The 457,280-nt window shown below is 38.7% G+C and overlaps 9 protein-coding genes and 2 long non-coding RNA genes across 43 annotated transcripts; 4 read left to right on the forward strand and 7 right to left on the reverse strand.

Annotated features, from left to right (window-relative positions):
- Positions 1–1,986: 1,986 nt before the first annotated feature.
- LOC119795678 lies at positions 1,987–36,128 on the reverse strand. 2 transcript variants are annotated; one of them, XR_005282358.1, is made up of 3 exons: positions 35,884–36,128; positions 9,783–9,890; positions 1,987–2,043 (listed from the first exon to the last, which is right to left on the reverse strand). It is a non-coding gene; the product is annotated as an uncharacterized LOC119795678 (long non-coding RNA). The 2 variants fall into 2 exon arrangements; XR_005282357.1 differs by lacking the exon at positions 1,987–2,043 and adding an exon at positions 9,622–9,709.
- On the forward strand, positions 26,383–119,555 carry kmt2cb (lysine (K)-specific methyltransferase 2Cb). Of its 13 annotated transcripts, none has more exons than XM_038303780.1 (61): positions 26,383–27,185; positions 41,899–42,087; positions 51,945–52,033; positions 56,098–56,245; positions 56,625–56,828; positions 59,023–59,132; positions 59,245–59,354; positions 59,857–60,019; positions 60,105–60,276; positions 61,965–62,079; positions 63,848–64,023; positions 64,117–64,469; positions 69,384–69,464; positions 69,851–70,572; positions 71,822–71,941; positions 75,442–75,558; positions 75,735–75,842; positions 76,125–76,229; positions 76,656–76,837; positions 77,062–77,226; positions 77,319–77,425; positions 77,545–77,637; positions 77,729–77,941; positions 82,499–82,618; positions 82,881–83,006; positions 83,085–83,215; positions 87,221–87,413; positions 90,536–90,628; positions 90,886–90,933; positions 91,674–91,814; positions 93,064–93,096; positions 94,018–94,164; positions 94,256–94,388; positions 94,488–94,723; positions 95,272–95,345; positions 97,614–97,811; positions 98,042–100,021; positions 101,131–101,444; positions 101,518–103,103; positions 103,189–103,300; positions 103,440–103,506; positions 103,583–103,643; positions 103,780–104,012; positions 105,023–106,660; positions 106,792–106,980; positions 107,324–107,488; positions 107,580–107,706; positions 108,754–108,901; positions 108,987–109,171; positions 109,350–109,483; positions 109,688–109,964; positions 111,400–111,539; positions 112,139–112,252; positions 112,337–113,456; positions 113,541–113,677; positions 113,775–113,917; positions 114,786–114,960; positions 115,733–115,849; positions 115,936–116,009; positions 117,494–117,602; positions 117,685–119,555. In XM_038303780.1, exons 2-61 carry the CDS (start codon positions 41,900–41,902, stop codon positions 117,775–117,777), a joined length of 14,952 nt encoding a protein of 4,983 aa, XP_038159708.1. In that variant the 5' UTR covers positions 26,383–27,185; position 41,899; the 3' UTR covers positions 117,778–119,555. The 13 variants fall into 13 exon arrangements, with proteins under 13 accessions (XP_038159708.1, XP_038159707.1, XP_038159710.1 ...); XM_038303779.1 differs by having other exon boundaries at positions 26,384–27,185; positions 107,327–107,488; positions 107,577–107,706; XM_038303782.1 differs by having other exon boundaries at positions 26,384–27,185; positions 94,018–94,143; positions 107,577–107,706.
- A 2,881-nt stretch (positions 119,556–122,436) lies between these two features.
- spef2 (sperm flagellar 2) lies at positions 122,437–146,941 on the reverse strand. The gene is made up of 37 exons (XM_038303830.1): positions 146,606–146,941; positions 145,822–145,924; positions 144,463–144,727; positions 144,156–144,296; positions 143,932–144,063; positions 143,750–143,826; positions 143,434–143,647; positions 143,129–143,317; positions 142,798–142,985; positions 141,437–141,608; positions 141,119–141,341; positions 140,907–140,980; positions 140,722–140,779; positions 132,102–132,142; positions 131,768–131,871; positions 131,338–131,588; positions 131,183–131,249; positions 130,941–131,095; positions 130,396–130,514; positions 130,004–130,131; positions 129,550–129,688; positions 129,340–129,477; positions 129,117–129,256; positions 128,219–128,282; positions 128,087–128,146; positions 127,889–127,976; positions 127,689–127,790; positions 127,349–127,487; positions 125,786–125,858; positions 125,545–125,701; positions 125,350–125,456; positions 125,006–125,188; positions 124,796–124,888; positions 124,033–124,203; positions 123,717–123,932; positions 123,049–123,171; positions 122,437–122,873 (listed from the first exon to the last, which is right to left on the reverse strand). Exons 1-37 carry the CDS (start codon positions 146,775–146,777, stop codon positions 122,841–122,843), a joined length of 4,899 nt encoding a protein of 1,632 aa, XP_038159758.1. The 5' UTR covers positions 146,778–146,941; the 3' UTR covers positions 122,437–122,840.
- A 1,809-nt stretch (positions 146,942–148,750) lies between these two features.
- Positions 148,751–194,045, forward strand: LOC119795704 (5'-AMP-activated protein kinase subunit gamma-2-like). Of its 9 annotated transcripts, none has more exons than XR_005282359.1 (17): positions 148,751–148,882; positions 148,969–149,062; positions 151,075–151,140; positions 158,255–158,501; positions 176,549–176,778; positions 180,350–180,401; positions 182,323–182,429; positions 183,295–183,376; positions 185,501–185,559; positions 185,643–185,688; positions 185,769–185,823; positions 185,933–186,059; positions 189,874–190,039; positions 190,126–190,163; positions 190,238–190,384; positions 190,463–190,660; positions 193,216–194,045. XR_005282359.1 is itself a non-coding variant. In XM_038303837.1 (17 exons), the coding sequence occupies exons 2-17, from the start codon at positions 148,979–148,981 to the stop codon at positions 193,245–193,247; spliced, it is 1,632 nt and encodes a 543-aa protein (XP_038159765.1). In that variant the 5' UTR covers positions 148,752–148,882; positions 148,969–148,978; the 3' UTR covers positions 193,248–194,045. The 9 variants fall into 9 exon arrangements, 8 of the variants coding, with proteins under 8 accessions (XP_038159765.1, XP_038159768.1, XP_038159766.1 ...); XM_038303837.1 differs by having other exon boundaries at positions 148,752–148,882; positions 190,463–190,556; XM_038303838.1 differs by having other exon boundaries at positions 148,830–148,882; positions 148,972–149,062; positions 190,463–190,556.
- Positions 194,046–199,968: 5,923 nt separating this feature from the next.
- bcl2b (BCL2 apoptosis regulator b) lies at positions 199,969–241,802 on the reverse strand. Its single transcript, XM_038303791.1, has 2 exons — positions 240,763–241,802; positions 199,969–203,243 (listed from the first exon to the last, which is right to left on the reverse strand). Exons 1-2 carry the CDS (start codon positions 241,306–241,308, stop codon positions 203,106–203,108), a joined length of 684 nt encoding a protein of 227 aa, XP_038159719.1. The 5' UTR covers positions 241,309–241,802; the 3' UTR covers positions 199,969–203,105.
- A 1,072-nt stretch (positions 241,803–242,874) lies between these two features.
- On the reverse strand, positions 242,875–253,413 carry kdsr (3-ketodihydrosphingosine reductase). Its single transcript, XM_038303835.1, has 10 exons — positions 252,964–253,413; positions 250,872–250,961; positions 250,493–250,549; positions 250,326–250,391; positions 250,138–250,233; positions 247,296–247,487; positions 246,954–247,037; positions 246,171–246,254; positions 245,978–246,079; positions 242,875–245,031 (listed from the first exon to the last, which is right to left on the reverse strand). The coding sequence occupies exons 1-10, from the start codon at positions 253,150–253,152 to the stop codon at positions 244,912–244,914; spliced, it is 1,080 nt and encodes a 359-aa protein (XP_038159763.1). The 5' UTR covers positions 253,153–253,413; the 3' UTR covers positions 242,875–244,911.
- A 1,522-nt stretch (positions 253,414–254,935) lies between these two features.
- On the reverse strand, positions 254,936–271,631 carry vps4b (vacuolar protein sorting 4 homolog B). 2 transcript variants are annotated; one of them, XM_038303833.1, is made up of 13 exons: positions 271,311–271,631; positions 267,850–267,961; positions 267,464–267,564; positions 264,752–264,863; positions 263,379–263,529; positions 263,212–263,270; positions 263,017–263,136; positions 262,755–262,911; positions 262,481–262,629; positions 257,452–257,533; positions 257,153–257,372; positions 256,922–257,062; positions 254,936–255,851 (listed from the first exon to the last, which is right to left on the reverse strand). In XM_038303833.1, the coding sequence occupies exons 1-13, from the start codon at positions 271,329–271,331 to the stop codon at positions 255,750–255,752; spliced, it is 1,527 nt and encodes a 508-aa protein (XP_038159761.1). In that variant the 5' UTR covers positions 271,332–271,631; the 3' UTR covers positions 254,936–255,749. The 2 variants fall into 2 exon arrangements, with proteins under 2 accessions (XP_038159761.1, XP_038159762.1); XM_038303834.1 differs by lacking the exons at positions 267,464–267,564; positions 267,850–267,961; positions 271,311–271,631 and adding an exon at positions 265,665–265,884.
- Positions 271,632–275,221: 3,590 nt separating this feature from the next.
- LOC119795671 (laminin subunit alpha-3-like) lies at positions 275,222–373,743 on the forward strand. 7 transcript variants are annotated; one of them, XM_038303768.1, is made up of 77 exons: positions 275,223–275,798; positions 276,188–276,340; positions 298,239–298,356; positions 302,194–302,312; positions 302,396–302,566; positions 303,167–303,267; positions 304,651–304,766; positions 307,387–307,505; positions 309,956–310,046; positions 313,050–313,181; positions 314,286–314,333; positions 314,418–314,465; positions 315,262–315,396; positions 316,320–316,454; positions 318,796–318,930; positions 319,103–319,155; positions 319,632–319,731; positions 322,370–322,422; positions 322,541–322,646; positions 324,033–324,132; positions 326,425–326,581; positions 327,098–327,236; positions 327,419–327,561; positions 328,442–328,545; positions 328,628–328,787; positions 328,952–329,115; positions 329,991–330,099; positions 330,189–330,286; positions 331,678–331,876; positions 332,005–332,131; positions 332,325–332,473; positions 332,865–332,980; positions 335,712–335,923; positions 336,020–336,224; positions 336,918–337,062; positions 337,138–337,278; positions 337,528–337,689; positions 340,189–340,290; positions 340,382–340,465; positions 340,750–340,980; positions 345,038–345,151; positions 346,206–346,324; positions 346,414–346,491; positions 346,576–346,676; positions 346,768–346,821; positions 346,925–347,076; positions 347,689–347,799; positions 347,889–348,000; positions 348,103–348,267; positions 348,392–348,588; positions 348,734–348,850; positions 350,268–350,422; positions 350,715–350,856; positions 350,955–351,054; positions 351,138–351,254; positions 351,690–351,860; positions 351,990–352,141; positions 353,912–354,106; positions 354,181–354,329; positions 356,310–356,469; positions 356,566–356,693; positions 356,814–356,949; positions 357,060–357,155; positions 357,267–357,418; positions 357,503–357,620; positions 359,474–359,611; positions 359,700–359,830; positions 360,054–360,188; positions 360,283–360,403; positions 363,937–364,070; positions 364,186–364,366; positions 366,583–366,741; positions 366,853–367,018; positions 368,002–368,156; positions 368,337–368,430; positions 370,091–370,210; positions 372,607–373,743. In XM_038303768.1, exons 1-77 carry the CDS (start codon positions 275,523–275,525, stop codon positions 372,747–372,749), a joined length of 10,224 nt encoding a protein of 3,407 aa, XP_038159696.1. In that variant the 5' UTR covers positions 275,223–275,522; the 3' UTR covers positions 372,750–373,743. The 7 variants fall into 7 exon arrangements, with proteins under 7 accessions (XP_038159689.1, XP_038159690.1, XP_038159693.1 ...); XM_038303761.1 differs by lacking the exons at positions 327,098–327,236; positions 357,267–357,418; positions 357,503–357,620; ... (10 more) ...; positions 370,091–370,210; positions 372,607–373,743 and adding exons at positions 315,552–315,686; positions 316,030–316,164; positions 326,777–326,924 and having other exon boundaries at positions 275,222–275,798; positions 357,060–357,206; XM_038303762.1 differs by lacking the exons at positions 357,267–357,418; positions 357,503–357,620; positions 359,474–359,611; ... (9 more) ...; positions 370,091–370,210; positions 372,607–373,743 and adding exons at positions 315,552–315,686; positions 316,030–316,164 and having other exon boundaries at positions 275,222–275,798; positions 357,060–357,206.
- On the reverse strand, positions 280,858–320,788 carry LOC119795673. Its single transcript, XR_005282356.1, has 3 exons — positions 320,464–320,788; positions 288,839–288,904; positions 280,858–280,911 (listed from the first exon to the last, which is right to left on the reverse strand). It is a non-coding gene; the product is annotated as an uncharacterized LOC119795673 (long non-coding RNA).
- A 1,240-nt stretch (positions 373,744–374,983) lies between the features above and the next one.
- LOC119795684 (tetratricopeptide repeat protein 39C-like) lies at positions 374,984–391,830 on the forward strand. Of its 3 annotated transcripts, none has more exons than XM_038303798.1 (14): positions 374,984–375,429; positions 376,185–376,233; positions 379,905–380,033; positions 380,115–380,232; positions 380,323–380,719; positions 386,383–386,551; positions 386,638–386,731; positions 386,810–386,917; positions 389,054–389,163; positions 389,243–389,366; positions 389,467–389,564; positions 389,713–389,817; positions 389,896–389,934; positions 391,158–391,830. In XM_038303798.1, the coding sequence occupies exons 1-14, from the start codon at positions 375,284–375,286 to the stop codon at positions 391,245–391,247; spliced, it is 1,776 nt and encodes a 591-aa protein (XP_038159726.1). In that variant the 5' UTR covers positions 374,984–375,283; the 3' UTR covers positions 391,248–391,830. The 3 variants fall into 3 exon arrangements, with proteins under 3 accessions (XP_038159726.1, XP_038159727.1, XP_038159728.1); XM_038303799.1 differs by having other exon boundaries at positions 380,118–380,232; XM_038303800.1 differs by lacking the exons at positions 374,984–375,429; positions 376,185–376,233; positions 379,905–380,033; positions 380,115–380,232 and having other exon boundaries at positions 380,554–380,691.
- A 2,565-nt stretch (positions 391,831–394,395) lies between these two features.
- LOC119795682 (oxysterol-binding protein-related protein 1) lies at positions 394,396–422,113 on the reverse strand. Of its 3 annotated transcripts, none has more exons than XM_038303795.1 (27): positions 421,815–422,113; positions 421,651–421,736; positions 421,490–421,564; positions 421,276–421,387; positions 417,936–418,021; positions 417,373–417,517; positions 417,156–417,223; positions 416,252–416,296; positions 414,183–414,256; positions 413,998–414,061; positions 413,765–413,866; positions 413,545–413,670; positions 413,215–413,293; positions 411,680–411,786; positions 406,474–406,642; positions 404,757–404,946; positions 403,006–403,081; positions 399,012–399,146; positions 398,796–398,893; positions 398,538–398,720; positions 398,343–398,450; positions 398,016–398,105; positions 397,745–397,871; positions 395,862–395,984; positions 395,671–395,794; positions 395,495–395,585; positions 394,396–395,191 (listed from the first exon to the last, which is right to left on the reverse strand). In XM_038303795.1, exons 1-27 carry the CDS (start codon positions 421,933–421,935, stop codon positions 395,089–395,091), a joined length of 2,907 nt encoding a protein of 968 aa, XP_038159723.1. In that variant the 5' UTR covers positions 421,936–422,113; the 3' UTR covers positions 394,396–395,088. The 3 variants fall into 3 exon arrangements, with proteins under 3 accessions (XP_038159723.1, XP_038159724.1, XP_038159725.1); XM_038303796.1 differs by having other exon boundaries at positions 421,490–421,540; positions 421,815–422,112; XM_038303797.1 differs by lacking the exons at positions 406,474–406,642; positions 411,680–411,786; positions 413,215–413,293; ... (10 more) ...; positions 421,651–421,736; positions 421,815–422,113 and adding an exon at positions 410,066–410,392.
- Between the last annotated feature and the right edge of the window lie 35,167 nt (positions 422,114–457,280).

Here is a 457,280-nt window from a genome sequence, read left to right on the forward strand (position 1 = left end):
TTACCCCCGCTTAAGGTGGGTTTTAAGAGGTTAAACAGTTTGTTGGAATTTGAAACTGCCACAGATCAGGAGGGATTCACCAGAGTCAGCAAATGGAACCCCTTGAAGGACAGTTGAGTGACCAGACAGAAACAGAGGGAGATGTCTCTAATGTTGAATTCTGGGTCACTAACCTTATTGGAGTTTGTGGAAAAAGTTTGAGAGTTTCCAAAGATGTTGGTTGGCATGTAACATCACTGGTTAACCTCAGAGGATTCCAGAATCCGTCTAGGCTGTTTTGGAGGAATCCTTCTTTGACAGTTATTCGTTGGTCCAGGGGAATGCACAGGGTCGAATCCATGAGAGCAGAGACAGGAAGAATGATCAAGAGGACAAACAAGAGTATGGAATCTGAGAGCAGGTCCAGAGTCATAGCCAGGGGGGAGAATCCGAGAGCCAGATGAGGACACAAAAAAACAGGTCAGAGGTCCCAAACCAGACTAAGACAGGTCTGATAGGGTTCGGGCAGGCTGAGAGAATCAGGAGGCAGAATCAGGGTGGCAGGTACTTATACGGGATTGCTGGATAAAACTCACTGATGGTTTGTAACAATCTGGCACTAGTGACTGGCAGAGATGGGAAGTAACGAAGTGCAAATACTTCGTTACTGTACTCAAGTAGATTTTTCTGATATTTTTACTTTACTTCACTACTTATTTTTATGGCGACTTTTTACTTCTACTCCTTACATTTTTACACAAATATCTGTACTTTCTACTCCTTACATTTTAAAAAATTGGCTCGTTACTTTAGTTTTGAATCATTTCAATGGAGTTACCGTTATTATTTTTCACGTCATCAATACCGAATTCAATCTAATTGGATGGGAATCTACGTTGCATTTGACGCACCACTACAAGATGAATCGACAGATTCGGCGGTATTCATTCGCGGCAAATCATTGCAGCTTGGTGGCGGTGGCGTTAGCATAGTAGTATGGACGACGAGATGATTGAAAATAAACACAACGGAGATCTAGTCCTATTGGCAGACATCCATTTAAAATGTAGGCAACGGCATGAAAAAAGTGGTTTCTACTTTTACTTTTATACTTTAAGTAAATTTACAAGCCTGTACTTTGTTACTTTTACTTGAGTAAAGAAGTTTAATCAGTAATTCCACTTTTACCAGAGTATTTTTTAACACAAGTATCTGTACTTTTACTCAAGTACGGAAAGTGAGTACTTTTGCCATCTCTGGTGACTGGTCTGGGAGCTGGATATATAGTCAGGTATGCAGGTGAATGAAATGGAGGCTGATTTGAATCCGGGCAGAGCTGACAGGTGTGTTGAATCCTGAATCAAATCAGCACTAGTGCCAGGTGACAATTCAACTTTATCTAAATCCATACTTACACTTTATGGTTGTAATATTTTGTGAAAGCCCTTGGGTTGCCAGTGGCTGTCCAAGGGACAACAGTAAATTCAATCTGAAAAACTCACATGAAGAGAAAATACAATTAGGAGAAATTTATTGATACGGTTACTTTGTCTTTGGTGCTCAGACCTCGGCAGGAAACATAGCGCTTAATTTTGATAGATATGCATGAACAGTAGTAAAGAATAGGGCTGTTTGGCCCCAAGGCCTGAAACTGGTGGTGGATTGGAGATAGATGAAGTTGGTCAGTCTGTAGACTGCTGGTTAGCGAGACGGTATGCTGGGCTTTATGGGGAGATCCAGTGAACTGCGTGAGCTGATACTAGAGCTTCACTCAGGGACCTGGAAGATGGAAGTCCAGTTGGATAACACAGTTTGAGAGAACCTGTCCATGATGAGCAAGCATAAAGCGACAGTGGAGACGAAAGACTTCCCGTTGGGAAGAAACCTCTGGCAGAACCAGGCTGAACATGGGGGTCTTCTGCCGGACTGGTTAAGATGAGACAGGGAACGCAGTAAGAGTCCGGGAGGAATGACACTCTGATGAAGCTTAGCTACGATGGAGGAGGGGCTGGGGGTGGGTTGAAACGGTGTCATCTGAATGAAGTCACACAGTGCATCCGCCGCCTGCGCACAGGAGCAGACAAGTGCGTAGGCCTTTTAAGATGAACTTTGGATGCCGATTGGCTTCTGTGGAGCTGTGGTTCAAAGCTGATTGGCTGTGTCGCAGGTGATGAAGTAAAGTAATTAGTTTCTTCAGTTTAACTTCCGCCTAAGCTTCATATTATATTAAATTTATACCATTTGAGAAGTTCAAATGTTTTTAAAGATGTACATCTTGGCAATATTTTAGCAACATTTAGATCTACTGTTTAAATATGTGTTGGGAGCTGGAGAAAATCCCATCTTTCTCCAGCAGAGTCCACCGTGGATCCTCTGAGGGAGCCTCCTGCACAGCTGCAGCTCATCTAGATCATCAGAGGATCCACTATATAAGCTGTCTTCAGACCTTGCCTCAACGCCGCAGTGTTGTTCCAGTTGGTCAGCGCTAAAGCCTAGATCTTTGAGTATCTCCATGACTTTGAATCCAGGTTGGATTCTAACCACTATCTCTGTGTTTCCAGGAAACCCGTGTCTCCTCCGTGAAAGCTCAGGAAGAGCTAACCTGCCGAGCCGACCCTCTGAGCCAAACCCTGAAGATTCTCTGAGAACCTCCAAGCAGCTCTGGACTAGAGCTGGGAAACCAAAGCTAAGGTCTGTTCAAGCTAGACGTGAGACGCTGAAGCAGCAAACGGACTCTGCTGATATACACCTCTCCAGAACCAACAGTTACTCTCCCAAAGAGAACCACAAGAACCCTCAAGGTACTATCAGAACTCTCTTGGAAATCAAATCCTGTCAGCAGTCCATAACTGCTCTGTCTCTCACGCAGACTCCGGTGAAACCGGAACCCAGGCCCGAACCAGTCAGCAGTACATTCTGTGTGTTGAGCTTAATAAACTTGTTAAACTTTCATCCTTGTGTCCGTCAGTGGTGTTCTGCATTATTGGGTCTCCATTTGAGAACCCATCATGACAGAACACTGCGGCCAAACTCAAGGCCCAGCAGATCACCTCACCCGTCGTTTGGAGGAACAGGATGCTCAACTACAAGGACAAACCCAAACGCTCCGTGAGTTATACCATCTAGTTGGAACTCATAACCAAATGCTTCAGAGTTGTGCTAACTTCCTGAATAGCGCTAATGCGGCATCTGTTCAGCAACCATTTCCGGTTCCAGTCCCTCCCCCAAGTTCACAACCTGTGACGTCATCAGAGTTCCGCCCTAGTCTTCCAGAGAAATTCTCCGGTAACATGAAAGATTGCAAAGGATTTTTATTCCAGTGTCGGTTAAATTTTTCAGAACTCTCCTGGTAGTTTTTCCACAGATCACAAGAAGATAACGTTCATTCTTTCTCAGTTAACAGGAAGAGCCTTGGAATGGGCTCAGGCAAGATTTGCCACTGACGACAGTTTAAATTGCCGTTTTTCTGACTTCATTGCTGAATTTACCCAGGTTTTCAACCAGGAAACTGACCAAACTATTGATTCCAGAGCTCTTTTCAGCCTTAAACAAGGAAATTCATCGGTGGCAGATTTTTCAATAAACTTCCGGGTTAAGGCGGCAGCTTCCGGTTGGAACCAAAGCGCCTTGAAGGGAGCCTTCTTCATGGCCTTAAATGAACAGATTAAAGATGAACTAGCAACCCTCGACGAACCTGCTTCCCTCGAGGATTTAATTCGCCTCTCCATTAGACTTGATAATAGGATTCGAGCCTGAAACAGTTCTAAGAAGCAGAGTAATTTCTCTCCTGCCTCTCTTAACGTGACTGTGTGTTCTCCCTCTACAGAGCAGATGCCCACTCAGAGGTCTAAGTCCCAGTCTCTACCATTGCCTGTTCAAGCCTCTCATTCGGGGGAAAGGGATTTTGAACCAATGCAGGTGGGACACACTAGGCTCACTCCTGAGGAGAGACAGAGGCGTTTCCTAAGTAAACTATGTATCTACTGTGGCGAGAGTGGACATATCATCGCCTCCTGCCCGGCAAAATCAAAAGCCGGGGCCCGCCAGAGGATCTGAGGAGTCTGGCGGGCCAAATAAATACAATAAAATCTCCTCGTTTGTTGCTGCCTGCCACGCTCTTCTGTGATAACCAAAGTCTCTCTTTCTCCGCTTTCATCGACTCAGGCTGTGAGCGTAACCTAATTGACTCTAACCTCGTCCAGCAACTCCAGATTAAAACCGTTCCTCTCTCTCAGCCTCTCAGTGTGTCCGCCATAGACGGAAAAAGACTCCACCGTGTTACCCACCAAACCCAGCCCCTCGAGCTACTTCTATCAGGTAACCACCGAGAGACAATAACTTTCTTTGTTTTTCCCTCTGCATGTTCCCCGCTGGTCCTCGGGTTCGAGTGGTTGGAGAAGCATAACCCTCACATTAATTGGACTAAACGTCTTCTGGAATCATGGTCCACTACGTGCCACGAAACCTGCCTTCGTTCTGCTGCCCCTATGGTGGGGCCTCCTAGTGGTGGGGGGGAGATGGACTCTCCTGACCTTTCTTCAGTTCCCTCTGAGTACCATGACTTAGCCCCTGTCTTCAGTAAGGTCAGTGCGACGTCCCTACCCCCACACAGACCATACGATTGCGCCATTGAACTTTTACCTGGTGCACCTCTTCCTAGCAGCAGATTGTATAACATTTCCAAGCCCGAAAGAGAAACAATGGAAAGATACATCAACGAATCATTAGCTGCTGGAATAATTCGCCCTTCATCCTCTCCATTGGGCGCCGGTTTCTTCTTCGTGGGCAAGAAGGATGGTTCCCTGAGACCTTGTATTGATTATCGAGGTTTGAATCAGATCACAATTAAAAATAAATACCCACTGCCTCTTCTCGCCTCTGCTTTTGAACCTGTACAGGGTGCAACAGTGTTTTCCAAGCTGGACTTAAGAAACGCCTATCATCTCCTTAGGATACGAGAGGGCGATGAATGGAAAACTGCCTTTAAGACACCCTTGGGTCAATTCGAATACCTGGTGATGCCCTTCGGTTTAACAAACGCTCCTGCCTGCTTTCAGGCTTTGGTTAATGATGTTCTCAGAGATTTCCTCAACGTGTTTGTTTTTGTGTACATTGATGACATTCTCATTTATTCCAAGGACCTCCATGAACACAAGAGACATGTCCGTCTTGTCTTACAGAGACTACTGGAAAATAAGCTGTTCGTGAAAGCCGAGAAGTGCGAATTCCATCAACCTTCAGTCACCTTTTTGGGGTTTGTGCTCGAGGGCGGCCAGGTAAAACCTTCAGAAGACAAGATCAAAGCAGTTTTAGACTGGCCAGTTCCTGAAAACCGAAAACAGCTACAGAGGTTTTTAGGGTTCGCTAACTTCTATCGTCGATTCATAAGAAACTACAGTCAAACCGCCCTTCCATTAACCTCTCTGACTTCCATTAAACGAACTTTTCAGTGGACTCCCGAGGCTCAAGCTGCTTTTGAGAAACTCAAATCCTTGTTTTCCAGAGCTCCCGTTCTAATTCAACCTGATCCAACAAAACAGTTCATCCTAGAGGTGGATGCTTCAGATTCTGGGGTTGGAGCGGTTCTCTCCCAGAGGCTCGACTCTGATCAGAAAATACACCCATGTGCTTTCTTCTCTCGTAGACTCTCTTCCGCTGAACAGAACTATGACGTGGGTGACCGAGAGCTCCTGGCTATTAAGTTGGCGTTGGAAGAATGGAGACATTGGCTGGAGGGAGCTGAGCATCCGGTTCTTGTGTGGACAGACCACAAGAACCTGGCTTACATCCAGTCAACAAAGCAGGCAAATCCTCGCCAATCCAGGTGGTCAATCTTCTTCTCACGTTTCAACCTTATCATTTCCTACAGACCCGGATCCAAGAACGTGAAGCCCGATTCTCTCTCTCGTCTCTACTCCGTCGATCATTCAGAGACACCTGAACCTGTCCTTCCAGCTTCATGTACCATTGGAGTGGTCAATTGGGAGATAACGGACCTAATCAACTCTGCCCTAGCCACAGAACCAGATCCAGGTACCGGTCCGCCTAATCGTACATATGTCCCATCTTCTGTCAGGTCCCGTCTGATCCAGTGGATGCATGCCGCCAAATTCACCGCTCATCCAGGAGTGAGTAGGACAGTTGCTCTCATCTCCAGGCGCTTCTGGTGGCCCACACTCCACAAAGACGTAAAGGAGTATGTGTTGGCTTGCCCTACATGTGCCCGCAACAAAGCCTCACACCAACCACCTTCAGGCCTGCTTTAACCACTTCCTGTTCCCTCGCGTCCTTGGTCCCACATAGCCATTGATTTTGTCAACCATTGTTGATCGTTTCTCGAAGTCCTGCCATCTAGTACCCCCTCAGGAAACTTCCCACGGCCTTCCAGACAGCCCAGCTACTTATTAAACATGTTTTCCGGCTTCATGGCATTCCCCAGGAAATCCTCTCGGACAGAGGTCCACAATTCATCTCACAGGTATGGAAGGCTTTCTGTTCTGCTCTCGGTTGCAAACCATCTCTCACTTCAGGTTACCACCCTCAATCAAACGGCCAGACAGAACGAATGAACCAGCAGCTGGAATCCACCCTCCGCTGTCTCACCTCTAATAACCCCGTGGATTGGAGTCAATACCTCCCGTGGATAGAATACGCCCACAACTCTCTCCGTTCTGCATCCACTGGACAGTCCCCATTCCAGGTCAGTCTCGGATACCAACCACCTCTTTTCCCTGCAGATGAGAGAGAGATATCGGTGCTGTCCGTCAACCAACACATCCGTCGCTGTCAGAGGATTTGAAGGGAGACCATCGCCACACTCAACCAGTCATCCGAGTCAGTTAAACGTTTCGCCGACGCCAAGAGTATTCTGAAGGCCAGGAAGTGTGGCTCTCCACTCGAGACATCCCCTCAAGGGGATGTCTCGAAAACTCTCCCCGAGATTCATTGGACCCTTCAAGATCTCACGAGTCATCAGCCCCTCAGCTGTTCGTCTCCAATTACCTCAGTCCCTCCGAATCCACCCTACATTCCACGTCTCCCAGATCAAGCCTGTTTCTTCGAGCCCTCTGTGCCCACCGTCCGACTCCCCACCACCCGCCCTAGAGGTCGATGGCCATCCGGCCTTCACAGTGCGCCGCATTGTAGACTCCCGTCGACGAGGTCGCGGATGGCAGTACCTCGTCGACTGGTAGGGCTACGGACCGGAGGATCGTCAGTGGGTCCCAGGCTCGTACATCCTCGACCCTACACTTATCGAGGAGTACGAGCGTTCCTGCCCATCTACCTCTTCCGCACCGCCAAGGGGCGGTCGTTGAGGGGGGGGTACTGTTGGGAGCTGGAGAAAATCCCATCTTTCTCCAGCAGAGTCCGCCGTGGATCCTCTGAGGGAGCCTCCTGCACAGCTGCAGCTCATCTAGATCATCAGAGGATCCACTATATAAGCTGTCTTCAGACCTTGCCTCAACGCCGCAGTGTTGTTCCAGTTGGTCAGCGCTAAAGCCTAGATCTTTGAGTATCTCCATGACTTTGAATCCAGGTTGGATTCTAACCACTATCTCTGTGTTTCCAGGAAACCCGTGTCTCCTCCGTGAAAGCTCAGGAAGAGCTAACCTGCCGAGCCGACCCTCTGAGCCGACCCTCTGAGCCAAACCCTGAAGATTCTCTGAGAACCTCCAAGCAGCTCTGGACTAGAGCTGGGAAACCAAAGCTAAGGTCTGTTCAAGCTAGACGTGAGACGCTGAAGCAGCAAACGGACTCTGCTGATATACACCTCTCCAGAACCAACAGTTACTCTCCCAAAGAGAACCACAAGAACCCTCAAGGTACTATCAGAACTCTCTTGGAAATCAAATCCTGTCAGCAGTCCATAACTGCTCTGTCTCTCACGCAGACGCCGGTGAAACCGGAACCCTGGCCCGAACCAGTCAGCAGTACATTCTGTGTGTTGAGCTTAATAAACTTGTTAAACTTTCATCCTTGTGTCCGTCAGTGTTGTTCTGCATTATTGGGTCTCCATTTGAGAACCCATCATGACAATATGCAGAAGAAGGCATTATGTAAGTATCAGAACAAGTGTTCAGGAACTTTTCATGGTTTTATCATTATTATGAACAGCACTGAAAATGTTGAAATTATATTTTACCAAGCCCAAATACTTCCATTTCCTTGACTGATTTAGAACTCCTGCCATCTATAAACCTTGACGATATTACATAGCATATCTCAATCTTCTCTATCGCATTCAATTCATTTTCCAATATAGCTCAGGTAGAACTGCATCAGTTCAGCTCTGTCACGGCCCAGTTCCCCGTTCTGCTGGGATTATACTCAAAGGAAGCCATCCATAAATTCATCTCCATTATTTTGCTGCATCAGGTCTAAGGAATTACACACATTATTGGACTCTAACAACTGATGTATATCTTCAAAGAGACTATATGTTTTATGGGCAATGTCACAAATTAAATTTTGTCAAAATCACAAAACAATCCCATAAACCCCTTTTCCATCTCTGAAGTTTTTTTCTTTATTTTATCAGTGGAAGAATTTACCTTATAGAAAAAAGATGACAATGCAGGACTCCCACATGGGAGTTCTACAAAACTGATTGGCTCTTTCTATCAGAAAACATCTATTTTGTTGGAGGTGGGGGCTGGGGGTTCAGGCAAACGCAGCAAACCATCTCACCTTGGATTACAGTAGCACCACCAGGAATATTATACAATGGTCTGTGTGTCTCCGAGGAGTTCAGCTGCAGCACAGGATCCGTGATATAAGGGAACTTTGAGAGACGGTGTTAGTGTGAAGTGTGAGCCACCGCAGAGTGGGATTTAACCTTGACTTTAATAGGGCCTCTTGGGAATATGTGTGTGGTAGCTTACTGCTTTTGTTATTTTTATTTTTTTGACTTAAAAACTTAGAGCGAGGCATAGCGGCTCTACACTGCGACAGATAAAAAGGTATAATAGGTCAGCAGTATATTTAATAGATAATATGCACATTTAAATGGCTGATTAGATGTATTTTTCTTATCACATATAAAAAGAAGTACAGTACAATTTCAGTCATTACTATTCATACCTTATCTATAAATATGCTCTCTGCAGTACTGATAATGTTTTTTTTTTCAGATTTCTGTTAATTTCCAAATGTCTTGTCCCCACACCGGATACAGGCCCTTTTTAAAGATAACTTGTAATGCAACAAGAGAGCAATGTTTTGTCGTAATAAACCCAAATCAGTTTTCCTGCCAGGATATCTCCTACAATTTCAATGTCATATATTTTCTACAAAATCAGGATAAATTCAATTAAATCTACAGTGTGTTATTTTCAGTGACATCTCATGGCAACCTGCAGTAACCTGAACCGCTCCCCCACCACTTCTCTGCTTCCAACAACACGAAGGCCATTGTGGTTCAAAATGGCTTCCGCAACGTCTGCATCACCTATCTTATCAATTGATTACAAGGTTTGTTTACATTAGAGATACACCAATCAGGATTTTGGGAACCAATCAGGTTTGTAGGTGGTTTTTAAAAAATAAGTTTTAATTTATCCCTAGAAGGACTGTTCGCCGTCCTACCACTGTCATGAAGCAGGACACAAGGACCCAGTATTTAAGGCAAAACAGACAGTGGGATAACTCAAAGCCTTTATTGAAAAATACAGATCACTGTGGATCCACTGTATTAGCAGCTAGGGCAGGACACCGCCCATCACTGGAAACTCTGGTTAAAGAAAAACACAGATTAGTGACCAAGATAATCCGACGAAGGATGATTATCCATATGAGTCACTAACCTGGTTTAACAGTTCAGTCCATCTCCATAGAACGAGGTAGGATCCAGCCTGTGGGTTGCCAAGGATATGTGGCGGGCACTGCCCAGAGTGACCCAGATGCTGCAACCCCTGAGAACAAGCAGTAGTCTAAGGTCAGGGAAACAGATCAGATTAGGGACGCTCAGGGTTCCAGGAGTCTGGAGCCTGGTCAGGGATACCGATGAGAACAGGAACAGGCTGGTTCACGGTTTCAGGAGTCCACAGAAAGTTTAGGCAGAAGGTTCAGATGGGAACAGGCAGGCTAAATGGTTCAGAGGCAGAACAGATCAGGATATCAGGAACATAACGGAACATTAAAAAAACTCTCTCTCAAATGAGCCAAGACAGGAACAGAAACACTCTGTGGTTGAAAGGCAAATCAGAAACACATGCTAAAGACCCTCTCTCAACTGGTCCCCGAGAACCAGTGCTAGAACAAGAGCAACAGCATCAATAATCTGGCCACGAAGGCTGGGACTGAGCCATATAAATAAAAGCAGCAGCAGGTGCATTAGATGAGCAGTAATGAACAACCGGGCAGAGTTAGACAGGTGAATGGAGTGAGCAATTAGGCCAGCCATCAGTGCCAAGATAGTGACAGCCTCCAGTGCAGACACCGACAAACTGCCACCATCCATCTCTGATCTGCTGCTCTCTCTGCATATCAGGCTCCTCTGATCCCCAGCGGTCCTCTGTCCACCTTCAGCAGTTAGCCTATAGAGACTAGCCTTGGCCCGTTGCAACCTCCTCCTGCCCTGTATCCCTTGTCGGCTTCTCCGATGTACTGCTGTCTCCCTCATGACCAACCGCAGCCCCTCTCCCCTGGCTCTAGCACTGTCTGCCTGGCAGCCTAATCTAATCTACTGTACTCCTGCTTCAATCCTCCACAGCTAGCCTCTATGGTTGTCCTGGGCTAGCTGTAGCTACTCCCCTGCCTTCAGTTTGCCCAGCAAGCTTCTCAGATTTACCATTTTCCTGTTCAGTGACAAGCTGTCACCTCAATTGCTGTGGTTCCTTAGCTCCAGAGGGGGCCATGGCTGGTTACCTCGTATGGGTTATGCCTCTTTTATTTAAGTGATTTTCTACTACTCGTGTCTCATATCTAAAATACTATCTAACCTTACCTCTGTTTCCGAGTGATTTTTCCACCTGTTTTTGGCACTTTGACCGAAAAGTGGACCAAGTGCAGTGCAAAGATGCAAGGTAGAGCATCTGTGGCTGTTGATATAGCAACACCAAGTATCTGCAACATCAGGAAAAAGGAAGATGAGTAACTAGAGGAAAACCTGGAAGGTCAAGGCATCAGTGGTGCCTGTGTTCATTGGGGTTCTCTGGGCAGTGTCCCCCAAACTTGAGGAGTGGTTACAGCAGATCTCTGGAAATACATCAGACATCTCTTTCCAGAAAAGCACAGTTCTAGGAACAGCAAAGATAATGGGCAGAACCCTTAGGCTCCCAGGCCTCTGGTAGAAGACCCGAGCCTAGAGGAAAAAAAAAAAGGGGAGACCACCCACGGTGGGTGAGGAAGAGGTTTTTTTTTTTAAATATACACTAAATGTGTCCAATTCATACAAGTAGAGTACAATCATGCTTGGTTTCTTCAAATATTGCTACCATTAGTACTTAACGATACTATGTCATTCTGTCATATTAAATTCAAGGAAAATAAGTTGGGTTTTCATGAGTGAGGAAATATGGTAATATACAGAACTAGTTCAGTGTTTATTTGTTATTCTGCTGAGATTTTTAATACCTACATATGAGCAGATAATGGGTGGTCCACAGTGGAGTTTCTTTTTCTCAGCCTCATCACTGCATAAACAATAAACTGCAGCCAACGGAGATCCAGCAGCATGCCTGTGTTTTGCAATCCTTAAGAAGTGTCTTTTTTTTTTCAAAGAAATCTTTGATGATTAAACTACTAAGGGGAAAATTAAGCCAAAGAAAATCATTCTTTCTTGTTTATTTTGTTTAATATGCATATGCCCTGCAGTATTTTGATATTATTTAAGTGTTGGCACTTAGAATATGAATTTCTTTCTTCTTGCTTCGTTGCTTTTTCCTTTTAACTTCTTATAATCTTCTTCTTTTTCTGCCATCCCATGAGATCATTATATAACAGCCAGCCAAACATTTCATGAAACGTTTCCAAAATCTGCACCTTTAGAATAACCTAAACAGCCTGCTCGACTATACACAGCTGCACTTGAGTGTAAAAAGCAGGCTTATTCCTCCTGGAGAAATGAGTTCAGCCATGTCTTAAATAAAACCTGGTCTTTCTGGGTTAAAATTTCTTACATTTGCACAGATTCTCTTAGAGCAGCCACCCATTTTAAATCCTTTCTTCTTTCTTTGTCCCTCCACTCTTTCCTGGCTCTTTGGATACGTTCCCCTATGATTATAAATAGATTCTAATTAGCTCTTCAAGCCATGGGCTATAGAATTGTTCATCAAGTACGGGATTGCACTCAGAAGACTCCATACTTTAAAGCTTGTGTATAAGCCAGAAGAGGAGCAAACCCCATTAGCTTCAAATTGATTCTTTTTTTTTTTTTTTTTTAACAAAAATTGTCTTTCTTCCTTTTAGTTAGAGATGACTATACGGTCAACCAGGCCAAGTTAGGAAAAAGTCCTGAAAAATCAGAAGTTGACATGAAAACCAGGTTTAACATTTATTTTGCTGTCCTCATTATTGCAAAACCATCCCCAGCAGTTGTTATAAAGAAAACAAATAGCCACAAAAATGCATATTTTTTAATAATGTTCCCAAAATAAGCCTTCCCAGGATAATAAACTGATTAAATTTGAGTCATGTTTTTGTCCAGGAATATTTTAATATGATCGTGCCCACATCTTTACATTACAACTGAGGACAGTTGCTCTCCTGCTATAATGCTTTCTTAATGTCATTCTGAGACCAGGTGTTTTTCCCTTTTTTGTTTGTTTTAGATTAATTTTGCTGATAATACTTGAAACTGAGAGCAATTTGCATTTCCTCATCTAGCCCGTTTTGAGTTCTGTGTGTTGTTAGCTTTGGTATCTCATTTTCTCAGTTCAGTGCACATCAAAATTATCCTTTAAAATCTCAGTGTGGATTGGTCTGCTACGTAGATACCATAGGCTGTCAGAGGATTTGGGCTGCTCCACTAATTCAAAGCAAAAATATGCTGCTGTCTCGCAGATGACTCATCCCTCTGATGATCAGTCTTCTGATAATTACAAAAGATCTCATGTTCCTTTAAATTCTTTATTTTTACATTGCAACCGCCAGATTTGATGAATTTTGAGGAGACTTTATGAAACCATCACAAAGTATCTGATAGATAACTGTGAGGTAGAATCAATATATATGTTGAGTTTTTTTTTTTTTACCATGTTTTGGAATAAAGATCAGGAATGAATTCTAGTATAATTGTTTGCCTTAAAAAAGAACCCCAAGCTTTGAATATCTCACATAACGCTGTCCCATCATTCATCTAAACCAGCAAACTAACTGCTCAAAGACCTTTATTGGAATGAGATCCTTAACAGACATAAAATATGACTGAAAAGTAATTTTAAGCTAATTTTTCCTCAGCAATTCAAATATTCTGCAGAATTTTTACCTTATTGAAGGTATTTTGAAGTCTACACACACACACATATGAAAAAAAAAAAAAAAAAAAAAAAAAATATATATATATATATATATATATATATACTGTTTTCTCACCCCTCGTGGGGTGGTATGTGTCATCCTCAAGCTCGGGTCCTCTACCAGAGGCCTGGGAGTTTGAGGGTTCTGCGCAGTATCTTAGCTGTTCCTAGGACTGCGCTCTTCTGGACAGAGACCTCTGATGTTTTACCTGGAATCTGCTGTAGCCACTCTCCCAGTTTGGGGGTCACAGCCCCCAGTGCTCCAATTAGCACTGGCACCACTGCTGCTCTCACTTTCCACATCTTATCTAGCTTCTCTTTCAGCCCTTGGTATTTCTCAAGCTTGGGATTGCCACATCTATCACTACTGCCTTCTACTGCTTTTTGTCGATCAACACGATGTCTGGTTGGTTAGCCATCACCAGTTTGTCAGTCTGGATCTTCAAGTCCCATAGGATCTTAGCTCGGTCATTCTCAACTACCTTAGGAGGTGTCTTCCATTTTGACCTTGGGACTTCCAGCCCATACTCATGGCAGATGTTCCTGTACACTATGACAGCTACCTGGTTGTGGCGTTCCATGTATGCACTTCCTGCCTGCATTTTACACCCTTCTGTTATGTGCTGTATTTTTGTTTCAGAGGCGTCTTTGCACAGTCTGCACCGGGGGTCCTGCCTGGTGTGGTAGACCCCGGCCTCTATTGATCCTGTTCTGAGTGCCTGTTCTTGTGCTGCCATGATTAGTGCCTCTGTGCTGTCCTTCAGTCCAGCCTTTTCCAGCCACTGGTAGGATTTTTTGATATCAGCCACTTCTTCTATTTGTCTGTGGTACACGCAGTGCAGCGGCTTGTACCCTGCATGATGGTTCTCCTTCATCTTTCTTGTCCTCGCCAAGCCATTTGTCTTTGGGGGCCATCTTTTTGATATATACACTATATTGCCAAAAGTATTTGCTCACCTGCCTTGACTCACATATGAGCTTAAGTGACATCCCGTTCCTAATCCATAGGGTTCAATATGACGTCGGTCCACCCTTTGCAGCTAGAACAGCTTCAACTCTTCTGGGAAGGCTGTCCACAAGGTTTAGGAGTGTGTTTATGGGAATTTTTGACCATTCTTCCAGAAGCGCATTTGTGAGGTCGCACACTGATGTTGGACGAGAAGGCCTGGCTCTCAGTCTCCGCTCTAATTCATCCCAAAGGTGTTCTATCGGGTTGAGGTCAGGACTCTGTGCAGGCCAGTCAAGTTCATCCACACCAGACTCTGTCATCCATGTCTTTATGGACCTTGCTTTGTGCACTGGTGCACAGTCATGTTGGAAGAGGAAGGGGCCAGCTCCAAACTGTTCCCACAAAGTTGGGAGCATGGAATTGTCCAAAATGTCTTGGTATGCTGAAGCATTCAGAGTTCCTTTCACTGGAACTAAGGGGCCAAGCCCAGCTCCTGAAAAACAACCTCACACCATAATCCCCCCTCCACCAAACTTTACACTTGGCACAATGCAGTCAGACAAGTACCGTTCTCCTGGCAACCGCCAAACCCAGACCCGTCCATCAGATTGCCAGATGGAGAAGCGCGATTCGTCACTCCAGAGAACGCGTCTCCACTGCTCTAGAGTCCAGTGGCGGCGTGCTTTACACCACCGCATCCGACGCTTTGCATTGCACTTGGTGATGTATGGCTTGGATGCAGCTGCTCGACCATGGAAACCCATTCCATGAAGCTCTCTGCGCACTGTTCTTGAGCTAATCTGAAGGCCACATGAAGTTTGGAGGTCTGTAGTGATTGACTCTGCAGAAAGTTGGCGACCTCTTCGCACTATGCGCGTCAGCATCCGCTGACCCCGCTCCGTCAGTTTACGTGGCCTACCACTTCGTGGCTGAGTTGCTGTCGTTCCCAAACACTTCCATTTTCTTATAATACAGCTGACAGTTGACTGTGGAATATTTAGGAGCGAGGAAATTTCACGACTGGATTTGTTGCACAGGTGGCATCCTATCACAGTTCCACGCTGGAATTCACTGAGCTCCTGAGAGCGACCCATTCTTTCACAAATGTTTGTAAAAACAGTCTGCATGCCTAGGTGCTTGAATTTATACACCTGTGGCCATGGAAGTGATTGGAACACCTGATTCCAATAATTTGGATGGGTGAGCAAATACTTTTGGCAATATAGTGTATATATATATATATATATATATATATATATATATATATATATATATATATATATATATATATATATATATATGTATATATATATGTATATATGTATATATATGTATATATATATATATATATATATATATATATATATATATATATATATATATATATATATATATATATATATATATATATATATATATATATATATATATATATATATATATATATTGAATACAATGTATCTTTGCCCTTTTTTGATGCCACATGACATAAAATCTATCTAAAATACATGGAAGTTTGGGTTTGAAGAGTATATTAATATTTTAATGTGTATGAAAACCTTTCAGAAGGGTTTTTATCACATGCTGCTTGAAAAAGTAACAATTTGGCTTCTGGGCTTAAGTTTGAACAACACGTTATTCTAAAAACTGCACTGATAAGTAATTGTGACTATTTACTTAAAGTATAAATAGGGTCTGTGTGAGTACACATTTCCTTATGAATATTATGCATTTCTTATTCTACAAAGTTAAAGTTAAAACATTTCAAATCCGTATTTGCGTTAGAGATTAACTTAAAAAAAGGCTTTCCATAAGAATCCCAGTTATTAAAAACTCTGAACCACACAGCTTTTATGTTGCAAATCCTTCCCTTTGATTTGTTGAAGAAGAGAATCTCACTCTGACTGTTTCTGTTTCCAATACCAACTTTAAAAATAACTCTGCCTTTTTTAAACAAAACTCTTTAACTATGATTCTAATATGTGTAGTCACATTAAAAAAGCTGTTTCTTTGATGTAGAACATTTAAGCATACCCAATTTCCTAGAGCTCCTCTTTTCTATTTTGTGTTACCTGTGGTTTATGTGGTTTACTAAAACTAATTTAGATTTTTTATTTTTTGAATTGTCGATATGACTTATCACTTTAATATTTCAACTTTGCAACCTGTGCTATATTATGTAGGATACTGCAGCCCCTTCAGGGAGCTAGCATCTCTTCCAAATGTTCTTTTATTTCAGCAACTCATTAATTAAATGAAACATTAATAAACTAATACTGATGGTTTCAAACATGTATTTGGATTAATAGTGATGGTTTTTCTGTTTGCATCTAATGACAACACACAAATTGAGATCAGATAAGATGTTTCATCAGACCAATAAAAAAATGTTTTAATATTGAGATGTGGGCTTAATAACAAATGTACTCTTCTGCTTATAGGTTTTGTTTCTTTTTTCAAAAGGTAATTTAAATATGATGAACAGGCTTCATCTAAAAGCCTATTCTCATTTATGGAATATGGCTGTTTAGGTGGAATTTAACAATACCTGTTCCTCTGCTTACAAAGACCTCACCCAGCATCTGGTTTCATGTTTCTTGACTTCTTTATTGTATTATCATCTGTTCAGCTGGCAGCTGCTCTTTTATTCTGCTCCTGCCTTTTACCCTATCTTGAGTACCATTAGTGTTACATCTCTAAAACATTCCCATTAGAAAGAGACAGGAACATGAAAAACAATCTGTAGTTTATGATATCTAATGTTAGGAGTTTTTTATTTCTTTTTTTCGTGCTTGTTTTAAGGCCAGATATATTTGTCAAGATGCTACTCTTTCTGTTTTTAAATTTTTGTGCAGTTCCAGTCAAAAGGTTTCATGCACCTATAAAGGACATGAATGTTGTATTAAATCTTTGTTTATGATGATGACTTTTATCTACTCGTTGCCTATTTTACAACTAAGTATATATCTTTAGAAATACATTTGTTTATCTAATTACACAGTTTTGTAGTTACTAACAATGCCCAGGCATAATTCTGGATAAATATTTACTTTTTTTTTAATAGGAAATTGTAAGCTATTAAGAGCTACTTTTTACAACAAAAACCTTTTAAAATGTTTGAGTGAAAAATGTAAAACTTAACTTTTGCAGGGGAGAAAAATTAGACAGTGACTTAAAATGTATATGTTTTTATTTTGTAAAAAAATCATTCATCGATTTATTTTACCTTCCACCATTTCTGATAAAAATTTATAATAATTAAGTATGCAGTCTGAATTATGATCTTTGTTGATGGCTACACGCCTGTGATGACATTGTTTTCTACATCTTGGCATAATTCTGACTCTGACTGGAAATAAAAAACTAAAGTCAAACTTTTTGATACATTTTGTTGTTTTTAGAAAGTATTTAAATTGTATGGGAGTGGGCTACCGCGGTTAAGCTCTGTTGCCTTGCAATAAGAAGTTCCTAAGTAGTAAACCTAGCCTTAGGTCTTTTTGTAGTTGGTTTCTATGTTCTCCCTGGGCCTGCATTGGTTCTCTCCGGGTACTCTCGCTTCTGCTCACAAACCAAAAAACATGCCTTTTAATTTAAATTGTCTCTCCATAATTGGCCTTAAGTATTAATGAATGCATTAAAGGCTGTTTGTCCAATGTGTCTCCATATTCTACTGTAACGGACCTGTTCACGGTCAACACCACCTCTTGCAAAATGTCAAGGTTAACAACTCCTTTGCAGATCCTTCAATTCACTCCAAAGGGTAGCTCAAAAACTAAGAAAAAATTGGATGTTAATGCTGAAGAGTTTGAATATGATGATTATTATATCTGGCAGGTTTAAAATCACTTCTTGGTTACTAAATAAAGGAACACCAGCCAACGAATAAGTAGTATTTTTACGTCATATTCTCACAAAGCCTCTGCATTTCAGCACTTCACACCCACATGATGACCTGCAGGGCCAGAAAAGTGTTGGTCATTATCCTCACAAGGTGTTTACTTTAATCTCTCGCTCTCCATGTTCTTAAAAAGAAAAAATATGGCTCCTTACAGCTGATAGCCAAAAAGGCATCAATTAGGCTGAACAACAAGAAAGGAGCTGCTTGAGCTTTTGCCTGCCTGGATGTAATTAATGTGCTTTAGCACGCTGAAATGGTTGTCTATTTTTTGAGGAACTACTGCCTTCCTATAACCCTATATCAAACATAGACCTGATTAGTATAAGTCTTTAATTTAAACTAGCATTTGTTAATGAAAAATCTTGAAGTACTAAGCTATAGGATATTATTTTTAGTACTGGTCTTTGGTAGCTACTAATTACAACTGTGCATTAGAAGTCATTGAAAATGTTTCACAAAATGAAATCCCAAACTAAGGGACTTGGAGGGGGGGGGGGGGGGGGGGGGGGGTTATCATAAAGAGCAAAAACACCATTAATGGATGTTAGACATGGGCAAGAAAATAGTTGGCTTTATTTTTCATATTACATAATGAATAAAAATGAGATCTTGCTTCTGTTTCCAGTGGTAGAAGGTAGAGCCACACTGCCCCCTGTCTATACATCACCTAAACTGCACTCTTTCAATATATAATATTGTGTGTGGAGAGGGTCAAATACTGAGTCTGGATTTAAATGAAAGAATCTTTAGAACTATATTCTTATATAACTGAATCTGATGCTGCACTTAATATATATTCTTTATTGTATTAAAGTGGAATCCTATTTTTTTCAGCTGTATCTTCCTTCAAATTTAGTTGAAGATCTGTTTTTGTTTTTTTTGTTTTTTTTTTTTCGTTTTTATCCTTTAGCTTTAAGTTTCCATTATTTAAACAAGCTAAGTTTCGAACTTAAACACAGTTTACTGGGAGAACTCTCAGCTGTATAGGTAGAAAATGCTGTTGAATTGACTGCATGGATTTATGTAGATTTTTCCAGCCGGTTGTTAATGTATGTGTCCTTTCGCTCCTAGGAGAATGTTGGATTTATTGACAGCAAATATTGGCTGCCTATATAGCTCTTCTCTTAGTTTGTCCCTTCGTCTTATCTTGCTGCAATAACAAACATGATGATCAATTGGTCAATTCTTGGATGAGCATGTAGTGCTGTGAAAAAATATTGGTCTTCTTATGGATTTGGTCTGTTTTGCTTTATTGTCTGTCACTTAAAAATGTTTTTGATCATTCAAAGAATTATAAAACAGTCAGTAATAGCTTAGATAAGTACAAACATCTGTTTCTGAATGCTGATGCTATTATTTTAAACGTTTTTCTAATTTATGATGGATCTTTGTATTATTCTCACTCATCTGTGGTGCTGGCCTTGGAATTCTCCCTGGCTGCCATTGTGGTTCAATATCTTTTCTATTGTTAAATCATGAACACTTAACTTAATTGAAGCTCACAATACCAACAATTTTTAGATGTTGTGTAGATTTTCAATAAACTCCAAACAGAGCTGTCAGTGATTCCATAGAGTAACTATGGTAAACCGGATGTCCTTAAAAAATATCACAAGTGTCTCCTGTTCACTGTAGTTTGCAAAAATCCCAAACCTTAAGAAACATCTTGGAAACTTTTTTCCAGTTTGATAGATATTAGTAATGCAGTTTTGAATCTGTTCTTTCATTTATTTAGATCAGGAGATACTGTTTTGGTTTAGAAAACATTATACTCTTCAGCTTGGCAGACCACTTCAGTATTTTATTTTATTTTTTTTAGTTCAAACAGATTTCAAGAAACTGGATTTATTAACTAAAGATTTAAAGAGAAAAGCTTTTGTTTTTATTACATAGAGTTTTATATATATATATATATATATATATATATATATATATATACACATATACGTGGGGGGGTGTAAATAATAATGTATATAACAAAGTGAAAATAGAGAAATAAGCCATTAAGTAAATATTTAGTTATGGAATTAGTGTTTCTTAACAGAAATTATCATCACAATCATTTATTTTTGGTTTTTCTGTTGTATAAAGTACTATTCCAATCCCTTTATTGTAGGTAATTATTAAGAATATTTTAATTGTTGAAACACAGTTATATATTTTTTCTCTCCTTAAAGCAACAATTAAAGAAGTTAACTAATTGTGTGTAGTTTTTTTTTCCTTGACATTTTGCAGCTTCTATCTTTCTGGTCTGGATCTCTGCAGGATTAAGTCTCCTATATTACCAAAGTCTTTACTTTCTGTTTTTTAAGATAATAGATAAATTTTCAGATAAAATTTAAAACTGGAACTGGAAGAAGGCCACTGAACACTTTTGATCAAAACGGGTCAGAGAGGAGAGTTTCCAACCTGTCCTGCTATCTGTTCAGAAATGTTAATTGACTAAAATTGACTATATGTCTATTTTATTTTTCAAATAGAATAGAACTATCCTTTATTTTCCCTTAGTGGAGAAATTCAGCAGGCAAATGGAAATAAAGAGGTAAACACAACGGTAAAAATATATTTTTTAAATAGGTGCTACTGAGTAATCTGATTTTAAAAATGTCTAAACAGTATATATATTGTGTATGAAAAACACCTACTTACTAGGGTAAAAAAAAAATGCACAAATCCAGCAGGGATGTGAGATCTTTCTGAGTTTTGTTGGGTGCAGTGTTGGTTATAAAGCAGGGAGGAAGGATCTGTGATAATGCTGCTATGTTCATTAAGGGTGGGTCAGTGGATCCTCTTCCCTATGAGCTCATTTAAATGCTTCAACTAAGTTGTAGACAAGCTCCCTCACACGATCTACACCACAGAAGGGACCTGATTATGTGCCACCACGGTGTTAAAAAGAAAAAACTCTTTTCAGGAGTCCACTATCCAGAAGTCTATTCTGTGAATAGTCCTTGCTATCATGACCATCCTGCTATCATGCTATCCTGGTTGCATGTTAATTTAAAGCACTGAAAAAATTAAAGCATGTGATCCTCTGTTCCCTGCCTCCTCCAGTTTGGTCAGAGCTCATTGCATAATGTAGATGATGTCATCATCCACCCAAATGCAAACTGGGACGGGTCAAGGATCAAAGTAGGGAGCTGCTAAAGATAAGGGAGGTTGCAATAGAAGGGGGCTGGGCTGGGGCTAGTGTGTGGAAAAAAACCTGTCGATATCAGGTTTTTGACATAACTGGCTCAAAACTCATCTGCCAAATTGATTCTTTCCTAGACAGAGCTTCCTGTGGAGCTAGTTTACCGTTACGTTTTCTAAAATAGAATGTATTTATGAACAAGTGCTGTTTGTTTTTGTACATCTGCTTCTATCTCCTTGAACCCCCCGTCGGCCTCGGCTGATGGACCCACACACAGAGCCTGGTTGTGCTGGAGGTTTCTTGCCAACGAAGGGAGTTTTTTCCTCTCCACTGTTGCGGCATGCAGCTCCATGTGAGGGATTGCTGTAGAGTCAACAACAAAATAAAAGCAAATGCATCTACAATCACCTCTTGCTCATTCAGAAGTAGTGTGTGATGCAAAGTCAGTGACTGGGATGCAGCTGGTTTCCCCTAGAAACTTGCTACCAATCTTTTTGTATGATCTGATTGAATTGTGTCTGTAAGGTGGATCGAGATGTTTTGAATTGGTACCATTTAAATAAAATGTATCTCAATAAATGGAATTGAGTCAAACTGAACTGAACTTAAATTAATTGAAAAGCCTGAAATCACTAACAGCCCTGGAGCTTTTTTTGTGACCTGAAATTGTTTTCAGGCTCTTCCAAACCCCTCTGATGTTGTCCTACTGCAGCTGGTCTTCCACCTTCCTCTGGTAGATACTTTTCCATTCCTAGTTTTACTTTACTTGTTTCCATATCTAAACGATCTTCTTTTCTCCCTGATAACAGCATTTCAAGCATTTCAACATTTAATGGTTTATCCAGGACTTTTTAATGTAGAAACACATTGTACTTTCATGAGTGGCACATTGTTGTCAACACAGATGTTAATGTAGTCGCTGGTGCAGTTTTGGATTCTGTCAGTGCCTTGGTCCTCATGAGGAGCACCGGATGTTTTCCACATCAAAAAGAATCCCTCAGTCCTTCTCCTCACTGTACATCTCAAAAAGCGTCTCTGTGCGCAAGAGACACACGCAGGCTGGAGATCCACCAGGTTTTGGTTTGATACACCAATGTAGGATAAAGGTGTTTTTGAATTTGATTCTTCTGTGATTGCCTCGTTGTTTTATTAGTATTTTTTATGCAGGACCTGTTTCTCTCTTTTTTTGCTGCTGGCAGGTCCTGGTCAGTCGTGGCACTTAGCCTGACTGGGAAACTCTGACCAATATCCCTGGGATTATAAAAGCTGACTGAAGACTGCCACTGGATCTCTGTCTTCTCACAAGTACACCTGGAGACTTAGGGAGGCTTTCCAACCTTGGTTCCACTGGCACACCCAAAAAAAAAACCATAGAAGAAGCTTTAATAAATATATATTATTTTCTGTAGATTTTTGTCTCAATAGGTTTTTGCCACCACCAATAAGGCAGGTTGTGAAAATACATATTTTTTCTCTTATAGTGTCAAAAGAGGACCTAAAAAAATTTACAGAAACAAACCATTTACTGAGTGGTGTTTTTGATTAAGTCCTTCTCTCAGAAGCAATCAAAAACTGTTTGTGGGATTATTACTTCCACACTGGGTTGCTACTTAGAAAATGGATGCCTCGCAATAAACATTTTGTGGGAGCTCCTGTTATTTAAGGTTTTGTTGACAACTAGGTTTCACGATTGCTGTTAAATTGGCTTATGATGTTATTAGGCATTGGGGTGTGAGGAAGCGACTGACCACGTTTTGCACATTTTTTCCTGTCCATGATGAAAGTGGGACATTGCTGCTTATATTGACGTGTCATACAGTGCTTCCAATACCTGCTATCAGTCAGCCTTTTGAACATTTATTTATTTGTTGTTAGGGCCCTTTGCCCAGTTCTAAATCTGGTGCCATGTACCCATTAAATGCCCATGTCATGTGTAAAAGTGTTCGTTATCCAGCTGCATATCTAGTGAGAAAGACTACTGTGAGAGCAGCTGTGTTTGGTGATGCAATTAATTTTGGTTTTTGACATTCCAAAAAACTATTCAGGCAGGTCAAGGATCGACCTTTTCTTTGCATTCATTTGATTAAGTGTTGAAAAAACATCTTGTTAAGTACTGAAGATTATCTGCTTATCACCCAAAAAGTTAAGGTGTCATAACACCTCCATCAGACTTTGAAGTAATTTTCATCTTCTGGGCACAATTGGAGAAAGACTTGGAAGAGGGTTTACCTTGACTTTTGATGGCATCTCAAGTTGAGTCATGAGAGAGCACTGGTTTCAGTTCCAATCCTATAGTATGTTGGCATAAGGTGTCTAGTCCCCTGGCTCTGATGGCCTATCATTGGAGAGAGGAGTCTTTAACCAATATCAGTGATTTTCTTTATATTTTAGTCTCGGTGTGTTTTTGTCACAGCCAATCAACATGGGCTCTTTAAATGAATTAGTCCAGCAATTTATTGTCTCCGCTACAGCATGCAAATCTCTGGGTGAAGTTAGGGATGCTGACAAGGAGACATGACGAAAATCTAAAGATATCAGAAAGAAGGCATTAAGATCCTGTTGAATTCTGCTGCACAATTAGCAGTAAGAGGGACATACATCATTATAACAATGTGTAAACTCCAAGGGTAGATAACATGGCCTCATGCTGAAAGCTAACAGTTCAATGTCCTTTCAGTGGTGCTTTTATTTGACAGTGATTCCCAAAGTTGCAACATCTGTCATTCACAAACACAATCTAGATCTGCCTTGAGGCAATATTTTGTCATGAATTAGTACAACAAAGTAACCCGAATTGAACACTTAGCCGTGTAAAGAATTTGAAACAGAAAAAAGTATCAGTAATCATACCAGATTTAAACTACTGGCTCAAAAGTATGTAAATAATGCTAACAAGATTTTTATATGTATTGTAAAATATCTGGAAGTAAGTTTAAAGTATTGTAGAATGTACCCAGCACATAATATGGTATTAATTTTTCTGTGAAAGATACATGTTTTAGTTAGATTTTTATAAAAACATGAAAAGCGAGTTGTGCATTTGTTAGAACACCATTCATCCTGTTAGTTCATACTTTGTAAAAACACTATTTACTGTAAGGTCATCTGCATGTCTTCTAGCAAGAGACAAAAATAATGTCTGTCTGCACTAAATAAATAAGGCTCCATCAGATTGGATGTAGGGTGTTTGTTTTTTCAGTTACTGTTCCAGATTTTTTATTGGATTTAGGTCTGGACTACAATTTGGTTGTGGACTTGTTAGAAGGTGAACCTTTTTATAACTGTTTCAATCTTTTGTCACCTGTAAAATGTTGCAGAAATTTTCTCTTCCAAGATTTCTCCATATTACTCCCATCTATCTTTAACTCCCATCTCATTTGAACTCTGACCACCTCTCTGAACATCATGAAGAAAAGCCTCTCTAAATCATCAACATACTGCCATAGTGCTTCAATTGTCTGCATAAATGTATTCTTGACCTTTCTGTTGATTTCAGAATGTTGTTTATTCACAAATGTTCTTTAAAAATTAACCCTTCATGCAATAGCTGGATTGATTCTTAGATTAAAATTGCACACAGCTTGACTGTTGTCTAGTTTGGGGGCTTAAGGTAACAGGTACCAGTGGATTTTAATTTGGGGTGTCAGAGTAAATATGGCACTAAATTAATAGACACCACTAGTTTTAGGTTAGTAAGTGAATTGGATATTTTTGAATTGGATATTCTATTACCTTTGTGTCCCAGTCCTCAAGGGCTATAAGACACTAATATAAACATAAGGACCAGATAGAGTGGGCACAATATACTCATAAATTATTTTTAAATAAACATGTCTGACGCCTCTTCCAGGCTTTACAAACAAAACGTAGCCAGTTTAAACACACTGAAATTGAATAAAACTTTTAGCTTATCGGCATCACTGAACCAGAACATTTCAGGCTGTTTAACAATTAATTAACCAGAAAACACATTTGTCAGATCATCTCATACATTTATGTTAAACTAAAATAAAAATGTATCATTGTCTTTCCACTTTTAAACGATTTTCTACGTTATGTTCATAAATTACCAATAAAATCCACTGAAATGTATGGTTGAATAATTTCCCCAGGCACGTTAACATGTTACTCGCCTGCCACTAGGGAGAGCTCTTAGTTTGGTGAAAGGTTCCAAAGCTCACAGCTAAAACAAATTATGCACATTTGTTTTTATAATGTTATATTCCTCTGTAACTCTAGAACTAGCTATTATGGGGCTGAGAGGAACCCATTAGAATTGTAAAATGAAGGTAAATAAACAACACCCATCGCTCTATCGCATATTATGTGTGCAGCTGAAAGCCAACCCCTGGGGACTTTTACGAAAGTTAACCCCTGCATGTACAGAGTGTGCAGCCTATATATGTCTGCTCGCTTGCAGGGGTGTACTACCTTTACTTGCAATGTAACGCCCGCTGTGTGTGTGTGTCTGTATGTGTGTGTGAGCGTGTGAATGGGGGTTGGGAGTGTAGAGGGGACGGAGAAGAAGAAAAGGCACAGGGGAGCCACCTAAACCACAATTGTTTATGATTTGAACGAGCATGTCTGTCGCGCAAAAGTCATTCCCTGTATGGTTTATTGCAGTTACCAAGGCCAACAGTTGGATTCACTCCTGCCAGCTGTAGCTGGAATATTTTTTTCACGAAATTAGGGATGAACTATTACCAATCCGGTTCCAGTAAGAGTCGACTCCACAATCCGTGGTTTTGTATTCTCCCATGCCATTATTTTATTTACTAAATGCCGATATCCCTCCGCAGGGTCAGAGAGTATTTTGAAGAAATTGTGAAACGATTTACTTCATATCATTTGCTGCCTCGTCTTATCGATAGGTGAACATATTTGCTAAACATTTAAAGTGGATGTTTTTTTCGGCTGTTTAGAAAGATCTGAACATAACCGTCTGCTCGGAAGAGATGGGACTATTTTGTTGGGAGCCTAGGCGGCTGTGCTTCGGTGCCACTTATCATTAGATATGGCCACCGTTATAGAGTACAGCGAAGCGTCATCTTCAACTTGCTTTTATCACCTTCCTCGCTGATATTTCTACTCGGTCCGTATGGCAGACGGAGGGTCATTTTTTGGGAAGCCAATGTTTGTTTTTGCACATTTTTGGAGCCGGTTGTTACTGCGTGGCAGGCTGGTTACGAGAGTCCCTAACTGGCCGCTCGGTCCCGCAGCTTGTCGCAGCTGAAGAAAATAGAAGCAGTTGCCAAGCCAGCGGTCCGTGCCCAACATTTGCTTCAGCCGCAGCCATACTTTTCCCCTGGATTCGCATTTGAAGTTTAGGGAAAGCTGGCTCATAGGGGAGCCTAAAATTCAGTATTTGTGGGCGTTTTCTATGTTGGTGGTGAAATTGCTACTGGCCGTAGACTTGGGTGGCTAACAGCAACTAGCTGTATTATAAACCCGAACTCGACAGCTGTCATTGGAGAAAGGAAAGTGATCCCCCCCCTCCCCGTCGCAAATGAGAAAGCAAGCGAATTGCTTTTCCTTTGGATTTACATCAGCCGCTTTTCCATCAAATGGGCAAAGTTGGGAATACCATTGCAACGCTGGGATACAATGATATGTGCTGTGCGTTTTTGAGAACTGCAGTCTTGTTTCATTGGAGAGAGGCTAGCTAGCTCCATTAGCTTGCTAGCTTGCTGGCAGATAAAAGTACGACGTTTAATCCCCCCAGTATATTGGGACATGAAGAGGATAATTCTCTGTCCATAGGGCTGGAAGGTAAGATGGAGTCAGAACTTTCTATGCTGTCATTCGTGGCTTGGAATGAACCTTTTTAGCTATGAGTCTGAGCCAACATCATCCTCCAGTCTGATGGTGGTGGTGGGGGGGGATTTGTCGCCGCCTCGGCTTTTCATGACTCAGACTATTGAACGGAACATTAAATGGAAAGGTTCGTTGTTGCTATATAAGCCGAAAATTTAGGTTTCTGCTCCTTTTGAATATGAACAACCAGATACAGCGATCCCCATCGTTCAAGGAGAAGCAGAACTAGATATAAGCGTCGATCTGTAATGTAGCATTTTCACTTTTAGTGGGGCATTGTAGTTCTTTGGAACAGTTCCGTTTCATTGAATAGACCGAGCCTTTGTGTGCTGGACAAAAATCCCTGATCATCGCCTTCTTCTCATTTGGAGGCTGATCAAATGGGTTTTATCAAAAAAAGTAACATGCTGCACCTCCAGTCACTTTTAAACATTAGATAATCTTTTATTTTCCCAAGTGTTTTGATGTGTATTATAGTTAGGATGAGTTGGTGAACTACCTGCATCCACTGGTAACCTGTTTGCTCTGTGAGCCTCTTTTCAGAGTTGTCATCTAAGGATATAATGTGATGCATGAAGCTGGCTGTGACATCTACATTTTATTTGAATGTGATCGATGTCATTGTCGCTTTTAGTCGATATGACCGAGGAAAAGCGACAGAGTTCCAACACAACAGGCTAGCTCTAGCTGGAGTTAGCTCCTATGCAGCTGCTTTGTACCCGAGATGTTGGTAACAAAAGCTAACGTTAGCATGCTTTAATTGGCACCACTTCTGCTCACAACTGCTTAGAGCATCTAGGCACTGAATCCTCCACCCAGTCCTTCTCAATATATTCACCCTGAGTGGTGTTTTGTTTAGGATTTTGCTCCAAAATGTCTGCATTTCAACCATATAGCTGAACTGTCTGGTTACAGTAAACCACCTGTTTCTCTACTGAAGATTTACATATCAATATATTTTTTATTAGGTATTGATATAATATCATAGCCATTAACTGGTTATAGCTACATTAGAGTTTGGCCACTGGTTTTCATCATTCTGCAGGTCAATCCAGCTATAAAAGACTAGTGCAGTTGTGTAGAAACATTTTTTTTTTCAACAATTGTCATTATTATGTGGAGACAATTACATTTACGTAGTAATGATGCTCTGGATGAGTTCATAGTCTCTTATACCCATATATTCCCATTTCATCTTTGTTGTCTTCTTTTTCATAGACTTAGACGGATTACATGCTTGCAAGAGCAGCTCTGTAGAAAAAGAAAAAAGGAGTATAATGAAATGGATTTCATCATTTCTGATACAAGTGTTGTACCTTTTTGATTTTTGATTATGGCTTAAACGTAATAAAACCCAAAATACAATTACTCAAAAATCAATAATATGAAGAACAATTGAAGATTTCTTCAATGCTGAAATGTTATGTCGCAGCCATATCTACAATGTCATGTGGAAGACTGTTGATCTGACAGTTCTCTTGTGCACATTCATTGAGACCCTCCTGGGATTGTAAACCAATTAAGTTTTCTGTTCAGATTGCAGTATTTCAGCATATTATCCAAAAGTTCAGTGGAAGGAGGAAGTATGGTAGAAATATAAGTGTACTAGCAACAATGTTAACCAAAGAGGCGATTATAAACCTAAGTGGACTACAGCTGTTGTCTGTTTCAATAGCCAACTCGTTATTTTCAGGACATGGGCTACATCCTAATCTAGAAATTTATGCATTCAGTGTTGCGGGGGGTGGAGACAGAGCTGACCGATGTACTTTTTAGCTTGAAAGAAAATGAGATATTTTCTGTTTCAGTTGGAATTAAAAAAATTCCAGAATATGGAGGGGGAAAAAGCTGAGAAAATGATGTTGCCCGTGGTCCAATGTGAAGTTTTCACACTCAGTGATGATTTAGGGCCCCATGTCATCTGCTGCTGTCGGAGATGTGCTGAAGGCTGCTATTAAATCAGCCAGGGCTTCCTTAAACCGTCAATGGGAGCTAAAGATTGAAGACCTCCATGCTGTGCTCTGATGCTGCAGTAAATAAATGAAAAGGGGCTCACAACATGTATGAAGGTTATACACTGTGTAGTACATGGACATGCTTTTCAAGAAACTGTTTCTTTTTCCAAAAATCTTTTTCTTTTCAGTCTTTTATAATCTTTCCAAATTGGTTATTTTTATTTTTTAGCTTTAAGACCAAAAAAATCAACACTTGAAATACAGTACTCTGAGTACTGTATTGATATTGATATGTATATTACTTCTGGAAGACTTCATAATCCATGATTTCCATTATTTTCAGTTCTGATTCCTGTTTCGCCAGTTGACACATGAAATGGGACATATTCTAACTCCAGGTCCAACCCAAATATCTTCAAGTTTCCCCTTAAGCTAAAGGAGAATATTTATTGTAGTCTGATAATAAAATTTCCTTAAAGGAATAGTACACCCAAAACATGATTAGCCTTCATTTTCTACTCACCCCCATGCTGAACAACACTCTGGAGTACTTTTTTGATATCTCAAATGCATCTGGAGATCTGGGAGGCTTCTTGCTGTCTGCTGACATTCAAATAATGGAGGTCTATTGTGCCCGAGACAGAAAGGTCCATAAAAGTCCACAAAAACGTGTCAATATTCCTCCATACTGCTCGTCCAATGTAATCCAAGTGTCCTGAGTGGGTAGCATCCAGAATTTACTCGAAACGAAGTCATTTAGAATGTTTTTAGAGCATAAACAGTAGTGTATAGGATTTCCTAATAGCGCCCCCATGCGCGCTCACGACGCTACGGAAGCCGGCAGACCAAACCGGAAGAAAGTGCGCATTCAGCGTCTGGTCTGCCGATAATGCAAGCGTAGAAGAAGAAATGTGCTGTTTACCTGTGCAAAGAAAGAAACAACGAAAGAAAAATGTCTGAGGACTTCAGTGTTGAGGAAGAGCATGAGTTCTTTGCCGAGCTGAATGCGCTGGTTTGGTCTGCCGGCTTCCGTAGAATCGCGAGCGCGCATGGGGGCGCTATTAGGAAATCCTATACACTACTGTTTATGCTCTAAAAACATTCTAAATGACTTCGTTTCGAGTAAATTCTGGATGCTACCCACTCAGGACACTTGGATTACATTGGACGAGCAGTATGGAGGAATATTGACACGTTTTTGTGGACTTTTATGGACCTTTCTGTCTCGGGCGCCATGGACCTCCATTATTTGAATGTCAGCAGACAGCAAGAAGCCTCCCAGATCTCCAGATGCATTTGAGATATCAAAAAAGTACTCCAGAGTGTTGTTCAGCATGGAGGTGAGTAGAAAATGAAGGCTAATCATGTTTTGGGTGTACTATTCCTTTAATGGCTACAGAAGAAAATGACCTGAGACCACAGTTGAAAGCAGTATAAAAAAAACCCCGTTTGTAAAGATTGGCATGTAGGCCATAATAAGCATCCAATTGCAACTGCTCCATTTCATTGCCCAGCAAAGTTAGAATACGCAACATTAGGTATAACATGGCAAAAGTTCAATACAAGTGTTTACAACTTGGTATTAGCAGATTAGAGATTCTCATGTTATGATTACCTATGAAAAAGTACCAGTAGTATTATAATTCATTACACACACTGAACTTAAAACAGAATCTGTAAATTCATCTGATTTTTTTTTTAATTTTTTCTTCAAAATAAGACTTCCTTTTGGCTGTGAAAATAATACACATATATTGATTTATATCAACAATAGCTTTACTTAAACGTAAAGTAAGGATTGTGGCTAAATAATAAAACCCTAGGAGGTTTTACTTTCTTTGTACTAACTAGTCAGTAGCCTAGTAATAATAGAAAAAAAAAGGGGGTTATTGCATTTTGTTGCCACTTCTTTGACTCTTACCTTGGCAGGGAACATTGTCTGCTTAATTTGTTCTGTCGATGAGGGTTAACCAGTAGGCCCCCAGTGCACAGCAACAGGGGGGAAGGGGTTGCATTGTGTACTTTCCCTTCTTAAATCCCTAACAGTATAATCAAAATATTTAAGGCAATGCAATCATACCCTTTTAAGACCTCCGTGCATCTTTTATATTAGTAAATAATCAACCTAACACAGTATATAAAAGTTTTCACTGCTCAGCAGCTTTAAACAACAGCAGATTCTAAACAAAATGGTATTTGCCCTGTGGTTGTATAGCAAGTGCTTTACTGTACGTTTAGTTATTCACGCACATTCAAGCAATAGTTGGAAATCTGCATAGTTGCCACAGCTTCCCTGGGGCAGATTGCCGACCATCAGCGGTCACATGGATGTCCCGAACAAATATCGATACAGGAAATCAGTCAGATGTTGAAAAAATCCGAATACTGGAATATATGGATCTAACATCTCTGGTGTAAACAAAATGATAAAAATACTCTGCTTATATCAACTATTGTTTAAATTTTATGTAAGCCATTGCTTTAAGATACATGGGTCAGTTCTCATTGCTGTTCTTTTTGACAATTTTTTCCCGAGTAATATCACTTGATCAATGGTTTTCTAACACCACACGCTATAAAATAAGGAATGAACATATGCATGATTTATGCCGACATTGTCAATATCTGTAACTGTCAACATCCCAAGCTGCAGAATCGGTATCAGAAATTAAAAAGTTGTATCGGGGAAAGGGACATCCCATGTATAAGGCAAAAAACTACCGTAATACTGGATGATATCTACCTAAAATCTTTCATATTGGGATTCTGAATAAAACACTAAAGTTTGTGAAACCTACTTGTCAATATTACATGGGTCAGCTGTTCTCATACCTGTTGTGTTGACTATTTTTCTCTGTTTGAGTAATATCACTTGATGGAACCTTTTCTAACCACATGGACATCATTGCGTAATCTGGTGGAAGTGTCTTGCCCAAGAACACCACCCCCGAGACCGAATGAGTTTGGGTTTGTAGCAGAGACCCTCTGGTTGCAGGGCCAGTCCCTACATTCTTCACCATGGTTGCCCTCCATAAGCATTTAGGTAATCTTGTCAGTCTTTGGTGTATTTTGGGAAACATCTGGGTTAATTCAGCATCGATTGAAGTTGTTGTGTCCTCACCATTGTGAGAAAGGTATTTATAACGGCGCTAGCCTTCAGAATTTGGTCAAAGTGTTGGTTTAGAAACGGGCCCGGTTTTTCTTCAAAGTATCTATTGGGCAATGTTAGCCAAATTTATGAACATGTCTTATTCCTGACTTATGAGCAGTGGTTGCCTTCTGTTTCTTTATATACACTGTTTGAAAAAGAATTCATTCAGAAATGCCACAGATGCATATTTTATTTGATTTATCTCTTGTGTTAACCTTGTGATGCAAAGAGAACAGAAAATAAATCCCAGAGGATGTATTAAACAGTTATATATTAGTGTAATATGTAGCTTTATTACTCAGCCTTAGACTTTGTCTTTTATTTTTATGTAATGTAAAATGGTGTCGAAAGTGTACATTTTTTTGTCAGGCATTTGAAGTTCATTACGGTATAAGAAAGGAGGATAAAAAGATCGGTAGTTTTATCTGTCCCCTTATACTTTTGGTTAACCCTGAAAAGGTCAGACTGTGATCACTGGCTGTAATGGAAAAGGAACAAATAAATACTTGGACAGAACCTTGATCAGAATAAATGAGCCAAAATAATCAGACGTAACTCAGCTTTGTCCTTGGGCATGTAACAGTTAGTAACAAGTTGGTCTATGTCCCTTAGGGCTGGGCGATATGGAAAAAATACTATATCACGATATGGATTATTTTATATCACGATAACGATATATATCACGATATACCACAACTGATGTTGCATTTTATGTTTTCATAGTCCGTCAGATGGACAGGGTTGAAAAAAATCTTTCATCGCCTATTTTTTACCCATCATCTTGTTTCCTAATATGAGAATCCCAACCCCAAACCAAGAACACCAGTTATGCAATTTGCGGCCATGACAGTGAACAGTATAGAATCTTGGCTATTGCGCTGCAGTAATTAATCATTTAATATTCATTTGTTATTGACATTTTATAAAATTCCAAGGCCAGTTTTTTCTCTTGTCTTTCACTTACCTTGTTTTCCACTAGGAGGCGCCTCGCCTATTTAAGAAGAAATGTGTCTGCACTGGTAATACATTAATTAAAATGCCCACATGTTCTACTGGATAGGAGTGTCAGTGTAGTTAAAAATGTGATCCATCATACGACCTGTACCACAATTATGGGTGTTTCAGTTGTTCTCTTTATTTTTCAGCAGTCACAAGAGAAACGTGCTGCACAGTTTAAAAACATGGAACACAACAGTACTATACAACAAACTATAACAAACAGTACACACTAATACACACAGTATGATTTACTCTAAAGGGCAAAAAGTGAATGCTACAGCACCTTTGTGTGTAAACACAACACTCACAGGTGCAGTAGCCTTCACTTTCCCCCCCTTCAGAATAAATTATAATATCAGTGAGGTCCAGTAATGGATGCGTATGCTGTAAAAGCACACAGTTCATTGGTGTAAGCATATTAGTAAAACCAATAATAGTAAAACTAGCGAACGTACAAAAGTGCATAGCAATGTCAGGCTCATACCTTGGGCGAGCATCACTCCGGTGTGGTCCTCAGGAAAGTACACGGTCTGTAGACACCGAGCGCGGAGGGTCCAGTCCGTGATAAGGATGGTGAGACTCATAAGGCTGTGTTGCTCTACTCATCCACATGTCCGTAGTCAACGCATAATGTGTCGCACCACTGCGTACCTCTCTCTCCACTTCAGCCCGACAACTAGCATATAAGCCAGGCAGCTCCGCTTTAACGGTAAAATCTTCTTGGGTGTCCATCATTAATTTTTTTTCAAGCCAGAAAGAAATTTCACGGGCTCTCTCCATCAGTAATGTCGCAAACGTATGGTGCAAAGCCGCGTGACGTAAAGCGGTGTAGTGTCGCAAAACCACGTTCTCTACACATTATCTTTTTATTCTCTTTTTTTTTTCGTTATATACACATGTTTCTCTCGTCCTCACGATATATATCGCCATATCGCCCAGCTCTAATGTCCCTTCATGATCAGAAAACTGAATAAATTGTTTCTAAAGAACAATTTTGAGAAAATACTTTTATCTTCTTTTTTTAACATTATTTTAATAAGACAATTAGTGGTGGATGTCTTAAAAGAATCAGTTCCTCTGGAGGGAGTCTTTTTGCACCCAGAACATTGGTTTTGTAATCATTGCAATCAGAGGGTTTTTATCTTTTTGTTTAACCCACCTTTAGTTAATTCCTCACAACCTTTTGTTTTTGCCCTGACTGTATCTTTGGCAAGAGATTAGATCAGGCCTTAGCCAGTTCTAGCAAAGCTGTTGTGGAGTTTCTCATCCGAAACATGTCTGCTGCAGTTCACTTATTCCCCTCTGCCGTTGTTAGCTTTTAACCAAAGTTTGACAACAGAACTCTTTGTATTTTTACTTTCTTTAGCATCATAACAGCAAACATTTAAGCTCAAATTTGATCAATGCTCAGCATACTGAGTAAAAGATGGAAAGGCTATAGATTCCTCACACGCAGTAGTATTTTTCCTAATGTCCTTACCTTGTGGTACCATAATTTTAATCATGCTATGCACCAGTCCATCCGGTAACAGACACCCTCCCTCCACTAACACAATGCTGTCGTGATGCTTTGAACTTTCGGTCAAAGCATGGTATATGATATGTTTTATTTAAAAAAGTTAATTATATGATTCTTTGGATTAAAATCGTCACATCTATTGGTTTGTAATGAAAGTAAATAGGAGTGTTCTGAAACCTTCATTGTGTATTCTGCTCCTGTTTTTCACTGCTCTAAAATACCACAAAAAATTGTGAAACTTTGCAAATGTGGTAGAGCTAATGGCATGCTGCATCATTGCATTTTAGCCTGTATATTCCAAGTAGGTATGGGCCAGTGTGAAATAATGACAGTGTCATAACCTTAGGCAAAATCTCACGGTATTATGATTAGTTATAAAATGTATGTATTAAAGGAGAGAGGGAAATATGTTGGCTGAGTTCTTGATGCTGATCTTTAAACATAAACTTTATAACATTTATAACATAAACTCTATATTAATTCTTCTTCTTTTTTTTTTTTTTTTTGCCAAATTTTACCTCCATGCTTATTTTTTACTTTTATCTCCATTGAACTGGGTTGGTGAATCTAGCGGTTTTATTTTTGTGCATCTTTAGTAAAGCAATTTGTGACCCCCCTTATCTTTGAGAGGTGTCATAAATACATTTTTACTTTATTACTCCCTTATAGTGATATTTAACCGCATTGGTGAAAGCTGTTTTTCGATTGCAGGTGTCATGTTGAATTGTTTCTCTCCTTTGCAGGCTCTCTTTGTTCTTTCTCCCCTCATACGTATGATTTTTGGCAACTTTATTAATCATACATAAAGAAGTATCAGAAAAGTATGAACACGTGTGCAAAAAGTGCACACCTGCAGATATGAAGGGATTCGGTAGTTTCACCTTTAACCTAAAACTAATCAAATACACATTCGTAGAGGAGAAGTTGTGACCAGCACAATCATAAAGCTCTCTGCCTTAGTAATGTGATATTTGCATTACTAATGCCTGACAAAAAAGTTAGCGATTGCATTTTGAGAGGATTTTTTACCTGAGTGATGTTCCCATAGATTGGCTATCATATTAGCTGTGTTCCTTCCTCTGGCGGCTGCTGTCAGAAAAATCCTAGGGTCTTCTTTCTCCAAGCCGTTCCCGTTGTCTTGAGGTAGCAGATGTATTCCAGTACAGCTGACCTAAATGTGTTTCACCCACTGAAGGGGCCAAAGACAGGGGCAACGTGCTGGTGCTCCCCTCTTTCCTCCATCGCACTACCTGAACCTTTGGAGCCAGCAGCTACAGGGAGACATGGGGGGAGGGGTTATGATACTGCAGCTGCTTACAACGTGAACACACTGTCTGAAATGTAAAAAATTTTTTAAAAAAATGCTTATACTGCTGGAGTGGTATGAATGAAAAACGCAAGATTGATAAAACTGCTGCTTTTTTATACTTGCAACCAATAACCATCCCATACCTAATTCCTAGAACCCCTGTTAGGAATATCCTGATCTGATACTGATATCTAAAACGTTTCAATATCAGCCAAAATAATCGATATTGGCCTGCATCTAAAATCTCCGATATAAGCAAGCTGATAGAAACACTCCACTTTGTCTGCTTCTTTTTAAAGTCTATTCAATTAATTGGTTAATAAGAAATGGGACAGGTTTTCTAATACCTAATGTTGTTGGCTATTATTCTCTAAGTAATATCATTTGATCAAATCTATTTTTAACATTCCACACCACAAAATATGTAACATATATTTCATGTTGATATCGTACCAATATGTGCATCTGAAAATACTCAAACTGTAGTATCGGTATGGTATCTGAAACAAAGAGTTATATTTGGACACTGGTAACGCCCCGACTTACCACTTAAAAGTCCTGTTATATTACCCAGTATCAATGCATGTTGCCTATCTACTTTAGGCCTTTCTCAGAAATAAGAACATCTTCAACATGATCAACTTTCAACACTAAGCAACTTGATGAAATGGAAAAATCCAAGAGACTAGTCACATAGCACAAACAATGGCCAACAATGACAGGATGGGCCTAAACATACAGGGATCTTTACTTTTAAAGCCCAAGCTCTAAAAAAAAATAGATTTAGTCGTAACTTTGATTTTTTTATAATCATAATGACAAAGTTTTCACCACTATTTTTTGACAGCATTATGGTTGAGTCAGGGAGTTTAGGACAGAATGTTGCTTAAGATTAACAATTTCAAATGGTTAGTTTTACTCATCTTCACTGCTCCATCCATCTTTCTTCTGTCTTTTCAGCATCACTGCTTCTTTAGCTTACCCTTATTTCTTACATTCTATTACCTTTTCTATATCAGGAGGTACTGATTGTATCTCCCTTTTCAAAATATCTGAATTACCAAGTTTGTGTAGTGCTAAGCCACCTGGAGCTCGCAGTTGGCTACGTACCAGCGCAGGAATATCACTGCTTTTTATGGGGTAGGAAAAAAAATCTATCTGACCTCCAAACAGAGAAACAGAGCCAGCTGTTAGGGAATCCTCCCCAACCTCCCTATAACAACTGCACCACTTCCTTCAAAGGTTGCCGTCTGTCTGCTGATGGGAACATATGTGTTCACCTGCATATGAGCGCTTGACTTGACATGAATCTGACTATCTGACAGCAGTATGAATTTCATTAGACAAGGCTGAAAGTACAGTAGATGAAACCATGTTGGGACATAAATGGATCCCAATGTGATCTATGTTTATTAACAGAGGCTAATAATTAAAGGACATTTGCAGATATCATTAGAGAGAAAAGCTCTTTTAAATTTATCATGCAAATTATTTTAATTGCGTGATCAACATTATTTATTGGAACAAGCCTATTGAATGATATAACACTTGAATCAAGGACACTTAAATCTCATTTTGGTGTTTTGAAAGTTGGAAAAGGCTTAATCAATTAACCTTAATCAACAATGGTCAACAACAATAGGTCTAAGAACAACTGACCCATGTATTATTAACTAATGCGTTGATAATTAATGAATGTTTCTAGCAGCATGCTTATATCACAGCTTTTTGATGCTGGCATGTATGCCGAAAGTAGTTTTTTGCAGATATTGGACAGATATCAGATCGGGAAATCGCTAATAAATATACTACATTTGGAGTCTTATCTTAATTCCTCTGTAATTTTGAATGAGTAAATAATTGTTTAGATTTTTTCCCAGCTATGCCCAACATTATTTGTGCTCGGCCTTTATCAAGGAAAAAACCTGCTTTGAATTGCACCTCTGAAGTTTCAGAGCAGTGGAGTTCCGCTTACAGACTGGCCTGAATGCTAAGCTAACCAAAGGGTTCTGCTGCAAACAATCAAGGACTAATTCTTCTTTCCCCTCTGGTCACTTAAAAATACTCCCATTCTGCTGACATAGATCCTTAACAGTTCTGTTGCTTGAACTCACACTGTAGCAACATAAATGTCATCGCTACAGCCACTGCTACCACTGCTGCTGCCGCCACTGGCAGCCCTGCCATCGCTACCTGCTGCAGTCGTTACTAAAGCGGTCTCTAGTGCTGATTTAAAGAGCTGATAACTTACCTAAACAAGGAGTCAATTTGATTATGATTCAAAAGACCAATCACATAGCCCCTGCACAACAAAAGGCTCCAACAACCCAAAAGAAAAAAGGGTGACTATTGATTTGCATCCGACTTGGATTGTTTGCAGGAGCATGAACCTCCATGCTCCTTAAATACATCAGAGCTCTAACTGGTGATTGCTCTGGTGAGAGACAACATAATTGAGAAAGACTCCTGGATAGGTGTCCAAATGTCTTCAGAAACTGAGCAAAAGTCCTGTTCCCTTCCAAATGAAGCATGTTTGGGATTGCAATAAAATATTCTTGTCAATGAGACTTCTGCATCTCTCAACAGATACTTTTGACAACTACTTATGAGCAACCTGCTCCAGATGTCACAGGTTTGAAGGGTGCCTTTTAGGGCTGGACAACAAAACGCAATGTTCAAATCATACAGACACTATAGCTAACAGGTGAGATCCTGGCTTTCTCACTCCAGCCCTTTTGGTGCCAGTAATACGCTTAAAGTGGTTTTGCTGCCAAACTGAAGGGAAGAGAAAGGAAAGTTGTAACTTACGAGCAGATCCATATATGTGAGTAGAAGAAAGCACTCTTTCATACAACAGTAACGGTAAAGTCTTGCAAGAATGGTCTCAGCACATGCAAGCTTTCAATATCATAGAAACAAAAGAACCCTGCAGTGAAGCATCTACATGCTCATGGCTTGTGCAAAAAATAATTAAAACTAAAAGTACATTCAAAATCACAAAATTGGTTGAAAGACATTTCAGGTTTGATTGTTGTAAAAATCCTTCAGAATAGTCCAATGTTTTCCTTTTAGCCTTTCTTGGCTGTTTGTTTTGGGTCATTATCCTGGTGCAATAACCATAACCCCAGGCTGGAAGGTCTGAGCTTTCTGACATTAAGCCGCATGTTTCGCTCTAGAATCCCTTGAACTGTGTTGAGATTTCATTGTACCATTTCACTGTAAGGACAGTGCTTGTCTTGATATGCTTCATTTTTCTGTCTGTGAACATAGAGCTAATGTGCCTTGGCAAAAAGTTAAATTTTTGTCTTATCTGGCCATCAGAGATTCTTCCAGAAGCTTTGTGGTTTGTCAACATGTAGTTTGGCAAATTCCAGTCTGGCTTTTTTATGATCTATTTTCAACAATAGTGTCCTCCTTGGTTACATCCAATTTTGCTCCTACAACAAATGGTGCGATCCAGCACTGCAACTAATAATAGTTTTGCTAATCGATTAATCTATTATGTTTTTTGATTGATAACTGGATAGCAGAATTTCCTTAAAGAAATAAAAAAAAAAGTAGAATTAAACCGGGTGAAATTAAAACTTCCACATGAATAATTTTGGATAGAGCATATTGATGGACTACTACTTTTTTTTTTATCTTAAATGCAAAATGTACAAATATTTTTCTTTTTACAATTGGTATAATTACTGCTCTGAGTGTGTCGCTTTTTCAGCTAAAGGCATGTTTTTGAGTCTCTGTACTCCATTTAACGATTACTCGATTTAAAACTTATTTGATGGTGATTTGAATATTTGACTAATTACAAATAATTCAATTGTTTCAGCCCTAGTGCAATCTTACACTGATGTTCCTTGAGCTGTCTTTAGAAGTTTTTCCCGGCTTTTTGTTACCCTACTCTCTGATTTTTCATAAAATTTTCTCCTGCGTTCACATCCATGGAGGTTAGCTACAGTATCCCATGTATCTTAGATTTCTGAGTAATATGTGCAGCTGAGGTCACAGGAACCTTATCTGCCTCTTATTCTGTCAGACATAGACTTTGGTCAGACACAGGTGAAAACATAAGCTCCAACCAGCAGAAACAGAGCACAACTTTTAAAGCCATTGTGGTCATAAGGAGGCTGAGGAGGACTTCCAAATGTTTTTTTTTTTTTTTTTCTCTTTGGAGGTTAGAGTGGTTTTCTTTATCCCTTAACAACATCCTGTCTTTACCTAGCCCCTTGTGTTGTCAAAATAATCTGATGAGAAGAGAATTTAACATAGGTCTTATCAAACACTCAGAGCATCTTTCCAGAACTTCTTTCACCCTTTCTCTTAAGCCGGGCATACACAGTGTGATTTTTTTTTCAATCGTTGCACGCAGCTACAGCTCACATTGCACGACGAAACTGCAGGGTTTTGTCGTACAGTGTGAGTTCACAGCTCATGATGCATGTTTAGCCCGACGCTCTGATGTGATCTGCCTGCTCACACTGTACATCTAAAAAACACGTCGGACTGGACTCCACAGTGAGATGGAGCTAATCTGACTTGTCTATCCGGAAGCCAAACGAGTAAATGAGGAATATGATGCTCTCTAGAGAGAAACATGCTGCCTTGGCAATTCGTGCAATTTTGTGCTGAAAGCCCTGAAAAGAAATGGCAACGACGTATTATGAAAAACACACGGTTGAGCAAACGTACCTGCTACGGTCTGTCAATTTTACAGAAAGAATTCCATTTCACTCGCAACCCCGCCATGCTTCTGTGTTTACATCTGAGAGGAAGAAGAAAAATAAGAATCCTTGTTTGCGAACTGAGCGATTTGCCCACGACGGTCCACCTCACGATTCCTGATCAGGAGGTGGTCGTGAGAGGCTGATCTGCCCTCATTACCCCCTATACACTACACGACTCATGATCAAGCTGAAAGTCGGCCTGATCGAAAAATCCTCGCACGACTAGAAAATCGCCCCGAAAATTGCAAGGTGTAGGCCTGGCGTTATCTATTCTAATTGAATTTCTTTTTGGGATTAATAAATAAGTTTTGAATTGAATCAAGTTCTTACTCTCTTGAAACCTATAGAAATCATAATAATTTCTAAACAAACATCATCCTACCCTGTTTTTTTATTCCTCCACCCGTACTGAAAAAAGAGCGTTACCTCCATCCACAGTAAGAATATTCTCCCCACATATCGCTGCTTTTACTGTTTCTACTAAATCGCTTGGATACATAATTTTCGGTAATCAGAGTGGGAATCCATCGCAGTGGATAAAGCCCACAACACAATTTTTTGCAAATTATTGAATATACCATTATCGTCTAGCACCATACATTAAGTCCCTGACTAAATGTTTCAGGTTATTATGAATGTGGGAACTGAGATGAATGTTTCATAACGGTCCCTAACAGATGTTAACTTTTTCTGTGATTGTAAAGTAACATTTAAGTTTGTAGTTTTGCAAAGCACACAAAGAAAACACCTGGTTCCTTGGCTCTTGGGGTTATGGCACAATTAGCATGTATTTCCCACACAGTGGCAAAATCCAGTCCTGTTCTTTAGATGTATGTAAAGTCCTAAATATTTGAGTGTGTTTTATCAAACTTTCATGTTGCTTTTGTTTTCATGCACACCATCTTTAAATCTGGCTTAGGAAAAGAAAAAAAATTAGTTTTGTTAGTGTTTGTTTCCATCTTCAAATTTTAAACATTGTGTTTTTAAAGCTATTATCATTGCTTGTTTTAGAATGTCATCAGAGGATAAGACTGTGGAGACCTCTGACCAGGGACCCTTGCCGCCATCCAGCAGCGTAGGGGTCGCGTCCACAGGAAGTCCTGCCAATGCAGACAAGCGACCACGTGGCAGGCCGCGCAAGGATGCTGCTGCCGTCCTACCCCAACCACCACCCCTGTCCACTTCTAAAAGCAAGAAAAAGTAGGTTCTGTACTGTCAGTTTTCAAAGATGTAACTTTGTCTTTAAGAAAAAATGTATTTTCTCCCCAAACTGACAGGGCTGCTGTTTGATGTGACAGTAAAAGAGATACTGCAGACTTTTTTTGTGTTATTGGCGGATGGTGGATGTGAACAAATCTACTTAAAGTTGTTAATTCATGGTTTTTTTTGGATGAAAATATGTTCAATCCGATCAATAGATAATGTCAGCTTAAGAACAATTTCTTCCAGTGTTGTAATATTACCGCCGTTGACTTTTTTCGGTGCTGTTTGTAGATATAAACACTTGATAAACTTGTTATCACCTAAATAGCGCCCATTTAGCCATGCTGCATGGAAGAGCAGCATAACTTCTCTGCTGTGTGATGATGATCGAAAAGCACAGGGTATTGCACAAAAGACAAAAATGTAACATGATAGTAAAACACATGGTAGCAACTCGCACAGTAGATTAGGAAGACATTTCTGATTAAATGGACTTGATAGAGTTTAGTTTTAACATTCCTTTGAGAGCAACCAGAACAACCTGTTCAAAAGTACTGGTAATATCATAGTCTCTCCCACCAGATTGTAGGATTAGACTAAAACACAGCGCTACATTACAGTTTAACCCCATTTCATTTAAAACAAAAATAACAGAGTCTGACAGCATTACAGAGCGACATACTTTCAAATCAAAAGCATTTCAAATATTTGTTTTTTTTATTCGGGAAAGTGATATGTTCCTATTATTGATCTTATAAATACGTCTGAAAATAAAGATGTTTTGAAAATAAACATGTTTTTGTTTATTAAATCAGTATTTAATACAGCTTACACAGGAAACAGCTAAAATATGTACTCCTACTTTTGTTAAAAAAATATTTTGCCCTTCAAGTTATGGAAAGAGCCTCTTCATACAAGACGAAACTGCTATTTATCAATTAATCGTTAGTCAAAAAATGTAATTAACTTCAGATTAATTCATTAATCTATACCTTGCTTCCCCAGTTGGTGGTTAAATGTTATACATCGGGGGATTCTCCTAACCAATTATCTTGTAAAAGATGTAATGTGTTTTTTTTTTTTTATATATATATATACAGCTAAGGAGTTACTGGAGTTATTAAAGGGCATTGTTGTTGTTTTTCTCTTCCTTTTTTTTCTTGGCATTAGCAAAGAAAAACAGCCCAGAAAAAAAAACCCTGCCTTTAACTCTTAATGAACCTTTTGGTACAGATCATTTTATAGAATGTGCAGATATCTTTTTCTAAGTTAATATTAGATTTTTCTGGTTCTTCTTGGCCCCTTGATTTATTTCTTGTAATTCCAGTTTAAATACAGTGGAATCCGCTTTTAGTGGTCACAGCTATAGTAATCAACACTTATATAGATCAAAATGTTGCGGACAGAATCATTTCTATACAAATGCTGTTTAAATAATTTGTTTATAGTAATCAAGAAATCCCCTTACAGTGTTCATTTTTGGCCATTTTATGAATGTAAACATGTGCAAAAATATTTTAAAAATTGGCCTAGTTATTTTATTTTTTTACTCCCATGATTCCTTTCTGAGCATCTGCTTCTGCCTAGATAGCTAACCTAAAGAGTTGACGACCAGGCAGCTAGAACTAGCTTGTGAATCATGACTGGAAAAAAGAAATAATTTTCTATGAAAGAAAAACGTAGTCTCCTCGAGGCATATGATAAGTTGCCAAAAACGTGCCAACGAGATGCTGCGGCGATTTCTCACAAGGTAGCCATTCTGCAGGCTACCTTGTGTAGTCTAATTAAGCAACAAGAGACAGTCATGAATGCTAATGACGGAGACCGAAAACGACGGCAACAGGGCAAAACACCTGCAGTTGAGGTTGCTCTTGTGAGGTGGATTATTTATGCCCGGTCTCGGAACGTTCAGCTGAGCTCTGCGTAGAACCGGTGCATAGAACAAGTTACATAGGCCTACCTTATGCTATCAGAGTTATGTCCGCACACTGCGCAGTACTGTGCTTTGATTAAGCGTTTGTTTCAAACCTTATTTTCAGAACTGTTAAAAAAAAAATGCACCGGCGGCACAGCAGAGCCAACGCACAGCACATAATAAGTTACGTATGCTACCAGAGGTATTTTTGCGCACAGCACAGTATACTGTAATTAAACTTGCATAATATTGTAATAAAATTCAGTAAATGCGGAAGCTATCCATTTCATTTTTCTAATTGAAAAACCATACAAATTTCATTTAGATGATATTCTGCATAAAAAATAAGGATGTGTTAATATATCTCAGTCCAGACGATCTTTTCATGAATGGACGCAGAATTTACTTTTCAGTCATGGGAGAGTTTTGTGGTTTACACAATGGCTGTCTGTTTTTATATATATTTACACATACTGGATTGATGATTAGTGATAGTTCCACTGTAAATGCCTTTAACATAATATGTTTGACAGGATTTTGCCAAAAGGCAAATAAATTCTGCCGAGAATGGGTTCACCAAGTAGTTGGAGTTCCCATAGTCCATGAATGCAACATGGAACGGGACATCTCTGCTGCTTCAATCACTTTTTTCCGTCCACTCCTGTCAAATCTGAATGTGAAGAAAACTGATTTGAAAATGTAAAATTTTTTTTTAAAAATCCTGAAAATGAAAATGGAATTTGAAACAAAAAACGTAGATAATCTGAAAATACGAAATCTAAAACTGCAATAAAAAGAAAAAGAAAAAGTGTAACTAAAATACTAAACTGAATGTAGATTAAATTTTTTTTTTATGTTTGCTTTTTTAGTTTCTCACATTATAAGGTAAAAATCTGACATTAAATATAATCTTCTATTTTTTTCTGTTTCAAGTTTTATTTTTTTGTTTAAACTAAAATTTAGAAGTTTACAACATTTTGACCTCATTCTGACTTCATACAGGCTGGCTTCTTAAGTCCTAATTTGGTCCTCTCAATCTATCTTAATACCCTTTTCCCAATGGATTGCTTAATCTGTAAGCATGCAGATGATGTGTTAACACCCCATTGAAAAGATTACTTTAAACTGAATTAAGTTGCTTGATCTTGATGAGTAAATATATACTTCAATTTAATTTTCAATGATCACTGTTGGATGCAGATTCAGCGCGAACATCTGTCTAACCATCCCTGATTTAAACCCTGTGGTCATTCTGTGTACAAATGGAGAGATAATTCTGTCCTTAATCTATTCTCCAGCAGTTAAGAATCTGACTTCACATTATAAAATAAAGAACATGTTACAAAGGAGGATGTTGGATTTGTTCTTGTAAACCTGGTTGCTGGAAATTACTAGATTTGCCCACGCTTCATCTGCTGACCAGTCCAATTCAAAACAGCAAGATCCTGGTCTGGTTTTCCAGGCAGCACTTTGCTGTCTGGGACTACTTACCACAGCATTATTTTCACCTTTTTTTCCCCCTCTCCCTGTGGTGGGACTTTGGGGAGGGGGGATTTGTGCACGGTATAGGATTGAGCTCCAGTCCTGAGTGTTTTTCAGTGAAATAACTAGCACTCTGAACACTGAAATTTGATGCTTTGATTGCAGTTTATATGTATAATTAAAGCTGAATGTTGTGTGGGAGGCTATGTAAAGATGTTGCCGCTGCATAGTAAACTGCAGTAACAATGGGTACCGTTTATTCTGTGTAGCAAAATATGTATTGAGTAGATTTGCAATTAAAATCCATGTAAATTTTGTCAGTTAAGGAAGATTTGTATGTGGTGAATAAAACTTCAAAATGAGAAGTTATATTAAAAACCCTCTCTGTTTAGTCTAAAAAAATGATTCAAAAGCATCTTGGGGGATGTTTTGGTTTCATTCTGGTCATTAAAATTCATTTGCAGATGTGTGTGCACAGTTTTTTGAAAAACAGTGCAATGTAGATTTATTTTAGAATAAATATGTTGGGAACTTGGACGGTAGAGACCAGCGAGTACAGAGACAAGTCCAAGACATTTGGAGGCAGAGACCATGACCTAATGTGGTTTTTGTCTTGGTGCTCCTTGGTCTTGTTTGGTGAGGTTTTAACTAAAACACTAGCGACAGGCTCCTTTATATTTGTGTGAAAATTAGGCAAAAATCTAATTTAAAAACAAATTTTTTGTGTATACCTTTGGGCTTTTTTAATGGTTATAGCTATGCATTTGGAGTACATTTTGATTTGTTTTGTTTTTGTCCCTAATTTGTTTAATCATTTCATATGCTTCTTAAACTAAAAGGAGTACGCTGTGTCCCTTTGCCTTTTTATTTGCCATTTAGTCCAATTGAGAACCCTTTCTTCATTACACAACCATTACAAATGGGTTTCTGTTTGAGTTCCCCCCACTCACTTGTTCAAAATTAACCATTATTCGTTTATTGCTAAAGCTGATATAGAGAGAATAAAATTGAGGAAAGGTTCCAAAGTAAACTTTAATTTTTTGTATCTGTTTATTCATAAAATTGTATGGCAAATGTTACAAAAGCACCTTTTTTCTTGCAAGAGACAAAAGTGCAGCAAAAATATATACAAAGTCGCAGTTAGAACTATGGACGAAATTGTCTTCTAGTCTTTCCAGAGGACAATAGAGTTTATATTTAAAGTTTATAATATGTACACATTGCATATTCTCATTCATGGCCTGAATTGACACTGTCTCAGCCTGTGGTATTCGAAAAGGTAGGCTATAAACATTTAAAAATAAACATATGCTCTGTTACTAAAATCTGATCAGGAACATGTAATACCTAAAAATATGTGTATGCACATAAACAGAGGCTAACATGTTATTTCAGTTTAGCTCAACATGTATGTTAGCAAGTCCAACTAGGAGTCCAGGCTTTTGTTTTTTTTATAAATGTGAAAAAGAAGAATCTAGATAACCCAGTAATCTGATGGGTTACAAAGATATCTGTGAACAGATTGACTGTCTTTAATTTGTCATCAAAAGTATAATATTAATCCAACAACTAATGGTTGGAGCCATGTTGAATGCTTCATACACAAAAGGCATGTACAATATATGCTACACAGGTCATTGAAACTATTTTCAGATCTTGTACTCTGTAATGAAGCCACCTTTGTCACTTCAAAACTTCAATGTTTAAGTACATTGTAGAGAAAGATGGCAAAATAATGAGTGCATGAACACGAGGCTGGGTAAGGCATTGTGCTTAGGAAGTCACCGACAGCTCAGAGAAACTCAACAGGGGCTAACGGGATTGTCTTGTCTGTGTGTGAAACTGGACACCACTATAATAACTTAATTTTTTCTGAACAAAGGAGTTTCAACCTCACCGTGATTCATTTTCAGTCCATGTCTTCAACTTTTTGTTAATTATGTTTTCAAACAAAGTTTGCTAGAGGCTCTCTGTCATTCTTGTGATTAAGATTTGCTTCCCATGGAAGTCATTTAGAGGGAGGGGTCCATTTGGCGTACAGCCATTTGTGATTTTTCCCTCCAGTGGCGCTAGTGATTACCCCACATCCCTAGTCTCTTCTTTTGCTCCCAGTTCTGTGTATCCTCCTCAGCACATAAGACACGTTGCTCTCATTTAGATAGGTTCTTTTATTTTTTTGCTCTCAGATAATTCTTTTGGTTTATATTTATGGTAATTGCCTTCTCGGTATTGATATAAAAAGGTTCTCAATATCATCCTGACAACATTTACTGCATTTTCTGAAATGCTTGTGAAATTTGTGAAAAAATTTGTTTTAAGAAGTGGACACTATAATCTTATCTGTATTTTCTCCACATTTAGTCATATAACAAGCAAAAATCAAAAGTGAAAGAAGGGTTTTTAAAATATTTCGAGCTTAAACGCTCGAAATATGCGCGATACCCTTGGATCAACTCAACACTTGGTCCCTTATGTATTTTTGCCGTACTGCAGGCAGCCATGTTTGGTGTAATGTAAAACATTTCTTCACAACATTTCCCCTCCCCATGACATTTCCATTAATTACATGATGTGCTGTCACCTGTGTTTAAGAGAATACTGCATCAGCTTCAAGTTTAAACACCTAAAAAACGTATCAAGCTTGAGCAAACATCATTAAGACCAAGGAACACATCAGGCATTTGAAGGATGGAGTATTTGTCAGGTTTATAACTCAGTAGAGCTTTAAAAACCTCATAATAACCAGTAGTATGCTCTGATCTTCTTAAAGATCATTGCTCAATTCATCATCTGAAAATGGAAAGACTATGGCTTAACTTTGCAACTTGCTGGGAGAATATGACAATAATAAAGGACCCCCAAGAAGAGAGCCATTGCTGAATGAACCATAAAGGGCTGGTTATACTCCTGCAGCAGTGTGTTGCAGTGAGCTTATCGCAGGTTCGCAGGCAAACACTTTTGATTTATGCTTAATATTGAAGCATGGTCTACGCTATGTTATTCCACGCCACAACGCAATAGGGGAAAATCACAAACCGAGTCTGAGTCTAGATACAATGGAGGTGGTGAGGAATTGGGGGCAAGTTTGTCAACGGAGGGACATGAGGGTGAAAAAAGCAAGGATCCAGTTGATTAAAGGGTCCCAGCGTTCTCGCGCACCTCGCTCTTCTAGCGGGTCCAACTTCATGAGTCGTTTTCCGTGGTCAAACAAGCTGGTAAGGTCACAAACAGAAGACACATGATGTAGAGAGTGGATGTAGATTTAATCAATCAGAGGCCTCCTGTCTGCGGCACTGTTTGCGGTCACCTACAATTTGGGAGACTTTTTACGGCACTAGTGGATAGTATTTTCAACAGTACGCTGACAGGAAAGGGGGTTAGAGAGAAACATGCAGGAAAGGCCCACAGGCCGGATTCGAACCCCGGTAACCCGCGTTGAGGTCTAAGGCCTTGGTACATGGGTCATGCGCGCTAACCACTGCCCCACCTGCACACCAAGCATCAAGCTTTCAGGATGGGTCATTTTGATTTTTTTTTTTTCATATAGGGAACGGGAAATCTGGCCAGAGTTGATGGCGCTAAGAATGAAGCCATCCAGAAACCATATTACAATTTGCCTGGGTTGATTCACCTGCAGCAGGAAACCTTAAAAATACAACTGAATCTACAGGGATATAGTTTAGATAAAAAGTGTGTGTACATGTTATGAGATACCTGAATTAACTAAAGAGTTGTGCTAAACATGGAAATTAATCCTCTGAATATTTCTATCTATCCTGATTAAACTTTAATTATGAATTATTTTTCTTCCACTTTATAACTACATGCTACCGTGGCATGGTCTATTAAATACTTATTAACATACCATGAAATTATTAGTTGTAATGTGACCAAATAAACCATCATCTGGGGATATGGATATTTCTCTCCATATTTTTTGAAAATGTTGTTGTTCTTCATAGACTCAGTTATGAAAGGTAGACTTGAACCTTACATCATCAGTCAAGCTGATTTAAAATAAGGTGGCTGTGTTACGTTGTGACTCCATTTTCAACACGTTTCTCTGCTTTTATGAAGGACCAACTCTGCCATATTTAAAAATAAATACAGAAATAAATAAATGCTCAATAAATGTATAAGCATACAATTAATTGCCAACAAAAAAGTGAGACATAAATGTATATAACTCTTAATTAGCTTCTTTATTTATTTGCCTTTGTAATATTTACCTTATTTATTTTTCTGTCCTTTATAATCTTCAACTTTATTTTTTAATTACTTATATTTTTAAGTATTTATTTATGTGCATGTTATTATATTTTTGTCTGTTTTATTCTTCCTTTGTATTTTTTTACCTTAGTTATTTCTTCGCCGCTGTTTATTTCTCTCTGCCCTTTTTACATTTCTCTATGCATTTCTATGTCATTATGCAAATGAGGAGGGGGTGTGTCCTAGAGAGTCAACTTCTGCTCATTGGTTGGTTTGGCGTTCCATCTTCTTAACTCACAGAGCTCAGAGTACTAAATTAAATGTTCTCTTTTCTGTTGCTGTTGTTCAATAAAAGTACGTTTTAAGATCATTTGAGGCGAGAACCTTATACTTTTAAGCATCACCATATGGCCCATTCACAGATTTAATGCGTAATTTAAAAGAAAATGTGACGAACTTGAGAGGACCGTAGCAACCAGCGGAGCTCCGAAGCTGACGGCAGCCAGGTCTATAGCCAGGCTATGATGGCGATTTTTTGTTGTATTTGGCAAAGTTTGGCAAAGTCCCTACTCAAGTTCTGACTTCAGACTCGACATCAGACTCTCCTCCTGTAGATTCGACCGATGTAGTAAAATGCTAACCAACACGCTTCACACACGGCTATGCCGAGAGAGGGCCGGTGCAGATGGGCTGTGGTCGGACCTGGCTGCCGTCAGCTTCGGAGCTCCACTGGTGCCGCGGTCCTCTCAAGTTCGTCACATTTTCTTTTAAATTACGCATTAAATCTGTGAATGGGCCATATGGTGATGCTTAAAAGTATAATATTCTCGCCTCAAATGATCTTAAAACGTACTTTTATTGAACAACAGCAACAGAAAAGAGAACATTTAACTTAGTACTCTAAGCTCTGTGAGTTAAGAAGATGGACCGCCAAGCCAACCAATGAGCAGAAGTTGACTCTCTAGGACACACCCCCTCCTCATTTGCATAATGACATAGAAATGCATACAGAAATGTAAAAAGGGCAGAGAGAAATGTAAAAAGGGCATAGAGAAATGTAAAAAGGGCAGAGAGAAAAAACAGCGGCGAAGAAATAACTAAGGTAAAAAAATACAATGGAAGAATAAAACAGACAAAAAAATAATAACATGCACATAAATAAATACTTAACAATATAAGTAATTAAAAAATAAAGTTGAAGATTATAAAGGACAGAAAAATAAATAAGGTAAATATTACAAAGGCAAATAAATAAAGAAGCTAATTAAGAGTTATATACATTTATGTCTCACTTTTTTGTTGGCAATTAATTGTATGCTTATACATTTATTGAGCATTTATTTATTTCTGTATTTATTTATAAATATGGCAGAGTTGGTCCTTCATATGCTTTGAGTTAGGGTGTAAATAATAATAGTTTTGTATTGATATATCGATCTGATGCATCGACACGTCGGCAATGGTATTGATTCATTTTTTTTTTCCTCTGGTCTCTTTTTATCCATTTGCACCTGGAACAACTTTGCTACTTCTTTTATTTGCTGTTGTTTATCAAATAAAATTCATGATATTACAGCTTTCATGGATTTTTTTTAAATTTGAAACATTGTATAGCATGTAAGGCAAAAAAAAAAAGAACAATTAACCAATTAATTGAATCGAATCGTTTTGTGGTGTATTCTTGAGTATCGAAAATAATCAAATTTTTGGGCCAGGAAATTGATACTGAATCGAATCGCCATGATTGAGTTGAAATGTATATAAAACGTAAAGGTGCTTTTAAGAGGGCTTGAACATTTATGGCAAGTTAACGACGCTGAAGCTGTTCTAAAACAGACCATCTCAAGGAAAAACTTTGCAGACTTGTCTGTTCATTTTTTATTTTTTATTAAATTAAGTTAAGTCCTCTCACTGGAAAATTATAACAAGCAGGATTATAGATTAAAATCTGTATTTTTTCTTTTTTACTCTAATAAGTTTTATTCTCCCAGTATGTAGCTGATAATATCTCTGTGTATACTTCAGTGGTAGACTGTGGTGTTGTTCTCTATCTTCTCCTAAGTTGATACCCTTGCATTTACCCAGCTTCCTTCCGCCTTAGCCACGGCACCATTACCTCTATTTAACCACCGCAGAAGCTGTAACTGTATTTAACTAAGTCCTAACCATCAATCTCACCTCATGATGCAACCTCGCCGCTTCTTTGCTTTCCTCTTATGATTTTGTTTATGTGTCTCGCTTGCTGTAGGGGTCGCACCAGAGGGAGGGTTGTTGTGGATGAGGAGGACAGCATGGATGGTACTGAGATAACAGAGTCCACAGACCCTCAGGATGCAGGTAAGACTTTGTAGCTCCCCCTTCTTGATCTATAATACACACATTGTTTTTTGGGAGCTTCTACTCCCAGGCGGCCGTTTGCCAAGAGTGCTTCAAAAAGTGTGTCAGGAGAGGTAGCAGAGTTCCCTCTCCAGTAGAACCATGGGTAAGAGCTTTTTTCTTAGCACCCCATGCTTCCTCTTTAGGGCTATAATTGAAAGGATTTAAATGAAACTGCGATGCTGCATTGGTTGTGCATTTTTTCCTTCTCTCACCACTTCCATCATTCCTCCTGCTCTGAGATTGGCATTGAGGTGCAGTGGGAAAGAGCCCAAGGCTAATGCCCTCTAAAAGCTTTTTAAAATCCCATCAGTCTCTTCAGACCCATTTATGTGCTTTTTTATGTGTACATCACATCACATGAGCAGGCCTTCCATTCTCATACATCTTAGTGCTTCGCTGTTGCTGTGTCTGAGATATTAGGAAGTATACAATCTGTGAGCTTTTTTGCTTTTCGTTTGTTGTCCCTCATGCCCAGGTAAGTTTTCATTTAGTAGACAAAACAGGATAATTTTTTATCTGTCATTGTTTGGGTTTTTGTTGTATCAAGAGCTGTAGCAATGAAAAATATCAATGGGAAAGTAGTTATATTTTTTCATTTAATTCAGGAAGTAAAGCAAGGTAATTTTATTTATGTAGCGCAATTCAGTAAGATAATTCAAAGCTTTACTTGAATTAAGCAATAAAATAGATAGTAAAGATAAAACCTAACATGATAAACGCAGGTAGTAAAGCAAATAAAACAGTTGGACCCCAAAATTAAACTGTTGATTAGGGCTTAACAAATTGTTTTTTACTTTGACTCAAAAGAACTCAAACAAATATATTTATATATATATATTTTTTTCTTTTTACATTGAGTTGTGTATTCCTAACAGGCATTTTTTAAAGTTTGATAACATTACTTGAAGTACATGATTACCCTAAACCAGACTGCTTTGTATGTAAACTTTTTCTTCAGTGCAGGGACTTCACCACCTGCACCAATACTCCTTAAAAGACGTCATTCCCATCTTCTAAATTATGGCACAAAAGGTTACTGTTTGGGTCCCAGACTGATCATATCTGCAATAGCCATGCAATATAATGGAAAGTTGAGTGGAACAAAAAAAGACTGGTGGGGGATCATGCATAAGTAACTGGGGCAACCACATGCGCCAATCCCAACACATGTAATTTCAAGACACTTTACAGCAGGGGTAACCAATTAAAAATCAGCGGGATCCAAATAAAGAAAATCATCAACCAGTAAAGGTGCGGAGACATCTTTGATTCTAATCTGTTACTTTAAACAGAATAAATGAGGTGTTTATGCATCCATGTTATACATTGAATTTTTAAATTAAAAAATATTTTTAAAAATAGAAAATGTTTCCATTTTAAAATCTAAAATGTTTTTTTAAGTAGAGAACAACAATCATTTAGTTTGGAATATAGACAATTTCCCGATTCACATATTTGATAAAACATCTGAACTGACCGTTTTTCTTTCTTTCTTTTTAATGGCTTAAAGAGAGCAGTGGGCTTTATGCTGCCCTGCAAGACTTTAAAACCTGGGTTTGAAGGGCGGCAAAGCCATTCTAAAGCACATATCAAGGTGCTCATTTTGAGTCTGGATCAATATTAATTTTTTAAATTGTTCATGGAGGAGAATCCTGCTTCACAGCAGCAGGTTGAGCCAAACATACTCAAAATGTGAAGGGTCATCCTTGAGCTCGCCATTTCACTTTTCTTTAACCAGTTCACTGCAGTTCTTCCAGCAATCCACACTTTCTTCGCTCTCTTTGCCTCATTGTCTCCTTCTTTCCCATCGCAGGGCTTGCCTGCTGTGTCTAAAAGTGGCTCGCAGCAGCGACACTGACTGACACAGCTCAATGGCTAATTTGTATCACTTGTAGGCGCTCTGGAGGGCTTTACCATATTAACAGGATAAGCAGCGCAAGTGAAGTTAGACACTGCCATCAGTGTCAGTTCTAAATCAGGTTGGCTGGCTAATCCGTGACCTCTGCTTTACAGAGACAATTCAACCAGATCATACAGTCAAACTGATTCCAAGTTCTCTATCTAAGGAAAACCAATTGATTACATACATCAACTCATTGACTCAAAGGCATTTCCACACACCAAGCATGCTTGTAGCAACAGTGGAGAGGAAAATCTCCCTTTTAACAGGAAGAATCCTCTTGCAGAACCAGGCTTGCCGAGGCTGAATCCTGAAAACAAACAAGCTCAATAGTTTAGGGGAGATTAAAAAGGCAGAGCCAGTGGTTAGAGTCAGGTCTTCAAGAGCCACCTTACAGATATGACAAAGATGGGGGCTCAGCAGGCTATGCCACTCCTGAACCACAGACGAAATCCAAACTATTCTACCTGGGCTAAAGACAAAAAGGACTAGATTGATGCTTTGGGATGCTAAGTCAGGAAATGCTGTTGGTCAACTTTGAGATTATTCTTCTGCCATCTGCATTTACTTTCATAACTGTAGATGAACTAAAGGCTGATGTTGAGTTAAATTCAGCTTCCCTTACGACCAAACAGTGTCAGAGGCCAGTCAACCTCATGTCACACTGGTGATTCAAGCAGAGGGTTGACCAACCGAGTCTTGGCAATAACCAGTACAATAAACGAACATCCATCCATCCATTTTCTGACACGCATATAGCAAGTGGGGTCGCGAGGGGTGCTGGTGTCTATCTCTAGCAGTCTTTGGGCGAGAGGCAGGGTACACCCTGGACAGTTTGCCAGTCCATCACAGCAATAAATTAACATAATTTATCTTTTAGGAATAAGTCACTGGAATAACTTAACATTGTCATATTTGGATGCAATTAATGGTAAATGTCAGTGTGAAATTTCACATGATGTGACTGAATGTTTGCAGTACTGATTTAGCTAAATGTCAGTCTATAATAATGACGCAGTTCTGCATGTTTCAAAGTGCCTCTGAGAAACCTCTTTGTATAATTGTCATTTTGAAATGAACTATTTAGTTATTCTAACTAAGATGAAATATTGAGTTTTAAATGAGTTATCAATGCTTGAGCGCTTTTTTCCAACAGGCTGAAGTTCTGGCTCAAAATCTGACCCCAAATGCAAATAACTGGAAATAATATATGCATGTTAAATTCTTATACATAATAAGCTTGATGGTTTATTGCAATTTTTATTGCTTAAGCTTAAGTCTCTTTTTTTCCAGAAGTATACTGAAAAATAAAAAAAAATCAGATTCACTGAAAAAGTTATTTCTGCATTTTAATCAGCAATAGCCTCACTGTTTAATTTTTATGCTAGTGGAATTGAGATACAATAACTGAAGGCCATTTGCATAAAAAACTATTATCCAACCAGTTAAAAGGGTTAATTTAATTCTCTGATTTTTGTGGATCTGTAGATTTTGTTTTGCAATTAAAAACTATTTTTCTAAATGCTAAACCCTTTTTCTTAGAGTTTGTGTTTTTAACCTGATCATACTGATTTTAGCTTATATCAGTTTCTCATTCTAAATATTGCTCTTTTAAAATTTCTGGATAAAGTAAAAAAAAAAAACGTTTAACATTACATTTTTAGGTAATATAAAATTGGGATCAAACTGCCCTTTGAGACATAAGTGTTGAACAAGAGTTTGTTCACATACCTGTGAATACTTTTATTTTATTATTTATTCTTTTATTTTTAAAAATTTGTCTCAATGACTAATTCGAATTCTTTATATGTGCTGGATTTATCCGTTTATCAGATTATCCATCAAATGTTTTTATTGTATTGTTGTTGTTTACCTTAGTCTTTTTTTCCTCAATTTTAGGAACCAAATATTGTCTCTCAGAGTGAGAATAAGCTGCAGTGTTTATAATACTCCAGTGTTTTATGCTCTTGAATGTGTTTCTGTTTTGGAGGCTTTTAAACATGATTTTTTAAAGTATTTTGAAATATATACATTTTTTTTTTTATGTTTGCTGCATGGCCTTAAAGGATCAAAACTGCATAGTTAAATATGCTGTAATCTTTTTCACTATTTATTTCTGCAGAAACACAAATCCAGCCAGTGGAGACTGTGGAAGTGGAGACCACTGAGGTGCCAGAGGAGGAGATAGGCCCTTCCCCTCTGGCCCAGAGCCCCCCAGCAGAGAGTTCAACGGGACCATCTGTCCTGGCCAGTGGAGAAATCAAAAGCGGGTCAGTCACACTAAACTTGGCCTGACCCATAATTATCATTGGTTGCATGTACGTGTATGAAAGAAACCTGTCATTTGGCCGATAGATAATACTGGTTTTTACCTTGTTCTGGTACACCTGTGGAAATTATCAGCTGGTGAAGGCAGGCATCTCTTCCCAGGTGTCACTTTATTGGCTGTAATCAATCTGGTGGTGTTTCTGTGACATAGAGGGCAGATTAGAAGCATCTGCTTGGTTCTTATTACTGATAAAGCTTTTTCATTTCAAAGTTCATATGAAATCTGCAACATTTTCATATCTGGGTATCAGTGCTTCTTGTTAACACGTGTTGTTTATTTATTTTCAATGTATAATAAACATCCAATTAACTTGGTTTCAGGGAGCGTCTCTGTGCCTTCTGTTACTGTGGTGGTCGTAGCCTTCTGGGTCAGGGGGAACTACAAGTATTCAGCACCGCATCTCAGCACGAAACATCCGTCAGCCATAATGGTGAGGAGAGCTCAACGACCGACGGCAGCGATGGTAACAAAACTGCTCAGCCAAAGACGGCTGAAGACGGCACCTCAGGAGAGAAGGAAAACAAGTAAGGCCTTTTTGGAAATCTTTTCGTTTATTATTGAATTCACCTCAAAAAAAAAAAAAAAAAAAGACTAGTTTCTAAATGTTGATTACAAATTTTTCAGTTTTAAAGATCCCCCCCAAACATCTGTACAATGGTTTAATTACAATTTTTATTGCTTAAGCTTAAATGTTTTTTTCAGAAGTATACTGAATAGGGAGCTTAAAAAACAGGTTTGCTGAAAAAGTTATTTCTGCATTTTATTCAACATTATCCTCACAGTTTTATTTTTTCCTGGTGGAATTGAGATAGAATAACTGAAGGCCATTTGCATAAAAAACTCGTTATCCAACCAGTTAAAATGGTTAATTCAATTCTCTGTTTTTTGTGGATCTGCAGATTTTATTTTGCAACCGAAAAAACAATTTTTCTAAATGCTAAACCCTTTTCTTTTTTGTAAAACCTTATTTTCTTATGTACTTTTGATTCCTGGTCTGAATATTTTATGGGTTTAAAATCCTGAGTGGTAGAGATGCAGCAGTCGTGGAGTTAGTGTTTCTAATCGGATCATACAGAGTATAACTTATATCAGTTTCTCAAACTAAATATTACTTATTTTAAAATATCTAGATAAAGTTAAAAAAAAAATTTAACATAACATTTTTAGGTAATATAAAACAGGGTATTTTTTTCCTACACAACCCAAAGTTTGTGATGTTTACTTCTCTGCATCAATGGTAATCTACAAAAAATAGAAACCTGTAGACTAAAGAGTGATCCGTAGTTATTGATAAGTCAACAACACATGATTTCACATTTGACTGTGAGGACAGTCAACCTTTAACCTCTCTGCTTTGATTTTACTATTTTTTTTTTTTTTAACAATCTTAAATTGACAAAAATTATTACTAATAAACATTGGAGCATATTCCCTGTAGATTTGGTAAACACCAACTCTAACTAATTTCCTAAAGACTCCCTTAATTAATTGCCCAATCCAGCTCCTCATGTGACAGATTGACAGGATGGCAATCTTAAAAAGAAGTCTGAGTTCATACAGACTTTGTCATCCTTGGGTTTTGCTCGTCGATGCACATAGAAGCCGTGCTTGTCAGTGCGCCGATACCCACTGGCTCCATGGCGTTGTAGCATGATGGAGAGACATCATAGATGAGGGTTCTGGTCTGTTTTTGACTGGTGACATGGTGGAACATGTTACATTTCCAAAGATTGGGTCATCTAGACAGGAAGCTAGACATAAAATAAAACACATTCTTTACTTTTTAAAGGTAGATGTTTTGGGAAGCTGTGAGAGTTTAATGGATGATTCTCACACCCATTGTGGATTGCAGCATGGCTCGCATTGAGACGGTTGACGGAGCGTAGTGGGCGTAAACCTGGGGCAGGTCTCATTTTAAAACTAGCGGTCTGAAGGATCGACCATGCCTGGAGACAAAATGGAGTCCCTTAATGCTTTCAGCAACTTCAGTTTTGAACTCCTGACTTACAATGACAAATATCTGAGCCTCCTTGATGGGTGTGCTTCAGTATATTGTGTAGCTCTTATAGTCATTCATCATTAACTGTAGCTTTTAACAGTCAATAAGACAATCTATATTAGATAAAATCAAGGAACTCGATATTGGAACAGGAGCATGAAATCTGCTTGTTCACTGCTAATTGTCTTTCCTAGACGACAGCACGATATGTTTGGACAATTTAAAAATAAACCCTGGTTCTCTCACTTCCTAATATGTTTTTTTGGTTTGGCACAATGCCAAGGGGTCTGTACTTTTTATGTTGTTTTATTTAATAAGCATAATGAACGGATAGTGCATTTGTAAGGAGAGAGGTGAATATCGCCACATAATTAGGTTGTAAACAATAAACCATCTTATCCTGAGTCTGTCATCCTGCCTAAAAAAAACAATTAAATGATTTTATTTTATTTTTATTTACTGAACGGCGGTTCTCTTTTTGAAATGCTAATGCTTTTCCTTTTTTTTCATGTTGTGTGACTTAAAGAAACGGATCCTTTATAATCATCCTATGAGTCATAACGGCAGGCCCCTTTTACATGCACCACACAGGATGGCCTTTTATTACATGTTCTGTAGTCTATTTGAATTTAAATCCTCTGCCTTATCTCAGGTTTTTTAAGTTTGCATCTGATTATTTAACTATAAATCTTTCATTTTTTATAACCTTTATTTTCTAGTGGGTCTGAAACCTGCCATGAAGAACCAGACTCTGCCATTCGATTTTGGGATGAGCTTTCTCATGTCGGCCTTCCACAAGGTCTGAAAGTCCGGTCTCTCTTTGAGTCAGGTAGGAGCTGCATTTTATTTATTTATTTATATACTAAATACTTCATGTTTCAATTCTTTTTCTTTTCCTTTTTTTTAATTCACCCTGATCTTCATTTGCTTGCTGTTTTTAGGGCAATGTTGGGCACATCAGAGTTGTGCCTTGTGGTCTGACGGTGTTTGTGAGGGCGAGGGACAATCTCTTCTTAATGTGGACAGAGCCATTGACTCAGGGAGCACAAAGGTAAGTGAAGGGAAAACATCTGTAGACTAATGGGTGTCAACACCATCTTAATGTGCCAGGGAAGCAGGGAGGGACGGCTTTATTGAGGAACAGAAAAGCTGATGGATCAGGCTGAATGGTAAAGGTCAGAGAGGCAGTGTGGATCTCTCAGCTGTGAAATGGAAAAGGTCATGCCACTCAGTGGCACACAGCTCTTGTAGCTGGTTGGCCCTGTTTGGTTGTAGCGGTGATGCTCAAAGTTCTCTGATTGTTTGCAGCCCATTGGTTAGGCAGCTGAATAGCAATTCCACCACTTGATCTCCACTGCGGCTAGTGGTACTCACTTATAGACAATAAAGAGTTCATCCCATTCTGCTGCTGTGATTTTTGAACCTTAAGTACATTTTTTTTTTTTTTCCAGAAATTAATACTCTAAACGTTCACCTTTTGAAGTCACTCCTAATCAGGATCTCTAATTATTAACACTAAAGACAATCTATGTTGTTTTTCTTTGTTTCCATAGCACTGTGCATACTGTAAGCGCCTTGGAGCATCCATTAAGTGCTGTGCAGAAGGATGTGCTCAACTCTACCACTACCCCTGTGCAGGGGCGGCTGGGACCTTTCAAGATATTAGAAGTCTTTCACTCCTCTGCCCAGAACATATAGAATTGGCAATCCACAAATGTAAGTTTAGAAATGAAATTAAATATGGGGTAGGTGCCAAAACCTTGAAAGTTTTCTGATGATCCTGTTCTTTCGGCATTAACAGTCGTAGACGATGTAAATTGCGCGCTGTGCGACAGCCCAGGGGACCTACTAGACCAGCTCTTCTGCACCAGTTGCGGTCTGCATTACCATGGGATGTGTCTGGACATTGCTGTGACCCCTCTAAAAAGGGCAGGTTGGCAGTGCCCAGAGTGCAAAGTCTGCCAGACATGCAAGTGAGTCACATTTACCTCCCAGCTGAACAAGAACTAACTCTAAATCTTTCCCTGCTCAGGTGTTTCTCTCACTCTTTGTCCCTCTTCATTTCTCCACCGCTCCCAGATATACAGTGATGTTGTGTTTACCTCTGTGGCCTGTGAAGCACTCACTGGGAGTTTGACCCTCAAGCTTAATTCATGTAACCTCTGACCTTGTTTTTAAAAGAAAAGCTCAGCACCCACTGGCACACCTAGAGCAAGCAGTCGTGGTTGTTCAAACTGCCCTTTGAGGCATGAGTGTTTATATTTGCATAGAAATCCCAGAAGTGTTGAATAAGAGTTTGTTCACATTACTGTAAATACTTTTATATGTAAGATTGATTTAAACATTAGTCTCAATGACTAATTACTTAGAATTCTTTATATTTGCTGTCAAATATGCTCCATTTATCAGAATATTCATCAAATGTTTTTATTGTATTGTGGTTTTTAATTTTTTTCCTTCGTTTCAGGAACCTAATTTTGTAACTCAATCTGAGAATAACCTGCAGTGGCAGCATGTTTATAATACACCAATGTTTTATGATCTTGATTTTGTTCTGCTTTGAAAGCTTCTAAACATGTTTTTTATAAAGTATTTCAAATATATTTATTTATTTTTCAAATGTTTGCTGAATTGCTTTAAATGGTCCTAAACTCAGTGGTTAAATATACTTTACTCAATAATTTTTTTTTTTTTTTTTTTTTTTGTGGAGAAAGAAAAAAGAAAAAAAAAACCTTAATACTACAAATTAGAAAACCCAATCTGATGTAAACGGTATGTGATGCAAAAGCTTCAACATATTCAAAAATTTTGAGATTAACTTTATTTTGCTTTATTGGTCTGATCATAGTTGTATTTTATGTTCCAGATTCCTTTTCCTCAAAGGAAGTTTGGTTTGGGTTTTGTCTTTGCATCCCGGATATATTTATGGCCCGAAGGTCCACATTATGTATAGATTCCAGTGACAAAGATGCTTAGACTTTTGGAGGCTAGATCTGAAAAAACAAACAAACAAGGAAAGCAGTCTGATTTTGAAGAAGAGGAAGAAAATGTGATTTAATGGTTATCAACATTACAAGATATTGTTATAGTATAATGCCACTAAAACTCCAGGTATCATTGCTGTAGTTGTTATTCAATGTCCAGTTTGGTGTTTTTTAATTGGAATAATAGTAGAGAAATGAAAAAAGAGACTGCTTTGATCGTAATATTATTTAAAAAAAGGCTCTGCTTCAGTATAAGAAAACTTACAATATTCCACTAAACAGTTTTAGTCAATGTTAGAGACCCTGATGAATCTACTTAGTTTAACGTTCTGTCTTTGGCTTTATCAGCTGCATTGACAAGGTTAAGTAGTTGTGCATTCATGGCTTGTACTTCAAATTTGTAAAACAACAGCGGGTTTTTATTGTAATCCTGTTCCATAAATCTACAGCTAACATTTGTTTCTTGATGCAGCTGTTTTTAGTTTTCCATAAAAATCCAAATAAAGTGGAACACAACCACATCATGAATGCAGGTTTTGTAAAACTGCCACAAGCTGACATCTCTTTAGTTTTTAGAGAAGACTTTGGGTCTGTTTTAGGATAACAAATAATTCTGATCAAGACGCCCCAAATGTAACACCATATCATACCACACCTCTTTCTTTTTTTGTCTCTAGGAACCCAGGAGAGGACACTAAAATGCTGGTGTGTGACATGTGCGACAAAGGCTACCACACCTTTTGTTTGCAACCTGCTATTGACTCCCTACCTACCAACGGGTGGAGATGTATGGTAGGAACCTCCTCATACTTCTTAGCACCTTTAAAGATAGAAATTAAAAAACAGAATGTTCTAATTGGGATATTTTAATAATGCAAATAGTAAAACATGAGATCCTCAGTCACAATGGCAACTTATTGTGGTTGATTTCATTTTGGTTTTACACAATGGCACTGCATTTTCCTCTTTTATTGCAGAGTCATGTTGTGTTCAGTGTGTGCAAAGATGGGGGGGGGGAATAATTCATCTAGGCTCTGTCGCTGGGTAAAGTGACCTGGACCCAAAGGGATATGCACATGGTGTTTGTGGAAGAAATGACTCAGAGCTGCTGATCTTTAAAAGGTTTCACTTCCAGTAGATAATTCGAAGTGTACTTGTGCGTACATGCACTAGTGTTCTGTTTTGTGTCAGCTGCATTTTTTTTTTTTAATGCAGCAGTTGGATTAGGTCATACCGAAGGAAGCAGTAGGTGAACAGAGCTCCCCACATATAGAAAGCTGAGCATGTCAAAATGTGAACAATACAGCCCTAATGAACCGCTGCTGCTCACTTCTGAGTGCAAGTCCACATATGGGTGTCAGTTTTGTTCTGAGTGGTTTGGTTGTTTTCTTTCTGATCAATAGAAATTAATCATCCTTCCAGTTTCAATGCTGTGCAATGTAACTCTGACATCGTCTTTGTTGAATTGAGTTGTTTTAATGGTAATCTTGTATTTATTCATTTATGTATTCACATTTTCTGAGAAAGTTTATTTTTAGTTTTATTTCCCTGAATGCTAAACAAATTTGAACAGAATTAAATGCCTGAGGATAATTTTGTAAGTTTTAAATTGGAGTTGGTCAGTTAATTGCATTTGCAACATAGTCGCATTTTACTAAAACATAGTTTTCAATCGCAGAGGCACTAAATTTCTCCGCTCAGGCTTTTAAGTGGTGGTCAAACACTTGAAGTGGGTTTGTTGTCACAGAAAGATAAAGTTGCAGCTAGCATGCAGATTCATGCATGCAAGTGGAAGTAAGCAGTTTTTCATACAAAGATTATACTAAAGTCCTGCAACAGCGAACTCTGGGCAAGCAAGCTTTCAAAAACTGAAAGCCTGAAGTGAAACATCTACAAGCTTTGGGTTAGTGCAAAGGAAAAAAATAAGATCTCAATCACAGTTTTGGTTAAAAATAATCACAACTCAGATTTTTGACAATATTGGTTAACCCTGTTTTAAGTAAAATAACATTTAAATTGTTTGCACACCCTCACACATTCATTAACATCTTTGATTATTTCAAAAATGTTGGATTTTATTCCCCAACAATAAATGAAAAGTTTTTGTTATATACATTTTTTTACGTCCAGGTGTTTTTATTGTTCTATACGCAGGGCAACTCAAACTAAATAAAAACAGGAGGCAATGAAAACAAAGACCTGAACAATAAGCTGAGTAAGTCCAAGCATCAAACTGGACAATATGCAGAAATGTGTGTTTAACAAGGTGATGTTAGTGTAGATAATGATGAAACACTAGAAAGAAGGTTAGATTCTGAAATATTGAAACAAATCAAAAAATTCTTAGAATTAATATGGATATTGACATTTGGTGGATGCATATAATGAAAAGGGTATACATCAAGACATAAAGAATAAAGGCTAATTCTACGTTGTTTCGGTAACGGGTGAATTTTAATTATAGATTGTGTATTATGATAAAAAGATTGGTTTTAATAAAATGTATTTTATTGCTGCACTGGATCTAAATGTCTTTTGCATGTTGTTCGTTTCTCCACAGAACTGCAGGGTTTGCATCCAGTGTGGAACGCGGACCAGTGGACAGTGGCACCACACCAGTCTATTATGTGAGAACTGTGTCCAAAACCAGGACCCTGCTCTCTGCTGTCCGATGTGCTCTTGCATCCTGGACCCTGAGCATCACAAAGACTTACTAAACTGTCAGACTTGTAAAAGGTAAGAACGGCAAAATAAAATCATGTGTTTGACATTTTTCTTACCATATGTGCAATGAAAATATTTGTTTGATCATTGTGTGCCTCCTGTCAGATGGCTACACCTGGAATGTGAGCGTCAGAACTCAGGCCATGGAGAAATCCACCCCAGGGAGGACTATGTTTGCTCCAACTGCAGGTCCCCTGCTGCACAGCAGGCACTGCAGGCAGAGGATATGGACATTGGCCCAGAGCTCAGTCCTCAACCTGCCCCCATGCACACAGACTCAGAGACTGGCCTACAGCCGGCTCAAAAGCACAAAGACCTTGAACCTGCCGTTCAGCTGTCCTCTGAAATGCACAATGACCCCAAACCGGAATTGCTTGCTGTTCCATTGCACTCTGATCCAGAGCCTGCTGAGGCTACCGTCCAGGAGGAGAAGCTGGCCACGTCAGACCATAAGCCTGGTAGGTCCTGGTTCAAACAATTATACTCCTTCTTCTGACCTTCTTCAGAGTTTGTTACCAAGCTCAGGGTTGGATGTTTGTTAAATCAATGTAAGTGTTAGTGGTTGAGAAGTCATCCAGAGAACAGCTGGCCACAGAGAGAAAATTCAAAGTCCTGCCAAATCAGTGTGCTTTAGTAGCTGTAGTGTTGATGAAGTTGTGAAAGTTATTGCTCATGCAGATCAAAGAATTGAAAAGGGAGTTCTATGCATCAACTCAAAGAAGAAGCAGTCCCTTGTCTTCAAAGGAACATCTGAGGGTTCACGTGCGACCAGATGGTGTCTCACTAGCATCAGATTAAAACAGCAGTGTTCTTCTTTGTTATTCTCTTGTTTTGAATCAATAGTTTGAAGTGAGTATCTTTGAGCATGAAGGACGGATCAGTCTTCTGTATTAATTTGAGAAACATTCTTAGGTATTTTTTGTATGTATTTTTCCAGTTTAACTACTAAGTAGCTTTAATTTAAGTTAACCTTTACCTGAACTTTGTTTGAGACAGATCTGACAAACTTTGCTTTTTATTTTGGGACAATGAACAATGAGTTGAAGGTAATGTATTTTTTTATTTACTTATGGCTAACCACATTAAAGCCTCAGAGTACTGTTTCATTCACAAATTCGGTTTGCTTTTTTGTTTTAAATCCACCCAAGCCCTTAAATTCAAGCGAAAATATAATCAATGCTTTATGAAACTGAATGTTTATTTTTTGCAACCACAAATGCCTTCGTAGTTTTACTATTGGAATGACTTTAACTCATGTCATTATCACTGGTACAAATTATATTAACATTTTGAATTTGACATTCCATTTAAAATATGGTCTAAATGGGGTCAATCGGCAATGAAGTGCAGAATCTCCCCCCAGAAATGGTCAGTAGGCAAGAGATGCCTGTGGCGTCTATGCTGCCCACTCTGTGCAGACAGACTTCTCCACTGACAGCAGAGAATGGATGAGAGAATGAAGATTATATCATGGATCTCCTGTCTGCTAACCTGCCTTGAAGCAATGCTGGCTCATTCATTACTGCTCACACTGCCTGCCTGCTTGTTTTGCACACTAGGCACAGATGCTCACTACTTTTCTTCATCCGGTAATTTGCAATCTCTGTAATAGATTTGGCTGGAAAAGCAGCATTTTTTTCTGCCGTATTACTTATGTTATGGTGTCTTTCATACTTTTAGTTGTTGGTCAGATAGAATGAATGCTTTGTTTCATTAGCAGTCTGTTAAATACATCATTTGTGCAATAATGTTAAAACAAACCACTTTTTCTCCTCTTGTGACATTAAATCAGAGGAGGTTTTTCCTCTCCTGGATCCGTTTGGATTACCAAAAATAGTGCTATATGCTAAATGGCTAATTTTATATTTTATTTTATTATTTTAAACATGAAGTTTTCTTGATTTTTTTTTTTTTTTTGCTGTTCTTTAGAACAGTTTTAAAAATTGTACGACTTGGATAAAATATTTAGAAAATCCTTCTAACTCAATAGTTGTTGGAATATTGGCCCATTCCTCAGAATGGTTAGAACCAGAGCAGATGAGTCTGGTTTGCAGGCTGCTTTGCTCACATGCACCTTCCAGCTCTGCCCACACATCGTCTAATGGATTGAGTTCAGGGCGTGATAATGGAGGAGACGTGTTGTGGGACTCGGAGCAAACACCATGATAGCTGAATCGGCCCGTTGTGTTTATGCTTGCACACTTGTTTGAACAGATAAACATGGCCCCCTAAGGTGTCTGCATATTTGCACTCAAGGATGAACTAAATTTATGGAGGTGCACAACTTTCTCTCCAACAATCGAGTTATTGACTTTTGCTTGATCATCACACCAATCAAGGAAGCTTTCTATTTGAGACTTGCTAAACATGCCTTCAAATAACCACTATGATTCTAAATTAGAGCTAGAAATGCGTGTAAAGTCAAAATCCTCCACTGGGCTTCTCAAATTTTAAAACAGTGTTTTAATATTAATGTAAAACAATCCTGTTTGATAAAAAGATTCTCTCAGAATCATCTAATATTATTCTGACATTCAGCAAAATATTATTATGATTTCAGCTTAGATGTTAAAGTAATGTAACCCAGTCTTTTAAACATATAATTCCTCAGAATATGTCTTTAAAATTATGTTTTATAATTTTTTAGGAAAAAATAGAAATAAATAAAACCACAGTATGTCCCTTTTCAAACTCCTTTTTTTTTTTTGCAAGGGGTACACACGAGAGCTTGACTTTCGTTTAGGCAGTGTACTGTAGTCCCGCTATTGTGGAGCACAGGATAGAGTGGTGAAAGTTAACCAGGCAAATGCTAGCAACTGCTAGCACCATGATTGACGGTAATAAAGAATAAGGACCGAAATCACGTTGTTTGGAGAGATTGCTCTTGCTGTCTTTACTTATTTGAACAAAAAAATAAATAAAAGCTATTTTAATACTCTGGATTGTTAGACAGGTTTTCAATGAGGCTTAACACCAACATACGGGTTTTAATGTGTGAAAGTCCCTGATGCCTGTTGAAAAAAGCAAAGATAATCCATCTGCCTTTGTAAACATCTGGTTTCAGCTGTATTAGGCCTGTTGGGATGAATCTGCCTGCAGTAGCTACACAGATCTCTGGTGTCTAAGATTAGAGTTGTCCTGATACAACTTCTAATTTCTGATAAAATACCGATATTGCAGATTTGAATATTAACCGATTCCGATACAATATTGAAAGTGTCTTAATGATAGATGACAAACATGACTCTGGAAAATGCTTATTATAGCAGCTGACATCACAATATTTGATGTTACCCTGACATGGTTTGCTAGATTGTTTCCACTATGGTTATTATGTCATTGCAGCTGCTATCTTTGGGGGAGGCAATGAGAAAATTATTTGTAGTATTGCTTCTGAATATTAAAGCGATTATGCTTTTTTTTTTTCATAATCTCTTCACCTCTTTCCCTAAGCTTTAGCATACCAGATGCTACCTTTACTGTTGGCTATCAGTATCAGCGGCTGTAAAAAGTATATGCAACTGACTGTACATACATGTAGCTTGAAGGGCAGAGTGTCCAACACCTGCCAATTTAGCAAATATTGCTTAAAAACAGTTGCAATTGCGATGTTGAAACCTTGATGTGGTGTGGTTAATTGGTGCCATTTGCTGTATGGTGAAGCTCTCTTAGGTTCTTGTTGGTCTAAATGTTATTGTATATTAATCAGCTTCCTGAAGGTTATTGTGGAAAAGAACACAGCAGCTAAATACCAGCAGGTCAGACTCCACCCTGATGTCACAGAGTGCTGGGTTGCATATTTTGATTTTCGATTTTCACCTTTACCGTTTGAAAGCAACCGACAGTAATATACTTTAGATACCGTCTGGCTTTCTGAATGTTATACAAGTCATTGCATTAACACCTAAGAAACTATAGAATAATTAGAAAATAACTGAGATATTAATAGTCTCTGTCTTTTCTTTTTTAAATGCTATAGTTTTGGCATCGGTAATGTATGGTTCTGATTATCTTTCAAAGGTTAGCTAATTTTTTAAAGGTAAAATTTAATATGAAGTCCCTCTAAAATCAGAGCCACAGCTCAACTGGTAATCACGCAGATGGGTACCTTAATTAAAATCTTGATTTCAGCACAGTTCAGTGTTTAATAGATGCTCTGAAGTCTGTCCTGTGTTTACAAGGTACGGTAGTCCTTACTTGGGGCCTTTATGAGAGGCAGAGTTATGTAACCATCTGAACTATTTAGTTTTGTTTTTTCAGCAAGATGAGAGATTGTCAGAACCAGTCCATTCTGATGAATGTGAATGTGTGCTCGACTTCGTCAATAGCTGATGCTAAGAGATGGTTGTAGGCCCATCTTCCTAATTTACTTTCCGGCATGAGCACCGGATGAGCACCTGCAAGCTGCACAGTCATGAGCCCAGAGCACACAGACCCTGGGATGTTGGTTACCATGGTTACTCTCTTCCCTGGCATTGATGCGTAGCAGGTGCATGCGTGTGTCAGGATCAGTGTGACATGGGAACTTGTGGATTGAAATAGTGGGCGCCTCCTTAAGACTGGGCTGTCTGTACCATCAGATGCTGTGTAGCAGAATATTGGCTCGATGTGTGGATTCCTGATAGCCAGGGATGACTGGTTCTATTCACACAGCTCAAGTTAAAGGAATTGATTGCTTTTAAACAAAGCAGAAATGGGATGCTTAGAGAAAAAAAACCTAGAGTGAGACGATTGTAGGCACTGGTTTGGTTGTTTATAAGATGAAAAATAGCCTAAAAGTATTACTATTTTATTTCAAAGTGGATTCTGACTGGTTTTTATCCCAAAAGTAACCAGTGGAACCATTTATGTTTTTATCAATAACCAATTATTAAATTTTTTATTATTTACTTTAGGTTATTGAAGCTGTTTTCCAATTCCTTATACATCTTTTCAAACTTACAATATCTGTCCTGATACACCGATCAGATTTTTTGTGGTAGATTTCTAAGAACTGAAACCGATTTTAGCTTTTTCTATTTTTCTTGGAAATCTACAGGAAACAACAAACCACTTTTCCTTCTTTTGGGATAACTTGAAGACGCACAGCTCTGGAGATGAGCAGGATTTCCTGAAATGTTTACATACTCAACATTTTAAAAGTTCCTTTTTATCTACCATCAAACTTCTACATCAGAGTGTCGTCAGTGAGGCTCGGTAGCTCTTGCTTATGTTGCATTCACTGACCGGAAGATGATCTGTTTCGGATAGTCACACACAATCAACGAAGGCTTCAAACGATTCCTTTCATGGGACGATTTCTTAGTTCATCCTTAGAGCACACTTATGATGTCACTGAATTGCTGCTAATGAAAGTTTGCTCCTCTCTTTAGAAGCTGAAGGAAGAGCGGATGCTGTTGGGGTGCAGAGTCCTGAACCCTCCAACCACACGTTTCCAGCAGAATTCAACCCAGGTTTGTACAGGTCCACTTATTATGTCATCTGAAACAAGGAACACCACTAATTTAAAGGTTGTAACATTAAATAAAAGACAGCATTCTTAGCTATGTCAGAATTGTGCAAAATGGACGCTTTATGGTAGGCTATCACCTACCTGTTGCCTTTCATTGTAACCAATAATTTAGTTAGGGGTTGTTGATATTAGGCCATTTTAAAGGACTAAAACTCTGCAGAACTGTGCCCAATTAAGATCCTGAATGTTTTAACAAGGTTACAAATGTATGTCTTTCGATTTTTTGCTTTCTATGCCCATATAATTTATCACAAGTTTCGTAAAACTTTACACTCTTATTATGTCTGTAAATACTGTTGAATAAAACCTTTGTTTGCTCTTTTACAGAAACAAAACCAGCAGCTAGATCCCACCTCACATCTCCAGAAATTTCTGTGTCTTTGTCATCTCCGAGCCAGGAACCCTTTCCTGCCTTGGTGCCCAATGATGAACTCCAGATGCAGGATGTCACATCGCTAATCCGACCGGCAAATACAGAGGCCTGCCCTGAGCAGGGCATGGTCGACCCCAGCACAAAGGATTTCAAGGCCATCATCTCAACCACCAAAGAACCAAGTACTGCATCAGTAACTTCTGTGGAACAACCAATGGAAGTCACACTGCACCAAACCTCCAGTATGGATGTAGTCAGGGCCTCTTTCTTGGAAACTGCTCCTAAACAACCTAACCAGGAGATGAATGAGGGTTTATTTCACATGAACTTGGCGGAGACTGTTAAGCCCTCAACTTCTAGTAAATTAGAAGATATGAACTCTACACTGGACAGCAAGCCCAATGTGTTACTTTCTGGGTTGTCTTTAGGGGAGAAAACCAACAAAACAGCTGTGGAAAGACTGGCTGAAATGGTCTCCTCTCCTTCATGCTCTTCTCCTCTGGCCAGAGGGACGCCCCTCAGAGATCCATCACAGACCCAGATCCTGCCCACACTGACTGACCACAGCAGTATAATCCCAACAGCAAACCTCATACCCTTCACGCCGAAGATTGGCATGGGAAAACCAGCCATCACAAAGAGAAAGTTTTCTCCTGGGAGGCCTCGGGTGAAACAGGTATGACTCCAAATGTCAGGATGTCCAGGCCTCCCTCTGCCTGGTTCTCGGTTACAGTCCAGATAGTTTAGTGCAATAATTGGTGCGCCCAACTTGTATGCCAAGTCTTTGTGTGTTACCAGCATTCAATCCTCTTTGAAACTTGTTGAAGTAGCTTTCAGGCTTGGAATACGATCTTCAGACCAAACTACACCTTGCAGTGCCGTACACAACCAAAGCAGGAAAGTGTCTGTTAGGTTTGTTTTCAACTCAGCGTTATGGTTTGATTTTGAGGAGATTCTGTGGAGATGCAGGTTTTGTGGATTGAAAATATTTTGCTAACATTCCCTACTGGTACCACCTCAATTATCATCATCATCATCACCTGTTTTTCTATTCATCTCATTATCACAACATAAACATGCATCGTTTTCTTATTAGAATGGGGATAAACATTAATTTAGTCACGAATATTAGTAATAATCGCTCTTATGGCATAGATAATATTATAAATATTATCTATGCACTGAAACTTCATATTAAAAAAAATAAAATAAAATATTGGTGTGCTGAGTCTGCCTCAAACCGAATGTGGAGCTTCCCAGAAAATATTTGGAATTGATTTGTGCCTTTGGCTACAATATATAATAAATGAAGCTAGAGTGAGTGAGCTAGTTCAGTTAAATAAATTGATTTTTTTTTCTAGAGGTAGTATATCAGAACTCTTAAATAAGCATTACAGTGCTCAAATTAATTTAGTGCTCCCAGAGTGGGAAAATATTTTCCAAAAAGCATAAATCAGACTCTTTAGCGGAGCATGGCTAATGCACTGATGTTTGTTGTATGATATGCAGCTACTTGTTTGTCAGCATGCCAAACATATGATCGCTATAACAAGATGTAACAAGTTTATTTTCCACCCTTCTCAACTTTATAATGCCGTGCTAATGTAAATGAATACTTCTGTTTAAACTGCCACTAACACGTTTGCTCTCTAACTAGGTGCATGAAAAACAAGGAATAGCTTTAACACATTATGATACTTAACTTGTAGACGCCTCAGCTTTTCAGTTCCTTCCTTAGATGACTGCGTGTTGAGTTTTTCTCCAATGAGTACATGAGAACCTCACCACATTTCTTTAACATCCTTCTCTGTATGTTTTTGGGTTTCTTTGCCGGCTTTGTTTTTAAGTTGCTGCATTTTGTCGCCCTCCTCCCTCCCTCCCTCCTCTCTCTCTCACTCTCTCTCACCCATCCCTCCTTACCTTAGGGTGCATGGAGCCCCCATAGCAGTGTGTGCTCACCCTTTTCCTGGTCACCAGACCAGCCAGAGGGTTGGGACCCAAGGACCAGGCAGTCTTATGGCAGCCCCGGTTGGAGCGTCAGAGTGGTAAATAAATACAGTGGCAGGGCAGAAGTTGCTCTCTCTGACCTTTTTATTGTAATATTCACTCTTTGAGTGTTTCTGGGCTTCACTCGTCTGTACTATATCCAAAAATCAGTATTTAATGACCTAATTACTTTAAAACGGGTTCAGAAACAGTGTTTGCTAAAAAATAAAAATAAAAAAAATGTACGAGGAAGAGAGTAACATATTTTTGATTTTTGGAACTGAACTGAGTGAGCCAAGTTCTTATAAAATCCTCAATGCACAAAATGCTATGAAATCACTTGAATGTGTGAGTTCAAGCTGCCCTTTGTTAACTCTGCACCGTGGTGTTTCTGGTAGCTCTTGTTTAGGAAAGTGTGAAGAGCGATATGCATTTAAGAAATAAACAGGGACTCTTCAGAAGCTGGTAACCAAGGTAACAACTATAGGCTAAAATATTTACTCAGGTTTTTAAGTAAAGAAATACCCCAGTGTCATTGTGCTGATAAAAATAACTAGGTTTTTAAAATGTTCTAGACCATTGTTCTTCAAGCTCTGGTTACCTGCACCTCTTTAGATGTGCCTCCGCTTTAACACAGCCAATCAAGTCATTATTAGGATGCTGGAGAACCTGACTGCACGGTGAGGAGGTCATTTAGCCATTTGATTTAGGTGTGGAAGCAGTGGGATATCTAAAAAGTGCAGCACACTGGACCTCAATCAGCAGAATTGAGGAACCATGTTCTAGATTTTCTATTTAACATCAGTATTACATGATTATATTAGCTTCTGATCAGCTAGCCAGTCTATTGTTGGCAACTCTGAGCTTGCCAAGTATCATTTTGGATTCTTTGAATCACCATTTACAACAGGTAGAATGTTTCTAACAGGCTACTTTTCTCATAAGTTTGGTAAAAGCACAGGAGTCTCCTTTCATCCAGCTGCCATTCAGAGTACAGCAACAGCTGAAGCAGGGCAGTGTTTTTATAACTACGGTGTAATGTTTTAGGGCTGGACGATGATTCAATATCAATATAAATTGCTAAATAATTTTTTTCAGTAGTGGTGATTTGACTTTTCTGATATGGCTTTACTGAAAAAAGAAAAAAGTTAACTGATTTTTAAAATTTTATTTCAGATTAATATCGGGGGGGGGGGGGGGGGGGATCAGAATTCTGACATTAATCTTAGAATTCTGAATTTAATCTCAGAATTTTGGATCTTAATGTAGATGGGCACCATGAAGGAAGAGATGTGGAAGCATTCAGTTTCACTGACAAAGATGTGAGTTGTTCAAGAGGGTCAGTAACACATTGTAGGAAAATGACGGAATTAGGCGACATTTTACCTACCCCAGGGGTCCCCGGTGATGCAATTTCATTAATGGAAGAGCAGAAGGTGATTAAAACAAGAGAGCTAGTTTAGTTTCTGAAACAGACATGGCTACGGTTTTATGCTAACATGTTTGTTAGTCAGCAAGGTGATAGTGTTTTCGTTTCCCGCTTGTCTGTAAGTCTGAGAAAACATGGCCAATATGTCCTTCATATGGTATATGGTCACCTTAAATCAATAACAGTAACAGTGTTCTATATTTTATTTTGTGAACACAATGTTGAGATTTTTTGGTTTAAAGACACAGAGTTTTCTGTGTGAAACAATATTTTGCAAATGATAAAGAGCTGTTCTTGAGATCTGTTCCGGGTCTGTCAGTTGAAATGTACCGGTAGGAGCTAAGGGATGAGCGTTTAATCCGTTTTATCGAAGAATCGAATCTTTTGTTTATGGAGCTTTAATGTTTGACACAACTAGAATGTGTTTTTTTCTCCAATCCACTCCTTGGGCTTCCATAGCTCTGTGACGTCTTTTTATCACTTTCTGCTCTTAGAAGCTTACTCATAACTGATCAATTAGATCATTGTGTGAATTTTCTTCCCCTTAGAATTAAGGTCACCTTCCAGAGGGGATGATTGAAAATAAATACATTTGGCGGATTCGGTAGAAAAGAATTAGAGATCAGATTTTCAAGCCCTACTAGGAACACAAAAATGTCCACCTTTCAGATTTACTATCAGCATTGCTTTTGCTTCTACTCTTTATTGGTATGTAAGAGCTTTTCCATCAGATGACTCAGTAGCTCCAGCAGCTTAGGTTGCCTATTACTGATGGCTCAGTAGTATGGCTACATAGTTACACAGTTTTTCAAACTTTTCTCCTCATTGTCCATCACAACAAACTTCCCACCACTCCCATGTAGAGGTTGGCATCCCTGTCACTAAAATCTATATCAACCTCTATTAAAACAATTGAATTAAGTTTATATGTAAAACGCCTGTCTAAGGAAAACCAGTTGTTGCATCGACTCATTGACTCAAAAGCAATCCCTCACACCAACAGTGGGTAAAACAGTGACTCCATCCTTTTTGCCAGACATTTGACATGTAAAACTTCTATGCATAATGTTTGATATATAATAACTTGCCATGTATCGTATGAAGGCATTGGGTTTGGTTGTGTTTTTACATTTACAGGGATTGTACGCTTCCTGCATATCCTGGAAAAGCATGGAATTTGCTTTCATTCATTTTCAGACCTGCATAAGAAAAGCATAGAAAAAAATGTATTTTCAACCTATCTCAGTTCCTCCTTTCTTTTTCTCCCTTAGTTTCCCTCCATTACATTACTTCACTTACATTTCTTCTCTGCATCCTTCTTCCTCTTTATTTCTTTGTTTTTTCCTGCTTCCATGTATAAAGCCTAAAAAATGTAGAGGCATCTATCATAAAGAACATTAGTGTGATATGTTAAAGAAATGGCCCTAGAGGGCTTAGAACTCTGCAAACTTGAGTTCTACAGCATCGATGTTATTTATTTTTTACATGGGAAAAAAAATGTGTTGGAACTATACATTTGACACATTGCACAGCTCTATTAAATATTTTGCAGCTGAAACACACAGCATTAGACATTAGAATGATGTCTGCATACTTGGAAACATGGAATATCAGTATTAAAAATGGAGTTAACAGAATGACCTGCTATAAAAGAATGTTTTCCTGTCTTTTATTCTATTACAATCACATTTACAGTATGTGTATCACTGTCCATGTCCCCTGGTTACATCTGTAATACTTGCATGAAGAACACAAATATGCACCCGGGGTGCAGTTACTCCTTTGTGATTATGATAATGTCCTTATTGACAGTACATTTTCCCTCCTGTCTTTCTTTCAAAACCTCAACAATATATATTCCTCTTTGGAAGTGGTAGAAATGGGTCTGTGAGGTGAATCAATAAAAATGTTTAGCAACTCCTCAACAGAAGAGAGCTCTTACTTAGGAGTTGTTTATTTAGCTAAACTAACTGGGCATCATGAGCCCATAATTAACAATGTGTTTGTAAGAAAGGAAACTTCTGCAATCAGACCAGGCTTAGGTTTATTTGAGCTTGTATGATGATGAATTGTGATAGCACGGTTTGTCTAAATTGATCATTAAGTTACGTTTTGTTTTTTCCTCTGCAGGGTCGAGGATCAGGCTTTCCTGGTAGGAGGAGGCCAAGAGGTGCAGGCCTGTCAGGCAGAGCTGGGCGGGGCAGAGCCAGAGGGAAGAATGGAGTGAGTCCCAGCATCAACCCTGGGGTATGAGCTTTGCCGGATGGCTCTTTTATTAGCACTTGTCATGTTCAAATCAAAGGTTTAACACTGCACTACATTCTGATGCTCTCGTTTAAAGAAAAAAAAAAAGATAATGTGAGAGACTTTGTGGTCCAACTTTCACGTTAAATCTGTTTGTGTACATTTTTTCCATTTTGTAGCAGATCACTACAATAGAGACGCAGTACCCACTCAAGGAGGAGGAGGAAACTGCGATGCACAACACTGTTGTGATTTTCTCCAGCAATGACAGTTTCACACTGAAACAGGTTTGGACCATGTGTTTGTGCTCATTCTGATTTCAATTTAAAATGACAAACATTGGATTTCAATGCATATATATATATTGTTATTAAATGACTGCTTAGAAATTTGGCCTCCCATTAATTCCCATCAGCATCATCAGCTGCTGATGGGATCATCAGCATTTTTTTTTATTATTTTTTTTATTTATAAAATTGGAGCCTTGTTTTAGACTAACCATTGAAAGTTCCTGACTCAACCAGGCCATTGCTCTGTAAACGGTTTACTCATCTCTGCCTTCCTGTTAGGACATGTGTGTTGTGTGTGGGAGTTTCGGTCTTGGAGCAGAGGGACGTCTTTTGGCCTGTGTACAGTGTGGCCAGTGCTACCATCCCTTCTGTGTCGGCCTAAAGGTACAGCATCGATCGATATCCCATTTTCTAAATGTTTAATCGGTGTTTTACGCTTTACATTTCCTTCCTTCCTTCCTTCCTTCCTTCCTTCCTTCCTTCCTTCCTTCCTTCCTTCCTTCCTTCCTTCCTTCCTTCCTTCCTTCCTTCCTTCCTTCCTTCCTTCCTTCCTTCCTTCCTTCCTTCCTTCCTTCCTTCCTTCCTTCCTTCCTTCCTTCCCTCTCTGTTCTTCTTTCCTTCCTTACTTACTTGTTTCTTTCTTTCGTTCCTTATTTCCTTTAGTGTTTTCTTTGTTTTTTCTTCCTCCACCCTTCTTCATTCTGTGGTAGAAATTTTTTTTGGCAATTCCTGACTGAAAATGATCTTGGCTGAAAGTTTTTAGTACAGGAAGTGAACATGCCTTCACTGTTTCTGCTTTACTCTCCAAAGATCACCAAGGTGGTGCTCAGTAAAGGCTGGCGGTGTCTGGAGTGCACGGTGTGCGAAGCTTGTGGGCAAGCCACAGATCCTGGCCGCTTGTTGCTGTGTGATGACTGCGACATCAGCTATCACACATACTGCCTGGACCCTCCTCTGCAGAATGTTCCCAAGGACAGCTGGAAGTGCAAGTGGTGAGTAACTCTTTGATCATCTCATTCAAATGGGCTTTAAGCAGTAAATCTTTTAAATTACATTTGAACTGGTGTCGTGCCTTTCAGAATAACATTTCAATATCTAGAGCTTCAGTCCTTGTTAAATTAGGATCTTTATTGTAATGCGTTTAATTCAAAACAAATGCCTTGTTTTAGCAGCACAGTTGTTTATATATGCTTTCGTTTTCCCCTTTCTCTTGCAGGTGTGTTTCTTGCACCCACTGCGGTGCAACAACTCCTGGACTGAGGTGTGACTGGCAGAATAATTACACCCAGTGTGCTCCCTGTGCCAGCCTTACAGCATGCCCAGTCTGCCTTGTGGACTACACTGAAGGCACCATCATTGTGCAGTGCCGCCAGTGTGACAGGTCTGTGGTGCTCTCGCACTACTGTCATGGAATAGAAGACTAGTCTTTAAAAATTCTCTGGAATCTATCTGAACTTATTCTCCCCTCCACAGATGGTTTCATGCCTCTTGTCAGAATCTTCATTCAGAAGATGATGTTGAAAAGGCTGCAGAGAGCAGCTTTGACTGCACAATGTGCCGCACATTCAAAACTTCTAAAGGTAGAAGCCCTTTGATTTACTGCAATGTCTATTAAATTACATTTGTGTTTATTTCATAGATTTACTGAATGTTTTCTTTCATTAATGGACTTGCTTTTGTGTATTTGTTGTTGCTGCAGTTTTTACAAAGACCAGAGAGATCACTGAGCCACTGCTTGTTACACAGACTTTTTCCAAAGCTAGGGAGTTCGGTATGTTTAAAGCATTCGCAGGTGATTGATGCTAAACGGAGCATGAATATTTTTCTCTAGTCTCATGCTTATTTTTGCAGCTCTTGACCCATTTAGATTTTTGTCTTTTTAGATCTATCTAGGACCTACACCCAGGATGGCGTTTGTCTGACAGAGTCAGGACTTTGTCAGCTCCAGAGCTTGTCCGCTGCCGCGTCACGAAGACGGAAACCTAAACCAAAGCTAAAGCTGAAGATAATTAACCAGAACAGCGTGGCGGTGCTTCAGGCACCTGTGGATCCTCTGTCAGAACTCTCCCGAGATGAAGATATGGAGGACAACAGAGGTACTTGTCATCTCACAGTAGCATCTTTAAGCTAATCAAGTTAAAGTTCAAAAAGGATTTATTTCTGTGTTGATTTAAAAAAAAAAGGTTAAACTCTGGTTTTATACAGGCTTATCAAATATGGGGAAGTCTGTTTCAATTGTTTATATATTTTTATATAGTGTTTAGATGTTCTCTAATGAAGACCCTACCCTTAGTAGAATAGTGCAATACCTAAAGTGTTGGGTCCATTGTCTTTGTTGTGAACTTTGATTCTCTATGGGTTAAAGGTCACACAAGTTTGTTAGCCAATCAGGAATAGTGACACCCTATTGCCATTTGAACTTTTGGCTGTGCCAGCAATTGGAAAGTGGGAGTGGGAGTGACAGTGGTCACTCCCACTGCATGAAAAGTGAGATTTTCGTCCCCGTAAACCCCCGTAAACTCCCGCAGATCTGGCTGATTTTCGTCAGTTTCCGACAATTTGCAACCCGTGCTTGTCCGCCTTTGTCGTGCCACAAATTGTCGGAAACGGACTCTGACGTATGTGAAGAGCGATCAGCTGTACTAATGGCCCTAATTAGCATATGAATGCAGCAAACCCGCGCGGCTGGCCAGGTCTGGCTTGAATAACCTACTCAGTATTGGCTGAAACCACTATTCTCAAACAAATGAAATCGCTCGTGATTGGCAGCAAAACCACACGTGGCCACGCCAGGCTTTAATTTTCTTACTGAGTATTGGACGGAACCACTTCTTTTTAAACAAGTAAAGTCGCTCGTGATTGGTTGGGATATATATATATTTACATATAAATTTACATATATATATTTATTCATATATATATATATATATATTTATTTATTCATTCATATATTTATTCATTCATATGGTGTGTATTTATGTTATCCTACACTACTACACAATTATTATGCTACCATCAAGGACATGAATGAATTTATACAGGAAATGAACATTTGCCAGGAAGCTGTTTATGCAAAGAAAGAGCTTAATTAAAACACACACAACTATATACAACGCGTATCCAAACACATGCGTTTCTAAAAATTAAAAGTCCGTGAACGGTCCGTTTGCTTCCTCGGGGTTGGAGGTAACTGGCAGCATTCCCTCCGAGGCAGGTCCGATGTGCAGACGCCTACTGTGCGCAGCCCTGTACTTCGGCATCGCTTCTAACCGGGACTGCAGCTTAACACAGAGTTCAGTGAGATCCGGCCTACGAAATGGCGGCGACCGTACAATCCATCCAGAGACACCGCCGACGACGGCGGACTTCCAGAGTTCCACTTCCTCATCTGCTAGCACACTGCCTCGCTTTCAGCAGCTGAAAAAAAAAACAATGAATCAGCGCACTGCGTATGGACACAACACATCTATCAATGCACCTGAAAAATAGTCACCAAATAAAGTCTTACCCTCTTTCTTCTGGCCCGACTCCGAGCAGATTGCCTCCGCACGCAGCGTGTTGGCTGGCTGCGTATATCTGAAGCTCCTGCGTACCGTCTGAAAATACGTCTTACAGAGTGATATGAATAAAAAATCAAACGCAAGTCACAGTAACAAGGAAGGAGAAAACATTAAAACAAGTCACTTACACACAATGTCGTCTTTATCAACATCGTGCAAATCTGGACTTGCTTATATGGCTCCGAGCAAATAGGAGGTCACCGCCTCATTGTGAGGCGACAGTAGTCTGTGAAAACAAAATGTACAGCTATGATCGGTATCTATCCGTATCCATTGCCTTTTACCGCAGAATGAAAGCATATTCTTTAAATCTTACCCTTGCTCCGGTTCATAGCGCCTGCAATTAGTCTCCGAGTTGTGAAGACGGCGTACTGCTACCTGTGAATCAAAAAAAATACACTTTAATAAAGCTTGTTCTTGCAAGGCTACTATTAGCAGTAGCTTTAGGCTAGGCTGCTATTAGCCGTAGCTTAGGCTAGGCTGCTTTTAGCCTAGCAGGCAGTAATCGAACATATATTTACCGCTAGCATCTCTTCTTTGAGTTCGTCTTGTTCGATGCAGAGTCGCCATCGCGTCCAAGAGGAGTTTTACCCCGAAATTCAGACGCTCCAGACCGCCTGCACAAAGCAAAGCATACATCCTCCACTGTGGCTGCACACCGTGCCGCTCTGAGTTTCTTGGAGATCGTAGGGAGCATGCGCGAGATGAACCAGGGTTTCCGCGGATCAATAAAAATAATTTAAAAATCATTCATTTTTTTTAAATTAAGGCCTTAATTGGCACTAAAATTATTTAAATATGTTTATCGAAGTATTTATAATTCTTTAATAAAAAATGCTTATAAAAACAATTTCGTCAGATATATTATATTGCTCCAGGCGGAGAAAAAGCTAGAGGATATATATATACGTATATATGTGTGTGTGTGTGTTTACATACATACAGGAGTCATGGATCTGTGCTTGCAGCTCCTTCATATTTCATGTACACTAATAACTTGTGTACATGGTTCTTGTTGATGGCATTAAAATCATTTCAAATAGCATTAAATTAGAGTCACTCATTCCTGTATGAACCCTGTGAGCGCTTAATTTAATATGACATATTAAAAAAATCCCACCATCATCCAGCATATGTTCAGTTTCTGCCCAAATATATATTTATATTTTTGTAGATTTTTTTAACGGGGATAAGGATAATTCAAAACTGCTTTTTTTGAATGAACTTGTTCTCTTCTCCCAAACATCTCTTTTCATTCCTGTAATAAGAAGTTTCTTTTGAATGGATTTGATTAAAGTTTAAGTCCCTCGTTATAAAATAAATATTTTGATGGAGATGAGAAATCTGCTTCCTCGTTGGCGAATAACCAATAGTTTGGATCCAATCATTTAAATAAACGGTGTTAGTTTTTTTTTTTTTTATATATATAAGAATTGCGCTATAATTTCTAGTCACCGATCTGTTGCTGCTATATTTTAATTTGACGAACCGGAATTTGTCGATGTTCTTTTTCCTGTTTGGTGCGATTGCAATTGCGGATCTTGACCTGGCCGGACCTTATGACCACAGTGTACCAATCTTCTGATGGCTACTTCCAACAGGATAATGCGCCATGTTATAAAGTGAATCATCTCAGACTCATTTCTTGAAACTTTTCCACTTAAGTTATTGTGAATTGAGCATATTGACAGACAACATTTTATTTTTTATCTTAAATGCAATTTTTTTTTTTTTTTTATAATTACTGCCCTAAATGTATTGCTCTTTCAGCTAAAGATCTGTTTTGGTCTCTATACTTTAATTAAATAAATCAATTCAAGCTAAAATGTAAGAGGCTATACTGAGCCTGATCTCTTTGTATCAGAGATTTTCTTACCTTTTAGAAAAATGTCACTTGGAGTAAAACCCCCCCTGCAACCCTGATTTGCATTTGTATAGCTCACAGCATGTTCATTTACATGTTAAAGGCTCCCCTAGAATTCCATGGGGGGGAGGCATGGGGGGAACACTGCCTTAGAAAGTCCACGTCAATTTCTGACAATTTACGGGAGTTTTCGGCGAAGCCTGCAAATTGTCGTAAACTGCCGCTAACCTGAAGTTCCACGACAATCTACAGTGCCGCATATTGACGAAAATCCCACTTTTCATGCAGTGTCCTATGCTTCTTGCTACGCAGAAAATGCAAGAACAATAACAATGGTGGACGATGCGGAGAGTAGTATTTATGTTTAACCATCTTGGAAAGATTGAGTTTTTAAGGTTGGGAATGATTGCTAGATGTTCTCCAGCACTAAAATCCATGTTTACTTCGTAAACACAGAGCACGCTTGTGTCCTCTACTGCGCATGCAGGACAAATAGGTTGTATGAATGCAGTTCATACAGGAGATCACATACAAGTCGCATATATTTGGAAATATGAACACCAACGCAAAAAAATCGGATTTCATAAAAAAATCGGAATTGAGCATCGAGGCCTGCTGGGTGAACCTAGCCAATGACTGTCTGTCTGTTCCATGAGTGTTAGGGCTATAGGCTTGCATTGTTCCATAAAAGTCCTCTTTTTTTGTGTACCGTTATGCTCAAATTTTTTTTGCAGGGCATTTTATTAACTGTAAGCCATTTTATTAAAAAAACAAAGACAACTGATCTAGCAGTGTGTGTAATGTGTTTATTATTTAAATGTTTCTTTTTTGTTTTTTCTACTGAATTGATGAAAAAAAATCACTTTCATGTTACAAGTCATTCAAAGATCTCTATTTCCTGCGTTTCTCCTCTAGATTATGTAAATTATTAGTTTAGGTAAAGGTCGTGTTTGATTAAACTGTCACAGATGTTGAACTGTTGAGGTATTAATAGTTGAAACACCAAAAGAAGTTAACTTTTTTTTTCTTTACATATAACTTTGTGTTTCCTTTATTGATAGAAGGATCTTTACCATTGGGATATATGCGTTTTTGTTCAATTAGGTCAATTTCTTGCTGAGGAGGGGGGTTTAGATGAAACTGGCCCTGTTATTGTTTTGAGGGGCCTAAGTGGGGTGTTCTCAGCTGCTAGGCTGTCACTAATCATCTCTTCTCTTTACCTCTCACAGAGGCGGAGCTACTGGATTGTGAGGCAAAGTCTGACTCGAGCCTAGATCGAGAGCCAGTGGAGGATGACTCTAAAGGGGCCAACGGCGTCAAGAAGAGGAAGAGGAAGCCTTACCGACCGGGTAGGGCACCTGATCCAAGGAGACAGCTCTCCTGAAGCATAAAATGGTGTAGAACATGCCCAGCATTGATGCTGCAGAGATGTGCTGCCATCTCACGGCCTCAGAAGCACAGAGGGCTCTGTCTGCCGTTTTAGGCCTTCATTCATTGGCTAGTAAACAAATTACAACCAAACAAAATGCTTTTAAAATGGTCATCCCCTGTTTTTTAAAGACAAATTATACCTAAATGCTTGTTTGGACAAAAAATTGTGCTTGTTTTCAGGCATCGGTGGCTTCATGGTTCGTCAAAGAAGCCGACCAGGCCAAGGTCAAAGCAAAGCAAAACGATCCCTGTGCAGAAAAGACTCATCTGGCTCTGTGTCAGAGAATCCCATCAGTAAAGATGAAGGTCAATGCTCTAAAATGGTGCATCATTTATTTTGCTTTGTTGAAATCAGTGATGACTTAAATAATTATTTGTTTTCAGGTTGGACAGAAGCCCAGCCAGATACTCCTGTAGATGAGACACCCCCTGGGCAAGAGGTCCCAGAAAAGATAAAGAAACGCTACAGGAAGAAGAAGACCAAACTAGAGGAAGCTTTTCCAGCCTATCTACAGGTTAGTTGTCTAAACTATCTAATGCTTGATTCCGTTTCTTTCCTAGACAGAGTCCCCCATTGAGCCAGTTTACTATCAGCTTTTCAAACATAGAAAGCATTTATAGATCAGTCAGCCTCAGCAGATGGCCGCTCACACTGAGCCTGGTTCTGCTGGACATTTCTTCCTGTTAAAAGAGAGTTTTCATCTCCACTGTCGCTGCATGCATGCTCTATGTATGGGTTTGCTGCCGGGCCAACAACAAAATACAAGCGAATGTCATTGCTTCAAGATCATTCAGTTAGAGCTTGTCCTGCAAAGTCAGGGACTTGATGAAGTAGGCTGGGTTTCCTTAGATAGAAACCTTTAATCTGTTTCTATGATTTCTTTGAATTGTCCTTGTAATCTGCCTTAAAATGACATCTCTGGTGAATTGAAACTAAAATTAACTGAATGGAATTTGAAAATGAAAAAAATCCTTTTTTCTACCATTTGTGTTGTTGTGTCTCTGGCTGTATGAGGCATACTGTAGTGCAGTCCTCCCTGCGTGTTGAGCTGGTTTGAACGTTCACAAAAATGCTCTTTTAGTGCTTAATGATGTTTACAACTCAGAAAGCCACAGAGACAAATTTCTGGGAGCCTAAAGATATGCCGACCATCTCCATGTTAAATCTGCAGCCTGGATATCATGTCTGTTAAACAGCAGACTGAAGAAAGCCTGACTCATGTAGAAGCTGATATCAGTTAAACAACTACTCTGGGTAAAACTGACAAAAATCAGATTTAATTTAAACTATTACATGTTTTTCTTCAATTGTTTGATAAAAATGTTGGTAGTAATTTTACACTGCAAAAATGAACTAGATATAAGTAGAAATTAATTAAAGTGTATTTACCCTAAATTTGAGCAGGTAAATAAGGTGATTTGCCAATTAAATGAGTATTTTTACTCTTAAAATAAGATAATTATTAAGATTATTATTAACATTTAGGGCTGCAACTAACGATTATTTTAAAAATCAATGAATCGGCCGATTATTTTTTCGATTAATCGATGAATCGGACAAAAAATATTTTTTTATATTAACCTCGTTATTCCAAAATAAACATTATAGACAGAACAAACAAGCACACAAGTACAGGTTGCTCATTAACTGTACTGGTGCAATATGAAAAATAAATGTTTGTGTTAAAACTACGCAAACTTACATGAGAAGTGTAGCTGTACATCCACAAAATATAGGGTACTTTGTTTCATAAAGCGCAAAAAAAGACATGCATTTTTGTTTTTAAAAGCCCCTAAGGGGTTCAAACAATAGGCCCCCCCATTTCAACAAATGAGGTTTTTTTTTGACTAGAAGAGTTCTGCCTTTTAAGACGGGAAAGTATAGCAGTTAAAGTTGCTACTTGAGAAAATACTGAACCAAAGAGATAAAAATAGCCCTGTGATTCAAATTATAAATTGTATTTGGAATAAAAATGAGAGAACTAGGGGTGCTAAAAAAACACATCCTCCAAAGACAGATATTTACATGGGAATGTGGCATATAATTAATTGACATATTACTGATCTTGCTGGATTTTGTTCTGCTTTACTTCTATAAATTGCAGGATCTTCTTTACTTTATCTTTGCCAGAAGATTTAAACTTTAAAAGCCTTGCCCTCATAATTTGCAAGTTAATTTATTTATAAAGAAAATATAAACGCTGCTTAAGCTAATTCAAATGAAATTAAAAGTATAATAAGTAGCCAACTTTATCACTGTCTGTAACCTACTAACAAGGTAAGGAAAGCATCAGATGAGCTACCTGAGAAACTAACGTTACGTTTCCCCACTTTAAAACCAAACAAACATGGTCGTTCACCCTGCTGATCAGCTCTCTTCACTGCCATTGAAGGCTCCAACGTGTTTTCTTTTCAGGTGCTGCATCATAACAGTGGTGCTTCCGTGTTATGTTAATTTGTTTTTACAAAAGTTGCATGTTACGACTTTTTTCGCTTTACAAAGCGCAGGCTGTTTTAATTATTGTGATCAATTTGCGTCGTCAATCCCGGCGCATGCGCGCTTCATTTGCAGTCTGGACGCTGAGGGTAACATCCTGCTGCTCTGACTGCAGCGCTGAGAGGGACTCCTGCAGGAGCGTGAGAACTGTGTTGGGATGGGGGAGGCACCCCACGGCAGCAGCTGCCGACGGCGGCGGATGACGCATTAATCGCGCGACACAACTAATCGATGACGAAATTCGTTGACAACGCTTTTAAAAGTCGATTTTTATCGATTCGTTGTTGCAGCCCTATTAACATTATTATTTTGGGTTTTGACTGACAGTTGGCTGAAAGTTGAAATAAACGGCAATTTCACCATTGTACTTTATACAACTTCTACTCATTAGGCCTTTCGTTAAAATTCTGTCAGTATACATTATACATTATACATTTTTCGAAATAAAAAAAATATAATCGAAATAAAGTTGCTTAAGGTATTAAAAGAAAAAATACCTCAAAGAATGTTTATTTTTTAGAAATCCAAAACTTTTATTCATAAAGTAGTCACATCACGCTACAACAATCAATAAATAATTTATTAAAAACAGTGTATTTTTTTGTTTTGGCATTTAGATCCTGGACAATGACTACTGCAGCAGTTCATGGTACACTTAAATGTCCAGAGTGCTGTTAAAACTATAGGAAACATTTTAGACTACAAATGTCTGATATGAAAAATGTGTAGGAACCCTGGTTTTCATATCTGCATTACAAATATAATCATAGCTTATAAATATTATTATAGCCGTAAAAATAAATATTATTTTTGTAACTTTCTTTTCATAAATACGGTGTAACTGTAACTGAAAAGTTTTATTCTGTGAAAACCTTTGGCTGCTGCACCTCCATCTTATAAAAGTTCTTGTTGATGAATTAGATAAATAGTCTTTTTTTCTCTTAGTGGGTCTTAACTTTGGTCTCTTGTTCAAATTCACAATTTTAAGCAAAAAGTGTTGCATAGAAAGTTGTCTCTGCACCCTTGGGAAGGTATAGAAGCCACAGCATGTTGCATTAAAACCACTTGCCCAATTTGCGGCCCCTTTGTGAGCTTTTTGGAAACGAAGGAACATCCTGAAGAACCTCTCAGGAGAGGATACTTGTCTACTATCATAACTTTATAAATGTGACCCATCTTTCTTGTGAATTGACGCACAAAGGCTTAACTAGAGCTGGCTGCTTGTCCCCAGCCTGTATCTTAGTGTCAGTTTGTGTTGCCTTAAACATAGATAGGTGGTGTGCATTAAGCCAGCGGTGGCTGTCGCCGCAGCTCTTTATCCACCACATTAAGGAGAAAACCTAAAGGTCTTACACAGTGAAGCAGATTTCATTAATTATTGAGCTAACAGGTTTGGCTTTAATGTCTCAGTGCTGCAGCCATCGGTGCAGCTCCATGTTGTAGAGAATAGTTGGGGGGCCTTTGGGATGTTGCTGATTAGTGGGGCTCAGTCCTGGGGGTCAGAACCATGTGACTGATGGTTCGGAGCAGGGCTCTCCAGAGTGTGGCACCGGGCAGATATGTTCCTCTGAATGATTTCATGCAGACCCAGACCAGAATAAAGCAAACAAACAAAACAAAACAATACATGTTTGCCCTGCAGCTAGTTCCTGCAGATTTATACTAATGTTTTAAGAGTGAATTTCTTCCTGATATGTGGCCACAAACTCAAATCCTTAAATGATAGGAATAATGTAAAACACCAAGGATTCATTAGAGCCAAGTTTAATCCAGCTATCACTGTAAGCAGCAGGACTAAGCTAAAACAGTTTTAGTTAGTTATATTAGTTCTATACATGGGAAAGAAAGTGGCGCTGACCTTTTTGAATTGATATTTATACTTTCAAGATTTCAGAATTGTTTATTAAATGTGATTACAGCTAATATTCTCCTAAGTATTTTCCTTTAACCTGATCATTTGCATCCTAACTGCTGATCATTGCTGACCTGCTGTTGACTGCTGCTGCTTTGTTGTCTTTCTCAGGAGGCTTTCTTTGGGAAGGACCTACTGGATAAAAGCAAGCAGAGCAGACAGCAGGGGGGAGAATCAGGCCTACTGGAAGAGGGGCAAGGCTATGTAGAGAGGAAGCAGCCCACTACAGGCTTCTTGGACACGACATCAGACCCGCTGCTAAGTGCATCGACAGCCTCCATCCCTTCCAGGCCAGCAGCACCACGTATGTATTAACAATACATTTGCTCCCACGGATAAGCAATGTAATAATTCATGCAGCTAAGGAAATGTCGTTGGCTAAATATTTAATATTACAAGAAAGAAATGAATTACATCGCTTCTGAAAATAAACCAGGACAGTTGGGGGTAAATTAATTTAACAGAAATGAATGTTTCCGCCAACTAATTTCTTGCCCGTTCCAACCAACATGCGGGGTATTGCAAAAACTACCCTACATTTTTGCATCACCACTATAAAACTTTGTGTTTCACTGGGATTTCATGTAATTGAGCACATAGACCAATGCATAATTTGAACTGAAAGTGTGTGTGGAAACACCATTCACTGTCACTTTAGTCGGTTTTTGATATATCTACACCAGCCTCGCAAATTTGCGCAGGGAAGTCTTTGCTTTTTTTACCTTTTCTTTGCAAGACAGCGCTAAGGCTACTAGATTAACATGTTAATCTAGTAGCCTTAAATAAACCAGGCTATCATCACCCATAGCTAGTGTCTGGATGTATCTTCCTGCTGAAGTCTGCAGCTCTGACCCAGAGGCTGAAGCCTGACTGGATCTAATAAGTTTAGGATATTATTTTGTAACCCAGCTATAAGCTGGACCTTATTTATCAAATAGGTTCCTCCTGAAGACAATATTTTTTTATTCATTTGCCATGTTAGATTATAGGTGGCTAAATGCAAATGATAACATCAAAACACAGGGGTTTAGTTGTTTAAAAAAAAAAGTAAAAAAAAAAAAGGTCTCCTTGACCTATTTTTACTTTTTTGGTTTTTTTTTCTACAACATACAATCCAAATGCAATACATTTGAGTTTTTGCTTTCCATTGTGGGAATATGTGAAGGATTTGACTACTACTGTTATATTACAGGTTTATATGCAGGAACTCTTTTTATACATTTTGTGCATGTATGATATAAAAGAAGCAAGAACACTAGAGGTTGTTTATTAATCAGAATGCATTGCTTACAACTTTTAAGGCCTCTTCAATCAACATTTTTTTGTTATTGTTGCAAACATTTGCAAGTTGCTATCTCATCTCACAACTTAGGTTTATATACACATAAAAATTGAAGTTATATACGTATTTAACAGAATGGATAAAACCAGGGGGGAAAAAACTGTTGATCTGCCTTTAAAAACTTTAAAACTTGACATTTTACTAAGCTTTTAAACACCCTTAGTTTTGTGCTTCCTTTGCCAGCACTTTGTTTTCTTTAGGTTCAATTACTAGTTTTGTCAAAAATGCAGTTTACGGTTTTTTATTAGTATTATTATTAATTTTTTTATAAGAATGTAGCAGGACTAGATAATATAGCTAAAACATCTAGCACACTATATTTTTTCATTTTAGTCAAAACAATATAATTCTGATGTTTATACAAAACAATATTTGCCAATGTCTGTAACATTTTGGAAAATTTGTTTTAAAAAACAAAGGCAAACAAAAGTAAGCCTTGATAATTTAAAAGCTTAAATACACATTTAGCCAGGTAATTATCCATCCCTCTTCATATTTGCATCCATGAGTCCTTTTACAGTTTCTATCACTAACGTCTTTTTTTTTTTTTTTTTTCTTTTTAAATTTTTTTTTTTTCCTATGTTCAAACTGAGAAGACAAACACTCCTAAAGCTTAAATATTTACTCTCTAAAATGAACAACCCCCTACAATAAATTAGCAAAACAGCTTATAACTAGCTCTAAAAATATATAACAACAGTATGAAACATCATAAACCCTTGTTGTTGATGGCGCTTTACAAGGAGGCTCATTAAAAGTTGTCATCAATGGTAACCTTTCCTGTGCAAACCAAACCTTGATTACAGCCAGGATTGGTTTAGGAAAAACAAAAATCCAACAATGCACACATCTCATAATATCAGATGACGGCCCCCTGTTGGTGGCACCAAGCTTGCACTCTGCACCTTTATGTCTTCTTCTTTTCAAGGCTGCTCACCACAATTAGCCCTTTTTCTTTTTTTACTCTTATGCTTATGAGCTACATGCTTTCTACACTACTGCCATCATAACAGTCTACACACACCAGTTTTTCCCTTCATCCATCCAGCTCTGAAATAGGGCACATTTCTGTCAGCGTCTTGTCATGGCCCCTCATTTTGTAGCTAAAGCTTACCCTGTTGGAGCATAGCCTAGCGCTGAGCACAGCTTTCTCCCGGTGGCCACAGGCTGTGTGTCTGCTGTGTACCTCATCACTCATGTTGCCAATGTGTTACAGCTCTTACTGTTTGGTTTGTATCAGCTACGCCCTAAACGTCAGTCAGTGACAAATTCACTCTTTTTAAAATTTTTCTTTCAGTTTTCTTTTCTTTTTTTTTATGGTACTAGTGGCCTTTATTTGAAAGTCAGCTGACGAGAAATGGGGTTTAGAGATGTGAAAGACATGTGGCGTAGGTCCATGGGCAGATCTTCACATCATGCCTACGCCAAGGCCATAGACCAGGGTGATTATTAAAAAATGTGTTAAAAATCCTGTGAACATTTGTGGAAAAAAGTGTTCTGGGGTATATATTGATATTAATTTATAGTCCAGACTTGACAAAATTGCAGAAACAAGCGCCACACAAAGCAGTTGCTCATCAGGCCTTTTTTAAATGGCTACTTTTTGGACACAATAAAAACCAATTCTAGTGATTGTGTCTACTTTTGTTGCTAAGTCAGATTTTTATCCAAAAGTGCATGTCTTTATCGGATTCCAGCACCTTTATTTATATATTTTTGTTGTTTTTCCGAATTTATTTCTTCATGTGTCAAATCACAGCCCAGCATCTTCTGGCCTTTTGAGTATATCCAGGCTGATTTTCAAAGATTCTGACTTTATTTTCATCAATTTAACTTAACAGATTGTCAACACCACTATGGGAGAGTTCAGTTATCCGTCTTCATTTTGTGTTTCATTTTATATCGCATTACTGTCCATGTCAGCCAAATATATTCATCTAGTTTCATTCAGGGTTTAATCAACAATTTCTGCATGTGAAATTCAAAAAGCGACTCAAAATCCGCCATGTCAGTTCATCATCATTTATTATTTATGACGCTTTTGTTTTCCTTTTTTTCTTTTATTTCTATTCCTTCATCTACAGAGACGACAGAGGAACCGTTAGTTGATCTAGCTGATGTTCTGAACAGTGGTGCAGACATCTTGGGAGTGCTGGGAAAGCCAAGCAGTGACTCTGGTGCGTCAAAAATCTCACAGGCAGCAACAGTGAACTGACTCAAATCCTCTACTATCCCTGATACAGAAATATACCCAGAGAACATGTTTATTTTATTTTTTGTTTTCTCCACCTTAGTGATTTTCTTTAATGCCTCATTTTTTAAAAGAAAAAAAGCATTTTTTTTTTTAAATGTTCACTTTTGTTATTTTTTTCTCTCTTTTGTTTCGCTTGTTCTGTCTTCACCATTTTATTTCACTTGGTTTGGGTTCTTGTAGGTCTTGATTTTTGCCCCTTCAAGGTTGACAGCTCACCTCCTCCTTTTGGTAAGGGTGCTTTGGCCTTCAGTTCCTGCTTTAGTTTATTCTTCCTGCAGTGTGTGTGTCTGCATGCTTAAGCACTACAGCTACCTCATAACTAGTTTTTTCTCTCTCAGTCATTTCAGATTGCAATAACACCCATGAACTCCTTAGTACCTGCCTAACACCTTCAGTATTTACCCAAATTATTTTGGTGTGCCACTCTTTGTGATCGTGAGCCTTTGAATATCCTCTCATGAACTCATATCTGCCTGGAAGAAGATTTCTTGAAACTGACAGGAGCATTTTGGCCTTCAGAAAAGAGCATTATAGGAATTGCAGGGCCTTGGAAAGTGTCCTTTCAGTGTCTCAATGCAGCAAAAGGCTTTTCATGCCTTTCACTTCATGACATTAAGCTCTGTGGTCATTCTTCTGTAATTTTTTTTTGGGGGGGAGGGACATCATTGTCTGGAAATTCTAACCAGCTCTAATCTTAAATGCTCCTTAGAGCAAACATGTATATTGCTAAACCAGTTCTGTTAAATATTTTTCTGCAATTTTGATTTTAAAGCTATTTTTCATCTCTTAAAATTTATAAATATTATTACGAAATCTGAGCTCGAGTTTTTAAAAGAGTTTTAAATTATTTCCAATGGCTGTTTAGACTAATAAGTCCTCACATATTCACTCATTTAAGAGCTACATTTAAGGACTTATTTAGTTTTGCTTTGTGGTAAGACTTTCTTTGCACGTCTGTGTTTCCACAGCTGGACTGGACATCGGGTCGCTTGCAGATGGCTCCCCAGTAGCGCCTTCGTCACAGACTGGCCGAAGGACACCTCGAACAATACCAGAGGAACCCCTGGACGGCATTCTTAGCCCAGAGCTAGACAAGATGGTCACTGATGGTCAGTGTCAAAAGACAGGACTGATCATCAGACAGAAACCTTCCACATCCAACTAATAATCAGTTTGGCTCTTGAATTAAGGATTTTTCTCAAACCAAGAAATCTTGAAGATTCAAGTTAATATGGGCAGATTTTTTTTACTTTATTGCTGGACAAGCTCCTCCTTATTTAAAGAGCTGTAAAGCTTCATGATAGATTATTCCTTTCTTTTGTCCTTTTCTTAAATCCAAACATAAAAAAATGAAACATTGAGGAACCTTGGTAGAAAACTAGTCTAAAAACTAGATTAATTCAATCCACATGATTTCCCTATAAAATAGCAGAGAACTGAAGCAATCAGAAGTTATTTTTGAATTTCCAATCTCTATTTTTCATAAAGCATAAAGTTTTGACATTCTGACAAACGTTTTGGTTTTACTGAAGAAAAATCATTGAATATATTTTAACGAAGATATACAATGAATTATTCACTTATAATTTCTTTTAGTAGATAATTTCTGGGCATATTGGTTTATATATTGGGCATTTTCATTGTTAATTTCACTTTCAGGACTCATTGACTAAAATATAGAACCAAAATGTCTAGATAACACTGACAGTATTAGTTTAGGGAACGACGTACCTTTGAGGCCGATGTGAATGGGTCAGTTTATGAGCAAATAAGTAGCTTTGAATGAGTCCATCTTTTTGAGGTATCAGTTATTTTGACCCTAGTAACCGTGTCCCCTGGTTGTTCTGAAAGCACAAACAGGAAGCACAAGCTACACTACATTCAGTAATCAAGGAAAGAAATTAGTTTTTTGTTGCAGACCAGCCAGAAAGTGTTCGGGGCAAGTTGACCTGGAAACGGGCCAATGCTGGTCACTCACCAGTCATAATGGTTTCTATCTCACCCATAAAGTGATACCACCAACACTGGTTTGAGAAAATGAGCAGGGCCATAAAAGGAGCCTGTAAATGTAATATATGAACTACAGTCATCCTGAGTTCCTGTAGTGTGGAAAATAAAAGTAGTGGACTGCCTCTAGTGGTTTGAACTATGAAAGGATTTTAAAAGCAAAAAATACAGAATAAATTGCTGCAGCGCACTGATTTTTATAAACCTTACTAAAGTTTCTTTCTTATTTTATTTTTAATCCTAAATATTTTCCTTTTTGTTTTTAATTGAAAGTTGCCTTTTTGAAAGTACAGCTCCCTATGTTTTCAGTATAAATTGATTAATACCATTTTTTGGTTTTGTGTCTTTCAGAATCAATTCTCAGCAAATTTTACAAAATTCCTGGTTAGTATATTTTTTGTTCAGTTTTGCTTGTTTTATTAGAGCCTAGAAATTAATAGTGAACCATTGTTAGAGCAACACTGTGTAACGTTTGACTAGAGAGGCACTTTTTCTGACCGCTCTGATACTTCGGCTGAGCGTATCAACTGGTATCTGACACCGATCCAAATGAATGAACCATATATCTTCCCATGTGAGTGAAAGTTTTAGAATTTACATACACATTGCTAAAAAAGGTAACAAATTAAAGCAGATATAAATGTGCTTCGTATAATTTATTAACAAATAAGCAGCAAAAAGAAGAGAATAATAGTTCAATGTGAAGTGCACTGGATAACAAATCATCAATATCCGATCCAGCTAATTATCGGTAGTCAATATGGGAGTCGAGATGCGATCCAACTATCAGATTGGTGCATCTCTAATTTTGACGTTTGGAAGAGATTAAATGATTTTTCAGGTCCATATGACGTAGAGGGTTGGATCAGTGAATAACTAATGTGATCCAGAGTGGCACTTTAAGGTAGTCTGACTCCACTTAAACGCAAGAGCTAAAAACATAAAACACTTACCTGTAATACATATTTTTGGTTCTCTGATGTAGGATTCAGTTAAGGGTGGTGAATGTGGCCTTCTCTTTACAAGGAAATCATTGACGTCTCAGTTTGCTGGTTCAATTGGCCTCCTATCAGATTCTAAGCCAGAGGCAGACTGATTCATTTTGTGACAGTGCAGTGCAACCAGTTGCTTTCAGGGGAGCTAAACCTGGAAGTTACAGGTCTAGCTCCCCTTGTGGCTAAAACTTACACAGTGTTGCTTTATTTTAATTTAAGGTAATGAGCTTGAATAATAGACAGTAAATGTTTCTTAATTATATATCAGATATATTACTTTTGTACTTTGCAATGTGTTTGGGACATACAGAGCTGGAGGGTAAGGATGTGGAAGATCTCTTCACTGCAGTCCTTAGCCCAAGCACAAGCCAACCACCTCCACCACAGGTGCCTCATCCCCAGGTCCCAGGGCCCCTTCCTGCCACACCTGGTACGGGTATGCCTCATCCTAATGCAGGTACATTAGACAGTCACTTTGTACTACCGGCAAATGTTTCAGAAGCTTTCGTAAATCTATGATTCATCTGTGTATCTTGTGCATGATGTAGGAAACCCGATGTTTCCAAGGATGCCAATGATCAACGGTATGAGGGGACCAAACCCACGATTCCCTGCTACAGGACCTTGTATCCCAGAAAATTTCCCCCCACTGAACCGTATGCCTTTCAATGACAATCCAAGGTAGTCAGCTGTTTACCCCCAATAAAACTCTGAAGATCTTATTTTGTTCTCCCTGAAAAAACAATTGCATTTTCTGAGCTGTTCTTTCTTTTGTAACAGGGATCAAAAATTTAATCAGATGGCCAGAGAGGCGGTGGGTCCATGGCAACCTTCTACCCACGGCCAAGGCCCTGCACCTCCTGGATCTCTACCTGATGGGGAAACTGAAGCCATGTCTAACGCCCAAAGGAGCACACTCAAGTGGGAGAAGGAGGAGACGCTTGGGGAGCTCGCCACTGTCGCACCTGTCCTCTATACAAATATCAATTTCCCCACCCTTAAAGAAGAATACCCGGGTTAGTAGTTGGCTTTAGGACTGAAATAGTTAATCGGATTAATTGTGATTAATCGATAATTGAAATAATCTTCAACTGATATAGTAATCGATTAATGGTTAAATTGAGTAAAGAGACTGTAAAACATGCCTTTAGCTGACAGAGCAACCCACTCAGAGCAGTACTTATCTTAAAATTGTAAATAAATATATAAACACTTTGCAGTTAAGATTAAAAAAAAAACCTCCTCAATCGGAAAATTTTAGATTCCCCTGGTTCAATTTCATTAAAAATTATCTTTAAGGACCCTTTTGCCGTCCAATTATTTATCGATTCATCGAAAAAGTGATCAAAAGATTGATCGATTTGCAAAACAATCACTAGTTGCAGCCCTAGTTTGCTTTAAATGCTTACTTTTAATAATGAACCCTATTGTTTTTTCATCCAAATTCATTATTTTTTCTTATAATTTTTATTTACGTCTCAGCTTTCTTTTCATTGAGCTGTCATTGAAATTCCACAATGTAAACATGCCCAGGAGATGATGATATTTTCTGTTCTTCCAACAGATTGGTCTACAAGAGTTAAGCAAATTGCTAAACTTTGGAGGAAAGCTAGCTCACAGGACAGGGCCCCATATGTGGTAAGATCCCTCAGACACTCGTATCCAGCTTCCTGCTTTTTGAAAGTTTACTGTATAACACAGGCTAACGCCTGAAAGGATACTACAGTGCTAGATATTTCTAGTTGTGATGTTCATACATACATTTTTCCATCATACTAGAATCTTTGTTGAACAGCTATTAAGCATCTGGTTCTGCTGAGACTTTAAACCTCATAAACCTTTTAGATGCTTACCTTAGGAAATAAACCCCAAAGTTTCAGCATTTATACATTTTTATAATATGTTTTAATTAATTTTATCTGATTGTTCTACTTTAACCTGCTATTATAGTTATTTGCTATATTCACCATTTATTTCAGACTAACTATAACCTTGATAACGGTGGGTTTGGTGTACATTTTTATAATCGTCTAAGGACGTTTAGATCAAGTCCTTTACAGCCGCAATCCTGCATATTTTACATGTGACTATGCACTAACAGCTGATCTACATGGTTGAATCCATCAGATTGTGCATAGGTCTAACAAACTATTAATTTTAGCCAGGTGTGTAAACCAGACTCTTATTTCAAACATAGAGGACACTGGCTTTTAATGCCTGGAGTCCCCCCCCCCTTCCATAATCTGTGGCAGTGCCGGAAGATTATGGCTGAGGGTTGGATCATTCATTCACATTGATTTTGCAACATTAGATATGATGCTAATTAGTCATGAGCGGTCATTTTACAACTGAATATTAAAAAACAATGACATCCTGAGAGCTGTTGTTTCTTGGTATTCTGTGAAATTGCAAATGGTCCTTTTTGAAAATATATGATCAGAAATAAAACGTTTACCTTTTCTGCTCTCTTATTTGCTATAACTGTGAGAACCGCAGACATTTCTCCTAAACTCGACCAAAAACGGTTCCTTTAAGGACGCTACTGTCTATTTTGACAGCTCAACAGATTCCTGATATACTGCCTTTTTTTTGTTCTTTGTGTGTTTTTTTGTTGTTGTTTTTTCGTGGGGATGATTCTCCAGGCAGATATTGGTTTCTCTTCCTCCATTTACATGAGCAAAATGACAGAGATAACAAAAGGTTTTTAAATTAAAGAAATAAGAAACATTTATCAACAACTCAAACAAGACATTAACAATGGGTAACACATGGAGTGAACACAATGCATGCACTTCATGTGATCTCAATGCGTGGCTGCTGAATGCGCTAACGAGCCGGCAAACACATGTATGCCTCGGTCATTGCAAGAAATGCTGCATCCTCCATGCCTTTGCCACCTTTATTATCTTGGTCACTGTGCTCCATGTGTGACGTTCAGCCTACGAGTTAAATAGATTATTGGCATGCAAAGTGAATTCAAGTGGCTGCTAATAAAACCTGTCTCAGAATTCCTTTTCAAATTGTTGGAGAACATATTGCAAAGGGTATATTGTGCAGCTGTTAGTGTAAAGTCCATAAAAAACGTATTTTCCGGACTATAAGCCACTATTTTTTCCCATGCTTCGAACCATGCAGCTTATAAAAAGGTGAGACTTTTCTGTGGGTTTTTCTTTATTACCAGAGGGAGAAGTCAAATTTGGAAATGAAAGAATAGGGGGCTAATTTTCATTTAGTACAAAAACATGCTAGCAGGAGGCACGGTGGAGAACAAATGTTCTGAATTCACACATTTTGACATTTATTTGCCGTATTAAAGCTGCCGAACCAATGAAGAGACTGAGCTCAACTCCTGCAGAGCTGAAATAAAGAGCCGTTGAATCCCCGTCTTTCAGTAGAACCTCTTACGAAACTCTTACGACTTATGATATGTACTAGTTTAATATGTACAATTTTTTTTCAAAACAATTTGTGGCCGCGGCTTATAGTGAGGTGTGTTCTATAGCCCGGAAAATGCTGTAGTCAAAACCAATATCTATGAATAGACAGGGGCACACACACACATTTATCAAGACTCACCATACTGCAGAAATGTCTGCATTGTGAAATGTTAAAAAGATTAACTATGGCTATTAAAAAACGGCTCTGGTTTGTTTAAAGCCCCTTGGTAGCATGAATATGAAGCAATGTTTTTTCATCTAAAGAAAAAGTCACTCTTTACAACAGTAATGTTAGACATAATGTATCTAAAGTTACTATTTCATTGCACTGAAAACTTTGGTTTAAGATGCACAAATGCCCACTTTTAGAAATTGAAACATATCCATCATAGATTTAATTCAGAGTTGGTTATGAAATACCTAAATGACTCCTGTGTTCTGTGTCATTGTTATTCATTTTGCTGTTTAGCAAAAGGCAAGAGATAACCGAGCAGCCCTGCGCATCAACAAAGTCCAGATGTCGAATGAGACGGTGAAGAGGCATCATCCACAGCAACATCCCCCTGAGGTGTTTGATCCCAACATACCACTAGACACAGATCTCCTGTTTAAAGACCCTTTGAAACCAAAAGAGTCAGAGCATGAACAAGAGTGGAAGTTTAGACAGGTAAGAGTGTATGCAATGAAGTCAGAGAATGCAGCGCCAGGTCCACTTTATATAGAGACAGCTAAGAAGTGGTCGTTTATTAACGCTTCCTAAACAACTGCACTATCCTTCGCATTAACCGTGATGACATTGGTGGTTAGTAGGTCCAGTTCATTCTTGGCATGAGAATAGATTTTTCTTCTTTGTTGATATCTAATCTCTGTCTATCTCTTTGTGTTCTGTCTTGACAGCAAATGAGACAGAAGAGCAAACAACAGGCCAAGATCGAAGCCACTCAGAAATTAGAGCAAGTTAAAAATGAGCAACTGCAGCAACAACAGCAGCAACAACATCAACAGCAGACAACCAGCCAGTCTGAGGGAGATGGTTCAAACAGTGGTAACCAGAGTCCAGCATCTCAGCCCAGTAATGGCAGCTCCTCCCCAATACAGCAGTTTAACTCAAAAGAAACCTTTGCAAGGCCACAGATGCAAGCAACTCCTACATCTTGTCCTTCAGAAGATGTTTTTGTCCGACCACCCCCTCCCCCTCCATCTGGTCCATCGTCTCAGCCTCAGTCTCCACAAGTTTTTTCACCAGGTTCCTCCGGTTCAGGACCATCTTCTCCATGGGATCCATATGCCAAAATGGTTGGGACCCCAAGACCACCACCTCTTGGACCAAATGCATGCCGTAGAATGTCTGTGGAGTCTGGAAAGTCGCCCACCTCTTTGATGGAACAGCAGGACCGAGGAAGACCTTCTCCAGCTCATGAATCTTTTGGTTCTCCAACATCAGTGTCCAGTGACCCTTATGCCAAACCTCCTGACACACCAAGACCAACAGGAGAAATGGATCCTTTCCTGAAGCCCATGGGCCCACCTAGGGGCAGTCAAGCAGCTCAAGGAAGATCTCCAATGGGTTCTCCTGGCAGAGACCCATACTCAAGGCCCATGATAAGAAATGAAGCCTATCAGCGCATTGCTCAGAACAGAATGATTTTGTCTGACCCATACTCCAGGCCCCTAATGGCCCCTATACCTGGAAGTAACGAGTCTGGCTCTGTTCCCCTATTTAAAACACCAATGCCCCCTCCTCAAGCTCAGGATACCTTCAGCCGACAAGGACAACATCCCACGGACAGATATTCCCAAAATCAGCCAAATGACCCGTATGCACATCCTCCGCACACCCCAAGACCATCAGCAAATGAGAGCTTCACCAGTCCACCTAGAATGGGCCAGCATCACCCTCAAGGGCACTCTTTTCCTCAGTCAGGACCAGTTCCTCAGATGTCTAGAAATCCTTATGCGCACGCACCGTCCACTCCCAGGCCAGATCGTTTTACTTATGACCCCTTTGCCCACCCCTCTGGTCCCAATAAACCAGGTCCTGACCTGTTTTCTCAGTCCCCAGGAAACCAGCGATCCCTTAATGAACATGGTATTCAATCTCGGCCATTTTTTGAACCTTATGCTCGACCGCCAGGTACACCACGTCCACATGACGACTATGGTCAGTCAGGCTCTCCTAATCCATCTTCGGACCCCTACTCATCCGCTCCTGCTACTCCTCGTCCCAGTGGGATAAACCAGTTTGCTCATAAGCCCCACGTTGGACAAAGGATATCCCCTTCCCACTCAATAGATCCTTTTGGCCATCCACCTGGTACTCCTAGACCCTCTTTGGGGGAAAGATTCTCTAAGTCACCAGGGACCCAAAGGGGTCCAGTAGAGCCATTCACTAGTCCACCTGGGCCATCTAGAACAGGGAGCAATGACATGTTTTCACAGCCAGGGACACACAGAACAATGGTTAATGACCCTTACGCCCAACCTCCAGGGACCCCAAGACCAGGTCCTGATGTGCATAACAGGCTTATGGTGAGACCAGGAGACCCATTCTCACCACCTCAAACCAGGCTTCAAGACCACTTCCCTCATCCAGAGTCTCTTACACCAAAACACCCCGGAGTTTCAGAAGACGGCTTTAGCCAGTCGCCTTCGACTAGACCCAGTCAGACCCCTGGCCACGACCCTTTTGACCAAGCATCTATGGCACCTTGTCCGCAGCCAGGAGAGAAAATGGAAATTATGGATCCTACAACATTGGGGAACAACGGATTGGGCCCTCAAGATCCCACACAAATGCCAAACAACCCACAGATGCCTGCTCCTTCTTCTGAAGCTGCATGTGCTGTTTTGGCTGAGACAGAGGAGAGACTAAAACAGGTACCCCAAAGCTGAACCCATCCAGGAATAGTCCTTTGGTCCCTTTATTTCCTACTTAGAACATCTGCTCTTAGTGTTGTACAGTTGTCTTATTTACAATTATCAGGGTAAATAGGCTGACTCTTCATCTTTTTTGCTCGTTTTCATTTTGACCATGCAGCTCTTAAGGTTTCCTCATAAATAGCTATGTATGGAGATAATGAGTTAGTATAGAAATCTTAATTGCATCTTCTCAACGTATTAAACAATTTGTCATTTTAAAACATGTATTCAACATTTCCATTTGGTAATTTTTCTTTTAAAACTTTGTAAAGCATACGTGGTAATAAAATTGCAAAACATTTCACAAGTCAGAGCATGATTCAGTAGGACTCTTTCACACATGTTCATTCTTTCTTCCATAGAGAACCATAATAGATGCTATGCCTTATAACATTTCCTTGGCCTTCGGATAACAAAAAGGCCCATACCATCACTTAACTTCAACCATGCCTAACAGTGGGCATGAGGTCTTTTTTTTTATTTTTTTATTTTTATTTTTTATCATAAAATGTGTTAACTGCAAACCAAGCCAGAGTTTCTGTAGCTAAAAAAGCTCCATCTTGCTCTCTTTTTCTTCAAGTTAAATCCCAGTTTAGTTTTGTTTTTTTACTCTTGCTATAGTAGGACAAGAAATGCCTCCTTCTGGTGGCTCTTGCTAACGCCAGTTGTTTTGTAATAGTTGTTATGTAGAGGTAGTAACCTCAAGATGCTGTGCTTAGTGCAGTACTCTATATTGTAGCTCCAGGCTAGCTGTGACACTAGGACAAACCTCTACATCCTGTGCCACTGTCCCGAAAAAAAGTTTATTTTTATTTTTGATATGAACTTCTAGCTAGTAGAAAGTGAATAAAATAAGAATCTTTTATCTCGAAGCAATTGTTAGGCTTGCCACATTAGAATGGATTTTTTCTTGTCTGAATAAATGTTGAAGATGAAGACTTGGTTTGGATTCCAAGAATAAATAAGAATAATAATTATTATGATAATGATAATGTAATATAAGCATAAAAAAATCCTTTAAAAATTAGATATCCTAATAATCATATTTATTTTTATCAACTCTATAGCGACAACGAATCAGAGAGCTAATCCTCAAACAGCAGCAACAGAGGACTGCCAACAGACAGGAAAGGGGCCCTCAGGATCCTGCTGCCAACATAACCCCAGGAACACCACGACCCTGGCCCCACGAGGGTCCTGGTCAACAGGGTGAAATGTTCAACCGGCCGCCTCCACCATATCCTGGACAAGGACCCATGAGAGGGCCAATAAGGTTTCCTGGAAACTTTCCAGGGGATCAGAGAGTCTGCTTTCCTAATGATGGCCAAATCCAGCGGGCACCACATCCTGGAGATCCTAATTTTAGGCATCAGGGACCAAGGTTTGATTTACAGTTATCATTTTTAAAATGTGCCGAATGTGATGCAAAGCTTACAATGTCCTTTCTTCCACAGGTTTGGATTTCCACCTGGAGCTTTAGAACCTCATGGCCCTCAAGAGTTCTTCCTTAGAGGAGAGCACCCTATGCAGGACGTCCCTCCACAGATGAGGATGACCATGCCTGCTGAGATGGCAAAAGGCATGGGAGGAAACCCCATGGGAATGCCTCATCACTACCCACCACGCAGTGTGCCGATGCAGCAGCACAACATCATGGGTCAGCATTTCATCGAGCTACGGCACAGAGCTGCAGAAAACAGGCCACGCATGCCGTTTCCACCTGCTGCCATGCAAGGAGGCAACATGGATCCAAACCTGCATGGTCAGAGGCTCCCAAGCTTTCCTGGACCACATGACTCCAGGTTCGCTTTGAATCAGGGCCCTAAAATGGTGGACCCTCTTACTGGTCAGACTGGCCACTTACACCTGTCTGCCAGTTTGGACAATCTTCATCAGCAAACCCAGATGCCAGGAATGAGTCCCATCAAACAAGCTCCTCTAATGAGATCAATGAGCCAACCTGCTTCAAATGAGACCCAAAACATGACCTCATCCATCATCCTCTCTACGCCCCCTGCTGGGCAGTCGGAGGCTGGTTCTATGGCCAACAGTGAAGCAGTGGAGGAGAAACTCGATGCAGAAGACTCTGCTGTCAAAGATCTTGAGGATGTGGAGGTGAAGGATCTGGTTGATGCTGATTTGGAAAACCTAAACTTGGATCCAGAGGACAGCAAAGACCTGGATCTCGAGACGAACGACCTACACCTAGACGACTTTCTGACATCCGGTAAATTTGACATTATTGCGTACACAGACCCTGACCTGGATGATATCAAGAAAGACTTGTTCAATGAAGAGCTGGATCTCAGTGATCCCATGGAGGATAACCCCGAAGCAGCAGACATTCCTAAAAGTGCAAGCCCTGAAACCGAGCCCTCATCCAGCGCAGCATCTGCCCTGTCAAAGTCAGAGTCCACAGGGGAGCATTCCACATCTGAGCTTAAGCCGGAAGTCCCAGGGAGTCACAGCTCTGATTCTTTGGCACTAGATCAGGAAATTAAGACGGAGGTCAAAGACTGTCAGGGGCCACCTGAAGTGGGAGATCAACAACTAGCTGAAAACCCCTCAAACCAGCAGGGAATGCTGTCCGATTCCACTCCAGTCCTTTCTAGTCTACTCATTAAACAGCAGCCTGAGGAGCAGTCATTAAATCCTATCATGGAGTCCGTCAGTCAGGGAGGTAACCCTATGGCCCAGCAGAACCCGGACAGTGATAATCAGCATACCTCTGTACTTACAGTGAGTCAAACAATAGCTGACACAGGCGCTGCAGAGCAGCTGTCTGCTTCTGGCTTTGGAGCAGACCAACAGGTTGGACTTACTGCAGCTGTAGACCAGACTGGCCTGAGTCAAGCCCAGCAGACGGCGTTAAACCAGAATCTGGGTCAGCACAGCCAGCAACAGCGTCCTCTTCTGCTGGAGGAGCAGCCTCTCCTGCTGCAGGACCTCCTTGACCAGGAAAGGCAAGAGCAACAGCAGCAGCGTCAGATGCAAGCTATGATTCGCCAGCGTTCCAGTGACGCCTTCTTCCCTAACATTGGTAGGCTCCGCTGGCCGACCCGCTCTGAGATTCCATGTTGAGTAAAGTGATTTCTGTCTGACCGTGTTTTGTTTGTGTTTGACAGATTTTGATGCAATCACCGACCCCATTATGAAGGCCAAGATGGTTGCCTTAAAAGGTATCAATAAAGTCATGGTGCAGAACAACATGGGGATGGCTCCGATGGTGATGAACAGGTGAAGACTTTTTAGTGCCACACCGGAAATATTCATAGTTAAATAATTATTGGTGCTTTATACCAAATAACACTTCATTCTCCTGCACCATAAATATGAACATTAAGAAACTTTTTGTGGTAATCTTTCTGCTTCCCAGATTTCCACCAGGTCCCGCTCCACCTTGTCCTGAAAGCACACCAATCCCTCCACAAGTTGTTGGACCGGTAACTAACAGCTTTTTAATGAAACCGTCAAATGTTTTAGATTACTGTGTAATAATGTCTTTAATCTTTTTGTCAGGATGGAAAACTGACCCAAGTACAAAGACCAAATCCTCCCAACTTCGGACCAGGATTTGTCAGTAAGTTTTCCAAAACTTTTTTTTTCCTTTTCTGCAGGATCGTTTTTCTGAAGATCTGTTGTGACTGTAAATTAAAATAAATTTGTTTTTTATGCAGTAAAGTTTGCAAAGATAACAGCCATCTTTCTTCTCTCAGACAATCCTCAGAGGGCTCAGTATGAAGAGTGGCTACAGGAGACTCAGCAACTACTTCAAATGCAGCAGAAGTTTCTAGAAGAAAAGATCGGAGCTCAAAGGAAGTCTAAGAAAGCCCTGTCTGCCAAGCAAAGAACTGCTAAGAAAGCAGGCAGAGAGTTCCCAGAGGAGGACGCTGAGCAGCTCAAACATGTCACAGAGCAGCAGGGTGTAGTGCAGAAGCAACTGGAGCAGGTAAATGCTCGGCTTGTTGAGCTCCACTACTGAACTATGTGTTGACCTTTTGCATGCAGGCAGCACCAAACTATGAATATGATCTCTAAGCAAAGATTTAGCAGCTGAGAGGGGATTTCTTTTAAAGAAGCCATTCATCTGTAACATCTATATTCTTTCCTGTCAAACCTATAAAACATCCACACAGAATAATTTAAACCATACAGTATCTCTACTGTTATCTGGTGATTTAAAACATCCATATAAAGTAATGATTCCTATAATTATCTAACAGTAAAAAACAATTGCACTTACATATGCAACCCACAGGATTTCTGCATAGCCTGTAAATTATAAAAAATGCAGCATTTGATATAATCATGTTTAAGTTTCTGTGGTATAAAAAAAGTGCCCAACTTTCTTCTTTTGTTTCCTCTACTGGAAAAACTCCCGACTTCCATTTCTGACCATTCTTTTGTTTTTTTGGTTTTACATAAACTCATCTGTCCATCAGTCATGTATCAATTCCTCAATGCCTACTTCCAGTTAATCTATCAGACTTTTTATCAGCCTGTCTCTCTGTGCACGTTCTCAGGTTCAGTCTTTTCTGATATATTTATTGCTGATTTTGCCTAAACTTTCATATATTTTTCGTTCTGTTCATTCATTTATTAAGTCCAATTATCTATTAAGTCATCAGTCTTTCTTCTATCTATTTTTAAACTGTACCTCCTTTTCTATGTCTTCCTGTCCAAAATATACCTGTCTGTCAACCAAATATTTGTCCACCCTGTAGTTTGTGCAGGTTTATTCTGTTTATCAAGTCAAATAGTGAGATTTGTCTCACTTATTGTACTTAGATTCTTTAAAATTAACAATATTTGTTGTGTTAATAAATATATTTATACTTGAAACGGCCCCAAATTTACAGAAAACATATTTGATTTGGGGTTTAGTTATTTATAGATGGAAATGTGTAGCAGCCCTATATATTTGCTGGTATTGATGAGACCATTTTTATTTTTCATCAGATTCGCAAGCAGCAGAAGGAGCACGCTGAGCTCATCGAGGAGTACAGAGTGAAACAGCAGCAGAACAACCTGACACCGATCATGCCTGCTATTCACCCAGGAACAGGCAATCATGCAATGGTTCCTGGTGGGCAGCCTATGGTCCAGCCTCCCATGAACCCCGTGATGCAGATGCCTCTTCACCCTGGCCAACCAAACGCACCGCCACGAATGCCAAACCCTCCGCCTGGCTGGCATCCTGGTGCTCCTATGCCTATGGGTGGACCAGGGATGCCTCCCATGATGCCGCCTCAGGCTCCTGCTCCAGGTTCAGCTCAGCCCCTTCAAATGCCAGTGGGTAACATCCCTCAGCACCCACAGATGCCTGTTGAGCCCCAGGCCCCACCCACCCCGCCAGGCGCAGTTAAACCCATGCAGGCGAGCGGTGTGAAGTTTGATGACAACAACCCCTTTAGCGAAGGTTTCCAGGAGCGCGAGAGAAGGGAGAGGCTAAGGGAGCAGCAGGAGAGGCAGAGAGTGCAGCTCATGCAGGAAGTGGAGCGTCAAAGAGCTCTGAAGCATCGTATGGAAATGGAGCAGCAAGGGATGATGGCACCAGACGCACCTCTCACTCAGATGCCGTTTTTTAATTCGGAGCTACCGCAAGACTTCATGCAACCTCAGAGGGCCCCTCTGCAGCAACCACAACAACTTGGACCAATGTTCCCCCAGCACCAGGGCATGCAGCGTAGCATGGGCTCCCTGCCTGGAACCTTCATTCAGGCTGACAGAAGACCTATGATGGGCAATGGGATGATGCCCCCTGATATGGGGCCAGGTTTAGGGCCCGACGGTGTTGCTGTACAAGGACCTAACTTTCCACACGCTCAACCGAGGCCTCGGCAGTTTGGTGGACCAGGAATGATGCCTCAGATGCCCGGAGAGGGTCCTCCTTTTGGGGGCGATTCTGCCACTCCTCTGCCATCCAACTTCCCAGGCTCGGGCCAGTCGCTTATACAGCTGTATTCCAACATCATTCCCGATGAGAAAGGGAAAAAGAAAAGGAGCCGCAAAAAGAAGAAAGACGATGACGCTGATTCAGTCAAGACCCCATCAACTCCACACTCAGACCTCACAGCTCCTCTCACGCCTTGCGTCTCTGACACCTCCTCCACACCAACCAGAAACACACACCTCTTTGGAGAGCAGGACCTGTCCCGGTCTCCTTTACTGGGGTCATCGACACCAAGTCATTCAGAGCTTGAGAGGCAACTTTCTGGAGGACAGTGTGGACAACCCACTTCAGCATCAGACGCGTCAAGGACCCAGGCTCAGGAGCACGAGAGAATCCTCAGTAACATCAAGCTAGAGCAGACTGATGCCACCGAATGCCAAGGGCCGAACGAAGGGCCCATCAACTCAGACATGAACTCTGTGAAGGAAGAGAGAAACAAAGGGAACATGTCGCCTTTCCCTGCTGGACAAAGTCCAAACAAGGGAGAGGCTGGCAATGAACTGCTGAAACACCTGCTGAAGAACAAGAGCACTCCTCCACCTGGACTGTCCCAGCAGAGGGCAGACGACGGCCTTCGCTCTGAAGAGGAGGAACCCTCAGACTGCAAAACCCTGCTGAGGCAGAGCTCCATAGACAGCAACGGGGTTAGTGTTTGTGTTCGTAGATCAATGACGTGGTGGTAAACAGTCACTCCGAGGCAGTCAGGAATCCAAACATAACAGATCAGCTTTAGGTTTCACCAAAACATTTCATGCAACCTTTTCTCTACCTTCAGGCTTTCTCTGATGGAACCTCTGAGTTCCCCAGCTCTCTGCTCCCAGAGCAAGACAAGAAGAAAGGGAGGAACAAGAGGCCTCCGAAGGGAGGGGAGAAGCCTGCTTCCCGCTACAAAAAGAGGAAGAAAGAAGATGACAGGCAGCTGATACATTCAGGTCCTGACACCGTTATGACTCAAATCAAACAAGTAAGATTATTTTCTCTCTTCGTTTCACTTTGTTCTCAAACAGCTAAAATATCTATAGAAGAATTGATGCACCTCTTGGGTGTAGATGTTAAAATTACATCTTAATAAATCAGAAAATGCTCAAAAAGTTGATTTGTCTCTGCGATTGAATTTCATATCTAAGTTTAAGTAATTAATTAGCCAAAGTAACGAATTTGGATGATTATGGTGTACAGCCATGACGCCCTGAAATTAAATTTGATAATTTAATTTATTCATTCTTAAAAAAACAAAAAAAAACAAGCCTTCTGATTCCCATTCCTATCATCAGCCTCCCAATTGTTGTTGCTCTATCTTCACACAGCAGCTTTCCTTGCTGCCCCTCATGGAGCCATTGATTGGAGTGAACTTTGCCCACTTTGCTCCGTACGGCAGCGGGCAGCTCAATGGAGAAAACCTTTTATCCGGTACTTTCGGCAGTGCCTCACTGGATGGAGTCTCTGATTATTACTCCCAGTTGGCTTATAAGGTGAGAATTTTTTTTTCAATATCAGAGTTTGTGTTTAGTTCTCAATATTAAAATGTTTGCTTACTTATCATTGGTTCTGACTCTGCAGCAGAATAACCTGAGCAATCCACCAACACCACCAGCGTCTCTCCCTCCAACCCCACCACCTGTGAATCGACAGAAAATGATCAACGGCTTTGCTACTACTGAAGAGCTGGCTACTAAAGCTGCTGCCATGGGTGAGCGTTTAGCAGTCATGTCTTCGACATTTACCTGCGATCTTCAATGTATTTATTTACTGAAGCAGTGCAAGATTTTGAAGAAGAAGAAAAAGTATAAAGCTGTTGTGAAAATCTGTTGAAAAAGTTGAGCAGTTTTTATTTGTATGTTTCTACTAACTAAGAGAAACTTGTTCTTCTAGTTTGTGAAACAGTTGATAAACCTTTCTGTGGCTGTATGTTTAGAGCTATTATCTTGCTGAGGGTAAACCATAGCTCAGTCTCTGGTAGCCTTTGATAGCTTTTCATCCAGAAGCGTCTCTTATTTCTCCTTATTAACTCTGGCCAGCTTGCTTTTACCTGCTGAAGGCAAAGCTCATCAAAGCCTGATTCTCTGAGAGTTATGCTTCATGTTTATGTGCTCTGTTTGTTTTGCTTAACTCCTGCTATCTTCCATTTTGACCTTAAAAAAAATCATGCTTGCTTGGTTTTCCTACCATAGCTTGTAGCAAACTGAAGAACAGCATTTCCATTTGCTTTCCTTTTTCAGTCGCCTCCTTTTTTAATTCTTCAATAAAGACCAGTTTCTCCAATCTGAACTGCTGCTCTTTACAGTTTCTACAGTTACCACATCTTGGCTACTTCTGCTAGCTTAGGTAAACAATGTTTTCCTGGTGATTTGGTAGATGTGGAATTTATACTGAGGTTAAGTTGAACCCAGTTAGACTCTTATCTGCTAATAGAGGGACCAAAATAAATCAAGGAAACTGGGCTGCATACATGCACACATTTTTGTAGATTTTTATTCTCAAAAAAATATTTTAGAAACCTGTTATGGTTCTTCTACTTTCAAGTTATGTACTTCTGTGTTTTATCATGAAAATATGTATACTATATACTGAAGTTCATTTCAAAATACAGAAGAATTCAATTAGAAGCCTTGGGAAATAACGTACAAATCATCAAATGTTTTTATTTCTTCCAAAAATGATCCAGAAGATTTAGTAAACTATTTCAACAATGTGTATGCTGTTGTTACCTAATGGAAGTTATTTTTCCGTAAATTAGTCTCCAAAGGTCTGGTGCCGAAGCCGCTGCATGTCCCATTCAGAGCTGAGGAGGATCTGTTAGCCCGCGCCATCGCTCAGGGACCAAAAACTGTAGATGTTCCAGCTTCTCTTCCTACTCCGCCTCATAACAACCAGGAGGAGCTCAGGTAATGGATTAAAAAGTCATTTATATGTGGATTATTTATTCCAGCTGTGTGGTTTTTGACTGTTGTACTTTATTTTATATAACAGTAACAGAGGACAGGAGCCTTGCAAGGACAGGGATTCACCGGATAGCTTTGTCCCCTCCTCTTCTCCTGAGAGCGTAGTTGGCATGGAGATCAGCCGTTACCCAGACCTGTCTCTGGTGAAGGAAGAGCCGCCTTCTCCATGCTTGTCTCCTGTTCTCCCCATGCTCCCTGCCCCTGATGGGAAAGGTAAACACCCACACCCTCCTCCATAATTCAATCAGTCACACAGAATTCATTAGAATTCCACAGGTAGTTTTATCACTGAGGGTTTAAGGCCAAATGTTGCACTTTGTTCCTTATCTGAACGCAGCAATGTTTTATTCATTCATGTTCTTCTCTGGTGTTGTTTTCTTAAACCCCTCAGGGTCAGAGGTCAAACTGCAGGACATCAAGACTGAACCTTCGATGTTCTTCGGCTCCCCCTTTGGCCCCATGTCTAATGACTCCAAACAAGGGCTGGTTTCTGTTGCTATCACACTGAGACCAGCTGCAGCGGAGGTAAACTGACTGGATGGCTGCTGCCAGAAATGCAGTTTTCCCCTTCTTTTGCATCATCACTTCAAATCTGCAGTAGTCATAATCTGCTAGCAGGATGACTACAAACCAAACGCTCATAATTGGGCTTCAGAGACGATAGAGTTCAATGGGCAATCTTCTGGTTGACCGTTTGTAATAAAGATTGTATGTGCCTCTCTCTCGTAGAACATCACAGGCGTAGTAGCTGCCATTTCAGAGCTCCTTTGTGTGAAGATCCCCAGCAGCTATGAGGTCAGCAGCACGCCTGACAGGCCTCCTATGTCTATGGGTCAGAGGATGGGTCCCCATGGTATGGAGCAGCGGCCTCCCATGTTCTTCCACGGACAGGGAGACCACGCAGTGCTCCACGGTCGGCCTGGACAGATGATGCGGCCCGTTGGTCCACAGGGAATGATGCAGCAGCAGCAGGCACATCCTTTCCATTTCCATCCTAATAGCCCAGGTAAGGGAGGTAAACAGATTAAACAGGGGTTTTACTGAGGGATCATCTTAAACATCTACATCAGTTTATAACTGTATAACTTCTCTTCCAGCTTACTACTGTTGTTGCAATAGAAGGTCCTTTGATGACTGATGAAGGAGAATTGGCCGCTCCTCTTATTAGAAATGTTTGAACTCATGCTGTTTTTGCAGCAGGCATGATTGTTAAGCATATTTAATATACATTCAAAAGTTTCAATTGGAAAGTCTTAATGTCCTCCTTTCATCAATAATCAGCTCGTTAATGGTAAATGCACTGAAGTTATTTAGCTCTATTCCATGCTGACATACTGGTCATACTGACCAAAGTCTTAACACAGCAGCCACAATCAGCCAATCACACATTCGCACACTGATACTCAAATCAGTGGGAAACTTTGGGCTAAGTGCGTTGCTTAAAGGTCCACCAACACGTGAACAGGTGAAGAACCCTAAACCTTTTAATAGTTAGATGACTGCTCTACCCACTGAGTCACAGTCACTAATAGGATCTGTATGTCTGCTTTACGGTTACATGGAACGTAATTCAGTCCACCGTGGGTCATCTTGACGCTTTTAAAACTTTCATCCTCAGACTGTGGCAGGATAGGTCAGTTTTCAGCTCCTCTGACCATGCAGACAGCGTTCTGGTTGTCATAAAGGCAGCTGTAAATGTCAGTCTAGTCATAAGATGTTGATCTGTATGTCATGGCCGCGGTCGACCATAACTCTGCTGTTCCAGCGTCCTCCAGTCTAACAGTTAATTGAGGACTGTGGGTTCTGGGGCGCCTATAAGTTGTAAGTGGCTCCCTTTCATTCTACAAGATGCTGTATGAATCTTTCCATATTTCTGAGTGCAGCTCTATCAATATATGCATAAAAAAAGTTTTAAATTTTTCTGTATGACTAAAACAGCTCAACTGGTCCATTTCTTTCGTCACATTTCTAAACTAACCAGTCTTCTTTCGTCTGATAATAACAATTTGACTAAGAGGATTTACACAACAATCACACAAATCATCCGCCTGCTATTTTTATTGGATATAGAAGGTTATCATTAGGCTCATGAATAGGTTCCAACCTTAATGAGTAATAATGTGTTTATTGTACATAAAAGCTGGGCCACTACCAGAAAACCAGCTGGTTTAAACGGGCCAAGATGGAACCAGAAGCTTTCTTCAGGCTGCAGAGGTTTGGTTCCTCTGCTGACTTCTGAATAATATCTGAAGTTTAACTCTGTGAGATTAAACATTATTTACACAAAATTCAAACTTGATAATCTGGATCTAGCTTGTAAAAATAACGGATGCTGTTGATGACCCTCATGCCAATAATCCTATGTATCGTTACAGAACAATTCAATGAATATTGTTATTAATGTCAAAGTACATTTTAAAAATGGACATTTGTTGCCTCAGGTGCTGCTGTAGCTCGAGGACCTGACCATAAGATCCCTGCCAGCCCTGGATGTAAACCCCACTGGTGCTGCCACTGTAAAGTGGTGGTTTTGGGAAATGGAGTCCAGAAATCCATCAAAGATCTCCCTGCTCACGTGAAGGTACCGAACACACAGAGCAGAAGATGTTTGCTCTCATCTTGCATTAACAAAAAAAAGCCTGGTTTGTCAAGAACAAACCATCGTCCTTGTTCTGTGTTTTGGTGTTTTTCTAACTTTTGATGCCGCTTTTATTTAAGAAGTGATGTTTGAAAACCTTCACAGGATTTTCGTCCTTCCCCTTTTGCTGATAAGTTGAAAACATGTCTCCCTTTCTTTTGAAATCAGCAACGCTCGGCGGGCTGGTAATTCATGCTGCTGGAAACCAGACACTTAATTGAGATCTCAGCTCAGAAAAAATGCGTAATATCAGGCTGCTTCATATTGATTTAGAAATGTTTTCTAGTGTTGAATGGAGATGGTTCAAGGGCAGGTTTATTGACCATTGAATATAAATTATTAGCTGCTTTCATAGTGAAGGCCAGCATCACTGCAGTAATACTGAACATACCTTATATCATAAATCCTCCCCTCTGCAGTTAAATCAGTCTCAGGTCTTCTGACAGGGTAAGGCAAGCCATTTCAGGTCTGCATTTCATTAGTTTTTAGGTGGTATATGCTGAATTTAACCAGTTAAATTTCTTATTGTTTCTTATCATTAGGAATATGAGAGCCGTTTGAGATCAGATGAAAACCTAGTCTTCTGCAGTCAGGGCTGTTTTCTTCTCTACTGTTCCTCATCATCACATCAGTCCCGATCAACCACAGAAACAAAGGTGGGTACAGATCTAACCTGTAAATTATAAACACACTCAGTTCAGATGGGAAAATGTTAACCATATTTGGTCTGATGTTTTTAGGAGTCCATGTCGCTTCTCCCCGCTTCTGAGCAAAGTGAGAGTTTCTGCAAAACTCAGCATCAGTACAGTAACAACATGTCCTCCCTGGACGTTCACTGCCTCGCCCAGCTGCAGCCCAAACAGTCCCCCCCTTCCACTCCTCCCATCCCCTTCCCTACAGCCGGAGAAACACCCAAAGCTGAGTCCAAATCCGATGCCCTCAAAGTGACGGTGAAGCTCAAAGCCCGGCCGAGGTCGCATGACGGCTGGCACCAGGGGAAGAGACAGAAGGGACTCCGCTGGAGAAAGTGGACTGTTCAGGTGGTTATGCCTTCGAGAATGAATTCGCAGCTGCCAGAGGAAGATAAGATCGATGAGCTTCTAAAGAAACTAGGAGCATCGCTGCGCCCTCCGTCTTCTCTCAAAGATAAGAGGCGGTGCTGTTTCTGCCACCAGTTTGGTGATGGGATCACCGATGGCCCGGCCAGGCTGCTAAATCTAGACCTTGATGTGTGGGTTCACCTAAACTGTGCGCTGTGGTCAACCGAGGTGTATGAGACGCAAGCTGGTGCCCTCATCAACGTGGAGTTGGCGCTGCGTCGTGGTCAGAGCATCCGCTGCGCCTACTGCCAGCAGACCGGCGCCACCAGCGGCTGCCACCGCCTGCGCTGTACTAACGTCTACCATTTTACCTGCGCTCTGCAGGCTCAGTGCACTTTCTTCAAAGACAAGACTATGCTCTGTCACGCCCACAGGCCCCGGGGAACAGCAGGGCAGGCCTTGGAGCACGAGCTGCGCTGCTTCGCTGTGTTCCGACGTGTCTATGTTCAACGAGACGAAGTGCGACAGATTGCCACTGCCGTTCAACAGCCCGAGTTGGGCTACACGTTCAGAGTGGGAAGCCTGGTGCTGCACGCAATAGGACAGCTCACCCCGTTACAGATGTCCGCCTTCCACTCATCTACCACCATCTTTCCCGTGGGCTACGAGGCCTGTCGTATCTACTGGAGCATGCGCCATGGCAACCGCCGTTGCCGCTATGTCTGTTCAGTTGAAGACAATGACGGGCTTCCAGAGTTCATGATCAGAGTCGTTGAGCAAGGCTACCAAGACTTGATCCTGACCGACACCTCTCCTAAAGGTAAAGGGAGGATAATTCTGCTTGTCTTGCGGGGAGTTGGTTTCTTTGCTTAGCAGCTTGTGTTTATTTGCCTTTTTAAAATAGGAGTTTGGGATAAAGTGCTTGGTCCAGTTGCTGAGAAACGTGCAGAGACGGGCACTCTGAGGCTCTTTCCCGTTTATCTGAAAGGAGAAGATCTGTTTGGACTCACAGTCCCAGCAGTCACCAGAATCACTGAATCGGTTTGTTGCTCTAGTTTGATTCCTGTTGTTTTAAAATATCCGTTTGCCGACGAGTGTCTAAATTTCATTTTTATTTTTTTATTTTTTTTTGCTGCAGCTCCCAGGGGTGGAGGCCTGCAGCAGCTACTCCTTCCGCTATGGCCGCAACCCTCTGGTGGAATTACCTCTCATGTTCAATCCAGCTGGGTGTGCACGCGCAGAGCCGAGAACAAGCTCCTCCCACACAACGCTGGTCATAAGGTAGCCGAGTGAAGTTAGCTTTTAGGTCTGTTGTCTAAGACTGGGAGAATTATACATTTTGTTAAACATAAAATTGAGTCTGTAAGAATGTGAGACTTGCACTACTATTTAGAGTAGTGCATATAAGATGAGGCCAAAGGTGCAGAATCGGATACATTACTTTTGCCATTGTCTTTTTGCACATCTCTGATGTTCCTGCTCTTTTCAAATATCCATTACTGTAAAAATGTCCATAGCTGTCTGTATATTGGTTGTTTTATTCTCCAGGTGCACAGTTTCAAGTGTTAAAACATTTTACAGTACAGTATTTTATTGTTTATCTTTTAACTCTTCACTATTATGTTATTCTTATAAATTTTTATAAGGTTCACATTTGTGTGACAATTTTTTCTAGAATGTTTTTGCTGCTGTAAACACTTGAATTTCCCCACTGTGGGGCAATAAAAGATTATTCTATTCTATTCTATTCTATTCAGTGCTAACAATGAACAGAAATCTGCTCAAAGGATGTATTTTACTTTTAGAGCAGAAATTGTGTTTATTGGCCTCCGACTGCAGAAAGGAAGAAATAGCAAACTCATTTTTTTCATCATTGTGATTAAATGCGTCAAAATATTTGGATGAAATCTTAAATCTATTTCTTATTCCTATTAGCTGCTGTGGTAATGGTGATGTATCTGCTACCATCTAGCAGAAGCTCAAAAAAACAATATTAGCCATTGGTTGAAAAAAAAAAAAGTTTGCCAAAGTAATTGAATGTCTAGTAAGCATGAAAGAAATATCTATGAACAGAAGAAACGTTTACAGGATGCTGTCAACAAGGCAGAATCTGATTTGTCCTTTTTTGTCATTTTGCTTTAAAATGTAGGCCTCAACCACAGGTTGTGTCGAGCAGCAGTGCCAGGTCAAATCAGAACGTGGCCCAAGGAGAAGGTGGTGTCCCTCATAGCAAGACTCCAGTAGTGCACCCGAGGTCCTCCCAGTACCGCTGGATGAAGAGCGAGTGGAGGAGTAATGTCTATCTGGCTCGCTCCCGCATCCAGGTGAGTAAACCTCCCTTCATTCAAGCTGCTGATTTACTGGATTTCTAAAGATCAAAAAAAAAAAAAGCTGATTTAACTGCAAATGCAACATAACCAAGCAGTCAGCGCCTTTGACCAATTGCTGGACCTGTAACCATCATCACTATTGATTCACTTATGAAAATATACACTGTTTAAAATGTAAATAACAAATGAAAGCATATACAAATGAATTCTGGTGTATGAATAATATTTTTTTTACTCGTCTAGATTTAGAGCCTTCAGATGTTCCATAATATGGTTTAAGCAATCCCAATAGGTTAATCTTGTTTTACAATAATTTACTCCTAAAATATATCTTTTTTATTTATTAAATACTCAACCTGTCAACCTTGGTTTTTACATTAGGTCTGTTCTTTCATTGATAAGGAGATTAAAATAAAGCCCTTAGATTATTTACTACTAGCTTATAAGAAGGTGTGGATTTAACAAGGTTGGGGATTTCAGTAGTTGGTTAAAACCAATGAAAAATGAACATTATGTTTAAATCTGAATAAAGCGATGGAAATATTATTAGTTGATCTTTGATTTCTCCAGTTTCTTGTTCTATGTGTTAGCATGCTGGTATAACAGGGCTTTCTGCAGTTGCCAGTCCACATTATTGTATCAAACTTACTGTAGATGTAAAGATATAAGTTTGTGACATTAACAAATTTGAATGAATGCATGCATAACCCCAGTTTTATTGTTGTTGATTCTCATTGGAATCCATTAAATGATGCTTTCTGCACAGGGCCTTGGGCTGTTTGCTGCTAGAGACATCGAAAAACAAACCATGGTGATTGAGTACAATGGAACTGTCCTCCGAAATGAGGTTGCCATCAGGAAGACCAAGGTTTACAGATCTCAGGTAAGAAATAAAACAAAGACACAATAAAGCAGCTTTTGTCTTAATTTTCAATTGAAAGTAAGATTTTCCTTTATATTGCCTCACAGAACCGAGCGGTGTTCATGTTCCGCATCGACAGCGAACATGTCGTGGATGCCACTCAAAGTGGCGGGCTGGCAAGGTCTGGAATTCATCCAATTATGTCTATTATTTTCACGCCTGTGTTTTTGTTCATTTTGTTTTTAGTTCGACATTTCTACTTGTTTTTTTTCTGAATTAGGAAAAAAAAAAAGAGACCATTATTGTTAATTAAATGGATAAGCTATAGCATTGGTACACTCAAACAACAGGAAGCTTTATCAGTAAACAAGGGTTTATTGGTTTGTTCTGGTAAGCTGGTTTGTTTCAGGTCCCAAACTGTAAATGTTATACATTTAATCTGGATGGAGGGATCTGAACTCTGTTTCCGTGCAACAGCTGAGAAAGGCTCCCATCAGGCTGGTAGAACACAGGCTGCAATCTGAGCATCTCGTTCTGCTCAGGAATGTTGGGTTGAATAAAACGTTCTGGGAAAAATTATCATCCGAATGTTCGTAAAACAGTTGTTAAAATGATCGTAGCTTCAGCTTCGGCCCTTGATGTCACGTCTCTGCTTCCGCATCTGAATCAGATTTCTGGATGACCTCAGCCTGCAGTCTGGATGTCTAACTGATTATTTGACTCAGGTGTGTTAAATCAGAGATGCTTGTAACCGGCCCCAAATGACCGTATTTAAGGAAGCCGTTTCTAGATCATTCTACGTTTGCTTCTCACACTCTTAAGCCCCGTTTACACTAACCTCTGAGTTCTGACTGAACTTGGATCCGTTCCGGTCTTGGTTCCTTACAACCATTTACACATCACTCTAGCACGGTTCCTCGCCTCCTAGTGACGACCTGCGGTACTACTGCTCTCTAGACGGAAACAAGCAAATCAACACGGCGGCGCCCGTAACATTCAGGAAGTTTGATTATTTTGTGATATTTTGTTGTTTGCGGAGCATCAGCTGAAGAAGGCAACCTTTGGTAAATTTAATTGACAGACTGGGATTTTGGGAAGTGGATACGAAAAATTGATAGTCTAATCAGGGCTTACAGACACAGAAAACAACGACCAAATGTTGAGGTTCCTCACACTGCAAAGCAGAATCATCACTGGAAATCATGTGGCAATGTAGGGAAGCTTGTAGTTTTATGAATCTCTGAATTTTCATGATTATGGAGATGAGGCGGTCTCCTCCTTGGCTCTTTGTTATCTTAGAACCATGCCAGATCTGAACCGCGCTGAGCCGTACTGATGATCGAGTACCAGTTTAGTCTGGTTGGGTTGTGTCTGGCACGGTCCGAACAGTTTTTTGTGCCATTTACACTCATCAGTTTTCTCTGTTATCGTGCTCAGACCGATCTCAGCAGGGTTTCAAAAGGGTAGTGTAAATGGGGTATTAGTGACTCGTCTTACTACATCTGGTTGTGGGTATATGTGATTGGAGTGGTGCAATCCTCTACATACCAACATAAACCAATGTTTCCACAGCTCAACACTGAAAACAGGTTTCAGAACTGCTCTTTAAAAAAAAGGTTAGCATAAGGAAGAAAAAACCTCACAATTTTCTGTTTTCTGCTTCAGATACATCAATCATTCCTGTGCCCCCAACTGTGTGGCGGAGGTGGTCACCTTTGAAAGAGGCTACAAAATCATCATCAGCTGCATTCGAAGGGTCGAAAAAGGAGAGGAGGTGGGTGTGTCAACAGACTCTAAATAAACGTTCATAATTGGCAGAGTTTAAACAGATCATATGTTCCACCTTTATTTTTCAGCTGTGTTTTGACTATCAGTTCGACGCCATTGAAGGCCAGCACAAGATTGCTTGCCATTGCCGAGCTCCTGAGTGCAGGAAGTGGATAAACTGAGCTAAACATCTAAACCATTCCTCACTTGGGCGAGTGGGGGGGGGGGCATAACTCCACCCCTCCACACTGAAGGCGTTTTAACAAAAGAGAAGGGTTAAAGGTTAGTTCATCAGGATCATGGGGTGGAAAAGAAAAAAATCCAACACGGTAGCAGGATGTGACTCGTGCCATATGTAGAAGAGGCTTTAGTGGAAACGCAGAGCCTCCATCTGTTTGTATGTATCTGCTAGTTTATCTGTGGTGTACATGGGGGGGTGCAGAATCCACCAGCGAATGAGAAAGCACTGTGCAGGGTGCGGCCTTACTGCTAACTAAGGGCAGGCCCTTTTGTTATATAATAATGTATGCCGTTAGACTAAATGTAGACATCACTGAATGAGGAATGTACAGCAATGAATACCGTGAAGGGAATATTAACTTGCACTAAAAAAAAAAAAAAAAGGAGGAAAAAAAAACGAAACAAAAAAAGAAAAGAAACAAAAACATACACACAGAAAAACGTTTAAATACTTGATTCCATGAGTCAGCTGTATCATAGGTCTCCGTCATGTGATTTGTGTGGATTTTGAGAGTTTTTTTTTTTTTGTATTTATTACTGAGTGAGTGAATTTTATTCTCCAAAATGACGAGATTGAGGTAAAGAAGGCTATTGTTTCTGAAGATTGAAGAAGACATGCTGTTACTTTTGTACAAATGTATATAAAGAAAACTATAGGAATAACCGACCAAATACTACCTTAACCTTCTTGATGTTTGGGTGTTTTTAAAACTGTTTTTGTTTTTATTTGTCATTGAAATTTATTTAAGATGGACGTTATTTCAGTTTGAGAGTATATATTATGATTATTCTGTACAGAATTTGTAAAATAACCACAATAATTCACAAAGTATTTTTGTTGTATTAAAAGTAAGGTATTGTAGCGTAGTGATTTTTTTTTTTTTTTGTGACTTACACATACTTTGACCACTCGAAAGAAATATTTTTGTTGACAAACGAGTTATTGGTTACAGAATTTATAAAAACAAGAGACTTCAGAGAGTAAGATCATTGTGATCTGTCTGCTGTTAATCAGGTCCGATTTTAAAGAACTGTGAATTAGGAGTTAATCCCCACCCACCCATCCCCAGCAAAAAAGAAAAAAAAAAACAAAAAAAACAAAACAGCTTTTTAACTTTTTATCATGAATAAAAGCAGCAAAGTGTTTTTACTTTACATTTTGGGGGGAAAAGGTGCAAACATCTAATCTTATAATGTAGATGAACCAGTGTGTGACAGAGAGAATTGTATGCGGAACAGAAGGTTGTTCTACCTTCTCCTGGGACAGAAACAGCGTTCTGCTTAATCAGAAATATTTCTTATATACTGACACTTCACAAGTCACAGGCTTAGAAACAGACGAGTTTTTGCGTGCACAATTTCAAGTCGACTGTAAAATTTTGCAGACAGTCTTAGAACTTGTAATGTATATGGCATGTATTTTTTTAACTTTCTGAAAACTCAATTGTATATATTTTCTCAATGAATGGTTGTAACAAAATTGTTTCTTGGATATTTTTCTTCTCTTGTATGATACGACATCCTGCCAGTGTGTTTGTGCTACATTTTCTTGGTCGTGTAAAGTAGTTGAGAATTTCTTCATTTTGTTTTTTTGTTTTTTTTCCTTCTTTTATTGTCGTTTATTTTTGAAAATGCCTTTTGAAGTGTACAGAGTATGAGGTTTGGATTTTGTGGAATTGAATTTAGAAACATTTACAAAAATAAACTATTTTACATGTTATGGGTTGTGTATCTTGTTTCACAAGTGGTTGATTTTTCAGGATAAATTGAATGAATATTTTTCCTTCCCCATTAGAATAAAAATAATGTAATTACTAAAAAAAAAAGGCTCATGAACAAGGTTTTGAAAAATCTTTACCTGCAAGTCAATATTCATTAAAATAAGTCACATTGGCTCACACCACCCACTGGAACACAAACTTTCAGACATCAGAATCTTACAACAAGGAAACACAAAGAACAGAAACACATTAAAGATGCTCTCCAAACCTGTCCCCAAACTGGGCATTTGTCATATCAGCAAGGAAATTCAAAAGACACGCAGCAGAACTTAACGGCACGAAGATTAAACGTAAAAACAATGCCATCCCATATGTGGCTGGATTCTCTAAAAAATTGGGAGTATTTCCTCCAAACACAAAATCCCAATACATTTCAAACCAAACAACACCCTTAGACAGAGACTAGTGCATCCTAAAGACAAAACCCCCAGACCAAATATCAGCAGAGTGGTGTATGCAGTTCCATGCAATGAGGCACTGAGGACCAGAATGTTCACATTTTAGATAAAGAAGTCAGGTGGTTTGAAAGGTTTGTGAAGGAAGCCATTTATTTTAAGAAAGAAAAACCAACCTTAAACAGAGGCACTGGACTCAGTTTCAGCTCTCAAAAACCTACAACCCAGCGATACAGTGGATTCCTTCTCAATACCACCTTAACCCCCATCGTTATGCAGGGGAAGAAAATATCTCACCAGGTCAGCCAGACCAACAATGACCTTTAATGAGGAATGGGCCAATACTGAGTATAGCAGGCCAATAACTACCTCAACAACTCCCATTATTAAGGAGTGAAGCGGATTTTCCAGTTTCAATGTTCATTTTTTCGGAGCCATTTCAAGGCTTTTGTTGGGCTACTCTATCAAAGCCTGGAACTCAACTGTAATCCAGACATTTTGAATTGAGAAAGCTTCCTGGATGGGAAGTGAAACGTCTTCAAACTTGTAAAACAAAGTCTGGTGGTTTGTTTTTTAACTTTAAGTTTTTGGAATGACAATTACCTGGAGGACTGAGAATCCCCACCAGCATATTAAAATAAGTGTTTTTTTTCTTTGTTGTTTTTTCTTCAATTGCGCAGGTAAGAGAGAAAAAAAACTACTAAATTCTCTTATTTCAAGTGCATAATATCTGATTTTCTTAAAGGTAAAAATACCCCTTCTATATACGGGATATAGAGGTCAAACTGCACACAGATGGGGTTTGTTCTTCATTAACTGGGTGACGGCTGAAGGATCTTATTTAGAGCTGTAATTCTGAAGGGGTTGAGATGCAGGGAACACTCTTTTTTATTTATAAAAATGAATTTACAACCTTGAGTCTTATTCCTTTCCACCCAACAATTTTGCAATAATTACTTTCCATATCATATATCCAGTTAGATTACAGTCGTCATTTTTTTTATAAAAAAGTGAAAAGTTTAATCATTGCTGGACTGTTTTTTTTTTTTTTTTCTAATTCAGACATAAAAACAAGTTGAAATGTCGAACTAAAAGCTGGACTGTGAACCAAATAAAATCTAGAAGTCTGCTTGCCTTAAATGATATCTGCAGAGATCTTTTTTCTTATGTCCAGATATCTTTTTAAGAATACTGCAATTATATATTTGGTTTAAAAGGAAAACCATCATAAGCAAGAAATTACTCAAATCACTCAGTGACAAAGTCATTGGCTCAAAAGCATTTATTTAACAGGAATTTATATCTATTTAATCATCCAGTGACAAATAAATCATCTTTGCAGGCTCCTAAGTTTGATCAAAGTTAAAGTGAAGTGTTAATCCTATTATTTAGGGGAAACCTGGCTTCACAGGTAGACGGAGCCAAGCAGCGGTGACGGTTGAGTGACAAACCAGGAGAGTTTACAGCTAGAAACTGTATTTACAAAATCCTGTCAGATGAGAAGAATAAGAAGGTTTGATATATCAAATAAATGTGAAGCCTTTGTACGGCCAATAACAGGATGGCTAAACTGAACTCATCTGGAATGAAAGATTAATGAGCTAAGCTGTAAGGTGAGTATAAACCTGACTTAGATGCACTAGTTCTGCCACTAGGAATGGGTCAGATTCCAGCAAACTATTGTGAGAAACTTAACATGTTGAAATACTTAGAAAGTGTATGTTACCATCAGAATAAAAGGAACAAACAGTTTCTGGCCTTTAGCAAATAGAGGAAATGTTGGTAATCCTAAGTGACTTAAATAATAAATGGGGGAAATCTGATTTAAAGTGTGACATCTTAAGTTTTAAAAACTGACCTCATACAATATATGCTGCAGAAATATGAACAAGAGGAAAAACCAGGCCTGCAGGAGTTAAAGACATCAAGGATGGCAACGTCATGACGTCCTCTCAGGAGGAAATTTATTATCTGTGTGTCCTCCAATAGCTTATCGCAGTGGAAGGACAGAGGCACAAAGAAATTTAGAAATCTATTACAGTTCTCCCAGAAAGACAGAGAAATAAGGACAAAAACATCTCTGACTCAACTAAAAGAGTCCAGAGGTGTAAAATCACTTTAGTCTGCTCAGTAAAAACCAGCTGTTTTTATTCTGATATACCTTTATGCGAACAGCTATGGGCTTCTCTGAGCAGTGAAACGGTTAATTTATTGATCCCATTACTAATAACTAAATCAGTTAATATTTTGTTTGTATGTCTATAAACCTGTGATGTATGGTTATTAAACATGCATAATGGGGGGTTCCTCCTATGTGGTAGAATATGGAAAAGTAAAAAAAAAAAAAGAATACAGATAATACAACACATCACATGTTTTTATTTAAATCATTTGCATAGATTATTTTTTTTTTTTTTTGGCTTGAGACATGCAAATGTTAACTCCTTAAAAGAGGACAACACTACAAGAAGGTATATTAATTTGATAAACCAGAATAAAACATTAAATCCAATGTGAGGCACTTTAAAACATGGCAACTACCCAAAACACCAGGAAGGATATTTGAGCTAAAACAGAGCACTGAACATTTGCTTACACACCATCTGGCTTTATCTTAAACAAACAAAAACAGGGAAATATGTTTCCAGTGTAGTCAAAAATGTAAAAAAAAGAAAGAATGAAGTTTGAATCGAACATGTGGATTTCTGTTAACACTTTTATATACCGTTAACACAAATAGTTTAACTCTTCCACTTTTGAATGAGTAAATACTAGTAGAGAAAACTAGCTTGTTTCTTAATGAAAAGCTTCAAGTGTGACAAATGCTTTTCACCCTGAAGGCCCAGCAGCATTCAGGAGGTTCTACAAAGCAAAGAGAAAAATAGAGATAGTTAACATATTGTAATCAATATAGATAAAATGAAGATTTACACAACAGGTGGGACCAATATTAAGGCAAATACCAAGGAAATGAAGGCTAAGATGGTTTAGAAATAAAAGAATAAATCAAAATACAGAAATATTTGCTGGAGCTTACAACAAGCTGGAAGTGTGTTGAAGTCTCGATCATTGTGTCGATGTAAGGATGCTGAGAAATAATGGAGAAGGGGACTGGTTCATCAGGCTGATATCCCAGTTCACTGAACGCTTTCTCCAGATTCTAACAGGAGGCAGAGACACAGAGGATCAGCAGGGCAGAAAGCTTCAACAATAAAGATCATAAACAGGACTAGTTTTGGACAGAGAGTGAGCCAATAAGTTTTCTCATGCCCACGGAAACAATCAGTAACTATCGTTTTATTGGAATGGCAATAACAATCAATACAAAGGGTGTCTGGGATAGTTGAAATATCAAGCCCTTTCAGCTTCAATTTCAGGATGGACATTCTACAGGAAATAGTAGAAGTGACTTTGGACTTCATTTCATTTATTATTATTTATTCATTTACACTTTGGTCTCATTTACCCTCGAAATGACAGTTAGAGAAGAATCTAACCATGGTGTTAAAAGTATTTCTGCATTATTTATAGAACCATAATTAATAAGAAACTAGAGGTGCTAAATAACGTCTACAGCTCACTGCCTAATCCCAATAAATACGATTTAATTCATTTTTAAATAAACTGTAATAAAAAGAAACTCCTGCTATGGTTCTTGGTCATTTTTTTTCTAAATGTAGTTTTTGAAATTCCAAAATAAAATACCAGTTTATGTTCTTCCTGACTCAAGCACCCTGGAGGAAGTGGGGTGCTGCCCTCCATCTTGGTGACTTTGTGGCAGGTGACATCGAGGAAAACAGAAATGGGAACTTCCTGGTCTTTAAAAAAGCTGCTGGATGACAGCAGAGCTTCCTCTTCTTTGTAGTCCTCAGTAAACGTGAAGGATGGGAGCTCTGGGGTTTCATCTGTGCTAGGTAGGGGCTAAAACATGCAACTTAACATGAAATTCGCTTGCACAATCATTTTTGAGAGAAAGTAACATGCAGAGAACAGAAAACCTGGATTAATTTTCTTTACTGACCTTTATGAGGAAGCTCTTTGAAGGCTGCTGGATATGTTGTCCCAACACGACACTAAGGGCTCTGATGAACCCCTTTCTGGGGTCAGGGTCGGCTGCAAAGTACTTGAGCATGGACACATAATTCAGCCGTGGAGGAGAGGAGGAAGGGTCTGCAAACAGCTGGAAGAAGAACTAGGAGAGAAAAACAGACATAAATATCAGTTTCTGTTAGTTTTAATGCAAACAAAAAACAGAAATAAAATTTCACAAAGTTTGCTTAGTGGGAAATAATAAAAACAAAATATGAGAGAGTCTCATTACCTAAAAGAAAGAGACATTACTCTCATATATTTAGGACATTTTCAGTTTTAAATTTCTGCCTCATGTTGGGTTTGGGGTGCAGACTAAAGGGTTTAATCCTTCTGTATGTTTTCTGTGTCTTCGGTTTGGTCTGTGACTAACTGTATGGTTCTCCCTCTTCTTACTACTCATTTATAAAGCTGCAATAAAAGATTACATACAGGTGGAGGATTTTTACCAACTGGATAATTTACTTGTCCTGATTTTTTTCACGCCACTCTTTAAAACTCTAAATAAAAAAATATATATATTATTCAGTTATTTAGAATTATATGTTGGTCTGTAACATAAAACCCCAATAAAAACAGTCAATTTTGGTCTGGAATTAGTTAAAATATAACAAAATGTAAAGTTTAAGGTTACTTTCTTGTTGTGTGTAACTCAAACTTCCTTTTAAACTGTAAATAATGAAGCTGAACCGTACCTTACGCAGGTCTGCTAGACGGTTGTAGGGTAAAGGCTCGGACGGGTCCTGAGGAACATCCTGGTCACTCTCACTGGAAAACCACAACTCTGCCTGTTGGCATGGAAAATACATTTTCAGCAACCTATACAACTAATATTAGTTAAATCACAGCCTTATTTTCTGTACAATAAACTGATGCTCTAGGTAAACTAAAGTATAGATCCTTACCTGTAGATACTGGCCCTCGTTTATATATCCTGTGTTATCAGCATCTGCTTCCTTGAATTTGTGCAACAAATCCAGCAGCTGTGTAAGAGAGGGAAGTGGCCAGGGGAGAGCAGCACTGAGCAGAAAGCGGCGCCAGTCTATCAGCTCGTATTCATCAGTTAGCAAAGCCACCATCTCTGAGAGCTGAGGGCAGGAGATACAGTAGGATATGGAATTTATTTCTATGTATTGTCCATTGAAAAGAAATGTGTTTGGTCTTTTATTAACATTCCTGTGTGCTCCAATGACATGTGTATATGCACAGCATGTACAGCATGACTCACTGGTGTGAACCTGCTGAATACCTGAGTTTGATTCATATCTGTCCAGGCTTCAGGAACCCTGTTTCTGCGTAGGCTGTTATAAACCAGATCTTCAAGAAAAGCAATGAAATCAAAACTGGACATGAGGCCTAAAAGACAGAAAGAGGGGAAATTATTTTGGGTGACATTTAATAATACATTTAGAGACAGCTGAAATGGTCTGGTGCACATAATCACCTGATGGAGCAATGTGGGACAGGTGATAGTGGAGCGATTCCAACTGAGTCACTGTCACAATCAACCGATTTGGTTTCTCCACAGGAGCAGGATGGGGGGGGGGAGGTGGATCCGGATACAACTTATAATCTCCATTCAGATATAACTCACGGTCCTCCTATGGTAAAGGAGATGAAAACTGTTCTCAGATGCAACAGTTGATCACTACAGTTTAAAAGGTTAACTGAAAGGCTTTACTGACCAACACCAGCTCATACTGCAGCTTAGCACCAGCCTCTATGTGGTAACGGACCAGTTCTGATAGCTGATCCATGCTGAAGACAGACAAATGAAAATGTCTAGAGTCTCTTTGCTGCACAATGTGTGTCTACAGCTCTGTTTAGCCTGACCACTGAGCATTTTCACATTTTTGTAACAACCATAAGCTTGTTTGCATTTTAATGGGATTCAATGGGACAGAGCAACACAAAGCAAAAAAAATTATCATTAGGTGGAAGAAACATTTAAAAAAAGAAAAAAATACACTATTCAAAAACCATTTGCAGTATTTAAGAGCATACCTCTTAAAGGTACGTATTGTCTGTCTCATTAAGTTTGAAACTAATCCAATATCTTTGCTGTCATTTCCTGTTTCTCCACAAAATATCATAACTTTGTTCTGGCCCAGCACTAACTTTGTTCATTTTGTCAAGGACAGTCAATCTGACAATGCTACACGTTAAAACAATGCTAGTTTGGAATGAATTTGGCTCTTCTTGAAGACAAAACTAATCAGTTCATCAACACACAACCAACCCAAGAAGAGCATGTTTTCTCATGGGAACCAGTCGACTGGTCCCCACAATGTAACATATTCCATGTAGTTGTTACCACATGGTTAAAAACACCTGCCACACATAAAACTATTAAAACAAGATACATACGATCAAAATGAAACGTTATTCAAAACTATAGCAAAACAGGCTGTTTTTAATCTACTTTCCATTAAACCTTAATCTACAAACCCATCTATTGTGAAAACACAGCATGATGCTACCACTACCCTGCTTCTGCATGTGCAGAGTGAGTTTCTATATGTTCTGCATGTAGACCAAAAACCAGTTTAGGGTTTATCAGATCATAGCACCTCGTTCCAAATGTTTGCTATATCATCTCAGTGGTTTGTGAACACCAGGAAAAGAAATAAATTCTGTATTTCTTCTGGCCAAAATGACAGAGATCATAAATATCCTCAATTTATGTCCGGTCAAACTGACCATATGCGGGTTTGGCAATACCACTGAGAAGGCTTTAAGAAGTATGGTTACTATAAATAGAAAGCTGTTGGGCACAGATTTGTTCAGCCTAGCAAAAATAAACCTGGAAAAATGGAGGAAGGCAAAGATTTTATCAGAAAGTTGAGGTGCTTGTTTTAGATAAAAGTATTGGCTTCTTCTAAGCCCAACTAAAGAAAACCTTAATACCCTTTGTTGCTGTTTAGCTCATTGTATATGCTGATGTATGTTGTTGTCATTTAAGTTAAGTGCCTGATGACAATACTGCAAACTAATTTCCAAACAGAGAACCAACATCATAAATTATAGGCTGATTCCTTCCCTACCAGATGTTGATCTATGCAGTGCCATCTCGGTCACCATGGCCTCATTGGCTGCTTCTATGTATGATCACTACCTTTGTTGCTTTATATTGCTATATCTAACTCTACAGACCCAAAACGAATCTGCCACTTGTGGCTGTGATGTTATAGAGTTGGATAAATACCCACAGCAAAACATACGAGAACAGCTGATGATAAAAATCCTACCACTTCCTCTCTGATAGGTAGCGGTCTTGAAGCCCCTTCTCCATTATGCTGAAGGTCTCTTGCAGTTTACTCAACAGGGAGTCGATCATCATCAGTCCGTGGGCTTTCACAAGCTCAAGGCGAACCTTGACTGATTTTTCTATAAACCAAACACATGAAAGGAGGAAAAAGTTCTGTTAAACATTCACGAATTAAATCAACTGTATCTTGGTGAATAAGAGGAAATGCATACATTAACATGAAAAAGTACAACGCACCCCATGGTAATGTAATTACTGAACTATAAATGATTAGCACAGATGCTGTAAATGTATTATATAGTTAGTGTTAAAGTACGTACCCTCATGAGTCTGAGCAGTTTTGTATTCCTTACGTATTTTCTCTCTCATTTCTTGTTCATGAGTGTTTTCTGTAGTTTCTGGAGGCTCCTTTAACTTATCCTCTGGTCAAGGGGGAGAGAAATATGCAAGGTTAAATCCTTCCAAAGGAGGCCTGATGAAAACGTCATATAGCTCTGCTGTAGGTTATTAAACATTATGCCTGTTTGCTTTTTTGGTGGACGCTTTTTCTTTTTAGGCTTTACTGCACTTGAAGGTTTCTCCTTTTTCTCTGTCTCTGCTGCCGACACCTACATAATGAAAGACCGGCATAAGTCAAAATTAAAAAAGAAGACAATATATGGTATACAGAACAATTATAATACTCTTCAGGCTCACACAAGCATAAAATGGGCCTTACCATTTGGCTGATGGCCTGTAAAGCCTGCATGTGGTCATTGTAAAATTTCATCTGGAAAGACTTGAAGAAAAAACAGAAGGAATCACTACCGACTCATTATGGATCTGAATAAGCTGGAATATTAAAACTGACCTTTATGAGTTTTGATGGAAACTGGTCTTCCATCATAGAGGCTTCATTTTTTGATTTAGGGCACCTATAAAATAAAAAAACGATGAATTGAATCAGTTTACATAAACCATTAGAAAAATTTGAAAGAATTTACTGTTATGTATTCATTTCTAAAACTAGTAGGATTTTAATGAGGTTCAAAGGTTTTGATGTCTTTCATTTTTGCATTTCCTCCTGTTAATGCTTTTTTACTAAACATATTTTATTTATATTCAGATATTAGTATTTTCATTTAGGAGCTTCTTATAATCAGGAAGTGGCTAGAATATGATACAGCTCATTTTACCCTTGCACCACTGGAAGGAAAGTGTCTGAACACCACAGATTCTACATTTGATTCAGATCTGAGCTTTGACTAGGCCATTCCAACCCAGGAATATTTTAATAACCAGATATATGTTTAGGGCTTAGAAGGTTTATATTCTGCCCAAGCCTGAAGTCTTTTGCTGCCTCCTTCAGCAGAGGCACCAACCCTGGTCATCGGGAACCACTGAATCATTCTGTATTTAGTGAGCCTCTTTCCACATAAACTGAACAGCTTCCCTTTCCCTACTGGAAAGGAATACACAGTATGATACTGCCACCATTTATGCTCCAGATCAACAATACATTCTTTCTCTTCAACAGCTCCATGTCTCACCTCTCTGCTGGGTCCCTCGATCTACATGCAGCTGTTTGCTCTCTATGTTCACTACTGATTTCACTGGACCTTATTAAGTTAGCATTGGGGATAAATGCACTCGGCAGCTTGTTAACTTTTCATATAACATTTACCATATAAAATCCCAATACAGTGAAGGTTCTGGTAATAATATATAAAGCTCCACAGCAGTGTACACGTTTGCGCTGAGGTTCTTACTTGGCTTTCTGATATTTAGGTATTTTCAGCAGAGAGATTTTGTTGAATTTGGGGACTAGAGTCAGCGGTTCTTGTCTTTGCATGCTCCCATAGTAGACCTTAAGGGTGCAGAGTGTTTTATGGAAACGGCTTAGCTCTTCCTGTACAAAACAAAGCAAGCAAAATGTGAGATGGGCAAAATAAGTCGCTCAGCCAAACAGTTACACAGATTTTGGCAAGTTACCTGTATTATCATAGAGTGGTTGTTGACCAGACAAGTGACCTGCATCTCCACCCCTTGAGGACACATGACAGCCTTCTTCTCTTGCTCATCTTCTTCTCTACGTTTGCCAATTAAATCCAACAGACATTCCTGCAATTTCTGGATGCATATAAGATCGACTCAGTCTGCCACTTTGGCATGACGGTGCAGTATGTGACAAAGTACACCTACATCCATCCTCAAATGAAGCTCTTCTTTGGTCTCCTCATCTTCTCTCATATCGTCTGGTATGCTGTTGAAGTCCTTCTGCCATTGTAGAATTAACATCTGCCTTAAGTCGGGGCGACCCAGGAAATGGTTGAATCTTTTTCTAATCAGGTAACACAGTTTTTCAATAAAAGTGAAGACATTTACATTAAAATGAAATATGACAGACAAAAAAATGATTATATTCACTTTAACAATCCCTCTGAACCTAGAGGAAAAGATAACCATTTTATTTATTTAAATTTCTAGAGAAGAGGGAACAAATGTGCATATTGCTGACTGGAAGAAAGCCAAAGCTGTTTGGTTTAACAACAATTGCTTTTTCAACCTTAAAAGGAAAAAAAAGAAGAGGTGGAAAAAATCTCCTACAAGTAGGGTTCAGAGGTAAAACCAAGAAACCTAAAGTCTGACATATTACCTGATGGCGAAAAGGTGATGATCAATCAGAGAGAGCTGTAGACGCAGCCTCTGCATCACTTGCTTTATGTTGTTTGCATAAGACTGACAGCCTTTGTCCCAGTCTGAATACAGCTTAACTGCTACATCCTGGAGAAAGATGATACAGGATAAAATATATTTTTTTAACAAAAACTGAAAACATAAAGGAAACAGCAGACATGTCAAGGAGAAGGTTGTGAAAAAGTTCAAATCACGATTAGTTTAAAAACATTCCTAGCTTTGAAAGTCTTGCAAACGACAGTTCAATCAACTGATTACAAAGAGAGGCTGCACATAAAAAACTAGGAGCTTTCCCAAAAGGCATTAAAATGAAGACAAACATGACATCAGTAAAGAAGCAGTATATCCTACTAGAGGCAGTGGTTCATTTACGTAGAGTGGACTCTCTGAGCCTGATTCAGGTCGGACCATGTTTCCCTCATCAGACGCAGCATTGGACACAGAGGAAGGGGACAGGTTGGCAGGATGCTCTGTTCATCACACAAAAAAAGCACAAATTATCTTTAAAATAACAATACTGAGGTGGGATTCTAAAACAGCTGATCATTCATGTCATAATTTATTTAGATCAAAAGTAAAATCTAAATTTTCCCCTATTATTGCTAGCGCAGGATTCTACAGAACTCCTTCTTGAGTCCAGAGCATTTGTGTCTAATAATGCATCTTTAACAGGAGGATCAACAGGAGTTTATGAGGGAATGCTTAACAAGGAGGTGTTAAGTAAAACCTTTGCCGCAAATGCATCTTTTTTTACTTAAATAACCATAACCTTATTTCTATCTAAAAAAATTGATTTTTCTTCAAAATAAATCATTCAAAAATCTCTATCATCATTATTATTGAGAATTGTCAAATTAACTGTTATTCATTAATATAAACATGGCAACAAAGGACACCTTCATCTTGTCTTTCAATAATTTGCTGCAAAACAGACTCCACTGATCTGTAAAGCTCCTCCTCCTCCACATCAGCGTTGAGACGAATTAAAATGTTTTGCTCATCGCCGAACCATGCCTCCAGTTCTGGCCAGGCATCTGAGAAAGCTGCAATCCTTTAGGAGAAAAATTTTTTTTTAAAAACCTCATGCAGGTGAAGGACTTAATCCGGCTCTATTCCTGTCGGATTACTTTGTTATTACCTGTGAGGAATCTGTGCACGATACATGACGTCCTCTTCCTGTTGGGAGGCTGCGGCAGCATCTGGATCTTAAGATGGTTCAGGTAGAATATTACCATATGGACACCAAAAATGCACCTCACCTACTGTACTTCATGATACATCATAGCATCATACCCCCATGGCTGTGTGCCCGTCTAACCACACACTCATCAGGTATATCCAGCAAGAGAGCCAGGTCAAGAACAGGTGAAGTTGGAGCTGGTGGAGGTTTAGATAAGTATGGAAAGGCATCAGGTTCTGCTGTGTTGTTTACAAAGTCCTCTTCTTCATCCACGGTCCCTCCCAAAGCTTTCTCCAGCATACGAGCCTGAGTTACATTATTTGGAAAGCCATCCAGGATCCAACCTGACTGAGCTGGAACTTGACTAATAAGAAGAAATCACCTGTGTCAGTTTTTTTCATTACTTGAGAGGTTAATGTTGTTTAGAATCAATAAGCTCACTTTTCTGCAGTCAGTAAAAAGTCCATTGATAACACACAATATGACAGCTTGGCTGACTAAATCCTAATAAGATGTATTTAATACATTACAGTACATGATTACCTGATTGCTTTGACTAAAATCTTCACAATCAACTCATTTGGAACAGCGTTTCCTTTCCTCATCTCCTTCAGATCTGCTGCTCCTAGCACTGCATGCGAGGGCAGCTGAATAAACACAAAACAGAACCGAATTACTTGTGCTTCCTTAGAAACTGATGTTAGAACAGAAAATAAGGGTTAGAATTCATTATATAAATTCTTGGAATTTTTTGAGTGTCTGTCAGTGAAATCCTCTGAATGCCAGTGATTTCAATACAAATAAAAAAGTTGTATAAAAAAACTGAAAACTGAGATAGCAGAGTAGAAGTTCATTAACAGCATCCCTGAGCACTCACTGTGTAAATACGTTCTCCTTTTTCTTCTTGTCTGTTAACATCTGAGGAGGAAAGAAAACAAAAACATAAAATTTTTGTCATGATGGGTTCACTAAAAGCGACCCAAGAATGCAGAACACCACTGACGGACACAAGGATGAAAGTTTAACAGTTTATTTATGCACAACGACACAGTATATATACTGGTTCAGGTTCGGGGCCTGGATTCTGGTTCACCGGAGTCTGCGTGAGAGACAGTTCAGTTAGCGTTGCCAACAGAGGTTTGATTTCCTGAAGTTTACTGATTGTACCTTGAGGGTTCTTGAGGTTAGCTTTGGGAGAGTCTCTGTTGGTTCTGGAGATGAGTTCATCAGCAGAGTCCGTTTGCTGCTTCAGCGTCTCACGTCTTATTTGAACTAGGGCTGCAACTAACGATTATTTTAAAAATCGATGAATTGGACAAAAATTTTTTTTTATATTAACCTCTTTATTCCAAAATAAACATTTTAGACAGAACAAACAAGCACACAAGTACAGGTTGCTCATTAACTGTACTGGTGCAATATGAAAAATAAATGTTTGTGTAAAAACTACGCAAACTTACATGAGAAATGTAGCTGTACATCCACAAAATATAGGCTACTTTGTTTCATAAAGCGCAAAAAGAGACAGGCATTTTTGTTTTTTAAAGCCCCTAAGGGGTTCAAACAATAGGTCCCCCCATTTCAACAAATGAGTTTTTTTAGACTAGAAGAGTTCTGCCTTTTAAGACAGGAAAGTATAGCAGTTAAAGTTGCTGCTTGAGAAAATACTGAACCATAGAGATAAAAATAGCCCTGTGATTCAAATTATAAATTGTATTTGGAATAAAAATGAGAGAACTAGGGGTGGTAAAAAAACACATCCTCCAAAGACAGATATTTACATGGGAATGTGGCAGATAATTAATTGACATATTACTGATCTTGCTGGATTTTGTTCTGCTTTACTTCCATAAATTGCAGGATCTTCTTTTCTTTATCTTTGCCAGAAGATTTAAACTTTAAAAGCCTTGCCCTCATAATTTGCAAGTTAATTTATTTATAAAGAAAATATAAACGCTGCTTAAACAAATTTAAATGAAATTAAAAGTAAAATAAGTAGCCAACCTTATCACTGTCTGTAACCTACTAACAAGGTAAGGAAAGCATCAGATGAGCTACCTGAGAAACTAACGTTACGTTTCCCCTCTTTAAAATGAAACAAACATGGTTACTCATCCTGCTGATCAGCTCTCTTCACTGCCATTGAAGGCTCCAACATGTTTTCTTTTCAGGTGCTGCGTCATAACAGTGGTGCTTCCGTGCCATGTTCATTTGTTTTTACAAAAGTTGCATGTTACGACTTTTTTCACTTTACAAAGCGCCGGCTATTTTAATTATTGTGATCAATTTGCGCCGTCAATCCCGGCGCATGCGCGCTTCATTTGCAGTCTGGACGCTGAGGGTAAACTCCTCACTAAAATTCTGCGGCTCTGACTGCCGCGCTGAGAGGGATTCCTGTGGGAGAGGGAGAAAGGCGTTGGGATGGGGGAGGCGCCCCACGGCAGGCAAAAGCCGCCAGTGACACCGTAAAAAGTCGCCAGATTTGTCGCTAGTCGCTTTTTTGAAAAATAGTCGCTGGAGGGGTCTGAAAAGTCGCTGAGTTGGCAACACTGCAACTGCGGCGCTGACTCGCTCCGCCATATTTTTTTTTCTTCCCCCGGTTGACGGCGGCGGCGGATGACGCATTAATCGCGCGACACAACTAATCGATGATTAAATTCGTTGCCAACGCTTTTAAAAGTCGATTTTTATCGATTTTATCGATTCGTTGTTGCAGCCCTAATTTGAACAGACCTTGGCTTTGGGTTTCCCAGCTCTAGTCCAGAGCTGCTTGGAGGTTCACTGTGAATCTTCAGGTTTGGCTCTGAGGGTCGGCTCGGCAGGTTAGCTCTTCCTGAGCTTACACGGACGAGGCACAGGTTTCCTGGAAACAGAAACAAGGATTAGAATCCAAGCTGGATTCAAAAGTCATCGAATTACTCTGAGGATCTAGGCTTAAGCCCTGACCAACTGGAACAACACTGCGGCGTTGAGGCAAGGTCTGAAGACAGCTTAAGTAGTGGATCCTCTGATGATCTTGACGAGCTGCAGCTGTGCAGGAGGCTCCCTCAGAGGATCCACGGCGGACTCTGCTGGAGAAAGGTGGAATATCTCCAGCTCCCAACAGTACCCCCCCCTCAACGACCGCCCCTTGGCAGTCCGGAAGAGGTTGATGGGCAGGAACGCTCGTACTCCTCGATAAGGGCTGGATCGAGGATGTACGAGCCTGGAACCCACTGGCGATCCTCCGGTCCGTAGCCCTCCCAGTCGACGAGGTACTGCCATCCGCGACCTCGCCGACGGGAGTCCACGATGCGGCGAACCGTGAAGGCCGGATTACCATCGACCTCCAGGGCGGGTGGTGGGGAGTCGGACGGTGGGCACAGAGGGCTCGAGGAGACAGGCTTGATCTGAGACACGTGGAAGGTGGGGTGGATCCGGAGGGACTGAGGTAATTGGAGACGGACGGCTGAGGGGTTGATGACTCGAGTGATCTTGTAGGGTCCGATGAATCTAGGAGAGAGTTTCCGAGACATCCCCTTGAGGGGAGTGTCTCGAGTGGACAGCCATACCTCCTGGCCTTCAGTATACTCGGGGGCGGAACGTCTCCTGGCGTCGGCGAAGCGTTTACTTGACTCAGAAGACTGGTTGAGGGTGGCGATGGTTTCCCTCCAGATCCTTTGACAACGGCGGATGTGTTGGTTGACGGACTGCACCGAAATCTTTCTCTCGTCTGCGGGAAAAAGAGGTGGTTGATAGCCAAGACTGACCTGAAATGGGGATTGTCCAGTGGATGCAGATCTGAGGGAGTTATGAGCGTATTCTATCCATGGGAGAAATTGGCTCCAGTCCACGGGGTTGTTTGACGTGAGGCAGCGAAGGGTGGATTCCAATTGCTGATTCATACGCTCAGTCTGACCATTCGATTGGGGGTGGTAACCAGAGGTGGGAGAGGGTTTGCAGCCGAGAGCAGAACAGAAAGCCTTCCAGACCTGGGAGATGAATTGAGGACCTCTGTCCGAGAGGATCTCTTGGGGAATGCCGTGTAACCGGAAAACATGCTTGATGAGTAGCTGGGCTGTCTGGAAGGCCGTGGGAAGTTTTCTGAGGGGAATAAGATGGCAGGACTTCGAGAAACGGTCAACAATGGTGAATATGGTGGACATACCTCGAGAGACAGGGAGACCGGTGACGAAATCAATGGCGATATGGGACCAAGGACGCGAGGGAACAGGAAGCGGTTGAAGCAGGCCAGAAGGAGGTTGGTGTGAGGCTTTGTTACGGGCAGATGTGGGGCAAGCCAACACGTACTCCTTTACGTCCCTGTGGAGAGTGGGCCACCAAAAGCGTCTTGAAATGAGAGCAACAGTTCTACTGACACCTGGATGAGCGGAGAATTTGGCGGCATGCATCCACTGGATGAGACGGGACCTGACGGAAGATGGAACATAGGTTCGGTTAGTGGGACCATTACCTGGATTGGGTTCAGTGGCCAGGGCTGAGTTGATGAGGTCAGTTATCTCCCAGTTGACCACTCCCACTGTGCAGGAAGCCGGAAGAACAGGTTCAGGTGTCTCGGGATGATCGACGGAGTAGAGACGAGAGAGAGAATCGGGCTTCACGTTCTTGGATCCGGGTCTGTAGGAGATGATGAGATTGAACCGAGAAAAGAAAATTGACCACCTGGATTGGCGTGGATTCGCTTGCTTGGTTGACTGGATGTAAGCCAGGTTCTTGTGGTCTGTCCATACAAGAACCGGGTGCTCAGCTCCCTCCAGCCAATGCCTCCATTCCTCCAACGCCAGTTTAATGGCCAGAAGCTCTCGGTCACCCACATCATAATTTTGCTCTGCAGAAGAAAGTCTACGGGAGAAGAAAGCACAAGGGTGTATCTTTTGATCTGAGTCGAGTCTCTGGGAAAGGACTGCTCCAACACCGGAATCTGAAGCATCCACCTCAAGGATAAACTGCTTAGCTGGGTCAGGTTGCATAAGGACTGGTGCTCTGGAAAATAATGACTTTAGTTTTTCAAACGCTGCTTGAGCCTCGGGAGTCCACTGAAAACAGCGTTCTACAGAGGTCAGAGAAGTTAATGGAAGGGCGGTCTGGCTGTAGTTTCTGATAAACCGACGATAGAAGTTAGCAAAACCCAAAAACCTTTGTAGCTGTTTGCGATTCTCTGGAACTGGCCAGTCTAAAACTGCCTTAATCTTGTCCTCAGATGGTTTAACCTGGCCGCCCTCAAGCACAAACCCCAAAAAGGTGACTGAAGGTTGATGAAATTCGCACTTCTCGGCTTTCACGAACAGTTTGTTTTCCAGCAGTCTCTGTAAAACAAGACGGACATGTTTCTTGTGATCATCGAGGTTCTTGGAGTAAATGAGTATATCATCAATGTACACGAAAACAAATACGTTGAGAAAGTCTCTTAGAACATCGTTTACGAGGGCCTGGAAGCAGGCTGGAGCGTTAGTGAGACCAAAGGGCATAACAAGATATTCGAATTGGCCCAAGGGTGTTTTGAAGGCAGTTTTCCATTCGTCGCCTTCACGGATCCTAAGGAGATGATAAGCGTTTCTTAAATCCAGTTTAGAAAACACAGTAGCTCCCTGTACGGGCTCAAAAGCAGAGGCAAGGAGAGGCAGTGGGTATTTGTTTTTAATAGTGATCTGATTCAAACCTCAATAGTCGATACAAGGTCTCAGGGAACCATCCTTCTTCCCCACGAAGAAGAATCCGGCGCCCAATGGAGAGGATGAAGGGCGAATTATTCCAGCAGCTAATGATTCGTTGATGTATTTTTCCATTGTCTCTCTCTCGGGCTTGGAAATATTATACAATCTGCTGCTAGGTAAAGGAGCACCAGGTAAAAGTTCAATGGCGCAATCGTATGGTCTGTGTGGAGGTAGGGACGTCGCACTGACTTTACTGAAGACAGGGGCTAGGTCATGGTACTCAGAAGGAACTGAAGAAAGGTCAGGAGAGTCCATCTCCCCCCCACCTCTAGGAGACCCCACCAAGGGGGCAGCAGAACGCAGGCATGTCTCATGGCAAGAGATGGACCATGATTCCAGGTGACGTTCAGTCCAGTTAATGTGAGGATTATGCTTCTCCAACCATTCGAAACCGAGCACCAGCGGGGAACATGCAGAGGGAAAAACAAAAAATGTTATAGTCTCTCGGTAGTCTTTTCCCGTCAATAGCGGATACACTGAGAGGCTGAGACAGAGGAATGGTTTCAATTTGGAGTTGCTGGACGAGGTTAGAATCGATTAGGTTACGTTCACAGCCTGAGTCGATGAATGCAGAGAAAGAGAGGCTCTGATTAGCACAGAAAAGCGTGGCAGGCAGTAACAGTCGACGAGATTTCTTAGAGTTTATTTGGCCTGCCAGACTCCTCAGATCCTCTGGTGGGCCCAGGCTTTTGATTTAGCCGGGCAGGAAGCGATGAAGTGTCCACTCTCACCACAGTAGATACATAGTTTGCTTAGAAAACGCCTTTGCCTCTCTTCTGGAGTGAGCCTGGTGTGTCCCACCTGCATGGGTTCGACATCCCTTTCGCCCGAATGAGAGGCCTGAACAGGTAACGGTAGAGACTGGGACTTAGGCCTCTGAATGGGCGGCTGCTCTGTAGAGGAAGAACAAACAGTCACGTTATGTGGGGCAGAAGAAAGTATACTCTGCTTCTTTGAACTGTTTCTGGCACGAATTCTATTATCCAATCTAATGGAGAGGCGAATTAAGTCTTCGAGGGTAGCAGGTTCGTCGAGGGTTGCGAGCTCATCTTTTATGTGCTCGTTTAATGCCATGAAAAAGGCTCCCTTTAAAGCGCTTTGGTTCCATCCGGAAGCTGCCGCTTTAACCCGGAAGTTAATGGAAAATTCAGCCACCGAAGAGTTTCCCTGTTTAAGGTTGAAAAGAGCTCTAGAATCAATAGTTTGGTCAGTTTCTTGGTTGAATACCTGGGTAAATTCAGAGATGAAATCAGAGTAGTAGCAGTTTAAGCTATCGTCAGCGGCAAATCTTGCCTGAGCCCATTCCAAGGCTCTTCCTGTTAACTGCGAGAGAATGAAAGTTATCTTCTTGTGATCCGTGGAAAAACAGCCTGGGGAGTTCTGAAAAATCAACCGACATTGAAATAAAAATCCTTTGCAATCTTTCATGTTACCAGAAAATCTTTCTGGGAGACTAGGACGGAACTCAGATGACGTCACTGCAGGTGACCTCGGAGGTGGAACTGGACCCGGAAATGGTTGTGGTACAGCATTAGCGCTGTTCAGATAATTAGCACAGCTCTGTAGCATCTGGTTATGAGTGTCAACTAGACGGTATAACTCACGGAGCGTTTGGGTTTGTCCCTGAATTTGGGCATCCTGCTCCTCCAGTCGACGGGTGAGGTGATCTGCTGGGCCTTCAGTTTGGCTGCAGTGTTCTGTCATGATGGGTTCACTAAAAGCGACCCAAGAATGCAGAACACCACTGACGGACACAAGGATGAAAGTTTAACAGTTTATTTATGCACAACCACACAGTATACATACTGGTTCAGGTTCGGGGCCTGGATTCTGGTTCACCGGAGTCTGCGTGAGAGACAGTTCAGTTAGCGTTGCCAACAGAGGTTTGATTTCCTGAAGTCTACTGATTGTACCTTGAGGGTTCTTGAGCTTAGCTTTGGGAGAGTCTCTGTTGGTTCTGGAGATGAGTTCATCAGCAGAGTCCGTTTGCTGCTTCAGCGTCTCACGTCTTATTTGAACAGACCTTGGCTTTGGGTTTCCCAGCTCTAGTCCAGAGCTGCTTGAAAGTTCACTGTGAATCTTCAGGTTTGGCTCTGAGGGTCGGCTCGGCAGGTTAGCTCTTCCTGAGCTTACACAGAGGAGGCACAGGTTTCCTGGAAACAGAAACAAGGATTAGAATCCAAGCTGGATTCAAAAGTCATCGAATTACTCTGAGGATCTAGGCTTAAGCCCTGACCAACTGGAACAACACTGCGGCGTTGAGGCAAGGTCTGAAGACAGCTTAAGTAGTGGATCCTCTGATGATCTTGACGAGCTGCAGCTGTGCAGGAGGCTCCCTCAGAGGATCTACGGCGGACTCTGCTGGAGAAAGGTGGAATATCTCCAGCTCCCAACAATTTTAAGAAAATAAGAAGCTTCATAAAAAGGAAAAATTATTTTAATACAGACTTCACAAATGTAGTCATGCACCTTTAACCTATTCATATCTTAGTTTATAAGTAGCATTGCACCGATTCTGATACCAGTATCGGGCGGGGTCCCGATCCAGCACTAAAATGGTGATATTGGTATTGGTGAGTGCTGACTAATGGTGCACCGATATCATTTTGAGAGCCAAAAGACAACTATTGTCACCAGTTCCAGGTAGGCAATAAAAAGTTCTACTAGATTCACTTTGTTTTAGTATTTTTTTCCTGCTTCACAAAGGTAGGCAGCAGCTGGACAAAGCCATGATGGCAATTATTTTACATCCAAGTAGTATGCAGTTCTTCATATATATATATATACACACACACATACATATAAATTTCAAAGAGATGGTATCGGTATTGTGTCAAACAATACTGCACAGCCAGGTGTCAGGTATTTGGGACCAAAAAATGGCATGGGTGCAACACTATCTATAAGTCAGGAGTGGGGCCTGCTATCAGAGATGGCTTTGAGGCAGTTAGCTGGAGTTTGCAGAGTTGGAGCTGCCAAGAATTTAACTGAGAGAGAGCAGGATGGACAGGATTAGGAATAGAGATGCACCAATCCCATACTTGGATCAGATATTCACTCTGATATTAACTAATTAGTATGGGATAAATGACACCGATCCAGCACTCATTTCTATTTTTAAGGATATCATACATAGCAATACCAGAACAGCGATCTAGTGACTTCAGTTTTAGGATTGGAACGCTCATTACATCATCGCACAGATGGCACACAGCAGCTAGTGATTTATATCTGTTTTACCTTTTATGTAACAATGCTTATGTCAAGTAAGACGCATTTACTCGCATCGCAAAGTATATGCTTAATTCATTCACTGGTAATACTGGATTGAACTGTAAAGTGGGAATTGTTGTGAATTGGCACTATATAAATAAACAGAATTGAATTGGATATTGGCCTTATGCTCAGCTCATGTATAGGATAAGAGGAAAATGGATCGGTGCATCTCTGATTAGTAATGAGCAGGTGAGGATTAGGAATAAGCAGGTCAGAGGAAAAGCTGAGTATGGCCAGTTTAAAAAAAAAAGTAAAAAAAAAACAATATGACATCTGAAGACATTTAGTTGTACTGAATTTATGGGAAATAGAACAACACTGGAAAGGGGTTTACTAAAAACAATGTAAAAAACATCTTCATAATGGCCCATCACTTAATTTTCAGTGGAATACATTTACATTTATTGTTTTAAGTGACAAAATGGTAAAACAAAATACAAGGATATGAATACATTTACAAGGGACTGCACATAGAAAAAAACTGAAACATTAGTTTCAATAAACCACCTGATGTGGAGGATATATACAGCTGCTCATCACTCGTCTCGTCCTGTTGATTTGTGACCTATATTTATTAACAAAAAATAAAGTTTGTTATAAACTTTTTAGTGATCTCAAGAAAAGTGTTTAGAGGTTAATCGATAGCAAGTTAAAAAGAACTGTAAAACTAATCTTCCAGCATATTAACTGACCTCTTCTCCATCTTTAAAAGGCTTCAGAGCTTCTTCAATCAGTGTGTTAGTTGATAACACTCTGACGCCAAGTGCTAAAAAACAAGAGCAATCATATGAAAACACTGCATTTAAAGATTTTTAGTAAAGATGAAATCTAAAAAGCCAAAAACGCTTTAAATGTAGGAACATTTTTTTTCTCTAGTTCAGGTTATATAATGGAAATGTTACACCTTCAGCAATCTTGGCCAGACAGGTGGTTTTGCCTGAGCAAAACTTTCCCAGGACGCAGGCTTTGATACGGAATCGAGGAAATGAGGATGCTGACGATTCCACAATGGGAGGATGAGCAAGTGTTTGAAGTTGATGGACAACATGGGCCAGAGTGTTGTTGGGGCCTGGAGGTAATTTGGGGCCATGTCCATCTTTTGGCCACAACCATTCGCCGACCATATTCTTAAAAATAAAACAGATTCTTATATCTGACGAAAAACAAGCACAATGTCACACATGCTGTGCTTTTAAAGTATGCAGACAAATTTCTGACTTACAATGTATTCCTCATAATCCAGGTTGTTGAGTACCTCCAGTTTCTTAAGCTGTAAAGAGTCTAATGAAACAGAGAATCCAGGTTCTGGTTGAGAGGGGTTTTTTGGCTCATAAAAAGGAATACCTCTAAGGAACAATTCCTTCCACTCTTTATTCTTCTTATCCGTAGGGACACTGCAAACGAAATAATAACAAAGGTCAGGTGGGAACTTTAAATTGTGGGAAGAATTGGATCATAGACCAAGACCAGAAAATAGCTTCAAGTTCATCTATCACTCAACAATAACAGCACAGAATATATCTAATAGCATCTGAATACTCATTCATCAATGCTTTAAGAAAATAAAAAAACATAATATCGTGAACATGATTTAAAGGTATAATGCAGGGTTTTCGCAAATCCTCCATTATAATCCTCTCCACTTTAAACAAAAATGCACAAGCACAACCCTGTAAATGCTCTCGAGAGAGAATGCCTATTAAATGCAGTTGCGTGCATGCATGAGCCCATTTCTCCTCGTGCAAACTCTGTTTAAAAGTTGCTGCTTGCATCACTCATACAAGCTTACGTTCTAAAAGAAGATTTGCAATTTTTCCTCTATGTCAGACTCATCACCAGTAAGTGAAAATGGGGACAAACACATAGGACAACCTTATATAAACATATCACCAGAATGATTGACAATTAGGAGGACCACTTATTTTGATGATCCAAAATAGAACATCTTCCGCTAAACCTTTAAAAAGGAACAAATCTTAACTAACTAAATGACCAATTTGCTTTATTAAAAGCAGGAAGTGCATTACTATGAGCTGCTGCATTACTCTAGTTCAGAGGTCACCAAGGACCCTCAAGGACCACATGGGGTGCCCTCAGCATCTTCTGAAAACAGAACAACTCACCAGTGGACTGCTTGAAATGTTATTTTATGCTAATTCTCTTATTTTTTGTATTATTTATAGAGTATTTCATTATATCTATCATTTAGAACATTTAAGCATTTATAGGGATTTCAAAATGGCAGTATCAAGTAAATTAGAAATGAAAAGAAACAACAGAATTAATTTTATTATCTATGAAGTATAGATGAACACTGATTCTTCCAGTTCACAGGTCAGTATTAGTGGCCTGCCGTATGACTCAGTACCCATGAAGTAGCCCTAGGTCTTAAAAAGGTTGGTGACCTCTGCTCTAGCTTATTATAGCTGGAGAAACTTCTTGTCATTCAGAGTCTTTCTGTGGAGTAACTGGTCTATTCCTGATGTAGTATATGTTCATTGCTAATCACATTTCATTAAATCAAACAAACACCATAATGATCTCAATGTTTATTATGTTTATAAAAGTTAGCATGTTACGTACTTCCCTGTGAAGACGCGATATTCTCCAACTGTGGTTGCTAAGTCCACCATCTCTCCCAAAACATTCAAGCAGATGGCAAAATGCTCTTTGTGTCTGCTCTCAACACGCTCTGCACCCATCCTCTTACATAATTCCAGCTCCTTTTGGATTTCTTCTTCTCGAGCCAATTTAGCACACTGGGCCAGAACCTACACCAGACCCAGGCAGAAGCCAGGGATTAAAAAAGAAAGCAATTCAAAATCTTCCTGTTGCTGCTGGAACTAATTAAGAACACGGAATTCAATCAAATCCCCATGAAACCTCCCCTAGAAAGAGTGAATTTTGCCCTCACCGCCTTCCTGACCAGAGCTTCTTGAAAGTCTCTTTCTCTTTGCTGGTGGTACTGCTGGTCTCTGAAACGGCGATTCTCAATAATCACCTCCTTTTCCCTACGTATCTGCATCAGGTATTTCACCAAACACTTCTCTCGCTGCGACTGACGTGTCATACACCGTACCAGTTGCTCGTCGAATTGTTCCTCCTGAAAAGAATAAATTAGTTAACTAATTTAGGTTAAAAAAAGTAGACAGTATAAGTGGAGATAAGCGAGGATATCTCTATCTAACTGTATCTGTTGCTGTTAGGAACAAGTTTTACCAGCTGAGCTTGGAGAGCTTTCCCCTGCTCCACCAGAAATCGGTCTACTCTTTTTTGTCTCTCCTTTTGAGTCACAGCATCTTCCTTCATTCGCTGGCGGATCCTCTGTATATACTCTTTATTGGATTGTAACATCAGTTCATTGTTACTTTCAGAGACTCCACTGCCATGTTTGATGGCCCAAAGAGAGGTATCTACATGAGTGGGTTGATCGCTGTAACCAAAAACAATGAGTATGAAAGAGAAACGTCTACATAGACAGACACAACAATTTAAATAGAAGGGTATCAAATGAATACAGCATTGCCCTTCTTACCTTGGCAAGGAAGCAAAACCAGAAGTAACAGGCTTACGCTGTTTCTCCTCAAATTTAGCAATTTCTGCCTGGACCATCTGTCCAATCAAAGCAGTAGGAAAAGCAGAAAAATTTCATTTATTGCCTTAGATCGAATAAAATAAAAACAATGATGATGTAGGGATTTTTTATTTTGGTCAAACCTGTGTTTCCATTTCTTTGAGCTGCTGCTTCTTGTCCTTTCTGCTGAGATTTAAACTGAAGGAAGATTTCATTAGCAGCTCTGTAGGGTCTTCAGTGGAGTCATCGTGCCTCTGATGACAGACCTGTGACATCTCCACATAATGAGCACAATATAATCAAGCATCTAGGGTTATATGTGTATTTATTTTGGTACTAATGTTGGTTATTTTCTATACTTTTTTACCTTTCTAACCTTTTCCATCGTTTTTAATTCTGGGATTTTAATTTGCTTCTTTTGCTTCACTTGTCGGCCTTGATCTGTACAGTGCTGAGCAATTTTTGGAAGATTCTGATCTGCACTGGGTTTGACCAGCGGAGGAAGGCGCTGTACAAAAAGAAATATCCTTTTTACACATTTACCTCGCAATTTCCAAAATTTTTCTTATTTCAAATCAAGTCATACAAACAACTGACTTTTGGTAGAGAGTAAGACTTTTAAACATTTTGTCGACAAACATAAGCCTAAAAGCGCTGGTGGTGAAAATACTCAAACATCTATTGAGTGTTCTTACAATGGAGGATGATTCATGCCCTTCTTTGTGCAGCTGAACCCTGGCTATGGGCTGCATCGCTGCTCGGCCGCCTCCTGGACTCTTCTTCTCTTTAAACGCCACATAGAGCTGGTAAAGAAGGTTGGTGACAACATCCAGTTTCTCCTTCATCACGTCTTGAGCTATGTTGATATTATAGGAGACCCCCAGTAGCTTCAAACTTGGACGAAGTCGTGAGAAGTTATTGACTTTGGCGATGGAGGTGCTAAAACAAAAGATGTGATAAACTTTTAACATTTGCTGAACACTTTAAATGTGTTTTAAAAGCTTGGATTCAGCACTGGCTAAGGTCTATTTTAGTGTTTTTAAATACGCTAGACTACGGCTGATTATCCACTTAAAAATTATAAAACATGTAGAATGGTCAAACTTGGGCTGAATAATTCTACAGTGCGTTTTTTAATAAGTGCAGCCATCTTAGTAAAGGTCCTACGCACAAAAAGCATTTTAGAGAATACTTAAGGATTGAAAAATAATTAAGTCCAGGTCTGACATGACCATTTTGGCTACAAAAAGTATTTTGTAACGTTTCATAAGCAGAATACATGCTTCGCAGATTAGAAGTCACTTTCTAATCAATGTGCAACAATCCAATCTAGTTTGACAAGATTATTTATTTCAAAGTTTGCTGATAAAGATGTGATACAGTTTCTTTTACATATTTAAACTAACCTTTGAATGCTAAATTAGAATCTTTATGTGAAAAAGTACAATCAGACTTATTATAAACAGGATCATGGAGATAGATCAAGGAACATCAGACAGGTCAATGATAAAGTTGTGGAGTATACATGGGGTCAGGCGATAAATCAGTACTCCAACTTTGACCATTACACAAAACAGCCTTGTGCAACATTCAGAAAGGGAAAGCTTTATGAAAAACTGCAAACCTGTCTATGTAAAGTGCAAATGTTTTGCTGACTAAAGCTATAACAAAAATATTTAATCAGTTATTTAAACAAAAGAGAAAGATCTGAACTAAACTCAACTGAAATGCAAGGAAAAAATATATTAATGAGGGAAATAAATCCAATTATTTCTAATTCTAGTCATGGGAAAAGCTGAACTGAATTGAAAAAAAAAATAACACCATAAAACAACGTGACTAAGAAGAAAATAGTGCAGATGAAGTAGCTTCACAACAAATGTGGAGACACAGTAACCAGGAGAATGCACAGAGACATAAAATACAAACAAATCAGATTAAAATGTGTGGTTTTCTAGGGAAAATATTCAAATAAGGAACATTTGAAGGTCCCTGTAAAACAACCGGCATCACCATTAAGGGAGGAAACTTACCCCTTTTTCAAAAACATGTTAAAATCCTCCTGCATCTGATATTTATGAAGAATCTCTCCAAACAGGTACCCATCGGAGAAATACTTAGCAAAGTTTCTGGGCTCTGTAAATGTAGAGAGAGCGACCAGGTATAAAACTATCAAACAATGATATCCAAAGGAAATCTAAAGCGAATCATAAGCTAATCTACTGATGTGTCATCATTTAAACTACACACATACGTACATATACACACATATATAAATATAAAATAATATATCTATATCTATATCTATATCTATGTCTATATAAATATATATATATATATATATATATATATGGCAAGAATCAGAGTCGAATCCAGAACCTTCTTGCAATATATGTATATATTATTTTATATTTATATTTATATGTGTTATATGTGTTTATATAGTTAGAACATATATGCACACACAGATACATACGTATACAGTATATATACACATACAATATGTATACAATGTATGTACGTGATGTATATATTAAATATATATGTATATATTTAATATATACATATATTGTATACATTACATACATACATTATATATAATTCAAAGGAATTGTTTCCAGTTTTAATTATAACATGTATATGTAATTTTGTCATAAAGATATTTGATTTGAAAGTACTCCAGTTCTCCTTTTAATACTATTAAAGAGAAAAATTGTGTGGCAGGGAAGTACAAAGCAGTACACTTACCATCCAGCTTCATTTGGTATGCCGTGTTAGTGTTAGCCTGATCAAGCTAGCTGGAGGAGTCACACTTACCTACAGTTTGGGAGAGCCTAAGCTCGTCGTTCAGCCACCTGCACAAACTATCTAACATTGTCCTGATTAACTTCACTAGGAGGTATATTCGTTTTCTAGAGGATATTAACGGTACAAGCTGAAGCTCGACGGAGGGAAACTTCCGTTGTACCTCGTTGCCATGGTAATACATAAAAACGGCTAGCTGGCAGTTGTGATGATGACAGATCCAGGTTTTGTTTTCGTGTTTCACGTTAGAGGATTATAGACTGGTTGGCTGTTTGTTTGACTGGTTCTGCAGTCCTGGATGACTGTTCTGACAGCAGTGGTTTCTGTTAAGTGTTGATCAATGTTTGCCGCTATGATGTCTAATAGGAGCTTCCATGTTGTAGAAACTGTCCCCTTCTGGGAGTCTTTCTTTATAAGGAATGTTCAGCTCCCATTCCGCCATTAAGGCTATCTGAATTGTATGAAGTATGTGGATTTTCCTAACAATCTGAGAAGCAGTAGACCACATTTAAAAAAAAAAGTTAACTGATTTTAAAATTTTATTTCAGTTTAATATGGGAAAAAAGTCAGAATTCTGAGATTAAAGTCAGACTTCTGAGAAACAAGTCAGAATTCTGAGATTAGAGTCAGAATTAAGAGGAAAAAAAAGTCAGAATTCTGAAATTAAGGTCAGAATTCTGAGAAAAAAGTCAGAATTCTGAAGTTAAAGTCAGGACTCTGAGAAAAAAGTCAGAATTCCCCTCATATTATACTGAAATAAAATCTAAAAAACATAAAAAAAAAAAAAAAACTTTTTACATTTTTTTAAGTGGCCCCAATCCTAAATTCATGTTTTTTATTAATAAAAAAGAAAAACAAATAAAACCCCAGTGACTTTTGACACTCAGGAGCAGCATAAACACCCATGATCTGGGATAGAAGTCAAGCATGTGCTTGCAAAGACTTCTGAACCATCTGATACTATTTTCTCTTCATTCAATTAAAAATTTTAGTCTATTGTAAATACAAATTTAAATCAGTAACAACCTTTCTATAACCATTGTTCCCTTGCTTTTTGGAGAATGGAATACAAAATAAAAGCACATTTTTGTTGCCCTTTTGGGAAATTCCAAGAATTCAAACACAGATTTGTCATGAAACAGGTTTGGGTAACTTTAAAAAAGAAATCAGCAGAGAAAAATAACCAACAGATGTGGGTAGAGTACCCAAAAATTTTGTTAAAAGTAAGACCACTTCATCATAATTTAATCAAGTAAAGGTAAAAAAACAATAAAAACAAAAACAAAAAAACATCTAAAGTAACTGCTTAATAAAAGTTAAAAGTACAATGTTGTAAGTATTTTTTTTTTCAAAAAATTTTTCAAGTAAATGTAACTGAGTAACTGCAACTAATTACTCACATCCATCAATAATTCTGCAGATTTGTCCATTATTTATGCATCCAGCTTTTCACATTTCATTTCTGCTAAAACATCCAAAAATCCGAAGAGGACATACATGCTTATACTTTAAAAACAATAAAAGCACATGGAACTGTTTCACAATGGGAAAACAAACCTGCACACCTAATGAAAGCATGACCACAAAAAGTAATACACACTAAAAGAACTATAATAAAAAAACAACCAAATTTATAACATGCATATAGGCTATATAATTTGTTTTCGCACCAAAATCTGTGGTTTCATGCGTGGGCATGTTATGTAATGAATATCTGAGTCATACTGACATCTGTTGGTGAAGAAACACGTTCTAGCCGTGTGGTGTCATGTTAAAATTGGTTTCAGTCAAAGTATTTTTTTCTAGAAGTGTGTCCTTGGTTATGCCACGTTAGATAAAAAATATTGCAGAAGGTAATAGACTAAACATAAAAATCTTTAAAAATGAAAAATAAGATGTTACTTTAGACTCTCAAACCTTTAACGAAATTTACTTGAAATTGTAAAATTAAAAAACATGTGAATTTTGATTTAAATATTTTGACTGGACGGCCTGAAACTTTGTAAAAACATGAGCCTATTTATACCTCATGCTTAATAAATACAAAGCAAATAAAAAATAAAAACAGGGAGAGGCTGCTTTTATGTTGCCTTTGACACACACCCGGAAACGCAGCAGGGAGCGCGTTTCCTCAGGGGTGACAGATTTCAGCAGAACACCTGTAAACAATGTGGCGCAGGAGATGCGCCCTGCCTCTTTTTCACAGCCGTGCCTACTTCCTGGTGGACGAGCCTGCTCCTCGCCTGCTGCTGTCGTAGTAAAGGAGTAGAGGGGGCAGCTGAAGTCAAGGTAGGACAGATGTATCGAAAACAACCAGTTACTTGCTTAAGAAAATCGATCATTTTTGTTTTTCCTTTTATTTTTTAAACATCAAGAAGAAGAAAAATGGGAAGCACGTTGATGGAGTCCAGCAAAGGGAGCTCAAAAAAGATCCCAAAAAAGAGGAAAAGTCTGCGGATAAACATGCCAGTAAGTCGGGGAAGTTTTGCATTGCTGAAAACTTCCCGATAAACTTTTTTTTTTTTTTTTTTTTACTTTCAGTTGTTTTGCTTTTCTCTAGTGTCATTCCGTCCCTAATCATTACATGTTAATCAGTAGCTTTGACTAAGTGTGGCTCAGTTCATGCAGAAATGCATATAATGCATTAATAATTTTTATTTAATCTGCAAATTAAACGGTATGCATTTATTGTGATACAACTACAGGCAACATCCGCTATTGACCTTAGGTTGTTGACATGTGCAAAACAAAAAAACAAAAACAGGTTGTTTGTCAAATGTTTTCTGTTTTGTCACTAAACATGCATATGGAATTTTCCATGTGCATTTCCAATTTTCCAAGGGGTTAAATTAATTTCGTTTTTAAATATGAATTCAAGTAAAAATCAATATTTTCTTTTTCAATTTTGAGGTGAAAACCTTAAAAGTTATTTTTATTGTTATTTATTTATTTTGGGTAAAAACAAAAGTAGCTAAAAGAACATCCAAACCACTAAGAAAAAAAAAAAGCCTTTAATTCTTTTTTATTGTTTTGAAAGATCCTGTTTTTTGTTTTGTGTGCCTGATATTAACCCTTTATAGGGCAAGTTACCATTTTTTTTTTATCACTTGCCTTAGTAATGGAGTCCCTCCATCCCTTAGTGAAGTCTAGAAGCACTAGATCTATACCAGCTATTCAGCAAAGGTACTGCTACATGGCTGTACATCTTATTTTGGCATTTGACCAAATAGATGAGCCCTTGAATGATATATTACCTACTGGATATTAAGTTGAAAAGCAAAAGTTAACAATTCATGAAAAAAAAAAGATAAAAAGCTAATTAAAATGGTAAAAAGTTAATATGCCTAGTTAGCAATTATATTTAGGTTCATAAACTAAAAAATGTAAGTGCCAGTATTAATGCCTCTATGGTTATGTTGGACCAAAAAAATGTGATCCTTTCACTCTCAGAGTGTTTTTCATGAATTTTCTTATAGAAGAACTTTTGTTATTTTTCTTAATATATTGGGGCAAGTTGGTGTTTCCTGTTATCACGTTGACATTCATTTTTGCCATCAAAATATCCATATTTTTTTAATGCAACAAAGGTAATAAGGTCCGGTGCTGGATTTCAATAAAACTATTGGCTGGAAATTTAGATTTTCAAAGTATTTCACTGAAGGCCCTATAAAGGATTAAACACATCCCTGCTTACTGTGACCTATAGCCTCAGAGAATAAAGTGATTAATTAAGCTGAAGTGTGCACAGTGTCAGAAAATGTTTTCTCCTTCAGCGATTTTGAAATATGAACACAAATTCAAAACAAGGTTTAATTTCTCCTCAACCTTCTTGACTTAAAATGTGAAAAATGGCTGCTATTAATTGGTATATTTTATGTGATCAAAGCCCAAATAAAATTGTCTGTCACTGCTAGGCCATTTATTAGACACTAGATATGATCAATTAGAGGCACCTACCAAATATGACCAAATTATTTAGTTCAATGCCATTAGCTGCAAACTTTGTTTATTTTCATTAATTAGCAGGATTGATACACACCTATTCCATATCAGTTTTTACAGCCACTATTACAGATTGTGTCGATAAGGTGTTGTTCAAAAGTTTATATTTGAAGGGAAGACCTTCAGATCTGATGCAATGTTATGAATGTTGCACTTGACTGTGACATTAGAACCACACAGTACAGTGTGAACTTGAATGTGTCAGCTAGTTATAACTTGGTTACCAAACCTGATTTCTTTGCTACATTATTTCTCACATGTTGGAGAGTAGCAGCTAACCCTTGGAATGAAGGAAAGAACCAGGAGTGTTGTTTGCATTATGATTGTGTTACAAAGGTTTCTGCAGGGGTTACAAACACCCACAGCCTTCTGCAGAAAAGAAGCACAGTTTCCAGTGATGCGACGCCCGCAGACACACACCCTTTATTTACTCTGCTGTATTTTCAGAAAATTGACACACATATTTCTACTATGTGCAGGACTTTGGGGATTTAACTGCCCCTAAATTGGAGACCAGTGGCCAAACCAAAAGTGGCAGTCAGACGGTATTTAATCATTTTGTTTTCTTTCATACTTTGTAAATCATTTTCCAACTGTTTGCTCAAGCTTGCCCTTTTCCTGGCCCTCTCGATGAATTGTGGCATCTGTTTTGATGTGTTTCTTTGGCTTTGAATAAATTAAGATTAATTTTAGAACATTACAATAGGCTGTCTTTTTTTTTTTGCCAACTCAATTTGCCTTACAGTAACACACCCACAGAGTCCAGGCATAGCTGGAATGGCATACAGTGCATTGATTTTATTTATTATATTTTGGTAACAAAAGCAGCCCTATTCCTACCGTCTCTTCCTAGTGTTCTGAATAATCATCCACTGCAGCTGAAGATGCATATTTCAGTATTATCTAGGAAATATCTATGCAGTGCTGATAACACTCCGTCCTGGCTTGTGTTTAATGAATGCTGAGTGATATCCAGAGAAAACCCTGATATCTGCCTTGCTTGTCTTAACAAGCTCTTGCATAATATGTGATTGAGATTTGTTGGCAAATGGGGAAGATGGGTGTGTGCACTTTCATTCCTCCAGATTACCAAATGATTGGTTAAGGCTGAAATGTGCCAGAGAAAAAGGAAACCAAACAAAACACTCTTCCTTTTTTGATTTACATTGTAAAAAGAAAAAAAGAAAAGACTTTATGTTCTGCATTCTGAGTGTAGTAGTTTTTTTTTCTTTGCACCATTTAGTCTGTTTTTTTCATTTGTTTTCAAAATGTCAATGTTGCATTTCACTGTTTGGAGTGAAAACACTTCTTAGCTCCACAACCTTGTATACTTTAATTCGTCCGTGCATCCCTGCACACAAATCGTTAAATGGGTTGTTGTTGGTTCCTCCAGAGCAGACAGGAGGCAGTGGTGGTGGGAGGAGGAGGCCGTCTCTGTCTCCTGGTAGACTAGCTTCAACCTCTAATGCTTTGTTTTTGTCTCTGCATTGCAAACAGTGAAGGCTTTCTCAATCTGTTTATGTTTTATTGACCTCATGAAGGTAAACCTCTTATCGCGGAGAGCGACACTGAAAATGAATGCTGCAACTGCTGAACTTGGTAGAGTGCTGCTTTTTTCAGAACTTTAACCTTAACTGGCCATTTTATTAGTTACACCAATGAAACTGCGATTTGACCCCAATAGTAAATCGACCACTAATGTGACAACAGAGTATAAACATTTAACTAAAATGACAGAACATGGAAAAAAATGGGTTTAGTTCCCCTGAATTTGGCAAAGTTTGTTGGTACTGAATGGACAGGTCTGTGTTTTTCAGAAATTGCTGATCCGCTTTTCACACTCAAACTTCTGCGTAGTTTACAGAGAGATTCAGAAAAAAGAATAGTTATGGGTATGTTGGTGAAAATGGTGGTTTGATTTCAGAAGTTGGATGACAATGGACAGATAGAATTGAGATGGTTTAAATGATACAGTAGCTCAAATAATGCTAGATATTAAACACTGGGAAACACTTTTTATAAATCCAAAGTATGTAGAACACCAATAATGAATGAACAACTAACTAAATCTTTATGTTGGTGCGGTAAAAGAGGGCTGCAGTTTAAACAGACTCTGGGAAATGTAACAGCAGCAGAATGGACATGTTACTCGCTCTGATGTGGCTTGCTTTCAGCTGCAACAGGTGGTAGAGGTATAATCTGGCATAAGAGTAAATGTGAGCATGGCTGTGTCTGTATGTCCGCCCTAATTACTGTACAGGGCACTATATAGTAGTTTTTTGGACATTTTAAATAAGTGTCTGAAAGGTTAGTGGATGAAAAAGTAGTGGACTTGAAATTTCCGACTGTGTACCTTGAAAAGTAGTGATAATTTATGCTCACTAGACGAGCAGATATATCCCAGAATGCTTAATGCACTATCGGATTTGCTGTCATAGCGGCTTGCTTTTGCTGGCCCATAGGCTGTCGTTAGCCGACAGCCCCGACTAATAACAAAGATGGCGCAGGCAAACATCTTGTTGTGTGGGCAGTGTTGCTCCAGTATTGCACTCGTTCCAAAGTGGGGAAAGCATGAAGAAGAAACTCCATCTCATGGAGTTTCTGGTGCTATTTTGGTGTTCAGATGTTGTTGTGCACCTGCACATTTACTCTTCTCCATGTTTCAGGGTCCTGGTTTCAGTTAAGACCACCAGGATCAACTTCAGAAACAAGACCATGTTAAAAGCAATCTAAAGATTTAGTAAAGTCAAATACAGAGTATACTAGAGAGCTACCCCTGCGACACTTGGTTAGGATATCGGCTCTGCTGTGATTAATTAGCTGGATCGGATATTGGATAAATGCGCCGATCTGATCTTTTCTATATTTATTGATATTGTACACAGCAATACATTTATACAGTAACAATCTAATCACTTCAATTTTATGATTGCAAAGCTGATTATGCCATCAGGCAGAGCACGCACGGCATCTAGTGATGATTTATCTTATGCTTATGTCTAGTATGGTGCCTTTTTTCACATGGCAAGATATTTTTTTTCCAGCGTTTTTATTGTCATTACACTGTCACAAGTACAGCGCAACAAAATTCACTCGGTGCATTTAACCCATCCCCTTGGGGAGCAGTGGGCTGCCATTCTGCGGCACCCATGGAGCAGTGTTGGGGTTAAAGGTCTTTGCTCAGGGACCCAGAGTAGCAGTCTGTGGGAGTGGGTTTCAAACTCACAACCTCAGGATTGCAAGCTCAAAGCTTTGAAGACATTTAGCTTCCCATCCAGGACGCTTTTTCAACTAAAAATGTCAGAAATAGGCTTTATAGTTAATTCGAGGCTTTATAGAGTAGACCAAAAACAAAGCCTTGTTTGACTTAGAAAACATGCAAATTGAACCTGAAGAACGGGTCCGCCCCTTAGGAAAGGGCAGATGTTTAGGTTCTTTGTTGACCTCCAATACCCGATACATGTCTATGTCTCTGAAAGGGGGGCTCTAACGTTTCCTTTCGTTTCAGCAAAAAAATAATAATACCACAAACCAAAAGATCCAGGCAATGCAGAGATTTATCTCAGAATTTATTCTGATTTCTCACTTATCCCGCTTAGGTTTAACTTATATTAAAGTGAAGCTCATAAACTGTGGCTTTTTACAGATTTCGGTTAAAGTTAACCAAAATCAAATAACTACAAACTAAAATCAGTTAAACTTGTTTTTAGTGTGCTGGAGATGTTGCACTAACAACAAAAATAGAACCATGTCAGTCTTTATCTTCGTGGTGGCTGCTGCACTGATGGTAACAGATATAGGCGTATGAGTTTGTAAAACACAATAGCTGACATTCTTGCAGTAATAACCCTGAAACCAGTCACTGTAGTCATATTATGTTTGTAACAATATTGTCCACTTGTTAGGAAAGTAAGACTGATACATAAAAGTCTTTTAGCACCTGCAAGGCTAAGTTATGTTGTTTTCCTTTATACATTTAAGCTTATTTTCTTATAAGCTAAAGTTCCCTCTTGCAGCTGAGGACAGAAAAAGTAAACTAAAATCTGTAAACAGCCACTTTTTTTCTTTGAATAACCAGACATAACATCCAAGTAAAGCCCCGTTGAGGCTCCTGTCTCCTCTAGATATGGAATAGCTATGGATCAAGCAGCCAGCTGGAGTCAGGACAAAGACAGGCCCTGATAACACGTTTACATTTTGCAGGCAGTGATTATCCCAATGTTTGATCGGGCATTGAACTGATAGAGGTTATTAATGCCGTTCACTTTATCAAAGGAGCAGTAAAATTTATCCTTAGGGCACTCAGTAAGGACTCCACCTTGTTTAGTTGCGGCCTTTTTGATTTGTGTTTATTGTCTCTGTTCTATTCCAAAAAAGTAAGAAAAAATATTTATATACACTATATTGCCAAAAGTATTTGCTCACCCATCCAAATTATTGGAATCAGGTGTTCCAATCACTTCCATGGCCACAGGTGTATAAATTCAAGCACCTAGGCATGCAGACTGTTTTTACAAACATTTGTGAAAGAATGGGTCGCTCTCAGGAGCTCAGTGAATTCCAGCGTGGAACTGTGATAGGATGCCACCTGTGCAACAAATCCAGTCGTGAAATTTCCTCGCTCCTAAATATTCCACAGTCAACTGTCAGCTGTATTATAAGAAAATGGAAGTGTTTGGGAACGACAGCAACTCAGCCACGAAGTGGTAGGCCACGTAAACTGACGGAGCGGGGTCAGCGGATGCTGACGCGCATAGTGTGAAGAGGTCGCCAACTTTCTGCAGAGTCAATCACTACAGACCTCCAAACTTCATGTGGCCTTCAGATTAGCTCAAGAACAGTGCGCAGAGAGCTTCATGGAATGGGTTTCCATGGTCGAGCAGCTGCATCCAAGCCATACATCACCAAGTGCAATGCAAAGCGTCGGATGCGGTGGTGTAAAGCACGCCGCCACTGGACTCTAGAGCAGTGGAGACGCGTTCTCTGGAGTGACGAATCGCGCTTCTCCATCTGGCAATCTGATGGACGGGTCTGGGTTTGGCGGTTGCCAGGAGAATGGTACTTGTCTGACTGCATTGTGCCAAGTGTAAAGTTTGGTGGAGGGGGGATTATGGTGTGGGGTTGTTTTTCAGGAGCTGGGCTTGGCCCCTTAGTTCCAGTGAAAGGAACTCTGAATGCTTCAGCATACCAAGACATTTTGGACAATTCCATGCTCCCAACTTTGTGGGAACAGTTTGGAGCTGGCCCCTTCCTCTTCCAACATGACTGTGCACCAGTGCACAAAGCAAGGTCCATAAAGACATGGATGACAGAGTCTGGTGTGGATGAACTTGACTGGCCTGCACAGAGTCCTGACCTCAACCCGATAGAACACCTTTGGGATGAATTAGAGCGGAGACTGAGAGCCAGGCCTTCTCGTCCAACATCAGTGTGCGACCTCACAAATGCGCTTCTGGAAGAATGGTCAAAAATTCCCATAAACACACTCCTAAACCTTGTGGACAGCCTTCCCAGAAGAGTTGAAGCTGTTCTAGCTGCAAAGGGTGGACCGACGTCATATTGAACCCTATGGATTAGGAACGGGATGTCACTTAAGCTCATATGTGAGTCAAGGCAGGTGAGCAAATACTTTTGGCAATATAGTGTATATCCACTGGACTTTGTTTCCAAGTTTGAAGGCGTTTCTTTTCCAATCCAGGAAGCTTTTTCAATTCAAAATGTCAGGACATTTCCTTTGTTAGCCTGCAACTACCCATACCTGTCTAAGTCTCTGAAAGGGGTGTTGTTAAAGGGAATTCTTGGTCTGCCTAAATAGGCTAGGTCTTCTGCTCTCCTGTATACAGGTTGGGGTTGCGATGGTAGCAGGAAGGGATCGGTGGACCTGTTCGTTTTTGGAATGACTATGAACTAGATGACAGGGAATCTTCCCCAGTAATATCTATTCAAATATGTTTGTGTTTCAAGTCTTTCTAGGAAGTATGTGTGGTTTTCACATTTCTTGTCCACTAAGTAAATGATATGAGGTTTTTAATGCTTCATAGGTTCTAATTTTGTGATCAAACATGTTTTTATTTTTATTGTTAATACACATTTTACAGGTATTTTACAGGGTGTGACAGAAAAAAACTATAAATTTGACCTGCATGTCAGCTCTTTTTTCCATATTAAGTCATGGACCAAAGTTTAAATTCTTACATATTAATTATGTTTGTTGAATACTGCTGATACTCAGACCATATATTTGACTGCATTCTTAGGTTTTAGCTTAATTTACTGCAACATCCGTTTTGCCCCAGTTCAGTTACACCTAAACTCTTATTTTCCACACTTGTTGCGTAACACTATCTTTATGGGGCCTCGATTAATTTCCCATACATTTTTATGGCCTAACCTTAAACATTATCAACATATACCAAACCATAAACTCTATTCACACCTTAGGCCTCTACCTAACCCTCACCAAAAGAACTAACATTTTTCCATTGGCACCAGTGGTTGGTCCCTACAAGTACCTGTAAGTCCTTAAAAAATGTACCGTAGCATATTTCTGGGAAAATATCCCACGATGCTACAAAAACATGGCCATACAAACATGTTGTGTCACACTATCCTTTTGGGCATGTTCCACTGACTTCCAATCGTTTTCTACCCTAGTGTTTGCAACCTCTCCTTAACCTAAACCGTGTTTTAGATGTTTCCCTGCTTCAGCACAGCTGATTCTGATGATTAAAGTTCAGCAAAAGCCTGTTAATCGGCAATAAATGCTGAAGCAAGGAAACCTCTAAAACCTGCAGGGACCGACTTTGGGCATGCCTGACCTAAACCATAGTCTTAAACCTAAGCCAACAAAGTTGGTCCAGTCTGCACTTTACATCAAAGTTCTCACTTTACTTTTAAAATGCACAAACATGTCCTCACTTTGCAGCAAGTACGAGTACACACACATTTTTTATATTAAATGAGCATAGAACCAACATCTACCAACTTCACATACTACTGTCTGCCTCTTAGATAGCATTGAACCCAGTTCCAGATGGCCCATCTAATCCCATTTTTATATTATTTATTTATAGTTTATATTATACCTTGTATAGTTTAGAAATCCCACCAAAAATCCCCACATGGAGAATCACTGTTTCATTCTCTGCACTAAGGAACATTGAAGTCCCTCTACATCAACACTTTAACCATTTTTTTGCAGCAGTTACTACTGTGTTCAGGGAATCTATCTCAAATCAATCTTCAATTAGAAACATTAAAGTTTGAGATTTTAACAAAGTAAAAGGGACCTGAATGCATGAATTTTTTTTTATGTCATTGAGCCTCCCATTCATTATATAAAAAAGATTAAAGCTACCTTTTTCCTAATCTGAGGATATAGGCTTTATTCTAGATTTTACTTGTACACAGCATATAATAAGATAACGAGTAGCTAACTAAACAAATGCCTGTCAAAAAAGGAGAAGTGACTGAGTGTGTGACTCTCAGCCCTTGTTTCACAATAAATCTTTTCCTAACTCTTGCTTTCTTCACTTTGGCCCTTCAGTTGGCTGTTTGTTTACAGAGCTCTCATGGCGAAACATGCATTTACTGATATGTAGGGGTATAAAACTGTCTTTCTTTCTTTCTTTCTTTCTTTCTTTCTTTATTTTGTCTCAGGAGGAGCGTCTCATTCGTTCAGCCAGCCCCACCAAAGGAGTTTCTATAAAGAACCCCTCCAGCAGGCCTTCAACACCCCAATCTGCTTCATTGCCAAAGGCCCTATCAGCTTCACCCAAATCTATTTTCCCGTATCCCTCCAATCAGTGCTCCTCACCTAAGTCCCCCCATCGCCTCAGCTTCAGCGGTATCTTCCGCTCAAATTCCACATCTGCAAGCATGAAAATCTTCTCCAGAACCCGAAGAGGTAAGTGGATAGGCCACAATTGGAACAAAGACTCAGCTTGTTCATTCGATGGTGCCTTATCTGAGCACTGATTTCTTGTACGCTTAGAGATAGAGCAGGCAGAATCTTCTAAAGGAAGTTAGACGGCTGTGGTAGAACATGCTTCACTTTATTGAGGTTTCCTGCAGAAGTTGAAGCCACATTCAGGCCCCTGTGCTGCTTGTGCTTAATGTTACACAAAACACAGCTGAGTTTTTGGTTCTGTGCTGAATGTTTTGATGAAAAGTAGAAAGAAGGAGTTTGCACTTCGAAGAAGAAGAAGAAATAACCACTTCTTTTTATTAAGGTGCTCTGGAGCTTTGTTTTTTTGAAAAGCAAAACAGTGTTATCTTTGACCCAAGTTTTACCCTAATTTGAGATTTATTAAATGAGCGATTATTGATTATTATACAGAACTTTGTGGGTAGTGATGCTTCCGGCAATTTGCTCTTTTCAAATACTAACCTATATAACTTGAGAGTGTCTGATCCTTCACTTAATGGGTCTTCTGACCCAGAGCACCACTTTACAACAGGCACGATGGCTAACTAAGCTAAAAGTTGTTGTTGGGCAACAAAACAGTTATGACCGTAATCTGATCAAAGACATTTTTGGTTCTCTGATGTAGGATTTAAGTTAGACCTGAGTGCTGTACCTACATAAATCCATGACTTTTCACTCTGCTGGTCAACAGTGGTTGGGTATTTGCTTCCAAAACATGGAGGAAGAATGATTCTGCGACAGGGCAATGTTGCAAGTGGCTTTCAGGGGCGCTAGTAAACAGTTTAGCTGAGAAACATTGGCTGTTTCGAGCGTCCGCCCTAACTCCTAAATCCCTCAATCACTATATAGAGTTGGGACTATATAGTGAACCTAGTTAACTGACCATTCAGACAGATGATCAATACTTTTCACTCCCAATTGGTCACATAACTTCGCCGTCCCTGCACAGCGCCATCTTTGTTCTTTCTTTCTGCCATAACTAATCCCTGAGAGCTTTGTGAAGAGAGCTCTCGCGTAGCATTTTGGGTTATACCTGCCATGTGACCATAGATGATCACTACTTTTCAAGGTGCATTGTGGGAAATTTCGGGTCCACTATTTTTTCATCCACTAGACATTCAGACACTCATCTAAAATGGCATAACCACTATATAGTGCCATATATGATGTTCGGACACAGCCATTGAAATCCTGTAGGGCAGTGGCCCTTGAGGACTGACTTTGGACCTGCCTGATCTAGTGATCTAGAGAAAAGGAATTGGGGGTTTTTTTGCTGTTGGATGGCCACTTTTTAAAGATTTGGCATCTCACCCTTAGGAGGCCTGCCAGAGTGCGCTCACCGGCCGCTATTGAAGCTCATTAAACATAATCCTAAAACAGGCATAAATGAGACGGGGTTGGCAGAACAAGGCTGTGCTTTATGAAGGGCAGACCTAACTGGCAACCCTAAGCTTTCGTGTCAATATGCATTTATGGGTTTATTGTTGCATAACAGAAAACAGCCCTGTGTTCATGGAAACAGCCCTGTTGGAAGCTGCATCAAAAGCTCCACGAATGAGTCACTTTTTTTTTTTCTTTTGGCATGTACATGAGGCCCATTCTTCTGTGTTTCCTCACAGAGGGTCAGTTTGGCAGAGGCTGATGGAACAGCTCAACTTGGGCCAGACCTTAGTATGCTCAGCTTCCTCTGGTGAATGGTATTGATCGTAGGCTAACTAAAAAAAAACACCACCAGAACACACTCCTACTGATTCACTCCTCCAAAGGGAGCAGCTTGGGTTCATTAGAGTAGGATTTGCTTTGAGACACAGCTTCATCTCTAAATGATCAGTGGAGAGTGAAACTTTACACTAAATGTCAAAGACTGATTAAGTGCTCGTGGCAAAACGCTGTCTATCTACAGTGCTTTGAAAAATACTTCACAGCCATTAGAACTTCTCCACACTTTCTTGTTACAGCGAAAAACATCAGTACGTTTCATTAAAGTCCTACAGTGTGTAATACTAACGAAAACTAGTGTGCAATTGAAATGTTTTTATCATTCAAACTCTAAAAACTTTGATGTACATTAGTGCTTGACCTCCCTCAGTCCAAAAATGTCTCAGAACAGACGTATATTCAAGGTCTGTTTCCCAAATCTACTTGCAACACATGAACTCCTTCCCATTGAATGATGAGTGTAAGCAAACTTCAGTTCTTAGATGCCTTTAAAACTCTTAAGTCACAAATTTCAGGACTTTTGTGATGTTTTGCAAATACAGATCCTTTACATAAGCCATTCAAGGCCTCAATGAGGGTTTCTTCACAAATCTGACCATTTTTATTTCCATTCAATGCATCATCTGTAACCAGAGGGGGACAACCCAGCTCCAGAAAGTAAAAACCCTGCCTTTTGTTTCTTTTATCCTGTTAAACTAAGCAGGTGATTAGTCTCTGGCTGTGTCCGAACGTCTGCCCTAACCCCTAAATCCCTCAATCACTATATAGATTGCAGACTATATAGTGGACTTTATAGTGAACTGACTGTTCGGACAGATGATCACTACTTTTTGCTCCTCGTTGGTCTCGTGACTCTACCTCCCCGCACGGTGCATGCTTAATCTTTGTTCTTTGTCGCCGCTGTTGGTTAGCAATGATGGGCCGCTGTGACAGCAATTCCCATAATGCTTTGCGAGGAGAGCTCTTCTCGCAAAGCATATCTGATATATCTGCTCCTCTAGTGACCATGAATGATCACTACTTTTAAGGGTCATTGTGGGAAATTTCTATTCCACATCCACTAGACAAGAGATGGCAGATTAGCAGACCATAATCCGGATCCAGACCCACCGGCTGGCTAATCCAGACCCAACTGATTTAAAACATTTATAAATTACTGCGGGCTGCTCAGTTACAGAGTAAGTAGCACTGCTGCCTTGCAGCAAGAAGGTTCCGGGTTCTATTCCCGGCCTTTATTCCCAGTCTCTCTACATGGACTTTGCATGTTCTCCCTGTGCATGCGTGGGTTCTCTCCAGGTACTCCGGCTTCCTCCCAAAGTCCAAAAACATGACAGGTTAACTGGCTTCTCTAATTTCTCCTTAGGTGTGATTGTGTGTGTAAATGGTTGTTTGTCCTGTTTGTCTCTGTGTTGCCCTGCAGTGAACTGGCGACCTGTCCAGGGTGAACCCTGCCTCTCGCCCCTAGACAGCTGGAGATAGGCACCAGCACCCCTCGGGACCCCATTTGGGATTAGCGTGACAGAAAATGGATGGATGGATAGAAATTAGCCAATGAGCTGTGTCAGTTTGGGTCACTGCTGCAAACCACTTTTAGACACAGCCTGCAAGCTGGGTGATGGGAAAGAAGGAGAAGATGATGACATAAAGAAAGCAAATAAAGTTCGGACTGCTAGAAGAACTGCTGTGAACTGGTTAAAGAAAAGTGAAATGGCGTGCTCAAAAAATGTACCTGCAAATTTTAAGTATGTTTGGCTCAAACTGCTGCTGTGAATCAGGATTCTCCACCATGAACATAATCAAAAATAAATATGGATCCAGGCTTAAAATGAGCACCTTGATATGTGCTTGAGAATGGCTTTGTCAACATTCAAAATCAGGCTTTAAAGCCTTGCAGGTTAGCGTAAAGCCCACTTCTCTCATTAAGCCATAAAAAGGAAAAAAACCCAAACAAACGGTTAGTTCAGGTGTTTTATAAAATATGTGAATCAGGGAATTGTCTTCATAACAAACTGAACGATTGTTCTTCTGTACTTAAAAAAAAACACTTTAGATTTTAAAATGGAAACATTTAAAAAAAAATTTATATATATATTTTATTTTTTGCTTTTTCCTTAACCTTTTCCTTTTTGAAATGATAAATAGCACAGTGATCAATAGCATGTTCACAGTCTTGTGTAACATTTTATAGCCTATTTCAGTCATCACAACTTTATTAATGAACTATCTGCTTTGCTCATCAACTTCATGATGCTGTGTGTTCACTAATTGTAACTAACAAACCTTTAGGCCAAACCTGTAAGGCCGTCACAGGAGCGCTGGATTAATCATGTGGCTAATTTAATCACTCGTGTTGTTAATTGGTTGAGAACTGTGGTTCCACTTGATTTTGTTGAGATATTTCAGAGTAAAGAGGGTAAAAAACTACCACACAATTTATCACCTATTAAATCCTTCCACTAGATCCTTATATTATACTGTGTGTCTTGTCCTATAATATACAGTGTTCTATAAAATCCATTAAACTATATTTAGATTTAGTTGTCCTGACATGGAAAAGTTCAAAAAACCTTTTCTGAAGTTGCTGAATATTAGGTGTAAAATGTTGTTTATGCCTTTTTTCACCACAAGGGGGTGCTAATGCCATAGCCTCCTTCCTAATATGTCTCTTCAAACTCTAATCTATGGTTATAGCACCTCCTTTCAACACCAAAGAGAGCTTTATTTTTATTTTTTCCATCCTTTTCTCATGCCACTCAGAGGAAGACAGGTTAGCCTCAGGTCTGTTTGTATCGATGCAAATATGACCAGAATGTTGCCTCATTCTGGTCCGTTTCTAAATCTGTTTCCATCGCCTGGTTATTGTCAGCCTCTTGCTGCCGTTGTGCTTCCATCGCCTTATCTGGAAGTGACCAGACTCTCAGGAGCTCCCTGCACAGCCATGCACAGTCTTCTCCCACCTCCTTCTCTCACTTTTGGTTGCCAATGTGCCATTTGTTGTCGGTAAATAAAGGAACTGGGTGGCTTTGACCTTCTACATTCTTGCAAGCCGGTCCTTACAAGGTATTACTTCTTTAGCTATGAAGCAATCATTCTCACAGAGAAATACACCTTTTCCAATGGATTTGAATCCTGGATCCTTTTTAATTATGCTTAATTTTAGTAAAACTGATTTTTTATATCTAAGCTAAGTCAAGTTGGCTGTTCACACCTTGCATAACATGTTGATTAGAATCCATACGGCCCTATTAAACTCTTTGGGGGGCATTAGAAGATGGTAGAAGCGGACCTAATATTGAAGTGAATCATTCTGATCAGCTGACTGAGCATGGGATGTCCCGCTGCTGTCATCTGACGGGGGGCTGGTCTCAGCAGCCTTAAAGGTCAGGTTACAGACACCGAGCCGCACAACTGTCACTGAGGAGGGTAACTGCATTGTGCTGAACTGCAACTTCAAATGAAGGCTTTTACCTCCAGAAGAAGCCCGACGAAGTGACCTCACGTGATGAGTGAGTGAAGCAGATGTTCCTGTGCCGAATTTACTCACTGAGAAAGAGGGAGAGTGGGTAGATGGGCTGCTCCAGCCAATCGGCAGGGATGTTTCTATGGACTCGCCTCTTTTAGAGCAGCAGACAGGCTTGCTATATTAGAGAGATGCCGCCCACAGCTGCACCTGACAATTTACAGTGCCAGCACCTCTGAGCGAGAAGGCGAGGCACTCCAGTCCGAGCATCACCGACGCTGGAGCTCTCTGGAATTCACCGCTTTTACATTCTCCTCTTTTATTTTGGATTTATTAGCTGTATTACATTTCCTGCTGGCTCAGCTCTTACTTTTCCTACTTTTTTCTTGCCCGTTCATGCCATTTTATATTTTGGGAAATAGTTGTAATACATTAAGGTCAGCCACTTTGTTAAGGACCATTAATCTATTTTTTTAAGCTGGGTTTGTTTTTCAACTTTAAACTCAGAAAAATCCCCCAGAAATAAAATGGAGTAACTCTCACTTTGGACAGTTTTGAAACTTCAATCCCATCGTGATGTTGATGGTCATGGTCAAGCTGAGTTTTGAGCCAATCACGCACTGCTTTCCATGAAGAGGTTTGGCAGCCTGAGGAGGAGCAAGAAGCGACGAGAGCAGGATGGGCTAGAAGGGAGGCATCAGTCCGAGGCTTCGTGTCTGGCCGGTAATGTGCCGTTCTCCTCGTTTGCCTCAACTATGCCCTGATTTCTTCTATGCTTCTTAAGCATATTCTTCCTCCTCTAGCTGTTGCATTATTATAACTTTATAAACACTAATTTAGCTTTAACTTAATTTGGTGTTATGCTGTTTTATTTGTTGTTGGTGGCTGAAACTGCTGCAGTCCAAGTCAGCAGTTTTCTGCAAAGTGTTAAATCTGTACTAAAGAGAATCATTTAACTGAATAGTGTTTTATAAATGTATGCTCTCTTTTTTCTGTTGAACTATAAAGGTTCTTAATATGTCACCAGTGTTTACTAAATAGTTTTTCGACCTTCTCTAGCATAATAGGCTGAATTTAATGATCCCACTGAGCAGTAACACTGATATCTCTGTGGAAGCTCTTTCTACTCATTATTAGTATATCTAAAACAGATAAATGCACTGTTGTTCTTCGATGTTGCAACATTGGAAAGTAAAATATTTTTTTCTTTGCGGAATGGAAATGGAAATTTCGAGCTGCTTGCTTTAGTTTCATAGTAGCTTTGCTGCAGAGGCTATGCCTGCCTCAGTCAGGATGCATCATGCAAGAGCTTGTTTTGTTTTTGTTTTTTAGATGCAAACATCACATGTAAAAACCAGTGATAGCTGGTTTTTATGCAGGTCAACCTGGGTGATATTGATCTGAGTCTTAAATTTCGAAGCTACAGCCAAATCCGATCTAAGTCTCTTCATACGATCACTCCTACCTGCTTCTGTTTCTCTATCATTTATATTATAGATTATATATATTTATTAGTGCTGCAGCTAATAATTATTTTAGTATTTTTGGATTCTATTGATTATTCTAAAAATTGATTGCGTAATCAGATGCTGATGTAACACATTCTGCAGATGTTTTTTTTCTTAACTACCTAAGCTTAGCTTATTTTAATAGAAAGACTAAAAAATAAAATAGAAATCAAAAGATAATAATTTTCTTATTGAAAAGAATATAATTAATAAAAAAAATTAGGTTTTTAATTTCAACATGTCAAGAGTTCCGCTTTCAGTTGAATTGAGAACAATAAAGTTGGGATCTTCTGTAGGGAAATTGTAGAAAGTGTTTCATGTATTCTGTTTTTTTTTGTTGTTTTTTTTTTACATAAAATCATAAAAAGACTAATTGTATCCTTATAGAGTAAATCCCTCATATTTACCCTGAGCACAAAATTTTCAGTCCTTTTTTTATCTTTTATTTGTGCAAATGAACCAAAAAAAAAAAAAGAAATATGCAAACAAAACACTCCCCAGAAACCTTACCTCACTGCAGGATGGACAGTTCTGGTACGGCTTTGCATATTTCTGTTTGGAACCTGCTCTGTCAGCTTTTTACTTCATATTTAGGTAAGAAACAAAATGATCTTAAAACTGCATTTGTTTTTTAATCTTAGTGGTTCTCTTCATACAAAGTCAGGTGTGCGAAAGTGCAGCAGGATCACAGCGACTAAATGCATGTATGTATGGGTCACATATGCTGTTCATTGTTACCCATAATAGCAACGCACAGCATTGGGGGCACCACTAGTGTAGCTGATCTCTAGTTACAAATATATGCAGCCATGCATCTCTGCATCAGCACATGGTGCAGGGACACAGGCAGAAGGGGTTGAGGAGTTTGCTTTTCCAAGGAGTCAGCATTATTTTTCTGCTGAAATCCCAATGACCACTTTCTTGGTAATTGTTCTTTGGATTCTACTCCTGATTATATTAAAAATTGGAATCAGATCATTGCTTTCACATCTGCTCTGATTCATGCCCCTTGAATGTCACTGTTATTTTGTCCCTTTATCCATAGGACTTCAGTGTAGCTGCTCCACGTTGAACACGTAACTAACATAAAGTATAAGCTGCCAGATCCAGATCAAGATCAGCCATTTTTTTCTTTGTTTCTCTCATGAATTTAGATATATGGGTAGTAAATATTAACCTAAATAGTTCTTAAAAATGAAGTTAATATAAATGGTCAACAACTGAAAAAAATAACATATTTTTTTTTAGTCTTTGGGGTAAAATTATAGCAAACACAAACATCTTTTTTCCTCCAATTGCTAAAATAACAGACATGTATCTGATTATATGACTGATATCTGATGAATCTGCTAAGAGATATAAGGAATCAAACATTAAAAATGCTAAATCAGCTAATCCTGTTCATGAAATCGTACTCAAGTAGATGTGGACCAAAATGACTTCCAATATCTAAGCAGCAAGCAAAATTATATAAAAGACTTCTGAAACCCTGAGGCGTCGTCACAGGACCTGCGGTCATCTTTTTCTACTGTTCATATGAAGGCGTGTCTGTACAGCCAGAATTAAACTCAGTGAGGGAAGCCTTTGCTATCTAAACCAATATAATACATAAAAATAATAAAAGCCAGAATCAAGCTCTGTGAGACAGATTGTAGGTTAGAACCGGGACATTTGCAGCAATGTTCTATGGACAGGTAAGTCTAAAATGTAATGATTTAGACATAAGCCCAGAGATATTTAGCCCAACCCAAAGCAACGTTCCATAAAAAGACCCTGATTATCATTAATCATTAAGGTGGACGTGTCATGGTTCATGGATGCTAAGCTGCTGCAGGTCCCGGTCAGCACACAGACTCCTCCATGTTGGAAAATGTCAAGAACAAGAGACCATCGGTACAACATGACAATGACTCTGAACATGCTAGTTCATCTAATAAGGACTGCTCAGAATTCTTATATTTTTCAAATATATAAAGAAAATCCAGCAGTAAAATAAATAATCTTCATGTTCTCCCTTATTTTTTTTAGCAGTAAACAGTGAAACAAAGGTTGAATATATTGCCCCCCCCTCTCGTGAAATTTCAATAAATTGTTTGGTTTCCTGGCTGCATCGCATCAGATCTCCCCATCCGGCAGTTCACGTACACGTCATTTGACGTAGTGACAACGAAAGAAACAGATTAACAAGAAAATGTGTTAATAAGCAGCAGTGTTGTAAAAACGTCCGCGGCTGAAAAATGCAGCGCCCCAAAGTCTCGGTAAAAAAAAAAAAAAAAATATATATATATACACTATATTGCCAAAAGTATTTGCTCACCTGCCTTGACTCACATATGAGCTTAAGTGACATCCCGTTCCTAATCCATAGGGTTCAATATGACGTCGGTCCACCCTTTGCAGCTAGAACAGCTTCAACTCTTCTGGGAAGGCTGTCCACAAGGTTTAGGAGTGTGTTTATGGGAATTTTTGACCATTCTTCCAGAAGCGCATTTGTGAGGTCGCACACTGATGTTGGACGAGAAGGCCTGGCTCTCAGTCTCCGCTCTAATTCATCCCAAAGGTGTTCTATCGGGTTGAGGTCAGGACTCTGTGCAGGCCAGTCAAGTTCATCCACACCAGACTCTGTCATCCATGTCTTTATGGACCTTGCTTTGTGCACTGGTGCACAGTCATGTTGGAAGAGGAAGGGGCCAGCTCCAAACTGTTCCCACAAAGTTGGGAGCATGGAATTGTCCAAAATGTCTTGGTATGCTGAAGCATTCAGAGTTCCTTTCACTGGAACTAAGGGGCCAAGCCCAGCTCCTGAAAAACAACCCCACGCCATAATCCCCCCTCCAACAAACTTTACACTTGGCACAATGCAGTCAGACAAGTACCGTTCTCCTGGCAACCGCCAAACCCAGACCCGTCCATCAGATTGCCAGATGGAGAAGCGCGATTCGTCACTCCAGAGAACGCGTCTCCACTGCTCTAGAGTCCAGTGGCGGCGTGCTTTACACCACCGCATCCGACGCTTTGCATTGCACTTGGTGATGTATGGCTTGGATGCAGCTGCTCGACCATGGAAACCCATTCCATGAAGCTCTCTGCGCACTGTTCTTGAGCTAATCTGAAGGCCACATGAAGTTTGGAGGTCTGTAGTGATTGACTCTGCAGAAAGTTGGTGACCTCTTCGCACTATGCGCGTCAGCATCCGCTGACCCCGCTCCGTCAGTTTACGTGGCCTACCACTTCGTGGCTGAGTTGCTGTCGTTCCCAAACACTTCCATTTTCTTATAATACAGCTGACAGTTGACTGTGGAATATTTAGGAGCGAGGAAATTTCACGACTGGATTTGTTGCACAGGTGGCATCCTATCACAGTTCCACGCTGGAATTCACTGAGCTCCTGAGAGCGACCCATTCTTTCACAAATGTTTGTAAAAACAGTCTGCATGCCTAGGTGCTTGAATTTATACACCTGTGGCCATGGAAGTGATTGGAACACCTGATTCCAATAATTTGGATGGGTGAGCAAATACTTTTGGCAATATAGTGTATATATATATATATATATATATATATATATTTTTTTTTTTTTTTTTTTTTAAATAATGATCGCTATAAAATGAAATGGGCTCCAGTTGTTTATACTGTATCCTGGACAGCTGAAATGTGGTGGGCGATGAGGGCCAAATAAAAATTTTTTCATGGGGCCCCAAATTCCCGGGCCCCAGTTAGGTTTTTAAAGCCAAAGAGGGGAACACACACAAGCTATCAGAATGTCCTAACAGGACGGTTTCCTCCTTATGTCTACATAAAAGAAAAAAGCAAAGTATTTATTGTTGTTTGGGTTTAACTATATCCCCTTCTTTTCCTGAAATTGGATAATACATTTGACAATAATATTTTAACTTTCTTTTTTTGGGAGGGACTAAATATTAAATCAGTTTTATCCAAATTGTTTTTATTTATTTTTGTGACATCAGTTTATGATGGGCAATTCACATACTTTAAATTACTTTAACTCATCCAGTTTCGGTGGTCATAAAACAAGCTTTGTCGCTTATATTTCCAAACAAAATGTAAACTGTATTCAGGAAGGAATTAATTTCTTATGATTCATATTTATTTAAAGAATAATATGTCAAACAGTTTACTGGTCACTTGACAAGTGGTTCAAATTGTTCTCTTTTTCCAGCTCTGCTGGAAAATGATTGCTCTGTCTCAGGGTCAAGTGATTATTTCTCACTTCTAATCGCTCCAAAGCCATTATAGACATAGAAAAAGGGCTCTTTAAGAAAGTTTGAGAGATGAGAAGTAAGAAAAATCAAAACTTTGTTGGAATATGGGGAAGAAAAAAGACCCTGTCCTGGTTTATATGTAAATTTGTCTTTATGGAAGACGGCAGAAATCTAATTTGATGTCTAAGATGCAGAAATACTCTCAGCAAGTAAGCGATCATTTTTCTGTAATTTACACTAACAAAGTAAGCTTATTTACTTTAAAGCTACAGTGTGTAACTTTTAGCAACATCTAGCGGTCAGACTGCAGCCTGCAGCAACATGAACATCTCTCCCCCACCGCTTCTCCCCCCCAAAAGTACGACGAGCGTTACGGGACAAAATGTCTTCCACGACGTCTGCATCACCTACCTTCTCAAGTGATGAGGTTTGTTTACATAGATAATTTTACAGATAGTATTTTGTTAGTCTGTGTAGGGTATAGATTTCATGTAGACTTAAGATAATAAATATACCCGTTATTTTTTCTACATCGTTGTGACATTTTGGCGATCTCGCAATCGCTTGTTTGTTGGCTCTGCGCTGCCGTAGCGCAAAGATGTCTGCCTCCATGGCTGCGAGACCCGCTCCTATGTAATTATAAATAACGAATTCTAAGGCAACATAAATATTAAGGTTAAGAGGCTGAGCTCGTGGATGATGATAAAATAACATAGTTATGTATAATATATTACATTTCTGACTGTATATCCCTGTAATTATTACACACTGTAGCTTTAAGGAATACTTCATCAAAATGGTTTTGTGTTGACAAATATTGATTGGTTTTCCAATCACATAAACATGATATGTGGAAATACAGGTTATTTTAGATAATTCTAACGTCATAATCATAGTTTTTGGTCAGAGAAAGAAATCTGCAAAAAGGGTCTATGTCACTACAATATTTCACAAGACAAAAGCAAGTTCATATTATGGATTTTGATCTAATGAATATTCAGTTTTGGAACTAACAATGATTAATGAGTTTCTCTGATTAAAAGATAGATCTCTTGTTTGTTTTTATAATATCGGAGACTATGATGCAGCCGCATCATAGACTTTCAGATAAGAGCAAAACAACAGCAGTTTAAAATCTGAGAGAAGGGTCCATTATTCAAGATGGCTTTGAGAAAGGTTCTTTATTTTGGCCAAACCAGGAGCTCAGTTAGACTAACTCAAAGAGATTCAGCTGGTCAGCTTAGGCAGTCAGATGGCCGCAAATCTTTGGAGATAAAAAGTAAAGATTCAGTCATTCTAAAGGTATTAAATACCATATGTGATCTTTCTGTCATTGTGTAGGAACTCTGGACCACAAATAAGATCATAAGTAATGCAGAGCCCATCGTGAACCTCACATCTGCTGATTTTAGAGTCTCCCTTTTCTGACAGGACCAAATGAGTGTACTATAGCTCTGCTGTAATGATTCATGATGTAGATGCCACCTCAGTCCTTTGATCCCAAACCTCATGGCTGCACAATCAGACTCCACATCCAAAGCATCCTTTAAAGATTAAACATCTGAGTATGAAACCTGCAGCCAATAAGAGGGAGCTTTTGTGCTCTCATAACACCAAACCAAAATACTACGTATTTACTCCATATATATTAATGCTCTCAACTTCCATATCAATGCGTTTTTGCACCATGTTTTTATTCTCCCACACTGTTTACATGGGATCACTGTTGCAATTTATGAAATGGAAACGTTCAATTCACTGCTAAGCTGCTGCTCATTTGCTGACTGAAAACTGTACAAAGAGAAATTTTGTTTTATATACACACTCTTGTGTATACAAAATGACAATAAAAGTTGTCTAAGTGCTATTATGACCACAAAAAAATCCAAAGGGCCATTTTGCCATGAGTCTGGTGGATAAAAAGTTGTTTAAAGCTGCAAATGTTGAAGCATTTATTAATACTTATCTTTATTAAAAATCTGCTATAGGAAATCTAATTCCAGTTTAAACTACCAATTGTTTATTTGTACTTTAAAGCTTTAAAATAAGGAAAACCATAAAACATTTTATAAAGATGAAAAAGAAGAAAAAAACAACATCATTTTTAAGCTAAAAAAGTAGATATAAAAGCATATTTTTTATATTTTAATGCCAATCTGCTGTGATAATTCAATAAAAATATATATATTTTAAAACCCAATGAAGCTTTTAAGACCTGTATGCATTATTCTACAGCATAAATTGCTTCTTCATATCATTTTAGGCCATCATAGAGGTTCCAAAAAGCTACCTGTGGCTCAGACCCCTGATCATGACGCTTTATGTGTGAGTGGTTGCTGTGGATGTTGACCCTATTTTGGGGAATCTGATGAATTATTGAAGCTGAGAAATGGATTAGAACTATTAGTAAATGAGCCACATTTTAGCAGAGCATAAAAAATTATGCTTATAGACGTCTCAGATTCACAGAAGCAGAACTTTGTTTACTGGATGGCTAATGTAAAACTAGAGCTTTAATTTCCTCTGTACTGGACTGAAGTCATATTTCTGCAAGAGTCAGGACTGTGTGTGTGTGTGTTTGTGTGTGTGTGTGTGTGTTTGTGTGTGTGTGTGTGTGTGTGTGTGTGTGTGTGTGTGTGTGTCTGGGGGGGGGGTCCACTTTTATAGGTGTTACTCTAACACATCGTTGCTTTAAAGCGTGTTAATGCAGCCTGGGAGCAGACCAGGTTGTATGAAATGCATAAACCTTTAAATATGCTAGTACTTTAATCCACAGATAGGAAGGCTTTTCTTTTCTTTTTTTTTTTTTCTTTTTTTTTGATAATTAAGTGCTATTTCTACTTTTGGATTATTAAAATATATTAGAAATATTTGGTGGTAATATTCCCTTACAAATATATTTTTTTTATAATGGCTTCACTAGGAATTCATTTTTAAAGCTTTGTTTGTCTTGCTGCATAGTCGGTTGTGTCAGAATTCATCCTTTCTTTGGTCTTTTTCCAGTTAAAACAGATATTTGTTTGCTTAGGAGGATCAGGATGAGTCCTTTGCAGCAATGCATCCATGTCTCACTTCCTGGCTGGTGCCTAGCTGTCCTCTATTGCCTAGACAGATGAGAGCTGTTATCTGCTCCTGTGGAATGTGCCTCAGCAGCGTGGCTAAAAAAAGACGGCTGCACAGCGGAAGCTGGACACACCAAAGAGGCCTGCTGAACGCCAACTAAATGTCAAGCGAGGGTGTTAAAGGGGAAATAATCAGGAACTCATGAGTTAACCTGTTCTTGTTTGTATATAAAGAACATTAAAGCTTTATAGTAGCTGGAGATATTGCCGGAGAAAGCAGCCTAACATTTGTTATATTCAAATCTTGATTTAAAGTCTCCTGCTTTTCTCAATCTGAAAGTCTGCTGCAAGCCTCATAGGGAAGAGTTGGTAATGTGAGCCATTTAGCCCACATCGCTTACGCTGCTTATTGTTAGGCCTCAGAAATATGTCACAGGGGAGCACCCGTACCAACGTCAGGGTCTCATGTCACCCCACGCAAGCTTACGATGTGTGACGCTAAGGAGCATGCAGGCTGTCATGTGATGAACGTCCATCGATGTGACGCTGCAGACGGAGCAGCTGCATCACAGTTGACCGTTCCACTGGATTTCAAGGCGGATGTCTCATAAAAGTGATATATATTCATGTGGTATAATATTGATCAGCTTTTTGATTTATGTAGGAGCTGATACTGGGACTGCACATTATTCGTGAGAACAACCAGGAGGATGCAAGTTGTTTTTAAAGCTACTGCAGTTTGATGCTGAATAATCCCCAATAAAGGGCAACTCACTCAGGAAACAACCACAGTTGTTATAAAAAGTGTTTTCATAAACAAACAATATTTTGACTGATTAAAATGATAGATTTACAAAGAAAAGGTTTTATTTGATAATGCCTATTTCTGCCAAATCTGCTTGAGGTATGTCAAATAAGCTACGGTAAAGATATTTGTTCCATGAGTAAAGTATAAAATTTTTTTTTTTACATAGAAATAAAATAAAATGTTTGCATGAAGTTAAATTAGACAAAATAATCATTTTTAATATTCATTTGTAGGAAATAGCCTAACCATAGCACAGAGATCAAGAATGTTGGGACATTTAACTGCTGAATTCTTTTTTTTTTTGTTCTGTAGCTCAAGTGCGCCTACTAGTGGTGACTGGCAGATTTTTCAGGCTTGAATTTTGCTCAGGATTAAGAAGCTTTTTTTCACAATCAGTTTTTTATTCATTTAGAATAAATATAGTTTATTCAAACAATTGTTCCTTTCTTTTGATTACTTTTACAAAGTTATTTAGAGTTGTCACTATACTAAAATTTTTAAATTCAAAAAGCATATATCAACACGAAAAATTACCCTTCATTTAATCTTAACATGGAATATGCTTTCTCAATAGAATCACAGATTCTATTAGGAAAAAAAATGTGCAAACAAATGTAAAATAAATAACACAGATATAACACAATTTGACATATTTTTTCTTTTAATGTTCATATAATCTAGAAATCTAAAAATTAACAATAGCAAAATATATGCAAACAACAGTTTTATTTAGTATTGATACTATGCCCGCTTTGTTTTGTATCCAGATACAGCTTATGATTATTGATACCTTTGAAAACCCTACAGTTAATAAAAACCTAAAAACATGAGGGAAAAAAACCCCACAATCCTAAAAAAATAAGTTGAAAGGCACGCTGAGAGCGCAGACCTCCACCAAGTAGATTTAACCTCTGATGTATTGTCACTGATATATTGTCACTTCCACCTTAAATTAATACCAGTATTCACAGAAACGTTCCCAAAATTCCTGGATCCAGCTGGTGATCCGGATCATCACCAAATATAATCATTTGTTGCCAGTCATAATACACACCTGCTCTAAAAGTTTCAGCAAAATCTGTCCATAACTATAAGTTGTTTTGAAAAGAGAGAGATGAGGACACAAACCAGAGCAGATAAAAACATAACCTCCATGGCGGAGGTAATAATACAATTACCATATCACAAAGGTTCTGTCCTAAATGGCTTTCAAGATACTCCACTAAGAACAAATCTCCTTTCAAATCTTCCTTATTCCTTTCCTCCAATAACAATATGTAGTTTTTTTTTACTCTTACCTGTGCTCAGTTGTACCTCAGTAAGTTAAAGTTCCACATAAGGGTTGTTAAAGTCAGTAATTCAGTTCAAAGTGGAAACTAATTATATTTTTAATTACAGTTTCATTATTTTGTGTAATAAAACTGTAACAATCTAAGACTTTAAAAAACAAAATCGTTAGATGATGATGTGATATTCTCACCATGACCTATACAGTCACATGGAAAACCCTAACCCAACACCCCCCACCCCCAAGCATGATAAGCCACAGAGGTCATTGCTAAAGAATATGATCATTCATATAGAGTTATTTTCTAGTGTATTAACTCCTTAGTTGGTCCACTGGGTGATCGACTCTATGCCAAGGCATATTGATTAAGAATTAATGCAAGAAGAACACATAAATTCCGTAAAGTAAAGTAAAAAAAAAAATCCTCTGGACTTGGTTTCCAAGATTTGAAGACGTGTCGCCACCTCTCCAGAAAGCTTTCTCAATTCAAATTTCTGGATCCGCACATAAAATGTACTATAAAATGAAAAATTCTTCTATGAAGCCATGTTACTGTAATATTTTTTTTCCAGCTTTCTTATTGTAATTCCACTGTCACAAGTACAGAGCAATGAAATGAACTCTCTGCATTTAACCCATCCTTTGGGGAGCAGTGGGCTGCCATCGTGTGGCGCCCGGGGAGCAGTGTGGGGTTAAGGGTCTTTGCTCAGGGACCCAGAGTGGCAGTCTGTGGGAGTTAGGCTCGAACTCAGAAACTCAGGATTCAAAGCTCTTTGCCTTAACCACTAGACCGCCACTCCCCCAATTAAGATATATTTACTTGATGATCATAACTGGGTTTATTTATATGTACCTGTTCCTACCAAAGAAGGAAAGGCCAAATTAAAACAGACTGTTCCTCGGGGGACTAGCCTCATATAGACTTAATGCATCCAGCCAACCTGGGTTTGGTAGGAAAAAGGCAATTTATCATTAATATTCTGCATAGTTTCTCATATTTTTACAACTTTGGAACGACATCATATGCAGATAGACAAGGTATCTCCTTTCTTTTATTTAACATCTAGTTGACATGAATACAGGGATCCAGAGGTTCAGCCAGATGAATAAGGGTAATCTCCAACAAGTCGATCTGCAGAATCCATACTATTGCATAGAATTTGTGTTTTGGAGATTTTTAGAGCATTTTTGAAATGAATGTTTGGAGGATGATTATTTGTATAAATAAGAGTGAAATAAAAAATATAAGGTGAAAAAAAAACAATCGTGCAACCAGTCAGCTTCATTCTGTTCTCTTTAAAACCCAGTTTCCACGTCTTTGATCTTTCAGGTGTACATTCATCCTAATTTCCCTCTCTCAGCTTTGTAAAAGAGACGTTTGATGCAGTTCAACATTGCTTTATGTTGGCTATTAGAATCGCTGTGTCTAAGTGCAGAATCTATGTAGAGTATTTCTATTCTTCCTGTTTATGCTGAAATTATTTTTTAGGCGCTTCTTTAAAGGTTTACTGGAGGATGTTCATTTTCCGGGTGGATCAACAAAATAAGTGGTCCTCCTTATTGTCAATCATTCTGGTGATATGTTTATGTAAGGCCGTCCTTACTGCTCGTCCCCATTTTCACTTACAGGTGGTGAGTCTGACATTGTGGAAAAAATGCTAATCTCCTTTTGGAAATAAGTTTGTATGAGTGATGCAAATAGCAACTTTTTAACAGTGTGCACGAGAAGAAATGGGCTTGTGCACGCTCTTCCAAGTGGAGAAGTTTGGTCTTTTCAAAAATTCGTGAAAATCCTCCACTTTACCCTTAATCTAAGGTATAATATAAAACAACACTTCTGCACCGAATGTCTATGTGGTCAGTCAGCTTTGCTGAAAGGAAAGGAAAAAAAAACTGGTCCAAATCTTAAGCAAAAGATAAGATGACTCATCAGTTGTGATCTTTATCTGTCCCTGCAGCTTCTGGACGCTCCACGCCCCCCTCCACTCCGACCCAGGCATCCTGCCAACCTGTGTTCAGCCCAGAGGCTCAGCGGCAGAGCGCCCCCAGTCCAGAACGCCTGGAGTCCAGTTCCCGAAGCCGCTCCCTGTCCACTCCTCCGGACACAGGACAGCGCATCAGCCTTTCCTACGCTAAACCTCCGATCCCATCAACCAGTCCTGTGCCACCCTTCTCTACCTCACACCATGTGAGTCACACTACAGGGTTTTTTTTTTTTCTATTAAAGCCAAAGTATTTTTTTTATTTAGAAATAATAAACATATGGGTATACATTCCCCTGCAAATTTGAAAAATAGAAAAACACAAGAAAGTAATTATAGCATGTGGCCTTTAATTCTCTTTTTATGCTTTTCTTTTTTATAAAGTACAATGTTTCAGTAATTCGGTATGATACCCAAAGTTCAATACTAAATCAGACAGAAGCTCTTATGCAACTAGAGAAAGCAGCGTTTTGTTAGATGCAGTAATTATCCTTCATGCATCATGGGATGTTTACTCTGATAACTGTTTTTCTTTTGGATACACAACATCAGCCTTAAATGCTTCCTGTCTATGACTCATGAGCCTCTTTCTCTGAGTCATAAAAGCTTATAAGGACACTGCTGATGAAATCAGCTGATGCAAATCTGCAGCTCTATTACTTGCGAGACCTTCGTGTTCCAGCCTGTGTTTGCACTGTTTTCCTCAAGGCAACATGTAGCAGAACTGAGTAAATGTTATGGCAGGATACCTTTTAACAAGAATGTGTGTGTTTTGAATTTAGATAGAGCTCAAGATCTACACAAACCAGAAGCTTAAAAAAATTAAAGCCAATTAGTCAAGCATTGCTGTAAATATTATTTAACATATAGTATAGCATTACATCCAGTAGAATAAAACATAAATCAGATTATGGAAGCCAATAGGGAGTGATTATTAAATCATTAGACTGTTATTAGCAACCAGAGTAAACTACTGGTTTGAAACTCTCTAGGTCATAGATCCAGACTATGCCGCTTTAAGATAAGCAGTCTTTACCTCCATGGTAGCTCTTGAGGAGCTGCAGTTCAAATGGGAGACATCTATAGACAAACAGGACTTCTTAATCACTATCGGCATTGTGTGATAAATTGTCATGAGAGGTCGTGTTTACAATTTCCATTAGCTATAAAGTACTGGTGGTAAGAGATTATCTGTTCTGATCACACCTAAATTAAATATTTTAGTATAAAAACATGTTGACTTTTATCTACAGGGACAAGGAAGGAAGTTATAGTTTGTTGAAAGGCGGACGTTTACAGGAATAAAACAGTTTGACTGACTGACATGCAGCTAGGGGAACAGTTTATCATGTGTTAAGATAATTTAAAGTCCTGATTGAAATCCAAATGTGAATCTTTAACAGGAGCTGACAACAGATGATTGTAAACACTCTGCATTAAATCTACTTTACCCTGAAAGTTTATTTTTATTATTATTTTTTAGGGTTTTTAAGCTTTTATTCAGGGGGTGGCAAATACACTGCAAAAAAAAACTGACTTAACAATAAATACAAACTTCTAAAAAAGGATTATTTGCCCTTAAATTTAAATGAGATAATCCACCAATGGAATACATATTTTTGCCCCCAAAATGGTACATTAAATACTATGCTCTTGTGATAAGATAATTAAGTTTTTTCCCGCCTTAATTTCAACGTAAATAATTTTAATCAATATTCTCTTACCCACAAGAAAAACTGACTCAGGATTTAAAGTTTTGCAGTGTAAAAAGGCCTCAGAGACTTTCTTCATTTCAATTTGCTTCTTATATATTCTATTTTGTACTTTATTTTCTCACAAAGCTGCAATAAACACATATGAGTTTCATATTGTAGTGTGACCCTGCGCTTTAGGCTCATCTAAGGCTAAATTAGATATTAGATAAACTTGCACCTTGATGGTCAGTATTCTATTTCTTATCTTATTTGCCTAAAGAAAAAAAACCTAGTGTAAATAATTATCAGAAGAACTGCCTAAATTCATCTGAATGCAGTGACAGCTGATTCCAGTCAGTAACGGTGAATCAATGTTGAATCTCCAGTGTTGACACTAATGCCTGATTATTTGTTGCTCTTCTCTACGGAAGAGGATTAGGGCCACTGGAAAAAAGAAAAAAGTTAAATGACTTTTACATATTATTTCAGTTTAATATGCGAAAGAATTTAGAATTCTGACTTTAATCTCAGAATTCTGACTTTTTTCTCAGAATTCTGACTTTAATCTCAGAATTCTGACTTTAATCTCTCTTTAATGTAGATGGGCACCATGAAGGAAGAGATGTGGGAGCACTCGACTTCACTGATAAAGATGTGTGTTGTTTTAGAGGGCCAGTTACACATTGGTGGAAAATGACGGAATTAGGTGACTTTTTACGTGCCGGAGGGGTCCCCGGCGATACTATTTAATTCATGGAAGAGCAGAAATGATATAAAAAAAATACAAAAAAAACAGACTAAAACAGTGTTTTAGTCAGTAACATGTTTGTTAGCTGTCAGAAATTCAGTCAGAATTCAGAGATTAAAGTCAGAATTCTGAGAAAAAAGTCAGAATTCTGAGATTAAAATCAGAATGCTAATTTTCTTCTTATATTATACAGAATTTAAATAAAAAAATCAGTTAACTTTTTTAATTTTTTCGGTGGCCCTAATCCCCTTCCATACTTCTCTGCCTCTTCATCACCTCAAAAATAATAAAGATGCGATGTTAAAATGCACCTTTTGCCATGATCAGTTTTAAGAGTGATTGACTGAATGGGTGTGTGTCTCCCAGCAGGCCACATGTCAGTGCTGCACCACCTGATTTATGAAAGTGCAGGGGTAGATTTTGGCTGGAGAACTGCTGAGTCATCAAAATAGGGCAATGCAGGGGGGAGAACGTGGAGCATCCCAAAGCAGGGGAAGATAGAGGCTTTTATCCTGCTGCTGCGCTGTTATTAAACCGCTGAGCACCACACAGAAGCTGAACCCCTGTATTAATAATCATCTCCCAGAATGACGCAGCGCATTTCGAGCTGGAATGATTTACAGGAGGTCTAATTAACCTACTTTAGGTAATTTGATCTCACGATGAACAAGCAGTGAGGTGTTTTAAGCGATGAACGCGTTAAACTCGGCGAGGCATCCCCAGCTTCTTGCTGCTAGGCAACGGAAAGGATTTCCTAATATGGTGAGGCAGCCAGGTTGCCCTGCGTGAAGGGGGTGTGTCCTCTGAATAAGGAGCTTCCTGCTTTTTATCCACGCGTCGTCTTTCAGCTTCTTCCATTTGGTGAGGTTGCTGTGGTTGTTCTCGCCGTGAACGACGTCCAAAAGCTGATTTGTTGAGTAGGAATTTAATTTACCCATGTCTCTCTGAGCGCCCCCCTCCCTCTCCCTGCTGCACCAAATAGATCTGGACTGTACCACTGCTAGTGTTTAGGAGGGGTGTGTGTTTCCTTTAATTACTACGCGCCGATAAATGTGTGTCGTTTTGCCTGTTTATATTTAGGAAACTCTGCGTATCTGTTAAGCGATCGAGGATATAATCTGTTCTGTCTTCTTTTGTTTTATTTTTTTTTATTCTACATATTACCTCTCGTCGGTCGGTTTGATCTGCTTTGACCTGCAGGGAGGGAGAGTCGGCGTCAGCCTGCCGCTCGCTCACAATGTATTGCAAAGTTTTTTGGCTTCAGCTTCTCTCACCCTCTGCAGCGTTCCTCACCTCAAACTTCTGCTTGTTTTTCTGTTTTTTTCTCCTCCACAGGTCTACGGCTTATTCGAAGGTATGCTGGAGAAACTTGAACTAGATGATGATGGTGAGTTGCTGGTGAGCTTCTGCACAACCACTTTAAAGAAGCAGTACATCTGTGCTTGAAGGCATCCTGTCCAGTTTGACGCTAATGTCTACAGAGGAAACTAAATGATTTAGTAAATCATCTGATTAGAGCTGCTTAAAATTGCTTTTGTCCCCCCCCCCCAACAAGGCAGTTAAATTTTTCTTTTTTGGAAACTCACGTGGAAATGTGTCTCTATGAGATTACAAGAGAAAATCCGCTGGTATTTGTCAACAGATGAGCAGATTATGTCTGAAACCTTTGATTTATGATGTATAAGGTTGTCTGCAGGGATGCCGAGCCATGATGGTCACCAGTGTGACATCAGCAGGTCCCTATACAATACTGGCTTATGATTTATGCGCTCATTGTCCACTTATTAGATGAAAATCCATACATTGTTACAAGATCAGCTCCTCAAACTGCACCTCTCTTTCAAGCTCTCTAGTAATCAGGTTATTGTTTCTGCTTATTGATGTTGTCTATGCCAGGGATCTTTACCTTTTCCAGGCTAAGGACCCTCAAACTGATGGCGAAATGGAGCGGGGACCCCCTAATTTTATATATATAGTATGAAATTGGGTTATATAAAATTGATCCAATAGTTACTCTATAACATATCGAGTAATTTAACAAAGTAATTTCTCCTTGGGATTATTAAAGTATTTCTGATTCTGATTCCTGGTTGATGGGACAGGTGTTGTGATTGAAATGGTGCCCAGCTTGAAAGAGCTCCTGTGTGTCGCTGAATGTGTGCATTGATGACTGAAAGACATCTTCTGCCTCCATTTATCTGTTTACTACAGTGTGTTGAATTCATGTTAATGTGGATTTAAAGACATTTCAATTGGTGGAAGAAATTGCAGGGGGGCGATATAAAAGATAGTCTAATCAACCAAAACTTTCGCGACCCCCATGCAGAACCGACCCCCTGTTGAAGACCTCCTGTCTAAGACAATTGTGATGCTATAGGTTGTAGTGGAGGTAAAGGCATGGTGCATCTAGAGGGAAGTTTTAGGCTATAGTCTCTCTGGGTGTTGCTTATTTCGATAGAATATGGGATGTAGCAGTTCTGCAGGAAGCATTGCTGGGACTGGAAGCTAATCCCAATATAAGGCTTGGAGCAGATTGCATGGTGATAATAACCACTAGACATGAGCGCTGGTTGTTTTTTATCATACCTGGCCATTTCTTCCTACTTTTCTTTTCCTTTACAAACGTATCTTAAGCTTTTCGCTATGCCAAAGGATCATAAGAACCATTTAAACGTATGGCTCGTTGTATTTCAGAGCTTTAGAACAGTTCATTTTGATTAAAAACTTGAATAAGGATGATGAAACAAGGAAACCCCAGATTAGCACATTTAGAACAAGGCTGATCAACTAATATCTACCCGATGTGATGTCATAATGTAACTTGCAGGTGTGTGTTGACACATTTTAGATTGATTTTATACCATAGTTTGCAGTGAAGCGTGATGTTTTGATCTTGATTCCACAAATTCCAATATGTTAAAATAGACAAATATGATTTAATTAATCTTTTGCCTTTCGGACACAACGTAGTTTTACGTGATGTCGCCAAATGATGAGAAACAACAGCTTAGATATAGCCCCCTGTTTCTCTCTATTGGAGAATTGAGCCCACCCCCCCTAACCGTGCTTTTTCTTCCCAGGATTTTCCACTCTTTGTTTGTTGTCGGCATTTAGAGAGGAGGGTGATTATCTGTAAGCTGGAGCAGGGAAGTGGCTGTTAGTGGTCTGTTTACTTGTAATGATCGTGTATGTGCTTGTGTAGTTTCCAAGCCGTCATTACGAATTCCTCATGGGATTTGTTTTTTTGTGTGTCAGTGTGTGTTTTTTTTTCTTTTTTATGCCCTTCTTACAAAATATTTTTCTTTCAGCTGCTGAGCCTGAGAGTGATATTTACATGCGCTTCATGAAATCCCACAAGTGCTACGACATCGTTCCCACAAGCTCCAAGCTGGTCGTGTTTGACACGGCACTCCAAGTTAGTACTTCTTTTTTTTTTTTTTGTACTCCCAGCTCCCAATGCGTGCTATAAGTGCTGTAAATACTGTTTTTGTTTCCACTGTTTTGAAGTTTTGTCTTGAGGGCCAAACAGACTCCTAGCTTTAGTTAATGTGCAACAAACAGATGCAAGGAGTTTAACTCGGAGCAATTTCTCTTAACGAAGCAGTTAAACAGTAATCCAAGGAGAGTGGGACCTCCTTTGATTTGCCAATCTTTAACTACCAAGAGTTGAGTTGACATTGTTTATCTAAAGGGGGTGGAAGACCAATTGAAATTCATAAAAAATGTGTTTTTGTCCTTAATTTTTTATCTTTTTTTTATATATGTTTTACCTTTTTTCGCTGAATTTTCCTCGACATGTACCGCTGGCTACAGCATATGGTTACAGAAATGTACTTTAGACGATTGAACAGTTGATCATGTGCTGTTTAATAACAGATCTAATTCAGCGTAGACGAGTTTCAATTAAATTAGCATTTTTGCCAGTTGTTACCTTTTTATATCAATGTTATATCCTCTCTTTGTATTTGAGGGAACATTGAAGTCTGGTCTCCTGCAGTCAGGCTATAGCTTTGGGACCCTAAGATCAAGCCTGGGTTATGTAGCAGAGCTGTGATCTGAAGCACAACAACAGGTCCACGTCTGCATGGCTTGATTTAAGGTTTTAAAATGGCTCAGTTTAAGTCTGGCCCTAAACGCAGTTTCTGTTGGCTGCTAAAGGTGGAGAAACCAGTGCATGTTTTTCATTACCAAAACAGCAACAGTACAAAAGAGACCAAATGATCAGCGTGTGCATCATTTATATTTATTTAGATTATGTAATCTTCATAATTTCTCTGCAGGTTAAAAAGGCGTTCTTCGCCTTAGTGGCCAATGGTGTGCGAGCTGCTCCTCTATGGGACACGGAGAAGCAAAGCTTTGTGGGTAAGGACAATTAATCTGATTAATTGTAATTAATCGATCTTTGAAAAAATTTACTAGTTTAGTAATCGATTAATTATTAACTGGAGTATAGAGACTGTAAATCGTACCTTTAGGTGACAGAGCAACCAACTTAGACCAGTAATTATACCAACATTGTAAAAAAAATATGTAAATATTTTGCATTTAACCTCTCAAAACACAATATTTCATTTACCAATATAGACATGTTAGACATCGCTGGAAAGCTTAGGTTCTCCACAATTCAACTACCTAGTTAATTTTATAGACACAGTGATCACCAAAGCAAGATTAACTCAGCTATAGCAGCATGTCAAAGGCTACGTTAACACTGCAGCCTGAAGTGATCCAAATCCGATTTTTTTGCCCATATGCGACCTGGATCTGATCTTTTCATAGCTGTCTGAACAACACGGATCCAATTTTTTTTCCAATGCGTTCCAGGCCACTTGGCTATGTGGTTCTAAATCCAATACGAATCTGATCTTTTCAAATGCAATCTGCGTCTGAACAGCCAGGTCGCATTCATCCGACCTGGCCGCCATTAATACCCGACAAAGGTCACTATTCTGGGTCTTGCTATGAAGAAGTGGCAAGAAAAACAACAACCATGGCAGACGATGATGCAGAGAGCAGTATTTATGTTTAACCATCCTGAAAAGATTGTGTTTTTTGGTTGGGAAAGATCGCTAGATGCGCTCCGACACTACCATCCATGTTTACTTCCGTAAACGTAGAGCACGCTGGCCTGTGATGTAACTGCCTTCTCTACTGCGCATGTGGGACACTTGCGTTGTATGACTGCAGTTCACACAGGAGATCACATACAACTCGCATATATTTGGAAATGTGAACGGCAATGCAAAAAAAATCTGATTTCACAAAAAAGCATGAAGGCCTGCAATGTGAACGTTGCCAAAATGTACCATGACAAAGCAGCCACAACAAGGAAGCATGTCTTTATAACTTCTGTTAAAAAAAAGACCTACTATTTTTAAGAATAAAAAAAACAACTTTGAGTCTTCTTTCCACTGATGCAGCTTGGGCGTTTTACTCACCCAATTTTCATGTATATAACTATTGTGTGTGTATATATATATATATATATATATATGTATGTGTATATGTATATGTATTCAGAAACTAGAAGGTGTTAGATTTCAAATCGTTTATCACATGTAATTTGGGCTTACAGTTCCTAAGTTATTGGCTTTTCCATTTGGATATGCAAAAAAGGAGAGAATATTAAGACGTTAAGATAAGAAAACTTTTTCATCTGTCAATATGTTCTATCCATAACTCCTCAAGTAGAAATGTTTTAGTTTCGTTTGGTTTGAATCTGTAAAAAATCTTCTTTTAAGAACCTGTTGCGCTCTGATTATTAACAGATTAAATGAAAAAATAATAAACAGATTAATCGATAAGAAAATAAATGATCATTAGTTGCAGCCCTAGTAGGAATATAATACGTGTCCTTAGACTTGCGATAAGTAACTTTTAAATGATTGCATGGAGGAGATTTTCTGGCTGAGGTGGAGAAAATGTGTTTTTGTTAAAACTTCATCATGGAATATGGATGCCTTTTGCTCCTTGCAAACATTTATTTTAATTCACTGGAGGACAGAAAGCAGCATTAAAACATTAATGAAAACTGTCTCTTGTCCTTTAGGTCTATATATTATTTAAGCCTCATTTGGATCTTTTAATTATTTCCTTTCACCAAGCTGGAAAATGTCATTGCTGTTCTGGTTTGCTATAAATTAACAACGAGGCTGTGCTGTGTGTTGATGGTCAGAGCTTGCAGACCATGACGCCCTATTGAGTCGAAGCAGCATTGAGCTATTAAAGCACAGCGATGACTCATTTATAGTGAGTGTAGAAACGATAAAGTAACATCTTTTGTTCTGTGGAGTCAGGGGAGCTGGTTGATGATTGAGTTTGTTTGAGCTTTGCTGCTGGACGGCCTCTGATGAATAATGAATGTCAAGTCAACAAGCAAAGGGGGAAGCAGCGCTGTGCTGAATGAACCACGCCCTCGTTCCAGCTGCACTGTGCCTGCAGGGTTGGCTCCGAGGTGTTTATTGACTTGATCTGTTTTCACTGCAGGAATGCTGACAATCACAGATTTCATCATCATACTACACAGATACTATAAATCACCACTGGTGGGTTTAATCGACAGATTGCCTTTAAATATTCTCCTTTGGGTCCTTCATTTTTTAAATTGAGATTGGTTTGTTGTTTTTAGGTGCAAATTTATGAGTTAGAGGAACACAAGCTTGAGACGTGGAGAGGCAAGTACCATTAACTGTTGCTCTAACGTTCTTACAATCTAAGAGTTTAATAACCCATTGTTCTCTCTTCTTACTCTCAGAGGTTTATCTTCAAGCAACGTTTAAACCTCTTGTTAACATATCACCAGAAGCAAGGTTCTCTTCAAACGTCCTCCTGTTAAACATTTTCTTTCATTGTTTTTATTTGTTCATCTTGAACTGCTGCAGTTGTGACTCGTATCTTTTGTTTTCCCTTTTTTTCCAGCCTGTTTGATGCAGTATACACCCTCATCAAAAATAAAATTCACCGCCTGCCTGTCATCGACCCTGTTACAGGGAATGCACTTTATATTCTCACACATAAGAGGATCCTAAAGTTTCTCCAGCTGTTTGTAAGTCCAAAAAAAGGCTCTCTGTTCATGTGTCATTCACAAGGTTACAGTTATTCTCTAAGAGCTGAATTAGTCAGACTGTAAACTTTCCCTGCTGTGTCTCAGTCTCATATGCTTGGCTCCCCCTTGTGGTCAATGTGAAAATTGATCAATACTCTGCAGGTGCAGCTTGAAAGATTTTAGTATCATTAAAGAGTTAATTTAAGTAATTCAGTGCAATAAGTGAAATCAATTTTGGCATTAAACGGAAATGGAACATTTAACTTTTTTTAAACATTTTTTAGGAGTTTAATGTGATCATTAACCCAGGCATTGGTATTGTTGACAGTGCGGACAGCTAACGAGTACTATAAGAAGAATAGATCCGCTTCTCCATAAAGCTCATCATTAGCACCCTTTCCCTTGCAACAATTAGTTATTTAGAATCAAGACAAATCAAGAAGAGCGAGTTCCAGAGGAGAATATTTAATTAAATCTAAATAGGTTCCTCTGGATAGGCAGTATTTTCCTACCGTGCTTTTAAACCCGGAACTCTATTCCAGCATCTATAATAGATCTGGATGTTCTGGGGGGGTTTCGGAGGCGAGATGTATTTTAATCCTTGTTTTAACAACAGAATACAAATATTGCAGGAGCGGAGTGTCTGGGCTGGTCCCGGCAGGAGACAGAGGATGGAAATCATCCTGGGCTATAGTGCTATATTTTTAGTATTTCTACAGATTGCATTTTACACTATGTTAGACTTAGACAGATTATTATTTGTCATTTTGTTGACACAAGTGTAAAACAAAAAGAAATTTAGTTTGGAACAGCTCTCTGGACTATTTCATCTTTTTTAAAAGTGCAGGCTTGAAAAATAGTAAAATGGCTGTAAACCTACAGTTCTAACTTTTTTTTTGTAAATGTAAATCCATTGTCACTTTTAAATCATTAAATACTGGTGCCAAATGTGTTTTAGATCCTTGAGCTAACATAGTGGACTAACACCAGCACATGATTTGGCTCCTTAAATCATCACTAAGTTTGGAAAATCCAGTCTCTCCCTCCAGCATCTTGGGCTCTCATCTAATAGCAATGGTTATCCCTGTTGCTTCTGCTGCATTTCTGAGTGCATTTCTTTCTTCCACTTAACTTCCTATTTACATTCTTTAACAGTCACTTTTTTATTTTTTTTTATTATTTGCTGAGGTAAGGAAAATATGAATTTTAAACCAAGGGTCTCAAACTCAAATCTTCGAGTGCTTGTGTCCAACGACATTTAGATGTATCTCTTGCCCTAATAAGTACCGTAATTTTCGGACTATAAGCCGCGACTTTTCCCCCATTTTTTTCATCCATTTTTCGACCTTGCGGCTTATACAACAATGCAGCTTATCTATGGGCTTTTACAGGTGCTGGTCATAAAATTAGAATATCATGAAAAAGTAGATTGAGTTCAGTAATTCCATTTAAAAAGTGAAACTTGTATATTATATTCATGCATTACATATAAACTCATATATTTCAGATGTTTATTTTGTTTAATTTTGATGATTACAAATGACAACAAATGAAAATCTCAAATTCATCATATCAGAAAATTAGAATATTACTGAAGACCAATAAAAACAAAGGATTTATAGAAATGTTGGCCAACTGAAAAGTATGAACATGAAAAGTATGAGCATGTACAGCACTCAGTATTTAGTTGGGCCTCCTTTGGCCTGTATTACTGCAGCAATGCGGCGTGGCATGGAGTCGATCAGTCTGTGGCACTGCTCAGGTGTTATGATAGCCCAGGTTGCTCTAATAGTGGCTTTTAGCTCTTCTGAATTGTTGGGTCTGGTGTATTGCATCTTCTTCTTCACAATACCCCATAGATTTTCTATGGGGTTAAGGTCAGGAGAGTTTGCTGGCCAATTAAGAACAGGGATACCATGGTCCTTCAACCAGGTACTGGTAGCTTTGGCACTGTGTGCAGGTGCCAAGTCCTGTTGGAAAATGAAATCTGCATCTCCAAAAAGTTGGTCAGCTGCAGGAAGCATGAAGTGCTCTAAAACTTCCTGGTATGTGGCTGCGTTGACCCTGGACCTCAGAAAACACAATGGACCAACACCAGCAGATGACATGGCACCCCAAACCATCACTGACTGTGGAAACTTTACACTGGACTTCAAGCAACGTGGATGAAGTGCCTCTCTTCTTTTCCTCCAGACTCTGGGACCTTGATTTCCAAAGGAAATGCAAAATTTACTTTCATCAGAGAACATGACTTTGGACCACTCACCAGCAGTCCAGTCCTGTTTCTCTTTAGCCCAGGCAAGACGCTTCTGACGCTGTCTGTGGTTCAAGAGTGGCTTGACACAAGGAATGCGACAGCAGAAACCCATGTCTTTCATACGTCTGTGTGTGGTGGTTCTTGAAGCACTCACTCCAGCTGCAGTCCACTCTTTGTGAATCTCCCCCACATTTTTGAAGGGGTTTTGTTTCACAATCCTCTCCAGGGTGCGGTTATCTCTCTTGCTTGTACACTTTTTTCGACCACATCTTTTCCTTCCCTTCGCCTCTCTATTAATGTGCTTGGACACTGAGCTCTGTGAACAGCCAGCCTCTTTAGCGATGACCTTTTGTGTCTTGCCCTCCTTGTGCAAGGTGTCGATAGTCGTCTTTTGGACAACTGTCAAGTCAGCGGTCTTCCCCATGATTGTGTAGCCTATAGAACTAGACTGAAAGACCATTTAAAGGCTTTTGCAGGTGGTTTGAGTTAATTAGCTGATTAGAGTGTGGCACCTGGGGCCATCAATTTTGAACCTTTTCACAATATTCTAATTTTCTGATATGATGAATTTGAGATTTTCATTTGTTGTCATTTGTAATCATCAAAATTAAACAAAATAAACATCTGAAATATATGAGTTTGTATGTAATGTATAAATATAATATACAAGTTTCACTTTTTAAATGGAATTACTGAAATCAATCTACTTTTTCATGATATTCTAATTTTATGACCAGCACCTGTACAGTTAATGGCCACCAGGGTAATACGGTACCTAAATCTATGGATTTTACCATCCACCATGTTGAAGTCTCATTTGCTTCACACACAAGTAGCTGAGCGTGCGGGAATGCGGACGTCCTCCGGAAGCAGACTCCGAGAAAGACGGACATTGCGAGCGCAAGACAGTTTGTGTGACACACTCATTATGGAAAACAAACGTTGAAATGCTGATGCAGCTTTTAAGTTAAAGGCAGTAAATTAGGCAGTAAACGAAGGAAATAGAACCGCTGCACGTAACCTCAATGGTCAATGGTGAGACATTGGAGACGCAAGCAGGAAGAATTCTCTCAATTCAATTGTGTTGAAATGTTAATAAATAGGAGCTTCCCCAAGCAGTTGCCTCTGTCCCGACAATACTCTCTGTGCACGAACCATATGGTAATTAAACATAAAAAACCTGCAGCTTATAGTCTGGTGCGGCTTGTATATGTACAAATCATGCAATTTAGCGTCTGCGGCTTATATTCAGGTGCGTCTTATAGTCCGAAAATTACGGTAAATGAATAAACTACTGCTCCAGCATGCAGTCAAGCTATGGAGAGCTCCAGGTGAGCTCATATTGGAACTGTCTTCGTTATGGAGCTGGAAAAACATATGGCTGAAAATCTTCTCTGTGCACTTTTAGTGTCTGAAGCTGGATTGTCCACCTCTGATTCTTTTGTTTTTGAAGAAATCCCATTTTTGGTGCTGATTAGATCAGAAATATGTGGTGTGTTCAGTGGGTCTACTTTCCTTCTTTTAGGTGTTTCTTCTTTCTTTTTTTTTAATGCCCAGATGTGCGAAATGCCAAAGCCAGCTTTCATGAAGCAGACCCTAGGTGAGCTGGGTATCGGAACGTACCATGAGATTGCTTTTATCAACCCCGACACGCCCATCATTAAAGCACTCAACATCTTTGTGGAGAGACGAATATCTGCTCTGCCTGTGGTGGATGACTCAGGTCAAATCACAACTGATCAAAACCTTTTTTATTATTAATCATATTGGATTTTGGCCTAACAATTCTTTATTTTTTTATTCTTGCAGGCAAAGTTGTTGATATTTATTCCAAGTTTGATGTAATTGTAAGTATACTCTTGTAGGTATGCTTCTCCCCTGCTGGTTGCCCTTGTTCTGACTCTTCCTCCCTCTGCTGCAGAACTTGGCTGCAGAGAAGACGTACAATAACTTGGACATCAGCGTGACGCAGGCCCTGAAACATCGCTCGCAGTACTTTGAAGGAGTCGTTAAGTGCCACAAAATGGAAACGATGGAGACCATTGTGGACAGAATAGTCAAAGCAGAAGTGAGACACGAAGCCCCGTTTCTGCATTTAGTGAGTCAGAAACTGAAACTGATTAAGGCTTCATCTCCTTTGTTTCAGGTCCATCGGCTGGTGGTGGTGGATGAGCGCTCCAGTATTGAGGGCATTATTTCCCTTTCAGACATCCTCCAGGCTCTGGTGCTCAGCCCAGCAGGTATAGATGCTCAGCATTGGTAGCCGTAATTGCCCCCCCCTTCCCTCCCATTGTTCCGGACCCCGAGCTTTCCCCTAGCCACCAATGCTCTAACCCTGCCCCAGGTAGGAATAGCACCTGTTTGACTCATGGCCTGTCGGAGGCATGGTACCTGCCCACTTTCTGCTTGTCCTGCTGGATCGTGTTTTGCACAGAAGTGCTAATTGTTTTTACACGCAACTTAACTCTTTGCATTTTACTGAAATAAATTCTAAAAAAAAAAACATCTAAACTGATGGATTTTATAGTTTCTCTCTGGTAAATAACCATTCCCATTTTTAGAATTCTGCTCCCGGAGGTTTAAGCTTGTAGCGTCCATGGCTGCTTTTTGTTTATCGCAGGCTGCCCTTTGATGCGCAGTATGTTTGGCATTGACGTGCTCGAGAAGAAAATAACAAGCTAGCTGAATTTTAACCAGCTCTACGGGGCCTTAAAGCCCATCAGATCAGAGTTGGAGCGATGCACATCGAAGAAGACGTGTGCACACAAGCACTCATTAATTGAACACAGGATCCATCAGCTCTGTTAACCAAACCCTACAGCAGCGTCTGGGGCTCCATTTAAAAAAAAAAAAACTTAGATAAACTACAGTCTTTTTCTGCCTTTTTAATTGTTTTCATGTAATTCTAGTTGAGTTGTTTTGGATTAATTTAGATAATTTTATCCTTTTTACAAACTGCTGCTTCTATTTTTGGATTTTTTTGGCCTTTGGTGCTCAAGAATTGGGAAGCAATAGCATAAAACTTAATTGCCTTGCATTTTCCTTCCGGCTGCTTCTTCAGGAATCAGAGTAGTTTTTAGGGCTCCTCCCGTCCCTCAAAACTAGATAAATTCCTCTTTGCAGTGAATCTTCCAAAAATCATGTCTGCTGGAAATAGTCTCAGGGTTTTAAAATGTATTACACTGAATATTTTTTATTTCTTTTTTTTTTGCAAAGGATCTGAGGAAGGTTGCATTTTCATTTGCATTATGTTTGCCATTTAAAATGTATTTATATTTATTTCTACTCTTATTAAACGTGACATTATATGGTTTTAAACTATTGCTGGAATAGTTTATTACAATTAGAAGGTGAAACCTTGTGGGAATTTGCTGAATGAACATGGGTGTAATTTGATTTAGTCTCATAGTCTAATCATTGTGAAGGAATTAGTGGTATCACTGCAAAATGATCTAGAAATAAGTTAAAACTTCTTTCTCAAATTTATTTACCCTCAATTTGAGTAGGTAAATAAGATGATTTGCCAATGGAAAGAGTAGTTTTACTCTTAAAATAAGATAAAATGCGCTTGAAATAAGACAATGCAATTGTATTCTTCTTATTTTAAATGTAAACTGTCTAATTCCATTTGCAAAGTCTCTCACTTTCCTCCTCAATTCAAGAACAAACACATATTTTAAGAAAAAATGACTTATTTAGATTTCCATTGTTTTGCAGTGTAATTACTGGTTATCTCTGTTGGAGCTCAAATTCCTCTGGCCACGAATTTGAAGGAAACACATTAAGAACAAGTCAGTTTGTAGTTTCTTTGTAGAAAATCGCAAGGATTTTTTTTTTTTTTTTTTTTTTTTTTACCTTTTGGTGCCTGCTATCCTGTTGTCCAACATCCTGACTGCAGCATCCTAGAAAGATGTTGTTTCAAAGGAGTACCGTTCATACGGAGGACACCGAGTCCATAAATGGCCGCCTGGTCAAAAAGCAAATAGCCCAGGGGAGGTCTGGGCTTCTGGGTAATGAGGTTTAACCAGATGAACGATAAAGTGTAAAGGTCTGCAGGACCCCCACCCTGTTTATCCGTGCAGAAACATTATGTCCCTACAGAACAAGATAACGAGGAAGTTTGCCCAAAAAGCATACCAAAGTACAGAACCTTTATTTTATTTATAGATGTTGGAGATCGGCCTGTTTTCCAGTGTGGTCCTGTTTCTCTGACCGTGACTGAGTGGATGTGCTTTCTTCGTCCTCTGGCATGGGAGCTGCCTTGGAGCTCGTCTGCCTGGCTGTGTGTTTCCTGGACGGGGCCGCCTTTTACAGCTGCTTTTTGTATCTCTGCTTCTGTCTCCTTGAACCCCAGTCGGCCTCGGCAGATGGCCGCTCACACTGAGCCTGGTTCTGCTGGAGGTTTCTTCCTGTTAAAAGGGAGTTTTTCCTCTCCACTGTCGCTACAAGCATGCTTAGTGTGGGGGATTGTATTTGAGTCAATGAGTCAATGCAATCAACTGGTTTTCCTTAGATAGAAAACTTTGTATCAATTTGATCTGGTTGAACTGTAAAGTGCCTTGAGATGACATGTGTTGTGAATTTGGCGCTATATAAATAAACTGAATTGAATTGAATTGAATTATTTCAGCTTTCAAATTAGTTTTACCTTCTCATTTGGCCTGAACCACCAACTTTAAAATCCAACCCACTATCCAGCAGTTTTGGACAGTCCAGGTCTCTGCTGTGTCTCTATTTTGCATTGGTGTTTTAGTGATGCTGCTGAATGCATTAAACAATATTTTGCCTGATTGGTGCGTCTAATATTTAAATGCATGATTGTTGTCATAATCTTATTGAGGAAACTGACAAATCTTTAAACTTTCTGATTGATGATTCATTCTGCTGCTGTCGTTGCAGATGCCTGTAAGGAGGAGAACCTGCCTGAATGAGTTTGTGGTGCATCAGCTTTAGTGGATGAAGTGAATTCATCTACAGCTTAAGTTGGATGGTTTGAAGCTGATGTGGAAATTCTGGAGCGGTTCAGAAAGAGAGTCATGTGCAGCTGAGTGAAGTGGAGTGAAGTTTTTTTGCACTGAGGAATGGATTCTCTCTCTTTCTTTTTTCTTTTTCCAGTTTAAACACTGATCCAATGCACACGCATTACAAACCAATATGCAAACACACGCCGATGAATGCAATAACCTTATGGGAAATGGAGAACATTTTCTGATTGATCTGGGCTTTAAGTAGTTAAAATCATGTAGCTGTCATCCTACACTTTTTATACTTTAGTCACGTTTTGATACTTTAACATCCATTGTACCAAAGTGTTTTAGCAGCACAACTACATCCTCATCCACAGAGATTGGACAGCAGCTGTCAGCAAGGAGAACCGTTGCCAATGCCAACATAAAATCACTCAGTGCGCAGTTTTTTGTGCCTTTTGTGCAGCATTTTGCATTAGTTTCTCACTGTGTGAATCGAGTGCTTTTTTTTTTTGTAATATAAACGTAAGATTGAAACATTTACTTTTTAGGGGGTTAAAAGTCATTTATACTGTTTATTCCTGGCGGTTATGGAAGCTTCACACAAACAGGTGGAGCTGCTGGTGTGTGTCAGCTGGATCGCAGCAGGACTCATCTCATTCTTGTGTAAATGAGATTGTTCTCTGATGACGTCACAGAAAGCTTTATTTTTATGAATGTGTTAACATATCTAAAGATACTTCAGTTTGAATGTTATTTTTGTACATACAGGTGCTGGTCATAAAATTAGAATATCATGAAAAAGTAGATTGATTTCAGTAATTCCATTTAAAAAGTGAAACTTGTATATTATATTCATACATTACATACAAACTCATATATTTCAGATGTTTATTTTGTTTAATTTTGATGATTACAAATGACAACAAATGAAAATCTCAAATTCATCATATCAGAAAATTAGAATATTACTGAAGACCAATAAAAACAAAGGATTTATAGAAATGTTGGCCAACTGAAAAGTATGAACATGAAAAGTATGAGCATGTACAGCACTCAGTATTTAGTTGGGCCTCCTTTGGCCTGTATTACTGCAGCAATGCGGCGTGGCATGGAGTCGATCAGTCTGTGGCACTGCTCAGGTGTTATGATAGCCCAGGTTGCTCTAATAGTGGCTTTTAGCTCTTCTGAATTGTTGGGTCTGGTGTATTGCATCTTCTTCTTCACAATACCCCATAGATTTTCTATGGGGTTAAGGTCAGGAGAGTTTGCTGGCCAATTAAGAACAGGGATACCATGGTCCTTCAACCAGGTACTGGTAGCTTTGGCACTGTGTGCAGGTGCCAAGTCCTGTTGGAAAATGAAATCTGCATCTCCAAAAAGTTGGTCAGCTGCAGGAAGCATGAAGTGCTCTAAAACTTCCTGGTATGTGGCTGCGTTGACCCTGGACCTCAGAAAACACAATGGACCAACACCAGCAGATGACATGGCACCCCAAACCATCACTGACTGTGGAAACTTTACACTGGACTTCAAGCAACGTGGATGAAGTGCCTCTCTTCTTTTCCTCCAGACTCTGGGACCTTGATTTCCAAAGGAAATGCAAAATTTACTTTCATCAGAGAACATGACTTTGGACCACTCACCAGCAGTCCAGTCCTGTTTCTCTTTAGACGCTTCTGACGCTGTCTGTGGTTCAAGAGTGGCTTGACACAAGGAATGCGACAGCAGAAACCCATGTCTTTCATACGTCTGTGTGTGGTGGTTCTTGAAGCACTCACTCCAGCTGCAGTCCACTCTTTGTGAATCTCCCCCACATTTTTGAAGGGGTTTTGTTTCACAATCCTCTCCAGGGTGCGGTTATCTCTCTTGCTTGTACACTTTTTTCGACCACATCTTTTCCTTCCCTTCGCCTCTCTATTAATGTGCTTGGACACTGAGCTCTGTGAACAGCCAGCCTCTTTAGCGATGACCTTTTGTGTCTTGCCCTCCTTGTGCAAGGTGTCGATGGTCGTCTTTTGGACAACTGTCAAGTCAGCAGTCTTCCCCATGATTGTGTAGCCTATAGAACTAGACTGAAAGACCATTTAAAGGCTTTTGCAGGTGGTTTGAGTTAATTAGCTGATTAGAGTGTGGCACCAGGGGCCATCAATTTTGAAACTTTTCACAATATTCTAATTTTCTGATATGATGAATTTGAGATTTTCATTTGTTGTCATTTGTAATCATCAAAATTAAACAAAATAAACATCTGAAATATATGAGTTTGTATGTAATGTATGAATATAATATACAAGTTTCACTTTTTAAATGGAATTACTGAAATCAATCTACTTTTTCATGATATTCTAATTTTATGACCAGCACCTGTATATTGTGGCAGTATGTCTAATTCAGAGAGACTTTGTATCGAATCAAAATGTACTGTAAATGTGCAAAGCATGACAAACTACACTTCAGCAGAATGAATGTTTGTTTTGACTTTTTCTATTTTTCTGGGAGCAGAAAAATAAACAGACACTGAATGTACTCTAAAACCCGAGTAATTTGTCCCTTTTTACTTTTCTTATTATTCTTTGCAAGTTGTCAACATCCATCTAGTATTTATCTGTGCATTATTCAGGCTCAACCTTGTAGTTACTGACATGGGAGCTGGCTCGGAGCTCGTCTGCCTGGCTGTGTGTTTCCTGGACGGGGCCGCCTTTTACAGCTGCTTTTTGAATCTCTGCTTCTGTCTCCTTGAACCCCCGTCGACCTCAGAAGATGGCCGCTCACACTGAGCCTGGTTCTGCTGGAGGTTTATTCCTGTTAAAAGGGAGTTTTTCCTCTCCACTGTCGCTACAAGCATGCTTAGTGTGAGGGATTGTATTTGAGTCAATGAGTCGATGCAATCAACTGGTTTTCCTTGGATAGAAAACTTTTAATCAATTTGACTGTATAATCTGGTGAACTGTAAAGTGCCTTGAGATGACTTGTGTTGTGATTTGGCGCTATATAAATAAACTGAATTGAATTGAATAGTTGCTCCAATTATAAAAAGTCTGAGGTCCATTCATAATGATCCCGATATATAACAAAAATTAAATTGATTTGCAAAAAGCTAAAAATTGTTTAAAAAAAGAAAAATATTTTCTTTAAAGTTTCAAAATTTTGATCATTATTAAGTTTTGAATTTGCTTATAGATAGTTATAGATGTCAACCAAATCTTAATGCTTTGCATTAAACATGATGTAAGGCTTGGATCCAGCTGCTCAGCTATGGTAAAAAAACAACCTTTCTCTTTAAGTCTATGGAGCTGAACTAAAAATTGGTTTACCATCCAATACCTTGATTTATCTAAAGAGCTTCCTTTTTTTTTTTTTTTTTTTAACAGTGTCCTGTCTGGCAAGATGGCAATAAGAATAATTGTCTTGATGCCAAAAGGAGCCCAACAGATTTTACTTTCACAAGTGTAGCAGTATGGCAATTGCCATACTACTCCACTTGTTTCCTGCATATAAATTGCTTTATTATAATTATGCAGGGAGTTTTACAGTTCATATGGACACTGCAATGTATACGGTAGAGCAGAAAAACAGAAGAAGAAAAAGGAAAAAGAAAAAAAAAGGACAAAAGATGAAAGAAAGAGGGGATAGAAGGGAGACAATGACAAAACATTTTCAGTCTGCTTCATCACCTGTAACGAGATGAAAAAAGAACAGCACAACCAAAAGACACGGCACGAGATATACAATAAAGCAACACCTTGAAACTATCGCTAAAGTAATAAAGAGCTTCCTTTTACAATGAGCTTATTTAAGTGTATGAGTTGAAATCATTAGAATCAAGAAATGCGCTCAGAGAGCGCAGACCTCCGCCAGGCAGCAAATTCTGCCTCATATTGTGACTTACACCTATAGCTAAAACTCGTATGGATCATGACTTTTTTTATTTGATGCTGAAACGGTCAATAGTCACTGCTGCCCTCTGATTTAGGGGAGGATCTGTTTGTTTCCTGCATAAATCACTATCCCCATATTAAAGAATGCTTTAAAAAAATCTTGTATCCAGTTATGATCTGGATCATCAACAAAGTTTTGATTTTTCATTGGCATGACGGACACCTCTGATTAAATGATAATTTCAATTAAATTAATATAGAACAGTTATACAACGGGTATAGATGCTCAGCATTGGTAGCCGTAATTAATATATACAGTTATCCTGTACACAGACAGACAGACACAAATCTCCTAAAATCATGACCTCCTTGGTGTAAGTTAATATCTCCAACAATCTTTCTGTAAAAGTTTAACAACAATCCACTGGACTTGGTTTCCAAGGTTTGAAGACGTTTCTTTTCACCTCCAGGAAGCTTTCTCAATTCAAATGTCATCTCCAACTACCCTCCCACACCAATTACTTTAAGCATTTAGCATGCTAAGGTGAGGGTATTTTCATCAGTGCAAGCATAATAGCGTAAATAATATTGGGTAATTTCTTAGCAGTGGGGCCAATGTTCTGCACTCGCTAAGTTTTCATCTGTTTTAATTTTTTTTCCACATTTCAGAAAATAATCTTTAGGGTTTATGAATATTACAAAGTTTCTAGATTTATATTTGCTTTTAAATTCATTTAGCCTACTTCATGCTGTTAGACAGGTTCAGTTTAGCGGTTTCTTTAGGCCCAGGTGTGGCTGCTGATAATGAAATCAGTGAGCTATATTTTCACACAGTCAGTTTTCTTTAGGCTGCTGCTTTCTTTTATTTTATTTTTTAGAGGTTTTTACGGCCAAAGTGGTTCATTTATTGTAAAGTAGGCTGACAGGAAAGGGGATTTTTTTAAATGTCCTGGGATCTTTTAAGAAAGGGTAAAACAGAAAAGTTCAGAAATGAGGTTTATATCTTATTGCTTTTTTGAGTTGTTCTCATATCATGAAAGTTTTTAATATGTGTGGTGGGAAAAAATCCATAAAACTGGTAGTTGGACTCAGTGTGTCAGGGTATTAAAATCCAAAAACAGACAATTCAAGTGTTCCTCTAGTGGGATTAACAATTATTACTCTGTTATGTAGAGAAATATTTACCCAGCATCCCAACAATAATGTAGACAAACATCACACTGCATGTTCTCAGAGTTTCCTATTCTTTCATAGCTTGAACACATCTTGGGTGTTGATGCCAGGCAGCTTCAGCTGGCAGACACCCCACACAGACTCATCCCCAGTCGGCTCTGTCCTGCAGATTACTGTATCAAGAGATAAAGATTCTCTGATGGAGTCGATGCTTCGCCAGCTACTGACAGCTAAGCAGTCAAGCTGTTGAGCTATCAGCCTTACTCATAGCACACAGTCCTAAAGATGTTTCAGTCCAGGAATCGGTGACTCATAATTTGCCAAACTGTGGTTGATAAACGCTCAATATTTTTTCTCTTTTTTTTTTTTGCCAAAACCTAACAAATTATATTTGAATTGTTGGGTTAAAGAAAGGATTTTTCCTATTATTGTTCTGTGGGTAAATTTGTCCTCTGCAATTCACTACTTCAGGGCTGCTAAAATGCATAGAAGTTAATCCAAATAAATATTATGTGTTTGTATATCATCATCCACAAGGTGACACTGTAGTACACACCTTCAGCAGCTAAGTCCACCCCTGTAAGCTGTTCCCATCCTGGTGTAAGGTTCTTTTCTTACAATATTTACAGTTCAGCATTATTTTAATGGTTTCCTAGTTGTTAAATCAATTTAAAGAGATTTTCACAGGAAGTTTTTAAGGCTGTTAATTTGAGGAGGGAGCGAAGATCAGATGGACTACCAAATGAGGGGTAAAACAGGACCAGGCTTCCTCTTGACAATCTGCTTTGATCTCCTATTCTCCCCTGTGATATGCAGCTCTGGGAAAACCTCCTTCGCACCTTGTAGCCCTAAAGCAGAAGGAGGGGATGGAGGGGAAGGGGGGGCTTCAACCCCACATCTTCATCCTCTTCCTCCTCTTCAATGCCCATCTTTCTCACTTTCTATACCTACAAATTCCCAATCCACACCCACACCGGACTCGCTTTTGAAAGTCCAAGACCTGATTTAAAATTCGTTTTCAGGGCGAGTCATGCATTTTATATGCATGGTGCGAGCTGGAGAGGAGGAGGAGGAGGGATGGAGGGCGTCTTCACTCCAAATGAACTTTACTCTGCAGTTGGTATCCTCTGGGATATTGCTGCACACACACCCATCCCTGCTTTTCCAGTCTCTGCTACTTGGCCCTCATTTTCTTGCGCCCACTCGGCTCTTTCAACATTAGTTTTCACTGCATCATGATCCAGCGAGCAGCGAGAGGGCCTCAGCCTTTCAAGACAAGTGTGATCAGAGCAGAGGCAAGAAGGCGTACAAAAACCTGGCCTGGGGGCATTTATATGGGTGAGGGGGTTCAATACTCTGGTGTTTAGCAGCTGAGGAGGGGAAGGATGACAAATGCAGCAGTGTTTGGGGACAGCTTTGATGTCTGCTGCTGCTGCTGCACAGTCCTTCACAAGGAGACTGTCGCCTTGACATGATCAGGCTCACACAGGGCTCTGATAGATGTAACAGATAATCAAAAGAATGTAGCTGATCCGCCGCTCTTCACCTTTGAGCTGCTCTTACTCTCTCCATGCCTTGTTGACTTTCTGAGAGGCGACCGAGAATCAATAAAGACAGACACAAAACAGAGCTCAAGACGGCATCTGCTGGAGAAATCAGATTTATTAGGAACAATAAGATCCCACTAGCTTATTGTGGATATAGCAGTAAACAACAGGAACACAATTCACTTTCTGTTTTCTTTTAATAAGTGCTACAGGTTTTTGTATAGAGTATAGACAGTGAAACAGTACAGCAACAAGAGTGCTACATTCATATATGCGCACAGGATATAAAAATGACTATATTGCTGTTAAGTTCTTCATATTCCTGTGCAGGAATTGCCTCTTGTTTCACACAAACTCCCAAATAAACTTTGGGAGCTGTGTTAATAAAAAGAGGAGTTTTAGGTCTGGCGTTTGACATTTTACACGTTAGTTATTGTGTGAGCACGAAGCTGACGAAAGTGAAGCGGTAATAGCACGGTTACACCACACAGAAACCTCTCAGGGAGCTGAAGCCACAGTGCCTTGCAAAATGACTCTCCATATTTTGATTGGTTTCAGCCACTTCTTTACGGAGAGATGATATTAAAGGTTCACCAAAATAGTGCCAAATTGGGAAGTGAAAGGAAAGTGATGCATGGTTTTCAAAGCGTGCTGCGGTTGGAGCTGCAGGTCTCTAAAACCTCAATTTGACTCTTTCTCTCTTACAAATTGAGCTAACGCTCAGTCAGATTGAAATTAACCCCAATAAAGGAGGCAGAGCCCACAGCATGATGCTACCAACACATTTTTTTTTTACAACAGGGAAGAAATTCACACTGTTAATTTTCTGCCTTAATATAAAACCCACCCAGTCTCAACCTCTTTTCTTTCCAGATCACCAAACTCAAAGTATTTTTCTGTGACATGCAACAATTTTCACACAGGCTACAAAGGTCATTTACGTCCTCATCTGTCCAGATTACCGTCATCCGTATCTTTGCTGTGTTTCCTACATGCTTCTCACACCTTACTTGAAACAATGGCCTCCTTCATCTCTTAAAGGCCAGCTTTGTAGAGAGCACACCAAAGCTGTCCTGTTTACAGATCCTCCTAAATGAACTATGGGGACGTTTGCGTTGTTAACATAAGAGGCTGGACTGTTTCTTTAATGAATGCTCTTATTGCCCAACCTTTCAGCGTAGGTGGTCGACCAAATCTGCCAGTAGAATTGCAGTTCTAGGCCATACACCTTGCATTTTAAGTTAATGCAATGAGGACTGTTTGTGATTTTATCGGGATTTCAAAAGGTATGTTTTATTTTTCATAAAAATAATTTGAAAGCTATGGATCCTGTTCTTTCTACTTTATAACTGTGCACCACTTAGTCTTTATCTAGCCTAAATTCCCACAAAAAAAACACAATACCTGTGAAAAACCCTTTTGCATGGCACTGTGCTCCATGTATGATGCATTTTGAATTGGATCATTACTAGTTTACTTTGGTTTCCAGCTCTCTACACATGTACACTGTAAATTTGTGGCAGTTTAAGCTGTGAGGAAAAATTATAATCTTGACAGTATAGCAGCCTCAAAGCCGAAGATCAACGCAACAAAAAAAGATTCATTTCTACACATTGTTATATTAGCAGCCAGGAAAGTATGTAGTTTACAGTGTGATTTCATAGAAGAAGGAAGATAAAAGTGACTAGTTTAATTCTGAAAGTCTTGTACCTTGAAATAAATTAAAGAGTTGTAGCTTTATTCGTTGTTATTTCTTCTCTGTAGCTTTGTTATAAATACGGTTACACATCATGAGCGTCTAATCTGTTAAGTCTGACTTTCTTCCATGCAACACAGACTTTGGAGACTTTCTAAGACAGAAAATTAAACTCCCCTCTCCATTTAAAACCTATGAGGTTGCAAACAACAAAAATATTTTTCAAGACTTTTTTTTTTTTCCATCAGACTGTAACACAAGACGAACATCAATAAAATAGGTTGAAAGGAAAACAAAATCAATGTTTTTTCAGAAGCTGGACAAGGGGGTGGCGGGGGCTGAAATGCTGCTGACACGATTTCCACCCGGTCACACGTGGCCGCACCAGATTTCTCAGTCCACGTCAACAGCTGTCAGTGTCAGAACGGATTCATTACTGCAGCAACTGGAGGACGCACGTGTCGACAGTCGGGCCACAAACTCTGAATTGTTTGTGCTAATAGTAAAAGCTAGAAAATGAACAGACGGGGGGGTTGGTCTCCTTCACATTACACTGCTTGAGGAATGTGGTCTTAAAATTGTCCTGTTATAGCAGAGGCTGCAGAAAGCAACATTTATTGTAGGCTACCTCTAACTCATTCTCTCTGTGCACTCAGCTCCATGTTCCTCCCAGGACGCTTGGCAACATACCTTCAATCTTTATTTTATACTCCTTGTAAAAAAACACACACACACACACACAAACAAAAACCTCCCCATTTGGTTTGCCATGCAAGAGAAATAAAGCCAAACACAAAAATCAAGGAGCTCTCAGCCGAGCGGAGCTCAGGCCTTCTTTTCCTCCATTACAGACCCAGAGAGAGAGAAAGAGAGAGGGTGTATAATGGTGCAATGTGTTCACCTGAGCAGTGTGAGGAGTGAAAACAGTAGACACACGCTGTGCTGGCTGCAGTGAGCTGTTTCCATTACACGTTCAGAGCAGCTGTTCTGCAAAAGAAGTGCTTTGAATGACGGCTGTAGGGAGGTAACTGGAGTCCGCAGCTCCTACAGGATCCATGGTCCTAGTGAGGGGGTTTCTGCTGCTGCTGCTTCTTCATGACCAAGCCCTCCTTATACAGGTTCCACCCTTGCATACTGTGTCTATACTTTACCATTCAAACGATCATGCTCTAAAGTCGCACAGAAGCAGGCAGGAAAAAAAAGAAAAAGACATGCACTCCTTGTTCCTCCTCGGTTCACTCGGGTTAGTGTGCTCACACCTCAGATGCATCCTTGGGCTGCACCTCTGGTTCCCTTTGCTGTTTTCTGAGTTGTGTCTGTTCTGACAGAAGGGGGCAAGAGGAACAGAACTTTTCACAAAGAGGCTTTGAAGAGAGCCGGATTCAGTCGGAAGGTTGTCTCTGAGGGGGTCAGGGGCGTCTTTGAAAACAGTAGGCACAAGGAAAAAAAGGAAAAGAGAGGAGAAGGGCGATGAGAAATAAAAGTAAACGGATGGAGTCAGAGGGATACAGAGAGAGAGAGACTGTCACTTTTGTGCAAGGTACGCCCCGATGGTGATGCTTGCCGCCCCGAGCGCAGCAAGGCCAAAGACCGTCTTGATGGACGGCCAGTAGCAGCTCAGAATGGACTCCTTTTGTCTGTCGTACAGTTCCACAAATGCCTCCTGGAAGAGAAACAGAAAGGAGACGACAGTTAATCCAGATGTACTCTGAGCAACACATAAGGCAGTCCATACAGACATGTAGACTAATTGATTTTTGGTAATAAGCTCTTATGGGTTAAGGCTAAGTTGACATGTTGGATCCTGAAGAACTTTCTACCTTGTGTGACGACTCTGGCACTTTCATCCAGGAGGGAACTAAACTGTTTCGGGGATGGCTTTAAATGCAACACTCACAAGATGAAAGAAAAGCTGAGGGTTTGTACTATAACTGTATTGCCCCTGAGCAAACTTCTTTTCAGTAGAGAGAGAAAAGATGATGTTGCCTTCTGTCTAAAATAAAAAAAAAAAAAAAAAAAATGTGATTGAAAATGAAAGCATGCCTACATTAAGATGTCTACTGATGTTGAAATGTTGCTGAAAGGTGTTCTGGGTTGATAACATGTGCTAAACAAAGCTGGCTTTTTACATCTTTATTTAGTCCCAATGTGGATGACACCTATGGGCTAAAATAAATACAAAGAATGTTTTTTTTTTTTTTTAAGTATTGGCCAACTTTAAAATACCGTTAAAATGTCTGTGGCTTAGAACGGGCGCGTCCAAAACACTGGATCTGCATCAGGTGGTTGATGCAGATGCAAACTCTTACGTTTTCAAGAATCTTCATACAATTGAAAACGTATTTTTCACTTCTGATTTTTCTTTAATTTGATAGCTGATAATGCTAAATCCATTGTGTGGCTCTTACTTAAAAGTAAACTTGAATCCACTCAGAAATGCTTTTATTTAACATTAACATTTACATATTAAATTCTTTGCTAAATACAGCAAGAATTTAATAGAAAAAAAACGTGAGAACAAAATAAATGTCTTTTTATTTTATTTCATCACGTCCAGAAGAAAGCTGGAAATTCTTTTTTTATTTAATAATTAAAATGGGCAAATTCTTTTTACATTAACGGAACTACAATAATATGAACACGACTTTCTTTTTAATTTGTTTACAAATTCACCATATCATTTTTTTATGCTTTTAGTTTCCCAAAAAATATTTTTAGTTTTGGTTTGATCCTTGTTTAGAGAGTATTGTTTGTTTCACATCTTCTTTTTTCAGACAAACCCTCCTGTATGAGATCATATACAATATTGATGTGACATCTGAAGGAAGCTATAATGAGGCTGCATTTTAGCGCCTGTTTCTTTAACATTTAATAGCCTCTGTGAGCCGTGGACAAAACCTGCCTTCACACAGCTGGATCTAAACCAGGAGTCCTTGGACTTTCATAAAAAGTTTCACCTCATTTAATGCAATGTTTTCTAAGTCCATCTTGAAAAACATTCAAACCAGTACTGCAAAAACACCTTTATGATTTTAGGTATGCCAAAGTTTCCAGCAATCATTACAGAAAACTACTCCATGAGAAGTCACTGAGCTGCAGCAGTAAATTATTGACTACAACCAGGCAGTTTAGATTGAAATTTGAGTTTGGAATTTGAAACGGAAATGTTGTTTAGTATGACTGCGATTGCTCTAATGTTTTGCAAATCTACACCCATAGAAGCAACTTTTTTGCTTTTCATTTCCTTTATCTGTACTTCATTCAATTCTTTTGCACAGAGCAGAAATCTTAATAGTTAAGAAAACCTCCAGTTCTAAATACCACTACGGCTATGTGATATAGATGTTTTTCAGAATTTGGTAAAAGTATCCTCTAAAATGGAAATCCCCTGCTGCTAGCACACATGGGTGAAAATAGAGTGTTATTACACCCAAAGAAGGATCCATTACACTTGCCTATACTAAGACTCAAAGAAAGATACACAGAAACAGGCTCCAACTGAGCTTAACACAAATGTAACCCCCCCAGCGAAAATACATACTGTTGTGCTGCGGGATTTAGAGCCAGGCTGCAAATTGGGAATGTGTGAGTGAGCAAATGCCTAGGCAGCATGTCTCCGATGAGAAGATACAGACGTCCACTCATAAGCAGTGACAGCAGGAACAGCTGGACAGGAAGTAATGGTGCTAAGCTGACCGCTGTCCCGCACACACTCCAAGTACAATAGGGCACATTTCAGAGGTTTAAGGGAGGAAATACCAGCAGCATTCAATATTCCTGAATTTGTTACAAGCTGTCCACATGGATCGCACTTTGGCAATGATATACGTCAGAGCTGCTCTGATGTCTTTGCTTTAACTGTAATTTTTAACTGTCCAAACAATAGTGAGTTGATAGAATGATTTATATCTATATATATATAATGTTAATATGTATTTTAATATATTGCACTCATACAGAATGAAGTGCTGTGGGGAGACAAAAGCATTTCCTGTTTCCCTTCCCATTCTGGTGCATTCCTGAGGCTGGGGGCTGGTGGCACAAGGAAGGAAAGATCAGCAGAATACTTTAGGCCTTCTGGTATCTTTAACCGCAGCATTTTTTTTATTATTGGACAAAACTACCAATGTCAGCATGTTAAACCACAGAGGGAACAGTGATACCCAGCAGCCATCAGTACATGTTGGATCATTTTAGCTCAACCTGAGATATATTTGGAATTAAACACAAGATCTAACTTATGTGATCCAGTTTAGTTTGGTTTTTGCTCGTTAAAGTTTTAGTTAAATCAGCTAAACTATTCCTAACCAGTCTGTCCAGTACATGTTGGCAGACTCTTAAGAATTTCAGTAATGTGCCAAAAGGGCCTGCACAAATTTCAATGCTGATGGAGCATTTCATGAAATGGGATTATTGAATTGTATGTCTTGGAAATAAATACGGGAACTGGCAGGAATTTTTTTTTTTCTGTACAAATTGCACATAAGACGATCTTACCGTGTCATTTGATTTCAATGTATAATATGTATAAAAATAGAAAATTAAAATAGAAAGTGTACCCTTTAGTTTTCTGTCATGATTTCCTCACCCCTTGGAAATATGGATCAGTATAATATGTTGGAAGATTCTCAGTCATCCAAGTCATAGTCATACTCATTCCATATATATTTGAGTTCATCTGAATTCAATAGTGGCAATTTAGGTGCTGCCTAAAGGAGCAGAACAAGAATAAGAAAGTTCCACATAGATCTGGCATGTTTGCCCTGTGCATGCACAGTTGAATAAATATATAGTTAGGCAAAGTAATCAAAATTTCCCCTTGTGTTTATGTTGTTTGGGTATGGTCTTGTGTCTCTGTGTTGTCCTGTAACCATGTGGCAGCATGTCCAGGGTGCACTCTGCTTCTCCCCCAATGAACACAGGGAATGTGGACCATCCTGGCATGAACGAATGAAGGGAAGATTGCAATTCACAACATGTCATCACGAATAAGAAAGTCCTGCCTAATTTATTTTCCGTTTTTGAGAATCGATTTTAATCCAAATGCAAAACAAGTCGACCAAATTTATTCAAACAGGATTTCTAAAGTCTGATTTAATAAAAATGTTAAAACTGTTAAATAAATAATTTTTTTTAGGGAAGGCATGCTGGTATCATATGGGGTGTGTTCGGATCCGGCGGCTACATCCTCCGAAGGCTAGATTCGTCAGCCGATTACATCACAGGGCAGCGCTGTGGTCTGGTCGGATTCATTCTCCTTCATATGCAGCCTTCTTTTCTTCCGGTTGGAAGGACAGGACAGATGAGACCTCTGAAGACTAGGGTATCCCATGAGCTGGCTGCCCTATGCTCAGAGGAAATAAGAGAAATGGCACCGAAAAGTGGTGAATATTATTTTAAGTCAGTTTAAGAAAATTCAAGGATGTGAATAATTTTGTCTTATAATCATAGAAATGGTTATTTTAACTGTTAATGAGTCCGATATGTGGTGGGTAATGTTTGGTTTATTGAAAAAGGTTTTATCTGTCCCTGTGTAAATTGGGTTTAGGTGACATTAAATGGGTGACATTCTTTGGGTGACTGCATAGTGTTTATATTTGTAAAAGTAGAGTACAGTATTTTATTTTATTTATTTCTAAACTCTGTTACTTATTCTATTATTTCTATACATGTTTAATTTTGCCGTAATGCTTTTGGTCCTGCAAGACCACAATTTCCCCTTTGTGGGACAATAAAGGGATTTTCTATTCTATTCCATTCTATTCTATTCTATTTATATCTGTGCAGTGTGGGGACTACAAATCTGATATCTGCAACAACAGCACTGCTGCTGAAGAAATAAGCAGACTAAAGAGGAGCAAGAGGTTCGGCACCATTCTTTGCCTACTTTGTGTGTCAACTATCACGGTTGCTTGACAGAGAGACGCTGAGGGACGGTGAAGCCCGCAGAATGCTGGACCTGTTCTTATTCACAGCCAAACTCTTACGGCCTTCTTATTTTGATGACCCTTGAAGGACCTTGTCAAGGTAGACTAAATTGAACAGACCCATAGTTGTTAATGTTGCAGCAATCGCTCATCCTGAACAAGTATATGGTAATGGTAGAAAGTAACACCTCTCTTTGAACAGGAGGAAACGAAAAATACAATAATGCATGGTAATAATTTGACATACAAAAGGACAAAACAGTTTAGAAAATGTTTACAAAAAAAGATTCAATCGGTAAACGGTAAAACCTCGCTCCCAGAAGACATGAGCTCACTGTAGGCCTGACGCTTAAAAATACATCATGTTGTTCTGAAAAGTACACCATGACGTTTACACTATGTGGTATCAGAATTTCTAAATACCTACATGCTCTGAAGTAAAGTTCAAATAGCAAATAGAACAACAAATATGTTAAAGAAAAAAATTTTCTTAAGAAAATGATGCCCCCTGCTGGCCATAAGAAAGCTATGCTAAATTACTTCAAATTAGCCCAGCCTTTGAGAAACGTTTTGAAAGTGAAATAATTGTTTTCTTTATATTAAATTATTCTAGATTAGGCAAACATAAAAAACAGACAACATCACCATAAGCTTTTTTTTCCCCCAATGACTCCGGTACAAAAAAATCTTTTTTTTTTTTCTTTTTTTTTTACGTCAGCTGAGAAACACTTTTCCCACCTACTTCTCTAAAATAACACTTAACTGAGACTACATCTCATATTCAGCATGTGTGCACGTGATTGACCACCAGCAGGACTCTACAAAATAGCAAGCTCATGATGAATGTGCTTGATTTGCGCCAGACGCCACCATGATTTACAGTGTATTTAAGTCTAAATACAAAAGAGGTCCCATTATAGAAAGGGGTTCATGAGAGATGTGATGAGAATGTGAATAGAGTCCCAGAGGGGCATGGATGGTAAATGACTCCCAACTAACTCTGAAACTGAGACAGAGGGAGAAAGGGAGGGATGTCAGGTGGGTATCATGAGACTTAGCCATGCTCTGCCTCAACTCCTGAACTTTTTTCACCCACACGTTAGCAAAGGCAATGTTCCCGGCAACCATGTGAGAAAGGAACAAAACAAACCGTGACACTTTCTCCCTTTCCTCCATCCCTGTTCTTTTTGGTGCATTGAGGGGCATTATGTAAATTCAAACCTCTGAGAAAAGCAAAGATAAGCAGGTGGAGAGCTGCATTTGACAGGGACACGAATAAGACAATACATCTGCATTACAACAAAAGCTCCTACAGTAAAGAGCTACCATCTGCAGCAGGTGCCAATCTGGGATAGAGAGTCCAGACAGAAGGTTCTTATAGTCTTCAATTTTTGCATCAGTGGCTTTTAAAATGTCACAGCTAGCCAACAGAGAGCAAGAAACCAAGATGAAAAAATGCAGGTTCATATCCCTCCCCTTTCATCACACACAATGAAACCCTCAGAGACACTCAAATGGGCAGAACTGTGAGGACCTTATGGGGTCCCATACCTCTCTACGGGTTGGAAACAAGACGCTCCCCTGTGTCATGGTTACCAAGACCAGAAGCTCCACAAACAATTTGCTTTTCCCACCAGAAGGAAAGATCCCATCCTTAACCTCTGATCTGTTTCCACATGATCCACACCTCTGGTTTTTGTTTGGTGTCTTCCTCGCGGACACAAAGGGATTTTCTTCCGTCTTCTTTCTCAGATTGGTCGATTGTTGCCTCATGGGTGAAAAGAATGTCATATATTTGCTGGATCCTGTGGGTATTCACCTTGCTTTCGGAAATAATCCCTCAACCTGTTCTGATATTAATGACTTATCTTATGAGCTTGGCCAGTTATAAAAATAAAATAAAATCCCAGGCTGTAAAAACGATCAGGCGGCTATCTCTGTTTTTGGATGTTCTGTGGGCAGAAGCAGATGGAGTGAAAGGGATGTGGGTTAAAGTTTAGTTTGTAATTAAGTAGGCCTTTGTGGACACTCTACCAACCTTTTCCCCCGCATGTTCTGTTTATTTTCAAACTGTTCACATGGCAGGGTACTTATAGGCCAGCACACACTGCCTCCCTTAGAATCACTTTATTATTTTTTCACCGAGCTTCCCATAGAGTTCATCTCGTCTAATTAGAGCCAAACACATCTCCCCACTGAAGATCCAAGGATATAAAAAGGGGATAGTGCCAGGAATGCATTTATTTCCTCATAATTGATTAATTCAGATCAAGAAGTAGATACAAATATTTTCATTTTTTACCTGTTTAGTGTGTCCACATAAAAAAAAAGGGGGAAAAAAGTTTTCCTGAACTTTCTGGCTTGACAGCAGGTGCTTGTCTAAAAAAAAGAAGGTCAAATAAAGTCTATTCCCCAGAGATCCCTTCGTAGACTGGCCCAGCAAAAAAATTGAGATGACGGTGGAGTTTGTTGTAACATTCATTACTCCCAAATCCCCTTGCATCAGCAGTCACAGACTGCCTGCAGCAGCGGACACAGAGCCCTTCGCTGACCTGTGACAATAATGCAATCCACAGAAATAGCAGCACAGCCAAGAACGCTCGACACATCATCAACGCACAGAACTTTATTGGATCAGACCAGAGGACAATATTTATAAAGTAATTTAGTAACATATGAGCATTGATTAATTCCTTCATCGGCAGGTTAATCTTTTAAACAGGAGCTGTTGCTCATTTCAATCTGTTCATTTCATGCTTTCATTTGCATTTATCTTGGTTCAGCAAGACATAAAATGTAAGAAGGTTATCTTAGATACATTTGACATTTACATTAAACAGTTTTGAGCTTTTGAAAATAATTGTTTTGCCTTTTTTACATTTCTACCGTATTTATTCTTAATGCAGCAACAACTGTGCATCAACCTGGCCACCAATTAGTTCGATTCCATCTGTAGATGTGTTATACCCATTCGAACAATCGATGGGTTATTGTTATCTCTACAATTTTGCTCAATTGCTAACATTAGGGATTGTGCCTTTTTGATCCCAATAACCCAATAACCCCCCCTTCTCCCCTCAGAAAAAATTGGGATCGAAACACAAATAAAGGGAGTAAGGGAGTAAAAACAATAAAATGCAATATGATTCAAAAATATCTTGGATTTTTGAGATTTTTTATGATTATTTACATTATTAATTCATCCAAAATGAGACGCTATGGTTTAATTACATTAGTATGAGATAAAAGAAGAACGAGGACGTCTGCATCTTGTACAAACTGTTAAAGAGTGAATTGAAGAGATCCAGTGCATCAGACCATCCATCCATCCCAAACATTTTATGACTCTTTTTTAGAGCTTAGAACCATGTCAGGATGTATTTTGTTGGAGGTGCTGAGGGAGTAAGGGTTGCAGACATCCATTTTATGAGCCTTCTTGTTTCTATAGAGTGAGAGCTGTGTGGGCGTTCACTACACACAGCCGGGCTTTATTTTTCACCGCAGCATGTTGGAGTTTACCATAGCTGCTCCTCATAACCCATTCTTTTTTATTAGGTGTCCATGGCAAAAAATGTCACCAGAGTCTCAGATGATGAGGTTCTGTTGATGCTTTAAAGCCAGGGTTTTTAACGTGGAGTGAAGGGTAAAAAAGAGGTCAAGAATAAAGTTAGCAGCTCATCTTAAGTCTGAGGCTATGGTTGACAGCTCCCATTAAGTCAGGAGGAATTTTGGGGTGTTGTTAAAGAAACTGGTCGGATGGAGCAGCAGATGGAGAGATGGAATGTAGCCGTCTGCATTAATATTGGTGGAGCTTTGCTCTTTGGTAGTGAGGAAAAAAAGCTTAGTAAAAACATGAATATATACCACTCTATCTGTGCTTTCAACCCTTAACCACAGCGAGGAGACCAGAAACAAGGCATGGAAACGAGCTGCCTGGGCTCTAAGGTAAGGAGTAGAGCTGCTGCTTCTCTGCATCAACAGGAAACCACGAAGTAGTTCAGGTATCTGATAAGAACACCTTTCACATGCTTTTCTTAGGAGGGTTTTCTAGTAAACTCGGAGGAAACCGCAGTGACAGAATCATACCTTACTCGAGGGACTTTAATTCCATTCTAACCTTAAAACACCAAAGAGAGAAGATCTCAGAGAGCAAATTGAAGACAAGAACGTCTGACCGCCCTTCAGCATTCCATGGATCGCTAAACTTATTAAATTTATATATGACCAGGACCTCTGCAATTATTTCTAACACTTCACATTTATTTTCCTCCTTAGTGCACAATGGCCAAAAAAGTGCCTCACAGTGAGTGCTTGTTTTTCTTACTGTTTTTTTCCCCCCTATATAACTGTGAATATTTTAACGTTATTGAGCGCGTTGCACTGATTCCCTTCGTATTTGGATTTTCTAGAAAGCTGCACAGGCTGACAGAAAAGATTTGGATGTGTGCCTGCTTCCTAAATTCCAATAGGTCACAATTTAATGATGTTAAAGAACATCTCATCTGCTGGACTAAAAAATTTAAAATCAGAAACAGCAACAATTTATCCATCCCAATCAATGCTGTGCAAAAATAATATAGTTGCACAGACACTCTACTCTTTGGAAATGGTAGAGGCTGAAAAAAAGAACAACAAAGGCATAAATTTCTCTTCATATGAAAGAAAATAAAGTGTCAAAAAAAGAAAGATCATGACATCCACATAAGGAAAGAATAACCTTGTTAATTTTCTGCCTTCCTGAGTTTCTCTGCAAACTCAGGTTTCACACTCCCAACAGTCGTTACATTTGGACGTAAAAGGAGAAGATCTTTTGACGTTTGGAGAAACCCTAAAGGCTCATAAATATTCAAATATGCGTCAGCATCAGCAGCGGCAGCATTTGTGTGTTTACAAAACAGCTTTCTCTCCCGTGGGAGTGAACCTCCACCGCTGGAACATGAAACATGATCGCCAGTAAATCACCCACGCTTCTTATGACACTGTACGCTTTTTATTGTCTCTGTTATTTATTGTGTGCAGCCGGCAGATAAATAAAGGCAGTAACTTTACACATGAGACCCTGGTTTTCACTCCCCATCCATTGAGCACTTGTACAGGTATTCCCACCCCTGTGCGTTTGAGCTAAACTCGTTACTTTTATAGTCTTTCAAAACATAATGATTCACTCCATTAAAAATAATCTTATTTTAGTTAAGTTTAGATAGTATATGAAAAAATTATTGAAGTGTTTAAAGCTGGTAAAGGAATACCTAAAGAAATGGAGCTGTCATCTGTTCCTGTTTTGCTGAGACACCATCCTGGAGAGAAATATCAGCTATGCTGCTGCCATCAACACCTTTGTTTATAGATGTTGGAGCTTGGTCTGTTTTCCAGAGTAGTCCTGTTTCTCCGACTGTGACTAGCTGTATATCCTCTCTTTCATCCTCTGACATGGGAGCTGGCTCAGAGCTCGTCTGCCTGGCTGTGTGTTTCCTGGACGGGGCCGCCTGTGGAGCTGCTTGACAGTTGCTTTTTGTATCTCTGCTTCTTTTTGTATCTCTGCTTTTGTCTCCTTGAACCCCAGTCGGCCTCGGCAGATGGCCGCTCACACTGAGTCTGGTTCAGGTTTCTTCCTGTTAAAAGGGAGTTTTTCCTCTCCGCTGTCGCTACAAGCATGCTCAGTGTGAGAGACTGCCTTCAAGTCAATGAGTCGAAGCAATCAACTGGTTTTCCTTAGATAAAAAACTTTGAATCAATTTGACTGTATAATCTGGTGAACTGTAAAGTGCCTTAAGATGACAAGTGTTGTGAAAGAGCGCTATATAAATTTACTGAATTGAATTGAATAGAAATATACCTGCTTATATGTCTGAAGCAAGAGAAGTAGCTACTGTAATTCTGGGTTTCTTTTCTTGTTTCCTTTGAATGCGTATTGCTGTTTGTTCCCAAAGTCATGTATACACATTTGTTCGTTTATAATCAATATGCTGATAGGTGCTTCAACAACAGAAAAATTGGTAATCTGCCCTTTAATTTTTTTCAATGGAGGCATTTATTATTATAATTTTATTGATTCATTATTATCCTTTATTATTATTATCAGAGGGAATCTTTAATTTTCCTTGTTGTTGCAGAACAAATCTGTCCAATATAGTGAAGGCAACCAGACCCACCATGCTGGTTTTATATGGCAAATGTCTTCAATTTTAAGAGTGCAGGAATAGGAATTTTTTTAAGGTGCTGTAATGCCTTTGTTTAATTGATTCTGTTAAACATAGAGTTTAGTACGTCAATTTTGATTGATTGATATGTTTAATGCATGAACCTGGACCACACAGTTATGAGAAGATCAGCTAATGTTAAGTTTATTGATTTTAACTTAACTGATCTGCCCTGAAATAAAATGAAGGCCTGGGTATCAGCCTTGCATTCAAGAGACAAAACTGAGTTGGTTCTGTTTAATCTGGTAACCTGGTTTTTCTCTGATCTTTGCTGGGGGTTTATTATCAATACTTTTAAATGGCTGAGGGCTAAAAGCAGGGGGCAAACTATATATATAAAAAAAAAATCTATTCTTCTTCAATAAATCTATTTCGGTCTAATTCAATTTCATCCTAAAACCTCCACATCCCCTTCTTTGCTTCCAACGCTTTCTCACTCCCAACTCGTCAAAGAGGAACATTTGGTCAAACTCTTCACTAAAAGGAAGCACGCCAATGACCCCAAAATACACAATGTAGCTAAAAGAGGATGTCTGGATGTCCGCCTATCCGGCTGCCTTAGAACAGGAAGGGACACATCAGCAGAGAAACCTCTGCACTGCTATAATTATCGAAAAGCTTTGTTAGAGCTCCTGGTTCAGGATTTCCCAATCTAATAAAACACCTCTCATCCTCCCCCTGTTTTGCTCATTTAAAAGGCCACAGATGACGTCCAAGAGCAGAGGGAGGGTGGAAAAGGGCAGCTGAGTCATCATCCACTTGCGTGGACGTCGGTGCGCTTCATAGTGCATTAAACCTGGCCTGAGTGGCTTTCCAGTACACACATATGTTGGCCACTTGAGGACCTCCTTTGAGTTTGTGACCAGTAATCTCAGTGAAAGCTATGAAACTGGAAATACTCATACGGATAATAGGAAAAAAATAACCTCTCCAAGCTAAGCAATGTGTGCAGCTGGAAATGTAAAGGGGCACTTATATAAAGAGCCACCTTGTAATTGAAAGAGGTCCTTTTGAACTGCGCTGAAACACAGAGTGGAAAAAAGAAAAAAGTTAATGATTACATGCCTAGTTAAAACCTTTCCACATTGAAGCTGCTTTAGACTGCTGCTTATTTTGGCTCCTGAATAGAGCATTGGAGCTGAGCTAGTCTGCCTGATAGGAAGCTCTGAAGGAGATCGTGGGAACTGTAGATCTCCCAGATGGCCTACTGCTTCTCGGGTAACAAACACCATCTAGAAGAGGGACTCATTTTCTGTCATAAGGATGCACACTTCCTCCAGCCTTAAAAGACTGATCCACTGACCCATAAGGACCACACAACTCTTCAACATGCTGCTCCAGAAATAGAGTGTGAGCCAAAAACAGCTACTGTATATGGAGTAATGACTGGGATGAATGGGTGCACACCAGTTAGGGAAAGGCTTATAAATGTTCTCCCCAGCATGCAATAAAGAAATCCTGATGTAACTGGATTAATCAGCCCTAAGAGGGTTTTCAGTTGTTGAAGGAACTTTAACAGTCAAGCCTGTGTGAAGTCACTTCCTGTACCAGGCGCTGAAGGAGTGACATCATTGTCTGGTTTAAAACTATGGCCTCTCTGTGGTAGAGCCAAGTATGGTTAGATCAGAGTCTGTGTTCGTAACCAGGGAAATACTGAGGCCAGCCAAGCATGTAGTCAGACCAATTCTATGAAAAAAAAGGGGGAACAGCCGCAGTTTTCTGGAAACCGTAACTAAGAGGCCTGATTTGTTTTGAACGATGAAGTAATATCAGTCTTGCAAGAGTCCTAATACACATTTAGCTGTATTTAATCTGTAAACCCAGTGTGTTTCATAGGGATTTTACATGAACACTAGTAGTTCTTAGTAATACTAGATTTGATTGGTTTTAAAGCTGAAGGTTTTAGGATCTTTTGCCAAAACTTTGCACATAGAAACAGCAATTTGTCTATATTTTCTTCACAAAAATACAGAAACTCAGTTAGGATGGCAACCAGTACTTGTAAAAATAACATCTTTGGGCTTCATGGTGCTGAGTGTAATCTTAAGGTCTTAATCTTATTTGTACCATGAGTAAAAGATATAGGGGGTTGTGTCATTGCTAATTAGCTGTCCCGCATTTTGTTTACAGGGATCAGAACACAATTTTCTTTCCACATTAGTGTTGTGGTTTTTACCCATTATGGTAAAACCTGAAAAAAGTATAGAAATGTAATTTACCCATTTGTGTCATTCTTCCTAAACAAGAATTCTATGAAAACAACTAGTGAGATTTCTTGAATAAAGACAGATTTTTTTTTTTTAAAGTAACTCCCATAATTTCCTCTACAAAGGTAAATGTAACATCATCCAGGGGAGGATCAATCATGTCAGCAGAGGAGAAAGTACCCTAACATCAAAGCTCTCCTCCCATTGTCTCCTCTTTCATATAACAGAGGTCTATGAAAGTCATCTGCTAAATGAAAGCTTTAGCAGCAAGATATCTGAACCGTTCGTGGGAATCAAACGTACGGGGGAGGTTTCAGGTTCATCGAGCTCTCTGTGCACCCCACGTAAATAAGCGAGGCAACACTCTGGGACGGGGGACGCGGTGCAAAGAAACAGCAGATGGAGGATCTCAAGTGTCAGATAATGTGAGTGAAGACAATCTTGCGTTTGAGCTGAGACTCCCAAAGGAACACCTTTGAAGTGGAGTAAGGAGAAGGTGGAGGTCGCTGAAAATTTCCACAAAGTCACAGAAGCAGTTGCTTTCTGCTGCAAAAACCGTTGAGTCAAGTCCTTGTTAAAGGTAAGGCAAACTTGCAATCTTGATTAAATCCTTTTTATTTATTTTTTTCTGTTGTAGATTTGCTGCTGTACTCAAGACTGGTGTCATTTCCAACCAAGCATCCACTCATGTAGAGTCTAACTGCAGTATATTTTGATGTAAGGAGGAGTTCATCGTCAACTTAATGATCATAAGATGCCACGGAGCTGCAGCTGCAAATTAAGCCAGATCATGATCCTGAGGTTACCGAGGATTCTACTTATATGCCCTGGCTGTCAATACAAAACACTGTGCACTAAGGCCAGCTGTTGTGTTTCTGATGTTAGCTAATAACAATTGCTCGGTAAAAAAAAAAAGCAATCATTACCAATAATTTTTTTCTAGACTAAAAGATGATGGTGAAACAAAAACTAATAAAACACAGCTAGAACCAATGCAGAAACAACTAAGATGTTTTTTCACCCCCCCAAACTAGATAAGACAAGATAATCGTCATAAAAATGTCTACACCATCTGTTTCCACAGGTGGCATAAAGGAAAATTTTATTTCACTTATTAATCCGTTCAATTATCCAATGATATTTGAATTTTTATGTTTGAGCTTATTGAGATACAATAAGCTCAAACATAAAGCAGTTATATATGGTTGCAATAAAAAATAAATAATAATAATCTAATCAAATCTAAAAATGTTCTATCTGAACAATAAATTTACATTTATTATTCAGGTAGAAAATAGGCGTTTGCAGGGCTAATTTTGCAAGGTTTTAAAAGTTATGTAAGTTAAGTTGGAGTTTTAGACTTAATTACTGATTGTGGATTAGAAATTGAATTGAGAATTTTGTGTGAATTTTGTGCACCATTTATTTCTGCTTTAAAAAGCTTTTTTTTATTTCATTGCAAAAGTAAACCAAAATAGGATAATTTTGAAATAAATGTTAATGATATTTATCTTTTAAGGAAATCTAACTATAATTCAGTTCCATACTAGAATCATTCCCTTCTTTACCCATCTACTTGCTATTACTGCATAACCCTTATTGAGTTTACCCTTTAACTGGTCACCTGTTCATTTAGGTCAGAGACCTAATAATACACACCTAAAGGAAAGTTAGAGTGGCTGATTACTTTTTTTTGTATTTTAAGGCAAAGCCAGAGTATAAAGGGAAAAACCCACATATGCAGAGAGAGCGAACATGCAAAGTCCCTACAGAAAAGCACCAGCTGGGTTCAAACCCAGGACAATTTTGATGCATAAACACAGTGCTAACAGCTGTAGCACAGTTACAGCACAGTGCAGTCCTGCCCTTCTCTATGACTTCATATTTCATCTTCAATATCCCATCTACTAGAACTAGAAGTCACTAAAAAACGATAACAAAAGGACAAGATTGTAACTATAAATGAATTTATGATGATGCTCAGAAGAGTTTGTCTTCCTTAGATACAAGTCACATAGGTCCAGTCTGATATTTTTTGTTTTCTTATTATGAAACTACTGACTTGAGCATTAAACATGCTAATTGAAGTCTTTTCGATCTGATCTGTAAATTGCAGTTTGCAATGCCCTAGCAGAATTCCCAACCCTCCCCTACAGTGCCTCGACCACCCATTAGAGGGGTCATGGCCCCCACATCAAACACCTTTGTCCTCAGGTACATGGCAATTCTAAAATACAGAAACAAATCCTTTTGCAGGAGAAGTTTTGACGTCACCATGAGATCTGACCACTTCTTTGAATGCCAGCTACTGTTTCCATGAAAGGATTTTAAAAACCCTACATGGGAAGCAGATTTCCCACAGACAGGCTGCGGTTACAAGAAAAATGACAAAACTTTTCGAACTTCCAAAGGAATGAGGTAGTTTCAAATCAAAACAAGGGGGGCAGGGAAGGATATTCTCAGTCCTTCTTTCAGCTGAGAAATCCAAACAAGAACAGGCTCAGAGCCTAGTCTGGGTTTAATCATTACCTCTTCTAAAAGAAGGTTTCACATTCTCCCTTCTATTCCCCGTAAAAGTTGGGAATACTGGGTGAAAGTTCATTGACCTCTCTTAGGCAACCAGCTGATATTCATCTATGCCGGGGGAGAGGAATGTTAGGAATGCATCGATGCAGAGAGACAAACAACTGCACAATGTGCTTTAGTCTCCCAAACCAAAAAAACCAGCTGGAAGCTCAGCTATGTACAAAAAATTGGATTATCCAGTAAAATAAGTACAGTTCAGGTTTATCTATCTTTACTGGAGCCATCTAAGTCAAATGCAGCCGTTTGGTGCGGAGATGGGGGTTGTGTTTTTCTTCCCCTTTATTTCCATTCTTTAGTTGAAGTTCAATGTGACTCTGAGACCTTGTGGAGAGCTGCGTACGTTGTGTGGCAGGCTTTGAAAAACAGGCGGATTGTTTGAACAGGCTGGCTCACTCAGAGCTGTGTGACCTTCCTTGTCTGCATGAATAGACCAAAGGGAAAACAAGCAGATCCTACCTGAAGAATTATAATTAGCTTGTCTTTGGCGACAGGGAATGTCCAGGGGAGAATGTGCAAAAAACAAATGAGGCGCGTGTCAGTTTTATTAATAAAAGGACAATCCTCTCTAGCTGGATCCATGAAAAATGTTATTAGTGCTCCAAACAGACTACTGAGCTGATAAGAAACCTGGACTCTACCTTTATGAAAGATTATTCAAGTATGCGGTTGAAACCAGATGTCTACATAAACTATAAAAAAAAAGCTGTCTAGTCACCATTGTTTTTAAGGAAAAATACAGGTTCTGTGCTGTAGAGGTAAACTTGTTTTGATGCAAAACGTGTGCATCTTACTGAAATGAAAGGAAAAGGCCCTGTGAAGATGCTCTCTGAAGTTGGATGGAGAGTATTGTTATTTACTGGGGAAGGACTCCTGTTTGATGAAGGGTTGACAGGCAACTCTAAGAGAGAAAAAACCTAGAATACAGTTTGCAAAAGAAATTAGGATTATCAGGTGAGCTGAACTGGATATTAAAGTGTTTCACTATAGTGACCAATATATGGAGGAAAAAGGGGAGCATTGCAGGCTTAGAGTGCCAAACTGTGAAGCACGGAGACGGAAGTATGATGTTGTGGGGTGGTTTAGGCAGTCCACTTTAAAAAATAGTTGGCATTATTAGATAGGAAATTTATATGTAAATATTGAATTAACATACTAGGGGATCATAGAGGGAGTCCAAGCTAGGGCAAAAAGGGCACTTTTTAAATTAGAAGGAAAAGTATCTAAGGACAGAAATGTATGTTTTAGTGTAACCATTACAAAACCCTGACCTCAGTCCCATACAGATGACCCCACATCCAGCTGGAAACTTGCCATGAACCATCCACCCTCCAAAAAGTTCTGTTGGGAATATTGAGCTAAAATATATGCAATGTATTAAAAAATGTTTTTTAGTATTTTGACATTTACCATAGATGGGTCATTGACATCTTAACTGACCCAAAATACCAGACAGTGAGAAAAAATGCCTGTTTTGTATAAGAGTTCATGTAAATATTTGTTTTCAGTTATAAATGTACCTGTTTATTTTTACTTTGTGCTGTGCAACGTCCATGTGGATGTTTCACGAGTACATCTATCTGCTTTTTAGTCAGCAGATGGATCAGCTGAGGATCAGATGATTCCTGGGTCAGATGACTTTAACGCACAACTTTAATTCAAAGTTTCTTGCATTAAATTTTGACTTTCGTTTCAACATTAACTCAAATTGAATCATAATCATTTACCCAGTTAAACCTATCTCCGCTTTGATCCTTTCTGTCAACCTAACCAACCCTTTCTCAATAAAAGTACGGTACCCGTCAGTCTTAACCTGGCTGGCAGCACTCAGGCTGTAAGAATGAAGGGATTGCCTGTTTATAACTTCATAAGCCTTTTTGTTATTGCCTAGCCTTCCGTCTCTCATCCTCCTCCTCCAAAGCCCCGCAAGCTGCACCTCCTGATCAAAGGCCTCTTCTAAACTCTGTCCGTTTCAGGCAGGAATATTTTTCTGCCTCCTTTCCTCCCTGGAATGCAGGAATATGGACTCGTTTTAATTTAAACCTGGATTCCTTGAAGGTCAGGTTAGTATGAGCCCTTGCTGCGATAGCCTGACTGGTATCAGAAAATGGGTTTTATACAAATGGGTGAAAAAAACTCAACAGGGTGCCAAGCAAGAGTCAATTTCTCTGATGGGTATATTGAAAAGCTTTGGGTTTGAAACTACAGAAAAAAAACACTTCTTGGTGTCTCTCTCTGAGATCTGTTCACCACTAACCCTCTTAAAACATTGAAGATTAAAAAAAGACCTTTTATAGGTTAATTTGCAGAGTTGATTAACGTTGCGGTGGTTAGATTTTCACACAAAAGCCTGGTCTAGACAGCTTAAAAAAATAAAATAAAAAATCCCCTATAAAGCAAAACGGCGCCTGGCATAGAAAACTCCAACATTCCAAAAGAAATCAGATCTGACATTAAATGACTGATTTAGATGATCCACAGGCCTAAATAAAGAAAGACAAGCTCTTAGAAGAAAAGGATTCACTGTCAGTCCGTTTGATTTCAAATCCACTTTTCCTTTGAGGTATATGCCATTATTTCCATGTGCAATGACAGCCCAACAACCAATTAAAGGTTTCTCCTTCAGGGTAGACTGCACGTTTATGTTGGCATAAAAATAATAAAAGAAAAACCTTGGCAACATCAAATTTCACCCCCACAGGGAAAGCACCATTCACAGCTCCTTAACTCTTCCTTATTTTTTCATGCTACAGTCATAAACTTTACTGAATTCATGACTCTATGTAACAGAGCAACCAAAGGAAGAGCATAAATGAGAAGTGGGAGGAAAACAGTACATTAAGTGTAATAACTGAGAGTGTACTTTTGGATTGAACCCATTCATAAAACAGTCTTAAGCTGTGACCGAATGTCCACCAAAATCACTATATAGGGCACTATATAGTGGTTACGGCATTTTAAATGAGTGTCTGAACATCAAATGGATGAAAAAGTAGTGGACTCAAAATTTCCCACAATGCACCTTGAAAAGTAGTGATCATCCATGGTCACTGGACGAGCAGATATATCCCAGATAGCTTTGCAAGGAGAGCTCTCCTCCCAAAGGGTGGTAAGGGAGCATTAGAGACGGGAAGATTATGGCACCTATCGTACAGTTTAGTTCCTAAACGCAGCAATTCTGGACTTAACTGAAAAGTGGCAAAAATAAATCCACTGATAAAAAGAAAGCAATAGGCAGATATAGTTGTAGTTTGCTGAAGGCACTAAGAGGATGTTGCACAAATGTGCTCTAATCTGATGAGACCAAATTTGAACTTTTTTGGCATACCTACAAAACTGTTTATGCGGAAGAAAGCTACTGCACACGCAGCATCCCAAATTTGAAGGGTGACAGGAAAATGCTATGGGCATGAGTTTCTTCAGCAAAGACAGGAAAACTGTCCGTCAGTGATGGACCTGAAGCCAAACCTAAATCCCGTGAGAATCTGTGATATAACTGCAGTAACCAGATGCTCTTCTTTCAGTCTGACTGGACTGAAGTCACCATGTAAGTAAAACTTTTCTAGGAGTCTAAGACAAAAAGGCTCCTCATCCAGGCTTTTAGATGCGTTTGACTAAATTAATTTTGGTAAAGGACCTGCTCGGCCACTGCTTGGCTGTTAATTGAGTCTTTTCTCAAAGACCTTGACACCAAACGTCGGAAGTACTCAATCAATACAACATAGACAACTTGATATCTGAGCAGCGGCTGACCTCACTCAGTGCTGGGTGAAACAGATCCGATTTCCTGTGGGATATTTGCTCTGTTGCCAAAAAAAAAAAAAAATCAACTGGGGGGTGGGGGTAATTATTTACACCAGACCTCCAACAATAAGGAAGAGAAACCTATTTACCATCATCTGGGTCTTGTCAGTTTTTTATTTATATTTTGGTCTTGGGAGAAGTGATGGAGGGCAGCAGGGCATGTATGGAGAGGAACCAATAATGGCATTCTGTTTGTTAATGGCTAGTGTTGTGGTTAGTTGCACTGGGAAATCCCAGTGGGTGTGTGTGTCCGTGTGTGAGTGGGTGTGTGCGCGCACAAGTTTGTGTTCTTGCACTAAGGCCGAATGGCACAGCTAACAGGAAGCTAGGCACCCCGGGGCCATCTGCTTGCTGCCATGGCTCACATGTCACCCTGTGACAACAGAGTATTATTGATTCACACCGCCACATCCGCTTCTGTGTTCACACACTGTGTGTGTATGTGATGTGTGGCTGTGTTTATGTGACCTTGCGGGGACACTGTAAGGCCAGTTACCTTGGAATACATGGGGACATACTGGTACATCAGGAAGTTCTCTTCTTGGAGTGGGAGTTGGGTTTAGGACTTTAGTGTAGGTTAAGTTCAGGGCTAGCTATGTGTTGCTACTGGTTACACTAAGAAATTAACGCAAAATGAATGGAGGTTAATAGATAGTCCCTGTAAGGATAGTGGGACACAGCATTGGTGTGTGTGCATATATAGCTATTCTGTGGAGAGCAAATAATTGATTTGCACTATTACATCCGCTTCTGTGTTTGTCTCCCTCTATGAGTGTGTACTTTATAAACTTTAAAGGATTATTTTAATCAAATCTCAGAAATATATGTATTTCCACACCAGATTAGCAACTTTCCATGCAGACAATCCAATTTTCTACTTGATAGTGGAACCTGATTTTCATTTATTCAAAACCCCGACTCTATGAACACCATCATGAAAGTAAACAAACCCTCTTTTAATAGCAAGGGTTCATTTACCAAGAATAAATTTAAAATATAAAAACAATTAAGTTAATAGGTTACAATGGCATAAAAAATAACAAATAATAAAATAAAGATATTTAAAAAAGTGAAAATTAACTACTTCTTTCGGAGTAATAATTTTTCTCCATGGTCTTGATCTGCATAAAGCTAAAACTATGTTTTATTAAATGTTGCCTTTTGCATTGATGTGTTTTCTGAGTTTGTATTTCATCATCCTTATTTTTCCCTGCATCTTCTGATACTCTCCCGGATGTTTTGCAGGTGTGCGTTTCCAAACTCACATCGTATGCTTTTAAGGGTGAACATAGTCTACTCTGGCAAACCTGTGATTTAACGCAAACTTTGTTTGTATTTTTCCATCAGCCCAGCCTTTCTCTTTTACAAAAATAAAGCCAGTTGTGTTGCATAGTCTCACCTCTGAGTGAACTTATTGGGACACAGTTCTCAGAAAACTAGTTCAAGATTCAAGATTCAAGATTCAAGAGACTTTATTGTCATTCACATCACGTGTTAGATGAGGTAAACGAAATTGAGCGTCACGGCCTCAGTTACATCCGAATATAAAAAATAATTTATAAAAACTAGCTACAATATCAGATTTTATAAAAACATTTACAGATATATAAAAACAAGAAGTAGAGAATAAAATGTATATTAAAGATAAATTTAGCAGTGCAACATTTTAAAGTGTCTGAGTGTAGACTGCAAATACAAGTTATTGTTAGGGACAGTTTGACGTCTCACAGCTTCTGGTATGAAGCTTTACTTGACCTCCATACTGATCTGTACGGGTAATGTGACGTATAATATCACAGGCTTTTATACTACCACTTAAAACATTTCCCTTGAGCAGATAATTGCAAACTGTAAATCTCATGGACATTAAAGCTTTAAACATTCATTTAATGTATTGCCTAGCGACACTGCTCCCCGTATACACTTAAGGATTTACTGTTCAAGAAGCTTCTTTGTTTTTAATAACACGATGAAGAGAAATCCCTTCTTTAATAGACCAATAGTGATTTCTCGCTTTCAACAAACGTAATCATATGAAGAAAAAATATTTCTAGAACTATCAACTCTGCTCGTAATTCATTTTCTCTAAACTGTCCTTTGTAGATTAGTGCAAACATACTGAGATAAGATTGGACTAAACAAATAAACAAAACAAGAAATACTGAAAATAAGTGAATAATAATCTATTTTATACCATGAGAGTTGAGAAATCAGCAAGGACTTTAAAAGCAGCCTTTGTTTTTGTGTCTCTGAGTATAGTTCAGCGATGCTGGACATCAGTGTACTAAATAATACAGTGTTATCGAAGCTAGAAAAAAACAAAAAACAAAAAAAAAGAAAACTTAGCCAAGCCGAATTAAACAATATGATCGTATATCAACAAAATGAAATGCCGACTGAGTGAGCGTATGTGTTCAAGTGCTTCACATTAACAGCAGCTGAGTTGATATAAAAGAAAAACAGAAGAGAACACCCCTGATTTTATGAGGAAATCAGGGATGTTCTCTAATCTTCCACACTATCACTTTATTATCATCCTTTGCAGTTTGCCATCTCCACCTACATGGCTATTCCCTCCTCTATTATTCTTCTCTCACACTTGGATCTTGTTCCCTTCTGATATTTTGCTGGGGTTTCTTGTTTTTTTTTCTTCCAGAATCTCTCCTCCCAGTCTTCCGTTTTCTTTATTCTCCCCTGCTTTCCGGTCTTTTTCTACTTTGGCCTTTGGATGCTCCACTTCTTTCATATCCTGTTCTCTATTTACCTCTAATCTTCAATCAGCTCTCTCCCACCTTTTAAAAGTTTTTTTTAAAGATTATTTTCCTTCTTCATATTTTACTTCTCAATATGTCCTATTGCCTTTTCAAATTGTCCTCTTTCCAATGACAACTGCTTCCCTGCCCACTGGTAGATGTGGATTTCTCTGGCCTGGGGGGAATTTTCCTCTCTACCAGGAGCTTGGTCACTTTAACCCTCAGAATATCTTTTTAATGATGCAGGTGCTTGTTTTCTTTGTCAACTTCCTCAAAGGTTTTTTCTTTCAGAGCAGACGTCAGTGAGAAGGTCTCTTTTTTTACACACAACAAGTTCCATCTTAACACATTTTTTCAGGTGGTGGTTTTCTGCCAGCGATTTGTCCAAAAGGGCTGGTTAGACTACAGCAGTGGTGTGTTGGAGTGAGCTTGTCACAGATATTTTTGATTTGTGCCCATTATAGCATGGTCTGCGCTATGTTATTCCACGCCACAACGCAAGAGGGACAATCACGAACTACCTGTGGGTCTAAATATGGCCGAGGCGGCGAGGAAGTTGGGGGCAAGTGTGTGCGACGATGGGGATGAGGGAGAAAAAGAGCGGGGATCTGGGTGTAAAAAGGGTCCCAGCGTTCTCACTTACCTCGCTCTTCTAGTTGGTCCAATTTCACGAGTCGTTTTTTGCAATGGCATGCAGACAAGCATGCAGACAAAACAAGCCGGCAAGGTACCAGACAGGAAATACGCATAGTGTAGGGCGGATGTACATTTGACCAGTCAGAGGCCTCCTGTCTGTGGCACTCTCTGAGGTCACCTACAATTTTGGAGAGGTGCACCAGAGTGTCTGCGACAGGGGAAGAGGCCCATTTGCATTCACTGCGACACATGCAGATGACCTGGTTTCTGAGTATAAATCAGACCAAAATGAGTTCTTGAATCACTTATTTCTCAGACTGAAGGATTGGGACATCATTTTCTTCTTCCTTGCTTGGATTTAACATTCAGCAATGTTGCTGTTCATAAAAAGCTAAAGCAGGCTGCTCCTGTTCAAAACGCTTATTCACTGAACACGGTTTTAGATTGCAAAAAATGTGCTGCAGAGATAGACACCATGAGTTCTTGGAAGCTCTAGGTCCAGGAAATCTCCGCCACCATATGCTGTAAAAGCCCCTTCTTCAAATTGTTGCTATGGGTACAAGTTTTTTAGATGTCAGAGGTGATTTGGGGTTTTTATGGCTGCTGGTTCTTCCGCTTCGTCCTATCTGATAGAATGACCACAGCTGAGTATATTTATTTTAATAAAGGATATACAGCCAAACATAATTTTTTGTCTGTTTTTGTCAAATAAACTCATGACCTTAACATTGTTTCCACCCAAACCCATTTACCTTGGCAACTAATTAGGCAATACTGGTGGCAAAAGTTGAATAATCTGACATAGGACGGTTCTGAATGCAACAAAGAACACATGTGATCACTCCAAGGGGTCATTTAGAAAGTCAGCTTAGCCTAACACTCTTGTTTTTTGACTGTTTAAGGAAGCTGTCTACCTGGATAGAACCCACACGTTCAGAGAGATAATGCAAATTCCACAAAAAATGAGGGATTTGACCATACCTGTCATGTTTTGGATATTAAAATATGGAAGATTTCACGACATCCACTATGAGCCGCCCGATCATCCCAGTCAAGCTCCAGTTTCCTTTATATATCTTAAGACAAGTGCACAAGAATCTAAAGTAAACACGTCAACCAATTGCAAACTACAATAAGGTGATCAGATTTTGACTTGCAATAGTTCCATTTAGAGAGGCAGATTAATGTTTTTCTTTGTATAATTTTATAATACAGTAAGATGGGAAATTTACAGGAAACTGCTTATATGGGAAGATGACAGGAAAGAAGGATGAAATATAGTAATTTTCCAGCTAAAACCAGAAACTTGACAGCTATGGATTTGAACCCAGAATCTAATCCGTCTTTGCTCTCCAGAAAAGAGTAGTCTTTGACAAACCATGACTAATCACTTTCAGTCGATTTAAATCGTTCTTATCTACACCGTACATATACAAAGTGAGACTATTAATGAATGAGTTATAAACAACGGGAACAGCGACAAACAGGGCAACCTGGGACCTGAGTATGTCTGATCCCCACCCTCAGTAAGGTGTGGAAAATTTCAAGGGATCAGGAAAGTCATGGAGTATAAACACTTTACTTGGGTCACTAAATCACCAAGAGAAAAACTAGATGCAATCCACATGCAAACATAGAGGAAAGCCATAAAGAAACCTATTGGTTCTCTTATCACAGATGTAAAATGTGCAGTTTGCTAACTTCCACTGGGACAAACAACCTTGGTAGGTCTTCTAAGATAAAAATAATGAGCAGCTAAGCCCAAAGTTATTCATAGCCCTGGAAGAATTTATTTTAATGTATGGTTTTATTTTTACCAGAATTTTTTGTCTTACTAGCAGTGTTATTAACTTTTCTGGAGTAGAGAGTTGCAGCCTGAATTTGTACGAGAATTGGGAGGAGCTAAAGATCAGGGTGTTGGTATAGAGGGTTTCCAACCTCAAAGACTTGAAGGTCATCGTCTCAGATAAAGGATCACTATTTCAGTAAAGAGTTTTCCTTTTATATCTAAGAAGACTATAGATTTCAACATGTTTGGATGAAATGCGCATCAATAAAACATGCTGTATTTTTTCTCTCACTTCTTTTACATGGTTTTATTCTCTTTAAAGTATACCAGTCACAATAACCTATTAAAAACAAGCATATTATTTGAATTAGGAATAATTTATACATTAAAACATATTGGGGTATGATAAGAATTTAGGGATACTTTGAGAGTTTCGTAAGAAATTCTCCAAATTTCAGATGGCAAACAATGTGTTTTGTTTGAGGAACACTGACCTGCTAAAAAAACAAATATAAAAACTTTTGGCACTTTGTCCCGAAATGATCAACAATGGTTAAACAATGGGAGAAACAGTTTAACCTTGCCCTATATTGATATGCTGCACAATACAAGGGCGTGCCTTGTGGCAAAGTCAACTAGTGTCTCAGTAGGCTGCTCATTATCCAGCTTCAACCATGACAGGAACAGTGGAAAAAACTCTTTTATCTACCATCTGAAATGTACTCAGTGGGACCTTTTTTGCCATGCTGATCTGTGGGAGGTTTCTGATGTTAGCTCATCAAATAGCCTGGTGGTAAACAGGTCAGGAGTTTGTGTGCAACATGACAATTACAGGACCACACAGGAGAAGTGATGGTAATACCTCTATACTTAGAAGCCTCTCACATGTCCCTGCATTTTTCAAGGATCTGGAGTGTCACCTGATACTGAAAGTCACGTCTCTGGTATTAGTGTTTTGTTTTTTTAAGGGATGGGGTATGTGCACAAATATTTAGACGCTCCGAGCAGTCGGGTCAGAAAGTCACAGGTAAAGGGACTAAAAAAAAGACAGCATAATACATCATCCGAGGTGTGGACAGACTTTATAGCTCCACTTGCAGAACATACATTTCTGCCTAGGTTCCATATATTATTCATCAGTGAGTGCTTTGAGTGGTACAGAGGGGCTTTTAAATAGCTCAGGCATGTGTGCTTTATAAAGATGGAAAGAAGAAGGCTATTTGACCAAAATACAAACAAAAAAAATAGAAAAAAATCATTTTCATACTACACCTGTCTAAAATCTTATCTAAGACCAGGAGTTAAAATTAAAGGGAACTTTATCCACACTTCAAATACTTATTGCATCAGCTAGCATTCCTTAAAGTACACTGCTAACTGAATAAAACTGCATAAACACTTCAGTGGGCACTCAGAAAGAAAACCTTCATTACCTCTACATTATTTATTTAGTCACCGTTCCCCAGCAGACATTCCTCCAGTTCTCCAGAGGAGGCCCAGAAATAAGCACACAACAGGATGGGGTGGAGGTTTCTCCGGGGAAAGGCTAGGTCATGGAAATCAAAAAGCACAACATCCCCGTATCAGTGGAATCGGTACAACACTGTGTTTTTGAGATAATCGAGCTGTTTTGGGTGTGTTTTCCCACTTGGCAGCGATTTGTGCAGTTTTTGAACGTTTGTGAAACGCTCGGCATGTGGGGAATTGAGAAAGATGAAGCCCACGTGGCGCAGGAGCTCAAACCTCAGATGACGATGATTGGAAGAAATCAAGCTGGCTGTTTGACCCTTTGTTCCACTCAAAGGCAAGATCAAACAGTGGATTTCATTCTAGACGGACAGCATGTCCCTATGCTTTAGAATCTGTTAAAACAAATTTTCAAGATAATTTAGTGTGACTAACTAAATTTCTGTCTTAAAAAATATTCTATTCATCTGTTTTCTGTAGTCGCTTTGTCCTGTTTAGGGTTGTGTGAGGGCTGAAGCCTATCGAAGCAATTTATTGGTGAGGGCTCATTCTTTTCAAATTGCCAAGACTACTGCCATATTGTTTCATAGCAGATGTTGACATATCCTAAAATACATCTTTGTTGGCTCCAAACATAAAGGACGAAGTGCATCTACAAAAACAAACAACAAAAGGTGCTGATATTTTTATAGAGAATTAATTTTTTGCTTTTGATGTGCTCTGGTTTAGAAGATAAATCTGTAAGTGGATCACCTTTACATGATTATTTGACTTGCAGGAGTTGAAAATCCAATGTTCTTTTCACACTCAAATTGCACCTATATGTACAGATAACTACCTGAATTACCATCTGAAGTATTTTGTTAGTAGGTCGACTGGTGTTGGGGCCACTTCAAGCATACAGTATACCGAAGTGAGTCAACTTTACATCTGCTGATAAACATCTAGGAGATATTTTATTGTGCTAATAAAGGATGCAATCTTTCTATTTGGGAAAATTAATAAATGCTAGTAAGGAAATGAAAATTTAATGATTTTGTGTAAAAGATAAAAGCCTAAACTTATGTAACTGTTATTAAGATGACTGACAATGTATGCTGGTGAAGATTCTCAGTCATCCAGGTCATAGTCATTTGCAAAAAAAGAAAATTAAAAACAATCCCCTGAAATTTGTTTCCAAGTTTGAAGACGTTTCGCTTCCCATCCAGGAAGCTTTTTCAAACCATAATGTCAGGAATTGTGTTGAGTTTGAGGTTTTATACAGTAGCCCATCAAAACCTTGCTTTTGTTCTGAAAACATGCAAATTGAAACGGACGAAGGGGTCCTCCGCTTTGGAATGGGGGTCGTTTGGCTTCTTTTGTTAGCCTGTAATACCCCACACCTGTCTAAGTCTCTGAAAGGGGGGTCGTGAAAGGGGATTGTTGGCCTGGCTGAACGGGCAAGGTCCTGTATGCATTGTAAGGTTTTGAAAGCTGGAACCTGAGCCCACCCCCTCTATTTAAGGCTGGTTTTTCTTTCTTAATGTGGATGACTTCCTTCACGCTTCTCTCAAACCACCTGTTTTCTATGTCCAAAGTGTGAACATTCTGGCCCTCAAAAGAATGTCCTTTGTCCATAAGATGTAGATGTACTGCAGTCTTGTCCAGAGAAGGTAGCTCTTCTGTATTGGGCCATGCATCTGTAGAGAGGCTGTTTGTTTTCTCCAATATAAAGATAAGAGGATTCCTCACTGCATTGAACTGCAGACACCACTCTGCTCATCTTAGGCCTGGAGGTTTTGTCTTTAGGATGCACTAGTCTCTGTAAAGGGTATGTTTGGTTTGAAATGTACTGGGATTTTGTGTTTGGAGAAAATCCTTGAGTTTTTCAGCGACTCCAGCAACATAAAGGATGGTGATGTTTTTGCATGTAATCTTCTCACACTTAAATTCTGCTGCGTGTCTTCGATTTCTTTGCTGATATGACCAATGCCCAGTTTGGGCATCCACATGTTTGAGGAGTATCTTTGATGTGTTTCTGTTCTTTGTACTTCCCTTCTGTTTTTGTAGGGACATGCTTGGACCGGTGTTGTAAGGTTCTGATGACTGAAAGTTTGGTTCCAATGGATGGTTTGAGTCAAAAAGAGATATCAGTCTGTGTGAGTGGATTTCCTTTACACTTGAATGTTGAGGTTTCCATCTCCTTCCATGCTCACCAAACAGTCCAGAAAAGGTAGCTTGTTGTTCTTAGCATCCTCTCTGGTGAATTTGAGGCTGTGGTCAACCGAGTGCTTCCACTTCTTTTAGCTGGATTTTGACCAATGGCTTGGTAGTGTTACTCTGAAGGTGTCCAAATGTCTCCTTTCCATTTCCTCCGTGTAAAGATTGGCTACAATTGCTGAAAAGGGAGATCCCATGACTGACAATATACATGCATAGAACCCTCAGGGACATTCAGGCAACAGCAGTAGTGATGCATTTTCACACTTAAATTTAGCTCCAAACAAACTTTTTTTTTTTCTTTTACATTCTTGATTCTGACTTGAAACTGAGATTGAAACTATATAAGCCAGACGAATTTGGAAACATGTCCCATGAACTGATACTATTGAAACAGAACTTGTGGATTTCAGTTTCCAAAAACAAGGTTTCAAAAAGAGGTTACAGGACAAGAAATATATCTGTGCAGCAACAGGGTAACTTGATTAGTGACTTATGCCTGTAAAAAAACAAAGGTTATAATGGAGGCATATAGGAAAATACCAACAATTGTTGTAAGAAAACAATAAACCATAGAAAAAGGAGCAGATGTAGATGTCTTTTTTCAGTATAATGATGTTGAACAATCCAGGAAATTAACTAATGACCTGAGGAGGTCCAAGCTGCAGTTCCTTTGTATGGTCTGCTGGGCAAAAAGTCATTAGAATAGTGTTCATAAAAGTCAAATGGAAATTATTTGGTTCACAAGTTTTTTGGGTATGTCTTGATCAGCTTTAGATTTCTAGGAATTGAAATCTTGACCATCCTTCTTTACAAAATAGCTGCAACAATGATACTGGGTAATGGGAACCTGTGGGGTATATTTATTTACTGTCAAAGAGTTTTAGTCGGATTTGGGTCTGCAGTGAGACTTGGTCATTCTAACCCATAAAGATGTTTTGATTCCAATCCTTCTAATAGCTGCTGTTATGAGACACAAACCCAGACTCATGTCTCACTAATGTATCTCCTAACAGATTTTCCTTAAGGATTAGCTGCTATTTAGCTTCAATTATTTCCCCACAAACTCTGACCAGCTTCACTTCCACTATAGAAGTTCAGCTTCCTGGCAGCGAAATGCTGCCATCACATAAAAAAAAAAAAAAAAAAAAAAAAAAAAAAAAAAGGTAGAGCTTTGGTTTTGTTTCGCACAATGAAGCTTGCTGCAAAGTACAAATTAGTCAATTTTTTTGGTTTTCTTATAACATGGGTTTATAAAAGCCAAGGTTTGTGGTCTGCATGATGCTGGTGTTCACTTACGCTCTCTAACAAACCTTTCATGTCTTTCCTGGACAGTTTTGTTCATTCTGATATCGAATTATACACGAGCTGTTTACTAGTTAGGCAACTTCTGAATGACGCTGGTTACAGGGATTTCATTTAAAGGTGTTAGGAAAAGAAGCTGAACAGACACTTCTTGGCTGTAATAGAAATATTTAAAAGGTTAAATATGTTTTATTTATGAAAGTGTAAACGGACTTTAGATAAATCCCCACTGAAAGTCAAGGCAATCACTTCTGTGCTCTCGGGGCTTACAGTAAAGGGTTAACCCTGCTTTTGTATGCATTCCACACACAGAACTGTAGGCTGACACAAAAGCTCTTTATGCATCCAGCAGGTCTCTGGGAGATTTCTAGATTCCTGCTATTGGAAGGAGGTGCTCTTGACTGATTTAAAACAGCTATAGACCTGAGCAGCCTGCCTCTGTAGGAAACGTTTCTGAGGTTACAGTTGCTGAGCTGATGGGTGTAAACAGAGTGGCAGATGGTGAGTGGCCGGGGCCTGTGCTGCAATGGGGTACCGCACAGGGGGGAAATCTTGGCTCCCTCTTGCCACATTGAGCTCTCTTGGGGCATAGAGCCTCTTTTAGTAAAGCTGAAAACCCAAATCAAACTGAGCTGAAAAAAAAAAAACAACAACAACAAAACTGTCAGAATCTCCAAGCACAGCACTGGAAACATACACTGACACTAACTTGATTTCTGGGTGGGGGAAAAGCTCTAAATACTATTAACATCATAAGCAATTGTTTCGTTCTCAGCTCGGATGGGTATAAAGAAGAATACAAAGTGCATCCTACTAATGGCAGGACCAGACTGATAAACTGACTTTGACAGTTTGCAGGGGGAGAAGAGACGTTCAGAGCAGATAGATCAGTCATGACTCAGAGAGCTCATTACACTGGAAAACACAAGTCTTCAGATGTAGCCTGCCTTTCATTGTCTTTTCTTTTTAAAGGAAAAAAGTTCAAAGCCCAGCTTGGTATCACCTAGAACAATTCATCGCTGCAGCCTTTATTAATATTGACTCGTGTTAAACAGACTGTCTCTGCAGCTCTGCAAAAAAAGATATTAGCTTGGATTTTTATATTTCTACCCTTCCTCATGTGCTTCTTTTATGATTTATTCTGTTTGGGTTTCGTCTCTCCTCTCCCAGCACATCACCTATATAGAGATTAACGACTTCCTCTCTGTCCCACATAGCCTCAACAATGGGGTGCAGCCAGAGGGCCTCTATACCATAGCAACATGCGGGTCCCACCCACCAGTGAGCAGATCGCTGCTCAGGGAATCCCCCACAGGATGGACCCAACCCAAGCACATATTGTCTACTCTTAACATATGAACACAGAAAAATACCTGCAAAAACAGGGAATTTAAAAGGAAGAAAAAGGCAACCTGGACAGAAAAAAAGACACCTGATTATGGCAGTTATGGTAAAAAGAAAACATCTAAACACATAGACCTGCTAATGTATTCCAACCCATTGAAGATTTTGAAACTCTGATGCGTTATGGTGGATTTTATGAGATAGGAATATAAAGGAAAAATGTCCCAAGATTATAAATTATTTTAACAATAAAAACCTAGAAATGCTACATTTGTTTACTTTGCTTCCCTTTAATTAATCATCAGTCGAATCCAAGCATATCTGCAAAGATGTCTGTTAGAGAAAATCAGGACAAAATGAAATAGGCTTATAAATGAATGGCTCACACAGGTCAGGGCTAATGTGTTAATGTCAAAACCACGTTGTAAAGCAACATCCGAAGCTCTGATAATCTCAAGAGCTAGGAAAGGAGACCATTAATCAATGAGTCAGCATATAAACCGAATGAGAAAATGAATCTCAAATGAGGTGAAAGTATATATAAAGAGTTCAACAATCAGAGGTTCTCTCCACACATCCGGCCTTTAGGGAAGATTAGACAAAATAAAGAAAGTAACAAGAAGTAACAAGAAGTCCTATTTGACGTTTGCCACAAGCATTTGGAAGAGAGTGGGCTGGTCAGATGATGCTTTTTGGCAAACCTGGCAGAGACAACCCCAAATATTTGTATCTGTAACCACAGCAAAAGGTAGTTTTACAAATAAATAACTCAGGGGTCTGAACATATATTTGTGTTTGTAAAGAATAATGCAGTAACATATCCTTTTTCTTCCACTTGACGTTTACACACTACTGTGTGTTTGTTAATCAGAAAATATCCCACTAAAAGATGTCCCAATGTACCAAAATGTGAGAAACCTTGAATGGGTTCCAGGAAGGAAACAACATCTCAATATGCAATACATAAATAGTCAGTGTAGTAGAACCATCCATTAATAGAATTTCCTGCGGTGTGGCAGAAATCTAAGATAGGAGAATAAAAATACCTCTCCTCCAGACAATCATTGTGTTTGTCTGTCCATGTTTAATATTTGTCACCCCTTTATTCATACACAAGATCAGCAATTTTATGTATCTTAGTAGAGAAAGGCCAGAAAAGAAACAAATTTACAACATGTCCCAACATCAGTATTGAGCAATTTCCCATTGGGAACTGCCATGTTTTTCTTAATCTGAGCTTTTTACTGTTAACTGTTGTGAAACTGCTGTTTTCCTCTTAAAGCCCCTTTTGGTTACTAGCTTTTTCAATGTGTGTGTGTGTGTATCTGTCTAGCCATCAGAGTGAGGACCTTTTCTAATTTCACCATCAAATTGAGGACCAGTTGTTGCAAAGTGAGGACATTTTGCCAGTCCTCACATGTTATTTTGCTATTGGTAGGGTTTAGGGCCAAGGTGTCAGTTGGTTAGGGTTAGGGTGAGGTATTCATTGGTAATGGTTAGGTTTAAGGTTAGTTTTAGGGTTAGGGACTAGAAAGGGTTGAAAATGATTGAAAATCAATGGAAGTCAATGGGAGTCAACACATAGTCCTCACTACGATGGCAGAACGAGTATGCGTGTGTGTGCTTGTCCCCGCAGCCAGTTAAACATCTCGGGTCAAGCATGTAATTTTAAGACCTGGATGATGTCGCTGGCTGCTTTGTTCAATCACTCTGTATTTACTGCCTTTAAATAAACACAGGTGTACAGGCTGAGCTTTAAATTGGATGGTGCAATTTCCCTTAAACCAAAAGTTTAATTTGCAACCAAACATTCGGGACCAAAACAGGGACCCTGTTTCACATCCTGGGGTGTGGGAAGTAATCGGGGGCAGAATTGGAGCAATTTCACCCTCAGCTGGGTTCAGCAAATACAGTGAGTGCTTTGTCACCTCTAAGGGACACAATTTGGTTGAATGAAAGGTACATTTGACTCACCCCTGTGGGCAGACTCAACAACTATTAGCGGCTATTCCTATTTTTGAGGATTTTTCCATTAAATCCCTAATAAGAGAGTTACTGGAAGTTGTTTTAACACCTAATTTATATTTTTAAGGCGTCTTAATTCATTGATTAGTCCCACACCTTTATTTGTGGAAGCTGGTAAACAAAAACCCACACTTTCTACATATAGTAACTCATCAGACAGCGTCTGTGACCATAAGTACAACCTGACTAAACAAGTATTTAAACGTGTTTACTGCATGCCTTCATTGTTTGGAAGATGTATAAACTCTGTAAATGCAGCAAAAACACATAAGTACACAGTTCACCTGACAGATGGCACTGAGTGGCAATTAGGTCGACCCCTCCTAGCAGAGCCCGACGTCAGATTAAACATAAGCACATTGGCTTCAACACATCCCCCTGGAAGCTTTCACATTAAAACCAAGTGGATGCCAGACTATTTTCTAGCAGTGGAAGCCATTGTTCTGCCCACATTGTGACTGATGTCACATCCTTTTTCCGCTGGGGGATGTTTAAATATATCTTCCATAAAAAAAATAAAAAAAAAACATAATCAGGCTGTAATTTTAAACAGCTGATTTTATGACTTACCACGCCACAGAACTAAAACATGCTTCATTATTTAGCGGTTTGGTCTTGAGATATCCTCTGTAGAACATCTGATAAACTCTGCAACTAGCAACACTGGTTCTTTTCAGATAAAAATGTCAAAATATTTCTAATCAAAGTTGAATATTTAGCTTACTGCAAACTGGCTTCATGATTTGTCTGTTGAAATAATTGAAAGATATTATTAGAGAAAGCAGCTGGATAAGCTGCTCAGGAAGGCCAGCTCTGTGAATGGATGCCATCTAGACTAATAGCAGGAGGTGGGAAACTAAAGGATCTTAAATAAATTAACATTTTTATTGGTTAATGTCTCCCACCCCATGCATGAAGCTGTTGCTGAACTGCAGATCTCCTTTAGTGACAGACACTGCACCCTAAATACACCAGGGAGCGTTATGACAGATCCTTCCTCCCAGCAGCTGGAAGACTTTATAATCATCACCATTACCATCAAATTCAGTTAGTTGTTAAATTCATGCTGATTTTTGCACAGTTTTAGTTTTTTTATTTCTTTATTGTCCCATAATTTTCTCTATTGTGGGAAAATAATGGGATTTTTATTCTATTCTATTCTATTCTGAAAAGGGGAGATTGAGGCGTCCATTTTCACCTAAAGAGTGAAGGACAAATTTTGAGGATGATGATGTTCAGATTTTAGACTGAGAGGAGAGATTTGAAAGACGAGTGTTAGAAGCCATCTTTGTCCACAGGTATTCAAAACTGCAATGAAGGGGTCCGTTTCAGCCTTTAAACATCCATAACGATGAAATTCATTAAAAAGAAGTTACAAAAACGAAATGATAAGGATTCAGGTGTACATGTAAACAACTAACATCAAACAATAGGTCGTCTATTTGCAGCCAACTTGGAACACTCCAATTTGGTCGGGCCTCCATATGCTTTAAAAAAGCAACAGACAATCTCCAGGTTTATACACAATTCGAGTCTCCAGGATGGACAAAGAATATTTGATACGAGTCAAAACACATTCACAACAACTGAGGAAAAGTCTGGTTGCTTTCAATCAAAGTCTGTTGTAGTAATCGGATAATTAAGAATATGCACAGCTATCTAGTTTAAGATGTTAGACTGAGGCAGCATGAAAAAATTGGATTTCCTGATGAGATATATGGTTTTGAAGTTGATCATAACCAGATATCTATCGATGCCAAGTCCCAACTGCAACATAGAAGAAGCCTTGAAATAAGAAACTGTCAGGTGTGAAATAATAGAGAAAATATAACAAATAGGTAAAAAATCTATATATATGGAGAGTTGGAATTTGCAAACTTTATCAGGAGCACAGAGTGTGTCTCAGTTACTAAAGGTAATGTGTAGCCAAAGCAAGCACCTCAGGAATTTCCCAGCATCACAGGCATTCAAATGAATCCAAATTCACATGAGCATTGATCTTTCTAGGAAGTCAAACTATCTTCAGTCAAAAATATCCAGGATCAGTTTTTTTTTCTTTCTCTTTTTTATTCCCCAAGAGTAAGATAAAGCTTTCCAAATGGCAACCATAGGCCTTGATAAAAAAAAACAAAACAAAAACGAAATAATCCTGTGGATTAAAGGTTGCTACTGTCTTTCCCACTCCTGCAGAAGCAGACATACAGTCGTCTCCACCCAGCTGTAAAACACAGACTATGATGACCTGGATTACTGTACAGTGGGCACAGACTCCAGAGAGTGTAGGCTGCCGTCTATGCAGCTTGGTCTGCTCTAGGCTTTAAGACGCTGGACTAAAAAAAAAGAAAAGAAAACCTCGATGCACAACAGAAGACTGCATGTTAAACACAGTGGCTTCAGATTAGCTCTCTGTTCCTGCAGGGCCCTCTCTCTGCTGCCTGCCTTTGATATTTGGCAAAACCTGTCACCTCCAGGGGCAAGGCAGACACAAGGGGAATGTTAAACGGTCCTATCCTTTGAGATGAAACATTCGATATGAATCATTGATGCCTCTCATCTTCACCCTCTCTCCTTCTCTCACACACAGACATATATACTCATCCCATTTATCATAGCTTCCAGCCAATATAACTATGCAGCGTAAATTTCATGTCCTTATAATGAGTACCTATGCTAATTAGAGGCTAATTTATTACAGTTTGGTATAATGGCTGCACAGAATTTACACAATTACACACCAAATCTGCAGGACAGTTTCGAGAGCATGCTGACAAAACTGAAATTAAAAGCTTCCACTAGATGTATATGTGAATGTGTGCAGATCCACACATGCAGGTAAACATTTAGAGGGTTTATCTGCCCTTTAGTGGTGCTCTGAAAATCAAATATAGCCAGTCATGCCCAGAGGCTTTAACACGTTAACCAGCAGCTTGCAGTGTGCTGACATGTGTCCGATGCTCTTTATCCTGAAGAAAAACTATTCTAATGCATCACATGTTAACATGCTGCTGCAGAGAGAAGGGGTGGTAAAGGTTCTTGACTATTTGCTCCTGATGGCTTAAGTGTTTTCTTTTAAACACTTTTTTTACTATTTCTGTTTTTAAAAAAATTATATTTTCTTGGTTTTATAGTGTCATTACGCAAGCTATTATAGCAATTACAGATAAGAGAAAAAAAAAGCAATGTATTTACATCTATAAACTTAATATTCATTAAAAAAAAGCATGCTTTTTCAATTTAATTGAATTCAAAATTATGCATACAAGTGCAAACAGCCACTGTTTGAGGCAGGTGTCCAAGATAAAGCCTGAGACTGTTTAAAATCTTTAACATTTTCCATGATTTTACCACCTGGTGACTTAAGTAGTGTAATGGGGTTTTTTGGTGGGTGGGTGTTGGGGAGATTTGAATATTCAGCTGTAAATATCCTGCTCATAACTGGTCCCTGAAGTCACCTTTTTAAGGATTCCCAAAAGCACCATTCTACAACGATTAATTTTTCTTTGTACCACAAGTATTTACTTTCACTCTTTAGGCCGAAGTTTATATATAGTACAGGTAACCATGAGCACATTTCAATAACAGTAATGTAATAATAATTTAACTTTATTTCATATATCTCATTTTAATGATTTGCATTTTGGTCACTGCGCAATTTCATGTTATTTCCTACCCAACTTTTTCAAATGCAAGATTTAAATCTAATGCAAATCTCTGTGGCGTTTAGCACATTGTAGTTTGATGACAGTGACCCACTTTCATGTTAAACACTGGATGGTTATCAGCTTTACTTATCTTGTGCACTAGTGTCAGTTTTATCCCCTGATCTATGATTAACTCTTGATTTTTTTTATATTTTCCAGAACCATTTTAAGCCTTAATTGTTCATAAAGCAGAACTTATGGAAACAGCAGTTAACCCTTTATAGGGCATTCAGTGAAAGCCTTTAAACATCTAAATTTCAAGCAAAAAGTACACTGCAAAAAACTGAAATCTAAGTAAGTCAGTTTTTCTTAAAATAAGTGAATTTTTCTTGAGCTGAGCAGGTAAGTGAGATACTTTGCAAATGGAATAAGAAAATGTACATTTAAAATAAGGATAAAAAATAGTCTCCTATTTCATTAGCATAATATCAAATAATCTGATTTTAAGGATAAAAATGCTCCCTTGGCTGGGAGATTTTCTTACTTACCTACTCAAATTAATTGTAAATACACTTATTTTAAGACATTTCCACAAATTTAAAGATCCTTTTTGTAGTGTGTTATTGGAATCCAGGACGAGAAATTATTACCTTTCTAACATAAAAAAAAAATGTGTATATTTTGAAGGCATAAATGAATGTCAATGTAATTACAAGAAACGCCAACTTGCCCGTAAGAAAAATAACAAAAGTGCTTCTATATGAAATTCATGAAAAACACTCTGAGAGTAAAATAAATGGCTCCATTTGTAAGGCGTATGCAAGTGATCAAAAATGGTAACTTGTCCTATAAAGGGTTAACCTGTACTTACACTTAAATACTAGACATACAGGAAAAGCAAACTGTTTCATTCTTTATGAACCAGATTTGACTTCCCTAAATTCTCCTCTCCTTCCTGCCTGTCAGTCATCAGAGGGCGGGGTTATGAGCAGGGAGGGGGGGTGTGGACCTCAAAACTCACTCTGATTGGTCAGGGAAACTTAACAGTCAACTCAGCCGTCCAATCAGCTGCGCTATTTGAAGGAGGTGCCTGCGTTTAGATGCGTCACACGCACGTCTTTCAGGATAATTTTATTAATGACCGACCTCACGTGTACTTTCGGTTCTGAACCGTAAATAAGTAGCAGAACGCCCAGTTTAATCCGAGTCCCCAAAACCCGGGTCTAACCCCCCTTTCATTTTGATCCAAAACAGGATCTTTACGCCCCGTTACCACCGCAGAGCAAACGGAATGAAACCTACCCATCCCCCGTTATCCTGTATCCAGCTGTCAAGGGTTCCATTTAAATATTCCGTCATCCACTCTGCGATGTTGTCCACCTGGGAGAGCATCTCCTCCTTGGACGCGCACTCCACGCACACCGTGCTGCCGAACTCGAAGAAAGCGATAATCCGACCCCAGTTCACGCCGTCCCGGAACAGTTCGTCTATGACTTCGGCGAACCTCGTCCTCGCCGTGTCCCTGGTGAGGTAAAGCTGCTGGGACATTTCCACGAAGTCCAACTGGTAGAGTCTCTCCAGTTCGTCCCCGGCGTCGCGCAGGACCCGGTGGATGTCTGCGCGCGGGTCGGAGCCAGAGAGCCGCCTGCAGAGGCGGCGGGGGTCGCTGTCGCTTTGGGGCCCCGCTCCAGCATCGCGGCAGCGCCGAACTAAAGTGGGCGAATGGTCCCCTAACCCTCCGTTATCAGCGGCTCCATCCTCCCCGTTAAATTCCCAAACGTATCCCCTCTTGGAGAGTTTATGGAAGATGTAGTTTTCCACAATATTGCGGTTGCAGTCGTTCGCCATTCCTAAATGCGACACTTTAGAAATCAGAGCCTTTCCTAAATAGGATGCATTGTGGTCCAAATGGAGTGGTACTGTAGGGCGCACAGGGAAAGATCATCCAACCCTGCGTTAAGGCTGAGCGCAATTAATTAATCCTCTGCAAGGGGAAGAAAAAGATGAAACAAACTAAGAAAAATCTATCGGAGAGAAACAAAAAATGCGATTTAGGTTTAAAACCGTCTTCTTTTCCCGAATCCTTGCAGGGAGAACTGCTGGGGAGAGAAATTCAATATGCGGAAGAAGCTGAAGTAGTTGAGCTTGTTCCCAGGCGCAGAGGAGCAGCGATTGGAGATGGATGAATGAAAAGCAAAGTTGCGCGCGTCTGAAGGGGTTTTCCTCCGCGGTTCAGCAGATATCCACCCCTCTGCAAGCCGAGCGGAGGCCGGGCTGAGAGTCAGACAAGGTCGGACTGGTCCTCGGAGCTGCGGCTCCTCATTATCAGCATCAGCAGCTCCAGCCCACAGTGGGTTGCGTTTGCTGACGTCAGCTCAGAGACTCCCAGATAAAAAAAAAATAAACTAATACTTCTAACTAAATGCTCTGTAGATGTGTTCTGTATTTAAAAAAAACAACAACAACAATAACTAAGATCATATATATATTTTACTTTTTTAAGATGAGTTAGAAAAATTGTTCAACCTTTTTGTCCATATTTCATTCGCCCCCTTGTGGCTGGAAGAGTTCACAACACCTTAGCCCTTATACCCTGGAAGAATAGAATAGAATATAACAGATAATCCCTTTATTGTCCCACAATGGAGAATTTATGATGATCACAGCAACAAAAAACATTATAAAAATGGTCACATAAATATGGACCTTAGAATAGTGGGCCTATTTTTATCTTTCCTCATTTTGTCATAAGCATAAACTTTAATTTCCAAATTTGTTGCAGGACTGGTTAAATACAATCTGGTTTGGAAAGGGGAGTTGGTAGATTTTAAATGTACCAAGTTAGTAGAGAAACATCTTCATTTGGTCTAAATAGAAGCTGTGGGCAACTTCTCAAATTTCATTTGTAAATTACATTAAATGCATTAAAGTTGGGGAGGGGGCCATGTATTTTAATGGGAGCACAAAAAGAAACAAAAGTTCCTGGTTTGATGCAATAAGAGAACCAAAGAGACATTTGGAGCCCTGGAAACCTCAGATCTACAAATAAAATCCATGATCCTGTCCCCGTATGATCAAAACTTAAGGCGCAACAACTTCATTTTTAAATCATCAATTAAACTGTAAATATAAAAAACAAATTAACTTTCAACTTTCAGTTTCAGCACATATAATGTATTCATCATACATTTGTTTTGTATTATATCTTTGGTAAAGGGGCCATAAAAGAAGACCAGGACTAATTCAACAGGTCCAAAAAGACTAATGAGTGCCAGGTTTGTTTTAACAAAATGTGAAAAAGTTTTAAATGTTTTTAAATTTTAGGAAGCCCCTACAGACCTATTTCTTCATTTCTTTTCCAACATGTTGGACTGAAGTATTGTTGTGGCGGTCAGATCCAAAAAGAGACATTTATTTCAATCCATTTTTTATTTTATCATGTAAGAAAATAAGACATAAGAACGTTCCACTTTTGAAAACTTCTTTCAATGGCACACAAGGTGAAGGTGTTAAATCATTTTGGCAGGAAAAAAAAAAGCAAGGTAGAGTGCAGAATGACTTTCAATTTGTTAAACTCATTAGTAACATAACACTACTGAGTAGCTGGGGAGACAATAGCTTCGGGTTTTCGTCAAATGTTCAAACATACTGTAAGCATAGGCTACATTTGCATAGCTTAAAGGTGTTAAAACAAAACTGCTTTTTATAAGCTACATGTTCCACTATGTGTTGCTACCTAAAATGAGAACTTCAGAAAAGCCATAAATGCGCAATAATGAAATGATTTTCAAGTGCAGAAAAGTGCCTTTAAATCAATATCAAATGAGAACATCATCAAACAAGAGTCACCCATCCCCACTTTCATATATTTGATTATATAAGGCTTCTTTCATTGTGAAAACACTAGAAAACTATTAAACACAGAGGAAAAAACAGTTATAAAGCCAACAGAAATACCTCACACTGTTTTCATAGCTTCTGACTGATCTATTGTCACCTCTTAAGGCTTAGAATGGGTCAGGCAGCACTACTCTGGTACAACTCAAGCTATGACCACCAGAGCAGCAACATCGAGTTAGAGATTTTGGCATTCAAATATATCTAAAAATAATAATCCAAAAGCCACATTTGAATGTTGACATTAAAGTACATTCGGGTGAAAATTGGCTAAAGGAAGACTACTATGTACTACTTTAGTCTCTGTATACAAAGGAGTAGGAAAGATAGATTTTTCTAGGCGCGACAGAAACAGAATCAACCGAGACATCTGGTCCAAAAATCACACTCTAGTCTGTCTCATCTAGATTTAGTTTAAAAGAAAAAAAGAAATCTCTTTGCCGTCAGTGGACCTAAAGAGGCGGGACTCGAACCAGCGAGTCATGCCTTGCCCTGACTCGACACCATCCCGACAGACAGTGAATTTTGACAGTACAAAAACAAAATAATCAGTGATGGGGTGCAGTGTATGAGTGTGTGCAGGTGAAAAGTGAAATCATGTGCTGGCTTTTTTACTTTGTGGCTTCGACACTCAGGAAATGCTTATTTCTAAAGCTGGAATGATAAAAGACGTAGAGTCTTAATAATAGAGACAAATCAAATGGCTTTTCCATCCCTCTCTGGGTTGGCTCAGTCACAGTAGAAACACATTCATGCACACGTTTCACCTACAGTTACTTTGGGTCTCCCCATCGCTGCATTTACAGGAAAGGATTTTTTTTTTTTTTTTACATTTGCAAAATCAAAAAGAAAAAAAAAAAAAAAAAAAAAAAAACTTTCCGATATCAATAAAGAATACAGTTATATCACTTCACAGCTTAGTACACACAAAGGACACAAAGACAAAACATCCCACAGCATTAAAAACAACATATTTCCAGTCAGAGGTCATTCGGTCAGAAAGGGGAGGTGCTTTGCCTGCAAAGACTTGAGGTACAAAACCCATTCAATGAAAAAATTCTCAGTAAAAACAGGTTCTTCAGTAATATAACACAAGAAAATGACTGAAAATGAAAGTTTACCTTATGTTTTTAATCATAGTCCTGGGTGGAAAGGAATTTGAAGCCATTTTGGGAACAACTAGTCCAGCTGTCTGCTGCTTTGCTCTACTGCTTCTCTAAGCATAGAGAGAAAAGCAGGAGTCTGAAACTGTCTAATCTTCAAAGGGATCACCTACAAGAAAAACTGTCATGTTTAGTCTGCCCTTATTCCCCTCCATTCACAGCCACATTAAAGTCATTCTGTGTTCTAAGAAGACAGAGGATGTCAAACCAAACCTTTAAAGGGTAAGTGATGTCATCAGAAAGTAAACATTACGCTCATTTTTTTTTTCCTTGTTTAAGTTGATATCAAGCGTTGGACTTGGATTCCACCCAGCTGTGTATATTTGTGAAGATGTAGGAAGGAGCTGCAGAGGAGCAGCAGAACTGGGCTGTGAGGACTTTAAGGCTGATGTTACTCCCTCTTGTCGGCTGCTTTCGATTGCTCTCTCTGAATCATGCAGCGCCGCACAATGCTGTCAAAACTCCCCAGGTAGAAGAGGGCGATGGTCCGAAACAATCCCATTGTGACGATCTGTGGGAAAGTTTCAATTATAGCCAAAAAGGTACAAAAAACTTAAGTAGGTAATGTCTTAAACAAGCATTTCAATGGCAAATTAAATTGAAGGAAAAACAGCAACTTTGGGAGGACTGAGAGGCATAGCTCATTCAAGTGTTTCGCCTAAGCTGATAAGAAAAAAAGGTTCAACTGTTACTCATTGTCCCAAGCCCTACTAGTTAAACTAAAGGTTAGATTTAATTTGAAAATCGCAGCTCCAAAACCTGAAGGAAGAGCAAAAAGCCACAGAATCCAGTTTGCTTTGAGGTTCAGTGAGATTAGATCCTTAGTGAGATTAGTGGGAAAGCGGGACTCACCCCAAGATCAACTCTTTCTTTTTAAAAGAAATAAATATTTCAACTGGAACTATATGGTGCTATTTTAATGTTACTATTCATTTTGAACTTTACTGTGAGCTCTTTTATAGTTATACAATATTTGTTTCAAAACTGTTTTATTGCTGCCCCAAGAGGTTAAACAGTCTGGGTTTAACCACATCTAAGCTAGATGCCTAAATTAACCCTTTAAAGCCTGAACCAGGAAATAATTGACAGAAGATTCTAATTTTCCAAAATTAGAATTGTCATAGAACTTTGTGACAAATAAAATAACTATATGAACTTGGTAAAAAAATTAAATTACATTATTTATTTACATCAATTTTGATATATTACACATTTCTATATAATCCTTTATATGTTTTCTGTTCACTACATGTGTCTGATTATGTAAGTTACGGTTTCAAGAACCAAAACATCCCACTGATGATGCAGAGGTTTCAAAATCTCCTGTGTCAAATATGATACACTTGGCTTTAAATGGCTAAGGTAAGCACTCTTCCCCATTAAGCCTTAACTTTGCAGCTGAAGTCTTTTAGTCTATTCTGAGTTTCTGTGCTGCACATGTGCATTTTCATCTGTACCTGCTGGAGACCTTCTGTGATGGAGGTAACAGGTGACATTCCACAGGTAAGAGCTGATAGCATGTAACCATCTGGGCCGACTGAGCTGTTAAAGTTCCCTTGCTGCAAAGACAACAAGAAAAGATACTTGAAAAACAGGAGACAATAATGAAAAAAAAAAAAAAAAAAACAGCAGTAGAAAGGCTCTTCCTACCACAGCATCCTTGACAAGGATTTTTGCCACTTGGTCTGGCTGCCAAACTCCAGAGGTTTCAGAGATTAACTTGGTCTCTAAAGGCTTAGGGGAAGAAAAATGAAAGTTAAAGGCTAATTATTGTAGTCTGACGTAGTCCTACTCAATTTTAGTCAGAATATGAGTCTGATACTGCTCCATAGAGCTGTGATTAAGGGGCGTGTTTCGAACGAACCAGGAAAAAAAATGCCTCTGCACTCAATTGGATAGACCTACAACCAATTAGAGCAACGGAGTGCGTGACGTATGTTAAGCGAGGCATAGTTGTTGTCAACAAAAATCAAAGCGTACAGTTGCACGCCTAGAATAAGAAGATGAGCCTTGATCGCGTTTCTCTGTTCCTCTTTTAAAATTAATTTGCTGTCGATATCTTCTAGAACAGACCTAATAGCAGAATCTACACACCTAAACTCTCCAGCGGCAGCCATTGTTGTCACCCATGCGCGCTTTGGTCACGTGGTTGATTACGTTACTGTTGATCATCTGTCCATCATCGTATAAAGCCCGCCCTGACAATTTGATTGGCCCACCAGATATTGTGCAAGCATACTCGCGCTACTACTGAGCAATGCCAGACCGAACTTCCCGACCTCAAACGTTGCGGGCGGGACTAAGTTCGGAATGGCACCCAGGCTATAATTATTGTATCTTTAGCTTAAAATAAATATATCCATAAAAAGGAGTCCATTCAGCGGATTTGTTAATTTGCTACATGTTCTTTAACCATGTTTTAGATCAATTTACCTTTGATTTGTTCTCCTCAGCCAGGAGTGGAGTGTCCGTGTCAGGGGGGAATGCCAGAGTTACATAGATGTTGTATGGCTTTATCTGGAAATATGCAAACACATCAATAGAACCCTTTGTAATATGACCTCAGTATGAACTTAACCACAGTAGCATTCTTTCATGAAGAGAAAAAAACTGTTCTATGAATCCCTTGTACTAGAAGAACAAGGGATTCCTCTTCGGAAACAACTCTAGAACTAGTCTAAACTGTTTCAGCTCCCTGAATTTTGCAAAAGCTCTGGCTGCCAGGTATCTAATAGGTTTGAAGAGCAAGCCAGTGGAGCAAAAAAGTAAACAAACCTCCATCTGTAGTGCCTCGGCTAAGCCACGCAGAGCAAACTTGGACGGAGAGTAGGCAGTGTAACCAAAGAGGCCGATCTGACCCGCCTGTGATGAAACAAACATAATGCGGCCCATTCTTCGCTCCTTCATGGTGGTAATGACAGCTCGGGTTGGATAAACGCTGCCCAGGTAGTTCAGTTCCATCATTTCCTGCACAAAGTAAGGTCAAAGTTCACTTCACAACCAGGATGCTTTCATAATGTTTCAGAGGAAACTTATCAAAAAACTAAATAAACAAACAAACAGTAGATCTCACTGCTTTTCTAATCCACTGGCTGTGCAGTTTATTACAGTGCTTTAACTGAAGGGTACCTTTGCCCCTACTCCCCTAAATGCTTCATGAACATTCAACAGAAACGTGGGCAGCATACCGTAAATTCTCTAATATTGGCCTGTATTCCAATAGCGGCCGGGTCTCTAACATTGGCCGGTCTCGCTGTCAGAGGAGGTAAATAATGGCCGGTCTCTAATACAGGCCGGGGCTATAAACGTTTTTTCTGGGCATACCTCAACATTATACTTGTGGTAGTAACATACAAGTACCACAGCCCTGCGCTGCTGGACGACAGGCCCTGACTGCTGCCCGTCTGCGCAAGGAAGAGAACAGACACGCAGCAGAACAGGAGGAGCGCGAGTGATGAGGAGATTAAAGGGAGAGATGAAGAGGAGGAGAAAAACTGAGGAGGAGAATTAAACAGAATTGGAGGATTTTTTTTTTTTTTTTTACTTCAAACCAAGCGAGACATGGTAACTGTACTTTTTCAATAAATGAACCTAGTGTTTTATAGGTTCAAAAAGACACAAAATCTCATTTTTATTCATTCCACTGGTAGTCTGTTTTGCTCAAATAGCAATAGAGGCCTGTCTCTAATTCTGGCCTCTATCCAATAAAGGCCTGGACCGCGATGCACTTGATTGAAATAAAGGCCCGGGCCTATATTAGAGAATTTACGGTATTTATACAAATCTATCGGTTATCTATAAAAATCAATAAAAAAATAAATAAAAAAAAGCTAGTTCTAAATCAGAAGAAGCCACTTCAATTAAATCCAAGCTTAATGGTGTTAAAATGGAAATAAAAGAATAGTGTAAAAATAAAGTTATGAAGTAATAGATCCTTAAAACATAAAAAAGTAATAACTTTGACTTATTTTTCAACAAGCTAATTTCTTCTACGTATTAGACCTGTCCTTAACAAACCCAAGCATTGTTAGCCATAATATTGTACCCAACAGCCTAGGGGTGTAAATAATAATCATTTTGTATCGATGCATCGATCCAACAGCCAACGATCCGATGCATTGACACGTCCGCAAGAGTATCGATTCAAGTTTTTTTTCTTCCTCTGGTTTATTTTTATCCATTTGCTCCTGGGCGTAATTCTCCCTCCCGTGCTGCGGTGGCGCTAAACCTATTTTGCCTTCCTACCTCGCTTCTTGGTTATACTCCTGCAGCAGTGTGTTGCAGTGAGCTTGACACAGACATTTTTTATTTATGCTCCATATGGAAGCATGGTCCGTGCTATACGCTGTGGGTCTAGATATACAGCCGAGTTGGAGAGGAAGTGGGGGCGAGATTGTCCAACAACGGAGGGACATGAGGGCCAAAAAGAGTGGAGATCCAAGTGGAAAAACGGTCCCAGCGTTCTCACGCACCTTGCTCTTCTAGCTGGTCCAACTTTAAGAGTTGTTTTCCGCAATTTCGGTCATAAAAACAAAACAAGCCGGCCTCCTGTCTGCGGCATTGTCTGCGGTCAGCTACAATTTGGGATAGGTGCAGTGGACTGTCTGTGGAGGGGGCGGGGATGTCGACACTCTGGAGCCAAAGTATTGCATTGCACTCATTGCACTTATTTTGTGCAGTATTTTTTTTATGCGAGGCCTTTCAGAATCTGTAATGCAGGGGTATTAATATTTTTCGTAATAGGAATAGGTTGAGTACAACTTTTCTACTTCTGTTATTTGCTGTTGTTTTTTTTTTTTTTAATGCATAACATTATTGCAGCTCTCATCGATTTATTTATTGTCTAGCCTGTAAGGTGTAAAAAAGAAGAAAAAAATTGAACCAATTAATCTAATCGAATCGTATCATGGTGTATTCTTGAGCATCGAAAATAATCGAATCGTTGGGTCAGGCAATCGATACTGAATCGCCTTGATAGGTGTGATTTACACCCATACAGCAGCCAAAACTGTAACATAAATCATGGTAGCAGCAACCCTTGACATGGCCCAGAGGAGGAAAAGGAAAGAGTTTTCTCAGTTGATTGTAAAAAAATAAAAAATAAAAGTGTACCACCGCTTAATGTGCCTGATAAAAACAGCTTTATATAGATCTATAAAAAATTGTATTATTACTATATATATTATTCAGAAATGTAAAATCCATTGGACTGTAGTCAACCTGGATGTGACCGCTTGAGGAAAAGTGATGACAAATTAAAGAGAGATTATAAACTGTGACAAAAGAGCCCAAAAACTATAGATGCACTGATCCGACACCTGGATCAGGATCTCGGCTCCAGTATCTCATCCTGAGTAAAAACAAAACAGATCACAAGCCTTTTTTTTTTTTTACCTTGGCGGGCAAATGTTGACAACACGAGTAACCTTTGAACCAAAGTTTTGAAGGCTGCACTCAGCTCTACTACATGTTCTACAAATTAAAGCTGTATGATCAGCTGTTGCTGTATGAACAACATGCTTTCTACACCGTCTGCATGCAGCAAACTTTTTCACTCATTAAACGCTAAAGTTGGAAATATTTGCATTTCATTTGCATAATAACCATTTGTACTCACCTTAAAGCGTTCAACCTCAACCTCCTCAAACTTTGCAGAAATGGCAGTCCCAGCACAGTTTATAAGCATATCAACAGGCCCGAGCTTCTCCTGAGCCTGCATAGCAACAAAAGCCAGCTTTTACAATACGACTCTGAATTATTAAGAGAATCTGATATGACCTATCAAAGCGAGGAGGGTAACATTACCTGTTTTATCACATTTTCCACTTGAGTGTAATCACCGGAAACATCCACTGATACGCAGAGCACCACCTTAATAAAAAGATATTTAAAAATTTACATTGGCTGTGAATGTGTGAACATAAAATGAAAATAGTCTGACTGTAGAACGGATATTTAAAAGAAAAAATTACCTGCTTGTCATTCACGGCATATTTCTCCACCTCTTTCTTTGCTCTTAGCAATTTCTCCTGTTAGAAATACTGCATGTTATTAATCTGCTCTAAGAAATATACATATATTACTATAAAAAAATAATCAGCATGACTGTAAAAACCTATGATGTAATTTACACTTGACCTAGATGATTAAGAGGCACATCTTAAGAACAATAATTGTCACCAAGACAATCACCAAGTGTTAAACAGAAACTAAACCAAATTTTGCACATGACCATTCACCTGACATGGAACAAATTCACCTTTAGTTGTGCAGGGTTAGACATAAAGAAAGAGTTGACTGTAATAACAGCTTGTTGCAGACTGGAAGGACTGGTTAAATGTTTGCACTGACCTCGTTCCGTGCCACCAGAGTGATGAATGCGCCTTGCCTGTAGCACTCAATGGCAATGCATTTCCCAATCCCGCTGGAGCCCCCCGTCACCTGAACACAACACGGGAGCAAAAGCAGCAACAAGGGAAGGTCAGAGAACAGGACAACTCTAAGTATTCAAAACACACCTGGAATTCATAAGAGGTGCTTTTTTTGTCTTTCCTTCCAAATAACTTTTGTACATTTACTGGGAAATAACCAAGAGGTAATGTCAAACACCCAGGGCTCCTAAATGCCATTCATTTCAAAATTACAGACAGATCTGTTAGCATTTATATCATTCTAGATGCTGGTAGTCAAAGCATTTATAAAGGTAGGACTTTCTATACCAACACAAAATATTATTTAGGAGGTAAAATTTAATGAAAATCAGAAATTCGCTAAACGATTATTAAAACAAAAAAACGCAAACAGGGATCAATACCAGTTTAATCACTAAAATGATACAAATCTAAACTAACAGTTTAGAAAGAAAACAAGGTAAGGACACATACTGTGATGCAAAAATCATTCTTGTAATTCATTATGTTTTTGTTGTTTAATTGACTTTAGAATTAATTATTTGATTTAGGAAACGCAATAAAAAAATGGGTTATTGATGGAAAAGGTAAACTTTACTTTTTTTTTTAACAAAATAAAGCGATACATAAAACTTTTGTATTTTGTCAGTAACTCAAAAACTATGAATGGCTTAAAAAAAAGGTATATTTTGAACAAGAAACACATCAATGGATGCAGAAACACTTGAATAATCATGTTCGTATTCTGTCTGGAAATTGTGTTTTAACGCATGTCTAAGAAAAACAAAAATAAAAATACTAAAATTAAAAATAAAACACAGCTGTATGTAGGTAATCTACATGGGTTTCACTCTTTGATTTACAAGAAACACCACTTGATATAGCTTTAGATAAGTTTTATTTACAATGAGGAAATGAAAATGCAAAAAAAAATAATAATAAAATAAAATAAAATAAAAAAAACGGACAGTTTAGAAAAAAACAAGGTAATGACACTTACTTTGATGCAGAAATTGAGATCATTCTTGTAATTCATTATTTTTTTCTGTTTAATTGACTTTAGATCTAATATTTTAATTGAGGAAATCCAAAAAAATAAAAATGGCTTTTTTTTTAAACAAAAAGTGATATATAAAACATTTGTATGTTGTCAGTAACTCAAAAACTATGAATGGCTTAAAAAGATACATCAATGGATGCAAAAAATTTTAATCACATTCGCATTCTGTCTGGAAATTGTGTTATAACGCAAGTTTAAGTAAAACAAAAGTAAAAATACTAAAATTAAAAACAAAAACACAGCAGTGTGTAGTTAATCTACATGGGTTTCACTCTTAGATTTACCAAGAAACACCTCTTGATATAGCTTTAGACAAGTTATATTTACATTGAGGAAATGAAAATGCAAAAAAACAACAACAAAAAAAATTGACAGTTTAGAATAAAAACAAGTTAAGGACAAATACGCAGAAATTGAGATCATTCTTGTAATTCATTATTTTTTTCTGTTTAATTGATTTAAGATCTATTTTTTTAATTGAGGAAATGCAAAAATAAAAAAGTCATAAAAGTCAAAAATAAAAATACATAAAAGTGATATATAAAACTTTTGTACGGTATGTTGTCAGTAACTCAAAAACTATCAATTGCTTTAAAAAAAAAAAAAAAAAAAAAAAAGATATTTTTAGCCAAAAAAACATCAATGGATGCAAAAACACTTCAATAATCATGTTCCTATTCCATCTGGAAATTCTATACATTTCCATAGTTCCTTTTTTTTTTTTTTTTTCATATTTGTAGTGTTGGAAAAAATAAATAAATCTCATGCTAAGCAAGAGCCCATATCTAACGTGGGCGTGTCACTTCATAATTTTCCAAAACATATTGGGATCTAAGATATAAATAAATATAATAACAGATATGTAGTTGCAGATGTGGTTATATATAAGAACATAAGTTTTTTTGGCGTTAAACTCTGATAGCACAGCTCTGCAGCACTGGAAAGAGCGAACAATATCTATAGATGTACTCACCACGACATGGGCCCCATTCAGTTTTAGCGGTTTGGGGCTTATTAGAGGCGATATCATGTAGAGCAACAGCACAAAGGCAACGATGAAGGCAGCGACAACAAGAAGCATGATGAACGGTAGAAGGAGCCACCAAGAATGAAAAAAGAGCCAATCTGTAATCGATGAGCTGAGCGCTTCCTCAGAGGACATGGGGGAAACCTTAGCTTGGGAGCTAACTAGCAGGCCAGTTTTTCCGCTCCGTTATAAGAGCTACAAGGCAGGCGACGGGCCTGGAAAGGGCGGCGAGCGAAGCGTTGACCTCTGGGGAAGGGTCGCTCCGCGGATTGGCAGCAATTCAAACGCGTAAAAAGGTCAGGTTAACTAGCTGTTATGGACTTTAGTCGCTTGCGATAAAGCGCTGTGGAAACTAAACAAACTGAACTGTGTACAGTGAACTGCGATTTAACGGTCGTACCTGGTACTTGTAGTTTTAAAGAAGGCTCTCCAATGGAGTCCTAACCGACGGTTTGTAAGAACAGTGACAGCATTTCCCACAATGCAACGGAGGATTAAGGCTGTTTGAACTTTAGCCTGAATCAAATGGAACTATAGGACGAAATATTTTGCCTGCCAAAAAAATAAATTAAAATAACAACGATATTAATATAATTTATTTTAAAGATCCGGTTCACGAAGTGTAAATGATTACAAGTTTTCAGTTCGTTATTTAATCTTCCAGTCATAGCTTATGAAGAAATTACGATTAAAATATATCCTCTGAACAGTAACACAAGACAAATATAGAAATTATTTTCAAAGAGTTCCTTCAACCCTGCAAGCTTTTGAACTGTTTCCATAATTTGAGTAAAGTTCAAATTTCTATTTTCATTATTATTTGTGGTGTACAGATAAACCTTGTTTGTCAGTAATTGAAATAATACAACTTCCCATTTGTATTTTGTAAATTTTAGTAACCTCCTGTACAATATTTGGAGGACTGTTGGTTCACATCTGTTTGGTAAATGGAAACAATTAAAGGGGTAAATCGAAAATGGCCTTTGTTTAAAAAGCTGGTTGTTCACAGAGTGCTGTATTCAACTTTGAGAAGTTGGTTTGAATGAAAAAAAGGTGCAAAACAGGGACATTTTTGCACCTTAAACAATGCCCCTTCAAGATTTTGGGGAGATTTACCATTTTTGGGTCACAGCCTTGTCACATCTGAAACATTAAGGGGAAAAAAAAGACTGGACTACAGGGATATGCAGTCATCCACATTTTATCTGATTCAATATATAGAGAAGGGCAGAATCCGTGGCTCTTGAGGTCCAGGATAAACTTTCAACCATTGTAACTGTTCTGTGCATTTGGTCTTTAAAAAATATTAGGTTTCAGGTTGTGCCAGAGGTTTATATTAATGAAAATAAATTTTAATGTCATTGATTTTTTCAGTTGTCGGATATTGTGTTTTAACGCAAGTCTAAGTAAAACAAAAAATAAAAATAATTGATAATTTAAAAAAATTAACAAATAAACACCAGTTGATATAGCTTTAGATAAGTTTTATTTACATTTAGGAAATGAAAATGCAAAAAAAAATAAAAATAAAAATGGACCAGTTCCCTGCATCAGTTACCTGTTCTTTCAGGAAAAGGCCTGAGAATTGGTTACATAAATGTGTAGACAGACATACAGTCTAAAATAAGACATTCCCCTTTAAAAAATACAGGAGTTTCCACATCTCAAGAACAACAGAGTACATTTGTATAGAATCTCTAAAAGAGCATACCTGAAATGTACATATATTGTACATTTCCTAGTTGTAGTGACAAAGCACTTGAGATATATTAGAAGTATGACTTAATTTAGAAACAAACCAGTAAAAAACATGCATTTTCCTAGAAGGCACATTGTGCAAACTGCCATTTATGGCTATTTTAAGTGTAAGCTGAAGATTTGCTGTTATGCACACAGAGGATATATCTGAACCATCAATAAATTTGCTAGAAACCAAATAGATTTTATTTCAATATAAGGCCTATTTTTTCTTAAGTTTTTAAAGAAAATCAGCAAAGCCTTTTAGTATAAATGAATATGTACAGTTGTTTATAGAGAGAAACCCTTGCTGAGCTGGAAAATACCTCAAAGCCATTGGGTCCTTCAGGGATGATGGAATAATGCTGGTTTAACCACAATGGCAATTCTTAAAGGCCCATATTTATTTAAATGACAAAGACTTAACACATTTGCCTGCAACTGATTTCCTTGAAAATTACTTAAATAATAACAAAAATCTTCAAGGCTTTTGTATCCAAGATGGTTTCCAAGTTTTATATTTACCTGCAATCTAAGGATACATCACCTATAAAACCTGATCATATGAAGCCAACTCAATGTGGACCATGCAAGGTACACACATTTTATCTTCATAAAAAAGGATTATGCATGAAATAATAATGTAGTTTGTAAAGCAGAACACAAATTTAGCTAACTTTCAATACAGACGTAGGTGTTTCGTAAGGTTCCTCAAATGTGTTTTTAAGTCTGTAATACTTAGGGCCAAATTAAACTCAGTTTCCAGTGCCGGCTCTTTTACTTCTAAGCAAGACAACTACATATAGAAGGCTTTTGATTCTCTTTGGACTGGAGTGAACATAAAAAAAACAACAACCTTCCACCCTTTTTAAGTGTGCACTTCAGTAACCCATGGGGCTTAGAAAATAATCAGAATGAGGCAAAGAGCAAAAGGGTCAAAGACAGTAAAGAGACAATCACACTTCAGTTGCTTTGGTCTGGCTCTTTGGATCAATCTAGCCTTCTTGTCCAAAGTCTTCTGTGAACTTTTTCAGTTTCTCCAGGTCCTGTTCATTAACTGTTGGCTTTGTGTTGGACAGAGACCTCAGCATGTCGGGCTAAGAGGAGAAAGATGAAGGAAAACTGTTCAAACATGTCATTCTTTTAAGAGTTCACAGATCTATAATTAAGACTTCATTTGTGAGTTGTTACCCTAAGAATGGGTGGATTATTTTGAAAGCTGAAGTACACATGAACTTTAAAAAATGTTTTACGCAAACAAGAAAAAAGAAAAAAGAAAAAAAAAGACTTTCTTTGTAAATAAGCACAAAAGGTATGAAGGAGTACTAGGGCCAGACTAGAGATTTTTTTTTCAATTCAAGAATAATGTCATGATATTATGAGAATTAAGTAATTATTACAAGAATAAAGTCATAATATTACAAGAAAAAAGTCATAACATTACAAGAATAAAGTCTCAACATTACCAGACAAAATTATAAAAAATATGAGAAGTCACAATATTATGAGAAGTTGCAATATTATGAGAATAAAGTTGCAAAATTACCAGATAAAATTCTAAAATTACGAGAATAAAGTTGCAACATTATGAGATAGTTCTAAAATTATCAAAAAAAAAGCCTGACCCTAATACTCGGTCGTACAACAGCACCCAAGCTGCCCTGATTAGTGTAGTAATTCTACACTGCCATAAAATGATGGCAACAATTTGGAGAATCAAATTGTCCACATCTATATACAAACGAGATTCCTTTTAAAGTTGTTACATATCTTCACTTTAAGCCAGACTGTTTCTCTGTTGTATGACCTGCTGTTTACAGTTTGTTTTTTGAGGAATGAAAAACATGGTAAAAGAAAAACTGTACTTCAGACTGTTTGATAGTAATTTTGATTAAAACCCATATAAAAAATGATTTAAAGTAGAATCTGATTTTTGGCATCCCCTCTTCTAATGCTAAAGGAATTAGAAGGCTGTAAATGGTGTGAGTTCTTAGTCTATAAGTATATTTTAAAAATGAAAAACAGAACAAAAAAGAAAAAAAAGGACTCGCTTAATACCAGTCAGAGCTGTTTCTATAAAACTGAACAAATCCAATCAGTTTTAGATTAGAGCATCTTCAATGAAAACATGTCAAGCAACTATAGTCTTTTAGTAGTCTTTTCTCACCATTGACACCACTGGCTCCAGTAGCTTCTCTCCAGGAACCTCCATCCAGGTCATTTCAATGGCATTGGGATCACCAGGAGAACATGGAGTCAAGAGGTCATCGATTATAACATTTGGGTCAGTTCTGGATGGACCACGTACCTTTTAACACAACAAAGGAAGATTGGGTGAGATTAACTTTGATGTGTTTCCCCCTTAAATTAAACCTTAGGGGGTTTAATGCACACATACCTTTTTGAAGTGGGTTGCTGACTGGACCTTTCGAACCGGCTGCATTAGAGCATCTCTGACCATGACGCTGATATCTGCCCCAGAAAAGCCGTCCGTCTTCTTGCCTAGAGCAGTAAAGTCCGATTCTGTGAGGCTGTTGGGGGTCGAGCCCAGGTTGAGTTTGAACATGAAGGAGCGAGCGTGCTCCTCAGGCAGCGGTATGTAGATCCTCTTCTCAAATCTGAAATATTTGTTTTGCACTTAGAACACGAAGAAGAGAAGACATTATGTAACTTAAAAAACACGTTTAACACATTGACCTTCTTCTGATGGCAGAGTCTAGGGTCCAGGGGATGTTCGTTGCTCCCAGCACCAGCACTCCCTCATTATCGTTACCCACACCTGGAAATGAGAAAATAAAAACTTGAATAAAATGCAAAAACACATTTAAGAACTAAGTCTGAAGGTTATATTAGAGGGCATTTAACCCTAAATAGCTGTCAATAAATCAGACTAAACCTTTCCTAAATCATCATTTGATAGAATATTCTATTTAAACTGCAAAGACTTGGGTCAGACACATTAGGACTCTGGTACTAATATGTTTTCTTTATATATGCTACCTCTGGGATCAATTATAAAAAAACACAACCTGTCTTTTCACTTATATGCCGACGACTTGCAGATATATTTGCCCTTGAAACCAAACGAAAACACTGCACTTACTAAGCTACTGAACTGCATCACAGATATAAAGCAGTGGCTGTCACAGAACTTTTTGCACTTAAATTACAGCAAAACCGAATGCATTTTGTTTGGTTCTCCATCAATTTCAAATGTTCTCACCACAAACTCCAGCAATCGAGCCCCCCTTTTTAAATCTCATGTCAAAAATCTCGGGGTAACATTTGATAATGGGCTCAAATTTGACAAACAGATTAGTTCCGTTGTCAGCTCAAGCTTTTTCCAGCTCCGTCTTTTAGCCAAAGTCAAGTCCTTTCTCAGTCGGCAGGATCTTGAGAAGGCAATCCATGCTTTCATTAGTTCAAGACTGGACTACTGCAATGCCCTTTACGTTGGCCTCAGTCAGTCATCAATTTCTCGTCTCCAACTTGTGCAGAACGCTGCCGCCCGATTTTTAACAAAGACGTCCAGACATGAACACATTACTCCTGTGCTGTCATCACTCCACTGGCTTCAAGTCCGTTTTAGAATTGATTTTAAACTTCTGCTGTTTGCTTTTAACGCCATCCATGGCTTGACCCCCTCTTACTTGTCTGAGATTTTAACTTTTCGCAATTGTGGCAGAGCTTTACGCTCCTCGGGTCAGCTTCTGTTAGAGGTCCCTAGGTCAAGACTCAAACAGTGGGGCGATCGTTCTTTTGCCGTCGCTGCTCCCAGACTGTGGAACTACCCCCTTACTACTGACCTCAGCCTTTTTTTAAAAAAAGCTTAAAACCCACTTTTTTAAATTAGCATTTAATTCTGACTAGGATAATACTGTCTCTTAGATGTTATCTTTCTGTGTGCTCCTTTCTATGCACCTCTGGAAAGCTTTTAATGCCCTGCAGCGCTGCACCACTACAGCACTTTTACCGTATTTTCACGACCATAAGGCGCACCGGACTAAAAGGCGCAGTCTCAGTTATGTGTGCCATTTCTGTATTTAACACACACATAAGGCGCACCGGACTATAGGGCGCGTTTTTTATATAGAGGTACATGTCCTCTCAGGTGGATTTTCCCACTTAAAAACATATTAAAACTACTTTATTCCCACTGATCACAGCAAATAAAGCTGCAAGGTGTATTTATTACAAAGTATTATTCAAACCTGGGAGCCGGCCGTGAGAGACACATCGCTGATGATACAGGGCTGTGATTACTCCTCTGATACAGTTTATTGACGCATAAATTAACTTAAAACATAGGCAGGATAATAATCTGGATGAACTGACTGCAATGATTAAGTTTTCAGGTGGACTTTCTCACTTAAAAAGATTTAGATTATTTAGATGAAAAAACAACTGCCGAGGTGAACCCGGATGCGCCGCGGCCCAGAGGCTGCTGTTGAATTAAGTTTTCAGGTAGAAAAATAGAGCGGGAGCAAAACTGAGTATGATTGTGCTTTATTCAAGTATTTATTACAGAGTATTAATCAAACCCCTCAAAGTCCTCATCCTCTGTTTCTGAATTAAACAGCTGCGCTAAATCCGACATGCCAGTTTCCCCTTCTTCTTCGCTGTCAGAGTCACTTTCCGTGCCGGGCGGCTCCTTGGAAATGATGCCGGCTTTTGCGAAAGCTCGAACAACAGTCCCAGCAGAAACGTTAGTCCAAGCATCTACAATCCATCCGCAAACGGTGGCGTAACTTGCCCGGCGCTGCCTTCCACTTTTAGTGAAACTGTGCTCTCCGTCTGTCATCCATCGCTCCCACGCCGCTCGCAGCCTTACTTTGAACGGCCGGTTCACACCGATGTCGAGCGGTTGAAGTTCCTTTGTCAGACCTCCCGGAATAACAGCAAGCACAGCGTTCATTTCTTTGACCTTTTTTTTCACATCGGCTGTGAGATGGGCACGCATGGAGTCACAAATTAACAGAGATGGTGATGCGTGGAAAAAACCACCTGGTCTCCTTACATACACCTCCCTCAGCACCACGATGGACCTCCTTGAAAATTTTCAATTTTCATTTCTTCCGCCAGCTTTACTGCTTTTAGTCGAACAGTGACCGTTGAAACGCTGGCCCCACTCGTTCTTTGCTCCACGATCCACCGCTCGAGTCTTTCCTCCAACTCGGGCCACCTCGCCTTATGTCCGCGGAAACTCAGCTGCGTCTTCTTCACCAGTCGGAGTTCGTTTTCCAGCTTCCTCCACATGCGAACCATCGATTCATTTATATTGAATTCTCTCGCAGCTGCTCGATTTCCATGTTCCTCTGCGTAGCTGATAGCCTGCAGTTTAAACTGGGCTTCATAGGCGTGTCTCTTTGCCATTTCCAGGGTTGTTAAGACAACAATGTTCTGCATAAAGCACATACCTGTTCTTTTATACACAAGCCACGCCCACACTTCCCCCTTTAACGTTCTCACATACTCATGGTGGTCTCAACAACGTCCGCAGATAGGGCGCACCGCACCATAGGGCGCACCCCACATTTTGAGGGGGAAAAAAGACGTTTAGGTGCGCCTTATAGTCGTGAAAATACGGTAATTGTATCTGTATGTTTTATATGTGTTATGTATTGTTTAATGGCTTTGTTGTAAAGCACTTTGTGTACCATTTGGCTTTTGTTAAAGGTTAAACAAATAAATTTGATTTGACAACACTGGCATAATACTGTGATCCCCAGCTCTAATTTGTTGTGTCATTGGGCACCTGGATTGTCTACTAATGAAGGTCAGGGGGCCCGGTGGCACCTGTATGCTGTAGCCTCACTTCTTTCAATGTGTTATCAAGGGCTGCAATGTAGCTCAACACTATCAGTGCGTGAAGGTAGAGTACAAGTGCTTCTATTTAGTGCTATAAGAACAGGCCATCTGCATACATAATTTTATTCTTGGAATTAATGTTTCAATTACAGTAAATCTCTTAGACTTTTAAAAAGGTCCAGCTATCAGCGATCTCTCACTAAAAACTAGAACTGCAGCGGTCAATAAGCAATGCTCAAAAATTGGCAGATTTTCACACGATCACTCATGACTGGCTACCAGTTGGTGCGTTTTTGATTAGTTTTACCCTCAAAGGACATGCATCTTTCTCTTGGGCTTAGGTCTACTTTTGTTTTAGTCAGAGTGCCGAAAATAGATTGACAAATCACCTGGGAAACAGAGTTAGGGGGAAGTAGAGCTCAAACAAGAGCAGCAGGAAATTAGTGCTGAGAGAGCTCCAGAACCGGGAGGAGGGGCTGTGGATTACTGGGAGTAGGACAGCTGTCATGGATAATGAGCAGGAAGAAGCTAGCCTCTAGATGCTATCTGCTGGAAGTGGAAGAGGAGTTTGAAGGGGAGGAGAGAAGGTGGTACCTAGTTGGTGTCTGAGCTGGAGGTAGGATGACAAAACAGTCCTTCTAGGGCTAAATTAAACTGCCCTTTAAAAGCAACCTACAAACATCTTAGGAGCATTCCCTGCTTCATTCTGTGTCAACATTATTTTCCTCCATTGTCAATTTTGATTTAAATAAGCTTGTCTCCAGTCTCTCAATCACTAAAAAAGTGGTCAGTTCTTGCTCATTTCTCATTCCCTAATTTGTATACTTGTGTCAACATACATAAAACAACAGTATCGAATAATCTATGGATTTGATGCAATGATCGGCAATAATAGCAGATACCGATTTTGGCGATTACCTCCCAAAATCTTGATCGATGCATCTCTACTTAAAATCAGAAGAATCAACAACATTAGAGAAACACAAAATGCTAAAACAGCAAATGGTGAAGAATGGGCAGTTTAGGATGATTCTGATTTAGCAAGAACTTCCTATGCTCTTTATTTTTATTCTATTTCGGTCTTAACCATCATTTTTCATCGTTATGTTTTATATTAGGAATGTAGCTCAGAAGGAGCAACCTTAAGTGTTAGCACAAAAAAAGACAGCATTATAGATGGCATACTCCCTCTTGAATGTTTTTTTTTTAACTCTCCTAATAGCGTGTTACTTTAGCAAGAACTGATATCTTTCATAAAAAAGATAAACTTCTAAAAGCCGTGTGATAGCGCAGACTTCCACCAAGTAGCTAATATCCCCAAACATATTGTGACTCCCACCTTAAGTTAAAACCTGTATTCACAGAATTTTCCTGAAAATTCCTGAATCTAGATGGGGAGCAGGCTCTTCACCAAAATGTTAATTTGTTGCCAGTCACAATATGCACCTGCTATGAACATTTCAGCAAAATCAATCCATAACTTGTTTTGTTATTTTGAAAACAATCAGACAAACCAACGCTGATGAAAATATAACCTCCCTGGGATAGATAAACCTTTCTTTTTATATTTTAAAACATTAAAAAAATGTTTTAGGGGCTTAGGTATAAACAATTATTTGTTATAAATGTGACATTAACCATAGTCTCTTTTTAATTTCCTAATTGGTCAACGACAATACTCTACCGCATAAAAAAAAAAGTATTAGTGAAAACCTATAAGGTCAGAAGGTAGGCCTTCAGTAAAAACACTCCTGATTAAATCTAAAATTTTTTACATTCTAAATACTGCAGTGCCTCCTACAAAGATACTAAGCCCCACTGTCAGCTGCTCGCTTGTGAGCCACCTTAAAAAAAGACTTACATTTTTTATCACAACGACAGAAATACTTTAATAACTGCTGTCAAGGTTTGCACTCACCTTGCATCTGAACCAGGAACTCTGTCTTAATCCTGCGAGCAGCTTCACTCTCGTTTTCACTCCTTGATCCGCACAACGAGTCGATCTCATCAATAAAGATGATAGAAGGCTTATGCTCCCTCGCAAGGCTGAAAAGATTCTTCACCAATCTTGAAAGTGAAATGAAACCATTCTTGGTTATTATTTAGAAAATATTCCACAATTCTTAAATGTTTATCAGGGCAATAAATAAGTATTCTTTTTTATTTCAGGAGTTACTGCATCTGTGACTCACTTTTCACTCTCTCCAAGCCATTTGGAGACGAGGTCTGATGAAGAGATTGAGAAGAAGGTAGAGTTGTTTGCCTCGGTTGCCACAGCTTTAGCTAGGTAGGACTTTCCGGTACCAGGGGGCCCAAAGAGCAAGATCCCCCTCCACGGAGTTCTCTTTCCTGACAGAGAAAAAAAGCACTTACTAAAACTGCAAAGTACTGTGATGAAAACATTAATCATTTAACATAAAGACAATGAGATTAACAATTATTAGTAAGATATACCTGTGAAAAGGTGGGGGAATTTGATTGGAAGAATAACAGCCTCTTTTAAAGCCTCCTTGGCTCCTTCTAAACCAGCAACATCATTCCATTTGATGTTTGGCTTCTCCATAACAATTGCACCTGAAAGAACATTTCATAGCAGATATTAATCAAGAATAAAAAAAAATAAAAATAAAGAATAAGTTCACTGCTAACCTGAGAGCTGATTTTGGAATTTTTTCTTCTCTGGATCATCCCCCTCGTCACTTTCATTCCTGGACAAAGCAACAAATCATGAACACATGAACGGAAACCACTTTAACATGGTATGAATGACAAAACATCCACACACAGAAAGCCTTAGGTCACACCCCATAACACACCCTTTGTCATCAGACTGCGACTCCTTGACAGGCTTAGCAGGAGGAGCCTTTTCTTTCTTTTTCAGAAACTCCTTCAGCTTTTCTGCTCTGTCCAGGTATTCAGCACATTTTGCTCGGATGCTCTGTTTTGCTTTGTCACCCTGGGCCTCATCTGTCAGAGATTCACAGTAAAGATTGGACAAAAAAATGGTTCCGATTAAGTATGACTGACATACAACAACAGAGAATCTTCAATGAGATACATCTATGGAGTGCTAAAGGAGATCATTTAATTTTCCTTTGGGATTGATAAAAGTATTTTTGCATTTACTGAATGACTAAAGAAAAAAAACATCTTTTCAGTTTTGGTTCCTTCACAGACTCGTACATAGATTTTTACTGGAATCTGGCCATCTTATTCCTATTTAATTCTTCGCAGCAGTTAATCTCCAAGAATTACATAGATAAAATAATGATGTATAAAAGTCTAGCATATGAAATTATATATCATTCAAAATAAATCACATTTTAATTTTGGCCATTCTTTTTCTCTATTTGCATTCTCTATTTGTATTCACTTTTGAGCCTGTCAATTCTAAGCTAACATTTGATTTTATAAAATTCTGACCAGGGCTAAAAAATTTTTATTGGAGCCATTTTTACAAATTTCTAGAAAAGTATTTTTCGATAAAAATAAAAAAAAAATCACTTGAATTGTTAAAACAGTTACACTATGTCTCTGCAGAGCTGCATATTTGAATTTAAGTTCTCCGTAATGGCTTATAAGAAGAGGCTCTCATATAAAAAAAGTTTTTTGACCAAAACGTATAAAGTAATAAACTAATACAGCTGATTTCTGATTTTAATTATTACAGAGAGCTTTGATTTAGATTAGTCCTAGTCAAAGTTTATTTCACTGGCATTGTTTTCTGTTAGTATCTAAAATACAACAAACTATATTCCTTTTTTACATTTTGCAATAAACTAATTGTAAAAAAATCTTTTTTTTTTCTTAAACTGCAATTAAAAGTTAAATGGGATTTCCAGCTCTGACAAATTTAATTTAGTTTGATGATAATAAAAAAAGGGCTCTTATGATTTTAGAGATGCTGCGACCTTGCCAAGGTGGGCATGATTTGACATGTTACAAAAAACAAAGAAAAAAAAACCCATCCCATGGCGATACCTACTTGTACTTGAAAAAGAATGATATAAAAAAAAAATCCAAAATTAAAAATTCATAAATTGTTAAATGTTAAGCATTTCCATTTCTACTACACATAATATAAAATTTTTTACTTTTATTTTTTCTCATGCAAATACAAATGCTCTTCAAGGTGTGATTCCTGGTGCGCTGAACAGTTAATATGTGAGATAATAACACTTCTTCTTACATTTTACCACATGTAGAAAGTACTGAACAGCAGCCTGATAAAGACGCAGTGCCTCCTCATAGTTCTGAGCTTTATCCTCCTGAGCTGCCTTGCCAGCGAGATCAATCGCTTTCTGAAAAAGAGATGTAAAAATAACAACAAAACAAACAAAGCAAAAACACAGGTGTATGGAAATCTAGGTAGCTGTAAGTATGTAGGCGCTGATCTTTAAAGACAAAAACTCTAAATATGAGACCATCGTGAAAAAAGCTATAAATTAAGTACATTTATACTAGAAAGGGCAAACAATGCCTTAGTACGGAAGTTAACATCATAAACAGTCATAAGCCCTTTACATCAGACTTACTGTTAGTTACACCTGTTCTATTTGGAACAGACACTATAGGGTCCTATAAAGAACCTTTTTGTTTCCTTTCAGTTTTGTTTCGCAGCCGAAACACTCGTGACTTTACATTTCTATAGGTTTAACATTATTAAAGCCATCCAGTTTATCCATGTTAAAGAGGCCACACTAAACCAGTTAGCCAGTGAAGACTCTCGTTATATTTATCGTAATTAAAGCACGAAAAAACAAAAAACAAAAAAAAAGGTTTTGTGTGCGAGGCAAAAGAAATGCCCTAAATACTGCAGCATATATAAGTAAATGATGTCAGCGCGTGCCTTTTCATAACAAATTAACTGTCGACCTGTCAGCTAATCTAGCTAGCAATGCTAATTAGCCGCTATTGTTACAGCCTTTTCACTTTTTAAACACAATAAAACTAAACGATACGCTGCAAGGAGTACACCTGAAAGAAATGTTGTTTAAATTAAATCCCACATAACACTTTAAGTAGGGAGAATTCGGTGTGAAAAAACTTTTTTCTAAAGGTTGTCGTAGCGTTTTAGCTCAAGGATTGGTCCCTCCACTTACCTGTAAATTATTGTTGGCCATAAGGACTAAATCACTGGCTCAATACTCCACAAAAACGCCACAACAACGTGAAAAAACTACTCTTCAACAGTCTATGTCAGAATTCAGTCGCACATGTAAACTGTTGGCTCGATAATCGAGGTTTTTAGTCGACTTGTTTTCGTTTGTCAGATCGCCTAGAGTCGGATTAGGGTAGCAACTTCCGCATAGAACGGCCGATATTCCCGTGCACGGAATTTGATGACGTCACGACGTCGCTCCAGCAACGCCCTTTCCTTGACTAAAAAAAAAAAAAAAAAAAAAAAAACAATCTCAAAATATTTAACAAGAGCAGAAGAAATTAGCCCGTCACTCTATAATAGGTCTTATTTTCTAAATGTTAGTATAAATTGGAATTCTTAAGAAAATACACATCGATTTTTTTTCTTCTCATATTCACTCCCTGTTGGCAGCTGGAGTGAAATGCTCAGGAAAACCTAAGGCTTTAAAACCTAATCATTTTTATCAAGTGTTGTTCAAATCTAATGAACATTTGGGAAACTTTAGTTAAAGAATAGCTTGGCAATCCTCCCCTCTATCACATATATACATCTGATTGGTCTGTTAAACTCTTCATATTGCCTTTCGCTCTCTTCAAACATATTAAAGAATATTCCAAAAAAGTAAAAAAAAACAATCCCCTGGACTTTGTCTCCAAGTTTGAATACATTTTACTTCCAATCTAGGAAGCTTTTTCTTTTCTTTTTTTCCCCACAACTTTATGTAAACATTAACAAAAGTAAAAAAAAAAAAAAAAAAAAAAAAAAAACCAAAACAACAAGGAGCATTGCAGTGTCCATATATATGTAAAAAAAAAAAAGCCTACATACAGCCTACACACACAAAGTACAAAAAGACATTCCCAGTCATGGTTCTCATTAGGAAGCTTTTTCAATTAAAAATGTTGGTCCACTCTATAAGGCCTCAAACTGAAAACTTTTCCGGACATTTTAAATTAAAAAAGCTTCCTGGATGGGAAGCGAAACATCTTCAAACATGGAAGAAAAAAAAAGTCCAGGAGTTTGTTTGTTTTTTAAACTTTTTTGGAATGACTAAGACCTGGATGACAGAGAATCTTCACCAGCTATCAAAGAATAAAAATAAAACTCAAGGTTTTCACAGATTTGGTGGTATATCTTAACTAAGCCCACACTTTATTTTCCATAAATGTTATCTACAGCCATACTTCACCAAATGTTTGAACTTCAATAGGATTTATGAGTGGTTACTTTTGCTTTAATAAAAAAATCTTATTCTGTCTATTGAGTTTTGAGTTTGTATTGAGTTGTACAGCTTACATTACACTGCCCTGTTTTGATCATCTTAAATAATATCTATTTCATTTTCTGTTATGTCAGCACTGATCAACTAAAAAATACTGTGCTAATCTTTGATCTACCCTTCACTTACATGTCAAAAATAAATAAAAATTTTGACTTATAAACTATAAACAAATATGATCTTTTTACACACATAAATAAAATACATATTAGATTAGATCTGTTTATATTCCTATAGGCACTCCGACTCTGTACCATCTGGTTAGAAGCTGCTTTTATAGTGCAACATGTTGAACTATAAAATAGCCTCTGAGTGTAGTGGTTAAAATTCTGAGCCCATGCAATGGAATTTGAACAATTCTGGTTTATGGAATAATATTTGAAAGCTAGTACCTCATTTCACCATTATGACACACAAACCAATCTATAATTCATTGTCACAGGCACATGTCCATATGAAATAAAATGCAATATAATAACCTCTTTATTCATTAGGTACTGTTGCAGCTCTTCCACTCTGTCCAGATAGTGATTACATGTATCTCTAATCTTCTGGTTGCCCTCTTTCCCCTGAGGTTCTCCTAAAAGGAACAAAAAAAAAGATCTTTTGTCAACAATTGTTATGAAATTTCTGTTGTTGTATCATAATGTAGGCAGTTATAAGCCTGATATAATTATAAAGGTTTGGAATACTCAGTGTAAGAAATTGAAAGGGTTATTTTTTTTGTCTGTATATATGTGTAAATACAAGCATGCATAAAGAAATAATATTACTGTATTATAATTTCAAACTTTTAGGACGTAATAAAGAACATGCCCTTGATAAAGAAGAAAGTAACTGTAATGTGACATCTGTTAAAACGCACGTTTCAAAATATGAAGAAAATACTTGACGGCATGCTGGTAGGACTGAATGGCCTCTTCAAAGTTCCCAGCCTGGTCCTCCTGTGATGCTTTCTGGGCTACAGCAATAGCTTTCTGAAAGAGCAACAGATTAATTGCACCATACTTTAAAATATAAATGAAATCATAACACTAATTTCCAATATTAAGGCTGCAACATTTTTCACTATTAAATCGTTTAGTTTTTCACTATATGGTTGCCACAATAAATCATGTCCTTCCATCTTACCTTATCTGTTTTATCTGCCGTTATACTGACCCCTCTGTATATCTTATTTTATTACTACCTGCTGTCTTCCTGTTCACTTACTTTCAGATGCAGATTTATAATTATTTTTCCAATATCTATGTTATACCTCCTCCGTGCTCGTTGAAAAACTTTCAGCATTAACTCTTGGAATTTTTGTTCAAACCTATTAGCCTTAGGTTTCACCTCTGAAGCATCATTGCTTCTACTGTCAAGTTTTGGTCATTTTGAATAGTGCCAAAATGTAATGCTACAGCTCATTTGAAGAAAAGAAAAAATAAAATCTACCTGAAGTTAAACTACAAGTCAACTGAATAGGTATATCGCTCCAATACCCAAAGAAAGTAACAATCAGAGAAGCAGCTACGGGATCCATGGTAACTTACTTGTAAGTTACCATGGATCTTTGTATACACTTGTATACAAAGAGTGTATAAAAATGACATTTTGTTTTGTACAGCTCTTATGACAGTTCCATTTTCTTAAAATGGAGCAGTGATCAATTGTAAACATTGTGGGAGAAAAAAAATGGTGCAAAAAAACGAAGCATTTTAGTGTTGACTGCTGAGCCACTGACTGCACCCGGACCTCAGCAGAGAGCCATGAGGGCTGGGGGGCCGGTAATGCAGGCAGGGGGGAAGCACAGGGCCGCCTGTGTCCAGGCTACCATCACGGGGTCGGGTTCGGTCGCTCTGTCCTCCACTGTCTCCCTGCCCCTCTCTGCCGGGGTTCCCAGACCAGCTGACTGAATGCCCGGTGTTTCGACTACGTGCTGCACTGTAGTCGACCAAAATCCCACATGATTTTGAAATTCCCCCTGGCCATTTTTTTAGGAATGAAAAGTAGGACATGTTTGTGAAAAAGAGGACGTCATGTCACCCTTCCATATCAACAATCTCAATGTTTCAGTGAGTGAGTGCTTGTTGCTATGATGCGTCTTTACTCAGCAGCTTTACTCGTTGTAAACCAACCAATCGGCGCACAGCTTATCTAAATATTCATGATCATACCATAAAAGGAAGAAAACCTGTCATTTCATTATAGGGCTTTTAACCAGGCTTGCATTAGGGCTCATAGAACAGCAAATATGCCATTTTCAGTCCGACCAATGTTACACACCCTATTCAGAGAGCTTAAGGACCAGCACCAAATACCCTATAGAATCATTCTATGACCCCTTTAAAAAAATCATTCTATGACACCTGGTGGCATCTGCAGTTTCTTTATGCTGTGGTCTTTTGGAGTTTTAACACTAAATCTGACAGTCAGAGAATAAAGCAGCTCCTTAGAACAGCCAGCTCTGTCCTGGACCAGCCTCTGGACCTCACTGAGGAGGTGGGTGAGAGGAGTATATTGGCAGAAGGCATCCCCTGTATGATTTCTGTCAACAGACTCTTTAACAAGCACATACAAATCATAAGTCTTTTTTTTTGGTCACAGCAATATCATTGCAGGTATACAATGCTGTTAATCTGTACGAGTTCTATTACTAAGCTGCGTTCACACCAAACGCAGCAGGAGCAGCTAGTTTATATGCAAAGTCAATGGTTGACGCGTGTCAAGGCGTAGCAAAATGTCCCGCAGCCTGTTTTAAGTAGCAGGCGCAGCGCGTCTGAGCAGCTGAAGCATCTGATGCGCCCCGCAACGCAGCTGCTGCTTGAGATGGAAAAATTGAACTTTTGCTGCTCGACGTGCCACATCAACCAATCAGAGAAGCTGATCTGAGGGCTGGCAGGGAGACAGACACATCGCTGATGATACAGATCACTATGATCACTCCTCTGAAACAGTTTATTAACGCCTAAATTAACTTAAAGTGCTGAAACTTGCCGGCAAAACATGTTTGCTTTTATTATCCTGGTGCCTGCAGTTTGGATTACATACATAAAAACCGCCTTCCAGCCGCTGAGCCAAACCGCGAGAGGGCAACCGGGGCAAAGGCTCATGTTGAATGGGGTTCCTACTGACAGAGCACCGCTGGTATCTGGGGGGTCTGAGCGGCTCCGACAGAGAAATAATATTTGAAGGCAGGATGGTAATCTGAAAGATCTGACTGAACTGATTAAGTTTTTAGGTGGATTTTCCCACTTAAAAACATATTAAAACTACTTTTTTTTACCACTGATCACAGCATATATAGCTGCCAGGCAAAGAAAGGATAGGGCAGCTCCGCCCGACGCGTGTCAGACCCACTTTTTCCACCACGTCAGGACAAAACTTGTACAAGCATCAAAAATAAAGCAGCAGACACGTTTTTGCTGCTCTTGCTGCATTTGCTGTGAACACAGCATAAAGGCCCATTCATACCTCACGTTTGGCCTGCACGTCCGTATTTCTGTCCGTACGTTCTATCCGTTGACTCCTTCATACCTCCGTCCGTTGAGGTGCGCAATAACCAGTATTTCCTCTAGGTGGCAGTGCTGGGCGCCAATGATTCGTCATTGATCAAAACATGGCGATGGTCCAAGACCTGATTCTGTTGACATTTTGTACTAAAAACTCAATACCGCCCCCACCATTTCCGGTAGTATTGCTCCGTATTGATCCGTTTCGTCCGTAAGCGTAAGCTCCCAATTTTCGTGTCAAAGTACGGACGAAATCGACGGTTAGAACGTATGAAACACTCAACACGTTTCCCTATCCGTCTTTTACGTGAGGTATGAATGGGCCTTAAGAAGGGGAAAAAATGATGGGCAAAGTGTCATCCCTGGCCCCACCATCTAGCTCCGCCCCTGGGTAGATATACAAAGTGACGATTAAAAGGGTTGTTTAAAAAAAACAAAAAAATGACAACAAGAAACTCAACTTGATGACTATATTTTCTGCTTAAAACAGCCCACTGACTATACTATCTCCTGTGCTGTAAATCAGTTACCTGATCTAAGAACTTGTTTCATACCATCAGAAACCGCAGTGAGGACAGAACATGTTTATAATTCAGCTTCAGTCATACATTATCAATGCAACGTTCATAAGCTGTATGTAACGCAATTTCGTTCTGTATGCACCCTGTGCATACAAAATGACAAATAAAGAAGTCTAAGTCTAAGTCTAAGACATTAACACAGGTGAACAAAGTGAGCGACAGTGGAAGTTTTATTTGAAGGCGATTGTAAAGATGTCAAAATGAAACCATGAAGCTGATAGTCCTTTTTTAAAGAAAGTTTTACTTCGTACCTGGAGATTTGTTGGCTCCATGCGGATTGGCCTAATATCAGAAGTAGAGGAGAATGAACAACCGATTCCAGCTGATTTTCTTTGGTTCACATAAACAGTTCCTGTTTACTTATCGCTTCTTAATCGCTGACATCAGGCCGGGGCCAGTCCCCTAAGAAGAATGGTAGAAATGCTGGGAGCAGAGAGCGCTCCTGTCAATGAGTCACCGCGCTGCTCATTTACTGATGAAGAAGTTACAAACTTAAATGGCTAAATAGATTCACGGAAGAAACCCACGTTTTCTAAATCCCATTTATTTCGATTCATTTTTGTTTACAACATAAACAACAGAAAAAAAACAACCCTTTGACATTTGTTTTGTTTTTCAGTACACGGAAACTTCTGGTGCGACTTAAAACATCGCGACACTTGAGGAAATCGAAACCCATCGGTTCGGCGTAGTGACGCCTTAGTCCACAAGATGGCGCTTTAATATAACCAATTGCTGTTACATGTTCGAGGCTCATGCTTCTCTGTTAGTTATCCACACCTTGATTTTATATTTTAGCCGAAAGATAGAGATAATAATCCGGAGGAAACATTATCATAGAGACTTCATAATGTTTTAAACGTAGCGGCCAGCAGAATCAATTTTATCCATTGGTTAGAATAATCCCCTCTCCATTCTCAGTTATTTTTGCTCCCCGTATCAACATTACTCTGATCGGTTCCCTGCCTTTCAGCTTTGTGACCCCCCCAGTCTCTTCATTAAAGAAATGAATCTACCCTCTACATTCGGGTCCTCCAACCTCATCCACACATGACCATGCAGCCACCACCATGCACGACAGTCGGTCTTAAGATTTGAAAGCTTCACTTAGACTATACATTTGGAAGTAGGTGTTTTGTTTTTAGTTTTTGTTTGGTTTGCCTATTCAGGTCAGGTAGTCTTGCTTCGTCTATCTATCTCTTTTAAATCACATGTGCAACAATTGACAGTATGCCTAACAATGAATAAGAATTCAAAATATAAATAAGGCATAATTTTAATTTACACTTTCACGTTTTAAACCTGGTCTCTAAAACATGTAGTTTTTAATAACATCCTGTTTCCCTTAAGTATACACTATACTCCCCCAAAATGGGGAGTAAATGTTGGTCTTCCTAAGTCGAAAAGTGACTAATAAAATAAAGTGACTTGCCATCCATGTCTATCGTTAGACAACACTTAAAAAGTATAATGTCATGGTGGCTTTAGGGGATCTAACCCACATGCAGAACACTCAGAGGCAGGGAAAAAGTTCACAAGGTTTATTGAACAGTTCACAATAAAGTGAAATGGTTCAGGGATAAATCGGGTCCGGGTCTGGTCACGACTGGTTTACTGCAGAGAGGGACAGGTTGGTTAGCGTTCATCCAGTGAACTTGCAGGTTGTGTGTTTGCAGGTCTATACCTGATCAGAGTTTGAGCAGAGCGGTAGAAGGGGGGTCCAGAGGCTGAAGGCAGGCAGAGCGCTTGGCAAAGGCAGAGCAGAGCAGTTAGGTTTACAGAGTAGGTTCAGAGTTTCTCTCTCAGCTCCTACTGAGAGCGGGCAGGCAGGTTTCAGACTGAGTTGGTTCACCAGAGTTCTACTGAGAACAGACAGCTTGGTTTCTCGCTTGAGAAATCCTTCCAGGTTTTCAGGTTTCCTGGCAGGTTCTTCCTGAGAAGCAGAGAGGACAAAAAGCAGGTTAGGTTCAGGTTCAGGCTTCTTGTGATTCAGAGATTCAGACAGGCAGGTTGGCTCAGGTTTGCTAACCATAACTGGCTTAACACTCTGGCGTTGGATTGTAGCTCTGCCCCTCCTTAAATGCTGGTCTACTGATGAGCTCATGAGCCGCAGGTGTGGTGGTCAGCTTCAGCTCTAGGAGACCTAGAACGCCCTCTGCTGGAGAAAGGTGGACAGACCTCCAGATCCCAACATATAAACCCTTGAAACTGGGCCAAAAAGTCTTGACAAGGAGTTAAGGTCACCAAAGTAAGGATGAGGATAAGGAGGTAAAATATACAAACCTCCAATAATAAAAGTCAATTTCAGCTATTTTCAAAGTGTTAAAAAAATTCAGCAATGTAAAAAGGCAATAAGGCCAATAACTTCACAACAAGAAACTCTATCTATCTATCTATCTATCTATCTATCTATCTATCTATCTATCTATCTATCTATCTATCTATCTATCTATCTATCTATCTATCTATCTATCTATCTATCTATCTATCTATCAGTGGCGGCTGGTGAAAAATATTTTTGGTGGGGCTGATATAGCCTAGTGTATGTCTCCAACTAACCCGGAATAAGAATTCAAATAAACAATTGGACAATACATACAATTTAACAGTAATGATTTAATTTACTATAACAGTAACAGTGATGATTTGGGTCACTGTGACGGGGTTCTTTGGCCTCCAAGAATCCAGTCTCAGTCGGGTTACCGTTGTTGGTGATTTATTGAGCTCAAAAACTCAAAACAGGGTGCAAAAGAAACTAAACATATACAAGATACTCTGGGCCTCAGCCTCCCTCCAGTTACCAGCAATGTAACAAAGAAACAGAAAACAAAAATTGCCGCTTTTCTTCCCACAGCCCTCATTAAATAGTTTAAGCCCCTCACCTCAGGCTCTCTTATTTCTGATTTCTTCTCATTAATCAGTTTTGTCCATATATTACCTCCACAAACAATTGATGTACAAAAACAAATAATTTTTACAACTTAATTCTTTTACACAGATTCATTGACTTATTCAATTACACCAAACTGGGTTTGAACCCAGCAAAGACGCAGCCAGACTGAAGATGACAAGTCCCCACATACCCCCACATACCCCCCCCCCCACACACACACACACACACACACACACACACACACACACACACACACACACACACACACACACACACACACACACACACACACACACACACACACACACACACGGCTAACCCCACTGAAATATTAAGTGTGCACCCTCAATACGCCAGCAGGTAACCAGGACAGCTTGTGTGTTTTAAGTTAATAGAGCTACTGATCTCAGCGCGAGTGTATTGGTCCTCACAAACACAGTATAACAGGAATGTGTGTGTGGCGCGCAAAATTAGAGAGGTTGTTTTAAGCGACGAGGTGGATTCGTCACAGTCACAATAACCATGAAATGAAATGTTCATATCATACAACAGGGATGTTCTTCTGGCAAACGGGTAGATAAATAAGGATCTCACCGAATTTGGTGGAAGCTGCATCTCGCTCGTTACATTCGCCATCTTCCCTCTAATTGTCTGCACCTGCGCTTGGGTTCAGAAGAGAAGCCTGTAAAAGCGCAGTATTTTCAGCGCCCCAATACCATAAAGTTCCGAGACGCTGATTGGCCATTAAATTCACCTAGCAATAGTACATGATTGACAGATTCTCTGCAAATGTGGGTCAGTCTGATCACAGCCCCCAGAACAGAGACAGTAGGAGTCTGTCTGTGGAAATCCACAAATTAATGACAGTAGATAGGGAAATGTAGTTTATATAATTTGTTTTGCTTATAGTTACACAGTCTAGAGAGTAAAACAGACATTTATGAGTTAATTTCTAAAAATATATTTTACGTTTCTCTCTTCTTATCAGGGAGGGCGGTGCCCCAGCGCCCCCTATGGGCCGGCCGCCACTGCTATCTATCTATCTATCTATCTATCTATCTATCTATCTATCTATCTATCTATCTATCTATCTATCTATCTATCTATCTATCTATCTATCTATCTATCTATCTATCTATCTATCTATCTATCTATCTATCTATCTATCTATCTATCTATCTATCTATCTATCTGTGGTGAGGGAGTGAGTGAGGGCAGTGCTAATTGCGCTTACAGACCTTTGGCCCCTGCTCGCGCGCTCACAGCGCATTGAGGAGAGGAGCCCAGAGCAGCCCAGAGGAGCCTGACACCTGAGAGCTCCGCTCAAAGCCTACAGTTCATTTCAGAACAAGGAAAACTCGCCTCGCTTCTTTGCGGATATGCGTCGGAAAAGAGGGAACACCTCCATCGGTGGGACATAAACTTCACCCTTTATTGGCATCTATCGGCGAAGATCTACTGAAAGGGTCTGCTGTATTTAAAAAAATAAATAAAATCTATTTCATGGACGGCTCCAGATGACTCCTGGACTCAGGCGGCGGGTTGCGCTCAGCATCTATAAGGATCTCTGATGGAGAAAACACCGAGGCGGAGGATAGGAGCCCCTCTGACTGTGCTGCTGTGGACCTTTGGGGCATCGTTTCTCCTCAGGGACTCGGAGGGCCAGCGGACTTTTAATGACCTGACGGGCTTCAGTTTGAATCCGCCCTACTTTAACCTCGCAGAGCGCTCCAGCATATCTGCGACAGCAACCTGCGGCCAGGAGGAGACTGGCGCACCGAGATCTGATTTTTACTGTAAACTTGTCGGCGGACCGACTCTGGGTCCTCCTACTCAAAACATACATGTAAGGGAATATGTGTGAATATGTACACATTTTCATCTATTTAATATTTGTCGTTGTTATTATTGATTAAATAGAATAATAACTGTGATCAACGTATAAAGCAGGCATAGGCGCATGTATGGCACCCCAGGGAGCACTTGTAATTTCTTTCTTCCATTGACCAACTTGTACACATGCCAGAAATAGTTTTAAATTCCGTTTTTCCCACATTTCCTGAAGGAAATCTCCTTCAACAGATCGTGAGAGTTCTCATAGAAATTGACTTGTGCAATTCCTGTAACCGACATGATTGATGTAACTGCTGCATGCTCTCCATCCTATTTGTTTAGCTGTTGCTTTAGCTCTTTCAAGCACAAATGGTAAATAAAATGTTTTTTTTTTTTTTTAAGGGTCAGCATTGTGACTACTGCACATCCGCGGAGCCAAGCAAAGCCCACCCGGTGAGCAACGCAATAGATGGCACAGAAAGGTGGTGGCAGAGCCCACCTCTCTCCAGGGGAACCATCTACAATCAAGTCAATGTTACCCTGGACCTCGGGCAGGTGAGATTATCATGTGCATAAACAGATGTTTTTTTTTAAAGCTGGTTCCTGCTGGGTTTAATAATGTTATAGCCCTGATGACAGTGCTGCAGAAAAAACATATCTTCCAAGTTGTAATTTTGCTTTCCTTGCATCCATCTATTAGGATATTTGTAGGGATTTTGTTCCTGTTTCTCATGTTTCTGAACATGCAGGTTGACTCATACTGTTTGTATTGAAGGTATTCCATCAGGTACACGATTATATTTTCAGCGTGAGCTTCATCACCTGGGCAAGCAGTAATCATGTGCTCTGTAACTGGATTCCTGCCAGAATGCAGATTCACGCCCCTTTGGCTGGAGAATATGCTTCCATCAAGACCTGTGTCTCTGACAGGAGGTTGGCTAGAGGCCTGTATAACTGCCCCCCTCAACCTCAGTTATTTGCTGCAAGGAAAGAAAAGGATTTCTGTTTCTGGATTAGAATTCACAAGCATTTAGAATCGGATTTCAGTTTTGCAAGTGCACAAGGGAGCATAGTTTAGGAAAAGCAGCAACATAAAAAAAAAAAAAAAAAAATCCCACTGCACCTTTGGGCTCCCAGTGGACACCCTGTCTGACAATGGGTGCAGGCTTTTCTGTCTTCTGTTTTTAGCTGGGGTGAGCTGTGCTTAAACCCTGCGCTGCTAAATATAGAATGCCCGGACAAAAGGATGGACACATGCAGGGCTTTTAGAGATGTCTGACTTTAATACGTGGTAATGCTCAGTTTATTTGGGAGCAGAGAAAGCAACATTGCTGTATTATCATGTGCTAAAAAAGAGTGTGACTAGATCTGTGGATGTGACTACACCTGCAAAATAGCCCATTATGTTACGCAAACCTTTTACATGCCACATGCAACCAGCAAGTCACATTTTCACATGTTCTGTTGTTTTATTGCTCAAATGTAGTCAGGCAATTATAACTGGGCAGAAAGGATCACAGTTTCTAAATGAAAGATGACTTCACACCATTTTACCAAATGTTTGCTATATTAGGACTTTGTTTTTTTTTGTTTAATATGATTTTTTTGCCGCATTGATGGTTTTTAGCATAATGGATTTTGTCCTTAAATGTAAGGATGCAGGATTATCCCAGCTATAGGAAAGATATTCCCAGAGCATGACGCTGCTACCACCACATGTCACTGAGGGGATATGGTGTGTCTGGTGGGTGATGTGGGATGTTCCTTTCCACCACTAACTCTGTTTTGCATGTAGTTCATGTTTAACCCGGGCTTACTGGAGCTCATCTTTCAATTATTGGCTGTTTCCCTTAAAAATCAGACTTTTTTTAAACTTTCTTTCTCTGTTACCACCAACTGCCCCCCAAAGGCCATATTACTGCTTGTCTGTGTAATGGTCTCCTTGCCTGGTCTGTCAGGTGACCAACCAGGTCTTGGTGGTTTGCAGTTGTGCTATAGTCGTTACATGATAGGTTTTATGAGAAGTCAAGAAATGAGGACATTGTTTTATAGAGCTAAGAGAGACTTCCTTGGTCTTCATTATTTGATATGCTCAGTAATGTTTTCTAGCAATCCCCTGAGAAAAGAACAAATAAGATTAGAGCACATACATGTTATCATCCTCTGGCTTCTGGAGGCAGTTAGCTGCATTGGGTTTTTATTTAAGAGTTACATAGTGAAACACACTGAACACCAATGCTCCTTTTTCAGCTTTAATTTGTACGCTGTTTAGACAACCATGTAAAATTCTTCCTTCAGTTTTATTACATATGTGTTTGTCCGTCATAGAAAATCCTCTTAGATTATGCAGCAGTGTCCTTCTTTATGCAACTAAGGTGGTAGAGCTCAGTTATTTACCTGGAGGTTTTACAACCCTTTTCCACAGGTTCAGGCGTTATCTAAGTCAGTGCTAGCTGTCAAGTGTTTGACTGTTCTCTGTGGCTCTTTGATAGCTTTGTACATTCTTTTGAAACCCGCAGGATAAATGATGTGTTTAATAAAAACGTGTGGGCCAGACAGACCTGAATGGGTGATGTGGTTTTCTTTCAAGACAAATGCAGGTGGCCACTCAGCTTTTCTCTGTATAGCTCCAAGCAGATATATAAGATAGTGGTAGAGTCCATGTTTATGTTAACATGTTAACGCTTCAAAGAATGGAGTTTTTTTTCTTCCCTTCGCTGTTTCCGGTTTCTTTGTATCAGAGTAGATTTTTGAAGCTCATTCTTTTAAAATATACAGCTAAAAAAATCTGATCAAAACCTTAACTACATCTAACTACAACTAAAACCTTAATAATATAGTATGTCATATTAGTCTGCAGGTAATCCTTAGTTAGAATGGTATGGATTGCTATGAAATGCATCGTGAATAGAAGTATTTATTGATAACCTTACTGAAACTAATGAGCAAAAACTGAATTGACTATATAAGACAAAAACCATAAAGAACACGATGCAAACAGAAGGTAAAAATAAAATCAAAAATGAAAACACCTTAACCTTCTGATCTTAGAACCTGCAGTCTGCTTCCAATAGGAGGTTAATGCTCTTGTTTTATTGGGACTATTTTGACAGCTGCTGCCTTAGGATATAATTTGACAGATATTAATGTGCTCTCTTATGTTCTCTAACAGATGTGTTTAGGTCTAAAGGTCCACCTATGCTTTGAATATGTGAAAGCTTAGTCAGAGTGTTTTGTTTTTGAATATCAGATCAATACATCTTTTTGGTTTTCATACTTCTAAAGCGATTCCCGGTCTTCAATGTGTATTTGCTTTATAATTTTTTTTTTCTAGTAATTCAGTTCAATTCAGTTTATTTATATAGCGCCAATTCACAACACATGTCATGTCAAGGCACTTTACAGTTTACCAGATCATACAGTCAGATTGATTCAAAGTTTTCTATCTAAGGAAAATCAGTTGATTGCATAGATCAAAGGCGATCCGTCACACTAAGCATGCTTAGTAAATGTGCAGGTTTTATGATTTGCATTTTTTTGTGAGCATGGGGAAATGATGTATGGAGGACCATATTAGTACATAAATGAATAAATGATCAGTAAATGAAAGGTAATAAATATATACAAATATATAGTCTGCAAATAAACATAAGGAAGCAGAAATTGTATTTAAAAAAAAGACATTATTATATTTGTGTTTTAATTGGCTTGTTTTCTTTGTATGAAATAACTTTTAATTCTATTTGTTATTAACGCCTTTTCACCTTATTATTCAGAACTGTTTTCCATTGCTGTCTGCATTTATACAAAAAACAAGGGGGGGGGGTCTGTCTTAAGGAGATAGCTCAGACAGCATAAAATTTACATGCATCCGAACCGACCACAGTCACAACAAACATGGCTACCTATGCCATAGAATCGAGTCATCTGTGCGGTATGCTGAGGTATTTAGCCAATTGATTAAAACATTTTTTTGTGATTTCTGACATCATTTGTCATGTGTATTATATCAAACTGATTCTCGAGTCCTCGACAGAAAAGGCCTCCCCTGTGTCAGAAGTGTGAATTCGGTAAGACGAGCGAATCCAGTCTCTTTCTCGTTTTCAACCATTTAGACCTGGAAATAAAGATACTTGTGTTTTGTTAATAGGTATAAGAAAGGTGTTAATATCTCGTAGTTCAGTTAGTAAATTATGAGAGAAATTGAGCTGCATTGTTTTCGAGTGGCATCATACGAGATCATTTATAACCTTATCTTAGGTAGCCTGTAGTAGCATGAAGATTCTGTGCAGTCTAACCAAACAACAGGCAAAAGTTTTATCCTTAACACAAAACATGTAATTATATGTCTGTTTATATGTTTAGCATTTATTTATATTTAAATATGTCAGACTTGGTCCTCCATAATAATATGCTTTCTCTAATACACTTGATTGAAGCTGTTGATAACTAAAACAGAGACTTATTTACTGGCTTTGGTGATTTAAGAAAGTGAGATAAAATAAGAAGAGCAATTTTTAACTAATTACTCATAAAAATATGAGAGATGATTGAGTTGACTGTGGTGTAGAATTAATAACTCGCCATAAAGATAAGTTTTTCAAAGACATTGAACTTTGCTTCATCAGTAACGTCCACAAAAAGAAAGTGTAGATAATAATATTTCAACAACTCCCATTAAAAACTGATTAAATGACAGTAAACCAGTGGTGGTTTTTGATACCATCATTTAGAGCTTGCAACAACATTAGCTGGTAGAATACCAAGTAATGTTTGAAATCCAAACCATTGACTAGCTTAACAATTAGCAATAAAAACTAACACTGTAACAACATTGTTATAATAACGATCCCTTAAAATTGTCTGTGAAAAAATAATTAAAGGCCAACTTAAACGGAATTGCCTTTAAAACTAATAATACTTCTGTATTGTATTTTCTGATATGGGGATGGTGAAATACAGAATACTTTCACACTCTCTAAGCTATTAACTGTTGAACCTGGAAAGGGCTGGATGTTGAAACAATTAGAAGATTTATTACCTTGAAGTGAGAGGGTCGTGTGCTCAAATCTTCTGCCTGTACATGCCGATGTTGTTTCTTGGTACTCCAGCTTCTACCTATAGTCCTGAAACATAACTGAGAGGTTAATTGATCTCTCTAATAAAGTTTCCTTAGGTATGACAGTGGACCCAGGACTTGCCCAGTGACTGCTGGGGAAAGGCATAAGCATTGACAAGTCTTTTTAAGAGATGGATGCATGGATGGATGGATGGATGGAGGAATGGATGGAGGAATGGATGGAGGAATGGATGGAAGGATGAATGGAAGGAAGGATGGATGGATGGATGGATTGATAAATGGAAGGATGGATGGAGGAATGGATGGAAGGAAGGATGGATGGATGGATGGATGGATGGATGGATGGATGGATAAACTTGCCTATTTTCACTTCTGAGTTTAGATATGACCCATAATTACCTTACATCCATCAACCAAAGGGCATGTTCTGATGATGGCACTGTGGTATTCACACAGAAGTTGCTGCTATAAAAACGTTGGAGCATTGCTGCTCAAGACTCATTTAGCATTGTTCAATATAATAAAACAGTAAACAGGGAACATATTCAAAAAGTATTTGAACTTTTCTAAAACGAGTTCAGGAATATTTTTTTGTCCCAATGTAAGTTTCTCCTTTGATCTATCTTTGATTTTTAACTTGAGCACATCGCCATAACTGTGCTTCAGAAAGGCCAATGTGAGCATTTACTCTGCTCCCTGTTTGTGTCTTCTTGCCCTTTGACCCATGACCCTCATCAAATCCCTTCCTCAGTCTTCAGGAATTACCACTGTGATCCCCAGTTGGGAAACTTTAAAAAGAAATTGCAAAAACTTATCAAAATTCTTTAGTGTTGATTTAGAGATATGTTGGGAAACACATGAGCTACAATTTAAGCTTTCTTCTACAACTACTGAGTTAAAAAACAGAACAATTGCAATTTGACATGTTTTGGTTTTTATCTAACACAAATATAAAAAGTTGTGACATTTTGTATCTCTAATTTTTATACTCTACCCCCCTCAAAATAATTTTCTTTTGTAACCATTGAGACACAGCTAAAATTGGTTAAGGGATTTTTGTTGATCCTTCAGTAAATTGTTGCTCAGGCATCATGCTACCTTTCCTGGAACATTTAGCGCCACTGTTAAACTATTTACAGGACACAGTAGTTAAGCCATTGTTCTGCTAAACATTTACACCCTCTATCAGACTGCCAGTCGCTCACGCAGTTTTTTTTTTTTTTCATTCTTGAGGATGTATTTTAGGAGTCATGACCACACGTGCTTATCTGCCTGAGTGAACCCAGAGTAGAGCATGTGAGGCAAACATACCAGGGCTGACTGCTGTATGCCTCCTTTCTGATGAGTTTGAACTGGGTTTAATTGGTTTCATTAGATGAAAGCAGAATGCTGATGTGAAATGTGGCATTGATACTTTTAGCATAAGGTCTAGTAGATTATTCTGTTGCTTTATTGTGAAGGTTAAAGATATACATTGTTCTAATATTTAGTTTTACTGTTTAGTTGCTTTAAATTGCTGCTAGATTGAAAAAAAGGTTTATTTTAACATATGATTATTTACTATGAAACACTATGATGGTAAAGCCACAGGATACTGTGTTAACTTTAGAGAATGTATTTGATTATAAGATCCTTGGTTTTGTAATAAACTTTTAGAAGAACTCTGACACCAGTTTAGTCTGACAACTTCAGCTCTTCTCATAACCCCGAAATGCCCAAACCACAAAGCTTTTACTAACTCAATTTTCCAGAAATTCCCAAGAAACCTAATCCTCTCTCTCAGGGGTCCACCTCCCACCAAATTTGGTTTGAATGTTTTATTTGCTGCCGTCGCCCCCTTTTGTGCTCAGAATCCTCCAAGGCAGGTTTTGTGTGACGTCCTTTCTGTGCTCTCCTGCTCTCACAAAGGTTTGGTCTTCCTAGAGCGTCATTGAAAATGACCTGGACCTCTCTTTTCACTGGATAAATGTCTAGAAATTGAGAGGTGGGGTAATTTTGGCAGTAGAAAGTGGCAGAACAGAAAACAATTAAAGATATTTCTTTCCTTTTTTTCAAATTGTACAATTAAGATGAAAAGTAACAGTTAAACAACAAAGAAGATGCCATTATCAAGCTCTTTTCAGTTGGTAGAAATAACTTAAAAATTCTAATATAAAAAGTTTTACCTTTTTTTCTTCACTTACTTAAGGTCCTGAATAAAAAAATGAAGTTCGTACTTGAAGTAGGCCCTTAGTTTTTCCTTCAACTAACATTTCTGCCCTTATCTTGTAATCTGATTTGAGCTGAACCTTGAATATCTGTAACAAGCCAAATGGATAATGTAAATCAGTAAAATCTGTTTGGGGAAGGACACTTAAATGGACCTTTCAAGCTTATTGGGAATAGCAATAGCAAACCAAAGTATGGTGTTAGTCAGTCACGCAAACAAATGAAATAGCGGCAGTTTCCAAGCGTTGCCAAAACAACTTATACTTTTATGCTGTCACTGCTCCTCTTGTGAAAATGTGAAAGCAGCAGCTACGTGTGCGTCTTCTAGCGTTACCATGTTTATATTGGTTCGGCTGAGAGCGTGGCAACTCTTGAGCTGTGTCCGAATGTCCGCCCTAACTCCTAAATCCCTCAGTCACTATATAGAGCGGTGACTATATAGTGGTCTTTATAGTGAACTCAGTTAACTGGCTGTTTGGATGGATGTACACCACTTTTTGCTCCCTGTAACTGTGCCTTCCCGCACAGTGCCTGCGCCATCTTTATTATTTGTTGCTAATGTTGGGTAGCAACAGCCGTAGAGGACATTCCATGATGCTTTGTGAGGAGAGCCCTCCTTGTACAGCATTCTGGGATATATCTGCTCATCTAGTTACCACGGATGATCACTACATATCAAGCTGCATTGTGGGTAATTCCGAGTCCGCTACTATTTCATCCTCTAGACGTTCGGACATTCATCTAAAATGGTGTGACCACGGCCATGGTTTTACTACAGTTATATTTCCCGCCTTAAACAGCAATACTGCAACATGATTGGCTAACTAATTTTTTGGTCAGACTTAGACAAGTTAAGCTATAAGTGCGTTAAAGGGGAATTTTTGCATTCATTGCGGTTTGTTTTATTACCGTATTTTCACGACCATAAGGCGCACCGTACTAAAAGGCGCACTCTCAGTTATGTGTCCCATTTCTGTATTTAACACACACATAAGGCGCACCGGACTATAGGGCGCGTTTTTTATATACAGCTACATGTCCTCTACTACCTTTAAATACCTCTACTGCGTATTTAAAAATACAGCGGGGGCAAAACTGAGTATGATTGTGCTTTATTCATGTATTTATTACAAAGTATTAATCAAACCTGGGAGCTGGCCGTGAGACAGACACATCGCAGATGACAGAGCGCTGTGATGACTCCTAAATTAACTTAAAATCGTGAAACCTGCCGACGGAATATGTTCGCTTTTATTACCGGTATCCTTGTGCCTGCAGTTTAAATTATTTAGATGAAAAACACCTGCCAGCCACCGCGGTGAACCCAGAGGCTGCCCAGCCTAGAGACTGCTGTTGAAGAGATTTCTACTGTCGGCGCACCGCTGGTATGTGGGGGTCTGAGCGCCTCCGACAGAAATAGATAATCTGGATGAACTGACTGCAATTATTAAGTTTTCAGGTGGACTTTCTCACTTAAAAACATATTAAAACCACTTTATTCCCACTGATCACAGCAAATATAGCTGCAAGATTTAGATTATTTAGATGAAAAAACACCTGCCAGCCACCGCGGTGAGGAGGAGGAGAACCGCCCAGAGGCTGCTGTTGAATTAAGTTTTCAGGTAGAAAAATAGAGCGGGAGCAAAACTGAGTATGATTGTGCTTTATTCATGTATTTATTACAAAGTATTAATCAAACCCATCAAAGGCATCATCCTCTGTTTCTGAATTAAACAGCTGCGCTAAATCAGACATGCCAATTTCCCCTTCTTTGCTGTCAGAGTCACTTTCCGTGCCGGGCGGCTCCTCAGAAATAATGCCGGCTTTTGCGAAAGCTTGAACAACAGAGCCAGCAGACACTTTAGTCCAAGCATCTACAATCCATCCGCAAACGGTGGCATAACTTGCCCGGCGCTGCCTTCCACTTATCCTGAAACTGTGGTCTCCGTCTGTCATCCATCGCTCCCACGCCGCTCGCAGCCTTACTTTGAACGGCCGCTTCACACTGATGTCGAGCGGTTGAAGTTCCTTTGTCAGACCCCCGGGATAACGGCGAGCACAGCGTTCATTTGATTCACCTTTTTTTCACATCGGCTGTGAGATGGGCACGCAGCGATGGTGATGCGTGGAAAAAACCACCTGGTCTCCTCACATACACCTGCCTCAGCCACGCTTTCATCATCTCCTCATCCATCCAGCCTTTTTTCATTTGCGTTAATATCATATGTCATCAGAGCGCTGTGTCTGTCTCGCTGTCAGCTCCCAGATCAGCTTCTCTGATTGGTTGATGCGGCGCGTCCAGCAGCAAAACTTCAATTTTTCTATCTGAGCAGCAGCAGCGCGTTGGCAGATGCTTAAACGCTCCCGACGCGCTGCGCCTGCTGCTCAAAACGCGCTACGGGACCTTTTGCTGCGCCTATACGCGCGTCAACCATTGACTTTGCATGTAAACATGCTGCTTCTGCTGCACCTGCTGGGTCCGGTTGAAGCGGTTGTCGAGCGGTTGAATAACAGCGAGCACAGCGTTCATTTGTTTCCCCATGTTTTTCACATCAGCTGTGAGATGGGCACGCATGGAGTTACATATTAACAGCGATGGTGATGAGTGGAAAAAAACACCTGGTCTCCTTACATTCAGCCACTCTTTCATCATCTCCTCAATGAGGTGGTCTCAAAAGTCGCAGTTACAACACACATAGGGCGCACCGCACCAAAGGGCGCACCGCACATTTTGAGGGAAAAAAAGACGTTTAAGTGCGCCTTATAGTCGTGAAAATACGGTATTAGTTCAAGGACTCAGCATTTTAAGACAACTATTCAGATAAAAGTTCCCTGTCAATATTTTCCAAAAACCTTACCTGCGTAAACCTATGCTATTTTAGCCCAGCTGGCTTAAGTTAGCTGTTCACTAGGGATTCAAGGTGGGATAAGTCTGAGTGGGCAGATGACGGTGGGGTTGGCAGTGTTGCCACTGATTGAAATGAAGTTGGTTTTGCTGGCTGGGTTGAAGTTGCCTCAGCTCCATGTATGTAAGAGTGATTTGAAAATCCTGTCAGTGTTACCTTAGATGAGTGCTTTGCCAGAAGGATTTGCAGTACAGTGCAGCTGGCTCAGTCCAGAGACCGAATTGGCTGCTAGACATTTTGTTACAGTGACGGTTGAGGTGATGTAAGTGACTGTGTTTAGTGGGGCAGCCTGAAACGACGGTGGGGGTTTGCCAAGTAGACACGTACTGCTCTACCTTAACAGCCACCATAGAGAGTTCTTATTTTGCATGCTGGACTGAACGTAGCATCACATTTGTCTGTTGGACTGCGGCTCCTCCTAAATCTGGAGCTGCGGTGTTAAAAGCTTGTGGAGGTTATTATGGGATCTTTTCACTTTTTGGAATTGCTAATCACCAGTCACAGGTTTACTGACGCAGGCATTGATGCAATGGGAAGTGTTAGAAGAAGTGCAGTGTTCCTTGACCAATTTGACAAAGATGTGTCATAAATAGCCATGTCTAATTCAGCTGTCAACCCATGTCACCAAAAAAAAAGGTTGTCACACTTTCAATAAATTTAAGAGAATTAGGCTAACCAACAAGCAAATATGAAATGTAGTTTCTGGCATTAATTTATGCTATTTTATCCATTCCCTAATTTACAAACAAAGCATATAACCTAGAGAAAAAAACTAAGTGTAAGTTTTCAAACAGCTGCAGCCTCAAACTTTTAAAAGAAAAGTGCAAACAAGTACAAACATGCATGCTCATTATGTTTCTGTAACACCTACTGGTACTTAAGTTGTAGCCAACTGTTCTGTTCTTACTGCATACATTCTGTCATGGAGACAGAAAAAAAAAACAAGATGACCCCCACCCCCCACCCCCTTGCCCTCACTTTGCCCCACCTGTTGTAGACAGACCAACAGTTGTACATTGCATTGTTATAAACTCTGGGGTGGGAGGTATGTGTCGGCGGCCTCTCCTCCAGCTCCACTGTAGTGTTCTGTCTACACAGCTGATCCACTCAAAGAAAAGGCAAGGCCCTATCTTCTTTGAAATGTGTTTCTAATCCCTCATCTTACATGCTTTCAGGTTTTCTGATTTTCTTTACTGTATTTGTATGCGTTTAGACCTGTAGGATTTTTTGATTTAACTCAACTGCATATTTTTGTTTCTGAGCAGTTTTAAACACAGCATACTTTGATTTGCAGACGAACATATTATGTTTGTTTTAAATAAAAAACCTGCATTAGAGCAATAAAACCCAACCTTTCTATTGTTTTTCAAATTGGATGATTCATTTCAACCCGTACTTTTGTGAAACACAAGTCTGAAAAGTAATTTAGGTCCTGGCCTAAGCTAGGATGGTACTATATATATATAAGTATATATATATAGCTTGAGCAGAAAAGAGGTTGTCACATTTAGTCTTTTTAGGCATAATGTAAAAAATATAAAATTTTCTGCATAAAGTTTGAAATCAATAACTGCTATTTGTAAACACTGTCCCTGTCATTTCATCTATAACTGTTTATGTAAGTTTTTGAGCTAAATAACTGAGAAGGTTTAAATGCAGCTGCTGTTTCATTAGAAAATGATTGATTATTATTGATCATTTTCATTTCAACATGCTTACAATTAGCTTTCAGTGTATTTTCTATGGCCAAACATCAGACTAAAAATTGACTTGCTAAATTTAAATGGTGTGAGAGATATGGTCACCTGAAAAAATATTTCAACTGATAAATTATTGTAGTTGCAATAAACCCTCAGATTAAAACACCGGATTAATTATGTGGAGAAAAGAGTCTTTTAGAAGGAGCTGCATGGGTTTTTAATATAAAGTAGTCATCTTTAGTGAGTTGTTGGTAAAAACATGATGCGTGGCCATAAATATTAGAGTATCATCACTGGTTAGAACCAGAGATGAAATACAAAATGTATCTTATTGCTGCTAAGATGCTATTTTTATATACTGTGAAGGTTTACATTCTAACTGCACTCATTGTAAAACTTGCAGTTCTGTTAGCTCCTTTAACTTCTCAAGCAACATTTCTTCTGATTTCCTCTAACCCATTGGAAAAGTCTCCCCTCTCTGAACTCTGCTATTGCTAAGATTTTGCATCAATACCTGAGTTTGCCTTTCCAAATTGAGCATCATCACTTATCACCAACTGTTCACAGGTGCCTTTTAACTATATATTCAGCTGCACAACTCTTTTTATTTATATATTTATAAATTCATGAAAATAAATCTCATTTGTCAGAAGCAATTATGATAAATGATTATTTATAAAGTTAGAAAGATGTCTTAAATATAGTGAACAAAGAAAAAACTTTGAGGAACCTATAATAAAATATTATTATTTTTTTTTATAATTTTACATTTATATAAATAGGCTTGATAATTGCATATGATGTCAACAGCTTTTTGTTAGTCATTTAAGTCTTTATTATATTGAAAAATCTCAAAAGAAGACAAAAAAGTCAGTCAAACAGACGTGACTTGTTAAGAAAGAGCAATCCTGAGAGTCTTTCCGAAAAGTATATTTGGAGTACTTTGCTTATCTTTTAATAGCACTTTGGTTAAAAAGAAAACAAACCTTACCTTCTAACAATATCCCCTGACATTCAGAGAATTGAGCTTTGTTTCCATAGATGGTTCTGCATTGAAAGTAGGCACAACTCTAATGGGTATTCCCAAAACTCTGTTATTTAGATTTTTTCCCCCATTTAACTCAGCTTTTTTCAGAGTTACAGAGGCCTTGTAGCTTACACTGGAGTTCACGGTTCATGAGGTTCGGCGCACTCTAGACAGGTCACTCATCCATCACAGGATCAACTAGGGACAAACAAGAGAAACAGCCATTCACCCACATACTCACTTGAAATCATCAATCAAGATAATTCACACAACTTTGGTCAACAAAAGGAACGCAGAACACCCTGAAAATGGTTGCTTAGACATAACCAATAGTGCAAACCTCTCAGCTAAGATTTAAACCAAAGAATTTTATATTGGGAGGAAACAACTTTACAATTATAAAATGGAAGTCCTGTGATCTGTCATCACTTCTAACAATTGTTTGAGAAGTTATAACTATTTTAAAGGTCCAAATACCATTCATTATCACAGCAATGAAACACAAGCACACGTTCCTCATACATCATCACAACCTATTCTGTGACATATGCACTTTCCACTTTATTAATCAGCACCTGTCAAATTTCTTGCTAAAAATAATAGCATATTTGCCAATTATATGGCGCCAACTCACTGCACAGAGAGGTTAAGACAAAGTAAAGATGACTTGCTGAACTTATATCCAAGTCCCAGAATGGGCTTAGAATGGGATTTAGGTAAATAGGAATGTGAGTTGAGGTGTTTGGATAGTACAGTTAGACATGATGGAGTGAGAGATATTTTCTAGTCCTTTCGTACCAAATCAGTTTCATTTAAACTGTTATTGCCGACTAATGATTTATTAGATTACAATGTTTTTTCCATCCAATTAATTGGTAACTTCCACTTAAGGAACTTTTTTCAGTGTTGTAGTGTTATCACCATGCATTAGAGGGTGCAACTTTTGATTTCTAAGCAGAGCCTCTCTAGTATTTTTGCAAGAGAACTAACATCGGAGCCATGCTAGCACCAACGCATGAGTCAATTATCCAGTACGGGATTATTAACACTGCTTAATGGTGACAGTGCCTGCAGAATGCCCTTTATGTGGCTGTGTTTGTTAATATAAACACCATGTAAGTGCCATTTTATATCACGCTTGGGCTAGCATTTGAAGTTAAAAAAGTGAATTGCATTGTGTGAATTTTAGCCTCTTTCCTACTGAACTTAGCAGTTTAATGCTGGTTTTTCAAACACGACTCAGCCCTCTAACAATTGGCATTTGACTCCCATCCCATTGGCAAAAAATGCCAGGTCTGTCCCCTGCAGGCAAGCTGCATGGCCTCAGTGCCCCAACTGCCTTGTGTCTGATTATGCCATCACATTGGGTTAGCATTGATAATGTCACCATTGCGACAGAAATCAGGAAAGTAAACAATGGAGAGCAACGTGGAAGTAAGCCAGCACATAGTAAATGTGCTTTATTGTTTCATTCTTTTTTTCCCTCAGAACCTCTCTCACCAGTGCTGCAGAATGTTTATTGAATGTTAGCGGAGTGGTTTTGTGTTGTTAGATCAGACGCAAATGGCGTGGTGTGTTGACGTCCATAATTTGCTCTCAATGGACCTGAGACTGATGTTCCCATATGTTTGCTGATCGGAGCTTAGCTGTTTGAAAGCGATTTTAACCCGGGTCGCTTGCCGAGTCATTTAAACCCGGGTCAACACAAGTCAGGAAGCTGTTCTCACTGTCAGTAAAAGCCGATCGTTCCCGGGTTTAAACTGTTTTTTTGGCCAGTGGACAAGGGGTCATTATTATAATATGACAGAGAAAAACATGCAATAAGCATAGTAATTTGGGAAGGCTTTTGTTTGTTAATGCATTTTAGGTTATAAATATGTCAAGGTTAATGTGCAAGAAAAAAAAAAAGTTTAGTCAGTCATTATTTAAGTGAGCTAGCACAATAAATGATTAAAAACATAATTATGTATTTTTCTTAACTCAGAATATTGTAAAAAAAAATGTTTATCCCTTTGTTTGATCAATTCTCTCTTTCTCTAGACGAGAAAACTCTTTTTAAGGAAGTGGCCACCTACCAATTATTTGTTACTTGTCGATCGATAAGATCAATCAAATTTAGAGTACTTAATTAATCAAAATTTACATTCCAAATTTAAACACAAAATAACTGAATATTGTTGCTGACTATTTATAATCAACCAGCAACCTGTCTATGATAAATGCCCCCTGTCTCATGCTAGTTGACCACTGGGATATTTCCCCCACTGAGCCCCAGTGACCCTGAATGAGACAAAGCAGTTACAGAAAATAGATGAATGGATGCGTTGTTTTGTGGACCTAATGTCTCACAATGCAATCAAAGGTTAGGTCACAGTCTTACTGGCAATTATTATTTGTTGTGATTGTTATGACTATATTTATTATCTATGACCCTGAGAATATTTGTCACAAAACTATATCTACACTGAAACAATGTTTTTTTTCATTGATTTTATTTATGGGGGGTTTCTGATTTGATAAAGGGCATGCTAGAGTAAATATTCTAAAGTTATCCATTTGACAATCATAGTCTAACCTGTAACCCAGAAAAGAAGCAAGGTTATAACAACTACCGAGATAGCATTTTGTCTTTCAGTTTGCTGTGATTGCTCCTGTTTAAAAAACCTTTCAAAGAAAAGAACCATGAAACATTTTGTTGTGCGCATAATTCTAAACAGTTCTTACCATTTCTTAACTAAAAAATAAAAGGTTACCTTGTTTAAAAATGAGCAAATCCCAGTATTTAACTTGTTTATTTTTATATTAACTTTACTTCCCAACTTAATGGGAATCACGATGTAATGATTTTCTTTTGACCTCTATTTTTTACTTAACAACATACAAGCACCTGTCAAATGATTAGTGTAACTCTATCTGCTCTTTTGTTTTAAAACATTATAATAGTGGGGCAATAAACAAATGTCTTGACAACAGAAGAGGATTTTAGAAATGTATAACTTAACTATGTCATACTGTTCCTGAGCTATGTCATACCTATGACCATATATGGTCTTGGTCTAGCTGATTCTAAGTTAGATTTTTCTCTGGACTTAAATTAGACCATTTTAACACAAGCTTTGTCTGTAAGTTTCCAGTTGTCGACCTCCTGAAGGTGATCTCCTCTTAATGTCCAGTCATATGTAGCCTCTAACAGTTTTTCTCCTTAGACTGCCATTTAGTTGGCTACAATAATCTTCCCTTAAAACTGACTAGCCTTTAGCTTACCAGCTGAACACAACCTTCATACAGCAAGATGCTGTCACCACCATTTTTCAACATGAGGCTATGGCGTGTGAGGTGATCTTGCTGTGTCCCCTAAATGGCATGTTAAACTTTAAATGGAACTCCTTATGGCTTTTTTTCAACCAAGGCATTGTTATCACCTGCTCTATTAAGAGCCAGCTTCATGGAGTGTGCAGGGTGCTGTCAATGGGTGCGTGCGTTTGATGTTTTGCAATTAGAAGATTTTGGGTTCAACTCAGCTCTTGCTTAACACAAATTAATGCTCCCCCTCGGGCAAAAAATAATCTCACTTCTAAGTTGCTCTCCTGTGTGTAAGTGTTTGAATTTGTGTGAATTAGTGGAAACAGTTTAAAATGCTTTGAATGCTAAGTTTGCCTAAAAAAATGCAGTTCAAATTGAAGCTATATGTCAATGATTCACCCATTTGGGCTGCAGATCACTTTAGGTTGTCATGGGTCTGTTGGCTATTCCTCTGATTGATTCTGCCCCGCTTGGCTTCTCAGTTTAGGTAGATGGTTTTGTCTTAGTAGCTTTGCTGTTGTACTACAAACTTTCTATATTCAGATGATGGATTGAAAAGTGCTCTGCACAGCATTCAAAGCTTGAGATAAAGCCTTATAACCTGAGTTTTTTTTTCTACCTGTTCACTACGATGTCTGCTGTGTTCTACTCTCTCTTTCCTGTGTGTGGTAGCAAACCCAGTTTAGCATTTTACCCCTACTTGTTTCTTGTGTCTCTTGATAAATGTAATTTGACCAAAATTGAACAACTCTGCAATTTGAAATTTGTGTTCTGTTAAACTGCAATTAAATTGCAAATGCAAATAATTGCCAAGCCCTGATGCTGTTTATCCAAAGAATTCATCAGTAATATTTTGGCAACTGTTTACATTCCACCATTTGCTGTTATCGACACTGCATATCACGCTATCACCTTATTTGATGCTAAGACACAACTTAATAGAGGAGAAGGGATATCTGGTGATTTTAATCATGCATCAACCTCTGCTATACTTTATTATAACCAATGTTCTATCAATTTGTTGCCTGATCTAGCAGTGAAAACAAAACTTTGGTCATGTTTTATGTAAATAAAAAAAAATAAAAAATCATTTCTTATCTCCAATGCATATCAACATATCTTACATGTTCCAGATGACAGCTACTGTATTATGGCATATTGGCAGCGTTTTGTTATAAAATGGGGTACACTGGAGGAAACTATCACTTCTTATTCAGACTTTATCCGCATCATAGGGTGAGCGAGAAGGTGAGTGTGATGGATCTTTCCTGCGTTCACACCCACGGCCAAGACTAACAAACTTCCTAGCAGACATGACACTGAATCTGCTGCGACTGCAAATCTTTTTTCTTTCTTTTTTTTTTATTTATTGTTTTTTGTTGGTTGGGGGGTTGGGGGGTGGGTGGGTGGGTGGGGGGGGGTGGGGGGGTCGGGGGGTTGCAGCAAACAGCAGCTATGCAGATCAGGCACCTCTGGGTGCATCGCTGCCCCCCTCAGGACACTGGCTTGTGACATTTACTGGGCATTGCGCTGCCATGCGTCATGCATAATTCAGGCTGGCATTTAACATAAGTTCTGGACTCGTTATGAATACTCTATTCATAACGCCCCAAAATTGAAAAATATATAGAAAGTTCAGCTTAAAGAAGCAAAGGAGAAATAAGATTAATGACTAGGGACAAAAGAATAACCAAAGGGAAAACTAGAGTACAGGGAACTGGAGATAACAAAAAAAAAAAAAAAAAAAAAACATCAAACATGCAAGGTCTATATTTTACACCTTTGATTTCTCTTCTAGGTTCTGTATGCTACTCTTTAAAGTGAGGCGGCAAGCACATGTTAGGCTGGGGGTCATGTGACTCATGTCATTTGAGATGTCATAGTTACAGTACTTATAATCTGTCAGGAGCCAGTGATTTGCTTTAGATTCAATGATTTAGAAACAACTGAAAGTTTTTGGCTCAAATAAGTTAAAGATCAACAGATCCAAAATGAAAGTGTTGAAGTGTCTATCAAAATTAAATATTTCATTGCAAAGAATGAAATGAAGAAAATATGTTAATGTGCAGTTGAGAAAAATGGTGTCTGGTCTTATGGGACCGTATTGGCTCTCTTGTAGTTATGTGTAAACATTTAAGTAGGAGATTATTTGGTACTTTTATATCTTGTATACAGTGACGAGACACGTCAAGGTCAGGAATTCAAATATGATAGGCAAGAAAGGCCAACACAGTTAACCCTCCAACCTATTTTCATGTCCAACCCCTTTGTGCACACTCATAGCTAAAGCTACTGTGGTTGCTGGGTGGACAGTGGTTGAACTCAAGTATTATTACAAATCTATTAGCCACAAACTTGTCATTGTGTTTAAAGTCTGTAATGACACTGGAATCCTCCAATAATGGTACACAGCATGTCATCACAATATTTCAAGCCCCCTTCCAAACAGTACAAATGTGCAGAACATAGTTCAGGATTGTGTGTTTAGATTGGCAGGATACAGTTGGCGAGAAAGCCATGCCAGGACAGTCTCCAGGGATCCTTCCAAGATAACAGGCAGACTCTTCTTATGTGTGTATGTATATATAATATATATAACATATCATGTTAAAAATTATTTTAATGTTTCACTATATTTCATATTTGTTTGTCTACAAGTATTTTGATTGTATAGTATTGCCTTGTCAGCCTTAGCTGTAGAGCACTTAGGTTAATATTTGTTCTTTTTTTAATGCAACACCAATTTCCTTTGATGCTCTGACTTTGACTGGGGAACTGTGCCTCTTTTATTTGGGGTAAGAGGGATTTCTGTCTCTCAATGTTCCTTAACAAGCTATGCACAACCACAGCTATGTACTCTTAAGTTATGTGCTTATCTTGTTCTTCAATGTATTGGTCAAGCGGATGTTTAGAGGAGTTGGTTCAGGTTCTCCTTTAAATCTGATGACAACTCATTTGGGAGGTGGATGGGATGGGGATGGATTTTAGCAGGGTTTTATCAGTCAGCAGACAAGTACAACTTTTTAATCTAAATGGCATCTAATTTTCTAAAATTCCCCTTCTTAAAAACTTTTTTTGGGTTTTGAATATTTATTATCGTTATTACCTCCAGCAACATGGCAGAAACCTTATCTATTGTTTACAGTCACTCTGCAACTACCACTATCACCAGCAATCTGCCTATTTTAATAGGGGCAATCTTTGTAGATCACCCATACGTGTCCACTTATTGCACAAGCCAAAAAAATATATTGCATGTGCAATTTAACATCCCTTATTTGAAATGTATGTAGGTCAGACCCCTATACTACAGAGGCGACCCCTTTCCTGCACAGAAAATAGCTACAGATCCCGCACCACAACTCACACCAAGCTATGTAACCTCATGACCAAGGAATGAATGATGGTTTGTTGTTTTGCATCCATCTATGAGTGTACCCTAGAGGATGGGCTTTCATGTGTTTAAAAACAGTAGCACATCACCTACAGGTTGCTCTAGTGCGAGCAATGATACTTAGACTCCTTGGTAAGTGTTGAAAGTTCTTGAGAAAACTGTGCCAAAATCATGTTGCCTCTGATTTAAGTCTGTTTCTGGGCCCTTAAGAGCTCTAAACTTTACTTAAACATTTAGATTACTTCAAGAACAATGGGTAGAGAGTTTAATAGAATAGCTTTACTGACACCAAACAGCTGTGTCAAAGGCAGCCTTACATCACTAAACTGAATAGTGGATCCAGTGTTGTAAAGCAAGCTACCGGTGGGGTCTAGAAGAGTGGAGACATGCCTCTGGCAATCCAATGAACATGTTTGGGTCTCACAGCTGCCAAGAGAACTGCATTTGTCTCATTGCATTGTTCCCAGTGTAACATTAACAGCATACTAACCTTTTCTTTAAGGCTAGGGAACACAGTTTTAGTAAAAAGACTTGTTAATGCTTTAGTATACCAAGTCACTGAGAAAAAATAAATCATGCATTACGTTTGTGAAAAGAGTTTGTGGATGGTCTCTTCCTACTCTGACATTTCCCACCAGTTTGCAGGCTAAATAAGGATAGCGATGGGCAGGTATGGAGTGGGACCCGATTGATTTCCGCATAACACTGCCCTCATCCTGCTTGAAAACATTTCGGAACAATCGGTGGGTAAAGTCAGAATTCAACCTTCTCATCCAGCATCCCAGTTTGGCCTAAACAAATGCACTGCTGGAAGACTGGTCAAAAATTCCCATAAACACAGTCCTTAATCATGTGGAAAGCCTTCCTAGAAGAGCTATAGTTGTATTACTTGTAAAGCTAAAACAGGCCCCCAGCTTCAGGGACTGACATTAAAATTAAACTCCATAGGCTGTCCCTCAGTTTCATATGTTCATGAAGACAGACAATCCAACACTTTTAGCGTTATAGTGTATATTTCTCCCACATAATGCAATTCATTTTGAAAGGAAAGCACAGAATAAAGTTTTGTGGAGGGATTATCCTAGCACAGTAATTGATGCACAATGAAGTAAACAAATTCAACTAAAATAGTGCCTTAGAGAAAGGGATTCTATATCCATTTCAAGTCAAGCATTGAGGAAGGATTTCAGTCTTGTATCGTGTTAGTGATGTGCTTATGAAAGCAGTGCCAAGCTTTGTTTTTGGGTCATTAGACCTGAGGGGGGATGTGTTGCTATGTTTGGAATTTTGAGATGGGTTCACAGGGTAGCTTGCACGTCTCTTGGCACTCTTACCCTCTTTTTTACACACCTCTCTCTGGACCCCCTTTCATCCTACCACCAACAAGTCGTCCCAACATGTAATCACAGTACATGTGAAATAAGGAAAACTAAGAGTAGGTTGCCTGTTTCTCTTATTAGACAGCTTCTTATGTGTACCATTCATGTCTTTTTTTAGTTATTTGCACATCCTGTTGCGTGTGGGTGGAAATGGCCCTGATTATTTTCAAAACACACCCCATTCAGAAGTGGGATTCGAAAAGGGAATCAACACTGATTAAAGTAAGATGATGGCCTGCTCCTGATTTGCAACCGGATGATTTACTTTTCCACTCTTAGTGCTCTCATTGTCCACAGGATTAAGGAAACCCAGTTTACCAGTTGATCCCTGAATTTGCTCTTAGTGCAACAACTGAACAGCAGCTTAAGTCTGAGGCCCTCACATCCCAGGATTTAGAGAGGAATACATCCAGAATTATGGGTAATTTTGAAACAGTAAATGACTCCTCAGGAAAGACTTTGCCTTGCTTTTCTTTTTCTTTGATGTCTTAAACCAACTTCTTGCCTCATTCATGTAGAGATGGATACCTGAATTTTTTAAATGCCCGCTGGGGTTTTCAGCTAGACAAGTGTGGGCCTGCCTGCATCCTTCTTAAAAGACAGCCTGTAGAAATGTCTTTTATTAAGATAGAGCACCATATTTGAACTACATTCTTTCTATTTGTCATTTGAAGACAGAACATGTAGGCTCTAAGTGTTTCTCGACCCCGCTATGTACTTATTTAGACATGCAGTACCCGTGGCTTTCAAATCATAACAGGTGTGCTCAGGTGAAGCTAAGAAATTCTGTTGACATTGCAGGTGTCACATGCAGGTTTGAACTCCCAAGGATTGCCAATTCCCCAATGGTCAAACAGAGCCGATTTCCGTACAATGGCCAATCAGGCTTAAACCTGTCCCTTTCATTGCTTGATCATTATACTGTTTAAACACAAAGGAAATATCCTTCAATGAACGTCAGGGTTTATATAGAAACAACCCCTGGCTGAATTTTCTACCCCAAATAATCAGATTGAGGTTGAGATAGAGAGTTCAGAGAACAAACAGAAATCAGGCAGGCTTAGCGTGTGTCTTTTTTACCTGCCTGGTTGCACCTGCAGAAGTTGCATTCACTCCATGCTAACAGGCATAACTTTCTTTGTAAGCCCGGCTCCAGTGTAAGGCTAAAGTGAAACAACCCTCTCAAGACAGGAAACTGTTTCAATTCAAGTCATTATTTGTGCACTTGTTATTTACAAGGTTACGAGAACCATGATGAATATGTGCCCAGGGGTTTCCCATGAAAGGAAATAAGAATACTGAAGAATACTGTTAGAGCCCAAAAGCCAGGCCTTTCCTCTGCAGAGTCAGGGGAGCTCAGGAAACTGGAGACTTTGGCCAAAATCCGCTATAGGCTCTAAACAGTGAGCATTGAGTGCCTTTTGTTTAGTCGGCTCTTTGTGTCCTAATTTTTCAGGTCTTCCATGTGGCGTATGTCCTAATCAAGTTTGCTAATTCACCTCGTCCTGACCTTTGGGTGCTGGAGCGCTCTGTGGACAATGGGAGAACATTCACCCCCTGGCAATACTTTGCTCGTAAGTTTAACTCTCTCATTTTTTTATTTTCTTTTTAAGTTCTCATGTGTTATGAGCTGTAACTGGAATTATTTGAGAATCAATAAAACAAGAAAAAAAATCTGTTCACAGGTACAGATTGAAAAATAAACTATTTTACTGCTGCTGTTCTTGTATAATTTAGGGTAGTCACAAAAAGTTCTGTTAATATCAATAACAGATTTTTTGTGGATGTTGTAACACGTTAAGCTGTTGTCTAAAAAAAAATATATATTGCAAAGGTGGATATATGTGTGTTTTGAGGTGTAGGCCTAATCTATGCACACTTATTACCTGCTTAAGATGATTTAAGAAAGGAAGTGTTAGTCATTCTTTCTCTTTCTCTCTCTCTCTTGCGTGTGGTCTAGCCTGTCTTTGTGTGTTAAAAAGTCAGTCATAGTAACAAAATAAAATAATATTAAGCTGTAGTTTTCTCTGTTTTAAATGGCCTGTTATGCTAGAATTTAGGTTGGTAAATAAGTTCATGATTTATGTATTTTTTATTTTTTTCATTTCTTCACCAAGACGTACAGTACTTCTGTAAGATTCATGAACCTGTTTGAATTAGTGTTCAGGACCTTAGCCTGACATTAATGTTGGACCTTGGTCAGTGATTAGTTTTAGCTGAGGTCAAGAAGTAAACCATTTGACATAAAGCTGTAATAGTTAAGCTTGAGATGTTTCCATTAGGATTTTAAGCTGATAGTCATTTAAGAATAAACAAATACATTTAAATCAGATACGTATTAAGAAGACAAAGCCAAAAACACATTTAAAGAGTAGCTTTATATTGAACAATTGTATTGACCCACCTTTGAAGTTCAGGAGAATGTTTTCTTAACAGTGATGGATATTTTGTCTAAATCTGAGTTTCAGGTTCTACACATGCAGTTGCTTAATTAAATTACTAGGCGATTCATTGCTGGTTACACACTTCTGGCCTGATCTTCACAAGGTTTGTTTTAAACAGGTGCAATTGTGTTTGTATCCAGTGAGAAGATAATCAAGGAAGGTGCAAAGGGATTCGCGTTTCAAATGTTGCAGACCTCATATTCTAATGGCCATCCTGCACAAATTCATGGGTGTATTATATGCAACATTTAAAGTGTGCAAAGCATTTTTTTTTAAATCTGAACTGTAACAGCAGTTTTTAGGTCTTTTTAAATACTTCTGAAAGTGAGCTGCAAATTGATATGCATACATTTTAAAATAAAGTAAAGTAAATCCCTTTATTGTCCCATAATGGGGAAATTCGCTCTGCATTTGATTCATCCCCTTGGAGAGTGTGGTGCCTGGGGACCAGTGTGGGGTTTAAGGTTTTGCTCAGGAACCCAGAGTGGAGGCTGTGGGGATCCAACTTGGTACTTGTAACCTTCTCAGAGCACAAGCACATTGCTTGCAACACGCCCACTTATTACATGTACTGAAGAAAATAAAAAAAACTAGCAATATGTAAAGGCTGCTAATTTTGAGTCTTTGAATATCAGGCCCTTATTGTTTAACTGAGAGCTCAGAAAAAATGGAAGTAACTTAATAACTTGAATTTTTATTTCATATTATTTGGTAAGGTGTTTCAGGATTAACTCTTGCATTAGTCTGTTTCATTTTAAAGTTTGTGATGTTTCAGAATAGCGCCAAGACATATGTTGGCCAAACAAATGGTAAGAACTTTGTTGAAAAAATGTAATTTCTTCACCATCATATGAAAGCATCATGGTGTAGGTTAACTGCACCTATTAAGATTTGCCTTCATGCATATTCTCATAATGCAGTCCCCAGATTAATAGAAAAATAAGCAATTATATGTACCTCACTACTTCAATGTCTTCTGATAGATTTAATATTTTTGCTGTTTGGTACAGGGAACACAGACACAACAGGGACAAACAGCCATACATACTTAGGGTATGTATGGCTGTATGACAGAGTTATCCACAAACTTTAAAATCATATTGTTTAACTGTAGGACAAAGCTTAAGTTCCCAAAGAGAACCCACAAAAGAGGTCTGGCCTGGATTCTGGCGTTCTTATTGAACTACAACACTACACTAACAACAACTGTTCCACCATTAAATATGGCTGTCATTGTAATAGGATTAATTAGATACATTGAAAATTAGGTGGGAATGATTCTTCTAGGTTTTAGATTTAAGGCCTACACAAATTTTGCTCACAACTCTGTTTGCCTATTTTGCAATTCAGTACAATGCATTTTATATATATTTTTATCCATCAAAAAATATCTTAAAGTGCCCATAATCAAAGTATTTTCAGTTATATATAAATAGTTAGCACGTTTCTCAATAGAACCTAAAATGCAAACCAATACAAAAAATGTGTCAAGACATAATATTTAAATTTTTAACAACTTTTGAAAGTTTGGGTAGTTGGGGTAAGAGGTCCAGGAGTGAAATCCCTTATCTCACTTTTCTAAGTTACATTCTTTTTCTCATTCTGGTGGATTGTAAGTTGCTTTTTAGCCACAATGGGCATCTGTAGTCATTCGAGCAGACTTTGCAGTTCCTCTCCATATACAGGAAAACCCTCATAGAGGTATCCAGGAAGTATCCTAATTAGATACCTGAACCCCCTCAACCGGCTCCCTTTGAATCAGAGGACCAACTGTACTTAAACCACTGAGAACATTTACTTCAGACATTAAGGGAATTTACCCTCAACCACAAAATGCTAGATGCCAGCTGAAAGGCCATGATTTGAACAACAACAGAACAGTGGTGTAAAAAGTACACACATTTGTTAATTAAGTAGAAATATAGATACTGCAGTTTAAAAACTCTGGTATCAACTAGAAAAAAGTATCAACTAGACCTCTTTACTGAAGTAAAAGTGTAAAAGTATATGCTCCAAAAACTACTTAAAGTACACAAGTATAAATCCAATGACACTAGTTTTCACTAGATGGATGGCGCCAATGATCTGCATTGGATGGCCCACATGACGTGAAATAAATATTTATAAACATTAAACCGAAGCCAAGAGTAACAAATGTTTGTTTTAAAAATGTAAGAAATATAAAGTACAGATACTTGTGTGAAAATGTAATACGTAGAAGTCAGAAGTAGGAAGAAAAATAAGTAACGGAGTAAAGTATAGATACCTAAAAAGTGTACTTAAGTACAGTAATGAAGTATTTGTACTTCGGTACTTGACACCTCTGCAACAGAACATCAATTGCAAAGCAAAGATCAGTCTCTGTTGTGAAACTGTCAGGAATCTGCCTTGAGATCTTGTAGATAATCATGATCATAACAAAATTTTGTGATGATCATGCTCTATTGTGTTCAATAGAGAGTTAAGCCAAAAAGGATTGTAACAATTGGCATTCTTAGTATAATGTGACCCACACTGGAAAATAGCTTAAGCTTGTGCCCCAAACTGGTTGCACTATGCGCATAAAAGCTCATCCCGCATATAGAGCAGAAACACCAGATAGCCTTTAAAAGCAACTCAGGTTTACCATTCTTTAGCAGCAACCCTCGAGGAAGGCCTCCAGGACTTCTGCAGAATGCCGTAACATATAACACAGCAGCACTGAAACAGTAAATGACTGTAAACATCCTGAACCATTAATGTAACTGTACCTATTAAATTCTGTTTATACGAATAAATACCCTTGTAACTTATTCTTGTACATGTTGAAAGAGTACACTCATTTAAATTGCACCTTTTGCCTATGACATTCTGGTTTCTGATAGAGCTTCGTCATTTATCCATTTTCTGTTGTGCTGGATTTGTAAAATATTGTAATCATTCAACTACAACTTATTTAATGTATTTATTTTTTCTTCCCTTTTCTAGATTCCAAACGGGAGTGTATTGAAATATTTGGAAAACAGCCAAATGGTCGTGTTTTGAGTGATGACGACCAAATCTGCACCACGGAGTATTCACGGATCATTCCTTTGGAGAATGGAGAGGTAACATTAGAAAGAAATCTGGTAACAAATGCCAGGAAGTGTCTGAAAGCCAGTTTACTTGAAATAAACTTTGTACTTTCCAGATTGTAGTTTCTCTGATCAACGGCCGGCCAGGCTCCAAAAACTTCACCTACTCACCAGTGCTCCGTGACTTTACGAAAGCCACAAACATCCGTCTGCACTTCCTTCGTACCAACACTCTTCTAGGTCACCTGATCTCCAAAGCCCAAAAAGACCCCACCGTCACACGGAGGGTAAGACAAAAACAGTACAACGTGGCACCAAGGTGTCAAGCTGGCATCCTCTACTTTCCCATTTGGATAAAGCTTGGTTCTATGCCTTCTGCCTGGCAGCTTCATTTTTGCTGACACAGTCACACCCCTCTGCTGACACGTTTTCTGGAATTAGGGGTTGGTGGAGAACTAAAGCTGGATCAGTCCGACAGGCCATCTTTGCAAAGCTTTTACTAGGGACAGGTTTGGAAAGTTCTGTCAGCATGTAGGTGTGAGATATATCACTTATGCTTAAAACTCAGGACAAAATCCTATTAAAAGAAGCAGTGTACATCTTTTAAGGGGGGGTTAAAATGAATGACAAAATGTTTTACAGAAATATCTTTTGGAGATTAGTCTTTTACTTTTTAACATTGAGATGTAGTCATTGGAATTTTATTCATGTTAGGACATGTTCTAATTGAATGACTAAACTCAATGGTAACAGTTTATATTTGTCATATCTGATTCCCTTTTGTAGCCAAGCATAGACAATTTGCTCTAGGTGTGCTGAAGCTGAATGTCTCTGATAACACATCTACCAGTTTGTGCTTGTGCTGATTTTTCTCTGTTTTCCAATAGTATTTTTACAGTATCAAGGATATCAGTATTGGTGGACGCTGTGTTTGCAATGGGCACGCCCAAGTTTGTGATGCAGGTCGGAATCCAGAGAACCCAAACAGGTCGGTAACAGTCTTACGCTTCAACCTCGTTGCTTCATTTTTATTAGGTTGATGCATTTGTCACTACTTATTGATGAAACTCTAAACTTTATCTATTGTAATTATTAAGTGTATTCCTGAACAGAACTGAGTCGTCTAAGTGGGAAATGGTTTTTACTGTTTAAAAGCAATCCAGTAAGAGTTATGTTATTGATACAATAAAGAAAGATTAGTCACTGTTTTAGAAATAGATTTTTTTTTTCATCTTAACATTTATGCAAAAGTTTTAGAAAAATGCCAGATACAGTACCAATAAATGCTGTACATAGATATGTAATAAATATGGCGTAATAATACATTTAGATCATGAGACAATACAGGTTATCGGGTTGGCGAGAATAAGCCCAAACAAGTTTTCAGCTTTATTTTTGGGGAAAAATAATAAACACTCCAGTTATTTTCCAGCAAACCAACAGCAGCTCTGGTTGGTAGCCAGTATTCCTGGGCACAGCACCCAGCAATTTATTTAAACCTTTTGGTTTCAGAAGCATCGGTCCTTCTGCTGAATCTATCCAAACCTTGTTGTGTCCTTTTTGATTAGGCACACTCATGGTGTGTATTCCCCTTAAAATAATATATCAAAAGAGTATCAATGCAGGATTTCTGTCCTTGTAATCTCAAGAGCTGCAATATCCACAATGGTAAAAAGCTGCATTTTTTCTTCTTCTTATCACTGTAATTTTATCTGTTGTTTTTTATTTTTTGCACCAACCTTTTAATTGTTTTACTGACTGGGTGAGTACACAATCAGTGCAGCAACAATAACCTTCACACAGACATCCATACAGAATCCCCAGTGGAAAAGTATATAACACAGAATTTGATTAGAAATAATCAAAAACAACATTAGGCAGCCATGGAGTAATTCAAAATAATGTTAAAAAAGTCTTGGATGTAAGAGATTTTCAGTGGTGCAGTTCCAGACTGCACATCTTAACAAATGGTAAAGATATCAGATCCCACAGACTGCCATTTTGTGTCCCTGAGCAAGACCCTTAACCCAAGCCTGCTCCCCGTGCGCCAACAGTGGCAGAATTTCCCCCTTGGGGGACAATAAAGGATTTACATTTACATCAGTTGTTGTGAACAGGAGTTTTATAATTGCTCAACTTTAGGCCATGTACTGAAATTTACCAGTCTGCCAAAGCAATGGATGTCTAATCATCTAATGCATTTCCAACATCAAACCAAATATCATTCTCTGTTGAAGGTGACACGATTGTCATAGCTTCGTGGTGATAATGTGTGAACCATGTGTGAATGATGTGCAGCCTGAAGTGTTGTCTCAGATGTGTCAAACATCACAGAATCACTATGTCCCACTGTCTCGTCCTCTTACTTTAGACTCCAGTGCGAGTGCCAACACAACACCTGTGGCGAGTCATGTGACCACTGCTGTCCAGGCTTTAACCAGAAGCCGTGGCGTGCTGCTACTGTTGACAGCCCCAACGAGTGTCAGCGTGAGTGTTCTTGTGCATTGCTTCATTCCACATGTAGAGCTTACAGGGCTGCCCCTTCCCACGTCGGTGACTTTTGAATTACATTCCCAAGAGAGGACTGGAGTATCCTCTTGTCTCTGATATTCAAACCCAGTTGCTGATGCCCTGATATGGTATTGTATAGAGTTAGTGTCAGTGAAGATTTGACAGGACATTCCATATATGGTTTGTGTGATGAGCAACTGGCCTCAGGATAGCTGCTTTTTGTCTGCTTAACCTGTTGGCTGGTACTGTAGGTCTTACAGGCCTGCACCAGCCTACAGTAGATAGTGAAATTACTTCTGTCCAGAGAAGCATCAGAGCATGAATCCACAGGACTGAATTGAAGTGGACTTTTGAGATCATTTCCGCAAGACAAAAGTGACTTTTAAAACTATTCACATCCCCAAGTTTGGTCATACAGGTGCTGGTCATAAAATTAGAATATCATGAAAAAGTAGATTGATTTCAGTAATTCCATTTAAAAAGTGAAACTTGTATATTATATTCATACATTACATACAAACTCATATATTTCAGATGTTTATTTTGTTTAATTTTGATGATTACAAATGACAACAAATGAAAATCTCAAATTCATCATATCAGAAAATTAGAATATTGTGAAAAGGTTCAAAATTGATGGCCCCTGGTGCCACACTCTAATCAGCTAATTAACTCAAACCACCTGCAAAAGCCTTTAAATGGTCTTTCAGTCTAGTTCTATAGGCTACACAATCATGGGGAAGACTGCTGACTTGACAGTTGTCCAAAAGACGACCATCGACACCTTGCACAAGGAGGGCAAGACACAAAAGGTCATCGCTAAAGAGGCTGGCTGTTCACAGAGCTCAGTGTCCAAGCACATTAATAGAGAGGCGAAGGGAAGGAAAAGATGTGGTCGAAAAAAGTGTACAAGCAAGAGAGATAACCGCACCCTGGAGAGGATTGTGAAACAAAACCCATTCAAAAATGTGGGGGAGATTCACAAAGAGTGGACTGCAGCTGGAGTGAGTGCTTCAAGAACCACCACACACAGACGTATGAAAGACATGGGTTTCTGCTGTCGCATTCCTTGTGTCAAGCCACTCTTGAACCACAGACAGCGTCAGAAGCGTCTTGCCTGGGCTAAAGAGAAACAGGACTGGACTGCTGGTGAGTGGTCCAAAGTCATGTTCTCTGATGAAAGTAAATTTTGCATTTCCTTTGGAAATCAAGGTCCCAGAGTCTGGAGGAAAAGAAGAGAGGCACTTCATCCACGTTGCTTGAAGTCCAGTGTAAAGTTTCCACAGTCAGTGATGGTTTGGGGTGCCATGTCATCTGCTGGTGTTGGTCCATTGTGTTTTCTGAGGTCCAGGGTCAACGCAGCCACATACCAGGAAGTTTTAGAGCACTTCATGCTTCCTGCAGCTGACCAACTTTTTGGAGATGCAGATTTCATTTTCCAACAGGACTTGGCACCTGCACACAGTGCCAAAGCTACCAGTACCTGGTTGAAGGACCATGGTATCCCTGTTCTTAATTGGCCAGCAAACTCTCCTGACCTTAACCCCATAGAAAATCTATGGGGTATTGTGAAGAAGAAGATGCAATACACCAGACCCAACAATTCAGAAGAGCTAAAAGCCACTATTAGAGCAACCTGGGCTATCATAACACCTGAGCAGTGCCACAGACTGATCGACTCCATGCCACGCCGCATTGCTGCAGTAATACAGGCCAAAGGAGGCCCAACTAAATACAGAGTGCTGTACATGCTCATACTTTTCATGTTCATACTTTTCAGTTGGCCAACATTTGTATAAATCCTTTGTTTTTATTGGTCTTCAGTAATATTCTAATTTTCTGATATGATGAATTTGAGATTTTCATTTGTTGTCATTTGTAATCATCAAAATTAAACAAAATAAACATCTGAAATATATGAGTTTGTATGTAATGTATGAATATAATATACAAGTTTCACTTTTTAAATGGAATTACTGAAATCAATCTACTTTTTCATGATATTCTAATTTTATGACCAGCACCTGTATTTTCAAACTTTAATACCAGCTTTGCACATCTAGTGACAAAAATCTTTGAATGTTTTGTCTTCTGAAAACACATATGTAAAATTCTTGCCAGAGATTTTAAATTGTAATTTAATCTGGACTCTGACTTCTAGTACATGGATATGTTTTCATATAAACCAGTAAATCTTTGGCTTTATGTTCAGACATCATGCCTCCAGGTCTTTGCTTGAACAGTTTTTTCTTCGATGAATGCATTACATTTTGCTCCAACAATCTTTGCATCAAATCTGACCATATTCTGTGTCCCTGCTAAAGAACAGTATTCCGACAACATGATGCTACCACCACCATCAGCTTGTTATTCATACATGTGCAGGCTACAATGCTTATGTAGTTGTGCTGAGCTGAATTAAATACTTTTGAAATGCACTGTATTGCCAATATAGGCCTGAATTAAAAGTTGTAGGAAAGAAGACTAACAATAGAAACAGTTATTCAGTAGATATACATAAACATGACTGAGTTCCAATGCAAATGTTCTTATTTTGTGTTTGTCTGCATGTCTGTCTCGGGGCTTTCCGTCTCAGCCTGCCAGTGTTTCTCCCATGCCTCTGACTGTTATTACGACCCAGAGGTTGAAAAGAGGGGAGCAAGTTTGAACACCTTCGGTAGGTACAGTGGAGGAGGAGTCTGCATCGGCTGCCAGGTATGAAATTTGTATCATGTTCAAACTGATTCTTGTCAAAGCATGCATTTCTCTTCTGGGGGGGTAATTAAACTTAAAAAATAGATAAAATGTCTCTGTTTACATAGTCTTCTGATAAGTCTAGCATACTGCATGATTTTATCTCAGCTTTATCCTGTTTCCTTTTTGGCCTTTTTACATAAATCATTAAAAAAGCAGTTACTTCCTTGATAAAGACAAACTGTTATAGAATAAAATATTTGCAATTACCTTTATACATTTTTTAAACAACAGATTGCACTTGGCAGTCTCCAGGATAATGTTTTGATTAGACATATTTCAGATAACATACCTGCAGTAAATATACATATAAATAAAAATTACAGAATCAAAAACACAGCAAAATCTCTTAACGGCACTGTCACACCTTGATTATTGAGCCAGCGTATGCCGATGGAAAAAAAAAAGATTTGACAAAAATGCTGCAGAGCATTGGATAAGTTATGAGTATGTTATGAGCACGCTGAAGCACACTGGCACACGTTGACGTACAAGACATTTTGAGCACGCTCAAAATTTCTTGACATATACCAGAGTATGCTCATACGTGGGGCACAAGTTACAGGTAAGTTATTTGGTTGTTAGTTGGTTGTGAGTGTGATGGATCCTCACTGCGTTCACACCCATGGCCACGACCAAAAAAACTTCCTAGCAGACATTAAGCTGAATCTGCTACTTCTGCAAACCTTCTTTCTATTTTTTTTTTTTTGGCGAATGGTAAACGGCAGGATGTTCTTTTTCCGGGTGGATCATTAAAATAGGCGGTCCTCCTAATTGTCAATCATTCTGTTGATATGTTTATGTAAGGCCATCCTACGTGCTCGTTCCCATTTAACTTACCGGTGGTGAGTCAGACATAGTGGAAAAATTGCAAGTTTTCTTTTGGAAAGTAAGCTTGTATGAGCGATGCAAACAGCAACTTTTAAACAGAGCGTGCACAAGGAGAAATGGGCTTTTGCATGCTTTCACATGCGTTTAATAGGCATTCTCTCTCGGAAGCAGGTACAGGGTTGTGCATGTGCATTTTTTTTCTTTTTGATTTGGAGATGGCAGGTCTTTTTTTAAATTTGCGAAAATCCTCCATACCTACATACATTATACCACCATTATACCTTCCCTAAATGCGAGGTTTAGAGAAATCTTCTTGTGCTTTTTATGCAGGCCTGATGCATTGCTGCCCCCCTCAGGTCGCTGGCTTGTGACATTTCATGGGCATTACGCTGAAGTATTATGCATAAGTTAGGCTGTCATTGGACATAAGTTCTGGACTCGTTATATTTACTCTATGTATGCGCCCAAAATTGAAAAAATGCATAGAAAATTTAGCATATGCCAGCGTTTTAGAAGACTCCAGGACGTCACCATATGCTGGCTAAATCGCAAGGTGTGACAGCGCCTTAAGTTTGTGGTTCTCATTACAAAACCTAAAGCAAAACTTTATTCCCCTTTAGGTTTGCTACTGATGCTTCCTATTCAGTACAGAACTTAGCTCATGACAATTCCCTCTTTTCGCACAAACTGGTAACACTGGTTTTGGTTTTCTAGCAGCTAAAGGTAAATGTCAGGTTTCAGGGTTTGGTGAATTAATCCTGTAATAAAAGCTAAATATTAAGAGCTGGTTTGATGCAGTAGTCACATGCAGATAGGCAAATTCAGAAAGTTTATTATATATCAAAGGATATATATTATATTTAATCAAATCAGAGCCCAAACTCTAAGAGAACTACAGGAAATAATACATGAAACCAACCAGCATAGAACCATGAAGAATTAGCAGGTTAAAATAACAAGGAGAAATGAGAAGACATAGAGTGTTGGGAGAGTGCTTAATGAAACATCGAATGGGTAATTAACTGATTAACTGAATGTAAAAAAGCTTCAGGGAAACATTATGGGAAACCAAGGAGAGGTAAGGCGAAAACAAGCAAACGCAGGGATACACTGGGAAAAGCTTAACTATGAGTAAGCACAGATTGACTAAACAAAAGAGTGTATAAAAAAAATCAATCCAAAGCTAAACAACAGGTGTCAGAGGAAAATCAGTAAGTAGAACCCAGTGCAGAGAAGAAAAAAGACTACCAAAATAAAACAATTGAACCGTGTTCAAGCGGAGCAGTATTTAAAAGACTAATACTCTGGAAAATAAACCATTTATCAAGGACTTAACTGGAATAATCACAAAATTAAGATAAAATGCTTTACCAAGGTCCCAAGAAACTTCAAGCTAAATCCCTCTCAGCGGAAAAGGAAAGTTTAAATCCATGGTTTTAAATTGAGAAATTTGCCTAGCCCTTCAAATATATTAGACAAGATATATAAACAATAACAATTAATTCTGCAATTGTGCAAAATAGCTGTTTTTTTTTCACAGTTTTTATATGTTATGCATGGTAAGTGTTTCTGTTCTTTAGCACAACACTGCAGGAATAAACTGTGAGAGATGCATTGAAGGCTTCTACAGACCACATGGAGTGCCTCCTGAGTCTCCAACTGGATGTATACGTGAGTTTAACTTTTTCATTATTCTTTTTACCTGTTTCAGAAATGAATGTCCTACCCCTAGTAGTAATAGTTCTACCCCTTTTACCTTCTTAGAGTTTTTGGTTTCAGAACAGGTCACATCAATCCGGTAACTAAACTCAGCCACTAATTAACTCTGAGCTTAGCACGAGCACAAGCATATAAAAAGCCCTCATTGATGGAACATAGATAATAATATTTACCTTTATCTGGGGTAGGACAGGACAGAAGCCTCTAATAATTCAGAAAAAATACATATGGCATTCATATATAGATATTGGATGTGAAAATAGATTTAAGTATAGGGAATTTTCTCAGTGAGGAAAAGCTCTATATTTTAAGGAACTGTAAAAGAAATGTGACATTAAAAGGTGGTTTTACTCAATTTTTATTTACCTGCACAGTGTCATTTTTTGTGGGCACTAAATCTGTGTCTAGCTGCAGCATAATAGTCAGCAATTAGTGATGTGATACCTTAAGATTTTGCACTGCCAGCATTTCATATTCAACTCCAACCTCAACAGACTCTTTCAGAAAAGGATGCGCCATTTTTAGCACTTTCTGGGGAGATTTAACTGAAAAATAGGAATTACCCAGGGTTACTGAGTAAAACCCTGCTGCATAGTTGGGTCATTTAACTGAGTGATTTGTTGTCATAATTTTATTCAGGGTAACGGCTAATGGGGACATTACGTAACTTTTTGCAGCCTAACTTCTGTTGTGAAATTTCTTGTCATCAAGAAATGGCAGTACATTCATTTTGACTGCTTAGTAAGGAAATCTTAGCTTGGTGTTTGTTGGGTCATTAGTTTTTCAATGTAGTTGAGTCTTTCATAAATAATGAAAATAGCATAAATAAGATACTGCATGTTTTCAGTTGTTCACTTTCCGGACATCTAATGCACAACATTTCTCATTTAAGACTAATGGTATTTTTCCCCCTCTTCAAATAAAAAATTTAATTGATAGAATTAACTGAAGATCTATTAAACTATTATAAACATGCAAAGAAAAATAAATAGTTTACATATAAGTTTACTGTAAAGCAAAATACTTTTCTAAAAAACTTTCGTTCTGTTTTAGTTTTTTGATGGTGTTTGTTGTGTTTTATCAAACTCGTTGTGTTATAAATCTGGAGCCTCAACTCTTTACCTTAGATCTTTGCTGTAGATCCAATCGATACAAGGAGACGTTTGCACGGTTTTCCAGGTTGTGCTTCTGCTGGTTGAATCTAGAAACCTCATGCACATGATGGCATTTGATCTGCAGTATAACCTGTGAAGCCTAAATAGAGTTTTACTCAATGAAGGGCTTAACAGTGTTGTTACAGACAGTCCCAAATGGCACCAGTGCAGCGACGACACTGGCACCAATGGTTGCACTATGTCTAAACTGGGCTTTACCATTGTTTACCTTACTGGAATGCTTTGTAGCTGTTCTTTGTGGTAGGAACAGCTGAGAGTTCTGTTTGGACTTTAACAAGTGTGGGGATGTAAAGTGCTCACCCTACTTTGAAGATTGAACCACAGAATCCACAACAAAATCCCTCCTGTATGTTTAGGAGGGAAATGTGTGGAGGGTTAGTAGGTATCTTCTATGTTACTAAAACATTTTTGCTATTTAGCTTGTCTCTGCAAAAAAATCTATTCAATTAAACTTTAAAATTCCCAATTTTAAAGAAAATCTTATTACCATCCCCAGATGTTATTACTCAATGCAACACATTATTTTTATATAAAAAAATTTTAAAAGTTGAATCTTTAAAAGTTCTGAATGCAGTTCCATGCCTTTTCCTCATGTTATTTTTATTTCTCAGCTTATTTTGCAGGGTTTTTTTTTTATGGGGTTTATGTCTAGCGGAGCCCGGATTGTCATGAATTGAGTTTACTTTCTGTATTGATTTGGTTATATCCCACTGCACAAAAACACGTCTATATGAAGTCTTTTCAGGTCTCTTTTGCACTTTTTAATTTCACAAACATCAGACGTGCAAAGGCAACCTCAAAAAGACATCATAGACGTGTCTTTGCACATCTTGTATGTTAAAAATAAATAAATCTATCTGCACCTGTGTTTGATGTTTTTATAAAGTCAAAAAACGGCAAGTCAGATGTTTAAACATTGAACTTATTTGCACATCATGTAGACATCCATAATAGGTCATCAACCTAAGGACCCTATACAGACATAATCTGTACATCCATCTGATGATTTATAGTAAGTGAGATGTTTGAACTAATTATCCTTCTTTAATTTGATGCAGTCTGATAGGGGTAACAATAACTCAGATAAACTCCTTAAACAGTTCTCTAAACCTTTTAGCCCCTTCTCCACGCTTATGGATAGGCATGAGTGGATTTTCTTACATGTTGATATTATGCTCTACACCAGAACTTCCTGTGTTTGTCAGTAACAAGTTCAGTCTTAGTGTTATATAACCAAGGTAAAATCTTTTGATAGTTTCCCAGTAGATTTTAATAATAAATGACTGTGTCAATTGTTGTTATATAAAATAAAATATAATAATAAAATAAAATAAAATATAAAAATGTTATATAAAAAAGCGCCGACTGTAGATAGAGGAAAGTTTAGCTAATGAGTTATTTATTATAAGCTATTCCTCGGCTTATGCTCAACATGCTATTCACCATTTTCTAAAACTGTCTAAGAAGAAATGTGAAATATTCTATTTATCCCAAACTGTAACAAGGTTTTATGGATTACTTAATGTTCTGAGATACTCACAATATTTTAAAAGTTTAATCTACATGAATTAATATTAAAGTTAGACTATGCTGGTTTTTAGAGAATGTTAGTAATTGTGTGTGGTGTTTATTTGAGTTCATTGTGTGAGATTACTCTAAATTAATTAAATAGTTTAATGTTTAGGTTTTTTGTTTTTTACAGATATTAACCTGTGACCGAGAGTGTATCTGTTAGAGCCACTGGGTTAAATGTTTGCTGATGAAATGAATTTCTCTTTAGCTTGTAGCTGTGATGAAAGGATCACAGATGGCTGTGAGATGGGGTCTGGAAGGTGTATCTGCAAGCCACAATTTGCTGGAGAAAACTGTGATCGCTGTTCCGATGGACATTTTTACTACCCAGAGTGCTTTAGTAAGTTTGACCTTTCTTATACCATTAATATCTTTTGTATGCCATATATAATATACATTAATCTAGACCATAACTAATTGATCGTTCATATTTTTTACATGCCTTTAATAAAATAAAGGTTTTATGCAACTCAACATTTAACATATGAAGTCCTTGTTTGTTTGAAATCATGTCCCCTTGACGTTTGTTTAAGCAGGTTGTTTCTTTTGTTTGTTTTTTTTGTCCTGCAAGACAAGAGTTTATTCCTTCTGAAAAACAAGGAGAGATAATTCACACCCTGCAGATAGGACGGGTTATTGCGCATTCCAAAAAAGAGATATTGAAATCTAATAAAGAATTTCCCCATATTATCATATGGATCTTCCCTGGCAAAGACTAAGCTATGTGCTAAGGGGTGGAGATAAGATTCATATTTTTTGGTAATTCTTTATGTTTCCTCTAGTGTTTCCGTTGACACTGACACATGGCTTTGCCAGGATTTATTACATCCTCAAAAGTACTGAATGTGCACAGAAGAATCTTACCAAATCCTCCACAATTTATCTGTTACCTCATGTATCACCAGTAATGGTATTACCTGTGTATTAATGCTGCTTCACACACAGGCGACCTGTCGTGTGCAAACCTGCCTGAGGTCCTTCGGATCTTAAGTCTTTTACTTCACCTTTAATTGTCATTTATGAGTAAAATACTTTTTCTAAGTTTGATTGCCCTGACAGTCCAGGACACAGCATGTTGACAGTTATTAGGAAGCTGTCTGGGTTCCCTGAAATATTTTTTGTCTTCACGTGGATCAATGTTTCTTCATATTATGGGCTGGCATTTAATGGGAAGGTGTGTAAATCTGGAATTACATGATAAGTACAACACATTTAAAGCAGGGGATGAAAACAGTCCAAGTTTCTATAGTAAAAAATGCTAGGATGTAATTTAAATTAACAACAAAAAATATATATTAATCAGTAATGTTTAATGGAAGTCTATGTTCCTGTTATATGCTTTTGTTACGAGAATTTAAATCTTGCAGACTTCTGATTCAAGAAAAATAATATCATGTGATTATTTTCCTAAATGTCTTTCTTTTGTGCCTTTTTTTTTAAATAGCTTATCCTGTGTACTTGACAACTGAATCACCTGCAGGCCCTATAGTGGGTGAGTTAATTTTGTTGCTTGTCACAACATAACTGAATCTAGTAGGCACTTTAAAACTATTTCTTTTTTTCCCTCCCTATGAAGGACCCACTGCCTGCCCCCCAGGCTATTTCAACTCCCCTACATGTCAACGTAAGTGCAGTTAGAGCTAAAATGAGTGTTTTAAGGCAGGGCTATGTTAAATGCTTTTGTTGTTCGCTCTCATGCACTTTTTTTGTATTTATAGGCTCTCGAAAAAGCTTTTTTATTGGACACTTAATTCAGCCTCGTTTACTAAGAGGAAGACAAAAAGAAACGATAGGAGGGTGTTAGGAACCAGTGTTACTAAGTTTGCGCTTGAGTTAAATGTTAATAAAAAGGGCGGTAGGTTAACCATGCATGAGACATTTCTAAACATGGTGTCTCCTATATTTGGAAAAAATAAAGGGATAGAATATTTACATGCTTCATAAGAATCTCCACTAGACAATATAAGCATAAAAGACTGATGGTTCAAAAAAGATCTGGTCTATCTTTGGGGATTTAAAGTGCTCTCTGTTCTCTTGTTATGGCAGCACTCCTCTGGGACTTTTTAGTGAGAACTCAACCAGGCTAATATTAGAAATATTGAAGTTGTGATTTCTTTTAAGCTGGGAATCAGCAGTTTAGGAAAACCTTTCACCCCTGTCAATTTCAATCATTTCATTCCTCTAAGAAAATAAACATAGAGGAATCATTTAAGCAGCTTTTTCATCCTGTAAGTTGGCTGAGATAAATGGTGTTTTTGTGACTTTCCAAAGGAAGCAGTCATCAGCTTTTTAGTCTAAAGTTGCAGCACAAAATACCATCAAGCAAGGTCAAGTTAACCTACTCTTCAGTGGAAAACATCATACTGTATGATTTTGCTCTTATTGTGTAATATAAATATCTCTACTGTGTTTGTCTGCAGCATGCATGTGTGAATACAGAGGGACAATTCATGTTGTATGTGATGTTTATGGGCGCTGCCTTTGCCGTCGGGGAGTAAAGGGAGAGCGATGCGACCAGTGTGAACCTGGATACCACTCCTTCCCAAACTGTCAGGGTAGGAGAACCGTAACCTCAAGGAAAATACTCATAATGATAATTTTTATTTAGAAAGCGATGACCAAGGAATGTCAGAATAAGCTCCAGCAAAATGACCTGTAGTGATTTTTTAATTATAACTTCACTTTGTGTATGATGACATATTTTCTTTAGCATGCCGCTGTGGTGGGGCTGGAGTGGCTGAGAGCATATGCAGTCCGAATGGTCAGTGTAACTGCCTCCCTAACTACCAGGGCAGTGAGTGTGACCAGTGTGCACCAGGTTTCTATGGATATCCAGACTGTGTTGGTGAGTTGTGATTTTTTGATCCTACAAAAATAAAGAAATAACATCACAGAGCTTTCCGTATGAATTCATTCTAGGAGCATCAAATCTAGAATTTACCACGCTATTTCCTAAAACAACTACGTAATCTTGTCTTATCTCATACATGGCACTCAAAGAAATGAAACGCAGGAAGCAGTCATCAGCTTTTTAGTCTAAAGTTGCAGCACAAAATAAAATCAAGCAAGGCCAAGTTTACCTGCTATTCAGTAGAAAACATCATACTGTATATAAGCTGGGCTGCTCAGCTGAAAATGATTTTGCTCTTACTGTGTAATATAAATATCTCCACTTTGTTTGTCTGCAGCATGCATGTGTGACTACAGAGGGACAACTCATGCTGTATGTGATGTTTATGGGGGCTGCTTTTGCCGTCGGGGAGTGGAGGGAGAGCGATGCGACCGGTGCGAACCTGGATACCACTCCTTCCCAAACTGCCAGGGTAGGGGAACCCTAACCTCAAGGAAAATACTCATAATAATAATTTTTATTTAGAAAGCGATGACCAAGGAATGTCGGAATGAGCTCCAGCAATATGATCTGTAGTGATGTTTTGATTATAACTTCACTTTGCGTATGATTACATATTCTCTTTAGCATGCCGCTGTGGTGGAGCTGGAGTGGCTGAGAGCATATGCAGTCCGAATGGTCAGTGTAACTGCCTCCCTAACTACCAGGGCAGGGAGTGCGACCAGTGTGCACCAGGTTTCTATGGATATCCAGACTGTGTTGGTGAGTTGTGATTTTTTGATCCTACAAAAATAAAGAAATAACATCACAGAGCTTTCTTTATCAATGCACTCTAGAAGCATGAAATCTAGAATTTACCATGCTATTTCCTAAAACAACTACGTATTCCTGTCTTATCTTACACATGGCACTCAAAGAAATGAAATGCAGTAATAGTCAGTCTCAAATCCAAACAGGATCAAAATTTGACATAAAAGCTCAAATCTAATTATACACACTCTTGATATTTAACTAAGTGTCCCTTAGAGAGTTGCAAACAAACCACGTCTTTCAAAGCCATTTAACACCTTTTATTATCATGGTTTCCCCCACAAACCAAGCTTTTTTTGCAAACAGGTTTAACATCAGACATTTTTTGAAGGGTAATTCTACAAGCGATTTGGTTGAATACTGTTTTATGCGTTTTACTTGTTATTTGGAAAACCCAAAAGTTTCCAAGTTTCATTCATCTGTCCCACACGGTAACTCTCAAATGAAAGGAAGATGGTTATAATGTCCAAAAGCAACCCAAGGGAATCATTAACCAGAAGATGCTGGAGTCAGTTTGATGCATTCATACCTAAGAACACTGCCAATTGACTGAGGTTGTGTCATCATACTGGATAAAATTTTAAAGGAAGAGTCATTATTTTTAGAGTTGGACACAACTGGGTTTTCCAACAGGAGGAGGACCCCAAATATCATCTAAATATTGTTGGAATGAATACGCTACAGTATACGTTCATTTAGGCATTTGAAATTGCTCACTCCACAATACTGTTAAACAATGAGAGGACTACTAACAAACATTGAGTTGGTGCCAGGAAATTTAACCAGTTTAATAAGCTCTGTCAATTCTGCAGAGATCATCTATAACAAATGTGCCAGGATGTTATTGACTTCTGCAGAAAGTGTTTGGGTTCTCTATTTCTTCATGAAGGCCATCTAAACAGTTTAGTAGTGGAGTTTGTATACATTCAAAGTAACCTAATAAAAAAATAAAAACTAGTGGTGGGCATAGATTCATTTGTTTTAATCTAGATTAATTTCACAGTAATCTATTAAAAATATCAGGTATACCTTTTTCATGCTTGCATAATCACAAATTTGTAATTTCGTCTTCCTGCTTAAGGTTTTGACAAATTTATAAATATTTGTTTTGCTTATCTGTTACTGTGTTTTTGCTGCAAAAAATAGAGCATCCCACTTCCAATTTTAGATGTCCCACTTTAGCAATATAGACTTTGGGGCAACAGCGTTTGAGGATAATACTAAAATCTGTTTTGCTATGCTATGCTCTTGCTATGTGAGGATTCCGAGGTTTTTAAAAATGTATCATGACTCTAGCTCTAGAAATTAAATAGGCTGGTAACAAACCCCATAGAGTCAACACAAAAACCGTCCCATTTTACCCACTTTCACCAAAGCAATCATCAAGAAGCACGCATAATATTGTCCCCCGTCAGTGCTGCACATTTCGCTTCTACCAACTTCTCAACTTTCACGTCTGTCTGAACGAGGACATTAGTTAGCTTGGCTGATAGAGCTCTGCTGATGGGATTGCCTCGGTTACACTCAAACGTTATAGCTTGATGAAAATGACTCTTCCACTGCGCTACATCAGTGCGTGGCCTCTTTGACATTGACAAAGGGATGCTTTGCTTTTAGGTGGTACTTGAGACTGGAAGAACTCCTGCAGTAAACCCATTGCACACATGTGCAAACAGCTTTAGTCTTGTCAATCTTTCCATTGGGAATCTTCTTAAAAATACATTTTCCTTGAAGTAAACCCGGCGTCTTTATAGCTGCATCATGTCAGCACGTCATGTTGAATGTGATAATTTAACAGCACGCCTACACAGGTTGGAAGACCGATTCGTTCTCGCCCCCAGATATACACCTGCGCCTGATATACATCCGCACTAAAATATCAAGGTGAAAGTTACCATTAGTTTAGACCCAGCTCCCATCCCAACTGTGAGAACAGATTAACAGTGATGCATTTTTTATTGCCCCATAAAAGTTAATGCCGATAACAGCCAACAACTAAAAAAAAACCCTACCAAAGTCGACTTACAAAAAGGATTGACTTTTGTATTCTTAATTTGCCCTTGAAAGTAAGCAGATCTAGAATATATTTATCTATATTTCTATATGTTCTATATTTAAATTGATTTTAGATTCAGGCATATGATGAGTGTACGTACTGTATATTTCTATTGCTGTGTTTGGCCTTTTCAAGAATGGACAACTGGGTATCACTAGAATAAACATCTGTATGAAGGACTATAAAAGCTTTTACTGCAGAAGTTAAGTTATAAATTGTGATGTTTGTTTTCTCCAGCCTGTCGGTGTTCACCAGAAGGTTCATATGGATCTGCATGTAATCCCTTATCGGGTCAATGCCTGTGTCTGCCAGGCGTGGTAGGCCAGCAGTGTGATCGCTGGGTGTCTGGACTAAGGTTTCCTCAATGCTCAGGTAGGCACCACTGAACACACTGCATGCATCACAGTTGTAGGAAGTGAGAATAATCAGATTTGCTTTAAATTAGGTTAGAGAAGGTTTCTTTTAAGCTTCAGAATTATTCCATTCAATTTTGGCATAAACTTTTTATGCATTAATTTATGGTCTCTCTTGTTTTTTACCGCAGAGTCCATCAGTTTTTGTAACCCAGATGGAACAGAGGTGTCCAGTCCTCAAACAGTAAGCCGCCAGCTATTAACTTAACCTGCTCTTATCAAGTTTCCTTTAGTTCCTGTCCAACCCAGGGTGGTGATTTTACATAGATTTACTATCCCACAGCTGATAACGTGGCTGAACTTTGGCTTGAATTTTAAACTGCAAAACAAAGGAAGGCTTTTCCCGTGGAATGCACACGTAACCAAACAAGGAAAGAGAGACTTCCTTCCATCTAGAAACGGAAGAAACAATAATCACACAAAGCAACTCTCGGCTACTAATGTGGTTATACTTCCAAAGTTGGCAACATACTCCCCACCTAGAAGATTGGGAAAAAAAAAAGCTGAAAGTTTTTGTTTCAGAATACTTGCTCTGTAACACTATATGCAGGCCCTCGTGACTGATTAGATCTTGGTATATGATGGCAAACCGATATAACCTGGTTTTAAGCAACTGCAACCGGTCTGGAAAACTCTTAGATTCCTTATTTGCTGTTTCAGGGGGCCTGCCAATGCCGAGCAAATGTAGAAGGAAGGTTATGTGACAGGTGTAAACCTCTCTACTGGAATCTAGCTGCAGAAAACTCTAATGGATGTACAGGTAAGAAACCTGAAATCAATGCTACAGTTATATGCATAGTAAAGGTTTTCAAATATCTTTTAACCATAAAACCGCAAACTTAGCTGCATTTTATTAAAAAGTTTTATAATTGATGAAAAATGTACCACATTTAAATTTTGCCTTTGTTAGTCAATCAACTTTCCCTGTAACAACATCGGCGGGTCTTTAGGGGCATGTTTCTACCAACTCTTTAAGGGATCATAGAATGATTATATAGGGTATTTGATGCTGGTCCTTAAGGTCTCTGAATAGGATGTGCTGGAGATGGCATATTTGCTGTTCTATGGGCCCTAATGCAAGCCTGGTTATAAGTCCTAAAATGAAAAAACAGGTTTTCTTCCTTTTATGGTATGCTCATTAATATTTAAATGAGCTGTGCGCTGATTGGTTGGTTTACAACGAGCAAAGATGCATCATAGCAACAAGCACTCACTCACTGAAACATCAAATTGTTGATATGGTAGGGTGACCAGATGTCCTCTTTTGCCTGGACATGTACTACTTTTGATAGCTAAAAAAATGTCCCGGGGGAATTTCAAAATCGTCTGCCATACCTTGAGCTGACGGCTCGGTTGCCCGGTGAGGTCCAGTCAGTGTCCCAGCAACACATCCACCCCCCCACCCCCTTTCCTCCTTTTCAGAAACCCAAATCTGGTCACCCTAGATATGCTATCATTACTATCAACAGCTTAGCGACAAAATAATACTTACAGCTTGTGGTTGCGATGGCCTTACAGTCGGAACAGACCCTCGTTTCAGTAAAAGAAGTTTAGCAAATCCTGCTTTGAACTGTCGAAGATTTTGAAATTTTTCTTCAGTAAAATGCTTAGAGAAAATTAACAGCTGAGCATCAAACTTTGCAGGGATCTTCAAATACACAAAAATATTCCATGCCTGTCATGTCTTTGGATCCTTGGGAAGGCTGTGAAAAATTTGGCGTTTCTCAGTGCAGCCTAGAACACTGCATTTCCGCCTGTGGTTTTTGGCTCATTTTCAATAGAGAAACTGCCTGCTTTGTAATTCTTGTAGACGTATACCCAACTGTAGGCTAAACAGCTAAACCGGTGGCTTCCATCTACCTCTAGTCATGTTTTTGGGCCAGTGAACCAGTGGGCTGGTCTGTATGTTCAATTGTGGGGCGTGACAAAAGTGCAGGCCAGAACTAAATATGGCAACATTCCAGAGTTGACATCAACTCGGGTCTTCAATTGGATTCACCCATTTTATGGTGGAAGTTTAGAATTGTGAGATTTGCAGAGAAAGGAGGTGTCGATGGGGTTAGAACTTCTCTGTACATCAATTTCACCCACTGAACTATCATTATTCATCTATGACAATTTAAACTCGGTTTTGCATTCTATGTCCCCTTTAATGCTATTAGAGTGCAATTGTTATGAAAAATCAGGTTTTGAACCAGGTTAATAGATTTATCTTGTACTGGACTTTGACAGGAACATGCTGACATAGAGGAACCTAAAGCATTTTGCAGCTTCCAACATTTTTCTTCTAGCATTGTTCTGCATCTCGTTCCATCTACTTTCTTATCGACACTATGCCATCCTAACTGTTGAAATAAATAATACTATAACCATGCTGCTGCTGCCATATGTATGTGTCACTGTGGTAATGCTTCGTTCACTGCATGTGTTAGTATTTAAATTTGGTCTGATCTGACCAGAGCATCCCATCCACATGTCTGCACTGAACCATGAAACTGAACCGTGCACTTCTTTTGACTTTCTGCGCTCTTATCACCATTGTTTCCTAGAGGCCTGATCGGCAGAGTGCACAACTAATAAGTGAGCTATATTCAGATTCAAACAGCTATGGAGGTCTCTTATGGTCTTTAGGGGATACATTTAGAGTAAATAATCAATCTGGTTTTCTGTTGCTAAAACAACGGCTCCTGAGTTAAACATAAGTTGCCTGCAGCATTTATTTTTTTTGTTCACTGACCCAATTCTTAACTGGATTGTTTGATAACCAGAAGCAGTCTGAAAATGTACTGATCTGAGCCCCTTTTTACACAGAGAATATGTTATCATATCCCTGTCAACAAGGCCAGGCTGGGTTTCCTGATAACATTACTTGAGCGAATTCTTGTGGACGTTCATAGCTTAGACTGGTACATTAAAACATTAACTGTTTAATTCAGATTTCTCTGTATTTTGACTGTGCAAAAAGTGTGCATGAGTAAATCAGCTAAAAGCAGCTCACATGGGGAAGATAAGGTTGATCCCTTTATGGTTGAAAAACAGCTTCAAGGGTTTTCCAGAAATTGCCCTCATGTTACAGCTTTTCTCTCCTGCCAGACTGATCTCTCTGCCACTAAGCCTGAAAACACAGGACACGCTTTTAATATCTCAAGAATGCCTCTAGTTGAAGTAGACAGACATTCAGGGAAACTTTTTTTTAACACAGTTATCTGTGTATATAAAAAAAGAACTTTCTCATGTCCTTTGACCTTAATTTCTTTGAAGCTTGAAGAGTTTTCCCAGTTGTTGTGTTACACCTGTGGGTGTTAGAAAATCCTGTAATCAGAATCTATTCACAGTTTCTCCACTGTTACATCTTTTCAACCCCTCCCTTCAATTTTCTCTTGTTTCTTCCATTCCAGAATGTCAGTGTGATCTGAGAGGGACACTGAGCGGTGTTGGGGAATGTGAGCAGGTGGGTATATTACAAAGCAATCCACCCATGCACAAAAAAGGTCTATCCCTGTTTAACTGCATTGCAAGTGCAGCAGTCTTAATGAACTCTCTCTTTTCTGTGTGATTTGTTTCTACAGAGAAGAGGGCAGTGCCACTGTAAGCCAAGTGTGTGTGGCCTTGCATGCGACTCTTGCAAAGAGGGATACTTCCTACTGCAAAAAAAGAGATATTTTGGCTGTCAGGGTAAGATGTTTATTCATCAAACATTAAACATCAAATATCATTAAGATGCACTGCATTTTCGAGGCATGCATTAATCTGAAATATAGTTGTAACTATATAACTATCAATGTGTTTGAACTGTACCATACCTTAACCCTGACCATTCCTAATGAATGCCAACATTTTATAATTCAGTGTGCCACATGCCAGAGGTGGAAAGTCTAAAATAAAAATAAATTTAAAAAAACTGAAACAAAGCAGCTTTGCTGTACTTCAACCAGACTTCCTATTATCTGCTGAAAAGCTCACCCTCTCTCCTACAGTCTGCCTGGCCATTACATGTCACCAGAGGTAGACTTTCCTTTTAAATTGCTGCCAAATCTCAAATTCTTTTCCCTTGATTTTAAAGTAGGACATCTTCTTTACACCATGAAAGCATCTAGATTGAAGAGTGTTGACAACTGTGTATGGTCAGATAAATAAAACAATAATAAATACAAATAGAGAAATCTTTTATTTGGGGGGGGGGGATTTAAATCACTTACAAGAGAAGAGTAATAAACCCTATTGGAAGTTGTGACTGCACTTTGTAAACTGTTAATCCCATTTTGGGGATGTATGAATTTAAGTTTTTTGCAACCATGTATCGGAACTGTGATCTTTGGCAGGTCTCTTTTAGAAAAACAGCTTTAATCTCAATGAGTTCTTCACCTCTGTAAATGAAGGACATTGTATATATAGCTCAGTAAGGCTGAAAGTTCTTTGATTCCTTTCAAAACTGATTTATTATAGTTACTCAGTTATAAAATTAAATATTTGAATACAAATGTGTTGAAGTACCAGAGAAGTGGCTGGTAAGAAAATGTTTATTGAATGACATAATGAAAGTGCTAACTTCATATTAGTAACGGATGTTCCAGGCTATCTTTTATGGTTGGAAAATAGGACAATGATGTCCCATTGTTCTTTACAACAGCGCTTATAGAGCGTATTGTTCAGCAACACTGTAAAACCTGTAAACCCCATTGAAGTTGATATAAAGCAAATGCTTGTAGTCTTATTTTAATGTAGCTCCAGACTAACACCCCTTAAAAACTCACTTTAGAGATCTAAGGTTTATAGTATGCTCATAAAGACAGAATTGACACCATATGAATATAAAAAGCTTTGCATACGGTACAGGAAGATGTTAGAAAATGTAAAAACAGTTTAAGAACCCCCCATAAATATAGAATTTTATTGTGTTTTAGTTCTTTATTTTGTCCAATCATTTATAGCTAAATGAGTTAAAGAAGTGACTTGAGGTGGAAAAAATTGAGGTTTCAGCCACCAGCAATTGTTGTTCAGTCTGTTGTTAAGTGACTCTTCTTCAACTATTTGTTTAATTCTTTCTTCTCTCTCTTCCAGCCTGTCAGTGTGATTTAGGAGGTGCTGTGGGCATGGCATGTGATCAGACGTCTGGACAGTGTCAGTGTCGGAAGAATGTAATTGGCCGTATATGCAAAGAGTAAGCTATGGGGTTTCTTAAAAATAATCAGGAAATGCACATCTTCTTAACCCTAAATGGCATTGGAAAAGGATAATTACTGTTTAATTTTATTTAAGTGTTATGGTAACCACAGGCTTTAGTGAAGTCTTTGGGATTTAAGATTATTTGAACACATCTAAGAAACTATATATATATATTTTTATTCTTAATTTTTTTTTTTTTTTGCAAAACTTTGACTAAGCCGTTCTAACAGATTGATGCATATCGATCAAAACCATTCCATCTCAGCTCTGATGATATATTTAGGGTTGTTGTCTACCTCTAAAATAGACTTCCACTCTGATACCATGTTTTGTAGCTTTAAACCGTTCCTTCCAGAATTGCCTTTTCTATTCTTTCAACCATCTCTCTTTTAACTTTGACTAACTTTGTCTGTTCCTGCTGTAAAAAAAAAGTTTTCCCACAGCACGATGCTGCCTGACAGGGTTAGTTTTCCACCACACAGTGTTGCACAAAAAAAGCGATTTGATCTAAATTTTCCAGAGTGCATGCTTTGAGCTATTTTCTTTTTCTCTAACATTCCTTGTGCCAGACTGCTAATGGAACGGACAGTAACTTTCTTCCAGCAATAGAAAGCTTCTGTTTTATTGAGGTAATTTTCTCTAAAATTCTATTACAATAGAAGCGGATCTCTACAGCTCCAACAGAGTTGTAATGAGCCTTTTGGATGCTGAAAGAAAAGGATCTGTAAATACAACTCTTAAATGGTTTAGGTCTTTTTTCTAGAGTCAGATGATGGAATAAACAATGAAATGCTCAATTTTAGATATTGTTTTGCCCTAATTTACTTTCAACATCTCCATGGTGTTATCATTGAGCCATTTCATGTCTTCATTGATCTTCATGAATAACTCGTTTATTCATGTTTTCTAAAAAACCTTGATGTCCACAATATCACTCTTATAATGCTAAAATTAACTTACACTACCTATTTACTGATTAGGTGATCACTATGGGCAATTGATTAGACTACATTATATGAAGAGGTATCATGCAAATGCATGTTTTACTTTCAAGATTTTAATTTGTAAAATAATTAGCCGATATAATATATTGGTTTTGGTCTATCAAAGAGGGGATTTTAAGAACCAGTCTGACCCCTGAGATGTACCAAATGGGGGACACCATATTCGAGGCAAGATAGACAGTAGGATAATTGAAAAGCTTTTATTTAAGACACAGAAAAGTTGAGTGGCAGCAGGTAGAGCATCTATTTGAGGAAACTCTGTAAAAGGAAACAAAGGTTAGTGACCCCGTACACGTAGAATATGATATAAACACGTGAGTCACTAAACTGGTTTAACAGTTCAGGACGTGTCTTGAGAACGAGGTAGGATCCAGCCGACGGTCTGCCAACATGATGCAGGGGGTGCCGCCCAAAGTGTCTGAAATACTGTAGCCCCGGAGAATGGAGAACAAGCAATCGTCTGAAGCCAGGTCAGGCAAACAGATCAGAACAAGAACAGGCTGGCTCAGAGGTCCTGAAGTCCAAAGACAGTTCAGGCAAACAGTCAGGAACAGACAGGCTCAGTGGTTGAGGGGCAAAACGAGTCAGAATAAGGTCATTAGAAACACTCAGGTACGCTAAAAACCCTTTTACCACTGAGATTGCTCGGGAATAGGTAGGCTCAGTGGTTGAGAGGGAGAACAGGTTAGAAGCAAGAAATCAGAAACACTAAGGTACACTAAAAAACTTCTCATGAATGGCATGTGAGAACAAAATAATCTGATCTTGAAAACTGGATGCAAGCACCCTAAATAGAGGCAGAAGCAGGTGGGTCAGATCAGAGGTAATGAGAAACTGGGCAGAGTTACTGTAGGTAAATGGAGTTAGTAATTAAGTCAGTCATTAGCACCAAGATCATGACACCAAAGGCAAAAAAGACAAAATAAAATAATAAATGTTTCATGAAATAAATATTTGAATGTCTAATTGAACTTTATTTATCTCACATTCGAGACATATCCTCTCTGCATTTAACCCATCCTCTTGGGGAGCAGTGGGCTGCCATTGTGTGGTGCCAGGGGAGTAGTTTGTGGGTTAAGGGTCTTGCTCATTAACCCAGATTGCAGGCTGTGGGGATTGAACTGGGTACCTGCAACCTTCTCAGAGCACAAGCGCACTGCTCTAACCCACTTCCCCCATATTTTCAATAATTAATTAAATCAATGAAAATACCATTTAATTATGAAATGTGTAAAATATACTTGCTTTGAAAAACAATGTGAATGCAACTATTCTCTCTCTAGGCCTGCCCCAGGTTACTTCTTCCCATCTTTACATCAGCTGAAGTTTGAGGTAGAGGATGGCACAACACCAAACGCTCGACCTGTCCGCTTTGGTTTTAACCCCCAAGAGTTCCCAGGATTCAGCTGGAGAGGTTATGCTATAATGACACCTGCACAGGTTTGCCTATTCTCATTGGTGCTTTGGATGCAGTGAATCTGTAAATGTGAGATCTAGACCTTAGTGGTTTTCAGCCTTGCAATAAATCTTCTGCTTTTTGCCTCTGCACAAATAATCACAGACTGTCCTGTTTTTTTCACTGCTGATGTGGGAATAGAAACACCATCTCTTAGCACTAACACTCTCTGTCCTCAGCCGGAGGTGATTCTAATGCTTAGCCTTGGCTTTCCTGGACCCTTCCACATTATATTACACTACTCCTTTCTACAAAAAAAGGAGAGAGTCCGAGTGAAAGCCCGGATCTTGGTGGTGGATGAAGCTGACTCTGAGGCTTGCTGTGATTGTAAGTGAAGGGAGCTTGCCTTGCTGCCTTTGCCTCACTCACTCTCTTTTGATTAACCCGTTCCATTATTTTAATCTTCCCGCCATGCTTTCATTTGTCTCTCTAACACCACTTACCTATTGTTTGCTCAAACCTATGTCACCGGAATCAGTGTGTGACTGTCGTCCCTGCAGAGTGAAGCCAGGGTAACAGTGCATGTTGATCCCAAAGAGGGGCGACAGAATTTTTTCCACGTGGTTCTGCGGTTTATTAACCCCAACATCGTCAGTGTGACTGGTAGCATCAGAGCTACAAATAGCAGAGGCACTGCAGGTAAGACTGCCTCTGACACAGCATCATTTGCCCCGTTCCATCATCAAACTGTGAAAACCTAACCCATCATTTATTACATGAAAACGTTCTTGACAGTTATGGGAGAAAATGGTTGATGAACTGTCTTCGCATAGATGTGACCTTAGCAGAGGTTCATGAGTTGTGTGCTTGATGCTCTGCAGGGGAAGGTCAAAGTAAGGAAGTGATATTTCCTCCAACTTCATCCCCCGCCTTTGTCACCGTCCCAGGAGAGGGCTTCACTGAGCCCTTTGAATTAAATCCTGGAAAGTGGATCATTCATATAAGGGCTGAGGGAATCCTCTTGGTAAGTTTCTGTGTAAGATTTTACCTGAAAAGAACAACAAACAAACAAAAGACACACCATAATTTGCCTTATACAAATAAGTATAGTATGAATATTTGGTGTTTTGTTTGGTTTGAAATTACACATATTTGTTTTTTGTGGGTGGCTTTATGTGAAATAAGTGAACATTTGTAAAGTAGAAGAAATAAATAGTTTTAACATTTTTATTATAAAAACAGGAACTGAACAATGAGTCATGTATTTATGTGTTTAGCACCTTTTTACTGCAATATCCCAATAGTGCACTTCTACCATGAAGTATTAGTTCTGCACTTCATAAGTTTGGTCTTTATGGAAAAGATGGAAGAAGAAAACATGACAATAAGTCCTGCAGCTAATTTGTTTTAAGCCTTGTAAGAGACTCAGCACTACATGTCGCCAATTTGGATAGCATGATGCTGGGATTATACTTTACATTAAGAGAATAAACAAGCTCCCTAAACATAAATCCAAAGCTAAGATCAACCTAATCAAAATTCAGAACTACATCTTTGGCGAGTCACCTGAAAGAGTTGGAGGCATTTTTTGAAGAGTCATGGTAAAACAAACCTCAGCCTTTAGATGTGCAAAGCAGTTAGAGACATTCTGTACCCCAAAGTATTTGCAGCTGTAATTTGTAGGAGATCTTATAAGACATTGTCTCATGGGAAGTAAGAAATATATGCCACTCTACAGATTTTTATCTGATATAAAAAAACTTTCCAAAACCAAGTCTCTTTTTGTGTTACTTCAGAATTATGTACTGTTTTTGATCATTTATTGCAAAAAAAAATCTATGGAATTCATTTGAGATTGTGTTACTAATCTGTGAAAAATAAATATTTTTACCTTCGCACTTCAGGATTATTTAGTGCTGGTGCCTCAAGATTACTACGAGGCCTTTCTGCTGCAGGAAGAGGTCACTCAGCCGTGCACATACTTACACACTGCAAACAGGGAGGAAAAGTAAAGCTTTGCTTTTTACCGTCATTTTTCTCACATTTTTGTTGTTAACAAAATAAGGTAATCTCACTTCTCTTTTCTTAAGATGCCTGCTGTACAAGCACATCAACATGGATGGTTTCAGCTCTGTGCTCGCCACTCAGGGCAGATTGTCCCCCCGGAATGGGCGGAGGAAGAGGAGGTTGGCTCGTATGCGGCGTCTTACTCCAGATCACCCAGACATGGCAACTGTCAATGGGAGACAGGTTCAGTGTTCAGAATTATCGATAAACAATGTAGTAGATAACAATAAGACACACATCAGCATCTCTAAAAATCTTATAACACAAATCTAAAGTGTGTAAAAGGTATTTGGAGGATTAAGATCCTATATTATCTGTAAATAATGTGCATGTTCTGTGTCTTATAGTCTCGCCTGGAGCTCAGCATTCGTGTCCCTCATGCGGGCCTTTATGCCCTCATTCTGGAGTATACCAGTGAGATGGAAACTATCCAGAATGTCAACATACTCCTAAGTAGTCAGTCAGGGAGTCAGATCTTGGCTAGAGCAAATATTTACACATGTGTTTTCAGGTTAGTCATTTTAATATTTAACTGATTTAGAGTTACTGTTTCTGACAATAAAGTGCCTTGCAAATTTATCTGCACTCCATGCATAGATCTTTTTTGTGTCCTTTGATCATATAACAACAGAAACTTTCAATGTATCTCATTGGGATTTTATCTGATATACCACATCAAAGTTGTGGCAACACTCTGGAACATTTCAATTGCTTTTGCCATCCAAAGCTTATAAACATATAGAGGCTTGCTGTACAATTAAATTTAGTTTCTTTCACAAAATTATATCCGTTGTTACTAAATGATTCCAGAAATAATTTAATTACCAAATTACTCATTCTGTTTGTAATCAAATGCAGCTGATTTGTAAACGCCTCAGGTTCGTTAGAGAACATAAATAAAACCACAAAGCCCAAGGAGAGCAGCAGGCAGGTAAGGAACAAGGGAATCAGTATGCTACAAACTCAAGTTTGCTTTTTGCTGTTCGCCACGTGCTACATAATAAACAAAGGAAGCAGTTTAAAGAAAAACATTACATAGGACCCAAACGCTGCATGTGAAACAACATCTGTAGCGGAATAGTTACAACAAGCTTGAGCTTACCAGCTGTCAGGTTAAAGCACGGCGGTAGTAGTATTATGCATTTGGATTGCTTTTCTTCATTAGGAGAAGTGTAAACCATTAGTCAAGGTATTATGCATAGAAGTAAATTAAAACCTAGTCTAGAAATAAATATCTGTTGGAGGCGACACTGTTGTGTATTGTATTGTATATGTGGAAAAAATAATTGAGAATTTTGAATAATTTTCCTTCAACTTTAATGCTTAACATTTTAAAACAATGTAAGAGTTAAATACTAACATCGAATTGTTTGCTAACTCATGCAGTTTTTTGTGCCGGAGTGTGGCGGTGGACAGCAGAAATCAAGTGGCCATGCTGCAGCTCTCTCACAGGACGGAAATTGTTCTACATACTTCCACATCTTCATTCCTTTTGGTGAGGACAGTGCTTCCAGCAACATGTAGAACATCTACCTTTCCACTTGTTTTTTAAAGTAGTGGGGTCATTCAAATATTTCTGTTTAGTACAAGCTGTATACGGTGCCTGCAGAGGAGTTTTCCCTGGACTATGTGGAGCCCAAAGTGTTGTGTGTCTCTACTCATGGTCGTTTCACTCAAGACAGGTAAGCACTTTGGGTCATGCTGCTAAACCTTTTTTACTTGCATCAGTAGTTGCACCTTAAACCCATTCCCTAAACCTGACCATAAAACCTACAATGAGAATTTATTCTCATTAGATCATTTATGCACACTTCTTAAAAAACTTATTTCAACATCCACGAATGTAAGTTGTCATTTGCACTACATTGCCTGCTAGATTAGTCTCGACAGCAGGGGGCCACATCTGGTCTCCAGCTGTGAATACAAGCATTTCTCCACGTTCCTTACCTGAAGATGAACTTTGGAACATCTGTCATCATAACTCTGCAAGTCTAAAACTAACAAGCATGGATGTCAGAGACCTATCGGCTGCTGGTGTGTAGTTTGTGGTGTTCTGGAAAACCTGACATAAATATACATAATAAAAACCTATAAAATAATAAAATGATGACATTTACCTGAAAGCAAGCACAGCCATTTTAATTAATTATCTCTTGCTTTTAATTTTTTCTATGATTCAGATTAGTTTACCTCTTACCAATGCTTTCTATTTGGGTTTTAAGTGAAAGGCTCACACAAAGTAATAGATATTTGTAAAGTAAAATGCAAATTATTTCAGTTTTTGTTTTTTTTGTTTTCTACTAATTGGAAAAAAAAACCAATGTATTGAACTGTCCTGAGTTAAATCACTTCCAGTTACAGCTGCTGGGAATTTAAACTTCTTTCTCTCAGAGTTGCATTTCTAAAACTTGACATTTTTTTTTCCTATTCTTTTCATCGTAGCTGTGCCTTTTTTTGTCTATGAAGTTACCATTAATTCAAGTCTCCTTTGCAGCCCCTGACACATTTTCTTTCAGTTGACCTTTCCACTTGTCAGGATTTGTAACTTGAAAATATTCCCCCACAATATGGTGCTGCCACTTTTTTTTCGCCGTAGGGACGGTGCGTTAACTATTTGTTCAGTATCAGTTTTCTGCCATGCAGATCATTTGTCATGTTGTGTTTGTGTCTCCCCTTTTTTAATTTATACAAATTCTGCCACATATTACTTTCAGCAATGACCTTTTGCAAATCAAGGCAGATTTTTTAAGTCAACAAATAAATGCACTTTTGTAGTAGATCTCTGCAGTTCCTCCAGTTGGCCACTTAGCTTAGCAACTTTCCAGCAGTGCCATGCTTTTCTCAAAAGATGATGTATTAAAAAGTTATCTATTAAATGTTCATTTGTTAAACACTACTTAAACAGATTAATGCTTTACTTTAAATCCAGACTTCTGCACCTCTCTATGCTGCTCCATCATATAAAACCCCAGTAAAATGCATTGCTATATTTAATACAAGAAACACTGAACATTATTGTTCGGCTCAAAGGAATTCCCCTTAACGTCAATTTGTATCCATTTAATGTTCACAGTCGGCACTGTCTTCTGCGGAGGTTTGAAAAGCCATCCTCAGCCTCGATTCTGTACCCTGCCCGTGATGGACAGCTGTCATCCACACTTGCAGCTGCTTCCCAGCAGGGCAACCATCTGGATTGGAGACAGAGAAGACAGTCCAGTTTGTTCTCTGTCCATGAGCCTCAGAGTGATGGGACAGTGCTGAAATTCCCTCAGGTACTCACCTCAAATACTTCAATCTGCCTTTCCTCATCTTGCTCAACAACATCATGTTCACTAGATTGTGTAAAAAAAAATAGAAAAAAAGAAGACTGCAGTTATAAATGCTGTGTTTCCCCCTCTAGACTGAAATAAGTTTTACTCCAGAGGTGCCTCTCCCAGGTCGATATGTTGTTGTGGTCCATTATCATCAACCTGAACACATCTCTTTCCCAGTGGAAGTGCATGTAAATGCAGGGCAGGTTTGGAAGGGTGAGTGTTTGGGAGACAGTTGGAGACTTAACTCTGGCAGGGAGCTGCAAATTCCTTCATAAGATCAGATAACATACCTGGCCTCCTGACAAGAACCTCTGAGGCTTTAGAGAAGTTTCCTTCTGTAGCTTAAATAGATGAATAGGTTTTTAAGCAGCATATTGTCTAACTGAGAAACTGCTTTCCCCTCTAGGTGAGATAAATGCTACATTCTGCCCGGCAGTGTCAGGTTGCAGGGAGGTTGTTGTTGCCGACGGCCGCATCGCTCTTGACTTCTACAGGACTTCTCTGCAGCTACCCACCATCTCTGTAACCGTGCCACATGGGAAGACTCTTACTTTGGTCAGTGTGTTATTGATTATTCTTTTCTGTAGCTAAAGCAATCATTAAGTAACATTAGTTTAAAATTCTTAGAAAGTCTCAAGGTTGTATTTTCATAGTGTGAGATTGTTTAGTTAGATGATTTGGCATGCAGTGGTCTTCAGTCTTCTCCCCTGTGTTATGCCATATCTCCAGCGACAACAATGAAGGGACTGTTTCTACCTGGCAGCCCCACAAAGCTTTATGTAAAAGCTAAACCCAAAGGCTTTTTAAGACTTGGGACAGGTTGAGCTTTGTTTGCCTTCTCAGAATGTTGTACTTTTTGTCTCTCCTAAATCTATGAAAATAGTTTGATTAAGTGCCCTATTCCAAGGTCCCCTGTATTAAATGTTAACTATTATTGTTTTCTTAGGATTATATTTTGCTGGTTCCTGATAGCCAATACACTCCAGAGCTCCTGCGAGAGAGGCCACTTGATAAGTCTGCAGATTTCATAAAACAATGCACCAGAGAAGGCTTCTATATAGAGTAAGTGTCATCAACCATATATTCTTTCTCACTGCATGACAATAAATCAGACATTCTTTCCTGTTTTATGTTATTTATAATACCAAAATATTTTTTTCACTTCCTTAATGATGATGAATAAAAAAAGATTTTTAATGAGTTTTCATAGTATTGGTCAAACATTTTGGGAATCCTTCCACAAGCTCTTATGATATATTTTGCTACATTTAGGTTGATCCTTGTTGATGGAATTGGTACAGTACACTGAGAGCCTGATCATTAAAAGTTCACTTTGGCTAGGTTAACACCGCAGCCTGAAGTGACACAAATCTGATTTTTTTGCCCACATGCGACCTGGATCGGATCTTTTCATAGCAGTCAGAACAACACAGATTTGACCCAGGCCACTTGGCTATGTGGTCCTGAATCCGATACGAATCTGATCTTTTTAAATGCGACCTATGTCTGAACGGCCAGGTCGCATTCATCCGACCTGAACGCCGTTAGTAACCAACATGGGTCACTATTCTGCGTCTTGCTCCACAGAAGCGGCAAGAAAAACAAACACCATTGCGGACGATGATGCGGAGAGCAGTAATTGTTTTAACCATCTTGAAAAGATTGAGGTTTTGAGATTTGAAAAGATTGCTAGATGCGCTCCAGCGCTACATCCTTGTTTACTTCCGTAAACACGAAGCAAGCTGGCTTGTGACGTCATTGCGTCCTACTGCACACTAATACTGACACATAAGCTGTATGAATGCAGTTTACACAGGAGATCACATACAAGTCACATATATTCGGAAAAGTGGGCGGCAATGCAAAAAAAAATCAGATTTCACAAAAAAAAAAAATCGAAATTTAACATCAAGGCCTGCAGTGTGAACATAGACTTTGTATTAAAACACATGCAAAAATCTTAGCAGAGCAGCTTGTGCAAACCTTCTCTTATGTGTGTCTGCCTTCATGTCTACGACTATCATGATCTTATGGCCAAATAATGCCAATCAATTGTTAGAGTATATGCAAATACTTCCCACTTATAGAGTGATTTATCAAACCTGAAACTGATTGTGGCCACAGTTTTTGCATCAAAATTTAGTTAATTTCAAAGTCAGATGCAAACTCTGAACCAAACATTTCTGGGTTCAGTGTGGCCACAAAGGAGGCACTGATACAATGACAGATAATCGAGAGAGAGCATATGGGCATTTAAATATAATTTGACTGCCAGAAATAACAATAGTAGAATGATACAGGTAGAGGAAAGCAAATCTATATACAGTTAAACCAAGACAACTTAAAGGAATTTAAATATTACTTTGAAAGATTGGAACAACCTAAATGTGCTTACGGGCTCTGACCGTATTTTTTGGTCGAGCAGGTGTTGTGACAAGTTGATGAAGGTAAATCCAGCAAATCCAGCTGATCAGAGAGTAATCCGTCTATATTTAACTGTTTTAAATTTTTTATTTTTTTTGTTTGTTGAACTTCAAGTTTCTTATGTAAAGTGTGATATAAATAATATTTAGTATAATCAAAACATTGAGTATCATCACTGTTATTGTTTTATATATGGCAACTACATCATCTTTCTTTTAGGCCACCCTTAAACTACCTGAAGTTTACTCAATTTTCTCATTTTAATGGGATGAATTGAACCTGTTTGCATGTCATATCCTTTTTACACACAATCATTATAGATCACTAGCAACATACCCACTTATTGCATGTGCAATATTTTTATTGCCCTTGCAGCAGAACTCAAATTTGTCTCCATTTATGTGATGCCCCTTCCCAGCATTAACTTTGTAGTGCTTTAACCCCTTTCTAACTGATTACCGTTAGTGGTATGCCTTTGGTCACCTTTTGGCAGGACTAGTTTATTTTTAAACTTTACCTTGATGCCATTAATTTAAATTTTATTGGACAAAGAAATTTGTACAAAAACAAATGTTGCTAATTCCTATCATAAGACAGAAAATTCTTAATATCAGTGAGCAAAAGCTATATATCTATTTATATAATGTATGTATATAATATGCAATTACCTTCCACTGCACTTTAATTTAGATAGCTTCTGTCCAAACTTTATTTATTAACTTTATAGTAAAAGCTATCTGTATATTATGCTCATAATTCTGCCTATAGTAATAGCCATCTGTACAATATTCATAGTACATATTCACCTGCAAACTCGGTTATAATAACAATCATCGGTATATTATGCTATTGAACATAACTTTGAAAACCCTATTATAGTAATATCCACCTGTATATTATATTCGTTAGATATTCAGCTGTAAATTTTGTTCATAACACTAGTCATCTATATATTATATTCATAGGACAAATCTATTAGTAAAATTCTGTTTATAATGGTATTCATCTCTATATTTATTCAGTAGAAACCCATGTCCTGTAGTCATGGAACCATTATTTATCCTGCACTTGCTGCTAATGCACTTCTGGTTAGACCTAAACTGCATTCCGTTGCCTTGTACCTTTACCTGTGTAATCACAATAAAGTTGACTCTAATCTAATCTAATTTAAATATCTTTAAACTGAATGTAGTCCACTAATTACAACACTTTGTTATCCTGGTTTTGAATATTATCATGTGATCAAGTTGCTCTAGAAAAAAACTTTAATGCTGCAAATATTTTTTAGAAACTGGGCCCCCTAGCTGCTGTTTTTGAGTATTATTCTGTGTTTGAAAGAGTTGTTTTATTTATCTGTGTATTTCTGCAGACCCACCACATCATCCCAGTTTTGCAGAGACTCAGCCCGCACTCTTGCAGCAGCTTACAATGATGGAGCCCTGCCTTGTGGCTGTGATAAGTCTGGCTCTACAGGGAGTGTGTGTGATCCAGTCGGAGGACAGTGTCCTTGCAGGGAGCACATTATAGGGCGGCAGTGTAACAAATGTGCCACAGGATACTACGGATTTCCCTACTGCAAACGTGAATTTTTCATTTACTTTTCGGTTACCATATAAATGAAGCAAATATGCACATGAAACTTAAAACTTCTGTAAATTTCCTCTATTCCTTTTTCAGCATGTGAGTGTGGACGCCGCCTGTGTGACGAGGTGACTGGACGCTGCATCTGTCCTCCTCAGACAGTGAGACCAAGCTGTGATGTGTGTCAGCAACAAACTTTCAGCTACCACCCTTTGCTGGGCTGTGAGAACTGTGGGTGCTCTCCAAGCGGGGTGAACGTAAACGCTGGACTTCAGTGTGACATTGTCTCTGGGCAGTGCAGGTAATTATTGTATGATTTTTTTTTACATCCATAAATCCCAGATGAAATATAAATAAATAACCTGTCTGTCCATCCATCCATCTTCTACTGCTAATCCGTCAGGGTCACCAGGGATGGTTCCTGGTCACCTGTCCATCAAAGGGTTAAGACGTAGAACCATGCATACACACATTAAAACCCATGGGCAATTTAGAAACACCACTTAACCAAACAGACATTGTTTTTGTTTTTTTGGACTGTGGGAGAAAACCAAAGTGCCCAGAGAGAACCCACACATTGTGCATTGTGCATAGTACATAAATACTCAAGGCTAGGAAACAATCCCAGGACCTTGTTGCTACAAGGCAACAATCCCTGAAGGGCAGCCACCAACAAATAATGCTAGGTAGAAATTTTAAAATAAAACATCGACCCTTTATCTTTTCTTTGAAGAGGAACAAGTCTTTCTTGGTAGGAGCATCCCTTTTTTGTTCCTTTTTGGATTGACACCCCTCCACCAGTGAAAGGAATGCCCTCTCTTACAAAGGCTGAAAGCTGCATTTGCTTAAAATGTCAGTCACCTTTCCTACTCTTAACCCATGAATTAACATCTAGATGTGCGGGACACTGCAACAACAATAAAAACTAGATTTTTTTCATTTTAATTGGAATCTCATGATTTTATCGTTGTAAATTCTTCTGCTTGTTTTCCAGCTGCAAACCTCGAATCTCAGGCCGTCAGTGTGACCGCTGTGCTCCGGGTTATTATCGCTTTCCTGACTGTCTTCCCTGCAACTGCAACCCAGGAGGAGTCACAGCTGATGTATGCCACCCTGATACAGGCAGGTGTCTCTGCAAGGTGAGTTGATAGTATGATCTCTTATTCAACTTCTTTGTACTGTCTCCTGCTATATAAAAGCTTTGGTTTTTGCAGAAAAACGTTGTAGGTATCAGGTGTAATACTTGTCGGGAAGGTTCCTTCTACTTTGACCCATCAAACCTCCTTGGCTGCTCCAGCTGCTTCTGTTTTGGAGCCACTGACCAGTGTGAGAGCTCTGATAAACGGCGTGGAAAGGTAGGATGACCTTTAGATGCTGCATGTCATACTGTTATAAAAACATCCCGTTCAGAGATTCTTTTAGGTGTATGATGTAAACATTAATAGCTGTTTGATTAGAGCTAATCATGTTGTAGAAAATTAAAGATTATCATGGTTTGTTGTCTTATCTCCAAAGAAGCATTCTTCTCTAACATCCTAGTGCAGTATTTCTTTTGGAAACATAAAAATGGCTGGAGGTTTTTTCCTAACATTAGTTTTCATTAGTTTGTTGACATGCAAGGCTGGCGATTGGAAAGCCCTGACGGGGAGGAGGTTCCTTCAGTGCTGAATGCAATCAGTAACACAGCAGTGGCAGACATTCAGGAGCTTCCTCCTACGGTTCAGACTCTACACTGGGTGGCGCCAAAGTCCTACCTGGGAGACAGAGTGAGTCAACTCCTCCTAAAACATGCTGAATTTTGCTATGGGCATTGTGGTTTTAACACAGAAGGAGAAATTTGTTGGCCTTTTATTTTGACACACGTACTTAGTAAAATGCAGAAATCAGATCCAACTCAACATCTGCATGTGTGATAAAGCGCAGGGATTTCACATTAGTTATTCCTTTGCTACCAAGTGCACAAGTCCATCCACAGTCATTCTACTACAAACTACCTTCCACAGTCATCTGCACCTTGATAAATCTTTTTCATAACTATTAGACACACCTTTCAGATTTTCTTTGCAGTGTTCAATATCCCACCCAAATGTATAATAACAGTATCTTTCTTTTAATTAAGTTTATTCAAATCAAAATATTTATTCCCAAAATTATCTTTAACAGAGTGTTTATCCCTAGTTAATATTCTCAGGTTAATATCTGTAGCATTTATATTAGTTTAAAACCTATTAAGGACTATAATAACACCTATGTTAAATTAGGTAAACAGCTGTTAGCACTGAAATGATAATTATATGACCAAGTCATAGATCCCTAACTGTATGATTTAAAAAAAAGAAAAGGAAAGTGAGAATGAGATTAAAAAAGAAATCTTTAGTTTAATAAAGTATTTGCTATTCATTTGGTAAATAAAAGATAACACTGGATGTAGTTACTCATTGCTTCATTAATTAATCTACTACAAATACAGTCATGAATTTAATGTAGTTTTCAAGGAAATTAGAAAAAAAAAATGAAGGAACAAGCAGAAACCATATTGCTGAGATAAAGCTTTTGGAAGTATTTTTAACAGTTTAAATGTTTATTTTATCAAAGTGATCTGCAATGTTTTTCATGACTGTTCCATTTTTAAAGATTTCTTTGAGTGAACTCCGAAGTCAACCATCTTCTTTTATCAGATATGACCACTTCCCTCAGCCAAAATCTGAACCCTAGGACTGTGTTTATGCCCCACACTCATGTCTCTGATGCAGCAGACAGGGAATTTCTCAACACACAGCTGTCTGGCAGATGAGGTCACACAACTGATGTGCTCTTTTACAAAGTCATATCTTTGTCTCCAGCACTGCAAATTCATTTAAGGGAAATAGATGTTAATCTTCTTAAGCCCACTAGCCACCCCATCAGCAAAATAAAAAAAAAAGGAAAAAAAACACAAACACATTTTCTCCATGTTAGATCGGCCATCAGCAGCTGATTAAACAGGAGGCTTGATGCAGAGATAAAAGCAGGGAGAAAACCCTATTGAGCAGCAGATCACATAGATCTAAGCAGCAGCTCAGGATGATCTGAATAGGTTGCCTTTATACTTAATACTTTTAACCCCCATTTAGCTAGTCCACTATAAAACTGGATAAACACAACTTATATACACACACTAGCAAACATCTAGAAAATGGCTGAAACATCTAAATACTTCATGCAAGCATTATTCACTATGAGACTTATCTAAAAAGACATTTCCATTTCTGGACTGAAATCTGTATATACTTTTATACTTTATGGATTTTGCACCCATCGCAATCTATAAATGGTCTTTTTATGAAGCTTCAAACATATTCAGGTCCCCAGGGCTTGATTTAGCCTCAATGCCCTGCAGAATACAGACACAGGTGAGTCACCTTTACAACAACTGCAACAATAGACGTAAGACACCAATTTTCTCTCAGTCCATTCAAAGATTAGCCGAAGTTCTACTTGTGCTATACTATATGTTTGTGTGGTTCACTAAAAAAAATAATGCAACCACTTTTGGCATTTACTTAATCATATTTAGTTATTTCAACACAATTGTTCTATTTTCTACCCTGCTAACATGAAACAATTGTGCTATAGTATGTAAATATGATTAAGTAAATGCTAAAAACGGTAACATTATCTTTTTTAGTGTTCACAGGATGGGCCTTAATCAGTACTGACTGACAAGAAGCTAACAAAGAACCAAAAACTAACAAATTAAAACATATCAATTTATTTCTCAGTGTAATTTCATCCAAAATATTTCAAATAAAATGAAAACTGTATGTTAATATATGTAATGAAGCCTCACATTACACTCGACCTGCACAACAATACAGTCAGTTAAGTGTAACTGAGACAAACTTGGCTAAAGCAAGAATCGTGGTTTTTCCATTTTCAATCTCAAAAGCTTACTGTTGGAGAGCTGTAGCAAAGAGTCGCAATATCGCCTCCATAATAACAACTATTTATTATTTGGCTTCTGCACAAATCTTTAATAACAGTGGAGGGTGGAGGATAGATAATTAGAAATGCTCAAAGGCGTATTTATTTTGTCAAACAAAATAAAAAAAATGTATCTAAAACATTTTATTGCCTATGATGTTAAAGGGATAAATAGGCCTTATATTAAAATTATTGAGGGATACATTAGGTAATTTTTCCACCTTAAATCTAACTGGAACTGTTCAATTTAACATGCTTATATTATTGTGCTATTAATGCTGACTCTTCCTAACTGATTTTAGGTTTCATCCTATGGTGGCTTCCTCACCTACCAGTCCAAATCATTTGGGATCCCGAGTGAAGGCATGACACTCATTGACAGACAAGCAGACGTTGTGCTGACTGTATGTTGGGGACCTAGTATTTTTTGTAGCTTTACTGAACTACCCTTTGCTGTCATGCATAAAAAGCAAAATATTATTTTATGCCCTTTAGGGTCAGCACATGAGCCTGATCCACGTGGCTTCACAGCTTCCCCTTCCAGACAAGCTGCACCAGGGAAGAGTCCAACTCCTGGAGGTAAAATAAGTGCTAAGTATAAGAGGTATTTGGAATGGGTTTCTAGTACAATTTGATGTTTAAACACTCTGAAGTGATTTAGATGGAGCCTTTAGTGCAGTATTTCAAGGATGAAATTAAAACAAGGTGGCGAAAAATCTAATAAAAGGTAGATAATAACTGAACTGATACAGACTTTTTTTACAAAGCAGGAGAGATTTTTCTTGCTCTCATTTATCATCCTCGAAGTATGAATGCATTATTTGGAGTGGTTGGTTTTTGAGGATTACTCTGATTGTTTCCAGGGAAACTGGCGTCACGCTAGCACCAACCGGCCTGTGTCCAGACAAGAGCTCATGGTGGTCTTAGCAGGTCTGGTGGGCTTGAGGATCCGAGCCCTGTACTTTACTCAGAGCCAACGACTCAGCTTGGGGGAGGTGGGTCTAGAGGAGGCCACTGACTCAGGGACTGGAGGTCCAGCAAATACTGTGGAAGTCTGCTCCTGCCCCCCTGAGTACTCTGGAGATTCCTGTCAGGTGAGAAGTTAGGCTCAGTCAGCGGCTGGTTTCTAGTAGAAACTTAATAATCATACAGTTGTGTGTCATTTGAAAGTTCAGCAGTCATTGCTGTTTGTAACTGCATTCGAAAAAATTACTTTGGGGCTGGACAAAAAACAAACAAACAAAAAAATCATTATACTGCCAGATATATGTACACTGGAAAAACAATCTAGAAATAAGTACAAATTTCTTAAATCAAGCGTATTTACCTTTAATTTGAGCAGGTAAAGGAGATAGTTTGCCAATGGAAGGAGTATTTTTATTCTTAAATAAGATAATTAGATAAATTGCACTTAAAATAAGGCAATGTAATTGTGTTTTTTTTTTATTTAAATGTAAACTGTCTTGTTTCATTTGCAAAATGTCTCTTTCACCTCCTCAGTCCAAGAACAAATGCACTTATTTTAGGAAAAATGATTTCTCAAGATTTTGTTTTTTTCCAGTTCATAATTTGGGGCTTAATTATATATAATTATATATATATATATATATATATATATATATATATATATATATATATATATAAATATATATATATATATATATATATATTATTATTTTTTTTTTTCTGCTTTATCATTCTGCCAGATACAGACACACTTTCTTTTCGATTTTCCCATTATATTGAATTAATCACTACCTTGTGTTTATGATCAAAACGTTATGCTGAAATAGATATGTGCAAAGACCATATGGGTCCATTACACAGACTTATGCTCTGACACTGTTCATATAATGTATTTATTTTGCACCTATGGTTTCAAAATGATCCTTAAACAATCTTTCTTAAAGTCATTGTTTTGCAGCTTGATTGCTTAATTAATTGTCTCTTTGGTCAAACACAATAAGACCCAGTATTGATTAGATCCATTCATAGTTTTAGTGTTGACTATTGCAACAGCAAAAAAAAAAAAAAAAAAAAGAGCCTTGAAAATGAACAAACATAACTGAAATCTATCAGCACCTATTTTAAATTATAATAAATAACAATTTTCGCCTCTGTTTTGATCCATAAGTAATGGTTATCCTTTACAATGAATGCAGTCTTACTGTGTTGGAGAGGTTAAAACTGGCATGGAACAGTACTTTCAGGGTGCACTAACATTAACATTTTTACACAATGTTCCTCATAAGTCAAGTTGGTAAAAATTTGTGGGGCTGGGAAGGGTGGACAACCGGGTGGGGCTGAAACGGCATCTTGTCTTTTAAAGGTGTTGGATCTCATCCTCACAGTATTTGGGGTGTTCTAACATGTCTGCACAAAACATCACACCCTTTACCTTGAGGAAAAACTTATTAGCAGAGGAATTTGTTGGAAAATACCCATCAGGAGAACTGTGCAGTAACTGTGTAGCCCCAGGCGATGATAATGTAGTACAGTCATGCAGGCGTAATATTGGGGATTCTACTAATATGATCACCAGCATACACAAGCATAATCACCAGCATACACGAGGTACTCACGGTACCTGAGAATAAGGAGCTGCTATGGACAACGGGCTTATTTTGTTTTTATTTTGATATCAGACATTAATCTAGCTTTTTTCCAGCTTTTCAAAAAGCCGTTTAGAAATAGTTAGGTTTCATAACATGTACTCTGTTTTGAACACAAAACCAAATTAAAGAAGGAATTCAAGCAACAACTAATTAAAGAGAAGCTTCTCCTGTAGAGTTATTGGAAACATTATTATAAGGGAACAAAAACATGTTCAGCTTTTCATCTTGAAAGCTGTTTTTCATAAATCCACTGGTTGGTGTGGGTGTGTGTGAACCCTGTAAGATCAGGCATGTTCAGAGGAAGTCGATTATATGTGGCCAGAGGTGCAATGACACGGCGCCTTGCCTTGATATGCAGGGCGTGTCTCTTGGCAACATAACGTTACTCATAAACCTGAATGTGCTCACCTGAATGTTCCTCCAATATGAGCATTTGTCTACGTCCAACTGACACACCCTGTTGTGTCTGTTCGGTGTGTGTGTGTGTGTGTGTGTGCAGAATGATTCACGAGTGAGTGTCTGGATTGTTGTCTGAGGACGTCTGACTTCACCTTCAGTCATATATTTTCTTCTTAATGTTAAATGAAATATTTTAAGAAACTATGTTAAGCTAAAGCAGTGGTTCTACTGTTTTGAATGACAATTAAGTAGCAGGATTTTTACTGAAGCTTAAAAACACTTTACCTGTTGCATCATAAAAAAGTAAAAAATATTCTAACCATAAAGTTGACAACATTAATAGAAATAACTCAAAATTTTCGTGATAATGTTGTTTATGTAGCTGTGATTGCAGAAAGAAATAAAGCTGTTCTTTTGCCTTCCTTCCAACTAATTATCTCAGCAGTACACACTTAGTATAATGCAGTCTCATAAAGAGACAGCAACGCAGAGAAATGTGCACTTTGCTTGGTATCTAAGCATATGCCTTTGCTAATATCATTGGTTTTCAAGCTTGATATCTTTACTAAATCAAAGTCAAATTTCAGAGGTAACAAACACAGCTGTCAATTACATAAAAAGCCCATTGGATTGGAAACGAGCTGGAAAATTGGCCTTACTGACTGTGGGTTACAGGCAATATAGCCCTATTTTTTGCTTTCATAGGTTTGATGCAGTTCAGTTTTGGATAAAAAGAGGGACTCTGGAAGTTTTGCACAAATTGATTTAATTTTTTAGTAATAAATTGACATTCAGCATACACCTATGTAAAGTACCCAACTGTGTTATGTCTTATCAGCTGTGACGGGTTCCAGTAAAGGGGTCCAGGCCTGCTTATTGCCCATTCAGCCTGTGTATAACCCACATGGGACCCAAATATACATAGAATATTTGTTACTTCTGTCTATCACATCACAGTACCTGTGTTTTTGTTTTTGCTACTGTCACTAAAGGTAACTGAACTAAGACAACTGGTGGACATATGATTACAATGGAGCTAAAGACATTATTGCTAAAGTTTTTTTCAGTTATAGCTGAAGCCAAAGAGCAGTCATAGTTTTTTTTTTTTTATTGGCATAAGGTTCTATACAGACACTTGAACCCATTTTTCCTTTACAACTGTGTCTCCAACAAAGAATATGATGTTATTCTGTACGTGCATTTTTGAGTTGCAAGTAAAAGAGACAGAGCGAACATGTAAACACTTGCATGTGAGTGCTTGAATGCACTGGACAGACTCATGCTGATCTACCAAGCTGACTCGGGTAAATGGGGTGTGTCCTCATTGTGTCTCAGTGTGTGCTTGTTTAAGAGGCTGAGACGAGGGGGAGCAGGCACTTATTTTGCACAGGACAAACTCTGGGAATGTCGAATGTCTGCATGGATAGGCGCTGGGGTAAAGGGATTCTGTCCTGGATCTTAATATATTGGACTTTTATTGGGCTTTGCTGCGCCAGGCACAGACCCTTCAGCAATGGAGAGCAACCCCACCACACCCGGCATCATGACAGTCTGCTTCAGAGAATTGAAGAACAGGCAGCTCAGCGGATTGAGTATCCATCCTTAAGAAACCAAGAACAGTTCATTCAGTTACCCTCAGTTTTTGATGCTGGTTCTCAGGTTCAGGTAAAAAAAAAAAATCTGTGCTGCATTTTTCACTGAAAGATGTTATCTCACCTCAGCTCTGTGTTTTATCCTAAGACTGTCAGTGATTAAATGACTGTTATCGCTTCAAGCAAAGGGCACATTTTCTGTTAATATTTCATGACGCTAAATTCAGCATAAGCTCATTGACATAGGAAGCAAAAAGGCTTGAAAACTATGTTTATTTAATTCAAGATGAAACCCAGTTTTCATAGTTTGTCTATTGTTATTCCAAACAACCAAGGTTGAAAATCAGCAACTTGAATTTAAGTTTATAGGTATCCACTTTTTAGAATTCAGGCTTCAGTTTTGATCTGCCAGTATATTAATCATTTAATTTGAATGCAGTGCTACAGCAATTTACTGTGGTGGAGAGGTTAATAATAGAAATTAATAATATTTTTCGTGTATAATAATGTCTGTTCTTATTTTTTAATTTATTTAATTTTTTCAGAAATGTTTCCCTGGATTCTACAGAGAGGGCAACGGACTGTATTTGGACCGTTGTTTGCCTTGTCAGTGCAACGGATTGGCTGAAGAATGTGAAGATGTAACAGGGCGGTGTCTGGTAAGAGATCCTATACACTCTTAACTAAAGATAGACTAAGAACATGGTTCGTTATGGGATTGTGCCAATTTCAGCATAAGCGTTGCATGATTTGCTAAAAGTAGCAGCAAAATTAGAACTTTATCTGTTTTTATCTGATCCAGGTCTTCTCACTCTATGACTTATTTAACAGAGACACCAAGCCAAGAAATAGTCTGTTTCATCCTGAATCAGTATTTCAGCTTAGCTGGCCGTGACAGGTGTTAGTTGGAAACTGGGAAATTAATATTTTACTATTAGTTTTTAGTGTAGAAGTTATTACTGGGCGTTCTTGTTGTTTCTTTGCTAGTCAGGGAAGGTAAAGAGAGGACAACACTGAAGCCATCGCTAATAGACTAAACATTTCCAAGTTGTCCTGTTTTGAATTTCAAGTTGTAGGACATGTCTGATTTTGAATTGTTGTCAGTCATTTCAAAAAGTCAGAGAGAACTCATTGACTGTACAATGCTATTTTACGGCTTGACAGAAAAGTAATGAAAACTAAATATGACAGGAAAGATTTAAAACAAGAAAAACAACAAACTTTATCAGCTGATATGTGTATTGGGAGAGCTAAGCTTTACAACATGATCCAAAATGTATGTTGCTTTAGTTTCGTCATAGTCAGGGACTCTTAATTTCAGTGCATACAGTATGGAAACATTATCTCCCAGTAGCACTGTTTTTTCCTGTCCTCTTTTAAATTCCGTTTTGAATTTCCCAAACATTTCCTTCTATTGACGTCTCCTTTACCATTATCTGACGAGATAGGATGGAGCCTTTGCGCTCTTCAGTCTTAGTTGAGTGAATGAGTGAATGTTATGCAAGACCCACAAGACTGTGCCTGTGCATGCAGAATATGCATTGAGCCACATATTTACGTCTAAAAACCAAACAGACACGGCAAACTGAACCCTTCTCTCAGTTCATCCACAACATTCTTTGGAGGATTCAGGAGAGAGTGCATGTTGTCCTGTCTTGATCATTCATCAACTCCAGAGGTGACTTCATGAATACATTATGACCTTTTTTCTAGAACTGCAAGAAAAACACAGCTGGGGACCGATGTGAGCGTTGCAAAGAAGGTTACTTTGGGAGTGCAGCAGATGGAACGTGCAGATTGTGCCCGTGCCCTTTTAGTGTACCCTCAAGCAGGTGGAGGAGAAATAAAACTTTACTTCTTTGCTTTTTTCTAATGCAACTGTTTCCGGAATAACAATGTGATTCTTCTGATTTATGGTCAGTTTTGCGGTAAGCTGTGGAGACGTGCTTGGAGACCAATGTGTTTGCAAACCTGGCTACACTGGAGTGATGTGTGAGAGGTGTGTAATTCAGAAAAGCAGACATGAAGGCTTTTGGCTATTTTCCAGTTTCATGCCTCTTCATTAATGCCTTCTCTTACACAGATGTGCTCCTGGTTATTATGGCGACCCACTGAAACCAGGAGGAAATTGCCAGCAATGTAACTGTAATGGAAATGGAAACAGCTGTGATCCTAGGACTGGAGGTTAGATTGTTAACATTTTTCTTTAAAAATGTCTTTTAAAGGTTTTTTTTTTATGCAAACACATTGTGCTCTTTTTATTACTGCTGTGCAGTCTGCAAGAACTCTCTGGAGCCAGGAGACACAAACACAGATGAGCAATGTCAAGGTGAATAAAAAGAAAAGAGTCCTATCAAAGTTCAGACGGTATCTCATGCCATTCGTAATAACCCAAGCATGACCTTCCTTTGTCCGTCTCTTTTTTATCTTAGAATGTGATAGTTGCGCTCAGACTTTGCTGATTGACTTGGAAAAGCTCGACGTTGAGTTTGCAAGGATCAAGGCTCAATTGGACAATGCCTCCGTCAGTGGAGCCTTAAAGGAAAGGCTGGACAAGCTAGAAAAGGCTGTGTCTGACACCAAGGTAATCCCTTCACTTGGTAAAAAATCTGCACCTTCAGCTGTAAAACACTGAATATATATATATCAGGTATTTTCAAAAGTTTACAGTTTAATAATAATCATCCTGAATACCTTACCAATTGATTCAGATGCTTTTTTCCTTTTCTTCCAACATTTGGTGACATTATATAGGATCGATATGCTTCAGTAAAATCTAACGGAAAAAATGTACAGTTGTGAAATTGATAGAAAATGACATTTGGTTTTAATTTGGTTTTTACACGCAAAACCTAAAAGTTAAATTTTAATATGGCCTCCTGAGTCAACACATTTGCAGACTGACATTTCAGTCAATCTTTGTTTACAAGCCTAGATCCTTACTGGCATCTCAAAGGTTTTCTGTCAGTATTTACTTCTGTTTAGCCCCATCTGTTTTCCCATCAATTAAGCCCCACAGCATGACCCTGCCACTACCATTTTCTATACATTTCAAGGTCAATGTATTTAAATGTTTGACTTCTTATAACTGTTATATTAAATCTCTATTTAACAGAAAGAAATCCCTTTACTGCCCCACAATGGCGAAATTGTGGAATAAGCTTACTTAAAGTATTTTTTTGTGTTGTGTTTGCAGACTCTTGTCAACAAGTTCAGCACCACCATTAGCATGCAAAAGACCCAAGTTGACCAAGTTGAGAAAGAGACGGAAAATCTTGGAGATGAAATAAAATTGCTTAAAGACAAGGTAGTAAGATTGTGCCATGTTCTATCATTGCTTCAGTATATGATTTAAGTAGTACGTCTGTAATTGTGTTGTAACCTTATTTTACCCAGGCTGATAGGAGTGCCAGAGACGCTGACAAAGCAGTTGAAAGTGTTGAAGAAAGCAACAAAAGGGCAAAAGACCTGGAAAGAGAGATTAAAAAAATGCTTCAGAAAATTGAAGGTAGAAAAAAAAAGCAACATTCCTTTTATCTTGCACTGTTTTCTTTTTAACTTGTGAAATGGCTCAAGGCTTACATCATATGCTCTCTGTTGTGTTTTCAAGATTTGCTCAATCAGTTGAAGAATGAAGGTAGAGGTGATTCATTACCTGCTGATAGTCTGAATAAAATGCTGGAGAAAGCGAAGGGCATGGTGACGGAGATGAAGAACAGAGACTTCACCACCCAGAAGACAGATGCTGAGAATGAACGAGAAGAGGCAAGAAAGTGTAAGTAACATCATGCTAAATGTCCTAATGAGCATCATCAAGGTAGTGGTGGTGAATAAAGCCATGAATTTCAACTATATAAGGTTTCCAATGATAAAATGTTCTCCATCTTTAATGTTTAAAGTGCTTGACAACATCAAGAATAATGTTAGTGAGCAGTGCAACGAAAACGAGGCAGCAGTGGAGAAGATCCAAAACCAGCTCAAGGATTTCAATTCCAAGCTGAAGGATTTGGAGGAAGCTTTGGAAAAAGCAAAAGGCTTGGTGAAAAAGGCCAATACTCAAAACACTGTGAATGATCAGGTGCTGAAAGACCTGGAGGTAAGGAAGCAGCGATTCATCTTTCATCAGGACCTGCATGCTGGTTGATTCATTTTAAATAGTTGTTATCGACTCAAATATTTATTTTGTAAAAATATTTTTACTCAAATCCCACAGTTACAGTTGATTTTTATGTTGCTTGTAGAAACGTATTAAGGATCTACAAGAGGAGCGGAAAACTGTAAAGAACCAGATAGCTTTGGCTGAGGATGAACTGAAGAAGACAAACGATTTGGCTGAAATGCTCTCAGACAGCAAGAAGGTACATTTTGTTCTTTTTTTTTCATGAATTGTTATTCCTAAATTTCGGCATCAACACCAACCCGCAATACTTGTGACTGTAGACTTAAACATTGTGTACTTTTAGCATGCCAAATACTCACAGGTAGGAGCATGTCACTCTTAAAAGTGTGAGATTATGAAACACATTTTACTGTAACGCAAATGAATGGGGATAAAATATAAGCTGCAGTCTTTTATAGTTTTCTTTTCTTTTCAGAGTATCACCTCAAAATATGGGATCAAAAGATGGGATCTTGCAGACAATCATGTCACTCAGTAAAATACTGCAATATATACATATATTTCTACAGATATAGATTTGAATGGCAACAATACAGTTTTCTATGTATACTTTGATTTCTGTTTAATCTGTTTTTTTCTTCCACAGCTACACAGATTTGATGTTTTAGGTATATATTTTTAAAATATTGTGGGACCAAAAAGGATAATTGTTGTTAAAAAAAAAGAAATAATCTGAACTGCTTTTGGGAACATGAACAGAACATAAGTAATTGCAGTAATATGAACTGCGGTAGTGATTTTTGTGATGCAAACACGTAGCGATATTTTTACCCTGAGTCATTAACAATTGTAATAACAATAGTAGGTGTTTAGTGTAACTATCGCATTAAAAATGTTTGAGACATAAATATTTCAGTCCATAATAACCTAATGGGATGGCAGTGCTTGACTTGGTGAACATAGCTTTGAGACCATCTTCTGCTTCTAGTCCTTTTCTCTTTTTACATTAAATCAAGGTAAGGAAGGCGAAGCCTTTCTCACATATGTTGTTTTAAAAGGCAACAGAGTGTGTGCAGCTTTTGCAGAAAGGGAAGCATCCAGAGTCCAGCAGTGTTTACCTCATCATAGCCATTGCTGCTGGAAGCTGCACACAAGACTGCTCAACTTTGAGTGACATGTGTGAAACACTTTGAGATCAAGTCAGAAAATCCAGAGTGAGATATGCTTTCACCTGTTGTGATTCAAATTTTCCAACAACACAGAAAAAGTTGTTAGACTTGTTTCTAGTTGCCTAGTTGGAAGAACAAAAGGCACTACAGGGGTCTGGAAGTTTCTAAATGGACTAGAAAATAGTGAAAGTGTTGGTGAATTGGATGATAACAAATGAGAGATTGTAGCACAAAAGGAATAGATACAATGCAAATATAATTAAATCATTGCAAATAAGACCATCACAGATTATTTTTATTGACTTTTTTTCACTAAACAAAATTCTACAGTAACAGTATTTCATTTCTTATTAAAAATATCCTGTGTTCCACGTGTGCCAACAGGGCGCACTACTGTTTGAGAGTGACAGATCTAAGTTAAATGGCAAAAAGATCTGTTTGTGCAATACATTTTTCAGAGATATCTGACTTCTCCTTGTGCTGCAGGACTATGAGCTGTTGGCTGCACAGCTGGATGGAGCAAAGACTGATTTGGCCAAGAAGGTGAACAACATCACCAAGGCAGCAGCAAATAAGGACATTGTGGAGGCTGCAGAGGAGCATGCAAAAAACCTAACCGAGCTGGCAAAGGAACTCGAAGAGTAGGTTTATTATTGTTTGAATAATGTTTACATTCTACCACGATGTTTACATTAGATCACTAATGCACTTTAAGAGATGGAAATGTAGGAGCTGCACAAAACAGCTTTTCATTTTGTATACATGACAATAAAAGTTTCCTAAGTCTAAGTCTAAAAGTCTCTAATATTAAAGAAATATTCAAGAAAGTAATAGGAGCCATAGTGTTCTTGCATAGATTTTAGGTTTCATGTAGTTCAGTTCAATCATAATCTGCTTTTTCTGTAAACATTTGTTACTGCATTATCTTAACAGTGCTATGAAGGACGCAAGTGGACTTTCTGAGGTGCGTGATGCAAAGGATGCCATTGAGGCCTATAAGAACATTACAGATGCCATTAATGCTGCGGAGGCTGCAGCTAAAGAGGCAAGAGAGGCTGCAGATAGTACACAAAGTGTAAGCTTTTCTACTTGAGCACATGTAAAGTTGATATAACTGTTAAATGAAATAAATTATTGCATATTAAACAATGTTTTTTTCTCTCCCTCTTTTAGAGTGTAAACGAAGAAAAGCTTGTAGATAAAGCCAAAGACCTAAAGAAGAAGAGCAATGACCTTCTGAAAAGGGCCAAAGAGTCAGAGGCAGTCCTGACAGGTACTTAGAGCAACCTTTATGCATATGAATTTTGAAATAACCTCAAAGTTTTTTTTTTACATGTTTTTTTATTTTGGTTACAGACGCTTCCACTGACCTCACTAACTTGAAGGATCGTCTGGCCAAGGCAAAAGAAAAGAAAAACGATCTTGAGCAAAACCTCCAGAATATTCAGAAAAACTTGGAAAACACAAAAAGAGGTGGAGTAGAGATAATTCAAGCAGTTAATTAGAATCAAATGAGAGGATTTTTTAACAATACATTCAAATCTCGAGATGATTTAAGATAGTGGAGACGAGATATCTGTAGTTATTTTAAAAAATAACTACAAATTTCTTCTTCTGACACAAATAAAACAAAGCTGAAATGTAAAACAATAGAACCAGTCGTCTACAGTATGTAGAATTTTTCAGGCAAGGCTTTTAAAGCATCTCCATTCACTGAGGAATGCTTCATGTCAAGTTTGCACAGTTTAATATATATGTGTGTGTATAGATAGATATATTTTTTATTTTATTTATTTATTTTTTTGTAAGATTTTGTGATATTTTCATATAAAAATTTTTATTATGCAATACTTTATCTCTCTGAGAGGGTGCCTGCTTCAACTGCTTTGCATTTTGTTTTGCAATCAGATGACATTAGGAATAAAATTGAGGAGGCCAAGAACAAAGCAGCTTTGGCCAACAATACAGCTGCCAACACCATGGACAAACTTAATAAAATTAGGAAGGACATCGAGAAAATCAATGTGACTCCTGTTTCCGCCAATCTGAGCAACACCCTCAAAGATGTGGACCAGTCTGGTGAGCCTTTTCATTCTTTTAAGAATACTAATCAGTGCTTGTCTTTGTTGTAGAGATGTTTGTGTTAAATATGAATGAAAACAGCAGATTTATAAACAAGATCTTTTGTCTCTTAACTTTTAAACACAGTAAAGGACTTGCTGAAAACAATCCCATCTCTGAACGATAAGATCTCAGAGGTTGAGAACCTGACCTCCCAGTTTTCAAACGTCAGTAACATTTCTGATAACATAAAGAAGATCAAAGAACTAATTGAACAGGCCAGAGATGCAGCTAATAAGGTGGGTGCAGTCGACTTTTTCTAAATGCACTCATTCATGCTTATACATCCGATGTCAGATTTCCTCTGCATTTGCTGTTACTTATAAATTTAAGCTACAAATATTGGACACAAAATGTGGTTTTCAAATAATTATTTTTAAAGGGAAAAATATCAATCTAAACCTACTTTTAGCTTAATAAAATCCTTCTTGTTAAATGTGTAACTGTGATGAACAAATTTGTTAGAAAGAAGAGGTTTCAGTGACCACACCCGAAACGGATTACCTATAGATCATTGGAATAAACTAAAATGTTTTAAAAAAAAGCAATACATCATACCAAATCTAAAGGATAAATAAAAGCAGATAAAAGAAGTCTTGAAAGGGTGACAGTCAAGAACCCAACTACAACAAAAAAAGAGAAAGGAGTGAAAGGGAAGCTATCTGAGGTAGCACAGAGTGAGCAAGGGGTAGTCAGTGTTAATGAGGGGGTTCACAACCACTGCTGACCAAGAGGAACACAATGGATGTCTAAGTCGCGTAACATCTATATGATTTACAACCATAAGACTTAGACTAAGAGAAACTTTATTGTCCTCTTGTATATAAAGAGTTTATACAAAAGGAAATTTCGATGCATACAGCTTTTCAACAGTGAATGAGCAGCTTACAACTGTAAAAATAAACAATTCCATTTATATTTTGCAGCAGTGATCAGAATGTAGACAGTGTAGGAGAAAAGGAAAACCAGTTTAAAGCCATGGTTACTAAAGGCATTGATATGGAAAGGTTCAGTTCAGTGCAAAATAAATAACTATGATGCAAAAAGTAGATGGGATTATGAAGAAATCAGTAATAGAAATCAGTAGTAGGTATTAAAAATTAGTAGTAGTAATAAAAATAAGTTTTGGGGATTATGAAAAAATTCCCAAAAGCAGTGCAAATATAATGTTTACAAGTGTGATTAAAGTCTCAACAGTTAAGCAGTCTGAAAAAGCTGTTCAGCAGGGAAAAAAAAGTTGCAAAACCTGGTGGTCCTGCATCAAATGCTGCAAAGCCTCTTCCCAGAGGGCAGCAGGGAGAACAGTCCATGGTGGGGGTGTGAGGGGTCATTTATGATGTTACGGGCTCGGAACACACAGCGCCTGAATGAAATGTCTTTAATGGAGGGAAGAGGAGCCCTGATGATCCTCTCGGCTCTCCCCGCCACCCTTATCACATCATCATGCTTCATCATGATGGTTGCATCCGGTTGTTTGGGATTACTTTGATGCCTTAGTACCTTGTTCAATTGTTTTAATCGATGGAACCTAATTAACCAGAACTTTCTGAAGGAGAATGGTGAGCTCAAACCACTGTTTGAATATTACATGATTGGCTAATCCTGCTCAGCTTCAGCCTTTAATCTGAAAGAGAGAGCGTAGCCTGTTGGTAAACAGGCAGTTAAAGTTCCGAAACCCTCCAACACGGTTGAATTAAAACAATATTGCAAAGAAACAATTGGTCAATAAATCAAAAAAATCAAGCTATTTTGATTCAAAGGTAATTATCTTCTTATAGAGTCTTATTTGTCAGAATACCTTATTTCATTTGATGAATTAAATGATAATGTAAAACTTAAATTTTGTATTGATTATATGTTAGCTTCCTACAATATTAAAAAAAAGAATCAAAATCTTGTCAAAATAGAAGAAATCTGTAGTATTCTTTTACAGTTGTTTTAAATCAACCCCTTTTACACACTTAGGCTGAGGTTGTATAATTCTACATTATATTTTGCCTTCTCTTCAGATTATGGTTCCCATGAATTTCGCTGGGGATGGTCACATAGAGATGCGCACGCCGAAAGATCTGGATGAGCTGAAAGCCTACACAACTCTTTCCCTGGCGCTGCACAGACCCAAGGGCAGAGGAGACGGACGGCGCCGGCGCAGACAGGCTGAAGACAAAGGAAGCATGTTTGTGTTGTACCTTGGTCACAGAGATGTAAGTAAATGAAAATACAAGCTGCATTCGGATTGTCATTTTGCTCTTGTGTCTAATACAACTATGTTCTGCAGTCCTCTCAGAATTACATTGGTATGGTGTTGAGGAATAACCGCTTGTATGGTCTGTATAAGCTGAACGGAAAGGAGTATGAGATGGAGTCTGGTTTCATTTCCAACTCTGACTCTGAGCAGGCTACATTTGATAAAGTAGACCTACACAGGTAATCTGCTGCTTTACTTCCATTCTACTCTTAACGCATTTTATGTCTTACATTTGATCTTATTATACCTCATATTTCATTTTTTTTAATTTCAAATGTTTGTAATGGATCAACTCAAAGTGAATATTTTTGAAATAGAGAGCAAGAAAAATAAAAAAAAGATTACTAAAAAAAATCCTATAACCCTGTTCAGTGCATAACTTTTCGTACGATTTCATACGAACTGATAATGAGAATATGTTGCCCTGTTAAGTGGGGGTTCATTTGTATTTATTATCCTTTACTCCAATGGTCTTCAACCTTTTTAAGCCAAAGATCCCTGACCTCTACTTGATCTACCTATAGAGGGAAACTTTTCCCTGCTGACAATTTCCTAAAAGTAAATACCTGCTGAAATTTGGCTACTACCTGTTCCGGATCACTGGTCAGGAAAGGATTTAAGATGAAAGCAGCAACATCTTCCATGGCGTCTAATTCACCAAAATTTGAAGCACTTCACCATAGAGTCCTGCAACGGGTACCCGACGGGCCACCCGCAAAAATGCTCTTTTGCAGGTGAAAAATACATATATAAAAATAAACGGGTCGGGCGGATATTTTTTTAGTGCGGGTGGGTAGTTGGTGATTTTTATTTTATTTTTTTATGCGTGTCTATTGTTATGGACATCAGAAATGTTATATTAATCAGGCACTGTCTGGGGTCACCCTTGTTGTAGCTTAAAGCCCTGCTGGCAATGTGGGGACTTCCCTCCAAAAAGCCCACAGTCAGTGCATACACGTCTGCTGCAGTGTTAATGGCGCTGTTCTGCAGCGCAGCGTACTATGGCCTATTACTTGATGTGTTAACGGGTCGGGTTGCGGGTTAAATACCAACGTGTCGGGTCGGGTTCGGATTTGAATTGAAGGTATCCGCGGGTGACGGGTCGGGTTCGGTAGTCATCCTAACGGGTTCGGGCGGGTGTGGGTTGGTAAAACTCGACCCGTGCAGGACTCTACTTCACCATTGCTTCCATAAATAAATCACCATCTGTAACAGGCTTCGTGTGTTTTGCCAAAAGGTGACTAATCTGGAATAAAGCTTCAGTTGCAGCCTTATGTTAAGCTGCAGGGTTTGTGAAAAGTGACTGCTGGGACTTCAAACTTGCTTTCAGCAACTTTCCTAGCACGGATTGTTCTCATGGCGGGGAAACTGCCTTTGAACTTAAAGTGGTTGGTGTTGTTGTGCCGCTCCAGATGTCGTCTTTTAGACAGCGCAGTGAAAATGTATTCCTCTTCCCATTCCTCATGGAAATGATCAGTTTTGGACTTTTTTCTTGGAGCTACCGCAATGACATCTGACCTCATCACTGTCTATCTGCTGTCACCCATCCACTGTCCAGCTTTTCCACAGTTAATGTGCCAGCTTTATTCTATCACTATAGGGACCTACAGGGAATGTTTCAGAGATCTACCAGTCGATCGCGATAGATGGGTTGGCGACCACTGCTTCACTCTAATACCCCCAAATGAAATCCTTTGAAACTAGTTTTCTACAGATTTTAATCTCAGCATAAATCCAGTTGAGGGTATCAGATCCGTTGGAGAATAATATTAACAAACAGGAACATGAATACCAAATAACACAAGAGAAATGTCAGGGATACAGTTGTAGATGTTCCAACCAGGGTTAGGTTATAAAACCCTGGTTTCATTACCTGGTTAACTGATTTATCCAGGTGTGTCTGGCCATGATTACTGGGGTTAGAAAGGCCTGGATTAATCAGTTCATCTAGTTGAAAAAGACAGGAAACAAAAGAGCTGCCGTAAGCTCAGGAAGTAGTGGAACTGTGCATAGAGCCCAATAACTGCATGTTGAATAAACAATTCTAAATGTTTATAGCTTTGGAGTACAGTAAATCAAAAAGAAGAAACAGCAACAGCACATAAAAGTAGCTGGGGTGAAAATACCTCAAATGTATGTATTTCTTTCTTATGACTTAGAATTTATCAAGACGCGCAGATGAGTCTGACCAAGAGCATAACCGGAACACCTGCTGCACCAATTTTGAACGAGATTCAAGGACAGGAGAAAAAGGACCTCCTGGACATCAACCCTGAAGATGTTGTTTTCTATGTTGGAGGCTACCCATCCACCTTTACTGTGAGGCGCTGTAGACCAAATACCATCATTCAATTCACAGAAGGTGTATCCTGAATAGTGATTAGTAATACTTTCCTTTGCTCTGTCTCCCTGCAGCCTCCTCCCTCCATGAGATTACCAAAATACACAGGCTGCATAGAGTTCTATTCCGTTAACAGCAAGGCTGTCAGTCTCTACAACTTCCAAAAAGCAGAAAAGATCAACATCAACACTCCCTGCAAGAGGTACAAAGCCAAAAATTACAAAGGCTGAGTCATAAATCTGCTGCATGTTTGTCTGCAGGTTTGTTTCCCCCCCAGAATTTGATTACATTTAGTTTCTGTCTGCTACTTTGTCTCTTCTAGAACTGTGACTTCAAACTCTGACTACTTCGAAGGCACCGGATACGGGAAGGTGTACATTAGCAAGAACCTGAAAAGATTTGATATGTCAATCATTACACGCTCAGAAAATGCTCTTCTCGCCTACTTAGGAGATGATGTAATTGACCGATTTTATGTTGATAAATCTTGCATTTAAATCAATTATTATCTGAATGACAGTAAATGATAATATTTGCAACTATTTCCTTTTTCTCCTTTGTCACACAGAACAATTACCTGACAATAATTATAGATAAGGGTATTTTGGCTGTACGAGGTAACCTAATCCCACAACAGGTTAGCGGAACATCGAAAGTTTTCCCAGTAAGTTGTTTTTTTCATGGGTTTCTTGGTTTTTGAATGATAATACTTTTAGATTTTTTTTTCCTTCAAGAAAAAAACATGCATTTGTATATTACTTATTTTCTCTTTCAGGTAAAAGATGCCACCAATGTCAAAATGATTGTTGTAAATACAGATATGCTTGTGATTATAAAAGAACCACTGCGCGTCAGCATAGCAAAATACGACTTTGCCAATTTTAAAGAATTCTATATCGGTGGTGTAACACAGGAGCTGAGAGACAGGTACATTCTTATTATCTATGCTTGATGTACATTGCCACATTGTTCAGTGGGAACTGTTAATAACCTGTCAGTCTCAATTTTTAGATGGGGCATCACCACACCGCCTTTCAAAGGATGTTTGAAAAGTTTATCTCTAGCAGAAGGATTTAAAAGTCTTGATGAACGAGTGGGGATCAGCAAACGCTGCTCTACAGACTCATTGGTATGACTTTCCTTTTATTTACAGCTGAAATATTCATAACACAAGGAGGTAGAGTGCTCTTTTAAATATTTTAAATCATCTTGGTCAAGAGGTATAAAAGACTTTATGGTTTTATTTACTTTATGGTAGAAAAGAAAATAAAGGCATAGGTAAGGCCTAATAAATATTTTTGGTTGTCCCTGATACCCCATCCTCCTTACTGAGCCCGCTGTGTCAGAAATTAGAATGTTGGACCCAGAATTAAGGCAGACAGACTTAAGTGATTCATAAAAAGCAATAATTAAATACTTGGAGTTCTGCGTCTCGTCAGCTAGGCCTAGATGGATGGAATCTCTGTAGAGTGAGAAACACAGGTTAGTGACCACGTTACTGATGGGGAATGATAGCGACCGTGTGAGTCACTAACCTGGTTATTAAGTTCAGTCCGGGTCTAGAGGAAGGAGTGAAATCCAGCAGGATGATTTTCCACAGCATTTGGCGGAAACATTCGAGGAGTAGAAACCAAAGAAGCTACAGAACAGACCGATGAGCAGAAGCCAGCTGATGAGGAAGAGCAGAAGTATCTGGAAGGAAAATTTAAGCCGGTGTCGATGAATAAGTTGAAGTCCAGGCCAGAAGATAAGAGATCAGAAGAGGTACTGAAGGGAAATCCAAGCCAGGGTTGAGAGACAGATCCGAGGTCGTTAGCAGGCAGAATCAAATGGAAATCCGTAGACAGTTCAGGCAATGAGTTCAGAACAGGGTCAGGCAAGCTCAAGTTCAGGAGCAGAAACTAGTCAGAATCAGGCAATCAGAATAAACACACTGCATATGCTAGAGAACTCTCACCTACGGCTCAAATAATCTGGCTGTGGTAGCTGGGACCAAACAGGTTAAATAGGGACAGGAACAGGTGGATCAGATGAGTGATAATGAAAACTGAGCGGAGCTACGCAGGTGGATGAAATAAACCAATAATCCAGTCATCAGTGCCAAGATCATGACACCCTGCCTGCCTCATTACCTTTTGTTCAAGACTGCATACCTCCAACTCATTGCCATGTTCTGTTTTCAATGTTAGGCGTTGTTCATTGTGCTTTTTGTACAGTGTCTTTTGGTGTTTTGAAAGGCACTTTAAATAAAACGTATTATTATTACTTCCCTTATCAAGCGGCTTTTGTAATGCATCAATGTTACTCTTGCTGTAAGAAAAGTCTAAAATGTTTCCACCTATTAATCACTGTGCAGGGGGCTATATTTTTGAAAGGAGTTTGGGGGACACACTTTTGAAACCCCTGCCTTAAATCCTCCAGGATCCTGGCTTACCATCAGGGCACCTCACATGCTTTTATTCGATGGAAGTTTTCTCTAAAGGAAATTGAGTTTTTCTTTAAATCTTCATGATGTCATGCATTCTAAAAAAATTATCAGGGCTGCAACTCATCATAGTTCCTTCACCAAGCTCAACAGTGGGACTGAAGGGCTTTTATGCTTAAAGTTAAAGCACCATAGGTTTTACAGCCATGCTTCTTTTGTAGCTTGCATCAAGATGGCTTCTAGTTATATACAGAGTTAGATGACTTGATGTCCTTCAGAGGTGGACAACTCAGGTACAGTAAGGCGTGGTGTCCGAGGCCTTGCTGCCCTCAAAGGTGCTGACCTTAAAAAGAACTGTAAAGAAATTAAAAGAATAAATATATCACTATATTTGAAAAGAAAAAAAGTATAAAACCAAAATTTGGATGGAATATATAGCACTAACTTTGCTGATGTCAATGTTCTTGGGATGTATAAATAATACGGAGAAAAGGGGGGAGCTTTTCACCCACATTTTCATATGTTTAAGCTAACATCCATGTGTCTTTTCTCTTTAGGGCTCATTCAAAGCACAGTTAAGTTTGGGGGATTCCTTAAAGAACTTAAATGACTTAAATATGGGAAATGACGTTACTGTGTCCCTCGGATTCAAGAGCATAGAGAGTGAGGGCATCATCATGCAGAGCAAAAAACAGGTAACTTTGCCCCCTCATCTCACAGTTATCTCCTTTGATATGTATATCTTTAATTAAATACAATGATCCTTATGGTTTTATCCTCCAGGCAAACCAGATAAATCTTGCAATGGAAAATGGCCATTTGATCCTGCGCTCCAGCGACACTATGTGGAAATCAAACAAACAGTACAACGATGGAAATTGGCACTATGTGACCATCACCAAAAGAGAGAATAGGTATGAAATGAAAATCAATTTTAAATGTAGAAGTAAACCCAAATTGACTCTGGAATTTGGGTTTACTTTTTAATTTTAAACCTACTTCTGAAATCACGGGAAATAATTTGAAATCCTGTTCTAAAGAAAAATTATGTGATATTTAATTTTTGAAATACATTTTTGAAGTAACTTCTGCTACATACAAGCACATTTTACGTTTTTTTTTTTTTTTCTTCTTAAGAATTTCACTGCAGATTGATGACAAGGACTATGGTCAAGAACAAAGCGTCGCCACCACCCTACCAAACACAGATGACTCTTTGTTGCTTGGAAATACAAAATTCAAAGGCTGCATTTCCAACTTTTATACTAGACGGTAATTTTTCTTTGGTTTCTCTGTGTGATTCTGGTTGTTCTTAAATTGTGCCTCTTCTTATATCTGTTCTTTATTTGATTGTTTGTGATTTCAGGCCAGAAAACATATACAAGCCTGAGGACTTAACCACCTTCGAGTCATCTGGAGAGGTCCTGATGGATGTTTGCACCATCAGTAATCCTGTTCAGCTGATGATGGACCGCTTCTCTAAAAAGGTAAGCTCTCATATATATATAAGCTCTACTCAGAAACTTGTTCTTATGCTTCTTTCTTATCCAGCTGTATGTACATTTGTATGTCAGAATAGTTATAATAGTTTTCATTTCCAAAGTTTTGGAAATATAAAAAATAACAACAACATAGAAGCTTTGTAAAAAAAAAAAAAGGACAACATTTTCTTTTCATAAATGCTGAACTTGAGCATGTGTGTGTCACAAAATGGCCATCTGAGAAAATAATGGTGTCAGCTTGAATGCAAGTTAAAAAGAGGTAAAAGCTTACCGCATATATTCCAGCATGGGTAGAAATATTGGGTAGTTTGTTACCTTAAATCCAAGATTCTAATTGTTTTATGATCTCAGGGAAAAAAAACGTTTTTACACAGTCTATTTAATATATCAATTACACATTAATTTGACATATTTTATTGAAAATGTTTATTGTTAACAAAACAACCCAGCACATGTCTGCAGCATAGTGATATCACCAGTGCCAGCTCATGGTATATGGCGTTGCTATTGTAGTCTCATATTTTGTGTTTTAAGATCTTCTTACTTTAGATATATTATATGGATCTTAGATAATTTCTCATTTTCTCAAGCATGTGTTTCTTTTCTTGAATTACCGTTAAAGCCTTTGAAGAATCCATGTTACTTGTTAACTTGTAATCTAATAAAAATGTTTGCTTCCTTTAAAGTGAAGTAAGTCACATCTCACTTAATTTTTTTCTATAACTGTCACGTTTTGCATTTCAACCTTGTTTCCTTACATTTTGCTGCCTCATTTTCCAGAGATGAAGAAGAAGGAGCCCAAAACCTGCAGATGACGACAAGAATCTAACACTGACTGATGCAACCCTGTGTTTTATTCTAGCTTACGTGCAAGCTCATTTATCTACAGTGTACTCTAATAAAATTTTTTTTATCTATGAATGCTTAAGTACACGTGCCAAAGAACAACTGCATTGTATTTGATCCTCCTTTGTTCATTCAGTTCAAATTTACCATATACAATTTTTTGTGAATAACAACCTTGAAAGGATTTTGTCTCTTCTCTTTCTTCCATGTAACCTTTTTAACAGCAGTTCATAAGCATCTTACTGTTAATTCACTAATGACACATAATCTCATGCCTGATAAAGAGATAATTAAAAACGTATTCTAATTGCACCTTTTTCTTAGTAGCCATTAACACCACCTTTTAGGATTTTGCCATACTTTTATCTGTGTCATTTAAATAATACAGAACCAGAAAGCTGCGATTACTGCAAAAGGGGTGAATGCTTTATGTGGGTTCCATATAATAGGTTATCTGATGTATTAAAAAACCGGAAGTTAAGCAAAAAAACTCAGGTTTAAGTGTAAAAATGTACCAGAAAAAGAGGAAATTTGCAGAGAAATATGTTAAAGTCAACTTAATAGCAATATCTGATGTTAAAAGCAGTTTAAAATGTCTGCAAAAGCATTTAATCTTTGCATTATAGCATCTAGTTTGCAGTAAAATCAGAAAGAACCGCAGACTTTGGCTTCCTTATTGAATGGAGCCCGGTGATTTCAACACAGTTGTTACCATAGGGGTTTTAGTGTCCATTTCAACTCTTCCAGTGATTATTGAGACGGCAGCATATTAAAAGCAATTAAGCATTTAAAATTCTCCAAAAACCTGCTTGGACTAAGTTGATTTGAGAGGCACAAAGGATTTTCTTTAAAATTTGAAGTATTTCTTGATCATTTTTATGGGGTGTAAATAACCCCTTTTGAAGGTTGAAGGTAGAGCTCCTGAAATGTTTGATATTTAATATTAATTGAAATAGCACAGGCGTATTTAGATGCTTTTAGATGCTAAAAAATAAACAGAGTAAATTGAAAGAGCTAGAGGATTACAGCAGCATTCCTACGATATACTTAAAATGAATGATTTGACAGACTGAGCTGCAAAAGAATAAATTTTTTGTGTCTTGTTCATGGATGGACATAGAAGAGACTTTGAGATGAAGTAAGAGGATTTCTCACATAAGTTTCACCTTGAGGTAAAATATGCAAGTCTTTCTTTGCTGGCGGCCCTGAGTTCTTTCATTTGTTTTTCATGAAATTCACATTCCACTAATTCCTTTAATCCCCTTGTCCTTGCATTTCCATCCTACATTGGAAAATATAATATTTTAACTTGGAGACAAATTCTTAATAAATCTTATTTAAAATAAAGGAACATAAATACTGTGACAATCAGCACTGTTGGGGTTCACAGAAGGCCAATAATAGGCTACATGATAAACTCCACATAGCTAAAAATAAAAAAGGGGGGAGTTAAAGAGAGAAATAATTTCACACCAATAAGGTTTCATATGGATGTGGAGAAACCGTTATCACAAAATAATAAGAGGACAGCTTTTATATCTGCATTTACCTTTAATTTATTAGAACCTAATAGGCTTTTTTTTTGGAAAAGCACTTTACATCAATACCACTATGTTGCTACTAATTATATGAAGTGCATTGCAAAATCATTGGGGATGGGAAACACAATTTATAAAAGAAATTAAAACAAACCTGTATAAGATTCTTAATTAATTCTGGTATATCCATTGTGTAGCTGTAATTATAAGAACATGTTGAAAGCATGAGTGATAAAATATCGGATTTGAATAGACATGCACTAGTCTGCCAGACAGTTTCCCCCCCGATTGGCTCTGATTGGATGGGCAGGCAATATATAGAAAAATATAAATCTGCTTTTCTTATATCCTCTAGATGCATGAAATAGACATGCAAACATAAAAAAACTACCATTTTTAGTGTATACAAAAAAAATCAACAAACAGCATATGTTCTGCTTTGATGTAGAGATGGATCCTCTGGCTCTTCTTTTGTGCTCTATCCATTTGAAACCACAATCTATCAATGATTCTTTGGCACATTTTGCTCTTTGTTCTTCACATCCGAATGAAAAAAAATTGTAATTAGCAGGTCAGACCTCAAAGAAAATCTTGAAAATCCTTGAGCACTGCATTTCTGTTTTTGAACGTAAGCACAGTATACCAGTGATTAAAATCATATGCAGGAAAATTAGTCTTTAGGTTGGACTAAATTAAAATTGACACAATTCTTGTCTGGCCTCATTATTCAATAATAATTAAAAAAGAACTCACATGTCAATCACATATAATTTTCCTTTTAAGATCAGTGAAGTATGGCAGTATTTGAAAAGCTTCAAAGTTGCTCGTTATTCTGACTGAAACACAGATTGTTTGCAATTATGCCTGACATGGGCATTTCAAATTAGATTTGGAAAATGTTTTATGACATTTTAGATTTAAAACAGGATTTACTGGTAAATATAAGATTAAAACCCTAAAATAATTCAGCTAAAGTAGGCTTTTAATGGAAGTGATCATAATTCAATTTCCCCCTTACTTTCCAGCGGAGTTTGAGCCTTCCAGACACCTGCTACAAGCCTGAGCTGGGAGCCATTCAAGTACAAACTTGTCTTAAGGAGTTTCTGCTTTTTCCTCTTTTGTGCTTCTTCACAGGAAAATGTGCAGCAAATGATGAATGAAAGCGTGTTACCCTGTGAAGTCCCAGCACAGCTTCAGTATGCATATCGCATGGGAGGGCCAGTAAGCAGCCTGAGCTACAGCCTGCCATTACAGGTCTTGCAGCCCAGGTAAATGGCCAATTACCATTTGATCCTACATTTTGAATACAAATTGAGTATAAAAAGAGCTTCAATAAAGCTTGTTATACTCACTTTTTGTTCTTCTTTCTTTCTTCCTATCCAGGCCCCACTTCTCTCTAGATGTCAGGACTCGATCTCCAGAGGGTCTGCTGTTCTTTGCAGCCACCAGAGGAGGGCAATCTCATCTGGCATTGTACATGTCTAAGGGCAGGATCCGACTGTCTGTGGGCAAACAGAAGGAGATATTTAACAGAGAGAAGTACAATGATGGAAAGTGGCACTCGGTTAGTAAACACACACGTCTCTATACAACTCTCAATATGTTTACATCTAAAATGTATTTTTGACATGAACTATTAAAAAACACATAACACAACACCATTTTTGTACTTGCCTGGAATCAAACCAGACTGCACCTTTTCTGTTTTAGGTCAGGTAGTGATAAAAAAAATGATTTGTGCTTTCTAAATGGTTGAATAATAAGTGAGAAAAACTTGCATACACTTCTTATGTGGCGTTATTGCATTTTAAAACGCACAACTTGGGTCAAGCATTTTGGCTCTTCTTCCCCAAATTCTCAGAAGGATTTGCATTAAGACCCCTCATGACAAGTAAAATAAATGGACGGGTGTTCCCTCGCCCGGACGAGGGTGACTGGGGCCCCACTCTGGAGCCAGGCCTGGAGGTGGGGCACGCTGGCGAGCGCCTGGTAGCCAGACTTTTACCCATGGAGCCCGGCTGGGCACAGCCCAAAGAGGAAACATGGGTCCCCCTTCCAATGGGCTCACCAACTCTAGGAGGGGCCAAAGGGGTTGGGTGCAATGTGTGATGGGTGGCAGTCAAGGGCGGGGACCTTGGAGTTCTGATCCTCGGCTGAAGAAGCTGGCTCTTGGGATATTGAATGTCACCTCTCTGGTGGGGAAGGAGCCTGAGTTAGTGCGCGAGGTTGAAAGATAGTTGGACTTACCTAGACGCATGGCTCTGGCTCTGGAACCAGTCTCCTTCAGAGGGGCTGGACATTCTTCTACTTTGGAGTTGCCCCTGGTGAGAGGCGCCGAGCAGGATTGGGCATACTTGTTGCCCCTCATCTTGGTGCCTGTACATTGGGGTTCACCCCGTGAAGGAGAGGGTTGCCTCGCTCCGCATACGTGTGGGCGGAACGGGTTCTGACTGTTGCTTGTGCTTATGGGCCACAAAGCAGTTCAGATTAATCACCCTTTTTGGAGTCTTTAGGGGGGAGTACTAGAGAGTGCCCCTCCTGGGGATGCCCTTTTTCTTCTGGGGGACTTCAACGCTCATGTGGGCAATGACAGTGAGACCTGGGGAGGCATGGTTGGAAGGAATGGCCCATCTGACCTGAACTCGAGTGGTGTTCTGTTCTTGGACTTTTGTGCTCGCCATGGATTGTCCATAACGAACACAATGCCACAAAGTGCTGTACATACCATGTAAATTTAAAATTGTTTAAAAACAACATAGAAGTTTAAAGGAATAAAACATAAAATAAAATAATTAAAACAGACAAAACCATATAAAAAAACAATTAAACAAAGCACAAACCGCAAAACACTGTGTTAAAAGCCAAATAATCAAAATAGGTTTTAAGATGAGTTTTAAAATAGACAGTGAAGGGAATTGTCTAAGGAGGAGCTCATTCCAAAGTTTTGCAGAAGCAACTGAAAAAGCTCTGTCTCCTCTGAGGCACCGAATGGGATTTAATTGAATTTCATTGACACCACATTGGAGAAATGTACCTCTGCATTTAACCCACCCCCTTGGGGAGCAGTGTGGGGTTAAGGGTTTTGCTCAGGAACCCAGAGTGGAGGATATGGGGATCGAACCGGGTACTTGCAACCTTCTCAGATCACAAGCACCCTGCTCTTACCACTGGGCCAACACTCCCCTAATCATAGCGGTGTAGAAGGGAGGGACCTTAAAAGACTAATAAAATGATCTTAAATTGTATTTCTAATTATTCTTCTTTTTAGTAATAAAAATATTTTTTGTAGTCCTACCTGAACAACAGGAAGCTTACTATGTTTCAATTCAAACAATGAAGAAAATTTAGCCTGTCTTTATGTACAGTAGCAGCCATTCAAAATGTCCCTTCCCAGTCAAACGCCAGCCAAATGGCAGCCAATATCCAGCCATTGGAGTGACCCCCTCCTTCTCCTGGGCAGCATGTATTTTTTTACTCTGACTCCACCCTTTAGCTGAATTGCAGGGTCTGGCCAGGAGATGACACTTCTATTTAGATCTTAATGTCCACAAATCATGACAGAAATAATATTTTAGTACAAAGATTGATCTCCTTAGATTCCTTAAAAAAGGAATATTAGGGGACCAGCTAAGGGCCCATCAAGGAAAGTGGGGAAATTTTGAATGGCTACTACTGCATGTATTAGTACGTAAAAATCTGGTTTCTATCTAAGGACCTTCAGCTTTGTACTACTCATCTTATTTTGCTAAACAAAATTGTGTTGACTGTTTTTGTCCGTAGGTCGTATTCAGTTTGGAGAAGAAGAAATTCAGGTTGGTTGTTGATGGGATCAGAGCTCAGGATGGTCAACTGACAAACACTGAGTTGAAGTCCATGCAGCAATTCCTCCTACCTGTGTACCTGGGCAGTGCACCAGAATCCCTTGAGAAAGAGTTAAAGGTAGCAAAACAAATTTTAAACCAGCTGATATCATTTTTTGGACAACAAAAAAATATATTTTTCTCAAGAACTATTGTCAATCAGAAAAACTGAAACTCTTTTCCGTTTTAGTCAAAGGCTCTACCAAAGCAAAGTGTGTCCGGCTGCGTGCGTAATTTTAAGATGAATGGAGCACCAATGTCAAACCCATCAGCAAACTATGGTGCAGGACCCTGCTTTGAGGGACAGACACAGAGAGGGGTGTACTTTGCAGGAATTGGAGCGCATGTCATCATCAGTGAGTGCTTGTCATTTTTATAACCCTTTGATACCACACTGTTTTTTTATCTTTGTAAACAACAGAACATTTTTGTTGCCCGATTTAAGACAAAAAAAACGTAGTTTTTTTATATGGTTTTCTGTTTATTCAGTGGTTGGTGGCTCATTGCAAATTTTTAAGGTATTGTGGAGGATTTTCGCAAATTTTTAAAAAAGACCTGCCCTCTCTACTTTAAAAAAAATGCACATGCACAACCCTGTACCCACTCCCAAGAAGGAAAGCCTATTAAAACATGTGAGAGCTTGCACAAGCCCATTTCTCCTCGTGCACACACTGTTTGAAAATTGCTGTTTGCATTGCTCATACGAGCTTACTTTCAAAAGAAGATTTGCAGTTTTTCCTCTATTACAGACCTAGACTTAGACAAATTTATTTTGTCATTTTGTATACTCCAGTGTATACAAAAAGAAATTTCGTTTAAAACAGCTCTAGACAATTTCATTTTTTACAGAGCAGCTCTGAAAACAGTAATAAATACATAAAAAATATATAGTAATATAAACATATGACTGTATATTTACACTTCTAACATAAATTTTATTTATTTATTTTTTCTTTATAAATAAAATAACCCACTTTAACATTCAGAAGTCTAATGGCAGTGGGGAAGAAACTGTTCTGAAATCTGGTGGACCTACGTCAGATGCTTTGAAGCCTTTTCCCAGAGGGCAGCAGGGAGAACAGTCCATGGTGGGGTGTGAGGGGTCATTTATGATGTTACGGGCTCGGGACACTCAGCACTATGTCAGAATCACCACCGGTAAATGAAGATGGGAATGAGCAAGTAGGACAGTCTTGTGTAAACATATCACCAGAATGATTGACAATTAGGAGGACCACTTATTTTGATGATCCACCCGGAAAAAGAACATCCTTCACTATACCTTTAAATCCTAGCATCTGTATATGTGTTTTGAAGTTACATTTTTTTTTTACTTCAGATGACTCCTTTGTGTTTGGATCTGAACTGGAACTGCTCTTCAGCATACGTCCCCGCAATCAGACCGGACTCCTGCTTTATGTCGGTGATTCGAACACAAACAACTATGGAAACACGATGAGCCACTTTCTCAGCATTTATATGCTTAGAGGAGAGGTAAGAGCACTCTTTTGCTTCTCATTGCCATATAGCTGTTTTAAATTATTACTAGCCATCACTTTATGTCCCTCAAACTGATCTTGGTTGGTTTTGAATAGTGTAAGTACCTTTATTATCAGGTAACTTTCCTTGTTTGTTTGTTAAAAGTAAGAAATTTAAAAATATTGTCATTTACAGGTTGTGGCAAAGGTGAGCAACGGGAGAGGAGAATACATGACATCAGTGAAGCCTAAAACTTCTTTATGCGATGGAATGTTCCATAAAATTTCAGGTGAAATAAAAACAACATATTCTTATATATACCTGATAAACATATGTTTAGAGGACCCAGTCTGACATAGTTGAAAATAATTACATAAGTACATAAATGCTCAAATAAAAAAATGTATTGGCAAAAAATAAAATGTACAAAAAAATGTACAAATATACTTTAATTAACTCAATTATTTATTCATCTTTATAGTAATTACCTCATTTATTTAATATTATAATTTTCAACTTTATTGATTACTTGTTTTTTATATGTATTTATTTCTGTGTACTTTTTATTTCTGTTTTATTTTATTTTCTATTTTTTTTTAAACTAATTTTCTCCACGTTCCATCCTAATACATTTCTGCCATTTATTTTCAATTATGTCAGATTCGTTCCTCAAAACATTTTCAACGAAATGTTAAATAAGTCTCATATTTTGGATGCAATATATCGTTTACACATCCTTGTAGCATAAGAGAGTGAGATAAAAGAAAACAAAGATTCACAAGCCTCACCCAAGGGTTACACTGGCAAAAATTGAAATCTAGAAAAGTCATTTATTCTTAAAATAAGTGCATTTGTTCTTGGATTGAAGAGGTAAAAGAGACATTTTGCCAATGGAACAAGACAATTTACATTTAAAATAAGAAAACAAAATGGGATTGTCTTATTTTAAGTGCATATTATCTTATTATCTTATTTCAAGAGTAAAAATACTCATTCCATTGGCAAACTTTCTGATTGACCTACTTAAATTAAAGATATATTTACGATATGTAAACTTATTTCTAGATCGTTTTTCCAGAAAACATAATCTACTTTATGTCCCTTTTCCAAGACATAATAAATGGTAGGAGAGGATTTTTTTCCTAACTGACCGACAAATATGCAAACAAAACTAGGTGCCATTTTGGTCTCCATTTTGTACACATCGATCATTTTCTCTTTGCGTCAACATTTCATTAGCTTCTGCAGAGTCCATACATATTTTGTTTTCTTCTTGACTGGTTAGATTGATCTGAAATAAGAAGTAATGTTTTACCACTTGAGTTACCTTTTTATTAGCCTGACGTAGTCCTACTCAATTCTAGTCAGAATATGAGTCTGATACTGCTCCATAGAGCGGTGATTATGGGGCGTGTTTTGAACGGACCAGGAAAAAAAATGCCTCTGCACTCAATTGGATAGACCTACAACCAATAAGAGCAACGGAGTGCGTGACGTATGTTAAGCCAGGCATAGTTGTTGTCAACAAAAATCAAAGCGTGCAGTTGCGCGCCTAGAATAAGAAGATGAGACTTGATCGCGTTTCTCTTTTCCTCTTTTAAAATTAATTTGCTGTCGATATCTTCTAGAACAGACCTAATAGCAGAATCTACTCACCTCAACTCTCCGGCGGCAGCCATTGTTGTTGTCGCCCAAGCGCGCTTTGGTCACGTGGTTGATTACGTTACTGTTGATCATCTGTCCATCATCGTATAAAGCCCGCCCTGACAATTTGATTGGATCGCCAGAGGGTGGGCGATCATACTCGCGCTACTATGGAGCAGAGCCAGACCGAACTTCCCGACCTCAAACCTTGTGGGCGGGACTAAGTTCGGAATGGCACCCAGGCTACCTTTTTATATCAATACTCATTAATGTATTTTTATAATCGCTTATCTTTTTTTCCTTAGTAATCAAAAGAAGAAATGTTGTACAGCTATCTGTGGACACAACGGACAACTACAAGATAGGACCACAACCTTCCACCTTCCCTTTGACCAAAGTCCCCCTATATGTTGGTGGTATTCCTGGTGAGTATTAGGCTACATTCACACTGAAGGCCTTGATGCCCAATTCCAATTTTTTTGTGAAATCTGATTTTTTTGCATTGCTGTTCACATTTCCAAATACAGTATATGCGACTTGTATGTGATCTTCTGTGTGAACTCGGTCATACAACGCAAGTGTCCCGCATGCGCAGTAGAGGACGCAATGATATCACAGTTGCTCTGTGTTTACGGACACAATCTTTTCAAGATGGTTAAACATAAATACTGCTCTCCGCATCAGCCATGGGTGTTGTTTTTCTTGCCGCTTCTTCATAGCAAGACCCAGAAAAGGGACCTTTGTTGGATATTAATGGCGTTCAGGTCGGATGAATGTGACCTGGCTGTTCAGACACAGGTCGCATTTGAAAAGATCAGATTCGTATTGGATTCAGGACCACATAGCCAAGTGGCCTGGGTCGCATTGGAAAAAATCAGATCTGTGTTGTTCAGACAGCCATGAAAAGATCATATACAGGTCACATATGGGCCAAAAAAAAAATCAGATTTGGTTCACTTCAGGGTGCAGATTGAACGTTGCCTTATTGTTCTTAATTGTCCTATTTTTTGAAAGCAGAGCTTTTAGAGATCATAGAGGGGTCTGAAATTGTCATCGTAGGTGCATGTCCATTGTAAGAGTCAAAGTTAATATTTGGTACAGTAACCTTTGTTTGCAATTGCAGAGGTCAAATGTTTCCTGTAGTTTGTCACCTGGTTTGAACTCACTGCAGGAGGGATTTTAGCCCACTCCTCCACGCAGATCTTCTGTAGTTCAGTTAGCTTTCTGGGCTGTCGCTGAGAAACACAGAGTCTGAGGTCCCTCCAAAGATATTCTATTGGGTTTAGGTCTGTAGACCCCTAGCCCTTTCCAGCCCTGTGGTGGTGTTCAATTTGTCTTTAGTGTCTTTGGACTGCTCTTTGGTCTTGGCCATGTTAGCAGTTTGATTCTTACTGATTGTATGGGGTGGAAAGGTGTCTTTACGCAGCTAATGACTTTAAACAGGTGGATCTAATTTAGGATAATAAATGAAGTGGAGGTGGACATTTTGAAGGCAGACAAATATTGTCATTGAGTGTCAGAATTCTAGCTGATAGACAGTTGTTCTAATACTTATTTGCAGCTGCATAATGCAAATAAATAGTAAAAATCATACATATTGTGATTTCTGGATTTTTTTTCTTTGTGTCTCTCACAGTGGACATGCACCTATGATGACAATTTCAGATCCCTCCATGCAAAATAACAGGGTGTTCAAATACTTATTTTCTTCTATCTATCTATCTATCTATCTATCTATCTATCTATCTATCTATCTATCTATCTATCTATCTATCTATCTGTCTGTCTGTCTGTCTGTCTGTCTGTCTGTCTGTCTGTCTGTCTGTCTGTCTGTCTGTCTGTCTGTCTGTCTGTCTGTCTGTCTGTCTGTCTGTCTGTCTAGCTGTATATTTCTCTTAAATCAAATGTGCAACATTGACAGTATGCCTAACAATGAATAAGAATTCAAAATATAAATAAGGCATAATTGTAATTTACACTTTCATGTTTTAAACTTGGTTTCCAAAACATTTAGTTTTCAATAACATCCTGTTTCCCTTACTGTAAGTATATAAGTCAAAAAGTGATGTCTATCATTAGACAACACTTAAAAAGTATAAACCCTTGAAACTGGGACAAAAAAGGCTGGACAAGGAGTTAAGGTCACCAAAGTAAGGATGAGGGTAGGGAGGTAAAAGATACAAATCTCTAATAATACAAGTAAATTTGAGCTATTTTCAAAGTGATTTAAAAAATATTTCTTCAGCTTTGTAATAACGCAATTAGGCCAATAACTTCACAAATATTTTGCTAGTAAATATGTGAACAAGAAACTGTTCTCTTCCTGATTGGTAGCATATTTCACACACTTAGATCTACTAATACATAACATTAAGAATATACTTGATCAGTTTAATAGATAAATATTTTGTTCAACAAAACATTAATTAGGCAGAACGCTGTACTGTACAAATTTTTGAATGAATAAATAGGATGTCTATGTTATTCATATTTTTCAGTCAGCAATCAGAACAAATAAAGCAAGAAATAAGTAATATTCACACATAGAACAAATTAAATATAAAGTTTCAGTGTGAGAATATGCTACTGTGATGTAAGAAGAATCAGTTTCAAAGTTTCTTTTTTTTTATTTATTCCTTCTAAAATGGCCACAATAGAGGCCCTGTGTTAGTTGGAATACTTACTATAGTACATACCTGTATATGCATTAATGCTGTCATAAGTATAATTGTTTGCATAAAATCACTTTAAGAAACATTAAAGTGTATAAAAATGCAGCAGTGCATACATTTACTTACATGCTGCATGCTTGTTTTTACAGAAACATTGATGCAACAGGCGCTTCCTGTTAAATCATCCTTTGTGGGATGTATTCAAGACATGAAGATCAACGACGTATCAGTCTCCTTTCACAGGTCATCAAGTGAGTTTGGCCCCGTCAACCTCAAGGAGTGTCCAGGCTGAGCAACACACCTCACCGCATTATGACTGAACAAAGCTTGGGACCATTTTGTTCACCCACTATGTGCAATCTGTTAAAAGACAGAGAATGTGTCTGTGTGTGTTTCTGAATGAGTGTGGGCAGGGGGGGAGAGGACATGAGATGTGAGTAGCATATTCACCTCACAGGATCCTCTGTCAAACATCTCTGTATTTATTTTGTGATCAAACCATGGCACCAATTGTTGGACACATTTTCCAACTGTAACACAAGTAGATGCATGTCTCCGTTGATCATTTGTCAACAACCAAATGCTACTGAAAAGACTGGTGATTGACTGATGGGGGGAATTCACTATGAAGAACCCAGCACTTTAAGAGAACAGAGGTTACCTTCTCAGATGGTGCTGCAATTGCAATGAAGATTACTAGCTTTGTTGTTGGATTGTAGTTTTTCTTTTTTCAAATTTTATTCTAGAAATATTATGTTTACACCTGCGGTGCTTGTCATTGCTATTTCAGGGGTCTCCAAGCTATGATGTATTTATTTCCACCAATTGCATGTAGAGTTCTGCTTTGTAACTGGTTTAAAACACACGTGTTCCTCACATTTTACCTGAATTTCCTTGCCATTTTGCATTCCTTTTTGCATGTGCCTTTTGCTCACGTCATGAAAGAGCATGGTTTTTCATTTCTGTTTATTCGGTTTTACCTGTTAAGTAACCTGTAATTTGTGCCATAAGCATAGGTTTCATAGCTTTGGTCAGTGATAAATTGGGACCATTACCAAAGAGCTGAATGCAATTCAGCACAGAAGTAAATGTATTAAAGATGCTTGAAATTTCCCAGCAGGTGTTTACTTTTCTGTTTTTTTACATTCATTCTACAATTATCGAGAAACATGATAAAATGCAGTATAATTAGACGTATTTGGACATGCATTCCTGCCTTATAATGACCGATTTATAAACGTGTTTGATTGTTTTTTTATAGTTTGTGACAATAAAAGATTTTTTTTATTTGTGTTTGAGGTTGTTTTTGCTTTTTTAATTCTCTTTCAATGTTTTAATCAGAAAAATTTATTTAGATATCTTAGCTCGGTTTTTGTGGTTAGAACAAAGAATTGCATTCAACAATATGGTCGGATCTTGATAAATTATCCCTCTTATTGGTCCTTTTTTCTTTATAATAAAACATTTGAATGGTGTGCGAGAGTAAATTGCTTTGATAAAGATTCAAAGACTTTGTTTTGTTGCTATGGTAAAATGTGTTTAAAGTATTAATTATTGCAATTTAATAAACCCGATCAAACTTATTAAACTAACTTTTAGATGTAATGTTTTTAAACTGTCCTCTAATCCATGACTTGGATTCAATTTATATCATTCAAATTTTATTATTTCAACAACAAACTGCACCTCATGTGATATCATAAAGACAATGACAAATTGACAGACGCAAAGACAGATAAATTCAGATTGGCTAAAGACAAGAAAGTGTCCTTAGTTTCATGTTACTGCAACCAAAAATGGGAAGTTAGTGTTGCATGGAAAAAATGACAACATAGATATCTGCAAGCTTTAAGTGAAATATTGCAATATATTTAACATGTTGAATATTAAATGTCGGATGTATGTCATCACTTCATGTTGTACTGTAGCAAAAACAGTTTCATTGGGTAAGGTATTGTTGAAATTGTGATAATATTGACGTATCAGCTAAAGCAGATTAAAATCAGCTTCTAAATATATGTTTATATATGACTACCTGAGTGATTGATAAATATCACTGAATTGTCAACTCAGGCAACTGAATGAAAAAACAAGTTTAATCTTTGTTTTGAGATATAAAAACACGATTTGAAATTGTATCAATAGTGATTGTGTAGAAAATGTAACTTGGTTTCATCTTATTTTATATTGTGAGACAAATTGACCAAAAAAGAGAAAAATATAAAACTATATAAATCAATAAACTTTCCCATGTATCCATATTTCATACAGTGATATGCTGTGACTGCAGGGGGCACTGTTTCTTTTGTGCTTCAGGGGATTTTTACATGTTGGGATGAAGCATTAGCCCTTTGGAAAACACAAGATAACCAACAACAAATTAATAATAATAATAACCCACTGATAATAATTTGACTGCTACTACACCAAATAAGAACTCGCTTTGAAGTTTACAAAAAATAAGGAGAGCTGAGTTCTGTGGGAAGGTTATAATTCCGGATGCACTTGAAAGCAGCACATTTCCTGTCTCCACAGGAACCGGGGCGGCCAGACAGGCGGCACAATACGGAACAGAGCGGCGCGAGCCTTCAGACGAAACAGCGGTCAGCCCACACAAACAGTAGCTGTTATGTCAAGAAGTATGTCGCCTCTATGGGTTTGTAGTCTTCTAATATAAACAACGCAGACATGACAGCGACCGTTCATATCTGCGCCACGGGTTGAGGCTGTTTTGAATGTGTGAGTAAACTATCCGGAGCCACCCCCTTTACACAACCTCTTGGATACCGACCTCCCCGGGCGGCCGCGGCGGCTTCGGGTGTCCTAATGGCGGACCCAACAGAACCAGCTACCGGGAGCTCCGCGAATGACAAAACCCAAGCGATAAATGATGCAGAGCTGGCTCTGAAAGGAATCAACATGCTGCTCAACAACGGATTCAAGGAAAGTGATGAGCTCTTCAGGACATACAGGTTTGTGTGCGTCTTCAGACAGCTTTCAGGTTCAACCGCTGCCTGCAGATCTGTCAACTGATACACCAGAAGAATTCAACAGGCATGAGAAACAGTCATGTTGCTTTTACTTTATATAAGCACCTTATATTTTGGTCACAAGCTGGATTAGTGTTATTTAACTCCAACAGAAAATACTGGTAGCCAGAAAAACCTGTTTATGGACAAATATCTAATGAAATAATGATATAACAGCTGGTTTGTGTTTGATAGCAGGGCGTTGTAGTTGTTTTAACTTTCTTTACTTTATATGTTTGTAAAGTTAAGATAGTCTTTAGGCTGCATCAGAGGTGGGAGGCTTAAAAACATGTTTACAGAATGTGTTTTTTATTTCCAGAGCTTGGTATTTTTAAGCCTACATGTTGATTCCACTGAAGGTGGCCCTATAGGTGTCCTGACCCCTGGTGAAAAGCAAAATGTCACTAGTCCCACTAATTGCTTTAAGCACCAAGTGTCATCCTGCTTTGACAGCATCAGCAAGCAAACCTGGAAGGAAGTGAAACAGTGAAATGCTTGGCAGCATAAATCATTATCCAGAGAGTTTCCCTCTTTAAAACTACATAAAGCATTTAAGCTTTGCTATTCAGTTGCAATAGGCCTTGACATGATGAAATCTATCCTTGTACACCAGTGTTTCACCTGTTAAATAGACTTGTTGTTGGAATGGTTGCATTTTTACAAAGCCCCCCTAACTTGTGTTTTATTTATTTTTTCAGGAACCACAGTCCTTTGATGAGTTTTGGAGCAAGTTTTGTGAGTTTTATGGTAAGTAGAGAAGCTGAGGGTGAAGATCTATTTTATTTCCCAACTGGCCTTTTGATTTTCATTTTAACCTTAAAAATAACATTTGCATTCTTTTAAAAGCTGACATTTTTTAAACTACAATTTAGAGTGAAACAAAACAGAATTTAAATGTAAAAAAAAAATCCATTCTAGCTCAACGCCGCCCTTATAAACGTATAGTAAACCGCTCAAACCATACCATATGAAATAATCCAATTTAAATTATCAAATTTCAGAAGGTTTAATCGTTACTAGAACTAAGTTAAAATTTAGTTATTTATTTAAAACTTAATTCCATGTATTAAATAAGTTACAACCTAGTATTCTACTAATACAGTCATTTTTAGGGGAACTTATTTTTAAATGGATTTCATTCAGAGCCCTTTTCATACCCATTTTTATTTTCTTAAGGGTTTGCATGAGAATTTAAAGTGAGTGCGTATATGCATGTTCATGTAGTTCTAGCTTTAGCAACGTTATGTTTTCACTATTGATACCTGGTCTCCGGCACAATAGGTAAATAGTTAAAGAAGTAGCATCACTTACCAACTCCCTGATTATTGAAATAACTTCCTTTTTGGTGCAAAAGAGACAGGCGTGGTGAAAGAAAGACTGGCTAATGTTAGCATCCTTCCATGCAGAAAGTGAATCATGAAGGAGGAGCAAAACTGCACCCTTTTAAGAGTTTTTTTTTTCGTTCTAACAAAAAGCGCACATGGAAGAAAAACAAGCCACTTTCACACTCCGCATTGTCTGATAGTTTTTAAATGAAGCCCAATACCAACACAAATGGTGTAACTTCAAATTCAACCTGGAAAAGTTGCAATTAGAAAATATTCAATTTATTTATACAGGTTTACGCAATCGTATTCTTCAAAAATATTTCTTTTAGAACTTTTTATTTAACCCTCAAAAATATTTCTATTTAAGGAAAACCAGCTAATTGCGAGGACTAAACTCTCTGCAATCCCTTGCACTGACCATGCATGTAGCGACAGTGGAGAGGAAAACTCCCTTTTAACAGGAAGAAACCTCCAGCAGAACCAGGTTCAGGCTGAGCGGCCATCTGTCGAGACCGACTGGGATTCAAAGAGACAGAAGCAGACAATGATATAAACGAAATAAGTAATTTGGCCTAAGACTTTGATGCTGTGAATCAACGTACACTTGGAGGAGTAACCTAGAAAAGGATTAGAGTAGTCTTCCCCCAGGTCCAGGACACTGGTGGTGGAATAAGCCAGAGGGTGAGTGACACTGGGAAAAGTCTGAGAATGAGGGAGGAGATGGGATGGAGGTAGGTGAAAGTAAAGTTTGCATGCCAGGAGCTAAATGAAGGGGACCTTGCAAGGTGATTGGCTTCAGAGAAGGTTTGGCCCCTGAGTTGATTGGCTGGAGCCAAATGAGGGATATCACAGGTGGTTCAGCTGAAGCTGATAAGTGTCTTCCAGATTGAATTTACGCTTAAAGTAGTAGGGACATCATATTTAAATGTCAAATCATTCTGGCTTAAACATGTATATAAATGCACTCTTTATCAGATTATATTATCCCAAAATTTGGAAAATTTCTAATTAAGAAAAAATCCCGTCTTAAAATCTGTTTATTTTTTTTATTTTATGCAGGCCAGTTAGTTATACATCAGCCTGCACACCTAAATTCGGCCAATCATTTATCAACGGTCATCTGTCAATCCAATTTTTTCGATCATAGCATCTTGATTCATACTGTATGTCGCATCTATTATATGCAACGATTGAAATAAAAAATGAGAATAAATGAGAACTTTACCATTGAGTTACGTCCCAGTGTTGGCGGAGATAAATGTCTGTGTCTTCGGCAGGCGTAGAGCTAACAGAACTGGCAGCGTTGCGAGGCAAGGGCTCAAACATGTACGGCTGTAAGCCTTCTACACTAAACGAAGCATCTGCCGCCCTGGTGTACTCTTCCACAACAACTTCGTCCCCGCTTTTCTCCTCTAAATAAAAAATGTATGACGAAGGAGACTCATCCACGACCTCTGACACAAAACTCTCCTCCTCTTGCATGTTTCTGCTGTCCATAGCATTCCTTGACAGTGTCGTTTCTAAGTCCCCAACTTAGTGCTACTTGTTCTCAATGTAATTTCACATTGGGAACCTACTAGCACTAAGTTGCTAACTGGTTCGCAAGTTCCGGCCACAACCAAACTTGCTTGCAAACCTTCCGCCACAACAATCCCACCCCCTTGATAAACGACCAATCACATTCACTTTATTCACTCGTGTAAAGTCGGGAACCACTTGGGAGAATTCGGAAATGCAACAGTTGGAACAGCCGTTTCCCTACGACTTAAAGCTTCATAAGTCAGATTTCTGCGTGATGACACCTTTAAAGATGTTGCTTATGTTTGATTAAGGAGTTACATATATAAACTCAGAAGTGCTTACTTTAAACCTGCCTCTTTAAAACTAGTTTAATGTTAACGTCTGGGCCTGCCTACTTAAGCTGCTACCCCCCACAACCCGACCCCGGATAAGCGGAAGAAGATGGATGGATGGATGGTTGGATGGATGGATTAATGTTAAGATGGAACATTATTCTTAAGCAAACTTGGAACAAAAATTAAGGGAATCAATTTTTCATCAATCATTTTTTTTTTCTTTATAATGATGCTTCTTGGCAACAAATCTTTTACCATTGGAAAGCATCAAGGGTTTTTCTTCTTTAAGGAAAATCTACTTTTTAGTTGAGGATTGAAGCAGTCTGTGAGAGTTGTACCCATAAAGAACCTGCCTAATGCTCTTTAGTAATGCCAAAGGAGCCGAGAGGATTCACATAGGCATCACAAAGAATAACTACGTAAAGGAAACTAAGCTTTAGGTAACAGCAAAACCTTATGGTATTAGGTACAAAACACTGTTCTAAGGCTTTCATGCTTACCCTATTGGCGTCTGAAGGTGAAAATGGGGATAAGGACGTCTCCAGGTTGAATATGGATTCCTTAAGCACTTTGCCAATAGAAAAGGAGAAAGTGTGTGAGAATTTTAAGAGAGCACTATATAAGAGACCTAACAACCTGACACCCTACCTGAGAGATTTAAAATCGCCCTGTGATTAGCTGTGTCTCTCTTTGGATTGTTATTCAGAAAACAAAAGGTGTTGTAATTCAAGCAGATGATGTGTTTCTGCTCTTCTTCTGGACAGCATTGGTTTAGCATGCATAAGCGATCCATCAGTATGTCTAATCAGTATGTTGGCAAAATGTTTGACTGTAAATGGAAGCTTCTCCTTCAATACATCTGAAGTTAGATTTCAAACAACATCATCCTGTTTTTGGCTACAGAATTATTATTGTTGGTTGAAATAGTGACAAAATGCTTACCCACAATTCTCCATTTAGCTCATACACTGAGAAAAAAAACAGAGCTAAATACTGTTGATGAATATAAGAAAAGGATCTTTAGAGAAAGCAATTATTAAGATTCTTTCAGAAAATATACAAGACATAAAAATCCCACATTCTGTAATCTAATTAAGTTTTTAAAGATAAAAGATTTAATTGTATTCCTGCTTTTTGTAGCTTTGCTACTCATCCAAAGATCAAATAATTAAACTTTTATTATTCTCTTAAACAAGTCACAGGTCACCATTTTCTGCTTGTGCTTTGTTTTTAGAATGCTGTAATGACATTTGAAGAGGAGAAAATGCAGACGGCCTTTGATGACCTCAAATCCACAGAGAGATTGTGTGAGAGTGAAAATGCCAGCGTTATTGAAACCATTAAGAACAAGATAAAACGGAGTGTGAGTAACCTTCCTAATCTATAGCTTTACTGTACATGTATATTTATGAAGAGCCTGGAGTGGATGTTTAATGTGCTTTAGCAGGTAGACTCCCAGAGGTCGGGGATGGCTGCTCTGGACCGGCTGCAGAGGCAAATCATCATAGCAGACTGCCAGGTTTACATTGCAGTCCTTTCTTTTATCAAACAAGAGTTGTCAGGTAATATCCCGGGGAATAACTTCAAAAACTTATGTCATATTTTAAATACTGAATGAAGTTTTACTGAGCTCAGCCATTACTCTCTTTCAGCCTATATCAAAGGAGGCTGGATCCTCCGAAAAGCCTGGAAGATGTATAACAAATGTTACAATGACATCACACAACTTCAAGAAGGCAGCAGAAGGAGGGCGTCCGAGCAGCAAGCAGTGCCTCTGCCGTCCACCTCAGATCCATCCCACAGCAGCCGATCCTCCTCAACTGGACCCAGTCGGTCCCAGAGATTGGACGGCATCAGCCCAGAGGTTCTGGACCGGCTGAAAGGTTCTGTCAGCTTTGGTTATGGCCTTTTCCACCTGTGTATCTCAATGGTGCCGCCACATCTGCTAAAGATCGTCAACCTGCTGGGCTTCCCTGGAGACCGCCATCAAGGCCTATCTGCGCTCACTTATGCCAGTGAAAGTAAGGACATGAAGGCCCCGTTAGCTACGTGAGTATGTGAGTGAGCATGTTTAACTGCAGCGCCTGGTAGAAGTATTCACAGCCATTTAACATGCAACATATCATGTGACACCAACACAGAGTAATACATAGATATGAAGTGGAAGTCAAAATGTATGTTCTGTTCAAGAGCTGTGAAACTCCAAGAGTCTATGCTCACTGTAGAAGGCCTTCAGCTATAAGTGAACATCCTGGGAGCGGCTCCTTATGGGTTGAGTTAGCCATCTCTGATCTAAACCCTTAGAGTTCTGGCTGTATGTTCAGGATCATTTTCCACCACAACTGTCCTGTTAAGCTCCGTAAGATTCCCATCCACTTTAATCAGCTTATTTGTTTATGTGTTCCCCTAACTTCTGCTATGGATTCATAAGCCCAAAGCATAATGAATCCATTATAACAGTAGCATCTAGATCACAGTTCTGTTACAAATTAATTGCCACAAACTTTTCTTTAGATTAGATTTAGACCAAGACTAGGGATGGGGATCGTTAATATTTATTGATATTGATACCTTTATCGATACTACCTATCGATCCGAGTCTTTATCGATACCACTATCGATACTTTTCTGGTATTTGGTGGAAAGACGATGCGACAATATGTTTTTAACAGACAGAAAGGAAGTGGGGAAAAAAAATATTTGAAGAAATGTCCTATATTTTGAAGAAATGTCTTCTTTTGGTTTAAAAAAATATATACATTTTCACAATTGTTGTTTAATGTATTGTCTACTGTCACTTTTCATCATGTTTTTATTGATTAGGAAAATATTTAGCAAATAAATAATTGTATTTTAAATTAAATGTAATTTTTTATAAATGTTGGCATCAGTAGTTTAATTAAATATTCTAAAATAATTAGAGCAATATACAACTGTATTACTCATGTTTCTCGCCAAAAACTCAATTTCCCTTTTCTTTACATTACACTAGAACGCATCATGATAACCTAATTGTCGTTTTACTGAGCCAATCTGAACACATCATCACGCAGCACGTCTGAAACTTTATTTACTTTTCAAGCTAACTAGCTTGTATGCTGCCGATTACAACACGGATTTCACAATTACTATTTTTAACTGACCGGACAAGCTGCAAAGTCTGTGTGCGCGCTTACCAGTGGTACTCTGAGTGGATGATGAAGACGGGTCTGACTGTGGTGCGGCAGCAGCAGGAGGAGGAGTCTTTTCAACCGGGAGACAGTCGGAGGTACTGCATTTGGCCTTTATTTCATGCACAATACTAATGTGCTTGGCCATTGAGGTTGTGTTCCCCCCTTTACAAGAGATGATTTTGCAACATAAGTTGCATTTCGCTTCGTCTTTATCTTTGAGCTTGGTAAAATGAAGCCGAGTCGCGAGCGAAGTTAACTGCCAGACTTCACTTGTTTTACTTTTCTGTTTGGTTACAATTTAATTCCAAAACATTGCTGGACATGCTGCAGTGATTGGATTGATTAGATTTAAATGCTGTGACGCGACTTGAGGGACACACAATTATGTTACAGGACCTCTGGGAGAAAAAAAAACAAAAAACGACCAGACTCGATAGTGGTATCGATAAGCCCAAACGTTATTGATTTTCGGGTTTTGAAAAAAGTGGAACAGGGTCCTTGATAGAACCGGGTTTCGATCCCCATCCCTAACCGAGACCACTTTATTAATCCTACCAGGGGCAATTTGTTTGAGCAGCAGGGCCGACAAACAGCTAGGTGATCAATAATAATAAAAACACAATATTAAAGATAGCACAGGGATAACTTTGTTCTTATTAGGAATGTAAACAAACATTCAACTTCCGATTAATCATCAATTAATGGTTTATTAGATTACGATTTGTTCCATCTGATTAATGCTTTCATTTTACCATCCACTAGAGGCTATTCATTTTAAACAGAGCCTCACTAATATTTGCAAGAGAGGTAGTGCTAAAGCTAAAGCATGTTTGCAAACATAACCACTCGATAAACCCCTTAAAGTTATCACTTAACTAGCACCCAATTAGCTGTGCTGCATGGTGGAGCAGCATAACTTCTCTGCTGTGCTTTGAAGGCGGGGGTGTGATGATAGAAAAGTGGAGGGCATTACAAACATTTGTGACATGATAGAAAAAGATCTGCTAGCAATAAGCATCATAGATGGTGAATTCTTGTGAGTTTTATTACACTTTGTAGAGCCTAGTTTTAACATCCTTCTGACAGCAATCTGAACTATAACCAGCCTTTTAAAAGCACTGCTAACACGACAAAGTCTCTCCCATCAACTTTACTGAAACAGTGGGAAATAGTTTCAGAGTGTCACAGCATCATGATACACTATATTGCCAAAAGTATTTGCTCACCCATCCAAATTATTGGAATCAGGTGTTCCAATCACTTCCATGGCCACAGGTGTATAAATTCAAGCACCTAGGCATGCAGACTGTTTTTACAAACATTTGTGAAAGAATGGGTCGCTCTCAGGAGCTCAGTGAATTCCAGCGTGGAACTGTGATAGGATGCCACCTGTGCAACAAATCCAGTCGTGAAATTTCCTCGCTCCTAAATATTCCACAGTCAACTGTCAGCTGTATTATAAGAAAATGGAAGTGTTTGGGAACGACAGCAACTCAGCCACGAAGTGGTAGGCCACGTAAACTGACGGAGCGGGGTCAGCGGATGCTGACGCGCATAGTGCGAAGAGGTCGCCAACTTTCTGCAGAGTCAATCACTACAGACCTCCAAACTTCATGTAGCTCAAGAACAGTGCGCAGAGAGCTTCATGGAATGGGTTTCCATGGGCGAGCAGCTGCATCCAAGCCATACATCACCAAGTGCAATGCAAAGCGTCGGATGCGGTGGTGTAAAGCACGCCGCCACTGGACTCTAGAGCAGTGGAGACGCGTTCTCTGGAGTGACGAATCGCGCTTCTCCATCTGGCAATCTGATGGACGGGTCTGGGTTTGGCGGTTGCCAGGAGAACGGTACTTGTCTGACTGCATTGTGCCAAGTGTAAAGTTTGGTGGAGGGGGGATTATGGTGTGGGGTTGTTTTTCAGGAGCTGGGCTTGGCCCCTTAGTTCCAGTGAAAGGAACTCTGAATGCTTCAGCAACCAAGACATTTTGGACAATTCCATGCTCCCAACTTTGTGGGAACAGTTTGAGGCTGGCCCCTTCCTCTTCCAACATGACTGTGCACCAGTGCACAAAGCAAGGTCCATAAAGACATGGATGACAGAGTCTGGTGTGGATGAACTTGACTGGCCTGCACAGAGTCCTGACCTCAACCCGATAGAACACCTTTGGGATGAATTAGAGCGGAGACTGAGAGCCAGGCCTTCTCGTCCAACATCAGTGTGCGACCTCACAAATGCGCTTCTGGAAGAATGGTCAAAAATTCCCATAAACACACTCCTAAACCTTGTGGACAGCCTTCCCAGAAGAGTTGAAGCTGTTCTAGCTGCAAAGGGTGGACCGACGTCATATTGAACCCTATGGATTAGGAACGGGATGTCACTTAAGCTCATATGTGAGTCAAGGCAGGTGAGCAAATACTTTTGGCAATATAGTGTAGTTCTACATCTCTATACATTGACATTGTTTCTCTTGTTTTATTCATTTTTTTAAATTTAGTGACCTAAGCCTATTAAAATTCACCATATTTGAAAATAATTGAATCCTTCATGGTAGGGAAAGTTCCCCTTATTACAAAAGAAAAGTCAGGTTTTTAAGAACATTTCTACGTCTTAAATAATGATTAGATGGTCGATGCGACCAATTAACTTTAGATTAATTCATTAATGGATAATTTACATTCCTAGTCCTTTTGCATTGTACAACTTGACCTGTCTAGTTCAAAGGCTGTGTGTTCTCACACTGCATGCTTTGTGATCGTAGAACTATAGAATGGTGGTTTATAACTAAGACCGTTCTTCTGAACTCTACTGGGATCACACTAACTACAGTGGAGCTCACTCACACTGGTCACTGCTGCCAGCCTGGGCCAACTACGGTTCAGGCTGCAGAAAGGTTGCTTCAATTCATGCTCTTTCCAGACATTGTTGGGCATAACACATCATCTATTCACATGAATATAATTTGTTTCTCTTTTAATGTTTTTTTTTTTGTTTAAAAAAAGAAAAATTCAAGTTGGTAGGCTGTTTTTTTTCAGAAATACACCAGAACACATGTGGAGGACTTTCTCATGGGAATAATAAAACTCTTGAAATGTATTTGGTTCTTTAAGTGTTAAACTCTCTCCTGTCCTGACAGTTCAGAGTAGATCTCGATTAGTGACACCCTTCCGCGGTGGATCAGGGCAGTAATATTGATGGAGGGACTTTAGCTCCCATTCCAAGTCAGTTGGTTGATCATGAGGAGGATGGAACACAAAGTTAGATCACAAAGCATTAAGGGGGTCATGGTATGGTATGTTCAGGGTGATGAGCATTTTTAGTTTTCCATTGGTTCCCTTTTAACCTTTGGTTGTTTTTTTGATCGTCTATAAATTCTAGATTTTTGAGGTGGTTAGATTAAAAAAAAATTTGTTGCTAGCTTCCACCTGAGCTGTGGAATTTGGCCAAAGAGCTTCTTCTCTAATTAACGCTGTCCTTATCTAGGTGGTCCTTCAAGGGGCCTTTACAGAATAGATGCATTTTAGCGATCATTTTCTTTCCACCTTACAACTGTGCAAAACTTTGTGTTGGTCTTTTACCCGAGACTACTGTACTGCAGGGGCAGAGCGCCGCTATTTCAGTGCTGGTAGTGCTTACCGGAAGACGTTTCCAAACAGGAACTTATTGAAGTCATATGAAGTCCATTTTCCTTTGGTTTGGGTTTCTCATCCATCAATGTTAGGTTTAGGGCTGTTCCTCTAGGAGAGGATACAATTAAGGTATTCACTTAGGTTCAGTTATTACGTCTACTGAGCTTAGGTTTATATTTCCCCCTTCTGCTATGAATTTGTGTGTGTTTGACAGAACTGTATTGGCAAAAACAGACGATCAAGTTAACTGAGAACATTGTTCAAAAAGCTCTGCAAACAGCAGTCAGGGGTCATTAATGTAAAAAAAAAAAAAAAAAAAAAGCTTGAAATTTAAGCCTTAATTAAAAATTTAAGATAATATTTTAAAAATTTGGGAAAATTAACCAACTTCCAACGTACACTTTCTCTATGTATTGTTAAAAAATGGCGGTGTCTTGCCCATGCAATAGTGTTCCTCCAGTGAAAGAGATTGAAATTTGCATTTGTGACAATATGGGAAATATAAAAAAGGGTTCAAAGGGTTAAAACACCTTTTCAAGGAGCTGTATGTATTATTCTTGGAACAGAATGGAGTCTAAGATTTTGATGGAAACTCCTAAACTAAAAAAACGAAAGCAAAAGGAGTTAGTGAAGGAAAGACAAACGGCTGACTAAAGCTCTGCAGTACTGCCTTATTATTAAATCACTTCTGTATTTTAGTTTCATAATTGTTTTATTAAAAATCACGAGTGTGTTCTCCAAAATTCCCATGTCGGTTTGTTTTTAAGGACTCTCGGATATTTGGAATCTCCCCACTCTGAATTAAATAACTACTCAGTTACATTTTTATGAGTCCGCATCATCAAAGCAAAAAAAAAAAAAAAAAAAAAAAAAAGGAGATTATAAGTTCTTATTCTCTACTTCACTTCTCAGCCTTGCCCTGCTGTGGTACCACACCGTGGTTCAGCCCTTCTTTGCTTTGGATGGCTCAGACACACAAGCAGGATTAATGGAAGCTAAATGCATTCTTAAACAGAGGGAGGCCACCTATCCAAACTCCTCCCTCTTCATATTTTTTAAAGGCAGAGTTCAACGCCTTGAGGTAAATACGCTCAAAATGAAATCAGTTGCTTTTTCTCTTGTACTTTTACCTTAGCTCACACAATTGTGTTCCTGTTTATTTTCCAGTGCCAGATCAGCAGTGCCTTGAAGTCCTTCAATGACGCTTTAGATTTGGCCTCAGACCAGAGGGAGATTCAGCATGTGTGTTTATATGAAATAGGTAATATTTTTCTACCTCATGTTTTTGACCTGCACATGTGACACTTCTGGTAATTTTTCTCATGGATGGCTGTTTCAGGTTGGTGCAGCATGATCGAACTCAACTACGGAGAAGCCTACAGAGCCTTTGAGCGATTGAAGGCAGAATCTCGGTGGTCCCAGTGCTACTATGCCTATCTAACAGGCGGTAATACAGAAAGGAAATCAAGCCTTATGATGCATGCAAAACTATTTCTACCTCTGGAACATTTTCCACATTTTGCACGTTGCAATCTCATCTCATGTTATAGACCATCTTTAGCGCTGGTCCTTGAGGTCTGGTGTCCTGCACATTTTGACTACTCTGCTTCAACTGACCTGAGTCTAATAATCAGGTCATTAGCAGGACTCTGGAACACTTAAATGTGTACCGAATATGTGTTTGGAAGCAAAGAGAGGTGCAGGACAATGCATCTCGAGGGCTGGAGTAGAAGAACCTTGTTATAAACTAACATTACTTACGGGGTTATTGGAATGTGGAAAGAAACTTTTTTTAAATACTTTAAGAAATAGAAATCTGAAAAAATGTGCCATACTTTCCTGTTCTGATGTAATTGCAAATAACTATAACGTATTTTGGCAGCTTTGCAAGTCTTGGAACTGAAATTGTCCTTTGATTGGGCTGTTTTAACATAGGATGGTTTTCTGATCTGATCGTAACTGTATCTTTAGGCCCGATGACGTACTAGGTACCATTCTCCAGTCTGTTGCAGCATCTGTGCTATTCTTCCAGGCTGGGCTTTATTTTCGCTCTTTGTGTTGATCAGCTTTAAACAGCTTTTCTGTCTTTGAATGAAAAACATTCCACCAGAATGATGCTTCCACTGCTGTGTTTTACTGTCTGAATTCTCTAGTCAGGGTTTTCACTACATGAACTCCAGTTGATATACACTCACCGGCCACTTTATTAGGTACCCCATGCTAGTAACGGGTTGGACCCCCTTTTGCCTTCAGAACTGCCTCAATTCTTCGTGGCATAGATTCAACAAGGTGCTGGAAGCATTCCTCAGGGAGTTTGGTCCATATTGACATGATGGCATCACACAGTTGCCGCAGATTTGTCAGCTGCACATCCATGATGCGTATCTCCCGTTCCACCACATCCCAAAGATGCTCTATTGGATTGAGATCTGGTGACTGTGGAGGCCATTTGAGTACAGTGAACTCATTGTCATGTTCAAGAAACCAGTCTGAGATGATTCCAGCTTTATGACATGGCGCATTATCTTGCTGAAAGTAGCCATCAGAAGTTGGGTACATTGTGGTCATAAAGGGATGGACATGGTCAGCAACAATACTCAAGTAGGCTGTGGCGTTGCAACGATGCTCAATTGGTACCAAGGGGCCCAAAGAGTGCCAAGAAAATATTCCCCACACCATGACACCACCACCACCAGCCTGAACCGTTGATACAAGGCAGGATGGATCCATGCTTTCATGTTATAGACGCCAAATTCTGACCCTACCATCCGAATGTCGCAGCAGAAATCGAGACTCATCAGAACAGGCAACGTTTTTCCAATTTTCTATTGTCCAATTTCGATGAGCTTGTGCAAATTGTAGCCTCAGTTTCCTGTTCTTAGCTGAAAGGAGTGGCACCCGGTGTGGTCTTCTGCTGCTGTAGCCCATCTGCTTTAAAGTTCGACGTGCTGTGCGTTCAGAGATGCTCTTCTGCCCACCTTGGTTGTAACGGGTGGTTATTTGAGTCACTGTTGCCCTTCTATCAGCTCGAACCAGTCTGGCCATTCTCCTCTGGCATCAACAAGGCATTTCCGCCCACAGAACTGCTGCTCACTGGATGTTTTTTCTTTTTCGGACCATTCTCTGTAAACCCTAGAGATGGTTGTGCGTGAAAATCCCAGTAGATCAGCAGTTTCTGAAATACTCAGACCAGCCCTTCTGGCACCAACAATCATGCCACGTTCAAAGTCACTCAAATCACCTTTCTTCCCCATACTGATGCTCGGTTTGAACTGCAGGAGATTGTCTTGATCATGTCTACATGCCTAAATGCACTGAGTTGCCGCCATGTGATTGGCTGCTTAGAAATTAAGTGTTAACGAGCAGTTGGACAGGTTTACCTACTAAAGTGGCCGGTGAGCGTATATGGATTTCTGATGGCAATAAGTTGCACTGGATTTTTGATGTTAGAGTAAAGAGTAGCAAAATATAAATAGCCATTACGCTTATGCATTACATATCTTGCGTAACATTATTATTTTTGCAAAGCACCGCACTTGTTCTGTTGTGACCTTTAACCTGCAGCTCTTGCTGTGTTTTCCAGTGTGCCAAGGGGCCACAGGTGATCTGGAGGGTGCCATATTAACCTTTACAGACGTTCAAAAACTTTTCAAACGCAAGAATAATCAAATAGAGATGTTTTCCTTGAAGAGGGTAAGCAATCATCTTGCTCTTGTTTGTTTTTTGTGGGTTTTTTTGCTCTGAAACTGGTCCTTTTCCCATTTTTCCTCAGGCAGAGAACTTCCAGAGCCCAAGTCTATCCAAAGAGCTCTGCATCTTGTCGGTGATTGAGATTCTGTATCTGTGGAAAGCCCTCCCCAACTGCTCCTCTGCCAACCTGCAAACAATGACTCATGGTAAACGCTGTAAAAAACGGCACCTGGTTAAGAGGCTGCAATCTCTCTTCTGAATGCTGTTAGGTTTTCGTTCAGAGCACTGTGATTGTTTTTGTTCCAGTGTTGCAGGGGATTGAAGATGCGTCATGGGCTGGCCTGAAAAACCTGCTCCTTGGTGCCATAAGCGGATGTCTGCTTAATACTAAAGATGCCGTGCAGGTAATGCATGTAGGAAATAATACAAGGTTTTTCTGATTCACGGCAGAGTCTTAATTAATCCATGCACTCATACGTACCCTGTAATAATGGATTTTATGATTGGCTGAACTTTTCTTCCCCGTTTTCCATTACAAATTTTCCCCCACAGTATTTCCATCTGGCTGCGAGGGACGAGGTTGGACGTCAGTGCAATTCTTACGTCCAGCCCTACTCCTGCTATGAAATGGCCTGTGTCCTGCTGAATTCCCCAGAGGTACAGTTTCTGTTGGTTTTACAGAGTGAGCTTTACCTGTTACCTGACAGAAATACTTATTTTGTATATTTTTTGCAGACTGCAGCAAAGGGTCGAACTCTAATGCTTCAGGCTAAGGTACTTCAAGTATTTGTTGTTTCAGACTTTTTCTCTTTTGCTTTGCAAGTTCTTATAATTTTTTCTTTCTAGCTGAATTAATATGATGAACAAGTGTTCTGGTGTAATCAGACTATTATTTCCAACAAGTCTAATAGCTGGTTGGAGAAGCTATAATGAATTCATTTCATGTTAAAATAGACTAAAAGACACGTGGAATCAGCTTTTTTTCACTTCTCAGAAATGGAAACCATAAGGACACATTTATCTAGACAACCATGTTAAGAAACAGGAAGGCTTTTGCACCACTGAAGCTGAGGTTGGTGTAAGGTTTAGTGGTCTGGCTGTGCATTGAAACGGATGCTCTTCAAGTCTGATTGCATACCTGAAGAGGTTAGTCGACAGAAAATTAGTCGTATGAAAAAATATTTATACCCAATGAAATATGTAACTTTAGGGGACGGATAAAGTAGAAGTATTGGTAAGTATACTGGCAAGTTTGTGAAGCCGCCCTTGGCCACTGTCACACTGCTCAGCTTAAATAAAAGCTCTTTTCTGATGACTGGAGCTTTACATTCAAGAAAGCAGGGAGGAACTTTATTTTTTACTTTATACTGACTGGTATTTTTTATTAACATGTATATTATCAGTAGACACTAAAGTATGAGACGGTTAAGACAACTTGAGTTTATTTTTTACCATCTATGGCAGTTTTAAACCCATAGAAATAATTAAACAGAACATTTTTGCTGCAATACCTAAAGCCTCCTATCTGCTGAATTCAATGTATTAAAAAAAACTACTGCCATCTGTGCTTTTTCTTTAACTCCATTTAAACCTCTGTTCAGAAAACAAATGTTAGTTATCTTAGTGATCATTTTTGCCACAAGTGATGCTGTGAATCCACCTCACTGAAAAAAAACATAATTGTCTGATTTTTGGTCTAATTTAAAATTTTTACTCAAAGGAATCATCTCTCTGACAAAATGTTATTTATTTAGAGAATATAGTAAATCATGAAGTTGAAATTCTTTTTGATTTAAAGTAGAAATATTGATAATAAAAAATAACTTGAATGGGCCAACTTGGATCTAGTTTTATTTGCTTAAAGATAATTGATTAAATTCCTGAAGTGTTCCTATATAAGTTACTTGCCTTTTTGTTAAAATTATAGATTTATTCCTGTCGTTCTGGGTTATGAAGAAGAATTTTATTCAATAATTTATATAGATCTCTTTATGCAGGAGGACTACGCTGGCTATGACTTTGAGAACAGGCTCCATGTTCGGATTCACTCTGCACTCGCGTGTATGAGAGGAGCAGCCCAGCCTTGATATTGGATCAGCATCTTAAACTAAATCAAAGTACAAGTGGGAACCCTGATGTTTTACTGTGTTTTTATTTGAATGTCTATTGGTCAAAAGGTCTCCATGAAACACAAATGTTTCATGGTGGAACATTAAGTTTTACAGACCTGCAGCTGTACTGCACAATAAATTAGCACATATGTTTCTTTCTATTCTGAGTGGTTTGACTTAAAAGATAGTTTGCACTTGTTTAATGTATTTGGCAGGTCTGTAGAAATCTGTCAAAGTTCACAGCAAATAGAGAAACAAAGTTATATTCTGTGAACACAAAGAAGTGCTGTTAAAGTTTCTGTTGCCTAAAGTAGAAAGGACCTTAGTCTTGGTTTCTCATCATTTGTGTTTTAAAGAATTTGCTAAACCATTGCCATAATATGTGACTATTGTCCTACTTGAAGCAGAGTTCTTTTTGGGTGTAAATATGTTTTGAATGCATATTTATAAAAATGTGCAGAAATGTTCCACTTCTAAGTGGTGTAAATACACACTAAAACACTTTATTGTCAACAAGTTTTACTGTATATTAGAAGATTAATAAAAATACTGTTGGAAATAAACTTTCTTCAGCTATCAAGCCATTCTAAAGCAGAGTGAAGGTATTCAAATGGAGCCGTTACTGCAACTCGAGGACATCTCTGAAGACATACACTATATTGCCAAAAGTATTTGCTCACCCATCCAAATTATTGGAATCAGGTGTTCCAATCACTTCCATGGCCACAGGTGTATAAATTCAAGCACCTAGGCATGCAGACTGTTTTTACAAACATTTGTGAAAGAATGGGTCGCTCTCAGGAGCTCAGTGAATTCCAGCGTGGAACTGTGATAGGATGCCACCTGTGCAACAAATCCAGTCGTGAAATTTCCTCGCTCCTAAATATTCCACAGTCAACTGTCAGCTGTATTATAAGAAAATGGAAGTGTTTGGGAACGACAGCAACTCAGCCACGAAGTGGTAGGCCACGTAAACTGACGGAGCGGGGTCAGCGGATGCTGACGCGCATAGTGCGAAGAGGTCGCCAACTTTCTGCAGAGTCAATCACTACAGACCTCCAAACTTCATGTAGCTCAAGAACAGTGCGCAGAGAGCTTCATGGAATGGGTTTCCATGGGCGAGCAGCTGCATCCAAGCCATACATCACCAAGTGCAATGCAAAGCGTCGGATGCGGTGGTGTAAAGCACGCCGCCACTGGACTCTAGAGCAGTGGAGACGCGTTCTCTGGAGTGACGAATCGCGCTTCTCCATCTGGCAATCTGATGGACGGGTCTGGGTTTGGCGGTTGCCAGGAGAACGGTACTTGTCTGACTGCATTGTGCCAAGTGTAAAGTTTGGTGGAGGGGGGATTATGGTGTGGGGTTGTTTTTCAGGAGCTGGGCTTGGCCCCTTAGTTCCAGTGAAAGGAACTCTGAATGCTTCAGCATACCAAGACATTTTGGACAATTCCATGCTCCCAACTTTGTGGGAACAGTTTGGAGCTGGCCCCTTCCTCTTCCAACATGACTGTGCACCAGTGCACAAAGCAAGGTCCATAAAGACATGGATGACAGAGTCTGGTGTGGATGAACTTGACTGGCCTGCACAGAGTCCTGACCTCAACCCGATAGAACACCTTTGGGATGAATTAGAGCGGAGACTGAGAGCCAGGCCTTCTCGTCCAACATCAGTGTGCGACCTCACAAATGCGCTTCTGGAAGAATGGTCAAAAATTCCCATAAACACACTCCTAAACCTTGTGGACAGCCTTCCCAGAAGAGTTGAAGCTGTTCTAGCTGCAAAGGGTGGACCGACGTCATATTGAACCCTATGGATTAGGAACGGGATGTCACTTAAGCTCATATGTGAGTCAAGGCAGGTGAGCAAATACTTTTGGCAATATAGTGTATCTCCAAGTAAAACCCTCTTCCATAGGAAACAAAAACAGCCCCAGTACAACAGCATTAATGCAACACTTAGTTATTTTTGAGCTGCTGTTGTGGTTTGAGAATACATTTGAATATTTGTAAACAATTCAAACATAATGGTGTCATGCCTCTGAAATACTTTATATAAATATATCTCTTTAGCTTTCAGAAACACCTTATAGCTGTAATGCATTTGGATCTATATAGTTTAAACTTCAAGTCAGATTAAAAAAGGCTTCATTTCACAGAGGCTTGTGAAAAAGGTACATTTTAAATGGTGTCTTTCTTTCTGCTTGTTTAATGAAACCAGATGATTTGCCTTACTTTTGGATTTACGTTCTAGAATAAACATCCAATGTGTTTGGGTATATAACTTTTGAATTTATTCTACAGGATAATTTGTGCCAGGTTCCGCTACATGATTTATTTGAAGGGAATACGAGGGTGTCCATCTGATAACATGATTAAACCAAAGTAAAAAAAGGTAAACTAAATTCTTTTATTAGGCAGCATAACTGTCAGATGATAGAATGCTAGTAGCATGAGCCTTAAATAACAAGCATTCAGTTCTTGACTTTTTTTGTTGATGGTATTCGAAATAAAAAATAAAACATGCTGAAAGAGGTGGTATTTGTATAAGCCCTCGTCACTTTGATAGCAAAGGAGGCTCAAAAAATAAATCTGGTGGAAAAGATTCTTTTTAATGGTCATCTTATCTGTAAGTCCACTAGTGTTTAATCTGAATATCGATCCACCTGTTCTGTGAAGGCCTCAGCTTTGTTATTGAACATTTGTAAACATTAGCCAGGTCTAGGAGAGAGGACTGTTGAGACATTTAAAGCAGAGGAAAATCATCCAGGTGTATCAAACATTTCATTGAACACAATTCAATTAATCTTCTCAAAAAACCAAGTAGAAGATCTGAGAACCCAGACAGACGCTCACCTAAACAGACAGTCCAGTCAAGGAGTTTTCTTCCAAATTTGGCAAGATGAGTGAAACAACCACCATCAATAAACATCACTTCTACATAAAAACATCTTAGCAGCTCCATGTTGTGATCTTTGGCTGCATGACGGAATTTGTCTGAGTTGATATGAATATAAGTGGAGGCAAAAAAAAGACAATACTGGGAGAAAATGAGTCAAAGCTGCAGCAGATTGGACAATCTTCAGTGTGTCAGTAGATTACCGTAATACATATGGGTACAACACATTTAGGATGTTTCATCATTTTATTTTTCAAACCAAACTATCACGGTATAAGCAGTTCTCTTTATGGATTAGTTTTGCAATAAGACATGTTCACTAGGATATATGTATATTAACAAATATAGCAACTTTTTTATTATAAGCACAGAAAAAAAAATCAAACACATTCATGTTAACACCAGATGTCTGCACCACTCATCATAAAAAGTGGGGAACAGGAACATCTGTTATCTACCCTAAAATCTGCATTGCATAATGATATGCATCCACAAGCGTCAATCAATGCCAAAGCAGTTTTTAAGGGAAATTAGCTCAGGCCAAGCAGCTGGAAGAGCTGATTTCCACACACTGTACCGACACTGATGAGTGAAATGTGAAATGTTCTCCTCTCTGACTAGAAATAATGAACACACTTGAGTGAAACTAAGGTTGCTCTTTACACACTCCATTTACCCAACACTCAGTAGCTCTAGAGCATGTTCTAGTCATTTCACTTCATGCTTATACCTTTACATCAGTGAAAACGTTAAGAGGTTTGTGCTTTTTCTGTTCACATAGATCTACTTTATTCCCCCCAGAATGAGTTTTAAACATAATCCCCTCTTCCATACCGAATCCAAAGTTAAGCTGGTAATGCATCACCAGAGTAGCAGCAGTTGGCCAAAGGTAGTAAAATGGAAATCCATAAATATTTTATTTAGTAAATGTCAGGCAGCTGAGCATAATTCCGATCCCAGTAGCCTTTTGCGTAGAGCCAGTCCTGAGCCTTGTTGTGAGGGTTGGGTCCTTGCTTAAACCACCTGCAGAATGATGACAAAAGAAAATCTATGAAAAAAACAAATAAAAGCTCCAATAAAAAATTGGGAGCGCTTTATATAAGGGTTGTCCTCAAGAGGGCAGTAGAGAGTAACTCTTCACATGAGTGCATGCTGTGACCAGATGAAAGCAAAGCTTTAAAAAACAAAACCTTGGGCAAAGTGAGGAGCGCCTTCTTAATATTGCTAATAGAAATAACTTTATCAGAATATAAGGGAGTGTTAAGATAAATAAAGACCCAAAAAGACAGATTATCAAAACCAAACTAGAACATTATTCCAACCAACCTTATTTTCCATTCTTCTGTGGATTTAGAGCGGTTTTTATGGGCTGTGCGCTGCTTCTCCTCCAGTCTCTTCTTCTCTGTGCTTGCCAGATCTAGAACACATAAATAAAGGAAAATCACCACCTCTAGAGATGCAATTAGGGAGTTGCAGCAGGGCAAAGAATTGGGTCAGGATACCTATATCTCCATTCTCCATGGCACGAATGTCAGGCCTTAAGCGGCTATCAGTGGGAGGAAGGACCTCTTCCATGTTCTTATCCAATTCATTCAGTTGCATGGCAAAGGTGGAGAATGCATAGAACTGCAAGAGGGAGACACGGTTTAGCTCAAAAATCTCAGCACTATCTCTGCCATAGACAATGCTGCACCTTTGCTGAGTTTTCCGGTCGAGGGGCAATTTTCCAGATAAGCTCACTTCCAGGGATCACCTGAACTGTCTCGGCATCAGGTGGAGGCTTTTCTTCTGACTCCTCATCAACGTTGCTCTGAGGCTGTTGAAGCAGGACATGAAATTATTAGCCTAACCTCCACGTACCAAAAATGCACATTCACATAATGATGAGAAACTTATTTATCAGGTTATTTGATTCCTTGTTAACCCATCTTTGCAGTTTATGAACCTTGTGGAGTAATATATATATACCCATGCACCAGGGGTGTGTGGGGGCATGGGATCAGAGATTGCATGAATGACAAGAGTAGATTTGACCTTTGAAAATCCAATGTTGGCTGCGCAGTAAGTAGCACTGTTGCCTTGCAGCAAGAAGGTCGCTGGTTCGATTCCTTTTAATTGCCTTCTCTAAATTCTCCTTAGGTGTGAGTGTGTGCAAGAATCATTGTTTGTCTTGTTGATTGGTGACCTGTCCAGGGTGTACCCTGCTGGAAATAGGCACCAGCACCCCTCGCGACCCTACTTGGGATTAAGCGTGTCAGAATATGGATGGATGGAAAATCCAATGCCAGAAGATGGCAAAAGTGCACCTACTGTATATCAGAGCGTTCATGGAGCAGTGTGCAGAAGTAAGCGCCTGGTTAACCTAACTTCCTGCACCAGCTGCTAAATGGCTTGCCATCTTGCCCTGTCTTCTCCAGCCATGCCCAGCGCCATTTATTTTTGAGACCTTTATCTAAGCTCGTGACATCTTCTCGGGAGTTCATGAACTGCATTGTGCCCACTCCATGCAATTCCGTTCTCTCTATCGTGCTTCTCTCCAAACACAAAGTTTCATTTATTTATTTTTTGACTTTTTACACGTCTCTAGTGGAATGGAACTGTAAATGGCATAAGGTGACTTTCCATGTAGAATTTCAGAATTGTAGCACAATCTATCTGGCGACTAGAGCAAGAAACGAGAGGAGGAGGTACACTCTTTCCTAAGACCCACCCCTTTCTTCTTCTGATTGGCTAATACTATTAGTTTCAGCGCGCTCATTGGCTGACAAACGCAAGAGGGGTTTTCATTGTCTTTTTTCAAATTTATTTACAATCAATTTATTTTCGAGTGAATTTTTTATTTTATTTTTACTCATGGGCAATTGCTATGAGCCAGAAATCCCGCCTTGGGCTGGAATACTTTAATCCCTGTGTGTGTATTGTACATTGCATTGGATTTCTCCATCTGCTGTGTTGGCATACCACATAATGCAATAGCAGCAGAAAACATTATTTTGGTGACATACGTCAGGTTGTATTTAGCTGCAGTACTATTGCTGACAATAGTTCACATTTTCCTGACACTTTAAACCATCATAAAAATGTCTCCACCGCTCCCTATTAGCTTTAGAATCTCAGCCACTGTGGATATTAAGAGCCATTAGAGTCCAACCAACTGGCCAAATATACTACGAACATGCAGAGCATGAATGGCTCACTGTTGTGATGAGATACTTTCTCATAGATATTAAAAACAAGTCAAAAAAATGTGTAGCTTGAAAAAACATTCAGCAATACAAACAGTTTCATGAGAGTTTAAGTTCTGCAGATGATCCTAAACTTCCTCACTGCTTGCCTAAGCCTCTGAACTCAATAAGCGTTTATCATGAATCATCAAAATCCATATTCTGGCTTTAACATTTAAGGCTGGAGCTGAGTAAATCCCCGTTTTTTGTTGTTGTAATTTCATACTTGACTGTAAATCATAACAGGTGAAAACAGTTTGGTTCACCAGGTAAAACCTTAACAGTCTCTTATGAAAGCTAAAACTTTTTTAACCAATTAGATGAAGCTCTTGGATTTGTAAACAACTCTTACCTCTTTGTTGCTTTTTTTTCCCTCCAAGTTTTTTTTATCCATCTTTTTGTGGGCATCAAAATTTGCTGGGTCGACTGTGTACAGACACTCAGTCCATTTTCCATATATTGCGCAGACCTTCTTTTTACTGCCAACAAAAACATCTGATGTTATCAAACCACAGCTTCTGCTAAAAGCTGTTATCTGTAAACAAAGGTGTCGTTTTTGACAGCATAGATATAAACATTTAATCTTGCAATATGGCAAATATCTATATTTAATGAGACAGCACCTTTTGTCTTGAATGTATCCTTCCACTTTATGGAGCTCTTTTCCAAAGAGACCACATGGTTTGAATGTCATGCTGCACCTCTCTCCAGTTCTGAAACATAACAACGGCCTGTTTATGGATTCTCTTTCACTTTTCTCACTCTGCATGTGTTCATTCAAAATTTATAATTTTGTTCACTCTGCTCTGTTGTAATTCCCTGTTACACTCCAAAAATTAATCAGACACACTTAAAGGTAGATTGACATTCTACTGCAGAGCCGAAAAAAGAAAAATATTTCATGCAAATTAATCAGTAAGGGTCTTTGCAAAGACTGGGGATTGCTTTACTTGTGATTGATGACTTCCACGTTCCCATATTGCTCAATCCAAAGCTGACCAACAATGATGTTGTGGACACAACAGGTGGGGTTTGTCCAGGTGTATGATTCATTATATCTGTGAAGATTAAGCATCACCCAGTGATGAGGGATCACCCAATCTAATAAATAATATTAACTTCTTAGGAAAACAAGCTAAACTCACTTGGGTAGCTCTAGGGTGATGGTTCCTTTGGGCTCAGCCTCTATGCTCTTCCCCCAGAACTTCAGTTTGGGATAAATGGAACCATGAAAGAGAAAATCCTCCTTAAGGCCCTCAGCGTGAAAGGCACTGATCGGAGGGTGATGGCTCACTTGCTCAGACACCCACCTGAAGCCAAGATCGTCTCTGGTGGAGATCAAGGAAATTAGTAAAATAGCAGGAAGTCCACAAACAACCAGAAAGTTTATTTCCAGATTGTACCTGATCAGCTCATATGTCTCCCCCAATAGTGGGTTGAAGGGCTTTCCTGTCCTCTCCCACTGTGAAGCTACAGCTGAAACAGCAAACGCTGCAACACACTACAAACATTTCTATATGAGAGCCAATTCCTGGCTCTTTGATAATGATAGTAAGATGTACACCAATTTAAATACATTTTTGAAATGCAATCTTTACTTAATAAGAAGGTCTTATTACCTTCATCCTCTCAATTGAATCTGTTGCAGCATTAGCTTGGTGGATGAGGTAGGTGTGCTCCATGTATTCTGTAAGCCGCTGCAGGAAGCTCAACGGCTCATTTAAGACCACGGGCATGGCAATCTTTGATAACTCCTAGCAAAACGAGTTGGAGAAAAAAATAAGGACAGGCAACATGGCAATTCTCTATAGTTTTAGGAGTATGGTTGATTAACATTACCATCCATGTCCCCCCCAACCAACACACAGAAAGATGTTAATTTCTATTATTTATTTCAGAGCAAAATTACTGAAATTTAAACAGGGCCACTGATGTCAGAATTCAAAGATGGGTAATGAGCCTGATAATCAAAGAAAAAACTGCTGCATGTTTTCTGATGAGGAACTAAATTGTGGCTTGACTTTATATTATTCACAGATCTAATCTCAAACCTATAGAAACCTGTTCCATCCCCCAAAAACTGATGTTTTATATCTAAATTCTCTTTATTCTAATTCACTTTCTTCCAGTTGTCCAAATATTCTCTTTTCTCCTTTAACCAACCCACTGGAGTAATTGGAAAAAAAAAGAATTAAAAATGGAACTACTAAACTATATGTTTGTAAACCTCCAATAAGAAACTAATTGACAAAAGGGAATATTATATAATTTCTATTTATTAAAAAAAAACAAAGAAAATCACTGAAGGTTGCCCCACACATATGGAAAATGCGAGGACTACTTTGACTGCCCGCTGCCATGGGATAAAATATTTAAACTAATCTACTGTTGATGTGCAAAATCATTATTTTCTAATTAAAATCATATGTAATTTCTTACCCACTGGAAAAATGTTAAAAATATGGAGTCAGATGATGGCTGTTTCTGTTCTCAGGAGTCTGAATCCACCCTGGATTTGTTTTGTATGGTATCATATTGTATTGTCATATTGTGTCTCTCTTTGGGTGTAAGTTGATAAAATGCGTTTAAGGATTGGTCTGTCTATGAAGCTTGATGTGGTTTCTGTTTTACTGGGAGAGTTTATCGACAGTCATGGTTTAGTTAATCATTGCACTCAGTAAAAAGGTTTATTTTTAAAGCCGAAAATAGATTCTCACTTAGTATTAATTTCTTTAAAACATTTATTCACCACTTTTTTTTAACTTTAACAAGTCATATGTTTGAAACCGATAATGAAGCCAGAAAACATAAAAATAGAAGGGAAGTTCAAGAATTTTTACTCTGAAAATGTAATGTATGGATGAATGAATTCATTCAATGAGGAAAGGTTCCCAGTTGCATCTGAAGCAAACCTAAGTGTGCGTAACATGCTCATTTTGGCGGATTAGGCTAATTAGCTGCACATCCTGTCCCACCAACATGCAGAAACAGCTCCACTATTTTTTAAAAGCAGAATGGTAAATAATTTTTTCCCTTTCATCTACCAAAATATGATCATTCCTTATAGATTAAAATGCTATTCTTTTTTTAATATTTCACGAAATGTAATACTTTATTTGTAAACTAAGAAGAAAAATAGAATAGAAATAGAATAGAAATGGTTTGATCCCTTTCACAAACAATAAAACGGTCTAATAAAGGGAAAAAAATATCACATCATCTAAACATTATCTCTTTAGACAGTTTGAAGGCATGTGGGAGGGAAACTAAAATTAACAGAAAAAATCTGAATCAGCTTTGTAAGTGTAATACTGTGCGGCACATTGTTGTGCTGTTAGAAAATGCTTTGCAGGTGTTGAAAGCAGCCGGTTCAGATGCGTGATGCTGTGCCTCATTGCCATGAGATGAATATGGGAAGGAAAGTGGATTATTGGTACCCCACAGGATCAAAGCCTGGTAAAGCACCATGCTCTCACACTGTAGGTGAAATAATTCCCTGTCAGGAAATCCCAAAGGTAGGAGCATCCTGGGCTATAAAGATGTTCTTTCCAGTTGGACAAACCCAGTCGGGGGGGTTGGGCACCATGCTAAGTCTCCCACTTGTTTTATGTGCCTCTTTGATTTTTATTGTTAATTGGTTTGAACACATTCCAGTTGTTCTAAATGAGTTTCAATGCTTTTATTACCCTCCATCTAAATCATCTAAGACAAGCGGTGGTTCTTAAACATAACATCTCACCTGTACTAAGCAGTGACATCTTTGCACTATTTAACTGGTAATGGTTTTCAACCAATTTTATTCGTCCCTTTTCATTCTATCTGTGCTCTAGTTAGTTGAATTTCTTAATCTCAGTTCAGTTTTTAACAAATAATGTTTACCTTTGGGGTTTGGTCTTTTTTGCTAATAAATTCTTATATTATGAAGAGAAATTGTTGACATGTTATTCGTTGTGTTGAGTTCACTGTTTGACAATACTTTCACTCAAATCACTCTTTCATCCGTTTCCTTAACATCACAGCCTAAAGGACAATTGTTCACAGGACCACATATTAAGAATTTTCTTTTTAATGATAAACACCCGTAGCAGTGACACGAGTCTATTGCTCCCCACACAAGCAAAATTGGTATCCTAGAAACTATTTTTTTTAACAACATCTAGCTGTAAATGCAATGCAGCAACCACAATCAAAATAATTAGCAAGGTTCAAAAACCTGCTTGATATTTTCCAAATTTTTCCCCCACAATTAGGCGCCCAAGTACACATTCCTGCAACACGGCTTACATACTTTTTTCAAGTGTTCCAGAAAAAAATTACTTGAGGAAGAAAATGTGTGAATGTAGAGTAAAACCAGCTCTCTTTTTGTTGTTGTCATTGTTCTGTCACAAGTAGAGAGCAATGAAATTCACTCTCTGCATTTAACCCATCGCTTGGGGAGCAGTAGGCTGCCATTGTGTGGCACCCAGGGAGCAGAGCGGGGTTAAGTTCTTTTGCTCAGGGACCCAGAGTGGCAGTCTGTGGGAGTGTGGTTTAAACTCAGAACGTCTGGATTCCAAGCGCAACGCCCTAACCACTAGGCCCCCACTCCCCTAAAACAAAACTAAATATGCTTTAGATACAGTACAGGACATTAGAGCTCTATCTTTATGTCTACCAAAACTTTCAGCTGACAGTGAAACACATAAATGGCCATGTCAATACCACCCATATAACCTGTGTTGTTTAGGAGCTAATTAGCCAGACCTAATATCAAACATGTCTACATAACCAGGGACTAATGTGCAGCTATTGGAGCATAACTGGTCAGTTTTTTTTACAGTTCAGAACAGAAACGTTTGCATGTTTCAGTCTCTGTACTGTTAATGTGGAACCTAAAGACTGTAACAGATCAGATACACATTTTGCACCAAGTTAAATCCAGCCTGCTCCCAACTCTCACAGACCATAAAGACTGCCTCAGGCTTCATAAGTCTTTTAAATTTTGCCTTCCAGTTACAGATAAAAGGAGGATGGAAGAAACAAGGAAAGGATATCTGAGATTTAAAACGGCACAGTGTTCAGAGGTTGAAATTAAATCTGTAAAATTAACAGATTTTTTTACAAACTGGCAAAATGACTAAATCCCTGTACCAAAGAGCAAGAGAACCCCATAAGAAGATTAAATTACCCACCTGTCAAATATTTAGACTAATTTTTAAGGATATAGAAATTCATCATTTGCCAAACTTAAGTATAGAAAGAAAACTAATGGTTGATTTATAGGCAAGTCTTTGCTCCTCTTTTAACACTCTTGAAGATTATAACGTGGATATAAAAAAATAAATATTTAGTAGATGAAATAATGCCCCAAAAGCTGGTCTGATTTCTAATTGCCATCGTATGCTGGAAAGCCGTTACCCATGTTTTTGTAAGGATGACCAAAGGTACTCGTGGACTACAAAAAAAAAAAAGCCATATTATTAAAACCATAGTATAAATGCAAAATTATCGAAATATCGATTTGTAAAATAGTCTACTACTTCCAAACCAACATTACAGCCATGTTAAAACACCCTAAATAGATGGAGTACATAAAGTTAAAAAAAGCAACTAAAGCTGGTTTCTCTCCCTCACCATGCCGATGCATTTCTTCAGGATACTCCAGACGCTGACATCATTCCTGGAGAACATTGGAGCCGGTAGAGATGTTCTATGAAAACAAGGAGAAGTAAAAAAATAAAAATAGGCCTGAGTTTCGATTAAAATTTTGAGAATCGATTAGATTCCATTCTTAAGTTTAGAATTGCTTTTAGATCTGATCCAGTCAGATCTGAAATTGGATTACTGCTGTTAATAAAACATTTTCTTAGCTCTCACCTGAATTACATGGCTTCATATTTACACAACACATTCATACTGGAAAAAATGTATTAAGTAGCAGTAGTTAATGGAGGCTGTACAGACAGCGGAAAATGCTTTTGTTTAAAAAAAATCTGAAAAAAAATGGGTTGATGTGATGTGAATGGTTTTAAGAGTGAAGAACTTCTAGGTATGCCTACATTTTATTGTTTTGAAAGCAGCACATGTGCAATTGTTTTGGTCGAAAAAACAGTAGAGCATTTTAAAATTCATAGGCACCATTGGGGTTACATTGGTGATATGACACCTGAAAGGTAAAACCCATCCAGCCGAATCCCTGAGGATGTTCAGCTGTGAGTGGGTGTACACAGACTTTTAAATACTAGACCCTTTTAAATGGGTCTTCCTGATTGCATAGCCCTTCATTACAACTATTCAAAATCATACACTTTTCTGCTTGAACAGCCCGGCTGTAGCAGCGACTGTTTTACAGGTTGGCTGGCTGGAGGCAGATGGTGTCCTTGTTCGGAAAATAAGCACATACAAAGCCTTTACTTCAGCTAAATAAACAGAGATGCAGGAAGCAAGGAGGGGCTTTGCTCCATCTGTACGATGAAAGAGGCAGTGAAGCATAGCAGCATAGTCCTGGCCTAGTTTTTGTTCCAGTTCCTTCAGCTTCAAGAAGTAATAAGATTGCAGAATTCTTTGCTTTACTCTACGAGGGTTTTTAGCTTACTAAAAGAATATGACTTTATAGGGCTGCATTTCTCCCATATATTTAATATATATTAAAAGTTGGTTTAGAACTAAATTAATTGACCCATTATTGTGAGAGATTTACTTTATTTATTATTATTATTTTTTTAAAATATTTTGTTGTTTATCAACCCTCTACCCTATATGCATTTACTGAAGTTACATAATATTAACTGTAACTTACTCTTTTAGATCTGCTTTAATGACATGAAACCAAAAAAATAAGCCCTCATTGACCCTGATGAATAAGTGGTAGAAGATGGATGGAATAATGGATATCATGCACTGCAAAATAAACAGAACCTTTATACAGTATATCTCTAATAAACACACAGCTAAGCACTCGTAATGATACGATCTTTGTAATGATGTCTTTTTTCAACCAAAACAAGCTGAATTATTAAGGGATCCATTGTTTAATGAGGAAAGACAAAAAAACAGATATTATGGGAATAACACATTCTGACCAACAAAGCAAAAATGATTGTTTACTCAGAGCTACTGTAATGCACACAGAAAAAAGACCATTCTCTATGGATCAAGAAAAAATAAGATAAAATATGATTGCCAAGATAGACCTTGCGGAAAAACTGCATCTCCTTACTGCAACCGTGGCGAATGAATTACATCCATAAAGAATTCTGAAAGCAATACACTTTTAAAATACTCTGCACTAAATGGCATTCAAAACCAAATTTTTGGTACTTGAAAATTCATGAAAGATTGAAACTAAAAATGAAGCATGACATCCAAACAGGTGTGTGACCTACCTGTGCTTCCTTCCGTTGTGCCGGGCAGCCTTGTTGCCATCGTTCCCCTCCCCTGACATGCCGACAGCCCAACGGTGTGCACTGGGATGATGGAGGCTGTTTTGTAGAGGGGTGTCTCTACCCTCGTCCTCGTCCCAGGAGTAACTAGCCACAGACAAGAAGCCGCTCACAGAAAGCTCCGATTCAGACTCTGTGAGGATGAGTGTTGGCAGGAGTGGGAAGCAGATGACACTTTAAACCAAATATTTACAAAAATGGGTTTTGATAGTTGGCTTATGTTTTGCTCATGGCTGATTAAACCGCAGACACTCCAAAAATAAAAAAAGAGCTCATGTTGGAGCTCCTCTCCGCCTACAAACTAAACCCCACCTGAGGATTATGTTCCAATAGGAGGGAACAGAGGCTTCATTTCCTCTTTCTTTGTTTTCTCTCCAACAATTGGGTGCTTCTCACTTACACCGCACTCACTCTGTGCTTTAGAAGGTGTTGTTCCAAATATAAAGGACAGGAGCATAGTCATCTATTTATATGCAGGAGAATTATGCTAATCTTAGTTGAGCGTGTCCTTACACTTGTATGGTTTGTATATCGTTATTACACAGATTCAAGGAAAGAACATATATATAGATGAAGAAAACAGGTAAATATGCATTAGGGTTTAACCATTATACAACTCTGGGAGTATAATAACTGAGTAAACATGCCTTGGATTCATACTATTTACACAGATGTTGGAAATGTGTAAATAAATAGTTTAATAATTAGTAATTTATCTGCCATTTCTGCCAATTTCAGTTTGATTAATCTGCCTTTATCAGATATGTTAGACTGCTCTTATTTTGAAACCATCGCATGCTTACAAAGATGTGCATCTGATTTTATTGATTGCATGAGATCTAAAAATATATAAAACAAACAAACAAAAAAAAACAGGATAAAGCCGTAAGACCATTTCTGAAGCCATTAGAAAAGCAAAGTTAGGTCATAGGGTGTGGATCACCATATTGAACTTTGGCTGGGATTTAATGAACCCAGTGCCCATGCCAGCACACATACAGGCAGTCAATGAAATTCTAGTGGGAGACTTATCGCAATACCACTCCACTGAAGCTCCAGAGTTAAAAGTAATGATAACATAGAACACCAGCATAGAAAAGCATTGACTTGTTGTGGCGGTGGCACTAGGGTTAAGTGCACTACCCATGCAGGGAGGCTTTGGACCTCGATGCGGCCGTCATAGGTTCAAATCCCAGCCCGGTGACCTTTGTTACATGTCTTCCCCCTCTCTCTCCTACCATTTCCTTTCTGCCCACTAACAAAAATAAAATAAATGCCCTAGATCCTCAAAATCTTAAAAGAAAAAGAGCCCATTGACTAAACAATGTTTTAGCATCATGCTATGGCAGTAGATTCATGTCCACTTTCATGAACTTGTAAAGTATTTAAGATGAATAAAACAAATTGTCAGAATTACGGAGGATGCAGGATCCCACAACATTAGGAAATAATAACCTTCAAGGTATATCATCCAAGCGGCACTTTACAGCTGTAATCTACATGTTTTTATTTCAATAATGCAACGCACTGAAAATTCCGACAAACTATGCAACTTTGTGATAGCCGTAATTTAAAATCTCCAGGTCAAAAATGCATTGTTAACATTATCCTAGCAAAGCCATGGTTTGTCTGGTTAAATGCCTGTATAGAGGTTGCTGACCTGACACGGCATCATAGAAGTCATCTTCGGAGCGGAGACAGTGTGTAGATGACCTGCTGCTTAGACTTAAAGACTGCTTCAGTTCGTTGTGCTCAGCAGCCAAAGTCTTCAGGGCCTCTGTCAGAGCTTTGTTCTTCTCCTCCTCCTGTTCTACCTTCAGGCTCCACACCTGTAAGCACCAGGCCACCGGTGAGATAAAGGGCTCACCACCAGCAGGTGAACTAACACAATCTGCTCACTGACATTAGTAGAGTAGAGTAGAGTGTTATAGTAGAGATATTTACGGTATACAGGTTTTAACAATGGAATCAGAAAAAAACAAGACTGTTAGATCATTTAGGGACAGATGGAGTTAAAGATCAATGGATTGATGAAGTTAAAGGTTAAAATAATTCATAAATCACAGACGGAAAGACAGATAGAAAAAAATGCTGAAAGAATGGAAAAACGGATGGCTTTAAGAGATGACTGGGTCAAAGAACAGGTGGATAACCAGATAGGCAAATCCAAGACTGATGGATTATTGATGTATACATTGCATAGACTGATGCCTGATTGCTGGCTGAGTAAACGGACAGATAGAAGCAGAAAGGGCTGACGATAGAATGAAAGCAGTGATAGAAGGATGAATAAATAAACCTAACGATGGGCTGAGAAAAAGATGGATGAATAGCAGAATGGAATTGGGGAATATATTCTGGAAATGTTTCCTGTAATCCAGACTCAAATCTCTTAAGCTAATTCTGCACTGTAAGAGAACAGGAGAAAGATACTTGACTAAATGCAAAGGCTATTTTTCAAAGCCATTTTCCATAAGTGGGACGAGATGCAGTTAATCATCTCTCTGTGGTATAGTGGGTGTTAACACTTCTTGTCCCAGCCACTTGGCACAAGGGCCCATCCACTGTTGTGCAACCATCTCAGCCAGCTCCTTTTTTCTAACTCCATCCCCTCTGCTGGGCACACACTGTGCTATTTTAAGAAGGCCTATGGCTATGTGCCGTCACTGAGAGGGATGCTTCTCCCTGCCCAACACCCTAAGGGGAAGAGAATTTATCGTGCTTGTCCCTAAGTGTAGGGACAAGGAAGATCTCCAAAGCATAATTGCTTCAACTCAGCTGTGGTACTAGGTTAAACAAAGTGAGATTAAGTAGTTCTGTACGAGTATATATTCAGACAACATAGATTAAACTCCACAAAGGATCAGATTTAAAAAATGGTAAATGACCTGCACTTAGAAAGCTCTATATAATTTATCACCCAAAAGTGCCTTACACAACATTCAGTCATTCACACGCGGATGGTTGCAGGCTATGCTGTAGCCACAGCTGTCCTGGGGCAAACTGACAAAAGCGAAGCTGCTTTACACTGATGGCACAATGATGGAGACAGGTGGAGGGGGGCTTCGTTACATCCTAAGGCACCATCACCCTCGCCACTCCATAAACACTCCTGGATGGGAAGCGAAGCGTCTTTGAACTTGGAAACAAAGTCCACTGGATTGTTTTTTTCCCCACTTTTTTGGAATGACTATGACCTGGATGACTGAGAATCTTCACCTCCATAAACATTCCTTATTCAGGATTAGAGACCCAATGGTAACTCTGTTAGGCGTGTTATTTACACGCCCCTTGTGATTATTCTAATATGTAGGAGATTCTCTTTTCAATATTAGAAATTACTATTTGTTATTTTTTCGAGCAGTTCAAATGCTCACTGAATTCCAGGTTCAGTAAGAAAAAGACATTTTACCAAAAGAAATATCAAAATAGTTCAAGAAAAACCCTAAACTCATCCGTACATGTCTAGTGAAGATTTAAATAGCTGGTGTTATAGTATCAGGACCTTTGAATTGCAACTCTTTTATAAAATGCCAAAGCAATTTAGTAACCTCTGTCCTAAAGATACATTACTGTTATTCTTGTAGTTTTAAAGGAATTTATACTGTCAAGTCTGCTCGTACACAGGAGATCATTATGCACAGTCAAGCAATAAACCTGCGTGTTTTTCTTACCCTGACAGTTGTGAGAGCGTACTGCCAGATGAGCACTCAGAAAGCTTGGGCCTATAAATCAGTAAAAGCTGTCAAAACACACAGCGGCTGATGGCTGGGGCTTGTAAATTTGAACGTCAGCTTGTATAAGACTAAGAAATGTTCTTTATTAGAAAAATTTTCTTTATGAGAATCAAGGTATCACCGTTTTAGTTTTTCTGTTGTTTTGAAAGGATTTTAAAATGGAAAAGATTTTTTTTGACAAAATTGGTATTTAGAAGGATAAAGCTGAAAGAATTTGAAAATTTTCCCAATTCATGCAAAAAACAAAAAAAAGAAACGTATTTCCTCAGTGGCCCTTATAGAGTTCAAAGAATACATTGTTAGTTCAAGTATGAGTAGAACAGATAAAGTGAGGTTTACCTGCAGATCAGAGTCAAGGCAGACATGGTTGACTTAACTCTCCACCTGTTTGATGGATCAAATGGATCCTCATCTCACCGAGTATCACATAGTTACTTCTAAGAAAACCAAAACACTGTATGCATTTGTACTTGTACACTGCAGCAGCTGTTAAAATAGGTCACTTCAACAATGCTGAGGGGCGCTGCTGTGAAACCATGAAGAGCTGACTCTCCACTACTAAAATTCCCAGAAGTCAAAGTGCAGCACAACATGGTCCATGTTGCTGTTTTCTGTCCTATCTTAATAATACGGTACATTTATAACTGTCACCAATAAAAACCCATCAGTGGTGCAAAGATAAAAATGCTGTATTAGACCTAATGCTGCTTAATACTGGCAATCTCAGCAGTGGTGGAAACATAATCCGATTATCCAGTTAGCGCCTATAGTAGAGGAGAGGATTTTGCACGCTTGTTAAGACATATTCTTCCCTGTCCTTTCATAAGGTCTTAAAAAAAGATTTTCTCTGCTAATGAGCCAGTAGTGGACGTCTTCAGCCCCAATTTATTGATAACAACTAGTGATTTCTGGTGACAATCATTTCATATAACACATATTGATGGATTTTAGAGGTCTCTTGCAAGAGGTGATGAGTTATTTAAATGAGCTCTAAGATCAATGCAATAAAAGATGTCATTACCATCAGTAAAAAATTGGACCATTTGATGAAGTGAATAAAGATAAAAAAACTTCAAAAGCAAAGCTTACTTTTTCAAACAATTAAAAGCTTTATGATAAAAGCAGATCTTTAAGAAGAACTCTGCCTAATAAGTCCTTCAAAGCTATTTCCATCCATGCCTGTTGGCCCCTCTTACTTGAACTTAATGGCATGATATCATTAAAAAAGATGAAACGAGAAGAGAAGCAAAAAGCAGCACTTCTTAACCATCAAATACATCACATTGAATATGGATAATTAAATTTACAGAAATGACCTTCGCCTACTGATGAATAGCCCTCGGTTTTTTCCACACTTTAGACCAAATCACGACGGAAAAATTCATAAAGATCTCGGCTGAACTTCAAAACAGGTCACACCAAGTCTAAAGGGATCTGCCTACAGTAAACACAGTTTCCCAGTTAATAACCAAAGGCAAAGTGAAAATGTTACACAAAAACAACAGAGTCCTGTACCTGTGCAGTCTAAGGATGAGAGTGTCGTCACTGCCTCTTCTTTCTCCTGTTCTAGGATGCTTTGCATGTGCACGAATCTCTGCGAGGGTTTGTTTTCAAAGGGTGAGATAGAAAACACCCCTCCCCAGTTCCGTCACTCAGTACAGGAATATCCCTTCCTGGAGCACGAGAGTGGTGGATCCAAGTCTGAAGGTTTCACTGCCAATCTGTCTGCACTGATCAGTAAGCAGAGTGCAGACCTAAGCAGAAATGCGGATCTCTTTCACATCCTTCCTACAGGCATGCCAGTGATTACCACGCCGTTCCAACGCTCCCTCCCCCCCTCTCCCTCAAGGACAGAGAGCAGGCACTGAGACAGGTGGACAGTGACGTTAATGCAAGCACAGACATTACAGATCTGATTGGCACAAAAGAGCTAACGTAAGAGGGGGAGGGGGCTATGGATTTTGTAATCATTCAGTTTAATATCATTGGCCAATCAGAAAAGAGGATATGGAGTGTGGGGCTGAGAGTCAATGAAATTAAGATTCATAAAAATTCACGAAGCTACAGCCTTGATTCTGATTTGGAAATCGAGATTTAACTTCATCATCAGAACAAAAATAAAGTAGGGACTGACACAATGCACTACACATATCATTCTCTGGAGCAAAAGGGACTATGGATATGGTAAAAATGATATATTAAAATACAAACCAGAGGAAAATACAGCTGCACCTAAAATTATTCCATGACTGCAAGTAAGTTCAATAACAAAACCAAAAATCGCTCAGGTGTTTACAATAATCAAATTACACAGTTTAAATACTATACATCATTTTAGCTGGATTTCATCTAAATCCAAAGCTAAACTCTACATGAACTGACTACAATTACAATTATTCAATTAGCTGAAGACATCCTGTCAGAAGAGAAGATCTGCAGATCAGCTTTGGTCAGGAACAACTTTTTACTTACAGCTTACTTATGCATACAAACAACAATACAGTGACATTTATCAGTAACTCAATAAATGATGGAATAAATTTGAACCTTTACAGAATAAGGTTTCTTTTAAATTACTTTTGTCCCTTTGCACAAAACAAATGAATAAAAGATTTTTGGTGCATCGTGTGTGCTTGAGATAAAACAACCCAAACAATGGGCTGTTGATAAAATATTGCAGTTAAGAGATGTTTAAAAGACTTTATGTAATTACCTTTAGCAACAAGTGAAGAGGCACAAAACAATATCAAAATCCATACAGTGTTTAAGACAATGTTGGAAGCATCTTTCACTTTTTTTTTTAAAGAGTAGTGGCTGCAGCCTCTGAAATTGGCAGAGAGAGGAAGAATGCACAGCTGCCAAAAGACTTGTTTGAAGGTGATCAAAAAGCCCACAAAGCCATTAGTTTTCAATGTCAGGAACATACTTAATGTAGACAGGATACATGGCACACTACAGACAATATTATTAGTGCTTAACCATTTGATTAATTATTTCTTCCTTTAATTTTTTTATTTTCTATTTTTTAAAGAACAGCTGCTAGTTTATTATATTTTGACAGAAAATCTAATTTGCAGTGAGGGCTGAATATTTGTTGGTGCAGCTGTAGGTTAATGAAGTTATTCTTACCTCTTCATGTTTTGATAGCAGCTCAAACCACAGTTGGAGAGCTTCAAAAGTTTTACTTGAAAGCTTGCTGGTCTCTTTGGCTTTATGTAGAAGACGTGTGTCCAAACCTGGCAAAAAAAAAGTTATATAAAAAACTCTGATATCTTAAATTTATGCCAATCGATTATTTTAGTAAAACCTAAAGCACATCTATAATTTATTGTTAGTTAATTTAATAATGTGTGCAGGCTACAGTATATAACTTTTAAGAAGGATAAAGAGCAACATTTTGTTTTTCCAAATTAAAAGTAAATTTGTATTTTCCTCTTTTTAAAACTGTTCCATAGGATAATCAATCACTGAGTCCTATTATTCTTAGCATCACTGCTTAAACAGCTGAGGTAAACAGCAGTGATTTAAATTGAGGGTTTTTATTAATGCAGTTCAAGTTCATCATTGTCACAAAATGACTTATTGGAATATTTTCCACCGGTAAACTAATATATATACAAAAAAACTAAAAACTAAAATAAAAAATGTAAATCCCTCCATTGTCCCACACTGGGGAAATTTGTTCTCTGGATTTTGACCCACCCCCTTGGGGAGCAGTGGGCTACCATTGTGGAGCAATCAGGGGTTAAGGGTTTAGCTCAGGAACCCAGAGTGAAGGCTATATGGATTAAACCGGGTACTTGCAACCTTCTTGGAGCACAGGCACGCTGCCCTAGCCCACTAGGCCAACACTCCCCACCAAAACACTTAATTACTATTAAGAGTTGCAAAAATAGTTAAAACAGAAAAAAAAATACAAATGTTTTACTTATCCAATTTGTTTAGATTGGGAATTGCTTGGAGGAAAAAAAAAAACTACAGTCACTTTAGTTCTTAGCAAACAGTCCAGAGTGTACCCCATCCTTCCCCCAATGACTGCTGGAGAGAAATGGAGAGGTTGAATAGCCTATCAACATAAGCCACAGTATCTTTAATTGATTGAAGTTCACAGTTTGAATTTGGGATTCCAAAATGTGAATTTGTTTATTTGAGCTCTGGATCTACATGTGTGCTTCAGCTCTCTGTTGTGCTACATAACCCAAGCAGGCCTTAAAAACTCTTTTTCATGTTGATGAAAGAGACCCCAAGGAAGGAAGACCTGCTGTGATTTTAGATATCCGTCTTGTTTCTGCAAGTAAACATCAATGCACTCTTGGAATACTTCTGGTGGGCCACTGAAGTCGCATAGATTTATAAATGGCTTTGAACTCATTTCCGGTCTGACACCATAGATATAAAAATGAATGACAGTTTCTTATCTTTCTTTAACGAATTTGGACCAGGGCATAATGTGACAATTAAAGATATAATTTTGACAGCTGAGGGAAAAATAATAATGGCAGCACAAAACTGAATTATTTATAAATCTAAAATGGTTAGGAGTGCAAAAAATGGTTTGGGTTGTGGGTGGCATAAATTATTAAAGCCCTGTTAGTAGTTTCATGTATATATGTATATTTTTGGAAAACACTACTTGTACTGTATTGGATTTATGTCCCTCTTACCAAAATGCTCCTCGTTCTTCACCATGGACTCAAATATTGACACTTCATTCTCCAGTTTCTGCTGGCAGGCCTTAGCTGCCTGTAAAAGCAAAGGACAATCAATTAAATTAGCAATGAGGCCATTTGCAAAGAACAAAAACGGATGCATGCTCAGCTCCTTGCAAACTTTAATGTATGTACAACCCACAATAAGAAAGGTTTAAAGAATGGTTCATGTTATTGTTGTAATAATAACAAAAATGACTAATATTTCTACAAATAGATAAATTTGAATCTAAACATTTATCTTCAAAACTTTTCAACATAGCTTTAGTTCCATTTTTACTTGACCTGAGCTGCTTGTGTCAGGTTCTTCATTTCCACGTCACCACCGCGACCTGCATCCGCTTTAATCTGGTCTTGGTTGAAGTGATGAGTGCTGTACGAGGCATGCTGGTCCAAAGCATCAAGCCATCTCTGAGCAGGCAAGTCCCAATAATATCAAACTATTAGTCTGTTCATGCAGCTATGTTTGCAGAGGAATAGACAGAAATAGACTGTTTTATCTTGCCTTCCTTGTTGCTATGGAGTCCATCTTTGAGGGCACCTTGAAATTATGCACAGTGTCGTCGAAGCACCTGAGCATGAAGAAGCAGTGATCCCATGGTTTCACCTTAAAAAGACAAAACGCAAAAGAAGTCAAATATAAAGCAGGTAGTGTGATGATAAGTGAAGCACGTTTTAGATGGGTATGATTGTATAGTCATCAGAGAAAACAGGAAGGATCTAACCTCTGCTACTCACCATGCAATAGGCTTGTGAAAGAGATTTACACCCCTGTTTTCTAACTCCTGCTCGTGCATCAGCTCTAAAAAGAAATTTAAAAAAAACCTTATTCTGTAAAGGTGCAAATTTATTCCATCATTTATTGAGTTACTCATAAAATTCACTGTATTGTTGTTTGTATGCATTAAAGTAAGCCGTCTCACTGTCTGGGGTACCAGGAAATCGTTCCATTTTCAATGACAACCCAGTGAGATCGCCACCCAAGAAAACGTGAACTCTGTAAAAGACAAAATAAGTCAAGCAATAAAACTGCAAGCATGTATGAATTTAATAAAATTGCTCCTAAGGGACAAACGCATTTTTGTTGAATGGTATGAGAACTTTAAAAAATATGCATCTAGAAAAATAGGTTTTTAACCAAAAACTAATTAACCTGGATTTTCTAGTTCAAATAGAGGTGCCTTGAATAAATAATTATCTAAAGAACTTCAGATCATATTTCCTAAGAAGGCTTTCCTTTTCTTTATGAAAAAAAAAAAAGTATTGAACTTACAAAATTTAATGTTCATTCATACATTTGCACTGAAGAAATGTTAAAGTCTAAAAGACCACCAGAGATTTTTTAGTTTTTTCGAGGGCAAATGGAATAAAGAGAGGCTCACAACTTCGGCAAATGTAACCAGGAATTGTTTGGAAAGAGGTTTGTCAATAACAGCCTGCAAAGCAATAATTTAAACATCTATTTTTGGGAAACGCCTCTCATGAGGTCCAAACTTAAAAAAGCTATCCAAGCAGTGGGTTGGACATTTATAAGTACTGCATATTTGCACCATTTATATTAATGCTTTGATGTTCCATATAATTGTTTTTTTTTGTTTTTTCTCCCACACTGTTTACATTTGATCACTTTTATGCACTTTATGGAATGTAAATGTCCATTTACCGTTTGAAAAAGCTTTACTACAAGAAATATTGTTCCGTATACACTGTGTATACAAAATGAAAATAAAAGTTGTATAAGTCCAAATTAATTTTTAAAGGGAATGTTTTTCCGTTATGCGTCATGTAAACAAATTAATACCAAGCACTGACACGGAGGTTCCTGATACTTATGAACCAGTTAAAACAGCAGTCTCTGTGTAAACATACAGTGTATGTTTGCATCCACATTTTTAATCATTGTCTGACAATTAAACAAGACTAAAAATTGTATTTTTCCAAGTTAGGTGATAATCAAAAGCATTTTAATCTATTTTGAACATTGGTTTAGCTTTTGAGCCATTCTGCCAAGCTGATGGGACCAACTTAGGTTTGGTAAAGTGTTTTCTTGAACTTTTCAATCTTTTTTCCTTCAATTCAATGTTGATAATTTAGGCTAAAGAATTTGCTTGTAGTTTTATCAAACCATGTCTCTAAAAAATAGGATGTTTTTTTTCTGATTGCCTTTACAAAATAGGATCTACATTGCTTTAAGACAATTGACTTCTTTCTTTTATTCCTGTGTTTTATGTGGACATTTTTCCACCAAAAGACGCAATTCTTTGTGAAATAGAACCTGTCTCAATAATCAACAGCACAATGGCTGGACATCCATTGTATATAGGGTATAAACACTTCAGTTACATGTTTAGGTACAAATTGTGTTTGTTCGCTGATTTCATTAAATTTCATAACTTGATATACAAGGAAGGAAACACCTTAAAAACTGAACTAACCCATCAGTGAAAGTGATCTTTTGACTTTAGAGGTGGTAATAAACATCATCATCTTGGGAAAACCCTTGTCTTATTTGTCAGACTGTAACAAAAAAGGTGCATAGATCTTCTAAATATTAACGCATCTATACAGCTCTGCTAATATCCAGGATTAAAATAAAATGTTAAAAATGAAAAGTAAATCAAAATATAAAGAAAATATTCTGTTAGAAAATCTGTTGTTACATAAGCCCAAATTTAAAAACAGGATATTTTCTTAATAGTAAGTTTACTGTTTACAGACTAAATTAAGGTATATTTTTTTATATTTTGGATGCATAGTCCTAAACAAATAAATAAATAAATAAATAAAAAAGAATGAAAGAAAATTAAAAACTACCACAAATTTGATTGAAGTAATCTAGATTACCGTAAGAGGTCTTTTGAAAATTTAAGAGGTCCCACCACAATATTAGGCCTCTGTTTTTCCATTTATTTGTTGTGACTGAACAAATGAGTGCACATCACAGAGTAAATCAAGACATGAGATGATAAAATCCACTTTGACATCTGTGTACCTTCCAGAGAGCGCCCTCAACCTTCTGCACACCCCAGCTTACATCCTGAAAAACAAGAACTCCAAAAGGGTAACAGACAGTTATTACTGTTTACATTTCTTAACAGCTCAGGGAATATCAGATTCCAATATGGATCATTTTTATGCAAATGCAGAGACCGCTGAGCTGTAAGACTGTTCTGCATAGCCAGAGCCCAAGAGAACGCCATAAGAAATAAAAGAGAAGTGTAGAAAATGTGTTGATTTTATAAACCCACCCATCATGAGGTGAAGAAATATTCAAACTTAGTTCACAGGATCAAGTCTTTGGAAAACATGCAAAAGGCTTCAGACTGGGGAACATTGTTGCACACATAATGGGTCAGTTAATTCGCATGGCTGTATTGTATTTACATTTTGCTACACTGTAGCCACAGACTTCAATTGTATTCACTCTGACAGACAGGATTTCCTCCAGGATTTGTCTGTTTTCAGTTCCATCTATCTTTCAGCCAACCGGTTTACATGCCTCTGATGGTGGAATGGGCTTTCTACTAGAATCAAGTTGCCACCATTTTCTTTTACTTTGAAAATGGTGTGTTCCAGTGTTTGCAGTTTTACTTTTTGCCAAGTATTTTATGAAAGCCAGAAAGTTAGGATTTACCCTCTAAATAATTGCTCTTTTCTCTACATGGCATGCATCATCTGTAGACTCCTCTAGCTTTGTAGACTGGATGCCTAATAGTTATCTTCCTGCAGAACTGTGGATTACTGCAGCCTCTCTAGAGTGTCCATGGGTCTCTGAATAGATCTTTGAGGTGTAGTTGTCATGGTCCAGATGAACACACAATGTAACAATCCATCAACTTTTCTAGGAATGTTCTTCTTTTTCTTTGGACTAGAGGTCCAAAACTGTTAGATCCCACCTGAACTTGATTGGCCGCCATCATCTGTTTGAGTTCATCTGTTTGAGCCAAGTCCCGTGCAGTCTGATCTACCAAATCAGCAATAGAAACAAACATCACAGCATTATAAACAAGTTATGTACAACAGCCACTTTAAAAATTACATAAAAAATATTCAATACTGTACGAGTTAATTGCTCCCAAAAACAGAACATGCTAAAAAAGGTCAGATGCTTACTATTGCTGTTTCTAATATTTGGGCTGGCTCCAAACTTGAGCAGTTTGATAATGCAGTGCTTCTGCCCCCTGTAGGCTGCACAGTGTAATGGCGTATTTCCAAGTGAATCCTTGCAGTGGACATCAGGAGCCTCTTCAGCACTGAGCTTAACATAGAAGGTAAGAGGTTAGTAAAAATAAAAATAAAATAAAAATACAACTTTCATATTTTTCTTTTTTCATTTTCAATTTTAAAAGAAATGTATACAGAAAGAGAATACTTGTCTTGAACCAATTCTGAGGTTTGAAAGGTAAAGTTTAATTCAGCTAAGAAAGATTAATTGATAAACATGATCTTGTTTTTCGTAAACTTGCTGATAGACAGGAGATCCGTTAAAACTCTGTGCTAGAGGGCAGTATCAAATTAGAGTAAATGTCTTTGTGAGCAAATCTGCAACAAAAAAATAAAAACAAAGAATGAAACAAACATATTACTGTAAGTTTCATTTATGCCAATAATACTTAAAAAGCCCTCTTCACCCATGATATATTATTCAAAACATCTAAGGGAGGTCAGATGCTAACCAGTTTAGACAGAGTGGCGAGATCCCCTTCTCTAGCAGATTCCAGAAGCCTTTCCTCTCTCTGCCTCATCTCCCTCCTTTCTGCAGCTGCACAGGGCAAACAGCACATGAGAACAAAGACAGCTTATGTAATGAGAAATGAATCCATACTCCGTGGATTTCGATTATTTTAGAAAAATATTATTCTTTCAGGTAGTTTCTCAAATAATTGCCTGATTAAAAGAAGATATACTTTTGTTCAACAGACAAACATCTTTAACTAAAACTAATTTTATTGCAGATTTCAAATAAAAAAAAACATAAATTAAATTCCACCAGCAGCACAACATAGCAATTTAATTAATAAGGTAATGACTTATAATTTTGTTACTTAATTTGTTGACCCCTTTTACAACATATTAATAATTTGGTTTAAAATGTGCTTAGTAGAAATTCAAGATGCTTTGAATAGAGATGTTTCACTAGGCATTAAAACTTTCTGTATATATATATATATATATATATATATATATATATATATAAAGGGCTGCAGCTAAAGATTAGTTTGCAAATTGATTAATCCGTCAATGATTTTTCCGATAGCTAAAGATTCCTTAAAGATTTTTTAATGAAATTAAACCAGGTGAAACGAGTTCCTGATAGAGCATATTGACAAATGAAAAGTTATTTTATTTTTTTTTTATCATAAATGCAAAATGTTTATATATTTTATTACAGTTTTGATAGAATGACATCTCTCTGTGGTTTGCTGCAGAGGTGTAGCCTTTTTTTAAGGGTGGCCAGGCAATAACCAATGTATGTTGAGGGTTGACCGAAAGTGGATAGGCGCCAGAACCTCTGGGTTAAGCTACACTGTTCCAACAGGAGAATTATTGAGCACAATATCCATATTTTCTAAATGAAGACAAACTTTTTTTCCCTACAGCCTTTGCTAACACAGAGACGTGTATATAGGGAAAACAATTCATTCATCTTTAATTTTTGGGGCAAACGTCGTTTCCATTGTGATTACTTAGTTTTATCAATACCAATTCTGCAAAAAAAATTTACAAGTAAAAATATCTACATACATTGATTTTATAATGTTTTTATTAAAATAGCTATTCATCTATGACGTCCCTGAAGACTCCTAGATGACTTGCAGAAACAGATAATTTTCTCTTTACCCCATATAAATCTAGTTCTGAAAAGAGCATGAATTATATACTTAACTTTAATTTCAGTATATTTATGTGCATAATTAACCACATTGTCTTTGTTGTCAAGTAAATGTTAATACATGAAAATGGTTTGAATATTCCACTTGAGAGTACTACTGTTGCCACTGTCTGTATTAGAGGGGAAAAGTGGTAGGGGTGGCCAATGATTGGCTTAGGGTGTCCATGGCCACCCCTGGCCCCCCATCTAGCTCTGCCCCTGGTTTGCTGTCAGCTAAAGGCATGTCTTAGAGTCTATATACTCCATTTAACGGTCAATCGATTACTAAATCAATTAATCTTAATTATCTACATACACACACACATATATATATATACATATATATATATATATATATATATATATATATATATATATATATATACATACATACAGGTGCTGGTCATAAAATTAGAATATAATGAAAAAGTGGATTGATTTCAGTAATTCCATTTAAAAAGTGAAACTTGTATATTATATTCATACATTACATACAAACTCATATATTTCAGATGTTTATTTTGTTTAATTTTGATGATTACAAATGACAACAAATGAAAATCTCAAATTCATCATATCAGAAAATTAGAATATTGTGAAAAGGTTCAAAATTGATGGCCCCTGGTGCCACACTCTAATCAGCTAATTAACTCAAACCACCTGCAAAAGCCTTTAAATGGTCTTTCAGTCTAGTTCTATAGGCTACACAATCATGGGGAAGACTGCTGACTTGACAGTTGTCCAAAAGACGACCATCGACACCTTGCACAAGGAGGGCAAGACACAAAAGGTCATCGCTAAAGAGGCTGGCTGTTCACAGAGCTCAGTGTCCAAGCACATTAATAGAGAGGCGAAGGGAAGGAAAAGATGTGGTCGAAAAAAGTGTACAAGCAAGAGAGATAACCGCACCCTGGAGAGGATTGTGAAACAAAACCCCTTCAAAAATGTGGGGGAGATTCACAAAGAGTGGACTGCAGCTGGAGTGAGTGCTTCAAGAACCACCACACACAGACGTATGAAAGACATGGGTTTCTGCTGTCGCATTCCTTGTGTCAAGCCACTCTTGAACCACAGACAGCGTCAGAAGCGTCTTGCCTGGGCTAAAGAGAAACAGGACTGGACTGCTGGTGAGTGGTCCAAAGTCATGTTCTCTGATGAAAGTAAATTTTGCATTTCCTTTGGAAATCAAGGTCCCAGAGTCTGGAGGAAAAGAAGAGAGGCACTTCATCCACGTTGCTTGAAGTCCAGTGTAAAGTTTCCACAGTCAGTGATGGTTTGGGGTGCCATGTCATCTGCTGGTGTTGGTCCATTGTGTTTTCTGAGGTCCAGGGTCAACGCAGCCACATACCAGGAAGTTTTAGAGCACTTCATGCTTCCTGTAGCTGACCAACTTTTTGGAGATGCAGATTTCATTTTCCAACAGGACTTGGCACCTGCACACAGTGCCAAAGCTACCAGTACCTGGTTGAAGGACCATGGTATCCCTGTTCTTAATTGGCCAGCAAACTCTCCTGACCTTAACCCCATAGAAAATCTATGGGGTATTGTGAAGAAGAAGATGCAATACACCAGACCCAACAATTCAGAAGAGCTAAAAGCCACTATTAGAGCAACCTGGGCTATCATAACACCTGAGCAGTGCCACAGACTGATCGACTCCATGCCACGCCGCATTGCTGCAGTAATACAGGCCAAAGGAGGCCCAACTAAATACTGAGTGCTGTACATGCTCATACTTTTCATGTTCATACTTTTCAGTTGGCCAACATTTCTATAAATCCTTTGTTTTTATTGGTCTTCAGTAATATTCTAATTTTCTGATATGATGAATTTGAGATTTTCATTTGTTGTCATTTGTAATCATCAAAATTAAACAAAATAAACATCTGAAATATATGAGTTTGTATGTAATGTATGAATATAATATACAAGTTTCACTTTTTAAATGGAATTACTGAAATCAATCTACTTTTTCATGATATTCTAATTTTATGACCAGCACCTGTGTGTGTGTATATATATATATATATATATATATATATACACGTGTGTGTCAGTGTTTTTGGTGTTACATTCTTCAGGTAATAAAAACCTATCTTATAACAAGATATTGTAGAAAACAATGGTGGTCTATGCTTTCATACCCTCCAGCATGGTAATGATTTCATCATCTTCTGTGACCTCTTTGGGGATTTTAGCTGTTGCATTAATTATACTGGAACAGGCATCATACCGAAGCAGCAGAAGAACAATCTCCTTCAGAGTAAAAAGAGGAATACAAAAATAGTTCAAACTGACCAAGCCTCTCTTCTCAATAGCCATCATTCTTAGTGAAATCTAAACAAATGAATGTCATACCTTTCTTCCAATGCATGCAGCTATGTGCAGAGGGGTGTCACCCATGCTGTTCTGCAAATTCACATCCACACCTGCCTGTAAATGTATCCATTGTAGCACATTTCTATGGCTGAGCTTATTGCATGCAGCACAGAGTAAAGCCTGCTCTGTATTAACATCACCTTGAGTAACTCCTTCACAACATCCCTGTGGCCAGAGTTACAGGCCAGATGAAGGGCTGTCCATCCCAATGTGCTTTTAGATCTGGCTGTAATGGAAAGGAAGAAAATTGAGGCTTTTTCCCACATGAAGTCATGGCAGCTATAACCCCCCCTCACCCCCTTACATCTGTAATTAATGTCAAGCGAGTTGTTTTTGTCTATACTTGAAAGAAGCAGCTTCTGGAGAAGAGAACAATCTCCCTCTTCAGCATAAAGAAGAAGCAGATCTTCCTGCGTCTTTTCCATTAATAGATTCACAACGCACGTGCACTCAAAACCTAATCAGTGACCCGCTTCCAGACCCGGACGGCGCTGCTCTACTTAAGCATTATATCCGATGTTTGATTTAGTTGCACACCTCGTTCAATCAACTATGACAGTGCGAAGGCTGATTTTAAGGAGCACGAAACTTTCCAGGCGAAACTGATCGTTTCCATCAGCTGACAGCCAGCGTCACGTGACCGCGCAGCTGCTAAATTAGGCACAACCAGGGGCGCAGCTACAGAATCTGATACTGAAGGCAACAGCGGTGGTTGGCCACCCTTGTCCCACCGAAAGCGAAATTACTGACTGAAAAGAAACACAATGTCAAGTACTTTATTACCTATTATATATATATATATATATATATATATATATATTTTGCTTATATATATAACAATAAAATTATATATATATATATATATTATTATTATTATTTTTTTTTTATTTTTTTGCTTATATCTATAACAATTTTATCCATCAAATTCACAAACCTTTAAGGCAGTGGTTCCCAAAGATTTTCTTCTGGGCCCCCCTTTGGATTACAATAAAATCTCCACGCCCCCCCCCCCCCCCCCCCCCCCCCCCCCAAAAAAAAAAAAAAAAAAAAGAATAAACTGGGCACACACATCGTTCAACCAGATATAATAAACCTACACACATATTTTGTTTTCAAACTCCACTTAAGTTTATTTCACACTTCAGGTTGCAACAAAACAAACTACACCATCTTTACAGTGGAACACTTTTGTGTAACTGTATTTTTTTCATAGTTCTATACTGTAGATTAGAAGAGGATTCTTTGTTGTCTGTGTTATTTTAAACATATTTCTTTTTTTTTTATTTGTAACAATATTTAACTTTGCTATAATCTATACATTAAAAAAGCCTCTGTGCAAAATGGAGTGAAAACATTGAACAGCTCCCTGAGAGTTTTTTCTTTGTACTTTAATCCTCCCATCTTTTCAGTGGCTGTAGTGAGCCTGCTTTTTGCTGTAGATCTTCTCAAATCTGGGTTACAGTGTCACAACTGTCCATTATGCTCAGTCAAGCAAGCGCTGTTTTTTTTTCTTTTTTTTTTTTTTTTTTTCTTCATTCATCCATACCGCTTCCTGCGCCCCCCCTGCAATGGCATTGCGCTCCCCCTAGGGGGCGCGCCCCACACTTTGGGAACCACTGCTTTAAGGACATGGTAAAATAAAGTGGAATTATCTGTAATAATGTTCGTATTTTCAGTAACTTTTATCATTTTTATGTATGCATCCTTATATAATATTGTTTAAAACAGAGAGTGTAGAGTGCCATGAGACAATTTATGATAAAAAAAAAAACCCTCCAGGTTTTCTCTCATGCTTTTTACGGATGTGTACATACAAAGTGAAAAAACATGACTGTACACCTCTGACGGGCTAAAATTTTAAACTTCTGCAGCTAAATTGAATAAATTAGTTTGATGTTAACTAAAATGGCTATTTCACTTTTTTATGTTTAGGCAAGCTTAGAATTTAAATAATCCTTCTGCACTAACCCTGCATTAAACATACAGTTGTGAAAATGACTTATTTTAAAACATCTAATAACACCCAATAACCATTGCTTTTTCTTTTTTTTTTACTATGTATTAGGAAAAAGTCATTGGCTTAATATTTTGTGAAATTTGGATTTGATCCAGCTGATGTTTTCATATTGAAATGCTGTCTGTTGACCATGAAATTAAGAGTGACAAGCAATGGAAATCAACTGGATATTTAGCAGATCAGCAATCACTTGTATAATTGAATATATGTTTTCTGTTTTTTTTTTGTGTGCTTTTTTTTAACTTATTTGACTGGACCGGTGAGGTAAAACTAGTGAGATCAGGATTTCTTTAATTTCCTTTTTTTATATATAAATGTTTCAAACATCCAGATTTATAAAGAAAATCACATTGCAGGTTTTTGGCAGAATTACACACACCTTTTTTATAGATAGATTATAAATTATCCACTTCAAACACATACTGTGAAGAAGAGCAGTAATCAGAAGATTTCTAATATGAAAAGTACTGAAAAATTAAGGTGACATTATCTCCTATCATTTGTACTGCATTGCATCATTTCATTCATATTCAATAAATGAGAATGTATGTTTCAATGTGACTTTAAGCAGATTTTAACCTTACTTTTCATAAAGCTTATATTTCTGTTTCAAAAGTTTTTACTAGCCCTGATGTAATATTTTAATCTTAAATTATATGTTTTTATTAGCTGCATGTGGAAAAGAATACCATTTGACTGTCATAAAGGCTTGAAAACATCAGTATGTGTGTAATTAATACATATAATTTGTTTACTCAGCGAATTTAATGAATGAAATATATCAAGTTTTTTCAGATTTGTTTTTCGTTGGATATGGGTATACATGAAACATTCATCAGTGTGGTGTATATCAGTTCATTACTGTTTTTGATCAGTTCAGAATAAAACATTAAAATATGATCCTGGGGTGGTTGTGTTTTTTGTTTGTCTCTTGACCTGTTCGTTCTCTTCCGTTCCTGTTGTGCTCTCCTCCTGAGAGGGTGGAGCTGCTACTGCTGAGCATCACAATCACCTGAGACCAATTATGCTTATCAAGCCTGCTTACATAAAAAAACATAAATAATATGCACTTGCAACTACTGATGGTCAACAGTATGTTTGCAATCAAGCTCTTCTAAGTTATGCTGCAGATTAGAACTCACCCTATATCCAGCATTTTTTCAGTGAAACATATCTGCATTTACGTCTGTCCTTCCACTGAAGAAGTGTTGTCCAGAATTGTTGCCATTATCGCATCGTATACCAATATTGCATTATTTACCTCTACTTTACAACTATGTCTGCAAGTGTCCCTTTTTAACCAAACCCCTCTGAGTTCTTGGTGAGTTTAGGATCCACAGCATCGTAGGCTCTACAGTAGATATATCTATATGTATAACAGTCTAATTCCCCTGAATTAATCTGCCTCCTCCTGATTATTTTCTTGTGATATATGAATTTGGGAATACATGGATTTTTACTCACCTTTAGCATATTCGATTCTCTTTATCCAACCTAAAGTGTCACCTATAGCTTTCATTCAGAAAAGAAATGTAATGTTCTGGACAAAATCAGAGGTCCCATTGGTTAAACTGTGGCTGGAAAGAATACAGTTTTCTTTAGCAAATAATTTAAATGATTCAAGAAAGTGTTTCTGTTTATTTATACCACTTCTGTTTCGTTTTGACTTTGTGTTATCTTTATGTTTCATGTTCACATCAAAAAAGAGGACACATTTATACTGTTGATGTCTGAATTTTCAGGTGTTTCCTCAATAAAAAAGTTTTAAACAAAAAAACAAACAAAAAAAAAGAAATGTGAAATGTGTATTTAGATTATTCTGGTTTCACTCATTGGGCCGGATTTATCAAGATCCAATTTTGCGTGCAGTAATTTGCGCTCGCAAACTGGAATTTTGCGCGAGGGGCTGAACCATGGTTTGCGGGTGATTTAACAAGAGCGATTGCGTAACTGGTGGAAGGTGCAAAACTGTTGGAGACGCCCTATTTAAATGATGGTTTTGCGCGTTTTGTGGTTTGCGGCAAAGTAGTTTGTAGTCTGTACAAACTAGTGCATTAAGAAATTTAAATCTTACAGTGACCCCCAACAAAAAAAAATAAATAGGTAAATATATATATATACAGGTGCTGGTCATAAAATTAGAATATCATGAAAAAGTAGATTGATTTCAGTAATTCCATTTAAAAAGTGAAACTTGTATATTATATTCATACATTACATACAAACTCATATATTTCAGATGTTTATTTTGTTTAATTTTGATGATTACAAATGACAACAAATGAAAATCTCAAATTCATCATATCAGAAAATTAGAATATTACTGAAGACCAATAAAAACAAAGGATTTATAGAAATGTTGGCCAACTGAAAAGTATGAACATGAAAAGTATGAGCATGTACAGCACTCAGTATTTAGTTGGGCCTCCTTTGGCCTGTATTACTGCAGCAATGCGGCGTGGCATGGAGTCGATCAGTCTGTGGCACTGCTCAGGTGTTATGATAGCCCAGGTTGCTCTAATAGTGGCTTTTAGCTCTTCTGAATTGTTGGGTCTGGTGTATTGCATTTTCTTCTTCACAATACCCCATAGATTTTCTATGGGGTTAAGGTCAGGAGAGTTTGCTGGCCAATTAAGAACAGGGATACCATGGTCCTTCAACCAGGTACTGGTAGCTTTGGCACTGTGTGCAGGTGCCAAGTCCTGTTGGAAAATGAAATCTGCATCTCCAAAAAGTTGGTCAGCTGCAGGAAGCATGAAGTGCTCTAAAACTTCCTGGTATGTGGCTGCGTTGACCCTGGACCTCAGAAAACACAATGGACCAACACCAGCAGATGACATGGCACCCCAAACCATCACTGACTGTGGAAACTTTACACTGGACTTCAAGCAACGTGGATGAAGTGCCTCTCTTCTTTTCCTCCAGACTCTGGAACCTTGATTTCCAAAGGAAATGCAAAATTTACTTTCATCAGAGAACATGACTTTGGACCACTCACCAGCAGTCCAGTCCTGTTTCTCTTTAGACGCTTCTGACGCTGTCTGTGGTTCAAGAGTGGCTTGACACAAGGTATGCGACAGCAGAAACCCATGTCTTTCATACGTCTGTGTGTGGTGGTTCTTGAAGCACTCACTCCAGCTGCAGTCCACTCTTTGTGAATCTCCCCCACATTTTTGAAGGGGTTTTGTTTCACAATCCTCTCCAGGGTGCGGTTATCTCTCTTGCTTGTACACTTTTTTCGACCACATCTTTTCCTTCCCTTCGCCTCTCTATTAATGTGCTTGGACACTGAGCTCTGTGAACAGCCAGCCTCTTTAGCGATGACCTTTTGTGTCTTGCCCTCCTTGTGCAAGGTGTCGATGGTCGTCTTTTGGACAACTGTCAAGTCAGCAGTCTTCCCCATGATTGTGTAGCCTATAGAACTAGACTGAAAGACCATTTAAAGGCTTTTGCAGGTGGTTTGAGTTAATTAGCTGATTAGAGTGTGGCACCAGGGGCCATCAATTGTGAACCTTTTCACAATATTCTAATTTTCTGATATGATGAATTTGAGATTTTCATTTGTTGTCATTTGTAATCATCAAAATTAAACAAAATAAACATCTGAAATATATGAGTTTGTATGTAATGTATGAATATAATATACAAGTTTCACTTTTTAAATGGAATTACTGAAATCAATCTACTTTTTCATGATATTCTAATTTTATGACCAGCACCTGTATATATATATATATATATATATATATATATATATATATATATATATATATATATATATATATATATATATATATATATATATATATTTATTTATTTATTTATAAATTATAAATTGGCAACCTTTATTCCCTAAGGTGGTATGTGCTGCAGTAAAAAAAAACAAAACAAAAAAAAAACAGGTGTTTTGTATTGGCCTGTGACTGTGGATGAGATCCCCGCAGCATTTGGCACGTTGCTCCACAGGCGCAGGGGGAGAACCCCGACCCCGTCAGACAGCTCTTCTGAAAAAACGAGATTGGGAGATCCCAGCTCACGCTGCAACCGTACGCTGGAATGACCCAGATGCAAAAAAGTGCAATGTTGCAAGGAGTTTTGTGATATCTGGTATTGCGTGGGTCCTCCTTGTGGCTGGCTCCAAATCCATTCGGAGTTCCCCCAACAGCTCCAAAATGGCAATATGCTGGATAAACTATATGTTTTGATGATCGTTTCCTCGTTCATTGCAAAAATATTCACACGGAGTGAAAAAATGCGTTCTCTGCGTCTCCTTGCTTTATTTCCATGTCTCCTTCTTGCGACAATAACCGCTGCCATGTGTGCGCAATTACGCATACAGACCATTTGCACCTTCTTTTGAAACGTGTTAAATATAGAGTCAGATACCGTTAGCAAAATTGCGTTCAAGTTTGATAAATCACTTTGCGAGTGCTAAATTAATATATTTACATGTTCTCCTCCCACAAGACGCACTTTAGCGTGTAAACGCCCCATATTGCATATTCATTGCAGAAAAAGTACTAAATGGATCAGAGGCGCTATTTAGCACGTTTTAAAGACCAAATGCTATTAGCACGCTGTTGATAGGTCAGTTTGTACATTTTTTAGCGTGCGCAGTGAAATAGCTCACGTTTTAATACACGCAAACCTTTGATAGATCCGGCCCATTGACAATATCTTCAAGTATGACTAAAAGCTCTTGTCCCATCCAAATTTGGGTCTAGTTCTAATACTAGATTTTCAACTATATTCAATAAGTAATTATGATTTAAAATGTGCACATAAGAAAACTGTAATTCCTTACTGTACATTCCTTTGCTAAATCAATGATGATAGACCCTATAGGACAGACCAAACCAAATAAAAGCAGTCTCTCAATGGAACCAGAGTTTTGCCAATTTTTAGAGATCCATCTGTGAATAATTATAAAGTGCTGCTCTAGTTTCATCTTGAGCTGATGAAACAATACATTTATCTGAACGCCAAGGCTGAAGCTACTTTAAAACACCTGAAACAAATATTTTTCTGCGATTTCAGTTTTTGTGGGAATCGAACTCACGATCACCTGTTGGAGGGGGTTATTAAAGCCTATTTTACCTGTCGTCAGCTGATTCAGTCAATGTAGGTCTCTTTTCTCAAGAATCAAGTAAAACATAACTTGCCACCCCAGATCACCACACCTGGTTACGTTTCTCATGTGTTGTTTTTTGATGACATCCAAACCCTGCATTATATACCTTTGGAAAATTCACCTTTAGGTTGAGTATATAAATAAAATAAAAAAATCCTATACAGATCAATACAGTGCAATTTATTAGTTATACAACTAATATCTACTGGTAACAAAGGGGAGCAGAACCATCACATATTCCATTTCTAGACCCAACAAAGGTATTTGTCAACATGTTTTTCATCTTCTTCATATGAAGAAGTTCCTGTCTCACACTAAAACCTCAAATCTCAATCATGTCATCCAGCTATAGGAAACTGTCTTTGATAGAGGTCCCTAATTAATATCACAGGTGATTGAACTCTTTTTAGCTATTAGTACTAAGGTAATGCTTGCCTCACTTTCCATTTGCAAACCAATAGACAAATTTATACAATGATCAAGGAGCCTGAAGTCCCATAGGAGGTGAAACTGGAGTATTTACTGTATCTACTCTCGACAAAACATGCAAACAAGCTGCCACTGAAATCTGTCAAAGCTCCTTTGGTTTTCAGCCATTGCTAATTGCACCCTCTGAAAGAGATATCCCTGCTCTCTCTATGAATCAACACATTGGCCTCTGCAGTTGTTGTTTCCGTACAATACACAACTGGAGCAGAGGTTTTACCTTCAGCTAGCTATTTGCCCTTAAAATCTTCTGCCAATGCTGCTGCAAACTTTTTTTTTTTCATCATAGTGTAATACATTTTGGACATACCGTAGGGTCTTGGAATGATGGTGGTGAGACACAACATAAGACATAAATCTACAACTATTGTTTATACCTCACAATTATCATAGTGCAGCCTCAGTTAGTTTTTATGGAAATCATTTTTCATTATATATTTGATGTCTTTTGAAACATCAAATTATATCAGTTTGTAAGATTTTAAAGGGTTCTGTAATAGCTTAGAATAAGCCACTGTAGCATTTAGTTTTGCTTAAAAAAAGGACACCCACTCACAGATATAGTTTTTTCAAATGAATGTTCAAATTTCAATGCCATAAGCTTTTAATTAATCATCTCTGAAAATAAAAGGATTTAATCAAAGGTAAAAACAAGAAAAAATCCAGGCTTTTCAACTAGCCCTACAGTGATTATTGAAGCGTTTTACGTCACTGTAACATTGCAGGGTCCATTTCGGCTTTAGCTGTAATGTAGATAACACATGGTTGTAATGATACAGGACAGAAGGACCCTGTATTAAAGGCGAGAAAGGCAGTGTGATAATTCAAAGGTATTTAAAACATAAGATCGGGCGGATCTGTAGCGGCTGAGGCTGGGCACTGCACACCACTGGAAAATATGGTTGGAAAGAAACAAGGTAAATGACCATGATTATTTGAGGAGGAATGATTATCCATGTGAGTCACTTACCCGGTTTAGCCGGAGGGCTGCCAGCTAGATGTGGCTGGCTCGCCCAGAGTGATCCCAGAGTCCTGGAGTCCTGGAGAGAAGGCATGAGCCTGGGCAGGTCAGGGAAACATATCAGAACAGGAAGCCTAAGAGGTCCAGGAGGCCGAAGCCTGATCAGGGATACTGATCAGAACAGGAACAGGCTGGTTCAGGGTTCCAAGAGTCGACAGAAAGTTCAGGCAGAACGTTCAGATGCGAACAGGCAAGCTCAGTGGTTGAGAGGCAGAACAGGTCAGGATAACAGGAACACTACGAAACCCTAAAAACCTCTCTCACCACTGTCCCGCGAGAACTAAAAAATGAGCTAGAGCATGAGCAATGTTATGTGCTTCGGGCACATTATGATTTTTGTCCATTTCTTTTCTTTGTTTCTTATAAACTTTAGTTGAAGGATCTTTTGTTAATATATTTTGGGATTCTTTTAGCAAGTTAATTATGTTAATTTGTGGTGCTGTCGTCCGCCTATAAATAGGCTGGCCTTCAGCACGTTAGCGCGTTCCTTTCCAACCTCGTTTGGACGCCACTTTCCACCTGCTTCATTTGCTCCATCGTGCGCGGTGCGCACTTGTCTTGTCGCTGCGGCCTGCAGCGGACGTTCCAGCCTGCCATGTGGTATTTTTGTTACCTTTTTCTTACTTTTTTCTTGAGGTTTTTGGCCTGGCGGGACCGGTAGTCCTGTTTTCGATTTTTCTTTCGCTTAGGTTATTTTTTGCCTTTAGTCCGGTACCAGTAGGGGCTTCGACGGCCCTGTATAGGGTTGGCCCCCTGCTGTACCGTTTTATTCTGTTTGATCGGCCTGCCAGGTCCAACTTTCTGTTGTTACTTTGGGTTTATTTTTTTATTTTTTTGAGGCACTGGATTTGAGGGCCGTTAACTATTTTTCTCTTCGCAGAACATCTGAAGAAGCCGAACCAAGAACAACTAAAACGGAGAGAATTTATTAATAAAATATCTTTTTTTGAACCCTCATTTTTTGTCTCGTGTCCTCAAATATGTTGTGTCCTTGGTGGGCGTAACATATTTTTGGGGGCTTGTTTAAACAAAGTGTACCTTTTAGAGACAGGTCGTGTCCTACGGTTGGTTCTTGTTTGTTGGCGGTTGTGCTGGGTTTGTGTGTATTTTTGCGCAGCTGACGCGCGTTGCGCTGATTAGTTAGAGCATTCGGTTCTGGTGGTGCTGTAGCTTCATTTGTGCAGAGGTGTTCCTGATTTGGTGTGGCTTGATTCCAGGGGTAGACATGGAGTTTGACCTGGATGAGTTTGTTCGAGGGCCCACGTTGGATACTTTGCGTAACTGCACAAAGGATCAGTTGCTGTTAATAGCCGAGCATTTCAAGGTTACCGTAGATAAACGCGTTAAGAGGGGAACAGTTGAAGCTGAGTTGTTGGAAGCGCTGGTGCAGATAGGAATTTTTCCTGCTACAGTTTTTCCGAAAAGTCCTGTTGGATCGCCATCGAAGGCTTCGTTGAAAGATGACCCGGTGCGTTTGAAGGAACTGGAAGTTGAATTGGGTCGGCTTGCTTTGAGAGAAAAGGAGCTGCATCTTGAACAGCGACGATTAGAGATACAAGCCGAACTGCGTTTGAAGGAACTCGAGCTTGGTGCTGAGTCCTCACAACCCAAATCGACTGATTTTGACGTGAGTAGAAATGTTCGCCTGGTTCCTCCATTTAATGAGCGGGATGTTGATAAATACTTTACTTTATTTGAAAGAGTGGCACTCACACTTAAGTGGCCCAAAAATGTGTGGACTTTGTTGTTACAGTGTGCATTAAGTGGCAAAGCGCAGGAGGCGTATGCGTCTCTTTCTGTGGCTGATAGCCTTGATTTTGAAAAAGTTAAAAGTGCTGTTTTGAGGGCATATGAACTAGTACCAGAGGCTTATCGTCAGAGATTTCGTAAGTTAAAAAAACGCTACAATCAAACTTATGTGGATTTTGTTAGAGATAAGGAAATTCTCTTTGATCGTTGGTGCGCTTCTAAGAAGGTTGCCGATTTTGCGCAGCTTAAGCAACTTATTTTGTTGGAAGACTTTAAAAATAATTTGCCTGAGAAAGTTACCACCTACTTGAATGAAAATAAAGTCTCAAATGTGTCAGAAGCTGCGGTGCTCGTTGATGAGTACATGTTAACGCACAAAAGTAATTTTGAGCGCTCACATCTCTTTAGTAAGTTTGACCACTCTGGAAATAATGGGAAGGAGTGGGCCAAAACTGCCTCGCTTGTTGAAACAGATGTATCTGCTGCGCTCGGTGGCGTGGGAGGCAAATCGGATAACAGGTTGGAATTAAAAACTAATGGGACGTGTTTTTATTGTAAAAAGGGTGGACACGTTATAGCCAATTGCCCGGTTTTGCAGAAAAAGAACACTAAGCCCGTCGCTCTAATTAAAACTGTGAAAGGCGATGTTCATCCGCTTTCAACACAGCCTTGCGAGTATGCTGATTTTAAGCCTTTCATTATGGATGGATTTGTTTCTTTGTCTCTAACTGGTGAAAAGATCCCTGTAAAAATATTACGAGACACTGCTGCCTCTCAATCTTTTATTATGGAGGGAATCTTGCCGTTGAATAACGACACTGCGATTGGCTCTGATGTTCCAGTGCGTGGTTTTGGCATGCAAGAAATCTGCGTTCCTCTGCATAAAATCGTGATCCAGTCTGAGCTGTGGTCTGGTGACGCTGTGGTTGGGGTGCGTCCTAGTTTTCCAATAGCGGGCGTCTCCATGATCATGGGCAACGATTTGGCTGGGGGTCGAGTATTGGTTACCCCAGAGGTTACACCTGTTCCGGTGTTGAGCGACTGTCCAGATGCGCTCGCCCGTAAATTCCCAGGTGTTTTCACGTCATGCGCAGTTACGCGTGCAGCACTTAAACGTCATCAAGCCGAGAGGAAAGATGAGTTTGACTTGAGTAGAAGTTTTTTGTTCAACGCTGAATCCGAACATGTTCCATTGAAGCGAACTGTGGAGGATGACATGTTGGATGTGAATACGCTATCATGGTCTAGGAAGCAGTTGATCGAGCTCCAGAAAAGTGATAAGAGTTTGGAGTCATTGTTCGGCGATGCATTAACTGATAAGCCTGACTCCATTTCTACTGGCTATTTTTTGGATGATGGTCTTCTGATGCGTAAATGGACCCCTTTGAATGTGTCTCCTGTTGAAGAGTGGAGTGTGGTGAAGCAGATTGTTGTTCCATCTCCATATCGTTCAGAAATTTTGCGGTTGGCACATGATAATCCGTTAGCGGGTCACCTTGGCATCAGAAAGACCTATGATCGCATTTTGCGTCATTTCTTTTGGCCAGGATTGAAGAGCGATGTCGTGCGCTATTGTAATTCGTGTCACTTTTGTCAAGTGTCTGGAAAGCCAAATCAGACGATTTCTCCTGCTCCTTTGTATCCCATCCCAGCCATCACTGAACCATTTGAGAGAGTATTGGTTGACTGTGTGGGTCCGTTGCCTCGAACCAAAGCGGGGAATAAATTCTTAGTAACGGTGATGTGCACCTCTACTCGTTTTCCAGAGGTTTTTCCGGTGCGTAAAATAACTACGCCCGTAGTGGTTAAAGCATTGACAAAGTTTTTTTCATTGTTTGGTTTACCTCGGGTTGTGCAGACTGACCAGGGGTCTAATTTCATGTCTAGAGTTTTTGCACAGGTTTTACGTCAATTGGACATAAAGCACTGTCATTCCAGCGCTTATCACCCAGAGAGTCAGGGCGCACTCGAGCGTTTCCATCAAACTTTAAAAACAATGCTTCGCACCTACTGTTTGGAGTTTGAAAAAGACTGGGATGAAGGTGTACATTTACAAATGTTTGCTATTCGGGAGGTGGTTCAGGAATCTCTGGGGTTTAGCCCGTCGGACTTGGTTTTTGCTCACACTGTTCGCGGCCCTTTAAGGCTGTTGAAAGAGAAGTGGTTGTGTGACAAATCTGACCTGAATTTGTTAGACTATGTTAGTAATTTCCGGATGAAGTTGAATCGTGCGTGTGAGATTGCTAAAGAGAATCTTAAAACTGCACAGGCTAAAATGAAGTCCTTGTTTGACAGAAGGGCAGTTTTGAGAGTTTTTCAGCCTGGGGAGAAAGTGTTAGCGTTACTTCCGGTTCCTGGTTCCAGCTTGCAAGCGCGCTATAGTGGGCCTTATACAATCACGAGAAAGGTTGGTAATCGTGATTATCTGATCTCTACTCCTGATCGGAGGCGCACTTCACGCTTATGTCATGTGAACATGCTGAAGCCGTACGTCGAACGTGCATCTGCTCTGCATAAATCTATCAGTTGTGTTTCCAGTGAACGAGATGACGCAGATGTCGGGGCAGCTGCAGATGCACGGGAGGAGCTGTCCGGTGCTGAACCTGAAGATGACGTTTTCTCCCCGGCTGTTACTGAAGGGAGGGTTCCAAATTCAGCGGTGTTGGGGAACTTGCCTCTCTTGTTGTCACACCTTGATTTTTCCAAGCAGGCTGATGTGGTTCATTTGATCCAGTCTCATAGGTCTCTGTTTGCAGATATTCCCACTCAGACTCGTGTGCTCAGCCATGACATTGACGTTGGTGATTCCAGGCCAATTAAACAACACCCGTACAGAGTGAACCCAGACAAACGGCGCCGTTTGCAGACGCAGGTGGAGTACATGGTGGAACATGGACTTGCTGTTGCCAGCAGTAGTGCGTGGAGTTCACCATGTCTCCTGACTGTTAAAGCCAATGGGGAGGACCGTTTTTGTACGGACTTCAGGAGGGTAAATGGGGTGACTAGGCCGGATTGCTATCCACTCCCTCGTATGGAGGATTGTGTGGACCATGTGGGGGCTGCCCAGTTCGTTACGAAGCTGGATTTGCTAAAGGGGTACTGGCAGGTGCCCTTAACGGCGAGAGCCCAGGAGATTTCCGCCTTTGTCACACCCGATGATTTCCTTCAGTACACCGTGATGGCTTTTGGGATGCGTAACGCCCCAGCGACGTTTCAACGGCTAATGAATGTTGTTTTGTCGGGTTTATCATTCTGTGAGGCTTATTTGGATGACGTGGTGATTTGTTCTGCTACCTGGACTGAGCACGTTGACCATTTAAAAACTGTTTTTACGCGTCTGAGTGAGGCTAACTTGACGGTTAATCTTTCTAAATGCCAATTCGGCCACGCGACGGTGACCTATCTTGGAAAAAGGGTCGGGGGAGGTCAGGTGCGCCCCGTTGAGGCTAAAGTAGAGGCTATTCTTTCTGTCCCAGTGCCCACCACTCGTACTGAGCTACGCCGCTATCTGGTGATGGTTGGCTACTACAGGGGGTTTTGTAAAAACTTTTCCTCTGTGGCTGCCCCGTTGACAGACCTACTTAGCCCTAAAGTGGCTTTTATTTGGTCTGATCGGTGTCAATCTGCTTTTGAGCAAACTAAGCATTTGCTGGTTAATGCTCCTGTGTTGTCTGCTCCTCGTTTTGATGTACCATTTAAGTTGGCTGTGGACGCTTGTGATTCTGGTGTCGGAGCTGTCCTGCTCCAGGATGGTACTGATGGGGTGGAACATCCGGTTTCTTATTTTTCTAAGAAACTGGATAAGTATCAGAGATGGTATTCCACCATTGAGAAGGAGGCATTAGCATTGATCCTTGCTTTGGAACATTTTGAGGTGTATGTTGGAGGTTCTAGCGGATCTGTGGTTGTTTTTACGGACCATAATCCGTTAGTTTTTCTGGCTCGCATGCGGAATAAAAACCGCCGCTTGATGAACTGGTCTTTGCGACTCCAATCCTTTAACATCTCTATACAGCATGTTCGTGGTAAAGACAACGTAGTGGCCGACGCACTCTCGCGTCTCTAGTCCCGTTTGTTTTTTTCTCTGAATGGGTTGGGGTTCTTTTTTACTTCAGACCCCATTCAGAGTCTTTGGGTGGGGGTGTTATGTGCTTCGGGCACATTATGATTTTTGTCCATTTCTTTTCTTTGTTTCTTATAAACTTTAGTTGAAGGATCTTTTGTTAATATATTTTGGGATTCTTTTAGCAAGTTAATTATGTTAATTTGTGGTGCTGTCGTCCGCCTATAAATAGGCTGGCCTTCAGCACGTTAGCGCGTTCCTTTCCAACCTCGTTTGGACGCCACTTTCCACCTGCTTCATTTGCTCCATCGTGCGCGGTGCGCACTTGTCTTGTCGCTGCGGCCTGCAGCGGACGTTCCAGCCTGCCATGTGGTATTTTTGTTACCTTTTTCTTACTTTTTTCTTGAGGTTTTTGGCCTGGCGGGACCGGTAGTCCTGTTTTCGATTTTTCTTTCGCTTAGGTTATTTTTTGCCTTTAGTCCGGTACCAGTAGGGGCTTCGACGGCCCTGTATAGGGTTGGCCCCCTGCTGTACCGTTTTATTCTGTTTCATCGGCCTGCCAGGTCCAACTTTCTGTTGTTACTTTGGGTTTCTTTTTTTATTTTTTTGGGGCACGGGATTTGAGGGCCGTTAACTATTTTTCTCTTCGCAGAACATCTGAAGAAGCCGAACCAAGAACAACTAAAACGGAGAGAATTTATTAATAAAATATCTTTTTTTGAACCCTCATTTTTTGTCTCGTGTCCTCAAATATGTTGTGTCCTTGGTGGGCGTAACAAGCAATGATCTCAAATAATCTGCCCCCGATAGCTAGGATGGAGACATGTATAAAGAAACAGAAGCGGTGATGATGAGTGAAAAATTGGAAACCAGGCAGAGTTAGGCTGGTAAATGGAATGAGAATCTGCAGTGTTTCGTCGTACAGTGTGAATTCTCACGATGCATGTGCAGCCCGAGACTCTGATGCGATCTATGTGCTCGCACTGCACGTCGAAAAACCATGTCGGTATCAGCACCGGAATGAGATGGCAGTACTGGGACTTATCTATCAAAAATCAAACATGTTTGATTTTCTCCCGACCTCACGATTCCTGATTCGGAGGTGGTCGTGAGAGGCTGATCACCCCTAAATACCCCCTGTACACTACATGACTCACGACGCACGATCAGGCTGAAAGTCAGGCCGATCGGAAAATTCTCGACAACTGAAAGGTTGCTTCAAAAAGGGCAAAAAAATGCACAGTGTAAGCCCAACTTTATCTTTCTTAATCGACCTCTGATGGATTGATTGATTGTCTTTATTGATCTCACAGTGGAGAAATGTACTTGTTACATCAGCTGAAATAGATGGTAGAATTTGCAGGTTTTTGCAAGATTTTGAACTTGCCAGGCCCTGCCTGTGCAAAGCATCCCCAGTGGCAAACCTTGCACAATACCACTACCTATAGTTTACATTAGAAATAGCTATTTTTTGTCACAGTTTTATTGTTTTTATAAAATAATTACTTTTTAATTGCAATTAAATTGCAATTAAAAACTATTATTTGATATTGTAAAATATATAATTAATATCCATATTTTCACATTTAAGAAGAAAAGAAATCCATTGAAAGTCCATTGTTTCCATGACTTAGTACACCATTTTAAAATGATGTCAAATGTTTACGTTGCAGCAGCATTTCCTATTCATAATTGTTTTTCATCCACAGACAGAGATGCTTCTCCACCACATCATCAGTCTGCATCTCATCTTTACCTCTTTGACTCCCCTTTACTATTTGAAAATACCGTATTTTCATTGCCTAACTTTAACTATTACAATGATAATGAACCTTGCAATCAGTGAGCTCTTTTTCACCCGTGCTAGGATTACAGATGGACAAATTATGATCATGATCAAAATGGGAGCTAAAGAGACACAAGATGTTGAAAATTATGCTACCCATGATGAAATCTAGGCTTATTCATGGCTGCAAGGTAAATGATGCTTAGTTATACTGTTGGAAACGGTGAGAGATCCTCATTTTAAATTACCAAGAAAAAAATAATGTTTGCAGTGCATTAGCAAAACTTGAAAACCTCTTTACAGAAGTTATACTGTGGAAAAAAAATTAACAATTTTATCTAATTAATAGTTATAAATGAAGGTATTTATCCAACAGAAAACAAAAACATATATATATATTTTTTAATGACATTGAGATGTACAAGTCATTTCACGTTTTTCCCCTGCAGCTCATCAGCATTTCTTCTTCGTTCAGGGTTGGGCTGAAAGATTTAGCCAGAATCGGAAAATTAAAATTTTTCCGGCAATATTGGTATTCTATTTAGATTTTTACTTGGCATTAGCCACATGTATATAAATGTTTCCTTCCATTTTTTTTTCATGATTTTCAAAGCAATCTTGTCTAGAGTCCAATGGCACAGGACTTTACTGTTACTGTTGTGTGGAAAAGTCCTGACTTTCACCCGCGTGCATGGGTCTGCATGCTAGCAACATACACTATATTGCCAAAAGTATTTGCTCACCTTCCTTGACTCACATATGAGCTTAAGTGACATCCCGTTCCTAATCCATAGGGTTCAATATGACGTCGGTCCACCCTTTGCAGCTAGAACAGCTTCAACTCTTCTGGGAAGGCTGTCCACAAGGTTTAGGAGTGTGTTTATGGGAATTTTTGACCATTCTTCCAGAAGCGCATTTGTGAGGTCGCACACTGATGTTGGACGAGAAGGCCTGGCTCTCAGTCTCCGCTCTAATTCATCCCAAAGGTGTTCTATCGGGTTGAGGTCAGGACTCTGTGCAGGCCAGTCAAGTTCATCCACACCAGACTCTGTCATCCATGTCTTTATGGACCTTGCTTTGTGCACTGGTGCACAGTCATGTTGGAAGAGGAAGGGGCCAGCTCCAAACTGTTCCCACAAAGTTGGGAGCATGGAATTGTCCAAAATGTCTTGGTATGCTGAAGCATTCAGAGTTCCTTTCACTGGAACTAAGGGGCCAAGCCCAGCTCCTGAAAAACAACCCCACACCATAATCCCCCCTCCACCAAACTTTACACTTGGCACAATGCAGTCAGACAAGTACCGTTCTCCTGGCAACCGCCAAACCCAGACCCGTCCATCAGATTGCCAGATGGAGAAGCGCGATTCGTCACTCCAGAGAACGCGTCTCCACTGCTCTAGAGTCCAGTGGCGGCGTGCTTTACACCACCGCATCCGACGCTTTGCATTGCACTTGGTGATGTATGGCTTGGATGCAGCTGCTCGACCATGGAAACCCATTCCATGAAGCTCTCTGCGCACTGTTCTTGAGCTAATCTGAAGGCCACATGAAGTTTGGAGGTCTGTAGTGATTGACTCTGCAGAAAGTTGGCGACCTCTTCGCACTATGCGCGTCAGCATCCGCTGACCCCGCTCCGTCAGTTTACGTGGCCTACCACTTCGTGGCTGAGTTGCTGTCGTTCCCAAACACTTCCATTTTCTTATAATACAGCTGACAGTTGACTGTGGAATATTTAGGAGCGAGGAAATTTCACGACTGGATTTGTTGCACAGGTGGCATCCTATCACAGTTCCACGCTGGAATTCACTGAGCTCCTGAGAGCGACCCATTCTTTCACAAATGTTTGTAAAAACAGTCTGCATGCCTAGGTGCTTGAATTTATACACCTGTGGCCATGGAAGTGATTGGAACACCTGATTCCAATAATTTCGATGGGTGAGCAAATACTTTTGGCAATATAGTGTATCTCTCTTTCCTTCCCTGTGGCTCATAGCCCACCCCAATGGATTTCTGGAGCCTAAATTGTTGGAGTGAGGAATTTGCTCTCTCATTCTTGCAATTTGCCTCTGCAATTGAAAAAAAACAAGTTTAGTTAATTTGCAATTATTTTCCAAATGCAACTAATTGCCCAACCCTTGTATGGAGTGTGTATATACAGTGAGGGAAATAAGTATTTGAACACCCTGATATTTTGGAATTTCTGAAATTCTCATCATAGGTCCATGCTCACTGTGAGAGACATAAAACTAAATCCAGAAATGACAATGTATAATTTTTTTACTATTTATTTTTATGATACAGCTGCAAATAAGTGTTTGAACACCTGAGAAAATCAATGATAATATTTGGTACAGTAGCCTTTGTTTGCAATTACAGAGGTCAAATGCAGTTGAGGCTGGTGGAGTTTTCTCCAGGGGGGGGCTATAAATTCAAAGTAGACGTATACCAAAAACCAATCAAACGTATGCTTGGTTATCACACCAGTATATTTATATGAATGCAGACAAAAGAAATAAAAAAAAACATTATTAAAACACTTTATAACAACAAAAACAAAATTTCATGTACAGTTTAACTTTTTGTACATGCATTTTGCTGTTCTGAGGCTTTATGAAGGCAAATCTGGGATTTGCATGGTCCGATATGATGTCACAAGCCTAAAAAAAAGTACCAGTTTAATAATGTAGAAACTGTTAGTCAACTTTATGTTTTTTTGTTATATATAAAAACCATTTATTTTCTGTGGATGTGTTTATTTAAGATTAACTATGCAAATTTACAAACACCTAAAACAGGTACAAAAGTACGCTATATTATATCATTTTCCATGTGAATCCCAGATTGTTCTTTCTACTTTGCCTTTTCTAAAAAGTTCTTTAAATCAGTCATACCTGTCTTTATCCATGCTGGGTCAGATACTGATCTTTGAAAAAGGAATCAGGAAAGCAAAATAAAGCGTTAGCCTCACTACATGCAATTAGGCAAACGTTGTAGCTAAACCAGGTCCTGGAAAAAGACAGAGTGAACTGTTTCCATCTGTTTTTGGACTGCTGATTAATTTAGATTTTCGGCCGATCAGGTCCAAATATTTTCACCTCCACCGTCTCTTGGTAAGTCTGCTTTAAGAGACTTCACGTCCACGACTCGACCTGTTAATCAGCCGCACTACAATTGTGGCAACAGTTCCTGTCAGCTCAGGACAGTGATTTTCATGTGGACATCTAACCACATGGTTAGGGCATTGCGCTTGTAATCCAGAGGTTCTGCGTTCAAGCCTCACTCCTACAGACTGCCACTGAGTCTGTTGGAGCAAAAACCCTTAACCCTGTAATGCCAAATATATCATATTTGATACATACGGTTTCTGAAATGTTTTGCGTCTGACACCTTTTGCATAATTTAATGGTAAAAACTTTGCTCAAAATCCTATTGTACACAATCAGATATACCTGATAACAGAGGGCAGAAGACTACGAAAAAATAATCTTGACTTATTGCATAGTAATAAATTAGTAATAACAAAAATGTATTTCTGTTTTTTCTTTTTACATATTTTGTTAAAAGGCCAAATAAGGACTTTAAACCAAAAAAAAGTAATTTTCTCTTTTGTGTCATTCTTGGATCGGGCTTTAAAGGGTTAACCCCACACTGGTTCACGGGCATTGCACAATGGCGGCCCTCTGCTCCCCAGAGAGATGGGTTAAATGCAGAGAGTTCATTTCTTTGTTCTGTATTTGACACAGTGTAATGACAATAAAAAGGTGGAAAAGGATCTAATTTAGGATAATTAATGGCGTGGAGGTGGACATTTTGAAGGCAGACGAACAGGTCTTTGAGGGTCAGAATTCTAGCTAATAGACGTTGTTCAAATACTTATTTGCAGCGGTGTCACACAAAGAAATAGTTAAAAGCAATCATATATTGTGATTTCTGGATTTTTTATTATGTTTTTTGGATGTCTCTCACAGTGGACATGCACCTACAATGACAATTACACATCCCTTCGTGATTTTTAAGTGGAAGAACTTGTAAAATAGCAGGGTTGTCAAATACTTATTTTCCTCACTGTATTTTTATATCAAAATGGATATAAAAGAAAGGGAAGGAAAACAAGGCCATCTTTCTGTGTGCATAATAGTGGGCATGCATATGGCTTGTTTCATTGCCTGGCTTGTTTATATAGTTTTGGAAGGTCACCAATATTGATATTTCAGATTTTAATTGCCTTGCTGTTTATGTATTTTGCTTTTGGTTCTGGTCAAATTAAAATGTGAAAAGAGGATAAAAAAACTTTCCATGCATATTAGATCGTCCCAAGTCCAAGTGTTAATTTTTTTTTATAACTGCAGATCAAATAAAAGTCAATTAAACATAATTTAATTTGTTTGTATACAGAGTTTTGTTCTATTTTTTGGTTAGTCAATGAATCACTAAATATATGCTGACAGCTGAGTGAACAATTACAAAGTAGCCACCAATTACATCACAATAGTGCTTTAATGATAACCTTAAAGCAACATTGTACTCAGTACTCAGTGCAAAATGTATGACAATACTGAGCTTCAAAGATGTCTCTCTATCAGTTATATGTGTGAATAAACTGCAGACAGATGCAGTGTAATTATTTATGATTAGGCTAATAACAGGGCCAGTTTAAGCATGTGTTTTGTTTTTGTTTTTTTTTACGAATAATGGACAGGGGGAATTCAGTAGAATTTCTTTACCAATTATTTGTGTATGTACAATAGCAATTCAGAAATATCAATCTCAAGCAAACAACAAACACAAATAAAAACATCTTGAATAACAGTTTAAACTAAAGGGCTTTGTTACTGTAATTTTCTGAGGTTGATCAAATCTATGCTTCATACAGTCAACCGAGAATGTAACTCATTTACTTTGAAAACAAATTTTAAAGCAGCCATAGATGCTATATTATGTAAAGATTGTTAAACGGGTAATATATTATTGGTCAAATGAAACACTATCATTATTGTGCAACTGCTAATAAATATGTACGTGATAAAAAAAAATTGCTAAAATGCAACTTATCTGCACAATTCGAAGAGCCTTAGGCATGAAATAAATGAGCTAAGCAGTTATTATGGAAATATGGTATTCCCAAGATGACACCTTTGATGCAAAATCTAAAACAATTAACAAACTTTGATATTAACTTTTTATCTTCTGCTCATGGTAAGATACACTTAGCTCTTTGTTAAACCATGACTAGTAACTAGAATACAAAGGTATGAAAAAAATAAATGTAATTCATTTACTCAATAACTGGTGCTCTTAGGATTATGTAGAAAATGGTAATCTAAATGTAGATTATATTTTCTGTGTAATGCAATGAACTCATATTAAAGGCTAGATTTCTGACCACTGTGTTATTATGCAAATGTGGTAAAGCATTAGATTGTGATAAGGCTTACTTGCACTGCTCTTCAGAAGGCTATTTTTTTTTTAAACACCCAGCTTTGCATTGATTCGGCAGATTTGTATGTGGTTTAAGACGATCATGAAATCACCTTTTATTCAAATTCACATTGATCACATTTTTTTTTACATACTAGATGAAGCATTTGTAAGTGCAATTATGGTTTGTAGATCCTCCTATATTTTCTTTATTCTGTAAGATACACAGTAACATAAAGTTGAGAGAAAATTCCAAAGCCCATTAGATATCTTCTTTTGACTAAATTAAGTTGGCAGCATTTCTATTTTTATATGCAAATTATATCAGACATTATGGCCTTTATATGCGTAACACAGTGGTAACAAACTTTATTTTAGGATGCTATAGTTCAGTGCCGATGTGTGGCTTTGACGGGCTTGCTTCTAGCATTTAGGTCTCTGGAGGGAAACGCATATTTGTGGGGAGAGGGTGAAGAGAGGGCATGCAGTAATGAGAGGCTGCTTCAAAGATAAGCTACATAGTCACCTCTGTATAGATGAGGTATACCTCTCAGTGCTGCGCTGACCAGAACACTGTCAGTAGGGAATGCTAATGCACAATGGAGCTGCAGGAGGCAGACAAAAGAGAAACATCTAATGGAATACACTCTTAGACTAAATTAAATTCATAAGTAAAGGGCTTCCATTGGTGTCTGAATGGAAATGGCAGCATTAGCCAGCTGTAAATTTACAAATTTACTCAGTTACTCAGGATCCTTTATAATCTGTCCGATTTTATAAACATATACATATATATATATATATGCATTCTCTCAGATGCTTTCTGGCTTGTCGGCATGTAGTTTGGCGAACTTCAGCCCGGCCTTTTCTGATTTGCTTTTAACAATGGTGTCCTTCTTGGATGTCTCCCATTAAGTCCACTTTGGCTCAGGTAACAACAGATGGTTCAATCTGACACTGATATCCTTTCAGCTTTAAGTTCACCTTTAATTTCTCTAAAAGTTTTTCTGGACTCTTTTCTTAACATTTGTCATATTCATCTCTTTGAATAGGCATAAGTCTTCCTCCTGCGGCCACGACTAGAGAGGTTGTCTACATAGATCTTACATTTCCAACTCTAGTCACAGAAACATCAAGCTGCATTGAAATTGTCTTATAGCCTTTACATTTAATATGCTTGCTCTCATTTTATTTCTAAACTCCTGAGTCACCTCTTTCCTTTGGTTCCTCTGGTCCATGTTGAGTGTGGTAGACACCATGTCACCGATAGTGTCCACCTGTAGGCCAATTCTGTATATAGGCCTACGATGCTAATTAGTGGACACCCCTTGATTTAACATATTGCTCTGGTCAAATTATTTTTACTATCATTTTTGTCTAGGGCTGATTCATTAGTTCCATGCATCCATTTTCCGTCACGCTTTATCCCAAGACGGCTTACCAGCAGTGCTGGTTGTTTCATTAGTTCATTTTTAAAATGATTTTGTTGAAGCATTGTTGAAAAGCAATCTTATTTTTATCATTGTTATTACTATTGTTAGATCCAAGTTATTTCATTGTCCAGTGTGTCATTTTGTTTTTATAAACAAGGACAATTTTGTCCACCTGTAAATACCCCTGCTGATTACGGAAACACTAGAACATTTCAGACATTAATCAAAGTATAGTCATCATATCAAGTCTGGTGAGGGATGGAAGCACATTGGGCTAGTCTCAACTAATTAGCTTGGCAATTATCGTAAGCTGTCACAGTTTTTAAGCAAGGGATGGACTGTGTGTGCTCCAGAGCCTAATCCTCCACGAATTACAAGATAATGGAGCCAATGAGAGACCAAAGCTTCAAAGGGAAACATGAGATACGATCCCCAGTGGGGGCATTTAGGAATGTGTACAGAACTGAATTGAATAGGAAAAAAGGTAGAAAAAAAAGTGCACTGTATAGTCACTGAGTTTTTTATTTTTTTTACTTTTAGTCTTGTGAAGTAATTTTCCCTATAAAAATAACTTTTGGCTCAATTTGTTCATTTTTTACTTTCTTAAGTGAACAACAACAGGTTTCTTGTGGTCATCGTAGTTTTTTTTAAAGGGACAACAAGGCTCCCCAGCCAGGGTGCCATTGTACAAAAGTGCAAAAAACACACTTAGAGAATAAAACATTTGCACATCAACAAACTTTTGTATGTCAAGATTTCTAAAATATATGGAGAGGGTGCCTCACTATTTTGCTCAGTGTTAGTACTGTAACTAAATAAGCTGGGAATCACCTGACAACTACCTGACGGTTGCTTGTTGCATCAAACCTTCTTACAAATCCTTCATTGCTGGGCAAAAAAAAAACAAAAGAATTAAAATAATCAACATCTGGATGAAGAAGCAATCTTACCTCTACAAGATTGTTATGACCAAACAAACTGCAGGATTTTCACTTAGAGGGCAAACCTAGAGGGCCACATGACGCCTACTTCGTACAGAGACAGTGAGTTTAACCAAAACTGTAGATTTTTTCCAAACCCAAAAGCTCTGGTTTACTAGCAGACTAAAAACCCTGCTCATAACATGACAGAGTGCTTTTAAATCTGGAACCCTGCAAGCCTAAAAGCAAGGGTAGTGGAAGCTGGAGAAAGGAGAGGCCAAACACAGATAGAAGGAACATAGAAGAACACTTTGCCACAAACAGAACCAAGTGCAATTGGCTGGGGATTAAATCTCTGTCAAGACACAAGGACAGTTTAAGTCACACCAACACACACCATTTCTTCTCTCTCTTCAAAGGAAAAAGCGCAATGACCCACAATAGCCCTAACCCTGAGTTTGAGAAAAAGTGCATCTTTTCCCTACCATCAGTGCATCTTCTGAGTCACTCATCCTGCCACACAATTGTTCTTCCAACTGACCAAGACTAAAATGTATTTACATACAGAGAAAAGAGTCCAACAGAGGACTCAGTACTGATTACTTTTCACACAGCCCTGACCCACCTGGAAGAGAGTAAAACCTAGATGCTTTTTGGGGACTTCAATCTCACCTTTGACACTGCTAAGGTGCTGAACACAGGTAGAGTCTTGTGCACAACAGAGAAAATGCAAAGCATGGAAGGTAAGGCATCTTTTCCTATGTGCTCTTCTTTAACTGGGTCACCTTTTTGGTATTTTAAAGCTAATATTGAGAATTAAAGATCTGATGCAGATTACTCATACTTATACATTTTACATAACAAACTTATTCTAATTAGAATTCAACAGACTAAATACACACATCCCAAAGCCATTACAAGCTGTTGTCTTGTCAAGTTTCAAGAAAAAATAATTGCAAAAACAAAATTAGGTAAAACATTTCTGGGGACAATTTTGTCTAACTTCCTTCCATTAAAGCAACTATTGACCTCTTTTCTGAATCAACTGATTATTTGCATCTCATTTTAACAAATGCCTAATAATAAATCACCAACAGGTAGTGGGAATAAATGTGATCAGGGAGCAAATGAATCAGCCAAATCACATTAGATCACCATGAGTTTCAAACATGAGCTGCATCTAGATTAGACTTTCATGGCAGCGACAGCAAGAGCTATAATAAATTGATCTGACAAAAAATATATTGACTGACAAAATAGTTGTGACAATAATTACTGAAGAGTTAGGATTGTGTCTGTGCTCCCGCATGTTTGATGTTTTACTTTTGCTGTAGTGAGATGAAGACAGATTAAAGTGTATTCCAGCCAAACTTCCCATTCTGTTTTTTCGTAATTTTCTTTTTCAGAAATGCAAAAAAATATGGCTTATAATTTTTATCCATATTATTCTATTGTATTCCCTTAATTTCAAGTAAAATTTCTTAAAATTGTACAGACTTGGAAATCATCATGTGAAAAGGACATTCATTGACATTCTTTATGAGGATGATTAATCACAAAAGATATTTTTTAAAGAAACTGGCTGTTTGCAGAATCTGCAGCTTTATCAAAGCACAGTCATTCAACTTTGAATAAAAAGCAAGGAATCTTACCTCGGAAAAAGAGAAAAAAAATAACTGGAATATTTGTCAGCACTGCGAAATTTTTTTATCTCAATAAGTCATTTTTTCTTAAAATAAGTGCATTCTTTCTTGAATTGAGAAGGTAAGTAAGACACATTGCCAATGGAACAAGGCAATTTACCATTAAAATAAGAAGTAACAATCGCATTGTCTTATTTTAAGTGCATAATATCTAATTATCTTATTTTAAGAGTAAAAATACTAATTCAATTGGCAAATAACCTTATTTAACTGCTCAAATCAAGGGTAAATACACTTATTTTAAGACATTTTTACTCATTTTTAGATTGTTTTTGCAGTGAGTGGACCAAAGTCCTCTGTTTAGAAGGAATTAAAGTTGACATTTCTTTTAGAAATCGACAGTGTTGGGAGTAATGGTGTTGGTGTCACCTGCAACCTAAAGCAAAACATTACTTCAACTGGATCGATCAAAGCTACTTTTTATGAAAGTATGCAAAGCACACTTTTAAAAGGCCTTGTATCTCATTACTAATCATATTTTTTCTGTTTATAATGAAGTCTTTCATATTTAAAAACTGAAAATTTGGGTCATCATTACCTGCAATATTCAAATTCTTTGAGACAATCCTGTAAACCCAACAGCCACTTTATCTCTAAAAAATTATTATTATTATTTTTTAAATCCCTAATTCCATGTGGTGTACATTTATCAGAGGTTCTGGGTTTTAGTTACATCATTAGAAGAAAGACCACACACCGGATCCTACAGCATTTCTAAACAATATTCTGATATCACAAGGAACTTTATTAGAATAAACTATTACCTTTTTATTTTACATAGAATATGTTGCAGCATTGTTGGCCGCACAGTGGTAATAGGAGTCTCCTGTTCCATCACATCTGAAAAATGCTCTATTGGATAAACATCTGGTAACCATAAAAGCCATTGCAAAACAGAAAACAACTTCTCACGTGCATGCAATCAGTCTGATGTGGCTCCAGATATTTGACATGATGCATTAAGTTAATGGAACTAGTTTTTAGAAGTGAATGAAAGTGTAAATGCTAAACTGTGATATTTAACCATCCTGATTTGAAACTAACCAAGCAAAAATGCTATGCTAATGTTACCTGGATAGATCCTCATTGTCATGTTGTTTCCAAAAATATTTGTTTTATGATATGTCGCAGCTGAGATTTAGACTTATCAGAAGACATTTGTTAATTTTTTTTATTGCCTGCCTTTGGTTCCTGTTCAAAACATAGCTCCAGTTTCTAGTTGTTGTCTTCTGCTGCACCACATATGCTGCAAGGTGTGATGTGTTGTGCAATGATGTGCTTCAGAATATACATCAGTTGTAGTGAGTGGTGTCTTGTCTTCCATTATTTCAGAGCATTTTCCTCTAAGTGGATATAAATATCGTAAACAAGTTTTTTGCACTCATTAATCTCACTAGATTCATTCCATGGTGTTCTGCATACGTAACATGAGAGATGGCTAAAATTAGCACATACATTTATATTTCTTATTCCATGCACACACTTGGTTATATTTTTTCAATAACTAGTAAAATGACCTTTGTTGGTAATAATAGTTTAAAGATGTCTCTCTTAAGTAGGATCTATTCCCAAACATTGTTCACAAGTGATTTTGATCCATATCTTCAAATATTAAAGGTTCATATTTTCAGTTTCTTTAATTTTGACTGAAGTTTATTGATTCTCTGGACCATACAAGCTGTTCATTGTTTCTCTGAAACTAATTAAGTGTTTCCTTGTCTGTGTTTTTGGGATTAATATCTTACATAAACATTGATTATACTTGTTCTTTTCTCAGTCATAAGAAGCTTTTCATTATAATGTGCTAATTAAAAGCCCAATCTCATGATTTTCCCATTTTAAAACTTACCTGTTGGTTGTGAATATTTACACAATTGCTCCTCCTTACATTTCGGTCCCATTTGACCAGGTGTGTTTAAATGTCATGCCACATTACAAAGGAGTGGATCGGTTTCGGTTCAATTTGCATGTTTTCTAAGCCATAGCAAGGCTTTTGTTGGGCAATTCTACAAAGCATGGAGCTCCACACTACCCCAGACATTTTGAATAGAGAATGCTTTCTAGATGGGAGGTGAAATGTCTTCAAACTTTGAAAACCAGTGGTTTTTTGGTATGACTATGTCCTGGATGAATGAGAATCTTCAACAGCATCATGCCACAAACTTTAAACAAGCTTCAATATGCTTTTCCTTCAGCTGGGGAATCTTATGTAGTACTACCTATTGTATTAATAAAAAAAAAAAAAAAAAGGAACCTTTGCCTTCTAAAATCCTCTGTGAGCACTCTGTAATTTTTGGCTTGTGGGCTGTATTTGGCCTTGATACCAATACCCGATACTTGGATGTGCAGTATCGGCCGGTACCGATACCATCTGTTTGAAATTGATGTGTGCGTATATTTGAAGAACTGCATACCAATTGGATGTAAAATAATTGCCATCATGGCTTTGTCAAGCTGCTGCCTACCTTTGAGAAGCAGGAAAAAGAGTAATACAAAGTTAATTCAGTAGAACTTTTTATTGGCTACTGGAATGGGTGACAATGGTTGAATAAACATTTAGCTCTCAAAATGGTATCGGTGCCCTATTTGTTGGTACTCGCCAATACAGATGCCACTATTTTAGTGCTGGATTGGGTGATACTGATACTGGTATCGGTGCAACACTAGTATTTACTGAGAAAACCTGTAAGGATGTTCATTGTCTCTAATGTATGTTCATTACAGTATTTAAACAATATTCTAGTAACATTTTGTTAAACGTAAATTAACAAAATTATGCAACACTGATTTATTTAAGATGCATAATATTTAAGTCTTTTCTGAGATGACACAAATATGTTAATATTGTTTTTTTCTTTCATTTTAACAAATATATTTTTTGTACGCTATCAATAAATTTTTCTTGAAAAAATAAAAACATTGGGTGACTGTTAATATCTGTAGGTGGAAATAAGTTGTTCGGAGCTTTGGAGGACGAGATAAAAAATTTAACAAGTGAAAAAAAAAATGTCACGATGAGACACACCCACAGCATGTCAGTGAGGTCTGTGGTTCCCCTACATAAAGCAAATGCCAGCACCCTTCCTCTCACAAACCGCTCCTCTAAACAGGTTGCATAGTTACCCAACAATGAGCTCAACTCACTTGCTTCTGCTCATCATTTACTATGTGGTTGTTATGTGCTGTGAAGACTGGGACTACCTATATTTTTCATGGCTAATTTCAAATATGAGCAAATGCAGCTTTCTTTTTCCTTTTACAGAGTAGTTAAAACTATTCATGACTAATTTTCAGACAAAAAAATTGTCTTCACTTTTTTCTATATCGACCACACCTGAGAATAAAGGTGCCTGGTAAAAGATTCAGCAGTTTTACATCAGCTTTTTTAAAATGCATATCATCAAGCAGAGATCTGTTGTTCTGCTTTGCTTCCCTCATTTAATTCGCTGTTGTCTGGGTGGGGTTAGCTTCTGCTTTCTGCTGATAACACCTGCAGTTTAACACCTCATTTTGCCTTAAATTAATTGAAAACCACTAGAGCAAAACCTCACAACCAGGCTGGCTGTCTATGTTTTCTGTAGATTGGACAAACTTGCTTTTGAACCCGTTTCAATAAACAAGAAACCACGCCAAGGTGTTCAATGCAACAGAGCCAATTGACTCTACCAGAGAACATTTTTGTTTGTTTCTTGTTACAAAATAAGTTATACTGGTTTAAAAGCAATGTTAAAAGTCTGGTGTCCTGCAACAGATGTGTCCCTGCTTCCACTACTGGAACAAATGAATGAATTACTTCCTCAGCATGCAATCACATTCTCCTGTCCTGCTCATGACCTGATTAATTGACTCAGATGTATTGAATATATCCTGCTTGTTGACTTCCCTATTAAAAATGATTGTCAGCAACGGGCATCTACTATAAAGTTTTGTGCAAAGATCAAAGCTGTAGGGATTTCAACATTGCATAGGGCTCCATATCTCAATAGTTTGAAAGGTTAAGATTGAACAGAACTCAATTCTAATTAATTTAGTATATTTTAAAGAAAGAAAGAGCAAATCTTATTCTGCTATTACTGATAAGAAGCTCATTCCTACATTATAGAAGACAGCCCTGTATAAAAGATGTGGCTCACTGTTATGTGCCCCAGGCACATTATGATTTTTGTCCATTTCTTTTCTTCGTTTGCTTATAAACTTCAGTTGAAGGATCCTTTTGTTAATATATTTTAGGATTCTTTTAGTAAATCAATTATGTTAATTTGTGGTGCTGTCGTCCGCCTATAAATAGGCTGGCCTTCAGCACGTTAGCGCGTTCCTTGCGCGTTCCTTTCCAACCTCGTTTGGACGCCACTTCCCACCTGCTTCATTTGCTCCATCGTGCGCGGTGCGCACTTGTCTTGTCGCTGCGGCCTGCAGCGGACGTTCCAGCCTGCCATGTGGTATTTTTGTTACCTTTTTCTTACTTTTTTCTTGAGGTTTTTGGCCTGGCGGGACCGGTAGTCCTGTTTTCGATTTTTCTTTCGCATAGGTTATTCTATGCCTTTAGTCCGGTACCAGTAGGGGCTTCGACGGCCCTGTATAGGGTTGGCCCCCTGCTGTACCGTTTTATTCTGTTTGATCGGCCTGCCAGGTCCAACTTTCTGTTGTTACTTTGGGTTTCTTTTTTTCTTTTTTTGGGGCACGGGATTTGAGGGCCGTTAACTATTTTTCTCTTCGCAGAACATCTGAAGAAGCCGAACCAAGAACAACTAAAACGGAGAGAATTTATTAATAAAATATCTTTTTTTGAACCCTCATTTTTTGTCTCGTGTCCTCAAATATGTTGTGTCCTTGGTGGGCGTAACATATTTTTGGGGGCTTGTCAAAACAAAGTTTGCCTTTAGTGCCCTCCGATATGTTGTGTCCTTGGTGGACGTAACATATTTTTGGGGGCTTGTCAAAACAAAGTTTGCCTTTAGTGCCCTCCGATATGTTGTGTCCTTGGTGGACGTAACATATTTATGGGGGCTTGTTTAAACAAAGTGTGCTTTGGAGACAGGTCGGGTCCTACGGTTGGTTCTTGTTTGTTGGCGGTTGTGCTGGGTTTGTGTGTGTTTTTGCGCAGCTGACGCGCGTTGCGCTGATTAGTTAGAGCATTCGGTTCTGGTGGTGCTGTAGCTTTGTTTGTGCAGAGGTGTCCCTGATTTGGTGTGGCTTGATTCCAGGGGTAAACATGGAGTTTGACCTGGATGAGTTTGTTCGAGGGCCCACATTGGACACTTTGCAGAAATGCACAAAGGATCTGTTGCTGAACGTGCGCCCGCTCTGCATAACTCTATCAGTTGTGTTTCCAGTGAACGAGATGACGCAGGTGTCGGGGCAGCTGCAGATGCACGGGAAGCCGAGCATTTTGAGGTTATTGTGGATTGGACGATTTGGCTCTGGTGTTTTTTGTGGCTTTGTATGTGTGCTTGACAGTTTGTGTGGCTAGATTCCAGGGGTGGACATGGAGTCTGACCTGGATGAGTTTGCTCGAGAGCCTACATTGGATGGAGTGTTCCTGTTTAGTGTGGCTAGATTCCAGGGGTGGACATGGAGTCTGACCTGGATGAGTGCTCGAGGGGCCACATTAGATGTCTTTAGTGAGTGCACGAAGGATATTTTTCCTGCTGCAGTTTTAGCACAGAGTCTTGATGAATCGCCGAATAAAACCTCACTTGCAGCTGATCCGTGTCGTTTAGAGGAACTTCAGATCGAATTAGGACAGCTGGCTTTGATGGAAAAGGAGCTGTTTTTGGAAGAACGCAGACTGGAGTTGGTGGATCGGCTGTGTTTGCGCGCTCGGTGGCATTGAGAGCGCATTAGATCATGTCTTGGATGTGAAAGCTATGTGACGCGTTTTTATTGTAGGAAGAGGGGACAACGTAGTGGCTGACGCACTCTCCTGACTCTAGTCCCGCTTTCCTTTTAACATGTTTTTATTATGTGAAGATAAGACAATGTAGTGGCCGACACACACTCACGACTGTAGTCCCGCTTTCCTTTTTTTTTCTCTCTGAATGGGTTGAGCTTTGCTTCGGACCCCATTCAGAGTCTTTGGGTGGGGGTGTTATGTGCCCCAGGCACATTATGATTTTTGTCCATTTCTTTTCTTCGTTTGCTTATAAACTTTAGTTGAAGGATCCTTTTGTTAATATATTTTAGGATTCTTTTAGTAAATCAATTATGTTAATTTGTGGTGCTGTCGTCCGCCTATAAATAGGCTGGCCTTCAGCACGTTAGCGCGTTCCTTGCGCGTTCCTTTCCAACCTCGTTTGGACGCCACTTCCCACCTGCTTCATTTGCTCCATCGTGCGCGGTGCGCACTTGTCTTGTCGCTGCGGCCTGCAGCGGACGTTCCAGCCTGCCATGTGGTATTTTTGTTACCTTTTTCTTACTTTTTTCTTGAGGTTTTTGGCCTGGCGGGACCGGTAGTCCTGTTTTCGATTTTTCTTTCGCTTAGGTTATTCTTTGCCTTTAGTCCGGTACCAGTAGGGGCTTCGACGGCCCTGTATAGGGTTGGCCCCCTGCTGTACCGTTTTATTCTGTTTGATCGGCCTGCCAGGTCCAACTTTCTGTTGTTACTTTGGGTTTCTTTTTTTCTTTTTTTGGGGCACGGGATTTGAGGGCCGTTAACTATTTTTCTCTTCGCAGAACATCTGAAGAAGCCGAACCAAGAACAACTAAAACGGAGAGAATTTATTAATAAAATATCTTTTTTTGAACCCTCATTTTTTGTCTCGTGTCCTCAAATATGTTGTGTCCTTGGTGGGCGTAACACTCACAGATCTTACAAATTGATTTATTCTTGAAAAAATAAGTTATATGAGAAATGAGGATACATATTCTCTCTTATATTGGAAATATTAAAAACAGCAGTCAGTGATGGGAGGCTTTGGGTGGGTTTGGGACTTCTGATGGTTTTGTTTCAGCATGTGCTATTTTACTCAACTGGCGTTTTTTTTGTTGTTGTTGTTTTTTATCTTTTTTTGTTTTTAGGTTTAAATCTCAGCTTATTTTAATAATGCTTGTTAATTTGACTTATTTATCTAATCTTTAATGATGTCTGAAAGATGAAGCAAATGTTTTGATTGGGATGTATTTATTCTAATTGTGTCTCATGCTTAGAATAAAAACACGTGAAGCAAAACTGGCAATAGATGCATGGATGCTAAAAAGGAATGTAGTAAAATGGTGGCAGTTGGAAAGGTAAGGCTAAATTCTAATTTTTTCATGACAACTGTTCCCATTTTTTTTTTTTTTTTTTGCAATATACATTTCCAAAGGAATTATTCATATCAAGTCTAGACTTCAAAGCAGAACCTGTCAGGGTCAACAGAAAAGCTGGTTTGACTTGATCTTTGTCATCTACATTAAAATAAAATAATCCACCTCTGGAGAGACACGTGGAGACCCTTTCCTATCAATAAAATGAATTTAAATGCACCAAATATTTTTCAAGGGTAGATATACACTGGACATTTCCTTCACAGAATGACTGTACTTGAACCAGGTCCCAGATGCGACCAGAACCCGTGTGTGATCTTTGAAGAAACCACATCAAAGCCTTTGTGAATTGGCGACTTAAGACGTGCACCGGGAGGGTTATGGGTGAATTTTAACCATGATTACAGTAGACGGGCAGCCACACTCACAGTATGATAGCATCTGTGCTCCAAGCCGGCACCCAAACACAAACACTCAAGCAACAGAGTGGCAGAGAGCCACAGCAGGGCTCGGTATAATTGGCAGCACTAGAGCCTTTGTGGATCCTCCGTGACACTGCTTTGTTTTTGAGAGCCCTCGACATTTAAATAAGTCTCTGCTTTTGGATTTCTAGATCCAGTGGCTGCACCTGTTCAACTGATTGTCTCCCTGAAAAGCGATTCTTATTAATATGTATGTCCTACTTTATTCTATTTGACACTAGAGAGAAATCATTATGGATATATGAATTAAAATTTTCCACTGGAGAAACATTCTAGCCAAAAAATAATATTTGGCAAGCTCAGTACTTAAACTTTATTTCATGACCTTTGATTTCAAATGGAAATTGGTCTTGAATAACCTGAATATTATTTATGACATTTAAGAAGCCGTTGCTGTTTTTAACTTATTTTTCCACAAATCACAGGAAGAATGTCAAAAAATGTCTTCACTTTTGTAAACCTTGATTAGCATTTGTTTCTTAGACACCTCAGTTGATTTTCATGAATTAACCACAAACAAATCTCAATATAATGTATCTCAATAATTATCCATTGGAGATTTCAATCAACCAGGAGTCTAAAAATAGATTTGGTACAACAGATGGTGCTGAAAAGGGAGTGCTTTTGAACTTTTATATTACCTAGTTTGCCAGAGAAAACTTTAGGGAATTATTTACTTCTTAGGGAAAAGAAAGCTAAGCCCAGTTTGAATCAAACTGCCCTTCAGTGCTAAAGATCTCGTGCTTCCCAAAGATTCAGAGTGCAGCTAAGCTGCATTGGTCTGAGTTTCAGTGGGAGGAATAACCCAGAGATGGAGGTAAGCCACCGTGATAAAATTACTAATATTAAAAAGTTATTTTACAGTCAGTCATGCTTTTTTTCTTTGCTCCCTTCTGATTTGATATCTTTTGAATTAAAAGTTATGTGCAGATAATTTCAATGAGATGTAATAAATAAATAAAGCTGTTAGTACCTTTGAGCAGCCCTCACACCAGTGTGCCTGAAACCTGAAAGTTTTCAGCATCGCCTCCAGCGAGTCTACCACTCATTTCCACACATTGCCACTGGACAATTTCCCGGTGGAACCTCTTGTCACTTCTTCTTTGTTAGCAGATGATTAATGGATAGCTTCTGCAATATTTTGAAAAAATAATTTAATACTGACCCGCTATGGTGGTGATTCCCAACGAGGGCAGAGGCGCAGCCAGAAAATCCTAATAGGGATGGCCAGTGAATAACCAATGAACATTGAGGGGTGGCCGAAAGGCGCAAGAACCTCAGGGTCAATCTACACTGTTCCAACAGTAACATGCACAACATCCATAGTTTCTAAATGAAGACAAACTATACTTTCCTGCAGCTAAGATATAGACGCATATATTCATCTATGCTGTGTAAATAAAAGGTATAGTGGACAAAATTCTTTCAGGTTTGAATTCTGGGGCGAACGTATTTTACATTGTCATTACCAACTTTAATGAATAATCATTCTGCAAAAAAATTATATTTAAACCTACTACTATCCACATTTAATGCATTTTTAAGTTATTATTAAAGTAGTTCCGGGCAACATATATGTGTATTTTTTATTCTAAATGAAAAGAGTGAAATCTCTGAGCAAGTGTTAAAGTTAAGGAAATTAAATAAATATTTTTTGTTTTATAATAAGTTGTACTTTACATTTTTGGAAAATAATCAACACAATTGATCCAGGGGGTACTCATGGTACTGGAAAAGGGGATACACAAGTCAAAAAAAGTTGGGAACTACTGCTCTATGGCATGGTGTTTAATCTGTCAAATAAAAAATATTATAAATTAGAAGTCTAAGGATAGTCTGTGATCAGTAAAATTTGACTTTGGGGAGATTGTGCTCCTCTGAAGCTGACACCATCCGGTTTGGTATCATAGTTGATTTGGAAAAACTGCCCACAGAAGGTGAGAGTAATTTTACTTTGTGCACAAAAATGTTTACTACTTTGCATTAATAATAATGTTCATAATGCATGGACATGCTTTGAAGGACTCTTTATTAAGAAAATATTCTTTTTGCTTTATCTAAAGAAGCTGTACTTTTTCATTTGTAGCATCAGGGCATCCATCCATCCATCTTCCTACACGCTTGTCCTGAGTGGGGTCGCGAGGGGTGCTGGTGCCTATCTCCAGCAGTCAATGGGCGAGAGGCAGGGTACACCCTGGACAGGTCGCCAGTCCATCACAGGGCAACACAAAGACACACAGGACAAACAACCATTCATGCACACACTCACACCTAAGGAGAATTTAGAGAAGCCAATCAACCTAACAGTCATGTTTT

Source organism: Cyprinodon tularosa, unplaced genomic scaffold (genome assembly GCF_016077235.1).
Source record: "Cyprinodon tularosa strain WSP-4 unplaced genomic scaffold, ASM1607723v1 ctg52, whole genome shotgun sequence".
Classification (NCBI taxonomy): Eukaryota; Metazoa; Chordata; class Actinopteri; order Cyprinodontiformes; family Cyprinodontidae; genus Cyprinodon; species Cyprinodon tularosa.

What these genes read in the sequence shown, in the direction of transcription:
- LOC119795704 (XM_038303837.1), top strand. Translation starts at nt 148,979, where the DNA reads ATGGGAAGCACGTTGATGGAGTCCAGCAAAGGGAGCTCAAAAAAGATC. An exon ending in GTCTGCGGATAAACATGCCA is followed by an intron (nt 149,063 to 151,074) that starts GTAAGTCGGGGA and finishes TACTATGTGCAG; the next exon opens with GACTTTGGGGATTTAACTGC. An exon ending in TAAAGTTTCTCCAGCTGTTT is followed by an intron (nt 186,060 to 189,873) that starts GTAAGTCCAAAA and finishes TTTAATGCCCAG; the next exon opens with ATGTGCGAAATGCCAAAGCC.
- spef2 (XM_038303830.1), bottom strand. Translation starts at nt 146,777, where the DNA reads ATGTATTACCATGGCAACGAGGTACAACGGAAGTTTCCCTCCGTCGAG. An exon ending in CGATGGAAAAGGTTAGAAAG is followed by an intron (nt 144,064 to 144,155) that starts GTAAAAAAGTAT and finishes CATTATGTGGAG; the next exon opens with ATGTCACAGGTCTGTCATCA. An exon ending in CAAAGAGCTTCCTCATAAAG is followed by an intron (nt 123,933 to 124,032) that starts GTCAGTAAAGAA and finishes TGCATGTTTTAG; the next exon opens with CCCCTACCTAGCACAGATGA.
- LOC119795684 (XM_038303798.1), top strand. Translation starts at nt 375,284, where the DNA reads ATGGCGGACCCAACAGAACCAGCTACCGGGAGCTCCGCGAATGACAAA. An exon ending in GAGCTCTTCAGGACATACAG is followed by an intron (nt 375,430 to 376,184) that starts GTTTGTGTGCGT and finishes TTATTTTTTCAG; the next exon opens with GAACCACAGTCCTTTGATGA. An exon ending in TATCAAACAAGAGTTGTCAG is followed by an intron (nt 380,233 to 380,322) that starts GTAATATCCCGG and finishes ACTCTCTTTCAG; the next exon opens with CCTATATCAAAGGAGGCTGG.
- kdsr (XM_038303835.1), bottom strand. Translation starts at nt 253,152, where the DNA reads ATGTCCTCTGAGGAAGCGCTCAGCTCATCGATTACAGATTGGCTCTTT. An exon ending in CTGAGGAGAACAAATCAAAG is followed by an intron (nt 246,255 to 246,953) that starts GTAAATTGATCT and finishes TCTTCCCCTAAG; the next exon opens with CCTTTAGAGACCAAGTTAAT. An exon ending in TCACAGAAGGTCTCCAGCAG is followed by an intron (nt 245,032 to 245,977) that starts GTACAGATGAAA and finishes ACTTTCCCACAG; the next exon opens with ATCGTCACAATGGGATTGTT.
- LOC119795671 (XM_038303768.1), top strand. Translation starts at nt 275,523, where the DNA reads ATGGAGAAAACACCGAGGCGGAGGATAGGAGCCCCTCTGACTGTGCTG. An exon ending in CAGTGCTGAAATTCCCTCAG is followed by an intron (nt 331,877 to 332,004) that starts GTACTCACCTCA and finishes TTCCCCCTCTAG; the next exon opens with ACTGAAATAAGTTTTACTCC. An exon ending in CTGCAGATAGTACACAAAGT is followed by an intron (nt 350,857 to 350,954) that starts GTAAGCTTTTCT and finishes TCCCTCTTTTAG; the next exon opens with AGTGTAAACGAAGAAAAGCT.
- bcl2b (XM_038303791.1), bottom strand. Translation starts at nt 241,308, where the DNA reads ATGGCGAACGACTGCAACCGCAATATTGTGGAAAACTACATCTTCCAT. An exon ending in TACAGGATAACGGGGGATGG is followed by an intron (nt 203,244 to 240,762) that starts GTAGGTTTCATT and finishes TTTCTCTTCCAG; the next exon opens with GAGGCATTTGTGGAACTGTA.
- vps4b (XM_038303833.1), bottom strand. Translation starts at nt 271,331, where the DNA reads ATGGAGCCAACAAATCTCCAG. An exon ending in CTTTCTACATGTGGTAAAAT is followed by an intron (nt 263,530 to 264,751) that starts GTAAGAAGAAGT and finishes AATCTCTGACAG; the next exon opens with ATGAGGCCCAGGGTGACAAA. An exon ending in GTTCCTGGTTCAGATGCAAG is followed by an intron (nt 257,534 to 262,480) that starts GTGAGTGCAAAC and finishes TCTCATTTCCAG; the next exon opens with GTGTGGGTAACGATAATGAG.
- LOC119795682 (XM_038303795.1), bottom strand. Translation starts at nt 421,935, where the DNA reads ATGGAAAAGACGCAGGAAGATCTGCTTCTTCTTTATGCTGAAGAGGGA. An exon ending in GCTTGACATTAATTACAGAT is followed by an intron (nt 421,737 to 421,814) that starts GTAAGGGGGTGA and finishes TTTCCATTACAG; the next exon opens with CCAGATCTAAAAGCACATTG. An exon ending in TTGTGAAGGAGTTACTCAAG is followed by an intron (nt 421,565 to 421,650) that starts GTGATGTTAATA and finishes ATACATTTACAG; the next exon opens with GCAGGTGTGGATGTGAATTT.
- kmt2cb (XM_038303776.1), top strand. Translation starts at nt 41,900, where the DNA reads ATGTCATCAGAGGATAAGACTGTGGAGACCTCTGACCAGGGACCCTTG. An exon ending in CAAATTTTACAAAATTCCTG is followed by an intron (nt 93,097 to 94,017) that starts GTTAGTATATTT and finishes TGGGACATACAG; the next exon opens with AGCTGGAGGGTAAGGATGTG. An exon ending in AAGAGTGGAAGTTTAGACAG is followed by an intron (nt 97,812 to 98,041) that starts GTAAGAGTGTAT and finishes CTGTCTTGACAG; the next exon opens with CAAATGAGACAGAAGAGCAA.